The sequence below is a fragment of the Cupressus sempervirens genome, chromosome 3 (assembly GCF_028749045.1).
Source record: "Cupressus sempervirens isolate cs-2001-9-10 chromosome 3, ASM2874904v1, whole genome shotgun sequence".
NCBI classification, from domain to species: Eukaryota; Viridiplantae; Streptophyta; class Pinopsida; order Cupressales; family Cupressaceae; genus Cupressus; species Cupressus sempervirens.
The window spans coordinates 440,331,679-440,827,838 of NC_143120.1; the positions used below are offsets into that span (position 1 = coordinate 440,331,679).

The 496,160-nt window shown below is 35.5% G+C and overlaps 1 protein-coding gene across 1 annotated transcript; it reads left to right on the forward strand.

Annotated features, from left to right (window-relative positions):
* The first annotated feature begins 219,611 nt into the window (after positions 1–219,611).
* Positions 219,612–486,575, forward strand: LOC149566951 (signal peptide peptidase-like 2). Its single transcript, XM_089820167.1, has 14 exons — positions 219,612–219,869; positions 240,042–240,200; positions 258,113–258,224; positions 258,405–258,524; positions 267,164–267,321; positions 267,509–267,691; positions 291,735–291,769; positions 291,948–292,104; positions 336,777–336,830; positions 336,924–337,016; positions 369,921–370,063; positions 421,472–421,542; positions 486,082–486,162; positions 486,243–486,575. Exons 1-14 carry the CDS (start codon positions 219,744–219,746, stop codon positions 486,344–486,346), a joined length of 1,596 nt encoding a protein of 531 aa, XP_089676293.1. The 5' UTR covers positions 219,612–219,743; the 3' UTR covers positions 486,347–486,575.
* The last annotated feature ends 9,585 nt before the right edge of the window (positions 486,576–496,160 follow it).

Here is a 496,160-nt window from a genome sequence, read left to right on the forward strand (position 1 = left end):
CAGTTTCCCACTTTAGTACCCCAAAATTGATTTATGAAATTTTAGACCACAACTAGCTTATATGATCCCTGTTATTATAATGACTCGATCAGATATCTCTTTCAAGAAGAAGCTAGTCATCATCTAAAGACAAAGCTAGTATAATACTCCGAGCTTTAGAAAACCACTATAAATCCATTTAACCAAGAATGTTCAAAGAGAGTAAAGAAAAGGAATGAAAACCAATCATTCAAAAATGATTATAAGGTGGTATGATTAATAGAGTGGAATTCCATAGGTAACCTATTCCTATTTTTTTGTAAGATTCCTATTTACCCTTTCATTTCTCAGATCAACTAGTCATTATCTATTCTAAATATGATTGAACCAACATCATCCTATGAGATCAATTATTTCATGATTATCCCTATGTTGTTAATCATTACCTATTATTTTATTTTCCTTGTAGTTAAGTTAATTAAGGCAACCAATATTGAGCCTTACATAATCATAAATGCTCTATTTATCCCTTGTCATTCTAAGAGATGGATCTTGTAGCTGCTCTCAATCTCGATTTATCTTCTTTTAAAAGTCAGTTCCTTAATATTCATGCCTTGAAACTCATCATTCTTAAATATTATCCTCCCAATTAGTATGAATCTCCAATATATTAGGTAATCAATAAATGATATCTCTCAAAATTTTGAGGAAACTCTTTCCTTTTATTAACTAATGTGTTTTCTTCCTCCTTTCCATCTTCTAGTATCACTCTTGAGAAAACGATAGTTGGATAAACTCATAGCAGAAATAGATAACACTATTTCCCTATTCCACACTCAAGAGGACCAAACTATGGCCTTCATAGGATGTATTAAACCATAATGTTGGGGGAGGAAGTTCCTTCTTTAGTAGATGATTTATATGGTTGACAACCAAGAAAGCAATAGGTGAAAGGTGCTTTGACTATAGTTGCACATGGTGGAAAAAAAATGATGTGATCATAATTTTCATAGCATGTTCCTTCAAGTTCAACCTCAAACCATGGGAGATCAAATGGTTGTGTGTTGCCATTTTGACAAAACTTGGATGAAAGGATTGGACAACATAATAGGGAACATCAACAATTGACATGAACTTTCATTCCTAGAAATGTACATGAACTAGCCTATCATAAGCTTAAAACATATGAACATCTCAAAAATACCCATTTTACTCATCATGACATAGAGCGGTTCAAAAAGGCCTAGCCAAGGATGGAGTAATATACACATGTTTTGTCTCAATGGTAGGATGTAGTAGAAGACTCAAGCAACTGGTTAGAGATATTTTTCAAAGATCGAGGTAGATATGGAGGTGAAAAAATATAAGAAAGAAAATATTGATATATGTATCCCTTGTTTACAAAAGATTACTTATAATAAGAAAGTCCCCTCATTGACTACTTAAGAAAGTATCATGCAAGATTTTGAATCAGACTTTGATGAAGAGATAATGGTGGTCAAGCCTTGAGCACTTTATTTGAATAAGACTTAAACCATCTACATATAACAAGTTATTTTGGTTTTATGTATATATTTAGTATATAGTCTCTTCTTGACCCTGGTCCTTCCTTTGTCCATTGGTTTAGTGATGTTACTTTGTCCTTTGGTTTAGTGGCGTTAGCCCTATTTTATTGTATATCCTTTCTAGAATCCTTCCCTATTTTTGTTCTTAAGACTACTAATTCATGGATATAACAAGTTTTGTGTAATAGGAATTAGGTTATCACTTATCTTAGTAGGTTTTTAGTTTTTTTATCCCCTATCAATAGTTATTATCTCAAATGTATAACCGAAGTATAGAAGATTAATATAACTTTTTGGTTTTCATTTACAAATATTATTTTGTATTTGTAAGGATATATAGAAATAGTTTATGAGTTCAATCCCTATCAAGAATATCACAATATAGGTGATTATGGTAATCAGATGTTAGATATATGACAATATCTTATACAGAATATTTAGACAAATGTTAAAAATATTGTAATGGTCTGAGAATGAATATAGTAAGGTAAAGAATTCCCGCAATAAAAATTCATCTAATAGTAACAAAATAAGAAATCTTAGGTTGTTAAGATATTTTTTATGTTGTAAAAACATGGAAAATGAAATTGCAAATTCTAAACCTAGAAAATGGGCCCAAGAATAATTCATAACTGATTAGATAAGTCAAAATCAAAATTTTACCTTGTAGGACATAACACTAATAGCATTGAGTAAAATTTACTCATTAAATTTGGTAACCAACAACATATGCAGATCATGAACTATTATACTAATTACAAGAAGGAAATAAAATTTGGCACATAAAACCCCTAAGATAACATAGTAATTTTTTTAATTTCTATGAAATTAGCTAAAAGCATCCTATTGAAATGATACAAAGCAACATAACAATATATATATAATTTTTCACCCTAAGAGGCCAAAATATGTATAAGAATAAGATAAGCAAGAGTTTTAAACGAGGTAATTAGTGAAAGTAATTCCTTGAGCTCTAACATATTAATAGGTAGGTAATCACCCAAGTAGAAAATCTTTGAAGAAGATGAAGTGTAAAAATTAGATACTTTTCACTGTGGAAAGATCTAAAATCTTCGTCTTAGATATAGTTTGTTAAATGTTAACAAATAAACCCAATCCAAGGATTCTTGTCATATTATTCCCACTAGGAACCTTCATATTTTGGCATCAATTTTTTCCTATTAACTGCACAATGCTCCTTAATAATCCTTTCTATTTTTCTTCATCTTGTTTGATCTCCCAAGCCAAAATGCTCAAATTGACTACCTAGGCATTGGTTCAAAAGCACCTAGGATCTAGGCTAGGGTCCTAACTATTTTGGGTTGTAGATGGTTATATCCAACCATCAGGAAATAAGGGCTATGTATAAATTCCTAGTATTATTTCATTTGTGAGTATTGGTTAGACTAGTGGGTGTGAAATAGCTAAGGGTCTACTTAGACTCCTAGTTGCTTGGTTTGCTTAACTAGGCTTGCATAGTGCGTAGGTTGACCAAGGGTTGACCAAAATCCAAAAATTAGGAAAATAATGTTATTAGTCCATTTTGAGTCATATGGGACTCTTGTGCAAAGTATTGGGGTCATAAGTGACCAAAATCACAAAGTAGCAACTTTTCATTTTTGTAGAAGTTGCATTTTGACAACTTTGCAACTTTGTCTTAAAACTGAATGAACTGCTTATTTTTAGTTATGGGGAATATATAGGAGATGGAAAAATGTGAAAAATGCCTATATATGGCCATCACATGCCCAGGAGAAGGGTTGATGTGCTTAGTGTATGAATTTTATGTTTTGAAGGAGTAAGCTTTGAGCATTTTTACACATAATCTTAGCACTTGGTCACTGAATCTGATGTAAATAGATTGAAATGATTGATTTTTCTTTGTGGTTGGTTATTAGGTTTAATTATTGTGTTCCACTTTTGATTTGAAGTTTTGAAGTGCTTTGTAGATAGGGTTTTGAAAATCATTTTTGTTTTGGTACTCTCTCTGTCCAGTTTTGGGGTAGTGTAGAAAGAATGGCTCTTACTTGAGTTCCAACAATCAAATCATCATGGCCCTCTAGAATCAAGAAGAGAACCCTATAAATATTATATATATGAAATTTTGATTTCTAGAAGTGAGTTTTTCTAAATTTACAAGCATTCCCTAGTTGAGTTTTCCATACACAGTTAGGTGCTTCATGTTGTTGCAGTGCTTGTAGGAAGGTGGATTGGATTGGTCTGATCTAGTCTAGGAGTTTATGTTTGGATAAAAAGATTATACAAATCCTTGTTCTAGATTGGGAGGGTAAGTGAGTTGGTTTAGCATGTTCTTGAAGACCAAATGTCTAGCATTGATCCCAAACCCTTAGAAACCCTTAAAAGTAGGGTATTCTGGCAAGGAGGTGCACAAATAATTTGAGGCCCTAAAACCTAAAAAATATAAAGGGACTCTAAAGGAGTATATAGATCACAAATTTTAATTTGGGGTTCTTTATAATTTTTCTTGGTTATTGTAGTAAAACCAAGATAGGAGGCCTAATTAGGGGCTCTAGGGCTAATAGGCCTCAAAGAAGAATTGGTCTACTTGGTGAAGTGGGTTTGTGGGGAAAATTCCTAAACCATTGATGAAGCTTAAAAACAATGTGTATAAGAAAAATTAAAGGTGTGGGGATGCCTTCTTAGTGAATAACCCTATTCTTTTATGCATGGAAAGAAGTGCCTAGAAGAGAGCCTAGGTAAGAATGGAAAGGTAGAAGTGACCCATCAAATTGACAAATTGGGTCTCGTAGAAGGGGATAGGAGAGAAGATACTCTTGGGAATATATATATGGGTTAGTATTATGGGCTTAGGATAAGCCTTGAAAGGTTGAGTGGGTAGAAATTAACCTAGTTTGTAGATCTAGTTACGCCAGGCATTTTGTGAACACTATTTATAAACCTCAACAACACAATATTTAGCAAGGTTCTCAAAATGAACACCATGATTAAGTTGAGGGGGATATTCACAAAAATAATTTTTGATGAATCCATCTCATTACAACATCTATTAATGGTTCTTCTAAATACCCACTTTCTTATCACAAGATCAGTATATAGGTTTTTAGGAAAGAAGTTCATTACAGAGATGGATTGGTATATAGTGCTCAACAAAATTCTCTCAATGTTTATCGCTATGAGTTTCATTATTGAATCCAATGAATCTAGTATTCTCACAATCTACAAGAGGTTATTCAAATCTGAATACCTAGGCAATCTAGAAAAAAGTGATAGCCAATATACATAATGATATGTATATATGTCATCCTTGTCATTAACATATCCATTTAGATAGTAGGAAGCTAATACCTTTATACCCTATGGTCTCTTCATTTGACACAAATCATCTCATAAAATAGTTAGCAACAATGAAGATGATCCTATTTTTCCTTTCAAACTTTTTCCATGTATGCTCTACTCGTAACTCCGAGTAGATGAAAATCTACCTGGCTAAAGACAAAGTCGACATCTAGGAGAACAAATTTGTATTAGATTTCAATTTGTTAGAACTACACGACCCAGTTCATGAGAAAGAATTCGAGGAGAGCATACTTCAATCCCCATTGATAATACTATAAGATTAATGACTACCTCTTTTGAAACATCATCTTAATTTCTTATGGTTATTATTTATTTCCATGATTTATGTATCCAACAGAGATAAGATCAATGGATTCATTGATTAAGATTTATATGAAAAGGATTCATTCACGTATGAGTTCATGAGTTTTCTATTAATTTATTCTGAAGAAGTTTGGCATTGATATAAGCTACATCAAAGGGTTACAATACATTGTTTTATTCTTTGAAAAAAAAAAACTAAAAAGGATAATAAACTAAAGGATAAAAATAATTTAGAATCAAGGTTCCTAATAAAATGTATAATAAAATCCAAGGAGTTCTATCACATTAAGTTTTAAATCAATTTGATCGAAGATAAATAATATTATAAAGTTAAGCTACCTATCACACTCAAAAAAAGTTTAGTCCAATTAAACCTAAAGGGTTAGAAGATGAAAAGAACATAATTCCTTTTGGAAAATACAATAAAAAACTAACAACTCACAAAAAAAACATCAATAGTTGGTATTCAATGAAAATAGTAAGCTAAGAATTTTGTATGAGAATGCAATTTTCTTGATTAACCATTACATGAGTTAGAAAGGGATAAGGAAGCCAAAATCCTAATACTAAGAATATAAATTGATAAGACAAAATATCAAATCAAAGAGAAGTGTTGATGTGTTATCAATGAAGTTCAATGTATGAAATTATTTGCATTTTGTATCCAATAAACCCAAAATAGATTCTTCTCAATGTATTAATATATACTTTGTAATGGAAGGTATGCCTTACTAAATCTTCTCAAAAAATGCAAGGGAAGAAATGATGTAAGGTATTTATACCCTCTCAAAGGCCTTTGACTAGTAACAAAGGTGAATGTAACAACACATATAAAAGACATTTAAGGTGTTGGGCAATAATGGGGGTTTTCTTCCCCATTCTTTTCCCCCAATGCTTGCACTCTAAATAGGGTAAAAACATTTGTAAATTATTTTAAAATATAATATATAGTGCATGATGTCTTTTACCAATACAAAATAATAATAATAATAGAAAACATGCAATTATTATTTTTACATGTCCAAGATCTCTTAACACATGCAAGTATAACATACTTAGTTTTTTATCTTTAGTATATTTATTTTCACATGCATATATATGTTTAGTTACAACATTCTTTTTCCACAATTACTCTTTATTTTCTAATATTTATTTTACAGCTAAATTATTTTAAATAAAAGAAGAATATTTATCTTTATTTAGAAAATTCATGATAATTATATGGTTCTACTGGCAAAATTTAAAGTTGAAACCCTAGCTAATTTAATTTGTCATTTTCCTCCAATTTTTTATAATTAATTTTTTCCAATACTAGAAAGGGTTTTAAAAGAATACAAACATAATAATTTTCAAGATTCATTTTTCTACAATTTTTCTGCAATCAAGTTTTCCTCTTTTCTAAAATTTATAGCACAATTCTTCATCCAAAAATCAATACAATAGATGTTTAAGCACTATGCAAGAACCCAACAAGACACGAAGTAGACAAATCTTTCAATAAAATTCTACAATGAGTTTTCAAACCCTATCTCAAAAAAAAATTGAAATCTGAGACAATATGTGAATGCATGCAAATCAGAACCTTTTGAAACTTTCAACAATTCTTTTTCTCTAATTCTAAATTTTCCCTTCCAAAATCCATGTGTGGGAGAATGAACTACAAATTCTCTAATAAAGAGTCATAACTCTAACTAAGGTTTCTATTCTCTAATTTATGAAAAGTCACTAGCTTTAATAAAATATAATTGTTTTAATTAATTAAATTTTCATGCCCACTTAAAGCCCTTTTTAATTAAAATATTCTTTATTTTTCTTTTACTCTACTTTATTAATTAATGCAAGCACTATTTAAAGCATAGTTTGTAATTTCAATTAATATAATAATTAAAATTTATTATTTAAATGCAACTCTAATTTAATTATTATTAATTAATTACAATAAAGTAATATTAAATCTTCTAATTTCAATTCTCTTTAGCCAAATTCCAAAATTTGATTTTTAAATTAAATCCTTTAATTTGAGGCACATATTTAATTAATTTTTGATTAATTAAATATCCTCATATTTTAATAAAAATCTTTCTTTTAAAATCAAATAATATTTAATAATACTCATATCATAAGATTAATCCAAGCTTCATAACTAAACCATTTACTAGGTGATTCATGAGCAAAATCACATAAAAATAACATGAGGAAAATTGACTAGAAAATAAAATCAAACTACACACACAAAGATAACTCATGGGTTTCAAAGGGTGGACATTTAGATACAAGTCCTCCTTCTCATGACAAGTAATTAGGCTATGGTTGGGATTGGACATGAAAATTATCTCTCTATTACCATTGAGTTATTGAGACAAGGCACACTCATCCTAGCAATTCAGGGAAGTCAATGCTTGATACCTGCAACTTGTATTAAAAATGAGCATGTACATATGCATGTATATCTAAACAAAATAGATAATGATAGGAAATGGTTCATCTTGTATATCCCAAATAGAAAGTGACTACAATTCCCTTAACCATGTCAAGAACATCAAACATAAATGCAAAATAGACATGCATACCATACATATGCAAGTATGAGATAAGTACCACAATAAGTCATGCTTATAAATATCTTAGATTCCAATATAACAACTCATCATCATAAAAGAAACTACATTTAAAGTATCCTCAAATAACAAATGAAATGAATCAATTATGCAATCAATCAGAATATATAATGATCAAGTCATCAAATATTGTCATATAACCATAAATCAAATATCTCTGAAACTAACACATGCATGAAAATAGGCCTAAAAGAATTTGACAATTATAACATGAAAGAAAACTATGGGTGGGTGCTACAAATAAAATCCATTGGGGACAAGAAAATACAATATATAGCATTAACAACAAAAAGGATATCCTCAACCTAAAACTTTATATGGTAGTGAATGTTGGGATAGTGGAGGAATCAGAGGACATTTCCAAGGAACCCATAGTTATTTTCAAGGACAAGGCCATGTTTGATATCCATTGGGGTGAAATGAAATAGAAAATGCACTTTCTCCTTAAGTAGATGAAAATGGTACCCACTGCTAATTCATTATTGCTTTATCATTATCTTAAAGCTAAAGATTGTGTGGCTCCTAAGACAATGAAAAACACCAAGCTTGATCATATACAAGTTATTCTACCAATGATTTTTTAAAAGAAGCATGGTCCATGATAGTCTGAAAGTGAAGGAAGGAAAAGGCAAGGTTTTAATAGAAAAAGAGGACTCTATTGAGGATGAAACCTCAGACAAGGATGCCATTATAATTTAGTGCAAAGAGCATTAGCCTTTATCTATCAATCCTACTTATGGTCTCCTCTTATCTGGGTTTTGGATGGTTGGGGTTTTCTTTTCTATCTATAGAATCTTTATATAATATTTGGTTTGATGTTTTGATTTGCATGTGGTTTTTGAATGAGTTTTTGGGTAATATGTAGGCACTTATTTATTTTTCAATTTTTCTAGCTCTAGATTCTTAGCATTTTGGTTTATCATTTTAGTTTGCAAGAACTCTTATATATAAAGGAATATATGTCCTTATTTTCTGGTGTTTAATTGTTATTAGTTTACAATATCTCCAGTAGTTCAATTAATTTTGTCAATTATTAAAGTATAAATGAGTAGTATATCTCGAAAATTTCAATACAAGAGCTCTTAGGTATTTATGTAATACAAGATATGATATTTACTTAAATAATTTTTTTGAGCATTTGAATATATTTAAATATTAGGTGAAGGCATTACTTTAAACTATCAAGGGTTGAGTATGGACATAATCACTCACTTAGATTCATCTTAAAGTTGCAATTGGTTTAGGGAAGCTAACAGAATAGTGTTGTATCAGAGTTGTGTAATATTTGATTGTCACTATGATATGGAGTTAACCTTCTAAGTTTAAGTCTTTCATTCATTGTAAACTAGCTCTGTATCTTCTTTTTAGACTCTCTCTCTCTCTCTCTCTATATATATATATATATATATATATATATATATATATATATATATATAGAATAAATATTTCTTTTACAAGCATAGCTGACCTGGGTTTCCATCCACCTCTCCTATCAAATCTTTGAAGTTTTTTTTTATCTCCAGAAGTTTCAGCTAATAAAGTGAAGCATTCATTAGAAGTAATCTAGGGAAAATGCATCCATCATTGTTGCTTTAGATCAAAGGTCCCCCATGCTACCATATTGCATATAAGATAATCCAATTCTCTATGTTTCTAAGCTACTTTTGCATAACATAAATCCCCCCATTCCTCAATTCTTGAGGGACTACCTTAGATAGTTGCCTTGTCCTCTTACTAAAATCTCATTGGATCTTTTCTTAAGCCCGTGATAACATATTGGTTTTTATGATCATAAATAAGATTATTAAGACACAAAAAAATAATGAACTCAAGATGCAACAATTTATCTTGAGAAAATCCTCCAACTTGAGGGGAAAAAAACCCATCCATACAAGAATCATTTTATTAAAGAAAGAATAATAAATGGATTTATAATATTCCCAAAACTAGGCCAAAACTAAAGAAATGATCTTCATCTCTATGATTCGTAAGCAATAAGTGAAATGGCCCCTTCATACCATCACTTAACAAAGAATATCAATCTATATCCAAAGATTCCTTGTTGAAGAATATAAAACATTCCCTTGACCCTTCATTGTCTTGTCATTAAAAAGTGAAGGCCCTTCATTATCTTGACCCTTCATTTTTATGTCTTTTGACTTTTTAGTATCTCATCCCTTCAAATTGAGGACACTCTGATGTCTTAAATGAAAAATAGATTATTTATATATTTTAAATTACAAGAAATATATCTTCTAAAACTATATCTCCAATAGAATGGATTTCCTTACACTTTCCCTTCACAATCTACAATGCTCAAAGTCATTGCACCTCTTGTTGCCACTATGATAACATTGATTAAAGAGAAATTCCTTGCATCTTTTCATCCATCGACTACTATAGACACATATGTTTCAATCCACAAAGTCTTTATGGCTTGCAAGGAGTCCTATACATGTTTCACCTCTTTTTCCAATAAAAATGTGCACACCTTCTCATAACTTGGTCTCTTAAACCCATTGGAGCCTCATTAATTTATTTAGGGCTTGAACAAGGCAACCCATAATCCACCAAAAAAGTCTTCATTTCTATGTGTAGGGGTAGGATACCACAATTACTCCCTAGGAGCTTTCTGGAGAAGTTTGTTCAACTTTTTTACAATGCCATTGGTACATAGTGACCTCACAAAAACTTGACTAGATAGGTTATGACCAAGTTGACTTAGACCTTGTTGCTTTTTTGGAAAAATAGTTTTTGGGTTTTGTCTGCTTTGTCATTTTATTCAGGAATCCACAGTCAAATATTTGGGATAGGTTCAGATCCATACTTCTGGAGCTAAAATTCATCTTCTAGTGCATATTTCAAGGTGATTCTTTCATACTTTATTTCATTTCATATCTTTATCTCATATCTACATATTAATTGGGTCGAGTGTGTATACTTAGCATCTAGATTTACATCATTCAATCAATTAGTTCAATTTTGTATACACATTATTGCACATAGGTCAAACAGTATATTTCTTACATTGCATTCCCCTTTATAATTTAAATTATGTATTGGCATACGTTTCCTTTAGGCCTTTCTAATCTAATTTGGTTTATAAAGAGGGATTGTATTTGGAGATTATCTCTTTCCCTTTACATATCCTTTTTAATGACTTAGTGGCATAAAGTAAAGATCTACATCTTATTAAAGCATCTCGATTTTACCCCTAAATATTATATATATATATATAGATATATATGGGTAAAATTGAGATATATATCTAGCTATATGAATTGTTTAGCAATAACTATCAATCTGCTAATGAATATGAATCAACATTTTGTCTTGTATATTCAATTTACTCAATGATATTGATCCACTCTTTTATTATTTGAACTTCTATTGAATTAAATATTATTATAGAATAAACAAAACCATAGTTCATGTGTGTGTGTGTGTGTGTGTGTGTGTGTGTGTGTGAGAGAGAGAGAGAGAGAGAGAGAGAGAGAGAGAGAGAGAGAGAGAGAGAGAGAGAGAGAGAGAGTTTCCCTTTCACCAAGGGGGCCTTCTACAAAAGGATATGACTTATTCAAGAAGGTGGTGAACTTAGCTTAGTTGGCTTTACAAATACTCAATAATTGATAGACCTCAAATACATAAGTGCAAAGTCCAATTACATATTTTATGTGATATTTCCTTAAGGAGACTCTCACAAATACATATTTTAGCACTCCCTCTTATCTAGGGAGGACTCCTAGCTCATATCTAAGTCATGAAATAACATCCAACATGACTATTGTTAGATGGTAGGTTCATCATGGTCACTCCCATGAATGCAAATGCAAATAACACAAGTGTTAATCATAGAATTACTCCATGTGACATCTCCATCTCATCATGACATTCACCATGGATACTTGTAGAGGGTGAATAAACAAAAGTGCTAAGCTATTGGAGTCTCTTAGATGACATTGACCATAGCTACTTCTAAAATGTGGATCTAACATGACTACTCCTAGAGGGTGGAATAAGAGATTTTACTTAAAATTCTCTCTCATGGTCTTGCACCTCAAACTTATTTGTCATAGAGAAGAATACATTAACAAGGGCTTGCACCTCAAACTTCTCTCTTATAGAAAAGAATGCATTAATAAGGGATTGTACCTCAAACTTCTCTCATAGAAAAGAATGTATTAACAATAGTTTTTACATCATATTTCTTTGTCATAGAGAAATATATACTACAAGGAATCTTCATGATGATGGGACTCCCTATAAAGCTCCAAGCACTAGTATCATCCTCCTAACTTTCTCATTTAAGGTTGCCTCTATAGGTTTTTAAGACTTCCTCTAAATGTTGATTCCTCCTTTTTGAAGAAATAAATAAAATTCATAATAAGAAACCTTTTAAATTAACTTTAGAGCTTGTCTTTGTTTGAGATGCCCCCATGGAAAGTTCCATATTAGTAACAAGTTATGTGTTGGAATACCTTTTAGAATAACTAGGGGGGGGGGGATTAGTTATCCAAGGTTTAGATGTATAACTAAATTTTTCATAGCTTAGTGAACCCGTAAAACATTTATACTTATGCATGCATCCTTAAGATTATGCAATCACTTAAAACTTGTAGGTTACTATCAAATCAACTTGCAAAAATATAAAGATGAAACATAACATATTCATCAACACACTTGACACAATGATTTATATGGAAACCCAATTTTGGAAAAACTACTAGTAAAATGCTACTCCTTTTTCACTCTTCTGAAGTGATGCCCTATGAAAGGCCAACCCTATTAAAGGTTACAATACACACTGTTAAATGTGACCCTATTAAAGGATTTCAATCACCCTATTAAGAGTGAGCCTTGTTAGAGGGCTTTAGACCATTCACTTGGAATGTCACCCAGTTAAAGGATTTATAAATAACTGTTAGGTCAACCTTAATCCAAAGGATTTACCCTAGACTAATACAATTGTTAGAAAGTAATAGTAAGGCTTGATCTAATATAACTTACAACTTCATTTGCAGATTACAAATCACTGTTTAGTCCTCAATTCTTCTTGGCCTTCATACTTTGTAGCTCTGATAGCTTGTTCACCCTTCAAGCATTCATCTACTTAAGCCTCCTTCCTTAGCATGCCAATACAAACTCTTCTCTTAGGTCACTTGGTGAGGCAGAGCCTTTGACTCCTTGTCTTCCTTCGGTTTCACACCTAACTCTCTTTGATTCATGACCAAACATTCCTATAAATAGGAAATTAAGATATTTTGCTACTCATTTTCCATCATCCAATTTAGGGATAGAATCGATTAGGTAGGATACAATGAATCTATCCCACATTCCATCTCTCTTCTAGAAACTTCTCCTAGAATCCTCTTTGAATTCACCTAAAAATGGTTTACCTTGAATTCTGTGCCACCAGCTCATCAACCTTATCTTCCACCTAGTTCACAAATTCCAAGAAAAAAAAAGTTGTTGGTTTAGATTTGTCAAATTCAAAATCTTTTAAATAATGTAACAACTTGACATTATCTTGCTTCTAATGCTCAGCATATATTGCATTGCTCAACATCCACTGTGGAATTACTTAGCATGAACTAAAGTTTACTTGTGCTTAGCATCAACTAAACTTTACTCAACATCCACTGTTCTACTCAACATACACTAGAATGAACTTTTACTTGGCTTCAACTAATTTTCTGCTTAGCTTGCATTGACTTTGCTTAGCACCTACTATCCACTCGGTCAAGCTTGGTAGACAAGCTTTGCGTAACTTGTTCTTCTAAACTTTCTTAGTGTAACCAACCTTTGTAACCTTAAGTAGATTATCAATACATCATGTCATCACTGTCTTAATTGATTCTTATACTTCATTACATAATCATAACTCAACCTTTTCCTCTAGGTGCTATTGTTACATCTTTGATCAAATCCTCTTCATCAATCAACTAAGTGATAGTACTTAAAACATATAAGTAGTTTTCTTACTAGCAAATAGTAGGTTTGACATCAGTGACAAAACAATGATTGAAGCATACTTGTATCTTCTCAACAATCTCTCTTTAAAATCTCCCTCATTGATTAGCTTCTTCAATCCATTCTCAACAATCTCCCTCTTTGGCATTGATGGCAAACCAAATTGATCAACCAAATCAGCCAAATGGTAAACACCTTGTTCAACCAAACTAACTAGGTTAAAATAGTAAGACAATACCAAAAAGAAAATAGTTCCTTGTATTGAGATATCTCCCTCTATCAACAACTTCCATCTTCTGAGTAGGTTACAAAACTCTTCATAACTCCCTCTAATTTTCATCTTATATCTCCCTTTTACTATATCTCCCTCTTACTAGGTAGATATTAGGATTTATCCCTCTTTTGAATTTCTCTATCTCCCTCATTATACTTATGTTTTCCTCTAATTAGCAATATCAACAATCATAAATATGAGCAATATTATCTCCCTCTTGATTAGTAAATCTCTCCCTCTTTGACAACAATGCCAAAGACTTATGCCAAATTTTATTTTTATCATCTTAATCATGTCGATACAAGCTCTTTCATTAGTAAATCTCTCCCTCTGTCACCTTGCTTGTGACTGATTTGAAATTTTAGCATTTTGATTTCTTTAGGCAACTCATAAAGTAAGTGTTAGGATAAACCATAGACATAAATAAAAACTACATGCAAATATAACCAATAACGAAAAATAATAGATCATATAGAAATGAACACACGACACCAAGATTTAATGTGGTTCACCCAATCCCTGGGCTACATCCACCAAACTGCAAGTCCAATCTTATTACAATCTAGTGATTACAACCTAATTACAATCCGTAATCCCTTACAACACAATATCGCTACAAGAAGTAATTTCGCATTACAACATAATGAAAATACCTAACCCTAAACCCTTGTATACAAGTATTTTATGTCATTTTAGGGTTACAACATGTCGGCCATATGTCGACCATATGTCAGCTACAATGTCAGCCACAACCCAAATTTTTTTTATGAAGTATGTGCAGTACTTTCCTGATCAGTCACCATAATCTAACAATCTCCCACTTGTGGAATGATTAGGCTCCACACTAAACAACAATCTCCCACTTGGAGACTGATCTTGTAGCAATACCACTACCACATGGGCCTCCCACTGGATCAAACCACCCTAGACTCTGCTGTTCTTTGATTCATGTTCAGTCTAAAAGACCAACTGAAGCTGAAGAGGAGTTCAACTTCTCCCTTGTTACAACCTTTGTCAACATATCTACTAGATTGTCATTTGTATGGATATTCTCTAGCTTTAGCTGTCCATCCTCCAAAATTGATCGAATGAAATGGTACTGCAACTATATGTGTTTGGTCTTAGAATGCAGAGCTGAATTCTTTGCAAGATGAATGGCACTCTGACTATCTATGAACAAATAATTATCCTTCTAAAGATGTCCCAATTCATCGAAGAAGAATTGAAGCCATATCATCTCCTTGGCTGCCTCTGTAGCAGCAACATACTCTGCCTCTGTAGTGGATAGAGCATTAATCTTCTGTAACCTAAAAACCGAGCTCACAACTACCCCACCAATAGTAAAGGCATAACCTATAGTACTCCGCCTGGTATCAATATCCCCTGCCAAATTTGAGTCAACATAGCCTTATAAATCAGTAGTAGAACCCCCAAAGTGTAAACACTTATTGGATGTTCCTCTCAAATATTTGAGAATCCACTTGACAACATTCCAATGCTCAAATCTTGGATGACTCATATACTTGCTAACGACTCCCACTGCATGTGCAATATCTGGCCTAGTACATACCATAGCATACATCAAGCTTCCTACAGCTGAAGCATAGGGTACCTTAGCCATCTTATCCTCCTCTTTTTGTGTCTTAGGACACATCTCCTTAGTCAATTTCAAATGACTAGCTAAAGGTATGCTGATAGCTTTAGCATTCTCCATAGAGAAAAATTGCAACACCTTCTCAACATAATCAGCTTGAGATAGCGTTAATGTTCTGTTCTTCCTATCTCTGCAAATCTTCATACCAAGGATTTTTTTTGTTGCCTTGAAATCCTTAATAGCAAATGCATGTGCTAATTGGCATTTTGGCCGCTTAATATGATCCATGTTAGACCCAGCTACAAGCATATCATCAACATATAAACATAAAATAATGTAGCTATCATCATCCAACCTCTTAAAATAAACACAGTAATATGAATGACACCTATTATATCCATGCTCATGCATAAAATTGTCAAATTTCAGATACCATTGCCGAGGTGCTTGCTTCAAGCCATATAAACTTTTCTTCAATTTGCACATTAAGTTCTCCTTACCTTTGACCTCAAAACCCTGTGGTTGAGCCATATATATTTCTTCATTCAAATCACCATGAAGAAAGGCTATTTTAACATCCAATTGCTCTAAATGCAAATCTTCAGTAGCCACAAGACTTAAAATAGTACGAATAGAGGTCATTTTAACAACAGGAGAAAATATCTCATCAAAATCAATTCCCTTTTTCTATGCAAATCCTTTTACAACTAACCTAGCCTTAAATATTTTCTGACCTCCCTCCTCTTCTTTCAACTTGTAAACCCACTTATTCTATGAAGCCTTTTTACCTGCAGGCAACTTGCATAGATCTCATGTCTTATTCTTCAACAAAGAGTCCATTTCACCTTTCATTGTAGACTCCCACTGAATCTTAGTATTCACCTACACAACTTCATCATAACTTTCAGGTTCACTAGCATCAGTAAGTAAAATAGAATACAAAGAGGGAGAAAATCTTTGTGGAGGTCTAATTTGCCTCGTTGACCATCTAACATTCATTGGTGTGCATGGTATTTTTTGTTGCAGTTGTTGCACATCATGAGGAATGGTTGGAACATCAGCTTTTTGAGCATCATCCAACACTACATAATCATCTTCTTTCTTCTCATGTTGCTGCAACAGATTTTTGTACAACACTTTCTCATTGAATATGAAATCCCAACTTCTAACAATTTTAAGATTTTCAAAATCCCAAAGCCTATAACCAAATTCATTAATGCCATATCCAACAAAGACACATTTCTTTGATTTAGCTTCTAGCTTGGTTCTATTTTCAGAGTCTATATGAGCAAAAGCTTCACAACCGAAGGTCTTGAGAAAAGAATAACTCACCTTCTTACTAGTCCATGCCTCCTCTAGAATACCACAACCCAAAGGAGTAGAGGAACCTTTATTAATCAAATATACTATAGTATTAACAGCCTCCACCCACATGTGTAAGGGCAACCTAGCATGCAACCTCATGCTCCTTGCGCACTCCATTATAGTCCTGTTCATGCATTTAGCCACTCCATTTTCCTATGGAGTCCTTGGAACAGTTTTCTATCTACAAATACCATTAGTGGAGCAATAATATTCAAATTAATGACTGCAATACTCACCACCATTATTAGATCTAAGACATTTTAATTTCTTACCAGTCTCATTTCAACCAAGTATTTCCATTTCTTAAAAGTTTCAAATACATCAGATTTCTGTTCTAAGAAAATAAACCCATACTTTTCTAGTTGTGTCATCAATAAATGTAACATAATAATGACAACCACCAAGGGAAGATACCTGAGCTGGTCCCCATACATCTGTATGCACAAGCTCTAATTTCTCCTTTTTGTTTTGCTTCCCAGTCTTTACAAAACTCACTCTCTTTTGTTTTCCATACACACAACTTTCATAGAAATCTATATTAACACATTTTAGACCCGGTAAAACTTTCTTTAAATGAAGTACTTTCATACCTTTCTCACTCATGTGCCCAAGTCTGTTGTGCCACAGTGCTATATCAAAATCTATAGCAACTATTTGTTCTCCTTGCTCAACTGCAACAATTGTTCCTGAACATTCATTTTTCTCTGAAACAATCAAAGTAGAAGGAACAATATGACCTGTACAAAGATATAGGGTGCCTACTTTCACACCTTTTTCTACTACAAGGGAACCTTTTGAAACCTTCCAATTTTTATCATTAAAAGTAACTACACAACCCTCATCACCAAGTTGCCCTGCTGAAATTAAATTCCTACTCAGTCTTAGAACATGTCTTACCTCATGTAGTAGCCAATGATTCCCATTCTGCAACTTAATCTTAATCTTTCCCTTTCCAACAATTTGACAGGGTTCATTATCCCCCAAATAAACAAGCCCAAAATCCCCTCAGACATAATCAATGAAATAACCTCTATGAGGTGTACCATGAAATGAAGCACCAGAATCTAAAACCCATGAATCATCAACACTTTCTAAAGATAGAAGCAAAGCATCCTCTTCAAATTTTTTACTTACCACATTTGCCTCCTTGTCTCCATCTGATTTATCTCCTTCATTTTTCTTTCAATTCCAACAATCTTTCTTTTTGTGCCCTAGTTTCCCACAATACCAGCAGTCATTTGGTCCTCTCAATTGAGACCTCTTCCACTTTGACTTTCCTCTTGATTTCCCATGATTTCTAGAGTTACTTCCTCTCTCAGTCATTCTGCCCCTGCTTTGTGCATTCAAAGCACTTCCTGATGTAGATCCACCTGAAGATTTCCTACAAGTTTCCTCACTCAAAACAACACCGATCACATCATCATATTTTAGGGTACTAGATCTAGGAATAGAATTACTCACCACCATTACCAAGCCATTCCAGCTTTCAGGCAAAGAACACAAAATCAAGAGAGCCCTAATTTCTTCATCAAAATTTATACCCACAGAAGATAACTAACTAGTAATAGTATTAAACTCATTTAACTAATCTGCAATAGATCCACCTTGTGCCATTTTCATATTAAATAAATGCTTCATGAGAAATACCTTGTTTGAAGCGGAGGGCTTTTCATATAGTGTCGCTAGGGTTTTCATCAACTCTTCTGTCATCTTTGCTTTTGTAATATTAAATGCCACCGATGGTGCCAAGCATAACCGAATGCTTTTGAGTGCCTTTCTATCCAAAAGATCCCATTCAACATCTGACATAGATCCCTAATTCTTGGCTTTGCCTTCCAACGGTTTTCATAAATCCTTCTGATACATATAGTCTTCCATTTGCATCTTCCATAACTGGAAGTTCTGCCCATTAAACCTATCAACCCTCAGTTTACCCTCATCTGCCATTGCTCCCGCTCAACTGTGAGACTCCCACTCAACTATGAAACATTCCTGCAGAGGATAACTAAAAAAACAACTAGGCTCTGATACCACTTGTTAGGATAAACCACAAACATAAATAAAAACTACATGCAAATATAACCAATAACATAAAATAATAAATCACACAGAAATGAACACAAGGCACCAAGATTTAACGTGGTTCACCCAATCCCTGGGCTACGTCCACCAAACTGCAAGTCCAATCTTATTAAAATCTAGTGATTACAACCTGATTACAATCTGTAATCCCTTATAGCTCAATACCGCCGCAAGAAGCAATTTTTCATCACAACATAATGAAAATACCTAACCCTAAACCCTTTTATACAAGTATTTTATGCCATTTTAGGGTTACAACATGTCGGCCATATGTTGGCCATATGTCGGCTACAACTTCAACCACGGGCCAATTTTTTTTAATGAAGTATTTACAATACTTTCCTAATTAGTCACCATAATCTAACAATCTCCCACTTGGGGACTGATCAGGCTCCACACTAAACAACAGTAAGATCCTCTGCATCAATTTGTAACATATGAACATCAACTTGTTTGATGCAAGGCACTCCTCTTGTTACTTTAGATAGCCTTAAATAGGGGTATTACCCCTAGTTTACCTCTTAGATACTCATGAGAATCCTTGGTAATGCTTTTGTGAAGATATCAACAATTTGCTTCTTTGTGTTAACATATTCCATCGTCACCTCTTTATCTTGAACTAATTCTCTCAAGTAATGATACTTGATTGCAATGTGCTTAGTCTTTGTGCACATCACAGGATTCTTTGACATATTGATAGCACTTGTGTTATCACAATAAAGTATCATTGGTTTGGTGATCTCTTCCTTCATTATTTTGAGTAGCTATTTGATCCATACAATGTTTGTGTGATTTACAACAAAAACAACATATTCAGCTTCAGCAGTAGATTGTGAGGTGCAGTTTTGTTTCTTACTAGTCCATGTAACTAGTCTCTTGCCTTAAAAAAATGCTCCTCCACTGGTGCTTTTTATGTCATCAACGTTTCCAGCCCAATCAACATTAGTGTAGGCTCTCAATTCAAATTTCTCATTTTTCTTATAGTATAGACCAAACTCTTTTGTTCCTTTTAGATATCTCATTATTCTCTTCATAGCCATTAAATGATTTTCCCTAGTATTTGCAAAGAATCTTGCAACTATCCCTATAGATAATGCAATGCCAGGTCTGCTATGTACCATATATTGCAATTTTGCAATCATAGACCTATATAATGTTTGATTCACCTCAGCTAAATCATCATTCTTTGACAACTTAAGTCCTATCACAATAGATGTACTTACTAGATTCCAAAAATTTTTAATATTTCCTTGACATACTTTATTTGAATGATGTATATACCATATTTCATCTGATATACTTGCAAACCCACAAAGAATTTGATTTCTCCAAACATAGACATTTCAAATTCTAGTTTCATTTAATTTGTAAAATCTTTATATAAGGCATCTTGTCCTCCAAATATGATGTCATCAACAAAAATTTTAGATAACAATATACCTTTGCCTTTTTCTGTCTTTATGTACAAATTGTTGTTATCATCAGTCTTTTCAAATCCAATCTTCACAAGATACTTATGAAGTCTCTCATACCATGCTCTTAGTGCTTGTTTCAAACCATATAGAGCTTTGTGTAGTCTACATACCATGTTTTTTTTGTTAACATCAACAAAACCTTCTAGCTATTCAATGTAAACTTCTTCCTCTAATATGCCATTCATAAATGTAAATTTAACATCCATTTAATAAAATTTGAAATCTTTGTATGCAGAATAAGCAAGTAAAATTATTACTCCTTCCAATCTAGCAACAGGGGAAAATGTCTCTCCATAGTCAATTCCTTCTTCTTGTGCATATCCCTTGCAGATTAATCTTGCTTTTTTCCTTATGACTTCACCATTTTCATCTAGCTTGTTTCTAAATACCCATTTGGTGCCAATCATATTTTTCTCTTTTAGTCTAGGAACTAGACTCTATATTTTGTTCTTCTTAATTTTTTTATTCCATGGCTTTACTCCAGTCATCATCTTCTAATGCATATTTTACTAATTTGGGTTCCTTCATGCTTAGTAAACATGTGTCATTTTTCAATCTGTTTCTTATCATTGGTCTAGCATCTTTATCTCCAATGATTTGTGCAATAGGATGATGTCTCTTCACATATTTGGACAATCTTGGTTCAGCTTCGATTTCTTTAGTTTGTCTTTCAGCTTCAGAATCACTATGTGCATTTTTGTTAGGTAATTCAATATTTCCACCAATCTCAAAATCAAAATGTGCTTCAAATTCATTCTGTAACTTGGCATCTGAATGTGGCTCAGTTCCTAAATGCAACTCGACATTCATAGTATGTGACTCAGTAGTCACTAAAATTTGGTGTTGATTTATAACTTGATTTGCAACATCTTCTTCAGTAGGCATACCTTCATAAGAGTATACAAATGATTTGTATTCTTCTAGTTCTTTCATAGGTTTAGCCTCATACACTTTTTTATATTCATCAAAGTTTTCATTTTCAATTTCCACAACTTTGTTAGTGTTAATATTCAAACACTTATAAGCTTTACTTCTTGAGGAATAGCCTAGGAATATACCTTCTTCACTTTTTGCATCAAGTTTACCATTCCTAAAATCTTTAAGAATGTAACATTTGCTTCCAAATACCTTAAAATATTTTACATTGGGTAAGTATCCATACCATAATTCAAAAGGTGTTGAATGAGTACCTTTCTTGACTTGTACATGGTTCAAGATATAAATAGTCGTACTTACAGCTTCTCTCTAGTATTTCAAAGCAACATTCTTCTCCATCATGAGTGTTCTAGCATAGTCCATTATAGATCAATTTCTTCTTTCAACAATTCCATTTTGCAGAGGGGCTCTAGGGGTAGATGTCTGTCTTTTGATTCCTATGTCATTGTAGAACATCTCAAATTCATTTGATATGAATTATCCTCCTCTGTTAGATCTCAAACACTTCAGACTTTTACCTATGTCCTTTTCAACTCTTGCCACGTACCACTTAAACATTGTAAGGCATCAAATTTCTTTTTCAAAAACATATTTGTCATCATTTTGGAATAATCATCAACAAACAACATAATATACTTATCTCCTTTGTAGATTTCCACTTCAATTGGTCCACACAAGTCAGTATGAACAATCTCTAGTATTTCTTTAGAGGTGTAAGTTTTGCTCTTAAAACTTGACTTTGTCATTTTGCCTAACTAACATTGTTTGCACATTACATTATCAGACTTCTTCAACTTAGGTAAACCTCCAACTTTCTTCATGTTACTGATATTGATCAAGTTATCAAAATTATCATGACATAACCTCTTGTGCCATAGCCATACATTATCAAATTTTACAACAAGACAAGTAGCATCCTTTATGTTAAGATAGAATAGATTACTTCTAGTCTGGTCACCTTTTCCAATCAGTCTTTCATTTTTTTCATATATCTTAACAACCTTGTTTTCAAACTCAACTTTACATCCCAAATTATTCAGTTGTGATACACTCAACTAATTATAGTTAAGTCCTTCAACATAATAAGCACTGTCACATAAAATCTTATTTGTGAGCTTGATAAAACCTTGTCCTTTTATCAAACATGGCACATCATTACCAAATCTTGCACTATTTCCATCATAACAATTCAAGGTAATGAACTTACTTTTGTCTCCAGTCATGTGATGTGAACATCCACTTTCAATGCTCCATCTATCATTGTTGTTCATACAAGTTACAAGTGCAGTTGCCTCATCTGCATCAGATTCATCCTTCATTGCAACATATACTACTTCATCATCATGTTCATCATATGTTTCTTCTTTAGCAATGTAACATGACTTCTTGCTTTTTTCTTTATAGTAATTGTTGTCTTCATCTCTTCTACTCTTGCATTTGTCACCACCTCTATAGTTCTTCTTTTTTGGACATCTAGCAGCAATATAACCAACCTCATTACAATTGAAACAAATGATAGGTGATTTACCTTTGAATTTACCTTTACCTTTGTGGAATCTTCTTGCCAGTAGTGCTTCAAGTTGTTCAACATCCTCTTCATCTGTATCACTACCACTAGATACATATTTTATCTTTTTCTTCTTCTTGTCATTAGGTTCCTTTAATGACACTTTGGCTTTGAAGGTAGATTCAATACTCTTAGGTTTGTAATTATCAAAGTTAGATAGCTCAAAAGCAGTGTGTCTACCTACTAGTCCTTCAAGTGACAGATCATTCCTTGGTATACATCTTAGTTTTTGAATTACAGAGATTCTAATAGCATAAATAGGTAGTAGTATTCTCAAAACTTTGCTTAACACAATATCATCATCTAGTTTTCCATTTTCTCCTCTTATTGTATTAACTACTTCTTTTTTCCTTGCAAGATATTGGGCTATATTTTCACCTTCTACCATTCTCATTTCATCAAACTTACCTCTAAAGCTTTCAGCTTTGGCTCTAAGAACATTGGTGTCTCCTTCATAGATGGTAGCTAGGGTATCCCACATTTTCTTTGTGATTTCAAGACCTTTAATATCATCAAATTCAACATCACTTAGGGCAGAGATAATCTCCAACATTGCAGGAAAGTTATCTCTTTTGAGCTTTGGTACTTCTCTTTTTGACATCTTGATCTTTGTGCTTCTAATACCTTCAAACTAGTCTTCTTTTAGCAAAAGGCTCAGATACCAATTGTTGGAATAGCTTTTAGAATAACTAGGGAGGGAGGGGGGGAATTAGTTATCTAAGGTCTAGATGTATAACTAAAACTTTTCACAACTTAGTGAACCCATACAACATTTATATTTATGCATGCATCCTTAAGATTATGCAATCACTTAAAACTTGTAGGTTAATGTCAAATCAACTTGCAGAAATGTAAACATGAAACATAAAATATTCATCAACACACTTGACACAATAATTTATGTGGAAACCCAATTTGGGAAAAATCACCAGTAACATGCTACTCCTTTTTCACTTTTTTGAAGTGATGCCCTATGAAAGGCTAACCTTGTTAAAGTTTACAATACACACTATTAAATGTGACCCTATTAAAGGATTTCAATCACCCTGTTAGGAGTGAGCCTTGTTAGAGGATTTTAGACCATTCACTTGAAATGTCACCCGGTTAAAGGATTTACAAATGACTTTTAGGTCAACCTTAATCCAAAGGATTTATCCTAGACTGATACAATTGTTAGAGAGTAACAGAAAGGCTTGATCTGATAAAACTTACAACTTCATTTGTAGATTATAGATCATTGTTTAGTCCTTAATTCTACTTGGACTTCATTCTTTATAGCTCTGATAGCTTGTTCACCCTTCAAGCATTCATCTCCTTAAACTTCCTTTCTTAGCATGCCAATGCAGACTCTTATCTTAGGTCACTTGGTAAAGCAGAGCCGTTGACTCCTTGTCTTCATTAGTTTCTTGCACCTAACTCTCTTTGCTTCATGACCAGCCATTCCTATAAATAGGAAATTAAGATATTTTGTTGCTTATTTTCCATCATCCAATTTAGGGTTAGAATAGATTAGGTAGGATACAATGAATCTATCCCACATTCCATATCTCTTCTAGAAACTTCTCCTAGAATCCTCTTTGAATTTCCCTAAAAATGGTTTACCTTGAATTTTGTGCCACCAAATCATCAACCTTATCTTCCACCTAGTTCACAGATTCTAAGAAAAAAAACTTGTCAGCTTAGATTCATCAAATTCATGATCTTTTAAATAATGCAACAACTTGGCATTCTCTTGCTTCTGAGCTCAACATATACTATGTTTCTTGGCATCCACTATGAAATTACTCGGCATGAACTAAAGTTTATTGGTGCTTGACATCAACTAAACTTTACTCGACATCCATTGTTCTACTCAACATACATTAGAATGAACTTTTACTCGGCTCACTTGGTCAAGCTCGGTAGACAAACTTTGTGTAACTTGTTCTTCTAAACTTTCTTAGTATATCCAACCTTTGTAACCTTAAGTAGATTATCAATACATCATGTCATCACTGTCTTAACTAATTCTTATACTTCATTACATAATCATAACTCAACCTTTTCCTCTAGGTGCTATTGTTACATCTTTGATCAAATCCTCTTCATTAATCAACTAAGTGATAGTACTTAAATCATATAAATAGTTGTCTTATCAACAAATAGCAAGTTTCACATCAGTGAAAAAATAATGATTGAAGCATACTTGTATGTTCTCAACAATCTCTCTTTACAATCTCCCTCTTTTATTAGCTTCTTCAATCCATTCTCAACAATCTCCCTCTTTGGCATTGATGGCAAACCAAACTAATCAACCAAATCAGCCAAATGGTAAACACCTTGTTCAACCAAACTGATTATGTTAAAATAGTATGACAATACCAAAAAGAAAATAATTCCTTGTATTGAGATCTCTCCCTCTATCAACAACTTCCATCTTCTGGATAGGTTACAAAACTCTTCATAACTCCCTCTAATTTTCATCTTATATCTCCCTCTTACTAGATAGATATTAGGATTTCTCCCTCTTTTGAATTTCTCTATCTCCCTCATTTTACTTATGTTTTCCTCTACTCAGAAATATCAACAATCATAAGTATCAGAAATATTATTTCCCTCTTGATCAGTAAATCTCTGACAACAATGCCAAAGACTTATGCCAATTTTTTTTTTTTGTCATTTGTCTATACAAAATTCTTGTAGATATATATGTGTGTGTGTGTGCGTGCATGCATGTGTATATGTATATATACACATATACACATATTTATATACATATATATGTATATGTGTATATATATATATACATATATATATATACATAAACACATACACACACATACATATATACATTCATAGACATATATATATATATATATGTGTACATGTATATACATGTATATATATGTATGTGTATGTATGTATATATAATATTATATATTATATATACATACATATATATAATATTATATATTATATATACATACATATATATACACATATATACACACATATACATACATAAACACACACATACACACACACATATATGTATGTGTGTATATATGTATGTATATGTGTATATGTATATGTGTATATGTATATATATATATATACACACACACACATACACATATACATATATATGTGTATACATGTATACATATACATATATAGATACATATATATGTATGTATGTATATGTGTGTATATGTATATGTATATGTATACATGTGTACATATGTAGATATACATATACAAAAATACACACACACACACATATATACACATGTATATATGTGTGTGTGTGTGTGTTAATCATTCTTAATAGGTATTGATTTGCCAACAAATCTAAATCAACATGAATATGTATCAATTTGCCAATGAATATGAGTCAATCTTTTATCTTGTACATATTCAGTTTGTTCTTATATATTGATTTGCTCCTATGTCATTTTAACCTCTCTTGAATTTGATACTGAGTATTATAGAATCAATGAGATCAGACTTCATATGTGTGTGTGTGTGTGGTACCTCTTTTCTAAGGGTTGGCCCTCTATGAAAGGAGATGTTTTATTCAAGAAGGGGGTGCAATTAGCCTAGTTGAATTTACAAACACATAACAATTGATAAGCCTTAAATAAGTAAGTCCAAAGGCCAATTACATATTTGATGTAATCATCCCTTTAGGAGAATCTTATAGATACAACAACAAATTTATAGAATGAACATTTATAAATCCAAATATATCCCATTAATAAAGCTTTTTTGGTTTGAAGAATAAAATACCAGTTTCTATTACACTCGTAATGGAGCCTTCTAGAGCCCATCTAATCGCTAGGGTGTAAATTGTATTACTATGACACGAGGGCCTATTTATATTTGATATTTAGTCACAATTTTCTCTTAACATCCCAACTATTGGTAATATTGAGGATTGATTTTATACTGAATTGAATATCAATAGACAATGGCTTCAAAGGGACTTTGGTATAATTAGTATATTTTTCATAAAACACATCTTGTTGATAAATATTTTCTAGTTTGAAGAATATAAGTCCAGTTTCTATTACAGTCATAACTAAGCCTTGCAAAGCATGTCCAATTATGTGTGGGTTGACTTAAACCCACTTGAGTATGGATTATATTACCATGATGTAATGGCCTAACTATATTTGACAACTAGTCACAGTTTTCGATAAACTTTGCAACTATTGGTAATATTGAAGATTAATTTTATACATAATTGAATGTCAATAGATAATTACTTGAATGAGACTTTGATATATTTAGTATGTTTTTCATATAACTTATTTTGTCAATAAAGCTTTTCTAGATTGAAAAATAAAATTCCAATTTCTATTACAGTTGTAATGGAGCATTGTGGAACATGTCTAACCATGTGTGGGTTAACTTAAACCTACTTCGGTATAAATCAAATTACTATAACATGAGGACCTAACTATATTTGATAATTAGTCATGGTTTTCTTGTAACTTCTTTGTTGTTGGTAGGATTGAGGATTGATTTTAAATTAACATCAACAAATAATGGTTTCAATGAGACTTTAGTATAATTAGTATGTTTTTCATACATTGTATCATGTTGATAAATCTTTTTTGATTTGAAGTACAAAAATTCAATTTCTATTTTAGTCATAATAGAGCCTTGTAGAGCGTGTCTAATTGTGTGTGGATTGACTTGAACCCACTTGAGTATAAATTGTATTACTATGACTCAAGAGCCTAAATATATTTGACAATTAGTCACGATTTTCTCTTACCTTCTCAACTATTGGAAATATTGAGGATTAATTTTATACTGAACTGAATGCCAATAAATAATGACTTCAATGGGACTTTGGTAGTATGTTTTTCATAAAACATATCCTATTGCTATTTTTTTGGTTTGATGAATATTTTTTTAATTTTTGTTATAATTGTAATGGAGTCTTGTAGAGCACGCTTAATCGTGTGTGAGTTGACTTAAACTCACTTGGGTATAAATCATATTACTATGATGTGAGAGCCTAACTATATTTGACAATTAGTCATGATTTTCTCTTAACTTCACAACTATTGGTAATATTGAGGATTCATTTTACTTTATTAAATGTCAATAGACAATGACTTCAATTTGACTTTGGTATAATTAGTATATCTTTCACAAAATTATCTCATTGATAAGTTTTTCTAGTTTGAAGAATAAAAGTCCAATTCTATTATAGTTGTAATGGAGCCTTGCGGAGCATGCCTAACCATGTGTGGGTTGACATAAACCCACTTAGGTATAAAACATATTACTATGATGTGAGTACCTAACTATATTTGACAATTAGTTATGGTTTCTCTTAACTTCCCAATTTTTGATAATATTAAGGATTGATTTTATACTAAATTGAATGTTAATAGATAATGACTTCAATGAGACTTTCATATAATTAATACATTTTTCATAGAATGTAGCATGTTGATAAATTTTTTTCTAGTTTAAAGAATAAAATTTCTATTTCTATTATAGTTGTAACAAAACCTTGCAAATCACACCTAATTGTGTGTGGTTGACTTAAATCCACTTGGGTATAAATTGTATTACTATGTTGTGAGGGCCTAACTATATTTGACAATTAGTCACAATTTTGTCTTAACTTTTCAGTTGTTGGTAATATCAATTTTTAGCTAGGCTAATATATAGTTGGTTTGCATAATTAAGGAGGTCTCCCTGAAAACTTAACCTCCTAGCAGAAACATAAACATATATAAATAAAAGTGTCATTTTAGGACACTTGTCTTCAATACATGTAAATTGTTGATCCAATAAATAAGATTGACAAATGAGTGTCAACACACTTAACCATTTTCACCATACATGCCGAGTACACAACAAGAGCCGAGCCAAAATTTCTTAATGTGTCGAGTCAGATATAGTGTTGAGCAAACTATAGTTGATGCCGAGCAGAACACATTTCAGTATATGCCGAGCTATACAGAATTCAACATGTGCCGAGTAGATCAGAAGACAGTGTGTGCCGAGCATTGTGAAGCTAATAGGAGCCAAGTGATTCAGGAATCAATAGGAGCTGAGTAGTAGGAATTCTATAAAAGCTGAGTAACACAAGAAACACAGTGGATGTCGAGCAATCTAGAATAGATGGTGCTGAGCATTAGTATTACTTTGTGAGCCAAGCAACGCAGGATTATCATAAGAGTTTGTGCCAATACAAACCAAGATGTAAAATGGTTATGCATGACTTATGATAGGATAAGGAGATAAGATTAAATCCTTTCATTTACCTATGTGATCCTCATGTAGCCAATCCGAAAATTAGAATTGCATGTAGCCAATGGGTGAATTTATAGGGTTTGAGTGGGAACACTTCATCCAAGGATGCATAATGATCCACTAATCTTTATAAGAGAGTCCTGATGCCATGAACAGTGAGTTGAAGACAAGAAGGAATAGCAGAGGTTTTTATTAAGGTCATTGCAAGCTTTGGTGTCAAAGATTAAGTGGAAAGGACAGTAGTTAGACATTCAGTTGATAAGAACAAAGCAAGGGATATGAATGTATATAAGATCTTAGGAGATCAAGATCAAGGAAAGTAGATCAAGCACCTGTATTCAGCAATCAAGGATTGTAAGCTATCAAGTTTATTATACCTAATACTCTTTAGCCATTGTATTAGAAAGGAAACCCTATGTTGATAGGTTAGCTTAATAGCTATCTTGTAGATCCTTTAAAAAGGTGATTAAATCCTTTAACAGGGTAACACTTCATGTAAAGTGTTTTTAAATCCTTTAACCAAGTCACTATTAACACAGTGTAAAGCCTTTAACAGGGTAGGCTCTTAATAGGGAAAACCATCAGAAGTGGTTGAAATTAATTGCTGTAGTAATTTCGTGGGTATCATCCCCACCCTAGTTTTATCTTCTTATTCTTGGAGGGTTTCTAGGTCACCAAAATCTCAAGTGTTATGTGGTGATGCATGTTTGTTTCACATGATTGTTTTATGTTTATATGCATGCATGTCAATTTTAGTTATATGTTAAGAAGGGTATAAAAAGTGGTTAACAGGCCAATACTTCTGATTCACCCACCCTTCCCCCCCCACCCCCCCCTCTTAAAAGATCTCTTCCCAGTAAGACATTCCAATAGTAAATATTGAAAACAAAAATGAAAAACTACTAAGAAGATAATGATGGTCCTAGCTTAAAAATGTGTTCATCCTCTAGTGTGGTGCCACGTGCTTTCTTCCAACCTTTGTATGCATTCACTAGTTCTTGAACAATTTGAGAATCAAGGTTCTTTAGGTCGAGGAGCCACATTTTGGAGGATTATTTTTCCCATTTCAAATTCACTATGCTATATTCCTACTTGGGAAGTTGATCAACATAGAGGTACAACATGGATTCAATACATAGAGCTTTGTTGAAATCTTTTAGTCTTGAATTGCTTTTTGTCTTGATTGATTCCATAATGATTTCAAATGCCCTAATCAAAACATCCATATTTTGTTATACTTTCCCATCATGTCATACATATTATTGGTTCCAACTAGTACTAGGAGGGGGAGGGTGAATTAGTACTTCCTCCAAAATTGGTTATTTTTTGAATCATTTCAAATGTATTGAACAACAATCACTTAAATACTAACACAACTATATACATGGTAAATTAAAAGAATATAAACTCATACAAAAAATAATTCATCAATGAAGACCCAGATTTATATTTGGAACCCCTCAATGAGAGGATGAAAACTATGGTGGGGATAATATACCCACTAGCCTTTTACTGTAAATAAAAGGCTTCTCGGTTAAGAGCTAAAATTTGTTCCTTAAAGAAACACATCCAATTAAGAATGTTTGCAACATGTTAGGATTACAATCATCTTTTCAAGGCTATCTTGTTAGAGGATTTTAGCAATCCTTCTGAGAGTCACCTTGTTAGAGGATTTATCATACACTTGTTACTGAAGAATGCTTAGTTAAGATATTACAAAATGGTTACAATGGCTAGAGAGCAATTAAAATATGATCTATAATATGTAGCACATATTACCTGATAGATATCCAACGTAAAACTTTAGAAGATATCTTGATCTTCTCTTGTTTCTTGGAGAACTCTATGATAGTATCAACATTACTACCCTTCTCTTTATCTTCTTGCCCCTGTCTATAGTGGATGACGTTACTTTCACATTGATGTATCTTTTTGTCTCATTCCTCTATTTAATATCTCTTGTTCTTGATTTTTTTCTACCTTTAGATTGGTCATCACATCACAATTCACTTTTTTTTCCTCTTCACACATTCTCATGCATCTATAGATACATGCTAACTTCCACAAAAACTAGCTCTTATACACACTCCCTCTTTCTTTTAGATGTATGATGTATTTTATTTTTATGTGTCCAAACCCTATGAAAATATCCCACTCAAACTAGTGAATTAAAATTTTTAATTCCACCATTGAGTGATTCACAAACAACCCATGACACCTACATCATAGGATCTAGACTGGTAGCTCTTCTAGTATGCTTTATCTCTAGCTTCAACTCCTTTGTCCTTTCTTCTTTATGTCATTATATTAGAATGCCAATACCATTTGAATGTTTTCCATGCTCACATCTACCATGTCATAGTGATGACTATTCATGATGACTATAATAGTCTTCTTCTCATCTTCATCTCTAATGCAGACCAGTGTAGATGTCTATCAGTAAAGATTGTATACTCCTTTTGACCAGTTGCCAATCAATGACAACACTTTGGTGTGTAAAGAATTTACAATACCAACTAACCTTTGTAATGCCAATGAGATTGGTAGGTTCAAAAATCTCCCCCTTTGGCATTGATGGAAAAACCTTATGATCCTCCTTGACTTGATCACCTTTGTGCTTCAATTGTCTAAGATTACTATTGGTAGAATCTTCACCAACAAATGGACTTAGCCATTTTCATCTATTTTCTTTGCTACTTTCCTTTATGACTCCACCTATGTTTGTTAAACTATACTTAGTGTTCTTTTTTTGTTCTTTATATCTTTCCCTTTGTATGTGTGTCTCCCTTTTTACACATATGTGTGCATTATCTTCCCCTATGATATATCTCCATCTACTTTGTCTTGGCAAGTTCTTTGTCTCCCCATTTTCTTGTATGGTCAGCCCCCTAACTTTATCTCCTCATCTTTTACTTTCTATTCTTTTCTTTATCACCTCCTTACTTTATATGTTCTCCCCCTTTTTTTCATAAATGACAAAGGGTCATAGAATGTTGAGGTATCTAGTCTTTTCAACATCCAAGTTTGTCTACCATGATTGGTGTGGGTTCTTGAGTGTGAGTGCAAGACTTGTGATCTTTGGTAGTCTACTCTACATTTATTTGTTGGTATCTATGGGGCCGTTGGATAGCAATTTCTCTACCTCTTGTACATGTCCTTGGATGATTCCTATTATCAAGGATAGAAAGCATTGTATCTCAAAGAGTGTAGAGGTTCTCTTGTGTTTCTTTGTTGTGATCTAATTAATTAAGTGTAGCTTCTCTTGGATCTGATCTATATACTCGATTGATGAAATTGTTGTGATGTCAAATGATATTTGGGTGACTTATGGTGCTTCATGAGTTCTTTTCTGAGTGTCAATCAAATATATCATTTAATTTAATGAACTTGACCTCCTTATTACAATGAGTGAAACATTCTTCAACAAATTTATTGCAAGATCATTTTCTCTCACAAGTTCCTTTGTATGGTGCTCAATGAGTTGTCTGAGATTTCCTCTTGTTTCCTCTTGCCAATATCACTAGTTGACTTATTGATGTTTGTATTCTTGAGTAGTTTCTCAAGATTATCTATGAGATCTACATCAATATCATACTTATCATCCATAAGTATATATTTGATCATCTCTCATACCTTTATGATTTTATTTCTTGTGCTTGCTTCAATTAAGATTGAGCGATTTCTTTGAGATTTTGAACTAATTTTTGATGACAATCAAGCTCTTAAGTATTTATCTCTTTTGTGTTTCCTGCATTCTTATCTAGTTCTTCTAGAATTCTCTCTAGATCTTCCATTTCTTGAATATGTTTCTAAAATAGTGTTTCTTCATCTTTAGAGCTTGAACATGATGAAGAGGAGGATGGAAGTTTCCCCCCTTTCCTTATTTTCTCCTTTCCTTTTACTAGTTCCTTCATGTCTAGTTTTAGTTTCAATATTTATAGGTCTAGACTTGTGGATTCTTTGGGCCTTTGACATACTCCAACAATCATTATGGACTTCTCTGGAGTAGCTTGCTTGAGTGCTTGGTCATCTTCCTATTGCTTGATTTTTTGTGTTGGGTCATTTTGTACATCTTCAATCGTGTTATTTTTTGAACTCTTCTTTTCCTTTCTAGCATTATCTCCTTGTGATATCAACACATCTATTGTATCCTTGTCTATTTTTTTTGTGGTTTCTATTGTGGAGATTTGTTCTTCTTGTTGATCTTTTGCTTGTGTACTCGATTGGGTAGCACCTTCATTTTTTTGTTCTTACTATTATGTTGTGTGTGATTTTCATGTTTCAACTAGTTTCTTAGGTTTCTTCAGAGTCTTTGCTTATTCCAATATTCTTGGAGTAGTTTGTAGATTGATCATTCCCGATGATCTCTAACTTTCTAGAGAAAATTCTTTTAGAGTGGTTATGTACTCTACTCTCCTAAGTGATTTTAGAGGGTTAAAATTAACATGTATCTCTGAAACTTATTTAACACATCCCTTTTCTTTGGGTGCTCTACTTGATTTAGTGGCTTAATATTTTTCTTCTTCTCTATTATTTGAACACCTTTTTCCCTTGGGATTTACCAAGGTTTAGTATTTGGCTTGTCAATTTGTTTTAAGCACATAGTAGTTCCATTTCTTCTATTATAGACTTCCATATTTTGACTACAAATTTGAATACTTCCTTTTGTCCTCCTATAGTTATTAGTGCAACATTTTCTTGAGTTCCAAACTCTTCAAAGTATGCATCCACATGCATCTTCATTTTTGATGCAATATATTTTGTTTAGACCTTAATTAGTGCATCATCCATGAATTTTTTGAGTTTTACAATTCCTTTGTGCCATCTCCTCCAAATGATAAACACTAACTCCTTTGGTAACTCACTTTTCACCATTTTACATGACTTAATGTAGGTTCTCATACTAACTAATACATTGCTTATAACATTATTTTGATCCTTCTAATTCATGAATGAATATCTATACTTTATCATGTTATAATTTCTATTATGCACAATATCATTTAAAATATCCTCAACTGAAAGTGAAGGGGTTGAATTACTACTTCTTTTTACAGATTTCATAGTTCTTGACGTTGATTCACCTATGGATTGATTTGGTCTCCTGTGGACAAGTAATTTTTTCTTCTTTTTATCACCTTCACTCGTTTTCTTGGTCATGTCCTCTTTGCTTGTCTCTAGTTTAGGAAAGGATGACTCTATAATGTCCCCGCTATTTGGGCTAGATTGGGGCCATAATTTGTGAAAAGAAATTGGTAAGTTCATGATAAATCTAATTGAATATTTCCTATCTTTAATAAATTATATAATTTTAAATGATTAAAATTTATAAAGAATGTCCTTTGCAAACATAGTTTGGATTGTACTATGACATTCATAAAGAAAGCCTTCCACCAAGTATTGCTTGAACTATAAAGATTATATCAATTTAATATTCCAAAAATCTATTATGATATATATATATATATATATATATATATATATGTATGTATGTATATGTATGTATGTATAAGTCATATATTAAACATCTTTAACAAATAAAAACTACTTTTCTAGTTAAATAAGCACTTACCTTCCAATCATGACTCCCTATAATTTTGGGTCTAAGGCTCCTTATTTGGTGGGCCTTAAAAATGCTAATATACTTCTTTGACTTTCTTTTAATCATTTCTTTTTTTGCCACCAATGGGGGAGATTTTTTAAGGACACAACTATCCTCCTGACGAATCATCCATCCGTACTAAAAAACTATCATTATGCATGCATACCATCCATCTTTGACATAAAAAATAGAGTAAATGAAGAATACTTTGTCACAAAAATAAAATCTAACTTCATATTATATGACTTTATTGATGGAAATTCATCACACACAGAATGCATTATTTAGTTTTAAAAGACAATCTTTCTTTTATAATTATATTATTATTAAAAAAAATTAATTAATATTATTTTATATTATTATTATTTTCTCATTTTAAAATTATTATCCTAAATTGTGTGTTTCTACATTGAAGGAGTGACTTATCGTATGAAGATTGCACGAAACTGCACAACATTGCGAGATCACAACAAGGATTCCCTTCACTTCAAACAGTCTTGGGATCCTATGCAATCACAAAAAAGTACCATATTTTTTGACTTGCTAATATCAAATGAGTAGAAAGATATTCATTTGATACTTGAATCATTTGATATAGCTCCTTCGATGCATGAAACTACACAACATTGCAAGATTGCAACAAGGAGTTCCTTTGCTTCAAATAGTCCTGCGATCCTATGTAGGCGCAAAAATGCACCACAATTTTTGAGCTACAAATATCAAATGAGAAGAAAGATATTCATTTTATATTTGACTCATTTTATTTAGCTCCTTTGACACACAAAATTGCACAACATCGTGAGATCGCAACAAGGAGTCTCTTCACTTCAAATTGTCTTGTGATCCTGCATAGGCATGAAAATGTACCACAATTTTTCACCCACGAATGTTGAATGAGAAGAAATATATCCATTCAATATTTGACTCATTTGATGTATCTCCTTCAACACATAAAATTTCACAACATTGCGAGATCGCAACAAGGAGTCCCTTCTCGTCAAATAGTCCTACAATCCTATGTAGGCATGAAAACATACCACAATTTTTGACCAGCGAATGTTGAATGAGAAAAAAGATATTCATTTGATATTTGACTCATTCTATTTAGCTCCTTTGATGCATGAAACCATACAATATTTTTTTGCACCCAAGAATGTCTGAAACTGCTCAACTATATCTGGTTGAGTACTGTAGAACTTATCACATGAAAGATGTCTCTGGTCAGTTATCTATAATGATATTTTTTTAAATACATATTTTTAATTTTATGATATAGTTACTTTATCTATCCATATTTTCATTATGTAATCCAATACATTTATATGATATGTGTTGAATATTTTCAAGCAGCTTCAGTATTATCGAAAACACATTACAGTTTCATCGATAACGATTTCATCCAAACCTTGCTTTGACTTCTCTTTATATTTCTTTAGTGCCTCGCCTCACTCAAACCATTGAATAAGAATTGGAATTAATTATTCAAAATTTCATCTAACCTTTAATGATATTTATTTTGCACAGACATATCAGAAACCTCAATCAATAGAAATGTTATTTCTTTGTTCAATGTTTCATATACCACTATAGTTACAGTGATTAGGCTTCATGAGTCTAGATACACTATAGTTATCATAGTATGGTCAAAAGAGATTTTGGGTACTATGTCGATATAGAATATAGAAAACTATTCTATAGCTATATGAAGAAGGCCTAATCTTGACATAGCGATGAGTGATGAGGAAAGTATATCACTATGACATATAGCAATCCCTTTTATCACTATGGGAAGAGACTGCAAAAACAATATAGCGATGAGTGATAAAGAAGGCTTATCGCTATAGCATATAGAGATCATCGACAAATGGAAAAAAAATATAATCATTACAAAATTGAGCGATAGAGATTTTGTATTAGTATAAGTCATGGCGATGAGTGTTTTTGGTGATTGAAAAGGAGGAGATATCAAAAATGCATAACAATTTCATCCATATTTTCATTATGCAATTTGATACATTTATACAATATGTGTTGAATATTTTTGTGAATCTTTAGTTTTATCATAAATGCATTACAATTTCATCCATAACAATTTCATCCAAACCCTACCTTGACTTCTTTGTATATTTCTTTGGCACTCCACCTCACTAGAACCATCAAATAAGCACTAGAATCCATCATTCAACATTTCATTTAATCGTTGATAAGATTTATTTTGCACAGGTGCATTGAAAACCTGAATCAATAGAAATGTTGTTTCTTCATTCAATGTTTCATATATCACTGTAGTTACAGTGATTAGGCTTCATGAGTTGGGATACACTATAGCAATCACAATATGGTCAAAAGAGATTTTGGGTACTATATCGCTATAGAATATAGCAAGCACTTTTATCGCTATATAGAGAAGGCCTAATCTTGACATAGCGATGATCGATGAGGAAAGTATATTGCTATGACATATAGTGTTCCCTTTTAATGCTACGTGAAAAAACAAAAATAATATAGCAATGAGCCATAAAGGAGGCTTATCGCTATAACATATAGTGATCATCAGCAAACTAAAGACAAATATAATCATTACAGAAATGAGAGATAGAGATGTTATCTATAGAAATGTTGTTTCTTTGTTTGACGTTTCATATACCACTATAGTTATAACGATTAGACTTCATAAGTCAGGAAACAATATAGCAATTATAGTATGGTCAAAAGAGATTTTGGGTACTATATCGCTATAGAATATAGAAAACTCTTCTATTGCTATATGAAGAAGGCCTAACATTGACATAGCAATGAGTGATGAGCAAAGTATATTGCTATCCCTTTTATCACTATATGAAGAAACTGCAAAAACAATATAGTGATGAACGATAAAAGGAGGCTTATCACTATAAAATATAGCGATCATTGGAAAATGGAAAACAAATATAATCATTTCAATGATGAGCGATAGAGATTTTATCAATATAAATTTTGTTTCTTTGTTAGATGTTTCATATACCTCTATAGTTACAACAATTAGGCTTCATGAGTCAGGATACACCATAGTGATCATAGTATGGTCAAAAGAGATTTTGGGTACTATATCGCTATAGAATATAGCAAAATCTTCTATCGCTATACAAAGAAGGCCTAATCTTGACATAGCAATGAGTGATGAGGAAAGTATATCACTATGACATATAGCAATCCCTTTCATTGCTATGTGAAGAAACTAAAAAAACAATATGGCGATGAGCGATAAAGCAGGCTTATGGCTATAACATATAGCGATCATTGACAAACAAATAAATAAATCATTATAGTGATGAGTGATAGAAATGTTGTATTGCTATAAGTCATGGCAATGAGTATTTTTGGTGATAAAAAAGGAGGAGTGATGCAGGAGAATCCTAGGTGTAAGAGAAATCTTGCATCATCAAAAAATATTTTCTTTTTAGCCTTTTCTATTTTAATAAGGACTAGTAGACAGGGGGGTTACTATTTCTGGGAACTTGCTATTTTTAGTAAGTTTTTCATAAGATATTAGAATGTTCTCATTTTCAACATGAAGGTTCATTTTAGAGTTATAATCCTACCATAAAAATCTCATTGCTCTAGCTTAAGTATCATAGAAGTTATTGTGAATTTCAGTGGAAAATTTAGGAGAAAAATCTTTAGGCTCACCATTCGAGGCCTAAGAAGTCCATATTCTATTCTTGCATATTCTATTGTTTCTTTGTTTTTGCTATGTTTTTATGGTATTAAAGGGAGCACCCTTCATCAAGTGGTATCAAAGCTAGAGTTCTTGAGTGTGTTGACAGATCACTGACTATGAGGCAATTCACACTAGGACCATGGTTTGGGCTGAGTGTGTAGACAAATCACCAACTACGTTGCACTAGGGTTTCAAAAAAAGCATGAAAAAATGCCTCCATGAAGAGAGTGTGGTGGAAGAGCTGTAGGTACTACACTTGAGGGTTTTAGAGCTCTCCAAAGACAAATGAAAGCATTGGAAGAACAAATACATAAAGTAGAAATGAAAGCCTAGTACGAGATGAAATAGAGTTATCATAATTAGGGGGCTTTGTGGCACATTTTATAGATGATTGGTAATTGCTATTACTTTTGCTTTATTGAGGAAAAAGGCAAGTAAAATTTTTGTGAGAAAAATCAATTTTTGACTTTTTGGATTTGGAGAACTCAGAGTAGTTGTTCTAAGTTTCGCAATAATATGGTGGGGAAAGGCATCATAGAGAGCTGAAGGGTAAAGTAGAGAAGTGGAAGAGGAGATTGAAGGTGTCAGAGAAGCTGAGGGAAGGTGGCATCACAAGCTTCATAGAGAAACTTCATGGTTGGGATCCTAAGATAACATACCTTATGGTTACGTCATGGAAAGATGGGAAACTAAAGACTGATGGTATTGAATTCTAGGTCAATGAAAGGGTTATAGTAGAGGTCATTGATAATCCTAATTAGGGAATTAAATTTTTTAGGGATAAGAAAATATCCCTAAATTTTGTGGAAAGCTTTGCTAAGGATGCCAAGGAGATGAAGGAATTAGTGAAGAGTGGTGCATACTATGAACCTGCATCAATAAAGAAACTTTGGAGGTTTATTCTAAGGGTGATTATCTCTTACATAGTGCTTGAGACTAGGTATGATAGAATCCATACCTACCATTTTGTCATCTTAAACCACTTCAAGTATGGAACAAAAATTTCCATCCCCTTTTACCTTTTCTTCTCTATAAATAAGAATATCATGGGTTTTAAGAAGAAAATGTATGCTAACCTGACCTTCCATGAGGGTCTATTATTACTTATTTATGAGCACTTTAAGGCTCAAACCTATGGAAGAGATATAGCCCATAAGGTAAAGTCCTCAAAGGATATTGAAAGCTCTTACCTTCCTTCTGATATAGAGGATAGTGTAGGTCTGCATTCAAATGACAAAGAGGTGGCAAAAATTATGAAGAACATGGATAGGAAAAATAAGAAGACTAGGAAAGGACCAAAGGGAAGCAATATTAAGCTTAAGGTCAATTCAATAGATGATTAAAATGAAGAGGAAGAGGGGATGAAAATGGATGAGGAGGGTAATGTGAAATGGGTGGGCACTAGTAAGGCACAAGAAAGTAGGAAGCATGATAGCTTGATCAAAAGGAGGAGGAGTGGAGATAATTAAGCAGACAAGGCACATGGTAAGGGAAAGGAGACCAATCTTGAAGCTCAACAGGAGAGTAAAGAGCATTATGGTTGATAAAAAGCCACTTGTACTCTTGGTGCAAAGGGTAGGAAAACTGCATGGAGGAACTTTGAAACAAGTTTTGAGAAAATGGGTCTGGTGATAGAACATATCCATTTAGAGGTATTAGAGGGAAGGGATGGTAGAATTTAGTTGGAGGAAATTATTGACTCAACTTTGGTGGTTCTAAGTGATAATGGGAGGGAAATGGGGACGAACCTCCTAAATAATGCCCATAATAGTACGGTGGACAATTTCTAGTCTATTAAGTCAATTTTATGAAGTAGAATAGATAAAGATTAGGATGCAGGGGTAGGAAAGGAAGGAAGAGGGGGATGGGAATATTAGAATAAGCAAGCTAGATGCAAGGGTAACTAAGATAGAAAAAAAAGTGGAAAGGATGGAGAGCTCTCTCCATAGCTCTGCTAACTAGAGTCTCAACATTATCAAAAGATTAAATGATAATATAATTTAGCTGCACTTAATGTTGGAGGAAAGCAAAAGAGGAAAGGAGGAAAAGGATAAAGAGGAAATGAAGGTTGTAGATGAAGAAGACTACCTCCAAGATGAGAGCCCAAGTATAAGAAGGAAATTAGACAAGAGGAAAATAGAAAAGGAGGAGTCTCTAGATGATTTTCATTTGAAGACTCTTGTGGAAGATACCATGGGAGAGCTAAAGCTCAAAACTATAGAGCTAGTCAAAGATATGGTGCCCTAATTGGTGTTGCTAGTTTTTTGTTTGTTCCTTGGATTTTGCTAGTTTTTGTCTACCTGATCCTCTTCATGGCTATTTTTTATTATATTTAGTTTTGGAGGCCTGGTTTGGCCTATTGTTTTATGTTTCTTTGTAGCTAGCACTAGACTATAAGTAGTATTTTGCTATTAATTGGTGGGTTTCAGGCAGCCCTGTAAAAAACTTGTTTTACTTAATAAAAAACAAATTTGTAGAGGAATAAATCTTCTCAGAAGAGATGAAAGTGAGGATGAGGATGAAAAAGAAGAAAATGTCAGACCAGAGGTGGTTCTTAACCTAGAGGAAGAGAGGCTTTTAAGGCAATCTCCAATATTGGAAAAATACCTAAGTTTGAAGTTTCCACATTTTTGAGAAATCTTAACCCAAAGGAGCTGATCGATTGGATCAATGAACTAGAAGAGTACTTTAAGTATGAAGATATTGAGGATCTTGATGGGGTCAAGTTTGGGAAGGAAAAATTGAAGGGACATGCAAAGATCTAGTGGTAGGAGGTTTAGTTGGAGCGATATAGAAAGGGAAAGGAAAAAATCAGCAAATGAGATCGGATGATAGCTAAACTAAAGAGACAATTCATTCATGTGGATTTTTAGCTTGATCTATTGAATCAAATGTAAGGGTTGAAGCAAGTAGGAAAATCTATTCAAGAGTATACCAAAGAGTTTGATCAAGTTCTCATTAGAACCAACCATGAAGAAGCTGATAAGGAGAAAGTGGCTTGCTATCTTAATGGGTTAAAGTAAAGTATTTAGGATGAGCTAAGTCTAGTTTGAATGAATAGTATGGAGGAGGCATACCAATTTTCTCTAAGAGTTGAGGAGAAAATAAGAAAGTTTGACAACAAGAATAGTGGAAGAGGTCATGGTAGAAGATCTAGCAGATGATCTTATGGAGGTCATAATGATTATCATAAGAACAAGGATGAGGTTGGAAGTAATAGTCAAAACTAGAGGGGAAACAATTCCAATCATTTCCATGATTAGAACAATAGATATCAGAAAGGAAGATGTAGAGGACAACGATTTGGAAGAGGAGGCTTTTGTGGGAAATGTTTTCACTATGGAGAAGAAGGGCATAGAGCATTTGAATGTTCCCAACACCAAGGAAGGATAGATCAAAGAACAAAAGGCTAGGCCAAAGTTTTACATGTTGATAAAGATTTCAAATCCCCACATTCTGAAGATGTTGAAAGAGGAGAAGTACTAGTTAATAGAAGAGTCCTACTAAGTGGTGAGAATGAACCTAATCAAAAAAGGAACTTGTTTTGTACAAGGTGCAAATGTAAAGATAAGTATTGTGATGTGATCATTAATGGTGGAATTACTAACAAGTAGGTGTTAGAAACTATGGTCACCAAGTTGAAGCCAAAGAGATAGAAACACCCATGTCCATATTGTATTTCTTGGGTGCAAGATGACCACAAGGTCATGGTCAATGAGTAGTGTTTAGTAAAGTTCAAGATTGGAAGCTACTAGGGTGAGATACTTTGTTATATCATACTGATGGACATATGTCATATGTTGTTGGGTAGGTTATGGTAGTTTGACAAGCATGTTGTACATGATGGGTGAGAAAACACCTATACTTTGACCAAGGATGGAGTGAAACGTAAGTTGAAGCTATTGAAGGATAAAGAAGAAAAGGTATGTAGTGTTGCCTAAAAATATGTTTTGTTAATGGAAAAGAGTTTTTCAAAGGTATGAAGCATGATCATATATGTTTTGCTATAATTCTAAAAGATAGTAAAGAAGAAGTAGAGGAGGTACCTACCAAAGTTGCACATATGTTGGAAGAGTTGTTTGATATTGTATTAGATAATGTACTTAATGGATTACCCCCAATGAGGAAGATTAGTCACCAGATGGATTTGATTCTTGGAGCTAATTTGTTAAACAAGCCAGTGTACAAAATGATACTAGTAGAAAGTGAAGAGTTGAACACACAAGTTCATGAGTTGTTGCATAAGGGGTTGACTCGAGAGAGTTTGAGCCCATGTGTTGTACCAGACATACTAGTACCAAATAAGAATGGAAAATGGAGGATGTGCACAAATTCTCACACTATCAACAAGATCATAATCAAGTATATATTTTCATTCCCAAGGATGGATGATATTATGGACTATTTGAGTGGAGCTATGTATTTCATAAAGATAGATTTGAAGAGTGGGTACCATCAAATTTGTATCAAAGAAGGTGATGAGTGGAAGGTTTCTTTTAAGACAAAAGAAGGATTGCATGAGTGGTTAGCCATTCCTTTTGGGCTAACTAATGTACTAAACACTTTCATGAGGCTCATGAATGAGGTACTAAAGGAGTTTTTGGGTAAGTTTTTCATTGTTTAACTAGATGATATATTGGTCTTTAGTAAGAAATTGGAGGAGAATTTGATCCATATTCACAAGGTGTTTGATAAGTTGAGGGAAGAAAAGCTGGTAATAAACTTGAAGAACTACAGTTTTGTAAAGGAGTTGGAGTACTTGAGATATATAGTCTCAATATAAGGTCTGAAAATGTACCTAGAGAAAGTGAAGGTTATCCTTGAATGACCTACTCTAAAGAGTGTGACAGACGTAAGATCTTTTCATGAACTGGTTAGTTTTACCAGAAAGTTCATAAGAGGTTTTAGCAGTATTTGTGGACCCTTGACTATAACAATGAGAGGGGATAGGAAAGAATTTAAATGGAGTGTAGGAGCAGATAAGAGTTTTAATATGTTGAAACAAAAAGTTATAAAGCATCCTATTTTAGCACTTCCTTATTTTGACAAGGTGTTTCAAGTAGACTGTAATGCTAGTGGTACTACAATAGGAGTTATTTTGAGCTAAGAAGGTAGACCTGTTACTTATTTTAGTGAGAAGTTGAATGATGCAAAAATAAAATATCCTATTTATGATCAAGAATTTTATGCTATAGTTCAAACATTAAAGAAGTGGAGACACTATCTCCTTACCAAGGATTTTGTTTTGTATATTGATCATCAAGCTTTGCAATATTTGAATAGTCAAGAAAATTAAACCAAAGGAATTTGAAGTGGGTTAAGTTTTTGTAGACTTATATTTTTTTTGAAACACATGATTGGAAAGTCTAATAGGGTTGTAGATGCTCTTAGTAGAAGACAAATTTTGCTAACAAAAATGCAGTTAGAGGTGGTTGGGTTCAAGGAACTCAATACTTTGTATCCAAATGATCCTGATTTTGGTGAGGTGTGGAAGGATTGTATAGAACCTATTACACTTGACAAGACAAAGTGGTTGGATTTCATGATCCAAGTTGTGCATTCCTAGAAGTTCAATGAGAGAAAATATCATCAAGGAGAAACATAGTGGAGGATTTGCTAGAAATTTTGGTAGAGATAAAACCACATCTTTGGTTGTTGAGAATTATTACTAGCCATTGTTATAACAAGATGTGAAAAAGTTTTTACAGAGTTGCAGAGTATGTCAGAAGGTGAAAGGAGTGAAGCAAAATACATGGTTGTATTAGCCATTACCTATACCAGGGAAGCCATGGGAGGATGTCAGCATGGATTTTGTTCTTGGATTACTGAGGAATCAATGAGGGCATGATTCTATTTTTGTGATGGTTGACTAGTTTTCAAAGATGGGACATTTTATTCCTTTCAAGAAGATAAGTGATATTGTTCATGTAGTAAAGTTGTTTTTCAGAGAAGCGGTGAGACTAAATGGTCTGCCAAAGAGTATAGTCTCATATCAAGATACCAAATTTGTTGGGTATTTCTAGCGTACATTTTGGAATTGTTAGAATCTGAAAAGATTAATAACCCAGAAAACTAGTGCAAAGAGTAAATATCTAAACTATGAATGCAAATGATACAAGATCAAAATAGCATCATAGAGTTAGTCTCCAAGAGAGTAATGCAAATGCTGGAAGCAAAATAGCATTAAGAGGATGCAAAAACAAGAGATGCAAATACAAGCCAGGTAACATGCTTATATAGGCTAGGAAGAGAGAGGAGGTGGCAACACCAACCAATGAGGAGCAACCATCTATCGGACTAAAGATAGCAAAGTATCTTCCCAAGATAGCTAATGGATGCTCACATGTAGGAAGATGACACCTCAAAACCATTCACCTAATAAGACATGCTTTATTAACCTAAGCGAGATTATTAAAAGTGTAGGAAAAACCTAGCAAAATAGGAAAAATAAAAAACTACACTAACAACCCCCCATAAGCGAAGCTTAGGTGGATGTAGAAATGGGTCCCGGCAAGTCAAGCCTGATGAGGTACCCATGTACATAAAATTCCCCCAAAAGAGAGAGAAAAGAGACTCCCCAAAGAAAATTAGGACTCCAAGTGAGAGGAAGAGGCCCCCCCAAAAGATGTAGCATCCTGCACCTCCAGCAAAGCTTGCAAATTTTGTCCAGTAGATCCACTTACATCGAACAATTTTTCTTCCCTTAGAAAAAGGGACAAGATCCCAAGTGTGGTTTCTCATCAAGGAACTATACTCTTCCTGGATAGTTGTATCCCACTCAAAAATACCAGAAGCCTCATGAAAGGACTGTGGATTTGAGGCAGTAGCAATGAAGATATGTAGAGCATCCTGGAATTGTGAATGAGTCTGCTTGGTGTCTGATGGATCCCCAACCCAATCACCTGCAAACTGCAAGGTCTGTCTAGCCCAAAGTGGACCAGAAGATGGAGAATCTAGAGGAGAATCATCAACCTGTGAATGATGACTAGGATAGGAAGGAGGTGAGTCCTCTGAGTCACTCTCTGCATCAAAAGTGGAGGTAAAATACTGCTCAAGTGAATCTGACCCATCAGGAGATCTATCATGTATTCCAAGTGACTCCAATGTCAAAGTAGAAGGCAACCCTGTGACCATGCTCTGCTGGTTAAGCTGATGCAAGTAGTGGAAGTTAAGATGGCCAAACTGCTCATGCCATAATCTGCTCACATCATTAGAGTGAGTGAGAAAAATAGTCAAAGGAGGATCAGGAACAAGGTGAGAAAACATATAGAGTCTTGACTGATGATCTGCTCTCCCAACTGCAATTGTAGAATCATTGTGTGACTCACGTATCTCCACTGAATCAGGAGTGAACTCAACCCGCTTGCCTAAACCTGTGTGAGTGATCTGGTGTACCGATAGGAGATTAGTTGACAATGAGGGTACATAAGGAACATCATGGAATGTGCCATCCCCCACATCAACAGACCCTCTCCCGCACACCTCAATAGGAGTTTTGTCACCCATCAACATAGAAGGCATAGTACATTGCTCCAAGGATGCAATTTCTTCCTTAGATGAAGCCATGTGGTGTGAAGCACCCGAATCAAGAACCCAAGTGGATGGTGAGGAAGCAACTGCAAAAAGGGCCTTGCCCTTTCCTTTCCCCTTGCTATTTTCTTTTTCTTTGTTAGACCCTTTATTAGAACTTTGTTTGATAGACTCAGGAACATTGATATTATTCTTCTCAAGAATGTATGTCAAGTGATCAAGTTGTTTCTACAAACATTTATGTTCATCATGACCAGGTCTTTTACAATAAGCACATTTGACCTTTTCTTTCTTAGGTTTATTGCCCTTGGAAGATGGTGTATCAATAGTTGCTTTTGAAGAAACTGACATCTGATCCTTCTTCTCCTCGCTATTCTTTTGTTTCTTGTCCTTACTATTGTTGTTACTACTTTGTCCTTGTTGTTCTTTTGTGCCTTGGTTGGCAGCCAAGGCATGTGACTTAGAGGACTTAAGAATGCCCATCTGGATTAGCTTGTCTTGTTCTCGAGTGAGATTGATAGCAAAATCATCTAAAGATGGCATGGTGAATTGAGTACCAAGTGCACCCTTAGTAGCATAGAAGGTAGAGACAAACACAGAATATTCTGAACTTAGCTTAGAGAGAATACTAAGAATCAGTTGTTCATCTTTCTTTTCAATTCCACATTGTTTTAACTGCAGCCTTAGTGATTTCAATTTGGTGAAGAAATCTTGGATTGTGTTGAAATGGCCTGGACTCAAACTTATTAATTCATTTTCCAACATATGACCCCTCATTGAATCTTGTGTGCCAAATAGTGTTTCTAGCTTTGTCCATACTTCATTTGGTGTATCCAAAGACTCAATGTGAAATAGAAAGTCAGGAGAAACAGACAAACACAATGTTCCAAATGCCTCATCACATTTGTTAAACCACTTAGGCTTATCTTCATCTTTAGTAGGTTTAGTTTCAAGTCCCATAGTTATCCTATTTAATCCAGCTTTCCTTAAGTGAATTGTCATGCGTGATTTCCACTCAAAGTAATTGTATGGAGTTAGGATGGGCATATTTGTTTGATCCATGATGAAGAAATGCAAAGAAATGCTAAAAAGAAGAGAACCCAGCCACGACAATGTCCCCCCCTTTTTACTCAATCAAAGAACCCCCCTCAAAGAATTATGATTTGGCACTTTATTTTAGTGCATTTACAACTACCACTAGAAAGAGATACTTAGTGGTCTTGATTTCAATGCATTACAAACCCTCATGAAGAGCATATGCTAAAAGTGAAACTTGGGCACAATAATCAAGGAAACAAATAGCACCACTGCGATCTACTCGAAAAATCATGCACTTTCAAAAAAAGAATCACCTCGATACGAGGTCGTATGAGAAAGTTATGATCCTCTGAAGTTTCCAAAATGAGAACTATGCACAGTCACGGCTAAGAATCTGCAATTTCTGAATAATTCATGCATGAAAATCAAAAACTAACTCCACTAGTGGATAGAGCACAAAAAAAAAGCCAAGTTCATAACAAAAATCATCAAAATCGGAGTTCGTATGAGCAAGAATGAGACATTTGAAAACTGCATTCAAATCTGCGGCTGCCAACGGAGAGGGGTATGGCTGTAGCTTTGCATGCTCAATTCTGAAAAATATACAGCTTGCATGCAAAATATAAAAAATACCCAGATGGTTTTTCGAGGCTACGAACAAAACCCAGAAAGCATTTTTCTTGCTGATGAACAAAAAATGTTGCTGTAGTGTAAATCAGACGCCTTTAATAGTAAAAAATGGCTCCAAAAATTAGAAAACGACCCCAGCAACCAAAATATGACATGCAAATGCTAGATCAGCTTCTTAAGTCCATCAATGGCATGTTGGAACCTGCAAAACTGATTGAAAACTCCAAATATGCAAGTTGGTTGTCAAATTTGAGATTGAAACCCCAGAGAAAAACTGTTTTTGTCAAAACTTTTCTGATTCTCAGGATCATCCAAAGATGCAAGAGAAGAGCATACTTTTTTTTTCAAAAAACTATAATAAAGTTTATTTGCTCCCCCCGAATCTCTCAAATAAGGAAACTAAAATCTACTCTTGCACATAGAAAAGCTCTGATACCATATTAGAATCTGAAAAGATTAATAACCCAGAAAACTAGTGCAAAGAGTAAATATCTAAACTATGAATGCAAATGATACAAGATCAAAATAGCATCATAGAGTTAGTCTCCAAGAGAGTAATGCAAATGCTGGAAGCAAAATAGCATTAAGAGGATGCAAAAACAAGAGATGCAAATACAAGCCAGGTAGCATGCTTATATAGGCTAGGAAGAGAGAGGAGGTGGCAACACCAACCAATGAGGAGCAACCATCTATCGGACTAAAGATAGCAAAGTATCTTCCCAAGATAGCTAATGGATGCTCACATGTAGGAAGATGACACCTCACAACCATTCACCTAATAAGACATGCTTTATTAACCTAAGCGAGATTATTAAAAGTGTAGGAAAAACCTAGCAAAATAGGAAAAATAAAAAACTACACTAACAGGAATAAGTAGAAGACATATTTGAAGTTTAGTTCATCACATCATCCATAGATTGATAGAAAGATGAAGTTATGAATCACAGTTTGGGAAACTTGCTAAGATGTTTGGTTGGAAATAAGCCAAAAGGATGGGATTAGATTTTACTATATGGAGAATTTGCATATAATAATTCTATCAATAGGAGTACTAGTAAATCACCATTATAGATTGTATATGGGAGTAGTCCCATAAATGCTTCTAAATCATAACAATTGACTAAAGGAGAGATAAGTAGTGTTGAAGCAAAAGAATTTGTTGAACATTTGAAGAACATTCATGAGGAGGTGAAGAAGCACATAATAAAGATGAATACATAGTACAAGCCTAAGGAAGATGTGAAAAGGAGCTATAAGGAATTTTAGATTGGAGATGAATTCATGGTTCATTTGAGAAAGGAGAATTTTCCAATGGGTACATATAATAAGTTTAAGATGAAGAAGTTTGGACCATGTAAGATAGTGAATAGGCTAGTAGAGGATTCATCATGGCTAGCAAGGAAGGAGGTTAATTGTCTTGGTTTTCCTTTGAACACTTGAGACATGATGGATTCACTTCTCAAATTACCCTGGGTGTTAGAGAAATCTTGCATCACCCAAAAATATTTTCTTTTCAATATTTTCTATTTTAATAAGGACTAGTAGACAGGGGAATTGCTCTTTCTGGGAACTTGATATTTTTAGTAAGTTTATCATATGAGCTTGGAATGTTCTTATTTTCTAAATGAAGGTTAATTTTAGAGTTATACACCTACCATAAAAATCTCATTTCTCTATCTTACGTATCAGAGAAGTTATTGCAGATTTTCAGTGGAAAATTTAGGAGAAAAATCTTTAGGCTCACCATTGGAGGCCTTAGATGGCCTGGATGAGGTCTAAAAACTCAATGGAAGGGCACTTACATCATTTTGAGCCTATAGATCAAGAGCTGACATTTTCAAAAAGTGGTTATAATAGCCAATCAAAGCAATTGTTTGAGAGTTATGGCCTTTCAAAGTTGGGCTACCCAAAATTTCTATAATAATTGTCAAAGATGTATTTGGTCAACTCTATATGTATGTTAGGGTTTGTCAGCCCTAGGTATTAATTTTGAATGTCTAGAATCTTCCCAAGTGGTATAAAATTGCCTATTTAAGAAAGGCCTAAACATTGTGTAAGACAACTCTGGGTGGTTGTTTGTAGCTTAGTCTTGCAAATTATTGTAATGAAGGCGCCCATGTGGGTTAGCATATTGTAATTGTGAATTCTGTAATTTTGCATTTGTAGTGAAAATAAGAAGTCCATATTTTGTTCTCACATTTGTTGTTGTTTCTTTGTTTCTGTTATGTGTTTATGATATTAAGGGGAGCACCCTTCATCAAGGAGATATAAAAAATGCATAACATTTTCATTGATATTTTTATTATGTAATCTAATACATTTATACATAATGTGTTGAATGTTTCTAGGAAACTTCAGTTTTATAAAAAATGCATTATAGTTTCGTCCATAATTGGATGTTGTTACTCATTTGATATAGCTCCTTTGACACAAAAAATGGCACAATGTTTTCATGCACCCAAAAATGCTCGAAACTGTACAATTATATCTGGACAAAAATTGCATAACTATATTTGGCCAAAAATTGTAGAACTTATCCCATGAAAGATGTCTCTGATTGATTATCTATAATGGGACAAATGATGACAAAAAATGTCATCAATTTCATTAATGAAAAAAAGTGGTTTGTGAGCATAAACATGAGAAAAAATGAATAACATTATTTGGAATTATACTCTATTTTTTAGTGAAGAATAGTAAAAGTGAGAAGTACATAACCGAAAAAGAAAAAAAATGAAGTAGTTTTCCTTCATCTTATGAGTATAGTCAATTATTTTTCTTGAGTAGCCATTCTAATGCATAATATAAAAATATTCTTCACAACCTAAACAAATAACTCTTCATATACAACACATCTAAAGATTACTTATATAAATTGCTCATTAAAAAAGAAATATTGAAACTCAATGTCACAGGTCTTTTATGAGCAAAAGGAAATCATGTTGCGATGTTACACTGGTGTATTTTTGTACTTTTTATAACATTGCAAGTCAGGTGAATAAATTAAAATCATGTTGCAATGTTAAGTCAGTGTATTTCCTGATTGTGCGACATCGAATGTCTTTTGTCCAGGAAGAGATTTCATGTTGTGATGTTATGCAAGCAAAAACTATAGTGTATTTTTGTGTTTTTCGTAACATCACAAGGTCTGTGAGAAGGAATGGATTTCTTGGCACAATATTGTGAAATCTGAATAAGAGAGTAAATCATCTATTGATTCCAATTTTTTTTAATAAAAATATTCTTCACAACTTAAAAAAATATCTCTTCATACACAACACATCTAAAGATTACTTACATAAATTGTCCATTAAAAAAGACATGGTGAAACTTGGAAAAAGACATCAAAATAGTATATATTTTTGACTTTTTGCATGAACACAAGTGGGTCTGAAGAGAGAAAAATCTTGGTGCAGTTTTGAAATATGAATAAAAGAATAAATTATCGATTGATTCCAAAAAAATTGATAATAATATTCTTCACAACTTAAACAAAGATCTCTTCATATACAACACATCTAAAGATTACTTTATAAATCACCCATCAAGAAAGACATAATGAAACTCGAAGATAACAAAATAGGTGCAATTTATTTCTATTAATAAGCAAATGATTATAGAGACCTTACAACTTATATCTCCCAATTCCCTTAAAATGTAAACCAAATGCATAATACTTGAAAACCATACTAAGAATGTATTACAAAGGTTCTAATAAAGCCTAACAAAGGCAAAAATTGCATAGTTCCACTTGTATTCCACATTATTAGTGACATCCAAGAGATACCAATGAAATAGGTAATCAAGCCTCCATTTCTCCATTGATTTGTACTCTTCCTTTGTAAAGCTTGGATAATAAAGAGGAACCCTAAATATATCTCCATCTGACACATGTATTTATCCTTCTTCCTTTGCCTCTTCACTTCTTTCCCATCACAATTTCTTTAGCAGATCTTCCAATGATGACATGTGTTGCATCAACCTGCTAAAACTTTCACTTGAAATTTCATGTTCTCTACCATGCCCACCAAAAATTCATAACATGAGCATTGAAATCCATTTGTTATTTCTATCATTCAAAAAATATCTATTACCTATACTCAAATCTAAATATATAAATTTCAAAATCTAAATGAAGAGGACATAAATATTGATCATCTCTATGAATGAGAATCACATATAAATATGTGGTGGTTTCTTCTCATAAGTTTGGTTTTCCATCCTCTACAATAACCAAACTAAAATATATACTAAATATTAATTTCTCTCACTACTTATCATATTGCTTCTTCTATTGCTAAATTTCTTGCAAATATTTTAAAAATTTAGAATATATCTATAAGATAATCCTTCGTAAATCATCTACAAAATTATATTTTTTTCCAATAAAACACATAATATAAGATAGAACATGAATAAATTACTTTAGATTTGCAACAACATAAAAATTACTAGAAAAGCTCCAAAAGGAGTGGTGTGCAAACGAACAAATGAGAGCAGCAAAAATATGATTTAAAATTATATAGGGAGAATTGATTTCAAATGCTGGGTGGGAGATTAGTTTAAAAAAAAATTAAGATTGGCTAATTTTTTTGTTTTGTTAAGTCTCTTCCATCTCTTACATCATTATACATGAGATTGGTATGAATATGGTCGCATGTCTTATACTAGTAGATACACGCATAACATGCACAATTTGTCAGGAGATTACCTTGTCTATTTTTTGAATATCTTTTCTTTATTTACTTTTTGAATTGTATATACATACATTTTTTGGGTCTTTTGTATGATTGGAAACTTTGTTCATTTATATCTCCGACACATTTTAAAGGGGCACAAATATACATTGTTTCTATTGGTATTTTCATGCCTATTCAAATATCTTTAATAATTAATTTAGTTTATTATTATAATAATTATAACAATATATATTGAGCTATAAGTAATGTAGGATTTATAATTATGAGTAGACAGATTGATGCTTATTTATTTATTTTACTATTTATTTTACTATTTGTTTAATCAAGATATATAAATTATTAATGATTTAATAATTAATTAGACATTTGATTAATTAATCAACTATATGATTATTTTGAATAGGGATGTCGATTTATAGGGGATATTATAAACTCTCTTCTTGAGTCTATGTTTATCTCTTCATCTTCCTGCCTCCTTGGGCTATAAGGCCCCTTCCCCAGTACCCTACTATAAATCTTAATAACATGAATATGATTAGATCTAAGAAGAGTAAGGAGATGAGATGGCATGTTTTGGTCTCTTGTGTATAGAATGTGAATTAAATATTGTTACCATACAACTTATGAAAGAATAATGGTAAGGAGTATGCCATGATTAGCATTTTCCTTGTCAGTAATGAAACTGAGATCTTATTGAGACATACACATTTTAGTTATTGTTATGCTAAGTACCCTATTTGGAATTACATTAGGTTGATAAGCTAAGACCCTATGGAATAAAGGATCGAGATGTCATAACGTAGAAAAATACATTGATGGGTTCATGATATTGTATGATCTATTAGGATAATTGATTTAGGTAGTCATTAGGGAAAGATGAATCAACACCTACCCTTTTGATATTACTTATGGTCATAGATGAAAATTGTTATAAAAAAGGGCTAAAAGTCTAAATAATAGAACTCGATATGATGTAATGTAATGAGTTAATTATTGTGCAAGTAGTATTAGGTGGATATGTTGATATTCACGAGGATAGACTTTATGGTCCTATAAAATGTAATGGATTTATTCTCTGATTAATTTTGAAAACTATATGACTATGCAAACATCCTGATTACCTAACATAATTAATACACCTTATAATGTGTGATGAGGGGTGCTCCCCTTAAAACCATAAAATCATAACAAAATGAAGAAACAATAGCAAATGCAAGAACAAAATATGGACTTCTTATTTACGCTGCAAATGTAGAATTACATAATTCATAAGTGCAATATGCTAACCCAAATAGGCACCTTCATTGCAATAATCTACAAGACAAGCTACGAACTATCATCCAGAGCTATTCTAGACAATGTTCAGGCCTTTCTTAAATAGGCAATTTTATGCTGCATGGGAAGGTTCTAGGCATTGAAACCTAATACCTAGGGAAAAAAAACCCTAACAATACATACCGATTCAACCAAATACATCTTTAATAATTATTTTAGATGTTTCAGGTAGCCCAACTTTGGAAGGCCATAACTCTTGAACTGTTGCTCTAATTTTCTATTATAACTACTTTTTGCAAACACCAACTCCTGATCTATAGTCTCAGAGTGGTGCTAGCACTCTTGCATTGAGTTTTTGGACCTCATCTAGGCAATCTATAGCCTCCAATGGTGAGCCTAAAGATTTCTATGCAAATATTTTCACCAAAAATCTGCAATAACTTCTCTGATACTTATGCTTAAGTAATGAGGTTTTCATTGTAGGCTTACAACTCTAAAATGAACCTTCTTGTAGAAAATGAGAACATTTAGAGCTCATATGAAAAACTTAATAAAAATAGCAAGTTCCCATAAATACTAACCACCCTATCTACTAGTCCTTATTAAAATAGAAAAGACCAATTTTTTATTTTTTTGGGTGATGCAAGATTGCTCTTACACCCAAGATGCTCCTGCTTCAGACACTTGGGGTAATTTAAGAAGTGACCTTTTTACATCTCAGATGTTCAGAGGGAAACCAAGATGGTTAACCTCCTCCTTTTCTAGCCATGATGAATCCTCAATTGACCTCCCCTTCCATTTGACCATATATTCCTCATAAGTTTTGTTCCTAGTACTTTTGCCAACATCACTATCCAATATCTCCTTAATCTCCTTTGTAGCCGAACTAGCTGCTAGAATACTCCACTGTGCTTTTGTCACTTCATCTCCATCACCTCTATAATACTCTATCAAATTTGGCATGTTAAATACTGGTGAAATATTCAATTTAGCAAGAAACTTCACTTCATATGCATTTTCAAAATCATGCCTTTTCACTATCTTGCATGGTCCAAACTTCTTCATGTACAACTTATTATATGTACCCACTGGAAAACACTCTTTTGTCAAATGAACCATGAATTCATCTCCAATGTAAAATTCCTTATACCTCCTTTTCATATCTATCATAGCCTTGTACTGTGTATTCATCTTGATGACGTGCTTCCTCACCTCATCATGGATGTTCTTCAAATGTTCAACAAAATCTTCTGCTTCATCACTTCTTATCTATCCTTTATCCAATTGCCTCAATTCAGAAGAATTTTTGGGGCTACCCCCATATACAATCTAGAATGGTGATTTACCAGTATGCATGTTGACAAAATTATTATATACAAATTCCACTTGTAGTAAAATCATATCCCATCCTTTTGGTTTATCTCCAACCAAGCATCTCAACAAGTTTCCCAAACCACGATTCACAACTTCTATCTATCCATTAGTCTGTGGATGATGTGATGAACTAAACTTTAAATATATCTATAACTTCTTCCATAATATGCGTCTGAAATACCCAAAAAATTTGGTATCTCAATCTAAAACTATACTCCTTGGCAGACCATGTAGTCTCACCACTTCTCTAAAAAACAATTTTGCGACATGACTAGCATCACTAGTCTTCTTGCAAAGAATAAATGTGCCATCTTTTAAAACCTATCAACCACCTCAAAAATAGAATCATACCCATGTGGTGTCCTCAATAATCCAAGAAAAAAATCAATGCTGACATCCTCCCATGGATTCTTTGGTATAGGTAATGGGTAATACAACCTCGTATTCTGTTTCACTCCTTTCACCATCTGACATACTCTACAACTCTATACAAACTTCTTTACATCTTTCTACAATTGTGGCCAGTAATAATTCTCAACAACCAAAGCTATGGTTTTATCTCTACCAAAATGTCCAAGCAATCCTCCACTCTGCTTCTCCTTGATGATATTCTCTCTCATTGAACTTTTAGGAATGCACAACTGGCTTCCTTTGAACAACATACTATCCTGGATCATGAAATCCAACCACTTTGTCCTGTCAAGTGTAATAGGTTATGTACAAACCTTTGACACTTCACCAAAATTAGGATCATCTAGATACAAAGTATTGAGTTCCTTGAATCCAACTACCTTTATTTGCATTTCTATTAGCAAAATTTGTCTTCTACTAAGAGCATCTGCAACTATATTAGACTTCCCACTCTTGTCTTTCAAAACAAATGTATAACTCTGTAAAAACTCAACCCACTTTAAATGCCTTTGGTTCAATTTTCCTTGACTATTCAAACATTACAAAGCTTGATGATTAATATACAAATCAAACTCCTTAGGAAGAATATAGTTTTCCCACTTCTTCAATGCTTGAACTATAGCATAAAATTCCTGATCATAAACAAAATATTTTATTTTTGCATTATTCAATTTCTCACTAAAATAAGCAACACATCTACCTTCTTGACTCAAAATAGCTCCTATTGCAATACCACTAGCATCACAGTCTACTTGAAACACCTTGTTAAAAATAGGAAGTGCTAAAAGAGGTTGCTCAGTAACTTTCTATTTCAATAGATTAAAACTCTTATCTGCTCCTCCAATCCACTTAAATTCTTTTCTATACCCTCATTTTTTTAGTCAAGGGTCCACAAATACTGCTAAAACCTCTTATGAAATTTTTGTAAAAGGTAGCCAGTCCATGAAAAGATCTTACCTCTGTCATACTACTTGGAGTAGGCCATTCAAGGATAGCCTTCACTTTCTCTGGGTCCATTTTTAGACCATCTACTGAGACTACAAATCCTAGGTTCACCAACTCCTTCTTTACAGAATTGTACTTCTTTAGGTTTATCAACAACTTTTCTTCCCTCAACTTATCAAACACCTTGTGAATATGAATCAAATTCTCCTCCAATGTCTTACTAAAGATCAAAATATCATCTAGGTAAACAATGAAAAAATTACACAGAAATTCCTTTAGTACCTCATTCATGAGCCTCATGAAAGTGCTCAGTGCATTGGTTAGTCCAAAAGGCATGACTAACCATTCATAAAATCCTTCTTTGGTCTTGAAAGTAGTCTTCCACTCATCACCTTCTCTAATACAAATCTGATGGTACCCACTCTTCAGGTCTATCTTTGTGAAATACTCAACTCCACTCAAATAGTCCATAATATCATCCATCCTTGGCAATAGAAATCTATGCTTGATTGTGATCTTATTGTTAGTGTGAGAGTCTATGCACATCCTCCATTCTCCATTCTTCTTTGGTGCTAATACTATCAGTACAATACAGATTTAGACTCTCTCAAATCAACCCCTTCTGCAACAACTCATGACCTTGCTTGTTCAACTCTTCACTTTCTACTAGTGTCATTCTATGCACTGCCTTGTTTGGCAAACTAGTTCCTAGAACTAAATCCATCTAGTGATTGATCTTCCTTATTGGGGGCAATCCATCAAGTACATTATTTGATACAATATCAAAAAACTCTCCCAACATATTTGCAACTTTTGCAAGTACCTCCTCTATTTCTTCTTTACTATCATTTAGAATTATAGAAAAACACACATGCTCACACTTCATACCTTTGAGAAACACTTTTCCATTAACAAAACATATTCTAGCAACACTAAATGCCTTTTCTTCTTTATCCTTCAATGGTTTCAACTTATGTTTCACTTCATCCTTGGTCAAAGTGTAGGTATTTGCTCGCCCATCGTGTACAACATGCCTATCAAACTACCACAGCCTACTCAACAACATATGACATATATCCATAGGTATGATATCACATAGTACCTCATCCTGGTAGCTTCTAGTCTTGAACTTTATGGAGTACTACTCATTGACCATGACCTTGTGATCATCTTGCACCCAAGCAATATGGTATGGATGTGGGTGTTTCTAACTCTTCAGTTTCAACTTGGTGACCATCATTTTTGACACTAGATTTTCAGTACTTCCACCATTAATGATCACATCATAACACTTCTCTTCACATCTACACCTTGTGTGAAACAAACTCCTTCTTTGATCAAGTTCATTCTCACCAGTTAGTAGGGCTCTTCTATTAACTAGGACTTCCCCTCTTTCATCATCTTTAGAGTTTGATGATCTGGAATCTTCATCAACATGTACAACTCTAGCCTATCCTTCTATTCTTTAATCTGTCCTTCCTTGGCATTGGGTACATTCAAATGCTCTATGCCCTTTTTCTCTTTAGCAAAAACATTTCCTACAAAAGCCTCCTCTTTCATATCCTTGTCCTCTCCCTCTTCCTCTCTGATCTCTATTATTCTCATCATGGAAATGATTGACATTTTTTCCCCTTTGGTTCTGACTACTACTTCTAGCCTCATCTTTGTTCTTCTAATCATCATTACGACCACCATAAGATCGTCCGCCAGATCTTCCACTGCAACCTCTACCACTATTCTTATTTTCCAAACTTCTTGCTTAATTTCTCCTCAACTTTTAGATAAAATTGGTATGCCTCCTCAATACTATTCATTCAAACCAAACTCAACTCATCCTGAATGCTTGGCCTTAACCCATAAAGATAATGGGCCACTTTCTCCTTATTAGCTTCTCCATGGCCAGTTCTAATGAGAACTTAGTAGAACTCTTTGGTATACACTTGAATAGATTTTCTCGCTTGCTTCAACCCTTGCATTTTCTTCAATAGACCGAGCTCATAATCTATGGAAATGAATTGTCACTTCAGTTTAGCTACCATCCATTCCCATCTAGTGATTTTGTCCTTACCCTTTCTATTTCATTCCAACTAAACCTCTTGCCACTAGATCTTCACATGTCCCTTTAGTTTTGCCTTCGAAAACTTGACCCTATCAGGATCTTCAATATCTTCATACTCAAAGTACTCCTCTAGTTCATTGATCCAATCGATCAACTCCTCTAGATTAAGATTTCACAAAAATGTGGGAACTTCAAACTTAGATCTTTTTCTAATCTTGGACATGGCCCTGAAAAGCCTTTCTTCCTTTGGATTTAGAATTACCTCTACTTCGGCATTTTCTTCTGCTTCATCCTCATCCTCACTTTCATATCTTATAGGAAGATTCATTCCCCTACACATTTGTTCTTCCAATGTTTGTATTTGTCTTTGGAGGGATCAAAAACCCTCAGGTGTAACACCTACAGGTCTTCTACCATGCTCTCTTTGTGGAGGCATTTTTGCACTTCCACTAAAAGCCTAGTGCAAACTACCTTACAATTAGCAATATGTCTACATGCTTAGCTCAAATCATAGTCCTAGTATGAACTGCCTCACAATCCACAATCTGTCCACACACTCAAGAACTCTAGCTCTGATACCACTTGATGAAGTGGGCTCCCCTTAAAACCATAAACTCATAATGGAACAAAGAAATAATAGCAAATGCGAGAACAAAATATGGACTTCTTATTTGTGTCACAAATGCAATATTACAAAATTCACAAGTACAATATGCTAACCCACATTGACGCCTTCATTACAATAATCTGCAAGACAAGTTGCAAGCTATCACCCAAAGCTATCCTAGACAATGTTTAAGCCTTTTTTCAATAGGCAATTTTATGTTGCCCGAAAAGGTTCTAGACATTGAAACTTAATACTTAGGACCAATAGACCCTAATAATACATACAAAGTCGGCTAAATACATCTTTGATAATTATTTTAGATATTTCAGGTAGCCCAACTTCGGAAGGCCATAACTCTTGAACCATTGCTTCGACTAGCTATTATAACCACTTTTCAAAAATGCCAACTTATAATCTATAGGCTCTAAATGCCTCTCACACCTTTCCTTCAAGTTTTTAGATGTCATTTGGGCACTCTAAGGCCTCCAATGGTGAGGTTGAAGATTTTTATGCAAATATTTGCATTGAAAATCCGCAATAACTTCTCCGATACTTATGCTTAAGCAATGAGATTTTTATGGTAGGTTTACAACTCTAAAATGAACCTTCCTATAGAAAATGAGAACATTCCAAGCTCATATGGAAAATTTACTAAAAATAGAAAGTTCCCATAAATAGTAACCATCTTGTATTAAGATAGAAAATATTGAAAAGAATTTTATTTTTATTTTTTTGGGTGATGCAAGATTGCTCTTACATCCATGATGCTCCTACATCAATGTATTATCTCATAATGATAACTAGACACTATTAGTGATCAAACTATATTTAATTTAATCAAAGGATACTATTATTCATAACTAATTTTCATGTTGGCTGATTTAACAATATAGATTCAACATTTCCTCATTATGATAGGAAATGGATTATGATGCGGTTCAAAATGTTAGTTGGATCATTTGATTTGACATTAAAGTTGATATGTAGATTCTAATATTTTAATATTTTAAATGAATTATTTAATGTGAAATTTACCATTCTTTTTTTCATTGGGCTACTGATGTTCAAGTTCAGTGTGTGGGCAATTGAACCATGGAATTTAGTCAAGGAAATAAGGCCCAAACTTATGTGGACATAGTATAGCCAAGGTGAATCTTTGGAAGGATTCAAAGTCTCGTTGTGTGATGTATTTATTTTGTAAATGTAAGTTTTCATGTGTTTAATAGATATATATTCATGAATGAATTAGGGACATGTCATTGTGATGTGTAATGTGTCAATTGACACTTATAAATTGTCTATGTGTTGATGACATGTCACCTAGGGTTTAAGTCATAGTTGCACTTAACCTTAAATTAATTTCCCTTCAAAATATTTAAACAAATCCACTTGAAGAAATAATAGGATGGGCCACCATCAAGGGAAACTTCGAATTTAAACTTGACAAGGATTTTAGAGGGTCAATATGTGGTCCCAAAGTGTCATTTTTTGTGAAAATAAGCTACCCATATGTTGGCATAACATGTTAGGGGCCTAAATTTGACCATTTTAGTGCTTAGCCAGCCTAGGGGGCCCCTTAACCAATTCATTAGATTCCACCAATTCGAAAATGGATTTGTCCCATGAGTTCATCCCCATCTTTCCACTCAGTGAAAAGTAGCAAATTTGGCAGGGACAATGTTGTAAGAGATAGTGGATTGATGTTTTTACTAAAAAGAGATAGTGGGAGAGCTTTTTTAGGGGACTTGGACAAGCTAGTGGGTTGTTCACCCACTCTACAAGTTTAGAGACAATTAGGGTTTGGAAGGAGGAAGGACTAAGGGGAAGGGACCTCTACAAAAAAAAATGTTCTTGCCTTTAGCTTGGACCAAGGTTGGTATCCATGCCATAACTCTCATTGCACTTGCTCAATGATATTGTTCTTGTTCATTTTGTGTTAAAATCCATGTAATGTGTTTGTGTTTAGATTGTGGGCATGTGTTATTGTTTGTGATGGATTTCTCTTGAAATTTTTCTTTGTTTTTGAGTGTTGATTGTAAATGGGTGTGAAGGCTTCACTCACCCTTTGGAAGGAAGAGATGCCTTGGGTGAATGGGGTTAGTTGGGCTCAACATTGAAGTTAAGAGATTTTCCTCTTGGAGAGGGTTTTGTTGTTCATGGAGTATGGGCTCCATTGAAGCCATATGCCTTTTTGTTATTATGAGAGATATAAGTGTATGGATATGATCAGGAGGATTTATTTTGATAGCCTTGAAGAGGCATTATGAAATTGCAAATGTATATGTGTATTTGGATATGACATTCTCCTCTTTGAAGAGGCCACCTTCACCCATTTTTTTATGATTCCAATGGTGAATCATTGTATTAAGCCTTGGAAGGGAGTTTGTATGTGTTGAAATGATATGTCATATGCATTATTGGTGCTTGAGTGAAATTTGTTTGAGCCTTGTTTCCCGAGCTTGATGGGTGGCTTCTTAGAAGCTTAGGATGGGAGGTGAGCCTCCATGGTTCTTGGTTTGTTTTTTTTGTAGGTTGTGAGAAAGGCATTGTTGAAGATTCAAGTGTTGTGATGTATCATGTAATTGAGGGAATCAATTCTTCCCATGCCATTGTGTAATGTCTTTAAAAGGATGAAATCCTAGTAATGTGATTGTATATGCTATTGTAAAAGTGGAACCCTTCACTTGTACCTTTTGTGTATTGTATTGTGAAAGTGAGATCTTCAATTTATGTGCATTGCTATGAATGATAGATCCACAAAGTGAATAAAGAAATTTGGATATCATCATAAATTTATATGCTTTAAGGTTCAATGCCATGCATTAAATGCAATAGAATGATCAATGCATCATAGGCATCATAGGTGGAATGTTAAATAGATTCATCTCAAATGATAAACATTGTTTTGGTACTCATGTGATAACTATGTATTATTGGAATCATGCTCAAATGAAATATGAGGCAACAAAAAGAAAATGTCTTTCAATTAGATTGTTTATGTAAAGAATATTTACCAAGTATTAGATTTCAATAAATGTCATTTAGAGTCCCACTATTCATAGAAATGATTAACCTGATAGTTGTATGTTGATTTGGTTTTTCATTGCATTCCATGTGTTAAGTTTATTATTCTAAATATTTTAAAATAAGACTCATTTATTTAGTTATTTACCTTGAGACATTTAAAAAGAAACACATCACAGTTATGTTAAACCAAGATTCACAATTCCCAACCTGAGGTGTATCTATATCCTCCCACCCTACATAGGCCCCAATGGGTTGGTTTATTCTGGCAGGCCGATAATTCAATAACCTCTAGCTCCTATTGGATGAGTTCCTTGGCGTCCTAAGCCCCAAGATTAGGAGAGGGGCAGCCTCTAAAGGGCCCCCAGCCCCCCCACTATAGATAGGGTGGAGAGTTTCCCCACCCACCCTAGAGCATTCCCTCTCAGCAGTGGAGGCCTCTCTAAATATTCTAGGGGGGCCACGTAGGTTCTTAAGAGCGATGAATCCTCTCTATCATGTCTCCTCGATGCACAATGATGGAGTTATTCATGGTAGACCATGTGCGACTTTAGCCCCCTATAGAGGCAGATTCAATTGTGGGAGTTTAGGGGCGAGAAGCTAAGCTTGCCTAACACAGAAAGAAAGGGCAAGAGAAGCAAGCAACCCCTTGCATGCATACCCCCTACTATTTTATGGATTGAGAGCCTAGAAGGTTTAGAATTGATAACTGATAGATAGGCTAGGTTAATACAACCTTGACCTTAAGAGGGGGTGTATTGAATAGGCTTATCTATTTTTAGTGGCCTAGGGCACCACATCATCCATCTATCCTTTCTCTACATGATACTGCACAGTCATCAGTCTTCTAGAAGCATCATGTATCTATTCTTTCACCATCTCCATACCCATAGAATTGTAGGGTTACCCCTACCCTTGCATGCATACCCCAACACCCCACTATTCTAAGGCCCCCCCATTGCATTGGATGGTGGTTCGAGTTGATGGAGATCAATACCCATCTTCAGAAGCCAAGCTAGCAAGAGAACCCCATATATTGTGGGGAAAGCTCTTGCCCACTGGCACATCATCAAAAGTTTATGGGCCCTCTACCCCCAAATGTAGAGATGGATGGTGAGGGGTGGGGACATAGATAGTAAGGGTTCTGGTTTAGTATGATCTCGTTGAGACCTTGCGGTGTTGTGCTTATACACACATAGCTAAGTTATGGATTGACTGTTTAAATAGTGATATGCGTATGGATATGCTACTAAAATTGGTACATCTATTGTTGGAAATAGTATCCTTCAGCTCTTATTCTTGTTGACTATTAAACTATAGTTTATTTTTTGCAAATTCCTATAAAGGGTCTATAGGGATAGGGCTCTCCGCCCCCTTCACTATTTATGGCACCTTTATAAAGGGCCTTGGTGAACCCTAGCCTTTCTTTAGTAGGAGACAACTGGGGCCCTCCCTAAATAGAGTTGTTCCCTTTCCCAATCCACCATTGCTATTTCAAGAGGCTTGTTAGTGGAGATACAGAATAAACTAAACTGACAACCTGGATAGTTATGTGCATCGCTTAGCATGAAAATTGGCCCCAACCAACATTTGGGCCTATCCTTTATCGATTGTCTCTAGTATTTAATCCCATCCTAGATAGGTGGGGACGATAGGGCATCCCACCTACAAACCTACCTCTAATAGTGGCCTTGGCCCCTTCTATATTATTGTAACCCATTTATTTAGAACCAATTTTAGAGCCCTATGGGAGAGTTCGAACATATCCAGATGCAACGGCTATGCTTGCCTATTTATCTAGGGTACTAGATATTCCCACTCATGTTACCCCACATTATATAGGGAATCTAGCCAGGTTGGTTAACTAAGACTAGAATTGAACCTGGTGTGGGTTGGGCAATGAACGGTTACACAGGGAAGGGAACTAGTCCCCTTAAATTTAATGGGGTGCCCTATTCGCCTATTGTTTATTTAGGCAACCTGCCTTCATTGAAACTCTTGCTAAAGTAGCTTATCTAGATCTTGCTCCTGCTATTGCCTTTATAGAAAGAGATCCAGATTCTTATGTTCATGCCCTTTCAATAGTAGGGGATAGATAGATTCTGACCCAGGCTTATGGAGGCCCTATCCCTACTATTTTTTGAAGGGAAGGGCTACTATTTTGGCTCCCTACAATTCTATAGGGCATGATATGATCAAAAAGAAGAGAACCTTGTTGGCCAAGATCTTTTGGTTCACCCATAGAATTATAGGTAGAGTTCTATAATAATCGTGAGGAGATAGATGATTGTGTCATGATGTGCTCTGATCTTTGGTTTCCATCCACCCCACCAGTCAGGCTATATAAGGTAGACTTTGAATTCTTTGTTTCAGTCCCCTAGTTCACATGAATCAGAATGATTCATTATAGACTTATTGAAAGTGGGGTTTAGAGATAGACTACATGCAAATAACAGCTTTAACAACGGATTGACTAGGCCGGTCCAGAGAATTTGGTAGGAATGGAACGTAGGAATGACCCGACCCATGGAAGATTTCTTTTTCATCCCTCCTTTTTACTTCCTTCTTGTTAGGCTTCCATACCATTTGTTCATTGGGTTTTCTTTCCAGTCTATGATTACTGGCTTGGCATGAGTTGGATTGACTTGTGTTGGGATGGGAAGTATCTGAGCAAAAATTATGAGTGGGACTAGCTATCATTATGAGCCCCCAACCCCTTTTCAATCTCTTAATCCATCAAAATTCCCCTCCTTCAGTGGGCTTGGGAATGTAACTCCATCCTCTTGAGTATCTCTCCCTGCGGTGTTGCCCCCCCATGCCTGTGATCGGGGGACCAATCTTGAGGAATGTTAAGTTCTCCCCAAATGAGTGCCCATAAAATTATAGGGAAACTTTCATCTTGTGATTGTTGGGCCCTCTTTTCTATTATTGTCTGCATTTAGAGCATCTAATTCTCCCTTGCCCTGGAAGCATGATGATGTCTGATATCTCCTCCTACCACATTCCAAAATCTCTTTCCACATGATGTTCGGTATCCCCCTCCCACATGTTCAGGGGTGAAATATGGCTGACCCCTATCCATAGATGGGGCATTGATGCTCTCAACTACTAACCGCCAAGGAATTGAGGACTTTCCTTTTCCTTGATCTTGTATATACAGATATGGCAATCGAGTGCCACCTATGTCACCCTAGTGAACAACCTATATTTTGAAGGGCTTCCTACTATATGCCTCTATTTTTTCCTACTATATATAGGCATATAGTAGGGCCTCACCTTACTCACCCTTTCTTCATAACAACTTAACTTATAGAAGTTGAAGTTCTACAGGATTAGGCAGATGTTGGCAAGCCCTACTTTATTTATGGGCTAAAGTAGGTCCCTATTGTCCTAAAGGGCAAGCCCTACAATAATATACCCCCACCCTATTGGCCCAACCTCTGCATGCATGTAGGGTAGATTTCCACTACTTATATTCCCACCCAAACTCAGAACTATAGTTTCCCAATGCAAGGTGGTGCAGATGCAGATAATTTGCCCCTTTTTCAGATAATTACCAAGGTTGGGTGGGGGTAGGTGTAGAACAAATTTCCCTCTGCCATAGAATAGTAGGGCATAGATTAAGATGGTTATGCCACTCAGAGCTAGCTATGGTTCCAAGAGTAGGTTGACTCTATACAGATATGGCTAAGGCTTCTTCCCCCGCTGTCATGGGCCCCTAAAATTATATTGGAGGGGCTATGGCCCCCTACTTATATTAGAGTAATAAGCCCCTACTAGAGAGATCTTGCCAAGCAACCATTGAATCATTCCCTAGGGATGCAGAGGCTAGAGTGTACCATACAGGCATAGGCTTGGCCCACGACGTATGATTCTTTTACCACTTTGTGTCACCCAGGTTTGGCCCTTGCATTTGAACACGACATTTGCATTGGGTTCATTATTTAATTTTTCACCTTGCCTATAGGAACCAGGCTATCCACCACTTTCAACCCTATTTGTAGAGGTTTGTGCACAGATTTACCTCTCTATCCATCCATCCACCATCCACGTGCATGCAGAGGCTGACCAGTCTTTAGAATAGTAGGGATTGTTGGCATGATGAAATCACTCAATCCCTTTAGAATAGTAGGGCACCTTTGGGAGGGAAGCTTGGCTCTATCTCTCTCCCCAAGCTACTAAAGGGAAGAAGCGACTATCTCAACAATAGAATAGAGGGCCTCATGAACACCTTGAGGTGGGAAGAAATAGTTCCATCCCCACACACACTTATAATCCATGGAAGCAGAAGCTGGGTCCATAGGCAAACACTTCATTTTGTTCTAGGAGACAATCCTATGAATCCTTGTTTGGGTCAAAGCTGGTGAATGAAGGAAGGGAAACAAGTGCAAGAAAGAGCTCTTCAAACTAGATAGTGGATAGGCTCAGGTTCATTACCTTTCCCTCTTTGATTCTTTTCTGGTGCCCCCCAACTTTCTATAGTTCTAGTGCATACCGATAGAGAAGTTTAGTTTAGATAGTAGATTTCAACTATATAGAAAGGAAAGGGCAAGAAGTTGTAGGCCTATAGAATGGGGGCAAATGGGGCCCCCTTGCAAAACAACCTACCCTAACAACTTGCCATAGAATTGTAGGGGGACCCTACCCTCGCCTAACCTAGCCAATTATGTAGGGGCATGTGGCTATAGTGGTAGGTCCTCCCCTTCCCATTTCAATAGCAGGGGATATATTATTCTCCCTTTGCATGCATCCCTCTGTACCGGAAGGAAGTAAGGGATAGATTCCCTTTATAATGTGGGGGAATAATCTATTTAAGGGGAATTTTTTCCTATGTGTTAATGACCAGAGGCATATAGGGAGTTTTAACCATCGTCCTAGCTAATGAATGCAAAATGTGTCACCACAAAGTCCTATTTCACCAGCTAGATTTGTTCTTGCTACTAAAATTCACATCCTACATAAGTAGGTGGTTGGATCATGTACAACATGCAAGTCATGTAGTATTGATGGGTGTAGTTCATGTTGTAAGCATCTTAGAGCAATAACACAACCATTGTGTAGGGATTCCAAGAAATAGCTTACGAGTCCATTGCGAAGCTTGTCGACTGTGTATTGGCCATGAAGCAAGATGTAAGTTGTGTCAAACAAGCAGTCACCAACAATGTAGTTGAATGAATTAATGTGGACGCAATCATGATTTTCTAGAGCTTGATCAATTGATAATATATGTGGTTAGGAAGCTAATTTAGATGACTTATATGTCTCTACTATGATAGGATTTTGTGGGTTCTATTTTATTTGACATGATCTCTTTGGTGACATATTGACTGTTAACCCTGAGGAGGTCTTAGAAATATCAAGTTTAAGAAAATAGAAGGATGTTTTAGAGAAAGTGTTCGCAATTAAAAAATATGTTGTAATACTTATGTTCTCAGTTGTATTTACAAATGAACTTAACTATGAACAACATGCACGTACGAAGCAGAAACATCATTTTTTAGAAAATTTCAAGGCTATGGCAATGGACGACTTACCTCAAATGTTGTAGATGGAGAGGTTGAAGAAATGTAGGAGCATGAACAATCTACAAAAAATGAAAACATGTGAGATCCTTAGTGAGTTGTATTAGACAACAAGTAGGGGAGTGGCATAGAATAGTAGGGCACCCACAATAGGTGATTCCCTATAGAATGGTGGGGTAACATGGGTGGCCTCTTATTCTACTATTGTTGCTTCATTTCTCCTCACCCCCTACTATTGAAAGGGACCTATCCTCTATAGTGGGGTGGGCGACTACCCCCCACCCAACTCCACATGCATATAGAATCTACCCTTATGAGCCTTTAGAATAGTAGGGAAATGCCCTACTATTCTAAAGGGTGGGGTGCATTCCAGCGTGCATAGGCCTTCCCCAAAAAGGCTCTATTACTAGAGGATAGGGCCAAGCTCTAATCAAAGAGTAGAGAGATGTGAGGATCGGGCACAGAGTCAATGGGGAATGTTGATGTTGTTGATCCTACAAACATTGGAAATGACTTTGTGTCATATCATAGATATCAACCAACACATTGCTCTTGATTCCAGTTTTGATTATGAAGGATAGTGGCCTAAATCTTAGGAACAACATGAAATAGAAACCCTACCTTGAATCATAATCAGTTCATCCTGTAGCGAAGGTAAAGGTACTCACAGTTTGCCTTGCAATTGTAGAGGTTTAATCTCATTCATTTCTATAGCCTAGATTCCTGATGGGCCAATTTGTCCACTGTTAAGGCCCTATTATTAGATTATTCCCATACTATTCTATGGTAGTTAGGACCTCAATGCCATATAATAGTAGGGGTAGCATAACATGTGTGCATGCACAAGGTGACCCTGCAATCAAGGATCTTATTGTATCTTTAGCTCAGTGATACGGGTTTTACACAGATAGCGATTCTGGGGGAGTTGCATGACTCTGCACCAAAGACTCTAAGATTTGAATGGGGTGTTCATGTTTACTTACTTAATGGAACATTATTGGCACAATAATCTATTTGCAAAAGCCCACCTACTATTCTCCCCCTAGCCTAGCCCTAGCCCTATAATTTTGATGTGGCCCCGATGACACGAAGTTACGATTGATTCCTACCAGGCAATAGTTGGGAAGAGATGGGAAATATAGATAGATAGAGGGGAACCCAGAGGGAAGAAAGTAGCCCTCGTGCCAGTAAATCCTTGTATGTAGAGGTAAGGTAGATTACCATTCTAAAGGGGTGAAGTCGTAACAAGGTAGCCGTAGGGGAACTTGTGGTTGGATAAAATCCCACCCTCCATCAAATCAAACAATGTGATAGGGCTTGATTCCCTATATAATGTGCGGTCCCCTACAATTTTATAGGGCCATTGTACCTCTTTATCATTCTAGTCAAGCCTATTCTATTCCCTTTCTAGCTCCCTTCTTTCTTCTATACATCCTAAAGCCAACTGGAACTGGAATTCTTCCCCTACCTACTTATATCTAGATTACATACATTCCTATCTAGATCTGGTGAATGGAATGATCCATTCGATAATGCATGCATCACTTCAGCATGAGTATAGGAGCCAAAAGTTCCCTTATAGAGATAATAAAAAATAGAATATATGACAAGTTAAAACTATGGGCTGGGAGTGAGTAATTACACTCTCTGGAAAATGTATGGGGAGTGAGAAATAATCCACTCCCTAATTAAAAAGTACTAAAATATTTCTCAAATATATTCCTAAGAATCTGTACCTTTATTTCCAAAAAAAAAAGAGAAGTAGAAATAATAGATTAATAATAGTCTAGGGATGGAAGAAAAAAAATGAAAAAAAAATAAAAATAAACTTTTCCAAGTTCAAACCAAATAACAACATCCTGTCACCCACTTGAATGGAGGATGGTACATTAAGTACCTAAGATAGATCATGTGATGGGGACCCCTTGGGTTGGTGGTCCCCTCCACACTCATTACCTCTTCCTCCCTAGGCGCAGGTGCTCTGCCCTATGCTAAAAAGATCCTCTCCATAACTCACCATGTTCTTCATGCCTCCCCTTTCACCTTGGTCAGTCACATGAGCAGAGTGAGAGGAGGTGTATCATAACTCACCATGTTCTTCATGCCTCCCCTTTCACCTTGGTCAGTCACATGAGCAGAGTGAGAGGAGGCAAATACACCCATTTCCATGCACCTTGATTATGTCACCACCCTTAGTGCTTGAAAGGTGAATGGAAGAAGCAAAGTGTTAAGGAACACATGGGTTGAAGGGGAGGTGGGATTAAAGTTTGAAAAGATAGTGATTGGAATAGGAAATAGAACTCATGATTTGGCACCAAGAGATGATGGTTAGGGAATAGAAAATTGGGGAGTTATTAGTGTTATATAGCATTACAGTAGATAATGGGTTTCTTTTATAATTGAGTTAATTGTAATCATAGTAATTGGCAAGTGGATTACTAGGAGTTTTGTAAGTGTTAATAGGTGGCAATTATGGAATACTTATTAGGAGTTAGTAAATGAGTTGATAGGTTAATAATAATAAGGTTGTTGGTAGAAAGTGTAAGAAGGTTAGTTAGTGATAATGCTAGTAAGAATGGGAGATGTAAAAAATTTAGCTATTAAAAGAACAAAATATAATTAGCAAGTGGATAGTAATAAATTTAGTTGGTAGCTAATACAAAATATGTGTTAGGTAGATTAGTAATCAAGGAAAGTTGTAAGTTAGTAGCATCTCCAAGTTAGTATTTTGTTAATTAAATCATAGTATGGTTGATATGAGATGACTTACTAATCCAATTATTATCACTCTACTATCACCATGGATGTTAAGTATAGTTGTAAGAGTATTGTGGTTAATGTATGTGTTAGATATTTTGAATACATTAATATTCACTACTAATGTAGATAACATTCAAAAGAGAAAAAAATGACAATGTTATACATATATGCTACATTATATGAGGCAACCAAGTACGTGTAAAATAATAATTGTATTCAGGGTATGAAGCTCGAAATGAAATATATATAGTAGTTTTATGTTGCAACTAAATATGTAGAAAGATATAGGATGTTATATTAAATAAAATTAGATGGTATTGAAGAAAACATGAAATATAATTCAAGAATCTAGTTTAGCTAGGATTGGCATGCCATCCTTACAAAAGCAAGATATATGTATCACTAAGATAGGTTGAGGAATTAGATTGATCCTTACAAATGGGCTACATGGACAAAACCCACCTTCTAGAATTAACCATGAATAAATATGTTAGTATCTTAGGACTAGTAAAATGATAATGTTGTTGAAATCATTCGGTACACCAACGTCACATTATTCTAGTAAGGTTGTTCGCCTGATACTATCATTAGACTAGGAATTATCCATTTAACTTTACATGTCCTATAAACACCTAGTCATAGATAACATTTAAAGTTGGGTTGAATCTATGAATGCAAACGTGACATCAAGTCCAACTATGACATTAGAAGATGATGTCATTAGTTTTTTCTCATCATGGTAAGTAATAATGAGTCTAGTACCATCATCATAGAATACTCCCTAAGCTACCATTTAAAGCTTAACAATTAAAACATTGTATACCCCGACTCTCTTGTTAAGCAAAAAAATACCATGCTATTCTACACTCAATGTAAAGATGACTTAAAAGTGGTCAATGGATGATTACCCCAAGATTATACTTTTTAAAAAAATAAAAAATTAGTTGTGTTTTTGTCCAATTATTTTGGGCATGACATGGGCTTGGTATCTCCTTACCGACTAATTTCTTCTTTTTCTTGAACCAGTTTGAGATTTGTTTTCATCTTTACTTTTTTTTGCCCTCCTTGCTTCCTTTAATCCTAGCATCTACACTTCTTCTCTATTAGAAAGTAAATTCCACCAAGATAATAGAGCGGGGGGGGGGGGGGGGGTGGGGAATCAATTATGCAATTAAAATAACTCTCAATATTTTAATTAATTCTAAAACATATAAATAATAGATACAACAACCATACACAATAATGTCAAATTTTTTAACTAGGGAAACCCTTATTTAGAGGGAAAAACTCAGTGGGAATAATGCCCACAAGATGATGTGCTAATATAACAGTTCCTTGTGAAAGGATGGACCTTGTTAGGAGTCAACGAAATACAATCATTGCATTAAGTCCCTGTCAAGAAACTTTGAACCCATGTTAGGAGATTCCAACACCGTTAGGAGTTGAAGGGAAGATAGATAAACCCACTATCCAAATAGCTTATGTACTATCCTCACTAATTAATACAAGTTTATATCAAAAAATATCCAACAAAAAACTTATCTTTCAAAATATAGTTCCTTGTAAGCATGCCTCAACTACACCAATCTCTACTATGATCCAAAAGGCATCTACATTCAAGTTCACACAATATATCAAATAGATTTGAATGCATATCACACTTTACATCCAAGGAAAACATATTTCCTTTATACCAAGCCCTAAGATAAATTATTGAGTTGACCTTGAGGCTTTTCCAATTTATAATAGTAATATAGGACATCTTTAAGGTATTACATTAAATGTTTCATTACAATATTATATATTTTCATCATTACAAGTAATTTGTCGGTTCACAGTCTTCATAAATCTTCACTTGATGATCACTTGATTATGATCACTTAACCAAAGCATCTTAAACATGTCTTCTACCTCTGTCTTAGCTCACTCAACAAGATTCCATCTTCCTTAGGAGATAAAATAAAAACATCAATACTCACTTCCCATAAATGTTGTCTAAAAGTTGCCTTTAACCAATCCTTCATAGCATTATCCAGTCTTCATTTGCGTGTATGTGTACTTAGTTTTAGAATCTAGACATGCTATAGAACATATCCTCATGTGTGCATAATTTTATCTTCACTCCTTGAACCACATGAAGATAAACTATATCTAGTACTTTGCCAATCTTCACAGAATAACAAGTATGTTGACATCAATGACAAAATCTACCATGAAAGCATCACATAACCACTGAATCATGTCTCCAACACTTCTAGGCTATTCTTCCATAGGAATACAATCAACATTCACTCTACCAATCTTCCCCTTTGGCATTGATGGAAACAAAGATGAAAAATATCTAAGTGAAACATGAATACCAAATGTATCTCTTTTGCCTTTGCTCCCCCATTCATTTTGGCCATGAATGTAAAGTAATCAACAACCATCATATACAAGGAAGGTATCAATCTTACCCATACATAAAAATCTTTTCAAATCCTCTTCATCAACCACATCTCTCCCCCATAGAATTGTTGGAAATATAGATGGAGTAACTAAGAGGGGGGGTGAATCAGTTACCACAAGAATATTTCAGATTCCTTGGATGTTAAAAATAAAACTAATTACTGTTGTTATTCAATAAACACATAGAAATTGTTATAAATCAGTAAAAGCAGTGTGATTTACTTATTACTGATCTTAAACATTCACAGTGATTAACTTGCAGGCACAAAATAACTAACATGAACACATGAGATACCAAGATTTAATGTGGAAACCCAATATGAGAAAAACCACCAACTAACTAGGTATTGATTTTCACTCTTCTAAAGTAAGCCCTGTTAGGAGCCAACCTAGTTAAAGGTTACAAAACACACTATTAGGTGTGACCTTGTTAGAGGATTTAATCACCCTATAAGGAGTGGCCTTGCAAGAGTCTTTAGAACAATTCAATGGAACTATCACCTTGTTAGAGGATTTACAATTGGCTGTTAAACCAACTCTGCTAAGAGATTTTGGAATCACTGCTACAATGATAGGAAAGTAACAATGAAATGACCTAAATGAGATGCAACTAAATTTTTGATTATAGATCTCTATTCTACTTCATGCTAGATCCTTCCTGATCCAATATAACTTTGCTGCTCCTCAAGGATATTTGACCATCCTTCAAGTTTTCTGACATTTTCCTTCTTAATCAATCAAAACACTTGCATACTCACTTCCTCCTTTCCTTCTCAACTTGACCTTCCATTTATACCATTTAGATTATTGAGTTAGCTCAATTACAAATTACAATGACCAATAATCATTACCACAGTCGGCTATGAAATAATTAAACTTCTTTTCTCAAATTAACAAAATCCTTCATTGGTCAACCCTGCTCGGTAAACATTGATCCTGAAATGATTTCTTGTGTTAACCAATAGAAGCTTGGTTAACACTACGAACTTGTAAAATCCTTTGGCAACCAAGTGAACTTGATGAACACTAACTTTGATCAACATTCCTTCGTTAACCATGAGAGCTCGATTAAAACTACTTTCTACCATAATTTCTTTCGATACCTGAGTGAGCTAGGTAGACACTATCTACACAGAGTAATCTCTAGGAATGTTTGATAGACAAGGAAAATTGCCTTGCTGACCAAGTGAGCTCGGTAAGCACTCATTGACAACTGATATGACATTTGTGTAACATCAAAGACAACACATAATTAGACAATTGTATCCAACAAGAATGTATTATGTATAATGTGGTCATCTCTCCTAAAAGATAATCTTTCATGTCATTTTCCCAAATAAGATGTTTTTCATGTGTTATTCTCTTCCCCTATTGACATCAATAATGAAATAAATATTATATTAATTCTCTAATTATGATCTACGATAATCTCAAGTATCCGAATAAATTGTTAAATACTAGTACCAAGGGTCATTCATGACTCATCTCAAACATAGATACTCCCCCATAGGAGAAGCATCAAGTATCTAGTTAGATAAAGAAATAGTACGTTGTTACCACTAGACTAATGCAATATTTGCATCAACTACACAAAAGTAGGCTGGGGAATAACCCCAAGTATACCACTCAAGTGCTCAAATCTGTCCTTAGCCAAAGGTTCTATAAATATATCTACTATCTACTTTCTTGTGCTAACATAATCTAATACTATATCTTTCTTTGCAACTTTTTCTCTCAAAAAGTATACTTTATATATATATATATATATATATATATATATATATATATATATATATATATATATATATATATATATATATATATATATATATATATATATATGATTTTTCTTTGAATGTAACAGTAGATTCTTTAACATACTCACTCTACCTGTGTTATCACTATCTATGATAGTAGGCTCTGTAAACTCAATCCCAATATCTTTTGACATTTGCTTCGTCCAAATAATCCAATTACAATTGTCTATTGTTGCTACATACTCTACTTCTGTCATACCCTATGAGATACAATCTTATTTTTTTTCTTAGCCAAGAAAATAATCTTCCTCCCAAGAAGAGTGTTCCACCACTGGTGCTCTTTCTGTCATCTACACTTCCTGCCAATCAACATCAATGTATGCACACCAAGTGAAATTGTGTGATTTATCATACCATAATCCATAATTAGGTGTGCCTTTTAGATATTTGAATATTCTTTTTGTTGCTACATAATGTGTCTCTTTAGGATCTACTTGAAATTTTGCCACGATTCCAACTGCACTTGCTTAGTTATCAAGTCATAGATATGTACTTTCTATGATCAATATTAGGGGATTCATCTTTGTCAGACAATTTTTATCAACTTACCATAGGTGTTCCAACTAGTTTACAACTTTCTAATCCAAATATTTTTAGCAAATATTTAAGATACTTAGCTTATGATATGAAGATACCATCTTTATTTTGTACAATCTAGAATCCCAAGAATTATTTTATCTCACCAATTATTAATCATTTCAAATTCCTTCCTCATTTCTTTTGAAAATATATTACTTGCTTCATCATTTCCTCCAAAAATTATGACATCCAAAAATACTTCAACAATCAATAAGATGTTGTCATTCTTTCTCAAATACAAATTACTATCAATATTATCTTTAATTGTGCATACTAGGATCTAGGTGCTTATTTCAATCCATACAATACCTTCTTCAATCTACAAATCATGTCTTCTTTCTCTATCATGGGAAAAATATCAGGCTACTCAATGCATACTTCTTCAAGTTCTCCATTTAGAAAAGTTGATTTGACATCCATTTGACAGATTATAAAAAAATTATTAGTTGTATATGCTAAAAAAATTCTCACTGTCTCTAATCTAGCAACTGGTGAAAATGTATTTTCAAAATCAATTTCATCTTTTTCTGAGTAACCTTTACATACCAATCTTCATTTCTTATAACCTCACCTTGTTCATACATCTTGTTTCTAAATACCATTTAGTCTAAAAAACATTCTTATCTTTAGGTCTAGGAACCAATTCCCAAGTATTATTCTTTTCAATCTACTCTAATTCTTATTTCATAGCTTTTGTCCAATAATCATCTATTACAAACTTCATTACATTCTTAGGTTCAACTTGATAATTTAAACACAATTCTTCACGTACCTTGTTTCTTGTCATGACTCATTTATCCTTTCTTCCAATGATTTGTTCAATAGGGTGATTCTTTGTCACATTCTTGTTAAGTGTTGTTGTGGTCCCACAATGTACAACCCATTTCGAGTAAAAAATGTTAATCTTAGATTGGTTTTGACATATGAGTGACTACACACTTAGTCATATTTCTAAAGTGCATGTCGAGTAAATAGTGTATGTCGAGCATAAGTTGTCAAATAATGTAAGTCAAGTAGAATATATAGTATGTGCTAAGCACCAATATGTTTCAAGAAAATAGTTAGTGCTGAGTCACTCTAGTGCCAAAAAAGTTAGGTTTTTAAAGTGATTCAGATGCTAAGTGAATAGTGGATATTGAGTCATTCGAGAGATGAGTTACAAAATTGAAGATATAATGGATGTTGAGCATCAGAGGCTTTAAGTGTTGAGTAAACAGTTTTGGACATAGTTATTTGTAATGACAAAAACTTCTATGTAAACCATTTTTGGGTTGACTTAAGGATTATTTTTTGATTCTAGATGATAAGAAAAAATCTATATTGAGAATCTCTATGTAATACATACAACTAATTAGATTGAGTGATGTTCTAAGTGAAAAAATGAGTGAATCACAATTGTTGATTCTTACCTAACCCTAAGTCACCTAGGTCTTCTTAAGGAAGGCAAACTCTAAAGATGCTAAGGAGCAAAGAGAGAATTTTTCATGTGTAGACAAAGCATTCACGATGACTAAGGAGTTGTGAATTGAGATATGCATGGTAGAATTAGTTAGAGAGAACAAACGAAAGTAGAGAGAGGACATAAGTGATATGTCTAATCAAAGATGATCAACTACACATCAAGAAAGAGGTAAAACCTCTTAATAAAGTAGCCTTAACAAGTTTCAAGTTCTAGAATACTTTCGTATAAATCTCTTAATTGAGTGCTTACTTCATTGTAAGTTGAAGTCCTTTAACTAGGCACACTTTTAACAAGGTGTTGAAATCCTTTAATAGGGTAAGATCTAACAATCTTTGTAAGCCTTTAACAAGCTAGACCTTTCATAGGGTAGATAATAGTTTATGATCAAACATTGTAACCTTCATTAGATACACTTTACAATTGCAATAGTGAAGATTTGTGGGTGTCATCCCCACCCAAGTTTTACCTTCTCATTAGAGGGTTTCTAGGTAACCAAATATCTTGTGTCATACGTGATGAATGTTTATTTTTTTTCATGCTATGGATGAACATGCTTAGTTTGGTATTTCAATTTATATGCAAATTATGAGATGGATGTGTGGTGAATTTTTTAGTGGATACATTTTTGAAGGACTGATTCACCCCCCTCTTAGAGTTTACTTTCCCTATTGTATTTCCAACAACAAAATGAGGACCCCCTAGTTCCAAAACCTCTACGAGGCACCAATTAGGTGCCTCAATCATTTAGGACCCTCTTCTAGGTCTAGGTGATACCCTAGTCTCCTATCGGGTAGTGTCAAGTAGGTTAGAGGGGCAAAAAGTTTAGGTTTGGGGGATTTTAAATAAAAAAGTGCTAAGTGTGCACTTGCGCACCCTCAGAAGTTCCCACTTGCACACCACTAGAGGTGTGTAGTATGTGTATGATGGGGTCTATAAAAAGAACCCCTCCCCTTCCTCTCCTCATTTATTTTCTTCTCCCCTCTCCAAAACCACACCTTCTCACATCTCTAGGGTCCACATCTTTGTTACTTTCAAGCACTCCAAACTAAGGTAAAGGCAAACCTTGGAGGTACATATGTCTGTGCCTAAATTAATCAAACAATTCCCACTTAAAAACATAAATAACTCTACTTCACATGTGCACAATTGTGCACATGTGCATAGTTGCACACATGCACAAGGTGCACAATTGTACACATTATGATTAAAGAGGAATTCCAAAGTGCACAACACACCATGCACACTTACGCAGGTGTGCTAGTTGCAACATGTGTATATTTGCACACATGTGTAAGGTGTGCAACTACACACATTATGATTAAAGAGGCATTTTAAAGTGCATCAATGTACCATGCACATTTTTGTACGTGCGTTGGGTGCACTAGTGTGCATATCAGGCACTAAGGGCATTTTTGGTCAGTTTTAGTTGGTTTTTGCTAAGTTTTTCATTAATTTGAGTCTCAGATGAACATCATTAAAATATTTTGACACCAGAATACTAATGTCTCTCCCCTTTTTTGAAAATAAAATGGCATCATCATCATCCTCTATGGAATAAAAGATGGCACCAAAGCCAGTGATGTTTAAATACCGAGGAGCCTTGAAGAAATCTTGATTCTAGGACAAACACACAAAGATTTGAGATACAAAACTAGGCCACACTCATTAGAATGTTTTCCTCACCCTCTACAACAAGCCTAGAGAAAGGTCAACTATGGTATTGGATCTGATCTGAATTGGGTTAGTGAATACTACTTCACACCCTACATCAATTCAATCCTTTGAGTTGATCATTAAATTAGCTCAACACTACATGCCAAATGAATAGGTCATGAAGAGTGTGACAAGACAGATCATTCTAGATCTCAAGACACATAATCTTGAGAAGGTTTTCCACCTCCCCAAGGAAAACCAATATGTTCAAATATCTTATGAAGGTACAAATAGATGGTATAGGGAGAATGAAGCAAAGGCCAAGGAATTGGTACAATCTAAATATCTAATTGATAGGACACCCTTGGGCCAAAAAGAAAGGTCAATATGACATGGGGATACATGATTGATGATATTGACTACTCAATAGTCCTCTTGAGTAAATCCATGGGCCTTCCTATAACAGGTCACTAAGAGACATGGATGGTGCACTTTATAGAAACCATCCTAACAATGAAGATGCCTATTGATTTGACCACTATCCTTAGTGACAATCTAGATGATCAACTGATCATGGTGAAGAATGACCCTTACTTTTACATGACTTCTTATATGGTGTATCTATTGGTAGCAAGGACCACTGACTATCTAAGATTATATAGAATGGGAAGCATGCAAGATGAAAATAATTGGCCGTATGTAGTATTTCCACAACTTGTGAAGAAGAAGATACCGCTCCAAAGTGTGGAATATAGTGTGGTAAATGATGGTTTCATATTCATCATCATTAGATTTATCAAGGAGGATTATGCAAAAAGGATGTTAGTAGAAGATGCAACATGAATAACAAAAGTTGGTGCCTACTACATCCAGTTTAAGATCTTCACCTATGTTTAGGTAACTAGTACTCTTTTGTGTCCCAAGAATCTCCTAGATATCCCTCAAACAAGCTCATACTACTAGAGATATCTCACCAACTCACTTCTACATATAAAAGACTAAGAAGACAACATAAGAAAACAAAGGGTATGGTCAATCACTGTTGGAGCATTTGAGGTAAAGAAAAAGAAAGATATTGCTACTTTTGACTCAAAATGGGATCAATATCCCCTAGAGGATTATTAGGCTCCACGCCCATATTTTGATAATATTAGGATGGTGCAACATCAAGTGGGGAAGAAATTTTTTAATGAGAAAACATTAAGAGATCATTGGATGAATGCGGTAGATGACTAAGATATTTGTATTAGGGACTATTGTAGAATTAGTCTACACTTGGCAAAAAAAGTGCTAAACATGGAGATACCCCTAAAGGACTAGGAAAAATATGTCCATGAGATAACAGATCCCTTATACAATAAAGATAAGATCTATGAAAGGCCCATCATGAATGTAGAAATTAGGCATGACGAGAATGATGATATGGATTATTAGGGTCAACATGTGGTTGAAATTACAAGGGAATAAATTAGGAAACCATTTCAGATGGATCTTGTTCCTTAGACCATACTTCTTAAGACCACAACCTGACCAAAGAAAGGAAATGGAACAAAAGTCACCATACATACCTACCCTTCCAAATCACCAATGAGGCTAAAAATGGTACACCACCATGAGTGGTAGGTCAAGTATATTGAGACTAAAAAAGGAAAGGGTAAGAAGAAAAAGGAAGCCCCTAGGGTAAGAAAACAAGTGGTTGGGGCTAAAAAAACCTACTACTCAACCAAAAGCCCAACAAATGTTAAAACAAGCTCAACATGAGAAACAACAGGATCCACCACAATAGGAATCAGTCCCACCTACCTGAGCCTTAGAGGAAGGAGCCTCCCCATTATTACCCAAGAGAGTGTGAATAGAAATGATGGTGGTAGGAGTAAAAAGGAGGAAATTAAAGAAGAAGAGAATGTCTTCTCCATAGGTGCCAAAAAATATCCCTAAAGTAGAGGACAAAAAAGAAGGGGATCAAATTAAATTTGTCCCTTTGAATAAAAGAACACACTCAGCTACTATAGCCAAAGAAGAGAGAAGGAGAAGCTCTACTCAAACACCTCCATCTATACCTAGGGAATCCATCCATTTTGAGACTTTAGAAGACAAGCAACATAAATGGATAGAGAAAATGGAAAGTGAGGGAGTAGACATTTTTGACCTCTCAAATTTTGATTTTATGCTCATAGGCATCAAGATGGTAGGAGAGAAAATAAGGGATACACCTAGGAATGAGTCATTAAGTGAGGATTGTAATCAATTACATCCTCTACCTCAATGACTTATCAACATTCCTCCACCACTAGAACATGATAGTGATAATGGATAAAGGATCATTATCCCTACCTCCTCCAACAATCCAAGCATAAATAGAGAGTCAAAGTATATAAGAAGGAGAATATGAATAGTTGCATTCTAAAGAAGTATCTAAAGAAGGACATATAGTAGAAGAAAGAGAACAAGTTCCTCTAGATATAGAGGCTCGATCATTATCCTAACATGACACAAAATCTCTGTAATGCCCCGCCCAAAGATCCTTGGAAACAAGGATGAAATACAAGCCAAGATTTTTTTTTTACAAGTATGAATACACATGACAACATCATAAAGGGATCACAACGATCACAACGAAAGACTTCACCACAATCCCGGCAACCAACGAATCTCCAAACGCCACTACCAAACTGACACACACAAAAAAAGCCAACAACGACAACGCACATGATGAGGGCACAAGAAACAACCACTCATCAACAAAACACCAAGCTGGGTAAAATGCGAAAACCTAAAATTTGGCTAAGCCTGAAATCCTGAAGCCTTAAAAATTGGCTAAGTCTGGATTTTTGAAGCCCTAAAATTTCCTAGAATCCATAACTTATCTCCGAGAGGTCTGAAACCTATCTCAAAAGATTCATCACATATATTAAAATATATCTTAAGTATAAGAAAAAATATATTTTAAACCCTAACAGACTAAAATAGAAACACGAAAACTAGATTTGAAGAGAAACTGACAGAATTCAAAATGCAACAACATAGGGTCGAAGAATGCCCAAAAGGATATCCAAAACAACTCTCAAAAAGTTTGGATCATGAAGAAAAGTGCTCGCTGACGGTACGCGCAGATTTTTTTACAAAAATTGTGCGACACTTTTTACTAAGGGAGGGCGACACTTCTCCTTAAGGCGTGCGACACTCTTCCAGTGTTGTACGACATTTCTCAAGAAGGTGTGTGATGCTTTACAAGATCGTACGATACTTCTCAAGAAGGTGTGTGACACTCTTCCAGTGTCGTACGACATTTCTGAAGAAGGCGTGCGATACTTTATAGTATTGTACAACACAGTTTGTATGGGCGTGCAATACATTTTTATGTCACACAATGCTGACAAAATGTCACCCATAGAAACACGAAAACACTCCCAAAAGCAAATAGGACCAAAAATAGAACACAGAACCTCCACACCAAGGAGTACCGGATCTACAAAGGCTCAAGAAATGAACACTCGAGTGCAATAACAACACAGAAAGAAGAACATCCATCCATCTAAACTACAGTAGCAAAGAACACACTAAAATAAACATCGGAGTGAACTAAACAACCAAACTAAGTGTGTGGTTCCTCCCAACCGTCAATAGCATCAGAAGACCATCATGGGTCCTAGCCATCTCTTGCGCGTAACATCCCAAGCCACCGACCAGATCGTCGCTACTGTCGTAATAGGGATGTCACTACTAAAAACATGCAATAATATAAGCATAAGGAAATCTAACATGCTAGTAAAAAAGTATAAGATAATCCTATAGTAGATAACATCACCTATCACATGCTAAACAACATTAAGCAACAGATATATTACTAAATCAAATAACATCATCTAATCATATGCTAAACATCATGATAAGGGAATGCATCAAATAAACTAGCATCATCTAAACATGATATACAAGCATTCCAATGAAAGCATAAATCACAAGAAAGCATACTCCGAAACTCGAAGTACCAAGTGAAAACATCCAGCAACAGTCGCACTAAGTCAAAGATCGTCTCTGTACATCAATCCCTAGCAGTGGTGAAGGTAGCTATGCCTCCCAACCACGTGGCACCCGTAGGTCCACACCCACTGTGCTAATGGAGATAATGATCCAACCACAAACACACATAAAGCACAACATCCAAGGCTAACACTCACACCAAACAGTATGATGGCTGCAACCAAGAACCTAAGACAATGCAAGGAGTAAAGGTCCTGGTCAGACACTTAAAAGGCTACTAAGTAGGGGTTGACATCATGGAGAGTCGCTTGGAATCGACAAGCCCAAGCTCGGATCACATGTGGAAACACTCGCAAGGTACTTCCCTCTCGAGGTACTCCCTTGGAACCATCACACGAAGTTTTATTATCGTAAGTTTTATTACCAGTCACACATTTTCTTTAATTATCACTTATTCAAGCTCTTCTCAGCCATACCCGTGGCATCATGATCACCGAGCTGTGAGATAGAAGCCCCCTCTATATGCTACCCTACCCTAGCCATGCTCATCCTATGACAAGTGCCCGTGGGCATGCATACTCCCATCCCAACCCCAATGATCATAACTTTCGGCAAATCCACGAAAGATTGGGCCTCACAAGTCACCCAACAAATGTACACGCATGTACTCGTGTGTGGCGCACCACCATCACAAAGATCACAACACAAGGACATAAATGAGAACACAATGCAAAGAAAATACCCAACTGAAAGCAACACGAGAAGGATGGATTCTACACGAATCCCAAAGCCAAAAAAAACCATACATCATAAAATCACTCAATCGGCCTCAATCCGAGAGTATGGATTCTATACGAATCCCAATGATGCAACAAGACCAAACATCATGAACTTACTCAACTGGCCTCAATCCGAGAGTATGGATTTTACACAAATCCTAGCGTTCACGAAACAAAAGCAAAGGTCTAAAAGAAATAATAACACCAAGTATAAAATCACTCAACCAAACACAACGTCGAGAGTACGGATGCAACATGCATTCCAATGCAACATAAAAGTGCAATAGTGGTCTGACTGATATCCAAACAGATCATCTAGGTCCACGACCCACATTGTGCCAAAAAAACTTGAGAAAACAAGGCGATACGCAAAACGAGGTAAAAACTCCAAATTTTGAAAAACTTTCAAAATTAAAACCCATTTGACCTTTGCGTTCAAAAACCCCAAAAATCCAAAAATAAAAGAAAACAGACAGCGTATGCAAAAATGGCTAGCATAATGACGTAAAATCTCAAACCCTCATCCCAAAAAATAGGGAAATGTTCATACTCACCCAACCGGGTAGAACTACCATACAAAAACGGAGGGGAACACTAGTTCTCAGCCTTCAAATGAATGGCTACCAAAAATAGAAGCAGAAATGGAGCAAAAACAATAAAACAGGAAAGCCCTACCTCATAGCCAAAAGGGCAAAACGGGAATCTAAACCATAAAATAAATATCTTGCAGAAGTAGCTGAAAATTGCAGCAATCCAAGGTTTCCCCAAGCTGGATCCAATGAGCCCAACCTCGTGACGATCCCACGCTCGTAGCTCCCACAACGAACAAAATAGTAAATCTTGATGAAGAGGATTTTGGGTTATACTCTCCAACTTTTCAATTTGAAAGTGAGAAGTGAGAAATTAAATTTCTCTTTGGATACTTATTCACTTTTTGAGTGTATAATCGATTATGGCAAATAACCAGCCAACCTAGTTAAACCCCGAATTGACCCAAAAAAAAAAAAGGCTATTCCTATAAATAGGAATTCATCTATGGCAAAGCTACCAAAAATTAAAATAAATCAATTAAAAAGCTTGAAAACCCAAAAACACATAAATCTCCTTAATAACTTTCGCGACAATGTGAACCTCTAAATGCACAAACACGCTTACTAGTCTAATCACATAATGCAAATGAGTTCGGATTTAATAATCACCGAAAGGTTTAATTTAAACATTTTAATAAATGATATGTCGACCATATAAGGATGACATTGGTAAAATATGAAAGGATGAATCACTAACTCCATGTGCCACTGCCAGGGATATAAATCTTGCACACTAAACAACACGATCAAGTGCAATTGCATATAATAACATAGCCGAAGCAATAATGCATTAAATCACCTAATTTAACCATTTATTTAATTATATTAAAATAATCTATTTACATCACTCACATTCACATAAAGCATAACAATGCAAGAATGAAGTAAATAACCATAGCATTAATTCCATCACATAATAAAATCAGAGGTATGTCCAAATACCAGATAACCAAATATCATCATAAAACACATTGTCATCTCAAAATGGCATCATCATGCAATATGACTAACTGAACATCATAGTAGTCTAAAATCCATGATACTGGAATCAAAGAGTAACATCTGACCCTCGGGTCATTTCAAATGTAAACATAACATGAGTAACAAATATCTCTCTAATAAAAAATGTAACAAGGTAAATGTCCGCAGCACATAACCAAATAATCTCACATGAACAATCCATTTAATTACTTACGTGTTTAATAATTATTGATTACTCTGCATTAAAAAGACACTTAAAACACATAAGAAAATACAGTCATAAACATGACTAACCACTGCTATAGGAACCTAGTCCAGTGTAGCATTGTAAAAGAACATAGTGCAATCTTTGCATACATCTCAGGGTAATCACAGAACAACCTCATGATATCACATTGATCCTGGTAACCACGGGCACAAACCTCAGTGAACCATAAATCACATCATAATCTCAAAGATCAGTCAAAAGCATAAACAAAGCATCTAATAAAGAAACATAAATCCAAACACCTCGACGGTGTAGACCACTCAGGGTCACAATCATGATCCCATCACAACAAAAGATCATCAAGGTTGCATCCATCAGGACGACTTACAAAAGTCAAATGGGAGAGGCACTAAAATCTCTCTTTGAAGATCTTCCTCAACACGAGAAGACTCCAGAGAGGAGTGATAAAGGAAAGGAGCCTACTTTAGAACTAACTTCTTCAGAAAAATATATGTCACCAATGGGGAAAACACCATCATGATTGAAGAAGGAGGTCATGTTCAAGCAAAAGAAGTAGATGGAACTGACTGAAGAGGAGGGAATGATAGTGATGTAGATCCTCACCTTGGAAAACTTATGAGGAAATTAATCACTCAACTAAGTTTCTTCAAGGGGCACATACACCTTCCAGGATTTTTCCATCTTGTCTTAGATTGTTATAAAACTAATTCTCTTATTAACAACTCAAAACTCTCTAGCATGCAACAAGAGCTTTCTTAATCTCCTGTAGCAACATTGTTACATTTGTTTTCTACCTCAAATTAACCTAGGTTGACCAAAAATTTCTTTGATGTAATTGAAAAACATAGATGGACTTAACACCTTCAAAAGTAAAACTAAATATCTAAAAGAATACAAATTTTCTTAATCAACGATAACTATGTTCAACTCCTCTCTGCATGTCTATGCGTGAAATTAAAATTTGAGCCCAATTTAGCTCAAAGATAACCTTTGTAATATGACTCAAAATTTCAATCTCATGCTTCAATTTGATACTTATCTCCATCACATACAATCATAAGATTTAACATATCACTGAATAGATGAGCACATTCACCTAATTTAAAGGCTAGATCCACATGGCTATGAGTAAAAATAAAAGAAAAAAGGAAATAAAAGAAAAACCAAAACATATTATACATAACTCCTTTGCAATCCTAGAAAATATATCGTAGAAAGTCTAAAAGACTCCCATGGAATATTATGACCCTCAAAATAGTATGCAATCACTTTCACCAATACAGTGAATTGACTACTCTGTAATGAAATCAAAAAAACCAAAACATAGATGGGGTTCAAAATTTAAAAAAATACATACTATTATGTAGGAATTAGAATATCAATTTATTCTCCCAATGTAGACTCCCAGATTCTGGAATGAAAACAAAAATCTCACATCCAACTCAAAAAAAATCATCAAAAAATGGAAACTTCAAACTTTCTATCCCTCTTTTCTACATTCAATAACCTCTTTTACATTCAAAAAAATACCTTTTGAAATACTTTCCTCTCTCCAATATAGGGAGATGAAACATCATCTCAAAATTAAGAACAGAGAGTCATTTCACAAATTATGAGGAATCCAAAACTACCACCAACTTGTTGTAGTTGTCCAATGCTTAGTTGGCTAAATTAAATGAACTCTCAACAACTCTAACTTAAAGAAAATTGACTCAACTGAAAAACAAACACACATTGTCCTAAGTGGCTATACTTGAAAAGTTCATTGAATTACTACTCCATCTATGCCACCACACATAGGAATTTATTACAAGCATTAAAAATTGAAAACACACATAAATCATTTCATTAACTTTCTATAGCATTTGTTTGCTATACCACTGCAATAGACATAACTGATAAAAGTGATAAAGAAGCCAAAGCCACCTAAGGGTGATGCTAGAATACTTTCCTTTAGAACCTTCTACCACATATCAACATTCCCCCTCCTCATGCTAACACTAAAGATTTGACTCTAAAGGATTACCAGATGAAGGAGGTTATATTGGGAAATCCCATGATGGATATGGAAAATGTCTTGATTACTACAAGCCTCAAGAAAGTGTTTAAACACATGGATAGAGATGAGTTAGAGCTAATAATGTTGTTGAAGAGGAATGAGCTATTGAGAGGATACCTAAATGAAGTGGTGGGACTGATAGACCTAGATAATCCTAAGATCACTCTTAGATCTACACTATGAAGGAAGCAAGGAGAACCACAAATGGATTCATTTTGTTAACCTCATAATGGTTTTTGACAATTGAGTGCTAACACACTTAATCACTTTCTAAATTGGAGCCGAGTACATCATGTATGTTGAGCCACAACATGAACCGAGTCAAAAAAGACATCAGGTGTCGAGTAGCTTTCAGGTGTCGAGTGAAGATCAGGTGTCGAGTAAAGATCAGGTACCAAGTGAGTATAGGTGTTGAGCATGATCCAAGTATTGAGCATCATTTAGGTGCTGAATCTTAAAGGATGCCAAGAAAGATAGGAGCATGTATAGAAGCCAAGTTATAGAAGATGCCGAGCATCAGGAAGCAATAAGTGTTGAGTAACACAGAATCAACATATGAGTTTGAAACTTCACAAACTCAGATGTAAAATGTTTTCATAGCTGACATAAGACAAATCTCGAAGGATCTAAGTGATAAGATCAAATCATTTGTATTTCCTATGCAATCTACATGTAGCCAATAAGAAAAATGGAGAAGGCATGGAAAAAATAAGCCATGTGCAAGGAATAAAAAAATATCAGAGATTAAATATGGATCATAGATCCATACCTAACCCTAAGTCTTCGAGTGTCTTTATCAAGAAGATGAAATCAGATCAAGAAAAAAGAGAGAGAGGCGAATGAAAAAGGTGTGTAAAGAAAACTATCTCACAGGAAAGAGTATCAGATCTCAGATAGGATCAAGATCATAGAAGAGTAGATCAAGTGCCTGTATTTAGCAATCGAAGGATTGTAAGCCATCAGGTTTATCATACCTAATACTCTTTAGCCATTGTATTAGAAATTAAATAGCTTAGCAACTATTTTGCAAATCCTTTCCATAGGTGATTAAATCCTTTAACAGGGTAACACTTCATGTAAAGTGTATGAAATCCTTTAACCAGGTCACTATTGATACAGTGTAAAGCCTTTGACAGAGCAGGCCTTTAACAGGGCAGACCATCAGAAGTGGTTAAACATTATTACTGTAGTGATTTTGTGGGTATCATCCCCACCCCAGTTTTACCTTCTTATTTCTGGAGGGTTTCTGGGTTACCAAATCTTGAGTGTTATGTGGTGATGCATCTTTGTTTCTTATGATTGCTTAATGTTTATATGCATGCAATTTACTTTCAGTTAAGAAGTTTTAAAGGTCAAAGCATAATACTTCTAATTCACCCCCCCTCTGAGAAGCATTCTTTCGAATAATATATTCCAACAACTGGTATTAGAGCTTAGTTTCTCTCAAAGAGAAGCCTAACAACTTGGAGGAAAAGATCTAAGGATGGAAGTCTTCAAACTTGGAAAGATCATTGAAAACCAGGTGATAGATGTGCATCTTGCTCTACAAAAGGTAGAGGAAGCTAGAGTGGAATTAAGAAAATCTTTAAAAAGAAGAAAGGAGATAGCCATAGCTGAAAATGACATACACTACAAGGAGATTGATACCACACAAGTTTTTACCAATGGAGACACTAAAAAATTTGATGTAGCAAAAGCAGAACTGATGGAGAAAAACAAAGATCAAGCAAATGAGATAAGATCTCTCAAGATGGAACATGAATCACAGGCCATAATGTTATGTGAAATCACTGAACAAAAAAAAAGAGCAGTTGAGGACAAGGTCATGATGGAAGATGACAAAAGAAATCTTGCAAACAGACTGGAAGAAAAGAGTACTGAATTAACAAGGATCTCTAACATGCAGATGGATACACTTTCTCAAATGATGAACCTTCATCATGAACTTAATATGAAAGATATTGAGATCTCTACTCTAAGGATGCAGAATGAACAATTACAAAATGAACTAAATAGAGAAAAGGAGATAGCAAAAAATATCAACAAGTCAAGCAAAGCCATAAAGTACTTTGAACAGTTACTGAAATTCCCAAGATCAACCCATGATACATCAGGACTTGGATACAACAGCACTGAAGTTGGAGAATCATCAAAGAGTATTGAGCAAAGAAGTGACAAAGGCAAGGAGTCTAAACCCACTTGTCATTTCTGTAGTAAAAAGGGACATACTGCTAATATTTGCAGTAGAAGAATCAATCAGTATAACACACATAAAAGTAAGAGTTACTGTCACAAGTGCAAAATGCAAGGACATATGACACAAGACTGCAGATTCAAAATCCCAAGAACACAAAGATTTGATGGGCATTGTCATAACTGCAAGAAATATGGACATAGGGCATTTGAATGCAGATCAAAGCCCATGTGGACATCATATCAACCAGCAAAAGGGAATGAAAGTCACTACTATTGGGATTACAATACCAGGTACAGTTATCACTATTCCCAAGAATATGGACATACACCTCAAAATTGCATAAGAACACATTTCAAGGGAAACTATAAAAGATGGTTGAGTCAAACTACATGTTTCAATTGCTTGAAAACTGGTCATACCAGCAAAAACTGTCCAACAAGGTCCAAAGCACCAAATACTGATGCCAAAAAAGGAAAAGAAAAGATTGATGTCATAAGAGGACAAATGAACAAGACTTGGAAAAAGAAAGATGAGTGCAGTACATCAAGCAAATGGATCACTTCACCTAACGGGTCAAGTGATCACACTTCATCAAACTAAACATAAGGGAGATGTATGGGGCTGATATACAAAGTTATATCATACATCAGTCCCAAGACAAAGAAGAACTAAAAAGAAGAATTAAGCATAAGATAAGATGCTAAGACTAAACTCGAACAATGATGTCGAGTCATCTTTGGATGCCGAGTAAAACTGCTTTGGATGATGAGTTATCAACAAAGTTAGTAGATGCCAAGCAAGCATAGCTGCCGAATGGATATCGAGTTGAAGAACATTTGGAAGCCGAGTGATAGGTGTAGGTACTAAAATGCATTAAATGTAAAAGTTTCTTCTATTGTTTAAAAGTAAAATTTGATTCATTCCTGAGTCATTCAAATGAAGATCGATTATTTTGAGCACGTCTGAGCGATTTTCAAGCTTTCAACCAGTGATTTGCAGCAAATCAACATCCACCCAAGTGATCAAAGTATCTATTCAGGTATTTCCCACAAGTGCCGAGTTTTACAGTTTGAAAAGTTTTGCTTTAAATTGTTAAAACCCTAGTTTGGATACAAATGGTGACAAGATCAAAAACAATCCAAGAGAAAGTGAGTCATGAAATTCAACTTGTTAGCAACGAAGTTAAGCAACCTGAGTTTAGACCAATACTAGAGGTTGCATACAAAAATGATCTTGTTGGTGCCCTATCTGCCATTCCTGAGTTCAAGATGTGCGAAAATGCTACAACTGTAAAATAGGAGCAATAGGAGATTTGGAAATCTTCAATGCCTATGACAAACTCTATGAAAATGGTATTCTAAAAGATGAGTTTTCTATCATAGAAAAGAAGGGTTTAACCAAAGCCCTAATTTTCCCAATCGTATTAAAAAATGAGTGGATACGCATTATACTCAACAGAATCCATGATGGATCATTCTGGTTAGAACAAGGGCAAGTTAAGATTACTAAGAAAATGGTTCATAGGGTTACTGGTTTTCCAACCCTAGATCGGCCAAAAACATTGAGGAGTGAAAAGAAGGAAACAATTGAGAAGAACAGAGGAGCAAAATGGAACAATAGAGGAATGACCATAGATACTGTTACTGATCCACTTTTAGATTTTGCTGTAAGGATCATATCACATAAGTTCTACCAATCCAGCAGGTTAAATAGTGTACCCTGCATAGCAGTTGATGTGGCATACAAAATTGTAAAGAAAGACCACACTTATGATCTTGCAGAACTCCTATTGCAATAGATTAATGAAAATCTTGGAGCTATTAGAAAATCCAAGGGAGCACAGTGCAAATTTGTTTCAGTGTTGGTTTGCATGTTCTTCTATGTAATGAAGGAATTCCCTTCATTTGGAAAAGTCAACTAGAGTCAAAATAAAACAATTGTTGATCAAATTAATGATTTCATTGCACAAATGGGAGATAGCTTTGATGATCAAATGTCTATCTATTTTGAGGATTTCAAAAATGCAATGAAGAATAGAATGAGAATACCAGTCTCATTGGTAGAAAAGCATATAAATGACATATGTTTTCTTCTTGATATTGATTACACCTACATACAAGCAGTCCTTCCTAGAACAAGATGGCTAAGACCATTAGGATATGAGCTTAATGTTGACCAAGCTTCTACAGCCATCACAACTTTACTTGCATAAGAAATGGATAAATCTGCCAAGGCATTTGGGACATATGACACTGTAAAATCAAGAGTTGTAACATAACTTAAGACAACTTCAGCAGTAAAGAAAAAGGACAAGCTGGTAAAGTAGATAAAGAATAAATTTTGTGTTGAAGAATCAAGTGCAGTAGATGAAGAAGAAGGGATCAGCGAAGGAGAAGAAGAAGGTGAGCCAAACCAAGAGCCACCTGAACTGACTCAAAAACAAGGTGAAGAGAAAGATGAGAGTGCCAAGGAAACAAAAACCAAGGAAGCACCTATCAGAGGCAAAGTCATTAAAAGGAAAACAAAGACCTCTCCTGCCTCTTAGCCCTCACCAAAGAAAGCTATCGTGTAAACACCAAAGAAGCCAACAACTAGAGCTACAACAAGGGCCTCTACCAAAAAGGCTAAAGAAGAAGCCACAAAGAAGAAAAACACAAAGTCATAGGAAGAGCCAAAGAAAAGGAAAAGATATGTGGCCCAACCTGATATTGATGAAGAAGATCAGACTGAAAAGGTAAGTCCTCATAAATCTTCAATTGATATATTATGTAAGAAGATTAGGAATGGAGACCTAAATGAAATTAAAAAGCTTGATTTCAATAAGTTTAGTAAAGAGGAACAAAATAGCATAGAAGAATCAATCTATGCATTTATAGCACAGTTCCAGTATACACCTCTTGAACTAGATGGACAATTGCCAAAGGAATTATCTAAAATTGTAGAAGACAGATGTCATTTTTGCCTAATGATGGAGAAAGAAATGAGGGAATCAGCCCTAGCAAACTTTGCCTGATTTGACAAAAGAACGGGTAACTCAAGCAGTCAAAAGGCATAATAAAAGGTTTACACCCAAATATAGGGCATTCTCCATCCTGCAAAACAAAATTGAAGAAGTTGTGCAGAGAAAAACAAGAGTATGGAAAAACTTGTACAAAACATTTGAAGATGTTCTTGAAGAAATATACAAAGAAGAAGCTGCTGCCAAACCAAAAGAAAGAAGGAAGAGGAGAGAAGAGAAAACTGAAGAAGAGAAAAAGGTTGAAGAAGAGGAAAATAAGAAAGAAAGAGAGGAGGAAAGGAAAGATGAAGAAAAAGGAACTAATGTACAGAAATGTGTGCAAGACACACATCCTTCACCTCCTAGCTCACCTTACTCACCTACCACACCTACAGAAATCATAAAAATTAAGGATGTTGTTGACACCACTTGTCAAAACATCAATCCACTAACTACAGCAGATCTTACCAAGATCCTTGACCAAACAAATCTACAAGCACAATTATGTACAAATCCCATATTGGTCAGTGTGGATAGTCTTCAAAAGTCAGTAGATAAACTTAAAGAGGTCAAGGTGCCATCACAACAACCACCTCAAATCATTCAAACTACTGGACTTAAATTTCTCCCACCTCCGTCACCACCAAGATTAGGCACTCAAACTCATTAGGAGCCGAGTGCAACAACAGAGGTAATCACAAGGACAATAGCTCATACAATGAGTACACCCCCAGTAGCAATAACACAACAAGAAGAAAGAGGAGTTTGCAATACAAACTTTGGTAGAATTACCAAAAATAGCAACTCCCACCAAATTCAGTCATGAGCAGAGTACTGAAAAGATAACTTTACATGTCAATACTCCAAGTTCAAGTTCTACAAGGGTAGTCAGGACCATCCGTTATGGTATTCCTAAGCTTGATGAAGAAATCAAAATACCCTATTATGATTCAAGCACTCTCAATGAGGAAAAGATGAATGAAATACAGAGTGCATTGGATAAGAGGAGGAGACAAGAGGCAATGAGAAGAGACTACAAATACAAGTAGGTAATGAATGAAATAAAAGATATATTCATGGATGCTTTTAGTCTTCAACCTCCAGATGCAAACAGGCCAATACTTGAGCAATTATTTGATATAGTTGATCAAGTAAATAATGAAGACCATGATACTAATGCAAAACTATTGGAATGGTCAGAAAAGAAGTTTTTGGGAAAAGTCAACCAGAAAATAGCTAATAACATAATTTTGGGACAAGTTGACCCAGCCAAGAAATTAGAAAATGTAATAAGTGTATTAGGGAACATATTTTCTCTTTACAGTAAATTGTGTGATTTTTCCAAGTTCACACATGAAATAAATCAAAAAAATTTGAATCATGAGAGTAAATTAAAACTCTCTAGCATGCAACTACCCTCTGATCCTACACAAAGTGAAAAGCAATTTGCTCATACCTTACACACTCAGAGGGAATTAGTTGCATTATCAGCAGAAGAGGCCACTATCAAAGAAAAGTTGATGCAAATACAAGCCTCCATAACTCCTCACTTAGAAGTATTACACAAGGAGCAATTGTATGCAGAAACAGTCCTGAAGAAGGATCCCAATATTTCTACACATGAAGGACTTGTTGATCTCATAGTAGAGCTTGCAATCCAACAAAAGTCATTGGATATTGCCTTAAATAACTGGGATGCAGCTCTCCAAATATTCCTTGAGGTAAACAAGACATTTTTGGCCAAACATGGCATTACTATTTAGGACCCTTTGACATAAGTGTCAAAAAGGGGGAGAAAATATATAAAGGAGGAGATATAGATATTATACACAGGGAGAGATAATGAGTTGATGGAGGAGCATAATACACAGCACAAGATAGCACAGATACTAGCACAATCAACTTAGGGGGAGTTATACAAATTTTGAGGTATATATACATTTTGCAATTTTGAGTAAGGTTTTTCAACCTCTATAAATACCAAGTAAGTTTAGTACATGTACTCATAAGGTCAGTTAAGTGTTTTTGTCACTCATGTCAAAGGGGGAGATTGTTAACCTCATAATGGTTTTTGACAATTGAGTGCCAATACACTTAATCACATTCTACATTGGAGCTGAGTACATTATGTATGCTGAGCCACAACAAGAGCTGACTTAAAAAAGACATCAGGTGTCGAGTGATCTTTAGGTGTCGTGTAGCTTTCAGGTGTCGAGTGAAGATTAGATGCCGAGTAAAGATCAGGTGCCAAGTGAGTACAGGTGCCGAGCATGATCCAAGTACCGAGCATCATTCAGGTGCCAAATCTTAAATGATGCCGAGCAAGATAGGAGCATGTACAGAAGTCGAGTTATAGAAGATGTCAAGCATCAAAAAGCAGTAAGTGCCAAGTAACACAGAATCAACATATGAGTTTGAAACTTCCCAAAATCAGATGTAAAACATTTTCATAGCTGACATAAGACAAATCTCAAAGGATCTAAGTGATAAGATCAAATCATTTATATTTCCTATGCAATCTACATGCAGCCAATAAGAAAAATGGAGAAGGCATGCAAAAAATAAGCCATGTGCAAGGAATAAGAAAATATTAGAGATTAAATATGGATCATAGATCCATACCTAACCCTAAGTCTTTGAGTGTCTTTATAAGGAAGACAAAATTAGATCAAGAAAAAGGAGAGAGAGGCGAATGAAAAAGGTGTGTAAAGAAAACTATTTCATAGAAAAGAGTATCAGATCTTAGAGAGGATCAAGATCATAGAAGAGCAGATCAAGTGCCTGTATTCAACAATCGAAGGATTGTAAGCCATCAGGTTTATCATACCTAATACTCTTTAGCCATTGTATTAAAAAGTAAATCCTATGATGATAGGTTAGCTTAGCAGCTATTTTGTAAATCCTTTCAATAGGTGATTAAATCCTTTAATAGGGTAACACTTCATGTAAAGTGTTTGAAATCCTTTAACCAGGTCACTATTGATATAGTGTAAAGCCTTTGACAGGGCAGGCCTTTAATAGGGCAGACCATCAGAAGTGTTTAAACATTATTATTACAGTGATTTTGTGGGTATCATCCCCACCCCAGTTTTACCTTCTTATTTCTAGAGGGTTTCAAGGTTACCAAATCTTGAGTGTTATGTGGTCATGCATATTTTTTTCTTATGATTGCTTAATGTTTATATGCATGCAATTTACTTTCAGTTAAGAAATTTTAAAGGTCAAAGCACAATACTTCTGATTCACCCCCCCTCTCAGAAGCATTCTTTCCAATAAGATATTCCAACACATTTTTGGATGCTTGTTAGAAATAGCATCATAGTTTTCAGGACAGGGGAGTGCAAATAATACAAAGAAATTTCAACCTATTGCACAACATCCAGATTAACAATGAAAAATTGGTTTCTATTATAAACCAGGATTTCGGGCTAATGTATGAAGTATGTGTACCTAGGCCAATGGTTTGCAAGAACTTAGATCTATCAAAGGGAAAAGGTACCAAATCCTGATGGAGATATACTTAACAGAAGAGTTAAATAAATTAGGTAATTGGATTGAAAATACATCTTTAGGGAATAAAGTTATGGAGGGATTACATGAAGGTATTCAATAGATTAAGAATAAATCTCAAGAGAAATATTTGGAAGAGGATAAGTACTACAATGCCACTAGCCTTGATATTTTTGAAGATGACTTGAAGACCAAGCTTTCCTCAATGCAAACAATGGTCCAACAATTTAGAGATACATTTGAAAATGCTTCATCAGAAGATTATATAAGACAAGCATTTAAAACTAAAGAAGCATTGTTGGAACTAGATACCAAGCTTAAGGATTTTGCAGATACATGAATAGAAGTAAGCAACTACTGACAAGTAGTTAAAAATAAGTAAGATTCATTGGATTTACTGAAGGAAAATGAAGTGACAAAGATGATAAAGACATTCAAAAGCAAACATCTAGACATCTTTTTGGTATAAAGGGGAAGAAAACCTAGATGCTAGAAATTCAATTTTGACACTTAGAATAATTTTTGGATTTTTGGTTCCTGTACCAAGGTGTGCAAGTGTGTAGGTGTGCATGTACACTTTTCGTAGAGGTGTGTGGACAATTTTGAAGAAGAAGTAGTGCATTGACAATTAACTACCAATTGCTATTTTAGAATATTTCATGCATCAAAAACACATTTTTATGTCAGTTCAACTCCCAGAGACACCTAGAGAAGGTCAAGCTTTCATTTTTAGAGCTCTTTGTGACTCCCAGGTCATCTCATGGCTTCTATATTCTTATCTTCTCATTGTTTTATTGTTTTTAAGTCATGTAAAGGCTCATGCAACCATTATATGATATAAACAAGGGTGGAGACCTACTTAGCACCATTTAGAGAGTAAGTTTGTATGTATATAACATTGTTTTATTAGTTTTTTAGCATGGGTTTGCATTAGAAGAGCTCTCGGTCCTAACAAAAAGGGAGGAGATTATTTCTTTTAAATACATGGATGTAATATATACTCCTAGCCATTATTTTGATGCAGTAATATATGCTATTGGTGCTCTCATTCTGAGTGTAGTTATTCTTGTTGAATTGTGTTATTTTTGTGAATAGAAGTTCATGGATAATAATGGAGCCAATGGTTTTATTCTATTGTTATGATTGCATGACCTTTTATTTCTAGTGTTTGCCTTATGTTAATGAATTTCATTGTTGTGATGAATTTGAGAAAGTATAATCTTTGTTCTTGTGTAGCATTTTGTCTCATGTGAGCACACTTTCTATGGCCTCTTGATTTGATGAAACATGAAACATCTTTCAGTTATTATTAAAATTCCCATCAACAATTACATCGATGGAGTTGAGGAAGTGTTGCTCCTAATTTTATTGGTTTCCTACCAAGATCCTTTTGATAATTTAATTTGCAGACATGTTGGCTTATGTCTGTTAGGAATTTCCCTTTTAGTAATTTTCTTTAATTTCTTGTTACTCTATCTTTATTATTTGTTTTTCAAACACTTGGTTAAAATAGAAATTCATATAGGTTCATTTATAAATTGCATTCATCATAAAGCAAAAAATACAAAAAATATATCTTCCTTTTTGGTTACATTTTCAGCAAAGTTGTGCAGATTGGTTAGTACCAACAAGGGCCTCCTTGTGAACATACACATTTATCTTCAATTAAGTTAGTCAACAGGTTGAAAAATAGTCATCCAAAACCTTGGATTTGTTCATTGATCATATTTTTAAGAGAGATATTTGAAAGGGTTGTTATCATTGAGCATCATGGAAAATGATAGCTCAACAGATGTCACAACCTCAACTTTGATTTCTACTCTAGGTTCAAATATAGGTTCTTCTCTTTGTTCTTCTCCTTGTAGTTAAGTTTTCAAGTTTGTGTCATATTCATAAAATAGTTAAAATTCTTTATGTTAGTTCTTTGATTAGTCTCTTCATCAAATTATGATCAAGTATCCTTTCTCAAATTCTAAACTTTTCATTAACTCTTACATTAGCACTCTCAACAATAGTCTTTATTCTCTAATTAAAATTCATTGATACTTTGATTTTTAATGAATATCTAAGCACTATACCTTCATAACTTCTTGAATAAAACTTCCCAATTTCATCATCTCTTTTAATGTAACATTTACTTCTATAGATTCTAAAATACTTGACAGAAGGTGTCTTTCCAAACTAAAGTTCATAAGGGGTCTTACCAGTGCCTTGTTTGATTTGAACTCTATTCATAGTGTATATTTTTGTATTATTGGTTCTCTCCAAAAAAAATTGATACATTATTTTCAACCATCATTACTCTTGTCCTCTGTACTGATCTATTCCATTCAGTTCAAGTGTCTTAGTGGTTGAAAGGTATCTTTTTATACCATTATCTTCAAAAAAATTGTTGACCTCATTTGAAATGAGCTCTCTTTCTCTATTAGATCTGAAGCATTTTATGTTTAAACTAGATTAATTTTGAACTCTACTCTTGAATATCAAAAGCTTGTAATTTTTCTCTAATAAATGTTACCCACATCATTCTAGAAAAATTATCAATAAAAATCATGAAATAGCTTTCACCATAGAAAGATCTTGTCTATATGGGACCACTCAAATCTATATGTAAAATATCCAATTTCACTAAAGTGGTAAATTTTATGTTTTCCCTTTTCTTTGCTAGGTTTCCTCTTTCAATATTGTTTTCACCCTCATAGCCAAGATTGGTTGTACTCTTGATCTTCCTCTAAGCTTTGAGTTTCTCATCTATCTTTATAGAGATATCATTGAACCTTTTAAAAATCTCATTTCTCTCATTGGTGCTTTTGAGTTCCTCAATTAACTTTTGTATCTACTCACTCTTTTATCTAGCATCCTCTTCAACCACTCTCTTGGATTACAATGCTTCCCTTAGTGCATTTTCAGCTTTCTCTAGTGCCTATGTTGTTTCATCTTTAACTTTTTGCATTTGAATTAGCTTCTTTGATGCTTCTTCCAATTGTTTTTTCAACTTTGTTACGAACTTTTAAAACTTCTCAATGTCTATCATGGGGTTAGAGATTCTTTCCTCTAAACTAATTGTATCACTATTCTCTTCAATTTTCTCAATGATCTCATGGATTTTACTAAGTTCCTTCATGAGTTTCTTTCTCTTAATCAAGGATTCTCTTAACTTCTCCTTCAGGTCATTAATAGTGTCAAGAGCTTCCTCATATTTCTTTTTTTACTTCATGGTTGCTACTTGATCTTCGCTTAAGTTATTAGGATTATAGTTATTAGGGTTTGTGCTTTGATACCAATTGTTGGTCCCAAACAACATTGAGAGGGGGGATGAATCTATACCACCTCCAAAACTAGTTATCTTCTTAACCATTTCAAATGTACTTAACAACAAGCACTTAAATACTAACACAACTATAAATATAGCAAAGTAGAAGCATGTAAAATCACACAAAAATATATTCACCAATGGACACAAATTTATATGTAGAAACCCTCGTGAGATGATGAAAACCACAATGGGGATAATAGACCTACTAGCATTTTATTGTAGATAAAAGATCACTTGATTAAGAGCTACAACTTGTTCCTTGTAGGAACACATTTGATCAAGAATGTCTACAACTTGTTAGATTATAATCAATCTATCAAGACTACCTTCTATATGCAAGAAAAACTATCTATTGGAAGCAAGAGAAAACAAGAAAACGTTGGCTACAATAGATAATATCAATGATTCAAAATAAAATGAAGAAAAAATAACACTTGCTTGAGTTTTGCAACTCAAAGCAACCAAAAGACCAAGTCCTCATGCAACCTCAAACAACTCAACAAAGGCACCCATGAGAGGTCTTGTTGGTGTGTTTTTTATTGGAGGGATGTTGGTGTGCTCTCTCAAAACACAACTATGGTGAATCTCTTGATAAGAAATGCAAACATGTGAATGAAACTATGCTCAATGAGTGGAGGACACTTCAAACAATGAATATGGAAGTAACCATTTTTGAGAGAATTCAAAGGATATGGAGATGGATGCAAGAAAACAAACTAATATAACAATGCAAAATGATACGAACTCTATCAACTACCAAATGGTTAGTAACAATGCAAAATCACTAAGAGCTCTAGCAACAAACTAGCATGATAACAATGCATATGAGAAAGATGTAAATGCTTGAGACAAGGGCTCTATTTAGAGGCTTGAGAGAGGCTTTGGTGAGGTGGAATCTATGTGGCATCCACATAGGTGCGACAAGAGAGGCATGTAAGCAAGCCATGCAAGTGGTCAACATTCAAAGTTTGCTCACACATGTGTGAGAAAATTTGAAGAAAGGAATGGGGGACAAAGATGTAAGAAGTGTGGAAGGCATGAGAAGTGTTGAAAGTGTGAGGGTTCCTCACACATGTGTGAACACACACTTAGGATTAAAAGGGAGTTTAGCAAGGTTTTAAGAAAAAATAAGTGGGATTAAGTAGTGGGTAGGCTTAGAAGGATGAAAGTGATGGGTGTAAACTAGGTTTTAGGATAGGTTTAAGACTAAATTAAATAAGATTTAATTTAATCATAGGTTTGGAGAATTTAATGGAGATGGAGGAAATTAAATAAATAGAATTTACTTTAAAAGGGGATTTATGGAGAATCATGCATTAAATAAATTTAATACATTAGGGATGGAAGTATTTAAATTAAATTTAAATACATTAGGAAAGTGAACTTATTTAATTAAATAAGTAGAAGAATATGATAAATATAATTAATTAAGAAATTAATAATTATAATGTCAAAGGAAATATTAAATAAATTAATATAGTGTTTAGGATAATTTTAAGTGTTTACATTTTGCCCCTCTTTGATGTGATGTTGAGATGACATTATATCAAACAAAAGAAAATATAGGTTGCCCCAGAAAGGATAGGAGTCTTAGGAGTGGTGTCGAAGTGATGATAGAGGAGGAGGGTGGCCCCTCGCAAAAATTGTGCAAGAAATAAATTTTGGGTAATTTTCATGAAAAGGTCTTTGGAAGAAAGGAAATGAGAAGAAAACAGGATAAATAAAAATGTTGCATGACTTACAAGTAAAAATAGGGGATTGACGCGGCTCAAAAGGGAAATAGGCTCAAAAAGGGATCCTGGAGGGCCTATATAAGCCTCCAAAGGACTTAAGGAAGGGTCATTTGCACACCTAGAGAGCATAGGAGTAGAGCGAAAGATGGACCCTATCGAACGATTATAGCTTGGCGAGCGCATCCAGGAGCACCAAAGACCTACAGAGATGGGCCCATCGGTGAATCAACTAGCCGATCTAGTTGATTTGTCATTTTGGTAGCTTAGGGTGCATTTATGATGCCTTAAATAGGCTACAAAAGTGGTTGGGGTGGAGACAACGGTCTTCGCCCTGTTGTTTATGCAGACGATAAAACAGGGACCACGATGTCTGTGGAGATGATAGGATCTATCTTGTCATTTGTACAGACAAAAAAAGGGAGAAAGGGGGTCTATGGAGATGATAGGAGACATCCTATCATCTGCACAAATGAAAATGGGGTGAAAAAGGGAAGCAGAGATGACGGTCGACATGTTGTCATCTCCACAGACAATAAACTAGCAGTCATCGGTGGGAAAACTGACATTTGCACAGTCATCAAAATGGCATCTCCATGGACTATCATCTATGTTGATCAGCGTATGCACTGATCAAAATCTATGCAAATCAGCGTTTACACCGATGAGCATCTTCACTGATTGGGAAAAATTGGTGAAGGGTAGGAGAGGATGTACTAGATAGGGGGCGGTTATGAGATAGAGGAATTTGACAATCTACATGTCTGTGCTATAAGAGGAGACAGTGGTATTTTGATCGAGGGAGCACTATCCTCTGACCATAGTGCTAGAGGGGTGATTGAAAAAGGCAGAGTGGGGACATGTGTAACTCTACGGACTAGAGCATGTACACGAGCAGGCTGATCTGAGATCCCATTTAGCACAGTTGTCAGCACTTATCAGGCGATGGCACACCTCGACATCCAGCTTTCATTTGCCTATTGGGGAGGCTACAGTTACGCTTTTTGACATGTGGAGGATATTATGAGTGCCCATTCAAGGGATGTATACCAAGTATGTACTAGAGGGTGCAAATCCCTTTTTACAAGAGTGCTTCGAGAAGCAATAATAGAGACTTCCTATTCAGAGATCCTAGCTCACCTAGAGGGAGGGATTAGAGTAGAGATTTCCCTGATTGGATGTATAACTTGCATCACTCATCTAGAGGATGGTGCTAGACCATGTGAGGCATGGTTAACTTATTGGATGGATAAGGGTGCTCAACACCCTACTACAAGATGATGCAGTTTATTATTGGGGCCAGACTATTCTGGTAGAGCTGAACCATGATCTACACATGTGTGCATACAGGGCACAAAGGACTATGGGGCTAGGGTTGACACTACTGATGGTATGGTCTTGGGAGCATATCGACGTCACATGGTCGATCACTAGACATGAGACATGATAGCCTAGGGAGGCATGTAGATATAGGCCACCCATCTAGTATACCTCTACAAAGTCCATGGGATTTTGGCGTCAGTGCATCAATGAGATCATCATGTTTGAGTGGACACCACATGATGGTGTAGAGCAATGGGGGAGCATATTGGTAGTTAGCAAAGAGGATGAGTCAGAGGAGTAGAGGTATCTCCCCAATACACAGATAGACTGCTAGCTCATTGAGCACTCAATGCATGTAGATTCTTAGATCATGTGGTGACCCGAGAGTACAACAGGTTATGGGGTCATGGGACCAACCTACGATTGGCATGGATTTTCTAGCGATCCATGCAACTAGTACCCTAGGTTTATGGGTAGGATCAGGGGATGTAGGCATCACATCAGCCTATGCACACTGGTGGGCAGTACACCAACCTATTAGATTGACAGTGCCTAGGGCACCACCACTGGTAGAGTAGGCTGAGAGAGAGGGGGATGATGCAAAAGATGGGGGCAGGTAGCTATGATGCCATTACCAGCACAGAGGGCATAGGAGGGGCCATGGGGCCACAGATCCTGAGTGAGGAGGGCACCAGCACAAGGACCACCATAGGGGCCACAAGTATAGATGCCACCAAGACCACAGGTACAAGGGCTACTAGGGCCATAGGTATAGGTGTTGTAAGGGCTAGAGGATGCATATATGGTGAGGGTAGAGAAGAATAGTCTATGTATGGAGGTTTCTTGACTCCAAGGTGTGGTACAAGTTGAGCAGGCACGAGTAGACAGTGCACAATAGGCCTTGGTGGTGCTACATGCAAAGGTGTAGGCACATACAGCTAGGGCGGATAGTGCACAGGAGGCTTTAGTAGCCCTACAGGCATAGGTAGTTGTTAGATTGTTTGCCAATTTCTAGATGGGGAAGGATGTGGAGGATTGCATAGAGATAGAGGCCCTCTAGCATGAGGAAGTGACACTACGGGCAGAGTGGGACACCCATTAGGCACAACTAGACGATAACTGTTGGTAGTGGGACATAGCTAGGTATGTAGTACAGCCTAGAGCAATGATGGTAGTCATGCAGGAGGAGATGGGAGCCATAGAGAAAAGACATGAGCAGTGCGAGAGGGGGCTTATTACAGGTCCCTATATCATGATGTCGTGCCTATCGATCAGCGGTAGCCAGATTTCTAGGTAACCTCGAGCTCATGGACTACTAGAGGCAAGGATAGATCATAGCAGTCTGTGGGATAGCGCTGACCTCCATAAGGCAGGGTACAAGGGGCTGGGCCCTCATAGCTTAGCTTCTAAATTTTGTACAGTGAGCAGTTTTGAATGAGATGCACCTGCAACGGGTTTTTGATGATGCATTTGTACACAATGATTCTATATGATTTTTTTGTATATGGACTGTATAGACATTTATTCTTTGATATATATATATATATATATATATATATATATATATATATATATATATATATATATATATATATATATATATATATATATATATATATGACATGATTCTATGGGCCTATGTGTACATGTATGATGATGATTATGCATATGATATCTATGATGTAGATATTGACATTTGTGATGCAGGATGTGTGTGATGTGATATTGCATATGATTTATATATGTGATTCCTAACGTGTGTATGATGTAGGCTTGCTGGCAACTATGAGATGTTATTTTTACATGTATGGATGCACTATATGTATGATGAGATGTTTTTTATGATGTATATGCCACTAGATATGATGTTTATAATGGATGCATGTAATGAATTAATGTGATGAACTAATGATGCAATCTAATAATGAATAAAATGCCTAATGCAAGATGACAATGAATGTATCCTAAAATTTTAGTAACTAATAAATGCAAAGTGAAATGGACCTAAAATGTAGATATGAAAATGGAACATGAATGAACCTAATGAATGGGCATGTGTCAAAACTCCTCACTTGTAAGAATCAAGTAATGTAGCATAGGAGGGGGGGAATAAATAGGACCCTTGTCTCAAGCAGGGCTCAATAAAATCCTATACTACATGAACCCTAACTATATGATACCAAAAGATTCAATTGTGTTTATATGAAAGAGCACACCTTAGTTTGATTTTGTAAACGAGTTTATGCATTATATGCTATAGAAGCATAAATGACACAACTCTTTTGTGCAGATGAGACTTTAGCATGATAGGAACAAATGTCATATACGCCCTAGACAGGTCTAGGTACACCCAAATTCATTTTAGGGATCTTTGGTGGAAAGTGTACTAACCTGTTGGCCCCATTGCACAACGCATAAACATAACCTAAAACTAACACATATGTAGTAAATCCTCAAAAACAAATCATACCACAAACAACATGTGTAGTCAATGAGAGCAATTCAAGTACGACCAAAATATGGAAGATCAAGGTACACCATAAAAGGCTTCCACTAACACACAAAATGAAATCAACCAAAAAGAGACCAAGTAGTCATTCAGTTCATAGTTCTTGCCAAGAACCTTAAAGCCTAAAGGTGAATTTCATCATGTCACGTATAGGAAGGATTCATCCTATGCAAGTTTATTTTGTTTGACGTTAGTTATCACAATTTGTTTAGTGGCAAGGGCTGTAAAAAGAACAAGTTTCTTGAATCATTAAGTCTCAAGGGTGATTTTGTTTAAGTCCTATTGTGGGAAAAGCTCAGTGTAATGGCATTTGGAAAAAGAACTCGATGAGAAAATACCTCGCAGACTAGAGGTCTTTGGAAAAACGGGAGTGAAATGAAGCCTCGTAGAAAAGAGGTATTTTTTATGTGATGTACAAAAAGCGTAAGCTAGATAAGACTTTACATAAATAGGAAGATGAAATGGTGGAATGAGGTGAAGTGAAATGAGCCTTATAGATAATGAATCAAAATGCTTTTTTCAGGAACTTTTTCTTCCTTTTAGTCTTTTTTCAGGAACATTTTATGAAATTTTTATTTTATTTATTTTATTTTTTTGTATTTTTGTAGGACTATAACAACACTGTATAGGAACTACAAAAAACTCAAGCATAGAACCACTTGAGATGTTGGATATTTATAGGATGAGAGAGCAGATCTTTCTCTGGAGTGGCAATCTAATATGCCCCAGAGCCATATTTGGTTGTAATGATAAATAGACCAAGCCAATTAGCTTCAAAATTTCCTTTCTTTTCACAGTTCTAGAGATTCTTCATGTTATGCTACAAAACTAAGTCACCCACCTCAAATTCCCATGGCTTGACTTTTGAAGCTGAAGGTGATTTTGATACACGTAGAGGTGGTTTGGGGCATTAAGGCATCTCTCATCGAGGAGTTGTAGCTCTTGCAAGAAAGCAACTCAGTATTCTTCTTTGGACATCAAATTCTTGAGAGAGATTTTCAGGGAAGGGAGCTCAATTTTGATGGGTAAGATAGTTTTAGGACCATAAACAAGGGAAAATGGAGTGGCTCCTATGGGGGTACAGATGGAGATACGGTAGGCCCAAAGGGTGGGAGAAAGATGGAGGTGCCAATCATGGCTAGCTACATCAATGGTTTTATTAGTAGCTTCAGCTTGGCCATTACCTTGGGGGTAGTATTTGGTGGAAAAATGTTGGGTGATTCTGAATTTCCTACACAATGTGGCAAATTCCTAATTTTTGAAAGGCGTTCCATTATAAGTCATGATGTCTTGAGGTATACCAAAATGATAGATAATTTAGTTTAAGATGAACTTCAAAAAAAAAATCAGTGATGTATGTTAATGGGATAGCCTTGACCCACTTTGTGAAGTACTCACTGGTGGCAATAATGTACTTGTGGCCATTTGCAAAATTTGGGTATACTTAACCAACAAGATCGAATCCCTAGTAGGAAAAGGGCCATGGGGTAATGGTGGGTTGGAGGTCTTGGGTGGGAGCATGTATCAAATTTCCATGCTACTGACAAGGAACACATCTCTTCACAAAATGATAGGCATCTGCTTCCATAGTAGGCTAGTAGTAACCCATTCTAAGGAGATTTTTCGCTAATGTAAGGCCATTGGAATGGACACCACAAATCCCTCGGTGGACCTCTTCTAACATTGTTTTGGCTTCATTTGAATTGAGACATCAGAGGAGGGTTCCATCGAAGTGTTTCAAAAAAGTGTATCACCTAGGATAATATAGTAGGCAGTGCAATGGATGAAGGTTTTGCTTTGATTTGGGGTGAGGGCTATGGGAATGGTTTTGTGACACAGATAGGCAAAAATTTCAACACACCATGGAGACTCAAGACCAACAATCTCACACACCAACTTTGAATCATTTTTCTCATAAGCAGGAATAAAAAGATTCTCAACAAGAAACTCACATTTAGGACTATATTCAAGCATGGCAATCATGGAGGCAATGGTAGCCATAGCATGTTCTGCTTTGTTATTAGCCCTTAGTATCTACTGAAAGACTATCTCTAAGAAGTGTTTAAGATCCTCAACTATTCTATGATATGGCAACAATTTTTCATCCTTCGTGAGGTATTCATCTGTAACTTGTTTAATGACCAATTGCGAGTCTCCAAAGACAAGAAGGTTTGTGATATTCCATCTAATAGCCTAACACAACCTGGTAACTAATCCTTCATACTCAACTATATTGTTTTTTCAAGGGAATGATATATTATAAGACTTAGGAATGAGATCTCCTTGCAATGTAACAAACAAAATTCCTGCCCCTGATCCCTTTTGTGTGAAGGAACCATCAAAATATAACTTCCAGTGTGTACTACGGGTAGAAATCATAATTGTGTCATATGGAAAGTCTACTACTATAGGATGATCTCTTAGAAGAGGAGCTTCAACAAGATGATTTGTAATTACTTATCCCTTAATGGCCTTGCATTCCTTATAAACAATGTCAAATTTACTTAAAATCAAGACCCATTTTGCAGCTCGACCAGTGAGGGAGGCTTTTGATAGCAAATATTTTGAATGGATCTATTTTGGCAATGAGATGTGTAGTAATATTAAGCATATAATGGCATAGTTTCTATGTACAAAAGACCACCACCAAACAAGCTCTCTCAATAGTAGTGCAATTTAACTCATAGCCAACTAATGTTCGACTGAGATAGTATATAGCTTGCTCATTACCATTGTCATCTAGTTGTGCCAAAAGGGCACCTAAGGCAACTAAAGTGGTTGAAATGTATGGTATCAATGGTTGTCTTACAATTGGAGGGACTAGAACTAGAGGATTAGCCAAGTATACCTTAATTTGTTCAAATGCTTTCTGACATAGACAATCCCATTGAAACTTAGTGTCTTTACAAAGAAAATGTTGAAGTAGATGGACCTTATCCGCTAACTGGGCCACAAATCAGCTGATGGATTGTAACTTTCCTTGAAAACTATGGAGTTGTTTCAATGTGGTTGGTGGAGGCATTTCCAGGATGGCTTTTACTTAGGTAGGATCTACCTCAATACCTCTTCTTGACACAATGTAGCCTAACAACTTGCCTGATTTGACCCCAAAAACACATTTCTTAGGATTTAGGCACACTTTATATTTCTCCAACCGTTCAAAAATGGTGGTGAGCACATCAATGTGGGAATCACATGTTTTTGATTTTCCTAGGATATCATCAACATAGTCCTCCATTATGACATGAAGAAGATCATGGAATATTATAGTCATTGCACATTGATAAGTGGAACCAACATTCTTCAAGCCAAAAGGAATGACTTGATAACAAAAGGTTCCCCATGGGGTGGTAAATGCCATTTTATGTTGATCTTCTTCTACAATTTTGATTTGGTTGTAACCGAAGAAACCATCCATCAAAGACAACATCTCATGTCCAATAGTCAAATCCACTATGATGCCTATGTTAGGAAGTGGAAAATCATCCTTAGGACATGCGAGATTTAAATCTTGAAAATCTGAACAAACCTGGATGCCCTCAAATGCTTTTCCTATGGGAATAATTTTGGAGATCCACTTAGGATAATCAATAGGATGGATAAACTTTGCCTCTAACATTTTTTGCAATTCTGCTTTGACTAAAAGTGCTACCTTAGGATGAATTTTGCACAACTTTTCCTTCACTTGTTTAATCTTGGGATCTACTATCAAGTGACGCACAACCAAATCTATATCTAAACTAGGCATATCTGTATATGTCCATGCAAAATTGATTTTAACTTTTTTCAACAATTCAGTCATTGCCTTTTGTTCTTCAAGACTTAGGGTAGCTGCAATATAAGTAATTTTTGGATTATCCTCTGTACCCAAGTTGACTGGAATAGTGTCTTCATTCAAGATAGATGAGTTTTTTGGTGGTAAAGATTTAAATGGCAAGTCAACCTCTCCCTCTTTTGGTGCCTCTAGGAGGTTTTCACCAGAAGATATGTCCTTTATTTTATCTTTTTCTTCATCCAAAAGTGCCCTAAAAGAGTTTTCACTAGAGGATGTTTTTTAAATTTTTCCATTTTTATCTTCTTTTTCACTTTTGCGACTAAGAGAGTTGACTTGGATACCAAAGTAGGCTTCCTCATTGTATTGGATCTCATGTTCATAATCTTGGAGATTCTTAAGGCCAAAAAGTGCCATTACTACTTTGTCAAAGTTATAGATATCGAGAGCTGGTGGTGTGTCCTAAAGGTCCTAGTCTATCATGTCATGGTTGGTGAGAGGTAGGTTGGTGGATGAAAGGTCGGCTATGGTAATGACACAGATATGGTTATCTAGGTCATCCCCAATGTATTGAAAGGGTACTTCAAAGAATTCCTCCTCTTTAGTCTTAGAATTAGGGTCAATTGTACAATAGTTGTCAGCAAAGGACACCTTGGGTTTAATGGAGCCCAAACCACATCCTTTAGGATACCTATTAGACTCAAGGGGTTTTCTAATTCCATCTTCTTTAGGTCCAAGGCCGATACCATGATATCCCATGTTTTTGATAATGGGAGGGGCCTTAACATACTTATCCTTGGGGAATTATATAGGTTCATCTTTTCCATCAAAATATAGCCAATCCAAGATATTAGATTCCATATGCTCATCACTAAGTGAACCCCAATGTTGAAATGTCATCTTGTTAACATGCATATTATCCTTGTTGGTAGGAGGTGGTAATTGTGAAGGTTTTCCAAAGGAACGGGGGGACAGTGGTAGTTGTCCAACACACAAGGAATTTTCAAACTTTTACTCTTCCATTCCTAAATCAATAAAAGTAACCTTCTTCCCTTTAGTATTGACCATAGTATCTTCCACCTTTTCTTTTCCTTATAGGGTAACTTTGGAACTATTGTGGAAGGTGATTTTGTTATTGTGAGGAGCTTAGGTATAACCTTAGCAAATTCATTGATTGGAAAAAAAATTATTAGTGCACCTTCCAATCTTTTACAAAAGGCAAAAGGTGTGGGATCACCTGGAATCATGACCTCTCTTCCTTGGTGAGGAAATTTCAAGCATTGATGGTAGGTAGATGGTACCACTTTTAGTGTATGTATCCAAGGTTAGCCAAGAAAAATGTTATATGGAAAATCCAAGTCTAAGACATGGCATTTAGTATTTATGATGGTTGGACCAACCTTTAGTGGTAACATGATGACTCCTTTTGATTCTCTTTCTCTTTCATCATATGCTTTGATTTTTATCCTTTTATTGACATCTAGGAGCTCTTCTAGAAGTCCCAAGAAATGAATCATCTTCAATGTACATAGGTTCAAACTAGATCCATTATCTATAAGGACTCTTTTAATCTTATGTCATTGTATAAGGACTTCAATGTGGAGTGACAAATTATGGTGGGGATTAAGACCTTGAAAATCTTTGTCTGTGAAGACAAGGTGTCATTGTGCAGAGGTTTCCAATCATGGTGGTGAATTGGAAGGCGTTAATGTTTTCAGGAACACAAGACTCTAAAAGAGCCTTCTCCAAAATTTATTTGTGGATGGGTGATGTGGTTAGGAGCTCTAGAATGGATATTTGTGTAGGAGTCTTACCTAACTAGGACAACACATCATAGTGAGAAGTGGGGCTTTGTGAGGTGGATGGCACAGCACGTGCATGTGGAACTGATGGATTGGCATGCAAAGTGATTTTTCCCCATCGAATGGTTGCATCACAATTAGCTACTTGTAGGAAAAGGGTATTCACATGAGTGTCTACCTCTCCAATGTGGCCACACATGGAGTCAAAACCACATATATCATTGGTTTCTATTTTACCACACAAGGAATGAAACCCTGATATGTGGTTAGTAGGATAGTCATCGGGTAATGCATTTGATGTGGAAGATTGATTTGCATTGTCTATATTGTTGTTTCCATTGTTGTGATCAGGAAATGGCTTTTGGAATATCTTCAGCTTAGCATTTTTAGAGGATGGTCCTCCTTCTACCTCAATTTCTCCATCATCGACAAGATTTTGAATGAAGACTTTGAGTTTTATACACTTGTTTGTGTCATGTCCCTTGATGTAGTGGTATTTGCAATATTCATTTTCCCTATACCATTTTAATTTGGGTTGATTCTCATCAAAGGGTCATGTGTTAGGAAACACCATCAAATTGTGATCCACTAGTTTTTGGAATATGGTATCCAAGGGCTCACAAAAGTTAGTGAACTTCCTATTTCAATCATAGTCACAGTTGTAATTGTTGTTGGTATTGTTGTTGTTGCGAGGAAAAGATTGTGTCTAATTAGGAGATTGTTGATTGTCATGGTTGGAATTGTTGTTGTTTCAATTACGATAGTTGTTGTTGTTTCCTCCTTGAAGGTTTTGTACATTTTTAACATTAGTGACACCATTATGTGTGACACCTTTGTTTTTGGACCAAAATTTGGGTTTGCTACTATTGCTTATGTCATTGTTTGAGGATGATGAGCTATAATGTTTAATAACACCTTTGTCTAAAAGCCCATTTTCAATGCTCTTGCCTCTCTTGACTAATGTAGCAAAGTCTTCAGGGCTAGCCATCTTCATGTGAAAAGACATTTTTGGTATCAAGTTTTTGATAAATATATCCACAGGGTGGGAATCCTCAATTTTGTAGGGCATGCTATTAGCAAGATGCCTCCATCATTGTAGAACATTGGAAAATATTTCACCATTTTGTTGTTTTGTGTTGCACAAATCACTTAATGAGGCATGGTGTTCAATGTTTTAAGAGTATTGTGCTACAAACTTCCCTGTTAAATCATTGAAGGAGGTAATGGAACCCTTGGGTAAGTTCATTAGCCACTCTAGTGTGGCACCTCCAAGACTTCATGTGAAGAGCCTCTTAAGATAATCCTCGTTCTAGGCTACTTCTTGACACAAAACTGAGAATTCTTTGAGATGTGTGATAGGACATGTTTCTCCCATGTATTTGTCGAATTTAGGAATCTCAAAGTTTGGGGGGAATGGTATCATGCTAATGGATCTATCAAATGGAAATGGAAAAACTTTCTCAAAAGAGAAATCTTTCACCCCTTTGTTGGTCATGGAATGTACCAAGTTTTGAAGTTCATGCAACTGTTGGGCTAAATCTTGGTTTGGTTGCACTTTTGATTGTTGAAAATTTGTAAATCCACCTCTCAAGTTATAAGGAGTTCCAAACATATTGTGAGGTGGTGGGAATACTCCACTTTGGCCAATGTACTGATAGGCAATCATTGGAATTGGCACTGATGTTTTCACCACACTTGTTGGAATTTGTGAATAGGAGGAATATATTAGTTGTGTTGGAATTGCCATCTATTGAGTAGACACTTGCCCAATGCTTAAGCATCCTATAGTGGGATCCGTTAAGGTGGATTGTGGAACACTAGCATGCATAGTACTATTGGGTATGGCACTAATGATTTGTTGGATATGTTTTTCACTTAATTGGAATGTCGGTTGTGTAGACACCTAAAAACCTTTAGAAAATAAAGTATTTTTTTTTTTTGAAAAAGTCCTGATGACATCATCATTTATTAATTAATTATTTATTTAATTAATTAATTAATTTTTATGCCATTAAATCCCTTTATCTTAATTAAAAATATTTAATTAAGGAATCCCTCCCAAAAATGTTTAAATCTTATTTAAACATTATTTCCTTATTTATTAATTATTTAATTAATAAATTGACCAAAAAACCCAAAATAAATAAAAAAGTTATTTTTTGCCCAAAACTTGGCCAATTTCCTTAAGACCACTAACCTCTTCCAAAATCTTATAATCCTTCTTTAATTTTGATTAAAGGCTAATCCCATCATTTCCTACCCCTAATCCCAACTCAAAATATTTAATTAAGATTAAATATTAATCCTCATGTTTATTAAAAAAGTTTTAATAAATATCTCTTCAACCCAAACCCTTGAAATAAATAAAACTTTATTTATTTCCTAAAAATCTAATTTATCCTCATCCTAAGAAGTTCTAGACTCTTCTAGAAAGTCTTCATCCTCATCCTAGGAAATTCTAGACTATTCTAGAAAGTCTTTATCCTCATCCAAAATCTAGACTCTTCTAGAAGATGTCTTTAAGCCTAATCCTAATCCCCTCCTAACCTTGTCACATTCCCTAAAGATGGGTTAAAACTTCCTAACCCAAGCCAAAGTTAACAAATATCTCCTCCTTCACCCACCCTCATTAAATGCCATCCACTTGCCTATCCCTAAGCTAATCCTAAACTATCCTAATCCATCCTCTAATCATTTGCACAAGCCTAAGCAAGCTTAAAACCTTCTTAATCAAGTCCAAGTCGAAATTTCTCTCATCACCCTCAAAATATCTCAACCATAAAACTTTATGAAGCCCATTAGGCCATAAATGACTCTTCCAAGCCCTTTTATTGCTCTTACAAGTCATTATGAGGGTCTTTATGAAGATTTTATCCCTTGAGCCTCCTTTGTTGACTCATCCTTCCCCTTTCTTCCATCCTCTCACCATGTGACATGTGTCACTCCTTGATTGGCCGTAAGGAAGCACAATCCATGTGCTCTCCTCTCATGCAATCTGAGCCCTCCATGAGCTTTTTCCCATCCTTGCATCTTAGCCCTCAATCCCTCAAGCCTCTTGCCTATAAATTGGATCCTTCCCCTTTGCAAAAGAACACAATCCATGAAGTAAAGTCATAATTCCATTTTGAGAAGCCATTTTACATCAAAACCATACACTCACACCCAAATTCCAACTCCATTTGAAGCCCTTTTTGAAGCATAAGCTTGAGCATACATCCTATCTATTTAGACAAAGCTACTCAACAAGAGAGCTTCTCATTGAGAGAGCCCATTAATGGCTCATATTCTCAATTGAGAGTTCATCTTAGTCTATCTTGAATTTTATGAATTTTGTTTAGTTTGTAGAAGCTTTATTTAAATTTGGTTTCTATTAGCATACTAACATTGCTCATATACAGGTTGTATGGTGCCACTTGATGTAGATGTAGCACTAGTTGTCACTATCATCAACTTGCCATGGTAGTATGTGAGTAGCACTAATAATGGCTTCAACTTCAAGTGTAGGATCAAGAGACTTGGCCTTAATCATGCAACTTGCCATGGTCTTGAGAGTCCTAATCCTCATAGCTACAACATCTGTCTTGTGCAGACTAAATGTTGGTGAGTTTTGAAGATCAATTCCCTCAATTTTGCAAAAGTTCTTAAGTCTTCTGTCAACATATCTATTCTCATTGTCCATCCTTAATACTTTGATGGCTTTCCTTGACTTGTGTTCAACATGAGCCTTGAAGTCTTGAAGCTTATGAGCCACTTCATTCTTATGATGAAGGAAGAAGACCCAATTAAATCTCGAAAAGTCATCAACAAATATGAGTATGTAGCGGCCTTGGCTGACTGAAGTGACTACAAAGGTCCTGCTAATATCATGTGAACTAGCTAATGAACAACTGGAGCTTGAGAAGACTTCCCTTTATCATACTTCTCCTTGAGATTCATATCCACTGAACAAGATGAACACTCTCCCTTAGAAAAGCTAATGTTGGGTAGACCTTTTACCATGTGTTTTGAGCAAAGTTGTTGAAGAGAGTGGAAGTCAAGGTGACCAAACCGCTCATGCCATAAGTTGATTTGTGAATGTGAGTGAGTTAACAAGGCTTGGGAAGGACTCTTAGGCACAAAGTGGGAGAAGGAGTATAACCTCTTGTGACTTTCCCCACTGCTACCAAGGAATCATCTTTGAGACTTCACACCATCACTAAATTTGGAAGGAACTCAACCTTATGACCATTTCCAAGGTGAGTGATTTGGTAAACTGATAGGAGATTGGAGCTTAGATTTGGAACATAAAGAACATCTTTTAATTCCCCATCTTCCATTTCAACATGTCCTTTCCCTTCAACTTCCATCTTAGCATCATCTCCCACGAAGATGTGTAGTACCTTTGACTACTTCAATGAAGAAAAGTCTTCCCTTGAAGAACCCATGTGGTAGGAGGCACCTAAGTCAAGTATCCATTCCAAAGAAGAATTTGTGTTTGCCATAAGTGCTTGACCTTTACCTTCACCTTTTAAAGATGATGGAACTGAATCCTTGGAAGTACCTGGCACTTGAATCTTGTTCTTCTTGAGTAGATTTTCTAACTCATCGATTCTTTTTGTCTTGCAATGATGCTCGTCATGATTTGGCTTTTTGCAGTATGCACAAAAGAGTTTTTCCTTCTTTTCATTACTTCCCTTCTTATTTGAAGAAGAACCACCTTGTTGAGAGGAGTCTTGTTGTGTCTCAGATTGTGTTTTCTACTTCCACTGCTTCTTCTTCTTGTTGCTTTTTCCCCCTTGACTAGATTTGTGATCATCACTAGCCACTAAGGCTTTGGTCTTAGATGACTTGAGAAGGCCAAAATCCACCAAGTGATATTGTTCAACAATCAACATGTCTGCAAATCCATCAAAGGAAAGCTTCTAGTAGGAAGATCCCATGGTTAACCTATGAGTATTAAAACTTGAAACAAAGTTGGTGTACTCAGAAGGTAGCTTCTTCAGGATGTGATGAATCAACCTATCATCCTTAATGGGATTTCCACAATCTTTTAGAAGTGCCCTATACTCATTGGCTTTAATGATGTAATCCTAAATTGTGTCATAATTCTTAGGATCCAAGAGAAGTAGATCATCCTCAATCTGAAATCCCTTTTCTTCATCCACTTTACCATACAACTGTTCAAGTTTATCCCAAGCTTCCTTAGATTCTGAACAATTTTTAATGTGAAAGAGAAGATCCCCATGTACACAACTCCTAATTACACCTAAGGCTTGTTGGTCTTGTCTTTTCTATTCAATGAGCTCTTTAGCATTAGTAAGTTTGGTAATTGTACCATCTGCATAAAGACTATATCATTTTTCCATTAATCTATTCCATGCAATATCTTTCCATGTAGAATAGTTGCGTGAAGTTAAAGGAGGACATTTAAAACCCATGATGCAGAAAAGAAAAGAGCACAATAGAGAGACACAAAAAAACTGTACACACCCCCCCTTTCCACTCAATCAAAAGAACCCCCCCCCCCCGTAAAAAAAAAAAAAAAAAGATGCTTTTGGCACTTTATAAGTAGTGCGTTTACAAGAGCCACTTGTCAAAATGAACAAAGTGGACTTTCTGATTTTGCTTTTACAACTGCCTTATGAGGCTAAAATCTATCACTTAAGCACTGTAGCTTAGATTTATAACTATTTTGAAAAAGAATCAAAGCTTTACAATGCCAAAGAAGGCCTAATTTTGAAAGTGAGAAATTGGTCCACACAACCCTAGAATCTAACTTTAGATCTGGAATGTAGACAAAAAAATACGCACTTTAAAAAAATAGAACCTAAAAAAGTGACAAGATGTGCCTATACGGAGCTTTTGAAGTTGCAAAATGCAGGATTATGTAGGTATAGTTGTCAAAAAATATATGTTTTGAAAAATTTGTGCACCAAAACTAGAAAACAACACCACTACTAAAAAGTTCAACAAATTTTACCTGATTTCAAAAAAAATTGCACCTGAATCAGAGTTTGGATGTCCAAGATACGAGCTCACAAAGTCAGGCTACCAAACTAAAAAGCAATCTGGAGAGGGGTTTGGAAGGAAAACTATGAGTCTACATTTGACAGTCAAATAGCCATCATAGCAGTTGTAAAAAGCCTAGTTTTGACATTCAAATGGGCATCAAATTTAACACAGGCAAAAGATGACGTCAGCAAAAAATTTGCACCCTTGGGTGATGTGGCAGCTGAGTCAGTTGTCCGTACTAGATGGACATGCACGTGGCAATCCATACAATGATGTGGTAGTACCACCAATTTCACGAATGATGTGGCAGTCCAGCTTACTATGCAACTGAGTCACTAATGATGTGTCCACCTGTACGCCTGCATGGCAGAATGTGATTCGCCCAAGTGTCTGCTCGTGTGGGTGGGGAGTGTTAAATGGTGCCAAAAAATGTTAACTGTGATCACGGGAGGAAAACTCTATAAACCCTCACCAAAATTTGTTGAAACAGCACCAGAGTGTAGTGGTATCACCGGAGTATGCAGTGCATGGCCAGAGTTTGAAAAATGTGGTCGGGAATCTCATGTCTATGTGTGCCAAACTTTTATAACCCTGTCGAAACTTCAAAGAGCAGCCAGAAGACTTCAATGCACTAGAGAGCAGGAACTCATCATTGGGATTCATGAAGATGGCTTCATTGAAAATGCTGAAAATGAGATGTTGACGCCCTTGGTTTATTCAAGGGTGGATTAAAAATTGCAACCACCGAAATGTGCATGAGCAGCTACCAAAAATATTAATCAGCTAGTGGATTTTATAGACTTTTATCCCACATTGCTTGGGATTAAGTCTGCAGACATTTTTAAAAAAAGGAGCTGCGCCCATCAAAGTAAATCACACCCGTTGGGGATGTGAAGGAAGGAGCCACCAGATGATGTGCTCCTCTGCTGGGATATATTATATGGAGCCTGAATTTAATGTGCGCAGTACAACTTGGTCTGAGTGTGAAGGCCGCGGACTTAACACTGAATATGCCCTATGAACAAATACAATAAATCCTCCAAATGGAAGATCTGGGGTGTCACTGCTTGGATCTGTCAAAAAAAATTTCTCTGCAGGTTCCAAAAATTTTGATGGAAGAAAAAAAATAGAGAAAAATTACAAATCCGAAATAAAATTAAATCACAGATCTAAAAAATAAGATCATACCCATACCACAAATCAGAGCCTCCAAGTTCTGATTTGTAAAAAAAATTTGCCTCGCGATTGACTTTGGGCCAAGGTAGGAATGCTTATAGTCAATTTTCACCAGTTCAACATTTTGGATGTAATGGTGAGGTCAGATCTGGTGCTGGACACTCCCAATTTCTATAGCACTCTATATTCGGGCTGATGTGATGAAGCAAGCAAGAGGTCTCGAATGGCTTGTGATGAGAAAATCTCCAAGTAGCTCTGATACCATGTAAGAATTTGCCTAAGGGAAAAATTCACCCAGGAACTAAGAACTCAAACACAAGCACACAGTAGACCAAAGAGAGAGAGTATGACCAGAATAACGATGTATTCAATAACTTGTTCATCATGAGAGTACACTAGGAGTGCCTAAATATAGAGGCCTTAGGAGAGCTTCTAGAATGCATAGAAGTTAGCATCATGATGTGGCATACAACCAAGCACATGTCCACCAGATATGGGTTATCCTCCATTAAGCACAAAAGTAAGTGCGGTGATGAGAGGATAAGCCTACAAGGGTGTGACACACAAAACAATGTTGTAGACACCATGTGCTTAAATAGAGTTGTGTACTCCTGTGTTGTCTACATGACAACTCAAAAGGTGTACAAACTCCTAAGTGTCCCACAAATAAAATAATAAAATAATGCAAAATAATTAAATAATTCATTAACCTAAGTAAACATAAGTAAGTGTAAATAGTAAAGTACGTATTTACACCAACAAGTCCTTTGCTAGATGCTTGGGTTGTGTTTGGCAATATGGGAGCTCCATCCTTCATAATATATCTAAACAAGGTGGTCTTATCAAAAATCGTAGGGACATTAACACCATCTTTAACCAAGTTTAGGAAGATCTCAATCTTGTTTCCCGTAATAGACTTTTCCATCATTTCGACATTGTATGTATCTACAAGGAACATTCAGACATCATTAGGGATATTTTTATTGTTAATAGGGTCTTCCTCTTGGTATACTTCTTCGTCATTAGTTCCCAAAGTTATGTTACGAAAAGGATCTTCTGGTTCTTATGTGGATGTCAAGATAGGCATACCAAAGTTTGAACTAGAGGGAAATGCTCCCCCCAATGATGTTGTGTGTGGAGGAAAAAGATTCTCCATCTCTTTTTTCCTTAATGATTCCAGTAAGCAAGACATGGGATTAAATGTGAATCTATCGGATCATGTATGTACCATACAATAGTGACCAAACCAATGGGTGGAAGATTATGGAAGAAAGAGAGGAATGTGAGAGAGGACTATTGAACCTGATATGATGAAAGGGGCCAACAACCTAAACGTAAACAAAAGACCTTGGTTTAGCAAACAAAGTGTGATTATTAGGCTAAAAGTATCTTTCTCCTACCAAAGATGGTCAAGTGATCTTTAGGCAAGATAGGACACTAAATTGACTATCCACTATTTGGAGATGGACTTGTGATCCCAAATGAGTGATAGGTGTTTGCTTGTGGACAAAAGGTCTAGTGTTATGATCTCGAAAGTTGTTCTTATGCCAAAGTTTTTAGGTTCAAATGATTAAGCTCTCTAGAGGAAGTTTGTAAATGGAAGACAATAAATTTGGAAAAATGGGGGTTAATGTGGAAAATGAAGGTGTGGTGGTCACTTATGTGGTTAACTCAATCCTCACTTACTAGGAACAAAAACCTTGGGTTTACTCCAGAGAAGGTAGACCAATTTCAAAGTTTTGCATTGTACTCAATTCTATTATAACAGTCTTGTTTAGCCTCTTCTTTCTAGATATCTTTGATAGCATATTAGAATTGTTTATCACTGTTTGCTAGGTTTTTCCTTTCCTTATAGACAAATGGTTTGGAAAATTTCACCTTCTTAGGTTTGACTTTGTTGGTCATGGCAGGAACAAAACAAAACCCAATTTCAAGCACAAACTATAGCTAGACTCAACCAATTTCAAATGCTAGACCAATTTAGAACTCTTGGAAATAACTGTGAGTCAAGAGGACCCAATTACCACTATTTCACTTACTGAAGTTTAGCTCACAATTTCACTCATTTTTGCACTTGTTTGATGTTTGGTGTTGTTTTTGAATGTTTAAACAATTAGGAACGTAAAACATGCCAACAATCTTAATAGGGCTGCAACTAAGATGTACAAGGATTATGTAAAGGATGTCCTCGATATACACAAGGTACTTGAGGCTCAAATTTGTAGATGAAGGAAAATAATGCCACATAGCTAGGAGAAGATGGTAACCCAAATCTCCACCTTCAATTCCCAAAGGTATAAAAAATTTTGGGGCTTAGCCAAGAGTGACAAGATTTTACTTCCAAGAGAGGTGTCTTTTGACTCACCTCTCAATTCTTATACTCTACCAGAACACTAGAGTTGAGGTCATCCCAAGGGGTGATGAATTCCACAAGTAGGTCTCCTAAAAAAAATAAAACAAGACAACTTATTTCATGTGCACTCAAGATCACCCGAAGGCATGAGAGGAGAGAATACTTAAGTGGCCTCAGGGTTTAAAAGATACTTGTTCTTTCCCAATGAAGCTTTTGAGTTTTGTACTCTAATCTTGAAGACACACATGTTTAAACATACATTGTTCTTTCCAACTTGAAATCATTGTCAACACAAATAAAAAGTGTGGATTCATCAACAAAAAGTAAATCGCTCGTGAACATAAGAAAATTGCTGAAAGTGAAACCAATTTCCTTAAGTCATTCAAGATTGTGTGAGTTCATTTTAAGCACCAAATCCAAATGTTTTCTATCCTAAACATTCACTCCAATGAAAGCATGTCAATTTCCTTAAGGCATTCAAGAGTGTGTGAGCTCATTTTAAGCACCAAATCCAAATATTTTCTATCCTAAACATTTATTTCAATGAAAGCATGTCAATTTTATTAAGGTATTCAAAAGTGTGTTTGCTATCCTAAGCATGCATTTCAATAAAAAGATCATTCATTCCTTTAATGGCATTCAAGAGTGTGTTTGCTACTTAAACATCCATTCCAATGAAATGTGAATAAATTTCCCTTAAGACATTCAAGATTAGATGCAACTTTTTTCCCTTAAAGTATTCAAGATTGTGTTTGGATTTTATATGTTAATTTGCAATATGCATTCAAGGACAAATGGTTATTCATACAAGTTCATTAAACCTTTAATCCTAAAGTGATAAAAATCACTACAAATTTCTTAAGTGATAGAAATCACTATGAGTTTGTTTTTAAGTCTTCTAAGGTCTGTTTTCTGTAATGTAAATTTGTTAGAAATCTCTGTAAATAATCAGTCAATGAATAATGTGTTTAAAATTCAACAAATCTGCCAAAAATTAGAGATGGACTACAAACATAGATGAAAAAATACATAAATGATGAAGTACAGGCTGTACAATTCGTAGACACATGGCAACTTTGTCAGGCATAGATGACAGTTCAAGTTTAGAGACACTAAACTTGCAGACGACAAAAGTTACCTAGCACACAATGCAGATGACAAAAGTACAAATTGTAGATGATAGTTTGTAAATGCAGATGATAGTTTGGGTTCTACAATAGGTTCAAATATCTGCACACAATGCAGAAGATAAAGGAAACAATGCAGACGACAGTTTGGCTTTTTTAAGCAATTCAAATTCGCCCACCACATAGATGATAGTTTAGATTGTGCAGATAATAGAACTAGACTTCAATGCAAAATAGGTGGGTTTAATGTAGTGGGGCAGAGATGTCGATCTGCGTAGACACTAGTTTGCATAGACGCTAGTCTATACAGTGTTTGCGCAGACACTAGTCTATATAAATGACAGAACACAGATGACACTACGTGTTGCGCAAATGATAATGCACAGATATTGGTGACAAGATATGATTTTTTGATAGATTTTTGGAAAGCAAACAGGGATGTGGGTCCCACTGGGCATGCCAAAATGCATGCAAGAAAATTTGCCTATTGGAAGCAAGAGAAAATAAGTAAACGTTAGCTACAATAGATAATATCAATGATTCAAAATAAAATGAAGCATACCTAACACTTGCTTGAGTTTTGCAACTCAAAGAAACCAAAAGATCAAGTCCTCATGCAACCTCAAACAGCTCAACAAAGGCACCCATGAGAGGCCCTGTTGATGTGTTTTTTATTGGAGGGATATTGGAGTGCTCTCCCAAAACACAACTATAGTGAATCTCTTGATAAGAAATGCAAACATGAGAATGAAACTATGTTAAATGAGTGGAGGACACTTCAAAGAATGACTATGGAAGCAACCATGTTTGAGATCATTCAAAGAATATAGAGATGGATGTAAGAAAATAAACTAATCTAATTATCCAAAATGATATGAACTCTATCAACTACCAAATGGTTAGTAACAATGCAAAATCACTAAGAGCTCTAGTAATAAAATAGCATGATAACAATGCATATGAGGGAGATGTAAATGCTTGAGACAAGGGCTCTATTTATAGGCTTGAGAGAGGCCCTGGTGAGGTGGAATCTATGCGGCATTCACATAGGTGCCACAAGAGAGACATGTAAGCAAGCCATGTTAGTGGTCAACATTCAAAGTTTGCTCACACATCTGTGAGCAAATTTGAAGAAAGGAGTGGCGGATAAAGATGTAAGAGGTGTAGAAGGCATGAGAAGTGTGGAAAGTGTGAGAGTTCCTCACACATGTATGAGCACACACTTAAGATTAAAAGGGGGTTTGGCAAGGTTTTTAAGAAAAATAAGTGGGATTACGTAGTGGGTAGGCTTAGAAGGATGAAAGTGATGGGTGTAGACTAAGTTTTAGGATAGGTTTAAGACTAAATTAAATAAGATTTAATTTAATCATAGGTTTAGAGAATTTAATGGAGATGGAGGAAATTAAATAAATAGAATTTATTAAAAATGAGATTTATGGAGAATTATGCATTAAATAAATTTAATACATTAGGGATGAAAGTATTTAAATTAAATTTAAATACATTAGGAAAATGAACTTATTTAATTAAATAAATTTAATTAAATAAGTAGAAGAATATGATAAATATAGTTAATTACAATATCAAAAGAAATATTAAATAAATTAATATAGTGTTTAGGACAATTTTAAGTGTCTACATTTTGCCCCTCTTTGATGTGATGTTAGGATGACATTATATTAAAGAAAAGAAAATATAGGTTGCCCTAGAAGGGATAGGAGTCCTAGGAGTGGTGTCGAAGCGACGACAGAGAAGGAGGGTGCCCCCTCGCAAAAATTGCGCAAAAAATAAATTTTGGGTAATTTTCATGAAAAGGCCTTTGGAAAAAAGGAAATGAAAAGAAAATGGGATAAATAAAGATGTTGCATGACTTGCGGGTAAAAATAGGGGACTGACGCGACTCAGAAGAGAAACAGTCTCAAAAAGGGGTCCTAGAGGGCCTATATAAGCCTCCAAGGGGGCTCAAGGAAGGGTCATTTGCACAACTAGGGAGCAGAGTAACAGAGCAAAAGATGGACCCTATCGAGCAATTATAGCTTGGTGAGTGCATCCGAGAGCAAGATAGACCTACAAAGATGGACCCATCGGTGAGTCGACTAACCAATTTGGTTAATTTTTCATTTTGGTTGCTTAGGGTGCATTTATGATGGCTTAAATAAGCTAAAAAAGTAGTCGGGGTAGAGACGACAGTCTATGCCCTGTCGTTTGCATAAATGACAAAATAGGGACCGTGACGTCTGTAGAGATGACAGGAATCTATCTTGTCATCTATGCAAATAAAAAAAGGGAGAAAGGGGGTCTACGAAGATGACAACAGACATCATGTCATCTACACAGATGATAACGGGGTGAAAAAAGGAAGTAGAGATGATGGTCAACATGTCGTCATCTTTGTAGATGAGAAACTGGCAGTTGTTGACGGGAAAATTGACATCTGTGCAACTATCAGAGATGCCAAAATGGCATCTTCGTAGACTATCATCTGCATTGATCAACATTTGCATCAATCAACATCTACGCAATCAAAATCTACCTCGATAAGCATCTTTGCTGATTGGGACAAATCGGTGAAGGGTAGGAGAGGATGCCCCAAATAGGGGGCATTTATGAGATAAAGGAATCTGAAAATCTGCATGTCTATGCTACAGGAGGAGATAGTGGTATTTTGGTCGAGGGAGCATTATCCTTTGACCATGGTGCTAGAGGAGCGACTAACAGAGACAGAGTGGGGACATGTGCGACTCTATAGACTAGAGCATGTACATGAGCAGCCTAATCTAAGAGCCCATTCAGTGCAACTGTTAGCACTTATCAAGTGATGGTACACCCCAACATCCAGCTTCCATCTACTTATTGGGGAGGCTATAGTTACACTTTTATATGTGTGGAGGATATTATGAGTGCCCATTCGGGGGATGTATCCTAAATATGTGTTGGAGGATGCAAATCCCTTTCTATGAGAGTGCTTCTGGAGGCAACGATAGTGACTTCCCAGTCAAAGATCCTCACTCACCTGGAGGGAGGCATTAGAGCAAAGATTGCCCCGATTGGTTGTATACCTCGCATCACTCATGTAGAGGATGGTGCCAAACCATGTGGGGCATGGTTTCCCTATTGCATGGACACGGGTGCTCAACACCCTACTACAGGATACTCAACACCCTACTACAGGATGATGGTGTAGTTTATTGTTGGGGTTAGACTATTCTGGTGGAGCTATACCATGATCTACATGTGTGCATACAAGGCACAAAGGACTATGGGGATAGGGTTGACACTACTAATGGTATGGTCTTGGGAGCATATTGACATCACAAGGCCCTCATAGCTTAGCTTTTGAATTTTGTACAGTGAGCAGTTTTGACAAAGATGCAGATGCAGTGGGTTTTTGATAATGCATTTGTACACGATGACTCTATATGATTTTTTTGTATACGAACTGTATAGACATTTATTCTTTTATATATATATATATATATATATATATATATATATATATATACATACATATGACATGATTCAATGGGCCTATGTGTACATGTATGATGATGATTATGCATATGATATCTATGATGTGGATACTAATATTTGTGATGCAGGATGTGTGTGATGTATATTGGATATGATTTATATATTTGATGCCTAAGGTGTGTATGATGTAGGCTTGTTGGCGACTATGAGATGTATGAGTGGTGTTATTTTTACATGTATGGATGCACTATATGTATGATGAGATGTTTTTTATGATGTATATGCCACTAGATATGATGTTTATAATGGATGCATGTAATGAATCAATGTGATGAACTAATGATGCAATCTAATAATGAATAAAATGCCTAATGCAAGATGACAATGAATGTATCCTAAAATGTCAATAACTAATAAATGCAAAGTGAAATGAAGCTAAACTGTAGATATGAAAATGGAACATGAATGAACCTAATAAATGGGCATGTGTCAAAACTCCTCACTTGTAAGAACCAAGTAGCGTAGCATAGGAGGGGGAATAAATAGGACCCTTGTCTCAAGCAAGGCTCAATGAAACCCTATACTACATGAACTCTAACTACATGACACCAAGAGATTCAGTTGTGTTTATATGAAAGAGCACACCTTAGTTTGATTTTGCAAATGAGTTTATGCATTATATGCTATAGAAGCATAAATGACATGACTCTTTTGCACAGATTAGAGACTTTAGCATGATGAATGTAGTTTGCATAGTCATGATGGAACAAATGTCATATATGCCCTAGAGAGGTCTAGGTACACCCAAAGTCATTTTATGGATCTTTGGTGGAAAGTGTATTAACTCATTGCCCCCATTGTGAAATGCATAAACATAACCTGAAACTGACACATATGTAGTAAAGTCTCAAAAATAGATCATACCACAAACAACACATGTAGTCAATGAGAGCAATTTAGGTACGACCAAAATATAGAAGATCAAGCCACACCATAAAAGGCTTCCACTAACACACAAAATGAAATCAACCAAAAGAGACTTTACAACCAAGTAGTCATTCAGTCCATAATTCTTGCCAAGAACCTTAAAGCCTAAAGGTGAATCTCGTCATGTCCCATATAGGAAGGATTCATCCTACGCAAGTTTGTTTTGTTTGACATTAGTTATCACAATTTTTTTAGTGGCAAGTGCTATGAAAAGAACAAGTTTCTTGAATCATTAAGTCTCAAGGGTGATTTTTTAAAGTCATTTTGTGGTCACTGTTGTGGGAAAAGCTCAATGTAATGGGGTTTGGAATAAGCACTCGGTGGGAAAATACCTCATGGACTAGAGGTCTTTGGAAAAATGGGAGTGAAATGAAGCCTCGTAGACAAGAGGTCTTTTTTATTGGAAGTATGAAAAGCGTAAGCTAGATAAGACTTTGCATAAATAGGAAGATGAAATGGTGGAATGGGGTGAAGTGAAATGAGCCTTATAGATAATGGATCAAAATGCTTTTTTTAGGAACATTTTCTTCTTTTTAGTCTTTTTTATGATTTTTTTTTGGATTTTTCTGATTTTTTTAATTTTATTTTATTTTTGTAGGACTATAACAACACTGTATAGGAACTGCAAAAAACTCAAGCATAGAACCACTTGAGATGTTGGATATTTACAAGCTAAGGGAGCAGATCTCCCTCTGGAGTGGCAATCCGATATGCCCCAGAACCATATTTGGTTGTAATGATAAATGGACCAAGCCAATTAGCTTCAAATTTTCCTTTCTTTTCATGGTTCTAGAGATTCTTCATGTTATGCTACAAAACTAAGTCACCCACCTCAAATTCCCATGGCTTGACTTTTTTTGTGATACTGAAGCTTATGGAAATTTTGATACACACGGAGGTGGTTTAAGGCATTAAGGTGTCTCTCATCGAGGAGTTGTAGCTCTTGCATGTGAGCAACTCGATATTGTTCTTTGGACATTAGATTCTTGAGAGATTCTGAGGGAAGGGAGCTCAATTTCGATGGGTAAGATAGATTCAGAACCATAAACAATAGAAAATGGAGTGGCTCTTATTTAGGTACAGATGGATGTACGATAGGCCCAAACTGCAAGAGCAAGATGGAGGTGCCAGTCATGACCAGTTGCATCAACAATTTTCTTTAGGATTTTCAAAATGGTTTTATTAGTAGCTTCAGCTTGGCCATTGCCTTGGGGGTAGTATTTGGTGGAAAAATGTTGGGTGATTCCAAATTTCCTACACAATGTGGCAACTTCCTAATTTTTGAAAGGTGTTCCATTATCGGTCGTGATGTCTTGAGGTATACTGAAATGACAAATAATGTAGTTCAAGGTGAACTTTGAAATCTATTTTCTGGTGATGTATGTTAATTAGATATCCTCAACCCACTTTGTGAAGTAATCAATGGCAAAAATAATGTACTTGTGGCCATTTGCAGAATTTGGGTATACTTGACCAACAAGATTGAATCCCCAACAGGAAAAGGGCCATGGGGTAATGGTGGGTTAGAGGTCTTAGGAAGGAGCGTGTATCAAATCACCATGCTATTGACAAGGAACACATCTCTTCACAAAATGATAGGCATCTGCTTCCATAGTAGGCCAATAGTAACCTGTTTTGAGGAGCTTTTTTGCTAACGTAAGGCCACTGGAATGGGCACCACAAATCCCTTGGTGGACCTCTTCTAATGCCGCTCTGGCTTTTTTTGAATTGAGACATCAAAGAAGGGTTCCATCAAAGTGTATCACCTAGGATAGTATAGCAAGGAGTGCAATGGATGAAGGTTTTGCTTTGATTTGGGGTGAGGGCTATGGGAATGGTTTTGTGACATAGATAGGAAAAAATTTCAAAGTATCATGGAGACTCAGGACCAACAATCTCACACACCAACTCTAAATCATTTTGCTCATAAGCAAGAATAGAAGGGTTCTCAACAAGAAACTCACATTTAGGACTATATTTAGGCATAGAAATCATCTAACTCTTCTTGTTTCTATTCACACGTTATTGTGCATCTATATACACTCACTAACTTTCACACACACTAGCTCTTACACACACACTCCCTCTTTCTTTCAAATGTATGATGTCTTGTATTTCTAGGTGTTAAAACCCTAGAAAATGATTTTTCTCAAACTAGTGAATAAAAAATTTGAATTCCACCACTTAGGTCTTCATGAAAAATGCATGACACCTATGTCATAGGGTCTAGACTGGTAGCTCTTCCATTCTTCTCTATATCTAGATTCAAGTCCTTTGTCCTTTCTACCTTTTTTCATTTTGTTAGAATGCTAATCCCATTTGAATGTTTTTCATGTTTGTATCTATCATGTCATAGTGATGACTCTTCATGCTAACTATAACAATCTTTATCTTGTCTTCATCTAAATTGTAAACTGGTGTAGACATCTACTGGTACACAAGATGGTATACTCCTCTTGTCTAGTTGCCAATCAATGACAACACTTTGGACTTTTGTGTGTAAATTATTTACAACAACTTCTTCTCTTCATAATGCTAATGATGTTGGTAGGATTAACACGTATGCAGCATTGATGGCCTGGATGTCATAAGCAATAACCTCCCATAATTATTTCAACTCTACTTCTATACCTTTAGCCTCCACTATAGATGCTCTATACACATAATTATGCCATCTAATATTTTTATTGATGGTAAAAAACATACATTCATCTGCCAATTTAAATGTCTTCTTTACTAAGAACTTTGATGTCCCATACCTATTAATCTATTGGATTTGTCCAATCATAGTGGCTCATTTCGATTCATCTACCTCCCACATTTTGATTTGAGTTTGTAATTCCCTAAGCAATGCCTCTATTTCATCAAATGGCTCTTGATATTCTTGAATGGACATGCTCCCATATTTTGTTATCTCATTGACCCATTCATCCATAATGTTGAGCTATCATTTTGCATGATGCTTAATGACGAGAATTCTTTCAAATTCCTCTTTTGAAAATTTAATCTAGGATCAACGCCAAGGTTTCGAATGATCTTGCAACCTATTAAAATCTGCTTAGTTGAAGATAAATGTGTGTGTTTACAGGGAGGCCTTTGTTGGTTCTAACCAACTTTGGATAAAATGTTCATCTACTTGCTGTCTCAAAAAGTAATCACAAAAGAGATATACTTTTGGTAATTTTTTGTTTTATGATGAATGCAATCTAACTGTAGATGCTTAAAATCATCCCAAACACTATATTAATTTATTTAATATTTCATGTGACATTATAATTAATTATTTATTAATTAATTATATTTGTCATATTCTTCTACTTATTTAATTAAATAGGTTCATTTCCTAATGTATTTAAATTTAACTTAAATACTTCCCCTCTAATGTATTAAATTCATTTAATGCATAGTGCTCCATAAATCCCCTTTTAAATAAATTCTAGTTTATTTAATTCCCTCCACTTTATTAAATTCTTTAATCCTATGATTAAGTCAAATCTTATTTAACTTAATCATAATTCTATCCTAAAACCTAGTCTACACCCATCACTCTCATCCTTCTAAGCCCATCCATTAGTTAATCCCGCTTATTTATCTTAAACACCTTTCTAAACACCTTTTAGCTCCTAAGTGTTTTCTCACACGTGTGAGAAGCTCATGATCCAATAAAGCTTCTACTTCATTTACACCTCTTACACCTTTGTCCCCCACTCCTTTCTCCAAGGTTGCTCACACATGTTTGAGCACACCTTGATCTCTCAACCATAAAGGCTCCTTTTGACTTTTATAGGGCTTGTCCTTAAGCCCATGTGTCTCCCTTATGGCACCTATGTGGATGCCTCATAGATGCCACCTCCCCAAGGCCTCTCTCAAACCTATAAATAGAGCCCTTCTCTCAAGCATTTGACATCTCTCTCATTTGCATTGTTATCATGCTAGTTTATAATTAGAGCTTTGTAGTGATCTTGGTGATTTTATGCATTGTTACTAACCCATTGGTAGTTGCTAGATTTCATTTCATTTGCATTTTTAATCTAGTTTGATTTCTTGCATCCACATTCATATCCTTTGAGTGCTTTCAAGCATGGTTTCCTCCATAGTCATTGCTTAAATTATTCTCCATTCATCTTAGTGTGGTCTCATTATCATTGCATATCATTTATCAATCATTGGGATTCATAGCTGTGTTTGGGAGAGCACATCCACATCCTCCATACTTAAGCTTTGAGGTTGTGTTGGAACTCTTTGTTTTCAGTTGTTTAAGTTATAAAACTCAAGTCTAACATTAGTTGTTTTTTATTTGTTTTAATCTTTGATATGCACATGCTACTAATGTTAACTTATTTACGCATGCTCTCGACAGGTTAGGTTTTCATGCATATACTAACAATCAAAAGGGACCTAGTTGAGATGGTCTCATGCTTTAACCATTACTTTCCTATGGCATACTGCAAGTTGGAAACACCATACACTATATAGATTGAAGTCATAATTCAGATTTATCTGAATTCTATGGACCATCTTACTGTTATTTTCCTAAGAAGACTTCCTACGATAAATATCAACACATTGGACAAAGTCTTCTTAGAAGTAATAACCTTTATAAAGAAGGCCAATCCTAATGGAGGAGGATTGATGCTTCTAGCTCAAGCTATTACAACGATGCCAACATATCCTATTGGAGTACCTTTGATGCCTAGCCAATTCATACCAATGAATCCAGTTCCATTGAAGTAAGAACCTACTCCACAAACCCTAGCTATAACATATTGAGGATATGAACCTCTAAAAGTTTCTATCTTTGAGAAAAAGGCAGCAACTTCTGTTGAAGCAGACAATAGTTTTTCCTCCAAATTTGGTCAAATGAAGAAGACCATGTCTCAAATGAATAATGAGTTGACCCACTTGAGGTTTCCATAAGAATAGAATAACAACTTTTAGAGAAACAATTTTGGTCCTTATAATAACAACAATTATGATCAGAACTACAATAGGAATTACAATGGAAATAATAATGCTAGAAATGAAAATGCAGGAAACAATAATGGAGGAAAAAATTTCTATCCTCCTAATTGAAACAATAGTTTCCAAAGATAGAATTGATAATGTAACACTCATCCGAAAAATGGAAGCATTCTAACAAATAATAATAACAATAATGCTCAATATGTGGACATAAATTAGTAGGACAATAGTCAAAATGCACCTAAAAATAATGGTTCATATTACAATAGAAATCAAGAAGTGAATCAAAATTCACAAACAAATGATAATGTGCCTCCCATGCAATTTTATGTTGTGCTACTAGAATCCTATGATTCTGCATAGAACACAAAATTAGAACCACAAGTCAGGGAAGAATTTTCTTTCCCATTTAGTCAAGAACTAGATACACAACCAGAAGAGATGCTTGCTTTTCAAAATGACAACCAGAATACTTACAATTTGTGAAGTCAAAAATAACCTATGATGGATGGGATTCCTCTAGCACTACAACCAACCCCTCTATATTTGAGAGAAAGTAATAATCTAGTACCAATAAAACCCTTGTATGGAGGGCAAAAAAATTAGAACCAAGGAAATGTGCCTATAATCTTGAAGAAACCTACATTGACAATCAAAAAGTACATTACACTGGAAGATTTTAAACAAACAAAGGTGAACATGTCCATGTTTGACATGTTGCAAAATTTTCCTAATCAATAGGAAGCACTGATGAAAACCATATATCACACAAAGACAATCCCTAATGTGAATATTGTTCCTCAAAAAACAATCTCACAATAGGTTAATGCTTCGGAGGCCATGACGACTATGTTTAAAGACAAGGTTGAGGTGCCTCTTTTTTTGCTTAGTATCAGGATATACTGAAAGAATCTTCACAATTTCCCAATTGGTTCTAGAGCTTGTTGTAATTTCATGTCACTCTTGATAGCACAAAGGTTGGGATTCACTCCTCATTCCTCTAATCGAATAGTGATACAATTGGATAAAATGAAAGTAAAAGTCATTAGTGTCTTGAAAGATGTTTGGATATAGTTAGCTGTTAATCACCAAATCCAAGACATCATTAACATACATATGGTAAAAATTTCTAAGAAATTCAGATTGCTACTAATTAGAGAATGGAAAGAATGCCTAAGAGGATGGTTTCCTATGGATTTTACTTAGTTTGGTTACCACGGAAAGAGTTGAATAATCAGATCAAGATAGATGCGAAGCCAAAGTTACAAACAATGATTATAGAATACAATACAACAAACAAGGTTGCATTCTTACAATTAGATTTGGGTTCTTATAAAGTAATGGCCTTTGATATAACTTCAACTAATCACAATGGAAGATCCACAATTCCCATCCCAAAAGAAGAAACTGTGATGCAATTCATAGATATCATGGTGGCAAACTTACAATGCCTAAGTGAAGAAGCAAATCCAAATGTCTTACTTCTCCCAAGATTTTGTAGATTGCATAAAGTTAATCATTTAGAGTTTGAATGTTCACATTGCCAAGAAGCAATCACAAAGGTATTAACATAGATAATGGGAATAAAGAACAGCCAAGTCCCAAAAGATAAACCCATAGAAAGTCAAAATTCTACAAACATACATGAATCTGTGGAGGAAAAAGTTGAAGAGGAGATTGAAGATCTAAATGCATCATATAGTGATACCTCTTTAGATGGTGGAGGTTTACCTTCTCCACTAGGAATGATCAAGGTCCAAAGAAGGATACATTACGTAAAATCTCAAGGATGGAATCTAGTATTCATTCACCCCAAGCCTAAAGTGGACAAAATTATAGAATTGATAGGGGAAATCTAGGATAAACAATAAAAACATACACCTCCTCGTATCAAGGAATAATAATGGGAAATCATCAAATCCACCCTACGAAAGATTAAAATGGATTCCAAAGAGATAATCTTTTAAAGTCCAAGTAAAAGAAAAGCTATAGAAAAATAAGCATATGTCTAGGAAGCCCAAGGAAGAACCCATTTGGATACTCAGGTTTGATGACACCAATCTTAAATTAGGAGCTGATGCAGGTATTGAGTTGATCAATCCAAAAGGTAGGTCTTTTTATGCAGCATATCAATTATAGTTTAGATGTACTAATAATGTTGTAGAGTACAAAGCTTTTATTCAAGGAATTCTCTTTGCATTAGAGAAGGGGATCACAACTCTCATAATTGAAGGAGACTCCTAGTTGGTGATAAGACAAGTGAAATCGATATACTCTTGCAATGATAGGAGGTTACTCACTTATCGGAAGAGAGTATGGGATCTAATGGATGACTTCAAAGCTTTGAACATAAATTCCATTCCAAGGAGGAAAAACATGATAATAGATGCCCTCACCAAAATAGTTTATGTATTACAACCGGTCAAGAGAACAAAATTGAAAAGATTTTTAGTAGAAATAGTTATTACCCTATCTATTACAAACAATATTATGAACTTCCAAGAATTTTAGGATGATCAAAATATACTCAAATTTATCATGTGCAATGGCCACTTTAAAGGGCAAGAGTTTGATGAAACTCTAGATGACAAACTTGAGGATAATGAACTTGAAGACGAAGATGGGATCCTACATTTGAAGACCAACACTATCCCTAAGGGGGTGGTTTAGTTGGAGTGCATCTTTGATCGAGATTAATCAATGCTTAACAAAAGAACAGTCAAAGAAAAGGGGATCAAGGAATGCAATTCATAAAATTTGGGTACCGATGAAGATCCTAAAATGGTAAGAGTTGGCAAGGTGTGAAATGCTCAAGAAAGGGAAGATATGCTCAAATTGCTTGTAGAATACAAGGATGTCATTGCTTGGAGCTATGAAGAGCTCAAAACATATGATCTTGAAATCATCACACATGACATTATTTTGAAACCAAATGCAAAACCATTCCACCAAAGGAAAAGACCTATTAATTCCATTATTGAACCCTTGATAATGAAGGAAGCCAAGAAATTACTTGATGCCAAGATTATCTTTCCCATTCACCATTCTACATGGGTGGCTAACTTGGTTATTGTGTGGAAAAAGACTAAAGAGATTCATCTTTGTGTAGATTTCCTTAATTTGAACCTAGCATCTTAGAAGGATAATAAACTTTTCCCTCATTAGATGAAGTACTACAAATTGTTAATGGATCCAAGATGATGTCTTTCTTGGATGGATATTTGGGATATAATAAAGTAATGGTTGATGAAGAGGATAGGCTAAAGATGGCTTTTACAATCAAATTGGGGCTTTTGCTTACAAAGAATGCCCTTTGGGCTGATTAATGAAGGGGATATATTTCAACGGCCATGGACAAATATTTTAATGGATTAATAAACAAGTGTATAGTCATCTACATGGATAACTTAACTATCTTTTCAAAGGATCAAAGCACTCACATTGTTGATTTAAGGTAGGTATTCAATAGATGTCGTAAGAATGGTATATCACTTAATCCTAAGAAATTTTCATTTGGGGTTACTAAAGGAAAGCTCCTAGGTCATATTATCTTTAAAGTTGGAATCTCCATTGATCCTAAGAGAATCAAAGCCATTCTAAAATTGTCACCTCCAAACAGTTGGAAAGAACTTAAGTCTTTCTTTAGGAAGATAAATTTTGTACATAAGTTTATAAGTGGATTTGCAGAGATATTTCACCCCCTTAATGATTTACTCAAAAAGGGAGAAAAAGTAGAATGGGTTTTGAAAATTAAGAGATCATTTGAGGATATTAAAGTGGCCATTTCCACAGCCCCAATACTAGTGAGTCTACATTATGGACTGCCTTTCAAAATATACTCTTTTGCTTCAAAACATTCATGTGCTGGGATTCTTACACAAAAGAAGGATAAAGAAGATGAAAGGACCATTACTTTTATGAGTTTCCCTCTAAAAAATATTGAGTTAAACTATTCTAACCTCGATAAGCAATATTTTTCTTTGATCAAAGTGATAAAGAAATTCTACCATTATATACTAAGGAGCAAGGTGTGTGCAATTGTACCTAATCCTATGGTTAAATCATTATTGATGAAAAATGAATTGGGTGAAAGGTGAGGAAAATGGATGGAAATCCTTCAAGATTTTGATTTAGAGATTCAACCCATGAAATTGGTAAGAGGGCAAAGATTATCAAAAATGATAACTGATAACCAAATCAAAGATGAAAAGAAATTATGATTCGATGGTGAAATAGATGTGGAAGATCAAAAGAAGATTATAGTATCTCAAGTTGATATTGATCAAGGTATAATAATAGATGTTTGGTATGAGGATATTGTTCACTATCTTTTACAAAATTAGTACCCCAATTGGATGAATAGTTCATAGTGTAGGGGACTCAAAATGAAGTGTGAATCCTACATGCTACATGATAGAAAATTATACCAAAGGAAGTATGAAGGGATTTATGTAAAGTGCCTTAGACGTGAAGAAGTAAAACAAGTTTTGGAACAATTTCATGATAGATATGGTATAGGGCATGGTTCAGTAGAGGCTATGACCCATATGATTTTAAGATCGAGTTATTTCTAGCCTACGATCTTCAAAGATACTTTTAAACATATGTGTACTTGCCACATTTGCCAAACTACTGCTAATAGAGAAAGACATCCTACAATGTCATTAAAACCACTATTTGAGGTACGCGCCTTTGCAAAGTGGGGGTTGGATTTCAGTGGACCAGTAAACCCACCATCATCAACTAGACACACTTTGGTTCTCACGGCTACCAATTACCCTACGCGCTAGGTAGAAACATAAAATTTTAGAAGCTACACAACTAAGATAGTTACTAATTTCTTGGAAGAATGTATTGTTACTAGATTTGGGATGTCATTCTTCCTTGTTTGTGATAATGGTTCAGCCTTTGCATCAACATTCCTTATATAGTGGGTATTGGAAAATCAAGTTATAATCAAGTTCTCTTTGAAGTACTATCCTCAAGGGAATGGCATAGTGGAATCCATGAATAAAAACTTGATCACAGTAATAAGATGTTTATTGAAGGAAAATTCTAGAGATTGGCATATTTAGCTCAAATATGCCTTATGGACAGACTGAGTCAAGGTAAAAAAATGATTTGGGGACATCCCCATATCTGCTCATCTACTGACAAGAGCCAGTGTTTACACTTAACCTCAAGATTTTGGTTTTTAAATTCATGAGTGGATATGCTAAAGATGCTAATAGGGGTTAGATCAAACTAATGAATCTCTTAGAAATTGATGAAAAATGGGTAGCTACTTTAGAGCATATGGAAAAACATCAAGTTGTCATTAAGAGGTGGTTCGACAAGAGGGCCATGATTAAATCTTTCATAATATCCAACGTTGTTCTTCTATGGGAAAAAGCAAAAGAAAATTCAAGTAGGCATACTAAGTTTCAACACTTATGGATCGACCCTTATCAAATCATGGAAATTCTGGGAGAAAATACTTTTAGGCTGAGATACTTACAAGGGGAATTGGTTCCATTGTCTGTCAATGGCCAATTTTTGAAACATTACTTTGAGGCCTTAAAAAAAAAAATCTCTTCGTTATGTGTTTAATTTTTGCAAGTGTGTTTTCCTTTCACTCATGTGTTTACTTTATGAGTTGTTTCTTCCTTTTCATGTCAGATCAAGGGTTAGATGCAATCAAGGTTCTGCCTTGACACATTTCACAAATTACTCCTTGTGGTTTCAACTTGAAGGAGAAGGTATTTCTTTGCCAAAACATTCAGATAATATGTATATTTTAACAACTGGACAAGGATGCTACTTACAGTCATAAAGGACTTACAATCTTAAAATCAAGATTATAGATTGATAGTTCTCAACACTTTGCAAATTTAAAGAATTGATTATCTCAGTGCTTTCAAATCAAGGTTGATAGTAGCAAGGGATAGTTTGAAGCTTACCGATTCAAACAAAAGGTCTTTTCAAAGAATTTCTAAGGTCACTATTTGGTGTGAGAGTCTTCATAAAAGTTCATAAAAGAGGAATACAAGTGGTTATCATAATTAAAGAAGAATCTAAGAAATGACACCAATGCCTTGGCCACATAATCTAAGCATGGTTAGGGTACAAAAATAAAACAAAAAAGGAAAATATGGTGTTAAAAATGAAAGATTCCAAAAAGAAATAAAAAGGTCTAACAATAGAGATATGCACTCCAAAATGGTTATCTAATTTCTAACAAATTGCTTCATGAAAGATTCAAATGGAGACATGAAAACTCTATGAAGTGAAACTCAAAAGATTTTTTAGAACCTAAAATACAGAAATGATGACCTATTAAGATCCCTCGTGAATAGATTTTCTCATCTAGTCAGATAGGGATCGATACACATGATCTAAAAAGATTCTAGATGTAAGGATCGGTGGAGCAGAAGATTGTTTCTAGGTTATTAAAGACTAATGATAAGTTTACACCTTGAAACATCAAAGGAAATAAACACACTAAGCACACATTGAGCTTGAATATTTGGGATTCTAAAAGTTTTATTACCAAGGAACTTGAAAGTTTCTCAAAGTGTTCAAAATCAGTTGTTGGCTGATACATTTTTAAAAGATGTTTGCTTGTGAAGAAATGCCTTTGTCATTTCTTTCCTTTTTTGGGGCTATTTATTGTGGTTTTCACAACACTCACCCCATTTCTAGCAAGAAATGGGGACCCCCTATTTAATTTCTTTTCTAGACCCCTACTCTAGGGTCTAAGTCTTTTTAGGGCTTTATTTCATGTCTAAGTCAACCCTAGCCCTCTACTTGAGAAACCTAGTTATCAAAAATTGGAGATTTGAATGTAAAGTGTGAATTATTTTAGATGAAGAGGGGTAGACTAACTCACCTAGCACACCCCTTAAGGTGTGTTAAGTGTGCTAGATGCACTAGTATAGAGCACTTCTCTTTGCAAGTGTGCACCAGGTGCCCTCCTCCCCAGGCCTATAAAAGCTTGGGGACTCACCCCTTTTCTAACACTCATTCTTGCATTCAAAACATTTGACAATGTACCTCCACACCCCCCAAAGTGCACCATCTCCAATATGTTTAGACCTACACATGCACACACCAAAGTTAAAAACTAAGGTGAACATCTTGCACACCTATCCAAGGTGTGCACTTTTTTTTTGAAAATAAACTAAAAGGAACCTAAAAAAACTAAACCTTATGTAAGGTGCACATATGTACACCTTACCTAAACCAAAAGAGAAGACATCATAAGGATGGTGCGTAGTTGCTCACTTTTCCATGGTGCAGAACCACACACCATCTTTTTGCTCCTAAGGCTAAACCTCTGAGGGATTAGGGTGCACAAGGTGCACACCCTATTGTTAATCCACCAAGGTGCATTTGCAATACAAGGGTACACACATTGCACACCCCACAAGATGTGTAATGTGCACACATTTTAGTTAAAGAGCTTACTAATTACAAGGCACACCTAGCACACCCACAAGGTGCACAAGGTGTGCCAAAAATTGTCTTCTAAAGCTAGAAATAGGGTTTTTAGGTATTTTATCAGATTTAGGGTTTTTGGGTCAATTTTCTTAGCAATTAGGGTTTATTTAAATTTGATTTTTCTACCTTATAGACTAATAGGTGTTTATTTCCTAACAATATAGTGGCTTCTTCTTCATCCTCCCTTGCCACAAAGCTTGCTCCTAAACTAGTGGTTTTTAAGCTTCAAGGTGTCCAACTAAAATCACACTTCCAAGATGCACATTCAAAGGTCCAAGATTCAAAAATGGGTCATATTGACTAGAATAAATTCTTGGTTCTATGCAACAAACCAAATGAGAGGCTCCCAATGGTGTCTGCACTTATAAGATCGAGATTAGTAAATGTAGCTTTGCACCCAGTTTTAGTACAATCTTCTGAGTTGATCATGACTTTGGATGAGAATTATGTTTCAGAAAAGAGGGTGGTCAAAAGCATAATTGGAGAGATTGTTCTCAATCTAAGACCCAAGAATATAGAGAAAGTGTTTCATCTTCTGAGGGCAAATCAGTATATAAGACTAACATACCATCAAATAGAAAGGTGGTATAGAGATCATGAATAAGAAGCCACATAAATTATTCAATCTTCATATCTTATTGATAGAACACCTTTGGGAAGGAAAGTTGGTAAAGTAGATATGAAAAGAGGTTATATAAAGGATGCTATTGGATATTCCATATTTCTCCTAAGAAAAATCATGGGATTACCAGTAGCAGGATACTTAAACATGTGGATGGTACACTTCATTGAAACCATTAGAACAACCAAGATGCCAATTCACTAGGCCACAATTATCAGTGAGAATTTAGATGAACAACTGGTGGTAGAAAAAAATGATCTAAGGTTTTGTATGACATCTTATTCGATGTATCTGTTAGCATCAAGAACTACAGAATACCCAAGATTTTTTAAGAGGGGAAACTTGCAAGATCTTAATGCATGACCTTATGTGGTATACACCTAGTTGGTGAAAAAAAATTTCCTAGATCATCTAATTCATTGAGTGAGACTATGAAAGAAGGATGTCAAAAGAGGCAACAACAAAAATTATAGAAATAGGTGCCTACTACATCCAATTCAAGACATTCACCTACTTAAGGGTAGCAGGTTCAACTATAAATCCTAAGAAGCTCCCTAGGTCTTTTTGGTGTCAAGAAGAAGCAAGGTATTGTGACTTTTGAGTTAGAATGGGATCAATATCCCGTGGAGGATTATAACTCTACTTGTCCATGTTTTGATAACATTGGCAGACTCCAACTCTTGGAAGGAAAATAATTTAAACATGAAGATGCTATAGAGGATCAATAGATGAATGCAATAGATGAATACAATATCTGAATAAGGTATTATTGTATGATGACTCTTTATTTGATAGGCAGTGCCTTAAAAATAAAGGTCCCATCGAAGTTTGTTCAACAAGACAATTTAGATGATTTGGATCCTCTATATAATCAAGTTAAGATATGTGATCGACCAATCATGAATGCAGAGATTAATAGAGAAGAAAATGAAAATATTAATCATAGGGTAAGGCGTATCATCTAGTTGACCAAGGAATGGATTGAGAGACCATTCAAGATGGATCTAGTTCCACAAGCAGTGGTTTTCCAAGCTAGAACCCACCCAATGAAAGGTAGAGGGGCAACGGTTATAGTACCAAAATTCATAGCCCAATCTCCAATTAGGCTAGAGATAGTGTATTAGCACAATAGGGAAGTTGGGTACTTCAAGGCACAAAAAGGAAAGAACAAAAGGAAAAGATTTTCTCTACAACAAGTTAAGCCCAAGGTTGAAGGGACTCAAGCCCATGAGGCAACTCAAGCCCAAGAAGCCACTCAAGTTCAAGATAATTCACAATTGCCACCACCATAATAGGGACATGGATTTGAAGAGCAAGCATAAGAGTTGTCCACATGGATTCCTAAAGAAGAAGCTCCTCCATCAGCTCCTAAGAAGATAAAGGCTAAGACTCCAATTAAAAGGACTAGAAAAAAAAGGGTGCAAAGTAAGGTTATTCCTATTCCTTTAGTCCTAGAAACCATTCCTAAAGGAGCTAAAGAGGATGAAGAAGATCAAGAGGATAACCTTCCCTTGAGTTAGACAACTTGTCTAGCTAGGGCTACTAAGGTAGAATGAAGAAGGAGTTCCATTGTGATGTCGTCATCCATTCCTATACAACCTAATTAGGTTATAACTTCAGAGGATGAGTTATAATAGTGGATTGATGAACAAGAGGACCAAGGGGTTGACGTCTTTAAAATGTCAAATTTTGACTTCATGCATGTAGATACTAAACTCATAGGCAACAAGATAAGGGATACACCAACAAATCAACCTTTAGCAGAAAATTAGAGTCAATTGCCATCTTCTCCATAAGGACCTACATGTGCCCCGTTGTCACCAGGTCAAGATGTATCTTTAGTGGATAAAGGTTCAATCACTCCTCTCCCTCTGGTCAATGAAGAACAAGTGCAAGCAGTGCAAGAAGAAGAGCCACAACAAAGACCTGTTGATGAACTATCAGATGAGGGGAAAACATATGAAGAACCCCAAAAAACTTCTCAAGATATAGAGGTAAGGATTGTGGGCTCAACAAATACAGGGATGCATGATATAGATACCTCACAGAAAGAAAGGACTCTAAAGAGGAGCGATAAGGGAAAGGTTCTAGCTAAACAAACCCCCTCTTCATCTAAGTATAAGCCTCTGATGGAAACTACTCCAAGGTGGTTGTGAGAAGAGGTGATGGTTAGGCATAAAAGGAAATTATATTATACTAAGGAAGAGAGAACAAGAGAATTAGTTGAAGCTCTCAAGAAGCCTAAATTACCTAAGGGTGATGTGCGTACATTGGCCTTCATTATGAAGGATAGAAATCAAGACTTGTTCATTCATATTGTTATCACTCCTCTACATGCAAATATTGAAATCTGACCATAAATGATTATCAAATCAAAGAAGTCTTGTTGGGAAAGCCAACTATGGACACAACTAAATTGATAGTTACCACAGGAATTAAAGAAGTGTTTAATCACTTAGACAAAGATGAGGCTGAATTGGTCAAGTTGAGAAAGAAAAATGAAATTATGAGGGGATTTTTGCATGAGTTAGTTGGTTCTATTGACCTAGATAATCTAGAGGCCACTCTTGAAGTAGCTTTATAGAGAAAAGATAAAGAAAAGGTAGTTATATAGGTGAATCCATTTTTGAAGGTTTGTTAGTTATGGCAAGAAAGTTTTGAGGAAAAGGGTGTGCGGATAAAATAGGGGAACCTCAAATTATTGCACCATATGTAGAATAATTTTGAGAAACTAGTTGCTATTATAAATTGGGATTTTGGATTGATGGATGAGGTACATACCCGAGAAATGACCTTCGAGCGTTGTAGTCAATAAAAGGTCAAAGATATTGTATGTTGATGGATGTATATATGGGGGATGAGTTAGATAAAATAGGTGATTGGATTGAGAAGATTGCAAATGGTAATAAAGTAATGGAAACATTACGTGTGGATATTCATAAGCTCAAGGATCAAACCCAAGAACAAATTTTGGAAGCAAAGAAGTATTATAGTGATGTGTGCCTTGACATCTTTAAAGATGAGTCAAGAGATAAACTCCTACTGATACAAACAGTCGTCGAACATTTTTGTAATATATTTAAAGAAGCTTTGATCGATGAAGACATTAGACAAGTATTTAAGATGGAGGAGGCATTGCTAGAGTTGGATGTAAATCTTGAAGATTTTGTGGAGACTCATATAAAAGTGGGAAACTATTGGCAAGTAGTAAAAGATAAGTATGATGCTTTGGATTTTCTAGATTCAACCCAAGTGATAGATATCATAGAGAAGTTCAAGAGCAAACATCTAGACATAGCCCTGGTATGAATGGGAACAAAACCTAGGAGCTAGAATTTTAGTTTTGACACTTGGGAAAATTTTGCATTTTTTGGACCTGTCTCCCAAGGTGTGCCATAATTTTTTGAAGAAGTTAGAGGTGCATTGATAGTTAACTATCAGTTCCAAATTTAGAGCTTTCCATGCACCGAAAATGCATTTTGATGGTAGTTTAACTCCTGCAAACCTCTAGAGAAGGTTGAGCTTCTATTTTTGGCATCTCTAGAGACTCCTACATCATCTAATGGCTTTCTTCTTCTTATTTTCTCATGCTTTCTTTGTTTTAGGACATGTAAAGGCTCATGCACCCATTAAATGATGTAAACAAGGGTGGAGTCCTACTTAGCACCAATTATAGAGTCAGTTTGTACATAAATAGATTTTTTTTATTAGTTTAGAAGCATATGTTTGCATAAAGGAATCTCTCACTCTCAACACAAATTGAGGAGATGATTGCCTATAAATTGAGGAATTAAATATGTATTCTAGACCATTATTTTGATGTAATTATATATGTTATTGGTGCTCTCATTCAAAGTGTTCTTATTCTTTCCTAAGTGTATTGTATTTTGTGAATGCATGTTCATGGAGTGTAATGGAACCAATAGTTTTGTTGTGTTATTTTGATTGAGCGATCTTTTAATTTTGGTGTTTTCCACATGTTTACAAATTCCCCTAACATACTTATTTGTAGAAAGATCACCCTGAATTTCCTACATATCTTTTTGTCTCACATGAGTGCACTTTCCATGGCCTTGCAATCTGATGAAAAGTGAAATATCTTATGGTTATTGTATTCCCATCGATGATTGGATCAGTAGAATTAAGGAAGCATTGCTCTCAATTTCATTGGTTACCTACTGATCTTTTTAAAGGCTCAACTTGTACATGTGTTATTTCCATGGCTTATGTCCATTAGGGATTTGTTTGTCAAGTGAATTGCTTAAACTTCTTGTTACCCTTTCTTCGTTATTTGCTTTTAGAAACACTTGGTTAATTTAGGAATTCATATAGTTTCATAGTTAAAATTGAATTCATTATAAATGGAAAAATACAAAAATATATTTCTTTTTGTGTGGTTATTCTTTTGAGATATCAAGTAGATTCAACATCTTATCCGAAATTGGTCAAACTAGCAAAGGCTTCCTTATAAACACTCACATTTATCTTCTACTGAATTGATTCTAGTAGGTCACAAGATTACTCAGAACCTTGGAGTTGATACCAGGTTAGCTTGTCAAGAGAGGAGCTCAAAAGGATTCCTACTCTTAAGCATCGTGAAAAATGACAACCCAACAAAAGTGGAATCAAGGAAGCATTGCTCCTATTTTCATTGGTTACCTACCGATCTTTTCAAAGGCTTAACTTGCAAATGTGTTGTTCTCATGGCTTATGTTCATTAGGGATTAATTTTTTTAGTCATTTGCTTAAACTTCTTGTTACCTTATCTTCATTATTTGCTTTTACAAACACTTGGTTAATTTAGGAATTCATATAGTTGCATAATTAAAATTGCATTAATTACAAATAGAAATATACAAAATAATATTTCTTTTTGTGTGGTTATTCTTTTGAGATAGCAAGAAGATTCAAATCTTATCTAAAATTGGTCGAACCAACAAAGGCCTCCTTGTGAATACTCACAATTATCTTCTACAAAACATATTCTAGTAGGTTGCAAGATGGCTCGGAACCTTGGAGTTGATCCCAGATCAGCTTTTCAAGAGAGGAGTTTGAATGAATTCTTGTTGTTAAGCATCACGCAAAACAAAAATCCAATAGTAATTATTGAGTAACATAAGCTAGCAATGACTGAGCAATAAAAATTGGTAGAGGTCGAGTACCAATAGAAATTGAAAACTTTTTGAATGAGTACAAAAAAATTATTGCAGAGGATATTCCTGATGGTTTACCACTAGTAAGAAGTATAAGGCATTGTATAGATCTAATTCCTAGAGCTAGTTTGCCAAATAAAGAACCATATAGATTGACACCTAAAAATAATGAGGAACTTAATAGAAAAGTGCATGAGTTGTTGCAAAAGGGTCTGATCAGAGAAAGTTTGAGTCCATGTGTTGTACCTTTTATATTAGCACCTAAGAAGAATGGAGACTAGAGGATATGTACTGATTCCAGAGGTATTAAAAATATCACAATGAAATATAGGTTTCCTATGTTGAGGATGGATGACAAAATGGATTATTTGAGTGGAGAAAAGTATTTTACCAAGACCGATTTGAAGAGTGGTTATGATTAGATCAAAATTAGAGAAGGTGATGAATAGAAGATTGCTTTCAAGACAAAAGATGGTTTGTATTAATGGTTGGTAATGCCTTTTGGTTTGACTAATGCACCTAGTACTTTCATGAGGTTGATGAATGAGGTTCTCAAGAGATTTTTGGTTAATTTTGTGATTTTTTATTTGGATGATATTTTGATATTGAGTAAGACTAAGAAAGAACATCTTTAGCATGTTAGACAAGTATTGCAGAGATTGAAAGAGGGAAAGTTGACGATTAACTTGAAAAAGTGTTTTTGTATGCAAGAGGAGATTATGTATTTGGGATTTTTTATTTCAACTAATGGTTTGAGAATGGATCTTGAAAAGGTTAGAGCAATTTTGGAATGGCCTACACCTGAGAATGTGGGTGGGGTAAGATCATTTCATGGTTTGGCTAGTTTTTACAAGAAGCTTATAAACAATTTTAGGTATGTCTGTAATGCTATGACTAACACAATGGAAGGAGATAAAAATCATTTCAAGTGGACATATGGAGCTAATAAGAGTTTTGAAACTTTCAAACAAAAGGTTGTTAAGTTACCCATATTGGCTTTTCCTGATTTTAGTAAAGTATTTCAAGTTAAATGTACTACAAGTGGTAGTGCAATAGGAGTTGTATTGAGCCAAGAAGGTAGACCTGTTACTTTCTTTAGTGAGAAGTTGAATGATGCTAGAAGGAAGTATTCTATGTATGATCAAGAGTTTTATGAAATTGTTCAAACCTTAAAGAAGTGGAGACATTATTTGATTCCTAAGGATTTTGTGTTGTATACTAATCATAAAGCTTTACAGTATTTGGGAAGTCAACATAAGTTGAATCATAGACATATAAAGTGGGTTGAGTACTTGTAGAGTTTCACATTTGAGATTAAGCATAAAAGTGGAGACACTAACTAAGTTGCTAATGCATTGAGCAGAAGATGCTCTTTGTTGATCGAGATGAAGGTTGAAGTTCTTGGTTTTGATGAGACAAAAGAGTTGTATGATACTGACCCTAATTTTTTCAAGATGTCAAGAGAGTGCAGGGCACCAAATCTATCAAATCACATGAGTAAGTATGATGAGTATTTCATTCAAGAACGTATGTTTCTCAAAGGAATTCACTTATGTATCCCTAGAAGTTTTATGAGAGTTAATTTAGTTAAGGAAAATTATAGTGGCGGATTGGTTGGACATTTTGGAGTTGGTAAGACATTGAATTTGTTGAAGGATAAGTATTATTGGCCACAAATGTATAAGGATGTTCAGAATTTTGTAAAGAGTTGTGGAGTTTTTCAAGTAAAAGGAGTACGTTAGAATATTGGTTTGCGTACACCTATTTATGTTCCTGAGAAACATTGGAGTGACATTAGTATGGATTTTGTTCTTTGATTACCTAAGACAGTAAAGGGGTACGATTTTTTTGTTGTTGTTGTGGATAGATTCTCTAAGATGATTCATTTCATACCATGTAAGAAGGCATCAGATGCTAAGCATGTTGCTAAAATTTTCTTCAAAGAGATTGTTATATTGCATGGAATACCAAGAAGTATTTTTTTTTTACAAAGATAGTAAGTTTGTTAGTTACATTTGGAGGAATTTGTGGAAGAATATGGGTACCAAGTTGAAGTTTAGTTCTACATTCTATCCACAAATAGATGGACAGAAAGAGGTTGTGAATACAAGCTTGGGTAATTTGCTAAGATTTTTAGTTGGGGATAAACCATATAATTTGGAGTTGATGTTGGCACAATTTGAGTTTGCATATAACAATTCTGTGAATAGGAGTATAGGGAAAACACCTTTTGAGATTTTTACTAGAATGCAACCTAGAGAAATATCAAAGTTGAGGGATATTGCTGGTGAAGAAAAGAGAAGTGATGCAAGAGAAGAATCCATTGATTTTATGGATTCTTTGCATAAAAGTAGTGAAGTTGAGGTTGGAAAAAAGTAATCACAAGTATAAGGAGAATGCTAATAAGTCTAGAAGACATCATAATTTTGATTTTGGTGATGAGGTGATGCTTCATTTGAAGAAAGTTAGATTTCCTAGTGGAACATACAGTAAGTTGAAGATGAAGAAGTTTAGGCCTTGTAAGATATTGAGGAATTTTGATAGTGGTAATGCTTATGAAGTTGAGTTACCTAATGACATGGATATATCTCCTATATTAAATGTTGCTGATTTGTATAATATCATGAGTCAAATGATGAAATTGTTGTATCAGATGATTATCCTAAGAAGCAGATTGAAAAGGTTGAATAGATATTGGGTTAGAGTGTTGGTAAAAGCACAAGAGGAAATGATTACTATGAGTAGTTGATAAAGTGGAAGAACCAACCAATTGAAAATGCTATATGGATTTCCCAATCTGAGTTGGATTTAGCTTAGGTTGTGCCAGTTCTGTGATTCAAGAGAATCATTTGTTTCAACCCTAGTTGTTTGATGCAAGAGCATCCTAGGTTGCATTGCTATCCTACATGTTTTTCATGTTGCTATTGAGTTGCAATGCTTGGCATTGTCGAGTTCCTATTTGGTGTTGAGTTCCTTGCTGTTGTCAAGTTCCTTGTTGGTGTCAAGTGCCTTGTTGGAGTCGAGTTCCTATTGGTGTCAAGTTCTTATTGATGTTGATTTCCTATCTATATATTGAGCATTGCCAAGTGAAAATATTTGTCTTGGTCCTTCTTTGACCGAGTTATCTATGTTTGGTTCCTCTTTGGGCTGACTTTGCACATACTTAATTTAGTATTTGTATTTAATATTTGTTGAGAGCCAACTTGTGGCTTGGTTATGCATTTAATGTAAGGGTTTATTTAGTTGGCAATTTGTAATAGGTTGACTTGTGGTCATGCAAGTATTTACAGTAATCTTGGATAGAGTCTTAAACATCATGGTTTGATGAAGAGGATTAGGAAGGAGTTAGAGAAAAGGATAGTTTTTTCTAGAGAGTTAGAATGTGAGGATCATCCTTGAAGATCAAAGTTTGAATAATATTGTTGGTCGTAACCCAAAAGGCTTTAAAGTCAGGCATGTATGTTGATAATTTGATGAATCAATAAGTGTTTTTCTCTTCTATCTCCTTTTTTTATTTGTTCTCCATGTTGTGTTTCCACTATGTTTACTTTTGCAAGTGCCTTTGGTAGCTGGGTGTGCCTTTGGACCTAGTTTCCATCATTCTCCCTATGTCACTTTCTTTCAAATGTTTGGTCTTTATTACTTAGCTCAACCAACATATTTCCTTGGTTTTATATGCACACTTGGCTCATATGACATTACTCGGTCACTATAGACCATAACCCTAATAATTAGCATCTATTATGAATATAAATAATTTTGATCAATTCTTTACTCATATATGTCCTAGTGCATCTTGATTCATGTATATATGGACTTTTAATCACATTTCTTGTTAAAAACTAATATGTAAATTGTGATTCAAGTGTACAATTCCTCACATACCTTCTTTTCTTAGCTGGATGGGGTGTGATCACTTCATATATTGGATTGGATGTTCTTAGCTTCTCTTGATCTACTACTTTGAGCTTCTACTTTCTTTTTTCAAGTTTGATTTATCTCAACTTTTCCTTTTCCTCTGTTGTGTTCATTGCTTGGTGATTGAGCTTGAGTCCTCTAGTTCTTAATAACATGTCCAACCTTGTGACAACTAAAACAAACTAAGCTTACATTTAACCATTTCTTGCAATGGCTCTAAAATGTATCATAATGTATTTTTATGGAATGTGGCCATATTCTACACAATAATGACAATTATACCATGTGTTTATAATCCCAATTATAAGAGTTACATTGCTTAGGTGTATGTGCTTTCTTCTTAGGTGTCTAGTTGGATTTTGTCTTGGATATGCATTATTGAGCTCTATATCCATATTTCTAACATGTGTAGCAATGTCCTTAAAATATAGGTGTAATAGGTGCTTCACTTTCCTTTGAACGGCACTCATGTGCTTGGTGTCCTTGTTTCTTGCAGTTAAAATAGTTACCAATAAACTTAGGTTAAGGTTTACCATTCTTACTTCTACTAATGTTTGATGTGTGTCCCACCTTTCCATAATGATGACATGTAGGTATTCCTTTAGATTTTTCATTTCTTTTCTAACCACTCTTGGATGATTCTCCTTCTTCATTAGATGAGTGGTACTTGATATGTCCTAGTCTAGAGGTGGCCTTACATGACCTTGGTGATCTCATCAATTCTTTGAAGTATCTTATAGCACCGCTTGGCTTTTTCATGCTTTCCAAGAGTTCCTTCTCAGATCTTTACTCATTCCTTAGTTGGTCACTTTGTGATTTCAGATTTGCAATCTCTATGTCTTTTTTGTTTAGCTCCTGATTTACAAGTATCAATTGATTCATCATGTCTAACTAAGTGTTTGTAAGCTTTTTCACATCAAATTATCTTTCTTCAAGTCTAGTAGCCATTTTTTTCTTGTCTAGTTCATTCATGACTTTTTCTTCTTCAACTTTTTTTTTATGTTAAGTCATTTCACACAATCTTATTGGATTGGATTTCATGTTCTCTCTTTAATCCTCTTACTTCTTCACTCAGAATATTGTTCTTCTCCAATAAATTTTTTATTGTTGCATCACTTTCCCTATAATTCCCATTGTTAAGAAGTCCTTTGATATCTATCTCTTGGTAAAGTGCATCATTTTGTTGAATGGCCATATCTTTCCTTTTCTGTGAAGATTTCCTTATCGCCTCTTTTGCTACTTCAAGTTGTTGCAATATGATTGGATGTCAATCATATGATTATCAATAGTTTTTCCAAATTTGTAAGCCTACATCTCCAAGATATTAACTATCAAGCTTTTAGACTTCTTCAAAGAAAGCTCTGACACCAATAGTTGGAAATCAAATTGGGAAACAAGATACTAAGAGGGGGGGTGGGAGGTTGAATCAAGATCTTTAAAACTTTTAACTCCTTGAATAAAATAACACATTAATTGCATTCACTCCTAATTTATCTCATATCTTAGATCATATAACATATAATCATGAACTGTAAAACTAAAATAAAATATAACTATGCATGTCATCCATCAACATGAAAATATAAACACATAACAAAAAAAATTTGGTTAACCAAAAACCCTCCAAGGTGAAGGTAAAACTAGGGTGGGGATGACACCCACAAATCTTGATTACTATAATAATATAGTACGCTTGTTAGGGCTAAAATGGTGATCACTTCTGATGATCTACCTTGTGAGGGGTTTGCTTCGTTAGAACCATTATAAGACTATTAAGTTTACCTTGATTAAAGGATTCTAACTTACAATGAAGTAAGCACTATGTTAGGAGATTTAACTAGGTCTTTTAGAACCACTCAGTTAAGATATTTTCCCTAATACATTGGTTATAACATCTCAGTACTTGATCCTTTGGTCTTCCATATGAAGTTGATTATAAATCTTCTCTCTACATTATCTAAATTTGATCTTATCAAATTTTCCCTGATCTACCCTTCACTACTAGATTGCTCTATCTAATCATTTTATCAAACTTAGCCTTCCTCACTTTGTCCTTGACCTTTTTATTCATTTGTGATCTTCCTTTACACACATAATGATTTAGGGTTTTATCCCTTCTTAAATAGATAATTGTGGAAGGCTCTAGATTATAATCAATGATCCATAATTCACCCTTTTGTTGCATAGTCCTTCTAATTTTCTAATTGGTTACTCTGCCTTCCTTTGGATTGATGTCTTCTAAAAAAATACATAATTATCTCTTTAATTTTCTCTACAATCCATAAATATTGCCTAGAAGTCAGCCAAAATGATTTACATAAGTGTTTGTACCATTACAAATATATATGCCAAAATTGGTTTACTCAACAATTGAATGTCCTGACACTCAATCATAACTAACATTCATGTTGTCCCCAACTTATATATCCTCAGCATGTACTAAATTTGAATTTTTTAGTCTCCATATGTTTTACTTGGCATATATTGTGACTTGGTCTATACTAAGGTGCTCGACAACCTTTGACTTGATCAACATGTAATAAAAATATAATCAAGTTTGTGTAGTTCAACCTTCATTGGATGGATTGGTTGTAGTGATGACCAACCAATGTTACTTAGGAAATAACTAAGTGTTAGACACTAATAGGCAACAAGGCTTAGAGATCAACACTAACAACTATTTAGAATGGTGATTTACCAATGCTCCTATTGATAGAATTATTTTATGCAAATTCTATTGGTAATAAAATAAAATCCAGTCCCTTTGGCTTATCCCTAGTCAAACATCTCAAAATTTTTCCCAAAATCCTATTTACCACTTCAATGTGTCCATTAGTTTGACGATGTGATAAGAAGAATTTCAAAATTATTTTCAAATTCTTCCATAATGTTCTCTAAAAGTACCCAATAAACATGGTGTCTCGATCTAAAACTATGTTTTGTGGTAGACCATGTAGTCTCACCACTTCTCTAAAAAATAATTATGTCACATGAATAACACCATTAGTCTTCAAGGAATGAAATGTGACATATTTAAAAACCTATCAACCACAACAAAAATTTATATCATTCCCTCTCTGAGTCCTTGACAAACCAAGAACAAAGTCCTAATATCCTCCCATGGCTTCTTTGGTACAGGTAATAACTGATATAAACATATATTGTATTATGTTCCTTTTTACATATGACATAGTCTACAACTTTGTACAAAGTTCTTGACATCATGTTGTAATTGTAGCCAAACATAATTCTTACTAACAAGAGAATTAGTTTTATCCCACCCAAAATATTCGCCCAAACCGGTACTATGCTTCTCTTTGATAAGATTCTCCCTCATAGAACTCCTTAGAATGCACAATTTATTGACTTTTAATAACATACCATATTGGATTATATAATCTAACCACCTAGTTATAATATATCTAGAGTTACAAGCTTTGCACAAGCTTTCCAAGATTCACCAAATTCAAAATCCTCTAGATGTCTTGAGTTCCTTGAACCTAACAACCTCAATCTACATCTATGTCATCAAAATGTGTCTCCTACAGAGAGCATTTGCAACCCTGTTAGACTTCGCTCTACTGTATTTCAAAATAAAGATATAACTCTACAAAAACTCAACCCATTTTAGATGTTTTGTATTAAAATTTCCTTGACTATTTAAATATTGCAAAGCTTGATGATTAGTAAATAAATCAAACTCCTTATGCAAAACATTATGTCTCCACATCTTCAATGCTTGAATTATATCATATTATTGATCATAAATATAATATTTCATGTTGGAACCATTTAACTTCTCACTAAAATAAGAAATGGGTCTACCTTATTGACTTTAAAAAAATCCAATTTCATTACTACTTGCATCACAATCTACTTGAAACACATTATTAAAATCTAGAAGTGCTAAAATAGGATTTTCTATGACTTTCTATTTCAAAAATTCAAAAATCTTGTCTAATATTGTAGTCCACTTAAGCTCTTTCCTATCCCCTTGCATTGTTTCAATGTATGCATTATATTCTCCTCTAGTGTCTTCCTAAATATGAAAATATCATCCAAATAAACAATGAAAAATTTACCTATAATTATTTTTTTAGTGCAGCATTCATGAGCTAGATGAATGTACTTGATGCATTGGTTAGCCCAAAAGATATGACTAACCACTTGTACAAGCCCTTTTGTATGTTGAAGACAATCTTCCATTCTTCTCTAATCTAGATATGGTGATATTTACTCTTTAGATTGGTCTTTGTGAAATACACTTATCCACTTAAACAATCTATAAAATCATCTATCCTTGGCAAGGAAAATCTATACTTGATAGTGATTTTTTTGATGGCTCAAGAATTTGTACACATCTTCCATTCTCTATTTTTCTTTGGTACTAATATTATTGGTATAACATGTGGACTCAAACTCTCTCAAATCAATCCCTTCTACAACAATTCTTGTACTTGTCTATCTAATTCTTCAATTTGTGCTAGAGTCATTCTATGAGCCACCTTATTTAGAAAATTGGATCCTAGAATCAAATCCATCTAATGAATGATCTTTCTCATAGATGATAACCTATCTGGTACACTATCAAATATAATATCATAAAACTCATCCAACAAATTTGCAACTTCTGCACGTACACCTTCTACTCTTTCCTTACTACCTTTTGGAATTAAAGAAACATATATATGCTCATGCCTCATTCCTTTTAAGAACTTTCTTCCATTAAATAAATATATTATGGAATTTCTACATACCTTTTCTTCTATTTCCTTCAAGGGTTTCAACTTATTTCAAACTTTGTCCTATGTCAAATAATAGGTATTTTGCTACACCCTTAATATTGGTGTATATAGGGTTATGAATAGTCAAATTTTGGCTATATTAATCCTTAATTAAGTCATTTTATCATTATTATATTATTATTTAGGTAGGTAGGTCGGCCTAGGTGTTATGTAGGGTTGTGTCTATTCAACCTAAGCATAATTAATTATATATAGGAGGTTGTGAGTCTTATTTCAACATCATATTGTGAAGTGTGCTCTCATTGGAGATATTTGGAGGTTTCCCCCTCTAAGTGGCCTATTACTCTTAGGTATTATCAATTATTTATATAATATTTTATATTATTTCTTCTATTGTGCATTTTATTTCATTACAAGTGGTATTAGAACATGATCTTGGCACCATAGAGGCAAGTTTTTTTCTCAACATCGGGCTGATTTTGGGAAGAGCGTAACTTTCAGATTTTAGCAAATTTTTCAAATATTTTTTAAAAAAAATTTGAAGACCATATTAAAGAATCTATAGTCCAAAATTTAGAGGAATTGGAGAAAATTTGAGCAAATTATTGTAGAATTACTATTTCTACACAATTTATTGAAATCTTCATATCTCTCACATCTCATTGAATTGGAGTATAACTTGTATTGGGTTTTTGAATACATATTAGAGGAGCCTAAATTTCAAACCTTGGAGAAATTGAAGAAAAAATAAGCAAGATATTGCAAAATCAAGAAAATTCTCTCTCAAGGGAGCAAAATTGCTAATAAAAATTTGGATCCTTTTTCTGAGTAAGGGTATCTTGGCCCTAGTAAGTTACAAAAATAAATAAATCAGAGAATTTACATTTCATTTGTGTGAAATATTGGTTTCCATCATGATGGGGCCTTCAACAAGAGGCAAAAATAATGCTACCACACCAGGGAAATCCTCTAATCAAGAGTGGGAAGCAATAGAGGATAGTAATCCCAATGAGGAACTTAGTAAGTACAAGGAAGAGGTTAAGAGGGATATGTGTGACCTACAAGGAGATATATCAAATATATGAAGCATGTTAAGCACATATATGAATGAAACAAGGAAGGAGCTCTCAAGCAATCAAGGTGAAACCTTCAAGTCAACTAATAATGACACAAATTTTATTAATCCTACGCGATCTAGGAATTTTTTTACAGAGGTGGATATGCACAAATTTGATGACAAGTATCCTCTAACATGGATAAATCAAATGGAGAATTTTTTTGAAGTACATCAAATTCCATATGGACAAAAGGTCTCAATGGATTCCTTATATCTAGAACTAGATCAATTTATTTGGTATTGTTGGCTTTGTACTCGTAGGAGGAAAAAGGGTCTCATTGTATCATGGTCAATTTTTATAGAAGAACTCCAAGCACAATATAGCAATAGTGTGATAGAAAACTTCTTTAGCCAACTTGCTAAGCTTCAACAAATAGGATCAGTTAAGGATTATATTCAAAAAATCCAAAATCTATCCTTAAGAATGGATATAATTATAGATGAGAACTTGAATAATTTATTCTTGAGTGGTCTCAAGGATCACATTCAACATGAGGTACGCATGTTTTGTCCTAGCTTAGTAAATGAGTCTTTTATATTAGCACGCAGGGTAGAGGAGAAGTTCTTGATTCCTAGAAAGCAAGGGGCTAATGTGATAATAGAAAAAGGATATTCCACACCTTCTCTCCCTCAACCTACTAGGTTAACTCCACAACAAATTGAGGAGAAAAGAGCAAAAAGGTTGTGTTTCAATTGTGATAGCAAATATAGTTGAGGACATAAATATAGTGAAAAGAAATTGTTCTATATTAAAGGTCTAAGTGAGGAAGAAGAGGATGAGCCCATATCATAGGAGGATAGGAAGTCAAGTGAGGAATCACATGATTCTCAACTAATTATTTATTTTCATGCACTTTCAGGTTTCAGTACACAACAAACTCTCAAGGTAGTGGTTTTTTTAAAGAAGCAGAAAGTAACAATGTTGATCGACTCAGGTAGTACTCATAATTTCATCAACAAAAAGTTGGCAACTTTTCTAAATTATTTTATATATCCAGCCCCAGAGTTTCAAGTTTTGATTGCCAATGGGGGCATAGTTAGTTGTTCAGGGAAGTGTCATAGCATCAAATTATCCATGGGAGATTATCAAATTGATACTCTAATGTATATGATATCCATGGGTGCAGTAGATATTGTTTTAGGAGTATAATGACTTACTACATTGGGAACAATTGAGATGAACTTGCAAGAACTATTCATGTTATTTCAATCAAAAGGAAAGGTAGTGGAGCTAAGGGGATTGAAGGCAGAATCCCCATAGATGGTAAGCTCTCATCAAATGCCAAAGTTTCTAAAGAAAGGTGTGGATGGATTTGTGGCCTAAGTATGTTTATTAGAAGTCTCTTAATCTAATGCTCTTACTCATCCAGACTTACAAGTAATAATTGATCGTCACTTAGTGATTCTTGGAGATATGCCTAAAGGAATTCCTCCTAAGAGGGATCATTACCATGCCATACAGCTAGTTCCAAGGATCCAGCCACCAAACATTAGGCCTTATAGGTACCCACACATACAAAAAAGTGAGATAGAAAAAATTGTTGAGGAAATGCTAGAGGCAAGAATTATTAGGCATAGCCAAAGTCTTACTCCTCACCTATTGTGATGGTGTGTAAGAAGGATAAAACTTGGCACATGTGTCCAAATTATAGAGTGGTTAACAAGTACACCATTAAAGATAAGTTTCCTATTCCATTCATCAATGATCTTCTAGATGAATTAAATGGAGCTATTTATTTTACCAAGTTAGATATTAGATTGGGTTATCACCAAATTTGGATTAAGGAGGAAGATATTTGTAAGAAAACATTTCGAACTCATGAGGGTCATTATGAATTTTTGATGATGTCATTTAGTCTTACCAATGCACCATCTACATTCCAAACTTTGATGAATTCCATTTTTAAGAAGTTCTTGAGAAAGTTTGTGTTAGTATTTTTTGATGATATATTAATTTATAGCAAGACTTGGGAAGAACATTTGCAGCATGTAGATCAAGCATTACAAATACTCAAAGATCATCAACTCTATGCTAAGTTGTCCAAGTGCGCTTTTAGTCTTAAGGAGGTGGAGTATTTGGGACACATAGTTTCGCATGGAGTAAAGGTGGACCCAAACAAAATTAAGGCTATCATGGAATGGCCTATTCCAAAAACTATTAAGAAGCTGGGGGGTTTCTTGGGATTAATAGGATACTATAAAAGATTTGTGAAGAATTATGGTCGTATAGCAGCACCCCTTACCACTCTATTGAAGAAGGATTCTTTTAATTGGAATGAAGATGCTAATGTATCATTTTGAGCAATTGAAGAAGGCTATATGTACAACTCTAGTGCTTGCCACTCCAGACTTCACCAAGGAATTCATTGTGGAATTTTATTCTTTTGGAAATGGGATAGGAGTAGTTCTCATGCAAGAAGGTCAACCAATTTCTTTTGAGATTTGTCAATTAAAGGTAAAAATCAACTCAAACCTATTTATGAGAAGGAAATGCTAACAATCCTTCATGCAGTTAAAAAATGGAGGCCTTATTTAATGGGTCGACACTTCAAGGTTAAGACAGATCATGATAGCCTAAAATATTTTTTGGAACAAAGATTATTGTCATAAGAGCAACAAAAATGGGTCACTAAGATGTTGGGATATGACTTTAAAATTATATACAAGAAAGGGAAGGAAAATATTGTGGCTGATGCACTTTCTAGGGTGGATGAAAAAGATGAAGCCTTATTATGTTCCCTTTCAATATTACAAAATACTTGGGTGGCAGAAGCCAAAGAAGAGTGGAAAAATGATGTTGCAACAAGTAATCTGATCCAACAAAGAAAAAGTGACCCTAGGAGTTCAGATAAGTTTTGTTTAAAGGGGGGTATTATTTGGTATAAAGAGTTCTTGTATCTCTATGAGAATTCCACTCTCAAACAAAAGATTCTCAAATAACTACATGAGTCCCCAATTGGTGGTCATTTAGGATTTTTGAAGACATATCATTGGGTTAAGCAAGATTTTTTTGGGGAAGGGTTAAAAGGTGATGTTCAAAAATTTATGGTTGAATGTTTGATTTGTCAAAGAAATAAGGGGGAAATAATTAAGACACCAGGTCTCTTGCAACCTTTTTCTATTCCTAGCTAATGTTGGGAAGAGGTATCCATGGAATTCATCATAGGGCTTCCCAAATCTAAAGGTCATAATGTTATCATGGCAATAGTTGATCACCTCACTAAATATGCATATTTTATTGCATTATCACATCCTTTTACAACAAGTATAGTGGCAAACATTTTCTTGGAGAGATATCCAAAAGCTGCATGGTACACCTAAGGTTATTGGTAGTGATCATGATCCTATCTTTACTAGTCACTTTTGGAAAGATTTATTCTCATGTTTGGGTACTCAATTGGCTCATAGTTCTTCATACCATCCTCAATCATATGGGTAAACTAAGGTTGTTAATAAATGTTTGGAAGGATATCTATGATGTTTCACTTCAGAAAAAAAAATCTCAAAGGGTAGATTGGCTAACTATTGTAGAATGGTGTTATAATACTTCTTTTCATAGCTCATAAAAAATGTCTCCATTTTTGGAACTTTATGGATATAATCATCCTTCCATCACTTCATCTTTAAAGGTGTCACCAAGAGTTCAGGCTGTAGAGGACCACTTGCTTCATCAACAATAGGTGCTTTCAAGACTCAAGGAGAATTTAGATATGGCACAAAATTGAATGAAACAACAAGCGAACCAGCATTGCAATGAAAGAAATTTTGAAGTTGGGGACTAGGTCTTCATGAGCTTGCAACCTTCTATACAAATCTCAATGAAGCAACAAAAAAAAAATAATAAGCTATCTCCAAGATATTATGGACCATACCAAATCATGGAAAGATTGGTAGTATTGCTTACATGCTTAAGTTGCCACCAAAAACAAAGATACATCCAATTTTTCATGTTTCTTGTTTGAAGAAGTTAATTGATTAGAATATTCCTACTCAATAGTGCTACCGTAACTTGATGAAGAAGGGAGAATGATTTTGGAACCAGAGTGTATTCTTCATACACGCACAAAGAAGTTGAGGAACAAAACCCTGACTCAATATCTCATCCAATGGAAGAACTTACTAGTTGAAGAGGGCACATGGGAGGATGAAGAGTTCATTCAAAAGAATCTACACTTCGTTAGCATTGAGAAAAATGCTTCTTTCAAGAGAGGGGGCATGCTACACCCTTAATATTGGTGTGTATAGGATTATGAATAGTCAATTTGTGGCTATCTTAATCCTTAATTAAGTCATGTTATCATTATTATATTATTGTTTAGGTAGGTAGGTTGGCCTAGGTGTTATGTAGGGTTGTGTCTATTCAGCCTAAGCATAATTAGATATATATAGGAGGTTGTGAGTCTTATTTCAACATCATGTTGTGAAGTGTGTTCTCATTGGAGATATTTGGAGGTTGTCCCCTTGAAGTGGCCTATTAATCTCAGTTGTTATCAAGTATTTATATAATATTTCATATTATTTATTCTATTGTGCAAGTTATTGTTAGAGTAATTATTTGTTTGCACTTATTAATTAAATCACTTTAATTTAATTAATTAAGTTCCCTATTACTCTAGTTTACTTAAGCTATCTTGTAGGTGCATATAATTAATATTTTATTAATTATATTGTACAACCTAGCTTTTTTAGGCTTTAGTTTACCCTTTTCAGGATTTCAATCTCCTTTATAAGGATTGATCTCTTTGTATTTTATATTATGAAGATCCATTGAATAATATTTTCTTCTTCTGAGTTTTTTTAGATCAAACCCTTGCCTCTTCTTGTCTATTTCTTCTCCGTGATAGGTTTTCTGCATGCAGGTTTTCTTGGGCTTCGTGGATTTGTTATGCGCTTTTGCTCAAATCCTACATGGTATCAGAGCCAGATCTGTTGTAGCTTGTTTGGTGTTTCAAGAAAAAGGGAGAACAAGGGTTTGGCGGATCAGATCTGGTGTTTTTTCGAGCTTTTTCTGAGAAAATAGGGGGGTCACTAATTTTTAGAGCAGTTTGAGGCCAAACAGACCTCACGAATGGATTCAAAAAGTGTCAAAACCCCCGTTTTGATATAAAACTTGTCCATTTTGGACAATGTTGATCTGGGAGGCAAAAAAAATTTGTCCAACAGGCCCGTACGGCCCCCTGCACGTAGATCGAGGCACAAAATTACAAAAAATCACAAAAAAAAATTAAAAATGGCATTTTATTTGCCGCAGCAGTTTAAAAAACTATCTACGATCACCGCGACCGCTAGCGGTTAGCAGTAACTGCCTGCGGTAAAACCGCCGACGGTCCGCTGACCGCAGCGGCTCCGGTGACCGCCGCCACTCAGTGGCCTCGCCGTCGGTGGCACCTCTAGCCCACCACCACAGCCACTGGCTCCTCCGCTCTGCCTCTGTTCCATGGGTGGCAGCATTTTTTTGGAGTTTTTTTATTTTTTTATTATTTTTTTATTAAAAAAATAATTTTTCATGCATTTTCAGAGGCCCTATTGGTTTTTCTCCGTAACTTGAGCATACAAACATATTTTTTCGATCTAAAAAATGCACCGAAAAGCTGGTTCCAAGACGAAGATGTTGGTATAGGTGTTTTTGGATTTTGATGCAGTTTGGTTGCTTGTTTTGGCAATCAAAGCTGGATGTTCTATTTTGCACTCTGGAAGGCGTATCTTGAGCATCCGATCTCCGATTTTGGACTTCTTTATATCGTTGGAAAGCTCTTTTTGTGCTCTTTCCAGTGATGTTGTTTGTTGTTCTAGATTCTATTCTAGGCACATCTTATTCAGTCTTTTACATTTTAACATTCTGGTGGATATCCTGTTTGTTTCAGGTTCGAAGATCAATTTTGTTGCTTCAGTTGCTTCATTTTGGGCTTTACCTTCTGTTGTTTCAGCCTTATGTTTTTTCTGATCATTTTTGATATTCATTGTAAGCATTTTTATGCAACGCACTAAGATAAATTGCCACTCTTGTGTTTCGGGATCCTTTTCATCATTGTGATTCATTGTACTCGCACTATTTTATAAAGTGCCATGAGGGGATAGTTGTTTGCCACTTATAGGCCCTCTTTCTCTTTTTTCTCATGCAGTGTCGATGACACGTGCCTTTATTGGTGTCTGTACCTCACTCTCGATGTGTCTGGTTCCTGTGTTGTAGGAGATTTTTTTGGCCCACCTTTTCAGCTACCTGTCACCTCACCTGCCTTAAGGGGGGTTATATTGTTGTTCTATGCTTCTTTGGTTGATGGTTCGTTGGTGTGAGCTATGTATTTAGTACCTGATCCTACATACTAGGTGATTGCAGTGGCTGGCTACCTATGCATTTTGGTGAGATGGATCATCTACCATATAGACACACTCGGTTCGTGCCTTCTATTTCCATGGAGGTTCTACAAATCAGATTTTTGACAGAGTTTTGCAGTTCTTCATGCTTCAATGATTCTCTTCTGATCTCTTTGTTCTTTCTTCTGGAACATTCTTTGCTATCTCTTTTTGGAGTAGGGTTTTTCCCAGGTGGTTTTCTCTATTTCTCCTCTTTATAGAGAATTTGTTGTGATTGGGTACCTGATCAGGCCTTGTTACCGGGACCCAATTTTGCTTTCATAGTTGTGCTAGGTTAGCTTACCTCTTCAGCTTCGCTTAAGGGGGGGTGTTAAAGTAATTATTTGTTTGCACTTATTAATTAAATCACTTTGATTTAATTAATTAAGTTGCCTATTACTCTAGTTTGCTTAAGCTATCTTGTAGGTGCATATAATTAATATTTTATTAATTATATTGTACAACCTAGCTTTTTTAGGCTTTAGGTTACCCTTTTCAGGGTTTCGATCTCCTTTATAAGGATTGATCTCTTTGTATTTTATATTATGAAGATCCGTTGAATAATATTTTCTTCTTCTGAGTTTTTTCAGATCAAACCCTTGGCTCTTCTTGTCTTTTTCTTCTCCGTGACAGGAATTCTGCATGCAAGTTTTCTTGGGCTTCGTGGATTTGTTGTGCGCTTTTGCTCAAATCCTACAGTTATTTCATTACATATTTTCATACACATCATGTAATGTGTGAAAATCAAATTGACAAAGCCTTCCCAGCAATAAATGTAAATCTTCCATAGGCATAATATCACACAAAACCTCATCATGATAGTTCGTAATCTTAAACTTTACCAAACATTATTTATTAACCAAGGCCTTATGATCCTTTTGCAAGCAAGCAATCTAGTAAGGCTTCAGATGCTTCTTCCTTTCTAAATTCATCTTGTTAACTATTTCCTTAGAAACAAGATAATTTATGCTATCTCTTTCAACAATAATATTTCATACCTTAGCATTGCACTTGCACCTAGTGTGGAACAAGTTCTTCCTTTTCTTATGTTCATTCTCATCAATTAGCAAGGCTCTTTTGCTAACCATGAATTATCCTTGTTCAAAATCTTCAAAGTATGATGAATTGGCATTTTCATCCACATGTGCAACTCATGCATTTCCTTTCGACCTTCTATTTATTCTCTTTTTATATTAGGTACACTCATTATCTCTATGACCATCTTTGTAATGGAAACATGTTCCATGAAAACCTCCTATTCTTGGTCCTTTCCCTCTTTCTCTTCCTCTTTGATCCCTATTATTTTGATCATGAGAATGATTGGAATTATTTCCCTTCTAAACATAAGTGCTTCTTGCCTCATCATTTTATTTTTCTAATCTTCATTTTTGCCTCCATCAGATCTTCCACCATGACCTCTTACACCCTTCTTGCTTTCAAACATTTCATTCAATTTTTCTTCTACCCTTAAGGAAAGTTGATATGTCTCTTAAATACTAGTTATTCTAACCATACTCAACTCCTCCTTAGTACTGAAACTTAACCCATTAAGGTAACGAGAAACTTTCTTTGTGTCAACTTCTAAATGACCTCTTTTGATGAGGACTTAATAGAACTCTTTTGTATAATGTAATAGGTCTTTCCACTTTCTTCAACCCTTACATTTTATTTACTAAATCAAACTCATAATCAATAGGAATTAATTGTCTCTTCAATTTCTCCACCATCTATTCCTATCTTTTGATTTTCTACTTTTCTCTTCTATTTTGCTTTGATTGAATCTCATACCACTTGTTAGAAACAATAGTCCACCAAGATAACTAGGAGGGGGGGTGAATAAGTTATTCAATAATTAAAACATTTATCTTATTTAAACAAACTTAACCATTCAACTAAAGTAAACAACAATTATAATAAGATGCAGATAGATAGTTACACCAGATATGTTAACTAGGGAAACCCTTGATTAGAGGGAAAACCCTGGTGAGAATGATGCCCACAAGATGATGTACTAATACAAACATTCCTTGTTAGAGGATGGACCCTATTAGGAGTCTATTACAACATTTAATACATATGAATCCTTATTAGGAGATTCCAACCCTGTTAGGAGTTGTAGTACAATGTATGCAAGATGAGCCCATTTCCTAAACATTCAATTTCAACTACAAGAAGAGCTCACTGCTCAAACATGCAATTTACTGTTATATTATTCTTTCTTGTGTTCTTTCAATTGAACCAATCACTATCAAACCTTGTAGACTAGGTCACAAACCTCAGATCCAAATATCAAACCTTGGATCACTTAGCAAAACCTCAGCAATGAAGTTTCATTCAATTCCACTCTGCTTTGCTCAACTTCGCATTTTGCTCTCTCTGTTGCTTACAATTAGTTCTTATCAATCTACATGATAAAGGAAAATTTTCTTCCTTTATACTAAGTCCATAAAATAATTACTAAGTTGGTTGTTAGACCTTTGCATTAATCATTGTAGGACCACATTAAGTACATATTATACTTAGTGACATTAATCTTCTGCATTGCAACTTGAATAACTTTCTGTACACATAATATTATGATGAGAAAACTTAGCCACATCATCTCCAACATGTTTTCTTCACATCCTTAACCTCAATTCTTAGAATAACAATTCTACTAAGAGATATAATAAGTTTACCAGAACATGCCTCTGTAAACTCTATCTCAGAACAAACATCACCAAAACTTACATAACTTCTTCCAGACTTAACATTTCTTCATCCAACATTGATTTTATGTACAAGATACTCATAAGTATCTCCTATAACCTCAAATAGTGGGAATACTCAACTATTCATGTGTACTAACTTGATCTATTTGTTGTTCTTCTATTAGATACCACAAAAGACTACTATGTTGACATCAATGACAAAATTAGTCATGAATGTAACATATCATCATAATAACATATCTAAAATACTCCCTCATAGGAATATCATCAATATTCATGCTTCCAAAAAGACCAAAAAATTTCATGCCCTTTCAGTTTGGGCTTCACAAATTTGACCCACTTATGATTTTTGATGTCTTCATACTCAAACTATTCTTTTAGATCATTCATCTAGTCTATCACTTCCTCCGAGTTAAGATTTTCTAAAAAATGTGGGGAATCCAATTTTGCTTCTCTTTATAATCTTGGAAATGGACCTCAAAATGCTATCCTCCTCAAGATTTCCTTCTAGTGCTTCTTGTTCAAGATGTCCTTCTTCAAATTCCTCCTCACTTTCATCTCTTGTCACAATATGTATTCCTCTATGACTCTTCTCTTACAATGCTTTCATTTGTCTTGGGAAGGCTCTAGAACTCTCTTATGTCATACCTTTGACTCTTCCACCATGGTTCCTTCATGGAGGCATTTTGCACGTATCAGTCAAACACATAACCATGGTCCTGGTGCAAATTGCCTCACAGTTAGTAACCTATCTACACACTCAAGAAATCCTACTCTGATACCATTTGATAAAGGGATACTCCTCTTATCAATACAAACACATATAATATACTAGAGAAATAATAATCATTTACAAGAAGAAAAAATTGGCTTCTTATTCTCTCCGATAAAATATAACTACGATATTCAAAAATAGAAATGAAAAGCCGCATGTGCATATTCCTTATAATATCCTTGTAGGCCAAACCCCCCATATCATTGCTAGTTGCTTCAATTGACTACCATGACCCCACGTGGGAAATGCCATGAATAGGTCTACAACACATGATAATGTATCAATTGATAATGATAATGTCAGGATTGAAAATTTAGAGAATAAAATGCTACTAAGTCATAATTTAAATTGCATGATTGACCATGCCAAACATGACAATGCACAGGAACCTTACATATCTCCTAACTATAATCAACACATAGACTTGTGCAAGATCTAAACAACCAAGGTTTGACCCCATTTTGGAGCCTCTAAAGCCTTCAAAACTAAGTTCAAAGATTTTATACCCAACTACCAATAAGAAAATAGATTAATAACTTTACAAAGAGACTTGATCTTGCAATGAAACTTTACTGGAAGACTAATATATCTAGAATGAACCTCCAAGGAAGAAATGAGAACATTCTAAGCTCAAATGACCAAATTACTAAAAATAATAAGCTTCCATAAATAGTAACTCTTCACTAAGATAACTCTTATTAAAATGGACAAAACATGAATGTCAAAAAAAAGAAAAAGAAAATAAAAAGTATAGAAAATGAAAAGAATATTGTTCATTCAGAGGACTTTCTTGTAAGAAATATAATGTACCTATTAATTGAATTGACTTCCACAATAGTACAACAAATTATAATCCACATATGTCTCTAGAAGTCATGGTTTGCATAGAAAAAACCCTCAAAAACCATGTAACAACTTGAAAACCCTAATTAGCATGCATTAGAGCCAATAAATCATGAGGTGAGATGAGTGAATGACATTGGATGCTTACTACCAAAAATAACAAGATTTTTTTCCTTTATCTTATATCTCTCTTTTTTTTCACAAATACTCTGTGACCATTGTTTATTTTTATCATTATTTTTACACGCTAATGTTAAAATATAAATTATATTTATTAAGTAATATAATATTTTATTATTCACTTAATAAATATTATTTTATAGAAAATAATTTTATTAATCTCAATTAAGAGTTGTAATTATGGGGTTCTCAACCTTGCTCTTTTTGTTTGCATTGATTTGAATGTAAAATATTGGCTAAAACTGAGGTTTTTATATATCACCTTAGTTAATATTGATAATACAAATAACTTAGCCATGTGATTACAAATTAACTAGGAGTAACTACATAGACATTAGAGTTATCTTTATTTCATCTTTTTTTTTTTTTAATAAAGATAATTTAAATAGTGTTGGCTAGAAGTTAGGCTTAAGAGGCAACTATATTTCTAAGTCTAGTGCTCTTTATAATGTATCTCAATTAGAGGAAGTCTGTAATGATTTAATCTTGAATTCTTACTATAATAAAAAGTCATTTTATAATTCAATAGGGAGAGATTTACATTTGCATCTTTATAAAACTATGAGTGTATCCATAATTAAGATTATGAACTTGGGAATGATCCATTATCATTGATTATAACTTGATCACTTCCAAGCTTGCTAAGGTATCTCTAAAATGTCTTGTAGAGATTGTATTTGTCTATGACCAATCTAGATAATTATATAGTATATTAAATCTTTTGTGCATATAAGAGTGTATCTTAGTTATCTACATGTATAATTCGGTATTTATTGCCCTCATTTTTATGTTTGACTATAAATTTTCATTACCTAGATATTTGAAATTCAACTATGTAACCATATAGGATGAAGTCTCCAATTTCTTGTTTGTAGACCTCTCATCACACTATTAATCATGAACTCAACAATTTGTTATTTGAATCTTTTGAGTCCTTTATTGTTAGCCTATTAGAGAATAAGCATTGCTGGCGAATGAACCTTCTAAGTATATAACTCTATGATATTATCAAATATTATTATAAAGAAGTAGTAATCATCCACTTCGTCTTTTTTTTTGGCTAATTATTTAGTCATTTATTGGGCCTTTTATTTTTTGTTTTGTTTAGGCAACTAATTGTTAGTGACTGATTATTTAGTCATTTATTTCGTCATTTTTTTTTGTTGACCTTGTGATTTTACACAATAACCAACTTAGTAATTTATACTTGTGAATTACAAAAAATGAGTAGAATTTGATCATTTTTAGTCATGTGACTAAAAACTTTAGTAGTGTGACTAAACGTTTTAGTCATCTAGTTACATATTTTCCAAAATATACTAGTGTTTTCCCATTTTCCTTTTATGATTGCTTTGCTATGTTTATTAGTTTTTTATCTATTATGTTCTTGTTATAGCCTTATTTAATAGTTATGTCATTTAATTCATTTACGTGCCCTTTTTCTTACTTGTTATCTTATTGTAAAAATTTAGGTCTAGGTCTAATTAGGTTTTATTTGCTTGGTATGGAAATAAATGTGCATGTTTTTCATATCTCTTAGTCCATAAAAATCACCTTTTGTGGTATTATATACCCTAAATGATGGAGTTGAATCCTAAACCCCATGATTACCTCATGCAAAGGGTTGTAGAGTTGGCTTTAGGTGAGCATCATTTCGAATATAGCTTCACTTATTATATGAATAAGAATGTTGTTAGAACACTTTTTTATTGTATGATCATGGAGGATACAAGGAAAGAGGATGTTATTAACATTTATAAGAAAATTTTTATAGAGAAAATCCATTGGGGACTAGAAAATACAATTTATAGAATTAACCACAAAAAGGAGATCTTAGACCCAAAACTTTATATGGTAGTGAATGTTGGGATATTGGAGGAATTGGAGGATATTGTTAAGAAACCCTTTTTTTCAAGGATAAGGCCATATTTGATATCCACTGGGGTGAAATGAAACATAAAATTTACTTTCCCCTTTAATGGATGTAGATTATACCCACCATTGATTCATTGTCACTTTATCATTGTCTTAAAGCTAGAGGTTTTGTGGCTCTTGAGACAATGAAAAATATAGAGATTGATTATATACAAGATATTCTACCAATTATTATTAAAAAAAGCATGGTCCATGGTAGTCTGAAAGTAAAGGAAGGAAAAGGTAAGGTTGTAATAGAATTAGAGGATTCTATTGAGGATGAAACCTGATATGAAGATGTCATTATAATTAAGTGCAAAGAGCTTTATCCTTTGTCTATTTTCCTACTTATGGTATCCTCCTATTTGGGTTTTGGGTGTGTTGGGACTCAAAACCACCTTCCTGATTTGAGTACCATTCCAAGCTTTTGAGCCCTTTAAATTGCATTTAATTCATGTGTACTTGACTATCCTTTTGAGGCCTGAGAGGTGTTTAATGTTTCTAACACTTTACATTCAACATATCCACTCGTCTCATGAAGATAAATTGCCATTCTAAGTCATTTTGTGAAGTTTTTCTTTGAGCAATGTTCAAATCTGCATTTTTGCCCAAGTGTCAAACAACGAAAAGAAGCCTAGTTTGCAACTAAATATCTTGTGCCTAGTAATGTTTCATGACTCACCACTTAGGGAATTTTTAATATGCATATAAAAGAACCTATGTTTCATATTTCAAGTCATTTTGATATGTTCTGACTAGGTTTTGAATTCCTCAAAATCGGTGGTTTATTGTTGCCATGCTGATGCTAATTGTTCAGAATTCTAGGAGGCCTTATTTGACTTGTTATAACTTTGACCCACTTGACCAAAATGAGATAACTCCTTTTGCATTACATTCTAGAGGTTAGAGACTTTGTATATGTCTAATTTTATCTTATGATGAATATGTTAGATCAATTTTTGAACACAATTCCAAATGCAATTTCTAAAGTTTTACTGGTGTCAAAAGTGTAGATTGATCGGTACCCCTATTTGAGATGTCATAACTTTGAATCTGTGATTTCCTAAACCAAATGGATTGTAAATTTTGTTATGCTCTAAAAATATTTTAAGTATGCCAGTTTACAAGTCTTGACAAATCTGTTTGCACACTTTCCTAGGTCCACTTCGTTTGCAAAAATCACTTTTATGCCATTGCTCCAAGTTCTACAAATCCAAGTAGCCCATTTTGACTACTCGCCAAATGCACCCAATTATTCATCATAAGTCCAAATCACATATTTGTATTCCCCTCATGATAGTGAACCAATGCCCCAATTTTTGTGCCCCCAAGTGTCCAAGTGTCAATTTGACCTGTTTTCAAAGCCAAAACCAAATGTGATTTATGGTTTTCTAACATGTTTACTTGTAGGCAGTTCTAAGAATGCAACTTTGATGGTCAATATATTTTGACTGAGTGATCATCATGAGACAAGATCTGATAGGGTAAGAGTTTGCAGAACAAAGAATCAATGCATCTGATTTCAAAGCTCAATCAAGTGTTTTGGTTAGTTTTTAAGGCCAGTCAGAGGACCTCTTGATAGAAAATTTGTAGTTGGCGAGAAAGGTTAAAAATGAGTTTTGAGAGTTGATTCAATGTTTCAAGATGTTTTCAATCTACATGGTGAACTCAATGGATCAATTTGATATGTCAATTGCTTGAAAATGAAAACTTTTTTAACTGGACCCACTTTGGGGCTCGGCTAATTCCATCAAACTGATAGGATATTGGGGAATGAGGGTCTTTTGTATATGAGCATAATTATTGCAAATCAAATTGAATTTTAAAAAAAAAACATAAGTCATTTTTAGTTTGGCATAATGTTTCCTTTTACACCATCATATATCAGAGATCATCTTGTTATGGAAAGGGTTGTGGGCAAAGGGTTTTATATCATTCATATTTTAAAAAAAAACAAGGTGATGTTGAGTTTGACAATGATACCTAAGGTAAAAATGCTCAAACTTTGAGGTCTCCAATATGGTACTTTCTTTTAGTAGATGAACATAATGATTTCTAGTTAGATTTTGAAGATTCCTTATCACCCACGTGGAACAATAGTTGCAAAGGATTGGTAAATTTGAAGAAACTCAATCACAAATAGCAACCATTGCCTTCTCTCTTTCAAAAAAAAAAAATAATGGAGAGGGAGATGAATCAAGCATAAAGCCAAAGACAATCAAGAACAAGGAGACTTCAGTGTGTGTAGGCATTGTAATGAGAAGTTGGAATACCTTAGATTTGGAGAGATCAGCACTAAAGCTGGCGGAAGGAGTCGGTTCCTTTTCTTAATCTCTCCAAATTGGATTGGCCTAGCTTTTGACTTGTGCCAATGTATCTTGTGCCCAAGTAAATGATCGCATACAATTTTGTTCCCGGTGCAAAGAAAGGTGGGACTCCAAGTTTTGCATACCTTTGTAGTCTTTTCTATGAAGGATTGAAATGAGGACATCACCTACAATCTGAGTTTAGACACAATAAGGGATGATTATGATTAATAGGTGGATTGGAGGATGACAGAGCAAGGATTAGGCATTACATCTTGATAGTGAGTGAAATAAGAGGAAGATGATGCCAAACCAATCACAAGTGGAATAAAAACCAAAAAATAAAAGATGATGCTTTAACCATTATATAACACAAATCAATTCCAATGACAAGCCACAAAGTGCTGTCGTGATTGATAAAAAATAAGTGTTTTAAAAAGGGGTTATAATCAGGTCTAAGAAATTAATCTTTGAATGCATATTCTCTAAAAATAAATTTAACAATAGAGAATGATAATGCACCATAAGGATAAGTTGAAGAGTGAGAATAATTGGTTGGCCCACCATTCATCCAACCCAGTTGAAAGTAGATGCCACTTTTCTGGTTGTGGTATGAGCTCCACTGCATAAGGAAGAGGGGGTAGGATTTCTCACGCTAGGAGATAACATCAAAGTCCTTGGTCAAGGTTCCTTGGCAGTGGATTGTATAGATATGGAGTGGAGTGTTGTCCCAGTGCAAAAGAGTCACATTATTTAGAAGGGAAATAGAGACAACAATGTTTGTAACAGGCAAGAGAAAGTGCAACAAGCTTAGTTCCACATTGGTCATATGGTGACCTTCTTATGTTTTTAAATACCAAATCACTCATATTGTAAGATGTCTAAAAGGCTCATGCCTTTTGAGACATAAAGCTAGCTTGTATAGTGGGGCCCTTGGCCGAATGGTAATAAAGTAAAGTTTGAACAAACCTGATGACACGAATGGTTGACATGGATAGTAACGTCAGGAGTGGCATGACACTATGAATAAATCTAGTAGTGGCATGTGTTAGAGGATCTTCTAGACTTGGCATAGAAATCAAGGTGCCAATAGGGCATAGTAGGATACATGTTGCAAAGGCAGATTTTCGCATGTGACATGGTAGTTGCTGACTGTACATGTGGGCAAGCACCTAGCCAACATGTGACAGCAGGCCCTAGGTCAACAATGACATGACATGTGCAATGATCCAGCCAATGATGAAGTGCCACATGGCAACATGTCAAGTGACTAGTGGACTAGTTAGAGGCTTCCATGTGGCAGGTGATGTGGCAAATCCAACCAATGGCATACTGCCACGTAGCGCAGATGGTTAAACCAATTTGACTTGAATTAGATTTTGGAGGGAAATATATGGGCATAATAAATAATTTCTTATTATTATTTTTCAATTTTTTGGGCGTATAGTTGATTTTTAAATCAAAAGGATTTTTATTCTAAAATTTAATCTTTGCAAAGATTTTAATTTTTGAAATATCAAGTGCAAACTAGAAAACCATGATAGGAGCTTGATTTTCAAAATGAGATTCTAGGCATTTTTGATGTGCCAATATAGCAATATTATATATCGCTAGAACTAAGAGAGAATGAAATTTTCATTTTTGGAGTTTTTTTTGCATAGGAAGATATTGGTTCAAGTTATCCAAGATTTTGTCTCAAATACCCATTTTTCAGTTTCGTTCAGTTGGGGCAATTCAAGTTTGATGTATGGTGAAATGGTGAACTGAATGAGCATCAGAGGAAGTATGAATATAGTTATGGGTAGATTTTTCATCTCCAAGTCAGTTCAGTGGATGGATTGTCAGAATTTCATATGCATTTTAGATATTTTGGCAACACAAAGGTTTTCATCATTGAAGAAGAGATATTTCAAGTTTGTTACAAACAATGATGAAAATCATATCAGATTTCAATTATAGAAAGATGAGAGATGCTTTGCAATAGCAAGGAATGAAGATTCAAGTGGACACATGTCACTTCTAGATCAAATCTTGGATTTCATTTCTTTCCTTTATCTTTATCTTTCTCATCTATTGTAAAGGTTCCAATCTTGAGATTTGTCTCATTATTGTGAGACCAATGTTCTAATTTTATGGTGCAAAACCAAAATACACTTTGGATCTTATGGATAGGGATTTGACATTTCCATTTATATGTGTTCTCTTCATTGCATATCTAATCAGATTTTTAGCCGACTCTAATCTGCAATTTCTTTATTTGCTTCAAAATGATGAAAGGGATTGATATTTGTGCATCTTGCAAATTGTGTCACAAACAACATCAAGTTATGTTGCCAAAGAATTACCACATTTTGATTCCTCTGAGACTTGATGAAGGTGCATTTCCTTCTAATGTGAGTGATGTTGTGCTTGACTTGATGTTTATTGTTCATTCTTCCACTGTTCAACGAGCCATTCAACATGTAATTAGTGAAGAATTACTGGTTTCTTTGGCACCCCACTTCCTTTATCCATTCAACATGGTCTCCATTTTCCTGTCCAACACCATGGACCTTATGCAATGTCCTCTACTTCTTCAATTGTTGGCTCAAAAGGTAATATAGGGTCATTTTATTGCAAATAACAAACTGTTTGTGGCTTTGCAATATTATGATATATGGAGTGATATGGCCTTGGTGGGGGGTTTATTCTCACATTCACAGTTACTTTTCAAGCATGAATGTTTTGTCTTGTTTGAAGCCCTCAAGAAGGCAATATATTCTCATAGCCCTTTCCATATGAAAAATGCATTGCAAGCCACCTCTTGTGTTTTAGGCTTTCAACTTGAAGAGAGATTCAAGAAAGTTGGATATGCCCTCATAGATTTGCAAAGGTTCTCAAATTTGATGCCCACTCACGATCCAAGTTTGGGGAATGTGAATCTTTAGATTGAAGAAAGGAATGCCTGGAATTTAGTATTTAAATCAGTAATCCCATCGCATATGATGTCTCAAGTTTACTCGGGTTGGTCTCCTAACACTTCAGAGGTGGCGTGTACTGGATGGGAACCTAAGAGTGCTTGTGGTTTGGGCTGGAGTGCAACAGATGGCATGCCTTTATGTGAGCAAGGTGCTACAATGTGTGAACAAAAAAATACTTGGGGGGATTTGAATGTTATGGGTGTCAAGAGTTCTCGTGGCTATGATGATATGGAGGAATGAATAGTGGTTTGTACTTGGTTTTTTGGTATGATCTTGGCTTTTTGGTCTTTTTGATGGATAAATTATAAATGTGAAATTTGAATGTGTTGATAATCAGTTTTTGAAAGCTGATATCATATTATTGGGTGGTAGTTGATACACCTTAATGTAATTATGTTTTTTTCAATAGTTATCAAAAAACTATGTAAATATATGGGATGACATTGTGTTTTCTTTACTGATTCTTTCCCAACTAACCTTTTTGAATCAAATTAATAAAAATATTATAGTGGCTTGCCGCTTTTGCCTAAAAAAAAAATGTTCTAGCTTTTTTTTACTATGAGACCAGTCGGTTCTAGTTCTAGAGAAAATTTCTAAATTGTTGTGATACCATGGGGGTTCCAATCTTGATTTTTCTTAGATTTGTGAGACCAGGGTTCCAATTTTGATGCATTTTCATGATTGTGACACCATTCTTCAACATATTTCTCTTGTATGAACAGTAGTAGTTAAGCTAATATAGATCATTATGATCTATTTAGCAGTTTTATGAATTGTTTACATGCATCTTGAATGTATAGTTTTTAAAGAAATGAATACAATGAGCAAGAGTCTTCTTAGTTTCATTCTAATTCTCATCTCCTATCTCTATAATCTATAATGTTTTGAGGTTTAGGAACAAAGAACTTAGACCCTTTTGCATCACCTTAAGGTTATATGTCTGGTATTTTTTGTTTTTGGAACAAAGAGCCAAGTAAATGCTTGATGTATTTGACAGAGTTGTTAATTATTTAAGAACAATATTTCATGAGAATGAGGTCTTCATGAACACTGATTCTAATTCACAAAGTGATAAGATAGATTTGATATCTTGATGTATGGAATATGTCACTAGTATCATAGATGTATATGTGTGATTCGTGGAATTTCCCAATAGATAAGGCATTGATCAGCTATAAGATCAACTTGTTCTTACTGTTGCATATTTGGGGATTTATTGAAATCAAAAATTATAATCATCCATTTCCCTTTCTGTTTAAGAGTCGAAAGGATGCCCTCACTCAGCTTATCAATTTCTTAGGTCATGTCATTATCTATTTCATGTTTGGGATCTTTGTATAAATGTTAGAAGATTAAGGGTTTTATCTGCTTTGTTAGATTTAGGTGTATGTTTTAGCACTAGTACCATATAAGTGAATCTGAGGTCCACCTACCTAGGTTTTGCAAAGCCTAAAGTAGAAGAAGGGTCTAGCCTTATAGTTGGCCTGTGTCTAAAAGGATATGTTGAGGATGGGAAGTAGCTACCCCTAGATATATTCTATTCGCATCAAGGTATTCGTAATGTTTCAAAACACCAACAAGGTGGTTTGGGTTTCTTATTGTATTTATAACATCTTTATATAATCTTTGGTTTGATGTTTTAATTTTAGGTGGTTTTTGTATGAGTTTTATGATAATTGTAGACATTTATTTATTCTTCAATTTTTCTAGCTCTATCTTCTTAGAAATTTGGTTTATCATTTCAGTTTGTAAGAACTCTTACAAAGGAATACATGTCCTTATTTTCTAGTGTTTAATTGTTATTGCCTTACAATATCTTCAGTAGCTCAATTAATTTTGTAAACTATTGAGGTATAGATGAGTAATATATCTTGAAAATTTCAAAATTAGAGCTCTTAGGTATTTATGTAATCCAAGATATGACATTCACTTAAATTAATTTTTTGAGCACATGAATATATTTAAATATTAGGCAAAGACATTATTTTAATTTATTAAGGGTTGAGGATGGACGTGATCACTCACTTAGATTCAACTTTAAGTTGTGATTGGTTTATAGAAGCTAGCTGATTAGTCTTCTATCAAAGTTGTACAATCTTTGATTATCACTATGATATAGACTTAACCTTCTAAGTCTATGTCTCCCATTCATTGCAAAGTAGCTTTATATCTTTGTTTTTAAGGCACGTGTGTCTACACACACACACACACACACACACACACACACACACACACACATATATGTATAGACATATTTATACATAAATACACATACACACATAATCACTTTTTATTTATAAATATAAATATTTTGTAGTTAATGTAATCATTTGTTAAAAGTTAACTAGCACAAGACTATTCTAAAACCTTTGTTTAATTGGGTAACTATGTTCCCAGCTAATTGGGGATAATCTATCAAGCCTTCATTTTATTTTTTGTTATGAATTGGTTCATCTATGTCCTATTTAAAAGTATTAATTTATTTTTGTTTTATCAATCTTGGTCTATCAACTATCTATTAGATTAGCCAGGCCTTGTTTTCCTCTAATTTTGAGCCTTAAACCATGTTATTTCATATACATGAGATTGGAATTTGAATTCTACTATTAAAATGTGTATCCAAAGTTATATTTGTTCTAATTAGAAGTCAAAATGAATTCCATGTCCACTAAGCTTGGGTGCAGGACAAAGCTTATAGTATTTTTTTCTAGACATAAAAGAAAATATATAAACTCTTGGATGTATACAATAATAAATGGGTTGTATGCATGATATACTTTACAAATTTTTAAGTTAAATAAGGAAGATGAGTATTTGTATAATCAATATTCTTTTAGATGTAAATACATGATATTCACATAGAATTAAAACCCACAAAGTTCTTGTTGAAGTAAGTTATGATGTTGGGAAATTTTCTAAGGATTATCTAATATGTTGTTATGAAGTCTCAAATGCATTAATATGGGTAGAAATCTAATTAGTTAAACTCAATAGAAGCCTATGCTATTTTCCTTGATATTGATGTTGATATCAATTTTTCAATAATTCATTTATATCAAATGTTATAAGCTACCTAACTTTTGATATTAGTCGATATTAAAAAAATGTTCACTCAGATGCAGGAGGTAAAGATAAAGTACTAACTAGCTCAGGATTTTGAAAGAGTATGAACATGCCTATATTGAGTTTATATCTTTGTAAGGACATGGTTAGAAAAGAACCTAGTTGTATGAAGGGAAACCCAATATTCTCTTCCTAGATTGATAGATCTAATATCACTTGATAATGTTGAAAGATGAATCTTAAGTTAATTTATGCATAATTTCTTCTTTAGTTTAATATCTAGCCATCTAGGATTATATGACTAGGTGAGTGACATTTATGAAATGATGTAACCCTTGCTAAAAAAGTAGTTGGAATTGTAACAATATTCAAAATAAATATGGATATGTAAACGAGAACCTTATTGGTTTTCACTAATTACTATAATGCTAGTCCAGGGCATAATTTGTATATATAATTTGGAATTTCGGACAACAAAAGTTATAGGCTAGACTAAAGGTTTTCTTTACCCCAATATTTCTTATAATTACCTGCACTAAATGAAGATCACACTCTGTTGTCATTTTACTTATTAATTAAATAATTATGGTTTTAGGCTTTCTATCAATCAAAAGAAAACACACAATATCTAATGATATATGAAAACTAAGTAAGAAAAAAAATAAAAATAAAAATTAAAGCATGGATATAAATAAAGACAATAATTTGAGAATTTTATTAATATTTAATATTTCTTAGTCTTATTTTTTGATAACTATAGATATGTTTATCTATAGTTATTAAGAAATAAGAATAGCAAAAATAAACATAAATAAAAATTAGCACAATGAGAAAACAAATAAATATTAACACACACACACACATAAATATATGTATATGTGAATATGTGTGTGTGTGTGTATGTCTGTGTATGTATACACACATATAAACAATTGATAGCACAAGAGAAAAAGGGGAAAAGAATCCAACAGAGAAATGAAAAGAAATAACAAGCTAAAAGATAAAGAAAAAGGAAAAAATAAGGGGCCTATCCTGAGAACCGTGTAAAGTGCAACAAAGAAGGCCAAAGAGAAAGGGGGGTGGTTGTTGGTAATAAGAGGAGAACGTGAAGGAGGAGAGAGAGGGAAGAGATGAGTGACAAATGGAAGAGAAAGAGGAAATGAATAAAGGGGGAAGAGGTGTCATAACCAAAGAGGAAAAGATAGAGAGGCAACAACAAGAGCAAGCAAGCAAGAAGCAAAGAAAAATGATAAAGAAGGGAAACAAAAAGAAGACTAAGGAAGATCAAGGGGGGGGATAACACTTGTGAATAAAAAATGAGAGCCCACTCTTAGATGTGATTAATATTAGAGGGATGACTAAGTATTTCAATAGCTTATATCTTCCTCTTGAAGAAGTTGTCCTCTTTGAAAAGGATTTGTGTGTTATCCAAATATATGTAATCTTTGTTGGAAGACGAGTGCGCAACGAAAGAAAATTTAAGAACTCTCTTCTAATTGATATCTATAGTATGCTCCCTAATTCTAATGGAAAACATTTATTTGTTTCACCAATGTAAGGTGAACCACAAGAGCACATGACCTTGTGAATTGATGACTTTGAGAAGGTATCTCTAGAATCTTTGAGTGGGGGGATGAATGTCTTTAAGGTGGAAGAGGATTGAAGGCATATAAAATACATTTTTTGAGGAAAATCAAGGAGATTTTGTGAGATACACCCTTAAAAAAATGGAGGATATTAATAGGAGAAATTAAAGACTAGGAAGAAATGGGACTAGGGATAGAATGCAAGGAACAATTTGGTTGTTGGTAATGAACATGAAGGAGGAGAGTGAGGGACAAGATGAACAACAAAGGGAAGAGAAGGAGAAGACAAAGAGACAACAACAAAAGAAAGGGAACAATAAGGGGAGATAAAAAAGAAAGAAGAAGAGGAATATGAAGAAGGTCGAGAAGGAACAAGAGGGAGGATAATAAGGGTTGCCAAGAAATATCTAAAGACCACCCTTTGTTACGAAGGATGATTGAATATTTTAATAGATTATTTATCTTCCTCTTAAAGATTTATTATCTCTGATAGGGATTCTCCAAATATGCATGATGTTTTAGTGGAGGATGAGTGCTCATCCAAAGTGGATTTGAGAACTTTCATGTGTTTGATATGTGTACTATACTCCTTATCTATAGTGGAAAAAGATTTGCCTATTTCAGCAATGTAAGGTAAACCATAAGACCACATGACCTTATGAACCCATGACTCTGAGAAGACATTTTTGGAATCTTTGAGAGGGGGATGCAAGTCTTCAAGGTGGAAAGGGGCTTGAAGGCACAACAAATACCTTTTTAGGAGAATATTAGAGGTTTTGTCACTAGTACATTAGGACCTATTTTTTGACGACCATTTCTAACTGTTGGGGCACATTATGTTACATTTGTGTTTTTTCTTTCAAATGTACCCAATATCATCAAAATTTTGATATTAGGGCCCAATATTGTTGAAAATTGATGTTAGGAACAATATAAGCCAAAAAAAAATATTAAATCACTTTTTATCGAAATCGACCACAAAAGTCAAATTCTAATATTGAGAACAATATAAGCCAAAAAAAGATGAAACATTAAACCATTTTACCCAAATCGTGTTGAAGTAGCCACAAAACCCTTCTTTGGTATGAAATTTATGATTTTCTACCCTTTTCTTGTAGTTTATTCATTTATAGTTGAGTGAATATATATTTTGAGATCTCTTGCCTTGCATGTGTGGTTGAAGTCTCTATAACAATAATTTTCAATGGAGAAGGAAGACAGCGAAAAATGAAAAAGAACAATATACTCCAAAAATCCTCAAAATAGAAGAAGGTATGAAATTTTTATAGATTATAAAAAAATTGAATTCATTCATTCATTTACAATTCACAAGTGAATATATATTTTGCCTCTTGTTGTGTCCTTGTGATCTATGTCAAATGCCCATTATATGATCATGCAGTAGGAAATTGAAATAATCCTTTATCAATTATAGCTAGAGCCCCACAAACTCCTTTACACTCATATGTGACCTAATTTTGCATTCACTTACTTTCTACCATTATTGACGTTCACATTCCTCATGTTTACCATAAAATACTTGAATGCCAACATTGTAAGACTCCAAAACATTATCATCTTTATGTGTATACACTATCTACTCATGATTTTATAAAGACTAGGGACTAGATTGCCTTGATAAGGAGTATACTATTGCAAGTTACAAGGAAGTCCTTTGTTGTTTCCGAGTAAGATTTATTGTTTCCATTTCTCAGTTATGCATCTTTTCCATTGTTTAAGTTTCTACCATCCCATAAAGTTTGATTTATAACATTAATTAGGTGCATTATATTTCTTCTTTTTTGTTTCTTAGTAAGTTATATATTTATAATTAATAGTTACATATCTTTAACAAATTCATGAGTTTTCTCCTTGATTGTATTAGCTAGTTGCCTCCCACCACATGTTGAATGACAAGCTAACATATAATGTAAAATGTACCTCTCAACTCAAAATTTATATTTACATCCTTATAAGTTATCCTCTAAAAAATCACAATTATATAAAATTAGCTTGTCTTTCATAGTAGTTACTAGAGAGTTGTAATAAAATAAACACATATTGAAGTCAAATGGAGGCCCTAAGAATTGAACTATAATAATTGTTATGATTGGGAATTGGATCATTTTAAAGTACATTCCAAGGGCTTTCTAGTGATAAACAATATTCCTATGTTGCTATTAACTGTGTGAAAAATATTTTGATGCAAGTTACCAGGTTTACAAATATCACAAAATTAAACATTCAGACCAATCTATGAAATATTAATTGTTTAGTTAGGTCTTGTATGTAGGGCCCCCAAATTTGTTTCTGGAATGTGATATTATTGAGAAACTAGCCCTTTGCAATTGAGAGATAATTGATTTTTGAGTATCTTTCCTTGAGCTATGTTTGGTGCTTGGGACTCCCAACCTAGCTTTGATACTAACGTGAATTCCATGGATCATGAAGGACTCAAAACTCATGACATCCCTTTTCCTTATGGGCTATTCTATTACTAAGCTACTAGCCCTTTACAATCGGCCATGTCAATTTAATTACAACAAGACCACTAAAAAAATAATAGAGGTAAGTATTAAGCTTATAGGAGGAATATGGATTGGCCATCTTAGACAATAGTAAACCAATAGGACCACATTTTTTCAACCACGAAAATCTCAAATCTTAATTCTTAATGTTTCTTCCTTGATTTCCCCGTGGAATGTCATTTGAATTGTCTTAGGGAATTCCTCAATTTACTTGTCTAAAAAATCCAAGTACAAAAGTTTGTCTTTATGATTGTATGCTTTAATTGTTTAACATTTGCAATCCAAAGAGAGGACTATTTTATAGTTTGAGTGTTATATTTTTATTTTGTAGTTAAAATAACATTCTTGATTTTTATTATGTGAATCATTAGTTGATTTAATGTTGAAAATAGTGGTACATAAGTTCCTTGTTGTTGGAACAAAAGAAATAAGTGGAAATATAGGACTAGGATAAGACAACCTTTACATCCTTGTAACTATGGTTATAAAATTCACCCCTGTGTCTTGCAAAGCTCCTCCCACATCAAGAGAGATATCATTAATTTATTTCATACCTTGTGCATAATTTAAATGGATGACTTTTAAGGTTTGTAAACAATTTCAACAAGTAGTGGATAATTAGAAAATGATGTCCAAAATATGTGAACAAAATGGTGAGGAATTTAGCCACAAATATTTTTTAATGATCATGGAAGAGGGAATAATCCTTGAAAATTTGTTTTTGAATGGAAAAACTTAGGTAGATGCCACTAAAATGTCTACAAAAATTTTCCCTTCTCACTATAGTAGAGGATATATAATGTTTCTTGGGACATGTTGGAGAATACACGAGTCTTATTTATATCTTTAGTTAAATAGCATTACGTTTCCCCATTGTTAGCTAAAAATGTTTCAAAGTGTTATTGGCTTCCAAAATCACTTCCCATATTCTTAGAGGAATTGATTTGCTTTGGGGTTAGGAAAATGTCATAATAAAGGGGGCCATTCAACTCATCAATAGAATGTAATTGATTTAAGGTCAATTTATAAGATTTTATATTCTCTCTTTTGCTTCAAGCTTAAGCTAACTTAGGAGGTTTGTTATAGAGGTATCTTTTATAAATGATCACAACTAAAGATGAAAAAATTAGAATTGTTTTAGTGGTCCTCAATATTTATTTTTTTCCTATTGAGGGGCCTTTTGACTCACTCAACCTAGGCTAAATGTTTTTACTTTAATATTGCCTTCCTAGGCACTTTCTATTTTTAGCAAGATTAGCCTATTAGAAGTGGTTTTCATTGGCTAATATAGTGAATATGGAACCTATCTATAATTAGTGGACCTTAAACCTTTCTCCTTCTTTCACAATGCAAATAAAAATCAACTAATCAAGGCTTCACACTCGGTCACATTGTTTATGCATCCAAATTGGTAGCCTATAAGAGACCAGTAAGATTTTCTATTTGGGCTTACCAATTCTACTCCTACCTTCCTGCCTTGTTTTGAGTTTGAACCTTAAAACTTCAAAATACACTTTTCTACCTTCATTAATCCTATTTTTTTTGTAGCACATGAACATTTTTCTCATCATCTTAGCACTAATTCTCATAATTAGGGTTTTTGGTAGATTGAAGCTTCAAGAATTAATACTCTTGAGGTTACCATGTTGGATGTCCCCCCAACCTACATGTGAAATGAGTTTTCATTATTTTATTAGCTAGATATAGCACTTGGACATCAAATTTCTTGAGAGGTTATTATAATTTGTGGAGAATACTGATGAAATTCTTACCAGAGCTATAGATAAGAATATTGGCAATAGTAGTCTAGTTTAAGGGTCATCTTCATTAGCCATACATTGCCAAGAGGAAGTTTATGTCCCACAGTGAGGAAGAATTTTATTATTTTCACTTAAGGTGTGAGCTATTAGGATGATCTGAATCAAATCAATGGATGGAGATCAAGAATTGGATGCAAGTCAACCAACATCAATTTATCATCTTAGCCATACCACTATTTTGGCAGCCCATTACTATACTCAATTGGATGTGGGAATTAATAAAGTATATTATTTCGTCATTTTCAGCAATTTTGGACATTGCAGCAGATCAAACCCAGTTAAGAATGTTCATATTAGACTTGTATCAAATTTCTCATTCTTATATTTGTTGAATACGTGATCTATTTGATCATACAATCACTGGTACAGATTTGTAGATGTTATTTTGGTTGCAATTAAGTTAGTAGTTCATTGTGTGAAAGAAGTTGCATTTACATCATCTTTGTTCTCATAATTTCTTGTATTTGCATTTATATTTTCAAAAAAGTAAAATCCATATTTTTTCCAGAGATACCAATTGGGGATTTTTAATCACTTGGTGTTATCCCAAATATTTTGGTAGAGTGGTTAGCTCTAACATGTGTTCTTGTTTCCAACTTCTTTTCTATATTGTAATAGTTTTAATCTCTAATTTGATTTCAGATTTTGTAGTGCATTAGATAATATTTTTCTTTTTTTGGAATGATAATATAACTCACTATTTCTTATTTTCTTGGTACAAACATCATCTAGATCCCAATATGACTAAGTATGACAATATTGCTACTTGAGTTGTAGGCTTCACATCTTGGCTTTCAAGTTTTTGTTTGTTGTTCTATGGGTAAGGATTCTTTTGGTATCTAGTTAGATTGGAACCTATTTTGTTGAACCATTTGAAAGTATTGCACTTATATGTGAATTGCATGTTATTTTGTTAATGGATAAAGTACAATAAATTGAAAAAATATATAGAATCCATTTATTTAGCAAATGATAGTTGCAATTCTTGTTATAACTACAATATAAGGTAGAGGAACATTTCATAGTTTAATGCAATATTAGACTCCTTGAGAAAGAGAGGAAATTTAAGCATGCTAAAAAATTAGATATGTTTTTATTAATCAATAGAATTACAAGGATAAGAGTAGGTATAATGAAAAACTAAGAGTAGTCATGTTACAATCTATTATTTTAAAAATAACAACTTTTCATCTTTTCTACCCTTTTTGCATTTTTAGGCTTTATGACCACATCCTAAGATCTATAACACATCCAAATGGATTATTTAATACAATTCACATGCTTGTCACCCTTTTGAGAGTTATTTTGCAACTTTTTAACAATTAGACCAAACAAGAGGACCTGATAAGGACAGTTTAACAACTTTGGCTTACAAAGCCTTACAACTTTATCCATAGGAACACAATTATATATGAATTAATAAATTACATTACATTGCAAACAAATTTAAATTATTGGCAATGAATCTTATGTTCTTCCTATTCTTGGGTGCTCTTGCACCAAGTCATTAAGTAGCTACCATGCCTACGTGACTTAAGAAAGTTGAAGAGATGTTGTGTTCATGTTATATGGGAATAGTCAACACCATTTGTAAGATTCCTAAGTCTCATGCAAGTCAAAGCTCATTTGAGCACTAGTGAGCCATTAAAACCTCACAACCATATTTATGTGTTTTGGATTTAGAGATTGGTTCAACATGGTTGCATGTCCTAATAGAGAGTATTTGTTGAGTGTATTGTGTCTAATCTATTTCTTTGTTGAGTTTATTGGGATAAAGGTCCCTTAAATGTGGGAAATCCAAACAATACTTGATTGCTCTGATTGATTATATCTTTAGTTTGCTCTTACCATGACAATGTTATTTGTGATAATTTTATGCAATATTTGATAGTAACATTTTATTATTTTTTATTATATACAAGATACTACTAATGCTTGTATGTTTATTATTGATATAATTATTACCGAAACATTTTCTTTTTTCGAAGAAAAACCATATCTAGCAATATACAATTGCTAGATTGTGGTCTCAATTAAAAAGAAAAGGTGATAGAAAATGTTATTGTCCCTAGAAAAATTGTAATGGCTTAAAGACTCGAAGACTTCTGGTCACAATAGCTGAGAGAAATTGTAAGCAACATGGTCACATTGGAGGGGGCATGATTTTTGTCCATTGGTGAATGTATATTTCCAACTGGAGGAACATAAAGGTGTGAATATCAAAGAAAATATAATGACCCCATGGAAGAAGATGATCCTATGATAAAGAACACAATTAAAGAAGATGGTACTAGCACAATTAATGATGTGCCAACAAACATGATTGAACAAGATAGTATTGGCGCAATTGATCAAGATGATGGTACTAGCACATCTTATCATGATGATGAAGATAACCTTGATATAGCTATACTTGAGATGGCATATGAGCCACTATACCAAGGCTCCCAAACAACTCTTCTCTTTCTTGCATTGTTGTTGATGAACTTCAAGGTTATGAATGGTTTATCTAATGTAGCAATCTCACGTATGCTAAGGTTTATCATTTTTGTCATCTTTTATGTTAGTGTAACATTAATATTCTTATATCAATAAATTTTATTTTATTTTCATAGGTTGATAGGTGAGTATTTTTACCACCATCAAACATTCTACCTCACTCGTACCAAGAATTATCTACCATTATAAAAGATATTGAAATGGGGTATCAAACAATACATGCATGTCCTAATGATCATATTATATATCATGAACAATGTGAATTTGCAATAGAATGACATGATTTTCATATTACTAGATATCAGTTAGATCAAATAACAAAAAATGTGTCTTACAAGGTTCTTTAGTATATTCTCATTATTCCACATTTGCAACGATTATTCAAGTTCTCTAGCTTGGCACAATTTATGGATTACCATGCACACAATAAAAGTAAAGATGACATTATGTGAATTCTTTTAGATGGTTTTGCATTTAAGGCTAGAGAAGAAACTTGGCCACACTTTAAAGAAGAACATTGTAATCTCAAACTTTCATTAGCAACAAACGGTGTCAATCCATTTAGAGAGATGAGATCCGTTTACTCGGTGTGGCCTAATTTTCTTATTAGCAATAAAATTCCTCCTTGGATGTCCATAAAGAGGGAGCACATAATGTTGGAAACATTGTACTAGGTATTTTTTTATTTAATAGTAATCTAAATTAATTTACAAATAACACATTAGAATGGTCATAATAATTATGTAATGTTTTTGTTCATTTAACTATGTAAGTACCAAGTTAAAGATATGAATGCATATATTGAGCCCTTTATTGATGAGTTGTCGAAGTTGTGCAATGGGATCACTAGGTATGACATCCCTAGATCAATAGGACAAGGACAATTTCATGCAATGCAATGCTTGTATGGATAATACATGATGCCCCTTGGCTAACACATTTTGTGGTATGTTATACTGGACAGACATATTTTTGGTATGTTATAGTGCTAACACATTTTTGTTGTATGTTTAACTTGCACATGATCCTTTTAAATATCAAAATCAACATATTTAATACAATTATACACGACCTTGTAGGTCTTCAAACAAAGGAAAATTTTACATGTCTAGTTTGTAGTCCAAAGATGAAATCTCATCATTTAAAAAGTTTAGGAAAGAAGGTGGTCAATGAGTTTAGGAAATTTCTCCACACGAAACTCATAAATATAAAATTACCAAAAAATATATTTTGAACAAGAAAGAAGAAACAACATCAAAGTAATGAAGAATGACACCTCACCTATGGAAGTTGGAATACAATAGAATAAATTATTGAGGTAATATCATTCCATCTAATGATTTTTGTTTGAAATTTATATTTGACATTGTATTTTTTTTTATTTACTAATGATGTAATTGATACTCATGAAGGTCATCAAGGCATTAATGATCAACTTCCAAAAGGACTAAAAAATTGTCCTAGATAATTTAGTAGCTTGTCGTACTATGAGCACCTCCCAATCATGTATTTGTTTGATGCTATGCATGTTGGAAAGAATGGAACATAGACATTATGAAAAATATTGGATAGAAGACATAACAAAGAAAAATTTGTCAAAATTTGTAATGACATTCATGAATTCAATCATTCACTGAAAAATTCCATTCAATCAAATAGAAATAGAGACTAGATTTATATGAATGTCATTCCTTAGTTATTAACAAAGTAGTAAAGTGATGCCATGAAATAAGTCCTACAAAAAAACTTAATTTTCCCTAAGGTTTGTTGCAAATATAAGTAGTCTCCTATCATACAAAGGTGATTTTGAGTTAGGATTGAAAATACACAATTGACATACTTTCATTAAGTTAAGTCACATTCTTCTCTATTTATAATATATTTGTAAAACTACATGTACTTTTTATTTTATTATTTTATAATATATTGAAAAGATCATTTTATAATTACCATAGTATGTTCTACCTCTATCTCTCTGAGACCACTTTGACAATAGTGTCAAACAATTTATATATGATCTTTGAAAATGCATAAGCTTAGAAGTGTTATTTATTAGATTTGTTGTATAGATATTATATTTGTGACTTGCTTTTCTTTTTATGCAATTTATTGAATTTTTTTTGTAAATTCTTGTTTATATATTTTTGCATGTTGAATCTCTTTTAGGTGGTTGTCATCTAAAGAAATTGACAAAAAAGATATAAATATTGGAAGAGAAAAATTCTTTATCTTATGTGTGAAATGCAAAAGTGTCTACCTTCAACTTTTTCTAATGCACACAAATGCTACCTCATACATCAACTTGAGAAGATTAAATTATATTGACCTGTACAAACTAGGTCAATTTGGATGATTGAGAGGCACTTGAAATTTGTAAAGGGCTTGGTTTGACAAAGAGCACATCTTGATGGTTCTATGGTGGAGAGATATATGGTATACTATATGGTATGGTATACATTAGTGAATATCTTCTGAAGTTTGCAACAAATATCCATGTAGATCACATTTGGAATCACAAATTCATTAACAAATTCAAAGGGAATACTTGATGGGGAAAGATAGATTGAGGAAAGTGAGAGGTAATTAGAAGATGTTATTGTAGTTAATTAATTCTTAAAAATCTTCAACATAAGTTTTTTTTGGGTGGTCTACTTCTTTTTTTTAATACAATTGGTCGAGAGTGGGATGCACTACATATGTATAATTCAAACAATCTTGATTAGATGACAGTATGGATTGAATGATTTCAACAAAATGGTCTCTAATTAACTTAGGAAGGTGTTACTTCATTGGTTAAAAAAGCTTATTGTAATAGAGATTCCAATGTTACGCCAATGGTAATTGATCTAGCATATAGTTTAAGAGGTAGAAAGGTACATGTAAGTTTATTAATCATGCCCCATATATTTAATATCAACTCACATATCAATGTAAATGATTTTCACATATTTGAAAAATTACAGGTCAAGCACCACAAAGCTATGTACTACCATGGTCATAAATTTTGCATAAAAAGTTGGATGACATGAAGACAACTTGTGATTCTAGGATAGTTGCAGTCTTCAAGGTCACTAATATTTTATCTAGAATTGACCCATATCCTCAACAATTTGGAAATTGATACTATGAAATTTTGGATGATATACTTGAGTGTGAATTTAATTCCTTCAAATTAATTCTATTCACCATCAAGTGGTATAAACTACGACTAAATCAAAATGATCTTGATAGAGCTTTTATTAAAATGGTAATGGATGTACAATGATTAATACAAGGTCATTTGAGCCAGTTGGAGATGAGAGCTATATTCTTCTAAGCCAATATGATCAAGTGTTTTATTTTGACATTCCACATAAACTAGGTTGGTCATTTGTTGTCAGACATGATCCAAGAGAAAGCTCAATAAAGTATAATGTGATGGAAGAAAAGGATACCAAAGAAGTAGAAGATAAAGTAGATGATGATCATGAATGACAGTTTATCAATCATGATGAACACAAAGAAGAAGATAATGATGATGTCAGTGATGCTAGCAATGACGGTGATGATGATGATGATCACGATCATGGTAATAGATGATGATGATGTTGGAATTTACAAGTGGGAATATTTACTTCTAAGAGGGAGGGTGAATCAAAATAACTATATTTAACCTCTAAAACCTTTCAGCTAAAATCATTCACATGCATCTAATTCATCAAATAAACATGAAAATAAAGACATGCATGAAAATAGATAACACAAGATTTTGGTAACCCCAAAACTCTCCAAAATGAGAAGGTAAAACTAGGGTGGGGATGATATCCACGAAGTATTATTGTAGCAATATGTAACTATTCAAGGTTACAAAGTTTGACCACTTACGATGGTTTACCCTGTGAAAGGCCTATCCTGTTAAAGACTGTATACCCTGTTAAAAGTGACCTGGTTAAAGGATTTACAAACACTCACTTGGAATGTTGCCCTGTTAAAGGATTTAGTACCTTGTTTAAAGGCTTACAACATGGTTGTTAAACCAACCTATCATCATAGGATTTTCATTTCTAATACAATGGCTAGAGAGTATTAGAAAGTCTTGACCTGATGACTTGCAATCTTCAATTGTTGATTCCAGATCCTTGTTCTACTCTATCTATTATGATCCTTGCTTGATCTGATATATCTTTCCTCGAAATTCTAATACTCTGTTCTTGATCAATTGAATACTGCAATTTTGTTCTACTCTTTCTAAGTCTTTACACCCCTCTGCACTTCGCTAGCATTCTCCCATAATCTCTTTCTCATGCACACACACACAATGGGGTTTCATCCTCCTTTTAAAGGCTTCGAAGACTTAGGGTTAGGTATGAATCTATGATCAAAATTCATTCTTCTTTTCCCACTCAATTCTTTCACTTTTCCTATTGGTTGCATGCTTTCTCCATTTTTCTTATTGGCTGTATGTTGATTACATAGGTAATGCAAAAGATTCAATCTTATCTTCAAGATCCTTCGAGATTCATCCTAAGTTGGCTAAAAAATGGTTTACATCTGAATTTGTGAAAGCACAAACTCATATGCTAATTCTATGTTACTCGGCACTTACTAATTGCTTATGCTTAACACATATAGGAATTTTATCTCACTCAGCTCCTATAGTAATTCTACTTTGCTAGGCACCTATAGTGACTCGGCATCACTGATGACTTAGCACATGATACTTGCTCGGCACCTGAAATTCACTTGGCACATGTTGAATTTATGGCTCAGCACATAGCTCAACATATGTATTATACTCGGCATCAACTTAAGTATTAGTTAAGTGTGTTGACACTCAATTGTCAAAACCAATCTGAGACCAACAATCTCCCCCTTTGACATGAGTGGCAAAAACACTTAACAAAGCATTATGAATCTAATTTCTATGAGTATACTACATATTATGTTCGGCATATGTACAAAATTTCAAAAACTTGTTCAAAATTTTGTAAAAGACTATATACCTCAAAAACTTGTAACTCCCCCTAAGCTGATGTGTCATTTCTGTAACCAAAATTCCCTTAAGCTAAATTTGTCTCATGCTAGTATTTTATTATCTACCTTATCATTCCTTTGTCTCTATTTCTGTGTACCCTATTTCTGCTTTGTTTGTACTTCGCCTTTGTTTCTGCTCCCCCTTTCACACATCTTCTTGTAGTTTTTATTGTTCTTTTGACTTTATTCACTTATTTCTCCTCAAGATTCAAATTTTGAATCTCTCCCCCTTTGAGTATTACTCTCTTTATTTACACCTCCATTCTTATTATCCCCTATCTTTATATCTCCCCCTTTTATTTACATAATGCATTATCTCCCCCATTCTTATTATATGCATAATGTATTATCTCCCCATTTTTTGACACTTATGTCAAAGGGTCCTAAGAATGAATAGAATATTTAGCCAAAAATGTTTTATTTACCTCCATTATCATCTTTAGAGAAGCATCCTAGTTGTCCAATGCTATTTCCAATGCTTTGACCTAGATGGTTGTCTTTGCTGCAAGATGTACTAGGCCTTCTAAGGTAGAAAGATTAGGATCTTTCTTTAAAACATTTTTTGCATAGGTCATTTCCTTATGTAGTACTTCCAGATGTGGAGTAATAGCAGATTGAATCTATATTAGTTTAGCCTTAACATTTGCCTCTTCTGTTGTCAATATAGCTAAATCCTTCTGAGTGTGAAGCATTGTTGCAAAATGCTTCTCACTTTGAGCTGGATCTTTAGGTAGCTATGTGCTAGATATCTTAAGATTCTGTTCCAAGCTCAGTATTCTCTAGCTAGTTTCTTGTGTGAAATATGATGAGTCACACAATTTGGAGTATAATGAGAATACGTTCTCAAGTACTATTTTCACTTTTTCTACTTTCTTAGCCACTTCAACCTATGATAGTGCTATTTCACTGGATATCTTCTCATTAACCTTCATTTGAAATTTCTTTTCAGACCATTCTAATAATTTGACATTAGTATCAAGGTCTTCATTTTGTACCTGGTCCACTATGTTGGAAAATTGCTCCATAATGAGGATTGTTTCATTAGTTACAAGCAAGCTGAATGCATCAAGGAATATGTCTTTGATTTCTACTAGTGCTTGCTTTTGTCTATACTCATTTGTGAGTATCTCCTACTTCTTCTTTCTCTCTAGTGCCTCTTAGACTTCATTTATTTGTGCTAGGTTCATTGTTTTAAAGTCATAACTTGGTATGACTATTTCTTCATCAAGTGCAGGGTCTCCATAGTGAAGTACCCTTGCTACCTTGGTGGATCTTGAGCCTGGTGTTGAGATTTGTAGTGGTACTACATTAGTGCTCAGATGTTTGGTAGGAGTCCCTAACATAGGCAAGTGTCTATATTGCCTCTTGCTTTCTTTCCTTGGGGGTTTTCTTCTCTTCCTTATCTTCTTCTCTTATGCCCTAATCAATGAAAATGATTTGAGGAGGTGCACCTTGGCTTTGTGTTGTAGGAATATCTGGTCCTATCTACTCCTTTGTTGGCTCCTCGGTAGTTGTTGTTGCTATTACTGTGGGATCAACCTTAGTAGTTGTGTCTTGTGCTACTTGCTCTTTTGGTTGATCATCTGTAGCTATGGGAGGTTGTGAAGGTGGTTCTTGTGTGTTCACCTTCTCCTTGGTAATTTTTGCTATAGCTTTTTGCAACTCTTCTACACTCGTTGAAATAGGATTTATGCACAATTGTGATTGCAATCTTGTTTAGTGAAGGATCTTTTTGAGATCCTTTATAGTTAGTGGATTGATGTTCTGACTTGAGGTGTCAGGAACATCCTTTACAGTTATAGTTTCTGCAGGTGCTATATGTGGAGGACTTGATGGTGGCAAATGGGTGTCTTAGACACTCTATTCTAGTTGTTGCTCCTTAGTTGTTGCCTCGTCACCTTGTTGTGTCTTCTCCACTGTTACCTCTTCTTTCTCTTTCTCTCCTTCTTCATCCTTTTCATTCTCCTCTTCTTCCTTGTCATTTCTTCCCTCAAAGGGATCTTCTTACCCTTCCTTGACAGTAGTCAATCCATAAATTAATTTCCACATTTGTGTGGATTTCTTTACAACATCCTCTATTTTATTCTGTAAAATACTAAAGGCCCTATAGTTGGGTTCAAATTTGCTCCCATGTTTCTTATTGACCTTGCTTATTTGACCTTTTGCAAGGTCTGGCATCACACGATCCAATGCTAACTCCCTTATTTCTTTTTCCATATTAAGATAGTAATGTCATTTATTTTCTAAAATGGAGCTTAGCTCCTTAGGCATAGAATTGTCTAGTTCAAGTGGGGTGGTCTTGAACTTGGCCATCATAGTGTAGATAGACTCTTCCACTATGTTTTGTTCTTCTCTTGACAATTTATTAAAATCAATTCCTTTTAATCCAGTTAAATTTGCATTGTCCCTAATGTTATCACAAATATTTTCCAAATTAGATTTGGTGGAATGTCTTACCAATCTGAATTGATCATTGTCAGATTCTATCTTTTCTTCATTTGACTCTAGGGGTGCAACATATTTTCTTCTTTTCTTTTTTATTTTGTAGGCCCTCCTTGCTCTGTGGCTTTTTGATTCCCCTATTCCTTTGCCACTTGTGTTGTTTCCCTAGTGTCTACCCTTGTAGTTGGCTTGGCTAGGCTTAGCTTTGTTGCTTTCTTCTTCCCCTTGGGCAGTGTAACTAGCTATTTCTATGCCTTTCTCTTCTTTGGTTTAGACTTGGCTGCTTCTTGCTCAGCACCTTCTTCTTCTTCTGTGTCCTCGCCCATGCCTTTGATCAATGCAAGTGTCTCCTGCCCTTGTTCTTCTTCATCATCTTCTTCTTCTTCTACAGTGCCTTCACCAAATTTGGTTTTAAGTTTCTTCACAAGTTTATCCTTCTTCTTTAGTGTGGAGGCAGTCTTCAACTCCATGTCCACCTTTGACCTTACCATATCATATGTACCAAAATGTGGTGCACTCTTGTCCACTTCCTCAGTTAATAATGCAGTTATAGATGTAGATGCTTCATCTATATTTACCTCATAGCCAAGAGGTCTTAGCCATCTAACTCTTGGTATGGCAGCTTGTATATAAGTATAATCAATATCTCCAAGAAAGCATACATCATTTACATGTTTTTCTACCAATGAAACTGGTATTCTTAGCCTCTACTTCATGGTATTCTTGAAGTCTTCAAAATAGCTAGTCATTAGGGTCTCAAAATTAGCTCCCATTTGTTCGATATATTCATTTACTTGAGCTATTATAGACCTATTTGCTTTCCAGATAACTTTTCCAAAAGATGGAAATTCATTCTGTACATAGAAAAATATCCAAATCAAAATTACACCAAACTTGCACTGTGCTCCCTTGGTTCTTCTTATTGTTGTTAAGTTCTCATTGATTTTTTACTATTGTAGTTCTACAAGATCATAAGTATGATCTTTTTTCACTAGTTTGTAACCCACATCCACTACAATGCAAGGTACAATGTTAAGTCTACTGGATTGGTAAAATTTATGTGCAATAACCCTAACAAAAAAGTCAACAAGAGGGTCTTGGATAATGTCTATTGGTATTGCTCTCTTGTTCCATTTAGCACCTGTGTTCTTTTCAATTGCTTCTTTAGAATCACTTCTAAGGGTCTTTGGCCGATCTAGGGTTGGATTACCTGTCACTCTATGTACAATCCTTTTTGTTATTTTCACTAGACCATCCTCCAACCATAAACTTCCATCATGAACCCTGTTAAGCATTATCCTAATCCATTCAATTTTGAAAACTCTGGGGAATTCTAGGGCACGTGTCAAACCCTTCTTCTTAACAATTTAACACTCTTCTTTCAAAACTCTATTTTCACACAATTTGTCATAGGCTTCCCTCATATCTAATATCTCCTATGGCTCCAATTTTTCAGTTGTAATATCTTCTAACATCTTGGACCATAACTACTTTAGGGGGTATAATGAATAGGGCTCCAACTGGGTCATTTTTGTATGCCACTTATGGGATTGGCTGGAAATCTGGTTGTTTCGCTTCATTTGACACTAGTTGTACCTCAAATGGTTCTTTCTCTTGTGGTTTCCTAGAACTGGAGGCCATTTGTGCTAGCTAGGGTTTTAACACAAAGAAAGTTAAAATTGTGTAGCTCAGCACAAATGTAAATACCTTGAAATCGATGAAACTGTGTTGAATCGTTGTTGAAATTAGCTCAAATGCTAAATTCTCTCCTTTGAAGTCATTTTGCACTCTTCTTCGTCTTTGCTCTTTTTTTGCGATGGAGAAAAATGATTCAAAATGTGATAATATACCCTATTTTCCTAGCATTTAATGCTGCCAGCTATCCACTTGGCTTCTTTAGCATTTTTGCATTACTCGGCTTCCACTACCAACTTGGCTACAACTAATCATTTGACTTCTACTAACTTCGGCAATCAACTCGGCTTGAACTAGAATTTTACTTGGCATCTAAAGGAAATTTGGTAACACTTATGCAATCTTGAAATTTTAAATTTGCATCTCTATTCATGCTGATCTCTTCTTTCCAGTACTTGCTTGTTTAGGAACTGATGTATGATAAAGCTTTGTATATCAGTTCCACATTCTTTCTTGTGCTTAGTTTGATGAAGTGTGACCAGTTGACCTTTTAGGTGAAGTGATCCCTTCATTTGATGTGTTGCTCCCATCTTTCTTCTTCCATGTCTTATTCATTTCTCCTCTGATGTGTTCAACATCTACCTTCTCTTTTCCTTTGTTGGACTTTGAATTGGGTGCCTTTGACCTTGTTGGGCGATTTCTACTTAAATGACTAGTCTTCAAACAACTGAAGCATGTAGTTTGACTGAGCCATCTGTTGTAGTTTCTATTGAAATGTGTTCTTATGAAATTTTCAAGAATATATCCATATTCCTGACAGTAATGACATCTATACTTAGTGTTGTAGTCCCAATTATAGTGATGTCCATAATTATTTCCCCTTACTGGCTAATTAGGTATCCACATAGGCTTTGATCTGCACTCAAAAGCTCTATATCCATACTTTTTGCAATTGTGGCAGTGACCTTCAAATCTCGGTGTTCCGATAGTCCTAGTCCTACAGTTATGTGCTTGATGTCCTTGATTGTTGCACTTATGATAGTGACCCACATTCTTAGGTTTTTCATGCTGATGGGCATTCTTGCTCCTCCATACATTAGAGGTATGTCCCTTTTTAGTACAGAAATGACAAGTAGGTTTAGTGTTCTTACCTTTGTTACTTCTTTCTTTTGCAGTCTTGGATGACTCTCCTTTTTCAGTGATGTTGTATCCTAGTTCTAAAGTATCATTGCTAGCCCTTGGTGATTTTAGTAGCTGCTCAAAGTACTTGATGGCCTCATTTGGTTTATTGAAGCTCTCTGCAATTTCCTTCTCTCTTTTAAGTCATTTTGTAGTTGTTCATTTTGCATCTTTAGTGTAGAGATCTCAATGTCTTTGATATTCAATTCATGATGTGCATTCATCATCTGACTTAGGGTGTCTAGCTGCATATTTGAAATTCTTGCAAATTCAATTGACTTTTCTTCCAATCTATTGGCAAGGTTTCTCTTGTCTTCTTCTAGCATAGCCTTATCTTCAATGGCTCTTCTCTTCTGTTCAGTCACCTCACAAAGCATCATGGCTTGTAATTCCTGTTCAATCTTGAGTGTTATGATTTCTTCTGCTTGAGCTCTATTCTTATTTATTAGGTCTACTATTGTTGCATCAAACTCTTTGGAATCTCTATTTGCAAACAATTTTGAGGTATCAATCTTCTTTTATTGTGTATCATTCTCAGTTATGGAAATCTCTCTTCTTCTCTTTAAGAATTTTCTCAATTCTTCTCTTACTTCTTCCAAAGTAGGTAGAGCAAGTTGCACATCAATTGGTTGATTCTCTATGATCTTCCCAAGTTTGTAGACTTCCATTTCTAGATCTTTTCTCCAAGTTGTAAGACTTCTCCTTGTGAGAACTAGACTCTGATACCAATTATTGGAATTTACAAGTGGGAAGATTTACTTATGGGGGCGAATCAAAAGTAACTATATTTAACCTCTAAAACCTTTTATTTGAAATCATTCACATGCATCTAATTCGTCAAATAAACATGAAAGTAAAGACATGCACAAAAATAGATAACACAAGATTTTGGTAATACAAAAACCCTCGAAAATGAGAAGGTAAAATTGGGGTGGGGATGACACCCACAAAGTATCACTGTAGCAATAAGTAACTGTTCAAGGTTACAAAGTTTGACCACTTCCAATGTTCTGCCCTATGAAAGGCATGTCCTGTTAAAGACTTTACACCATATTAAAAGTGACTTGGTTAAAGGATTTACAAACACTCACTTTAGTACCTTGTTTAAAGGCTTACAACATGGTTGTTAAACCAACCTATCATCATAGGATTTTCATTTCTAATACAATAGCTAAAGAGTATTAGAAAGTCTTGACTTGATGACTTGCAATCTTCAATTGTTGATTACAGATCCTTGTTCTATTCTAATGCTGACCTGATATATCTTTCCTCAAAATTTTGATACTCTGTTCTTGATCAACTAAATTATGTAATGTTGTTCTACTCTTTCCAAGTCTTTACACCCCTCTGCACTTGGCTAGCATTTTCCCATAATCTCTTTCTCATGCACGCACACAATGGGTTGTGTCCTCCTTTTAAAGGCTTCAAAGACTTAGGGTTAGGTATGAATCTACAATCAAAATTCATTCTTCTTTTCCTGCTCAATTCTTTCACTTTTCCTATTGGTTGCATGCTTTCTCCATTTTTCTTATTGGTTGCATGTTGATTATATAGGTAATACAAAAGTTTTTATCTTATCTTCAAGATCCTTTGAGATTCATCCTAAGTCAGCTAAAAAATAGTTTTCATCTAAGTTTGTGAAGGCACAAACTCATATGTTGATTCTATGTTACTCGGCACTTACTAATTGTTGATGCTTGACACATATAGGAATTTTGTCTCACTCAGCTCCTATAATAATTCTACTTCACTTGGCATCTATACTTTGCTCGGCACCTATAGTAACTCAACATCACTTATCACTCGACGCATGATACTTGCTCGACACCTGTTGAATATCTGGCTTAGCACATACTATAGCTCAACATTTGTATTATACTTGGCATCAACTTAAGAATTGGTTAAGTGTGTTGACACTCAATTGTCAAAACCAATCTGAGACCAACAGATGATGATGACAATGATGGTGGTGGTGGTAGTGGTGGTGGTGTTGTGGTGGTGGTGGCAATGATGATGATAACGATGATGATGACAATAATGATGATCGTTATCGTGGTGACGACAACAACAATGATGATGATGATGGTGTTGTCGATGATGATGGTGGTCATGAGGAATAGATAGATGAAGAAGATGATCAATAAAATGAATGAAATGTGTGAGGTATGTGATCTACATGTATATATTATTTATTTATTCATATCAATTTATTTGACTTGTATATTTTCATAATTAATTTATTATGTGTTGAACTCTAATGACATTGCATATTTAATTCACTGTGTTCAATTATAACAACATAGGTGATTTATTATACACATGTTTTAAATATTACTCATATATTCAATGTATTTATTATTTAACAAATTACCCTTGTATTGATTATGACGTTCAATTATTGGTGTTGATTACATGCAATATATATTTTGTGCATGATTGTCACCATCTGCAGAAATAGGAAAATGACTACAGACATCGTCATCCCATTTGTTGACGATCTTGCATAGCTAGCACAGATAAAGTAGAGGTAACAAATTAAAAAATATACAATGATTATGAAGAATGCAGCTTGTTTATGTTATCTTCTATGTAATTTGTAACATATGTATCATGTAATTTTTAGCTGACTTAAGATAAATGATTTACATATGCAGGAAGTTTAACCCTTTTGACGAGGATCTGCATAGCGACATGGATTGACAAGTATAACTCAATACACCCTACAATAACAATGTATTATTTGCTTACTTTCTCTTTACCCTCAACATCTAATTTAGGCTAAATTCATCAAAATTACCCTCAGTTAGAAAGATATCTCACTTTTTACCAACTATATCTCTCATTTGATGGAGTGCAAGCACCCCCAAATAGGTATTTATCATATTTGTCTTCCTTGAGTGAGAGAAATGAGAGAATAGAAGACAAAAGTGAGACATGTAGTATGTCTAAATAAAGAGATCAACTAGAGGTCAAAAGATTAGAAGAAAATTCAATAAATGCATGCAATTTATTTTTTGTTAAAGAGGGGTCATGTTCTTATATGATGAGACCAAAGGTGACATCAAGGTTCCCTTGAGGTACACACATCTTCAGAAATAATGGTTATCCAAGGAACTACCTCTAATTAACACTTATTTTGTGTTAACGAGTGGATATATCACATAGTTCCACCATCATTACATGGTTTGAGCCTACTTTCCATGAATAAAATAAAGGTCAGTTATAACAAAGTTGTTGAATTGATGGAGTATGTAAAACCTTGTTACAATTACAATAATTAGATCCAAATTGTTCGAAAAAAAAAAAAGTATACGTAGGTATGCACTGTCAAGAAATTATATACAAGGGAAAGAAAATGCTCAAAGTAAAAGACTCACTATGTACATTGATAGAAGGCCAAAAGAAACAAGGAGTATTGCAGGTTTTACATTCAAGGCATGTGGGGGAAATTGTGTTTTTGTATGTGTGATAAAATTAATAAGTGCAAGGGAATAGTTGCTAATAGATTACAATTCGATCACATGGATAAAAACAAAGTTATTATCACAAGACTAGTAAGTACTATATATATAACATTTAAACTAACCTCTAATTAATGGCTCCAATATACAATATACCATTTACTAATAAGTTTCTTTGCAAAGTATATTGCTTTCATTTAACTAATGTTTCTTATATTTAATCTTTGTCATAATACGACAAGGATCCATCACATGACAAAGGTAGGGATGTTCCTCCCACATCCCCTTCTTCGGTGAAGGTAAACCTTAGCATAATTGTAAAAATTAGTTAGAGGCAAGATTTTATATTATTATGTTCTTTTCTTTAGGGCTTTGGAGTCTTTTTAATAGTTTTTCTAATATTATTGTCACAAGTTGTTGTTTAGGCAATGGAATGCATAAATAACAACATATCAATTACTTTCTAATATGGAGGTGACAATATTATGTGATGATGACATCACATATATCACTAACTCTATAAACATGGCCAAAAAGAGCATAAAAAAATCAATGCACAAATTCTAAGCCTTATGATTGAACCAAATTAAAATGAGGAGATACAAGTGAGGAAAGATGAATTGATACAGAGAAATGAATATTTAGCTATAACAAAAGTTCAATAAAGGTTTTTTTTTAGTACTATTTTTTGAGACCTCAATGACTTGCTCGACATGATAAGGGTATTAGCACAGTTTCATTAGGTAAATAATCCTTAAGGGACTTTGATAAAGTTAACAAGTTAGAAGGATTTTTTTCTTTAGAACATTCACAAACTAGATTGGAGTTAGATGATTTTATGAAATGAAAGTTGTTCTTGTTTGGTGAAAAGGAATTATGTAATAGATAGATGAAGAGCTCTATGTTCTAGGATTAAATAAAACCTTTCACTTGACCTTTAACCATTCATTTAGCCTTTGAAGGCATTATTGACTCAATTTATGTTTGGAAGGCTTCTAGAACCCCATATGATCTATATCTATTGAAAATTTCTTTACTAACAATGTATTCTTCATGTCATGATGAATGGAAAAGGCTTCCTTTGACAAGCACCACTCTGATATTGTCAACTACAATGTCAGCAACAAGGAGGATGCAAACATTCACATCTAGACCAACTAGATTTGGTAAATCCATGTTTTGCTATATTTTATTATGTGTTAATTATGATTTGATTTTTACTTTCTTAAGTGCATTTCATATTCATGGATTAATTTTGTGTAGTAAGAGATACACCTCCTTGGGATAGAACAAAGACCAGTACTAGTGATAATTCACAATCATTTCCTAGATCAGCTGTAGTGTAATTATTCATAAATTCTTCTTTTTTATTGGTAAATGGCTAAAGCCCATAATTATATTAAAGAAATCATAAATAATTACAAAATTCTCCATTCTAATGGGCACTGGTAGGAAAGAACAGAGAAAGAAAACCTCTAGTCTATCCCGAGAACGAAGTCCTCTATTATACAAAATTAAAAGGGGCATACCCTAGTAACATTTGATCAAATAAATTTCATAGCTTTCTTCATACAAATATACTTTTAGTAATTTTAGTGTTGATAATACACCTCCACTCCGACGAATGTCATCTAGTGTTTGGAGTAAGAGTCTTGATAACAATAAAAACACCACCAACTAACCACTTTCAATGTTAATTGTTAATCTAGAGTTAGAATATAATCAGATACCATATCTTTATAATCCAAAAAAGAGGGAGTAATTATAAAGGAGATAGCGAGTTCCAGTATGAAATCCATAATTGAAAATATAAGTGACCGAATCTTAGCAAATAACTATTCTCCTTAGTTTACTAATTATTGGATGGCTTAGAAGTTTGTGTCTGGATTGATTAATAGATTAAATTACAAAATAAGGGTGAAGGTACTCTTTTATTGATTATGAGTTGTATTAAAATAATTTTACTACTGTTAACTTTATTATAATGTTACCCTTATTCCATTTTAATTCTGATATCTTCAAGTATTATTAACAATCTTATTCTCTCATGCCAAGATGTAGCCTTGTTAATTGGAATAAGGTAAAGATATGATGAATCAAGATTAATGATAAAATGTAGACTCTCTGAAGAATTTCTAGCTAGGAGCCAAACTAGGCCTAATTGGAAATGATTCAAGATAAGATAAATATGGATTTCATATTAATATTTTTTGATTTATACAATACAAACTATCCAGCCTTAATTCCCAAAAAAACTATCCTAGATGCTTATGTAAAGCGCAACACGATTGCATCTATTAATCTTTATACATAATATACACCACGAAGGTGAAATACAACTTAGTTATATCTGAGACTTTTTACAATATATATGTTGTTAAGGGAAAAAACAACCAAACTAATCCTTAAAAACTATAGACTAACTACAATTATATCAGCTTCGAAGTTGTATTGACGGAAGAGGGAAAACGCAAAAACCAAAGCAAAGACATAGGTTTCACCCATAGACCAAGTTAAGTTGCCTGGTTCCATTTCTTGAAGACCATGATAATTTTAGTGGCTTCTTGAAGGTTACTCACCCTTGAACCGGGAGGAATTTTGTAAGTGTTTCTGGTCCTGTTTGACCTGTTGTAGTTGAATAGGCAGAATTTAATTCCATCCAAGTTAGAAAAATCTACCTTCGAGTGAATGTAGGTATCAAAGGCCTGTAAGTAATTTGTGAGTCAATCCCTTGTAGGGTCCTCTATGATAGCTCACCAATGCAATAAAAATTGCACACTTACCTCCATTCTTGGTCATTCTCTATAAAAGAGGATGTTGTCTAAAATAACCAAACTAGGGCATTTTAGGCTTCTAGCTAGTTCAGGGCTGCCTAACTAGTACTCCATATAAGCCTCCAACAAAGGAATTTTTAATTTGTCATCAATGTTGAATACTACTTCCTCCAAACCTATCAACCAACTTGGGTCGAACAGGTTGAGGCTCAATCTAATAATGTCCCATTTTACTACTCTGACCCTTGCTAGGCAACCTATCCATAACCCTACTATATCACGGTTGGTTTTCCATGAGTATTCATAGTTGAAAACCCCTTCCCCTAGGACCCTACTAATAGCCACTCTATTCATGTCATCAATGGGTTGAAACAACCGGTCCCATCTTTTTGGCTTAATAAGGCCACAAAAGGCCATTGTTCTATTTTCAAAGGTATGATATAGGCAAATATTAGTTTCCATAATGCAGAAGTTAACCAATTCCTATTGCTAGAAAGGAGGGCTAAAAATGAGGAAATTGGATTAATGGAGGGTTTTAAATAATATCTAGATGGAAGGATCTAGAACTACTCAAGGTAACGCCATTCCTAAGTTATTATGATGGTGATTTTCCTCTCAAGTCATAATTAAAGTATCATTTTGATATATTTTATTTCTGCAGGCTGATATTATGTGATCGTAGAATCATGAGCCAATATATGAACCACTTTGAGAAATCATAAAGCCAATTATCAAGGGGGATAATTTGGAGAGTCTTCAGATAATACATGCACTAGTAATGATTAAAAATAAAGATGTGTTCTCCATTTGTACCTATGTTAGCTAGATAATCTGCTTCATAGTTGCCTTCTCTAAATATATGGGAGAATCTAACTTCTTTGAATTCTTCCAATAATTTTAAAGTTGCTTCCAATCAAGAGTTTATAATCAAATTTGGAGTTTTTCCTTTCCTAAGTGCGTTTAGGATTATCTGTAATCTCCTTCAATTATAATTTTCTTGATTCTTAGTTTGAAACAAATTTTTAATCCTTCTTCTACTGCTTCTAATTCTTCCATGTTATTTGATGCAACTCCCAGAGGTTTTGCTCTTTTAGCTATCCAGTTCCCCATCTCTTCCTTAACTATACATCCTATTCTAGCCTTACCAGGATTGCCTCTGGAGGCCCCATCGAAATTCAATTTCTTCCAACCTTTTAGGGGTGGTTCCCATTTACATTATTTTCTGGCCATTTTATTATTGTTCATATATATTTGGGGTGGATTGATTAGAGGTTTCCAGTGTTTTTTGATTTCAGCATGCCATTTTGTGAATGAGCCTTCTTCTATCATCTTTTTTCTTAAGTCGCTATTTATAACTTCCACTATATTAGCTTTAATTTTAGTGCAGAGTGATAGTATATTTAGCTCTTTGTCTTGAAAGATCCATCTATTTCTCTCTTTCCATATCTCCCATACTAGAATTACTGGGGTGATGTTCCAGAGTTTTCCATATATTTGCTTGCTTGTTTGTTTTGGCCATCCAATTATATGATCTTGCCATTTTTCTGGTAGGAGGGCTGACCAATTTAGCTTAGATTTGAGCCATATCTAGCACTCCTTCACAAATTTACATTGATATAGGAGATGCTCTATAGTTTCTGATTCTTCTTTGCATAAGATACATCTTGATGGGCCTTCTAATGCCATTTTTATAATTCTGTCTGCTGTGAGGATTCTTTTTTGGATAGCTACCCAAAGGAAGATACCAGCTTTTGGAAGCCTTGCTAGGTCCCAACATAGGTTCATTGGGATGTTTAAAGTTTCCCATCTCTATGAGTTAGTTATTTTTTTATATCCTCCTTTTCCTTTATAGTTTTTGTCTTTGGATGTTGCCCATATATGCCTATCCTCCTTATTTTTAACTTTGATCAGCCTATCTTTCAAAATGTTTTCTAGGATCTCCTGGTCTGTCTAATTCAGGCCATAGTTAGTTAAGGATTTCCATTCATAGAAGGTTTCTACGGGGGTTTTGGTTGCTCTAATGTAATCTTTAACCTTGGAGCCCCATTTATTTTTTTAATGACAAATGACATTGTGATTCAAACTTGATTTTTCAATGGGGGGGTATCCATTCTAGGAGTCTTCCCAAAATAACACTTAATCTCCTTCCCCAATATTCCAGGTTGTCTATTTGGTTATGAGGGGATGATACTTCATTAAGAGGGGATTCCTTGCTCTAAATAATAAAGTGCTTTCATTTATATCTAGTTATTTGTTGTATAGAATTCTATCCCATTTACTATCTCTTTCTTGATGCATTCTCCAAACTTGTTTTGCTCCTAAAGCTTTGTTCTGCCATTCTAGATTTTTGATTCCTAGACCTCCTGCTTCTCTAGGTCTACATATTTTCTCCCATTTGATTAGTGCTTCTTTCTTTTTGTCCTCTAAGCCATTCCAAAAGAAGTCTCTAAACTTCTTTTCAATATTTTGATTTATGTTCTTAAGTAGTTGTAGACATGAGAGTTGATAGATGGGTAAAGTTGATAATATTACTTTGATTTTTGTAGCTTTTCCTACCTTGGTTAGCCATTTTCCTTTCCATGTTTTTGTTTGTTTGTCTATTCTTTCCAAAATTTGTTCCTAGTCTTGGTTTTTTTGGTTTCCTTTTTCTAGATACATTCCTAGATACTTAAAGGGGAATGTACCCTTTTTGAATCCTAGTCTATTGTAGATATAATCTTCTCTATCCACTATTGTATTAAGAAAAAAAAAATTGATTTTTTTGCTTTGATTTTTTGACCAAAAGCTTTAGTGTAGTTGTTGAGTATATTTTTGAAGTGATTTGTTTCTTTCTTAGTACTTACTCCAGCTAGAATTGCATCATTAGTAAATTGTTGGTGAGTGGTATTTTCCACATTTTTGGTGACTTTTACACCTAAGATTTTGTTTTGAACTTGCACTACTTTGATCACTCTTCCAAAGGATTCAGCCATAATGATAAATAGGTAAGGTGAAATAGGGTCACCTTGTCTGATCCCCTTGATATACTAAAGAATCCTTCTGGGGTCCCATTGACGAGGATTGATATTTTAGGGGTGGAGATACATTGAAAGATGATATTTGTCCATTTTTTTGAAAATCTAAAAGCTTCTAGAGATTTACATAAGAATCTCCAATCGACTTTATCGTAGGCTTTTTGTATATCTAATTTTAGTAACATACATGATTGGTTATTTTTTATTGCTGAATGGATTGTTTCTTGAATGATTGAGATGTCATCTAGGATAGATCTCCCAAGTACAAAACCTGTTTGTTCTTCTAATATTAACTTAGGGAGAAATTTTTTGAGGCGATTAGCTAAGGTTTTGGAGAATACCTTGTTTATAGTGTTACAAAGAGCTATAGGTCTATAGTCTCCTGGTTCTTAACTCTTATTTTTCTTGGGTATGAGAGTCAAAAAGGTGTGATTAATTTCTGCTAGAAGTGTTCCTCCATTCCTGGATGTTTCCAGTGCTTTACATAAGTCTTCTCCTATTATCTCCCAACATTGTTGAAAGAAGAAAGCTTGAAATCCATCAGGTCCAGGAGATTTGTCTGGATTGATATTAAAGAGAGCCATTTTGATTTCTTGTAGTGTGAATGGTTTCTTGAGAATTTTTTTATCATCAGGTGTGATAATCTTGGGTATAGTTTTCAACATTTCTTCTTGTTTTAATTTATTATATGTTTCATAATTATTGAGAATATCTTTAAAGTATTCTGCAAATGTTTTTGCTGTATTGTCTAGATTATCAGTAAGTACTCCTTGCTTGTTTTTTATTTTTGGTATGTTATTAGAGTCCCTGTGGTGTAAGGTGCTATTGTGAAAGTATTTTGTGTTATGGTCTCCTTTTTCCAACCATTTTTCTTTGGGATTTTGCTTCCAATACACTTCTTCTTTGGCCAATATTTCTTCTTGTTTTATTAAGTATTCTTTTTCTAGTTGGTAAGTTTCATTATTCATTTCATTTTTAATGACTTCTTTATTTAGTTTTTCCGTTTTCTCTTCTATATTTAACTTTTCTTTAAATGTATTTTTGAATTGTTTTTTATTCCATTTAATTATCTTTTCTTTTAAGCTCTTAAGTTTGGATAGAAAGTAGAACATTTTAGATCCCTGAAATTATTCTTCTTGCCAACAGTTTTTTATTTTATTCATGAAGTTTTTATCCATGAACCACATCTTTTCACATTTGAAAGGGTTTCTACTAGGTTTAGTTTGTTCTTTGATTTCAATTTTTAGTGGAAAATGGTCTGATCCTACCATTGGTAAAATTTCTACCTTGATCTCTTTGTTCAAGTTGCTTAATCTCCTTTAAAGAAAAATATGTTCAATCTTTCTGCTATGTACCTAAAGTATTTTATTTAGTTATTCCAAGTGTACAGTCCATTAGATGTTGGAAATGTCAATGAGAGAGTTTCTATCTATCCATTCTTTGAAATCTTTTGTAGCTCTAGACATTATTTTGACCCCACCATATTTTTCATCTCTGTTTAAACTTGCATTGAAGTCGCCCCCAATAATGATGTTCTCTTCCTGTAATGTGCTGAGGTATGTATTAATCTTGCTCTAGACTATTAATTTTTCTACTATTTGTATGGGTCCGTAGACATTAAGTACTATCATCTGTAAGTTTGTCTTAGTACTGGAAACTCTACTTCCCATCCAGTTTAAGTGTGCAATAATGTCTTCTATATTAACTTTTTGGTTGTTCCAAATAATGACCAATCCTCCTGGGACTCCCTGAGATGGTTTAAATTCTAATTTCCAAATTTCTAGTTTTTGTCCTAATCTGAGACCTTCTTCTTTGCTTAGTTAAGTTTCTTGAATTAATAGATCTCAGTATTAAATATTGTTAGGTTATGCTTCAATAAGCATTTTTTGCTAGGGGCATTTAGGCCCCTAGCATTCCATGTAGTGATTTTCATTGTTCCTTGGGAAGGTTCTTCCCCTTCCCTCTTTATAGGGTTTCTCTTATTTTAGTTTGTTCCTTTACCTACCCTACTGCTTCCCTTAACTCTTTCAATGATTTTCGTCCTCTTTTCTATTTTTGTTTTCCACAAATGGGTGTCTTTATGCCTTCTGGATTCATTGCTATACCCAAGTTTTCCATATTTGCTTGGTTGATTACTCTTTCGACAATTTCAGATTCTTCTATTAACTGTTTATCCTTTGTTAAAATTTCTTTGATAAGTTGGTTATTTATTTGGTCCTCTTATGCTTCTAGATTCTGCCCTTCTTCCTCTAGTCTTTTTTCTCTTGTTTCATTCTTCCTAGTGGTGCTTTCCACCAAAGGTCCATGATCTTCCCCTATTTTCTCTACTTGATTTTCATGTTCTTCTTTTTGCATGCTTATTTGCTTTTATGTTTGTACTATTCCTGATCCCACTTTTCATATTTCAATCTCCTTCCTTAATTCTTGTTTATCCTGATTGAACATATCCTTTCTGTCACTTGGTGTCTCTTTTTTCCTAAATGTTATATTACTCCATTGTGTTGATTCTGCTGGTGGGATAATTGGGCTTTGTTCTTTCTTCTTCATTGTTTGATCTTGTTCTTGATTTTTTTTTTGGCTCTAGTTCAAATTCACTATGAATCCCTTTTTCTGACTAGTTGTTACAAATTTCTTCCTCTACTTGTATATTGTTTTTGTTTGATTTTTCTTCCTCGACATCTATCTCCAAATTCCCTTACTCTTGTGTATTGTGTGATTAGCTTCTATTATGATGCACTGGTCTTCCAGATCATTCTATAATAGAAAGAACTCACGAGTGAGCATTTTTATTTTTTTTACATTGTTCTCTATCTCATCTATTGAATCCATCTCTGTTTTGCAGTCCTGACATTTCTTGTATTTCTCTAGTAAATTTTGATAGTCTATGTTTGTCATCCATCCGTACTCTACCTTTTTTTTCCTTTTTGAGTCCTCCATTTGTGTCTCTTGCTTTATTTTTGCTTTCTTTACATCTTTATTTTTATCCTTCTCTGTTATTCTTTTTGCCCTGATTTTCTCAAGTCTTTCATCCTTTTTCTTGTCTGCCCTTAGTAATTTCTTTAAGTTTTATTAAAGTCAGTTCCTATAATATTATTGATTTTTCCTGTTTTGTTTTTATTTGATTCAAAACCTATTAATGTTCCCAAAGATTGACCTATTATTTTTATAATGTGGTTTTCATTTAATTCTAATGTTATGTTTGCACATTCCATCCATTTGATTGCCTATTTATGATTATTATCATTTTCATCGAAATTTGGCTTCCATGCTATGAAATCTATATGATGCCCTTTGTAATAACAATTTGATAATTCTAAAATTCATTTCTAGATTCTATCTCCAGATATTGCAAAAATCAATAATGCTTAGTGTGGGATTTTATGTCACTTACCTTTGCTTGAGTGATTTTTGCTAGATACCTTTCCAGATTAGCTTTTTATTTGTCTGGACCATTCCAATATGCATAAATACCTTTTTTCTACGCATTCCTTCCATTTTGCTTCGTTGTATATATTTTTGATGATTATAATATCGGTATGGTCTTTTTCTATAGAGTTGCTTTGCTTAGGGTTTCTTCCATCACTCAGTTTGCTTGATATATTATGCAACTTCCAATGAGGTGAAATGTAAACTAATAAGGACCATTCTTTGAATCCCCCCTGAATAGATGTTGGTTTTTTTGGTCTAAAATCATATGCTTCCTTAATATCAATAGGAGCCCATGTTTGTGGCAATGAGTAACCTAGAGATATATTGTTGGGTTCGGCTATCTGGAAGGGCCAATTTACATGCTTATAGTCTTGGCTTTGCTTCAATGGAGATTTTTGATTTACTCTACTAGGGTATTTAGTTTTATTGAAAAATATCTCTTGATTTTTGAGCTGCTAGTTTATATCTTCGCTCCCTTTGTATTGTTTTGAATTATGGTATATATTGCTTCATCTCTGCTTCTTTTTGTTTACCATGGTCTTCCATTCTTGTTCTTTTGTACTATTTTGAGACTTGTGAATGCTTGTATTGTGTTCTAAATGATACCAAATTAGGGTTTTGAATCCCATTTCTTTTTTGGGTGTTCTGCATTTTTGTTGATTCTCCTAGGACTTTGCAGATGCTTCAAGTTGGTGTTTGACTAGGTTAAGATGATATTCCTTAGGTTGAAGGAGAGGCCTGGTTTTGGACTTGAATGTTTCTTTAGCTATCTGAGCTTTGTGTCTTTTAACCATATCTCGAAAAGAGTTTTCCTTCTGATCACTATCTACAAGTGCTTGGAATTTGTTATTGATTGGAATGCAAGGGTGTGCCTGCCTTACTCTCAGTTTCTTTGCTGGTAATAATGCATTATTTATGCGACCATTTTAAATTACTTTGCCTCTACTGTAGGAAGGTTTGCGAATTGCTCAAAAGTTATTTTCGCAATAGGTTGCTTTTTTCGCTTTCTCTACTTTTTTTGCCATTTTTTTTTCCATATTTTTACTTTATTTTTATTATTTATTCATAAATAATTTTGGACTAATGATTCCATGATGTTTTTGCAAGAAATGGTGTTTTTTAATGAAAGTCGTTATGAAATGACATTGAAGCTATTCAAGCCTGCCATACGTACAACGTATGTAGCTTTATATCATTGCTAGATATTTTTCCTTTCATCTATTTATTGTACTATATTCAAGGTATGTAGCTTAAGTTAATTTTTTTATGTAACAATTTTTTTTTCTTAAAAGGTGGAATGATCAAGATGGCAACTTACAAAATCAACTCATAAAATCTTTAGAGGAGCTCTTTGTAAATAACATTTTTGATAGTGTTGAAACTCTTCAAAAAGCTTTCCAATATCTAAAGTATGTGAGGGATCTATACGAAAGGGATCTGAAGACCAACCCAAAGTACGAGCATCCTCCTTCAAGTCCAAAGAGGGGATTAAATGAAATCATTGTAGATGCAAATAAGATAACACAAATGGATCTAGGTGAATTGAACCAAAAGATGGAAAAATAATATATGTGATAGTATTAAGTAGAATGTAAATATGCACTAATTAGTGATCTTTATAATTATGCATAATCTAACATATTTCAAACTTTTCATAGACTACATGACACATCAAAGGCTACAAAGGCTAGTCAAGAAAAGCATGGACAACACACAATTCGTCTCTAGTGGTTATATGAAACTTCACACATGAGTTGTAAGTAGCAATAAATAAAATTTTAAATAATTTTTTTTACATAAAACTGCAAAAAGAGTTGTTTAATCAAACAATACATACAAAATTGATGATATTAAGCCAAAAAAAATAGGGCTCAAACTTTGATGTTGCACCCGCAGAAGAAGACAAAAAACTTGCCTTCAAGCAAGGCTCTAAAGTCATGGTTGCACACATATACCAAGATTCTTATGGCCAAACTGAACATTCTGGTGCATCAGTTCACACACAGGTAAATAGGCCAAATGAAAAATATTTTGAATTGAATGCTTGAGAAATAATATGTTGATGTTAATCTCAAAAATAAATTGACTATTTTTGTTTTATAAAGCAAATGATGATAACAATGTACATGACATTTCATTGCAACCTTCTAATCCTGACACAAAACCTGCACATGACAAAGGCCCTGATGTGCATCACAGTGATGGATGTATTCATTTTCTTTTGAAAATTAATTATTTAATTCTTAATACAATTTAACATCTTAAATTGCAATTGGTGTAACCTTTTTGTGTATATTTTAGAGCAAGCAAAATGTCACGGTGAACGAATGTAGCATGATTTGAGTGTTCAACATGTTAAGATTAGAGTTGTTATTGTAGATGATGTGGCACTATCAGGTAAAGAAAAATCCATGTTATGTTCTTTTAATTAATGAAATACTTGTAACATTAATAAAAATAATGTTGTAAATTTAACCCATTTATTTGTTTTTACAGCAGACCCCTCTTTGGCGCAACAACTTCATACTCATCAACACATGAGGAAGAAGCATATGTTGAGATCACAAATAGAAGAAGAGGGGAATGCTGGAGAAATTGATGCTCCACTTAGCCATTACCTTTAAAAATTGAAGAAAAAATGAAAATATAAATGATTGTAACTATAAACCTTGCCTAATAATAAAAGAACATTGTCTTAATGAATGTAATTTTGTGCTACTAAATTTTGATGAATGATGTGTTATTGAATTATTGATTAATCTTGTGTATTAATGAATTTTATGTGTTAATGAATGTTTATGTGATTACAATGATGAATGTTATATTTCATGAAAGGGTGAATGAATGTAATTAGATGTTAATGGGAAATTTAGAGTGACGTTGGGGGGAGGGGGAAAATTATCTTCCGCCTTTATGTGGTTGGCCTTGTTAAGTAGAGAATATTAAAGTATTATCAAAACCAAGTGAAGCTCAAACTTGAAACCAATCAACACTTGCCCAATTCCTAAAATTCATTTACTTTGGGCAGTTGGAGCTAATCATTTTGTGATCATTTTAGAGATTATGTACAACGTCTTGAAGACTTCTAATAAAAACAACTAGGAAACATAAAATTTCATAATGTGTCTTTGCTAATTTAATTAGAAGTATTTGAGTCATTCATGAAGGGGCAATGATTGTCTATACCAAAGGCATGTTTGATATTATCAGGCATGCCTTTGATATAGAGACAATTGAAGTTGAATTGTAGATAACCTATAGGGTTTTGCTTATTGCCTTAATTCTTCATTTATAGAAACTTTGCATGCATTTATATTTTATATTCATTGTATGGAATGGATCATGACATAGGTGGATAAGCATATCAATGTACCTATCCTACAAATCAAATTGGCCTTGCTTTACTAAACACACTTTAATGGGCAGGCAATGAAACATAACACTTAGTTCTTTGTGAAATGCTTTGCACTGGATCTTATCATGGATGTTGATGGTAAGAATTGTAATGGCAAATAAAGGTTGTACTTTTCAATATCGATACATTATTTGCATGTTGATACACCTTATATTTTCCTTATCTTACAAGTTAATAATTTGCATCCATTTCTTCATTTGTTGATCTTCCTCTTCAACAAACTAGTGTCAAAAGTTGGATAGTGACATTTGTTGTAAGAGTTATGATATATGCGGCAGATATGCATCTTCATTTATTATTAAAACTAAAGATGATATATGGTAAAGAAAAATATTTATCATAACTTAATGTATACAAGTTTTCCTCTTGGTTCTTAGGTGCTTTTGCACCATATTTGTAATATGACTACATAGCCGTGTAACATAACCAAATAGAAGATTATTGTTATCCCTTTACTTTGTTAGTTGGCCTATGTTCCCGAATGATTGAGATCTTTGCATTTTCTTTTTTCAATTTCAAGTCTCGTGTTGAAGTGGAGATGTACTTGGTTGCTTCATTAGTCAACATGCAAGCAATAGAATGTATAAACGATGTTATGTCCATGAATTTTCCTTTCTAAAATTTTACCTATCATTATTTGGATCTTTATATCTCATTCATATCGCCCATTGGATATGGAATTTTTTTAACAAAATTCAAATGAGTACTATTTCTTTTAAATCTTGATTTGTTAAATTTGCTTACCATTGCAGAGTAGTTTGTTTTGAAAGTGTGTCCATGGAAATTGATCATCACAGTAGAAAAGTTGTTGCGAGCACCAAGATTTATGCAAACTAGGATATTTTCCAAGTATCTCAAAAGCCTAACTATGTTGCATCTGTGAATATGTGTTTTGTTAGTAATGGTAGAAATTAAGTGAGTGCACAATCGGGTCATGGGGGAATAGAAAGGAGTTTTGTAGCTAAGATTGATAAAGGATTATTTGGATTGTCTGTTGCACAATCATATAATGGGTATGAACAAGTCTAGGCCTAGTTATTATTTATGATCATAGTATAGTTTGCATCTATACGATATAGTATGGTATAGTTAATACTACTACTACTACTACCACTACCACTGACTTAATTACTTTCCTGCTACTCCTGTTGACCAATGAAATGGTTGTATGTAAGCCTCTTGTAGTACACAATGTATATAAGACCCTTCCTTTTCCTTTTTCTTTTCCTTTTCCTTTTCCTTTTCCTTTTCTTCCTTCTTCACTGAAAAAGATCATTGTGGAGACATAGATCACAAGGGCACAACAAGAGACAAAATATACATTCACTCTTGAATCCTAAATGAATGAATGGATGGGAAAACTAGTGGGGGAAAAATTTACAACACAATCAATCAAAATTTTTGAGAGAAGAATGCCCCTTACAACACCAAAATCCATGTATATAGGTTTGCATTCTATAACTACCTTATAACCACTTTTTGAAATATTCTCATGAACAAATAATAATTTGGATAGACTTCACTCAAATTTGTTTAGAATTACACTTATTTTCTATTTTTTAACTATATTAAATGAGATAGGTCACTCTTACAAAAAAGATAACTTAGAACTCCAACCTTGCACAAATTTTGCTTCTAATTTTTGAGAAGGTTGAATGGTTGTTGAAGAATTCTCAAGTTTCATTATCTACATCATCTTCGACACCTAGAGACATCCCTACAATGTGTTGAACTTACTATGGGTACAACAAAGTTTGCTATTATTAGTAGTTCATGTATTGACTTGCTTTCTATGTTCAAATAAAGATATGGCAAGCTTCAACATGACACTTTTATTTTGTGTGTAACAAATTTTTACCTCTACAAATCATAAGCATGTTATGTTGAATCAACAAGCTTCTTACTTAGAACTTGCAACAAGTGTTTGGCTCTCTATACGTCTCTAGGTCTAATATAATTACATTTTTAGTGACTAGTGCACTTGTCTTCTAAATTTGATCATGTTTATAAGATGACTTAATAAAATAGGTTGAATATAATATAAATCATGTGCTTGAGTAACTTACATTGAAGAGTCAAACAATATTTATTGAATGTAATTGCGTAACTAAAGAGCTCCTAAAGAATTTATGCTTTCATACAAGTAAATGAATAAGCGAACTAATTTAAATTGGAAACTTATAAATGATCATGTATGTAACTTCAGTTGTTGGCAACATTTAGCATTCATTAGAATCATGGTTGTTATTGGTCACTACAAAATATCACCTTTTAATTCTGGCACAATAGGCCTAGAATGTTTTATGTCTTATCAAGTTTTTGTTTCTATTGATAGTGATTTTGTTTCTAAAATTCATAATCTTATCATTCATGACAATACTTCCTACTTGTTGATGGGTTTTTGCATGATGTATTCTTGGTTAATCATCATAGATTAGATTGAAACTTTATGTAGGATTAGCTCTATCATATGTGATTCCAATTATTTCACTATTGAATGGTCTCCTTACAAGTTTTACATAAACTAAAAAGGAAATGATTTCAATCAAGAGAACACAATAGGTAAAGAGTTGGAAACTTTATATTTTCCACTGTTTCAAAAGTATACAACTTACTTCACTTTTAAGTATGTTATTTAATCTCTTTCTTTAACTTAGTGCATGGAAGTTTGTCTTGAAGAAATGGAGGGGAACTTATATGTTGATCCAAGTTGGCCAAATGAAGGACATATTGAATTCAACAAGGTTAAATTGAGATATATGTTATTTTTACCATCAACTCTACAAGCAATATCATTTAGTATACGCAAAAGCAAGCAAGTTTCTCAAAGTTTTACATTTTATATTCTATTGTACCATTGAGTTCAATAACCATGTTTTGAGAGGAAAGGGAAACTATAGGAAGTGTAGACATTCTTAGTCATATTTTAGCATACGATTTTGATTCTTTTCATTTATGAAAGGTTGGAATAGCTAGAAGAACAAGTGTTGAAAAATCCAACATCCTCAATGTCTTATTTTGCCTAACAAAAAAATATTAATTGATAATATGGACATTGCAAAGGTTTCTCTCAAAGAACTCTGCTCTCAGCTAACTATTGTCCCCCAAACTCCATTTGTGTTTGAAAGAACATTATGGTGGTTTGATACTTGATAAATGCAACTAATTTCAAATGACATTATATTTTGCATTTTTGGTGAAATCTTAATTTCAATTTCTTTTAATATATTTTTCTATAAGGAAATTACTTCTTTGAGATTATTCAAATTGTAGTAGAAATCACAATGAAGCCTATTTTTGAGACTTTTTATGTTTTTGATTGGACACATGTCTACTTGCATAAAATAAACATGTTAGCTTGTCTTTTTTGTAGAGAAAACTTGGATCCCTTCAGTAACAATTATGATTCAACAATATGGGATATCCTTCAAAAATGCCACACTAAGGAGACATTTGTATCAAATGGTGGGATTTATAGCTATGTAACATAAGACGGGAAGTGCTTCTCCATTGGGCAACGCCAATTACTTTGTTGAGTACGTGCATCATTGAAATCTTCCAAGGTACAAATAAATTGTCACTATTTCCCAATGTTTAGTTCATATGAAAGCAATTGTAGTTAAGCATGTACTCAATATAACTATAGAAAAGTCAGATAACCAAAAATTTAGAGATACAAGAACCAAGATGCATGATTATATGTTTTGTGTTCCAATTTCTATCTAAGTGCATCTGTTTTAACTCAAAAAATGTAAAATAATATAAACCTACAGAAAAATGGGGAATAAGATTGTATAGAAAAAAAAAAAGATTCAGATCTTCATCCCAACATGAATAGAGAAGTAAATGCCCTAAAATTTAATGAAACTATTGGAGATATTAACCTTCCCTTAGTAGTTAACAATGTCGAATCAACCTAGGATGATCTCAATGTTGGTAGTTTGTTGTTATGCTCTTGTTAGATGTGATGCATCTATGCAAACTTTGAATTGAAGTTTCCCACTATTCATTCTAAGTGAGTCCCAATACCTCTATCTTACCCACGTGTAGAGTTTGGTGGCCTTAGAGTTGTTCCACACACCAACACCACCATTGTGTTGCTTACCCACATGCTTCATGGATTGGCTTGTGGGCTTGTGTATTAGGAACAACTAATACAAAGGTAGAGCTTTCCATAGACCAGACGTATAAAAGGAATCACTTGCCTACGTAGTGGTGGGTGGTACCCCTTGAAAATTTGGGCACCACAATAAACCATCAGTATAGTTCAATCCATCTCCATTCGGTAGAAATGAGCAAGACTCGTATGAAAAAAAAAAATCCATTAAAGGGCACATATATCTCTATGGCTCCTAGACTAAACTTTATGCTTCATGTTTCCATGTTACACCTACAACTAAAAACAACTGGGAAACTATGGTATTCTCCAAAGGAGATGCATACAGGTGTTGCTGATTTATGTCAAAAAAATAAATAAAATAGACAAGACACCATGCACAACAATAATCCCCCACTAATTAAAACTTGAAATAAACTTGGAGAATCACAATTTTGTTCTTGGCAAGCTTGAAATTTTAATAAATTTGAAAACATAATTCATTTGAAGAGATTTGATATGCATTGAGCATTAAAATTTAAAGTTTATTTTGTATTTAATTGATTGTATTTGTTTCTCCCTCACCTAGCGTTTTTCAAATGGTTGTATTTCTTTCTCTTTCACTTAACGCTATAATTGGCCGCATTCTTTCTCAGTGATTCAATAATATCCTTCAAATTTCTTGTATGAGTGTATTACTATATCTTCTTGTTGCCTCATATAATTGTAATAAAATAGTACACATGTATCTAACTTATATGTTAGTGAACAAATATTGCCTCCTCTATAAGATCCCTCTTTCTCTTGTTAGTATGTAGAATTGAATATGGTTTAAACTACTCAATTAGAGCGCATACATGATTCAAAAAATTGAAAAGTGATTACACTAGTTAGAAACAAAAATTTGAGAGTATAGACAAAAGAAAAAGTGAACATAATATATTAGTAAGCGCTGAACGATTAGAGATAGAAAAATAAAATAGTACATTGAGCTATTAGGAATGCCATATCATTTGGTGGATAATAGTCTATCAATTTCGTAATATGTGGTAAGATAGAGAAATGTATACGTCTATTTGGTGAAAATAATTATTCAATTGTGTATTTTCATTAATGTTACACAAATGTTACACTCTAACCGCACACTACCAGTAGTAACCAAGCTCAAAAGATTCTAGTATCAGCTCAACAAAAGTTCAGAAGAAGCCAAGTTCAGTAATCAAGTGCAAACTGAGCTAGGTCGTTCATTGAAGGATTTAAGTGTCAATCGAGTTAGGCTAGTTACAAAAGGGGTTCAATGCAAGCCGAGTCGGGTTGGTTACCAAGGAACTCAGTGGTAACCAAGTGACCTAGTTGTAGTTTTAGTCGACCTATAACATAATACTTTATTTTAATATTTTGTTTATGTAAGACAACTTAGTGGATGTTAATTGCTTTTTTGTAAAGGTATTCAAGCCAACTTGACATTGGGTTTCATATATATGAAAGATCAAGTTGTGTATTGAAATATGGAAGTTGTGAAAGAAGATAAGCTACGAATAAAGAAGGATATCTAATTAAGGGAAGAACATCCAAAGAGCTACAAAGAATATTTTGATCAAGGAGGATCCAGAGGATAAGCCAGAATAATGATCTGAATCTGTACATCAGTTGCTCCATTAATTAGGTCAATCATTGTTACTCTCTAACAATTGTAGCTTTGAAGAAATCTCTTAACACAATTGACTTAATAGTCATTTTTGTAAATCCTCTAACAAGGTGGCATTTCTAGATTGAAGTGTCTTAAGACTTGTAACAAGGCCGAAAACATAATTCATTTTAAAGAGATTCAATATGCATTGAGCATTAATATTTAAAGTTTATTTTGTATTTAATTGATTGTATTTGTTTCTCCCTCACCTAGCATTTTTTAAATGGTTGTATTTCTTTCTCTTTCACTTAACACTATAATTGGCCGCATTCTTTCTCAATGATTCAATTATATCCTTCGAATTTCTTGTATAAGTGTATTACAATATCTTCTTGTTGCCTCATATAATTGTAATAGAATAGTACACATGTATCTAGCTTATATGTTATTGAATATATATTGCCTCCTCTATAAGATCTCTCTTTCTCTTGTTGGTATGTAGAATTGAATATGGTTTAAATTACTCAATTAGAACACATAAATGATTCAAAAGATTGAAAAGTGATTACACTAGTTAGAAACAAAAATTTGAGAGCATAGACAAAAACAAAAGTGAACATAATATATTAGTAAGCATTGAACGATCAGAGATAGAAAAATAAAATAGTACATTGAGCTATTAGGAATGCCATATCATTTAGTGGATAATAGTCTATCAGTTGCATAATAGATGGTAAGATATAGAAATGAATACATCTATTTGGTGAAAACAATTATTCAATTGTATATTGTCATTGATGTTACACAAATGTTACACTCTAACGGAGCACTACCAGTAGTAACCAAGCTCAAAAGACTTTAGTATCTGCTGAGCAAAAGTTTAGAAGAAGCCAAGTTCAACAATCAAGTGCAAACTAAGCTAGGTTGGTCATTGAAGGATTCAAGTGTTAATCGAGTTAGGCTGGTTACAAAAGGGGTTCAATGTAAGTTACCAAGGAACTCAGTGGTAACCAAGTGACCCAGTTTCAGCTTTAGTTGACCTACAATAGAATAGTTTTGTTTATTATTTTGTTTATGTGAGCCAACTTAGTGGATGTTAATTGCTTTTTTGTAAAGGTATTCAAGCCAACTTGACATTGAGTTTCATATATATGAAAGGTCAAGTTGTGGATTGAAATATGGAAGTTGTGGAAGAAGATAAGATGTGAATAAAGAAGGATATCTAATTAAGGGAAGAACATCCAAAGAGCAACAAATAATATTTTGATCAAGGAGGGTCCAGAGGATAAGCTAGAATAACAATCTAAATCTACACATCAGTTGCTCCATTAATTAGGTCAATCATTGTTACTCTCTAACAATTGTAGCTTTGAAGAAATCTCTTAACACAGTTGACTTAATAGTCATTTTTGTAAATCCTCTAACAAGGTGGCACTTCTAGATTGAAGTGTCTTAAGACCTCTAACAAGGCCACTCCTAACAGGGTGATTTAAATCCTTTAATAGGGTCATACCTTACAATGTGTTTTGTAACCTTTAATAGGGTTGATTCCTAATAGGGCTCACTTCAAAAGAGTGAAAAGTTGTAACTAGTTGCATTGGTGGTTTTCCCAAATTGGGTTTCCACATTAAATCTTGGTGTCTCATGTGTTCATGTTATTTTCTTATTGCTTTATCTTTCTACAACTAAGTTACTAAAGGTTAATACACATTAATATCTCAAGATTGATTTGTTAACCGAGTTACAGTGAATATCTAGTTCTAATTAAGCGATGCAAGGATTTGAGTTAATAAGTTTGTTTTGACATCTAAGGAATTTGGAACTGTTTTTGTGGTGACTAATTCACCCCTCCCCTCTTAGTTACTCCTCTTATATTTCCAACACTATTTACATATTTGATAGCTGATTTTGTAATCTAACAAAGTTTTGTGCCTTCCGTTATCTAACCTTTGTGTTGTGTTACTTCTATTTTTCAAAATTAAAAGGATATAAGTATCAAAATTTATATGGATGGTAATGTGTGTATTTATTGGTAATGTGTGTACATAAATATATACATACACTATATATATACTTAAACAAACTAACAGTGCAAAATAACATCAGTAAAAATAGTTTTTTTTTCAAAAACAAATAATTGGTGTCGTAATTTGACATCTATTTGAACATTTCAATGTTGACCCTGTTGCATATATAGCAACCTTGTTAAAACTTAGTTTTGTTGACTATTAGTTTTTATCACAATTCTGATGAACACCCAAGACAACAACGACAAGAATTGTGTCACTTATATAGCTTCCTCGTCAAAATTTTTTTTTGCTAGCATCACAAACACAAATTTTGACGACAGATCTTGACCTTTTTTATTTTTTTCAATGAATTGTTCGTTGTAATTCTAATGATCAATTATGGATTCCAATGACAACTTTTGACAATGTTTGCCTTCTTTTACGACAAAAAATTCATCACAATGATGACGACAAACTTGGTCGTTGGCCATTTGACAAAAAAATTACGACGATAACAATTGTCATACATTCAACCATTTCTCATCGAAAAATCAAATAATTAGTGTCAAAAAATGAGCTAAATTTTATTAATGTGTGAGACATGCCTTCAAAAAAATGGAGGATATTAGTAGGAGAAATCAAAGTTTGGGAAGAAGCAGGATTGGTGATAAAATGAAAGGACGTGGCTTATTGAAAGGCTCTAGAGATTTGCTTGTTGAAATACCCATTAAGCCTAAATACTTGAAAAAGATGAGACAACTCTTGGTTAATATTCTCTTCATCATAAATATGAAATGCTCTAGAGCTAGGATCTTGAGAATTCAAAATTTTTGCCTCAAGTGGCGATGAGAAGAAAAATGAAGATAAAGATCAATGTGGGTGACATTATAGAATACACATTCTAAAGAGCCATTAACTTTCTTGAGGAGTAAGACATTGAGAAAAGGTAGATAATTATCCGACTTAAGCTCCTTGGTGAAGGACATGCACATAAACAAACGATTAAGGTGAACATAAAATTCTTCCAAATTGTATAGACCAAGTGGCAAACATACATTAGTGTCCTCAACATAACATTTCCACCACTTAGATTTAAGAGGAAAAATAATGCAAGGTCATCTCCTCAAAGTGCTCTATGTAAATATTGAAGATGACATGGGATAGAGGGGAGCCCGTGGACACACTATCAACCTATTCATAGATAGCACCTTCAAAGGGAAAGAAAGTGGATCTCAAGCATAACTCCACCAAGGAGGCAAACTTGACACTAAATTTGTACTCGATGATCTCAATAGAGTTAGGTTTGAGAACCTTGGAAAAGAGGGAGACCACATCAAAGCTGACCAAAATGTCACCACTTTCCAATTTATCTCCTTTGATGAAATACACAAAATGGGTAAAATCCTTGATAAAGGAGTGAACTTTACCCACAAGGGTCACAATGGACTTTACAAGGAAGGAAGTTAATCGAAAAGTGGGTGAGCCAATGGTGTTAACTACGGGTCTCAACAAGGTGTTGGCTTTATTTTGGGAACCCCTTAATTAATGTAGGGGGTGGGGTGACCTCCGTAGAGGATATAAGGTGTCTCTTAGAGGCCTCTTTAAGCAAAGAGAAATTTATTGCCGCCATTACTTTTTTGACGATCTTAGAGAAATGGTTGCACACAACAATTCTACAACTATTGGTACCTATGGGAAGGTCATTCATCTTGGATATATAGTCTTGCCTATTCATAATGATTGTGGCATTGCCTTTATCTACTTTGGAGATGGTTAAGTCATCATTGTTCAAGAGATCTTTATGTGGCGAAAAATTCAATATTAAGAATATTGCGCCTAGAAGATTTTGCACGCCTAAGAGAAAATACACAATCTTTTCGAACTTCCACCTTAGAAGGAAGAGTACAAACAATGCTCTCAATTTCAGTAAAGAAGTCAACAAGGGGAATGAAACATGGGGTAGGGGCAAAGCTCAACCCACACTTGAGGAAGTTGAAAGACAAAAGATTAATGAAGACATGTGAAAGGTGCACTGCCAAATTAGAATACCAATCACTAAGTAAAAGTTGTTTGGGGAGGAAGGGAATTGGTGCACAATTCAAGGAGAGGGGAGATGAACTCAGGGCAAACACCAAATGGGATGCAAAGAGGAGAAAAAGTTAACACACAACCATTGGACTTGGGAAGGACAAAGGAGGGGCTTAGTGTTGGCAAATCAAATTAGATAAGCCATCATAACAATTTATCCACAAAATAAAAGAAAGAGTATAAGAGCAATCACAAGCACACAAAACAATTGAAGAGAAATTAGAGACAATATCACTTTATTTTTATTATTTATAAGTAATTTAATTATTCTTAACTTTCAATTTATTTAACAGATAAATAAAAGAAGTTGCTTTCCCCTTACATGAATTTGCATTCTACCACAAATAGATCCCTTCTTAAGTTGAAGAGCAAATATTATTTATAAGTAATTTAATTATTCTTAACTTTCAATTTATTTAACAGATAAATAAAAGAAGTTGCTTTCCCCTTACATGAATTTGCATTCTACCACAAATAGATCCCTTCTTAAGTTGAAGAGCAAATATTCATTATAAAATAATTATAGAAAAGGGGAGGTTGGTCAAACAAGGAGAGCCCCCAAATCGTTGCTGTCTGGTTCCGATTAGACACGACAGTGCATCATCTGGAGCAATGGCCTTCTAACGAACTTTGCAGGGCAAAAGTGACAAAATTGTGGACATCCAGTCGGGCGCAATGGGATTCGACCTCTCGATCTTGCTACTGGTGTTTCTTCTTTTTCAGGGATGTTTATGCGACGATATAGCCAACGATGACTACACGGGTCCCATGTCCTCCGGCTGCAACAATAAATTTCAATTGGTATGAATATTTGCATCAAACAAATTCACTTCAATTATATTTAATAAACGATCCTTTCGCCCATTTAGTCGATTAGAACCTCTAAGTCACATTAATAACACGAATGAAATCATTTGGGGTACAATGATGGATGCCACAACAATTATAGGTTGAAAGCCCTCGGGTTATCACAAACTGAAGTGGGAAACCCTAACTCCGGCACTCATTTTACAAATTACTATCCTGAAAATTTTGAAATAGAGAAAATGAACTGCGTCCCAGTGTGTTTAGTCATAAGTAGTACATGTATGGCGCATATACGCATTGAACATGTGTTGTATTTTGTCTGTCTTGTGGAAACCTCGCTGGCTCTTTCCAAATTAACTTTCCATGCTATAGGAATTCCCACTTATATTTCTTGAGAAAGCATTTTGGTCCAATTGAATGCCCTTCGAGCATAGTCAACCTAGTAGATTGCTGGAAGCATTTTTATCCATTGGAATGCCCATCGACCATAGGCAACCTATTAGATTGGTGAAAGCATTTTTATCCATTGGGATGCCTTTCGAGCATTGGTAACCTAGTAGATTGCTCAACAACAATTGAATTCTGGGCAATGCATTTTTACTCATTGGATTGCTTTCGACCACAGGGGACCTAAGATTGCTTCACAACAATTGAACCTTTTCCAGCCTGGCAAAATTGAAGTTTTTGTTCTTCTTCACTTACAGTAACGCTTGAAATTCCTCGAGTTTCTCTAGTTTTAGATGTGTGGTAGATCTTGATTTAAGTTTTGCAATCTAGCTTTGATCTTCATTCGCATTGGCGTTAATTCCTGCAGATGGCTATTTATACCGGCTCTCAATCTTTTTGTTCAAGGTTACATCTTTTCTGTCGATTCCATCTAGTTATGTATGCATGGTTTTATTGATTATTACTATAACTCTTCAGGATAGAAATTTCTTTATAGTGTCATCACCGTGTTAAGGAATTAAGGTATAATGTTTGGTTAGCATGTGATTAATTTTGGGAATCAATTATTAATACATTGATTCTGGGAATCAGTTATTAATACATAGGTTTCTTCATCCACAGCAGTTTTATTATAAATAAATCAGGCGACTCGTGACGAAAAATTTGAAGAATAATTTTCTATTTGTATACTGTTTCTGAATATTTACAACAAAAAGTTTAGAGAGAGAACATACACAAACAAAAATCAAACCAAAGGAAATAACTGTGAAAATTAAGTGCTTTTACACTCACCATTTTTGATATGGAAACAAGCAAAAGGATGAGCAGGGAACATAGATTCAATTCTACAATAAGAGGAAAATCTTGGCAGTCAGAACAAATTCAAATAATGACATTATTCTCTGCAAATAAAACTGCTGAGTTGTATTTCCAATATGCTCTTGGAAGAAGGAAATTACATTATTACATAGACATTATGAATGCCAAAGTTATGGATTTGGAGTATCATCCAACTTTTCATGTGAAGTGTAAATGACCGAAAAATAGCAATTTTCTAACCCAAGCTAATTTCCTAACATATTTCTATTTCTTGCTAACTTCACAACAACTAGGAAACTGACATTTGACTTTTAAGTTTTCACACATTACTTTATACATAGGATAAAATAAGCAAATAACAAAATATAATAAAAAAATCATATGTTGCTACTTGTACCCTGTGACTTCTCATCATTTCTCCGAAAAATAGTGGCATTGGACTCCATTGCTCTCATAAGGTAAGTTTCTGTTTTGGATTTGGGCTCAAAAATCGTTCAATTTTTTCTTTGGATGGGTTCAAATTCGTTTTGGGTTCGCTCGTATAAAAATAAATGCTTTTTATTTTAATATATTTATGTATATATATGCAGCCGCAAATAAGTTCACACACTAGTATGCGAATATAAAAGCAACATAACAAAATGCCAGAATACACCACCATATCAATGTTCAGTTCAATAATAGTAATATCAACATTAACAATCAACTTTTACTGATCAAATATCGTAAAAAATCATTATCATCCGACTGTGGCAAAATAGAAGCACAAGCAGTGCAATTGGCATTGATACTAGCAATGTTGGCCTCAATAGCAGCCACAGTATCACTAGGTAGTTCGTGAGCATCGTCATCAATTGTAAGTGCATAAGGCGAACAGTCGAATCTTCCAACACTACATAGTCTGGTTCAACATCCCAATGCTTTGCCTCCCATTTTTTGTAGGTATTGTCTTTGTGTGTAATGAGCCTCAAGTTTGAATGCACACAGTTCAAGTCTTCTGCTTTCTTGTAATGTAATTTATTGCATTTTATTGAGTGGATGAAGGAGTATGTGCTCTAGCTCCCTCTCAGATGATGATGAACTAGCAACCTATTGAGATTTTCAATTTTGAAATTAGAGAGTCAAGAGTTTTGAATAAAAATAATTAAAATTATGAATTCAATATTCATCAACAAGAATTTAGAAATTGGAATCTTAAGAGTTAATAGCTTGTGGTAAAATTTTGATGGCAATGGGTAGTAAGCGCTCTTACATTTCTCCATGGAAGTACACCGTATATGACCACCAACATTGTTCTTGTCTTCAAGACCCTCATGACCATAATCATTGGTGCTTGTGAAACTCATGAATTCAGCCCTCACTGTAGGTTGTATGTGATTGGGATAGAGTTTATGAATGGTTTCCTTGTACTCGTGAGCAACTATAGTATCTTTATACAGGGCAACTCTAGTGATACTTTGCTTGAAGACCGAATGTCTATAGAACATGGGGATCAATACAAAGACAACGAGATGCAAAGTGGTAATCATGTTTGTTCCATCTCTGGATCATGATTATTTTTAGTTCCTTGAAGAATGCTTCTTTAGGATCTTGCTCTTTCTCATTTATGATTTTTTTTAGTATTTTCAATTATGGAGTATATGCCATCACATACCTTGCCCAAGCAAGGCCTATCCATGCCAGTGTATCGAGTCATGCTCAATATAGGTTTAGTGAATCTCAAGAGGTACTCAACGTGATCCCACCAAGAGTAATCTAGTATCATTGCCTTAATGACAGCTTCCCTTATACTATTGGATTGCCTCCATAAGCTTCAATTAACATTGATTATCATTCTAGACAATGCCTTTTTAACCTTCACAAGGCATCTCAAAACAATAGCGCTGGAGGCAAAATGGGTCTCAACACCTTGTTACAAAATCAAAACATAATACATTAAAATAAAAAACATAGACAATTTACTAAACTAAATTCTAAAACATATTTAAGTTTTAAATAATTTATCTACAAGAGCTCCAATCTCGAGAATTGATTAAATATGGCTTGCGTCATATGGTGGTTCATGACGAACATTTGGATCTCTTAGGCATCTTCATACATTTTTTTGATCCATTCAATTTTCTTGCCAATATTTTGCTGCATTAGGTTGAGTGAGTGGACAGCACAGTCTGTCCAAAAAATGTGTTTGAAGCGCTCCTCATCCAATATCCCGACAACCCCATAATTATAGGCATTGCCAGTTTTTAAGTGAACAACATTTTGAGGGCCAAGTTGCTCAATGGCTTGGACGAGAATGTTTGCAATGAATGTGTTGGTTTTAATGATTAGAAAGAAGATAAACAACAAACAAAAAAATAACAAAGTCAAGATAAAACAATTTATTCTAGAAAAGCCCTCCAACTTGAAGGGAAAAATGCCAATCACACAAGAATCACTTTATTAATGAAAGAGCAATAAACATATTTACAATGTTGCCAAAAACTAGGTCAAAATTGAAGCAATTATCATCATCCCTATTATCTATAGACAATAAATGAAATAGCCCTTTGTTATCATCACTCAACAAAGAATATTGATCTATATCAATGAATACCTTCTTGAAGAATACAAAACATTACCTTGACGCTTCACTGTCTTGCTGTTGCAAGGTGAAGGCACTTCGTTGTCTCGACCCTTCATTGTCTCAGCTCTTAATTCTTCAATGCCTTGTCCTTTCAAATTGAGGACCCTTTGATGTCTTGAATAAAAAATAGATTATTTATATATTTTAAATTGGGAGAAAGATATATCTTGACACTCCCTCTTAGTTAGGAAGGTATCTTTCCAGCTATCCATGTCATGGAATCTCTCAACATACCACCCACAATGGCTACACCCATTTGTAGAAGAGATTTTTATCACGAAATATCTCAAGGTGATAACATCATGGGATCACTCACAAGATGTCCACCATGGTTACTCCCATGTGTGGAAAGAAGCATATATACAAGCTCACATTACAGGTCAGTCAACATGATGTCATGGAATATCTCAACATGATGTCACCACAACTACTCCAATGCGTGAAAAGAAGCATATACACAAGTGCCCATTACGAAATCAGTCAATGTGATATCATCATGGAATTTCTGTAATGTCCCCTTTTTAAGACATTGGAAATATTGAAGAAATATTATATATAATCTTAAAATTGACTTGGAGAGCATGGACTCAAAATTTAAAAGGTCAATTTAATTTTACAAAGTGGGAAAAAAGGACAAGGAGAGATAATATGAAAAGCCAAGAGGGGAGTTGAAGAGTCATAGTTGCGAGGATAAAAAAGGAAGAGACTCTTTTATTTGGGGATGCTTGATTTATGATTCAGTTTCAGTTTTCTCTCTTGTGAGAGTTATTTAGAAAGCTTCAGCTTTTAGCTAGTATGAGGACGTAGCCCCTTGTGCTGACAAATAATGGACGCAAACCCATTGTCCAGGGAGACATCAATTCAGGTGTTTCATATGCGCTTATAGGTTCTTATTCTAGTATTTCAATCTGACTGTTAAACTGTATTTAGGATTGGATTTGGTAGTGCTGGTTATTGTATTGCTGTTATATAATGCAATAACATATTTTAAGGAGTTATAAGAGTTTGCTGGTTTTTATATTATTGGTTTGTAACACATTGTTATACGCTTGAATCTTGAATATTATTTTGGAAAGAACGGGTTATTATCTTGTGGAGAATCTTCTGGTTTTATTGTTGTATCGTATTGCATTTGCCTATGATTGGGTTTTGAATATTATGTTCAAGAAGAAGTTGAGTAAATACCTGTTGGAATTTCTACTGGTTTCAATTGTGTTCGTAATAAATCTGCATATGTTTAGTTCTGAATATATTTTAAAGGGAAAAACGAGTAAATATCCAGTTAGGGATATTTCTGTAGTATCAGAGCCTTGACCCTGCCATCCTGTTGGGTCTGATCAGTTCCGTTATCCAACATCAGGTTGAATGTTTTGTAATGATTTCTTATCAGATGTTTTTGTTAAGGTTGTAGCTTCTGTCGGATTGATTTTGACAAGAGATACCTTATTGATGGTAAATCATCTTTAAGATAAATATCTAATAATATAATTTATATTATATATATTATACATTATACATTATTATATAATATTATATATTATATATTATTATATAATAATATATTACATATATGGTTAACATATTAATATTACATATATGCTTAAGATTATTTATATGTATGGTTATTTATATTAATAATATAAATAATATGTTTAACTAGTGTTGGTTAACCATAGAGACGTGTCTCTTCTTCACATATTTAATAGCCTTCAAATTGCATTTGGAGATCATCAATAACAATGGCTATGATTCTACATTTACAGAAACAATCCTAAAATAACATGGTATCAGAGCAGGTAGCGAATATAAAATCAAGTGAAAACAACATAAGACATTGCAATCAGGATTCACAGAATAGTATACCACCATAGTTGAGCTCTACGAACACAAGTTATGACATCAACATATAGAGAAGTAACTTTGGTGTTGAAGACTGTATGACATTCATAGAATTAATTTTTCTTACCCTAACAGACACATCACACTCCCATACATGCAAAGTAATTGGCTTGAAATCTCCATGTATTAACAACTAAAAGAGGGTATTAATGACGGAAGAGAAGTTAGTGTCTAATAATCCTGGTGAGCACTTGCAACCAAATACAATAGTTCAAAGGCACTAAGGATCTATGGTTATCACATCTAAAGAATATGGAAGTTTAGTAATGAATTGGAGTAATCGTATTAAAGATGCAAGCAAAGTAGAAACTGATGAGAATCAAAAATTACCCCCATTCCCGACTCATTCTAGATGTGGGCATCAAGTCATTTTAAACCATTATTTGTACTCATGTATAATGGATCTGAAACCCCGATTGCTATATTTGGTAAAAGTTTGAGACGTCTGAGAATCATTTAAAAAAAATAAAAATAAAAATTTAGGGTACCCAGCGTGCGGGACATCCATAATTGGAACCATCCTTCGACAATATGGAATGGGAAATATCATTCAACAGATTGGAAACAATATGTTTACAATACATATTGTAGACAACAAAGGAGATATCCCATTGGCAAATGAAACAAGAAGCAAAGCTGAATTCCTATGTGGCATTGCCTAGCACGTACAAGAAAGGCACATAGTGAAAGGTAAAATCCTACGTGCCATCATGAAGGAGATTTGTATAAACCAAGACCCACACAAATACATCAAGATACACAATAAAGGAGAAAATCAAATTTTGACAAAGGGATTTTTAAAAAGAACTGTACGTGAATGTAAAGACGTGGTATTGGCAACACATAGAATAGATGAGTGCAAACAAATCCAAGATTAGCTCAGACGGGGCAATTTCTAAGACACTGAACCATGTGAAAACTATGATTTGGTAGGAAAAGTAGTAAAGGGAAGAAGAAAATACAAGTTATTCTTTATACCAAGGATGACTTTGAAATACAATCTGCCAATGACAATCATATATGACTTAGCCTGCACGTGGATGACTGTTAATCCCATGGTGAAGGATGATTAGACAAGGTAGACCTTGCATACAAGTGGGAAGGTAGTAAGTAATAATGGTGGAGTATTAATAATGTTCTTTTGGTATTATTATGAAATATACACCTTAAGATATTTGCATTATTAAGGTGTGGTCGGTACATAAATAAACATGAAAACATATACATGAGAATCTAGGAGAATGATATTTTTTTAATAATGGTAAATGTAAATCAAAGTTAATATATTTGGTAATCTAACATTATTAATCATAAGTGACTAATAGATGTGTAGTAAGATAGCAGTACACATTCTTGTAGATCTAATTGATTAACGATAACTTCCAAAGTGGTAGTGTAGGGATAACACTCATCCCTATATGAATGGCTATGTGGCGGTGTAGAGTTTGAGGTTCTCTCCATATGGATGGCTAGATAAGTAATAGATGGAACCTCATTGTGTTAGTGTAGGAAGTGAGATCCTTGTATAAATGGCTGTCGTGCGAATGTGAGATATTAGTAACCATATATGAACTTATGCAATTGACAATTATAAGAATCATTATAATAAATTTTTGTTGTTAGCAACACACATGAGTTAAACTACTAACATTCTTGTTTATATTATAAGAGCTATGTGCCTTGATCTTTTCTTTCGAGAATGTTATTGCAGGAAGAGCGAGATTGAGATTCAGAGGGAGCATGACATTTCATTAGAGGAAACCTTGAAAGAGAGGGAGTAGACTGAGGATGTTATTCACTTAACCTTCAGTGATCTCCGTCTTATTGATTGACAGAGAGTAAGCAATGTTGAGATGGATTCTCTAGTGTTGATAGCATAATTTTAGTGATAAGGAAGGAAGTATGAAATGGGAATGTAAATTCAATGAATAAGAATGTACATTTACTGTTAAAATAAGATATTCATTTTAACTACCACCTTTTTGAGAGAAAATTTACTAAGGAGAGGGGTCATGACAGTGGTAGCTGAGATAGGAAATATGTGATTTAGTTAAACAATGCTTTGTCAATAGGGTACATATACATTGAGATCACAAATAGATTACAAGCTTACTCCTAAAGCAAATTGGTAGAAGTTTTCGGACTCCATAAAATGAAATGAGTGGAAATTCTAACTACTTCATCAAGGTCTTTCGCTCATTTTGAATAGAAATGGCAACACAAATCAGATTGGATAAGTGGATCAAGCATTGTCTAAAATCATCTCGAATAGACAACCTGACAATTGAAGAGTGTCTTGGTTGGAAAGAAATCATTGGGCCACACATAACATGAGAGCACATATATGGGTTGATTTAGATCCGATATTTGCATCAGCTCTTTACTGGCAGAAGGGGTAGATCTTAGATTTGGGGAAATCGACACGAGAGATGGTGTTAAAGGAATCCATATTTGATATAATGCAAAATTGTTCAACAATATAGAATGAGTGGGAATTTTACATTGTAGGGGGAATAATAATCAATGCTCCATTCCCACGTGAACCTTTTTTAGAGGGGAGATGTTCCATTCTCAAATAATCTAAGAAGACAATTTTTGAATCTTCATGTGCAGATAAGTATTCCTATTTTTTACATTTATCTCTCTCTTATTTGTAATTCTTTACATACTATAAGGGCTATTTGCCTTGATTTTTTCTTTTATGTTTTTGAAGATGTTCTTACAAGAAAAGAAAGTTGGTACTTTACAAATGCTACCAAATATTGTGCAGACTCAATCTAATGATAGTAGCTCCAAAGACCTTGATGATCAAGATGGATAAAGTGAGGCTCTTGAAGAAAATATCTTTGATGATTGAGATTATGAGATCCTTCTACATTAAGAGGGAGGATGATACTTCTAAAGCAACGTAGGAGCTTAGAAGATTAATACTCAGAGGGAGGACCTAGAAATGCATGTGTGCGATTGCATGATGTTGATGGGCCTACTCCTATGCATATCATGAGGTAGTGATGACTTATCACTAGAAAATCAGAAAATTGATATTAGATTCCGAGTGAGTCTGACAAGAATCCTTCGGGGAAGAGAGCCTCTAAGGGAGTAACTATTGGACCTAACTTCCCAGGATCATTGTTTAGAGGGAAAATTTTTGAGGTGCAATCCTTGTGAATGATATCTTTTCTATGAGGGTAAGTTCTAAGTGAAATTCCTTGTAATGCATTTTTTTTTTATGAGTGAGAATTGAGGTGAAAGCCTTTGCACCACCCTATGACTTAGTTCATGGTGGTTACTATTTCACATATGATATGTAATGAAAGGTGACGATCTTTCATTGACATATATAAATCAAAGGTAACCATTATAAGGTGACAATCTTATAAATGGTAGTCTTGTTATCATGACAAACTTCATTAAGTTGTTGTCCTAGAGTGCTGGGATTCATGATAATGAATAGACAAAAGGTAAGCATTGTAAGGTGGCGATTTTATAAATGGTTGACCTGTTATCATGGTTCTTTGGGCTGGATTTGCCAGACATCATGATAACTGATTTGTTATGGTTCTTTGGGTTGGATCTTGCCGGACACCATGACATAGTTACTACTATAGACCACACTTAAGGTGGTCTTCTAAAGTTATGGAAATTGCTTCTATTTTGTGTTATGAAAGGTGAGAAATCTAGCCTTATAGTGAATTGAATATCATACTGAGATGATATCTCTTCATATTCTTGAGAGCATAATGTGTTCTATAAGTCCTCCTAGTTAAGTGTAACAGATATCTTGGACTCCTTGTCCTCATTAGTTTTCTTAAGTTAAGTGGATCCATGAGGATGAGCTTTTATTTTGGGTGGATCAGGCTGAGCATAGGTAAGAAAGAAAAAATAGGAAAAAACCACCTTTCTTACCATTTCCTAAATGCTTATAGAAAGGTATCCAGTGAACCATGACAAGCTGAAAGTAAAAAATAAAATTTATAAAATATTCTTGTCATTTCCTTTGTTTCCTCCATTATGAAAGGATCCTCTTCTTGTACATTAGATGGAAGCAAATTCACAAGAGCAGTCTTGAAGGATCTACCTCTGAATGTGATCCAGGGTTTATATTTATTTCCATGTAGTTAGACTCCCAATATCATCCTTTTTTGCAATCTATATGAGCAAAATAATTGGATTGAAAAAGTGACCAGGAACTAGCCTAAATAAAATTACTTATTCACCCCCTTCTGCTATGTATCCTTGGAGGATGTGCCTACAACGTAGTTATACTGAATTACAAGTTTTCTATTCCTATCATCAGCAAGGTACTGGAGGAGCTGCAAGGAGCAGTTTGCTGCGCCATGGTAGATCTTACATTGTGGGTATTGATAGATCCTCATGAAAGATGTGCATAAAACAACTTTAAAGCTTATGTAGGAAACTTTGATTTTTTTGATGTTGTTATTTGGCCTTGTTAATACTCTTACTTTACAAATTCTCTGGAATATTAGTTATAAAACTTCTCTCAAGAATTTGTTCTGGTGTTTTGATCTTATTTTTTATTTGAAAAAAAGATTGAGATGAACACTTGGGTCACATGGATAAGTTTTTGCATGTCTTGGAGGAATCTTGGCTCTATGAAAAGATATCAAATTGTGTTTGGGATGTATGAATTGAATTGCTTGGGCCATGTGTTACATAAAGGTTTCAGCGTACATCTACAAGATTAAAGTGGTAAGAAAGTGAAGAAAATACTGTCATTTTTTTTCCAGAAAATGAAGATACTACTGCTATTGATGTGTTTTGAGGGTTTTAAGGGCCTATGAAGATACTGCTGTCATTTTTTAAAGCAATTTCGTGCACATTATTGTATGGTTGATAGCCTTGTGGAAGAAAATATCTTTTGAGCAGTCTTAAATGACCATTCAAGTATTTCAATTGCTCTAGAAGCATCACTAGCTCTTTTCACTAAGTGGTTTATAAATATATATATGGTTTATGTTAAGGTTGTAGCTTCAGTCGGATTGATTCGATCTGAGATACATTATTGCTATTGGTAAATTATCATTTCTTATATATACTTATTCATGCTATACATACATACATACATAATTTAGTATATAATATATATATCTATATATTATATTATATATATTGTTATACATTATTATTTTTGTTAATATCTTATTATTAATTGAATGACGATTAAACCATGGAGACATGTCACTTCATGAGACATGTCTCCTCTCATATTTATATGACATTCAAATCTGCATTTGGAACACATCAATATGATGGCGATGTTATTACATTTGCAAAAAACAATCCATGTTACTCAACATGGTATAAGAGCAAGGCTGCAAAACTAGTGTAATGTCCCCATTTTTAGCAGGTTCTTGCAGTTGGCCAAATTAGTTCACCATAGCGATCCTCGTGAGTTGACAGGGCGTTTTGGGGGTCTCAGTAATGGATTTACTATTTTTAGTAGTTGCTATTTTGGGCAGTGTAGTGGGTGGCTTGGCAGTTGGTCGTCACCTGCAGTTAATCAGGTTAAGAATTGCATGAGCTTTTATTTATTTATTATTCATTGAGTTGCATTATTTTTTTTGATAGGTAAGATTATTGGTATTATATGAATAATTAAAGATAGTTCCATTATTAGTGGTATGGCCAAATACCTTATTGCCATAACTACCCATTTCTTGGCCATAACTATGCCATTACACAAAAATTTAGAGTATGAACACTCTGCAAAAGACTAGACCACTCATCCCATATATAAAAAAGAACAAAACAAAATGAAATAGGGTATCTGCTTGCATTTGCCGAAGTCACCACCATTTGGTATTGTTACTCCTTTAACCAACACGCTGCTTCCTCATGAGTAAAGGTTGGTGTTGATTGATCGTCCATCGCTGAAATCCCTCGCCTCTCCCGACAACGCTTACCACTGCTTTCCCCCTCTTCTTCGAGTAGCGAGACATCTACCCAAACTCCCTTTGGTGTGGACGCACCCTCTTCCAATTGGTTCTTCTTCACTATTTGGTGGTGAAGATAAAGTAAAGTAAATGCTTATTATGGAAAGAAGATAAAAAAAAACATGCAAGTATCATCCTGTGAGTCTTTTAGCTGGTTGTACAAGCCTCGACTTTCGGTAAGAGGAGAAGCGTTCACTTAGGCTTAACCTCCCAACCTCAGACCATACTTATCCCCACACAATCTATTGAATTAGAATACTTTTAGGATACTCCTAGGATCGGGCTTAGGATACTCAGTCTAGCCACTTGAGCATGCTGGTGTTTAGAATGTCCGTACAGTTATGGACGAACATGTTTGCATAATTGGCACCATTGATATCAAGTGATCAATAGATGGCAAACATGCCTTTTGACTACTGTGGCCAAACTTTTCTGATGGGTTCAATGACTTGATCACCACCGCTCGACTTGACAACAAGAAACATTAATAAGGACGAGCATGGGCTATTAAGTAAGATTATTTAATTTTTCTAATCATATTTGATTCCACTTCCGTGTTCTTGTAGATTTCATCTCACCTCTTCACCTTTCCATGGCTATACAGCTAGTGAGTCCTAGTTGTTAAGATTCTCAGAGCAATCGGCTCTGTTCTAGTTAATTCATGACAATTAGATGCTTCCAGCATTTCACATTCTGTGATTTGAGAGATTATACTCTTTAAGACTTGTAGAAATAAAATCATTGGAACTAGATTTCCAATGGCAATAGTTCATGATTCCATGTCTTGGATACTTTGCTATTATTTATAGTGACAACTTCCTAAGGTTATTCAAGTATGAATGAGTATAATCTGCAGTTTACTGCTATGGAAATTGAACTACATTAATAGTTGTTAAAGGAATTATAGCAATATTTGGAGAATGATCAACCACATGACTTGGTATAAATTTTGGAAATGCTCGAGTCTTGCTAGATGCTTGTGTATCAGCTCTTCTTCAAATTGATTACTTGGTGTAACTGTAGTATGTAAATGCAACCTCAACTTCAGCAAGGAAGAACGATACACGACAGCTTGTAACAAGAATGGCAACACTATAATCTGCAGAGATTTTGGTTGGAGTTTGCAAAGATTCGAATGGTAAGTGGAAGCCCGAAATATGAGCAAAGGAAAGACGGAAATAATGAAGAAGTCGGAAATGATAAAGGGAGCCGATCTTGAGAAAGGTAGTCAAGTGCTTAAATAGATATCCGCCTCTCATTCTTAACTTCTATTAAAAAGGAAAAATGTGACTGCTTGGCTTTCGTAACATAAAGAATATCTTGGCTCTTTGAATGCCAATAAAAAATGCCGAGTGTTAAATCGGTCTTTAAAAGAAAAAGAAAGAATAAAGGGTGAAAGATCATTTAAAATCCTTAGAGGTACGTATTATATTTTAATTAAATTATTTTATGTTCTTAAATTATTTATTGAATAGCTCATGCGGGTCCTACAGATATATCCTGAGGTTCAAGTCGCTAGGTCCTTACCAAATAAGTCTAAGGTCATACCTGTCAATCCTGTTAATTGGACTAAGCTAGTATCCCATTCCGTTGATCCCGTTTAGCAATGCTTCCCCCCCTCATCTTCTCCTGCAATCACCTGTGAAACACTTCCACCGTAATAACAAATTCCATAATAATTTTCATAGAAACATTTAAAAGAATTTAATTATTAGCCATAATTCCATAATCAAGCAACTGCTAAACATCATATAACAAATAATGGTTAACGACCATCTTCATTAAAAAGTTAATACAACGGATATAAACAACTACCTACTTCACATGATTATGAACGAAAAACTTGTTAAATCCAACGACTATGAGCAAATTTAAAGTTAGGTCAAAATTTGGGATGTAACAACCTGAAAACTCTATAAACAATGGAATAAATGGGAATTTACATTCTGGGGATGAATAATAACAAATGTTTCATTCCCACTTGAACCATCCTTTGAAAGGGGATGTTCCATCGTCAAATGCCTATGGACCCTCATGTGCAGATAAATAATCTTATCTTTTACATTTATCTACTCATTGTAGTCTCTCTCCTATTTGTAATTCTACATGTATTACAAGAGTTATTTGCCTTGATCTTTGCCTTTATGTCTGAAGATGTTCTTGTAGGAAAAGAAGGTTGGTACTTTATCAAATTTTGTGGAGACGCAATCTTATGATAGTAGCTTCAAAGAAGTTGTGATCTAGAATTCATTAGTCATCTAGAAGCAAATATTCTTGATAATTGAGATTATGAGTATTCTTTCATTAAGAGGGAGTCTAACACTTCTTCAAAGGCAATGTAAGAGTTCAAAAGATTGATATTTAGAGGGCGTCTAAAAATACAAGTACAACACTACATGATTTTGATGGGCCTACCTCTGTATACATCACGAGGAAGTAGTGATTTGTCACCCGAAAGTTGGAAGTAGTGATTTGTCAAATTAAGAGGGAGTTTGACAGGCATGCTTTGGCAAAGAGAGCCTCTAAGGGAGTAACTAGAGGACCTGACTTACCATAATCTTTGTTTAGAGGGAGAATTACAAGGTGCAATTCCTTGTTAATGATTTCTCTACAAAAGAAAAGTTTTAAGTGAAATTCCTTGATAGAGAAGTTTGAGGTGAAAACCCTTGTTCTACCCTCTAAGAGCAGCTATGGTGGGTCCACCCTCTGACTTGGTTCATGGTGGATATCATGTGAGTTACTACATGATGCTATTGTCATTTATGTCATGAAAGGTGAGGATCTTTCATTTGATATGTGTGAGGCCGCTATTGTAATGTGACAATCATAGCAATAGTTTGACCATGTTACCATGACAAACTTCATTAAGTTGTCCTGGAATGTGCTAGTAGTCATGTTAACAAAATGTATAATGATCGACTACATTAAATTGTTGTCCCAAAATGAGCTAGAAATCATGATACTATAGTTGTTGTGTTGTATTCTTGATCCATTGTCATGATAGACTATATTAGACTTGCTGTCCTGGACTTTGTCGAAAGGCATGGCAATAAGTAAATCATGATAGTCCTAGATTCAGTTGGAAATCCTGAGATCGAGACTGGCTATTTGATCGACTATGTTTGTGTCCCAGAATGTGCCAGAAATCGGATAGTATATATATTCATAAAGGGATATAATTGTGTAAAAGTGTTTTTGATGCAAACTCGAATATGAGATTAAGAAGTTGATCATATTCTCCCTTGCTAAGAGGGAGTGTTAAAGTAATAGCTTCGGTTGGATCTGATAAAATTGATAATAGTGAACAAGTTTACACATACATATACATATGTATATACATATATACATATACATTCATATATGTATAGGTTTGATTTCCTCCACATATTGATATCACAAGCTATTTGATACTTTATGATTATGCTTAGTTCTTCACTACATTTGTTGTTCTTGTGTTCTTGCTCTATTATCATGATAACAAATATATCATGATAGACTACATTTAGTTGATGTTCCGGAGTGTGTTGGAGGTCATGATACTTGTCATAATGGAGACTATATTAAGTTGATGTCACTAAGATCATGTTGTTATCTGATTGACGATATTCAGTTGTTGTCCCACAATGTGCCAGAGGTTAGATAATATAATTGTTGATAGGCATCTTGGTGTTGATGCTAGTGCTCATATCACAAGGATGCGAGATTGATAAGATTGTTCATAATCAGATCACCATTTTGTGAGATGGTTGTGTTGTTTAAATCCTCCCTCACTAAGAGGGAGTGTTATGGTTGAATTACATCTGATTTGATGGATATATGTTATATCCCTAAATATGCCATTCTGGGAATATCATATTGAGATGATATCTCTCTATATGCTTGAGAGTATAATGTGTTCTATAAATCCTCTCTAGCTAAGAGGGAGTGTTAAGGTTGTAGCTTCAGTCGTGTTGGTTATCAAAATCGCTGGTTAGAAATCTGCGAGCCTTGCCTGCTCAATGCTGGGTATCTAACTGATTTTGGCCAACTTGACAGGATTGAATCAAATTCTCTGTGCTTTTGGTTCCACTGGACCAAGGCCTGTTTACGTAAATCCTGGATAACAAAACTTGGATCCAAGATGATTTATAGTGGATTACAACAATAAAACAAACTCCTCAACTAGCAAGTATCGAGGAAACTTTTTGGATTACAGTTAATGATTATTTATCTTCAAACTTTGATTACTTTATTAAGATTTGTGTGTTGCTGAAAGAAAAGGTTAAAACGAGTTATTAAATAAAATCGAAATCCTTAAAGAAAGAAGATAGAGAAATGCCAGCATTTGATTCAATGTTTATGAGCAGATTTATGATCAGTGTCAAATTCTAATTGGGTAATAGAGTCAAACATATATTTTTTACATACAACTTTATGACATTGATGATGTAACTTTTGCTAAAAATTCACTAATTAGGATGCCACAAATTGTTATATTTTAGCGTATTCAGATTAGTCTATTATGCTTTAACCATTATGCGGACACAATAGATACAAATGATAAGAAAGAACTTATATCCTGCACTTATTTGTACTTGTCAAATCTGAATAGCAATAAACAATTTAGTGTACCTATCAAATCAGTAAATCATAAACAAATAGACAACAACCCCACAAAGGATGAATTACATATATTCCAACTCTAAAACAATTAAAATCCTTACTGATTTTATTGCACGACAGACTGTATTGAAGACACTCAACCTCTTGATGCTCTATTCAGCACAGTTCGATTCATACAATGCCTGAATTAGTGCTTAAAAAATCATAATCTCCTTTGCTTAGTTCAAAACTCCAACTCTTCCTTTAAAGAGAATTTAAAATGTATGCCTGAGAATAGATGGCTGCTGTCCTTTTTAAAGCAAAAGAAATGAATAATGATGTGTTTTCAGTCCTTGCCTTACACATATTTATAAACACATAAGGGGTGTCGGTTTCTCATCCAAAGATCACACCCCTTCATAACAAATAACCACCAATGTTAAGCACTTGGCATGGTTTTAATTAAAATACAACTGACAACTTATACTTGTAACCTCCATTTAACAATAATTTGCAAGCCAAACTTTGCGATATTCAACCACAATATCACATATCTGCCGAAATTCGTTCTCCCTTTTTATTGACGTGCCTGCAACAAATTAAACATATCCATTCTGCAATCTGACAAGGCTAGGATTATGCCACAACATTCTGAACTCTCCCTCACGCAATCACTTTGTTCCACAGTAATGTTTCAACAGTATGCAATTGAACATGCGCATATTTCTTCTTCTCCGCCCCCGTATATATCCAGACTTCCTCGCGTATATTTTGTCCTTCCTTCCTGTTGATTCTCACATAAATCTCCAGACCTCGAGATAGAAGTTCAATATGCTTATGGACGCGAGAATGCAAAGCAATATTCGAATGATTATCCTTGCCGCAGGAAGGTTCTGATATTTTCCCACGCACTCGGCCCTGCAATAAAACAAAAGAGAGTATTAGAAGTAAGCCGATGGGCAACATTTAATAAAGATTAACGTTTTAATGGCTCTCCTCCGGCAAATCATGTTCACACAGTGACTCCAGATGCGGGATAAAGAACGTCCTCCATACGGATATCGCTGATGGGAGAAGGCTTCACCATACTTTCATGAATTCAGCCATGTCTCCAGACATCTCTATAAAACTCGTGTTGAAGAGCTGAAAGGCTGCGAAATGATGATGTGCCATCCTCAAACCATTGTTCTAAACTTTCTCTTTTTCTTACAAAGTCAATATCTGCAACCGATGCAGCAACAATTCCTCAACCAAAGTATGATTTTTGTAGCTTTTGAGATGAATCAGTTCTAACTAGGAGTGCTCCAAGCCCTGTTGGATAGCCAAATATCTTATAGAATGAGAGAGCCACAAAATCTGCAGGAAATTTTGATAAATCTGGTGGTTGTGGAATTCGAAATTTGGAAGTCTATTGCAACCAAATTCAGATTTTGTATTTATGGAATCCCATTTTGAGTCTTCAATATCTACAGCAAAGAGATGTCATGCTAATCACAATCTTCAGCAAAGGGACAAAGCACAGACAGAGGTTGTATCTGCTTCTGAACATTTACAATTATCAAAATGATCGAATAAACTTTGAGAAACTCCCTTTTCATTCCCTTCAAGTAAGATGATAATTGCAACTATTGTATTTCCAAACAGGTTGCCTTTCCTGAATTGCAAATAATGCTTCTAACATAGAGAAGTGATCAAATACGTTACTGTGAGTAGCCAAATAGAATCATGTCTGCATCATATGAAGACCATATACATCAATTCACCTTTCCAAGTGTAAGACAAAATGAAGCCAATATATCTCCCAGCCTTATATTCTGCAATAGTTACCATATACTGTAAAATTATCCATGTTCTGTTTTAATGAAAGACTCATTGTAATCAGCAGAGGTTGTATAAACTATGGCTTCAGCATCTACTAAAACTTTGTCAGAAGATTAAATAGAATATCAAGAACAAAACTTCGAAAAAGCTCTCCTTGCTGCATTACTTGAAGAAACTTTAATTATCTGATCCATCAGGTTCTCAGGCCAAAGAAACATTGTTAAATCTGAATCACAAACTTTCCTTGCTTTACTGTTTGCCATAGTGAAAACAAATCTCTCCAAGCCATGGATCCCAGAAGAAACATAAAAAATTACCCACAAACGGTCAATGCCAACTGCAAATGCATCTCAGGAAAATGCCCAAAATTTCTGAGTTCCATCAAGTCGGATTGATTCAATCTGAGATACATTATTGTTATTGGTAAATCATCATTTCTTATATATACTTACTCATATTATATATATATATATATATATATATATATATATATATATATATATATTGTTATACATATTATTATTTTAGTTTATATATTATTATTAATTAAATGATGATTAAACCATAGAGACATGTCTCTTCATGAGACATGTCTTCTCCTGTCATATTTATATGAGATTCACATCTGCATTGGGAGCACATCAATACGATGGTGATGTTATTACATTTGCAGAAAATGATCCATGTTACTCAACAACTTGCACTAGTTCTTTTCACTAAGTGGTTTACAAATATATTCATTGTAGAATCTCTTTCTCCAAAACAAAGGATTGGAGTATTTTAGTGCAAGAGAGTTGTCTATTAACATTTGAAAATAGGCAATGGTGTTAGGAAAGGTGTTGTAATAATTGTAGATTTTTTTTTTTTTTTTGGGCTATAGAACACAAAAATGCAGTTTTCAAGGCTTTACTAGTTGATTTTTACCCCAATAAATGTTGAAATGGACCTTAATTAGAACAAATAGATTAAGGTGACATGGACATCTTTTATATCTTCCATTAAAAAAAAGTTTTATGGCCTTCCACAACAAAAACATAAGAGCATCTACAACACATAAGAGAGTTGTAAGAGGGAGTTACACTTGACCAGTTTTTGATGCATGTTATGACATTTCGTAATGCATCTGGAATGGAGATAATGGAACTAAAATGGAGAACCCAAGTTGGTGAGTGGATGAAGAAATATGCTGTTTTTAATCAATGGACTCAACTTGGGATTTGGGTGTTGGATTTCAAGTAAGGATTTGAGCACTACATTTTGGGTTGTTTTATCCCATGCTTTCCTAATTAACATTTAATAGTTCACGTCTTGTTTTTCCTATTCACTTGGTGCTTGAGATGAAGGTTTGATAGTGAGTTGTGTAAGTATTATTATGTTGCTTGAATTGCTTTACATATTTTATTGTTGATGCTCCCGTAAAGGCTTAGTTTCTGCAAGTGTATTGTAACCATTTGAGTGTTGAATAATATATTGAGTTGCTTTGGAGTGTAGATTTTTTTTTTCTCTTGAAAACGTTCTTACTGTGCAAATCTCTGTGTTATGGTATATTGCCTTGGAGTTTATCTTCTTGAAAATTGTATGACTAATAATATTTGGAGGGGAAGTATTTAGCTTGATCAATATGTGAAAAAGTGATGTTAGTCGTGGCCCATGTTCTGAAACAATGGTGTCACCATTTCATGGGTAGCCATTTGAAAGAATACACTTGTCATGCAAGTCTCAAATATTTTTTTTGAATTTTGTTTCACTTTGAAAGAACAAAAAAAATGGGTGACTACGAATTTTCTTGCGCTTTAGTCAAGCACTTTGGCCTTTGTTTTAGGACAGGTTGCCCTCTCTCTTTTAATTAAATAGGTGTCCTAACCAGTGCTGTGGTATGATATTGATATCTATAATCTAATTGATAATATGGTTGTTTGTAATGTTTACTTGGTTTATTTCCCAAAATATTTAGTACCTTTGTTGGTGTTTTTGATGGTCTGATACATATTCAATGATTGCTTTTTCTGTTTCTTAATTCAGGTAAAATTAAACAACTGGATTGATGGTGCAAAAGCAAGAAGCTTAGTTGGTGTGAGTGCCAGATTTGGCATTCCTTTACCACATGAAGAAAATGAAGCTCATCGGATGACTCTTATTGAGGCAAATCCTCTGGATTGCTGTGAGAACTCTTCAACAAAGGTCTGTGTGGCTTTTATAACTACTTGGTGCCTTGCTAAGGGTTCTTTATGATACAGAGCTCCAAGCTTTGAGTTTACTTGTTTAGAAATAAATTTTGTATTTACTAGCTTCTGTCCAGGGAAAAAAACAACAATTGGAGGCATTGATATACGCAATTTTATATTTGTAATTGTCTTAACATGCTTGAAATGGATTACATTTAATATTTCTCAGTGTTTCCAGAATGGGTATGTGGCAATGCAGGGACATGGTGTTAAGGACCAAATTTCTTCCCAAATTTTGGGTGCAGTGGGAGGAATATTAAAATAAGTTAAGCAAAGTAAAAGCAGGAAATTTTAAATACAATTTGCAATGCCAATCATTCCCTTTCAGCATTTTACTGGTTTTTTACGATTTTCCCTTGAAATCTCAAAAAGTTAACTTGTTTATTTGTATGGACCAAATGGAGCAGGCTTTCCAGTCCTGAAAAATGGGATATTCCCTCCCTAAGTTTTTGGGACATCTGAGGTATGGAGGATGTCACCCACATCCCCAGGGACAAGGTTTTGTGGACATTGCTATTTACGAACTACAATGAGCATGGATCATTCTGTGTAATGTGAATTGGATCCTAGGCACACAAGGAACATTTTTTTTCATATTGTTCAACAATGTCTAGTCCACTTGAGGTAGATCATGAAATTGAGTGCAACAATCAACATATACATTATACTTTGTAAACTATTAATAATTAATTCATTTTTATTCAGAGGAGAATAAAAGTATTCCCAAGTTTTGTACATTGCTTTATTTATTCATTTTTAACTTCCGACATTTTTTTTTCAGATATAATAGTGGGGTTTTTAGAGGGGTCTTGGCTCTTGATATAAACATTTGATAAAATGAGCATATATCTATCCATAGAAATCTGCCAACAAAATTCTGCTATATGAAGAAGCTACAATCAACCAAACATGAATAGCATTACCATGGATACATAGGCTATAGAAAGCGAAAGACAAAGAGCTATATGAAATTACAAATTATAATGGAATTCAAATCTTAAACAAGAGCACTATCAAGGACATAGAACAAACTAATAGACAAGAAACCATAAAAACATTAAACAATTCCCATAGGTTCCTACGAACTGGCAAAGCATGCCTTTTGTCAACTACCTCCTTTATACCAGGGCTCAATCGCATTGGTTGTCCTGCCTCTATGATTACTTACCAAAGATAGATGTCTCATGCCATGTTATATCAATGTCACATGGACCTGTGCATAGAAGGGCCATATTAATGAGATTGTATATTTGCTAAAATGATTTCAAACTGCCCCTTGTAGCGATGAACATGCAGAGTGGTCAAAACTTTGCCAGCATCATTGCAGAAGGCTCAAAGAATTCTAACTTTACATCATAGCTCCTCAATAAGCATTTATTGAACCCATATGTTGAGTCAGAGTTGAACATCCTCGCCAGCCTCCAACCAAAAATGCTGGGACATACTAGAGAACTGATCTATAACGAAGAGTTGCAAAAGCTTGAGATGAATAGAAACATTTGGGAGGTGATACACAAGATTGATGATGAAAGCGCCTTGGATGGCAGCTTTGAAGCAATGCACAGCCAACAAAGCTTTTTCCCTCAGTACTCCCTTGATTTAACCTAAAATAACTAGATCTTAATCGGAAAACCTACATGGCAACCTTCTATTCGTAATTTAAATTATCTCCTGCATCACTTGAATACTAATGTGGACCTCCCACAGCTGGTCCTCCATTCAGCACAAGGAGCCAACACCTAAACTTGAAATCAAAGCCTTAGTGCCCCAATCTTACTACTGAGGGGAATTGACAATCCATCCAACTCTTTGTAACTTCATCATGCATCAGTGCTGCTCTACATGTGGGCATTTCTGCACATTACCCAGTGCAATCAGAATACTCAACTCTTTGTATTCTGCCAATATCTCAAATCATTTAATTTTATGCACAAAGGCCTCCCAAATACCATACAAAATATACCTAAGAGACATTGCTTAAATCTGCATCTGCATTGTCTATTTAGAGATTATGAAAAATTAAGGGGCTTTAGAAGCTTGCAACAGTTCTATGTTTACCCAAGAGCCATTCCTTTAGCAACAGCTACAATGTGATATCCCTGTCAAAATAGGATATAGATAAATAAATTAGATAATTATAATATAATATTAATAAGTTATGATCATATTATAATATATCAAAATTTTGTTAATTAATAGTTGTAATACATAAGTGAAAGTAATATATTAATATTAAAAAAAAGAGTAAATATTATTGATAATAAGAAATATATTTGACATATATAATATGTTATTAATATAATATAATTATTGACAAGATTTTATCAATTATGGAAAGGCATGACTTTTGAGAATAAAACTATATATATAACATTAACTTTGAGGAAAGGGGCATTCAAGAATGAAAAATACAGGGAGTATATATTGAATAAGTCTGCAAATAGCTTAATAGGGAAATATTTAAGTAAAGTCCCATCAGGGAACATTACCATTGGTATCAAAGCATGATCCTGCCATCCTGCAAGGAAAAGTGCTAAACAAAAAAAAAAAAACATTGAAAAAAAATAGAACGTTGTCAGAGGTTTGACTCAAGTGTATAAGCATCTTATAATACGCACAGTTAGAAACTAAATTGGGAGATTCTAGTGGAAAATTATATATTATTAACAATGGAGACAGAGGTGCTCAATAAAGAACAATAATTGACGATTTGTTTGCAACTATAGTAATGGACTATTGGCATACAGTGCTGATTAATATGATTACTGCTGACAGAAGATGAATAACTATATTAAATATTTTGTTTAGCCAGTGATAAGAAACAATACATTTGGGACATAGTCAAGAATATAGATCATTAGCCGATCGTAGTCAAGAATATAGATCATCAGCAAATCTTTGATCGAAGAGGAACAGGAATAATGACACCATCACCCACAGGAAGGAAGATGAATACATCAGAACATGATATAAATCAGATTGATAAGAAAAACCATTTCAAATTAATGAGAAGGGGAGTTTATACATCAACCAGTATTCAATTTGTTCTGCAACTTAAATAGAAGCAAATGATGATCAAACAATGCTGGCGATTAAGAAATATATTATCTTTGAATGCATACATATGAAGACAACTTGTAGAACCTAAATCAATAATTGTATGCAATTAGAAAACAACATCAGTATCAATTACATAAACTGTGGGCCCCAACACATTCTGCTGACTCAACAATGGGATATACCAAAGTGCATGACAGATATATCCATGGTATTTTGATCCTGGAAGCCGTTCCATTTCAGCGTGGACCTCATGTCGAGAAGAATCTTGAATTTACCGCAGTTGATAGCAGTTAACATATTGTGATGTCTTCTTGATCGGGAGTGATTAGAACGTGATTTCTGCAAGTCTAGGAGTTCCATACACAAACTGAGAATTGTCTGAGGACTGAGGGAAATATATGATGGAGCTTGGTCATAAAGCGCCCACTATTCCCTACATAGACAAGAACTATACCTCTTGGATTTATGTGAAGCGCCACATATAGCATTTGATTAGACAATATCATTGAATACAACAGGATATAAGGGAATAGAAGATTGTAACATTCAATGAAGCTTATGAGTCTGGTATATAAATAATCAGAATTACAAGAGTAAAGAAGAAATATAAAAGAATATATATGTATTATTCTATTCAATAAGGTAGGATGGATATAAAATAGAAAGAACGAACAGGCAACACATCATTGGGTACATAGACCGATAAGAAGGAAGAATATCGACAAAGGGAAAGCCAACATTTATGTGCAATAGAAATCAATTTGATGAAACAGTATGAGCATATCAGCACCATTATTTTGGTACTAGGAAGAGACTGGAATAACATTTCAGAGGCTGACAAGAAAACTGGAGTCAGCTTTTTTGAGAATAAGTTTGAGGATTTAAATACTCTGCTAAACAATTCATCAAGACAGCAACTAGAGTAACATTTTCAGATTCGAGAAAGAATTGTTGAAATGGAATAATAAGTTCCAGTCAAAGCAATTCTTCATGATATCCGTCTCAGAAGGTTATACTACCATTTTCTTTCAGTGGATCGTCTCTCTCTTAGAAGTTATATATTGCATTACAGAAGTCTATCTGGCTGAAGACTCTTGTATAATTTGACATCAGTTTCTCAATTTCATATCTACAGAATTTGTGTTGAGAAAAGTTTAGATTGAGATTGAGCCCTTTTTGGTTAAGTTGGTGCTTGAAGTTTGAAAGAGTTGCTGCTCTCAAGAAGGGGTTGATGATTTGTACTGTGATTTATGAATTTATATTATTGAAAAAGAAAACCAGTCATTTTATCCATATCTCAGAAGTGCAGGGAGACATTAAGATTCAAAATCATCCACATACAATCAAACAAGCAATTAGTGAATATACATGAAAATCTTATTAAGAAATATTGCAAGTCAGTGAATATAGAACAGTGACAGTATTTATGAAAGTGGTTTAAGAGGAAGCGTAGTACATATGGCACATATAGCCTAAACAGGATATATAACCAGCATACATCTTATTGCACACCATACCCAGGGGCAGGTATAAACAAGTAAGGATTGTTCTGCAATTTACATATGATATAGTTAGGCTTAAAACACATAAACAACACAGAAGGAAAGATTCTGTTAAGACATGCAACTTTGAGGTAAGTATGTTATTTATCAATCAATGCATTTAAATAATATCCATGCTCAATCCCATTATAAAATCTAGGCTAGAAGGGCTAGATGGGGATACAACATGGGAAAAACCTTTATAAATCCAACCAACAGATCATCTGAGATGGGTAGGATCAGCATCCCTGTAGTTGCCTTGAGGTTTGACCAAGATGGGATTAAGTTGCCTTGAGGTCATTCCAAGATGGGACCATGGGCTTGGATCCATAGGAACCTTGAGGAAGATCGTTGAGTTTGGTGTCAAAGCGACCTAGTGCAGCTTATAATTCCTTCTAGACCGGAGTCATAATCAGAATAACATGACCTTTTTAATTCACATATAGTTTATTACTTACCTATAAAGGTAGCCCAGGAGAGAGAATAAAGGTGTATTCAGGCTGGTCCAACCAATCAGTTATTCCAAGATGGGGAGGATTAGCATCCCTATAGTTGCCTTGAGGTTTCACCAAGATGGGATCAATTTGTCTTGAGGTCATTCCAAGATGGGACCGTGGGCTTGTATCCACATAATTCTTGAGGAATACCGTTGAGTTTGGTGCCTAAGCAATCTGTTTACATCCTAAGTATTCTTCTCGACTAATGAGTGATAATAAGTGTAAAGCAAAACAAACATCCCCCTAAGTACGCCACCTCGTGTGGAAGTATGGGATTGGCTTGGAATAAATTATCTTGACCCACATTTTCTTGAAACTTATACATACACATATATACTATAATCACTTGTGGTTGCAGGATTCTATTGAAGAAGTAAAATTTGTAAATCATCTTCTCGACTCTAGTGAACTGAAAGCCATTAGTCAAGAATGCATGTATTATGTGTCTACATTGTGTCTGCTTTGTGTTTTCATGCATTCATGTGTGTGCTTCGTGTTTTCATGCATTCATTTGTTTGCTTCGTGTTTTCATGCATTTACATGTCTACTTCGTGTATGCTTTGTATTTTCATGCATTGATATGCCTACTTCGTGTATGCTTTGTGTTTTCATGCATTATAATGTATACTAAAAAGTAACATCCTGTTTTCCAGGGTCTAATTTAACTAATGCCATACTCAAGGAAATACAGTTATAACTTCAATTTCATAGGAAGACAGTTATATCATTCATGTTCATGTGAATAAAATTTACCGTTAAAACCAGTTAAACAAAGTTTCTTAATTAAATACTTGAAATACCATAAAATGAATAACTTCAGAAATTGAAATCACATACCTCGGAAAACTGAGACTGAAAAATCAACTTAGGATGCTTCTGCAACCATCCAGATTAGTCCACAAATACACTATAATAATTTCACAAGACAATTATCATCTAACAACTGCTATCTTATAATCAAATGATAAATACTTTTATTATTTTAAATTAGGGCATCACATACCATTGTATCATTTAGGGCATTGTTTACCTTCGGTTCATTTAGGGCTTCTGATACCACTATCTTACTTAGGGCTTCCAATACCACGGATCCATTTAGGGCTTTCGAGACCACGGATTCAATTTAGGGCTTCCAAGACCACGGATTCAATTTAGGGCTTCCGCGACCACGGATTCAATTTAGGGCTTCTGTGACCATGGATTCAACTAGGGCTTCTAATATCACTGTATCATTTAAGATTCCAGCTGTCACCCAATTCAATTAGGGCTTCCGTTTTCTTTTCCTTTCGGTTACCTATCTGTGATAGTTTCTCAAGATTAGATAAATACTTATATTCAATATTCATATTAATGAAAACAATTTCACAAATCAATCCAAGTGTAAAATAATGATAACAATGTATTTAATTCAGTTCGATCTTACCTCTTCATAATAAAAAATGATAATACCTGTATTCTTATAAAACAATTGAATGCATGGCTTATCTCTGTCCAACGCACATTCGACATCTTGAGAGGGGTGGAACATTGTGAGGGGCTTTACCACCCAACCACGGACCACAACATATCCCCACACGATCTCTAATGAGAAAGGCCCTCCCTACTCGGAATTGACAGGGAACATCTTACCATCCACCGAACTTCAAGACATAAACACGCCATACGACTTGGTAGCAGAAAATCATTATAATAGGAATATGCATGAGCTATTAATTAATTCATATTAAATGATAAATATTGAAATGTCATTACTTATACTAGTTCATATTATTGACGATTCCTTTCTTACACCTCATCACTCGTCTTCTCGGCTACACAGCCGAAAATCTCAGAGCGAACGGTTCTAACAATTATTCAAAAAGATTTCATATTTCACATTTTATGATTTTGTTCTTTAAAGATCATAAAATTGACAACAACTTTGACAATCATTCAACATGAATGGAGCATATATGAGCTTAAGCGTTATTTATTTTATTACTTTTTTTTTGATATTATCCTTGGTGCCTGAACAATTAACTTTTACTAATATATCTTGTACCTCTTCACAATATTCTGGCTCTTCAGCCTGTGAATTTCTTGGTACTCTGATTTGTTACTCGTTGCAGATATGAATATTATTCCATATTGTAAACCTCTTTACCAAGAAAAGAAAACATTCAAGAAGACCTGTAGAAAAATACTTGATCGGTTATTATAATGATGAATTTCTTTATCTAAAACAATACTAAGGGCAGTTGATTTATTCTTGAAACGTATTTTAAAACTGGAAATGAGTCTACAGTCGGCTTCGACTAGTATTTTGCATCATTAACAATTTACGAGTGATCTGCATGTGATACATTTGACCTTCTTACAGTTCATGTTCCCGTTCAGATAAGGGAAAAACAACAATCTTGCCTTTCTTATTGGAAACATCAAATTTTATGTAGAACATACGTATGGCCAACTCAGCATAATAAAGGAAAAATAATTGAAAAAAAAGAAAGGAAGACGTCCCTTACGAGACACACTGCCACTATAATCGAAGAGGCTTCTGCTTGGCTTCACCTCGCTTCTATACTCTATATGTAGCGGTGATTGGTAGCAATGAAAATAAATGTAAAGTTATTAGACTTCGGCGTTAAGGCACAATATTATGTTCAATGGAAATAGGGATCGTTCATGTATGGAAGGTAAATGATAAAACAATGGTTCTGCAGTCGAAGTGCCTTCTCTAACTTCCAGTTGTCTCCAACTGAACTATCCATGGGTTGCACTTGGGTTGGAATGCATGAGAAAATACAGATGGGTGCTATTAACACTGTAGCAGAGTAGGGATGTATTTGGAAGGAAAAAGTAAAGCAAAGGAAACTGGAAACAAACATGGATGTTGGATACGACAAAGCTAACATAAATATATTTTTAAGCCGACCATACGGCTACCCAGCAGTTATAAAGAACCCATACGAATTCCCTCAAATCGATTAATTATGCCAAGTTATATCGTTAAAGAATATTAAATTAGAAATAATAGAGTTGGAAGGTTGTAATAACTCAAATATTATTATAATTCGAAAATTATTAAAATCTTATAAATACTTTAAAACATCATTTTATTAAATTATTAAAATATAAAGATGCCAAAACATTTTTATATTCAAATGCACATATACAAATCATTATTAGAAATAATACGACAAAAGATGATTTAAAATCCTTTAAGAATACATTTATATTTAAACTTAATTAATTAAATTAATTATTAACAACTCATGCAATTCCAAGGATGTGTCCTGTTTCAAATCGCTAGGTCTTCTACTTGTCTGTCCAATGATGGTAATGCCCTGCCTAATTCTTTTCTGACAATGCTTCCACCCCTTTAACACGCTCCCCGCAAAGAATTTCCTTGTAATTAAATTATAAATTATATAATCTTAAATAATCGTAACAGTTAATCTTTCATCTTAATTCCATGAATTCACGATTAACGATCAACTAACATGTCATCTGCACTTGAAATCATAATGACCAACTATCTTACCATCTCGCCAGATTATATCAAATTAAATTGCCAACCGACTTCATGTGAACTTCAACGGCTATATTCCAAGCCAGGTCAAAAATTGGGATGTAACATAAAATCCTCTTGCATCTAATTATATGCTTTGCATGATGGTTCTACAAAAAAAGTTATGCATAAATGACTTCTTTGCTTGAGGACAAGCAAAATTTGAGAGGGGAGGACTATGATATCCCCGTCAAAATAGGGTATAAATAAATAAATAAGATAATAATAATATAATTTAAATAAAGTTATGATCATATTATAATATATCGAATATTGATGATTAATAGTCGTAATACACAAGTGAAAGTATTATGTTAATATTAAAAAAAAAAAGTAAATAATATTAACAATAAGAAATATATTTGATATATATGATATGTGTTTCTAATATAATATAATTATTAGCAAGATTTTATCAATTATGGAAAGACACGACTCTTGAGAATAAAACAATATATAATATTGAGGAAAGGGGCATTCAAGAATGAAAAATATGGAGAGTATATATGGAGTAAATCTGCAAATAGCTTAATAGGGAAATATTTAAGTAAAGTCCCAGCAGGTGACATTACACATAATCAGAGCCTGATTCACATATTCATTGGCCAATCAGTCTGCAATAACGATTAAATGTCGTTTGCAATTTATATACTTGATTTATTAAAATTTTGATTTAAAACATTAACCTTTTCAAATGTTTTAATTTAAAACTTTAACCTTTTCTATGTATGAATTCATTTTCTAGCTTGTGCTTATTTCCTTGTTCGTAACCTTATAGCATCGATCACTATTATTGAGTCACTTTCCATTATTGGATCAGATTACTTCTGTGAGGCAGCCGCTCCTAAACTTCCATTTAGTGCCTCCTATTCAACTTCATTATTTGTGTTGATAAATGAAAATCAAATCGCAGTAGGAGTTCTTGATAGCAAAGCCTCTTCCTACAGATCCTGGATTGCCCCTTTAAGTCCCGTTAAACTTTAATTTGGAAAATTCTTCTGGCGGAGGAGACCAAAATTCCTTTCTGTTGCCACCAGGTCTGAAACCAATATTCTTTCCACCAACTTTTATTCCACTTAGCCCCTGAGCAGGAACACATCTAACGTTTATTAGATTCAGAAATGTAATAGTATGAATTATTAGACATACCTATTGATTATGAAATTGCCGCTTCACATATAGCATATTTTCTTCTGTTTGAAAATGTTAAGTACACCAGTTGCAGTCGGAGCAAGGAGGCTGCAGTAATTGAAATCAATAAACACCTAAGAATAAGCACAAATGAAAAGAAATGATTTTTTTTAAAAACCTAGAAAATAATTTGACTGTCTTCAATCCAGTTAGCTTCATTTGGCCTTTAAGGGTATCCATACAATCAGTTCAGTTCATCAAATCAAATTAAATACTTGTATATATACATATATATAGATAAAGTTGGATTTAATGTCAGTCATGCTCTGAAAAAAGGCTCCATTTTCTATTATGGTTATGTTATGTCTCAGGTTTAAGGGGTTATAGCATATATGGTTTAGCGCTGAATTATATATTATACATTACCATCTTAAGTTTTAACCACATTCTGCTATGCTACTGATCGCAATGAAACAAGGTGGGCCAAAGAATATGAAAGAAAAGAGGGTCAGCTATTTCTTGGAGTGTTAAATTCACGCTCAAAGGAGTATTTAAATAAATGTGTGAAGAAATGAATTTAATTTGTATGGACGTGGATAGTCAAACAAACGATAGTTAGTAAATAGATTATAAGATGTGCATGAGTAGAGCTGTGTGACTACTGTACAACCTTCTAGGAATAATATGTTACATTAGGTTAATAATTTTTTTTAACTACCAAGTAAGTTTTGATGTCATAAGTATGTTGATTTTAGACTTCTAAGGCTTGTCATCTTTTGGTTGGTCCATCCCATGATCTCAGATCTGTACAAAATTTTGTTTTGAAATGTTCCTCCTTTAAATCTCTTTTTTCCTTCTTGCTATTTTAAAGCCCTGTTTTCATGTGTTGCACATATGCAACTTGTAGGTGTGGTGTCCTGTTCTACTTATCTCTTAAATTAATAATTTTTCATAATTGAACTTTCTAGGGGGTTCTGTATTAAGTAATTTGCCAAAGAAAGTTTGGCTATGTTCATATGACTCTAGCATTACTTATGTAAGCCCATGTTTTTTTTTTTATCTGGGGTCATTCATGGACCGAGGTTGGTATGACACTACCCTTGCTCATGGAGAACCTTTGAAGGATGTATATAGGTGATATGTGCTAGTTGTAAAAAAATTTGCGGGAAAGAATCTTAGAGGCTTTGCAACTGAGGTTGGTATGACACTAGCATCACTGATGGAGAAGCCTTGAAGGATGCATATAGGTGATATGTGGTATTTTTGTTTCCAAGTCTATTTTTGTTGCACTACCAAGAAGTATGGGACTTATGATTTTTCATTCCTTTCCTCATTACATATGAACACAACATGCAGGAAACATAGTACTCTTCTGATGGCGACTATTGGTCATAAGGAATGTGAATGTTGTAATTGTTTTTGGTTTCAATATATAGAAACTATGCCAATCTTTAGAAAAGTACATATATCAGTGAGCCTTGTATTGATATAGTATGATCCTAAAAGGTAGCTGCACATATATTGTTTTTATTTTTTTGATGAGTATCAATGTTTAGTCTTGAATCTAATGCTTTCACCAAGGTCATTTGTGCTTTTAGACTTGATAGTCATTTGAATGATGAATTAAAGGAGTTGTCTTCAGAGCACAGCTCAAGTCTTGGCCTCCTTGTTTAGTACCACTTCCTTCGTGCTCCTCTCTGGCGTAGAGGAACTTGTTCAGGCTAGGTTGTTTGATGAGTGGATTAGGTGGGCTTGTGAGCTCAATCTTAGAGTGCGTGGCCTCTCCTCCTCTTCCATGGGTCCCCTCTCCACAAGCTACTATTTCCTCAAAGACCAACTATGCATCTCAAACATTACATTTGACAGGGCCTGGGTGGAGCAAGATGACATCCTCTTTCTTTGGTTGACCATCTTTGAGCTCTTAGGGCGAAGAGGAAACTTTTTCCTCTTCCCACTTAAATTTATCTTGATGAGGATCTCACTAGATCTCAAGTGACCGAGTTGAAGCATTCCCATGGACTTGTTGCAAAAGCTAGATGTAGTGGGATGTGATTTGTTATCAGGAACCTCAAAGCAATTATTTGGGATTCTCCTCCTTTTGGATGGTAATCGAGTCGGTCACCATGGCCAAACGACAGTCTCGTTAGTAATTGGGCATGTTTGAATCACACAGTAGTTCCCTACATGTCAACTATTGGAATGACTGACACCTTTTGGTTCTTGTCAAGCTTCTTAGGATGCCCTTTGCTTTGTTGACACTCTTCTTGTTATGGAAACTCATGAGAGCCTTATTCGTTCTCTCCCAGGCATCTTTAGTTACCAGTGATTGTCTACTTTTAGGGACAAGGCCAGTTGTTCTGGTGAGGTTAGAGGGTTAGGAGGAGTTGCTTGTTTGGTCTGTGTCCACCTCTTCAACACGATTTTCGTTGTTTATTCTGATAGTTTAGCAAGATTCTTGTGGGTCTGTATTGGTGGGATGATGTCTCACATCAGGGATACCTTCATTGCTTTGTGCTATTTTTCTCCAGCCTCCATAGCACAAAGTACAATGACCTTTATGAGGACTTGCATGAGTGTATTACTAGATTTTCAGCCATGGATGACATCATAGATCAAAATCTCTCCAAGAAGTGGTAGAGAACTCTACTTCTCATGAGAAGTTATAGAAAACGAGAAAACTTATAGTTTTCTCACGAGAAGTTGATGTCGAGAAGTTCTCAAATTCTTGGCAAGAAGTGGCATTACTTCTCCCGAGAAGTTGCATACTTCTCCGAGAAGTTGAAAAAATCTCACAAGCAACAACAGAAAAACTAGGACGACCAATGAGTTACCATTTAGTGGCCCAGTTTACAGTTTATAGCCTTTGGAGGAGAGAAGTGCTTTGGTGGAGAGAAATAGTCATTGGCAGCCTTGTAGATCGATTGCAAGTGGATTTGAAGTATATTTGAAGCGGATTCAAAAAGATTTTCAAGCAAATCTGGATTCAAAAGAGGGTAGTTTTGCATTAGGATTGGATGACATTTGGAAGGAGGGCAGTGAGAGTGAGGACACTAAGAGTGAGGATGCAGATGATGAGGAGTCATTGTCAGTGCCAACACCAGCTACATCGAGGATGAATATCGAGTCATAGTCACAACAACAGCCATAGTGAACTAGATCTACTAGGAAGGGGAAGAGGAAGATGTAGACTAGTGCCATATTGTACTTGACATTTGTATTTGCTTTGTTACACACACACACACACACACATATATATATATATATATCAGCTTGTTTAGTTTGTTTAATTATTTATCAACTCATTAGATGCATCTCCTTATTCAATATTGCAAAAAACATGCATTTTGAGTCATTTTAAAGATTCTTGATATTTTCTCGAGAAGTTATCAATATATCTCCAATATTTGTCGAGATCTTTTTTTTTTGCCTCGCCAATAAGTGGCAGAGAACTTGATTTTGAACTATGGGTGGCATCATCATCTTAGGGGACTATAATGCTTAGACTAGAGACCTTCAGACACCCTTCCAAGCTTGTAGGTCCAATGTAGTTTGTGCAGTCGAATTGAACCTGGACAACTACGGCTTATAGCATTTTTTTGAGGACGGTTAGGGACCCCTCACTAGGTACAACCTCCATCTCTTACAATTATGCAAGTCTTCGAGCTTGGTGACCCTGAGCGGGCTTTCCTACTTTCTTGGGTCTGATACTTTCACCGGCTCATCTCACTGTGGTAGTGCTAGTGTTGTTGACTATGTTCTCTTCAATGCTTCCCTCATCCCTTCCATCTGTTGCTTTACCATCTCCTGCCTCCCTGTGGCTGATCACGCCCTCCTTAGCCTTACCCTCAACGTCTCCCCTACCCCCTGCTCCTTTGTTCCCTCTCACCCCCCTCGGATTTGACCACCCCCACCCCCACTCGTATCTCTTTTGCTTCTTCGAGAGTGAACCTCTTTGTCCTCCACCTTAGATGTGTCCTTCCCCATGATTCTTTCACCAATTTTGGGGACGTCCGTCCATGTTTGAGTCGCTGGGAGCTTCTTTATGGGAGTCCGCCCTCCTCTCTATTCCCTACTACAACTCCTCCCTTTCTCGTAGCCCCAAGCGTAGGAACACTTTCCCTATGAATTAGTGGTTTAATGAGGATTGTAAATCCTTTGACTACTTGATTTGCTTAGCCTTTTCCACTCTTCCCCCTCGTTTGCTTAGTTGAAGATCTCTTACCGCTGCTTTCTTTGCCACAAGTAGAAGACCTTTTTTGTGAGGCAATGCACTTCCCTTTGTGCTTCTCTCCTGCAGTCTTTGAAGCTCTTCTGGCACACCATGTTCCCTTGCCACCCCGCCTTCCCTCCACCCTGGACCACAACTCCCTTGTTTTCCACACCTCCATCCTCTACGATATCCTCGACTAGCCTTCTCTCCACCCTTGCACTCCCCCCACCCCCACCTTAGTGCCATCTCATCAGTTGTTCCAACATCAGTGAGGTTGTCAGATACATGAACAATAGTAGGGCAACGAGTGAGGAAGGGTTCCAAGAAAAGCTCTTCAAGCTTGACATCACTATTTTGGAGTCCTTTCTCACAGTACTCCTTAATAGAGTGGTTTGTACTAGTTTTCTTGACTCCTAGTCATGGCACATTATCTATCCGATCTATAAGATTGGGTAAATTTCTAATCCGAACAACTATAGGACCATCATGGTAGGGCATACATTAACCGAACTTTATGCCACTGTGATGAACACTATTTTATCTAGGGAGATTGATTAGTGGCATTATTAGGTTAGAGGGAAGGCTGGTTTTTAAACTGACTTTTAGACCATGGACCATATTCTGACCTTGTGATCTATCATTGAGGAGGCACGACACTGTTCGGCCAAGGTTTATTGTTGCTTTGTTGATTTTTGCAAAGCTGTTGTTTTTGTTCCTTAGATGACTATTTTTTCTGGAGACTTAGGGACATAGGGATTTCAGAGACTCTCTTGACGACTATCACGAGGCTTTATGAGGGCATTGTGGGTAGGTTCAAGACTCCTTAGGATTTTTCTAATCCTATGCAAAGCATCATCATGGTAAAGCAAGGATGCCCTCTCTCCCCTACTCTCTTCGTTATCTATATTGATGAGCTCAAGATTTTCCTCCACGACTTCTCCATGGTGATGGGTTTCATTTGTACAAGGTTTTGATCTCCATTCTGCTATTCAATGATGATGTGGCTCTTTTGTCCTCCTCCCTTGAGGGGCTCCAATGATTCCTAGATGGGTTGGCCTCCTTCTGTGACTTGCGACAGTTAGTTATGAACTTGGACAAGACCCGGGCGATGTTATTCAACTAATTGAAGAACTCACATGTCCACTTCCACTTTTAGAGCACAGAGGTTGAGATCTCATCCTCCTATACTTACTTGGGGGTTAAGTTCTCTAAGCGTCACTTAAGCTTGAGACCTACCATGCAACCTCGAGTTAATAAGGGGTTTGGTTTGTTGGCTATGCTTGAGAGACAACGCTTCAGACATCAACTTCTAGGAAACCACCACAAGATGCCCCTCCTGAACTCCTTGGTCAGACTGACCGTCCCCAATGACTCTATTGTGTCCTCTCTTGTGGCTTGTGATTGGGCTTCAGTTGAGAGAGTCTACACCCTCCTTCGGCGTATTATCAGATGTTACTAAACCACTCCCCACAATATCATCTTGGATGTGTTTGGGGCTCGTCCTTCCAAACTTGGGACCATCTTTGATTTGGTTTGGTGTCTCCATCGGCTTTGGAGATTTAAAGACTCTACTAAGGGCCGCCATAGCTTTTTCTACGTGGCTTATTGCTCCTCTGAGCCAGCAACAGTCTCTGATCCTACTGGTAGATCTTGTTGTTGGTTTGGCTCGGCTTCTTCTCTTCTTGACTTGATTGGGATTGCGATGGATCGCCTTCCTCCCAATTCTCCTTGGATGCCCTTGCTCACCTTCTTCCCTCACATTAGGAGCTGAATGAGCACACGAGACTTGATATCCACAAGTAGTATATAATCACGACATGGAGGAAACCTCCAAGGGGGTTCCACCTGAGCATGGCCCTCTATGTTGAGCACTACATGGATATCCAAGACGAGATTATTATGTGTCCTTGGTACCTCACTAGGCGCTGGACTCATGCTGTCCGCACCTCTTTGAGGTCCTGTCCTTTAGAGTTGGTTCTCATTAGTTATGCATATAGACTGATCTCCAGATTGACAAAGAGGAGAGGTTTTGCTGCCTTTGCCATCTTGGGGAGATGGAAACTAAGACATTTTTTGTTTTCCATTGTGCCATTTACTACGAGGTCAGGGGGAGTTTCTATTGCTTGTTCAAAGAGTGCACACCAATTCTTCATTTTTCAGATGCATTGATCAATGGTGCCTTGAACTTCATCTTTTAGGAGGCCATGTGACTTTGCGGCTATACCTTGCAGCTTCAGTATCCGCCTAGGCTGACTTCAGAGCAGCTTATCACCTCCTTTTTCACTCCAGTGTCTTGTGCCCGTGGGACGAAGCAGCTTCTCGACTTGCCTTCTAGACACACAAATTCCTTGAGATCCTACAGAGGGCCTACTTATAAACACCTGCACCATCATGCACCAGCAAATCCTTGAGATGGCCCGAGGTGCGCCCTCGCCTCAGGCCATATCCTTAGATGCTGGGCCATTTCTTGTTTGTGAGGAGTAGCTAGTCTTTCCTTGTTCTATTTTTTTGGTTCCTTCGCTATACTGTTTGTTCTTTCCACGGACACTGTTTGGTGCTTCTGCTGCTGACTGCTGCCTTGTTGTTTGTCTTTCAGTCCCTTAGACCCTTGTGGTCTCTTGTTGGACATTAATAAATTTATCTTATCTTATCTATCTTCAAAAAATCTTATCTTAATATTGCATCACACACTTGGGCAACTTCAGTCTTCTAGTACATACGATTAGTTCATCCATAATTTGAAATGCTCTTTTTTTGCAAAATGTGAAATCCCTTTTTTTGTGCTAAATATCTGCTCCAAATTCTTGGTAGGTAGCTTTGATACATAAAACAATAACATACTGGTGAAACAGAAGAAGAAATTAGCCATTCATCTTAGTTTTTGGTCAAATATGCTAATGATGTTTGTGTTCTTTATTTTTAATCATTTTTCCTCTCAGCCCAACTTAGAAGTCCCCAAAAGGTCATATGGAACAAGTGAATGCTTAGTACCTGCATTAGTCATCATATGATGAATAACTTATTGCTGTTCTTGAACATGGCTGTATCCTTTTACATGTCTGTTCTTGACCTTGATAAAGGAAAAGTTCTTCCACAAGTGTAGTCATTTAAATGTTTTTTTCTGAACCAGCTGAAAGCACTTGGGTTTTCCATCTTTTTCTTTTTCTTTTTGTGTACTTCTATGTATCACACATACAGGCATGTCTCTTTTGTGCAAACATCAATCACTTCTAACTTATTTGTATGCAAACAGTAGTTTATGAAGAGGTCGTAATTACTACATGGCTTGTAGCCTGACCTTCAATTCATTTTATATCTGAAAGGTTTTGCCATTATATTTTTATATCTCAGTCTGCCATGTTTATGAAGATAACTATCTTGATATCAGGAGATGGAGGAAAGTATGAGACTAGATGTTTTAATCTTAATTACTAGAAGCAGCTGCAAGATAAACACTACTCCACATGAACTAGTTTTAGAGAAAATACATGGTCACCGAAATAGAGGGTTAGCAGCATTGCTTTATAATTTAATTGCAATCATTGTGGGTTGAGAAATGTGCCTTCTTTGTACTAATTTAATTTTTTGACGAGTAATTGCATGTTGTCTGTTAGAACTAGAATATCCGCATTTAAACAGTACAGATTATGGAAATCAGCATTGAATATGTTCAGAGATATCCCTTTGAGTTAGCATTCTAAATCTCTTCAACCTTGTGATACTGATGACACTGATGTTTTTTAAAATTTTGATCATAATCTGCTCTGAATACTACATTACCCTAATGGTGCTAACATATACAATTTTAGTCTATTCCACTGGTTATTTTGAAAAGCATATTCAGATCTGAAAATGCTTTGGAATATATTTACTTGGCAGCTATTAGGATCAGCGGCATTTTCTAAGAGGGGAGATTGTGCTTTCACTACAAAGGCAAAGATCGCAGAAGCAGGGGGAGCAGTGGCATTAATTGTAATGAATGATGAAGAAGGTTATGCCTTTTTGTTTTATAGTTTTACCATGTATTGAAAATCATTGTAAATGGCAGGGTAATGGACTAGATACCATTCATATTGCCTTGCGTTCTTGGTTTTATATTCGCTCAGTTGTTTAACAATTGATATCATACCAATTGTTTTTGAATTGCATGTCAAATTGTGTATTTGTACAGACCTATATAAGATGGTTTGCACCGAAAATGATACTTCACTGGTCATCAAGATTCCTGTGGTTATGATCCCAGCATCGGCAGGACGAGAACTTCAAGATCATTTAGCTGCAGGCAAAAATGGTAAAGTTATACTATTTTTGAAAGTCTGTTGGTTTTGCAAAATTTAATTACCTTTTAACCAATATATTCACCCTATAAAAGATAAGTATTTATAAAGATGTTGAAGTCGAGCAAGGTTGCCCCATGCAACAGTTGTTTTTGGATATTATATTTGATAAAATCAAGCAATTTGTAGAGGAAGAATATGTAATATATTCCATTTACCTCAAGCAAAATGATAAAATCAACAATAATAACACCAAGAAAAGTTAAAAAAAGTGTGTTATAGTTGATAGAATCAAGCAAAGTTGCCACATAAAAGATGCAAAGTATTTATTAAGATGTTAAAGTTAAGCAAGGTTGCCAAATGCAATAATTGTTTTTAACTTCTTAGTTATTATATTTGATAAAAATAAACAATTTTTAGATGAAGAATAGTGTATTGGTAATCAGGTGGGCTTATAAAGATCCTTATTTATGCTGAGAATAATGTTGATCTAATGCTTGGTAAATCTAAAATTTACTAGGCCATAATGAATTTTGGAAAGAGGGTTCTAAACAGAACCACCAGAGTTTAAATTTTTTTTTTCCTAAGTGTTTTCCGTTTTTTTTTGATTGGTAATACTAATACTAAAATTAAACGGGTTTCTTTCCCATAAAGCAAAGCCATGCATTTGCTTCTCAAAATACTGCGTGGAGTGCTGTGTGCTGGATATTTAAAGAGTTAGGAAATAACATCCACAATTGTTGCCTTCTTTAAGACTTTTACTAGTACAAATCCATTTACTAAAGCCTCCTCACTAATGCTATCTGGCAGCAATTTTATAGCCATTATGCTAAATGGAGCTACATCCTATTTGATTGACCCTAGTCAATAGTTCTATGACAGGTCTTTGCATATGCCCAAGCATGAGAAGCTGCAGGTGAAATGCTTGGAACTGCTACTTGTTGGTGCTCTTGTGATGTATGAATTGTCCAGTTGTTCATCTACTGTCCTACTCTAGTGATCTACTTCCAGTTTCTTTCTTCTTGTGAGTCTTCTTTGCTACACTCTGCGCATATACCCATTGCTTAAAAACAACCAAGATATTTTTTTGTCTTTACAGGTAGAATGAAAGCAAATTGATCCCTGCATAGAATTGGCTGGTATCTTTTCTGGTGCTTTTCTCTCAATTCTTCCTTGGTGCCATTTAGCCGATATATGCAAAATCTCTAGACCTCTTGATACATTAAAGGGTGGATTGCCATTATATATATATATATTGATGGTACCAGAGAAGAATCCAGTGGGATCCTTGACCCTGTAAAATGAAAATTCTTTTATCAATTATCCTGATTGGATAAGCTTTCCAACAAAGCAGACTTCGAGGAGGCTAAAGGAGCAGAAAGTGAACAAGCAAAAACTTTACACTAACAGGATGAAGCCACTAACCAACCTCAAAATTAAGGTCACCGAAAAGCCTCTAAGAAGTAGGGCCAAACAACCAATGCCATCAAAAAATACCAATTAAACTGAAAGAAACAAAATAACCAACTGAAGAGACAGTAAATACCTAAAACTACTTAACGCCCCTTCCACCCACCTTTTGGACAATCACAACCAGCTTGGGAGCTGAATTCTTGCCACCACCTAAATATGCTGGGAACTTAGAACATACCTTGTGATAGCCTCTTATCTTTTCTTTCTGTGCACCATAACTTCCCCTGCAAAATTAGTTAGTGTAAAGCACTAGCAACATCCAAATTTCCATTCACATGGGAAGAAGGAAGTCCTGACAACCATGGATGGAGGTTCACGTCGAATGAAGAGAGAGATTGGAATTCCTGCTGAAAAGCCTGCACCTCAAAGTGCAAAGCCCTCAAGTTGCTTGCTGAAGGAGACTGGGGAGCATTGAAGGCCTTTATAGCCTGTGCAGCATTCATTAGCAACCAAACCTTCTCTTCCCAGGCAACGGTGTCACACCACCCACACCTGCTGCCCCTAAAACTGGGTCTTTTATATCTTAGGCTGTAAAACCAGACTATCAAGCCATCACTACAGATCTTCTGAAACCTCTGCTGTTGGAAATTGGGTCTTAAAATCAGCAAAGAGAAGCCCCAGACCTAATGTGCTCAAAGTAAAAGAATGTTGCTTAGGAGATATTAAAGCCAACAGACGCATACATATACTACCAATGTTAAAACAGGCCTTGGAAAGCAACAAGCAAGAAGCCACTCAAGTACAATGGAGACAAACAAGACCATAGGAAGCCATGAGTGATAGATTGTTCAATATGTGCTTGACTTGTTTGGCTGAATGGAGATCAAAACTACTTGTAAATATACTACACTAGCTGCAGCCCAAATGAGGCAGAAAATGTCATACAAACATGTAGGTACAACTGGAGATAAACACACTTCCAAAGAAATCAAGCTGGCTAAATGTCCAACAGCAACCTCCATAATTATGGCCATGTGACACATCCACCACTGAAGGGAGCGGATAGGGTAGTGTGGGAAATCACTGCATTGGCAAGGACATTAGTCATTTTATTCTCTTCCATCAGCCAATCTTTTCCCTTGGTCATAAGAATGCAATAACGATAACCTAGAGAATTTCTTATCTGACTTTTTGGTGTCATCCAACAATTTCAGAAGTTTCTAATTGACACAAACTTGTTTTGAAGACCCAAGATGACATTCTGTGAATCCTCTTCAACAAAAACCTGTTTACAACTACTTTCCAGAGAGAAATTTAAAGTGGTCATTGCAGTCATCCATGTCTCTTGAATTAGACAACCTTTTGACTGCTGATAAGAATACCGCTCATGGACAGACTCAGTTTACCTTTGGAGGTTCCATCAAAATTTGTTTGATATAAATCCCAAAGGAGCTGTTTCCAAATAATGTGTTTTTTTGAATATTTTTTAACACTTAGCTCAAATAGGGGGCAATATATCAATTACTTGTCTGACTTGAATTTTGAAAAAATTCAAGAGTCTGCAATAACTTGGAGAGAAATTCAGCAATTTTTTAAATATCAAAAATATCCTTCACAAACATGCATATTACTTTACTTATGGAACACACTACAATATCCTTCATATATATATAAATATCTCAAAATTAATGTTCAATACACTGTACAATGTTAATTATAGGTTATGACAACTGATTGAGAATTTATATTCAGAGAAACTTGATCATTTTGACTTTTGGTGCATAGATAAATTAGTAAATCACAATAAAACACTGTGTATATCACATTAAATGACTTATTCTCTCACGCTTCCAATTCTCAACTGCGAAAAAAAAAATTGTAGACTTTCTAAAAAAATGTTTTTTTGCGGAGGTGCAGCATGAAAGCATTTTTTTCAAATCATAAACATTGCAATGACATTTTACCTGATAGAGATTGAGACATGCCACCCACTATTTGCTGTTTTCTACAGCTGCAACCCACAAATCATGCCCTGTGTTTTATTATTTAAGATTTGCATATATTCATGTATAGTGAAAATATTAGGAAATATGTACAATACTTCTAACATTTGAGTTTTTAGATTGCAAATATGTGTATATGTATGATGCTTAAATATTTTTGAATTGACGAGCCCAAAACAAACCCAACCACTAATTTCGTTTTCCCCAAATCTGCAAACTGAACCTGCTGACCTGAGCCAGAACTACATCATAAACTACACATTATTTTTATCTGAAATCTTTGGATACTAATGTGATGTTCCCTTCCTAAGCTAGTTCAGCGCGGTGAAGTCATTAACCTATTTAGTCGATTCCCGCGGGCTTATGATTAGGCTTAGGGAAAGCAGTATCAGGTGCGATCTCATATGCTGACAGTTGAATGAGCACAACACTTTTTCCTGGAGCCTTTTTGGGTCGATTCTCCCACTCTTACTATTTTTAGTAAGACAGTTTTGGTTTCTGACTGAGTTAAGTGGCATGCTTGCTATTTTTAGTATTGTCAGTGGATCCAGTTTTGATGATCATCTTGACTCTGATATAGATAGTCCGCGAACTTTAAAGTTTAAATTAAATAACAAGTAAGTTGATAAAGGGAAATTAAAGATTTAACTTCATTGCTATCTTAGTTTATTTATTTAATGAAGAAATTGTAGAGGCCAAATATTTAAATAAAGGTGATTTATTTCATTCCGTTGACCCTTTTTTGATAGGTAATGGGCTGAAACCTAGATTATTTATTATTATTTTCCGAAATTGATTATTATTATTTGTTAAGCTCAAGTAGACTTGAACCCAAGACCTCCTAGATGAGAGGCTCGCAACTTACCCTTGTGTTGTAGGCTCTTGTGTCAATTGATTGACTTCTATTATTTAATGCTACATTGATAGATTAAAAAGGGAAATGATTGCTATTGAATAAAAGCAACAAAATTCATTTTTTGAAAAAAAAAACAAAAAAGAGAAAAATGCTTCTTCAAAAAAGAAATAAGGGAAAAATCATTCCCCAAAAAATAGAAGGCAATAAGTGCTTTTTCAAAAAAGCAGCCAAATAGCTATAAAAGGAGGATTGGGTTCGCATTAGGAAGTGTTGAATTTTATTTTTGATATTGCTTCTGTTTGGAGGAGATTGTTTCTTCGTCTTTGGTTTGTGATGATGAACACCCTTCCAAATAACAGTCTCAATGTTGAGAGATACAATGTGGAGAATGGTCTGGTGATTTAATTTAGAGGTCACATTTGGGCATATTAGAGTTTCTATTTTTTAGAGTTGTAGAGCTTATTGTTTATCAGATTTGTAGATAATTTTTTTTGGAGATTTAGGAGGGTTAAAGTTTTAAACTTATATTTTGCTGGTTGTATCCTCTTTCTTGCCGGCCATATCATTTCCAGCCAGTCATATCACTTCTTGAGGGTCAACTTGTGGATTCTACAGCAGCAATTGGGGTATAAGAAGATGATATCTGAATTCACTAAAGATCCCAGCTTCTGTTTGACACTTCTAGACCAGCCGTATCGTTTGGATCATTTTGGTGAAGAACCTAGGCTTTGTAGAATTTTACTTGGTGGTTATTATTGCTGTGGTAATCTATCTTTGTTACCAGCAAATGGGCATGTAGTTGTATAACCTGTATCAGTGTTAATAATCAGATTTATCCATCCAGGTATCTTCAGTTTTGTCTTTGTATTGTACTTTCTGTTTTGGGCTGATTTTAGAAGTGAATATTGCAAGCATTTCCTTTATATTTGCTGTGGTAATATTATATTTGTGGCAATATAATTCAACTCTTTCTATTATCTCTGTCAAGCATTCTTGAAAGAAAAAACAAAAAAAGTCAAGGGGATATAAGGGTGCATATTACAGCCAAACTTGAGGGCAGAACTTTGGAGGGTTTTAAATGATGGGAATTCTCTTAGTGCTGCTTGAGACATTAAAATTCCTGGCGTGAAAGCTGTTGTAACTGGTAACTATATATGTTGTTGAATGAGAATGTGAGAGAGTTTCGATGGAAGAGTTGAACATGTTTGAGATTTTTTGGTTCTGCAATGTGAAATGGAGAATTCCATAGGCTATCCATTTGCAACTAGCTGAAAGCTATCCGTTTTTAAAGAAAAACTAGCTTTGTATTAGTTATTTTAGTTCTTCCCACACCATGCTATAACATAATGTGAATTAGAAACACAAGTCAAATCATTAAGTGTAATTTGCCAAAATGTTCATTTAGAGCATAATATATATTTAGGAGATTGTTATTCTCAAAAAAATGGTAAGCTTTGTGAAAGAGAATGAAGAACTTCTTTATCAGATAATATAAGTCAGTGTGACAATTTGTGGTAGCTAATTAAGAGTGCCTAAAGGAACAACACCTAATGGTAAAGCATCCAAAACTAAAATGAGGTAAATAATTAGTTCGTTAATATTTTTAGTAGCTTTGAGTTGTGGGTCTTGTAAGTCGTCCTCAAATAACCTCCATGTGTAGTCATTACACTATTGACATTTATGCTTCCATCTTAGGCAAAATACAAGGCAAGGGAATCCACTTAACCATGTTTTAAAGCATTTTTAGTGGGGGGTAATGGTGAATGTAAAGTTGATTTTGGATTTTTAACTTTGGCCTTTTATCTTTAGATTAACTTTTTGAGCATGTAATGGCTTATTGATCACCTTCATGTCAAAATTCATACTTGTGTATGACTAAACTAGTTATAGGTTGCAGTTAGAGCTAGATTACATCTATTCTAAATAATACAAACAATATTTTAGAAGGAAGGCCTTGTTGAGAGCATCTAAAATAAATCCAGTGGATGGGAGTGATGGATAACAAGGCTCTAGTTGTACTTGTTGCCTCTTAGATTTCATGAATTTCCATAGCTATTGCTCCTACATTGCCTACTGCTATGATTCTGGCATCATATTTTCCCAAGTATAATAAGGATATGCACTTTTGGCATACAAAGGGGTGTGGCTCTACATAGTTAAGTGACAAGTCTATAAATAAGGACGACATGTTTCTTCCAAACCATCATATCATCAAATATTGAATTCATATATTATTATCTGATCAACTGAGGTCACTCCCTCAAAGTGGTCTTCTATTTTACACATTTCTGTATTTATTTTCAAGAATATCATACTATCAAAACTATCTCTAATGCTTGATTCATCAATGGTATATACATTTATAATGAGTATGCATTGGGTGCCAACATATTCATAGCCTCTGCGTCCTTGATTCCATGCATATCTGTGGTCATTTTTCTTCTAATACTCCATGCCCCCTTGTTCTTTTAGTGTTGATCTGATTGTTAATACAACTTTTGTAGACTTTGATTCTTTTTAAAAAAAAACTCTTCGACCTTGTCATCCACCCCATTTCTTTAGCTCTTTACTAGGGGAAGGGTGCAAAGTTTTTTCAGAAGCATCTGCGTTTTCTATCTGTTGGTTTGTATTCTTCCTTGTTCTCTTGTTTAGATTCTTCTTTGTACGTTTCTTTAAGTCATTTTTTATTCTCCTGTTTAGATTCTTCCTTGTACATTTCTTGTAGTCCTCCTTTGTTGTCTTCATTATGATCTCTTGTAGTTTCTTTGGATTTGCTATTGACCCCACGCAGTTGTATTTGGATTTAATAAAGAGCAACTTGGTTAACAATCTGTTATATTTGTTGTTTGGAAAATAAGCACAGTTCCATCTCACTAAAATGTCCACCCATAGTGGGTTTCTGTAGGGTAAATCTTATGGTCTTGTGCTTGTGTGCTGAGTTGATCTCTTTCCCATATTTGTAACTCGTCATCTACTGTTTTCATTTCTAGTACTTTACCAAACACTCTAATTCTTTGTGAAAACTGTTTTCTCAAGCAAAGTACTCTGGGACAGCAGTAATTCATAATGATTTCTGTTATGAATAGTCAGACCTGCTTAATTACTCGGAGATCGGTATAACCAATCTAATCATTTGATAACTACCCTTATCTTAGCCTATGGACTTCTTTAGCATGTCTGCTAGATAAATTAGGAAAAAAATTCATTGTTACTTAACTGTGTTGATGGGCAAAGATCTAGTCCAAAAATCACATAGCAGGTAAACCTTGGATATATTTCAGCTAACACTGTCCTCCTTTTACCTTCGGAGTTAAAATGTTGTTTTCTCTACAATGGGTATCTGGTTTCCCTGGTTTGCATATAGACCTTCAAATCTCTTGGTTGTTATTGTATCCTCACAAAAATGAAGAAATCATTAATGTCCATATCATTCGTCCACGAGGCCAGGAACAATCATGAAGAGTGTACCGTATTTGTGAATAATACAAGCTTTATTTCTATGGTTTGGTGGTGAAGCTTTCCTGAGCCTTCTATATATTTGTAACAATAAACTATTACTAGAATGACTCTGGGCCTCTTCGGTTTAGTGCTACACTAACAAATAAGTCTAGGGAAATTCATTGTTACCAACTAGGATGACAGGGTTCAATTTCTAATTAACTTGCTGATGGTTACCAGATGCTTCTTCAATAACTTTTGTGAATGAATTTAGTTAAATATAAGCCGTACCCTTGACCATGTCACATCCAAGGTTTGTAATCACAGTTCACGAAGCATACTGTGGTTGCAAAGCAAGAAAATGCAATAAAAAAAAGTAGTACTGAATGCTTATGAGTGAAAAACATAGTTGTATCAGTGTAATCATAGAAAGAATAAGTTGATCCCCGGAGTGATCATGAATATTAATTTTGAATGAGGGGTCCTAAACACATATAAAGATCACCCCATAATTAGATGGGATCTGAGGCAGCTGCTGACAAATTTAACAAAGTTGCTGGAATGTATCACCAAACAATGTATATCAAATTCAGTCTATCAGTTTTCCACAATCCACGATCATTCTTGTTGCAGTTTCTTGATTTGATTGTGTGTATATTTATGTGTATTCCATCTTTATAGAAAATCCTAATGATGGATCACAGTGTGTGATCCAAAATGTTGAGACAAAAAATTGTGTACAATTGAATCCAGAAACTGTAACAAGAATACATAGCCGAATCTGCATTAAGCAGAAGTGGTCAACGCTAACAGTTGTTTTCTTGTAAATACTTTTATTTCAAGAACGTAATATCTTCAATCTATCTAAATGCATTGATTTTTTTCATTGTAAGTTTCTAGACTAATAAAATGCTTGCTTCTGCCCATGTGGTTCTTTGTTCAGTGGAATTGCAACTCTATTCACCCAATCGACCAGTTGTGGATTTGTCTGAAGTTATCTTGTGGATGATGGCTGTTGGGACCATAGTATGCTCTTCAATATGGGCAAAAGTTGTTGCAAATGAAGAACCTGACGATCACTATAAGCAGTTGTCAATAAAGGTGACTCCCTTCTCCTACTTCGTGAAAATGCCTTTTTTTGTTATGCATTTGTGGTTACAAATGGTCTGTGGAGATACTTATTGTCATCTTTATATTTAAGAGCATTTTGTTCTTTTGAGTTGTATTATACACATCAAGATACAACAGTAGATGCTAAGTTGGTTTTCATGTTGTACTATATGCACAGGAAACATTGGGAGATATATCTGCAAGCAAAGCTGCTATGGAGAAGGATATTGTGCAAATAAGCACTAAAGCAGCAGCCTTTTTCATATTGATATCTTCAATCTTTTTGATGCTCCTCTATTTCTTCATGTCTCAGTGGATCATCTGGATTCTTATTGTTCTCTTCTGCATTGGTGGCATTCAGGTAAGAACATTTTGCTCTTTTCACTGGATAAAATTAATAAATTGTAAGTTTACGTTTGTTTGTAAAGATTTGCATAACATATTCTTGACCTAAATAATTTTCATATGTTGTAAGATTTAGTACTGAAGTGGAAGCTTCTTTTGAAATGCTTTCCATAAATGTAATTATTCGAAACTTTTAACACCTAATTAATACTGTTTATTACTCTTGCAGTACATATGCATGCTTCCAAATGGATGAAATCATTTCGTTTCTGATTTGGATTCAATGGATGGTTTGTTTTTTAAACAAAGCAAGACATAAATTTTACTAATGTCCAAAATGAAATAGGTTAATGAGACATTACAGTATAACCTTTAGGCTAGCATGGAGTGTCAATAGAAACCAAAAGTAGCTTCAGGCTAAAACTAAAACCTAAATCTCACAAATAAATGAGCCATAGCTGACAATGGTGGTGAACCCATCTATGAGAAACCCTCAAATATTAGTAAGACAGAGACATGCATTGCAAATGTTAAAATCAACCATTACCTATAAGAGAGGAAAACCTGATGCCGAAGAATATATATGATTAAACTTCAAAGAAATGAAACGAAAAGATTTTGCATTTGATAATACTTTCTGGATGGGAAATATTTTGAATGTAAATGTAAAGAATGAGGAATCTCATAAGTGAATTTTGATTAGAGAACACACATACCCTTTTGCTATGTTCCACACTGTTTTGTGGATGACAGGAAATACAATACTTTTGTGGGATGGAGGTTTGGAAAGATAGAAAGAAAGAAAGAAAGATTCTTTTATAGTCCACGATATTGGGCTATCTATATATGGGTCTATAGATGGCTTATAGTAATATGGGTCTACCTTGTACTCCTTGCTTGAGGCACCTAACTGGGCTATAAACAAGGCATACATATCTTACCCCTCTACAAGTTCTCCAGCACTAGGCCAACAAAGGTGTATATTTATATGATTTTTCTTTTTTGCATGCGAGAGAGGTAGGTAGGGACTCGTTTAAAGGAAATTTCAAGTTTAAATGAACTTGGGATAAGATATTGGGATTTCTCTAGAGTTAAGTTTTTTAAGGAAGTTCAAATATTGTAATGTGTTTCCTTTGAGTTCTAAATAAGGTAGGTAGTTTTGGGTTTTTCATAGTTAAGACTAGTATCCAGGCTGGAAATATTACCATATTTTTCAGCAATGTTTTGGTTGTTTGACTTTCTGCAACTCATGCCTTTGTGCTAGGTAGACTTGGGACCATCATTCACAAACTTGGACTCACCTTGAACTTGCAGACCTCAAATTTAAAAACTCTACAAAAGCATTGGGAAGAACCCAGAAACTTAATAAAATACTTAGACATAAAGTTTGATGGTTCGAATTTCACTCAATGGGAGCTAAGATTCAATCTTTCTTGGTGAAGGATTCATGTTCCTTGGTTTTCAAATGTATAGCATCAAAACCTGCAGCCACAATCTAGGGATAATCTAGGGATATTGTGATGGATGAAAAGAGTAGCATGGGTAGAAGCAAAGAACCAAAACTTGGAATCGACAAGGCCGACTTGACTTGTGAATCAGCTATGATTTGGCAAAGTAAAAAAACCCTTGAAATTTAGAGATTTTAATGATTTAAAACTTATTTCATGTCCCCTTTATTGAATTTAACTTAAACACACTATAACGTCATCAAATAGAAGCTAACATATATAAACAAGGAACATAAATGATAAATCCATCACATACGAAAAATGATAAGTACAGTTATTTAGAATGCCCCCAATTTTGTTGCATATGCTGCTGATTTTCATGTTGCTTTTAATGTTTACTTGCCTTTTTAGAATTACTCCATTCAGTGCTATGGTTTAATTATAGTTCATTTTATGGGAACCCAAAATTTTAAATAACATTCACTTATTTCTCATGACTTAAATGAAAATGGAGGTTTTTAGGATGCACATGTTTACAATGCTTAGAGGATTGAGAGAATTTTCTCAATTTCCCTCCCAAAATCTTACCCTCAAATTTTCTTAATGTATTCTTTCTAAATATTAAATTACATTTATATTACTTGTTGGTGGCGAGGGTCCACGGTTCAGCGAGATAACTGTTAATCACTGGTAACTGTGCACATTGTTGTTCATACTCTGTCTTTGTAGAAATTAATGTTTGTAGGTCGATCTTAATTGACTAGTCTTGTGATTAAGTTCACCTAAATTGTATGAAATCTTGGATGTAAACAGTAACTGTTCTAATTCACACCTGATGATTATATAGTAACAAATTCATGGTAAAATACTGTCTGTACATGTCATTTTAATCTTGCATCCTAACTTGGGTGAAATTAAGTGTGATTTTGGTAATATGCAGTTTTAGAATCCTCATTCATGGGAGTGATTTCTGGTGATTTTTGCTTGAATCTCATGAATTGCTGAGTTAGGCGAATTCTAATAATTTTTAATCGCTGATCTGAGTTACCGAGTCACCAAAACTCGGCAAGGTTGAATTGAATCGTAACATTGCCAGAATCGTCTGAATCGCAACGATTTTGGGATCTCTAGTTAGAACAACAATACAATTATCTGTAGAAAGTTCAGTACTATTGGCTGTTGTAGAGGTAAAAACTACATTTGACCTTTGGACGAAGCTCAAAATGTTGTATGAGATGAAGTCATTGGCAACTTTTTTTATGTTACATTAACAATTGCATAGTTTGAAAACGTGTGATGACTGATCTGTCACAGATAATCAGAACAGTTTCAACACAGTAGCAAGCAAGTTGACTATGGCTCTTAGTAACTCAGTAGCGGGTGGCAAATTGGTTTTGACAATGGGGTGGTCACAGCAATTTCTAAAGATTCAAGGTAGAAGATATCTCAAGGATCTCCTGACAATGAAGCCCTAATTGCAAGAGACAAAACTCTAGAAAGAGGAAATATTGATTTTAGACAAATGAGGGTTGAACCCAAGGGGCTCAAGCCGCAAAAGAGTAAAATGTTTGAATTGTCGCAAAAATGGACATTTCAAAAAGGATTGCAGGTTGCCTGAAGCAACCAAATGAAATCGTAGTTTGCAGTCATCTGAGCTAAGGACAACAGAATTTCAAAGACGATTGGAAGATATAGAAGTAATATTTGCTAATCTAAGAAGCTCTTTTCTTCATGTTTGGATTCTTGATTTTGGTGCCTCCTTTCACATGACAACAGAAGGAGATTGGATTTTTTGTTACCAATCATGTGATGGAGGTATGTTATACATGGAGATGACAACATTTGTGAAGCTATTGGGGAAGGTGAGGTAAGAATTAGATGTTTTATGGAATGAAAAGCACTATTTAGCATGTCAGACATGTTACAAAATTAAAGGAAAACATGTTACTTGTAGTTTTTGATGGATAAGGTTACCAATGTAGGAGTGAATATAGCTTTCTCAAGGTAGTGGAGGGAGGTTGGTTGTGTGAAAGGTTGAAAGTGTTGGCAATCTCTATATGCTGGTTGGAGAAACTAGTAGTGGAGAGGTTGCAATGGTGCTTGATGCAAAAATGGGTTCAGTATCAATCTAACATCAATGACTACACAATGAGTGATCATGGTCTCAAGGTACTGCTAAATAGAACTCTTGTAGTCGGAATAAAATTAACTATTATGTTTAGTACTTTTTAAAGCTAGTTGGGTTGGGTAGTTAGGTGTTGAGGAAATGCATCAGTTGATTTCCAACTAACTGACCCTTCTATAAATGTTTGGAAAATTGGTAATGTACTCATGTTGGTTTTTGGTATTAATAAAGAAATCATTTCCTCGCCTACTAGTACTATGGTACGAATGATATGTTTTAGGTTTTACTTCATATGTATCAATTGGACCATTTTGTGTACCTGTGAAATTGTGTGATATTTCCAATCTACATTTTTGGTGCCATTGCCTAAGTCTGGACCTGGAGGTCAGCAGGATGGAGTAATGGGAAGGCCCTTTGTACCGCTCATCTAAGTAACAAATAGTGATGGGGAAGAGGAGGAAATAACCAGGGAAGATCAATTGACACGTGATTTGGTTATGGCCTAGGAAGTTGCGGTCGATTAGTACGTACAAAGGGAAGCCCGTGAGAGAACGGTCCCTGAAGGTACAGTATGTGATGAACTTTCGATGCGACCAACAGTGTACGATCTCCTGGGAGAGATCTCTTGCCTGTTAGCACGAAATTTGTTATGAGTGGAAGAGGAAAGAGCTGAGACACAAAGGAAACAGAGGAGACAAAAACTACTACAACAATTTGCGAGAAGAAGGATGAGGGAGCGCAAAGAACGACTTGAAGATTTGAATAAGGGAAACAAACATTAAAATGATTCATGCCCTTGATTCCAAAAATATATCCTAGGTGGGCATAGGAAGAAGAAAATGAGGAAGAAGTCACCTTGTGGATACTATGTCTCTAGCAGCAGGAGGAGAGATGTTGTAACTGGAAAGGAGGACAAGGGGATTGCACGAGAATCCAAGAAGGGTTGATCGAGCATACAATTGAAGGTATACCAAACTTGGTCATCTCAGAGGAGACACCAGCAAAGAAGTTGGGATACAAAAATCCAGAAACATCGACAGGGAGAGACTTCCTATAGGAGCAAAGTCAAGAAGGAAGGGATACTTTCAGTAGTTCATCCTCGAGAACGAACTTCCAGTCGAGAGGTAGTGTTCCATCTGGAGGAAGTGTTCCATCGGGAAGAAGTGTTCCATCAGGAGGTGTTCCATCGGTAGGAGTTCCATCAGGAGGTGTTCCATCGGGAGGTGTTCCATCAGGAGGTGTTCACATATTGGCAATAGAAAAACAAAAATTACCCAGGTTCACAGGGGACGGCTCGGAGGACCTCGCTTGCCATAGGAAAACATGTATATCAATATGGCAAGCGAATGGACAAAATGATGCGGCAGAATGGTTAAATTTCCGGCCACATTAAGGGGTATTGCCATTGATTGGTATACGGATTTGGAGGCAGCAAATAAAAACATATGGAGTAATATCCACACAGCCTTCGAAGAAGAATTCAGACTCTTAAGAGATGACGATGAAATAGCAACAGAGATTTATAACACAAGACAAGGGAAGAGTGAATCTGTCAAAGCCTATAGCAGAAGAATGAAAGAGCTGATAGGGAAATTAGATGAAGATAGTCCCACCATCGACCTTTGCCGATGCATGTACTCATGCCATGGACATAGAAAGCGAGAGTAAAAATTCCAAGGCAAGAAGGCATGGAAGCTCAAGTGAAAGCTTAGAGGAGAGCGAAGAAGAATCCAAAACCATTCAAGCCCTGAGAAAAGACCTAAGGCATTTGATGAAGGAAGTGGTAGGGAGTAAGGAAGAAAAGAAAGAAGGAAGAGAACTTTGGTGTACTGAGTGTGAAAAGGGACACACTAAAGGAGCATGCCCAAAGAAAGCATTTTGTGAGATTTGTCAGGTACTGGGGCACGCAATTAAAGATTGCCCCTATAATTTGAAAACGAGAAGCGCTCAAGTCTTCTTGACCCAAGGAGGGCAATCCACACCTCCCTCCACTCCACCAAAGAACACAAATACGGAAGCCTCACCAGGAGGATATAGGAATAACAGGAGAGGAAGTAACAATAATAGCAACAACAATAGCAATAACAACACACCGTAGCGGCCACTCCAGTATGATTTCAAGGGGAGGCCGATGATTCAATGTAGGAGATGTAATGAATGGGGACATTTTGCACGAGATTGTCAAAATTAAGGAGGACAAAACGGAGGGATGCTCTGCAAATGGTGTGGGACAGGCAACCATGAGGATGCAAATTGCTCGAGAGATTTTTGCAGTCATCAGGATGCAAGCCAAAAAATTAACCTATCCATATGCTACTATAGAGACCGAAAGATTTCATGAAACAAAGAAACACATTCAAGATAGCATGAGAGAGGAAGGAAGGACAAAATCAGAAAAGCCTACTTCAAACAGGGGTGTAACGACCCAGTGAAAATAGGTGATTTATTAGAAACACTACCCCAACTAAAACAGGGGGCAAACCCGAAAGGGATAACCTCAAAGAAAGAGGAGGGAGAAGTATGGATAGAAGACAATACATTGTTCACCATAGGGATGGGGAGAACACCAATGATAGTAGAGATGGAGATAGTAGGGTGCAAACTCTCAAATACCATTGTGGATGGAGGTTCCAGTGTCAATGTCTTATTAGAAGAGACATGGAAAGAAATAGGGAAACCTACACTTTGGCCCCCGACATTTCAACTAGTGGGAGTGGAGGAACATGGAATCAAGAGTATAGGAACGTTGATGGGACAAAAAGTCATAGTTGGTACACAACAATTTTTTCTTGATTTTGTGGTTATCACCCTAGAGAAGAAAGGATACGATGCTCTGTTGGGAGGGGGATGGTTGGTTGCAGCAAAAACTACCCATAACTAGAAGTGAAACACTATCTATTGAGTTGGAGGGAAGAAAGTACATCATAGACCTCAAGAATTAGTCAGTAAGCCAGGACTTGGCATCAGACTCAGAAGGAAAAGACTATGGAGGGATGGAATTAGATGAGGAAGGAGTACTTAGATTAAGGGAATGCTCAAAAGACGACACAAGTTCCCTTAATGGATTATTTCACTGGCAAATGGGAGACTATGAATTTTCCAATGTGGAATGTAACATGTTGGAAGTACAAGAATCTGAGTCAGAGGAACAATACCCGGAAGGGTACATAGAGTATAAGGAAGGGATGACAACTCTCAACAAGAAACTTGCACACATTTTTGAAAAAAAAGTGGAATATGAGGAAGCCAAGCTCTAGGCGTTAAACCTCGGAGAAGGAGATCAACTCGAGGAAATATGGATAGGAGATGATTGGGACCTAGTATTGAAAGCAGCAACCCTTAGAATCTTCTTGGAGTATAAGGACGTCTTTGCTTGGACGTACAAAGACTTGAAAGGAGTACCCCCGAAACTGTGTGTCCATTGAATTCTATTGGTACCCGGAGCAAGACTAGTGCGGAAAAGGCCCTTATAGAATGAACAAAAACTATGCAGAAAGGGTCGGGGAAGAAGTCACAAAGATGTTAGAAGCAGGGAAATATTCAAAGTACAAACAAGTGAATGGGTATCTCTGATAGTCATATTACTTAAGAAGGATGGTGCTCAAAGTTAGATATGTGTAGATTTCAGATGTTTGAATGCGGTGACAATAAATAACCCGTTTCCCATTCTGTTTATTGATAGCATTTTGGAGGAGGGAGCCGACCATGAGGTGTATTCCTTCACGGACGGATTTTTCAGGATACAATTGTATTAGCATTGCAGAAGAAGATAAGCTAAAAACTACATTTGTGGTCGAAGACGGGTTATATGGTTGTAATAGGATGCCCTTTGAACTATGCAATGCACCAACCACCTTTTAGAGGATCATGCTACATATCTTCGATGGAATGTTTGTGGGGAATTTCAAAGCATTCTCAGATGACTGGTTGGTTTATAGTGGACAGGAGCAACACCTCAAAATTCTTGGAGAATGCATGGAGAAATGTCGGAGAGCAGGATTAGCCCTCAATTGAAAAAAATGCAGGTTCATGGTTTCACATGGGAGACTTCTTGGGCATATTGTGTGCAAAGAAGGATTTAGGACAGATCCTGATAAGATCAAGGTGATTTCGGAAATTGAAGCACCGTTCAATGTAACAGGTATTAAGTCATTTCTGGGTCATGTAGGATACTATACAAGGTTTATAAAAGGATTCGCAGAAGTATCAATGCCACTAGAAAGATTAACCAGGAAATGCGAGCGGTTTGGGTGGAAGGAAGAGCAAGAAGACACCTTTTGAGAATTGAAGAAAAGATCAGTCAGGGCCCCTATCCTCATATATCCCTACTGGGACAAAGAATTCTGTGTCCATGTGGATGCCTCCAATTATGGAATAGGTGCTACTTTGGCACAAACAGGGAAGGAAGGGTTGGATCATCCTATATATTTTGCAAGCAGGCTCCTATCTAAAGCAGAGCGTAACTATAGTACCACAGAATGGGAAGCATTAGGTATGGTGTATGTAGTACAAAAATTCAGACACTACTTACTAGCTACACCTTTTACATTTTTTGTGGACCACCAAGCGCTAATGTACTTAGTAAACAAACCGGTGATTCAAGGGAGAGTAAGTAGGTGGCTAATTCTATTACAAGAATTTACATTTAAAATTATAATGAGGCTGGGAAAATCTCATGTGATTGTTGATCAGTTGTCAATGATCAAATCAGGGGAAGCTTCGGGTAATGAGGTGTGTGAGGATTTTTCAGATGCACACTTATTCCAGATTGCTGTGTTACCTTAATGGTATGAAAAAATTGGACACTACTTATCAACAACAACCTTTCCAAAGGAAATGTGTATAGTAGAAAGGAGAAAAATTGCCTTAAAAAGTAGCACATTCTAGCTAATTGAAGGGTTATTGTATAAAATGAGACTGGACAAAATATTGAGGAGATGTGTAATGGAGGAGGAAATTCCAGGGGTTCTAAGCGAAGCCAATGAAGGACTGGCAGGGGGTCACATGGGACCAGATACTATGGTGAGGTTGGTACTTCTAGGAGGATTGTGATGGTTGACATTGTTCGCAGATGCGAGGGAATGGGATTGAGTTGTGACACTTGTCAAAGAGCAGGAAGACCACTCAAAAGAGACTTCATGCTATTATTTCCGTCCAAACCACAAGAATTATTTGAGCGGTGGGGACTAGATTTTGTAGGACCCTTACCGGTAAGCAAAAGTCATCGATGTAAGTACATAGTGGTGGTAACAGAGTACTTAACGAAATGGGCCGAAGTACAGGCGCTTCCAGAGAACACGACCCTCAGTACGGCCAGATTTTGTATAAACAACTAATTGCGAGATTCGGGTTTCCACTCCAGCTAACAAGTGACCGAGGAGTACATTTTGTCAATCATACCATCAGGAGGATGACAATTGAATACAAATTTTTTCATTCTTTCTCCAGTCCTTATTATCCAAGAGCAAATGACCAAGCAGAGGCCACAGACAAAGTAATAGTGGCAATCCTAAATAAAACTTGTGGAGTAGAAAGGCAGGATTGGAAGAAGGAATCCCAACAGTGGTCTGGGCATACGAAACTACGTATAAGGCCATTACTGGACATACTCCCTTTTTCCTTATATACGGACAGGAGGTTGTGGTACCAATGGAACATGTAGTACCAAGCTTACGGGTGGCAGTCGAAAATAGATTGGGGGATGAGGAGAGCCTCAAGGGAAGATTATGTACTTTACTCAAACTCGATGAAAAGAGGACATTTGCTCAATGGAGTACAGAGGTGGCCCAACAAAGGCGAAAATTTTGGCATGACAAGCATTTAACAAAAATGGATTTTAAACAAGGACAATTCGTACTAAGATATAATGGAAAAAATGAAATAAAGCTAGGAAAATTTAAAATCCGATGGCTAGGACCATTTAAAATATTAGAAGTAAAGGAGAATGGAGCCATAATATTATCTACTCTAGATAATAAACCTATCAGAGACCTAGTCAATGGGTCTAAGTGAAAATCGTATGAGAAAAGGAATAAATTGGCAAGTAGCTATTTTATAAATATAAAAGAGGAAAAATGATGAAAAGCAAAAATAGAAAGTGACCAAGGAGAAAAAATTGAAACAAGTCCTTATAAAGAGATGAAGTCACAAAACATTACCACAAATGATGGAAAAGGAATTGACAGGCAGGAAGATACAACTGAGGTAGCTGTACATATATCCGCACAACAAAAAGGAGCGCTCGAGGAGATAGCTGTATGGACAGCCATACGAGAGGGACGAGTGGCCGTACAAGGGCACTTCCAGGACATACCTGTATGATAGCACAGTGAGAATGACGTATGGCAACACAACGTATGCAAGACCAGTGAAAGACCTTTCTAGAACACGTCTGTACGACAACAAGGCCGTACACGACAACAATGAAGTATGTTTGTATGACAGTAGGGAAGTACATCTGTACAACAACAAAGAAGTACATCCGTATGGAAACAACAAGAAATTACATCCGTACAACAGCAAGGAAGTACGTCTGTACGCCAGAAACACATGCCCATAATACTGAGACACCCGTCCGTATGACAAGGACGACACTCCGTATGACAATAGGTTTCAGAAGGGAATTCTGTATGGCAACAGTCAAACCAGGGAGTACGTAAGAAATCTGTATGGAGGGAGGAAGGAGACAAGGTAGTACGATGAGATACAAAGGCAAGAGGAGTCATATTTGTACAGTCTGTAGAAGTTGGTTACAATCAATCACTTCAGAAGGACCATTGGTACAGGGGACATAGACAAACAGTTCAAGAGATTTGGGATTTGACTCATTAACACACAATGGTGAAATTAAGTACAGGGAATCCGAGCAGAGGAAACATTATTGACTCCAAAAAGAAGAAACCTATAGCACTGGAAGCCAAAAAGGAAATAAGGAAGATGACAAAAAAGTAAAGAGAGGACGACACAAAAAATCACAATCACTGCTGAGAATATTACATTTGAAAGTGTGATGGGAAGTGAGGGCAAGGCTTGGTGGGAGAGCGGAAGCGGACCATCCCCTAAAAAAGGCATTGTGCATAGCAGAGGTAGACAAAATAATTTTAATGAGAATTTTTGAATTAAAAGAATTTGAGCCTATACTGCGAAATTGAATTACAGGTTATGAGAAATCATGTCATAAATCTGGAGTACAACATTTCCAGCAACAGGTGACAATTTCTTATTCAACAGAAAAAATAAGTAGGGTTTTCAAAATTCCCAATAGAGGGCAAGAAGTGGATAAAACTTCTATGACAGTAGAAGACAAGAAGAAATGGTTGAAATTAATGTGCAGGAAAGATCTTACAAGTCTGGAACGAGAAGGAATCTTGAAGAATAGTAGGGGTCTGAAGAAAATTTTCATAGCAAATGATGAATGGCGTTGTGTTGTAGATTTGGTTAAAAGCAAGCTCACTGCGGGCAATTGCACTTCCGACATTGCCCTTTGGATGTTACTTGTAGTGCAGGGATTGTATAAAGGGCAGGTATATAATTGGGCTAAATTTCTTTTTGATAGACTTAGAGAATTCATGGAGTTGAAACACAAAGCCTTTTATATGCCTCATCATACGGTGGCCTTGTTCTTAGAAGTGGTACGCACTCAGGTGAGCAGTGAGCACTAAGTAATTTTGGTACCGGCTAATAGGGTGGAGCCATACAAGTTGGCTATGACATACTGGCTCCATATTGATACCATAAGATCCCACAATGGAGGTGAACCCAAGAAAAAGAAGCCGAAACAAATAGTAGTGATTGAAGAAGCAGACGAGGAGGATGATGAAAGTTCAGGAGAAGAAGGCAGTGATATGGATCCATCCTCCTTCGACTCATAGGATGCAGAGATCCGCTCGAGTCATCTGTAGGGGACTCCACAGGCGGTGACATTTTTACCACCTACAGAAGGGCCACTTCCAGTAGGAGTAGCAGAACTGCCTGAACTTTACCAGAAACTACCTAGTGAAACCTCTTGGCCGAAAAATAGTCTATCCGATTGCTCTTGTGGTACAACTAGTAGGAGAGGAGAAAACCAAGAAAATTCACACTCAGGGTAGCATGACGACAGTGGCTGGTACGGATGTGGCCAAGATAGATACCGTCCTGGAGGAAGCGAATAGGTTACTTGAGGAAGAAGACATGGTGTCTTCACCCTTAGAGACAACTGCTGAGGAGCAGGTAGAGATACAAAGTGAGTGTGGGGAACCACCAGACACAGCCTCTTTTGCAGCCAAGGCCGAACTGTTCCTCACTGAGGTTCACGCCATGGAGCATTCTACTAGGCAGATCGTGCAGCAGGCCAGGACTCAGAATCTGGAAACTATCGTCACGACAGTAGAGGCATTGGCTGCCTTTATGCAAACTGACTACCACACAGATTGGGGACTACTAGAACAGGGTGGCTATTTAGAGGAGGACATGGCCACTACATGGATGGGCAACTCTATCATTTCCATGGGACAGGAACAATCGCCTCTCATAGAAGTGCTAACAGCTATGGAGGTTGCCTTTCGAGGAACCTTTTTTGAAACTTAAGAAGGAAAAAAACCTAGCTAAAGATTGGGGGCTAGAAAGAAAGAGTCTTCAACAATAATGGGCAGAAGAGAAAGTTGCTATGTAGGAAGCCTGGAATAAAGAAAAAGCTGAATTGGAGAGCAAGGTCACCACTGTAGAAGCCAAAAAGATGGACGCATTACGGGTATTGCAGGGTGATCGGACAAAGTAGAAGACAGCTGAGCGAGACCTGCAACGGCTAAGGGGAACTCCGAGCACAGGGATGTCCTCCCATCCTCCCTCTTGAAGTCAAAGTTGTTTTTGTTGGTTTCATGTTCTATAGTCGTCTTCCAGACGACTTGTTTTTTTGGGGGGGATAGATGTAGTCAGAATAAAGTAACTATTATGTTTAGTACTTGTTAAAGCTAGTCGGGCTGGGTAGTTAGGTGGTGAGGAAATGCGTCAGTTGGTTTCCAACTAACCGACCCTTCTATAAATGTCTGGAACATTGGTAATGTACTCATGTTGGTTTTTGGTATTAATAAAGAATTCATTTCCTTGTGTACTGGTATTATGGTATGAATGGTATGTTTTAAGTTTTACTTATCAATTGGACCATTTTGTGTACTAGTGAAATTGTGTGATATTTCCAATCTAGAGATTTAAAGTTTTGTCAATATTGTTTGTTGGGAAACAAAATAGATTATTTTTGTAGAAATGCTACCAAAAGCAAAGAAGTTTTAAAATCAATTTATGTAGATATGTGGGAAGCTTCTTCAATGTCTATTGAGGTTTGTCATATTTTGTTTCATTATAGATGACTCTTCTTGTAAGGTGTGGATTTATATTTTCAATATGTATTAAGTATCTTCTTATTTCAAGAGTTTTAAAGCTCTAAAAATGTTTGAGAATAGATAAGAGAGGGGAGTTTTATCCAGGTGAGTTTAACGAATTTTGTAGTTATCATGGCATTGCAAGGCACTTGAAGGTTGCTAGGGCGACAACACAACAAAATAGTGTTGCTAATTGCATGAATCATACGATCATGGACTGAGCTGGATGCATGTTGAGCATTGCTAGTTTGTAGTAGAAATTTTGGGATGAGGTTGTTTCTACAACTTGTTTCTTGATCAATAGATCAGCCACTACAACTCTTGTTGCTGCTCTTTGTTTGTAGTTAAAACAACCTTCTTGCATGGCGACCTCTCTGAGAAAATTTACATGGAACAAACAGAAGGTTTTGAAGAAAAAGGCTAGGAAAATGTAGTTTGCAAGTTGAACAAATTACTATGTGCATTGAAACAGCACCAATGTGTTGGTAAAAGCAGTTTGATTTCTTTATGGCTAGTTTGGGTTTTAGTAGATACAAGGCCATTCATTGTGCTTTCTTTCAAAGGTGTGATGATGGCAATTTCATTATTTTGCTTTTGTATGTTGATGATATGTTGGTAGCAAGTTCCAACATGCATATCATCACCAAGCTAACAGCTTAGCTTGATAGGGAATTTGAAATGAAGAACTTAGGAAATGCAACTCAGATTGTTGGAATGGGGATACATAGGGGCAAAAAGAACAGGGAAATTTAATTTTCCTAGAAGACCTATTGAAAGATGATTTTGTAGCGCTTCAACATGTAGAATGCCATACTTCCGCAAAGTTTCTTGATGGGGGGATGGAGGGATAGGTTTCAGGGATTAGAGGATCAAGGGCTAAAGTTTGGGGATGTCGAGGGGATGCTGAGAGAGGGATGATGGAGAGAGGAGGGAGGAGGGGGACAATGCTGCTATACAAGAAGAGGTGATTCAAAAGCTTCAAGGCAAAATCTGCAATATAACATCTCTGTGAGTGCTTCATGAAAGTTCAACTAGTTTTCATGAAGTTAAAGGTTGCAATCAGTATGTAATGGCATGTGGCATTTTGCAAGCAATTTGGTGGCATTCCTGATAGAGGTGGTGGTGGTAGAAGTTGTAGTGTTGTGGGAGGATGTTTCCTCCTAGTCTCCAGGTCTTGGATATTACGAGGTAATTGGTAAATACTTGCTTGTTATTAACAGAGACCAAGAGGTCAATTTATACAAAAGAATAAGACGATGTTTCCTTAGGAAACGATCGTAAAGAATAGAAACATTCTATTCCAGAGAAAGCAAAAAGTGAAAGCAAACTAAAGCTAAAGATATTTACAAGATAACCATTAACTAATAATAGACGTCTTATCTATTATTGTAATGCCCTCCCTTAATGGTTAATCTATCTAACACACCAAGCTGTCCTCGGAATTTTACAAACTTATCAGGACCAAGAGGCTTGGTGAGAATGTCTGCAGTCTGATCTATGGTAGGAACATACTGCAGATCTATAGTCCCGTCTTCAAGCAGCTGTCGTATGTAATGACAATGAACATCCACATGCTTGGTTCGTTCATGGAAGACTGGATTCCGTGCTAACTTGATAACGCCTTCGTTATCAACAAACAGAGTAGTCGGTCCTGCTGGTGACATCTGCATATCCCCAAGCATCCGACGAAGCCAGACAACTTCACATCCTGCCTTAACAGTCCCTCTATATTCAGCCTCTGTAGAAGAGAGAGAAACTGCTTGCTGCTTCTTGCTGGTCCATGTGACTGCACCGAATCCCAAACTGAACACATATCCAGATGTTGACTTTTTATCATCAACAGAGCCTGCCCAATCTGAATCTGTGAACCCACTGAGTTTAGGATTAGAACTTCGAGAATACAGAAGTCCATAATCAGAAGTGCCCTTCACATAACGAAGCACATGCTTTGCTGCCATCCAATGATCAGCCTTAGGAGCTGTCATAACGCATGAAATATAGTTGACTGCGAAGCTAATATCAGGCCTAGTAGCAGATAGGTAGATGAGGCTGCCTACTAGTTGCCTATACGTAGTATCATCAACGGAAGGAGAATCAGACTTGGTTGATAGCTTGAGACCTTTCTCCATAGGTGTAGATGTAGGTTTGCAATCCTGCATTCGGAATTTGTCTAACAAGGCCCTGGCATATTTGGACTGAGAGATGAATATACCAGAAGACTGTTGCCAAACTTCAACACCTAAGCAATAATGCATGAGCCCAAGGTCAGTCATATCAAAAGACTGGCATAAGTGTTGTTTGATTCCCTGAATCAAAGATGCCGAACTGCCAGTGATGATCAAATCATCCACATAGATAACCAGAAGGATGATGTTACTGTCAGTAGTCGTGATATACAGATTTGAGTCTGAAGAACTCCTCTTGAAGCCTTGATCACTGAGGTACGTATCAATCTTGATGTACCATGCCTGAGGGGCCTGCTTCAAACCATAGAGAGCTTTTATCAATCGGAGAACCTGATGATCTTTACCAGCAACCTTGAAACCAGGAGGCTGCGTCATGTAGACCTCTTCATGGAGATCACCATTCAGGAAAGCACTCTTTATGTCCATCTGATGGACCTTCCAGCCAAACTGTGCTGCCATGGCTAGGACTAATCTGATGGTGCTCATCTTTGCAGTAGGAGCAAAGGTCTCCTCATAATCAATGCCCTGACGCTGAGAAAAGCCCTTTGCCACTAAACGAGCTTTGTACTTATCCAAAGTACCATCTGATTTGTATTTGATTTTGTAGACCCATTTGCAGCTAATGGGTTTCTTCCCTGGGGGAAGATCAGAAAGGACCCAAGTGTTGTTCTTCAGCAGGCTCTAGTGTTCAGATTGCATGGCCTGTTCCCACTCTGGAATTCCTTTAGCCTCGAAATATGTTTGAGGTTCAAACACACTGTGAATGTTAGCCATAAGAGCAAAGTTAACAGAATCTGTAGTTTTGCTCTTTTTCCGAGCAGTTCTCCCCTCAATGAGCTCATCATCATGAAGATCAGCAAGTGTCTTAGCCCACCACTTAGGCCGGAGAGGAGAATGACCAACAGTAGTACTAGGAGATGCTTGATCAGCAGGATCCTGATCAGAAGAATCTGGATCAAACTCAGGTGCAGCATCTTCAAAACACGGTGATCCTGCAAGAGAAGCCGGAGGTGTCTGTACAGGTATCACTGGTAGGACTGGAGCTGTAGGAGCTATTGGAGCCCTCCCATCAGGTAGACCTAATGGAAGCCGAACTCCCAAATCATGAACCTGCATAGGTTGGTCTGCTGGATTAGGAACAGGAGAAACAGGCATGAATGGTCCTCACTGCTCATCAAAGACTACATCGCGGCTGTATATGAGACGAGATGTCTCAACATCAATAAGGCGGTAGGCTTTGTGAAGACTGCTATATCCAGCAAGCATCAGTTTCTGACTCTTGGCATCCAACTTGGTGCGTGAAGCATCAGGGATCCAAACAAAAGCAAGAGAGCCAAAAACCTTCAGGTGACTGATTCTGGGCTTGCGACCTGACCAGGCCTCTTCCAGAGTTTTACCTTTGACCGCCACTGTGGGTGACCGGTTCAACAGATAAACTGCAGTGTTAACTGCTTCTGTCCAAAAACGCTTCGGAACATGTCTGTGTTCAAGCATGGAACGAGCCATCTCTGTGATTGTCCTATTCCGACGTTCAACTACACTGTTCTGTTGTGGCGTGTGGGGTGTGGTGAACTGGCATTGGATGCCATGTGTATCCAAGAAGCTGGAGAAAACATTAGAACAAAATTCCCCCCCATTGTCTGATCTAAGAGTAATAATAGATTTCCCAAACCCTTTTTCAACTAAGGGTTTAAACTTTTGAAATACAGTAAATGCATCGGATTTCTTTTTAAGGAAATACACCCACATTTTTCTACTGAAATCATCTACAAACAACAGAAAATACCTGTACCCAAGAACAGGAGTGGCCATAGGGCCGCAGATATCAGCATGAACAAGCTGAAGTACTTGAGAAGCTCGCCAAGAATCGCCACTGGGGAAAGGTGTGCGATGTTGCTTCCTAGCCTGACATGCGTCACAAATTCCAAGTTGTTGGGTTTGAATCTCTGGCAAACCAAGAACAAGCTCATCCCGAGCAAGTTGTGAGAGATAATGCACATTTAAGTGCCCATATCGCTGATGCCAAAGTGTGCTGATGGAAGATCACCGAGCAGCCATAGCTAAGTCCTGAGAATCACCAGAATCAGTAAGTCTGAAAAGACAATGATCCTCAAGACCAACTGCAACAGTAGACTTAGTCGCCTGATCAGTGATGGTGCACTGATGTGAACTGAAGGTGATTGCCAAGTGTGGAGAATGTCGCAGCAACTGACTGACCGAGAGTAGATTTAGTTCCATCCCTGGAACGTAGTACACATCAAGGAATATGAGCTTCCTCCCAACAGACTGAATTTGAATGTTGCCTTTACCAACAACTGTGTACTCTTCTCCACCACCAAAGATAACAGAATTTGAATAAGGCTGGTAGTCAGTAAACCAGTCTTCGCGGTGAGTGAAATGTCGAGAGGCACCTGAATCAATGTACCAAGCAGATGACTGCACATGATCTGCGGGTCTTTTAGCCATGAAGGCGTAAAAGGCAGATTCCACCTGCTCAGTGTGCTCTGCACTGTTCGCTTTGGGTTGCGAACCTGATTGCTTAGACTAGGCAGCTAAGCGTTTCCGACATGCAACCTTCATGTGACCATGCTTGTGGCAATAGTTGCATTGAATGTTCTTCTTTTTGGTACCATCAGATGCTGGAGCAGAAGACTTCTGCTGAGATGGTTGCTGAAACTTGCCCTTATCCTTCTGAAAGGATTTCGCAGCAAAGGCTTGCTCAGTGGAGGTGGAATTGGAGCTGCTACCGAACTGTTGTTTCCACCGATCTTGCTGAAGCAGCAAGGTGCAAAGATCAGTGAACTTTAGATCAACACCAGTAGATGTGATGTTGAGAGTCTCGATAAAATGCTCATAGGAATTTGGTAAACTCCGAAGAGTGATTACCACAATATTTTCTTCCTCCATCTTGCGACCGATGGCAAGTAACTGATCACGGATTTCCTGAATCCGATTCAGGTGTGCCTGGAGCAAGGTGCGCTCATCCATGACAATAGAAAACAGAGTGTTTTTCAGAAAGAAGGCTCTGCTCTTGTCGGAAGTCTCATGAAGACCTTTGAGATGTGTCCAAATTTCGGCAGCTGTCTTGCCGGATGGAATTTGAGAAAGCTGGCCATCAGCTACGGAGAGTTTGAGAAGCATTACTGCCTCTCGATTGTTCAGATCCCATGTATCTTGATCAAGACCCGGAGAAGTCGGACGCTGCTTAACACCCAAAACAAGTTGATCGGTGTTTTGATATTCGAAGATTGCGATGATGCGTTGCTTCCAGGTTCCATAATTGCGACCATTGAATTTGGAATTATGCTCGAGCAGAATATTTGTCAGAGATGCCATAGCATGTTTTTCAATGAAAAACTGTGAAAATCTGTGAAGGCACTTTCTTCGAGGCAAAAATACGAAAGACCCAGAAGAATCAGAGAATGACCTAGAAGAGAGCTCGAAAAACCCATAAGGAATCTGCTGTCGTTTTTTGGATCTGCTGGCTCAAAAATTGAGGCACAAAAATCGAGGCACCTAGAAAAAACGGACGACAACCTAGTTGAGCTTTTGAAAAACCCACCAAGAATCTGCAAACAAAAAATTTTTTCGACCCCAAAAATTAGGGTTTCGAAAAAAACGGCCCTAGCTGAAAAAAGCTTGAAAAAACTTCAGATTTCTTGATAAAAAATGGTCGAATCTGCTTCCCAGAGCACGATGACAGACTGAGACGGCTAAGAGCATGAAGATTTGATACAGAAACATGCAGATTTTCACCCCAAAAACGCGAGTCTCCAAAAAAATGGCCACGATTTCCACGCGATTTGCAGACCCGTAATTCGGGAATTTCTCCAAGCAGAAAACCCTAGGTGGGTTTTGGAGAAATTAGCTGAAATAATTTTGGAGAAATTTAAACAAATAATTTTAAGAAGAAATTATAAATTTTTCCGAAAATTTTTAAGTATTTAGCTCTGATATCATATTACGAGGTAATTGGTAAATACTTGCTTGTTATTAACGGAGACCAAGAGGTCAATTTCTACAAAAGAATAAGACGATGTTTCCTTAGGAAACGATCGTAAAGAATAGAAACATTCTATTCCAGAGAAAGCAAAAAGTGAAAGCAAACTAAAGCTAAAGATATTTACAAGATAACCATTAACTAATAATAGACGTCTTATCTATTATCGTAATATTGGAAACATCCCCATGTAGAGGACACAAGTTTATGTGGGGGTTAAGCATTCCTGTCGAGCACTGTAAGCATGCACAACCAAAGTACTCCATTTCCGGTTCATATTAAATTGCCTTCATAAGAGTGCCCTAGCACATAAGTGGAGAAGATACAAATGTCTGTAGTTTATACATTGGCGTTTGGTAGTCTTATGTTTTCTACAATGTGTACCAGACTAGACATTGCCCAAGCAGTAGAAGCAGTCAATTGTTTCATGATAAATCTAGGTTGTGATCATTGGATGGCTGTGATGTGAATCTTCAGGTATTTTATGGGCAGTTCTTATGGTAATTTTTTGTTAAAGAGAGAGTATTCTTTAGGTTGATGGGCACGTGGATATAGAGTTTTGGTGGAGATAGAGATAAGAGAAAGTCTACTACAGGGTATGTATTCTCCTTAGGTGGATGTGTTGTTAACTGGTCCCAAAGTTGTAGAAGCAGTGACCTTGTGCACTATTGAAGCTGAATATATGGCAGAATAAAAATGAGGCAATCTGTTTTCACAAGACTTTTCGAGGAATCACAGTTTGAAAAGGATAACATGGCATTGCATTGTGACGACCACTGTGCTTTACATGTAACAGAAAACCCAACATATCATGCCAGAAAGAAAGGTATATTGATAATCAATATCACTTCAAATTAGTGGTGGTTGAAGGTGGCCAGATCTGTTTGATCAACATTTAGACTTTTACAAACCTAGCAGATATCCATAGGTAGAAAGATGGTCATATGGTGTAAAACTTGTCTATGCTTGCTCTTTCAATGGTGGAGATATTCGTGAAGCAGAAACTTGACTTCAAGTTGGAAATTGTTGGAATATGAAATCATTTTCTTATTCCAGTAGTGATGTGGAGTAAAAATTGAGTACCATAATAATCTACACTTTGTACTTGTGTGGGGCCGAGGGCTTTTAAATTCTTCCAAAGGTTGAAGTGATGGGGGGTGTCAAGGGGGCGGTTGTAGCTCCCCTTGCCATGTCGAAGATGGAATTTACTTGAGCATGTGACATGTGGATGACATGATTTTTTTGGTCTCTCTTCGTTTTGAGGGATGTAGTTTTTGGTTAATGCATTGTAGCATTTTTTTTTGTAACAGTGGATAGTTTTCTGAGAAATAAAAATATGGAAGATCATATCCCATGATTTCTCCGTGTTATAATTTTACCAGGATATCCACTTAAATTTGTTTGTTTACTGTTTCTGTTTATTGTTTTTCTCAGATGAAATCTGGACAATCAATTTTCACAACTTTTTGCTCATTTTGTGTTTGAAGGTGAGCTATAATAAAACATTACTCGAATACAATTAGGGGTTTGATTCTTCTTTAGAGGTGTGTTGGTTGATATTACATTCTACACATAAGTCCATATTATAACATTTGAAAGTCGTGCTGCCCTTAATGTGCCCAAGTGACAGTTGTTGCAGCCTGGAGGTCCATGTCTAGATATTCTTTTCAAGATAGAGGGAATTAAGTGAACATTTCTTTCTCTGACTCAGATGTGGGTCATGGTCGTGGTTGCAACTTGAATCGGCTCATGTTAATAGTGGCTACAGAATACAAGAATAAAGCTTGGATTATTGAAGTGTATATTAATGTATTAAACATCTTAGATTGTGTATTAGACTTTCTACACAAGGAGAGTAAATTATATGTACATTTTTACTTTTTAGCTTGTGGGCAGGCTTGGATTAGCATCAGGGCATAATATGATGTATCTGTGAAGCTGTAATATCCCCTGATCGATTTTGACTTAATGCTGTCTTTAAATGACAAAGTTTTTATTTTTATTTTCAGATGCCCGATCTGCAAGAAATAAATGTTAACTTCCCTGGATTGTTCAAGAGCTTCATGGATGTTGAAATATGGTTCATCTCAGTCCCATGGCTAAAGTTCATATAATATGCAGAGATAGCTCTGCAATAACAAATGACATGTTTGAACCTCAATGATTATGAAGTAGATTGAAATATAAATCAGAATGTACTAATTCTCTGAATCTAAGCCATGCAAATACAAGCTGTACACAAAGAGTAATAATGTGTTAATCATTAAACCATCAAAAGTCTAGACCAAGTTACACACATAACACATTTCTAAATGTAAACAGTTTGAATAAATTACAGAAGTAAAACTTTTATAAACATAATCGCGGCAGCATAGATTTCAGGCACCCATAGATGATGGTAGCCAGAATGGGAGGCAAAGCTGGATTCCTGTCTGCCATTACAAAGATTTCTGCGACTAACAATGATCACAGTTCAATATGTGAATGGCTCGACCTCTTGAAATGCTACCCGACATGGTTCAATAGCAGAGAACTTCAACAACTATCTCCATTCCAGCGTTATGATCAAACATCTCAGCTTTCCTGAATATAGATTCCAACCAACTGTAGTTGCAGATGCAAATGAACTTATGATCACCGTTTATGTACTTAGGAAACTTATGGCATAGCTTGTATGAGTTTTTTTGAATTATACTTCTTGCTCCATGATAGCAGTCACCAACTCAGAAAGTTTGAAATGCCTTCAACATATCCGCTACAGTATGTCATAATCCTGTCAATGCAATGGTAAACTCTCAAATGAGCTTTCTCCGAATGAGAGACTGGGTTATTGTCCAGTACTCTAAGTCTATGAGGGGTATTGTCCTCAGACTTGCAGTCTGTATAACCAAGCAAAGTTCCTGTTTCAGCAAATTCTCCAATGTCCTCCCGATACCCAAACATGCCCATAAGAATCCCAGTATAATCCTTCCTTGAGTGTTACAAACTGGAGTGTGACCATACATGCCACCCAGCATAAAGAATAACAAGTGGCGGGTGAAAACCATTTATAAATTATAACCACATCCCCAATTATTAATCTTCAAACATACTTGTCTCCAGTGAATTGCACAATGAGATTGAACAACAATATTCTGAATACCTGCGGGCAGTATTAAACCACAGGTGAGATGATAAATATGTTGCCACCAATATCAGTAAAGTTACATTGTATTAAAATCTCCAAACTTAGTACAATCACCCAGATTATTTCAACATGCTATGCTTTATGGCAAAGGATTTCAATTAGAATCGGCCCATAGAAAACATTATTTCTCATCCGCTTAAACCGGGGCCTGCTGAATATAATGTCTTCATAGGAAAGCTCCTAATTTATGATAGGAACTCCAAACAATATAACCTTCCACCATCAAATACACAGAGAGATTTTGAAAAAAACAATCTTATAGTTTATCAGTTTAAATAAAATTATTTCACACCAAGATAGGCGAGTACTCATGAAAAGCCATTTGCTGTTAACATCCAGAAATGCATTTGAAGCATCCAGAAGAATATTTTATTTTAAGTTAATTAAATTAATTGATATTAAGTCATCATTAAATTTGTCATCCATTTTTGATGTCTTAATAAAAAATTAATTTACTTAATTGTCACTTTAAATTTTTTGGACATTACAGAAGCTATAATGGTAAGCTGCATTATGATATCTTTGTTGGTGGGGGTGTAAGGGAGATAACTTTTGCACTGGCTGACTGTACAATAAGAGATGTGTAGGGATTTGTAAGTTTGTACTAAAGCTGAAATGACTGTTAGGAGGTGACCCATAAGAATCCAAGAGTCACCTTACAAGTATCTCGTTTGAAAAAAAAGTAATAATTATGGAGTGTGATCCGAAACATTAATGAAAAAAGTGCTACACAGTCAAAATCCAGAAGCTACAAACTAATCTCATTTGAATTTCACACGTATCTTTACTGATGTGGATTGCAGTGAGGTCAAATGAGTATATGATGCCTGGTGATGTTTGGCTGAGAGGGGTGAGGGGAGCTGTGCCTTGACTCGTCTAAAGTTGCATATGGAAGCTATACTTGAGGACCGCTGAAGTGTCTCATGTATTGAGTTGAGTAATTTGACATTAGTTGTTTGGAAGAGACAATTTAATCCTCTAATAAATAGCCGGCCAACTTAAAAGTTGATGTTAATAACTTGAAAATTTGCCATATTTGCATCTGATACCATGCTCATTTCTGATACTGTATTTGTTTCCAGCCAACTGTGACCAAAAAGTTTGGCATAGGTTTGTAATTTTTACACAAAAATAAAAGTCAGAAATAGAGGGTACTAATTATTTATATCTGGTAATTTAGTTGGGAAATATTTTTGTCAGGAACACAATGTTTGTTTATAATTTCACGAATTAATGCCCAAGGTAAATGTACTAAAGCATATTTGTTAGAGCATTTGCATGTTTGGTATTTGCTCCAAATTTACTGCATTTGTATTTAGAAGATTGGCAAATGATTTCTTTGTTTGGAGGAAGAAATGATCTTTGATTTTATGCAAATTGGGCAGGGTGGGGAGGAAATTATTTATCCATCTCAAACTGCCATGCATTATATCATTTTGGTTGCTGCCCATCGCATCCTTCACTTCCATATTTTTTTGCTTATACAAAATTGTCTTTCTTTATTTGAATAAGTTGAAAAATTTGAGAACTTTCTGGGTGATTATTCTTCTAGAATTTCCCAACTTCTTTATTTCTTGCAAATCAATTTACTAGATTGAATCTGATTGCAAGTTGTCTGGGTTTAAAGAGAAATATTGCTTTGTAAAGGATAACATCACTCACTTTTTCCGTAATATATTTTCATTTTATTTGCATGCATTTAAACATTTGTGTTAAACTCTTTCTGACAAAAGTTACAAAACTTTGTCATACAGGGCTTGTATGTTTGTTTGATGGCTTTACTTTCAAGGTACTACGAAACTCTTTCTAATTTTATTTGTACTGCCATTATCACTTCTTTGTTGAGCACTAAAATGTATAATTCATGTTGCTAACATTGGACATGTATAATTCATGTTGCTAACATTGGACATGTCATGAGCTTTTCTTATGTAATTCTGTTCCTGTCTAATTGATGTTTTTGCTAGGCCACTAAGCCGCTTCGCTGATATGAGAATGAAGGTTCCCGTTTTGGGGGAGGTCTCATTGCTATCAATGGCACTTTTGCCTTGTTGCATTGCTTTTGCAGTTTTTTGGGCCGCAAAGCAACATGCTTCCTATGCATGGATTGGACAAGATGTTCTAGTAATATTTATTCTATTTCTTCTCACTCTTCCAATTTTGTTTTTTCATGTATTACATAAAAAAATATGTTCTTTTAATATCTGTTACTCTTTGATTATTAACTAGTGATAAATGAGGCTAAATCGTTTTGTTTTTTTACAAGTGGGGCATAAGAAGCACCCTCAGGGAGCTTCTTAACACTTGGTATAGGTAAAGTGACCAATGAAATGTCACCAAGAGTCATGCCCCCACAATCATATCTGTTAGGAAGTGTTACATTAATCCTAGGCTTCCTAAGACCTCTACTTAGTATTATTTCTTAAGATTGTAAGATTATGAATTTGGAATAACATAGATTGTCGCTCTATAGATAAAAATGATAACATAGATTGTCCCACTATAGATAAAAGTAAGATTTTGCCTAGCTACATAGTGTCCTACCCTCTGAGATTTTTTTTTTTCAAAGATAGAGGGCCTGACAATGGGGTGCATACAAATTATGATGAGGCTGAACCTAGGGAGAACCAGCATGGGGCAAACAAGAAGCAAATTCTAATGAATAGACACAAAACTCGAAAATGTAATAACCCCCTATTGACATGTAACAACTATAAATATATTTAATATCTATTAATTTCGATATAAACATATATTCAAATCATTAACTTGTTGGGACAAATGACATTGCCTATAATAATAATAATATTAGATGTCTTATATATTATTCGAACGATAATAATTAGCAATAGATATTAAGAAGACATAATAATAAGCAATCCTAATACATTGATTTAATTATATAAAATAATAACATTATTCATTAAATGATTAGACAAATAAATTATTAAACTAACTACATTTATACTAAAGAATAATTGCGGATATGAATGACTAAGCACAATATATTAATATGAACAAAAGACATACTAATCGTGACCCTTAGAGAAAGGGTTGCGAGGTGGCAGGCCCACCGTGTATAAAAGGTCAAACGAATTGGCATCACAAAAGGATGGGATTCAACACACAAGAGAGGCAGTTCAACAATCCACACACGAGAAGTCACTTGGCATCTATGTAGGACTATAACATGAAGAAAGTTGCCGATGAAGGACATACAACACAAGTGAAGGGAGTAATAGATACATAATGTCACGTTGGCTAGGTGGCATCAATAGACCAAAGATCCCAATCATTGCCAAGCCAAACATTGGAAGAACCAAACAACGAATCCCGAAGGACAACATAATGGCAAGTGATAAATATCAGTGCGAATGGGCATCGGGCCCCACACATGAGCTAGGGGTGTGCTACGGATAACTGATTGGATTAAAAAGACATAGGATATCATGCACCAAAGTTAAAGTAATGTATATCGACTTTGCAATATTGTTGTTATTGTTATGGTAGTGAGGTAATGTATATTTCCTTACATTATTATTGTCATCTCTCTCTCTCTCTATATATATGTATGTATGTATGTATGTATGTATGTATGTAAAGTTTCTGCAAATTCTGCTAGGAATCAGATTGAGATAATACCTTCTTAGATGCTTGCTGTTGATGATCTTCTATAACCAGACTTGAATGAAGTGTTACCAATAATATAAATATTATTCTAGAAATGTTTTACCTCTGCAAGTATTTTTCTAGGGCAGTATTGTTAAAGGAGCAGACTATGTTATTGTTGTGCATCCTTATCTACAACCACACCCTATATAAATACGGCAACCAAAGGGCATGTCCCTTGAAGGGACATGACCCTATCTAGGTCGGCCCATAATTTTATTCTCATAATCGATGCCAAAGGAGGAATACGTTTGTAATCAAACTAAGATTAGTAAAGTTAATATACAAATACAATTATTCCAAAGGAGACGACGATCATGCCTAGACAAAGAACAATTATATATAGGCCTTCATAAGGCATTCCATGCATGATAAGATTTGTACAATTAGATCAGTATGGTAATCGAAATTATAGATTTAGCACTCCCTCTTAACTTGATAATCATATTGAGAGATAACATATCTAGCATCATCAATTATGATGAATAAGCATAGATTGATACTCTGTATCTATCTAAATCTTCTAAGCATGTGGTATCATCGAACACATGATACTATGTCATATTACTATACCTGTGATATGACTTATCACTGATACTAGTGATAACAGTATTTCGAATTATACAACATATAGGATAAAATCCGAAGAATGATTAAATTCTTCATTTGTCCAAGTTGTGACTCATAGGTACTGGCAGTCCTATAACACAACATGATCCTGAGTTTAAGATCTACCAGAATACAGATTTAAATCCAGAGAATGATTAAATTCTTCCTTTATCCAAATTGTGACTCATAGAAATAGAAATGTCTATATCACAATATGATCTTAAACTCACCTAGATTTGACAGTAGTTCTCTACTGTTCATCACATTATCTAAGAGATTGTCATCTCTCGTAATGTCTTTTATACAAGTGTTCATTATCTCACAGATCGTCACCTCTTAGATAATGAATACAAACGGTGAAACCCATAATAGTCAATAATTTGACAATAAAAATTATTTTATTAATAATTTAAAGAATACAAATGTTTTATAATTCAACCATACTAAGTCTTTTTTTGAAGTGATCTATCTCAACTCCACAGAGAGGTTTGGTAAGAATATTTGCAGTTTGATCTGCAGTGCAAATGTACTCTAATTCTATAGTATTCCTGTCTACCATATTTCTTACATAATGGTAAGGAATTTCAATATGCTTGGACCTGTTATGGAAAACTGGATTCATAGAAAGCTTGATGGAACTCTGATTATGACAATGAATAATAGTAGGATTCATGGGTTAACCAAATAATCCCACAAGTAACTTTCTAAGCCAGACTGCTTCTCGAGAGGCCATTGTTGCTGCAATGTATTAAACTTATGTGGAACTTTGTGCTATTGATGACTGCTTTTTGCATATCCATAATATCATTGCTGATCCTAAATTGAAACAACATCCTGAAGTGCTTTTTCTATTATTAAAACTTCCACCCCAATCTAAGTCTATGAATCCATGTAAGTCAAAGTCAACTTTCTCATATTTGAGCCCAAGGTTAAGAGTGCCTTGTAAGTATTTCATAATGTGTTTAACTGCAACTAGGTGAATCTGCTTTGGCTCACACATAAACTGACTTAAGGCATTAACAACATAGTGAATATCAGGTCTTGTATTTGCCAAGTACATAAGAGACCCAATCATTTGTCTGTAAATAGTAGAATCTATGGAGGGTGATTCTGTTGCTGCTTCCTTAAGTTTATGTAGATTAGTCTCCATTGGAGAAGACATAGGTTTGTAGTTCCACATTCCAAATCTTTTCAAGATGTCTAATGTATACTTTCCTTGATTAAGTATGATGTAATTAGTCCATACTTCCAGTCCTGGGAAGTAATGAAGGAGTCCTAATCTTTCATTTCAAATTCTCCGATTAGATCTTTATTGCATTGCTTTATAAGATGATCATCACCTGTAATTAGTAGATCATCAACATATAGTATCAATATTATCATATCATCTTTATCCTTTTTATAATAGAGATTTGGATCAGCTTCATTCTTTGAGAATCCTAAATTGGTGAGATACTTATCAATTCTTTCATACCAGGCCCTTGGAGCCTGTTTAAGCACATAGAGAGCTTTGTTGAGCTTGCAAACAAAAACTTTAGGGTTATGAGTTTCAAATCCTTCAGGTTGTTCCAAATATACCTCTTCTGTAATCTTTCCATTCAGAAATGTTATTTTTACATCCATCTGATGTACTTTCCATCCCTTTGATGCTGCAATAGCTAGGACTGCTCTTACAAAGGTGTATCTAGCAACATGAGCAAAGGTTTCTTCATAATCAATTCCCTCTTTCTGAGAGAATCCCCTGACTACGAATTTGGCTTTATATTTTTTAATGCTTGATTTTAAATATTCACTTAGAAGAAACAACGGATTTTCCTTCAGGTCTTGGAACAATTTGCCAAACATCATTCTTAATAATGGATTGGTATTCTTCCGTCATAGCATCCTTCCAAGTTGTATGTTTAATAGCATTTGAAACATTGGTTGGTTTTGATTTCGATAAATCATTCATGTTTGCTGCATAACTAGAAAATGTTTTGGGTCTTTTGCTTTTTGTGAAGGTTCCAGATGGTGCAACGAAGTCTTGTGCTTCCTCTACTGTCTTAATGGCCCAAAGTGGTCTTTTCTTTGGATTTTGAGTTTCCTCAAGATTGTGATTTTGAATTTCATCTTCAATTTCTTCAATGTTCTCCCTCTGAAACTAAGATTCAGTATTTTCTTTAGAACTAGGTAAGGGAGAGGGATCTTCAGAACTTAGGGCTCCTTTGAATGCTAAATCTTCTTCAAATATTACATCCCTACTAAGTTCAATATTTTTCTGATAAGGTATGAAAATCCTATATGCTTTGGATGTTTCACTATACCCAACAAAAATACCTTTCTTCTCGGAGGGTTCTAACTTAATTCTCTTTTCTTTTGGAACATGTATATATCTAGGCACCCAAATATCGTAAGATGGCTTATATTAGGTTTAACCTTAGTAAAGACTTCTTCAGGAGTTTTATCTCCAAGGTAGGAGTGAGGACTTCTGTTTTGAATATATACAATAGTACAAGAGACTTTTGCCAAAAGATAATATTCTAAATTTTGATCAAATAAGATAGCTTTTGTTGCTTTTATAATTTTTCTATTCTTCATTTCTGCTACCTCATTTTGTTGTGGGTTATACGGAACAATATATTCCCTCTTAATTCCTACTTTAAAAACTCTTTAAACAAATCTGAAGTATATTCCCCTCAATTATCAGTCTTAAGAGTTTTAATTTTATGTCCTGATAAGTTTTCAGTTAAGGTTTTGAATTATTTAAATCTCTTAAGGATTTCTTTTGATTATTTACATTTTAAGAAGTAAATCCAAGTTTTCTTAGAGAAGTCATCTATAAAAAGTATATAGTACCAGAATCCTCCAAGATAAAGAACATAGGTCCACTTAAATTTGAGTTGACTAATTCCAAAACTTTGTTAGTTTTCCTATCGCTATCATGAAATGGACTTTTGGTGTTCTTACCCAGAGCACATCCTTTGCATATGCTTGAATGATCTTTATTCAACTTAGGCAAACCAGTAACCATCTTCTCCATAGTCGATAAGGTTTTGAAATTTAGATGTCCTAACTTTCTGTGCGATATTTCGTTTATATTAGCAGCTTCATGAATTAAGGCTTAAATAGTTTGACTAGGTTTTGTATTTACTTCATACAAGTATCCCTTTCTTTGACCAATCACTTTTGTTTTCTTAAATGAAGAGTTCTTAGACCATGTCATTACTTTAGCATCCATGAATGCAACATTATGTCCATCATTTTCAAGTGGTGTGATAGAGATTATATTTCTTTTTATTCCTGGTACATAGAGTACACCTTTAAGAGTTCTTAGACCATGCCATTACTTACCATCCATGAATGCAACATTATGTCCATCATCTTTAAGTGCTATAACAAAGATTAGATTTATTTTTATTCCTGGTATATAGAGTACTCATTTGAGATGTAGGGAACTACCTGATTTCAGTTTCAAGGTGCAATTACCAATTCCTTTGACTGAATGATCTGAATTGTCACTGATGGTAACTTCAACATCAACTTCTTCTGATATAGAGTCTAGTGCTTCTTTGTATCTTGTAATGTGTCGAGATGATCCACTATCAATCACCCATGCTTTGCTTGATACTTCATTTGATAGTGCAGAATACAATACATGATTCTCAAGATCATAGTTATCTTCTTTCCTAGTAATGCTTGCACAGTTTACTTGCTACTTTGTATTCTCAGGGTAATTAAATTTGTAGTGTCCAAATTTTTCACATTTGAAGCATTTTTTTTGGATAGATCTTTCTTAGGTTTGTCATTCTTTTGATTACCCTTCTTCGTCTTTAAGTGCTTCTTCTTACCTTTATAGGAATTTGTGTTGTGAACATGAAGTTCTTCATCTTCAATTTTCAATCTTCCTCCTTTCTTAAGTTTCCTAGATTCTACTTGCAGGCAATCTCCTTTAAGTCTGTTAAAGTCTAGAAGATTGTCTCTAGCACTTACTCCTTGTGAGAATGTTTCCCATGAATCTGGTTATCCATCTATAGCCATAAGTATTAGTTCTGTGTCTTCAATTATGGTCCCTATACTTGTAAGTTCGTCTCTTAGACTAGCCACCCTTAGCAAGTAAGAGTTCATAGGTTCTCCCTTTTTTATTTGTATATGATTTAGTTGCCTATAGTGCAAGGGTTCTTGTTGCATTGTTAACCTCATATGCATTTAATAATTCATTCATCATATGAAATGTTGTTTGATGTTTCATTAGCATAGGTACTATTTCTTTTTTCACTCCATCTAATATGATCTGCATGGCTTTCCTGTTTCCTTTACTCCAGATAGTTTTATTAGGTTCAACATCAGGTTGCATGGATGCTGAATCAACAAACTGTTTCACATCACTGTCTCCAAGAATCATCATAATTCTGAATTTCCAAGCAACGAAGAGTTCTTTCCCATCAAACTTGTCCTCGGGTCTGATTGTGCTTGCCATTGAAGATAGAAGGATGTTGCTAGATATATAAAGTCTGATTGTCAATTTGCAGAGCACAGGTTTGACTACCAGAGCTCTGATTCCATGTAAAGTTTCTGCAAATTCTGCTAGGAATTAGATTGAGATAATAACTTCTTAGATGCTTGTTGTTGATGATCTTCTATAACCAGACTTGAATGAAGTGATACCAATAATATAAATATTATTTTGGAAATGTTTTATCTCTGTAAGTATTCGTCTATGGCAGTATTGTTAAAGGAGCAGACCATGTTATTGTTGTGTGTCCTTTATCTACAACCACACCCTATATAAATACGACAACCAAAGGGCATGTCCCTTGAAGGGACATGACCCTATTGAGGTCGGCCCATAATTGTATTCTCATAATCGGCGCCAAAGGAGGAATAGGCTTGCAATCAAGCTTCACTAAGATTAGTTAAGTTAATACTCAAATACAATTATTCCAAAGGGGACGCCGATCATGCCTAGACAAGGAACAATTATATATAGGCCTTCATAAGACATTCCATGCATGATCAGATTTGTACAATTAGATTAGTATGGTAATCAAAGTTACAGATTTAGCTATATATATATATATATATATAAATATATATTAAATTAACAATAATATATGTAGGTATTGACAAGGTATTTTAGTAATGATATTTAGACATAATTTAGTTATTTGGTCTATATATTTTCTTCAAAAATGATTAAAAACCCATAGTGCCGGATAGGGACGTCACTTATCTCTATATAAATGGCCTTGTGCCTGTGTAGTGTTTAGGGTCATCTTTATGTAAATGGCTAATTTAGGGTCGATGAAATCTTATAGTGCCAGTGTGTGAGGATCAGTTGTATAAATATGTCATGTCCCCTTCTCCATACTAGTGTTTTCATGTCCCCTTCTCCATACTAGTGTTATGGCGACGAGTTAATCTATCTCCACATTTTGATAGATTAATGGCATCGACAGTCAGGATGCTTACTAGTCGGCAGTCACACATGAGTGCTATCTTAAGCGCATCATTTATTAAATTAAAAGTTCTTGGACAAAGTTGCTTAATGCTTGTAAAGTCATTTACTTTATAAAGTGACGTGACTACAGGACAAAATTGTTGTTTAATCCCACATCTCTTATTCCAACGCTTTTCCCCTCACTTTGAGGTTATAAATAAGAGACTTTGCCTTGGGATTTGAACACAATGAATTTATGAAATCAATGCATTTACATGTTCTGGTTGCTTTAATGTGACTGGTTAGAAAACTCTGAGGACAAAATCCCTCGAGTTTAGTTTTTCGAGGAAATTGGACGTCACCCCAAATTTTCCTCTTTGAAGTTAATGCATAGTATAGGTAGAAATCGACAAGGTTGAATAGTGGGATCAGTTGGAGGTAAGTAAATTGATTTTCCTAGTAGTATAAGGTTGAGTACATTTTTTGATTTACATTTGAAAGAACAGTCATCTTGGCTGTAAAGGAGAGAGTTTGGGTGATAACAGTAAATAAGTCTTTTCCTCTTGGTACGTGAACACCATCATAGTAGCTGGAGGACATGTACAAGGAGAGAGTGAGTCGGCACTCCAAATACCAATTGAACCATTAGTGTTGCTCTCACTCGTATACTGTAACATTTTGGTAGTATTAGAATGTTGACAGTAAGAAATACTCCCTCGGGTCAGGGACGAGCCTTAGTCTAGAAGCCACGGTACTACAGGGGGTCACAAGCAGCAGACTTCACCAACTTCAAGTGTTTGAACTCTCGTCCGGCAAGGTGGCCATAGTAGGTGGAACTCCCATCATTGTCAGGGTCTCATAGCAACAGCAGGTTGGTCACGACATTGACCATTTCCATCACTCATGGGTTTTTGACTCTCTATCAGTCAAGCGGCAGACGGGAAACATAGTAGAGGGTGGCCAGTGAAAGCTCCGACATTGGTGACAGGTTATAGCACTGTAGTCAAACACCTCCCAACGCCACACCATTAAGTCGGGTCTGTCATTTCCCTTGCCTTCTGCATATCATTGGAATTGTCCAGGTCATAATACATGTCAATTTTCATTGCTGAATATAGTGGACTCTTTGTCTTACTATTTACAATGTGTCATGCAAATTAGATGATAAGTTCAGTCTGGTCCATCTTGATGTTTTCTTTTTTGAAATATTACTGGTTAATCCGATTAGCTTCTAGTATTTGATTAAAAAAAAAAAAAAAAAAAAAAAAAAAAAAAACTATGGATTAGATTGTTCTAAATGTATATCTGTTAACTGTTTGACGAAATACCCCAGTTACAGTTCACAATGTATTGGTGAGAATTAGTAAGTTTATTACAGTGGTATTGGAGCCATAAGACTTTCCATCTTGTGGGAAATAACTGAATTTTTCCAGATCAATTTTTTTTATCCAAAAATGACAGCCAAGAATGAGTAAACTACAGTATAAATTCAGTCATCTACAGCTGGAACAAGCAGATTCTTTTGAATATATTGAGATTGAAGACATATACAGTGGATGAGGAATTAATTTCTGGAATAGGTTGAACAGATTACTTAGATTGCATAGGAAAACAACATTCAAATGGCACATAATGAGATGGAACAGGAACGTGAAGTAAGGGAAACATTGCGGGCTATCAGAGATGGATAGAACAAATGTCATGCCCATAATTTCATACCCAAAATAAAACATAGATTCTTTTAAAGGAAAGCACTATTTTCTACTACAAATTTCAGATCTGCACTATAAGGAAACAAAACTTTGATTAACTAAGTTATCCAACTTGAAAGAGCATTACATTTAGATTTCCATTTTAAAGTCCTTCAAATATAAATCTTAATAAGACATAGAACTATTTTGTTTTTTTGTTTTCTTGTATTCAAATAGGAAACCTTTCATACATCACAAATGTAAGATCACAAACTTCTCTTTTGCATAGAGTCATATACACAAGCTTGAATCAAATAACAAGACTTAGTTTTTATAAGTTGCAAAGAAAACTACAAATACTCAAACAATGCTCGTTTTCCACCCTACCAATTAATGGCATCATGAGGCCTCTTGTGCCCTAGCCATACCCTCGAGCAAGAACTCACTGCATTTAAGGATCATAGAGTTTATCATGTGCGTGAGTTCCTAATTCAAGAACAATATTTTAAACTACACTTGTTGCACATTTCAGACTTACATGAATCCGACTCAAAGAGAAATACTACAAAAGAAAAGGGATAGAAAGACTCATCTCTCTCTCAAGTTCCCTCTTGATCTTCTTCTCCTCATACTGGTTTTACCATCATCTCCCCTTCTCAATTCCCCTATTCTGCATATAAGTTCCCCTTTTCATCTCTAACAATGGTGAATGGTCCATCCTCCAAAGTCTTCCTCCCCTTCTTCCAAAACCCTATCCTCCTTTAATGAAGGCACATGTCTTTCTTATCAATGTGTCATAACCCATTGTCTCCCACTATTCATTTTCGTCATATTTGAAGTGGGGCCCTTTTGAGGTGTCATAATGTAAGTTTTGACCATGATTTGACCCTCAACCTAAGCCCCAACCTTAGGTAGTATAGGTGGGTTAGGTTATTTTAACCCAAAATGCACTCTAGGGTCCATTTTAATACCTCTAATGTCCAACTTTAGTTTACATCCGATTTTACAAGAATTTGCATGGAGATAGACTTTGATTATTTTACAGGAGTTGGCATAGTATCTTCGAAGGTCTTCATAATCATCCTCTGCACAATTCAATTTAAACATCAGCAACCCAAACCTATAAATATATAATTGTAAACATTGATATATATATCCTTGATTGAACCATAGATCAACACATTAGACCAACATCATATTGTAACATCATTTTCTTAAGAATCATATGTCTATGAAAATTTATTTGCAAATGTGTATCATTCATTCTACTATAACTGCTTCTCTAATTACAATATTTTCAAGAATAGTAGCCACATTAATAATTCATAACATATGTATCATAACACCTTACACATACATTAAATCAAGTTCTTACTATTGAGTCTAAATATATAATGAGATGGGATATTACATACTACCCCTTTTTCCATTGACTTTCTCCTAGAAGTAACCAATGTTTTGTGAAATCACTCCCATATTTAGATTATTATTCACATCAACGATCTTTTCATTTAAATTGATTGGCAATTTCTAAAAATATTCATCAAGCATAGGTACTTACTTCCACTAATTATAGGATTCAACTCATAACATCTCTTAGAATAACATAACGAGTATCACTAATATTCACTGAGTTATCTACATTCTAATCATTTTTGTACTTCTTTATTTTAAATTAAATGATGCATAATTCACTTCAAAACAATAATCACATAACTCGAACTTGATTTCCATTTTCACAGTGACCTTATGTAAAATGTATTCATCACAACAAAATATCTATTTAATTCAATTGGCCATAATTTCAATTACAAAAACTATCTAATTATCATGATGAGGTAAGATGAACAGTATAAGGTATTTACCCATAAGGTAACTCGCATTAGCTAATCAAGGTTTTAACATAAATTAGATACTCTATTATAGTGTGAATTAGGTCTAATGCTACCAGTCTCATAAACTATCATGTCATATGTAAAGAGATCCAATCATTTCTATTTGTAATCAATCAAAATCTATAGTTTATCATAAGTTGAGTCTAACTTTGCACATTAATTAAATAAGCAAGATTTTGCTATACAAAGTATCACATACACATTTGCACCTAATATTCAGATGGTTACAAAAGATAAATCAATCTTATTTAAGAAATACTAATCATAGCAAGTCACATAAGGATCCTCCCTAATCATGTTATTACATAAGCCATATAATGTTCTCTAATGACAAAATTAATATTTACTTCTAATCAAATTATATTGCAGACAAATTAATGATCCTTCTAGTCCTTACTTGGTCAGGACCTTACAACAACATTGCTAATGCCCTTCAGCAACTCGCAGGTACTATGCAGCAGTTGGCCTCGGTCCATAGAGGAGCTCCGAGCCATCACAATGGAGGTGGTAGTTGGATCTCCTCGGGCTGTTAGAGATCCCACACGTAACACTGACAGGCCTTTAATGCCAATGTTTAATGCAGAAGAAGTAGTACCACCAGCAGCACCAAATTTACGACCGGACAATGTTATGGCAATGTTTGATGAATGAGATTTGTTTCCTGACCCTATCAAAAAAAATTTGACCTTTGTCCAATACTTAAATCAGAAAAGGGAGGCTGATAGACAACATCAGGATAAGAGATCGAGAGCAGCGAACAGGGACCTAAAACATGCTATGAACAAGTTAACTCTCCCTACCTTTGATGGCAGCAGTCAGACATTCGCTAGAGCTTGGATTCACAAGCTTGATACCTATTTGACACTTAAACCCATGGTAGAAGCGGAAGCCATCAGATTTGCCACAATGCACCTGAAGGGAGCAACGTATGATTGGTGGCATCATAGTTTAGTCACTCAGGATCATGGCCTCATAACTTCATATGAGAGTTTCAGCTCCAAGTTGTTTACTTGTTTTGATAGGAAGGATATTGAAGTTTATTATAGGGATGTGACTCAGTTACAACAAATTGGGTCCTTGAATAACTTCATTGATGAGTTTCAACATATATTAGTGATGGTATCGGATATGACAGAGTAGCGCAAGGTGATGTTGTTCACAGAGGGGTTACATGACAGATTTAGAGGTTTGGTTAAGGTCCTTAAACCAAACACCTTGGATGATGTGATCAAGATTGCCCATGATTTGGATTCACCTTCTTCACTATTGCAGCCTCAGAAGAAACCCTATAGAGGGTCTACATTGTCCTAAGGGAACAAAAACCAGAAAAAAGCAAATCCTCCTAGATTGGATTTTGATACATGTAATGAACTCAGGAGGAAGAAATTGTGCTTCACTTATAGGGAACCTTGGACACTTGATCACAGATGGCTTAGTAAAGGCAAGATTCATTATGTTGAGGTTCTATCTGAGGATGAAGGAGAGCAACAGGAAGGTGATGATGTTGAGGACAGCGAGGAGGAAGAAGTTGAAGAGCCGCCCCCTAAAGATAAAATGAAGAAAGCTACTTCAGAACAACCTCCTGTTATAGCCACTCTTTCTAGTGATCTAACATGTCATCCTTTCAGGGTGAAGGGTGTTGTTAGGGGACAACGCATTGTTTGTCTTTTGGATACAGGAGCATCCCATAATTTCATTAGCACGTAGATGGTATCTAAGAGAGGATTGCAGACAATTGACATACTCGAGTTTGAAGTGAAGGTAGCTGGTGGTGAGTTTTTGAGTTGCACAGAGAAAGTATCTAGTCTTTAGATACAGTTTGATGATTATCTTTTAGAGACTGATTTCTATGTTGTTGATTTGGATGTGTTGGACACCATTTTGGGTAGACAATGGTTAAGGACTCTCCGTAGGTACATATTTGATCACGAGACCATGCAGTTGGAATTCTCATAGGGTGATTGGTTGGTAGTCCTAAAAGCCATACCCAATAGTGGACCCAGGTTGATAACAGCCCACAGGATGGAAGCCATTTTGAGGCATGATGATATCGAATGGGCGACATAGTGTTTCATCTCTTCTAAGGAGATACAGGATATAGGACAACAATACCATTGTGATATTCAAATGGTGCTAGGCAAGCACGGGAGAGTATTTGAGCATTTAACTCCAGGTATTCCACTAGATAGAGGGTTTGAGCATATCATTGAGCTAGAGGAGGGCGCCAAACTTGTCATTACCACTCCTTATCGTCACTCCAGACATTACAAGGAAGAAATAGAGAAGACGATTAAGGAACTTCTAGATATGGGACATATGAGGCCTAGTTCCAGCCCTTTGCCTCTTCAGTAGTGTTGGTTAAGAAGAAAGATGACACCCTTCGAATGTGTATAGGTTACCGCGCCCTTAATAAGAGAACCATTAAAAACAAGTGTCTGATTCCACGCATTGATGAGTTACTAGATGAGCTTCATGAAGCTGTTTGTTTCTCGAAGATAGATCTTCGATCAGGATACCATTAGATATGAGTCCAAGAGGAGAATGTGCATAAGACAACCTTCAGATGCCACTACAGACACTACGAGTTTTTGGTGATGCCATTTGGGCTCACTAAAGCATCAGCCACTTTTTAGTCATGCATGAACCATATCTTCAAAAAGCAACTACAAAAAAGTGCGCTAGTCTTCTTTGATGACATACTAATCTTTAGCAAGACTTGGGAAGAACATTTGCAGCACTTAGATGAGATCCTTAGCCTCATGGAAGAACACTTTTTATTCGCAAAGGAGTCTAAGTGCAAATTTGGGTTAACTGAGATTCTCTATCTGGGTCACGTGATTGGTGCAGAGGGAGTTAAGGTACATCAGGAAAAGATACAGGCAATCCTGGATTGGACACCATTGAGAGATGTATCTGAGTTGCGGGGCTTCCTTGGCCTTTGTTCTTATTACAGGCAATTCGCCAAAGGTTTTTCTTAGGTAGTAGCACCCCTTACCGATCTGACACGGAAAGAAGTATTTAGATGGATAGAGGATTTAGAGGCAGTCTTTGATAGACTAAAATAGGTGATGAGCACATGTCCAGTACTAACACTTCTTGATTTTTCTAGACCATTTGTTTTGGAGTACAATGCTTTGGGAAGTGGAATCGGGGCAGTTTTGATGCATGATCGTCATCCCATAGCTTTTGAAAACAAGAAACTTAGGGGCAGTGAGTTTTTATATTCTACATATGACAAGGAGATGTTCGCCATAATGCACGCCTTAGCTAAGTTTAGACAATACTTGGTGGGAAGTAAATTTATAGTGAAGACTGATCATAATAGTTTATGTTACTTCCTGGAACAAAAGGAGCTATACGGAAGACAACAGAAATGGGTCAGCAAGATTCAAGCATACGATTTTGAGATTGAATATGTCAAATGGAAAAATAATATAGTTGTTGATGCACTTTCCCGAAGACCCCCAGTGCTAGAGTGTTGTGCCATTTCTGAGATTTCAGCAAATTGGAGATCCTAGTTGTTTGTGGAGTATTCTAAAAATACTCACGCATGTCAGATTATGGATAGTATACTTTAAGATGATCGGTACAAGGTAATGAATGATATTATATATTACAAGGATAGAATCTACCTAGTACTCGAATCTAAACTAAAAGGGATATTATGCACACTATACAGGATGCACCTTCAGCAGGGCACCTAAGTTTTTTCAAAACCTATAGGCAGATTAGAGAGAGATTCTCTTGAAAGGGGCTAAAGGATGATGTATTGCAGCATGTTAGAGAGTGTCAGACTTGTTAGTAGAGCAAGTTAGAACAAGTCTTTCCTGCAGGTTTACTTCGGCCCCTCCCTATTCTAGCTCAGAGGTGGGAGAGTATCTCCATGGATTTTATCAATGGGTTGCCTAGGGTCTAGGGCAGAGATTGCACTTTTGTGGTGGTAGATAGATTGATTAAGTTCGTGCATTTCTTTGCTATTGCTGCGGACTAGCCAAACTCTCAGGTGACTGAGTTGTTCTTTCGAGAGGTTTTTCGTCTCCATGGATTACCCAAGACTATCGTGAGTGATAGGGACAGCAGGTTTCTCAGCACCTTTTGGCAGGATATTTTTAGATTGACAGGTATAGAGTTAACTCCCAGTACTAGCTATTACTCGCAGATGGATGGTCAAACCGAAATAGTGAATAAATGGGTGGAAGGGTATTTGAGAAATTACATTGCAGGTCAACAAAGAGCATGGGTTAAGTGGCTGTATTTGGGGGAGTATTGCTATAACTCCACATATCATATGTCTATTTGGATCACTCCTTTCCACGCTCTTTATGGTTGCGAACCTCTCTTTTTCATTGATTTAGTGTTACATGACAGCAGGGCGCCCTTAGCCAAAGATTGGATTTTGGATCAATAGTATATCCTCGGAGCCCTTAGAGATAATATTCAATAGGCATAGAACTAGCAAAAGTTATATGCTGATCGACATCGTATTGAGTTGGGTGACATGGTTTATCTTCGTCTACAACCATATAGATAGAGCTCTCTGAAGATAAGTGGGTTAGTAAAACTTAAGCCCAAATTTTACGGACCTTATTGCATCACCAAGAGGGTTAGAGAGGTTGTTTACGAGTTGGATTTGTTGGGTGACAGCCGAATCCACAACATATTTCATGTCTCATGCCTTAAGAAGGGCCATTGGCCAGCAGATTGTTCCTTCAGAGGGTTTGCCTCCACTTGATGTGGAGGGTGAGCTTGTTTTGGAGCTGGCTGAGGTGATTGAGACGAGGGAAAGGAAGTTGTGAAATAGGGCTGTCAGAGAATATCTAGTTCGTTGGAAGGACTTACTGTATGAGGACACCACTTGGGAAGGTGAGTCTATTTTGCAGCACCCAGCATTGAGATTGCTTGAGGGCAAGCAATCCCGGGAAGGGAGAACTGTCATGTCCCCTTCTCCATACTAGTGTTATGGCGCCGGGTTAATCTATCTCCACATCCAGATAGATTAACGACATCGATAGTCAGGATGCTTACTAGTCACACCTGAGTGTTATCTTAAGCGCATCATTTATTAAATTAAAAGTTCTTGGACAAAGTTACTTTATGTTTATAAAGTCATTTACTTTATAAAATGACTTAAGTGACTACAGGACGAAATTGTTGTTTAATCCCACATCTCTTATTCCAACACTTTTCCCCTCACTTCGAGGTTATAAATAAAAGACTTTGCCTTGGGATTTGAACACACAATGAATTTATAAAATCAATGCATTTACATGATCTTGTTGCTTTAATGTGACTGGTCAGAAAACTCTGAGGATGAAATCCCTCGAGTTTAGTTTTATGAGGAAATTGGACGTCACCCCAAATTTTCCTCTTTGAAGTTAATGCATAGTACAGGTAGAAATCGGCAAGGTTGAATAGTGGGATCAGTTGGAGGTAAGTAAATCGATTTTCCTAGCAGTATAAGGTTGAGTACATTATTTGATTTACATTTGAAAGAATAGTCATCTTGGCCATAAAGGAAGAGAGTTTGGGTGATAACAGTAAATAATTTTTTTCCTCTTGGTACGTGAACACCATCATAGCAGCTGGAGGACGTCTACAGGGAGAGAGTGAGTCAGCACTCCAAACACCAATTGAACCATTAGTGTTTCTCACACCCATATACTGTAACATTTTGGCAGTATTGGAACACTGACAGTAAGACATACTCCCTCTGGTCAGGGACGGGCCTTAGTCTAGAAGCCATGGTACTACAGGGGGGTCACGAGTAGCAGATTTCACCAGCTTGAAGCATCTAAACTCTCGTCCAGCAAGGTGGCCACAGTAGGTTGGACTCTCGTCATTGTCAGGGTCTCACGACAACAACAAGTTGGTCACGGCATTGACCATTTCCATCACTTACGGGTTGCCGACTCTCTCTATCAGTCAAGAGACAGATGGGAAACATAGCAGAGGTTAGCCAGTGAAAGCTCCGACATTGGTGATAGGTTATAGCTGAAATGTCCCTTTACTGATTTTATAAGATATTTCAAGCCTCTAATCAGATCTTTAAGATCAAACAACCAATATTTCAAAGATCCACCAATTTCTCAATAAACCCCAAATTGGGTATGCCGGAAATAGTGCCAAAAACTTCATAGCTTCACATATTATTAATAAATCTAAAAGTGGACATTTTTTTATAGAAATTTCAGCAGCATAACAGCCTACAAAATGACATTTCCAGATCTGTATAACATTTACACAACAGCTTCCAAACGGAGGACAAAAACAATGCTCATCGAGCTCCCGAGAACAACACAAAATAGTCGGAAACACCACAAAAGCACTGATAATCTATCATAGAAGTATAATCATGACCAAATAAATATATTCAGCTCTATTTTAACATCTAAATGTCTGATATACAACAACAACTCAAACTGATATGAAATACTCAATCGAAAACACCAGACTCTTACAAAAAACACACCCGAAAACCTGCAAATCTGCACTGTTCAGCACAAAGGCAAACTCTGCATGAGCATGCACATGGAATGGCTTCAAACTCCCGTCCTTAGCCTTCCTGGAAACCTGCAAACTCCCGTTCTTGGGTCTCCTTCTCCACAGGTTTGGCAGCCTTTGAAGAACAACAAAGCAATGTGCAAAAATCAAGTTCTGGAATCAGCCCAAAATGCCTCCAAACCCCTTAAAAGAGGGCATAACCCTAACTCATGTCCAAGAGGGGTTAATAAAACATATTTTAACAATAATCTTCATTTATTAGTCCATTAGCTTCCAAAGATTATCCCTTTTTTCCAAAACTTCACCTTTTTGGGCCTGCCTGCCTTAGCAAAGATTATTATTTTTAATTATTTGAAAATGGGACATGACAATAGCACTGCAGTCAAACACCTCCCAATGCTACACTATTAAGTCGAGTCTGTCATTTCCCTTGCCTTCTGCATATCATATGGAATTGTCTAGGTCATAATACATGTCAATTTTCATTGCTGAATATAGTGGAGGACTTTTTGTGTTACTGTTTACAATGTGTCATGCAAATTAAATGATAAGTCCAGTCTGGTCTGTCTTGGTGTTTTCTTTTTTGAAATATTACTGGTTAATCCTATCAGCTTCTAGTATTTGATTGAAAAAAAAAAAAAAAAACAATGGATTAGATTGTTTTGAATGTATATCTTCTGAAGGACTAGAGATTGTATGTTAATTGTTTGACGAAATACCCTAGTTACAATTCAGAATGCAGTGGTGAGAATTAGTAAGTTTATTACAAAATGGTTAATAGTGCCAGTGCGAGAGGTCAATAGAATCCCTATAGAAATGGCTAGATGAGTAATAAATGGAATCTCATAGTGCCAGTGCAGGAAGTGAGATCCTCGTATAAATGGCTATCATGTCAGTGCGAGAGATGAGTATCTCTGTATGAATGGCTAGATGAGAATGAGATAATAGTCAGAATAAAGGGTTGAATAATATATTTAGACTTGTTAATATTTAATGTTAACATTGATTTTGCAGATACGAAGTGTCCCAAAATAACCCTAATTGTGGGGACATTACAAAAAATACCATAACCAGCCTTAACTAACTGCTTTCCTTAATTTTATCAAGGATGAGGTCATGAGGCTGTTACACATGGTCACTTGAATAGTGTAGCTAGTGGGAATATCATGCACACCCTCTCTTCATAATTTGTAGAACACTCACTATAGATGTGATCTAACTCACAAGGTTCGAGTTCGAGTTCACGTTCGACAACTATGAAATTCGGATGAAGTTCGACAAGTCAAAGAAATCCAAAAAAATTCAACATTAAATTCGCCTAATGTAATTTTCAAAAAAATATAAGTATATACTAGTTTTTATTATTATATATTTTAATAATTGATAAAATAATATAAGCATTGACATATTTAATTATAAATATATGTTTATATAATATAAAATATTATTAACATGTTTTAATATTTAATAAATAATATAAAATTAATAACAGAAATAATAATAACAATAACAAAACATTTGATAATAAAAAATTATAATTATTAAGTAAATCTAAAGTTAAATATTTTCAAAACATTAAACATACTATAATAAAAATTTAAAACTATGAACCAAAACCTAAAACTAAATAATCTTCGAACATTAAAAAACAATATAATCCTGCCCAAATTGTCGAGGGAAAGGAATGGATGCGAATGCGAGTTTTCTTCAGACGCCATTGTCGATGGAGAGGAACGAAAAAACCCAAGTTCTCACAAATTTCGTTCATTGCAGGAACAACCGCGACCTGCAACCTGCACTCACCTGCGACCTGCGAGATTTGTAACCCACGACCACGACCACGAGCTGCAACCTGCACTCACCTGCGACCTGCACAAACACGACAACCTACGACCTACAGTAGAAACAATGACCTGCAACGTAAGACGGATTTGAGCTGAATTTATGTGAATTTTTTATTTATTTTTTAGGTTCGCCGAATTTTGAACCTGGAGCCGAAAATTCGGTGAACCTTGTGACACAGGATGTGATGATTGCTTATATCGACTGCAAAGAGGGGGAGCTCAAATTTTTGTCTCATCCCAGCTAAGATATTGAAAACTGATCACAGCAAATCCTCATCACCTTTGCCAACTGTTGCTTGCGAACCTTGAGCAATGGGGCCAATTAATTTAAATTGAGTCGGTCATATTATGCAAGATGATAGTGCAGTGTCCTAGTATATTATATATATTGTATGGTTGAGTCCAACAGTACTAAACTCAAGGAAAAATGTATTAGAAAACTAGAGTTTGATCCTGAACTGGCAGCATATGGTTAAAATTGGATTACTTATGGATTACAAAATATACACAAAACAGGTGGCATACTAACTCAAACTATTTAGAATGATGTCATTTGGGTCTGATAACTACATCAGGTTGTAAAAAATCCAATAATTTATCCACTATTTGGGGCTCAGAAATATGAAGTTTGATATTGGAATAGTCCTGTGGATTGAGGTGGAATGAGGGTTCTACTTTGGAGTTTTAATATTTATAAATCACATCCATATAAGTTGTAGCTTTCATTAATGTTTCTGTTTATTTATTTGTTTTTATTTTTCTTGTGTTTTGTTCTAAATTTTGCATGCTATTCTTGAATGGTAGTCTAGACCCATTGAATTTTTTTTGTCATTGTTGGACATTCTAATTTTTTGACTTTATTAATTGATTGATAATCACACTTAGTTACCATAGGACAACTATTTGTCTTAGAAGGCACATTCAAGGTGGGTAATTGTTTTGTCAAAATTGACCAGGGTAATGCAAATAATCTCATTCATTTTTAGTAAGTTTATCACGAGAATATGATATGTTGATCTGAATTTTGGTTCTCAGTGATCATGATAGCACACATTTTGCTTTACCAGCCATGGTCCAATATTATGTAATTAGCAGACACTGATTGTTTTGTAAAGAACTCACTTTTTACCAATTGCTTTCTATTGATTTATGAAGTACCTGTTTTTCTCTTATGTTTGATCTTTTCTTATGAAATTATATTGTTTCAGATATTTTTTAACAGTTTTTACTTAAGTTGCTGTTCTTGTTCGAATTCAGGTTTGAGATTTGGGTTTGTAGGTTCGATTAAACATTTTTCAGTTAAAAAAAATGATCATGTCAACTTTAAAAATCACCCATCACTTATCAAATGTCATAAAAAAATCTTCAAATTTTTCATGAAGTCCACAGATTCTTTGCTTATACTCACCAATCCTCCTTGTCGAGCCCACTGGGTGTGGGCTGGATCCTCTTCAAGTCCACAATGAACCAATTCTGGATCCGTATTCGGGAACGACCCAACTGGGACCTAGGCAAAAACCAGAGGAACTCAATAGCTTAACTTTCAAGGATTATTGTTTGTGGTAGAGATAATAGATTCCTCAATACATTTTGGATTAGGTTGGCAAGCACCAGCTTGACTCTAAGTAGTAATTATCACCCCTGTATAGATGGACAAAATGAGATGATGAACAAGTGGGGTAAGGGCTACTTGCGTACTCGCAGTACAAGAGAAGGCATGGATCCATTGGCTACATCTAGGGGAGTATTGCTACAATACTACCTATCACATGTCAATTGGGATGTCACCCTACAAGGCACTTTATGGCTTTAGGGTTACTTCATTTGTGGATTTGGCATGGGAGATAGTAGGGTGGCTAAGGCAAAGTAGTGGCTATAGGAGAGTCAAGATATCCTTTGATCCCTCGAGGATAATCTACAACAAGCACAAAATCAGTAGATGTATCCATATTGACACCATAGTGAACATTGTTTCAATCTAGAGACCTGGTCTGTCTTCGTTTACAACCCTGCAAACAATCTTCTTTGAAGAGGAGTGATGTGAAGAAGCTTAAGCCCTACTTAGATGATCCCTGTAAGGTGATTAGTCGGATTAGAGAGGTGGCATAAGAGTTGGATCTTTTGGAGAACATGATACGTAATGTATTTCATCTCTCTTACCCCAAGATGACTTTTTGACTTTTTGGCAATGATTTATAGTTTTAAGGGAGCTTCCACCTTTGATGATATAGGCAAGCTTGCAATGAAGCTAGTTGAGGTCATATATTTTAGAGAGAGGAGGCTCAAGTCTTGTACAATCAAATAGTATCATATCAAGTGGAAGGACTTTTCAATTGAGCATTCTACATGGGAGAGTGAGTAGGTTGTGGAGCATTCCTAATTAGAGATTACTTGTGGGAAAGTAATTTTAGGAAAGGGAGACTTGTCATGCCCTCTCTTCCTTAAGCTTGGCCTAATTGAGATTTAAGCTTTTTGAAGAGTACCCAAAAAATTCATTGAAAACAAAAAGGTTCTTCAAACCCTAGGTCAAAAATAACACCTAAATGCCTAAAAATTGCAATAGAGGATATATAAAAAACCCTAGCCACAACTGTGTCAAACATACACGATCTGCAGACAAAAAACTCTCGTCACTAGGTGATGTATCAAAAAAAAGCACAAAAGCCCTTTTCATGTAAGAATGGGACCTAGAAAAAACTTGAGAGCACTGATAAACCCCAAAAAAACATAGGAACCCTATCATGAATATAGAGGGCGTGTTGATGCAAGTTTTGTTCCTCTACAACATAGAGAATTGCATACTTAGTATTGTGGGATGAAACTTCAAATTTCCATGTTTCTTGAATAAGGATGCTCATATGCTAAAGAATACTTACGTATTTTGTGATCAAATGAGACATCCTCATGTTTCCTTATTTATTGTGGACTATTACTTAGTTTTATAATGTGATATGCTAGTCATCGCACATGGACTTACTCTATTCATTTAATGGATATGAACTTGACTTTAATTTCTTCCAACCAATAAACTTCAAAGGATAAGGGTTTAGAAAATTACTGTATTCCTAGAATGTAAGAAACTATGAATGCCTTTGTGACTCTAGTAGACTTAGTTCAGCCTGCAACATCAACCCAACTAGTGTAATCTTCTAAGGCAAATGTAAGATGTATAAACTACTACCATGAAGGATAAGGGTTTAGAAAGTTGCTTTATTCCTAGAATGTAAGAAACTATGAATGTCTTTGTGACTCTATTAGACTTAGTTCAGCCTGCAACATCAACCCAACTAGTGTAATCTTCTAAGGTAAATGTAAGATCTTTAAACTACTACCATTCCATTAATATCATCCATCTATGCATATCAATGTGCAAGCAATTATTGAAGTTAAGTTCATATAAATACCATTTGACCTTGAAAGGCAAAATAAAAATCAACAAGTAGCTAGTGTTTTGGTCTAAGTGAGTCCATCTATCCAAGGGATCTCATGGATTGAGAAGCTTGAATGCCGACCTAGAGCTCCCTAGTCATGATGTGCAAAGGGTGTAAAAGGAATGTTATGGCTCTCAAATGAGCTTAGATATACAGCCCCTTGCTAGGTGCATCATGAAATGGGAGATTCAAGAACAAGAGCAAGAGTGCAAATATCCAAGAACCAAAGATGCTATGCAGTGCAAATGAAGCTAAACTTAAGAGAATGAGAAATGCAAAGCTAAACCAGCAAGCATGAAAGTGTTACAATCCTCCTATTTAACCTAGATGTACTATTCTAATGCATGAGAAGAGAAGCTATACTAATGCAAGATATGCTACTATGCTACTATGATATGCAAGAGATGAGGTGATGCAAGAAGTCTTCAAAAGCTCCCAAGAGTACCTAGAATTCCTGTAGCATAACGTTAGTACAAAAATAAGTGATATGAGATGAGGAGAGAGCTCTCCCTTTAAAAAAATAATGGACGATGGAGATCATGAGGCAAGAGGGATCTAATCAAGGGTGGAGGATGAAGGTGGAATAATCCATGTGCACAAGCATTTTCGCCAATCGTAATCAAGAGTTGACTTTTGTGCCCCATGTGAGAGAAAAAGGCTTTTATTTTATTTTTAACTTGGGAAAGTGGGAATAATACTTTGTGTGTGCACAACTTAGGATAAGTGGGGATTGGGGTCTTTTATTTAATTAAAGGGGGATATGTTCCTTTTAATTAAATAATGACTTAGGATATAGTGATCAAACTAGAGGATAAAATTGAATAAATAGCAAAATGATGATTTGATCAAAGATAAGCAATAGATAAATTATGCAAAATTCCTAGAAAGGGGGCTTATAGTCTAGATGACCATGTTTGGGCGATTACAATGGGATGCTGTGAATGTTTGGGGTATTTGGTGACACGTTTGGCTTCTTCTGCCAATGTCCGTGTTGGGGTTGGGGATGGCTTGCTGGGGTCTAAGGTGTTCGAAAGTAAAGTCAACCAAGATAACTAAGAGAGGGGAGGGGATAAATCAATTATGCCATTAAAACAACACTCATTATCCTTATTTATCCTGAAACATGCAAACGATAGATGTAATAACCACAAAAAGATAACATATACAATATCACAAGATCTGTTAACTATGGAAACCCTTGATCAAAGGGAAAACCCTGTTGGGGATGGTAGCAACGAAATGATGTACTAATTTAAAAGTTCTTTGTGAAAGGATGGACCCTGTTAAGAGTCAATGAAATACATTTAGTACATATGAGTCCTTGTTAGGAGACTTTGAATCCCTGTTAAGAGTTGATAGGAAGATAGATGGACCTAGTGTCCATGCAGCTTTAGTACTATCCTCACCGAATGATACAAGTGTACATCAATAACTGTTCCCTTGTAAGCTCACTGTGCCTCTACTACACCAACCTCTTCTTTGATCCAAATGATATTTGCATGTAAGCTCACCCAATACAATTCAATACACGATATCCACACTGGTTGATTAACCACAAGGAAAATGACTTTCCTTTATGCCAAGTCCTTCAACAAATGATTAAGTAGGCCTTGAGGCTTTCCTAATTACAATAATATTGTAGGACCAACTTGAGATATTACATCTACATGATACACTACAATATTACATCTTTTCACAATTATAAGCAATCTGTCAGCACAACCTTCATAACTCTTTACTCATTGACAATCAGGTTTTGCCTACTAAACCATAGCATCTCCAACATGTCTTCAACATGTGTCTAAGTCCCGCTCATCCAAATTCTGTCTCTGTTAGGAGATAAAACCAATTACCAGTAACTATTCTTTGTATACGCTGCCTTAAACCAGTCTTCACTAAATCCTTCATAACTTTGTCTAGTCTTCATCTTTCCATACATGCTCTTAACCATAGCATTAATAGACATCTCTGAAAATCCAATTAAACATGCATAAGGTGATCTTCAATCCTCGAACCATACAAACACAACTCTCTCTACTGCACTACGAGTTTTCACAAAATAACCAGTACGTTGACATCAATGACAAAATCTATCATGAATGCAACACACAACCATTGAATCATGTCTCCAACACTACAAGGATACTTCCCCATAGGACTATCATCAGCATTCATACTAACAATCTCCCCATTTGGCATTGATGACATAGATGGAAAACATCTAAGTTCCATGAATACCAAATATATCTGTGCAGCAAATGCTCTTCCATTCATGCTGTCCATGAATGTCACCTTTACTGTAATCAACATGCATAAAGAAGGTGTTAATCTCCCCCATACATAAGCATCTTTTCAAATCCTCTTCATCAATCAACATGAATCTCTCAAATCTTCTCTCCCATTGATATTAGTCAATTTGCTACTCTCTCCCAAACATATCACAGGATGTTTTTCATGTACTACTCTCTCCCCCATTGACATCAATGACAAAGACATCATTATGTCAATTCTCTAAGTAAGACCCGCAATAAGCAGAAGTGTCCAAAGACACTATTAAATACCAATTACCAAGAGTCCTCAATGACTCAGCTCAAGCACAGATACTTCCCCATCGAGGAAGCAACAAGCATCCAGTCTAGACAAATAATTAATGCTTTGTTAGCACTGGACTGATGCAATCTCTGCATTAATTACTCAAAACTAGGCTGGGACATGACCCCAAGGATACCTCTCAAATACTCAAATGTGTCTTTCACCAAAGGTTTTGTAATATGCCTGCTATCTGCTCCTTTGTGCTAACATACTCCAATTTGATCTCTTCCTCTGCAACTTTCTCTCTCAAAAAGTGATACTTAATAGATATATGCTTTGTGTTTGAGTGTAATACTATTTTTTTGACATGCTAATTGTACTTGTGTTATTACAATGCATGATAATAGGCTCAATAAACTCAATTTGAATGTCCTTTAACATTTGTTTCATCCATATATTCTGATTACAGTTGTTTGCTACTGCTACATACTCTGCTTTACAGTATTGTTTCTTGCTCAGCCAAGAAACCAATCTTCCTCCCAAGAAGAATGCTCCACCATTAGTACTCTCTCTGTCATCTACATTTCCTAGCCTATCAGTATCAATGTACGCACATAAAGTGAAATCATCTGACCTATCCATAATTAAATGTCCCTTTCAAATGTCTGAAAATTCTTTTTACTGTTGCATAGTGTCTCTTTAGGTTCTGCCTGAAATCTTGCCACAATTGAAATTGCATTAGCTATATCAGGTCTAGTATGTGTCAAATATTGCTCAACAATAGGTGATTCATCTTTGCTACATAGCTTACATCCAGTTACCATAGGTGTCATGTCCCCTTCTCAATGTTAGTTCTTGGCGACAGAATTAATCTATCTCCACATCTGGATAGATTAATATCAACTTCTGGCAGGATGCTATCCAGTCACAAAAAAGGGGAATTTAATTTAATATATTCCAGGACGTTGTTAATGGTACAGAGTTAAGTCACTTTAATGTTTTAAAGTTATTTACTTTATAAATAGCTTTAAGTGACTACAGGACGAAAATGACTTTTTAATCCCACATTCTTTGCATGTGGTACTTTTCTCTCATTCCGAGGCTATAAATGCACGAGTTTGCATTGGGATTGACATAGAAGAAAATTTATGCACTAGATATTCTGAATCTTGGTTGCTTTAATGTGACTGGACTGTGACTTTGAGGATGAAACCCCTCAAGTCTGGAGACACGTAAGGAGCTGGACGATACCCCAAGCCTCCTTTAAATGTGAGTGTAAGACATTGGGCAGTAATCGACAAATAATAAGGTTGAATAAATCAAAGAATGGAAACAGGTATGTAGCAAACGTGTGACCTTGGTATTTTCAGTACCTACTGTTTTGTGTTTTCTATCCAATCATAGACGTGATTACCCGTTTAAGATATGAAGAACAAGAATACGGGTGGTGTAGCCATGGTCTGCAAATCATAGTGTATCCCATGAATATTTTGTAGCTAATGTTGCCTTGATAGCACAGTCGGGTTGAGAATTAGGCAGACGTATTTGGAAAATACTGTCTTTCACGTGGATAAAATCACAAGGGGTCGGGTACTGGTTTCAAGTTGTATCTGCCACGTACATTATAGGACTTGGAAGTGGTGAAGATTTAGGCTGCCGGCAGTTGGATTGCTACTGTGCGGCTAACGTTTTATTTGAGACTCGTCCTGGTCGGGTCGGGAGGTCATTACATGAGCAGGAGTCACTATTGATAGACACGGGTGGACTATAACATTTATGCTAGTATTCGGAGCACATACTCTTGACGGGTCGGGTCACTGAAAACGTAAGGAAAAGTGTCTGCGGATTCACATCGTTGGAAGAGACTGGAGATAAATGTGAAAGAGATTGAACTGGAATTTGGTCTACGGCCTTTTTGGGGTGTTAATACAGTCGACTCCATACAACATGAAACATTACTAGCAAGCCCAATGTGATCTGAGGTATTTCTGGGTCACATTCTCATTTGCAAATGCGTGTGCTAGTATGTTGTGTTTTTCATGAAGGAATAAGCATCTTACCTGTGAAGACGGTATTGTTGCATATTTTGAGTTATTAGTGCTATTTCCGTATTTGAACTGGGTGGGTCTTGTGATTTAGTTTCACTGAAATTGAACTTCCTGTTAGTTCGCCTAAATAGTCATTCAGTTACCTTTAATTTAATGTGAGATTGTGTTTGTGTGAGAGTGTTCCATTTAGCTCTGTGGCAGCAGTTGTCAGAAAGTCTGTGATTTGTTTGACAAAATTTCTACTGCAGTAACAAACTCATCTGGCTCAGTAATTGAATCAATGATCATGAACTGTTCACTACAGAAACCCGTAAACTGTTGTTTTAATTACTAATTACTAATGCATAACAACATTGGTTTAATTTAATATCAAAACGTTATAAGTCCAACAGTTCTATTGGAGGTGATAGCTCAGTTTATTACAATAGGTGTTACAATTTTCCAATCCAAATCTTTTCAACAAATCTCTCAGATGCTTTGCTTGTGATATGAAAATTTGATGTTTGTTCTAAACAATCTGCAATCCCAAAAAATATTTCATCTCACCAATCATACTCTTCTCAAATTCCTTCTTCATTTCTTTTGCAAATGCTTCACTTGCTTCATCATTACCTCCAAAAGTAATGTCATCGACAAATACTACATCAATCAATAATCCTTTCTCATTTTTTCTTAGATACAAGTTACTATTAGCATTAGCTTTCACAAATTCCAAATTTGTCAAATGCTTATCCAATCTTGCATACCATGCTCTAGGTGCTTGTTTCAGTCCATACGATGCCTTTTTCAATCTGCGAACCATATCCTTATCATCTTTCAAAGGAAAACCATCAAGCTGCTCAATGTATGCCTCTTCTTCTAGTTCTCCATTTAGAAAAGCTGATTTGACATCCATTTGATAAACTTTAAAGTTCTTGTTAGTTGCATATGCCAAAAACATTCTCATTGTTTCTAATCTAGCAACAGGTGCAAAAGTCTCTTCAAAATCATTTCCTTCTTGCTGTGAATAACCTTTACATACCAATCTTGTTTTGTTTCTTACAACTTCACCTTGTCCATTCATCTTTTTTCTAAATACCCATTTAGTTCCAACAACATTCATATATTTCGGTCTATGAACCAATTTCCAAGTTTTGTTCTTCCCAATCTGCTCTAATTCTTCTTTCATAGCTTTAATCCGATAGTCATCTTTACAAGCTTCATCAACATTTTTAGGTTCAACTTGAGAAATGAAACTTAGTTCTTGTACCTTGTTTCTTGTCATAACTCCTCTATCTTTGTTTTTAATAGTTTGATCAGCAGGGTGATTCTTTATCAAGTTTCTGTTAGGTGTCATTGCCCCAACGCTGATTTCAGTTATAGGTTCAGATCTTGGTTCTTCTCTTTGTTCTCTCTGAATTTCACTATGCAAATCAGGGTCAATCTCATAAAATAGTTCTTGCTCAACATTCTCCTTGTTAGTGCTTGTGTTAGCATCTTCATCAGAATTATAATCAAGTATCCTTTCTTGAATTTTAAACTTTTCATCAACTCTTACATTTGTGCACTCAACAATAGTCTGGCTTCTCTGATTAAAACATCTATATGCCTTGTTTTCAATGAATATCTGAGGAACATACCTTCATCACTTCTTGAATCAAACTTTCCAATATCGCCATCTCTTTTAATGTAACATTTACTTCCAAAGATTCTGAAATACTTAACAGATTGTGTATGTCCAAACCAAAGTTTATAAGGTGTCTTACTAGTGCCTTGTCTGATTTGTATTTTGTTCATAGTGTATACTACCGTATTTACTTGTTTTCTCCGAAAGATCTTAGATACATTGTTTTCAAACATCATTGATCTTGTTGCTTCTGTCATAGTTTTGTTTCTCCTTTCTACTATGCCATTTTGTTTAGGTGTCTTAGGGGCTGAAAGCTGTCTCTTTATACCATTATCTTCACAAAAATTGTTAAACTCATTTGAAGTAAACTCTCCTCCTTTATTAGATCTCAAACATCTAATCTATAAACTAGATACATTCTCAACTCGACTCTTAAATATCTTGCATTTCTCAAAAGCTTCAGATTTTTCTCTAAGAAATGCTACCCACATCATTCAAATGAAATCATCAACAAGAATCATAAAGTACCTTCCACCATAGAATGCACTTGTCTTTGTAGGACCACTCAAGTCTGTGTGCACAATCTCCAACTTCATAGATGTAGTAAATTTCTTGCTTGGAAATGAACTTTTTATCTATTATTATTATTTTTTTCTATTTTACCATTACACATTCCTCACAATCTTAGGCAAATCTCTAATTGCAAATGTAGTAGTCACTTTTAGAATGTTATCAAATTTGATATGACAAAATCTCTTATTCCATAACCAACTATCATCCACTTTAACAACTAAGCATGTCATCTTATTAGGGTTCAAGTGAAATACACTACCTCATGTCCTTGTACCAGTACCAATCAATGTGTCATCCTTATCTTTGATTATGCAAGTCTTTTCTGTAAACTGCAATTGATATTCCTTGTCTACTAGCTATCCAACACTAAAAAGATTATGTTTCAAACCATCAACAAAGTGAACATCATCAGTGTTAGTTTTTCCATCAAGTGTAATTGATTATTATTTTTTTATATGGAAGACTGCATTATTTCCAGCTCTAACTATTCCAACATCATAGCTTTTGAATTTGACAAAATTATTCATAGCAACAGTCATGTGATGGGAACAACCACTATCTATAATCCAATCAGATTTCTTCTTCTCAAATTGTGATACTAATGTTTTTTCTTCTTTAACTTTTTCAAAGCTTTCTTCCTTAATAGTAACAAATCCTATTTCATCATTCTCATCGTCACTTTCACTCGAGAATTCTTCTAGTCTAGAATTAATTTCCTCTTCATTAGCAAAAATGCAATCCTTAGGCATTCTTGATTTGTAGTGTTTCTTGAATTTCTTAACTCTCTTAGGATATTTAGAAGAATAATGACCATATTCATTACAAGTCCAACATTTAAAGATTTTGTTACTATTAGGTTCTCTCTTCATCAGTAGGGCAACTTCTTCAATTTTCTTTTCTTCTTCTACTCTTGTTCGGCTGCTACTGGTATAATCTCCACTTGTACTTGCTATCTTTGTCAACATAGGTTGAACACTTAGTGCGCTAAAAGCAGTTTTAACTCTAGGCAATTCTCCACTCTATCTTATCCACATCTTTGCTAACTGTGATCTCTTGAGAAGAGTCTCTCTTGTAAAATCTTTTGTTAAGAGAATAACTTGTTCTATCATTTGTGTTGTCTGTTTGTATGTAGGTGTCAAAGTCTTCAATATCTTCCATACAACTTTATCTTCAGATTTTTCTCCTCCACAAGTCTTGATTCTTGTAACAATCTCAGCTATTCTACCAAAGTAGATTATTATAGATTCATCTTCCATCATTTTAGCATCTTGAAATAAGAAAATCCAATTTTGTAATCCAACTTTTTGAGCAACATTATCACCTTCAAATGTACTTTGCAAAGCTTTCCAAATTTCATGAGCAAGTCTTAAACATTTTCTTAGCAAACTAAGTTTTAGGAAGAGCTGATAATAGTGCTTCTCTAGCAAGCATATTGAATATGAATGTCTTTTTCCTTTTCATCACAACCTTCAAGATTGTCTTCTTTAATCACATCCTTTAGATTCTTTGTAATCAACTAATAACCCAAACCCATGCATAACAAATGAGTCTTCATCTTCTCTTTCCAACTATCATAGTTCACTCCATCAAACATTAATCTTTCTTTCCTAAATTGACTCACCATAGATCTCCTCAAGCTGTTAAGCTTTTCCTTCAAGGACTTGATGCTTTGATACCAATTGTTAGAAAGTAAATCTCGCTAAGATAACTGAGAGAGGGGGGGGTAGTGAATCAATTATACAATTATAACAACTCTCATTATCCTTATTAATTCCGAAACATGTAAACAATAGATGCAATAACCATAGAAAGATAACCATACACAATAACACTAGATCTGTTAACTAGGGAAACCCTTGATCAGAGGGAAAACCCTAGTGGGGATTGTACCCACAAAATGATGTACTAATATAAAAGTTCCTTGTGGAAGGATGAACCCTGTTAGGAGTCAATTAAATACATTTAGTACATATGAGTACCTGTTAGGAGACTTTGAATCCCTGTAAGGAGATTCCAACTCTGTGAGGAGTTGATAGGAAGACAAATGGACCCACTATCCAAACAACTTCAGTACTATCCCCATTGAATAATACAAGTGTACATCAATAACTGTTCACCAACAACTTTTCTTGCCAAATACAGTTCCTTGTAAGCTCACCGTGTCCCTACCGCACCAACCTCTTCTCAGATTCAACTGATATTTGCATGTAAGCTCGCACAATACAATTCAATAGACAATATCCGCACTCGATGATTAACCACAAGGAAAATGACTTTTTTTTATACCAAGTCCTTAAACAAATGATTGAGTCAGCCTTGAGGCTTTCCCAATTTACAATAATAATATAGGACCAACTTGAGATATTACATTTACATGTAACAGTACAATATTACATCTTTTCACAATTATAAGCAATTTGTCAGCTCACAATCTTCATAACTCTTCACTCGCTGACAATCAGGATTTGCCCAGTAAACCTCACATCTCCAACATGTCTTCAACATCTGTCTAAAGTCTGCTCATCCAGATTCCATCTTTGTTAGGAGATAAAACCAATTTAGTAGTAATTGTTCTTTGTATACACTGCGTTAAACTAGTCTTCACTAAATCCTTCATAAATCTGTCCAGTCTTCATCTTTTCGTATGTGCCCTTAACCATTGCATCAATACACATCTTTGAACATCTAGCTAAGTGCGCATAAGCTGATCTTCAATCCTCGAACCGTGCAAACAGAAACTTTGTCTGCTGCACTGCTAGTCTTCATAGAATTGTCAGTATGTTGACATCACTGACAAATTGTATCATGAATGCAACACAAAACCACTGAGTCATGTCTCCAACATTACTAGGATTCTCCTCGATAAGACTATCATCAACATTCATGCTAACATTAGGTTGTCTCTGTCTTGGCCTCCTCAACAAAAATCATGTGTGTTATGCTATTGTCAACCGGTGCGGAGGCTTCTGTGGTTCCAATTTTTCTGGTGTGGGTTCTTGTTGAGCCTTCTATGGTCCCTTCCACTCTTAATGAGTAGGTTTCTAGAGCTCCAGTCTTGAAGAAATGTGATGCTGAAGTTGCTACGGTTGGGGCCCTTGTTGCTAAGAGCTTTGCTGCTATGTGTGGAGCCTCAAATGCTACCTCAAATGACACCTCTTATGTTGAGAAAGCCGCGATGGTATTGGTAGATCTGTGGTCATTCCCTTCCCTGTCCTTCACTCTATTGTTATCACACTTAATAAGGAGTCTGTGAAAGAGGTCAATACTATGGCTTATGACTTGTTCGCATGCACTATCATTTGTATATTCGAAGGATTTTGGCCTTCTCTTCCTCTACTTCACTAGTGGATCTCTAATCAGTGGAAGCCTCTTATATCAGGGGTGGTTCACATTTTCCTTTATCTAAAGGATTTCTTGCTACCAAGTTTGAGATGGCTTCAGATAGACAGATTGCTCTTCGCAAGAATTTTTTACCTGGGAGAATCGGTTCCCTTTGATGAGAAAATTTCAACCCTTGCTTAATGACTTTTTGCAAGGTGCCTATTTGGGTTCGAATTCCTTATCTCCCTCTTCATCTAGTCTTGGAAGAAGTAGGTGATGGTATTGGAGATTTCCTAATGATTGATAAGGATTCCTCTGATATTCTCCACTCTACTGTTGCTCTCATTCTTGTTGACATTGATGTCTCTAAGGGTTTACGTGCAGAGATTGAGTTGAAGTCTCTAAAGGGTACATGGGTCCAGCCTCTTGACTATGAGGGTCTCCCCTTTAGATGCAGAAAGTGTTTCGAAACTGGGATGTTGTAGCTAATTGTGGGATAGTGAAAGCTAAGCCGAATAAGTCTTCATCTTGGTTGAAGGGTGATTTTGATATTCATTACACAATTCTTAAGGATCCTCCTTAGACGGATGTTGACTTTCCTCTTGACTCCACCAAGGGTACTACACTCTTCAGATGTTGTTGCTCCGTCTAATGAAAAAAATGAAGCTGCGGTTGCTGTCCCGGCTAAAAGTTACTCAACTGATTGTACTGTGGTCTCTATCTCTACTTCTCTTCCTGCTCCTAAGGTGCCCTTTGCCCCTGCTACAGCAGGAAATGTTGTGTCTCTTATTGTTGTTGGTTTTGCCCCTCCTAAGAACCCTGTTGTCATTGTTGGTGTTGGCTCTGCTTCTTTGGGTAAGCCTATCATTGTTGGTTCTAATAGTTCCATGGATTCGTTGGCTTGGCATGATGCAGTGGCCAAGGTTGAAGAAGCATGGGTTACAGTCAAAGGAAAACATTCAAAGAATCTCTTTCCTTCTTTTGACATGACCCTTAGATCCCACAAGTAGGGATCTAATGGGAAATATTTTTGTTGTGAGTCTTTCTTACTAGGGCGGTTTGTTGTTTGATTTCTTTTCTCTTCTTAATAGCCAAGTTGCACCTGTGGGGGTTGTGAGTTGTTTGACACCCCCTTCTTCGTCTTTTTCCTATTCTACTTTTGTTCAGTTTCTCTTTTGGAGCTCACTGCATATCTTTTGATGTTGTTTTTAGGCCCTTTTTTAAAACCTACCTTGTTTTGGGTTTTAGGGTACATTCAAAACCTATTGTCACTTATTCAAAAACAATGAATCGACAATTATTTTGATAGCACTATGGCAACAAGTTCAACAAGTTAAACAAGTTTCCTCTCCCACCCTACTTCTGATCTATTATTAATTTCCTTTAATGAATCTAGTCTCTAACCCCTTACAAATGAGAAGGCCTTGACCTTTTATAGCCCTTCAATTACAATGAAGGGCCAAGATTTACCCATTAAAAGTCCTAATTAGGGTTGCCACACTATCATTTAATTACACGAGGATACCAACTTTTGAGCCAATAAGAAAATTACAATGCTGTTGAGAATCAATGAGAAAATGATGAGGTAGAGGCATGAGATGCCTCCCACAAGTACACTTAGCTTAATGTGATTGAATGTGCTTGAACATGTGTTACTAAAGCCTTTTGATTGGTTGAAAAAAAGCGAGTGCCACCTCAACATCCTCATCTTATAGACTTTATCAATTCTTCGATAATGAGAAAATATCTCTTTATACTTGACATAATCAAGCCTCCAATTGCGATGGTGTATTCCCAAATTGCTTCATCTTCTCAAATATTTTCCATCTTCTGAAAATCTTCCCATTGCCATTGTTTTGGACTTGCTTGTACTTGCAAACTTGATGTCTCTTTAGATGCCTTATCCGTGATCTTCTTGAAGTGATGAAGTCTTTCATTTAGCTGGATCTTTGATTTCAACATGGTTTATAGAGGAAATTCAATTTGGTGAAAGTTTGCTTTCACTTATAGATTTATCCTTTTTTTGATAATTTGTTCTTCGAATTTGACTTTGATAATGTGATCTTGAACTACCTTCTCATTTGACGTTTTGAGCATGACCTTGCCACTATCTTTCACTCTCCAAGCCTCTCCTTCAACAATTACCTTACCAAATAAAGGAAAGATTTCATTAAGGTCACAAAATGATAAGTGTAAATGAAATGAAGTAAATCCAAAAGCTTACATGATATGAGATTGCATCTAAATTTTCTTTAAATAAACCTTTTCTTCTACTAAACCAACTTGATAAAGAATTTTTATCAAACAAATTACATTTTGATCATAGTTTTCTTTGGTCCAATTTCAGATTTTTCTATTTTTTCATGAAACCGTTGGTCTTACAATGAAATCAGGCTTGTTTTGATGAGTTATGAATCATGCCGTGAAATGTGCATATTTCCATGCAAGAAGCTACATAGAAGTGAGATTGGACCATAATTGGATGGTGAAGTTTTAGGGTATATCAAGAATGAAAATCTTGACAGGGGAGTAGATTCCACCCCTATGTTGAGATTGAGACTTTTTCTCCCCCTATTCATCGTGTTCGATCCACCTTTAAGGAAAGGGGGTGATATCATTACTTGAACACTCAATACTCACCTCAACATAATGCTAGGACAGAGATCCAACCCATGTCTATATTGTGAATTTTGAGAAGGGATTGGAGTCTGATCCTATGTCAGGATTATTCCTGATTTTTCCTTGATTTCAAACTGTTCTTCCAGCCTTTCTACCCTCGATTTCATGCCTTTAAATTTGTTTCAAGGTTTGTCACCATAACAGTTTAATTATGATTTGGATTTATAGCTGACTAAAGGTCATTTCAATTTGATCTCAATCAATTTCTTGTTAACAAATTTGATCCTTTCCCATCAAAACTTATTATCTTTGTGTCTAACCTTCGTTTGTCACCATTTTGACCACTTTCAAATTGAGGAATTTCATTGGAATGCCTTTATATCTAGGCGGGCTTTTGGAATTGTCAAGATTATGCTTGGAAACCAAGGTGATAATTCAAGGACCTCCAAGATTATGAATCTTGAGAGTTCGTTAGATTCTGACCTCCTCTTGGGATTATAGACCTCTCAGGATTATCTCCTTATCCATTTGATTTTGTAAATCCTCAAGACTTTATCAATTCCGTTTAATCTTTTTACTTTCGCTATTCATTTTGTTAATCTCTTTTCATTTCAACCTGATTTTTGTTGGATTTTTGGCCTGAATCTGCATTTTAAAGATTACCAGTTTTACCTTGATCCATCATCCCAACCCTTTTTATCAATTTTTTCCATCAATATTGCATCTGAAATTATAGTAGAGATTTGGGGGATGCTAGTATTAGAAGCATTTGCTGTTGCACCAAAAGCTTGAATTGTTGATGCCTGATGCAAATCCCAGATTTAACCCGATCCACGACACGAATCTCCAAGGAGGTGCTGACCACCAAGTCAACAATCTCAACAATCTCCTCCTCAGCACCGAGTGAGCCTTCAACACCCATTGAAGGAAGACTCAAACCTGTGACCCAAGTCTTTGATACCACTTATTAGAAGCATTTGCCGTTGCGCCAAAAGTTTGAACTGTTAGTGCCCGATATAAATACCAGATTTATCATTTAACCCAATCCATGACACGAATCTCCAAGGAGGTGCTGACCACCAAGTCAACAATCTCAACAATCAAGATTTTGAATCCTGATATGAGGTCGAATTTTGATCTAGTATTAGGGGTGGGAAACTTGAGAAGAGTTTGGATTCTGATCCTATGTTAAGATTACCCCTCCTGTGTATGGTTTAAGATTACCCCTCCTATGTATGGTTTCAATCTTGTCAAGTCATATTTCAAGATCACTTTCAAGGCTTATTTTCCATGCTTCTCATTCTGTTTTGCATCCTCAGTTGATTAAAATTCATCAATATCTGATTTCATCTGTACATCTTTCAAAATCTGATCACTTGCCTCCAAGATTCCATTTGATTTACATCTTTCATCCTTTAAATTCCATTATTTCTGCCGACTTGGACTTGAAATTTTCCTTGAAATGCCCCTAGAATTGGGTGAGATTTCGCTATCTGTCCGAATTTTGCATGGAAAAGTGGGGCGGAAGTCTAGGGTCTCTCAGGACTAAGAATCTTGAGACAGTTGGATTCTGACCTAGTGTGAGAATTTGAAATCCTGGGATGGGATTGGATTCTGAACTCCTTCGGGGACTATTTTTACTGATTACTCTTCTCTCTTATTCTGCTTTTCCATTAGTTTGCTCTTTAATCTCACCTTGTAGTTGCTTGGAAATCATATAGACTTGGGCAGAATTTTGAGGATTGCCGGGATTGGGAAACCTGAGACATGGTTGGATTCCAACCTACTCTCAGGTTTTCTTCCATTTTGCAAGCTAACTCCCAATTTGCTCACTTTAATAACTTCAGCTTGGAGGGAAAAATAATTTATTTAAAACGTAACATTTAAGTGTAAGTTACTTAATACAAATACTGTCACGATGTTCAGAGTGGTTAAAGGTTCATAGGAGATAATAAATATTTTAGATTTTGGAAGTCTCTAAAAAATTCCAAACTTTGCCAAATCTCAGGAATTAGCACGCCTTCATCAGTGTTATCTCTCCCACAACTTTTCTCGACTTTATAAGATGAAATTGAAATTGAAACAAGGATTTTCAAAAGATTTGAACTTGTTTGATTTCAGATCCCCTGATTTCAACTTCACCTCCTTGACTAGAATAGGTCAACTCTTGCTCATATCCCTGACTGATTTAACTACCTGACAAGCCAAAGTTGCTCAAACTCATCTCTGAGACTGGGAGACCTGAAAATTGCTACCAAGACCACTTAAGAGCACTATTCCTACTGCCAAAGCAAAATGAGGGGGTCCCCATTTGCAATGGGGTAATGGCATGAAAACCTCACAACAGGGAGCTCACCAAAAAATGCAAGCAGGAAGTCAAAGAACTCGTTGCAGCCAAACAGCTGGAAAACATGTTGCGTGTTACAAAAAATACAGCCTTAAAATTCGCATTCGTTTGACTGCAAAATGGAAACTACAAATGGCACCTTATAAATCAAACGGCACAATTTATTTTTTTGTTTTTCCTGCAATGCTGAAACTATAAAAATTGATGCCAAATAGTGATCAAATCAGTTTTTTTTTTTCCACAGAATTTGGTTGCACACAGCCAAAAGATCTAGTCATTTTCTGTTGTGGTCTTGAAATGGAGCTTGCAGATTGGAAAAAATGTATCAAGATATGACGAGAAAACCCTAACCAAACACACAAAAGTGAGACGAACTTCCATGGGCAAAAAAGTGACCAAAACTCTTCACTGAAAAAAAATGGTTTTTTGAAAGACAGAATTGTTTTATGAAATTTTGAGAAGAAAAAACAAGCTATGTTTCCCTCTTTGATACCATGAAACAAATTGAGCTGGGTAATTGCATGTTGAACATCCAGCCATTAGCACATTTGTCATATCGACATTTTTCTTCTGCAACTTCTAATGTGCAATAATTGTCAGAAGACCAAGATGGAAGATTTTTCTGAGGTCTATCATGATTGTAATAAGAGATTGTTATTGTTTGAATATAAACTGGAACCAGAGATTGCTGGTCCATCTTTGCATTTCTTGTGTATGCTTGGGATATTTCACATTGTTATTCACCCATTTTGACAACAAAATGCCATGAGTGAGAGCAGTACAGAGAGAAAACTATCTCGAAATTCCAATGAATAAAGTGAAGCTGACATCTACACAGGAGAACGATTCTCTTTTGAAGATTAAAATTTGAACCTCAGAGTGCTGAACCAAGTCATATATTTCAAAGAGATGATGTTTGGGAATGTCTGATCACCTCTCGGCTGCTACCATTTCTAATGCACACGTCCTTCCTCACAGTCCAAAGCCAAGGTCCAACAGTTTCCATACACCATGACTAGCAGACAGTTGTGAGAGAAGAGAAACATGAGATAAAACCAAACCTCAACAGTTCCCAAATGCCATAGCTAGGAGATGGTAAAAAGATAAGAAAAATATAAAGAAATTGATAAATCTAATGATAATGGTCTACACTCAAGAATTATGTTCACACATTGAAAGTGTAGAAGGGTGGCATAGGCTAACTTTCAAACACGGCCCTTTAATGATGTGAGTGGAATTTTATGAAGAATAAATATGGAGGGATTTTGGTGGCCAAGTCATTATTTCATCTGGGTTTCTCTCTGTTTATAGGAAGTTTGATGTTGGTCAAAAAAACAAGATCGACTCGACATAGAAAACGTCTCACTATAACTAGCAATCATACACTATAACTAGCAATCATACACTTTATTCCCCTTGACAACTGTAAGCAGGCTTTCTCTATGCCTCTCATACAAGCATAAAGAGATGGTTCCCAACGACTAGGGTTTTAGAGCCAGAGCAGTCATATTCTTTGCCAAAAGCGTTTGTGGTTCTATTGTCTCATAAGTTATATAACCTACAATAGCATTTTACACAGCATTGACATGGTGTGGCAAAAGTGTAAACATAATTCAATATTCTGGGAAAAAAAGAAAAAGAAAACACAGATAGCTAAAAAATGAATATTATATTAAGAAAAGGAAAAGTTTTGATTTTGTTATTACACATGAAATGCAGTGCATAGAGATTGGGAAGGAGCATAAACATTTAAAAAGTTGCAATAATAAAATCTAGTAGGATATACAATTAATTTACTTTTACATAAGAGGGTTTACATAAAAAAATTAAGGGTACTTCTAGAATCTAAAATAATAGGCAACTGCTATCATCACCAGATACAGGTTACTATTTTAAGACTGACCTAATGTTGTATACAGAGCCTCCATTAGGATATAATTAAAAGGAAAATCCTCATTAGTGTTTTAGCTGTTTAAGTAGAAAATTAATCTATTCAAATAAAAAGTTGAAAGCTAGAATCTCTAGGCTTAAGCCTTCTAAAATTTTCTAATCTTCCCATGATTTTTTTTCAATTTTTTTTGTTCGCTAACTTTAAAATAAGCCAATAGAGGAAACATATAAATTCAGAATCACTTTTTGAAAACTCTGGAAAAAAGTACAGGAAAGAACATGGCAACTGAGGTGGATGATGATTACTTGGGTTTAACTGCAAGTTTTTGGAGTGTAATTCTAGGGTTGTATAGCTGATATTTAGATCTATAAAGTCTTTCTTGAGCTTCTGTATACTGACCCAGGGCTTAGTTATCTTTCAATTAGTGCTGGGATTCTGTTTCCTGCTAATAATGAGAAACCTGCAGTTTTTAAGCAGCCACAAGACATCTCCAAATACCATGAGCTTCTTCTTAATTGTTTGTAAGTGGGCCAAACCTCAGCTGAATGGAAAAATAATCTCCCCCTCAGAGTTGTGAAATATGATACTGGCCACAGCGGTGGTCTTTGGATTGCTGTGAGGATTTATAAACATATACAACTTGATTGCAGATGAGAAAGGAGGCTCCCTCTTTAGCTTCAAAACAGTCTTCTCAGCAATCCCTTAACTGGGGCTGTTGGAAGGCATTAAATATTGCCTTCACTTGCTGTCTGAATGTCTAATATTGCTTCATTCATCTGACAGTTAAATTATTATTCTTATTATTTACATAGAACAGGAAGGATACTCCCTCTTTAGCTTCAAAACAGTCTTCTCAGCAATCCCTTCATTGGGGATGTTGGAAGACATTAAATATTGCCTTTACTTTCCGTCTGAATGTCTAATATTGCATTGTTCATCTAACAGTTAAATCATTATTTTTATTGCTTATACATAAAACAGGAAGGAGACTCCCTCTTTAGCTTCAAACAGTCTTCCCAGCAATCCTTTCATTGGGGATGTTGGAAGGCATTAAATATTGTCTTTACTTGCTGTCTGAATGTCTAATATTCCTTGATTCATCTGACAGTTAATTTATTATTTTTATTATTTATACATAAACAATGTCATAGAATTTTAAAATTGTAACCAAGGAACCACAGGGTGGCGCATAACAGAATTATTCAGGGTGGAGGTGTTCTGTCTATATAGTGATGTGACTATTGTGTGACATTTGTTTTAGTGTGAGAAACTTCAAAATGTTTTTGATATCCACATTTTGTGTACCTTAAATGACCACTATTGAAGCTTTGGCCAGAAAGCTTTACAAATCATTAAGACTAAGATGTTTGTTCTGTCTAAATTGAATTGGTGTTATTTTACCATTTGCTGATAAATGACAGCCATATATGATGAGATCAAGAACACGTTTTTCCAAAATTATATGTTTCTATAGAGACTTTAGTTTGTTGATTAAAGGAGAACAATTCTAGATTTGATTCATATGGAGAATTCGATACTTGAGATCATTAGGATCTTGTAGATTATCCTTAGGTCTTCATTACTTGTTTGTGAAGATTGCTTATATGCAAGCCATAAAGACAAATAGATACAAATCAAAACTTATTGAGATCGATAATGTTTAAAAGAAAAGGAGATTAAGAATAATTGCACACAAAATACTTAAATACTGTTCTGACCACTTGATGCTCATTGCATAAAGCATAGGAGCATAAATCTTTTGGGGAATAGATTGACAAACAAGAGTAGGATATTTTGAAAAAATGACAAAAAATCAACAAAAAATTGGGGAAAATTTGGATTTAGGATTTAGGGATCTAGGGTGCTGCAAGTAAAATAGAAAATCTAGGAAATTTTCGATGTGGTTCAGGATTTTTTCTGGAAAAAAATTGCATGGATTAATCATGATTTTTTGCAAAGAGTAATTGTGATTTTTACTGATTACTCGCCAAAAAATCCCCCAAAAAATTGTTCACCGGAGTCTACCAAGAAACCTCAATTTTTTTCCAGGAATAAATCAGCAGAATGTCTGATGAAGGATTAATCACTATTCATTCTAGATATCTGCGTTCATGGTATAGAGTATCCCATGCACAACAAGCAAGGCGTGTTTAAACTGTGAACTGCAAGTCCTCTCACATTCAGAGGCTAGCTTAAGACCCCATCAATTCCACAAGATATCTCATCATCTCATTTTTTGGTAGGCTTTGTAGGTTTGTCTATGCTCATGGACCATGATTTGAATGGTATCTACTCTTGCAGCTCCACATGATTATCATGGAAATGTAAAATAGCTTGATTTAAGATGGCACTGATGTTTCCATTCTCACAGTCCATAACCATTGGTGACAATGCTTTTACTGTTCTAATTGACTGTTTTAAGTTTTATTAAATATTAAATGCTCAAGACCCCACCAATTCCACAAGATATCTCATCATCTCTTTTTTTGTAGGCTTTATAGGTTTGTCTATCTTCTAATTATATAGATTCGACAAATAAGTTTTTGTGATGTTGAGTGAATGTTTACCAAATGTGTAATTCATTCCAATTTCTTTTAAATCATTTTCATGCCACAGATAACAAATTGAACTTGTGAGATACTGAAATATCCCAAGTACAGAAAAATACACAATTTCTCATATTTGATGCAAGAGAATGTAATGACAGAACTTTCAAGCATCCATGTATGACTCTCAAGAATCCTAAATAATACTATTTCAGTCATTGTCAATAGAAGTCAGAACTCAGAGATTTGCATTGAATATGTACACCTTCAAATAATGCTCAGTCTGATTACAATGTGATTTTGCCAATTTTCAATTGAAAGTTGCTTCAAACTGCTGCATCAGACTTCCTATGTTATATTTGATGCTTGCCTTTGAGCACAGCCATAGATTTTTATAGGAGCAGCAATTCAATATGTTCGATGGATGCCCACCTAGATTCAGATTTCAGAATTCAGTGGATTGTAATTAGTGCACATTGGAAATGCCTTCATTATAGTTGTGGTAGCATCTTGAATAATGCCGGCACACTGACTTTAATCTCTATTATTATTAATTTATTATTTCTACTGTTCTCTGCCTCCGCTAGAAGGAAGTTGCCTCAGCACTGTTGACTTCTGCTGATAAATAATTGCGTTGCTCTAAAGAAGTGATTTTAGCCTTGGAAGCACAATTTTGTTTCTTTAGGAGACTACATGATATTGGAATACTGATTTGCAGATTAGTTGGAGTCCGAACCACCAAAACTTCTCATGTCTTATTTCTATATTCACTGGAAATATGAAAAGAAGAATATTATTTATTGATGCCTACAAGCATCCCCAGCAATGCCTTTTTATACGATTCATTTAGGATCTTCCAGTCATAAATCAAAACTGGCTGGCTCAAGAAGAGGGGCTGGAAAATTAAAAGGGCTCAAAGAGTTGTGCACCAAAGAGAACCAGCTCCAAATTGATCCCCCTTGTTTATTTTGTGAATAGCCGCTGGGGGACATAATGGGTTACTAAAAAGGATAGCTTATAGGGCCTTGGTGAAGGGAGGGCCCACAAATATTTTTATTTTGACTTTCACACCCTTTTATATTTTCAAGACTTCTAGTATTTTTAAATTTTACTAATTTTCTTCTCAACACCAGTAGAATTCATCAGCAAGAGTTTAGGTTTCTATTGATACTCGTAAATAAATGCAGCTAATGAGACTGGCCTTCATAAATACAAAACTATTTGTTTGTACTGAGACTCTGAATTTGTGTTTGCAATTTAGTCGTATAAATATGTAGTCATGAAATATTGGAATAATCTTTTATTTGAGATGCTAGTATTCAACCTTGGTCCTGGTTGAGTCATGTCTGTCACTTGCGACACCTGGATGACCTCACCTCATGTTTGTACTCTGAGTGAAAAATGGATAATTAGTTGAATTATTCAATGATAGCCTTTTTACAGTGATGTTTTTAGTATACAACTGCACAAATACCCGTCGATACCTTAATTCAGAGATCACCACTCCATGTCACGGAGGCTTATAGCTTTCTAATTTTTTGTTTATAGGATGAAAGTCCCTTGTCTGATTTGAGTCCAAGCCATAGTGTAAATGTTTAAGGCACTGCATTCTCAGGCATTTATCTAATTTAATATTCTGTTGTTTTCTCATTTATATGTTCTTATGTGAAGCCTTCAAATGTCTTGTTTGGGAAAATATAAATTCTTCCTTGCAGAAGCTATATTATAGGTGTCCTTATGGGCATCTTATTTTATATTGACTGAGAAAAACTTAAAAGTATAATTTATGATGGAGTTATTTGTTGATGCTTTGAACAGACATCACTGAATCATTTCCAAAATGATGGTTATAGCTGTAGTTTTCTTCTTTGTGGGATGGAAATCCTTTTCCTATGTTTCCATGATCTAAGACACTGAGTCTTAAAAAGCCTGTTATTTCATCTAACATTTTACTATATCCTGTTTTACTAATTTTTATGCTGAGACTCCAATTATTCTTGTTTGAGAAAGTATTAGTTCTCCCTTGCAGCTGCTATTTTTTTGGTGTCTTCTATGACTATTTTATTTTTCATTGAGTGAAATAATCAATAATGTTAATTATGATAAAAGTGGTGCACTTGCTATTATCTATTTCTGTGTTGTTTCCACGATCACTTTACCTTTCTAGGATTGTGTTTTGTTCCTGGGTATGAATTTACTTTCATATTAGTGTTTCTTTATTTGTCTTGGAACTTCTCATGATGAGCCTTTTTTACAGGGTATATCATTGATGATCACGGTTCTTCAAATAGCACGGTTACCAAATATCAAGGTATTAGTTTCATACAACTTTATAACATTTACATTATTGGCTTTATCTTTGAAATTTATTGCTTATGAAGTGCTGCTAATATGCATTTTGTAGGTGGCAGCTGTTCTGTTAAGCTGTGCCTTCCTTTACGATATATTCTGGGTGTTCATATCACCTCTTCTTTTCAATGAGAGTGTTATGATTGCTGTAAGTAAATTGTCTTCTATGCCGAGTACTTCTCATCTTTTCCTTCTAAAAATTTACAAAATGACCCAATCAAGATCATCAAAGATTGAAAATGGTAACAATATTTTAATTAACATCTCTTTAGAAGTTTAACTTGGGTTAGTGAGTCATATCAGTAAAAAATTAAGATATCTTGATAAGGTGTTGAAACTTGAAACCACGACTCTTGTGGAATGTGATGCTACTGTTATTTATACTTTTATTAATATGCATATTAAGGTTGTCAATTACTTGTGCTTGCGTTAAAAAATTCTACATCAGTCATTCATTCTTATGTCAAAAAATTCTTCATTTAAGAGGAACACCATATTTGTAAATGCTGCTTTATCAAATGTGCAAGGGCATAGATTTATGTTTTTGAATCATGTAATAGTTAGGAAGAACTTATATCAATGTTCACAAGCATGGAATCATGGATGTTCTCCATAGCAATCTTCATTCACTTCCTTTGGGCCTTATTTCTCCTTGTTCCTTATTTTAGGCAGATCAACTTAAAAGAGAGCAACTAAAAGGTAGTAGAATGTTATTCCTAACTGGTTGAAAATCATTTTTGCTAAGAATTTCTTAAGGAAATTGGGGCTGAAGATGGTTCCTATGAGCTGTGCCGTATTATATGACCTGTTTATACAGATCCATTCTAATGCTTTTAGGTCAGAAGTTGAATGAATTGTCTATTCAGATTGTGCTAAACACTTTTGATTTGGATCTATGAATCGGTGAGGTCACAAACGGTGTACCTCATCACCAGTTAACCATTCAACAATAGGACACCGATGAGGTTTGGACTTTGATGACAAGAATGACAATACCCTAACTTAACCATCATACCATGCCAATATTGGCAAATATTAAACATTTAAAGATATAAAAACTTTTAAATGTATTCTTCAAAGAACACTATTGAATTTTTCGAACATAGTAAGTTATCTCCAAAATATATGTATATATGTGTGTGTATAAATATTGAAATTAGAGTTGAATTATAATACTATTATATACCCCAAAACAAGTTGAATCTTTGAATACATACAACTAAAATGTCTGCTGCCACTGTGTGAGTGTTGCGGGAATAGGATGCTATAGCTGCAATATCTTCAACAGGGAGCCTTAACAAGTGCCTCATCCATTCTACTCTTGAAACTTGCAGATTTGCTTGCAAGAGTTATTGTGGAATTGTTTTTAATTTTGAATCACAGATATGAGATTGAATAATCTAAATTTTCTGAGCAACGCTTAACAGATGTTGAGCAAAAATGAAATACATTAATGTAAATTATAGTTTTTGATTGGTCCGAAAATTTTCTTCTATAAAGTTTTCAGTCAGCATGTGTGTTCGCAAACTGCAGAGCTGGGGAATTCATGAATAAGAAGTAGACAGAAAGCTCTGGTATATTTCTTTTTGATGCCATATTGTAAGCTGTATTGTGATATCCCCAGATTGACATATGATTTGATAAGTATAAAATTTATAATATTTATGAAAATAAATAATATAATAATATTAAGATGAAGCTATAAATTATATATGATAATAATATAAACATTAGCATATCAATATAGACTTTATATATATAATAAAAATACTATAAATAATATAATATTTAGATTAATAATTTAAAAAGTAAATATATAATGCATTATATGTAATAGTATTAATATTAATAAAAGAAATATAGTTGATATAGTATTTTATAATCTAATTATTAATATAATTATATTATCAATATAATATTATTATTCTAATATAAATGAAAAGATGTGACTCTTAGAATTAAAAACTATATATAGATAGAGAATTCTAACATTGGAGAGGAAGAAATCATAAGCATGGAGAAAGATAAAGGAAAATAGAAGGAATCATTCGGCAATCAAAAAAAGAAATAAAGAAATTGATGAAGGTTTAGCAGGGGACATTACAATTGGTATCAGAGCAACGATTCTACCATCTTGTAAATGATAATGCAAACAATATATTTGATGAATAAAGATCTATAATGATTTTTGACTCTGAGTCTCAAATATCAATGGAAGGCTTGCAGTTGGGTGTACTAGAGAAGAAGGGAAACTTAGTAATGTGAAGATGTTGGTCAAACATAAACTATCGTAGGAACCTTTATTACCACGGAGTAAGATATGAGAGCACACAAACCAGTTGTTGTAAAAGAATGGATGCCAAAGAATGGATGCCACATCAATAGTTATATGAATATTTAAAGAATAAATCCAAACCATTTTCTATTCCCAAAATGGTTAACCCCACCTACGAACGATACACAATCACCAATGATATGGAAGAAAGGGTGCAATAAATTTGTTATTTAATGGAAATCTCATTGTTCTTGAAATTGGACAACAAAGAGGAGTCAACAATGAGCATTATAGATAACAACAAGTCCCATCAAAGAACTTGGAGGGACACTTGGGTGCATGAAGTAAAAACAAGCGAAGAGAACCAATAAAGACTTTCGACTACCATTTCAGCGGAGCCTATATGGACAGAATACCACAGGAACCAAAGGAAATTATATAACACTTAGCAAACATACGTGTATGACATCGATTGCAAACATGGAATTGTTTGATATTAAACACAAATGCAAGAATCCTATGCTCATTGCCGAGAGGGAGGAGAAGCATATTCCATGCAAAGAGATAAAAAGTGACATTATTAATGAAGCACATACCCCTATGCAAGGACTTGAGGAGAAGACAATAAATAAATTTGAGACAAAGCGTAGGCAAATAAGTATTAATAGGAAGGACCAATTGGCTCGACTTTTGTATACCATACAAGCATATGTGAAAGGAGAACTAATTAGTACAACCCATAATTCTAGAAAGAACACATAAATGCCTATTATAATGGAATACTATCATGGGTGTCATTAACAAAGCAAACAGTTATGAACATGGATTCTACCCTATCTAACATCTCCACGAGGATACATGTTGAATGAAGTTGTAATTTCCGTAAGGGCTCCCCCTCAATCAGTTCATGGCCATGTGCTAAAGTGGAACCCTAGCAACGAGCATTAATAAATAATATGAACTAGAGACAATGGTGAGTGTGGAGTCAATGTGTATATTTAGTCAACTTTGTGGGAAAATTAAGGGCCTCCATAGCATACCAATGCCTATAATGTAAGGAACACATCGCGTCATTGAAAGTTATGATAGAGAAATAAATGTGTGGTCAAGCCTGCATGAAGAATGTGCACCAACAGTTTGAAATGCCAGCGACAAGTTTGATGCAAATATGTTTTAATGGCCATTATCTGCAGATAGCTACTCTACCCATAGCGCATAGATATCATTACAAGGAGAAATTCATGTACCAAGTCACAGTCATAATTTGAGTTAAAAATCATATTACGAGACTTCCAGTATTATTTGACAAATCAATAAGGAACAATGATTGAGTATAAATATCATAATGTGGCAGTAAGGGTGATAGGGAGCCGAATAAGAGAAAAGAACCATGACCCCTCTTAAATAATGAAACACATTCAACTAACAAGGAAGGTATGTTCATGGTTTAAGGAGGTAAGTGTATATAATGGATTTTTCTTATATTTTAAGAATTATGACATGTTACTTGTTAGTTATTTATTTGAAATAAGTACTTCAGTTTCACTAATTTTGTATTACATTTATATTTTTGAATTGTATGATAATTTATCAATAAAAATTATACATTATTGAAATAATAATTTTGACGTATTGTACATCATGATTATATATAATTATATATATGAGGGCATAATGTTTGTGAAACATATCTAAACTAATTTTCTGCTTAAAGAGAAAAATAGAACTATAAGAAAAGTGGATAGAAATCCCTTTGGGGTCTCAAAAGGAGACATTATTCAAAATATTTGTGCTTAAATTCATGATGGATAGGGAGTGTGCACAGGGTGAGGAATAAATCGGTCACATTGGAGCATAGAATCCCAATATGGATTTTAAGATCTGAGGGAGCCCCAAGCTGAGTGTGTCCAAACTCGAGCAGCAGTTAACCTTCCATCCATAATGAAACTAAACATGTAAATAGTGGGTAGGGAGTGTGCACAGGGGGAGGAGTAAGTTGGTCGCGTTGGGGCAAAAGAAAATCCCAATATGGATTTTAAGATCTGAGGGAGCCCCAAGTTGAGCGTGTCCAAACTTGAGCAACAGTAAATCTTCCATCCATAATGAAACTAAACATGTACATAGTGGGTAGGGAGTGTGCACAGAGGGAGGAGTAAGTTGGTCGTTTTGGGGCAAAAGAAAATCCTAATATGGATAAAGATCTAAGGGAGCCCCAAGCCGAGTGTGTCCAACCTCGAGAAGCAGTAAATCTACCATCCACGTCAAAATTAAACATGTTCCTAGTGGATAGGGAGTGTGTACAAGGGGAGGAGTAAATCGGTCGCGTTGTGGCAGGAGAATCCCAATATAGATTAAAATTTTAGGGAGCGCCAAGCTGAGCATGTCCAAACTTGAGCAATGACAAATCTACCATCCACTATGGAATTATACACCCTATTATAGTACTAGCTATAGAAAAGTTGTTTAAAATATGCATCTTCAAGAACTTTTGATTTCGATGACAGGGAAAGGAGCACGACATTCATGATCAAAGTGGTAAAACATTTCCTTACCTTTTCTTATTTCAATTTGTAAGCAAGATTCTAACATGTATACTATGTGTCTACATCGTGTCTACATGCATCAATATGTTTGCTTCATGTCTTCATGCATTCGTGTGTCTACCTTGTGCTTGCATCACATCTTCATGCATTAATGTGTCTACTTTGTGTCTTCATTGATATGTTCTTGTACATGCTATTATATACTAACATGCTTACTTTGCAAGTGTCTAACAAATATTCAGGAAAGAGAATGAATTCAAACTATGAATTAATGAGGATCAAATCAATTGCTTGAGGACAAGCAAATTCGAGAGGGGAGGACTAATATCCCCAGATTGACATATGATTTAATAACTATAAAATTTATAAAATTTATGAAAATAAATAATATAATAATTTTAAGATAAAGCTATAAATTATAATATATTATAATAATATAAACATTAGCATATCAATATAGACTTTATATATATATAATAATACATTATATATATAATATACTATATATAATAATACTATAAATAATATAATATTTAGATTAATAATTTAAAAAGTAAATATATAATGCATTATATGTAATAATATTAATATTAATAAAAGAAATATAGTTGATATATTATTTTATAATCTAATTATTAATATAATTATATTATCAATATAATATTATTATTCTAATATAAATAAAAAGATGTGACTCTTAAAATTAAAAACTATATATACATAGAGAATTTTAACATTGGAGAGGAAGAAATCATAAACATGGAGAAAGATAAGGGAAAATAGAAGGAATCATTCGGCAATCAGAAAAAGAAATAAAGAAATTGATGAAGGTCCAGCAGGGGATCTTACATGTATACTTGATGATCACCGATAAGTTAATAACTTAATAGCAATTAGACGGCTGAATAATAAAAGGTTTTATTTTTGTTGGGCATTAAATCTAATGCCTGGTTCTGTGACACTAATTTTAGTCATAATGTGACTTCTGAATCGTCTTTAACTTAAAAATTTTGGAGTACGAAAGTTTTGGATTTTTGAGTCACACTTGTGCAAGGGCTGAGCAGATAAAAGGGAAGAGAAACCTTATATTCATGTGCCCTAAGTTGCTTTCAATTGCATACCCTAAGATGCTGAAAGTCATCCCAAATCACATCTTGAAAATGCTAAATCACAATACCTTTTCAACTTTGTGTGGAAAAAATGATTTTATACTGATTTGGTATGTTTACCTGGAAAACCTCTAGAGGTATAATGATTTTTTGCAGGAAGTTTTCTAGTGAGTTGTCACCATCATTTCTAACTAGTGACTACCCTGCAAGTATCACATCTATGGTTAGTATTTTGGTATGTGGTTGAGGAGCCAAGAATATTATCACTGCTCATTCTAAAACATGAATGTAGAGTTTGAGCATGCTTGATGAGAAGGCCCATGGCTAAGGGGTCAAACTGGAAAATCCTAGGAGGCAATCAAACTTCTAACATTCAAAGCCAAAATCTGATGTTGGTAAATATGAAACCGATAATGGGAGCTTTTGATGTCAGAATATGTAAAAGCCACGACCTTCAGAATGAGACTTTGACTGTTACGGAGCATAGAAGCAAATTTATTTCTTGGGAATTTCTCAACAAACCAATGATACAGAAATTTTCAATCTCTTTGGATAAAACTGGGAATCTAAGAATGCTAGAAATAAATAAATTTAAAACCATCTAATTACCATGCACACAACATAGTCATAGTGCATTATTGAATAGTATACTTAAAGTCAATTACAAACTATAAAATTTAAATGTTAAAGCACAAAATACAAATGATGATGTAATATAAAGTGGATGGAGTCATTGTGGCTAGCTGCTATGAAGTACAATCCACCAAGGAGATGCAGTTCTTGATGATGAAGCTGCAGCATTTTTGGTTTTTCCTAAATTGATTGAGTTGCTCATCATAAAATGCAATTTAAAAAAAAAGGTAACTTATGTTTTATTTTATTATTTAAGCCATCCTAATTTCCTAGAGAGTGAGAGGGTGACAAAGTGCATACTGCATACTTAGGGTGAAGCTATTTTTACCAATTTAAACTTTATCAACCTTGCAAATATAATTTACTAAATTTGAATAAATATGCACATAAGAATAATAACACAATGGTTATAACGTAGCTTTGAAAACAGAAGAGCACAAGCAATTAATGCTTTTAGATAATTTCTTCTTTTACAAAGACTTGTAGGGACCAACCCCATGTTTAGTTTGTGAGCACCAATTCAGGAGAGGCAACCCCTTTTTCAATTCATGAGCACCAATTCACTAGAGGCAACAACCCCTTTTTCAATTCACGAGCACCAACTCACTTGAGGCACCGACTCCTTGATCATTTCACAAATGTCAACTCACTAGAGGTGCCAACCCCTAATGAAAATTCTACTTGGTCAGCATTGCTTCTAAAACTGAGGATGAATGATCTTGATCTTCACATATTGTTCTATAAATTTTCTCTTATATTACCTTTGAACCTGCCTCAATACTCATTTCCCAATCTGCCATGAAGTTATACCCGCATTGCCTTTGAATCCGGCTCGCAACTTACACCACTATTTAGTTTTGAATTCTTCATAAATCTTCTTGAAAGTCTTTACCTTTGCTTTTTTAGAATTTCCGGAAACAAATATAAAATCATAATCTAATGAGAGAGATAGATTAATCAATAGGAAATGATATTGATAGAAAAACAATATGATACCAATATTTGATGTAAATGCTCAGAGGCATAATAGCATTGATGTTTCCCAATATGATAAAATACATAAGAGCTAGCCTGTTTATATAGGCAAGAGCTAGTAGGAGGATTGGACAAGGTTGAGACAAGTGTCTCAACTTGGAGGAAGTAGTCCCCATGGAATCAACCACCTACCATCTAGAAGGGTGGTGTCGAAATTAGACTTAACCATATCTTAGGAGTAGTTGGAATCAAAAGTATGACTCAATATCCTCTAAATAATATCCAATAATAATAATGAGTTTACCTAATTAAATTTAATAGACGAGTAAACTAGAAAAAACCATTTAACAACCACCCTTAAGTTCAACTGAGGGAGTACACTAATGCAATATATAGCTAATGGGTCTCGACAACAAAGTCATGTTAGGTGCCCATGTACAACCAAAAGCATGCAATCTCTTAGAAAGAGGAGTAGGAGGGAAAACCACATGAGAAAAACCTTCCCCTAAAAACAAGATGCATGAATTGAAGGAATAGTCAAGAGCCCCCACTATGACATATATCATGCATATAAGCAAGAAGAATGAGAAGAAGAGAGACAGAGCAGTCCCCCTTCAATGTAGAATGTAGACTAGAGGTAGATGCTCTAGGTTCAATGTAGAAACTGTGCCATGATTGTAGAACAACATTCCTCCTTTTAGGGTGAAACAATATCAAAGGTGCATCAATGAAGCCTCTTGAATCTAAAGGAAGAAACTTCAAACTATAATTTCTAAATCTTGCTCAATTGTCCTCATGCCAATATTGAAGGATGTCTCCTTCAAATCATGTGTACTAAGCCACTTTGCTAAAAATGACAAGTTAGGATCAATTGAGGATGAATGTAGAACATGTGTCAAAGACTCAAGTGTCTCCTCTTAAGATAAAGTGACCTCCAATTGTTGTATCAAATTATCCACTATTATGTCAACCTCAAAAGAATGATCTAGTAGAGAACGAAGATGAGGGTCAATATGTTCCTTCACAACAACTATAGAAGGATCGTCCTCATCAAAGAGAAGATGAATGTCGTCAATGTTGTCTCCTAGATCTCCAATGTAAGATTTCACAAACAAACCTGCAATGTCTATTAAGTAGTCATCTCGTGGAACTAAGTTTGGAAGACAAGAATTATTATGCTGTGTTGAATCACCTGAATTTATGGCTCTATGAATGCAAGCATCACCAGGAACAATAGTAGATGCAATACCAATAGAAGGACAAGGAATGGATGACCCATAAACTTGATCACATGTGAGAATACCCGAGTTCAAGTAGCTAAAGTTCTCTTTAAAATGTGAATCAACAGTAGAAGTGGGATCAAAATATGCTGAAGATTTAGTATCATTATTAGTTGCAAAGTCTACGAAGTAGTATATTCGAGATGCATGATCAACTACTCTTGTAGCAATGATCTCTCTACTTTGTAAGTCTCTGATAAGAACTGAATTCCACAGTCCTCATTGGCCCATTAGTATGTTGATTTATGGAAAGGAGACTATGGGTTAAGGGAGATATACACAATACATCTTTGAAGTTTCCTTCCCCCTTACCAATTGTTCCTTTCCCAAGCACATTCATGTAAGTATGGTTGTCCATCAAAATAGGTGGTGCGCGATAAGGCTTAAATGAAGAATATAAAGGTAGTGAAGAAGTCATATGATGAGAAGCTCTTGAATCTAGAAGCCATTTCCGTGAATTATGACTTGAAGTAGTGATTAAGGCTTGACCTTTTCCCTTATCATTTTTGTGATCCTTTCCTTTGTCAAAATCCAAATGAGAAGAAGAAGATAAAATATTCATTCTTGAAGGTAAATTTATTTGATTTTTCTTAATAAGATTCTTTAGTTCATCTGTATCCTTTTTGTAGCAATGATGTTCTTCGTTACCTTTTTTTTGCAATATGCACAAGCGAGAAACTCCTTGTTGGATTTTACCTTGTCATTGCCTTGGGTTGAGGAGGTATATTGCTTTTTTTCTTGTTGTGTGTCAGATTGTGATTTGGTCTTCCATTGCTTTTTCTTTTTTTCTTTGTCTTGGTTTCCTTAACTAGCCACCAACGCCTTAGATTTTGATAACTTGATAATCCCCATACTCATCAATTTTCCTTTTTTCTAAGACTTACATTTTTGCATATTATTTGAATGAATACTTAGCGAAGGCAGTTCCCATGATTAAATTGTGAGTATTATAACTTGAAACAAAAGCTGCAAATTCAGGAGGAACATTTATCATGAAGTGATAAATCAACTTGTCATCCTTCATGGGATAACCACAATCCTTAAGTTGTGCTGTATAATCATTGGCTTTGTTGATGTAGTCTTGAATTTTATCAAAGTTCCTACGATCCAATTTGAGAAGATTAACTTCAATTTAGTATCCCATTTCCTCGTCAATTTTACCATACAAGATTGCTAGTTTATCCCAAGCTTCTTGTGCTTTGTCCATGGTTGAGATGTGATATAGGATATAATGAAAATGCTTTTAGTGACCTAGAGCCTTAAAAATTTTGCCAAGTCATTTTCCTTTAGCAATATGCATCATCTTCATAAGGTTCTTTAATTTGTCCATCCACATAATGATTCAAACCATTTATCCTTAATATGTTCCATATTTTTTCTTTCCATGTAGCATGATTGTGTGAGGTTAATAGTGGACATGCAAGATGACCCACGATGGAAAACTGGAAGAGCACAAGAGTTGAAGAGAAGCAAGCACAAATGACACTTTCCCCCCAATCCTCTCAATCAAAGAAGACCCTTGAAATTGATGATTTTGGTACTTTATACTTAGTGTGTGTACAATCACTGCTTGCCAAAATGGACCAAAATGGACTTCTGATTTTGATGATTAAAACTGCAAATGTGAAGATATAGAAGAATAAAAAATATGGAGCACAAATCACTCAAGGATCTTATCAGTTACAAGTGCCAAATGAGGCCATAAAAGACCAAAATATGATAGTGTTATGTCCGCTTATAATTTCTTCAGAATGATATCAGATCTGGAAAGTAGACAAAACATCACACTTTGAAAAAAATGACATTTGAACATATGTCTGGATGAGCCCGAATGAAGCTCCAGAAGTTGCAAATTTTAGGATTAGATAGATACAGTCATGGCAATCTGTAATTTTTGACAAATCTGTACACCAAAACCAAAAACTTACACCACCATTGAGAAGTTTGGGAAATTCTACCCTAAATATAAAACAAATTCATAAAATTTGGAATACGGATGACCAAGTTATTACTTATGAAAGTTCGAATGTCAAATTAAAAATGTGAATGGTTAGGGATGAACCAACAGAATATGAGACTAAATTTAACGGTCAAATGACCCTCAAAACAAAAGAAAAAATCCCGTGAAGATGGTCATGAGGCCGTCTAATTTAACAGTGTGTTGGCAGGTTTTTGCACATATATTTAGTCCATCATTGGTGGGTTAAAACTCTTTATATTGAAGAGCACTCTATGTTGAAACAAAGATGAGTGGTATAGATGGTGGTGGGCATTGGTGAGATGTGAATTAAGGATGCCCTTGTGGTACACTTTTCAAAGTACATGCTCCATTTAAGTTGTATGGGCTCTACATAGGCGGGCTGGTTGAAGCATGTGTTGTTGCGCTTTTTAAGTGTGGGCGCCGAGGGGCCACACTTTTCAAGGTGGGCGGTCCGCCTTGTTTGAAAAAGAGTTGTGATTTTATTAAAAACCGCTTGCCTTTTTCATACTCTTTTTTCAAATGCTTGTTGCCTCGGTTTGTGTACTGAGGATTTGGGAGTTTGTTTTTGCCCTAGAGAGCTGAAGACACCAAAATAGGGCAAATTATATATCAAAATTTGTTGCTCAAGCCTTTTGAACACAATGAAAGGGTCCTTTTGGTTTGAAAATTCTCCCTTTTCATGTTGTCTTCTAGATTTGAGTTAAAAGTACGACCTTGTAACTTATGCCAATGAACTACAATTTGGATGAAACTAAAATCGATCTTGACTTTGTCAAGACTTCTGTACGCAATAGAATTGTTAGAATGACTACAAAACATCCAGAGTGTTGCAATTAACAGATGAAGAAAAGCAATGTATATGCAAAAGAGATTAATGGGTCTTCATAATTCCTTTCCAATTCTCCAATTTGTATTAAAATGCAAGAGAAGAGCATACGAGATTTTACAAGGCCTCTAAAAATTAATCTAATGTTTCAAAATAGGCTTTGATACCATGTTAGAATTTGTGAAAATAAATATAAAACTATAATCTAATGAAAGATATAGATTAATCAATATGAAACGAAATTAATCGACTAATATTATGACACCAATTTTTGATGTAAATTCTTAGAGGCATAATAACATCAATATTTCTCAATATGATACAATCAAAGTAACGAGGCTGGGCCCCGGCTTGGACTTGGTAAGGGTAACTTGACTCATGACCCAACTCGTACTCGGTAGTGACTCGACAAAGTGATAAAACCCTTGAAATTTAGAGAATTTTTCGGATTTAAATTAATTCCATGCACCCATTATTGAATAAAGATTAAAGACACAATAACATCATAAAATAAAAGATAATTTGATCACATACATAACATACATCGATTACGTAACTACAAAGGCAAAAAAAACTAAAAATTAGCCGAGTCACTTAGGCGAGTCAGCCGAGTCACCCAGGTGAGTCAAGCGAGTCAACTCAGTTGACCCCCTGAGCTAGGGTCATGGGTCATTTTGACCCGGTTGAGGTAACTTGACTTGTTGATTCGGACAACTCGCTCGACTCGCAGTGAGTCTTGTTGCTATGGATACAATACATAAGAGCTGGCTTGTTTATACAAGCAAGAGATGGTAGGAGAGGCTTGGACAAGGTTGCGACAAGTGTCTCAACTTGGATGAAGTAGAGTCTCCATGGAATCAACCACCTACCATCTAGGATGGTGGTGCCCAAATTGGACTTAACCATATCGTAGGAGTTGATGGAGTCAAAAGTACGACTCAACAATATCCTCCTAATAATAATATCCAAAATAAATAATTCTTCCTAATAAATGTGTTCACCTAAGTAAACTTAATTGAAGAGTAAAATGGAAAAGAACCATTTACTCTAGCATGCTTGTAACTCTTTTATTCGCATCGAAATTACCTTTAACATTCTTAACCCCATTTCCATTTGACTCTGGTTTGCTGTACTTGAAGTCCTTAAATTGCCTTTTCTGGGGTCCTAAATCAACATCCTCTGAATTCCAGGTTGTTTTCCTCTTATTGTCTCAGATGGAGTCATCCTTTTTGATTTTGTGTTCTCGCCGAACAACCTTCTCTAGAGCTTCCCCCATGGTTTGGAGAGTGAGAACATCAACAACTCCACCTATTCTATTGTTCAAACCCATAATGAATTTTCTCACTTTTAGATTAGTATGCTGCTGATACGGTGGTACATACTTTAATAGTCGGATGAACTTCTTCGAGTACTTATGTACTGATAGGTCTCCTTGCTTTAAGTTTTGGAAGTCTAAAAGTTTCTGATCATAAAAGGTTTGAGGCAGGTAGCGGTTCCTGAAAATGTTTACAAATTTTTTCCAAGTGATCTTAGTGGTTTTTATGTTTTGCTCGATTTTGGTGTTTCCTCACCAGGTTGTAGCTTCTCCAGTAAAATGATATATTCCCCAAATTGCTTTTGAGGTTTCAGAGAGATTCCCAATCTCAAAATATTGTTCCATTTCAGTTAACCAAGCTTCTGCTTCCTCCTAGGACTCAGAACCGGAAAACTTGGGTGGTTTGATTTTCTTAATATCGGCTAACAGATCAGCTACTATTTCTTGTTTCTTTTGTTTTTCTTATTGTTTGGGTGAGGAGGTTTTCTTGTTATGCTCGGAGACCTCTATCTCCACTCTAGGAGGAGGTGAGGATTGAGCTTCCTTGTGGTTCTGCCCCATTTGGGCTGCCATTTCATTCATTCTTCTTTCCATGTTTTTCAACTTCAGTTGCGTTTCTTGCAAGATCTGAAGTAACAAGTCATTAGAAGACTGAGTGTTCTCATGAATTATGCCTTGCTCTGCAATGTTCTTGTTGCTGTTCATTTTATGTTTATTGTTTTCACCTGTTAATATACAAATTTGTGTCAATTAAGTCGATTTTTTTTAAAAAAGAATTTCACAAAAGGAAAAAGTCTTGCAAATGCATGAAATGCATGAATTAATAACTTAATTAACTTAATACTTTGTTGCTTCACGTAGAGCAACCTTATATACAAAATTTCCTCTATTGAGGATGTTTACATCAAAACATTTAGTCTTGCTTTGCAGTACTTAATTTTGGCTCAGATTGGTACATATCTTGCACCATCCAGGATCTATGGAACTGTAAAAGAGAATTGCCTTGTCGAGCATTTCAGTTTTGGATCAACTTGTTTCTATATGTTGCTTTGCTAGCAGGAGTCCACTTGACTCTCTTTCTTCATTCGTTGTATTGCTTGGTTCAGAGTTTCATTGTCTCAGGGTATGGAACAACAGGTGTAGTCGTATTTTGGCATGTTTTTAATTAAATAAGGAAAGATGGGGTGTCAAGTCTTCTTGTGGGGTGTTTTATGTACTTGCATCCCGTGCAATCAGTATAGAACTTTTAGGTTTTTATAGAAGGTAGTGTGCCCTAGGTTCAGTGTCGAACCCAATGCTCTGATATCATATGTAACAAACTAATTTTTGTAACCAATTTAAAATTCCTAATGATCTGATTTAATAAGCAGTTGATTCCATTTCACATGACAATGACTTCTATTAACTGAATATAACTATGATAAAAGTAACTGTTTCTAATCTAACTATATTTCATGTTCAACTGATATAACGAGAAGGAAAAATAAGTATATATACATTGCTAACAATTTAACCATTTCTAACTGATAACATATTCAGCTGAAAAATAAAGTAATGACTAACTTTCTTAATTGAATTTATATAAACATTTATTCAATGTAAATGACAAATATTTACTCTATTTGGAAAAATAAAATTGTCTAATTATTCCTACTAAGGATTAAAAAGTAAAAGTGTAAAAGAAAAATATAGTAATAACAGAAGAATTCTTTATCTGGTTGTTCAAGCTTTGGTATTGATGAGAGGAGAAGCATTGATATAGGCTTAACCTCCCAACCTCAAACCATACTTATCCCCGCACATCCTAACTTATTAGAATGACCCTTCCTAGCTCGAGATCGGGTTTGGGATGTTCTTCAGTCCAGGCATTTGAGCTATCAGGTGGTTTGAGTGCTCAATCAGTTAGACCTATATAATTGACGTTTACGGACAAACAAGTGATCTTAAGATTGGCACATATGCCTATAACTACCTTGGCCAATGATTTCAGATGGATGCATGGACCTGATCACCACCACTCGACTTGACAACAGATTCCATTACCAGAACATGCATGAGCTATTAAGTGTTTTTCTTTACATAGTCATTCATATCTGATTTCATTCTTGGTTCTTGTACGTTAACTCCAACTCTTCACCATTCAAGGCTTCTTTGCCGGTGAATCTTAGGTGCCCAAAGATCATGGTTATTTTGTTATAATCTACACCTGACACAATCAAATCTAGAAGCAAAAATTATACATGGTTATTCTGTTATAATTTACTCCTCATCACCATTCCATGGCATCTTTGCTGGTGAATTTCTCGATGTGTGTAAGATTATGAGCATTCTGATATTATTTACACTTCTTCAACATTCTATGGCATCTTGCCAGTGAGTTCCTCGGTGTTAGAAAATCAATAAATATTCTGATCATGTTTGGAAATTGTGATAGCATGGTCACTGATATTGGTTCATTCAAACATTCAAGTTTTTATAGCTACCATTATAATTGATGTTTAATCACAAGGATATTTGATGAATATCTTCAATGAACTCTATGCAAGTCGGGAACCAACAACAAGATATTTGTAATAACCCTCCTCAAATCTGCCCTCAAAAAATGCTGATGAAAGCTCAAGGAATTTCATCAAAACAATTCACATGCAAGGGACGTATGATTGATATAGTATTTCAGCTAGTTTCAAATGACTTTTTCTTCAATTTGCATCAATGAGAATCTTGTGCTAGAAGATTACAATGGACTACACAATGACCTAACATGAGTGTGCTACTAATTTTGACAATATTTAGTGCATATATATGATCTAAGCATGAGAAATGAACACCTACAGCCAACTGACATTTTTACAAACAGTTGGTATGCAAACTAACTAGCTGATAAATAATGATATTAAATTGCTTAAATGACACCAGCAACTATTATCTTCTTAATTGCAATGAAAATTACAATGCTCATAAAATATGGCCAAGACTTTGGCATTTACATGGATTACAAAATGATAATGCTGGTATAATGCACACTTATAGCTGAAAGCTTATAACACCCTAAAAAACAATACTAACAAAAGAACCTGGTTGTAGATGGCTGTAATAATTTCCTTCTATGCTGCCCCTTCTGCTTTGCTTTTTTCGAACTGCTTTTCCGGCCTGCTTTTTTCGGTTCTGCTTTTTCGTACCCGCTTTTTCGGACTGCTTTTTTGGTTCCGCTTTTTTCGGACTTCTTTTTCGTACCCGCTTTTTCAGCCTTCTTTTTCGGTTTTGCTTTTTCGGATTGCTACTATGTTGAATCTCAAGACCATATCTTTCAATGGCGTCAAGATTTCTAGCTTGAAGGGATTTCGTCTTCCAAACTATTGAGATATAATCTCCAGAAAATTTCCCAATTTCTTTGATATTTCCAAGCATGCATAAAAGAAGCTCTTCCATTTCTTTTATAGTGTTCTCACAAGGGCTTCATTCTTCGTTTTCTCAATGTGGGATAAAACATCACTCCCTTTTATGTAACTTATGTTTCCAATGTGTTATAAAATAAAAGGGACTCTTTTAATTTAAATATTTCCCACAAACTATAGTCTATGCATTAATAAAGTTAAATTTATAAAATAGCTTTATCAATGCATAAAAAATCTTATCAATGATAAACAAGTCTTCTTGCCGATTTTAAACAATTACCATCGATATACGGCTACCACTGGATGTCCGACCATATCCAAGATAACTTACTATAAATAGTAAGTATGCCTAAAGTTGCCTCAAAACCCCTCAGAAAGACCTGCAACTGAAACTTTCTAGGCCAAATGGCCTCTAAGTCCCTTTAATGTCCTGGTTAGCCTACGGGACTGTGGGGAAATAGGCTAACGACAACATCATGCTATGAATGCTAAAAAGGGGACATTACAGTCCGCCCTTCCCAACATTGCTTGTCCCCAAGCAATGGTTGAACAACAACCCAATCAATCCACCTGGATCCCAAATGTAGTCATGAACTATACTGCTTTCAGTCAATATAGGCTTCTGCAACAACCTCTGAAAATTAACCAAGAGGAATCCATAATCAAATTGACAATTACAGCTCAACCAAACTCCAAAATCACAACTGCCACAGTCAGAAACCCACGAGACACAAACTCTTAGAACATCAGAACCCAAGTAAAGTGGACAAATCAAGCTGCCAACACAGTAAGTACCATCAACGCATCCCACTGGCCTATACAGAATGTATAATCCAACTCTGCAACAATGGTGAACGCTCCCGAATGAAACTGCACCAAGTATGGAGAATCCACACACTTCACAACTCCTGCAGTCAACACAACTCTGCAGATCACCGACCATTGTCTCATAACCATAACTCCCATGCACCGCTGATGGTGAAAAGACATCACAAGATAAACAACAAGAAATGGAACCCAAACCAAATTTGCCTGCCATCAACTCCTCAACACAAGGATCAAATGCTAACTGATGTACATACCTTGCAGTATAATGCTGATAAAAAGAACCAACCTCAGTCAACAGCTCACCATGAACAAGTGATACAACCCACTGTGACTGATCACCAGTTAAGTCAGGAGATGTCATAGCCAAAGGCGTAGAATCAATAACAACAACCGCTGAAGCATCACTCCCAAACTCCTTCTCTAAGTCATGTATTATCAAGCTGTCAACCGTAGAACCTATCGCCATGTCATGCCCATCACAACTCTCATCCCGAGGCATCAAACCGTCCCATAACTGATGACAATCACTAGGAACCAAAGTACATCTCTGTATCATCATCTCATCAACATGGTCATCAAAGGTAAATTGATGAGCATACCTCACAATGTAATGCCGATAGAATGCGCCAATCTTAGTCAGTGGCTCAGACTGCAATCGATCATTAATCATGTTGGAACTAACTACTACCTCCGAAGACATCACCAAGGGAGTAGTATTACTAGCAGGAACCATGCCAACTATCGGCTCACCAATATCACACATGATCTTTGTTACAACATCTCTAGTCTCTGTGCCATCAGTTTAGAGGCCACCACCATGTCAGGCATACCACAACACTCTGCTGCAGCACCCAACTCAACTGATCCTGACTCTAGTGGGAACGAACCCGATATGCCAATGTTAGTATCAAGGATGGATGCATTCCCATCTCCACTATCTTTGACAATCTCGACCATGGACATCCTCGGATCACCAGACACCATAGCTTGTGACTGTACAGAATCTGGTAAAGACTGCAGTCGCTCTAACTCCATGGTCACCTTAGCCAAATGAAATTGTGACTTCTCGAAAGCCAACTGTGTACTCTCAAGAATCTCAAAAGTCACCTCGAGCTGCTGAGTAAGCTCACTCACCTCATCTTCCTTGGCCAATAATGCTTCGTATGCTGTACTCCCCCACTCCATAAGATAATCTCTGTCGGCTACCAACTGCATATAATTCTGTCTCAGAATCCGAATAGCCTCCCATAAAGAGTGGATCTCTGTCAAGGAAAGATAACTGCCTCCCTGCTCATCACTAGTAGGAGAACTCCATCCATAAACTGCTAACAATTGGCGAGCAGCACCAAAATGTTCGCACGCAATAGCAATGTCTCGCTTGCCAACTCTCAGCTGACTAGACACATGATTGTGCCGATTGGTCGAACTCCTATACTCTCTCCCTGGTACACTGTCCAAAGGAGTAACCTCAGAATAGCTATCATCTGTAATACTCAGATCCTGAGACTCTCTTGTAAACTCTGTCATCTCTGAGAAATTATCAACATGTGACCTGACCGTAAAAGAAACTAAGTCCCTGCTATATGCGCTAACTCACGAACTGAGCTCACATCAAGACAAAGCTCGTCCACATGTCTCTCAGAATCCTGGAGAGCCAACTGAATACACACCAAGGAATTTCGAGTATCCTCCAGCTCATGAGAAAGCCGGTCAACCTCCTCCTCCTCCTTCTTCAATGCATCTAAATAGATCCCTGCAAGATTAAGGAGATGGTCGCGATCTGAAAGTAGGTGTATGTAACTTACCTTCATTGCCTCCATGCCTTCCTTGATCTGCTGTAAGTCGTCACAAGAAGAACCTGTTGTGACTCCTTTCTGTCTCTCCTGTAGTTGAATCATCCAAATGTGATTCTCAATCAATCCATGCATCCTGTCATGATGAGATAAAGCTGTGACAATATTCTTGTCCCTTGTCTTCAGCTGGCTTGCCAAGCCAAGTAAAGAGCTACTAGCCTCTATCTTATGTGAAGAAGCATCCAATTGTGCTTGATACTCATTTTCTGCAAAGTCCTGAATGCTCACTTGCTGATCAAATGTACTATCCTCAAACATGATAGTATCCTCAATTGTTGTAACTTCATCCAGCCCAACTGTACTGGAATCACTATCTGTGTCAATCACACAATCCGGTGTGCCAGTGATATCACTTTCTGATGCTATTGGCTCAACCTGCACAACATCTGTAACCCCTTCTGCCTGTGAAGATGATGCAGATAAACCATTACCTGAAGATGTGCTAATGTCTCCTTGTATTGAATCAGCATGTCTGTTAAACTCCTCATACAAGTTTTTGCCTGTCATAGGGAAGGTACGATCCTTAGGCCTATCAAAACGTTCAATCAGTCTCTTCGTAAACTCCACATATGAGGTAATGTGTGCATGACCCATAGTGACCATACCATGATGCCACCACTCGTGTGCTAACCCATCCAGGTGAATTGCTGCATACTTAATAGCTTCTTCCTCAGGCATAGGGTTCATTTGAAAGTATGTGTCAAGCTTTTGAACCCAAGCTCTTGCTGTAGACTTCCTCAAGCCATCATAATATGGTAACTGAAGTTTTCCTACTTTCTTCCGTAGCTCATAGCTCTGGTTCTTGTCATGTCCACGTGGCATATGCTTCATCCGCACATCTATATACTCCCTAAAGGTGATTGCAGCAATAAAATTTGGACCTCCGGCTTCCCAATCTCTCCTCAGCTGGTCTTGTATATCAGTGATCTGGGGCTTTGGTACGGGCTGCTCTGGAGCTCTAGGAGGAAATATGGGAATCATGGGCCGCAAACTCACTGTCCTAGTTTGCTGGGGTGCATGACCGAAATTGTTCCCAACTTGTTCGCCTCCATTATGTGCCCCATCCTGATTATTACCATTCTGATTATTTCTTCCACCCACATTAGCATTCAACCCCATTTGACAAGCCATCATTTGCATCATAAGCTCAAATCTCTGACTCTGTTCCTGTGCTCTTTGCTTTGCTGATCGCTGTCCCTGTGCTATGGTGTCTAATAATTGTAATAATCTTTCATTTCCTTGATCTGGACCGGCATTCATTTTGTCAAACATTTTTCTCTCTATCTGGCTATTCCAAATTCACTATAAGACCTCCACAGGAGGGCAGGACTTATAGCTTTGATACCACTGTAATAACCCTCCTCAAATCTGCCCTCAAAAAATGCTGATGAAAGCTCAAAGAATTTCATCAAACAATTCACATGCAAGGGACGTATGATTGATATAGTATTTCAGCTAGCTTCAAATGACTTTTTCTTCAATTTGCATCAATGAGAATCTTGTGCTAGAAGACTACAATGGACTACACAATGACCTAACATGAGTGTGCTACTAATTTTGACAATATTCAGTGCATATATATGATCTAAGCATGAGAAATGAACACCTACAGCCAACTGACATTTTTACAAACAGTTGGTATGCAAACTAACTAGCTGATAAATAATGATATTAAATTGCTTAAATGACACCAGCAACTATTATCTTCTTAATTGCAATGAAAATTACAATGCTCATAAAATATGGCCAAGACTTTGGCATTTACATGGATTACAAAATGATAATGCTGGTATAATGCACACTTACAGTTGAAAGCTTATAACACCCTAAAAAACAATACTAACAAAAGAACCTGGTTGTAGATGGCTGTAATAATTTCCTTATATGCTGCCCCTTCTGCTTTGCTTTTTTCGAACTGCTTTTTCAGTCTGCTTTTTCCGGTTCTGCTTTTTCATACCCGCTTTTTCGGTTCCGCTTTTTTCGGACTGCTTTTTCGTACCTGCTTTTTTAGCTTGCTTTTTCAGCTCTGCTTTTTCGGATTGCTACTATGTTGAATCTCAAGACCATATCTTTCAATGGCGTCAAGAGTTCCAGCTTGAAGGGATTTCGTCTTCCAAACTATTGAGACATAATCTCCAAAAAATTTCCCAATTTCTTTGATATTTCCAAGCATGCATAAAAGAAGCTCTTCCATTTTTTTTATAGTGTTCTCACAAGGGCTCCATCCTTCGTTTTCTCAATGTGGGATAAAACATCACTCCCTTTTATGTAACTTATGTCTCCAATGTGTTATAAAATAAAGGAGACTCTTTTAATTTAAATATTTCCGACAAACTATAGTCTATGCATTAATAAAGTTAAATTTATAAAATAGCTGTATCAATGCATAAAAAATCTTATCAATGATAAACAAGTCTTCTTGCCGATTTTAAACAATTACCATCGACATACAGTTGCCACTGGATGTCCGACCATATCCAAGATGACTTACTATAAATAGTAAGTATGCCCAAAGTTGCCTCAAAACCCCTCAGAAAGACCTGCAACTGAAACTATCTAGGCCAAATGGCCTCTAAGTCCCTTTTATGTCCTGGTTAGCCTACGGGACCGTGGGGAAATAGGCTAATGACAGCATCATGCTATGAATGCTAAAAAGGGGACATTACAATATATTAAACTAATCTCAACCTAACAATGCATAGTTGACTATGGTTGAGCATTCAAAACAGGAAAAGAAGAAGTTATGTATATGAAAACATATTTGCATTATTCTCAGCTCTATCAATATGTAGTTGACAACAATCAAAGAAGTAAGAACTATGAAACACAAACGCATATGTTATATTCTTGTAGCTGACTATAGTCGGGCATATGCTCAACAAAAAGGGATTCTTATGAATTATGATGGCATTTAAACACGACCTGTGTTTGTGATTGCACTCGGTCTGGACGTGGCTCCTCCCGTCCTTGGCCGAAACCTTTGCTGGCAAGTTGTTTCACTGGCTAGCTCTAAGACTTGGGTTGCGGTTTGCAAAGCGTTGGCGAGGCAAGAAATAGAACAGTATAATACGAGGTGTAGATAGAATGAAAGTTTCGACTGAGGAAGAGACTCACGGCTTAGAGGGAAACATAGCAAACATGGGAAAGGTTGGTACTGCCTTGGTTGATACGGCTTGTTAAAAAAAAGGTTTGCAGAGACTCCTCAGCTTCTATCAGTTTTACAAGATTACCATTCAAATTACATAAACATTAATTCAATTTAACAAGAAGAGAAATGTAGAGGGAAAAGAAATAAGGAGTAGTTGAAAATTAATAATTTTTTATTTAATTATTATAATGCGTTCTTATATACGTTCACATAAGTATATTGATGAGGTGACATCATTTGATTATATCATTATAATTTATTGGTGCCATTTCATTTTTATATTTATGTGTTGATATGTAAGTGTTTATTATAATGATAAGATAAAAAATTAAGGTATGTATTATATTTTAATTTAGATTATTTTATGTTTTTATTATATTGTTTTCTTAATAGCTCATGCGGTCCCATAATGTAACCTGTGGACAAGTCTTCGTATCCTTTCCAAGGAAGTCTTAGGTCATACCTACCGATCTTGATGACTGAACCAAACGAACATCCCATTCTGATGATCCCATTTAGCAATGCTTCCCCTCTCTTTAGTCTTCTCCTGCAATCACCCATGAAAAACGTTCTCACCAAAACATTAATTCCATAGTAATTCAAAACAAAATATATTGATCGTTAATTCAAATCAAACAACTACTATTCATCTAAAAACAGTTATAGGTTACCGGCCATTTCATCAACGTATATAAATAACTAACTCATTTCACATGATCATGAAAAGAAATAATTCGTTAATAGTTGATTCAACGTATTTAAATAACTAACTCATTTCACAAGATCATGAAAAGAAATAATTCGTTAAACCAACAGTTATGATCAAATTAAAAATTAGGGCAAAATTTGGGATGTAACATACCCTCCCCCTTAGATTTTTCATCGTCCTTGATGAACATAACAACAAAACTTTAAACAATACTTAATCAGTTTAAACAGAGAGAAAAGAAATGTTCAGTTTTCCAGTTCCAGAGAAAGGATGGGGGTATTTTTGGAAAATTTCATGATAATCCTCCCAAGTGGCATTATCCTTAGCATACTAGTCCCACTGGACCTTGCATTGAGGCACCTCCCAATTTTGTAAGCGTAGCTTACGCACCTTGAGTATTCTGAGTGGTCTTACCTCTACCACCCTTGGTTCTCGTACTTGCAATAATTTCCTATTGATCATATGATCATGGTGGGTAATGTACTTTTTAAGATATGACACATGGAAGACGTTATGCATCCTGGAATTAAAAATAGGGATGAATTATCTAAGAAAGGTCTGTGTTGAAGTTTTTAAAAATAGGGATGAATTATCTAAGAAAGGTTTGTGTTGAAGCGATTAAAAATGGGGACAAATTATCTAAGAAAGGTTTGTGTTTCAAATGCAAAGAACCCTTGGCACTAGACCACCAATGTAAAAGGGAACAACTACATAGAATAGAAGAGACAAATAGGGATGAAGCACCAAACAAAAAATGGAGGTGGATGAAAAGGAATTTGGTACACTAGTAGTAGTTACCCAAGAAAGTGGAAAGAGACTTTTTCATGTCAAAGGAACATTGAAAGGCCAAAAAGTGATTGCATTAATACATTTAGGAGCCTCTCACAACTTCATCAGCAAGGACCTAGTAGCGAAGAGGAGGTTAAAGACTCAAAGATTTAAAGGTTTCAAGGTAATAATGGGCAATGGTACAATTGATCAGTGCATGGAGATCATTCCCCAATTATAAATTACTCTATGTAACCACACTATAAAGGCAGATTTTTTTGTTGTGAAACTACAAAATGATATCATCCTTGGAATGTCGTGGATTGACTCTTTAAGGCATTTCACTATAGATAATCCCAATCTGGAAGTTTGTTTCAAGAACGAAGGGGAAAATATAACATTAAAAGGATTACTTGATGGATTGCCCAAAATACTGTCTTGAAATAGAATAGAGTGTATCCTTAGACATGATCAAGGAGAATGGATAGCTGAATGTATGATTCTTGATAAATCACCCACTCATGAACTTATAATACATGTAGATATACGCCTTCTTTTGAAGAAACACAAAAGATCTTTGAAGATAACCCCTAGGGTTACCACAATTGCTACTATTTTCAAGTCAGAGTTCTCAGCCATAATATATGAAACCTATGGCATTCATCATATACAAAGGAAAGTAATATCCAACATGATAACATGATAACCTTTGTCTCCTAATGCTGATATAGAAAAACAAACAAAACATCACTTAAGTGTAGAGGAATGTTGGAATCCAACTGGAAGGAAGTAGAACCAACACCTTTCATAAAATAACATGCATCATCATTAATGGTAAATTGAAGATGAGAATTTTTTTTTTTTAAGGTTGAAAAGCTGCTCTTGGTAACCCATAATGTGATGAGATGCTCTACTGTCAATCAACCATGTATCGTTGTTTGTAGGAACATTGCTAGAGAGTGCATAAATAAGCAGCAATCTTTCAGAGTTTTCACTTGACACTCTTTGAGGAGAATTTTTTTCTATATTTGCAGCAGCTGTTTGAGGTTTTGGTCTTGAGGTACAATCTCTAGCAAAGTGTCCATTTGTCGCATCTGATGCACTAGATTCTAGAAAAATTCCTTTTGTTTTCTTGGAGTCAGTAGCTGGCTCAAAGTTCTTATCTTTGAATCTTTTGAAATTTCCTTTCTTCGCTTTTCCTTTTGAAGTGGGCACTATGTACATGATCACCTTCATGATGATTTTCATATTCATTTCATTTGGCTTCTAATATGCATTCTTCTTGAATGCAATCAACTCTCAACCTGTCAAATTTAGGAAGCTCATCTCTCCCATTGACATGTTGGATTAAGTTTTCCAAAGAGTGGGAAGTCCATTCATGACAAGCGTAACTAAAATCTTATCTGCAAAAGATTATCGAAAGTTGGTCCTTTAAATCTCTAAACTTCATAAAATATGAAACCACTGATTGACGTCTACCCATTTTCACATGCAAAAGTTGATAGCTTAGGGCCTGAGCTCTATTGGTGTTGTTGAACTCATATAGGTCCTTGAGAGTGTGAAAAATTTCTTTGGCTGAACTTAGTTTTGAGATAATGGGAATCAGATGATCCTTAACCGAATCAATCATAATCTTCTATGCCACAATCTTATTATTTTTTCATTGAGTTCTTTCAGCTTCTTTAGATGGTTCTGTAACATTAGAGTCTACATAGTCTCGAAGGTCATTCTGTTCAAGCGTAATCAGAATCCTAGGCTTCCATGAAAAATAGTTTGTAGAGCAGTTTGAAGAGCCATCTAATCTATCTTCAACTTTCAAACCATTTATCATTGTCACAAGCTGAATAAAAAGCAACAAAAAGTAGAGCAAATAACACAAGTATAACTTGATGCTTCTGGTTCTTGATCATTTTCTTAGACTTACTCTAATTCCATGTTAATTTACGAACCAGAGATATAAGAATGCAACATATGAAAAACTAAAAATACAGAATGACAGATAACACTAAGAAATTATCCTAGGAAATGCCCTCCTCACTGAGGGAAATGACCCAACCCACATAAAGATAGATCCTTTTTTCAGCTATTGCAAAATAGTTACAAGATCTCTTCCCTCTTTTGGTGTCTTCAACATACAATGATCAAAATCAACATAATCAACAAGGTATCGATTTCTAAATAGTCATGATACACAAATCTTCAATTAAATATATATCTCAAGACAAGAGAAGTTCTGGTAATACAAAATTAAAACATCACCCAAAAACCTGACAAGATAAATACGTTTATCCTTATGAAGAAGCATTGCTTGACATGAATCACATATGCTATAAAAACCCTGTAAGAAATAATAGAGATTAAATTATGTTCAAGAAATGATCATCGCTGAAGAATGCATCTTCTTATGAAGAAGCACTGCTTAACATGAATCACATTGCTTCAGAAACAGTGTAAGAAATAATAGAATGAGTTGCCTTCAAGAAATAATTGTCATTGAAGATTACTGTTCCCGATAGCCATTGTAATGATAACAAGAATATCTGAAATATTATTAAATTATACCAAAAAATTCTTTGATGAAGAACAGTTAAAATTGCCGCACCTGATCAAAAAGTATTATCATTGCAACAAGAGGATTTTTTCTTGAACATAGCTGAAGAGACATGCCCATACTCGAGCATCATTCGTTATAAGGAAATGAGTGGCACCAATAATAATAGAAATTTAAACTGTTTACAAAAATTTAATCTTCAAAATACTCACAAGAATATGTTCTTTAAAGGCACACATTTCAAATAATGGTTATAAATGAATGTACCCAACATCAATTGACCCTATCCAACCAAGTGTGCAGCTCCCAAAAATGATGCATCTAGATGGAGAACATCTGTCTGATAGTAGAACATGACAGTTGAGATGTTTGGAATTGTAACTTGAGCTAGAAAGAACCACAACTTTAACGAGACCTTAATAAGTCACCGATGGGCATGAAAAGGAATCGATGCCACATCACACCATAACTGAGACAATAACTGCTGACATAGCCGAATATACATCAACGATGCCAACTCATCACATGGAATACATATTCTAATGCTCATCAGCATGCATGTTCCAGTCACGAAAGGAAAAACTGAAGTCACACGTTGACAAGAGAAAACATGAAGGAGCTTGAATCATGATGGCAGTAAAAACAAAACCAAGGAGTATGAAAATCAGAAAGAACAAACTTGAAAAAAACAATGGACAACACCAACATGAGGAACATGCTGAACATAAGACATCATTATGAGTGAAAATCCTATCTTACAACTACCAAAAAACTCAACAATCCATAACGCTTTTTACATTAATAATGATATCGTTTCCCATTATATGCACACGTACCTTTGATATCAATGATAATATTTCCAACATAATGTTACATGCTTCGAGTTCAAAGTTGGAACCTCAATTATGAAGTAGAAATACAAATGGTAACACACAAGATGGAGACTGCCAAGTAACATAAAGTGGATGGAGCCACTGCGTCTAATTGACATAGCACATTTGATTAGGCAGATGTAGTTCCTGAGGATGAAGCTCCAATATTTTGCCTCTCCTGATTTTATTAAATTGGTCTTTATCTCAGTTACTCGAGCTTCCTGCCTTTGGAAGCAAAAGTGGATGCATTCAGATGTTGATTTGGAGGAAGAAGCCTCATGGGTGCCATCTGGATGTGGCCTTTAGGCACTCAAACGCGTGGAGATGCCTGGAGGCTGCATCCAAATGGTGCCCTCAGGCATCTAGGCACTTCCAAAAGCCTCTACGTGCCTAGACGGCAAAAGACGCCCAAAAAGTCACTTTTTGCTACTTAAAATTGAATCAGATGTGCAAATGTGATATTGTAATTCTTTTTTTTCTCCCAAAACCTAAAATGATGCTAAAAGAGGCCATTTAACCATTGTTCATGTTATTTTGTTTGCAACTAGTCTCTCTTCTCATTTGGTCTCCATTTTGGCATTATTTTGAAGAGGATCATTCGTAGAGCAAGAGATAGCTTCTATAATTGAGTACTAAGCATCTAAGATAAGCATTTGATTCCATTGTTGAGTCCTTTAATGATTTTTTTGATATTTTGATGAATTTTCTCAAGTTTGTTAAGAAATGTTTCAAGTTTTTAAATTTTTTTTAAAACATAAAGAAACAAGTTTAGCTATCTATTTTATTAGTTTTGTATAATTTAAGCATTTATATGCTTGATGTTAATAGAATTTTTCTAATTTAAATTTATTTAATATTTTATGATAGCAAGAAATTAGATTGTATTGTGTGAGAATGACCATCACTGGTAGTCAAAGTTTAGTGGGAGGGGAAGGAGCTGATAATTATTATATTGATGTTGAATCTCCTTTATGGAGACATACCATAAGAATATCACAGGATTGTAGGAGGTGGCTCTTATCTTTGGAAGTGTCATTATTATCAAACTAACAAAGACAAAGCATTTAATAGCTCATTTACAGGATCAATCTTCATTTTATGGTTTCTTTTGGTAAAGGATTTTCAATGTGCAATGACACTAATGGGAAGTGGTTGTCTAATGCACAAATAGCTTCATTTGTAAAAGAACAAGAAGTTGTTGATAATTTGGTTATAAGATCAATTTTTTTTATCAACCTTCATCCTCAAATAAAACAATGTAATTGCCTACGGAACCAATTATACCCTCCAAACACCGATTCTTGCAAGTACCTATACGGGGAGTGGAAGAGGAAGAAGTAGAAACTATTGCCTGCAAAAGAGGTCCATTGGAGACCACATTTAAAATGGAGGCAAGAGAGCTTGTTGCTCAAGCCAGCACACATTGTCTCTATGCTAGTGGTCTTCCTTTCAACTTGGTGAGATCACCATATTGGAAGGAAATGGTGGCAGCCATAAATAAAGCACCAGTTGATTACATAAGTTTGGGGTATGAAAAGGTGCATGCTACTTTATTGCAAAAAGAGAAGACTTTTGTAGAGAAAGATATTCAACCAATTAGAAATTCATAGAAAATTATGGGTGTTACTATTGCTTCAAATGGATGGAATGATATGAGAAGTTGACCATTAATTAATGTGATTGCAGTGTTACACAAAGGGGTAGTGTTTTTGAAGGAAGACTACAAGGAATGGGCAGTGAAGTTTTGGAATGTAGAACTTGAGTGTGCAAGCTCGGATGCAACATTTGAAGATCTTGCTACAATCATAATCAGTGTTATAGGATTTGATGAGTCTCGAGGCGAGCTAAGAAAGACGAGGAAAACTGCCTTAGGACTTAGACTCGGCTGAAACTTGGCTGAGTCTTGGCTGACTTGCCATGTTAGCTGACTCGGCTGACTCGCCTAGTCTTGTTAACTTGACTCGACCGGTGGGTAGTGTCTAGAAAAGACGAAAAAACAAAATTTTAATGTTTTTTTTGGTATGTTAAGCATAAGTAAGACCTAAAAAGTCATTATATCACTTAAAAACACAAAGAATAGAGAAAGAAGAGTTGAGGGAAGAGTATTTGGATTTTGGGATCTGATAGTGGCGATGACAGTGGAGGAGGTTAGAGCACGAGTAGACCTAGTGCAAGACCTTGAGGCCGAGAATGATGGATCTGACTTTGATGATGAGGATTATGAGGATGAGGATGATCGTGATGAGCATGTCATTGGGGTTCAACCTCAGACACAGGGAGAGAGGATGGCTCTAGAGTCTTCCATGACCTATCTTAGGTGTACTCGTAGGAAGACATAGGCTACTATGAGGCTTTCTTTTGATATATGTTTTGAATTTTTGATTCCATGGATTGCATATTCCATGGATATTGTAGACATTTGACAGTTACGCTATATTTCAGATTTGTATTATGTTAGTCAATTTAACTTTAAGTAATTTCTTTCAAAAATTTGTATTTTTACTTACGTGATCTATGAAAAGTTGTAAATGTGTGCAAAGTAGCTTCTATTTATCTCAATTATTGTGTATTTGATATTTGGCTAAATGATGCATGAAAAAACCTTAAAATCCTTAAACTTTGAATTTCATGGGTTTTTTATTTGCCAATTCCTCACTGAGTTCGGCTACCGAGACTGAGTCTGAGGCTAGTAACACTGATCATAACATCATGACAAATGGTGCATCTAGCACAAGTGGAATTGTTCTCGGTTCAAATGATTTTGAATTTGCAAGAGTTGGATGAGCTGTGTTGATGAGGATTTCTTGGCGAATCTATTTGATTTTGATTTGAATTGATGAACATTGAATAATGAACTATATTTTGATTTTGTAATTGTGATGAATTTATGCTTTGCATCGGAATTGTGAATGTAGATGTATATGATATGGTTTATCACCTTATAACCTTATTGAATTCTTGAATTTCAATTTAATATGTATTAGTAAAGAGATGCCACATCTCCCAAAAAAGTCTTTGCGCATCCACTTACCCGATTCTCACGTCCACATCTGGATCCACACCTGAATCAGTAACTAAGGTCTTCATCAAATACACCCGTCATCCTCATGAGATTAAAGTCTCCCCCCTCAAAAAAGGTCTTCATATATTTGAACTACCACAGAATATGCTAATCAAATTTCTTTTACCAAAAAACTAGACGATTGACCATCGATTGCTAGACTCAGAGACAAGTACATATAATCACCACACTGAACAGAAGACTAAACACAGACCAGAATATGAGAACTGTTATGCTCTGACAATTCTTTTCACTGAATCGCATAAATAGAGAATACTGGCAATGCTTCTCACCACCTGATAGCACATTGATAGGTAGCTCATTCAGCAATAGAAAACCAAAAATCTGACCATCAAAGAATGATTTATTTCCAACCCTTTTTGTCTTCTACTGGCATCAGATACAAAAGAGATTTTTATGAATACGAATCGGCTAGTGTTGCCAATAACATTCATCGCAACATAGAAAAGAATTGACACCATTAAGAGGCACGGTTGATGTGTACATGGAAACTGTCAACTACAGAATATTAACCACCATCATGCTTAAAGACCCAATAATCACTGTCGGCAATATAATTATACACATGATGCCTAACTGGATGCCAAGTCAGAAGTGAATCACCAACACAAAGAACCGATGCCAAGTCATATGAAAGTGAAGCCAAAGCATAACTCCTCCAGTGGACGATAGAAATGAAGAACTCAAACATCACAAGGAACCAAACACAGAAAATAATTCTCCGCTGAATGAAGATGTTGCCCATAGAGAAACACACGACAAACAACAGAGGTCCGAAGATCTCTCACACAGCTACCATCTTCAACATAAATGAAACATCCAGTGTTAGGATGTGCTTGAACTCAATGGGTTAAGGAGCAGTGCAAAAGGTGTTAAGCGCTCCTAATGATGCTAATATGATTAAAATGACACCTTTGTTTAAATCTAGTTTCACAGTGTGATTTCTCTCTCTTTTTTAATGAATGCAATTTTCTTTTTAACTGGTGAGCTTCCTCCATATTTCTATCCAAATGTCCTTGTCGCATCATTCCTGTGTCCATGGCATTGATTAATAATTGAGAATTATAAAGATGAGAATAGAATACCAATCAGAGTTCCTGATATAGTCCCAATCTCTGCTTGCATGGATTACCTTTTTCGTGTTGATGAATGTGAAGCCTCAATATCCCAGGATTCAGTGGAGAGCAAAATACTAAGTCTTGAGACTCCATTATTCTGCAATTTTTTGTTGGATGGGGTAAATATCCTATCAATATACAACAAAATATAAGCATTTTCCATCTAATATAGGTCCTAGATTTGGATGATTCCAATTGATTAAGTAGTTGCAAGAATTGAACTTTAGGAATACAGATGTACTTAACAATCCTCCATCAAGGTGTCAGAGAGGATAGAATAGATGTCAAAAAATTGCATGTGGATCTAAAGTCAGGAACAAAAAGCACTAGCCCAGAAATTACTAAATCTAGCACCATAAGAATTAGCTTGATTAAATTCCGCAAAAATTCTTCTATGAGTAGTGGTCAATATCAATAAAAGAATAACAACCAGTCTTGCATCATTCGGTTAATAGAGTGCAAAATTCCAGAAGTTACCAACACCAAACCAAGTTTGGTAGTGGAGCAGCCACTTTCAAGGCTCTCTGAAATACATTAAAATCCTCCACATTGCCTGGGCTGCCTTGCTACTGCAAGAGTCACGTAACTGGCAATCTTCACTCACAGGTATTCTCTGTTGACTGGATGATTATCGCATCAACGGTTTGCTAAATGGTGTTAAAGAGATAACTGATAGAAATAGACTATTGGATATCTGGCAGGATGTTTTGCATTAGATTGGAAGCTAGAGCATAATTTTACTAGATGCTGTTTACTCTTATTAAAAATTGTTCTCCGGTTCTCAACTCTACTGAGCCCCCATCCCACCTGTTCTCGTATGTTCTATCTAATCTGCACAGATCTTACAGCTCCATGTTCTCCTCATGGAGCCCACATCCTGACCCATGTACCTGTCTCTCCCACCCGCCCTTGCAAGTTCTACCTGCTGCTCCATTAGGGATCTTACAGCCCTATGCTCCTCTCATAAAGCCCAAATCCTCACTCACCTAATTCCAACTTTAGATCAGTTGTCCCAGATGTGATTAACTAGATCTTGAAAGAATACTTTGTCTTGTTTACTCAGGAACATGCCTGTTAGATCATCAGGAGCATATAATTGTATTAAAAACCTCTTTAGTGAGCAATAAGATCTTTCAGCCATCAATTTTGTATATTCACTCAAATATTGTTGTATGCATATAGGGCATTATATTTGACAAAAGCATCATTTCTTGACAACTGGTGGATGTCTAAAATTTGATTCATATACATTCAAAATCATATTAGGGGAATAATTTTGAATATTGAAGCTGTTATCTGTTATAGTGAAAATGAAGACACACATGCAGCTGAATATGAGTTGCAGAAAATGTGCTACAAGAATTCTAGGATAATAGATATTGAGATATTTTCTTTGCATATGGGTTAGAACAAGTTCTAGAATTGCAAACTTTAGTTTTATAATTTAGTAGATATTCATTGAAGATTCAAAGTTTGTGCATAATATTTTTGTTAATGTTAACGGAAGGAAGAAAAGAATGGAGATATCAATAAATTTCTATCAGAGAAAATAAGAAAATGTATTCTCTATAAAGAGGTCATAATAAAGATTGGCAGCACACACTTCCTCAAAACTGCCAAAATTCAATAGAGCGTGGATAAAAAATGAGTAAAATTTTTTCATGAGTGGTTTAAATGTGTCTTGCTTTGTGGCTCTATGTGAATGAATGAGGAAGTGGAATATGTGAAGTGTACCAATGCTTGAGATTAGATTCATATTTAAGGTTCTCTAAGATGCTTTTGATCTTTCAGGTTGCACGTGGTGATAAATCTGGTGGTGAAAATATTCCCATGCTTCTTAGGATCCCTCGGTTTTTCGATCCTTGGGGAGGTGATAACATGATTGGTTTTGGAGACATTGTTTTACCTGGATTACTCATCTGTTTTGCATTCAGGTAATATTTCAATTTTACACTTTTACAAGAATTGTTATGTTATTGAAGTTTTACTTCACTTCATTGTGGTGTGGGGAGTTGGTTACTAATATTAATGCAATTCTGTTAATTTTGGTCCCAATTTTGGTTATACCTTTATAGAATAGTTTTATGTATTCTATATATATTTTGTTCTTCTATGCGACACATTGGTTTGTGTCATATAAACATTACAATTTCTAATCTTTGTGTTATTCTTCACTTTCAACTTTCATTTGTTTGTGCATTACTACAATCTTGTATTCAGATGCTAATTGTGCTACACTTATCAATGCATTGTTGTATTTTTCTTATCGTATTTTAACTAGCTGTAGGTAATCTTGAATATAGTCAAGCCATGCCACTCAGATTCTTCATAACTGTCATCTCTCATTTAATTAAAGACAATGATGACAAAACAATCTTGCTCATACATTCTCACCAAACTTTCCAACAATTTTTTTATTCTTTTTTTGACATTGATGATAGCAAACTTCATCTTTCGTATCTTTGACATCAACAACTTCTTTCTAACTTTGAGATCCATGACTTTATTTCCAACAGACCCACACTTAGTGATGTAAGTTGTCCTTTAAGAAGCAAACAGACTTGATCTGAAACTAAACAACTACAGGCTACTGTGAAAGGCTGGATTATTTAATAACAACTATACCAAGATTATCACCCAAAATTATGCTGAACTTTTTCGTTTCAGCGATTAAATACCGAGTTAATGAGGGAAATATGAATATTATGATAATTATGTAACAGTGATGAAGAATATAATTTGTAGAGTATTACAATAAGGACAATCAATGCATGACTGAGTAACACGTATATTTATAGTGATGCTCACGAATTGTGACAACCACAACTAGTTATTGAGAGCAAATAGAATATGCTGACAATGTAAGTTAAATCAAAGAATATCCAGAGATTGTCAACATTAGTAAATGCGACTCTGTGTAATGTCCCCTTCTTCGCGCTAGACCTATTGGCGCCTAGTTGGTCTATCTTTCCATCCGGATAGGCTAACAGCATTTGTTTTAGGATGCCAGCTAGTCACAGATGTCTTTTGGTTTCAGTAGAGGAGATATTTAAGTGGGAAATTCTAAGGTTGAAGTCACATTGCTTTATTAAGTTAATTTATAAAGTACTTTATTATTTAAAGTCACTTTATGACTTAAGTGACTAAAAGACGTAATAGTCTTTTATCCCACATTGTTTAGTTTTACACATCTCTTCTCACGTTGAGGTTATAAAAGAAAGCAGCTGCATAGGGATGGTTACCATGAATATATGTTATTAAACAAATCGTAAAGTTGCTTATTGTGACTGGATACTTCCTAAGGAAGAAACCCTTAAGGAGGAATAGTGAGACTAGACACAAACCTAGTTCCTCACATCGCATTTGCAGAACTAAAGCTCGATTGGAGACTTAGAAGATTGATAGAAAGCTGGAGTTTAGACGATAGGAGAAGTACAGAGAGCTAGAACGTACAGAAAATTAGTTGGCTGATATAGGATTGGACAAAAGGCAGGAAGATCATTCGTACCATAGCAGGAGAGGAGCACCGTGTGCGAGTAACATTACCATTGGTTTCGGTTATACAGTGTTAGCATTTTACTAGCTTCAAAATAACAGTAGTAGAGCACGGGATTAATGAAGATAGATGGTTGACAACTCAGATTACATAAACAGTGAACGTAGCACTTAAACATCCTCACTCCAGTAGTGACAGCAGGAGACACTAGCAGGGGCTGCATGTAGGAGTTGGTGTGATTGTTAAGATGTCTAACACTCTATCAGTAGGTCACGACACAGTTGCACGGGCCTTCACCCTTATAACCAATGACCATTTACAACTATAGAAACATTGCGGGGCTCAAGCCTTCACGCAAGACAAAGTTCATTTGTTAGTGTTGTCGGTAAAATGTATAGTGTAGCCGACGGGTAGAGTAGTATCCGAACGGGCATGTGATGCTTGAGTCACCCCTTCGGAAAGGTATATGTACACATCCGAGATGGACTTTGGAATCATCATTGTAATCGGAGATCATTGTAGTCATTGTAATCTGCAAGTGCATACATGAATAAAGTACCTGTTCGGAATTGAATCGTGTTATACTTGTGTTGAACTTCTTACCCTATGCGGTAAACATTTGGCGCCGTTGCCAGACGAACCTGGAAGAAAGGAATGATATGAAGATTAATGTCGAGTTTGCCAAACAAAGATCGGAATAAAGTGAAAGATAAGAATGAACTAAGTACGGCAAAAGAAATTTTAATTTTAACACAGCAAGCAAAACGCAGACAGAGACTTCAGCAGATTGCCGAGGGGCACCGAAGGGGTGAATAGGCATAGACGGAGGGAGTGCACTCACCTAGTAGGCTGAGTGCCGAGGAATTGCTGGAAGAAACTCGACAACGCTTGAATTTGGTGGAGGAAACAAGGGAAGAATTCCTTAACTTGTATACGTCGAGGGGAGAGTGTCCGAATGGAAGGGAAGCAACTCGCACGGCTCGGAGTGCCGAGGGAGCACGAGCATGGAGGGATCTCTTCGTTCCTAATACACTGGACGAACAGATACAGGGGGAGAATAGAACATCACTTGAAGACTTGTCACCAGACAACGTGGTTGTTGGGAACAAGACTGTTGTCCAGAACAACGCGGGAGCACAGAACAGCGCGGGAGCAGTCCAAAACAACGCGGGAGCTCAGAACAGCGCGGGTACACAAGTACCTCAGAATCAAAGACAAGTAACAATGGCTGGCCCTAAAGAAAATTTACCCAAGTTTCACGGTGATGGTTCAGCAGACCCTATTAGACATTGTAAAACGTGTGAAACCATATGGATGGAAAATGGCGTGATGGATGAGGATGATTGGGTAAGACAATTTCCAGCGACCCTATGGGGTGTGGCGATAGATTGGTTTTCTGACACTAGTCCTCAGAAACTTAATACATGGGAGAATGTTAAAAAAGAATTTATAGCAGAATTCAGATTACTCCGAGATGATAATGAAATAGTGGCAGAAATCTACAGCACCAAACAAGGAAAGAATGAGATAGTCCAAACCTATGCCAGGCGACTAAAAGAATTGATCGGAAAGATGGAGGGTCAACCAGTGGATGGGTTGAAAAAATGGTGGTTCGTGGAGGGGCTACGACCGGCTCTTAAAAAGAAAATGAAGATTGTACCACCGGAATCGTACACCAATGCGTATACTCGTGCCATGGATTTAGAAAGCGAACAAAAGACGAGTAAGAAGAAGAAACATAAATCATCGGATTCAGATGGCTCATCTTCGGAAAGTAGCAGTAGTGATGAAGAATAGGGCAAGAAGGTGAAGGCACTACAAAAAGACATGCTTCGGATGATGAAGGAATTCAAAAATTTGAAAAAGAATCCAGATACAGTAAAAGGAGAACTGTGGTGTACAGATTGCAAGGAGGACGAGCATACGAAGGGTTCATGCCCGAAGAAGCAGTTTTGTGACATCTGTCAGGTGGCGGGACATTCCCTGAAAGAGTGCCCGTTTAATTTGAAAGCAAAAGGACACCAACAGGTGTTATGCAGGAAGCGCCGAACAATAGCAATAACGCGGGCAATGATGCAACTTCAGGTGGATATTGATATAATAATAGAGGCGGAAGGGGTGGAAACAATAACAATAACAATGGAGGCCGAAGTAGAATACAATATGATGCGAGTGGACGGCCAATGATACAGTGCCGAGCATGTAATCTTTGGGGTCACTTCGCGAGGCACTGTACTACAAAGGAGGCGCCGCAACTACTGTGCATATGGTGTGGTCCAGGGGACCATGAAGATTCAAAGTGTCCAAAGTAAAGCGTAAATTTATTAAGTATTGAAACAAGCAATGAGAACGTGTTGGCAATCACGCGGGAGCAGGCGAGAAAGGCAAAATATCCGAATGCGGAAGAAGAAAAGGAGAGGTTACAGAAAGCCTGAGCGGAGATAGGAAAGCAGATGATAGCAGAGAAGTCACAAATAAAAGACACTACTGTAACTCTGAAAAGAAACTTGGTAGAACAAAGTATGGTGAAACAGATAATGCAAATGGAGGTGCCAGTTAAATTAAATGATCTTCTTATTACCATGCCACAGCTGCGTACGACCATTATAAATATGACACCATTCCCGAGAGAAATGGAAGAAGCACAGGATGGCCAGGAGGAAACAAAGAATAGCAAGGAAACAACCCCGACGGCAACAACAGATCCGATGTTACTATCACTGACAACATGCAGACACCCAGCAGTAGTGGAGATGGGCATTCTGGGTACGGTGTTAACAGATACAATAGTAGATGGAGGATCGGGAGTGAATGTGATGCCGAAAGATATCTGGAAAAAACTAGGACAACCAACACTATGGCCACTCACCTTTTAGTTACTTACAGCAGATCAACATGGAATAAAACCCTTGGGCACTCTGATGGCGCAGCCGGTAACAATTGGGACAAAACCATTTTTGCTAGATTTTGTAGTCATTCCATTAAAGAGAAGAGGGTATGACGCCATCCTAGGACGAGGGTGGTTGGTGTAGGCTAAGGTAAGGCATGATTGGAAAAGGAACACCTTGTCAATGGAGAAGGGAGGTAGGAGATTTATAATCGATTTGCATACACAGATGGTAGGAGAAGAAGCCGCGTCGTCGGACTCAGAAGGCGGTGGTGAGAGTGATGATGAAAGGAAAAAGAGGATGGAACTAGATGATGAAGGGTGCTGAGAATAGGAGGGTCAACTGATGACGACCTAGACTCAGTAAACGGATTGCTACATTGGCAAATGGAAGACTATGAGGTCTTTCCAAGCTGCAATATTTTGAGTGTCGAGGAGGGAAAAGAAGGCCAGGAGTTTTCGAAGGAGTACAGTGAACTGAAGGAGGGGGAAGCGCAGGTGGATGAAACACCTGCCCATACATTCAGTAAAGATAAACCAATAAAGTATGAAGAGTCGATAGTGGAAACAATGAACTTGGGTGATGAGGAAAATCCGAAGAACATTCGTGTAGCAGATGATTGGAACCCAGTATTGAAGGCAACAGCTTGGACGTATAAAGACTTAAAAGAAGTACCACCAGAACTATGTGTCCATCGGATACCATTAATCGAAGGTGCGGTATCTGTACGGAAGTGGCTGTACCGAAAGAATAAGAACTATGCAGCATGGGCCGTGGAAGTTGCACAAAATAGGAGGAAGGCGTGGCATGACAAGCACCTAAAATTGAACAACTTTCAACCCGGTCAGTTAGTACTGAAGTATAATGGACGAAATGAAATAAGGCCTAGGAAATTCAAAGTTAAATGGGTTGGACCGTACAAGATACAGGAAGTTGGATATAACGGAGCAATTAAATTATGGACACTGGACAGAAAAGAAATAACAGATGCCGTAAATGGATCAAAGTTGAAAATATATAAGGAAAGGAAGGATCCTCCGTGCGCAAGGAAGTGAACGAAGAAAAGATGTCTGTAAATAATGTAAATAACGTACATATGTATAATATGAAAGCCGAATATAGTTAAAATATCAAGTGGTAAACTGTAAGAGTATGAAGTGATAAAATGAAAGATGAAGCATAAAACATATTGGAATTCTGGAGGAACAAAAGCTTGTAGTACGACCATAGAAAACATCATCAGATGAAAAGTAGGCAGAAACTGGAGCAAAATAATAAAATGATAATAAAAGGAGGAAATTTTAATAAAGCTGGTAGTACGACTATTGAAAAGGAGTATTTAATGACCGTACGACCTTCCTTTATGACCGTACGGACTTGAGCTTTGAAATGAAAAGTTAAAAATATATAATACTATACTATCTTAAAATAATAAAGTTGTGAATTAAGGGGAAGACTGTACGGCTTGAGAAAGATATAAGGAAGTCAAATAGAAGATCGTACGGTTTGAGAGGAGACAGGAAAGTTGAAGGAAAGAATATACGGCGTGAGCCAAGACTCTGTACGGGCTTGAAAGGAATTGAATAGAATATTGATACCGTATGGGACAAGGCCGTACTATGATAAGGCACTATGATATTACCGTACGATGGTTGAAGGACAATGTGTTTAAAACATTATTTAATCGCATGAAGAATAAAATGTTTCAGACAATGCAGAGTTGCATTGTTGGTTAGGAAGACACCAAAACCGCATGTGGGAAGAAGGGAAGTCTGTTCGTACGGCCCTTCTTATGTCCGTACGACCCTTCTTTGTTAAAAAAAAAGTGACCGTACGGCCTTCCCTAAAAATGGAACGGTGAGAACAAAGAAGATATGACTGCAAGTTGAAGAATGTATTCAATCTAAGTACAAGAGCAAAACACTCAGCAGAGGATACCTTCAGTAGATGGTTAAATAATACCCAGGATGATTACGGCAGAAGGTGCACATACAAATGCCAAGGAGAGCGACCGTACGGACTCAAGTTGGGTGAAGAAAAAGACATATTGAAAAGGCAATACTTAAAGGTTGAAATATACAACAAAACCCAGTATTTTAAGACCAGAACTTCCGTAGAACAGTAATACTAATACCGTACGGCTAAGCAGGAGATCAAGACCGTACGACTTGGGCAGACAAAAGAAAGATGTCCGTATGGCCATAGGAACAAGAAACAGGATTCGAAGAAGCCGTATAGTTATGTAGTTTGTAGGAAAGAGTCAGTGGAAGAGTAAATTTAAAAAAAAAAAAAAACGACGACAGATTCAAGTTGTTTGGAATGAGTAGCAGATGATGCCAAAGGGAAGGGGAAGCATCAATGGTTGCCAGAAAGAGTGTAGAATTGGCAGAAAATGATAGAAATGGTGTGTTTCGTGCAGTTTCGTGTGGGTTTCAAAGTGCTGCCCCAGGACCCCGCAGGGGCGCTGCCCCTCGACCTCGCTTAGACCCCCAGTTGTTACAGATATCAGTCATGGGAAGTGTGACCAGTTGATGAGGCTTAGAGCTGCTGCTGTAGGCATGAGTGTTTGTGTGTCAGAGGAGGCACTTGGAGTAGGTGTTAGGCATGAGGCTGTCTTGGTGGATGCATAGAGAACTCGAGAGGAGCTGATCATCCAGTTGAAGGCAGTATGGCGACACTTGGCTTAGTGTAACCAGGAGTTGGAAACAGAGAAAGCAACACGGGTGGCTATCAAGGTCAGCTAAGGAGATAGTATTGTGTTAGCAGAGGCTACAGTTACAACGTGGGTTGGAGACCAGTTTGATGCAGGCATAGGATGAATGTGAAAGTGATGCGACAGAAACAGATGTATCTTGTTGTAGTTAGTCAATTAATGTATTTTGTTGTTAATTTGTCTCAGATATTTTGTAATTGTCGTCCGGAGACGACCTTTCTTTTGGGGGGGGGATGATGTTGTCGGTAAAATGTATAGTGTAGCCAACAGGTAGAGTAGTATCCGAACGGGCGCGTGACGCTTGAGTCACCCCTTCGGAAAGGTATATGTACACGTCGGAGATGGACTTTGGAATCATCATTGTAATCGGAGATCATTGTAGTCATTGTAATCTGCAAGTGCGTAAATGAATAAAGTACCTGTTCGGAATTGAATTGTGTTATACTTGTGTTGAACTTCTTACCCTATGCGGTAAACAGTTAGTGCACGCAGAGGTGTCGCTGGACATTGGCAGCTTTTAGGAGAAGATCTTGGAGGAGCTTGCCGTAGTCAAGCTGTACAGTCCACTAGCAGCTGCAACATTCAGGTTCCATCATTAACTTGTTTATGATTGAGATTTAAACATAGATAAATGTTTGTAAACACACTCAGTAATTATTTCACCATGATCTAAGATAGCCAAAACATTGTCTAGGGTATGCTGTGATAGAAGATTAATATAAATGCAGTGCTGTTGTTTCTGAGTTTATCATATTGTATGTGAATTCTGTAGTTATATTTTTATACATTTTGGAGTCCGATTACTTTCAGCAGCATTAGAGCTTAATACTAGGATTACATTCCAACTGTTTGACAAAATATCTCAAGTCAAGATTTAATTCATTTTGATCATATTAAGACCAAATCATTACAGTGGTATCAGAGCTATAAGTCCCGCCATCTTGTGGGGAAATTTATTACGTAATAGGTAGGAATAAATAGGAAAAATGACAGCTAGGTACGAAGAATAAACTTTATAAATTTAGTCACCCCCAACCTGAACAGGCAGTGTCTTAAGAGAAAATCGACGTAGAGGATTGTTATTTAGTGGATGAGTTAACTTTTGGAATAGGTTGAACAGGGTAAATAGGTTGAACAAATTGAATAGGCAGAACATGCAAACAACATTCAAATGACTCATAATGAAATTGAACCGGATCAAGAAGTAAGGGAAACATTGCAGGTCATCAGAGATTGACGGGATAACGTTGCTTATGTGCTTCAGCAGCTTTCAAGTACTATGCAACAATCAGCCCCGGTTAACAAGAGAGCTCCGAGCCATCACAGTGGAGGTGGTAGCGTGGTAGGACCACCCCGAGCTGTTAGGGCCCCCACATGAAACACTGACAGGCCTTTAATGCCTATTTTTAATGCAGAGGAAGAGGTAGTACGACCAATGCCACCAAACCTATTGCCAAAAAATGTTATGGCAATGTACGATGAATGAGATTTTTTCCTTGACCTAACTAAACATAATATGTCCTTTATTCAATACTTCAACCAGAAAAGGGAGACAAAAAGATAGCAACAAGCTAGGAGACTAAAGCACCGAACAGGGACTTGAAACATGCTTTGAACAAACTATCTCTCTCTACTTTCGATGACGGTAGTAAGACATCCGTGAGAGCTTGGATTCACAAGCTAGACACTTACTTAACACTTAAACCCATGTCAGAGACATAAGCCATCAGATTTGCTATGATGCATTTAGAGGAATGGCATATGATTGGTGGCATTATAGGTTGGTCACCTAGGATCACGGTCTCATTACATCTTATGAGACTTTCAGCTCTAAGCTTATTACTCACTTTGACAAGAAGGATATAGAGGTCTATTACAGGGATTTGGCATAGTTAGAATGGGGTGGATCTTTGGATGATTTCATTGACGAGTTTCAGTGGATTTCAGTAATAGTTCCAAATATGTCAAAATAGCGTAAGGTAATATTGTTCATTGAGGGTTTACAAGATAGATATCGAGGTTTGGTTAAGGTACTTAAACCAGACACTTGGATGATGCTATTAAGATTGCACACGATCTAGAGTCACCATCTTCGATATTACAGCCTCCTAAGAAAACGTATCAGGGGTTCAGCTCATTCCAAAAGAACAAGAACCAGCATAAGGCTACACCTCCTAGGATGGACTTGGAGACACAAAATGAACTTAGGAGGAAGAAGCTATGCTTCACTTGTAGAGAGCCATGGACACTGGATCATAAATGCCTTGGAAAAGGCAAGATACATTGTGTCGAGGTACTTTCAGAGGAGGAGGATGAGCAGCAGGAGGGCAATGATGTTGATGGCATTGATGAGGAAGAAAATGAGTAGTGACCACCTAGAGGGAGAAAGAAGGAATGCACTTAGGGACAGCCTCCTTTCATAGCATCACTTTCCAGTGATCCCACAGGTCACCTCTTTTGTTTGAAGGGAGTTGTTAGAGGACAGCGTACTATATGTCTCTTGGATACAGGTGCATTGCATAACTTCATAAGCTCATGATGGGTTACCAAGAGGAAGTTACAGATTGACGACACACCCGAGTTTGTGGTTAGAGTGACAGGAGGTGAGAGATTGAGATGTGCAGGGAAGGTGTTAGGACTCTCGCTTCATTTTGATGATTTCCTTCTTGAGGCAGATTTTTATGTGGTTGGTTTGGATGGGTTAGATGCCATGTTGGGTAGACAATGGTTGCAGACTATTGGTAGATACATAGTAGATCATGATAAGATGCAACTGAAATTCTTATAGGATGGTTGACAGGTGATTCTTAAGGCTATGCCTGAGGGCGAACCCAGGTTGATCTCAGCGCACAGGATGGAGACATTATGAGGCATGATGACATGGAGTGGGCAACACACTGTTTTATTTCTTGTAAGACTACTTTTGACTCAGGAGAACAGATTCATGTTGACATTCAGCAGGAGGGTTTTTGAAGACATACCTCCAAGCATTCCCCCAGATAGAGGATTTGAGCATATAATTCAGTTAGAGGAGGGCGCCAAACCCGTCATCACTACACCTTATCGTCATCCCATGCACTATAAGGAGGAGATAGAAAAGACGATTAAGGAACTTCTGGACATGGGACACATCAGACCTAGCTTCAGTGCCTTCACTTCTTCAGTTGTATTGGTGAAGAAGGATGACACTCTTTGCTTGTGTATCGATTACCATGCTCTCAACAAGAGGACCATCAAGAAAATGTACCTAATCCCTCACATTGATGAGTTACATGGGGCAGTGTACTTCTCGAAGATTCACCTCAGATAATACAGGTTCGCGAGGATGATGTGCATAAGATAGCCTTTTGATGTTACTATGGACACTACGAGTTCTTGGTTATGCTATTTGGACTCACTAATGCGCCGGCTACATTCCAGTCATGTATGGACCATATCTTTAGAAAGCAGCCGCGAAAGAGCATATTAGTATTTTTTGATGACATCTTGATCTTCGGTAGAACTTGGGAGGAGCACTTGCAACATGTAGATGAAGTACTCTGTATCATGAAGTAGCTCTCATTGTTTCCAAAGAAGCCAAAGCGTGAGTTCGGATTGACTGAGATTCTTTACCTTGGTCACGTGATTGGTGCAGATGAGGTGAAGGTACATCAAGAATAGATTCAGGCAATCCTAGACTGGCCACCACTAAGGAATGTATCAGATTTGAGGGGATTCATGGGTTCTTGCTCTTACTACAGGAGGTTCGCCAGAAGTTTTTCTCATATAGCAACTCCCCTCACCAACCGCACATGAAAAGGGGCTTTCGGATGGACAATTGAGGCAGAGGAGACCTTTAATAGGCTCAAGCAGAAGATGAGCACATGCTCACTCTTGGCACTGCCCAAGTTCTCTTGACTATTTGTTCTTGAGTGTGATGCTTCATGGAGCAGTATTGGTGCAGTTCTCATGCAAGATAGGCATTCGTTTGCTTATGAGAGTAGGAAGCTCAAGGATGGCGAGAGACTGTACTCCACTTATGATAAGGAAATGTTGGCCATCATGATGCTTTAGCGAAGTTCAGACAGTACTTAGTGGGGGGCGAATTCACAGTTAGGACGGATCACAATAGTTTGCGCTACTTTTTAGAACAAAAGGATCTTAATGAAAGACAATAAAAGTGGGTCAGTAAGATGTAGGCCTATGATTTTGACATTGATGTTAAATTTGTTGCTTATAATCTTACTGATTTGATTAGAGATCAGTTTGATCTGTTCTTACATTACTTAGAGTAATCCAAATGTCTTAACACCATTCTCTTAAAGATATCAGCGTCTTCACTTAGGATGAGTTTGGAGTTAACTTAATTCAGTTTGTCTTAAGTTATTTTAAACTTATTATTCCTTAGAAAAGTCACCGACTTCTAGATTGGTTAAGGATTGTTTTGGAAGGGACATGTCTCTTGAAAGGACATGTCCCTAGGTCTCTCTACTTATAGTGGGTATTTTTGAAGTCTAAGGACATACAAAATACAAATAGTCTGCTCCGTAGTCAATTCTGCCCACCTACGATTTGCAAAAGAAAAAGACAGAATTCTGAATTAGATTTCTAATTCAATTGAAGGCAATAATTTGAAGTTATTCACAACAATTCACAAGGAGATAAAGAAGATAGAATCTATCTACATTCAGTCAAAGAATTTGCAGAAAATTTGCATGGTATCAGAGCTCTAGTAGTTGAACCTAGGCTTTGCAAAATTCAATAATCAGACTTTATATATATCTAGCAACTATCTCCTATCTTCAATGGCATACACAATCAGACCCGAGGAGAGGTTTGATGGGAAAGAACAATTTAATGCTTGGAAATTCAGAATCATGATGATTCTTGAAGAAAATGATGTAAAACAATATGTTGATAGAGCATCCAAACAACCTAGTATTGAACCTCATAAAACTATATGGAGTAAAGGAAATAGAAAAGCGATTCGGATCATATTAAATGGAGAAAAGAATGACATTGTACCTATGCTAACTAAACATCAGACAATGTTTGATATGATGAATGCATTACTAAATGCATATGAGGTCAATAATGCAACTAGGGTTCTCACATTGAAAAGGCAACTAAATCACATTCAAATAAAGAAAGGAGAATGAATGAGTTCTTATTTCCTAAGGGTTGCCGACATTAGAGATGAACTGTTAAGTATAGGAACCATTATTAGTAACACAAAACTAACACTGATGGCTATAGATGGATTGTCGGATTCGTGGGAAAATTTTGCGCAAGGAATAAGTGCCAGAGATAAACTCCTTGACTTAACAGACTTATGGGGAATTGTCTTCAAGAAGAATCTAGAAAATAAAAGAAAGGAGGGAAACTGAAACAGAAAATGAAGAACTTCATGTTCTTAATACAAACTCCTATAAGGGCAAAAAGAAGCATTTTAAGAAGAAAAAGGGAAATCAAAAGGATGGAAAACCCAAGAAAGATCTATCCAAGATAAATGTTTCAGGTGAAAAGTTTGGACACTATAGATCTAATTGTCCTGAAAATTCTAAACATGCAGCGAACTGTACAAATGTTACTAGGGAAGAAGATAATTATGATTCTGAGAATCGTGTATTATATTCATTACTATCAAATGAAATCTCAAATAAAGCATGGGCAATTGATAGTGGATCTTGTAGACATATAACAGGATACAAAGAAGCACTAGACTCTATTTCAGAAAAGGTCAATGGCGAAGTTACCATTGTTGATAATTCAACACATCTCGTTGAAGGAATTGGAAATTGCACCTTGAAACTAAAATTTGTAAATTCTCTTCTTCTCAAAGGTGTACTCTACATACCAGGAATTTAAAGAAATCTAATCTCAATTACAACACTTGAAGATGATGGGCATAATGTTGCATTTGTGGACGACAAAGTAATAACTTGGGCAAAGAACTCCTCAATTAAGAAAGCAAAGTTGATTGGTTAGAGAAAAAGATATTTGTATGAATTAAATTCAAAATCTAGTCGACCGATTCAAGCCTTAATTCATGAAGCTGAAGACATAAATGAAATTTGGCACAAAAGATTAGGGCATCTAAACTTTAAAACTTTATCAACTATGGAGAAGATGGTTATTGGTTTACCTAAACTCAATAAAGAACACTCAAGCATATGCAAAAGGTGCGCACTAGGTAAGAACACCAGAAGTCCATTTCATGATAGCACTAGAAAAACAAATAATAATTTAGAATTAATTTATTCAAATTTATGTGGACCTATGTCTGTTCCTTCTCTTGGAGGATTCTAGTATTATATTTTGTTCATAGATGACTTCTCTAGGAAAACATGGATTTACTTCTTAAAGTGCAAAGAATCAGAAGAAATCCTAAAGAGATTTAAAGAATTCAAAACATTAACTGAAAACTTATCAGGACATAAAATTAGAACTCTTAGAACTCATAATGGAGGGGAATACACCTTAGATTTGTTTAAAACGTTTTGTAAAGAAACAAGAATTAAGAGGGAGTGCATCGTTCCTTATAATCCAAAACAGAACGAGCTAGCAAAAAAAAATAATAGAACAATTATAGAAGCTGCTAGAGCTATGATATTTGATCAAAATGTAGAATATTATCTTTGGGCAGAAGTCTCTGGTACTGCTGTTTATATTCAAAACAGAAGCCCTCACTCTTACTTTAGAGATAAAACTCCAGAAGAAGTCTTTACTAAGGTTAAACCCAATATAAGTCATCTTAGGATTTTTTGGTGCCTCGTATATATCCATATTTCAAAAGAAAAGAGAACCAAGTTAGAACCCTTTGGGAGGAAAGGTATTTTTGTAGGGTATAGTGAATCATTTAAGGCATATAGGATTTTCATACCTGGACAAAAAACTATTGAACTTAGTAGGGATGTAATTTTTGAAGAAGATCTAGCATTCAAAAGAGCCCTAAGTTCTGAAGAACCTTCTTCTTTACTTGGTTTTGAAAGAAATATTGAGTCTGAGTCTGAGAGGGAGAACATGGAAAAAATTGAAGACGAAATTCAAAATATAAATCTTGAAAAACTTCAAAATTCAAAGAAAAGACCACTTTGGGCCATTAGAACAATAGAGGAAGCACAAGACTTTGTTGCACCTTTTGGAACAGTAAGAGAAATCAAAAGACCTAAAAGATTTCCTAGTTATATAGCAAACATAAATGATTTGTCCAAAACAAAACTAACCATTCTTTTAGATGCTATTAAACGTACAGCTTGGAATGAAGCTATGACAAAAGAATACCAATCTATTATGAAGAATGATGTTTGGGAAATTGATCCAAGACCTAAAGGAAAATTTGTTCTTTCTTCCAAGTGGATATTTAAAATAAAGCATGCTGCTGATAGTGGCATTGAGAAGTATAAAGCTAGATTTGTATCTAGAGGATTTTCTTAGAAAGAAGGGATTGATTATGAAAAACCCTTTGCTCGTGATACCAGAGATACCTCCGTAAGAGCAATCCTAGCAATTGTAGCATCGAAGGAATGGAAAGTACATCAGATGGATGTAAAAACAACATTCCTAAATGGAATGATTACAAAAGAAGTATATTTGGAGCAACTTGAAAGATTTGAAACACATGATCCTAAGGTTTTTGTTTGCAGGCTCAAGAAAGCTCTCTATGGGCTTAAGTAGGCTCTAAGGGCTTGGTATGAAAGAATTGATAAGTATCTCACCGGCTTAGGATTCTTCAAGAATGAAGCCGATCCAAAACTTATATTATAAAAGAAATAAAGATGATATGGTAATTTTGATACTGTATGTTGATGATTTACTAATAATAGGTGATGATCATCTTATAGATCAATGCAAGAAAGATCTAACTAGAGAATTCGAGATGAAAGACTTGGGACTCCTTCATTACTTCCAAGGACTGGAAGTACGAGAGAATTCTGACAGTATCATACTTAATTAAGGGAAGTATACATCAGACATTTTGAAGAGATTTGGAATGTGGAATTGCAAGTCTATATCTTCTCCAATTGAGACTAATCTACATAAACTCAAAGAAGCAGCAATAGGATCACCTTTTAGATTCTACTCTTTTAGGGATTGGGTCTCTTATGTACTTAGTAAATACAAAACCAGATATTTGCTATGCTGTTAATGCCTTAAGCCAATTTACGTGTGAGCCAAAGGAGATTCGCCTAGTTGCAGTTAAACACATTATGAGATACTTACAAGGCACTCTTAATTTTGGACTCAAATACGAGAAGGTTGGCTTAGATTTACATGGATTCATTGACTCAGATTGGGGTGGAAGTGTTAAAGATAGGAAAAGGACTTCAGGATGTTGTTTCAGTTTAGGATTAGCAATGATATCTTGGATATGCAGAAAGCAGTCTTTAGTAGCTCAAAGCTCTATAGAAGCCGAATAGATTGCAATAGCAATGGCCTCTCAAGAAGCAGTTTGACTAATGAAGTTACTTGTGGTATTATTTGGGCAAGCCTCGAATCCTATGATTATTCATTGTGATAATCAGAGTTCCATCAAGCTTTTGGTGAATCCAGTTTTTCATGACAGGTCCAAGCATATTGAAACTCCTTACCATTATGTAAGAGATATGGTAGACAGGAATTCTATAAAATTAGAATACATTTGCACTGCAGATCAAACAACAGACATACTCACCAAGCCTCTATCTAGAGTGAAGATAGACCACTTCAGGAGAAAACTTGGTATGGTTGAATTGTAATCCATTTGTATTCTTTAAATTATTAATAAAATAATTTAATTTTTTTTGTTAGGCTATTGATTGTTATGGGCGCCACCATTTGTATTCATCATTTAAGAGGTGACGATCTTCGAGATAATGAACACTTGTATAAAAGACATTATGAGAGATGACGATCTCTTAGATAATGTGCCAAACAATAGAGTTCTACTGTAAGATCTAGATGAGTTCAAGATCATATTGTGATATAGAGATTGCTATGTTTATAAGTCACAATTTGGATGAAAGAAGAATTTTATTATTCTTCGGGGTTTATCCTTTGTTCTGGTAGATCTTAACTCAGGATCATGTTGTGATATAGGAATATTGGTATCTATGAATTACAACTTGGATAAATGAAGAACTCGATCATTCTTCAAATTTATCCTGTATATTGTATTCTTTACAATACTATCATCACTAGTAGCAATGATTTGTCATATCAACAGGTTTAGTAATATGACATTGTATCATGTGTTCTATGGTACCACATGCTAAGAAGATTTAGATAGATATAGAGTATCAATTCTTGCTTGTTCATCTTTATTGATGTTGCTAGATATGATATCTCTCAATATGATTATCAAGTTAAGAGGGAGTGTTAAATCTGTAACTTATAATCTTACTGATCTGATTACAGATCGGCTTGATTTGTTCTTACATAACATAGAGTAATCCAAATGTCTTAACACCATTCTCTTAAAGATATCGACGTCTTCACTTAGGATGAGTTTGGAGTTAACTAAATTCAGTTTGTGTTAAGTTATTTTAAACTTATTATTCCTTAGAAAAGTCGACGACTTCTAGATTGGTTAAGGATTGTTTTGGAAGGGACATGTCTCTTGAAAGGACATGTCCCTAGGTCTCTCTACTTATAGTGGGTATTGTTGAAGTCTAAGGACACAAAAAATACAAATAGTCTACTCCTTAGTCAATTCTGCCCACCTACGATTTGCAGAAGAAAAAGACAGAATTCTGAATTAGATTCCTAATTCAATTGAAGGCAATAATTTGAAGTTATTCATAACAAGTCACAAGGAGATAAAGAAGATAGAATCTAGTTTACATTCAGTCAAAGAATTTGCAGAAACTTTACAATTGAGTATGTCAACATTAAGATCAATGTAGTTGTTGATGCACTTTCCAGGAGACCTTTAGTATCGAAATGCTGTGCTATTTCTGAGATATCGACAGATTGGAAGTCTCAGTTGCTGGTTGAGTATAAGCATGTCAGATTATGGATGGACAACTTCAGGACAACAGGTACAAGGTAATAGAGGATGTGATTTTCTATAAGGATAGGATTTACCTCGTACCAGGGTCTAAACTCAAAGGTAAGATTATGGAAACTCTACAGGATGCACCATCAGCAGGACACCTATTGTTCTACAAAACCTACAGACAGGTTAGGGAAAGATTTTCATGGAAGCACCTCAAGGACAATGTCCTGCAACATATCAAAGAGTGTCAGACTTGTTAGCAGAACAAGTTAGAGCATAAGTTTCCAGTCGGGTTATTACAACCCCTACCCATTCCGACATAGAAATGGGAGAGTATTTCCATGAATTTTATTACAATATTGCCTAGGGTGCAGGGCAAAGATTCTATTTTTGTGGTGGTGGATAGATTGATGAAATTCTCTCATTTCTTTGCCATAGCAGTAGATTGGTCAACCTTTCAGATCGTTGAGTTATTCATTCTGGAGGTTTTTCGTCTACATGGTCTTCCTCACACCATTGTGAGCGACAGGGATAGTAAGTTCCTTAGCATGTTTTGGTAGGAACTGTTCAGATTGACCAATATGAAGTTGACACCCAACACGAGTTACCACCCCCAGACGGATGGGCAGATTGAGATAGTAAATAAATGGGTGGAGGGTTATCTTCGGAGCTATGTAACAAGGCAACAAAGAGCTTGGTTTAAATGGTTGTATCTAGGGGAGCACTGTTACAACTCCTCCTACCACATGTCCATCCAGATGACTCCATTTTGGGCTCTCTATGGCAGTGAACCTCTATCATTCGTAGATTTGGCTTTTTAGGACAACATGGCACCACTAGCTGGGGATTGGATATAGGATCAACAAGACATTCTCAGATCCTTTCGGGAGAACATTATACAGGGTTAGAATTAGCAGAAGATGTACGCTGATCACTGTTGGACAGAGTGGAGTTTTGTGTTGGAGGACATGGTTTATCTTCGACTCCAACTGTACAAATAGAGCTCTTTGAAGAAGAGTGGGTCCCAAAAACTCCAACTTAAATTTTTTGGTCCCTATCGCATTACTCTGAGAGTTGGGGAGGTCGCTTATGAATTGAACTTGCCAGATAACAGTAGGATTCAAAACATTTTCCAAGTTTCTTGTCTCAAGAAAGCGATTGGTCAGCATGTAGTGCCCTCCATTGGATTGCCTTCACTTGATAAGAATGGAAGCTACATAACAGGTTCATGAAGGAATATCTGATTCACTAGAAGGATTTTCCATATGAAGATGCCACTTGGGAAAGCAAGTCAATCTTGCAACATCCTGCATTGAGATTGCTTGAGCACAAGCAATCTCAGGAAGGGAGGACTGTAATGTCCCCTTCTCCGTGCTAGACCTATTGGCACCTAAATGGTCTATCTTTCATCCATATAGGCTAACTACATCTGTTTTAGGATGCCAGCGAGTCACAGATGTCTTTGGGTTTCATTAGAGGGGATATTTAAGTGGAAAATTCTAAGGTTGAAATCACATTGCTTTATTAAGTTAATTTATAAAGTACTTTATTATTTAAAGTCACTTTATGACTTAAGTGACTAAAAGACGAAATAGTCTTTTATCCCACATTGCTTAGTTTTACACATCTCCCATTGCATTGAGGTTATAAAAGAAAGCAGCTGCATAGGGATGGTTACCATGAATATATGTTATTAAACAAATCCTAAAGGTTGCGTATTGTGACTGGATACTTCCCAAGGACGAAACCCCTTAAGGAGGAATAGTGAGACTAGACGCAAACCTAGTTCCTCACATTGCATTTGCAGAACTAAAGTTCAATTGGAGACTTAGAAGATTGATAGAAAGCTGGAGTTTAGACGATAGGAGAAGTACAGAGAGCTAGAATGTACAAAACATTAGTTGGCTGATATAGAGACGATAGGCAAGGAGATCATTCATACCATAGCAGGAGAGGAGCACCATGTGTGAGTAACATTTCCATTGCTTTTGGTTATACAGCGTCAGTGTTGTACTAGCTTCAAAATAACAGTAGTAGAGCAAGGGATTAATGAAGGTAGATGGTCGACGGCTCAGATTATATCTGCAGTGAACATAGCACTTAAACATCCTCTCTCCAGTAGTGATGGCAGGAGACACTAGCAGGGGCTGCACGTAGGAGTTGGTGTGATTGTTAAAACATCTAACACTCTAGCAGTGGGTCACGGCAGAGTTGCATGGGCCTTCACCCTTATAACCAATGGTTACTTACAACTGTAGAAACATCACAGCAGGGCGACCACAGGTCAAACCTTCATCAGTTAGTGCAGGCAGAGGTGTGGTTGGACATTGGCAGCTTTCGGGAGAAGATCTTGGAGGAGCTTGCTGTAGTCAAGCAGTACAGTCCGCTAGCAGCTGTGACATACAGGTTCCATCATTAACTTGTTTGTGATTGAGATTTAAACATAGATAAATGTTTTTGAACACACTCAGTAATTATTTCACCATGATCTAAGATAGCCAAAACATTTTCTGGGGACTGCTGTAATAGAAGATTAATATAAATGCAGTGCTGTTGTTTCTGAGTTTATCATACTGTATATGAATTCCGTAGTTATATTGTTATACATTCTGCAGTCCAACTACTTTCAGCAGCATCAGAGCTTGATAGCAGGATTACATTCCACCTGTTTGACAAAATATCTCAAGTTAAGATTTAATTCATTTTGATCATATTAAGACCAGATCATTACACTCTGATTATTAGCACACCAGCATAGAAGCAATATCGAGTAGTTATGCAGCAATTATTAGTGCAGACAGTAGTTACTCAGTGATTAAGTAAATGGATTGTTACAAGTTTGTGCTATGAAGAGGAGTGGTTTGTAAGGGCATGCCTCTTTGGCATCCAAGAGCTGCAAACCCTTAACCATATAGCACAGATGGAAGAATCTAGTCAGCATGTGAAAGGGGGGAATCACAAATCATTAATTTAAATACATGTAGTGGTTGCTGACCTAACTGAAAGGGATTTTACAATGGTCGGAAGATTGTAGATCATTAATATATATTTTTTATACTGATCAAAATGTGGGAAGCTAAGATATTTAATACTCTCAAGGAAGAGTAAGGACGTGAATTATTTGGACTGCTGGTAGCATTCTGGGACAGCAATTATGTTGTATGTAATTGAGCCTAATATTTAACAATATATTTGGATTCTATTGAGGATAAAGAGCCATCATATGGTCTATCTATCTATCTATCTATATATATATGATACAAAGGAGTTAAAATGTTTGTAACCTATTCCTTAACTTTCTTTCTATAACCATGGGAGGTGATAGGTTGGTGTTGTGTTAAGGAGAGGTAGAGTAAATCCACGAGAAGGTAGGTGAATCCCAAGACAGGATAGGAACGAGGTCCCAAAGCCTTGATGGAACCTATTATAAATTGGTGTCAAGTGCCACACAACAAGTAAATCCTCACTTTCGTTAGGATTGAGTTTAGGAGGTAGGTACAGAATCGGGACTTATATATGTTATTACCAAACGTATTTTGAATTATATATTGTTTTCTTAAATCAAAATTAATTTGGTTACATAGTAATGAGTGTGAAATGATGGAAATCGACAACCTCCTAGGTGGGGACATTACACATCATTGAGGGTGAAGTTAGGAGATGTCCTTGACATAGTTTAGGCACCAAAAGGACTCAAATGTTGGGAGATATTTACCCAAAATTTATAGTTTGTTTGCTATTTTAGGTGATGTGTAGTGAAAAGTTATCCTTCTCTAGATGTTTTGACCACCTTTACAGTCTCCATTAATTGGTTCTTGGCCTTTTCATTGGCTATTTGAAGTTTCAATATCTCTTTATCTTTCCTAGATCACTTATATTATTTAACTCTATAGATATAGCTATTTGAGTTAACTAAGTTTGAAATCTAAACCTCTTATCTTCTATCTCCTGCCTTAATTGCATGAAATCCTCATTAAATTTATCGATCTTAATGCAAATTGTAAGTTGGGCTGTTTTCTGTCTGCAACATGAGGCAAAGCTATTGGAACTGATATGTAGAATCTAAAACCTTTCTCTTTGATCTTTCAACGAATAAAATTGCAGTAAAATCCATTTGTGTTTCATCTTTGATAGTTTGCTAGTAGGCCACCCATGAGAAATATAGATTGTGTGAAGCTCATTTTGGAAATCTCTTTCCACAAATTTTTGAATGCACCTAGCTTTGTATAAAGCCAAGTGAGTCTGAGAGTTGTATGGTGGTTGACAATACACAAGGATGCCAAAGTTTGTGGCATTTGTCAATAAGGGAAGCCTACTACAAGGGATGAGATGCTACTAAGACCAGTACTAGCACAACACCCATTTGTGAAGTGGTTTATAAATTCATTGGACCAATAGATGCCTCAACAAGATATTCAAAGGCTAGATTCATTATTATTGTAGTAGAATATTTGACAAAATGGGCAGAGGCAGAGCTGACAAGGGATTACATAACAAAGATTGTTGTAAGGTTCTGTATGAGAACATAATTGAAAGGTATGGATGGCCAGTAAGCTTTAGTAGCGATTGGGGGAAGCATGTCATCAATATAATGATCAAGGAGCTACTTTAGAATTTCATGGTTAGCACGATAAGTGTTAACTGTATCACCCACAAGCAAATGGGGCATGGGCAGCATTGGATAAGATAATTGAGGTGTTAACCAAGATGTATGACCTAATCAAAGCAGATTGTGGCATAAAAGTAGTGGCAGAACTTTTGGCCTACCATACTTCATACAAGAGGTCTAGGAAGTTCACCCCATTCAGTTGGTATATTGTTTGGATGTAATAATGCCAATGAACTCTATCGTACATAATATGTGTTTTTGACACAGCAAATGGAGAACTTGAGAAAATTTGATGAATTCTGGTAGATTGCAATTTATAATCCTTAGTTGGAATGGTAGTGAGAAAAGGCATGACATAACCAGAACCTAAGACTGAAGACATTTTGAAGAGGGGATTTGGTGTTGATGTATGATATCAAACTCAAGAAGCAGGGGATGTTAAGTATATTTAACCAAGATAACCTACAGGTCTGAAAGTACAGACCGTACTACCTCTTCTTACCCTAATATATCATTAGGCTGGCACTAGATTATATATATTTTCCTAAGGAGCCGACAACTTCTCAAGAAGTAATCTTATAACCATTAATCAAGCTAACACATTGTTAGTTAGATGTTATTGTGTTTATCTTCCAAGATTGCTGACTTAAAGGAAAATTAGCTAACGCTAGTTTAGGAAGGGATATGTCCCTTTGAGGGACATACTCTATAGTAAGGATATATAGGGAGGTTATCGGTGCAGTTAGAGGACATACAGTGTAATGACCCTCCCCGAATCTGCCCTCAAAAATGCTGATGAAAGCTTAAGGAATATCATCAAACAATTCACATGCAAGGGACGTATGACTGATATAGTATTTCAGTTAGCTTCAATTGACTTTTTCTTCAATTTGCATCAATGAGAATCTTGTGCTAGAAGACTACAATGGACTACACAATGACCTAACATGAGTGTGCTACTAATTTTGACAAGATTCAGTGCATATAAATGATCTAAGCATGAGAAATGAACACTTACAGCCAATTGGCATTTTTACAAACAGTTGGTATGCAAACTAACTAACTGATAAATAATGATATTAAATTGCTTAAATGACACCAACAACTATTATCTTCTTAATTGCAATGAAAAAATACAATGCTCATGAAATATGGCCAAGACTTTGGCATTTACATGGATTACAAAATGATAATGCTGGTATAATGCACACTTACAGCTGAAAGCTTATAACACCCTAAAAAACAATACTAACAAAAGAACTTGGTTGTAGATGGCTGTAATAATTTCTTTCAATGTTGCCCCTTCTGCTTTGCTTTTTTCGAACTGCTTTTTTGGCCTGCTTTTTCAGTTCTGCTTTTTCGGACTGCTTTTTCGTACCCACTTTTTCAGCCTGCTTTTTCGGACTGCTACTATGTTGAATCTCAAGACCATATCTTTCAATGGCGTCAAGATTTCCAGCTTGAAGGGATTTCGTCCTCCAAACTATTGAGACATAATCTCCAGCAAATTTCCCAATTTGTTTGATATTTCCAAGCATGCCTAAAAGAAGCTCTTCCATTTCTTTTATAGTGTTCTCACAAGGGCTCCATCCTTCGTTTTCTCAATGTGGGATAAAAAATCACTCCCTTTTATGTAACTTATGTCTCCAATGTGTTATAAAATAAAGGAGACTCTTTTAATTTAAATATTTCCCACAAACTATAGTCTATGCATTAATAAAGTTAAATATTTAAATTTAACTTTATAAAATAGCTTTATCAATGCATAACAAATCTTATCAATGATAAACAAGTCTTCTTGCCGATTTTAAACAATTACCATCGACATACCACTGCCATTGGATGTCTGACCATATCCAAGATGACTTACTATAAATAGTAAGTATGCCCAAAGTTGCCTCAAACCCCCTCAGAAAGACCTGCAACTAAAACTATCTAGGCCAAATGGCCTCTAAGTCCCTTTAATGTCCTGGTTAGCCTACGAGACTATGGGGAAATAGGCTAACGACAACATCATGCCGTGAATGCTAAAAAGGGGACATTACATACAGTAATTAAGCTTGCTCTTCTGAGCATCAATATCCAGCAATTAATATCAGAGATACTCTCATTCAATCAAAGGTTGATTATTCCTTATTGTATCAGCATTAGAGAAGTTCAGTGTTCTTCACATATTACACAATTAAGGCTATTTCCTCAAGCAATATCATCATACTGATCTATTGCAGAAATATATAATTTCAGATCAGAAATATAGGTTTCAACTTATTCAATATTCAGAATATTAGAAGACCATTCTCAGCTATCAAGGACTGAAGTAAAAGTCTGAGTCAGAGAATACAGAATTTGCAGAATCTTTACAGGGGAAGATAAAATTGCAATGGTTGGGACCATATTACTTCCATGAGACAAAGGATTCTAGAGTAGTAAGATTGAAACAACTGGATGGCAATATGAAACCAGCCCACATCAATTATGTGAGACTCAAGCACTACCATTTACCATTAGCATAAAAGTAGGTCAGAAATCAAATCCAACCTTGTAATATGTAGCATGGTAGAGTGGGATAAATAATTAAAATTCCCATCACAATTGTAAATCACAAAAAGTGTAAATACCGCCTTCCAAATTTTCCATAGAGTTTTTCCTTAGAATCACAAGTACAACAAGTTAGGGGTAGAGTTAAATCACACCACAAAAATGTCTCTTTAAACAATATGGTTTTGGATTCAAATTTGCAAACATAATGCATGTAACACATACACACATACATATATTTCTAATTATTATGGCTAGACAAAATACATTACATTCATACATATCTATAATATTATACACACACATTAGGGTTGGTTTGGAGGAATGAACATGTTAGTATTGGAATAACCACCAACCTTCCCCTTCGAGATTCATGACATGGCTTAACTGCCTCCTATGTTCCACGAGTCTAGTGGTTGTATCGGTAATTGACAAGTCAATCTTTTGGTGCAATGACAACCCTAGCTTGTAACAAGTGGTACTAGAGCTTGGTCATAGGTTTAAATCTCCTTGGGTAATGTTGAGGGGAGGATTGTTAGACAAACCACCAACGTTCTCCTTTGGGATTCATGACATGGCTAAACTGCAACCTATGTTCTACTAGCCTAGTGGTTGCATTGGGCATTGACAAGTTGATAAGTCCATTCAAAGCAATATCTACTGTAAGCCTAGAGTGGAGTAAATGCGAGATCTCTCATGGCTCTAGTGGGTAGTTATATGGACATTCATTGAGGTGGCCTACTTAGTGGGTTGCTTGTACTTGCTTTCCCTATCTATTCCTTATCCCCCTAAAGGCAAGTGTCATCATTGTAAAGTTGGATGAAGGCTGTGTGGGGATTCTAGGCTCTTTCATCTAAGCCCAAGAGTGGATTGATAATAAAGCCCTCTTGGTCCTAGAAGTTAGTTATTTGGCCATCACTAGGGCAGCCTACTTATTGACCCTCTTACAACCCTCCTCTTACACCCCCAATCCTTCCTACAAAGCAGATCTGAGACAAGCAATTTTTATGTTCAATCATATGTATATACACAAAGAGAAACCGGTATATACACAAAGAGAAATTGGTATGTTCAATCATATTTTATGTTCAGTTGGTATATACATATGGTATATTTGGGTATGCCTGCAAGGTGGTATTTGAAACGGATTATGCTTTCAGAAATAACTTTTTCACATGGAATGCATATAACCTTCCTAACATCATTTGGAGCTTCATAGGCAAACTGCCATGCCTTATCTGTTGCATTTCTAGGCCGAATGCCTATACATCTAGATGGGCATGGTGTTTGTGGCCACACTTCCTATGGATCTGTCATGCTTTTTTAATGCTTAATTGCTACCTGACACATAAATTTATAGAAAAATGAATAAACAAAATTCGGATTTACAACTTAGAAGTTAGATCTATGAGTATGAACTAAAAAAACTGAACAAACAACTAGGGTTTGTTTTTAGAAAATCGTACATATTCTTCAAAAAAATTTGTCAAACATAGAGCTGAATGGTTTTCAAATGATTCAAACATAGAGTTAAAATGCTTTTAAATGATTTGAATTCATTTACAAGCAACAAGAAAACAATAGAACATTTTTTTAAGCTATAAAAACAATCTTAGCAAACCTACCTAGGTAAAAGATTTGTCTTCTAAAACCGGTTAGAATCCTCTACAAATCCACTCAAATCCGCCTTGATTTGCTTGCAATCACCTAAGAATGCCTCCAAGCCTTCTCTCCACACCTCAAGCCTCTAGAATGCACAAATGCAATTGGCATTGCAAAAAAACAATATTTTTGCCCTATATTGCTAGGCTAGTGCGTGGGTGGTTGTTTTCTGCTATTCCACAAGTTTTTTAAAAAAACTTGCCGTTTACTCGCCTATTACTTGGCGAGTAGTCGGTGATTTTTTGCCCCCCGCCAAATCAAGGATTTCTGCAAGCGAAAAACTTATCTAGCTCAAAAACTCGGTGAGTGTTGGAAACTCATTGATTAAACGATGATTGTTCCAACTATGGTCCAAACAGCTTCAAGAGGAAGACCACTAAACTCACTGTCCAACTGGCCTTCAAAGGCAAGACCAGCAAACTCATTGTCCAACTGGCCTCTGTATTATTCCTTTTCGAATAATAGAAATGAACCTGAACTCTGCAACTCAAACTCTTTCTTTGTCCTCTCATTGTGCCAATACCGCACCAAATAGCTTCTTAGATCTCAAAACCAGATCTTCAAATTTGCATCACACTAATCCCTTTGATCGCTTACTCACATTTATCAACTTCACATATCACTTACACAATTCACACTTAAACATATTACACACTTCATCACAAGGAAAATAACCTTCTTTTATACTACATCCTCAAAATAATTCCTTGAGCCGGCTTTGAGGCTTTCTCAATTAATTATAATAGGACCCCATTAAGATAATACAATTCATTACGTCTTTTAACAAATACAAAATACTGTTGGCTCACAGTCTTTACACCTTCTCACACGTGTGACCTCTGACCTTGTGCACTCATTGACGTCATCATGATGCTGTCTATTGTCACTGCCTAACTTTGCTCATCACGATTCTATCCCTGTTAAGATATATAATCCAAACACCAAAAACCACTTTCCAGGTACTTTGTGTGCACATTGTCTTCTATAAATTACAAATAGCTTTTACATGTCTTTGACTTTTTGCATGCGCACTTGTCCACTTCATCAAGACACAATGTAGAACATACCCTCAACTGAGCTTGATCTCATCGCCAATATATAGTCTATACGACCTCGTTCTATGTTTGCTACTCTGCCAGTCTTTGCAAAAACAATACTATGTTGACATCAATGACAAACACGTTCATGAATGCAACATGTCAATCATGCTAACAATCTCGTCAATAGTTCTATCAATGCTTAAGATACTCCTCCAAAGGAATACCATCAGCACTCATGCTAACAAAAAGTTCATGAAAGTGAAATAATGAACTTCATTTTTCTTTTGTGGATAATTGACTTAAGACTGCTATGTTATTGCCTAGGAATTGAAGTTTGGGAAGAAAAACAAAATGATTTCTTTTCTTAGTCAAATAATAGTGTAGAATCACTTTAGAAATTTAGACTGCCATTTGCAATAAATGTAATTCAGCATGAAAAGTGGATTAAAGCTGAACGAATTCTGTTGCAGTTGATGAGAAGTAATGCAACAACTTTTTGGAAGTTTTGTTCATTATGCAAGTGAGGCTAGATACTAGATTTGTTGCATGCATGCTATCCTCCTTTTAAGATTCAACTACTATGGTGTATGGAAAGTAATTGTAAGCATTTTTTATGGATAGTAGAGGTAACTTGAACTTTGGTGTCTAAGGAGACCTATGGTTTTAAGTTGTATGGCAATACAATCATAGATTTGGTATGTTCAGAAGACATCAGGAAATCTTTATGGTATGCATTTAGCATAGAGTTTGCAATCATTCCTTGTATTAGCAAGAAACACTCTACAATGTCCTTGTGATCCAGTGAAGCAAATTATAGAAGTTCGCCATCACAGAACGAGTCTGAGCTCCTCAAAGAGAGATCTCTTGTTGGGTTAAACAAAAAGTTGGATTCTGTTAGATTTCCTTTAAGATTTCACCTTGGAAAACATTCAGGTTCTCCGAATTGAGATGGCAACAAAGTGCAGAAAAGCATTAGTATGAATTTAGCTAGATTGTAGAGACAGGATATTTAAAACCTTGATATAAGATTTAAAAGAGGTCTTGCAAGCAATGATATGGAATTTAATAAGTTAAGTAGACTAGAAAGCCCCCTATAATCACTGTTGGAGATTGATAAGTGCCAATGGGAGGAACAAAATGTGTGAAGAAGCTTTTACCCATTTATGAAAATGTTTCAATTGCGCCATCTATCTACTCTGCTCTACAGATGAACCATTGACTTAGGTTCAAGTCAGAAGTGAGAAGATTGCAGAGATGTAGAATAAGAAGACATATTGATACCCTAATAGATGTTAGGATATAAAAAGAGTAAGTTGGAGGAAGGGAATATAGAGAAAGATTCATTTTTTTGTGTGCTTAGGTCAAAATCCATTTAGGAAACTCTTTCAAGCTTGTTTGAAAATTGTTTGGTTGAACAATGGCATAATTCAAATTTTATGTACGATGCTAAACCAAGGATGTTATGCTGACTTTCAAGATCATATAGCATGGAAAAAAATTAGAATGATCTTAGAAAAAGGCTTTCGGGTTTGTTCTTATTAGATAAAGTGGGAGAGGGCCTAAACTCAACATAAAAAATAATACCATGCTTAAAAAAGATAGATGGATAGGAATTCACAAGAAGTGAAGACACAAGACTTTTAAACAAAGTCAGAAGCTCACAAACCTAACAAAAAAAACCTCAACAAAGGACATAAGAGACTAGAAACAACCAAACAACAAGATGCAGGAGTATTGGAAGGAGTCAATGCAAACTACAAACAAATGCTTGGGAAGAGAAGGCACCCAGCAACCTCAAACGGGAATGCAATACAACCACCGCAAAACATGAGAAGACAAAAGTACTTGGAAAAGACAACAGTACAAACAAAACCCTCTCACCAAGCAGGGGAGGTAACTAGGGCGTCAAGGAGGCTAGAAATCAACCACCTAAAAAGGACAGCCATAAGGTCCTCGAAACCCCAAGCACCAAAAGGCAGAGCACAACAGAAGAAAGGATTTGTGAATGCCTCACCAAAAGCTGAGGACAAGAAGGAACAAAGAAGCCAAAAATAGGCCAGTCAAGGAGAACTTGATCCACTAGTCATGAGAAGGCAGAAGTATTGGGGAGAAGAAGAGAATTCAATACAACACCAACACCACAATTGAGAAGAACAAGCATCAAAACTGCCAACAACAAGAGAGTTGGACCACCCTAGCACACCACAAACTGCACAACCAGAGAGGGAAGCAACATCTACAGAGGAGCCAAAGCAAGGTTGCAACCTAAAGCTGTGAAGAAAAGGAAACCAAAAGTACCTAGAAGAATACTGAACTAGGGAACGAAGCCAAACCGGACCACCCTAGGAAAAGAGAAACCCAATCTAGCCTCCCAACACACCAAATAGGAAAAGGACCTCCCGCAACCATCAACAACTCCTTTCCACTAGCAACAAGCCACCTCTAAAAGTTGAGCCTCCACCTCAAAAGGGCTTCTACCTCAAAATGTAGCAAGAAAGATGAAAAATAGAGCAAGAAGAACCTCAAACACCACTGAGGCATGAAGAGAAAACTCTACCTCAAAAAGGGTAGCTAGAGTAGAGAAAACCCTACACACCACCGCTACCAAGAGACTGAAAGCCAGAAAGAGAAAGAAGAAATACCCACCACGCTGAAGCAACATAAAATTTCCAAAAAACTGCAATGGAAGGGAGAGGGGAGGGGCCACTCACAACACACTCCACAACAACCACAATAGGGTACAAAGAAACAACCCAAAACCCTTGAACCACATACCCGAAAGAGAAGGCACAAAAATCGTGAAGGAAGAAAAGCAAAACCCTCAACACCCAAAAGAAAGGGGCACCCAAAAAGGCCCCCAAACCCAATAGGGAAGAACATTTCTCCTCCTAAAACAAGAAGATGAGAAGCACGAACAACTCCCCATCAAAAACATTTCCTCCAAACACCATGGGATACAAAAGCAAAAGGTCCCCAAGCTTTTGATATTGTTACCAGTCTCTATTTAAAGCAGTAGTGTGGATGTTTGATTTTGAAATTGATAATGTCGATGTCTTTGGTCAATGGAAATTGTTAGAAATTAATTCCTTAGAGTTTTTGAATTGTTTTTTGCTTGAATTGCTAAAGTTCTTAATGGATGTATTAATGGTAGATTCCATTTGCTACTACCTTTTTAATATAGGAGGGTTTAGGGTGTAAGAGCAATCTTGCATCAACCCAAAATACTTGCTTCCATTATTATTTTGTTTTGTAGTTACAAAGGTGTCTAGGAGTATCGATAGTCATTTTGTTCTCACAAATGCATTGAATTTTTATTGCATTATCTTTAAGTGCATTAGAGCTCAAACTACATTACTCCTTTTTAAAAATACATTTTTATTATGACGGCTTTAGATTCATATTAAGAGCTTCTTGAGGTTGTAATCTATTAAGCCATGTCATTGCCAATAGTTTTCATCTAGATTAATGTGGTGTCATGTAATCCTAATTAAAGGAATGCTTAATCCATATCTTTACCACACATTTGAATTTGGTCATAAGGAGCCTCATGATTGACCTCATTGTGGAGACTGGATATTTAAAACCTTGATATAAGTTTTAAAAGAGGTCTTGCAAGCAATGAGATGGAATTTAATAAGGTAAGTAGACTAGAAAGCCCCCTATAATTACTGTAGGAGATTGATAAGTGCCAGTGGGAGGAACAAAATGTACGAAGAAGCTTTTACCCTTCTATGAAAATGTTTCAATTGCGTCATCTATCTGCTCTACTCTACAGATAAACCAATGATTGAGGTTTAGGTCAAAAGTGAGAGGATTGCAAAGATTTAGAATAAGAAGACATTTTCATACCCTAAGAGATGTTAGGACATAAAAAGAGCTAGTTGGAGGAAGGGAATATAGAGAAAGAACCATATGAGGAGTAGGAAGAATCAAGTAGGACATGCTCTAGAAAAAATCATTTTTCTATGGTAAAAACTAATTGAAATAAAAAAAGAAATCTAGCTTTTGAAAAATTCTTTTTTTTTTTGTATGCTTAGGTCAAAACTCATTTCGGAAATTCTTTCAAGCCTATTTGAAAACTATTTGGTTGAACAATGGGATCATTCAAATTATATGTTCGATGCTAAACCAAGGATGTTACATTGTCTTTCAAGATTATATAGCATGGCAAGAAATTAGAATGATCTTAGAAAAAGGCTTTCGGTATTGTTGCCAATCTCTATTTAAAGCAATAACGTGGATGTTTGATATTGAAATTGATAATATTGATGTCTCTAGTCAATGAAAATTGTTAGAAATTATTTCCTTCCAATTTTTGATTTTTTTTGCTTGAATTGCTAACTTTTTTAAGGGATGTTTCAATGGTAGATTCTATCTGCTACTACTTTTCTAATATAGGAGGGTTTAGGGTGTAAGAGGAATCCTGCATCAACCAAAAATCAGAGTTGCCAGAAACTCCTCCGTCCCTCCTTGGGTGCGCGTATCCCCATATCCAATTTGGAAACATATCCAATACTGCTCGGATACAAGTCAAATATTGTACCCATGTTTGCCTAATAAACTTGATTTTCCAACCGTACTAAATACTATGGGATTTGTTTTTTTTTTAAAGATTTGATGTAGATCTTCCCTTTAATGTTAAAAATATATATATTAAAGCAATTTAAAAAAAAAATAGTATTAAAAAAAACCTCCATTGGATGAGAAAGACAAATAAAATGTTTTTCCTATTTCAGCAACCCGTTTTTGGGTTATCTTCTAATGCAACTTTACTGTGTTTACAAATTGTAAAGCGTTAAATTAACTTATAAATATTTATGCAGCATTTATGTGTCAATATTACTTTTGAAGTAATGAAAATCCCTTACAATAACTTAGAAAACTATGTTAAATATATGTATATATATTATTTATTAATGTTGTGTCCAGCCGTATCCATATTGGGTGTCTAAATAAATGGCCGTATCCGTATCCAATACCGTATTTGTATTTGTATCATATCCGTATCTGTGCAACTTTGCCAAAAATACTTCCTTTCATGTTTATTTTGTTTTGTAGGTACCATAGTCTGTAGGAGTACCATAGTCATTTTGTTCTCACAACTGCATTGACTTTTTATTGCATTAAGTACATTAGAGTTCAAACTACATTTCTACTGTGCTATAATTCATTTGTATTATGATGGCTTTAGATTCATATTTAGAGCTTCTTGAGGTTGTATTCTATCAAGCCACGTCATGCCAAGAGTTTTCATCTCAATCAATGTGGTGTATTGTAATCCTTCCTTATTTGGTCCTAAGGAGCCTCATGATTAGACCTCATCGAGTTCTAATGCTTACATCTTTTCACACTAACATCAGGGGGAATCATTTACTCATTTACTTATGAGGATCAAAGGATAATTCACCTTACATTGAACGTGTGATTCCTAATTTGTGCATAAGAGGATGGAGTACTTTTTTGGTTAGTGCCAAGATATTTCATTTTCTTGCCACAGAAAAATGTCAGTTCTACATTGAAAAATAGTATTAACTCACTGAGATTGATAGCAAGTCAAGAGTAAAAGATTAAGGGGCATAGATTGTAGTATGTGTATAAGCATAGGAGATTGTGCTCAGAGAAAGCACACATTGTTTATGATTGTACTTCGCTTTTATTCAAGACTTTGATCTTATTTTGATTGTAAGCCACTGTGACATAATCTATTGACGTATTTTCAGTTGGAATTAATGAAGTTGCTTGTACAAAGGTGATTAAGAATATTTCAGTTCTGAAAGAAATAGTGAATTTGGGTTCCAAAGGGAGAACTTATTAGAAATCGAAGATGAAATTCAAAATATGAACCTTGAAGAAAATTCAAAGAAAAGACCACTTTGGGCCATTAAAACAGTTGAAGCAGCTCAAGACTTTGTTGCACCTTTTGGAATAGTCAGAGAAAGAAAAAACCTAAAAGATTCTCTAGTTATACAAGAAATATGAGTGATTTATCCAAAACCAAACCAACCAATCCTTTTGATGCTATTAAACATACAGCTTGGAAACAAGCTATGACAGAAGAATACCAATCTATTATGAAAAATGATGTTTGGAAAATTGTTCCAAGACCTAAAGGAAAATCTGTTGTTTCCTTCAAGTGGATATTTAAAATAAAGCATGTTGCTGATAGTAGTATTGTACTATTGAGAAGTATAAAGCCAGATTTGTAACCAAAGCATTTTCTCAGAAAGAAGGGATTGATTATGAAGAAACCTTTGCTCTTGTTGCCAGATATACCTCCATAAGAGTAGTCTTAGCAATTGCCGTATCAAAGGGATGGAAGGTACATCAAATGGATGTAAAAACAACTTTTTTAAATGGAAAGATTTTAGAAGAAGTATATCTGGAGCAACTTGAAGGATTTGAAACTCATGATCCTAACGCTTTTTTTTGTAGGCTCAAGAAAGCTCTCTATGGCCTTAAACAGGCTCCTAGGGCCTGGTATGAAAGAATTGATAAGTATCTTACTGGCTTAGGATTCTCCAAGAATGAAGTTGATCCCAATTTATACTATAAAAGAGATAAAAATGATATGATAATTCTGATACTATATGTTGATGACTTACTAATAACAGGTGATGATCATCTCATAGATCAGTACAAGGAAGATTTAACTAGAGAATTCGAGATGAAAGATTTGGGACTCCTTCATTACTTCCTAGGACTGGAACTATGACAGAATTCTGATAGTATCCAATCAAGGAAAGTATACATCAAACATTTTGAAGAGATTTGGAATGTGGAATTGCAAACCTATGTCTTCTACAATGGAGACTAATCTACATAAACTCAAGGAAGCAGTAATAGAATCACCTTTCATAGATTCTACTTTCTACAGACAGATGTTTGGGTCCCTTATGTACTTAGTAAATACAAGAGCGGATATTTGCTATGTAGTTAATGCCTTAAGTCAGTTTATGTGTGAACCAAAGGAAATTCAACTAGTTGCAAATAAACACATTATGAGATACAAGGCACTCTTAATTTTGGACTCAAATACAAGAAAGTTGCCTTAGACTTGCATGGATTCACTAATTCAGATTGGGGTGGAAGTGTTAAAGACAGGAAAAGTACTTTAGGATACTGTTTCAATTTTAGGATCAGCAATGATATCTTGGATATGCAGAAAGCAGTCTTCAGTAGCTCAGAGTTCCACAGAAGCCAAATACATTCAGCAACAATGGCCTCTCGAGAAGCAATTTGGCTAAGAAAGTTACTTGTGGGATTATTTGGGCAAGCCATGAATCCTACGATTATTCATTGTGATAATCAGAGTTCCATCAAGCTCTCAATGAATCCAGTTTTTCACGATAGATCCAAACATATTGAAATTCCTTACCATTATGTAAGAGATATGGTAGACAGGAATTTTGTAAAATTGGAATACATTTGCATTGCAGATCAAACAATAGACATACTCACCAAACCTCTATCTAGAGTGAAGATAGAACACTTCAGGAGGAGACTTGGTATAGTTGACTTGTAATCCATATGTACTCTTTTAATTATTAATAAAATATTTTTATTTTGTTAGGCTATTGACTGTTATGGGCTCCACCATTTGCATTCGTTATTTAAGAGGTGACGATCTCTGAGATAATGAACAATTATATAAAAGACATTATGAGAAATGACGATCTCTTAGATAATGTGCTAAACAATAAAGTTCTATTGTAAGATCTAGTTGACTTTTAGATCGTATTGTGATATGGACATTGCTATGTCTATGAGTCACAATTTGGATAAAGGAAGAATTTTAGTATTCTCCAAATTTATCCTGTATTTTGGTAGATTTTAAATTTAGGATTGTGTTGTGATATAGAAATACGGGTTTCTATGAATCACAACTTGGATAAATGAAGAGATTAAATTACTCTTCAGATTTATCTTGTATATTATGACTAGTAGCAGTGATTTGTCATATCACAGGTTTAGTAATATAACTTTGTATCATGTGTTCAATGATACCACATACTAAGAAGAGTCAGATAGATATAGAGTATTAATTCCTGCTTATTCATCTATATTGGTGTTGTTAGATATAATATCTCTTTATAGGATTATCAGGTTAAGAGGGAGTGTTAAGTATATTTAACCAAGATAACCTACAGGTCTGAAAGTATAGACCGTACTACCTCTTCTTACCCTTATATATCATTAGGCTGGCATTAGATTATATTTATTTTTCGTAAGGAGCCAGCGACTTCTCAAGAAGTAATCTTATAATCTGTTGTGAGGTTTTCATGCCATCACCCCAAAATTTTGGGGACCCCCTTTTTTTAATCGCCTTGGCAAATTTTTGAGTTGTCCAACAATTTTGATTTGATTTTTGAGAACTTTAAGTCTTGGACGCCTTTAGGCTAGAGGGGAGAGGGGTAGGTTTATTTTCACCCGGTTTCAACTTTATTTTCCAGAACAACCAATTTCATCCTTAGGCTAGACAAATTTCAAAAAACCACACTTGGCAGGATAAAATTGTAAATTTTGTACTTTAGACGATTTTTTAAAAATTTGGATATGATTGTGTGAACTTGAGTAATTTTTTCAAAAAATGAAATTTTGTTAGATTTAAAGCTTTTTTGGAAAATCTTGAATTTCTTTGGTGAGAATATTTTTTTCTTTTGTATAGATGAAATTAAATTGCAAAATCGATTTTATGCTCTAGAAATGATTTTATTTTTGTCAAAAACAAAAATTGCTTGGCAAAATTAATTTGAATTGAATTGCAAAAAATTGGCTTTAATGGATTAAAATTGTCTTGAAAAATTTTAAGTTTTTAATGAAATTGGTAATTTAATATTGAAAAATGGCTTTTGGCTAGCCAAAATATGATTTTAATGACATATTAATTGCTAAATCATCATTAAATGGAAACATTGGGCATCTCCAAGGCATTATTTACTTTCTTTTTGCAATTTTGGTCTAATTGACAATTTAAAAAAGTAAAATTCATCTTGGCAAAGTTAATTTTGTGCTAAGCATTTAATTGGGGGCCATGTCTTGTGTTCTAATTAATTTAGTTTTGCTCCCAGGGTCCCAATCGGCCAGCTAGGGAGGATGAACAAGTAGGGTATAAGAGGAAACTAATTTCCCTCATTTCCTCATTCCTCACTCCTCCTCTTGGGTGCTTAGGTGATTTTTTTAACTTGGAGCAGATTTCTTCTTTCTTAGACGATTTTTGCAAGGGCAGATTGCTATTTTCTTTGGATGATTTTTTTGCAAGAGCAGATCTGCACTCTTCTTGCTTGGTGAATTTTGAGGGAGCCGAATTTTGTGAGAGCCAAAATTTGTGGAAGGCATAATTCTGATTTTTTTTGAGAGGCTGCGATTTTTCTCCTAGAGATTGGATGATTTTGTTGGTGAAGAAAACAAGTGATAAAGTCTGATTTTTTTTTGGGCAAATGGTGAACAATTCCAAGAGCACTAAATTCTGATTTTTTCTTGCTAGAGCCTCAAGATTTGCAAGGGATTTGAAATTCTTTAAGTCTGATCCTAAAATCCAAAAGAAAGATCTAGCTATTGGTAGAAGTGACTTTTAATCATTTAAGAGTTGAAAGGGGCCTTTAAGCTGACTTCCTTCTTTTGTTCCTGTCTAGATATTGTCTCCCTTGGTTCTTCTTGCATTCATTGTCCACTAGTTTACCATCCCATAATAGGGTGACGAGATGGAGGATGGTAATGCAAGCAAGAATCCTAAGGGAACAAATACTAAGAAAGACAAAGAGGATATGATGCCCAAAACATCTTTCTTCTAAAAAATGAAGCGAATAACCGATACCAATGTTGGTATAGTAAACATGATACAAGTAAAAGGCAGACTAAAGGAAGGTCAATCCCCCATGGCAAAGAAGATATACAGAAGCGGAATTGTACACGCAGCAGCTTTTCCTCCTACATTGACTTGTCCGGAATTGGTTATGGAATGCGCATCTAGGTTTGATCTGATTAGTAAATCCATCATTTTTGATGAAGGGAAGAGGGTGTTGGCCAATATTGGAAGACAAGCAATCGAAGAAGCATTTAACATTCCCCAGTACAAGAGCACGATAGAAGTGATGATGGATCAAGCAGCTAGATCATTTCAGGATAACTAGGAGGCCTATTTCACACATCTAAAGCAGGATTGGCTACATAAAAGAAAGAAGGGCGTAACTAAGTCATCAAAGCTTACAATGGCGGACTTAAAATCAGAATACAGAGATCTCATCGTGCTTCTCAACCGGATCATGGGCCTAGCTCAAGGTATGCAATTTGAAAATTGGATGTATTTCTTCATTGATGAAATTGAAAAAGAAAAAATAAGATTTGATTGGGCTAGGATCATAAGTGAGAACTTAGAGTTGCAACTTAGAACCGTGCAAAACCAAAAGCAATTCTACATGGGATCCTATTTGTTTTACCTGATTGCTAGACTGTATGAGTTTGGGACTTAAGGCCTTAGGAGAAGTTGGCAATGGGCCGAGGCAATATTTGGTGCATGAATGCTATCCACATCTTCATTTGCACAACAATAAGGTTTACAAGATGTTTTGTGATGCCTTTGCCATGAAGACAGCAAGGATACTACAAAGGACACTTGCTAAGAGACTTTCATCAGAAGCAGAAGCAAAGATAAAGAATTTTGGGAGTTGGTTCATCCAATTTCCGCAATTCACCTACATTAGAGTAGTAGGGAGCACAATTTGTCCCAAGAGGCTTCCAAGATACCCACCTGACAAGGTATGTTTTGATGGAATTGGCTAGGCAACTCGAGCACTATGATAGAATAATGAGAAACAAAGGTAAGACAGGGAATAACTTGTCAATCGGAATTGGCAGTGATAGTTGCCCCAAGCGGGCCGCCTTTGTAGCTGCAGAGAAAGAATTGGAATGGTATCATCTAGGGTGGTACAGAGCAAGGCAAGGATTCGATCCTAATGATCTTATCAAGGTATCTCATGGAAATGCATTTAAGCATGTTCCCACTATAGAAGACTTTTGGGCCAATGCCAAGGATGATTTTCATGTAAGCAAGCTTGCTTTCTCAAGATTATCGGTGAACATGATGAGAGATATCAAATGGAGATGCCTTGATATTCTCGATCAACTGGAAGATGATGGAAACGCGTTGAAGGAAGATTATAATATGATAGAAGGAACAGAGTTGAATCTAGTAGATTGGGATGACCATTAGGATCCTTCCTTGGAAACAGTTACAAGGGCAGTTGATTTGCATACCGAGTCATGGTATAATGAAAGATTAGGGAATCTACAAAGTCAAAAGATTCCCCTTACTTATGAGAAGATGAAGCCAAAAGAAGGTCCTACAAAATTAGTTGGACAGAAGGGTGAAGGAAGTAGCTGGCAATAGGAAACAAGTACAGGCAAAAAGAGAGCTTTGGAGGTTGAGAAAAGCAAAGAACATCCAGAACCTCCAGCCAAGAGACAACATACAGTTCTATCAAGGGAAAGTATAATTGAGGCTAGAAGCCAGGATGTCGATTTGAGTGATAAAGGGGCCGTGGTAGAGGTGAGCTCTAATTCAAAATCAAGTGGTTACAGTGAGAGCACCGAGTACTCCCCTCTCTCAGAAAACCAACAAGGAGATGATATGACAGTAACTAGTGGAGAAGAAGATGGGCCAATTGACATTGAGGCAATAAGTTAGGCACCTGAGGCCATTGGTGATGCTTTGTTAGTCGAACCAAATCCAGATTTAGGGAGATGCACCGCACCACTATGGTTAAGGCAAATGCTTATGCCAATAGGCGACATGGTAACTGCCTGAACAGTTGAAGACATCCAAGGATTAATAGAAAAAGGTGATAGCGAGAACCAAAAACAAATGGCAAAGACGGTGGCAAAGGTAATTAGGAGCAACAATGGTGGTCACTGAAAGGTTTAGAGTGCTATACCAACCGTCAACAAGGCAGTGGATGAAATTGCGGCCCAGGAATTTGAGATAGTGGAACACAACTTGGGAAGAAACATAGATGATATGGAATGTGAAGAGGTCCAGGATGGTATAGCTTCAATCAGAGAAAGGTTGAAGAAGGCAAATGAAAGGATCGTTAAGTTGGAGGCCGAGAACAAATATTGGAGAGATTGCCAACCTATCCAATAGTTGCACTAGGCAGCCTTTCCTCAAGACAGCGGGAGCAACTTAGAAGAAATATCAACTCAACTACATGAAGTCAAGGGTTGGATCCATGATACAATCCAAGATGGGCGAAATTTCTTGTCTTCCTTCATCTCGACATTCCGGTCATTAGTGATTGTTAGAAATAAGTTTAGATTATTTGAAGAAGAGTGGAAGGATTTCCTTCCCATCAAAGATTTAGCTATTCCCAGGCTACAGGCATTCATTGGGCTACCAGAGGCATATTTGGAGAGGGCCAAGTTGGTTGATGAGAGAGGATTGGGTACGGTTGAATCTTGGTTTGTCGCCTTGACTACCAAACTGAGAATACTTGAAGAGATACAGAAGGCAGTTGCACAACACGGCTCAGGTGTCGACACTTCCATTTCAACCATGATGAGCGACGCTGAGATGACACTTGATTTTGAAGACATCAGAGAAGAGGATATCAATGAGACAAGAGTTGGATCAAGATTGGATGAGTTAGGAAAGGTTGCTATCATGAAGAAACATTTGAACACCCTTTCCTCCTTAATTGTTTTTATTGGATTCGCAAAAGAGTATGAGAAGGATCATGAGAAGACACTACAAGCAGCAAACAATGTGATGAAATCGATGGAGCTCAAGATAAAGAACATACCTTGTCCTCCCATGGAAGAAGTCAACAAAAGACTAGCTAGATTCATTGCCTTAGCTGAAAGAATGAAAGAAAAAGGGAGAGTTATATTAGAAGATCATTTGATGTAAGCCCCAGTGGCAAATTCTCTTTCTTCTAGGATAGGACAAGTGTCTAAATCTGATTGGCCACTATTTTGGTGCCTTCTCATTGGTTGCCACTTTTACACTTTTTTCATTGGTTCATTGACAAGGTGGCGTCTTCTCATTGGCTGATGGGGTGGCAACCCTAATTAGGGTTTCTAGGATTCAATCTGGATCGTCGATTTTGCCTCTTTATCTCTATCGTTGGTTGTAAATTTCGGCCTCTATATAAGGCCATTTGCTCTCATTTGTAATGGTCAAAGAAAATTGTTGCAAAGATAATGCCAAAATTCGTTGTTTCTTTCTCATTGTTGTGACTTGCATGGTAATTAAGAGCCTTTGGTATTATTGCATGGTTTCTACTTCCAAGTAGTTAGAGTAAAATTTCTTTTTCAAGTTGTTAAAGTTGGTTTCATTTCAAGTTGCTAAGTAGGACTAAAATAGATGGATAGTTGCATGGTAGCATTAGTAGATGTTTGATAGGGATCAATACTAGACCACTAGCATCCTAGTGGCTTGTTGGGAAACCTTGTGTGGCAAACTAGTTCATTTTTCCTTTGAATCATTGTATCTATGGAAGTGGAGCCGTTGGTTAACTTTCATTAGATTCGATCCCAGTCCATTTACTAGTTTTCCATCCATAGGAGTAGGAGTAGGATAGCAAGAAGTTTAGGACTTAGAATTTAGAGGAAGAGAGTTAGAAAGATACCAGTCTTAAGAACCATTCACCCTACACCATCATTACTTTCCCACCAACATCATCTAGCATTCACACCGAACCACCATCTCCATCATCTCACCAAAGTCCAAGTCATCCTCAACAATTTGCGTAAGGCCGCCTACGTGATTACCAACAAATCACATTGATAAAACTGAGCGAGTATCCACAAGTGTAAGGAACATTAGAGTTATTCTCATATCCCATGAGCATTAACTTTTCAAGAGAGGAATTGTGTGTTTGATACTCCATATCAAATATTCAATTACTAATATGTTATGTAGTGGTACAAAAACTCACATCAACATAACCCTTAACTAAGCTAACACATTGTTTGTTAGATGTTATTGTGTTTATCTTCCAAGATCGCTGACTTATAGGAAAATTAGTTAATGCTAGTTTAGGAAGGGATATGTCCCTCTGAGGGACATACCCTTTAGTAAGGATATATAGGGAGGTTTCAGTGCAGTTGGAGGACACACAGTAACAATTAAGTTTGCTTTTCTAAGCATCAATATCCTGCAATTAATAGTAAAGATACTCTCATTCAATCAAAGGTTGATTATTCCTTATTGTATCAGCATTAGAGAAGTTCAGTGTTCTTCACATATTACACAATTAAGGCTATTTCCTCAAGCAATATCATCATACTGATCTATTGCAGAAATATATAATATTGGATCAGAAATATAAGTGTCAACTTATTCAATATTCAGAATATTAGAAGACCATTCTCAGCTATCAAGGACTGAAGTAAAAGTCTGATTCAAAGAATACAGAATTTGCAGAATCTTTATAGGGGAAGGTAAAATTGCAATGGTTGGGACCATATTACATCCATGAGACAAAGGATGCTAGAGTAGTAAGATTGAAACAACTGGATGGCAATATGAAACCAGCCCACATCAATGATTGGAGACTCAAGCACTACCATTTACCATTAGCATAAAAGTAGGTCAGAAATCAAATCCAACGTTGTAATATGTAGCATAGTAGAGTGGGATAAATAATTAAAATTCCCATAACAATTGTAAATCACAAAAAGTGTAAATACCGCCTTCCAAATTTTCGATAGAGTTTTTTCCCTAGAATCACAAGTACAACAAATTAGGTGTAGAGTTAAATCACACCACAAAAATGTCTCTTTAAACAATGTGGTTTTGGATTCAAATTTGCAAACATAATGCATGTAACACACACATACATATATTTCTAATTATTATGGCTAGACAAAATACATTACATTCATACATATCTATAATATTATACACACAGATTAGGGTTGGTTTGGAGGAATGAACATGTTAGTATTGGAATAATGACCAACCTTCCCCGTTGAGATTACTGACATGGCTTAACTGCCTCCTATGTTCCATGAGTCTAGTGGTTGTATTGGTAATTGAGAAGTCAATCTTTTGGTGCAACGACAACCCTAGCTTGTAACGAGTGGTACTAGAGCTTGGTCATAGGTTCAGATCTCTTTGGGTAATGTTGAGGGGAGGATTGTTGCACTAACCGCCAACGTTCTCCTTTGGGATTCGTGACATGGCTAAACCGCAACATGTTTTCTATAAGTCTAGTGGTTGCATTGGGCATTGACAAGTTGATAAGTCCATTCAAAGCAATATCTACTATAAGCCTAGAGTGGAGTAAATGCCAGAGCCCTCATGGCTCTAGTGGGTAGTTATATGGACATCCATTGAGGTGGCCTACTTAGTGGGTTGCTTGTTCTTCCTTTCCCTATCTATTCCTCATCCTCCTAAAGGCAAGTGTCATCATTGTTGAGTTGGACAAAGGCTGTGTGAGGATTCTAGGCTCTTTCATCTAAGCCCAAGAGTGGATTGATAATAAAGCCCTCTTGGTCCTAGAAGCTAGTTATTTGGCCATCACTGGGGTGGCCTACTTATTGACCCTCTTACAACCCTCCTCTTACACCCCCAATCCTTCCTACAAAACCGATCTGAGACGAGCATATTTTATGTTCGATCATATGGATATACAGAAAGAGATGAGCATTATCACCTATCAAAAAAATGAGAAACATTATCTATTTATCCATAAACTACACACACACACCCACACCCACACCAAATGGAAGATCTGAAATGGTATCATATTGTTGTTTTAAGCCTGATTTGATTATCAATTCCTTTGATGCATTTTCTGATTGATGAATAGATGTTTTAGCTTAGAATTCCTTACTTACCAGAATCGGTTCTTGTTGATCTGCTGAATGTCTTCTTGCTATCCTTATATTTGTGTGGTTTTCTGATGATTGATATTTGCATGAATGATTGATTGACTGAATGAATTGTTTTGAATAAGAGATCATTGATGAGTGATGGTGCAACAAGTGCTGGTTTTATATATTGGTGAATTGATTGTATGCTGATTTAATAGAGTAATTTTCTGATTGATTGTTTGCTTCATTTGATAATTGCTTTTGTGGATTCATTGGCGATGAGTGATAAGAGATCCTTCCATGCTTGGAATAAGTTCTCCTTTATACATCATTGGTAGAGGGCCACCAGCTTTCATATGAGTTGAGTCGCCACTTTTCATTGTTGTCCTTGAGAATAATATATAATTCAAGAATTGATCTCCTTTAGATGTTCTCCTCAAATGAAACCTTCTTCCCTTTATATCGTCCAATGTGGGGAAGAGTCACACCTCTTCATCATGCCTGCCTTTTAATGGTTACAACCTTTCACAATTAGCACCCTTTGGGTGAGTCACAATTGTTCATAACTTAGCTTTTTAAGGAATCACTTATTTTCTTCTCCGTTAATTCTTTGTGATTTACACCTTCAAAATTGTGTCTTCTCTTCATATTCATTGAAGTCTGCATATACTTTCCTTCTCAATTTGCATCAGTGTATTCTTCTATCTCTGCATACACATCTCTTTTATATCTGCATATTTTTTTATTTTAAATCTGCATATACTCTTCTCAGTTATTACAATTCTATTTTAAGCTCTTCTTCCAATTATGTCTTCAACCTTTCTTTGATGATCTTCCCCTTTATTTTCTCATTTGTAGATCTGAAAACGTAAGTCTGATATATACTTTTGCTCCCTTCAAATGTACTTCACAACTTCTTAATATATCTTCTCAAGACTGATGTCTCTTCCACTTTCCTAATTGTTCCTTAGCTAATCTTGATTGCCATTCTTTGTTTCTAATTTATGTTTATTTCTTAATTCTTCTCCAATTCCAACCTGCTTATTCCATTTCCATATTTCATTTCCATTTTTCGTTGTTCCACGATATAATGCTTGCTATGTTACGTGGGAATGCATCCTTGGGTCTTTTTGGGAATCCCCCTTTTCTGATACAGTTTGGGGATGATGTGGATGCCTTAGAAGTGTCTCTGTTGCAGTCCCCGAACCCCTATCCTGATCAGAAACTTTCAGTAAAGGGGGGAACATCTAGCCATCACTGGGATAGTAGGGGACATCCTTTGCCATCCTGGGGACGTCTAGGCCCTCTACAAACAGGAAAGTAGAAAGTAAATATGCTTCAAGATAATAGTCAATGAACATGTCTGGAATCAGCTGCTATGAAATTTTTGTAGCTAAAATTCGAAATTGATATAAACTTAGGATTGAGATATAGAATGTTTTAAAACAGGTCAGAATGGTAAGTACAGATGGCATATCTTGGGGATCCTGAATAAACTCCTTCATTTGCATTTATTATTTAATAATGTTTTAAACAGATGCAATGAGAATATACTAAAAAGTTGGCACAATCCATTTTGATCATCCATTATTTTTAAAGATAAAGTTTGCCTTTATCAGTCTGAATGCATTTGTCGCAAGAAAACCTATTAGACTTTTCTGTAATGGGGAGAAAAAGTGCTACTAACTTTGATGCAGTCTGGTCAATTTTGGGAAAGGAGCAAACCTTGTGTTTGCTTCATTTTGATGTCTGTAACTTACAACTGACAAGCTGTTTTTAACAATAGATATCAATATAGGGTTTCATTCCACTCTATTTTTCTTGTCCTTTTCCTTTCAGCTTAGTATGTCCTGAAAGAGAAGGATATTCCAGCAATTATGAGGTTGAGAGTTGAAAAAAAATCTTTGAGGTGCATCATTGTTTTACTCATAGTTGGAAAACTCGGACTAGGAAACAACTTGCCAAGCCCCCCAAAAGTTTAATTGTGAAAAACTCAGGAATCTAAAAAAACCTCTGAAATTTATTTAAAAATACAAATTTTTTGCAAAATTTAATGAGAAGATGCATCTAATAAGTTAACTAAAGAGAACACAAGAGAAACAAGCAGAGTTTAGATACATATAAATGCATAGTGGGTACAAAATCACATCCTCATGTGAAATGTTGATGGCGGGAAGCAAAATAGTGAATAGGTTCAATCTATCAAACTAGAAGTAAATACTGAATACATTAATACAATCACATCTTCCTCTTTCCAGCTGTACTAGTAGGAAAGCGAGGGGGTCTAGTCCTCGAAGAAGTGGCCCGCACTGGGATTGGCTGTGAGCTGCGTGATTGTGAAGTTTGTGGCTGTGCCTCATCACTCGACATCCCTACTAAGTGGCTCAACATCTTGGAAAAGGATGTAACTCCTATATGTGTTACTGGTAATCCCTCCTCTGAGCTTGAATCATTATCGTCCTCATCCTCAATGTCATCCATTGTGAAATGAAAATCTGTTCCAGCACCCCCTTCCATGGTCTGCCTGTCCAAATCAACGATCTCTTCCGTTGAAAACAATGGACCTAGCTCCTGTTTGTCCAATTAAAATAAAGATTTATTTCTTCCAGATCAAGTGGATTAGGTAGTGCTGAACTCTGTGACCTTTTTATGCACAACTTAAGATTATAGCTCACATAAATAAGCTCATTAAGTCGTCTTTGAGTCATTCTGTTTCTTTTCTTTGTGTGGATGGACTCAAATAAGCTCTAATTGCACTCATAATGGGATGCGCTACAAGGTTGGCACAAGACTTTGAGAGAAAATTTCTTTAAATTGGGGTATGGCCACCCCAACTTGCCCACCAACCATTTGCAAAACAAAATATAATAAGTTATAAAGAAATGAAAAAAGATAATAAAAAACACAACTTATCAATTTGCAAAAGTTTTAAAGTTTGACGCTTTACCTAGTGCTTGAGTAGCTCTTGCTCTCTTTGCTAGCATAGAAGAGAACAAATTACTCCTCAATTCCACATAGACTTGTTGTTCGGTCACTACAAGGTCTCTCTCCGCTTCAATGGATATCATTCTCTCAATGCATTTAGAGAGACCTTCCATGACCTCTCCGTTAGAATGTGAGTAGGAATCATTAACCCTAAAACAAATGGAAAATGATATCAAGTCTTACTACACAACCTTAAAAAGTAAAGTAAAATGAAGTCTTAGTAAAATCTTATGGATAATCATAGTACCTGAATTTGGGGTTGAGGAAGTAGCCTGCTGCATGAATGAGTTGGTGGAGCATATTATTCCACCTCCTATCAATTATTTCTCAAATGGGGTCAAATATGAGTCTGTCCTTATAATAGTGATTTCTAACAGCCTCTTTTGCCTTATCCATGGCCTCATAAAGACCTCCCATTGGGGATTGTTGCTCATCACATATGCACAAGACTCTAACCAGGTGCATAGACATCTACATTTGAAATTTGAAAAATACAAATTAGTTAATAACATAGTAAGTTACGAATTAATAATGAAACTTGAATCAACTAAAAAAATAATGTTTTGATTTTTGAAGTTACCTCCACAATCTCCTTCGCCTTTACAAAAAAACTATCATCAAAGACCATATGTGCCACAACCTCTCCTTCGGGCTTATTTGAGTAAGGTGAAGCAACCAAATCAGCACACACAAACATTTGTTTCAGAGCTAATATGTGGTCGAGAATACTTTGCAACGTAAAGAACACTGTTGCAAACCTTGTCATAACGGGTCTCACCAAATCTTTGCCTTTAGTGGTGTTTCTTATCAAATTGAGAACCCATGGGTGATTATAGATATATTTGGTGATTCGCCTAGCATCTTCCACAACTGGACTCACCCAATCAAGCTTTCCTATGTCCTCCAAAAGAAGGTCAAGGACATGTTTTGCATAAGGTGACCAAAAAAGTGTGGGATGCCTCTCTTGGAGGATTGTACCTAAAAGATCAATAAAAAATAAATAATTAGTTACAAACTTTCCATATTTACATCAAATCTAAATTGAATAATACCATAGCATTACATTGATGATTCATATTGAACATAAAAAATTAAATTTACTTGTTGCTACATATGCTACTGCATTATCTGTGATGATTTGCACCTCATTCTCTACTCCCACCCCCATGACAACATTCTCCAACATTAAAGCCAACGTGTGTGCATTTTTCACTTTGTTGGAGGCATCAACAAATTTCTAAAACGCCACATCATCTTTGCAAGCAACTAAGAAATTAATAATGGTTCTACTTCTTTCATTTGTCCACCCATCAAATAAAATGGTGCAGCCATATTTTTTCCACTCTTTCTTTTGGTCTTCTATCAGTACTCTTACTCTATCAACTACATTGTCAAGCAACCTACAAAATTTAGGTGTAATAAAGTGTTAGTAAAAAATAGGAAATAACAATTAAGATTTAACATATAACAATGAACTGAAGTTAATCACAGTTATTTACAATTACTAAATAGTAAAATATTAACCTTCCACTCAAATTCTTGCAAGAAGGTTGCTTGTACCCTTTGCCTAATCTTGAAATCACATTCATCAAATTCAACCAATAGGGACTATCAACCACATACATTGAGAGATTGTTGAAAAACCAAAAATCAGCTGCTGCAATATCAGTTTGCTCATGCACCTCCTTGTTCCATCCAGTGCCATCTAATGATGGCTTTGATCCAGCTGTGTTCTTGGACACAAAATAATTCCCTATCCCTGATGCAGATGGTAATGAAGAACTAGGAAATGTAGAAGTGGAACTGGCAAAAGAGGCACTTTGTTTGCCGATTTGGGGGCCACGAAGAGATCTCGATATGTTCTCAAGTACTTCTTCTTCTTGCATATCAAAAGTAGCTCCGTGAGATTCAGCTATGGCTGCCCTCATAGCTAATTTCGTCCTCCCCCTATTCAATTTTTTCTCTTTAGCAGCTACAAGTAGGGCATTGATGAATCATTTTTCTTCGAGTTACCTTGAGACAAGGATTTTAATCATGTTTCTTTATGCCCGCAAGGTGGTATTTGAAGCAGTTTATGCCTCCAGAAATAAGTTTTCACATGGAATGCATATAACCTTCCCAACATCATTTGGAGCTTCATAGGCAAACCGCCATGCCTTATCTCTTGCATTTCTAGGCCGAGTAACTATATATCTAGATGGGCATGGTGTTTGTGGCCACTCTTCCTATGGATTTGTCATGCTTTTTTAATGCTTAACTGCTGCCCTACACAAAAATTGTTAGAAAAATGAGAAAAGAAAGTTAGAACTTAGAACTTAGAAGTTAGATCTGTGAGTATGAACTAAACAAACTAAATGAATTACTAGGGTTTGTTTTAGAAAATCTTACATTTTTTTTTTTCCAAACATAGAGCTGAATGGCTTTCAAATGATTCAAACATAGAGTTAAAATGGTCTTAAATGATTTGAATTAATTTACAAACAACAACAAAACAATAGAACATTTTTTAAAACTATAAAAAGTAAAAGTTTTCCAACTATGATAAAAAGAACCTACCTAGGAAGAGATTTCTCTTCTAAAACTGGCTAGAATCCTCTACAAATCCACTCAAATCTCCCTTGAAATACTTGCAATGACCTAAGAATGCGTCCGAGCCTTCTTCTCTCCACACCTCAAGCCTCTAGAACTCACAAATACAACTGGCATTGCAAAAAAAATATTTTTTGCCCTATATTGCTGGGCGTGCGGGCTGCTGTCTCTGCGAGTTTTTTTAAAAAACTCGCCAAATACTTGATGATTGTTCCAACTAAGCTTTTACTTGTTATATATGTATACTAACTATAAAAACAATAAACTTTTGCTGATTTGTGCATTGAATTTCATGTGAATTCTTAATTTATCTCCAATGTAATATGGCTCTATAATGAATATGATGATATAATAATAATTTTAATAATTTTAATTTACTTAATTTTCAATGCTGCCCCACTTACCCCTCAGGAAAAATATCTCCCATCCCCTGCCATCCTGGGAATATGTTATTTTATTTCTTTCTGTGTAATGACCCCCCCTCTTATGGTCTCAAGTTCAAAATTAATTCCTCATTGCAAGGGACTATCCTTCACTAAATTATATTCTAATTGTATTTGGACAATAGAAGAAACCCCATTTGTGATAAATTACTTCTTTGTTATTAACACATGTAATGTCCTCCCCTTCTGAATTGATAAAATAAGGACTAAGCCTTTGGTCTTTTTCAGAATTATATATTATTTAACTCTCAATATTCCCTTTTTAGTTCTCTTGTTTCTCTATTCTATCAGTTCTGTTTGTCCAACTCTATAAATATGAATAGCTTCTCAGTCTTCTAATCCCTGCTATGTTGTATAAGATTGAATTCACTTATGGTGACCATGCTACTGCTCTCTATTATTATTCTGTCCTCCTTTTCTGAATCACTGTTATGATATAATCTGAACTGGTGATGTCACAACTCATATATTTTATTAACATTGAATATCTTCTTATCGATCCATTATAATTGGTTAACCCTATGTGTAGTGCTATTAATTAAATTGCTGCTGTCCAATGTCTTCCTCTGTGCTGAGTTCTTAGTGGTGAGTTCTGTATTTTTTAATTTCACCGTCTTAATGCTCGGTGACTTTCCATATTCACATTTCATGTATGTCATCCATAAGATGGGCGTAATATAATTGATTCTCCTCTTAATCAAGACCTTCAGCGACTGATCATTTTCTAAGTATGCAGGCCCCTAATTCATTTTTATCTGATGTTCCCTATCCAGACATTGTTGCCGTGTATTATCACTGCATGTATTTAATCACAACTCTCTTAGGATCGTTTGTATGTATTCCCTCCAAGTTGTTTGTTGGACATATTCTTCGTATTTAATCACAACTCTCTTAGGATCGTTTGTATGTATTCCCTCCAAGTTGTTTGTTGGACATATTCTTCGTATTAGGTGATGACCCAACACTTTCTTGTTGACTCTCCATTGTTCTCTTGAACTTATTGCTGCTTCGAAATGCTTGATCTCCTTACCATCAACAGTTCTTTGCTGACTTTTTATGAGATTCAGGAATATGGGATCCTTAATATGCAATGTCTTATTTCTCTCCCTTGGTTGACTCAGATGTTGGTGGACTGCACTTTCACGCTTTGTTTTGTGTAACCTTCACGTGGGTATGACTCCGATCAATGTCCTTTCTTTCTGTTTGAACTGCCAACAAGAATCATATAAGCCTCATCTGCTGCTAGATAATCCTCGCTTATGCGTATTGTCTGTACTTCATGATTTGTACGTGGGTTTGTGAATGAGAGTTATACTTCTAATTTCCTTAATGATAAATTTCCACAGAGCATGTCACTATTTATGTGACTATATTTTTGTGTGCTGAAGAAGATGATGGCAGGTACAGAAATCTGTGGATGAATACTTGATTTTTTTTCCCATGATGATCCTTCCAAGGAGTCCGAACCCCATAATATATCTTGCAAATCTTAAATGTTGAAGAGACGCACCTTTCAAGCATATGTTGAGGAGTTAATCTATTATCATGGATAATGATAATTGCTATCTGGTAATGATATTAATTATTGTTATTATGATTATTATCATATTTTGAATTTATATTGATTAATGGGACTAATATCTCATATTTAATATTATCATTTGATGACATTATTATTTGTTTGAATATTTCCTATTAAATTTAGATTATAATCATAGGTAAACTTTTCATTTTTAAGTTTTGATAAATATATTTAGTTACTTAATGTAGACACATTATAATATAATTATATATTATAATTATATTATAGTTTATGTAATCATATCATTTTTATCTTGTCATTATATCAATAATAATTTGATATCTTATTAAAATAGTATTTTTAATAATAATAATTTTTTATTATTGTTCAATAGTACTTCTTCAATTAAGCCTTTGAAAGGGGGACATTACATGCTGTCCCCATCCGAGAAACATTATAGAATTTATTATTTCTTACCCTGTAACAATTATGCTGAGATTTTTTATTTTTCAGTGCCATATAATTTGTTCAAATGATGATTAAGAGTTTCTTACAGATGCTTTGATAACTACAGTTACCTGTTCAAATGTCATTGAATGTTCAACCATGTAACAAAAACAAGTCCACCCCTCCCTTGCCATCCTGGAAATGCATCCCATCGTTTCTTACTACCCCCATCCCAGATACAGTTGAACATAGCATTTATTATAACCATCTGACAAATTTCTGAGATATTTTATTTTTCCCTGCCATAAGTTTTGGTCAAATAATGATTAAGAGTTTTTGAAAGATGCTTTGAGAAGTACTGGAACCTGCTTAAATGGCATTGAATATTCAATCATGTAAATATGTAATCCATGTTAAGTTTTTCTTATGATGTCCATCTTATTGTTCTTGCTCCAATATTTTTCTTTTAATGCCAGGAATATTAGTTCGTACAAATGGGGAATTCACCATTTGGAACCAAGTCAAATTTATAAGCATTTCATAAAATTATTTATTAAATATTAATATGCTCTGCAAATACTGCAGTTTTTTTCAACCGTTAAATGCTTTTCGTTGATTATGTGATCATCTTGGATGCTGCAGATATGATTGGTCAACACATAAGGGCCTTTTCAATGGCTATTTCTTGTGGTCAACTGTTGGATATGGATTTGGTATGTCATATTCTTCCCATTTTCTTTTAGTACATGTGATCCTCTTATTGCAATCACTGTCACTTCAAATGAGAAATACTCCAGGAATCAAAACTACTTTCAGGAACTCTTGTTGGGTATCCACAGATAACATGTTTTGATACAAGGAAGAAAAGTAAATATTCTAAAGACTGCTAATTAAGATGATTATAGGAAAGTACTCCAGATATTAAAAACCTTAACAAGAAAATCTTGTTCATAGACATCAATATTTGACTGATACTAATTAGAGTTAGGCAAAACAGCATTATCCTTAATGTTTGCTAGTTCCTACCCTTATCTGCAACTCTTCACCATTGTTACTCTCGATCTTTCTAATCAAACTACCAAAGCGATAAGTTGTCCTATGATTATGAATTGGCTACATTCTGATACTTGGAGCTCCTAATAATATGATTCCACATTTGTCTTTGATGCTCTCAAGAGGACCTATATGATGACTCGTTGAAATAAGATTCAATAAACTTTAGCCACCTTATAGGTGAATTCTAATATTGATAACATTCAATGTTACTAGTAAATAATCAAATAATGCTACTAATGAATAATAATTATTCAAGAATAGTTAAAAATATTAATTGTTAATCAAATGATAACAATATGTTATTATTATTATAAATATAAACACATTCTAGATAATGTTAATATAATTCTAAGATGAACAAAATGGACTGAGTGAAGTAAACATAATACCAATACTTATTTAATATACCTTACTATATACTTCTAAGTGAATCCTTCAAGGTTACTGACTAAGGGAAATAGTTGATGATAGTTTATATATTAATCCATAATAACTGATCACAGTCAAATTAAGGCAAAAACGATGGATGACAAATTTGTTGACACGGCACTAAGTCTATTAACTTAAGAGGAAGCATATGTTATTCACATGCCAGCAAGAAGTATTGTTACACGTACAATTGGGGGCTATAAGAAGGATAATAATAATGGTAGAGATAGCTGACTATGATATTAATACAACAACAATAATTTCATACTACAGAAGCATTCGTTTATGGAGATAAGTAATACCCAAACTGATAAAGGGGTAGCATGATAAATATTTAAGGCATATTAAGTAATACTATTAATACAAATGTTAATGACTATGTCAGATATGCAAAGCGACAGCCGGTCAAATCAAAACATGGGATTGGATAATGATTGAAATTAGTTAGGAGAAGTCACGGCAATCACCCAAAGGGCATTAGACGTGTTCCTTCATTCATGATAGGTGATATATAAGGCAGTCTCATAATTCAACTGGGGGCATGGCTTAAGAGGAAGAAACATTGGAAAATACAAAACAGTGGAATATTGATTCAGCAATACTATAGTATTTATAAATGAGTATATATCTAGATTCTATACTATCAGTCAGGCATAATCAGTACAAAAGGCAGAATACCAGTTATAGTAATATAAATATTTATCAATTCTATAACAGGAATGTAAAGAAATAAGAAACCAGAAACTCCTGTTAATAGATGAACAAACATAATATATATATAAAAGTCAAATATTTATAATTGTATACAAAAATTATATTCATCAATCCTAATATCATAGTTGAAAAATTCGGTTTCGGCAAAATATATAATTTCTTAAAATATTCTTAAAATTGCACACACACACCGAACTTTGTAGCACATAAAATGATTTGAAATATCCACTATATATTAATCAAAGTTATTAGTAATTTAGTATTATAGTAAATTTAAAATACGGTAAATTCAAATTACAGTACAATATCTAGTAATTGTTAAATTATATATATAATAAAATACTATTACAGAAAATTTAAAAAATTAAAATACATTCTATTTATGTATTTTTAATTTTTAATTATTTACCCAAACAATATATATTTTGATTTTACTGTTACAAAATAAATTAAATTCTACACAAATTAATAACAAAATATATTAATTTTTTTAAAAAAACATTACAAAATACTACTGAACATACTTGGAAAGTGGGAAAAATTGTAAATCAGGCAAACAAATTTATTCTGTGATGCTAGTGTTGTCGAATGCCAACTCAAAGGATCTCTTACTTGTCATTGGATGCTAACTTGAATTGAGGGAGTAAGTTTCGAATGCAGACAAATAAGAGTTGGGAGATTAGGTTGCGAAGTAGATAAATGAGAGTCGAGAGATGAGGTCGCGTATATTTTTAACATAATATTAAATTGAAATCGTTTGCCCTAACGACTTTTCAAGGATATCTACCTGTGATTTTTTGCTTTTAGCACAATATATTCCAAAATAGTTGCCACGATTTCTCGTTGCCAATTCATTGCATGATATACTCGATGAGGTCTATGCTTTGCAAAATTTCATGAGATTAGCGATATTTCGCCAAAATTTTAAACTATGAATCATATTACTATATGATTTACAGAAGAGAAGTCTGGGATGTAATTAAGGAGGGGCTTGGAGGGGCTTGTATAAACCCAAGCATTGGACCTTCTTTCCAAGATAGGGTAGGGATCAACAATCCTGAGTGCCTTGTAGGCAAATAATCAAAAAAAAGGCTTAAGGGCTTGGATCTGTAAACTTTGAAGGGAATCCATTGCAAGTTGATATCTACGCAACCTGCAATACACTGACTCCTTTTGTCATTTGACTGAATCGTAATAAGATTGGATATGAGAGTAAATCCACACAAGATAGGTAAATTCCAAGATGGGTAAAGGTATACATTTCCAAAGCCTTGAGGGAAATTCTCGAAATAGGTACAGAACTATGTTCCCTGGGGACAAGGGTCCCCAAAAAAGTCAGCGTTTCGGGGATGGGGACGTCCCCGTCTCGGGAAGTTCATTGGGAACTTGCATATTTTCAGAGAATGATGGCGTTCACATTCACGCAACTGTGCACTGATTTATTGCAGATTAATTGCCGCCTATAAGCAGAGGTTTAGGCATCCGTTTCAGAACTAATATTGAAGAGAAAGCCACACCAAATACCAAGAGACTGGGCGTCCAGAGAGCACTGACTACCCTTGCACAAATTCAGATGCGAACGCCCCAAAAATCAGAGATAAGAACGCCCAGCAAACAGAAGACCCGACAACAAGATAATAATGATAGATTTCTCAATTGTGAGATATAACATTATCTTAAACTCCTTATGTTCACTTCCTTGACTTGAGATTGGAATTCTATATTCAATATATGGTTTGCAGGCATGCATGGTAGATACAACCCCTTGCAATCTCTCTTTACAGTCCTCAATGACTGGATGATTCTATAACTCGGGTGACTTTCTATGTATAGAGAGCAGGCAATTCTAATTTAGTTACATGTTATTATGTAGACTCATTAATATGATTGTGTTCTTCTTTCTTTCCAAATCGTCGATAGATATCTTGTGCCTTATTCCATCTTTGGATGAGTCAATTTTGATTCTCTCATTACCAATTATTGTTGATAGATTCGATATTGGATTGAAAAAATGGTTTCCTGCCTACCTTAGTGATGCTGGTTATTGAATGTAAATTGAATACACGTTGATTACTTCTGTTATTTGTTGACTATTCAATCACGTCAGTGCTGAGTTCAATATCCCCTCTTTGTGCGTAGGCCTTTCCTATTATTTAGTTTCCACATAAGATAAAATCTGCACATTCGACTTTTTGACTCTTCATTATTAATTATTCCTACCTCATAGGCGGCATACTCCTCATTGGCTTCCTACACCTATTCTCCCTTCTCTGCGTTGATGTATGCTATAATGGTCTGCCACAATAGAAAGTGAACTTCCAAAAATGATGAGAATCTTCAATGCCCTTGCGATAGTGAATTGACCCTCATATTATACCTGCGAATCATGATTGAAACAATGCAGTGAATAGATGTGTCTTTTATTAGAGTGTATCCCTTATAACGCTGCATAACAATGATTCCCTTCAGTGACGTATCACAGTTAATTACGGAAATACAATAATAGAGTCTATTAGACCTCTCTCTTAGTCTTTAATTATTCTAGCCTATGATAATATATTTATAATGATGTAAGATTCAATACTTATATTATTATCCATTTATTTGTTATAATTGTTTATGATCATATTTCAAATTCATTATTTAGTTATAAATATAATATTATATTTATTATAACTATAACTATAATTATATTTATATTACACACACACATATCTTATTTTTATATTCTAATATTGTTCTCCTTTATTATATTTATTATAATAATAATGCATTATATTATACTTTAGTATTATTTATTTTATTATTAATTTATTTATCATTAAATCTTATAAATATGGGGACATGACATTATACTTTAGCAAGGGCAAAGAAACCCTAGAGTTCAAAAGTGTCACAAAGACAACAAAAGCAAAATAAGGTTAACAAATGATCTTATGCCTTTCCTTTGACAATGATCCCATAATTATAATCTCCAAAAACCTAAGTCACAAGATTCGTTGAATTTCATCCGTGAGATTCAGATTTCCACAAAGTTTTACTCTTTTCGAATTTCATCCAAATTTTATGATATTTAATATAATAGTATTTTATTTTAAATTGATATTGAGTTATGTAGTTACATTATTTAGCAATGTATAACTATTTTGACAATTTTGTGGATATACTACTAATATATCAAAATACATAAATATATATAACTAAAACTTAATTTTCATTTTTTTTTGCTGAATTTTTACCCTTGTCAAATTTCATTTGAATTTTATGATCGATGAATTTGAATTCGAATTCGTGCCTTTTGACTTAGCCAAAAATTACTTGTTTCCCAAATGAAATTCCACTCAAGACATTAATTAGAAGCTTCTATTAGATTCTTTTAATGAATAACGATTTCTTGCCCTTTTTTATTTAATACTTGGCTTATGACTAATTAAATAAATGGCCCCTTCCAGTGATGGCTCAACCCTCAATTTAAGTGAAATTATAAAGTTAAATTATAACTTTATAATAAGCCATTTAATGATTTAATAATAATTTGGCCATTAAAACTATAATAACTCTCAAAATACTCTTCATTTAAATATGCCATCTGAAGTAGGAGCTATACCTATTATTTCTTCATGTGACCAAATGCACTTTCCAAAAATAGAAAGGATCCATGTCAATCAACAACTGACTTACCACAAATAGTAAGCACATAAAACTAAGCCCAAACAAAGTCTAATTTGAGCCAAATGAAGACGAACCTGTAACTTACGGAATTGTGGAGAAGACCAGACCCTCCAAGCCAAGCCACTGCCTCAAAAGAACCCCTATCCGCAATAATTAACTTACAAGGATCACAACAATAGGCTAATCTCTGAAATTCCAATGCTGACAAAAATGGGGACATTAAACAAAGATATGAATGTGTAGACTAATTAGAGTTGTGCAACTACTCACAATGAAAGACTTGTATAAAACGAACATTGCTTGAAGACCAGCAATTATGGGGAGGGTAGGACAGTGATGACCCATTGTTGAAATAAGGTTTATTGTTAAATAATATTGATAACATTCATCATTGCTAGTAAATAATGAAATAATATTATTAATGAATAATAAATAGTCAAGAATGGTAAACATTATTCAATGTTAATCAATGATATTCTTTCTTATAAATAAAAACACATTCTAGATAATGTTAATATAATTCTAAGATGAACAAAAATGGACTGAGTGAAGTAAATATAATACAAATATAACTTATTATGTAATTCTAAGTGACTCTTATAAGGTTACTAAGGGAAATAGTCGATAAGAGTTTATATATTAATCCATAACTGATCAGTCAAATTGAGGCAAACACGATGAATCACAAATATGTTGACAGGGCACTAAGACTATCAACTTAAGAGGAAGCATATGTTGTTCACATGCTAGTGAGAAGTGTCATTACAATTACAGTTGGGGTTATAAGAAGGATAATAATAATGGTACAGATAGCTGACTATGATATTAATACAATAACAATTATTACATACTACAAAAGCATTCTCTTGCAGAGATAAGTAATACCCAAACTGATTAAGGGGTAGCATGATAAGTATTAAAGGCATATTAAGTAATACTATCAATACAAATGTCAATGACTACATTGGATATACACAACAACACCGGGTCAAATCAAAACACAGGATCGGATTACGATTGAAATTAGTTAAGAAAAGTCACTAGCGATCATCCAAAGGGCATTAGATGTGTTGCTTCATTTACAATAGCTGATATAAGTCAGTCTCACCATTCAATTGTGGGCATGGCTTAAGAGCAAGAAACATTGGTCAATACAGAACAGTGGAGTATTGCTTTAGCAATAATACAGTATATATAAATAAGTATATATCTATACTCTATTATCAGCCGGACATAATCAGTACAAAAGGCAGAATACTAGTTATGGTAATACAAATATGTATACAATTCTATAAGAGGTATGTATAGAAACCTGAAACGCCCTGTTAATAGATGAACGCACATGGTTGATATATATATTTATTCAAGATAAATAAGTTAAACATATATAATTGTATACAGAAATTATATTCATTGACATTAATCCTATCACTATTTGATTTACAAAAGAGAAATGTGGGATGTTATGTAGAAGGGACCTGTATAAATCCAAGCAATGGATTTTTGTCCCAAGATAGGTTAGGGTTCATTGCGTTGAGTGCCTTGCTTGTATAGTTCAAGCAACTTGCTTGAAGAGTTACAAAACTTGCTTGTATAGTTCAAGCATAACTAAGAAAACTTTTTCCCTAAGGAAAAGCTCAACTACTACCATTAAAGTCGTAGAGAACAATCACTACAAATTTGGGGAACACTTGATCAGGGTACATATCCAAATGCAAGAAATCTGATCTTTGTGAGCCTTGAGAAGACAAAAAAGGCGGCCATTATCATTGATTGGGTAGATGAATGAACCAGGTGGCGGGAGGAGTGGAACTGCATTGAATAAGCATGGAGAACACTCAAAAGCGGCTGCAAGCGATCAAAAGGATCTGATTTGCCATTAAAGAGTTGCTTCTTTGCTTCTCGACATGCCAAGTCAGCCATGTCACCAAGTCAGAAGGAGTCAACCATCTGAACTCGCCACGTGACCCAATGCCCTTAAAGTATCTTGCCATCTCATTCAACTGTTATCTTTGTATTGACCTACTGACCACCTCTGATCGTGGCTTCGCAGCCTAAAATCCTCTCTAATTGCATGGCCCTGCGAAACTGCAACTGCCCTTGTTCTATGCCTGATCACTGCGTCACAGCTTGAAATCATGTTTGCTTCTTAACTGTTGCGACCCTACGACATCAATTGCTTTGCCCTAGTTGCCCTTTTGCAACTTATTTCCTGGCTGGCATAAAATGTTCGAGACCATGCGATCCATGAGAACTTAATTGCTAGCATCACCATTCGCACAGTCACGACTTAAGATTTGACTGCAACTTGATAACTTGCGACTATCCTTACTTTTGATCACCGCTCCATGGCTGCCATCTGCTCTTCTCCACTAACTCCTGCGACAGTGCAACTGTCTATTAGATTGACCGCCATTGCCCAGTCGTTACTTAACTTTTAACTTTGATGTTTAACCTTGTGACTGTGTGATCTATAAGTTTTCGCAGCTTCGCTACCATGACTACGGGTTAGCAATTTAACCATGCTACAAAGCGGCTAAAAGCTTTCGCCAAGTCACAACCATAACCCATGGTTCAACATATAACCCTGCGTACACACGTACAACATGGAATCGCTGGTTTTCAGCCTAAACCATGGTCAGTCCATAACCTCTTACAACTGTGCGAAAAAGGAGAGATTGTGACTTCGCCACTCTAAGCAAGGTTTAGCATTAACTCCCAGTGACGCTGCGAACAAGAGGGTCACCACTTTGCTGCCCTGACTTTGAGTTAAGCTTAATCATCCACGACGATGCAATGAATTGAATTGACTGAGCCTGTTTACCTTTCATGTGGTCGTGACTTAAAACTTTGAGGATCTTCAATGGAGTGCATATCGGTTGAATTGGTCATCCCTCATTCAATGAACTATTTATGGCCCTGTGACGATGTGACTGAAGGTTAATTGCTCCATCGCAACCCGGAACTAGATGCTAGCATGAAACGCTGCAAAGCCAAGATGACTGTGGACTTAACTGTGTCACACCTTCGCGGTCCAACTAAAGGTTAAGGCATAAACCATAGCGACAAGGCAATAAAAGGCAGTTGCATGGTCACAACTTGGATTTTCTTAAGGTTATATCCTGTGAAATAAAAGATTTAGGGATATAAGGGGGAAATCAAAGTTTTACATATCCCTATGATCTTGCATGGCAATAAGTGAATGGTCAAAAGGATGTGAATCAAGGCTACCACCCTAGTTTTCATAAGATCTGGCAATATTTGTAAAACCGGGGGGGGGGGGGGGGGGGGTGGGTTGCAAAATGGTCAACAGTGACCTCCCGCAAAGTCTCGGTGCTTGATCTCTATGAGCATCACCTAGATGCAATGAGTGGTAAGTGTTCCATTCATTCTCATGAGAGATAGGTTTCTGTGAGCCACTACTCATGAAAACACTGTTCAATGAGTGTGACTGAAAAACTATATAGTTGAGTACTGCTAACAATATCACAATGCTTTATGCTAGTTAGTTTCATCTTATTTCTATTTTTTTTGTAATTTTATTAGTTGTAATATAGTTTTCATCTATTAGTTTGATAAGTAATCATTTTCCTTCTATCCCATAAATCCAGCAACTTTTTTACCATCTTTGAAAATGCATCAATTGTCCCCACATCCCTATGTCCCAAAAATTAAGGTAAATATTGAAAAGAAGTTTTGAGTATTGAGTGTTGGAGGTTGTAAACATTATTTGATTTGGCATCCTCAATGATACTAAGTTTCATAAATTCATACAGATTGATGTGATTGATAGCTTTCCTAACCAAAATATTAGTATCATTGCAGAAAGTCTACAGTTTATTATGTAGATGTTAATGATAGATTGTAGTGTCCCCAACTAGGAGGTTATCAATTTTCAATGTTTAACAAACAGTACAAATCATCTATAACAATTCCATTCAAGAAAATTAGAAACAATGAATAGTTTATAATACATTCGAGAGTTGACATATTTAAGTATGGGGAGCTTGACACCAATTGACACCAATCTACAAGTAGGCTTCCTCAAAGCATGGGGACTATATCTTTGTACCCATCTCGGGAATTTCCCCCAAGGCATTGTAAATACATATCCATACCCACGTTGGAATTTACTTATCTTGTGAAGATTTAGTCTCATATCCAATCTTATTACCATTCAGCTTAATAATGGAAGCGGTCTATGTTATCCAAATTGCCGAGATACCAGTATGTATTAGATTCTCTCAAAGTTTACAAACCCAAGCCCTTAAGCCGTCCTTGGGATTTTGCCTGCAAGGCACTCAAGGCAATGAACCCTACCCTATCTTGAGACAAAAATCCATTGCTTGGATTTATACAGGTCCCTTCTACATAACATCCCACATTTCTCTTTTGTAAATCAAATAGTGATAGGATTAATGTCAATGAATATAATTTCGCAGTTGCGGTTTCACAGGGCCATGCAGTTAGAGAGGATTTTAGGCTGCGAAGCCATGATCAGAGGTAGTCAGTAGGTCAATATAAAGATAACAGTTGAATGAGATGGCAGGATACTTTAAGGGCATTGGGTCACGTGGCGAGTTCAGATGGTTGACTCCTTCTAACTTGGTGACATGGCTGACTTGGCATGTCGAGAAGGAAAGAAGCAACTCTTTAATGGCAAATCAGATCCTTTTGATCGCTTGCAGCCACTTTTGAGTGTTCTCCATGCTTATTCAATGCAGTTCCACTCCTCCCGCCACTTGGTTCATTCATCTACCCAATCAGTGATAATGGCCGCCTTTTTTGTCTTCTCAAGGCTCACAAAGTGTAATGTCCCCATTTTAGCAGTTGACCAAGTGTGTGTGCGTTAGCCTTGTTCTACATGGTCCCGAGGGCTAACGAAGGGTTTAATGGGATCTTGGAGTGTTTTGGCCTAGTCATTTCCAGTTTGGGCCAAAACGAAGTTGATTTACTCAGTTTCAGGCATACTTACTATTTTTAGTAAGTCGGCAGGACACAGTGTAGGTCAATTTTGGTGATTGGATTCGATACTCCTCAGTGAGAGCTTTCCGATGAGCTATCACTCGCATTATTCGGAGTCGGATTGCTAATACATTTTAATGCCTGAAGTTTTATTAAAGTAACGTCTAATTTAATTGTAAAATATTAAAGTGTTACTTTAATATTTATTTTATGGTGATGTGTACCCAAGGGAGACATAAGGGGTATTTTAATATATGTTTTATATTACACATCTTTATCCCACATTGCCCATATGAGTTGAGCGGACCCGTGGGAATAGAATAAAAGGAAGCATTTGTAACTTCATTAGATAGGTTGAATATGAGAAGAAATTGGTGTGTGAGTTGCAGCTTTGTTCTTGGCATTTGAGGACGTCTATCCTCTCTTGTAACATTCTAGACGTCATTCCCTTGGGGTTTGGCTTTTGGAATTCTTTCTTATTGGCTTCATTATCAGGCAGTTTAGTTGCATTTCCGGCTACAGGCAGATTTGATATTTTGCTCATATCTTCTTCACTACTTGTCCGACGCTTATGCCGCTTGGAGGGAATGGTATTATGAAGGTAGTGGACTGATTGGAGGACAAAGTATTGTAGCAGCAAGTTCGTAAGCATGGGCTGGAGTATTATGACAATATTGCTGAAGTAATTAGTGAGTTGATAAATCTGCCATGTATTTGGTTTTATGAATTTTGAAAATAACATTTTATTAGCAGCAGTTCATTTCCACTTTGCATATTGTTGTAGTTTCTTTCTTGTTTATGTTGTATGATACCAATTCCATGCACGAAACACAACAAACAAATAAACGTTTGATTTCCAGAGTTATAAGGGGTTTTAAGAAGTTGAATGCAAACTGTTTGACATAATTCCTTTCAGAAATTTGGTTTAGTTTTTGGGACATTCAGGGGTGCCCATTACAGTGGTATCAGAGCTATAAGTCCTGCCATCCTGTGGAGGTCTTATAGGGAATTTGGAACAGCCGGATAGAGGGAAAAAGTAAGTAAAAAACACAGGCTAAGCATTTATGTTTGAGCATGCGACAGGGGTCTTATAATTTCCGCGATACCAGAGCAAGACAAAATAGGATTTCAGACTTGCAAAGCAAACAGTCTAGTACATCCGTGCAGGGGGACATTGAATTCAACCATACAGACACAAAGGAGATATTCTGTGATCAGGACAATAATATGGGTGATCGAGATGACAGGAATATAGGATTAGGCGGAGGCAGAAATGCTGGTCCAGATCAGGGGGAGGTACTGTTCCGACAGTTACTGGATACATTAGAGCAGGGGTAGCGTATGCAGCAGGAGCAGAATAGGCGAATGGACATGATGTTGCAGCTCATGGCTAGACAGATGGGTGTCAATATTAATCCAGGTGATGCCAACAACAGAAACAATAACAACGAGGGAAACAATAACAACGGGGGAAACAATAACCATGAAGGCCAAGGCAACAACAATGGTCCTGAGAATAACATTAATGGTAATAATGGACACGGCAACAATGGGAATGAGGCTGATAACTTTAGACACGTTGCATGCCCAGCACGGACTGCGAGCTCGAGACCTCTTCTACCCACTTTTCCACCCAGAGATCCGGTTCATCCAGTAAACGAACCGCAGATTACCGAGTTACAGGATCAGTTCAGGAGGGACTGGGAGGCTAGTGGGCCAGAGTTTCAGGCGGATATTTCTCTTAGAGATTATATGGACTTGAGGATGAGACACATGCCTAAAGCAGGAGGGAGGAATCAAAACTTTGAGCTGAGGAAGAAAGTTGGAAAACTTTCTTTACCTTATTATGATGCTTCAGGGAAGATGACTGCACGAGCTTGGGTGCAGAAGGTAGATACATACTTGCAGCTAAATCCTATGCCTGAGGAGGAGGCTATCAAGTATGCGGCTATGCACTTGGATGGCATTGCACATGAATGGTGGCATCATGGCATGGTGACTTTGGGGCATAATCAGATTACATCCTATGAGGAATTCACCGAAACATTGATTGGGAGATTTGACACTAAGGATCCCGAGTTACATTTCAAGGAGCTAGCACAGTTAAAACAGTCAGGTTCTGTGGATGCTTACATTGCCGAGTTTCAGCGCTTGTCTGTACTTGTTACTGATATCTCTCCTAGGAGATTGGTGGTGTTATTTTGTGATGGTCTTGCTGATCCATTACGAGGTTGGGTGAAGGGACATGATTCACTCACGTTAGTTGAAGCAACTAAAAAGACACGAGATTTAGCCCCTTCGGTATACAAAGGAAAAAACCCTTCAACAGATTCTTCCTACCGCAAGGACAAAGACAAAAAATCATTTCAGAAAGAGTATAGCAAACCCAAAGAAGGATCAAAAGGACTAGACAATGAAACCTTGAATGAACTTCGAAAGAAGAAGCTGTGCTTCCATTGTAGAGAGCCTTGGGACTTATCTCATAAATGTTCTCTCAAGGCTAAGGCAAATCAAATGGAGTATTTTTCAGCAGAAGAGTCAGAGTCAGAAGGGGAGGATCAGCACTCCGATTCAGATGAGGGTAACACTATAGAGGAGAGCAACATTCCTAAGGATGATAGATCGTTGGCACGCTTGACAGGGGCCCAAAAGGCAATCACATTTAAGGTCAGGGGTACTATCCAGGGGCAGAAAGTGATATCTCTTATTGACACTGGGGCTACACATAACTTCATAGATGCACAGTTGGTAGCCAGGAGAGGGTTACAGACAGAGGAGCATGATGGGTTTAGAGTCATGGTGGCTAACGGTGATAAGTTATTATGCACTCGGAAGATATCTAATCTTCGCATCAGGTTTGGAGATGGCTACGAGTTGGAGGATGAGTTCTATGTTGTGGACATGGGAGATTATGATGTCATCCTCGGCATGACATGGATGGCTTCACTAGTTGAGTTCACACTCAATCTAGCGAAATTAGAGATGAGATTCCAGCATGAGGGCAGAACTGTGGTACTTAGAGGGCTTTTAGATGGAGGTTGCAGAGTAGTGTCCTTGAGGAGAATGCAGAGACTTTTTCGTCATGATGACATAGAGTGGGCGGCAGAGTGCCACATTATGCCAACTTCACCAGAGCCACAAGAAAAGAGTCATCCACTAGATGTCCAGAAGATACTTGATAGACACGCTAAAGTATTTAGCGATATTCCTCATGGAGTTCCTCCTGACAGAGGGATGGAACATGTTATTGAGCTCGAGGAGGGAGCCAAACCAGTTATGATTACTCCCTATCGTCATCCTAAGAAACACAAGGATGAGATAGAGAAGGCGATTAAGGATTTGTTGGAGATGGGGCATATCAGGCCCAGTAAGAGCCCTTTTGCTTCAGCAGTAGTATTGGTAAAGAAGAAGGATGGGACGATGCGCATGTGCATCGATTACAGGGCACTGAATAAGAAAACAATTAAAAACAGGTATCCCATTCCTAGGATTGATGAGCTGATTGATGAGTTGCATGGGGCATGCTTCTTCACCAAAATTGATTTGCGATCCGGATACCATCAGATCAGGAGGAGAGCAAAGGACATTGAGAAAACAGCCTTCCGATGTCACTATGGCCACTTTGAGTTCATGGTTATGCCATTTGGTCTAACTAATGCACCTGCTACATTTCAAAGTTGTATGAACCAGGTATTCAGGAAGCAGCTGAGGAGAATTGTCTTGATCTTCTTTGATGACATCTTGGTCTTCAGTAAGACCTGGGAGGAGCACTTACATCATCTAGAGGAGGTGTTATCTATTCTGGAGAGAGAGTCATTGTATGCCAAGGAATCTAAATGTGAGTTTGGCATGACTGAGCTCCTTTACCTGGGGCATATCATTAGTGCAGATGGCGTTCGGGTTGATCCCGAAAAGATTAGAGCTATTGTAGAATGACCTACTCCCACAAACCTTACACAGCTTAAGGGATTCTTTGGTTTATGTGGTTTTTATAGGAGGTTTGTTAAGGGATTCTCACAAATTGCTACACCCTTGACAGATCTTACCAGGAAAGGAGCCTTCGTGTGGACAGGGGCAGCACAGAGGTGTTTTGACCATTTCAAGCAGGTAATGTCTTCATGTCCAGTTCTAGCTCTACCGGATTTCACGAAGCCTTTTGAGCTTCATTGTGATGCATCAGGTGATGGGATTGGAGCAGTATTGATGCAGGAGAAGCATCCCATTGCATTCGAGAGTAGGAAGCTCCGAGGAGTTGAGAAAAGTTATTCTGTCTATGACCGGGAGATGTTGGCCATAATGCATGCATTGGCCAAATTTCGATCATATTTGGTAGGTGGACGTTTTGTGATCAAGACTGATCACAACAGTATTAAATACTTCATGAGCCAGCGTGATCTTAATGACCGGCAACAAAAATGGGTGACTAAATTGCAGGCTTATGACTTTGACATAGAGTTTGTCAAAGGTAAGAAAAATGTGGTGGCTGATGACTTATCTCGGAGACCTCACTTATGTGCTCTGGCAGAGATTTCAGGAGATTGGAGAGATCGGATTATAGCAGAGTATGTCGGAGATGCTTGGGCTTCTGGATTGATTTCAGGTACCATACAGGATGATCGCTATGAGGTGATAGATGGATTGATCAGAGTTCAGGACAGGGTTTATTTGATTTCGTCATCACATTTGAGAGAGGCGATACTGAAGGCATTTCATGATGCACCCACAGCTGGACATCCGGGGGTCTTCAAGACCTACAGGCAGATCTGAGAGCGGTTTTCATGGAAAGGGCTCAAGGATGATGTTCAGAGGTATGTCAGGGAGTGTGTGGTTTGTCAACAGAATAAGGGAGAACACACATTTCCTGCAGGTTTATTACAACCCTTGCCCATTCTTGATAGGAAATGGGAAAGTATTTCGATGGACTTCATCACTGGTTTACCACGAGTGCAGGGAAGGGATTGCATCTATGTGGTGGTGGACCGCTTGACGAAGTTTGCTCACTTCATTGCTATTTCGTCCACTTACACAGCAGCACAGGTGGCAGATCTTTTCTTTAAAGAGATATTCAGGTTACATGGGTTGCCCAGATTCATTGTCAGCGATCGGGATAGTAAGTTAATGAGTGTTTTTTTGGCAAGAGTTGTTTAGGTTGTGTGGTACAGATCTTACACCTAGCACTAGTTATCATCCGCAAACAGATGGGCAAACAGAGATTGTGAATAAATGGGCGGAAGGATATTTGAGGAACTATGTAACTACACAACAAAAGGCTTGGATCAGATGGTTGCATATGGGCGAGTATTGTTATAACACCACTTATCATATGTCCATCAAGATGACTCCTTTCATGGCACTCTATGGTTATGAAGCACCTAGCTTCATGGATTTAGTTTTGGGGGACAGTAGAGTGCCCAAAGCCAAAAACTTATTGCAAGATAGTCAGGACATCCTGAAAGTGCTCAAAGAGAATATACAACAAGCCCAGAATCAACAGAAATTGTATGCTGATCAGCACCGAATAGAGCGCAGTTTCGAGGTAGGGGATATGGTTTACTTGAGGCTACAACCATATAGACAGTCATCGCTCAAGAAGAGCGGAGCTGAAAAGTTGAAACCTAGATTTTATGGTCCCTACAGGGTGATTCGCAAAGTGGGCAAAGTCGCCTATGAGCTTGAGCTTCCAGAGGGCAATCGAGTGCACAATGTGTTTCATGTGTCTAGGCTTAAGAAAGCCATTGGTCAGAGTGTAGTGCCTTCTGCAGATTTACCCCCTTTGGATGAGGAGGGGAAGCTTGTGTTAGTACCTGAGGCTATTCTGGATACTAGAGAGAGGAAGCTTAGAAATAGGATAGTGAAGGAGTATTTGGTCAGATGGAAAGATCTGCCAGAGGAAGATTCTACATGGGAGAGTGAGCAGGTTATTCAGCAGGCTGGATTGAGATTGCTTGAGGACAAGCAATTTCAAGGGGGGCGGACTGTAATGTCCCCATTTTAGCAGTTGACCAAGTGTGTGTGCGTTAGCCTTGTTCTACATGGTCCCGAGGGCTAACGAAGGGTTTAATGGGATCTTGGAGTGTTTTGGCCTAGTCATTTCCAGTTTGGGGCAAAACGAAGTTGATTTACTCAGTTTCAGGCATACTTACTATTTTTAGTAAGTCGGCAGGACACAGTGCAGGTCAATTTTGGTGATTGGATTCGATACTCCTCAGTGAGAGCTTTCCGATGAGCTATCACTCGCATTATTTGGAGTCCGATTGCTAATACATTTTAATGCCTGAAGTTTTATTAAAGTAACGTCTAATTTAATTGTAAAATATTAAAGTGTTACTTTAATATTTATTTTATGGTGATGTGTACCCAAGGGAGACATAAGGGGTATTTTAATATATGTTTTATATTACACATCTTTATCCCACATTGCCCATATGAGTTGAGCGGACCCGTGGGAATAGAATAAAAGGAAGCATTTGTAACTTCATTAGATAGGTTGAATATGAGAAGAAATTGGTGTGTGAGTTGCAGCTTTGTTCTTGGCATTTGAGGACGTCTATCCTCTCTTGTAACATTCTAGACGTCATTCCCTTGGGGTTTGGCCTTTGAAATTCTTTCTTATTGGCTTCATTATCAGGCAGTTTAGTTGCATTTCCGGCTATAGGCAGATTTGATATTTTGCTCATATCTTCTTCACTACTTGTCCGACGCTTATGCCGCTTGGAGGGAATGGTATTATGAAGGTAGTGGACTGATTGGAGGACAAAGTATTGTAGCAGCAAGTTCGTAAGCATGGGCTGGAGTATTATGACAATATTGCTGAAGTAATTAGTGAGTTGATAAATCTGCCATGTATTTGGTTTTATGAATTCTGAAAATAAAATTTTATTAGCAGCAGTTCATTTCCACTTTGCATATTGTTGTAGTTTCTTTCTTGTTTATGTTGTATGATACCAATTCCATGCACGAAACACAACAAACAAATAAACGTTTGATTTCCAGAGTTATAAGGGGTTTTAAGAAGTTGAATGCAAACTGTTTGACATAATTCCTTTCAGCAATTTGGTTTAGTTTTTGGGACATTCAGGGGTGCCCATTACACAAAGATCAGATTTTTTGCATTTGGATGTGTACCCTGATCAAATGTTCCCCAGATTTGCAATGATTGTTCTCTGCGACTTTAATGGTAGTAGTTGAGCTTTGCCTTAGGGCAAAAGTTTTCTTAGTTATGCTTGAACTATACAAGCAAGTTTTGTAACTCTTCCAAGGGTCGGTCTTTTTTCTCTGATTCTATAGCCGTTGTATCATATGCTCTACTACTGTAATTTCCTTTTGCCTATGAATGAATATGTCTCTCTGCTGTACCTCATTCTCCCATTAATATAAGTGCAAAACCTTCTTGCCTTTGTTAGTGTATTGCTTCCATTCTTTAAAATCTGCATGACTATGTCTATTTGGCCTTGAATGATATAGAGTGAAGTTCCTTCCTTATAGCATCCATTTGGTTCCTGATCTGCATGTGATTGTTGAACTAAGGCAAAGGTTGAATCAGTGTATTTTGAGAATGTATTGGTGAATAGTGCATTGTTAGGCAGAGATAAGACTAAACAAACTGTTTTGCTATATCGCCCCCATTAGATTAGACTAGGTAGTTTGATTTTCATACATCTCCTTCTCTCTTTTTGTAATAACCCCAACAGGTTTTAACTTCTTCAAACACCAAAAATCTTTATACTTCAGTGGTTTGACATTTCGTCAAACACTTTGCAAGCAAGGAGTCATATGACTGATATAACTTTTGAGATTGCTGCAATAACTCTTGTTTCGATTTGCATCAAAGAGAATGCTTACAAAGACTTCAAATTGTCTAAACAATGACGTAACATGAATGTGCAACTAATTTTGGCAATATTCAATACAAATATGTGACTTAAACAACTTGCAATATGCAGCTACAGCAATTAGTAATTATGACAAATACTTTGGATGCAACCTAGGATGGCATTAATGCACTTACAACCAAGTGGCATTAATATAGACACTTTGTATGCAAAATTATAACATTATTTATGCCAAAAAAAGAACTTACAGCCAATTGACATTTTGTCAAACAATTGTCATGCAAACTAATAAGCTGATCATCAAACTCTAGGTTTGCAATATAGATAGTCTAAAAATTACAATGCTCTTTCAATTGCAAAATCCTAGCCTTCCTTTGATACCAATAATGCCAAATGGCAAACAAAGACAAGTACAATATGAAAATAGTGAAGTGCTGAAGCTATATTTTGTACTCCGTTGAAAACCTACATTTCTCAGAAAATATGCCAAATGAGAAGTGAAGAACTTGATTGTAGATGGCTGTAATAATTTTCTACAATGCTGCCCCTTCCGCTTTGCTTTTTTCCGATCTGCTTTTTCCACTTGCTTTTTCCGAAGTTGCTTTTTTCATTTTTGCTTTTTCAAACTGCTTTTTCGGATTGCTTTTTTCGGAGCTGCTTTTTCAGATTGCTTTTTTCGCTTGCTTTTTTCGGGTCAGCTTTTTTGGCCTGCTTTTTTTGGTCTGCTTTTTTCAGTTATGCTTTAAAATGGCTTCCTCTATTTCGGCCCTGCTAAAAATGCCTCCTGAAATGCTGAAATGCTGAAAATGGCCTTAGGCCCAATGATGCCCTAGCTGAAGTGACTGAATTATCACCTCGAAATGTGCAACCCTTCAAAAGATATTTCACTTCCTCAGTTATGCAAATCCAAGGGAGTTTTCGTTCCCAAAGATCAATTGACTATCTGAAACCACTTGGCTCCACAATAGACTATGTGACTGAATCACAATTTGATGTCAAGAGAGAAAATAAACAACTGGATGATCAGAATGAAGCCTGGGGTGCCTATTTATTTATTTTTTCTCCACTTTCTCCATAAACTTCTAGAACATTATTTTATTTTATCTATTAAGTGACTTTATAAAATATTTTATAATTCAAGTCACTTTATTAAATTAATTAAATATAAAGTTACCTTTTAATATTTATTTATTTGATAACTTTATAAATAATTAACTTAATACCACTTATTTATTTAATTAAAATAATTAATTAGTCATCCCCATAAAATATTCATTATTTTGGACAACCTAATTAATTAAATTAATTAAATAAAATTGCCTCCAAAATGGGGACATGACACTTTTCCTCTCAAGAGTAGTTAGGTGCACCTTGATAGTAAGGAAGTCGGCCTTTTTTGGAGACTCAATCTCTAATTGCAAAGTCCTGCACTTTCGAGATTGTTTCCATGTTACACGAGGTTGTCTTTAGGTAAAAACTTTAGGCAAGGGTGCAAACTTTTGTGTCAACAGTCACCCATCCTAGTACTACTTGAGCTCAAACACACTTAACAACAGAGTTTCCATCATGGTTAAATCCACTTTGCTTTCAATTTCATTTACAAAACCTTCAACTAAGTGTTGTGCCCAATGAACCATTCAATATGGAGCCCCTTAAGCCCATCAATCGATAAGTAGGAGATATTTTCCTCAACAAATCAATTTGTGATATTGCCATCAAGATTCAAATGTGGAATTTATGAGTCAAACTCATTAACGCATGTTTCATGAGTAGTGGTTCACAAACCATCTCATATGAGAATGAATGAAACACTTAGCACTTACTTTATCTGGGTAATGCTCACAAAGATGAAGTGCCATGACTTTTCAAGAGGTCCCCCATCCTAGTACTACAACTAAAGTGCACTTTACTACAACGTCTCCTCCGTTAATCCCATTTTGCTTGCAACCCCATTTGCAAAATCTTCAGCAAGTGTTGTGCCCTATGATCCATTCATTATAAAGCCCCTTATGCTCATCGATTGATAAGTAGGAGATATTTTCCACAGCAAGTCAAATTGCAATTTCGTTATCAGGGTTCAACTCTGTAGTTTTTGAGTAAAAGTCGTCAATCCATGTTTCATGATTAGTGGTTCACAAGAACCCATCTCTCATGAGAATGAATGGAACACGCAGCATTCATTACATCTAGGTAATGCTCATAGAGGTGAAGCACTGAGACTTCACAAGAGGTCACTCATCCTAGTTTACTCTGGCTCAAGTGCGCTTAACTAGAGAGTTTCCTTGATGGTTAAGTCCACTTTTCTTGCAGCTTCATTTGCAAAACCTACAACAAGTGTTATGCCCTAAGAGCCATTCATTATAAAGCCCCTTAAGATCAGCAATTGAAGTAGGAGATATTTTCCAAAACAAGTCAAATAGTGATATTGCTATCAAAACACAACTATGTAGTCTTTGAGTCAAGCTCATTGACCTACGTTTCATGAGTAGTGGTAAGAACCCATCTCTCATGAAAATGAATGGAGCACTTAACACTCATTGCATGTAGGTGATGCTCACAGACGTGAAGCATCGAGGCGTCGCACGAGGTCACCCAATTATTGATGTTAGTTTTGTACCACTACATAACATATAGCAATTGAATACTTGATACGAAATATCAAACACTCCAATGTTCCTTACACTTGTGGATATTAAGTTATATTAATGTGTTTTGCTGGTTAATCATGTAGGCGGCCTTACATTGTTCATTCAAGGATTGTTGAACTTTCATTGTGATGCTGATGATGTTTGGCTTTGTAAAGTATATGAGCGCCAAATAATGTTGATGGTGATGATGATGGAGGGTATGTCTGCCAATGATGCCTCTCCTTTCTTTCTTCTTCAAAACTCCAACTACTAAACTACTTGTTGCTCTACTCCTCCTATGAATGAAAAGATTAGCGAATGGACGAGATATGGATCTGATGAAAGCGTACCAGTGGCTCTACCTCCATAGATGCAATGGTTCTAGGAAAAAAGACTAGGTCACCACGCAAGGCTCCCTAACTAGCTGCTAGGATGCTAGTGGCCTAGTTTATAGATTTCTATCAAACATTCACTAATATCACCATACAACTATCCATCTACTCTTACTCTTAACAACTTTCTTGAAATGAAATCTACTTTAACAACTTCAATGAAATTTAACTCTTAACTATTGGAAGTAGAAACTATGCAATAACACCAAGTGTTCTTAATCACCATGCAAGTCGCAACAATGATAAAGAGAGGCAATTTTGTTATTATCTTAAGCAACAATTTTTTTCAACCTTTTACAAATGAGAGCAAATGCCCTTATATAGGGGCCAAAATTACAACCAATGGTAGAGATTAAGAGGCAAAATCAATGATCCACATTAGGTCTTAGAAACCCTCATTAGGGATGCCACCCCATCGGCCAATGAGAAGACACCACCTCATCAATGGACCAATGAAAAAAAGGAAAAGTGGCAACCAATGAGAAGACACCAGAGTGGTAGCCAATTAGAATTAGACACCTATCCTACCCAAGAAGGAGAAATTGCCACTTGGGCTTATATTAAATGATCTTTTAATATAATTCTACCCTTTTCTTTCATCTTTTTAGCCAAGGCAATGAACTTGGCTAGCCTGTCATTGACTTCCTTCATGAGAGGGCAAAGCGTGTGCTTCGTCTTGAGCTAAGCTAAATTCATCATTTTTCTCATTGCTTGTAGTGTCTTCTCATGATCCTTCTCATACTCCTTCGCATACCTGATAAAGGCATTAAGGGAGGTAAGGGTGCCCGAATCCTTCTTCTTGATGGCAACCTTCCCCAACTCATCCAATCTTGATCCAACTTTTGTCTCATTGACGCTCTCCTCTTTGATATCTTCAAAATCAATTGCAGCCCCAACATCGCTCATCATGGTTGAAATGGAAGTGTCAACGCCTAGGCTGTGTTGTGCAACCTTGTTTCGTATCTCTTCAAGTATCCTCAATCTGATGGTCAAGGCAACAAACCAAGACTCCACCATACTCATTCCTCTTTCATCTGCCAACTTGGTTCTCTCCAAATATCTCTTCAGTAGCTCAACAAATGCCTGTAGCCTGGGAATGGCCAAGTCCTTGATTGGCAGGAAATCTTTCGATTCCCCTTCAAATCCTCTGAATTTGTGTCTAATGACTACCAATGACCTGAATGTCGAGATAATGGAAGGCAATAAATTTCACCCATCTTGAACTATATCATGGATCCAATCCATGACTTCATGCAGCTAAGCTGATCTCTTCTATATTGCTCTCGTTGTCTTGCGGAAGGGTTGCTTGATGCAATTGTTGGATACGATGGCAATCTCTCCAATACTTTTTTTCGACCTCCAACTTTACAATCCTCTCGTTTTCCTTCCTCAACCTTTCTCTAATTTAAACTATGCCTTCCTAGATCTCCTCACATTCCATGTCATCCGTGATTCTTCTTAAGTTGTGCTCAACTATCTCATACTCCTAGGCTACAATCTCATCCACTACCTTGCTAACCTCTGGTATAGCAATCTGAACTTTTCGGTGACCCTCATCATTGCTTCTGATTACCTTTGCCACTGTTTTTGCAATTTGTCTTTGTTTCTCGCTATCATACTTTTCTACTAACCCTTGAATATCTTCAATTGTTTGGACAGTCACCACCTCGCCTCTTGGCATAAGCATTTGCCTTAACCATAGTGGTGCAGTGCATCTCTCCAAATCTGGATTTGGTTTGACTAGCAAAGCATCACCAACAGCCTCAGGTGCTTGGCTTACTTCCTCAGTATCAATTGGCCTATCCTCTTCTTCACTAGTGGCTATCATATCATCTCCATGTTGATTCTTCGAGAGAGGAGAGTATTCAGTACTGTCACTATAACCGCTTGATTTCGAATTAGAGCTCACCTCTACCGCAACCCCTTGTCCAAAGGCATCATAATATATCTTATAATCTTTGGTGTTGTGCAAATGAAGTTGTGGATAGCACTCATGCACCAAACATTGCCTCGACCTATTGCCAATCACTCCTAAGGCCTTAAGTCCAGGATTTTCATAGTCTCACAATCAGATGGAAAAGATAAGATCCCATATAGAATTGCTTTTGATTTTGCATTGTCCTAAGTTGCAACTCTAAGTTTTCACTTATGATTCTAGCCCAATCAAATTTTCGCTTTCCATTTTCAATTTCATCAATAAAATAACACATCCATTTCTCGAATTGCATACCTTGAGCCACGCCCATGATTCGGCTGAGAAGCACAATAAGATCGCCATATTCTGATTTGAAATCTGACCTGGTGAGCTTTGACAACTTGGTGACTCCCTTCTTGCCCTCGTGTAACCAATTTTGCTTTAGATGAATGAAGTAAGCCTCCTGATTATCCTAAAATAACTTGGCCACGTGATCCATCATTACCACTATCATACTTTTATATTGGGGAATATTAAATACTTCTTCGACTACTTGTCCGCCGATGTTGGCTAACACTCTCTTCCTTTCATCAAAAAGGATAGACTTGGTAACAATATCAAACTGGGATGCACACTCCATTGCTAATTCCGGACAAGGTAAGGTAGGAGGAAAAGCCGCCGCATGTACAATTCCACTCTTGTAGATTTTCTTCGCCATGAGGGATTGCCCTTCCTTCAATCTATCCTTCAACCGTACCATTTTCACCATGCCAATATTGGTATCACTTGTTCACCTCACTTTCAAGAAGAAGGTGGTCTTAGGCATCATGTCTTCCTTGTCTTTTTTGGTATTCGTTCCCTTTGGGTTTTTGCTTGCACTAACATCTACCATCCTAAACACTTATTTCTGCCCCTTCGTTCTAAATGATATGGACTACATTTGTCAATCTCCAATCTTCTTTCTATCGATGAAATCTAGCTTATTTCTGCCTCTCCAAGTCCTATCTCTACACTTATCAATATTCAACCTTCAATCCTAAGGGTGAGACCACCACTTATTTTTGCCTCTTCGTTACCTTAGGATGGACTACACTTATATCTCCCAACTTACAATCCTAGGGTGGTCTTGCTTATTTTTGCCTCTCCAAATGTCTTATCATGAAAACTACACTTATTCTCCCAACTTTAGCCTATTAATGGAATTATGAAGTGGTGGATGATGAATGCAATAAAAAAATAAGGGAAACGAACCAAGCAAGAACAAGAAATAGAATCTGCCTTTACCAATCTTCACCTCTAAAAATGAATAGAATTTTACCTTAAATCTGCCTTTACCAATAATTGGGCCCTCTTCAAGTTCGGATTAGATCTCGAAAATTTCAATCCTCCTTGCAAATAATGATGCCCTAGCAAAAATCAGAATTTCGGCTTCCTTGAAATTGCCCACACTAGCCAAAAATCAGACCTTGAATCATATAGCCTCTTCACCAAATAAAATCGCCCAATTCTGGAAAGAGAAATTGCTGCCAAAGATGGAGAAATCAGACCCAACAAAAATCGCCTAAGCTGGAAAAAAATCAGATCTGCTCCAAAAATCACCCTAGGGAGAAGTTCGCCCAAACAAGAAGAAGAAAAATGCCACCAAGAAATGGAGAAAATCTATCCCAAAAAAATCGCCCAAGTTTGAAATTTGCCTTTAGAAGAAAATCGCACATCCAAGGAGGAGGAAAAAGGAATGAGCAAATAAGAGGAGGGGAAGCCCCTCTTATACCACACTTTTTGCCTCTCCAAGTGGGCCGACCTGCCTAAAGGGAAAACAAAATTAAATTCGTCCCTTAATTAATGGTCTAGATTTAAATGCAACATTAAATTTACTTAGCCCATAGTGAAATTGGCCCATTTAGTTGCTAGTTTTGATTAGAAATTGCAAAATAGAAACAAGGTAAGCCTAAGAGATATCAAACTTTTCATTTAATAATGTTTTGGCAATTAAAATATCATTAAAATTGAATTTAGCAAGCCAGAATCAATTTTCAATTCCAAATTACCAGTTTTCTCTAACATTTCTAAAATCCTCTAGGGAAAATTTCAACCAAATTAATGAGATTTTGTGATTTAATCCAATTTCAATCTTGCAATACAATTTTAATTTTTTTATCAAAATAAATCCTTTTCCTAGTAGTCAAAATTCAAACTCCAATTTCAATTTCACTATCAAAATTTGTTTTCACCAAAAAAGATTCAAGAGTTTTCAAAATGATTAAATCTAACAAATTCATTTTGAAAATGCTCAAGCTTATACAATTATTTCAAATTTTCAAAAATCCATTTGAGTCCAAAAATTTGAAATTTTATCCTGTCAAGTATTCATTTTAACCATTGAAAAAATGTTGTTTTTGAATTTTGTTTGGCCTAAGGATAAAATTACACGTTCTAGAAAATCAAGTTTCGCATTGGGTGAAAAATAAACCAAATCAAATCCCTCCTGGCCTGAAAGCATGTAAGGTGTAAAATTTTCAAATTCGAAACCTCTGGAAAACTCTAAAAAAATTTGCTTAGGCATCCAAAAAATTTCAAAAAAATCCACAAAAATTGCCAGGGCTTGCCTGAAAATGGGGGTCCCCAAAGTTTTGGGGCAATGGTGTGGAAACCTCACAACACCAACCCGGTACTACTCTAGCTCAAGCATGTTTAACTATGGAGTTTTCTCCATGGTTAAGCCCAGTGTGCTTGCAACCCCATTGCATAACCTTCAGCATAAAGCATCCATCACAATATTGAGCATCTCATGTAGGTTCCTATGCTTGTCTATTACCCTTGCTTTTGACTTCACTGATTCAAAATTTTTCCTTTTTAAATAATTAGACTACTTTAACACATCCATGAACTGAGCATGAATTGGTTAACTTTGCCAGAGGCATTAGTGCTTCGTCATCTCTGAACTCTATTATGTGTCAGCTCATTTGCAGTGACTTTAGGGCCTGTAAATATTGTCATTAAGGTGCAAAAAAATTAGTCAATTGTGAGTAGTTCGTCATGCCAAAGCCAAAGGTAAATGTCAAGTCAAGGGTGTTTTGTGAAGTACTCTGATTACACTTAGAGCAAATCAAGATGCATTGTCATGAAACACATACAATTAAATATGAAAATATAATAAAATTCTATCTAAATCAATTCTATGGTTATGTCCTAACCAATACCCCATGGAACGTGACTGCTTTTCATGACCACCTGCTTCACCATTTACTAGATTCTAAAGCTTTTATCAGCCCATTTTTTGAAATCATTCAATTTTGCCATTGGGATCCTGTCATGAACAATTTTTTCTTTGTTGTGGCTGCCTTAGCCTTCCTGTTGACTGGTCAAAATTTCAATGTTAAACAGCTTTTTAGCCAAAAGTTATGCTTGTTTTTATGTATCAAGCATCAAGGTTATCACAGGAATGTTTAACATTTTTTGGGACGATTTTGATATTTTTAAATAATGCTATTTTATTACCTGTTTGGTCTTCATTTTGGTAAACCAGGGGGATAGGAATCAGTAAGTTCCCCAAGTTATATTTTAAAATCTTTGTTCTTTATGAAAATCTGAAGGTTAATATCCTTTACACACTGGTCCGTGTAGAAGGTTTTCATTGTTCAATATGCTTTGTCACATCACCATATAGCCTCCATCAGATAATAATTTCATGGAGTCACTACATCATCATAGAGTGTCCATTAAAGTCACTTTTTGATTACCCATCAGTTTTGCTAGGAACCTCAGTGCTCGCTGCACCAATACATCCCCTTCTCCCATGGCATCAACTTGATCGTCTTTGTTTCCAGTTAAATAATAAATCTTGCTATGGAAAGCATTTGCTTCAATGACAAGGCAAACTGACACTTTTTAACAAAACCTTGTGCCTTGAAGATGGATTTCTCAACATGATGTTGGCAATTAGATTGCCCTGTGGTAGGAAATTATTGAGAACTCTTATCAAATCCCCCTATTACATGGTAGCTGAAGAAAAATCTTCCAACCCACCCAAAGCTATTAACTGCATGAATTTTAATTTTTGCCCAATGCTAAAGGTGGATTGGCTGGTGTAGTCAAAGATTCCAGGCAGTGCTTTGCAAATGATTTGATTTTTTGCCTTGGAAAGAGTCCCACAGAAATGGCTGAAGCTACAGAAGTGATTCAACAAAACAAACTTTCTGTAACTTGAGTAAAATGGCCCTTTCAAGGTGTATTACAACAAGCTGTAGTATTCCCCTAATAACAATTTAAATCCCTAATTGTGATTGATCAAAAAGATATATGAATGAGATGACTAAAGTGATTAAATCAATCAATATATAGACATGAAATAAATAGTTAAATAAAAATTAGTAATACTGAATATAGAAATAATAAAATTTGACATCAAATCTCAATAATTAATATCCCTATCAATCAATATATAGACATGAAATAAATAGTTAAATAAAAATTAGTAATACTGAATATAGAAATAATAAAATTTGACATCAAATCTCAATAATTAATATCCCTAACTAACTGATTAAAGAAGGAATTGATGTCTCAATTATAAATTGATTGTAATATATTACATCTATCATATATATATATATATATAACAATATGAATAATTAAATAATATTGATTATTTAAATAGATAAACTAGATTTATAAATATTTATAATGAAATAATAAAACCTACCTAGGATAAAACGACACATTATACCTATGCTGAGTGCATACCTTGCGACACCTCTTTTACAATTGGGTGGTATATAATGTGAAAACAACGAACAAGGACACTAGGTAAAAAAGGTGTGGTCGAAGGTGGAAAGCAAGTAATCATTCTTTTATCAACATGCCCACGTGGATTCACAGAAAGTTAAACCCTGTATACATAGGTCCATACAACCGTGGGCTGCTTTGTCAATTCCAAGCACTTGGAGTCCATACAAGTCAACAACCCACCACAACACGTATATTATGCATACATTAGAGCAACGCCAACTGGGTAAGGGGTCTGCAGGTATGCTATATTATAATTAGATGCTTATACATTTATTTGAATATAAGGAATGAAATAACATGACTTATTATAGGGTATTATTTAAGTGAAGACATTGTATTTTGAAGAACCATAGTATGACATTGTTTTGGTTCTTTGAATAACTATACTGTGATATATATATATGCAAGCTATTGTGTTTATTATTAATGAAATCTATTCATTTTATTATGGGGTTTTATTATTGTTCTGTATAGGCATGAGATGCTCTCATTTATTTAACTGAATAATGTGAATATGCTTTATATAATTCCTTATGTGAGGAACATAAGATCTTGTATATATTGTTTTAGTCCATTGGACTGACACCATGGAGATTAATGAGACTCGAAGCATGGGGTATGTGAGATGTTAAGATCTCCATTTGATCGCCATGACTGGGAATCAATAGATAATCTCCATGTGCTAGAATATTTTGATGATGTCAACATATGCATATGTGATTGGCCTTGGATAGAGGATGTCTCGTTGAAGAAGAGCCTTAAGGGGTGCACTCTCGGGAAGACAACGAGGTAGCTATGAGCTAGGAAGCCCGATTTGGAGACGTCCTTAAGACTGGGGTTTTAAGATAGAGGCTAGAATAGTGTAGTTTTGATTATTATTACTATGATTCTAACATTTATTTTGTAGGTATTTTTTCTTGTCCCAAACTAATCCTAATAGCGGGGACATTACACAAAATTGCCAGCGTGCAACAGTTCAATTGATATAAATTAACACTTGCCGAATGGTGGTATATTTCCTTCTCATAGCTCAATCAAAATTGATGATTATGATTCTCCTTCCCTTCTCTCCTCTTTGCCCAAGGCTCCACTAATTTGATCATCACTTTGCATCAAAAAAATCAACAAGAGGGTTTGCTCTTGAAGAGCTTTGTTTAAAATCCACTGGAATTTTCACAGTCATACCCAATTTGTCATTCTTCAGACGGACTCTTTTATAGCTTCTTGTTAGCTCTTTTTCATTCCTAAGAGCTGATTAGTCTTGCAGAGGAGTCCATCAGAGGGGGTGCACTTGTGTGCCACCTTTGCTTTGCTAGGTTTTATTTTAGTTTATTTCATTTGGGCTCCCATTTTGGTTAGCTGACCTTCTTGGTTTGAATTGTTAGAGATTCATATTTATTTTCAGCTTGATTGTAGGTCATTCATCATTGATCAACTTTGCATTTTCTTGTGATTTAGATTCCTATTTTGGAATTCAATTGGAGTTGCAGTTTCAGAGGTGAGATATCCTACCCAGTCTGCTATTGCTCCCATTAGTTGAAGTCTCTTTGAGACATTATTAGACTAATAGACCTGAATTAATCTTTCTTGCAAACCAGCGATAAAGTCCTTTGTTCAATCAAAGTGTTTGCTTCAGATCGGCAATATCAAACCTTTGATTGCATCGTTCAAAGCAATATCTTCTCATAGCTATTCAGAGTGATAACAATTGGACATAGAATATTTTGTGGCTTATCATGTATTATCAACATACAAAGGAAGAGCCACAAATACATTAGCGATCAGCTGCCATGGCAAAGCAGGAGCTGCATGGGTTGCATTCAATGTACCATCTGTGTCTTCTAGGAACTGCGGCATGAGTTTAATGAAGTTGTGGCCAATATTTTTGACATATCTGGACAACATTCGCATTGGAACATCTATGGGATCGCTGCAGTATTTGCCTATTCATTAATAGCAGCCTCATACATAATGCAATATCTATCATTGCATTAGCAGTGACAAACATGTTCATTTATTGTTTAGAGGAAGCAAACATCAGAGCTTGTGTTGGAGATCACAACATATATTGGAAAGCATAAATAGGTGATAGGAGGATATTGTATTGCGAGAGTGATCAGTATATACATCCAAACATGAAGATATGAGCTTTTTGAGAGTACGACAACATTTGACCTCAAGTTCGTAACCATCTCATACTGTTGTCAACCTCCACGATTCCCAATGCAGAGTTATCATTAGATGACAAGTTGGGAGGTCCTTGGAGCACCAGTTTGATTGTAATAAAAAATTCAGCTTTTTGAATATAAAATCTCTTAATTGCTTGTCTATCACTGTGTATTTTATCCATTTTGTTCTTTTGTTTTTAGCTTGGGATATTTTAGGGGTACCATAGGTAGTGTCATGGCAGTCTAATGGCTTGTTGAGAGAGAACCTCAAGATCTATTAGAAAAGGAGTATCAATCCTTGGACAGGATGAAGATACATGTGGACTTGATGGCCATATTGAGAGAGATAAGAAGAGGACAGCAACATATTGACAAGACTTCCCATCACTTGGTAAATGGAAGGACAAATGGAGCTAATGGAGAGAACAATGGCCGTGGCGAAAATTTAGTTAAATGAGAGAGCACACACCTAGATGTCTAATACAAGGCCTATGATGCCTGCCTTCCTAAGGACCGAGCAGCAGGAGGACCAAACTCCCTCATTGGTTGAGATGCAAGATCAGCTCAAACAACACCAGATTAATGGAGGTTTTGGGCCTAAATTGACATCAAGGACTACATTGAATTGAGTATGTGATTTCCACCCTCTAGGGGTAACAAGAGCTATGATTGTGATTTGAAGTAGAGGATTGGCAAGCCGAACCTCACCTTTTTTGATAGATTAAAGAAATCTATGGCAAGAGCTTAGGTGGAAAAGGCAAACATATTTTCAGCCCAATCGTATGCCCGAGTATGAGGCAATCAAATTTGCAGCACAACACCTTGATGAGATCACACATGAGTTGAGGCAAGGAGAATTTGTGGATAGCTATATTGTCGAGTTCTAGAGGCATTAGGTATTGGTGACAGACATGTTGGAGAAGGGACTAATCACAGTTTTAATGAATGTTTTAATGGATCCTTTGAAGGGTTTGGTCAAGGCCTTAAGCTCCAATGCACTCATTGAGGCAATCAAGAATGCACATGATATGTCAACCTCTACCTCCAAGAATCAAGCATACCTATAGTCACACATACCACCAAAGGGCAAAGGAAAGTGACCATTTCAGAAGAAGACCCTAATGGATGAGGCCACACATTAGGACCTTAGGAGGAGTGGGCTTTGGTTCACTTACAAGGAGCCATGGGACTTGAATTATAGATGCCTTGGCAAGGGGAAGATCCATTACATTGAAGTGGAGTTTGACAATGAGGAGGAGACTTAGGAACAAGACGAGGAGACACCTCATGCAGAGAAGATCCCCATACTTGTGATGAAATGCGGTACCGTTATTGCACTTTCTAGGACTTCATAGTGCAGTGCATTCCACATATGTGCTACTCTTCAAGGACGATAAGTTGTCATTCTGCTTGATAGTAAATCCACACTTAACTTCATCAATTTTTTGCTAGTCCCAAAAAGGGATTGCACAAAATGGAGCATTGGGGGTTCAAGGTCAAATTGGCAGGATGCCTACTCCTACACTGCCCACATTTGGTACCAAAGTTGAGGATTGCTATGGGAAAGTGCTTAGTCACAAATGACTTATTTGTGGTGGGTGGTGCAGGAGCACCTCAAATGTTCAAGCCACAGTTGAAGATTATAAAGACCATGAAGATCCTCAAAACAAATCAGAAGGAAGGAATGTATAAACAAGGTCATCAAATCAATTGGGCAGTCTTGGAACCTATCATGATGCTAAAATAATATTAGGTCTTCAAGATAGGTTTAGGTATAGAAATGAGTTTAATGTTTAATAAAACAATGGTATGGTTTTTCAAGTTCAAACATTAAATAAAAAAGGTAACGGCTGGTTTAGAGGGAAGTTTAGGTTGTAATAATTTTAAAATACCCAACTCAACAATGATAGTTGGTTGGAGTCAATTATTATCGGGTGTCTTATAAATTGGAAAGAGTCTCTGATGTAAAGGGGAGGGAAAAATATTGAAAGACTGGTATGTACAAATTGGTGAACAACAATATTAAAACTTAGATATTTTGCAACTCAAATTCCATATTGAGGTTTGCAAACCGATTGGTTGGCTCTACAAGTGCATTAATAAGGTTTCCTTCATCATTCCAAGTACTTTGTTGATAAGTTTCATGTTATTATAGGTTTGCTGTTACGCTTGTTGCAAAACTAGTAGATTTCATTTAATTATTTATTTGCTGCAGTAGGTTTTTAAGGAAATGAAGATCTTTCCATGAGGATGAAGGCCTGATACTCATGGAAAGAGTTATTCTAACATGTATGATATATTACTAACCAAGCACATGCAGGATTAAACAAGATAGAGATTCTACCCGAACAAGGGGTCTATTTGTTGATTGGAGACATTAAACAATGTCCATGTGAAGGTGAATCCATTGTTAGTTGGGATTGGAAATGTGTGTAATCAAGTGATTGAGAAAACCCTAGTTCAAGAGTAAGAAGTGCTAGGAGGAGTCTGCCATATGGTTCCTTTTTAAATTGTATCGTTTGTTATTTGATTGTCATTATTGTGATTGCTCCTCATCATATTGGTATCAGAGCGAGGGAAAGGTCTTGTGGAAATGCAATTGATCTTGTGAAGTTGGTTCTTGAATCCCTTAGTGAGCCCTTGTAGTTGAACTATCCTGAGAGGAGTAACCCTATAGTAGATTCTTGTACTAAGTTGATCAAGTAACCATGTCTGAAGGAGAAGAAGAGATTCCTACAAGGTTGACAAATATGGAGTTGGCAAAGATAGTGAAAGAACAAGTGGCAGATAACAAAAATTTAAGGGCATCATTAGAACAAAGGGACAAAGAGAATGCTGAAAAAGATAGATTGATAAAGTCCATGATGGAGAGGCTGTCAGCACTCGAGAAGAAACATAAGAGCATTAGATTGGATGAAGAAGTTAGAGATGAAGAAGAGGAAGAAGAACCCAAAGAAGAAGAAAAGGACCCTGAGGAAGTAAGAATGGCTAAGTTGGCAAAAGCCATAAGAAATGAAGATAAAAGGGTAAGGACAGACTTACCTGTGTATGGAGGAAAAATGGATGATGAAGAACTAATAGATTGGTTCGCTGCAATGGAAAATTGCTTTGAGTGTGAAGGGATAGAAAAGGAAAAAGTGAAGATAGCAAAGTCCAAGTTGAAGGGACATGCTTTGTTGTGGTGGGATTGCATCCAGGCAGACAGATGGAAGAATGGTAGACTCAAGATCACATCTTGGTATATACTATGATGGACAAAATGAAGGCAAAATTTTTGCCAAAGGATTATAGAGTACAGTTGTACAAAAAAATGAGAGATTTCAGGCAAAAGGAGATGGATGTACAAAAGTACACTGAGGAATTTCACAAGCTTGATATTAGGGTGGATCATGATGAAGAGATGGAAGAAAAGATTGCAAGGGATATGGGGGGACTAAGGTTCAATATCCAGGATGAACTTAGTCTTGCTACCTCGAGGTCAGTTGATGAATGTTATCAGTTAGCCTTGAGGGCTGAAGAGAAGATAAGAAGGAGACAAGAAAAGCAGAGCAACAATAGAGGTGGATCTTCCATGAGAGGAAGAGGGGGAAGAGGTACTAGTGATTTTCAAAGCAGCAATGATAAGGATAAGGACAAAACATTTTCAGAATCAAGAGGGGGTTATAGAGGTGGAAGAAGTGGAGGAAGAGGAAGTGGAGTGTTCATGGGAAGATGCTTCACTTGTAATGAAGTAGGCCATCAGTCCTTTCGGTGTCCTAAATGGCAGGAAGACAAAGGGAGAGAGAGAAGAGTAAACTTGGTTGATGAAGAGCCAAGAAAGGATGAGCAGAATGAACCCATTGAACTTCTTCTAGAAGAAGGAGAGTGCTTACTGATGGGAAGAAGCAATCAAATACCAAAAGATCCAGGCATATTTAGATCAAATTGTCTCATTCAAGGCAAGGTATGTAAGTTTATAATTGATTCAAGGGCAAGTAATAATATGTTGTCTTATGAAGTTGTTAAGAAATTGAATTTGAAAACTTTTGCACATGCTGCTCCTTATTATGCTACTTGGGTCAATGAGAATCAGAATTTGTTGGTTAAAGATCAAGTGATGGTTGAGTTTTTAGTTGGGAGTTATAGAGACAAGGTACTATGTGATGTCATGCACATGACTTGTGGGCATCTCATTTTGGGAAGATCTTGGCAATGTTCAAGGAGAGTCATGCATAATGGCTATGAAAATACATATTTAGTTCAACAAGGAAAGGTGAAGTATAAGTTGCATCCATTGGTGAGGAGTCATAAGGAAACTATACTAATGTGTTTTGGTAGAGATATTCCAGTGCAGGATCAAGGTACTCCAGATTATGATACTGGTTGGAAGCAATGCCAGGCTAAGAGGCAGGACAATCCAGGAGTGGCAGGGTTGGTTGAACAACCTTTTGTTTTGGTTGGAGCAATGAAGTGTCCTCTAAGAGGGCAGATAGATGAAGATGATATGGTGACAGAGCAGAGACAAATAAAGACTTTCCAGCAATCTAATGTGCAGCAGCAATACTATCAAGCAAGAGGACAGTCTAATCCAAATATTTATGTATCTAAATCTTGGTGTGTGACTGCAGGAACTAGGATGAAGGAGCAGATCACTTTGGGGAATAATTTCACCCCTCAACAGTAGCAGATGGGAGCAAGGAACAATGGATCACAGGTCAACTCTTGGGGCAAGAGTTCTTTTTATGGTGGGGAGTATGGTGCAGGAGCACCTCAAATGTTCAAGCCACAATTGAAGATTATAAAGACCATGAAGATCCTCAAAACAAATCAGAAGGAAGGAATGTATAAACAAGGTCATCAAATCAATTGGGCAGTCTTGGAACCTATCATGATGCTAAAATAATATTAGGTCTTCAAGATAGGTTTAGGTATAGAAATGAGTTTAATGTTTAATAAAACAATGGTATGGTTTTTCAAGTTCAAACATTAAATAAAAAAGGTAACGGCTGGTTTAGAGGGAAGTTTAGGTTGTAATAATTTTAAAATAGTCAACTCAATGATGATAGTTGGTTGGAGTCAGTTATTATAAGGTGTCTTATAAATTGGAAAGAGTCTCTGATGTAAAGGGGAGGAGGGAAAAATATTGAAAGACTGGTATGTACAAATTGGTGAATAGCAATATTAAAACTTAGAGATTTTGCAACTCAAATTCCATATTGAGGTTTGCAAACCGATTGGTTGGCTCTACAAGTGCATTAATAAGGTTTCCTTCATCATTCCAAGTACTTTGTTGATAAGTTTCATGTTATTATAGGTTTGCTGTTACGCTTGTTGTAGAACCAGTAAATTTCTTTTAATTATTTATTTGCTGTAGTAGGTTTTTAAGGAAATGAAGATCTTTCCATGAGGATGAAGGCCTTATACTCATGGAAAGAGTTATTCTAACTTGTATGATATATGACTAACCAAGCATGTGCAAGATTAAACAAGATAGAGATTCTACCCGAACAAGGGGTCTATTTGTTGATTGGAGACATTAAACAATGTCCATGTGAAGGTGAATCCATTGTTAGTTGGGATTGGAAATGTGTGTAATCAAGTGATTGAGAAAACCCTAGTTCAAGAGTAAGAAGTGCTAGGAGGAGTCTGCCATATGGTTCCTTTTTAAATTGTATCATTTGTTATTTGATTGTCATTATCGTGATTGCTCGTCATCAGTGGGCATGGATACAAATGTCGTCTTGGGTATTCAGTGGATGGAGGCCCTCGACAAATGCAAACAATGTTTCAAGAGAAAGGAGTTCTCATTCAAGGTGGATAGAAAGGAGGTGGTTTTGTGAGGGATGTCCAATGAAGGTCCTATGTTAGTTTCGACCAATCGCATGGAGGTGATTTTTAGATATTGTAATGTCCCCATCTTTTTAGCAACTAAATGGAGTTCTTAAGCCTTCACGTTCTCCAAAGGCTAAGTGGAGCATAAGAGAAAATTAAATTATTTTCCTATAAAGTCATTAAATAAATTAAAAATTAAAAGGTGACTTTATATTTAATTAATTTAATTAATTATTGTATTACAAGGGGGAAGCTTTTAGAGTGTGTATTAATTACTGGAAAGGGGGAAGCGTTTAGTAATTAAATTTTCTAGAAGCACAATTAATTATTGTATTGCAAGGGAGGATTTTCTAGAGAGTGCATTAATTATTGGAAGGGGGAAGCTTCTAGTACTTGCAATTAATTAATATTTGATTTCCTTCTAGAAGGGTGTAGGGAAAGTATAAATAGAGGTGGGAGCTTCATTATTTAGCATTGGATGATGGTGAATTGCATTTGATAGGAACTTGGATGTACAGTTCGTTCTTGGCATTAGAGGACATTCATCCTCTCTTGTGACATTCTAGATGTCATTCCCTTGAGGTTTGGCCTTTGGAATTCATTGTTATGTATTTTATTTTATCATTTTGAGAACTAATATTATTTCAGCAGTAGTTCAATCTTCAATTTGCATAAATTCCTTCTTGTTCATGTTATGTGGATTGAAATCTTTGCAAAGACATTAAAATTGCTTTCAGCAGTTGGTTCAGTTTTTGGGCATTTCCAGGGTGCCTATTACAGTGGTATCAGAGCTATAAGTCTTGCCATCTTGTGGAGATCTTAAGCATTTATGTTTGAGCATGCGATAAGGGCTTTATAATTTCCGCAATACCAGAGCAAGACAAAGTAGGAGTTCAGATTTGCAAAACGAACAGGGTAGTTCATCCGTGCAGAGGGACATACAATACAATCATACAGACCCAAAGGAGATATTCTTTGAACAAGATAGCAGCATGGGTGTCCGAGATGATAGGAATACAGGATTAGATGGAGGCAGAAATATCAGTCTAGATCAGGAGAATGTAATGTTCAGGTTACTGGGTACATTAGAGGAGGGGCAGTGTATGCAACAGGAGCAGAATAGGCAAATGGATATGATGCAATAGGAGCAAAATAGGCAAATGGATATGATGTTGCAGCTTATGGCTAGACAAATGGGCATCAATATTAATCCAGGTGATGCCAACAATGGAAACAACAATAATAGGAGCAATGATAATGGAGGCTGAGGCAACATTAATGGTAATAATGGACATGACAACAATGGGAATGAGGCTGATAACTATAGACATGTTGCACGCCCAGCTCGAACAGCCAGCTCGAGACCTCTTTTACCCACCTTCCCACCCAGAGATCTAGTTCAACCGGTTAATGAACCACAAATTATGGAGTTTTAGGATCAGTTTAGGAGGGATTGGGAGGCTAGTGGATCAGAGTTTCAAGTGGACATTTGTCTCAGAGATTACATGGACTTGAGGATGAGACACATGCCTAGATCAGGAGGAAGTCAAAACCTTGAGCTGAGAAACAAAGTTGGGAAACTTTCTTTACCTTATTATGATGCTTTAAGGAAGATGACTGCACGAGCTTGGGTGCAAAAGATGGATACATACTTGTAGCTGAATCCTATGCCTGAGGAGGAGCCTATAAAGTATGCAGCTGTTCACTTGGATGGATCGGCACATGAGTGGTGGCACCATGGCATGGTAACCTTGGGACATAATCATATCACATCTTACGAGGTGTTCACTGAGAAGCTCATAGAGAGATTTAATACCAAGGATCCCAAGTTACAGTTTAAGGAGTTGGCACAACTCAAGCAGTGGGGTTTAGTTGAGACGTATATCAGTGAGTTTTAGAGATTAATGGTGTTGGTCACAAATATTTCAAAGAGGAGGTTAGTAGTGTTGTTTATGGATGGACTCTCAGAACCCTTGCGAGGTTGGGTCAAGGGGCATGACCTAGCTACGCTACAAGAGGCCACTAAAAAGGCTCATGACTTAGCACCTTCTTCGTTTAGGTGCAAATTTCAGCACAGGGATTCTTATATGAAAAAGGACAAGGAGAAGGACAAAAAAACTTTTCACAAGGATGCTCAACCAAAAAGAGATAAGTTGGATAATGACACCTTGAATGATTTAAGAAAGAAGAAGTTATGTTTTCATTGCAGAGAGCCTTGGGATTTATCTCATAATTGTCCTCTCAAGGATAAGGCAAATCAAATGGAGTATTTCTCAGGAGAGGAGTCACAAGTAGAGAGGGAGGATCAGCACTCTAATTCAGATGAGGATAGCACCACAGAGGAGAGCAACATTCCTGAGGATAAGAAGTCATTAGCACGATTAACAGGGGCTCAGAAGGCAATCACATTTAAGGTCAGGGGTACTATCCAAGGGCAGAAAGTGATCTCACTCATTGACACTGGGGCGACACATAATTTTATAGATGCACAATTGGTAGCCAAGAGAGGTCTACAGACCAAGGAGCACGCCGGGTTTAGAGCCATGGTAGCTAATGGTGACAAACTATTATGCACTCGGAAGATATCTAATCTTCACATCAGGTTTGGAGATGGCTATGAGTTGGAGGATGAGTTCTATGTGGTAGACATGGGAGACTATGATGTCATCCTCGGCATGACATGGATGGCGTCGCTAGAAGAGTTCACACTTAACCTAGCAAAATTGGAGATGAGGTTTCAACATGAGGGAATAACTGTTGTACTTAGAGGACTTTCAAATGGGAGTTGTAGAGTAGTTTCCCTAAGGAGAATGCAAAGACTTTTTCGGCATAATAACATAGAGTGGGCAGCAGAATGTTTCACTATGCCAACTTCACAAGAGCCACATGTGAAGAGTCATCTTTCAGATATCCTAGAGATACTTGACAAGCACATTAAGGTATTCAACAAGATTCTGTGTGGGTTTCCTCCTGATAGGGGGATAGAGCATGTTATTGAGTTGGAGGAGGGGGCCAAACTAGTTATGATTACTCCCTATTGTCATCCTAAGAAACACAAGGATGAGATAGAGAAGGCAATTAAGGAGTTGTTGATGGGGCTTATCAAGCCTAGTAAGAGCCCCTTTGCTTCACAGTAGTGTTGGTAAAGAAGGATGGGACAGTACGCATGTGCATCGATTACAGGGCATTAAATAAGAAGACCATTAAGAACAGATATCCCATCCCATGGATAGATGAGCTAATTGATGAATTGCATGGTGCATGCTTTTTTACGAAGATAGATTTATGGTTAGGGTATCATTAGATCAGGATGAGGGAGGAGGACATTGAGAAGACAACTTTTCAGTTTCACTATTGCCACTTCGAGTTTTTGGTTAGCACTAATGCCCTTGCTATGTTCTAGAGTTGCATGAATCAATTATTCAAGGAGCAGCTTAGGAGATTTATCTTGATTTTCTTTGATGACATTTTAGTCTTCAGTAAAACTTGGGAGGAGCATTTACAACATCTTGAGATGGTGTTGTCCACTTTGGAGAAAGAGTCACTGTATGCCAAGGAATCTAAGTGTGAGTTTGGGATGACTGAGCTACTATACCTTGGGCATATCATCAACACAGATGGAGTTTGGGTAGATCCTGAAAAGATTAGGATTATTGTTGATTGGCCTACTACAAATCTTACACAGCTTAAGGGATTCCTTGGTGTCTACAGGTTTTACAAGAGATTTGTTAAGGGATTTTCGTAGATCGTTGCACCTTTGATAGACCTTACAAGGAAAGGTGTCTTTGCATGGACAAGTTCAGCTCAAAGAAGCTTCAATCATTTCAAAAAGGTGATGTCATCATGTCTAGTACTAGCTCTACCAGATTTCACAAAGCCATTTGAGCTTCATTGTGATGTGTCAGGAGATGGGATTGGGGCAGTCTTGATGCAGGAAAAACATCCCATTGTTTTTGAGAGCATGAAGCTTCGTGGAGTGGAGAGGAACTATTCCATCTATGATCGAGAGATGTTGGCTATTATGCATGCATTGGCTAAGTTTCGGCCCTACCTAGTTGGGGGAAAGTTTGTTATCAAAACTGATCACAATAGCATCAAATACTTCATGAGCCAGCGTGACTCGAATGATAGACAACAGAAGTGGATTACGAAGTTATAGGCCTGACTTTGACATTGAGTTTGTCAAAGGTAAGAAGAATGTGGTGGCTAAGATTACAGGAGATTGGAGAAATAAGATCACAGAAGAGTATGTGAGGGACACTTGGACTTTTGGAGTAATTGTAGGCACCATACATGATGATCGTTATGTGGTGATGGATGGATTGATTACGTTCCAGGGTAGGATATATTTGATTCCTTCATTACAGTTTAGGGAAGTAATACTGAAGGCATTTCATGATGCACCTACTGCTAGACATCTAGGGGTCTTTAAGACCTACAGGCAGATCCGTGAGCAATTCACATGGAAAGGGCTCAAGGATGATGTTCAAAAGCATGTCAAGGAGTGCGTAGTTTGTTAGCAGAATAAGGGAGAATACACATATCCTATAGGGTTGTTACAACTTTTGCCCATTCCGGATAGGAAATGGGAAAGTATTTCTATAGACTTCATCATCGGGTTACGACGAGTATAAGGGAAAGATTGCATCTATGTGATTGTTGATTGGTTGATGAAGTTTGCTCACTTCTTTGCTATTCCATCCACTTACACAGCAACACAGGTGGCTGATCTTTTCTTTAGAGAGATAGTCAGGTTACATTGGCTACCTAATTTTATTGTTAGTGATCGAGATAATAAATTTATGAGTACTTTTTGGTAGGAATTGTTTAGGTTGTGTGGTATAGATCTTACACCTAGCACTAGTTATCATCCACAGACAAATGGGCAGACAGAGATTGTGAATAAATGGGTGGAAGGATATTTGAGGAACTATGTGACCGCACAACAAAGGGCTTTGGTCAAATGGCTACATATGGGAGAGTACTGTTATAACACCACTCATCATATGTCCATCAAGATGACTCCATTCATGGCACTATATGGTTATGAAGCACCTAGTTTCATGGATCTGGTTTTGGGGGATAGTAGAGTGCCCAAAGAAAAACACTTCTTGCAGGATAGTCTGGATATTTTGAGGGTGCTCAAGGAGAATATACAACAAGTCCAAAATCAGTAGAAATTGTATGCTAACTAGCACCGAATAGAGTGCAGCTTCGAGGTTGGGAATATGATTTACCCGAGGTTACAACCATAGAAACAGTCATCACTCAAGAAGAGAGGAGCAGAGAAGTTGAAGCCTATGTTTTATGGCCCCTACAGAGTGATTCGCAAGGTGGGTGAAGTTGCTTACGAGATTGAGCTTCCAGAGGGCAGTCTAGTGCATGATGTGTTTCATGTGTCAAGGCTTAAGAAAGCCATCGGTCAGAGAGTTATGCCCTCTGTAGAATTGCCACCATTAGATGAGGAGGGAAAGCTCGTATTGATTCCTGAGGCGATTCTGGATACTAGGGAAAGGACTCTGCGAAACAGGTTGATGAAAGAATATTTAGTCAATGGGAGATATCTGCGAGAGGAAGATGCCACTTGGGAGAGTGAGCAGGTGCTACAACAAACAGGACTGAGATTGCTTGAGGACAAGAAATTTCAAGGAGGGCGAACTGTAATGTCCCCATCTTTTTAGCAACTAATTGGAGTTCTTAAGCCTTCATGTTCTCCAAAGGCTAAGTGGAGCATAAGAGGAAATTAAATTATTTTCCTATAAAGTCATTAAATAAATTAAAAATTAAAAGGTGACTTTATATTTAATTAATTATTGTATTACAAGGGGGAAGCTTCTAGAGTGTGTATTAATTATTGGAAAGGGGGAAGCCTCTAGTAATTTAATTTTCTAGAAGCACAATTAATTATTGTATTGCAAGGGAGGAGTTTCTAAAGAGTGCATTAATTATTGTAAGGGGGAAGCTTCTAGTACTTGCAATTAATTAATATTTGATTTCCTTCTAGAAGGGTGTAGGGAAAGTATAAATAGAGGTGGGAGCTTCATTGTTTAGCATCGGATGATGGTGAATTGCATTTGATAGGAACTTGGATGTACAGTTCGGTCTTGGCATTAGAGGACATTCATCTTCTCTTGTGACATTCTAGATGTCATTCCCTTGGGGTTTGGCCTTTGGAATCCATTGCTTTGTATTTGATTTTATCATTTTGAGAACTAATATTATTTCAGCAGCGATTCAATTTTCAATTTGCATAAATTCCTTCTTGTTCATAATGTGTGGATTGAAATCTATGCAAAGACATTACAATCGCTTTCAGCAGTTGGTTCAATTTTTGGGGATTTCTAGGGTGCCCATTACAGACATGATGGTGTTGCTGGGGCGGAACAATATTTATTTCCATCCAAATACTTTCTTGGACAATCCACATATTACAATATTGACGAGCTTGAAACAGTGTTGGGCAAGTACAATTTAGTCTTCCCTTTTTTTGTGATATTCCCTTGAGGGTACCATCACATTAGGGCTTTGAGCACACAATCAAGTGGGAGGAGGAGCCAAGCCAATCATGATGACTCTCGACCACCACCAAGAAGTGTAAGGATTAGATAGAGAAGGTGATTCTAGAACTTCTTGACATGGGACACATTAGGCCTAACTCAAGTGTGTTCATGTCTTGGTGCAGGAGGATGCGACTATCAAGAAGTGTATAGATTATTGAGCATTGAACAAGAAGACAATCAAGAATAGGTACCCTATCTCAAGGATCGATGAGTTGGATAAGATTCATGGGATAGTCTACTTCTTAAAGATTGACCTAAAATTTCGATTACTATCAAATTTGAGTGAGAGAGCAAGGTGTGCATAAGATTGGTTTTAGATGCTCCTATGGTCACTATGATTTCTTAATTAGGCCATTTGGTTTGACCAGTGCACCTGTGTTGTCCTCAGTTTTTCCTTCACAAAATTGGGGCAACCCTACGAATTTTTCTAATGGATTCGTAGGTGCATCCACATAGTTTTAATGTATTGATAAAGTATCGTAAAGACAATTCATTATCCTTGAATTGTACTTTGTGTTTCTCTATGTATATGTTCTTTTGAATGTTTCCATTAGGTTGAATTCCAAAATGTTTTCTAGCAAGAGGTTTTCTTTTCTGATTACAAACTCTTTATTTTTTGGCAAACTTTTGTGTCTTTTTTTTTAATCTCTGTGTTGTAAACAATTTTTATTCTTTTTTCCTTATGTGAATAGCCCTTGGAATTCCGCTCATTTCGAGCTAATTTAGGTCGAAATTGGAGTTGTTGTCGAGCTCAAGTTATAAGCAAAAAATGCATTTTTTCAAGACAATTGCATATCTCAATTAAAAAAAGCCAGAAAGTGGGGTTTTCATTGGTAAAAGCATCATATAAAACTATATTTGATATTTAAAATTGATTTTGTGGCCCATTTTAAAATTTCAACTCATTCTGAGCTGATTTGACTATAGTTTTCAACTCAGAATTAGTTCACACCGGCTGTGATGTGAAACTGGTAGATGGCAAGTTCCATTGGCAAGTTCCAAAGGAAGAGTGGGTAGACAAAACGTGTTTATTCTGTAATATGGGAGCAGTAGAAACGGAGCAGCACTTTGTCAAGGATTGCCTGGCATACAGTGACATCAGATCTGGTTATATAGAGATATTGCAGAACAAGGACTTCAACTACTTATTCAAGGAAGATCAAGTGAAGAGAACAATGACTCTGATTATCAAACTTCAAAGAAGGAGAGACAAGTTAACGAAAAATTTGTAGCTCGATTAGTTCCGCTCCTACCTTGGGGGGTGATTGTGCGGGTCCCATAGGCTACTTTAGCCTCATTAACGTCATTAAAATCTATCATATCATATCATATCAATGCTTTATGAAAATAGCCTATTCCAAGACTATTTTTCATGTTACTTTATTTAAAGCTATAGTTCAACATTAAATTTAATTACATAAGACACTTAGATGCACTTAAGTAGTGTTTTTATTACATATTGCATATATCCACATGCAGATGACTGTGAAAACCCACTTCCAATAAATTATAAGTCCCAACATCTTTAAAGTGCACTTTTTCAATGCAATACCACATTTTAATGTGTTAAGTGAGTTTTTAATATGCCTTTGCCTATTTAAAACTTATTAAATCAATGTAAGTGGCAAGTTCTAACCCATTTACATATGTTTTTGCATATATAAGTTCATTTTAATGTTTTAGTGCATTTAATTGGAGTTTTTCAAACCTCTTACATATGGATATATAAAATTGCCACTTAAATAGAATTTTGACATCAATTTACATGTTACTATAACATGCAAGTACATGTTTTAAGTGAGTTTTCACCTAATTAAACCAAAAGTGGTATTTTTTTGACCCTATTGCATATGTTTTTGGTAAAAGAAAACCCATTTCTATAAGCCAAGACTAAAGTGGTGAATTTTGACCCCATTACATGTGTTTTAATTTTTAAATGCTAGAAGAACATGTATATGCATTGAAAAATCCTATTTTTCACTTAAAGATCAGAAGTGGTGATTTTTCATGCTATAACGTGTAGTTTTAAACATGTTTTTAACTTGTAAAAATGCACTTAAGCAAGAGGCAATTTTATACCCACTGGTACATAATTTAAACATGCAAATGGCTTCTAAAAACCCATTTTTTATGGCTTGTAGTGCATTAAAATCCAAAGTGACGATTTTTCCAGCCATTGCATATGTTTTGAACATGCAAATGCAATTAAAAAGTGTGTTTTACTTCATAATATGAGGCTTTTTGATCAAACACCTCATAGTGATGATTTTAAGCTCAAAAACACATGTTTTTGGCTCTCAAAACTTCACATTTGTGGATGTTTTTCTCCATAAACGGATTTTGCAGCCTTCAAATGCTCATATCTTGAGCAATATTGGTCGTTTTTGATGACCTATGGGTTGTATTTGCCTAAAATCACTCAAAGAATGCATTGGGCTACTGAAAAAGGGAGTTTGTTAAGTGTTTTCTTCATTTCTCAACCCATCTAAGGCACATTTTTGCTCAAAAACACCCTAGATTTGAGTAATTTGCACCATTAAAATAGCAAATGTTTGGATCAAGGTAAGTTTGAAAGCATTTCCTACTCTTTTGAGCTTACATTCAAGTTTTTTTAAATCACTTGATATGCTTTGGATGCCATTTTCCAAACTTTTTGCATGTTGCACATTGCTTGCTCAAAACAGTTGCTAAAATGATTCATTTTTTTTGCTCTAACTTCCAACACTTGGCAAGCTACGAATTTTGACTCATCTCTTGCAAGGATCAAGTCAAGCTTCGAAGTCTATTTAACACTTTATCTTGCAATCTTTCTAAATCCAAGAAATCTCTTTAATTGCATTTTCAACTTTTTCGCAAGTGTTTAAAAACGACTTCTTCTCTTGCCTCTTGACAAAAGGGTATGATTCCTTGTTTTTCGTAAGGTTTTTGTTGTATATATTTGTTGTGTATGCAAGTCTCATCATTTCCATTTTCAGATTTGTAGGGTTTTGTATATATGTTGTTGCTTCTTTTTCTTCCTTCTTCTTCAAGTTGCATATGGAAGGTCCCATTTAGTTGCATATGCAGTTGGGGATAAAATCCCGTTCTAATATGGAAGCAAGTCCCTTGTTTCCCCTTGTGAGAATACAAGTGCAATTCCTACCAATATGTATTCCATGAACCTCCATGTGGCTGCCCTACGGTTGCCAGATACATACTATGACTTATGCCTATAAAAGCATGCTATGTTTCCATTTCACTACACTTTACTCATTTGCACATTTTAAAGCTCACTGTCTGCATTTGCAATCCACTATAAAACTGGTTTTTGGCTATTGCCACATGCTTTCCAGATACATAGTATGACTTATGCCTATTAAAGCATGCTATGTTTCCATTTGATTACACTTTACTCATCATTTGCACATTTTAAAGCTCGTTGTCCGCATATGTAATCCACTCCATAAAACCCGGTTTTGGCTATTCCCCCATGCTTGCCGGATACGTAGTATGACTTATGCCTATTAAAGCATACTATGCTTCCATTTCATTACACTATACTCCTTATTTGCACTTTTTAAAGCTCTCTGCCCGCATGTGCAATCCACTCCAAAAAACTTGTTTTTTGCTATTCTAGCCATTTTTGAGCCATTTTGAGTTTGACTCATTTGCTTGTTCGCTCTCTATAATTTTCTCATACACTTTCCCTGTTCATACTTTGCCCAAATATGTGTTTATTATACAGCAAAAGCTTGCAATGGACTCCTCATGATTTTGCTCTTACATTATGGAGCTTTCATATAACAGTTGCACAAAGTACATCACTCTTCAATGTCAAAAGAGCTTGCATCAGAAGAATTCAAAGATAAGAGAAGGATGAAATACTAGTATGACTAGTACCACAACTCCCTCCCACAATCACAAGTAACTTTCTATAGTGATGAGGTTTGAGATACAGATGTAGCACACATGAATATGGAAGATTTTCCCATGAGTCAATGCTGAAACCACTGAGAATATGACTTGGATCAAACAAAGTCATATTCATTTGCTATCTACTTTGTTCTATAGTGGCTCATGAACCTGAGTTCATCCTTGCATGCACCAAACATTTCCCTAGAACTATCAGGGAGTAAGACGACAATACCATCATTGATCTTGATCTAGAGACTATTAGTTGGATTTTTTATGTTCCTCACACTCCATTTGTCACAAGTATCACTAGACAGAAAGCCTTGGAGTAGTGGAGCGAAGATATTTATTACTACATCAAATTCATTAATGACAACTAGCTGGTACAAATGAGGCCCAATCTTTCCCTAAAGACTTGTAGAAGTTAGAGTTCAAGGAGGAGATCAATGATCTTATCACATTGCTTAGCCGCCTAGCTGGGCTCAAGGATTCAAATTTTTCATATGCTTTAAGTAAATAGCAATAGGAAGATTACATGTAATGAACAATTATGTTGTAAGCATAGATGACATGTCCCTGTACACTCATCTCATGTAGTCAAGTTGCAATCGCTCTAGGTATGTAACTTTGAATAAGTCAAATTAATTAGTTAGAAGTTTGTTGAAGAATAAGTCAAGTTCGTTGAGAATTTTCTCTTCTTCCTCCACCTTTCTCTCTCCTATTTTCCTATATAAAGGAGGGAGCTCATTGTAAATAATCGTCTTTGACAAGGCAAGAAATTATGCTAGTTTATGTGTACTCTTAAGAATTTGTGCTTGGACATAAATCTAAATTGCTATCAATAAAAGAGGCAACTTGCTTTCAAACTTTGTGTTGATTCAAAGTGTTATAAGACGACATTTTCTAGATATTGATTGTGAGTTTTGGAGATTTGATTAAGAGGGATTTAAATTTAATCATACAGACTTTGTGCTGCCTATTACATTCTGAGCCAATTTGAACTTTTGAAGACTTTGTGATGCAGGAGGACGAATAATAATAGATAGTAGTGATTGTAATCACTTAGATTTGAAGACTTTGGGCATGTTTTTATTGAATTTGAAAGTATCCAGTAAGAGACTTTGTGCCTTAATGGTTATTCTGCAATAGTCTTCATTCGAAACAAATGCGGGATAATTTGGGTTCTTGTTTTTGTTTGACAAAATAATAAAAGTAAATTGCTGCCCTAGGGTTGTTCTTATGCCAATTCTAAGGTCACTGGTATGATCGTAGCAATAAGTCACCTTTTGTTAAGTTGCAAAGTTATAGTTGTATGCAAATCATTCTTGAAAATAGAGGAATTGATCAAGAGAATTGTCCTTTTTGTAATTTCAGTTAAGTTCCTATTGAAACCACCTATGGTAAGAAGGGAGCCTCTCCTATTGTTAAGAGGAGAGAGAAATCTCATGAAATGTTGCCTAAAGTCACAATTTTGTAATTGGTAGCTAGTGACCTACAAATTTTTTTAGCCAACAACCTGGCACTTTTGATTCTTGCACAAATCACATCTTCAACATGAAGTTGTGAAAGTTCTTGTTGGTGTTCTTGATAAAATACTCATATATAGCAAGACTTGGGAGGAACATTATAGACATTTGGATGAGGAATTCAATCATGTGGAGTCACAATCCTTGTTTGTGGAAAATAGAGATTTTATCCTTTGGACACATCATCAATGCATAAGGAGTTGAAATGCACTAGGAGAAGATTAAGACAATTCTCAATCGACCCACTTGGTCTTGGAGTTGCAAGGATTCTTTAGTCCATGCAGTTACTATAGGCAATTTATGAGGGGAATCTCATAGCTTGAAGCTGTTTTGAAAAACACAACGAAGGAGCATTCCATTGGACTGAGAAAGTACAATAGGCCTTTGACTAGTTGGTAATTATAAGTACATGCTTAGTACTAGCACTATCCATTTTTTCTCAACCTTTTGTTCTCAAATACGACACATTAAAGTAGTATTGATGCAAGATTCCATCCCATCACATATGAGAGATGGAAGCTCAAGGGGATTGTACTCAGTTTATGATAACGAGATACTTGTCATTATGCGTGCATTGACCAAGTTCAAACAATATTTGGTTGGGGCAAAATTTGTGGTAAGGACTTGTTGAAGATTGTAGCTGCAATAGATATCCTTACCTCTAATTTTATGAAATGGAAATATGATGATTATGACCTTTATGGTCATCTTCATAGGGGTAATCTCATAGCTTGAAGCTCTTTTGACAAACACAACAAAGAAGGGAGCATTTCATTGGACTGAGGAAGTACAATAGGCCTTTGACTAGTTGATGGTAATTATAAGTACATGCTTAGTACTAGCACTATTCACTTTTTCTCGACATTTTTTTCTCAAATGCGATACATCAAATTAGTATTGATGCAAGATTCCATCCCGTCACATATGAGAGATGGAAGCTCAAGGGGATTGTACTCGATTTATAATAAAGAGATACTTGTCATTATGCATGCATTGACCAAGTTTAGGAAATATTTGGTTGGGGCAAAATTTGTGGTAAGGACTTGTTGAAGATTGTAGCTGCGATAGAGATCTTTACCTCTAATTTTATGGAATGGAAATATGATGGTTATGACCTTTATGGTTGGCTTCGGCTAAAAGAGACAGTTGTGATAAAATTTAAGATGATATTATGTAATAAGACACGTCGCATATCTCATGCATTGAGGCATGTGTATGGAAATATTAAGTGTTAAATACTTGGAAATATGAAGGGTCTTATTTTTGCGATTTGAAAAAACCTTCATGTGCAAGATGAAGAGTCTAAATTCAATCTATTTACGAGATTGATTGGTGTGTTGAAAAGCAATCAAGTGAAATGATTGTACTTGAACATTTTTATTTATCAATAAAAGAGATATTTTGCTGGTGTGGCTTGGTTTTTTCCCTTCAAGTGGAAGGGTTTTCCCAGGATAAATGTATTGTTTATGCTCTTTATTGCAGTTTTATCTTTATTTCTGAGGAAAAACATTAACATGGTATCACAGCCAGGTTAGATAACAACAAGATTAGATAACAACAACATAGGAGTTTTAAAAATAACGTAGTTGTGACTCAGATTATTCTCACCTATGTATTCAACTAAATTTCATTGAGCGTTGGATTACATCATTAGTAGAGAGACTTTTGGGACATTGTCCTTTGTTAATGGCTTATTCGTTTTCCATTATTATAACGAATGACCATTTGATGATGTCTGTGCACCGTGGCTCTTTCTTATATGAGGTGGTTTTTGATTGTGACTTGTGCGCTCAGGTCTGCCCACTTGATTACTGTCGGGTCATATTAATGAAGCTGTGCCTATTATTTTGTGATTTTTGTCATCGTGAGCACAACCAGGTTTTTGAAGTATTTGGCTCCCTTGCTCTCCATTTATTTATTTTTGATCCTGTTTTATGGGATTCAATCTCAGAGGTGGCATGAGATTTCTTTTGGCATATGTTTGCTTTCATGTAGTTTGAGTTTGTCCCCCAAGGGTGGAGACTCCTTGTGCAGATCAAATTGCATTCAGCATGGCTTTGCTTCAGTATTTGTCAGAGTCGTTTTCTTGGAAATTATTTGTTTGGGAATGAATTTTATCACTTATTCCACTTAATGATTGAGTGTGCAGCTAAAAATAATAGGGTAGATGTTTTTGTTTGGAGTAGTGCATATTTGAAATATGGGTATGCATTGTAAATTTTTACTGTGCCAGGCATTTTTTGTAAGTGTGGTATGTTATAAGGGTGTTCAAGAACTTTCTGCATCTGTTCATGTTCCTTTTGTTTTGTCCCTTTGAATTTCTTGTTAAAAGTCTCTTCCGTCAATATCTTCTATGATTAGTCATCGTTTTTCTTGTTTTCATATTAAAAGATAAATAAAATAACAGTTTTGTGGATTTAGTCATATTTAACACCAAATTTGTAACTGCCATCGAGTGTTTTGGTGTAGCCCGAGTGGTGTCTCTTTCTTTTCGCATGTTTCTAGTCTTTTCGCATGATATCAAGCTTGAGAGTTTTATGAGTGGTTTAATTATAAGAATCAAAGAATAGGGTGCATTAGTATGATATGTTGAGATAGAGGTGTAGGCATGCCTGTGTCAAGATTCTTGACATATGCTTTCTTATAAAGAAACAAAAAACAAAAAATAAATGCTAAAATGTTATTCAGTAATTTATCAGTGTATGATCTATTTTTTTATTTTGACTGAAATATTTTGATTGTAATAAGCATCTGTGATTCGTATTGGGCAATCTACACTAGTTCTTGTTCAGTCTTTGTCTCATCTTGGTTATGTGAGATTAATCTATTTGATGTGAGTGATCATTTGAGGACTGGGCATTGATGAGAAAAGATTTCTTTTTTGGAGTACTTTGTATAAAAAAAATTCTCGAGCATCATGATTGTGACTGAGGTTATATATGGTGATTATTTAAGAGAAAGTCTGGGAGATAATTTATCGGGTGTAAATAGAAGCAATCCATATGCCTGTGAGAAATATTCATATTTGCAACTGTGTTTATAGTCTCTTATACTGACATCATTCTGATGTGTTAATCATTGTATCTTTGTTATCTACAAGCCACAACAGTGGTTGTAGGGAGAATATCTTTGACTCTTTTTCATTTTGCTTTAGCATTCTGAATAGTTTAGAAATATTGCCATTATAAGCATATCATGTTTTAAGCAACTTTTTATGGTATCATTTGCAAAATGTTAATGATCGGTGGAGTGAACAACCGTGGTAAATCATTTTATCATTTTATGTCATCTTCGTACTTTCCTAATGATGTTGTGGCGTCATGGATGCACATTCAGCTGTGCTTCTTGATTCTATGTGAGAATCTTCAGTTTCTGTGCAGTCTCTTGGTCGCATACATTTAGCAAGAGTATGTATTATAGTCATCTATTTATGCGATCTGTTTGTATGTCTGCATAGCTCTTGATGTTGTTACAACAATCTGTTCCAATTACTGTGCATTTAGGAAAGGGATATTATAGTGGCTGAAAACTTTCAATAGATTGTTCATGTTGGTTGTTTAATGTCAAGGTTGCATGGGTATGTGTACCCACACCCCTGATACTCGTACCCACGTACCCAAGTACTGGGTACATGTATCCCAAGTACCGGATACTCAGTTGAGAGCATCATAGCTAAGGACCTTGATTAAGATTTCTGATTATTGTTTTTTCGGGTTTTGGTTTGTGTATCAACTTGTTTTTTATCAAGCTTAATTCAATACCTACTTTGATACAATATTGATTAACAATAAACTTGATCACTGTTCAAGTCAAAATTTTATCATTTGCAATATGTCATTGTCATATGATTTCTGATTTTCCTGTTCATATTTAAACTTTAAACTCTGCCTTCTCTGTCATGCATCTAAACATATATGATATGTTATTATTAGAAACATATAGCAAATCTGAAACTGAAAACAATACATTACATTTGCAAACTTTATCACTGTTCATGTTTTAAAAAACTTTTGTACTCATAATTTTAGATTTTTTATAAATATAAAAAGTATAATTAAAAATAAAGTTCGACATACCCAAGTACCCCGTCCCCTACTATGAAAAATAGCCCTACCCATACCCGTACTGGTACCCTAAGTACCCCAAGTACCCCCGTCCCCGTGCAACCTTGTTTAATGTCTAAACTGTGAAAGTATAGTAACCTTGGTCCGGATTTGTGCGAGTCTTTGGAAATGGTTGGAGGTGCCAACACTCATAGAAGTTGCTAACTTGGTTTTGTAGATCAATTTATTTCTAATCATTCCTTGATGTTCGGAGATTAACCACAACATTGGAGGCCTGTTGTGTTCCTTCAAAAGCTATACAGAGGTGTCTTGAATAAAGCCAACAGGTGGATTGTGAGGAAGATTAGATGATAAGGAGATATCTATTATTGTTCTAATTTTACGATAAGGAGATAAGTATTATTGATCCCATGAGCATTGCATTGTTTGTAGAGGCACTAGAGAGAATCTCTTTTCTGCATATAGTTGTGTGCATGTTGAGATTAGACCACAAAAAGATAAATATTTATCATAGACTCATAGTTGCATGGGTCCGCATACCCAGACCCCTGGGATGTGTATTGGGTACTCCTTGGGGTATGTACCCTGTAGGGGAAATGCCACGTCAGCACTTGCTATTTTTTTGGAGGCAAAAGAGCAAAGACTTTCCATATTGGATTTTTGTTTGTGTAACAGCTTGCTGTTTATGGAGCATAATTTAATATGTAATCAGTTTAAAACTTTGATATAATATTGTCAGTTGATTAATGCACAATAAACTGCTAAACTTTATCACTATTCAGGTTAGAAGTTTAATATTTATCATTTACAATATGTTAAATAATTTATGATCTTCTTGTTCATATTTAAAGTCTTCCTTCTCTGTTATGCATTGAGATTTAAAACATATAGGATTTCTGATTTTTTTGATTTTCATATGGCATATATATTCTTTCAAGCATATTGCAAATTTGAAACTGAAACTGTGAAAACTTCAACATCTGCAAACATATCACTGTTCTTGAAAACTCTAAATGTCATTACTTATATTTTCAGGTTTTCTATAAAATCTTAAAATTATGATAAAAAAAATTTAACATACCCGTACCCCATCCCCGGTTTTGGAAGATTGTCGTACCCGTGCCCGTGTCCGTACCCAAAGTGCCCATCCCCATGCAACTATGGTATTTACGATCATTGATTATAAATAGTGATTGCTTTTAGCATTGATAGTTATGAGTTATTAATATCACTCATGGTTGCAGGGTGCAACAAAGAAGCAATGAGATGATAATATTCAAAAGAAGTATATTTAGTTTCAGAGGGAGGTTACATGACAAAGGGAGATGTCTAACCCTTTGCAAGCTTATGTGATTGAAAACAATTGGAATCAGCTATCTTATTTTGGCAATCAAAGCTGTTCATACTGAGAGAAGTTTGAGATGAAAGCCCTTGGTCCACCCTCTTTGAGTAGGCATGATGGAAGTGCATTCTTCTCTAGAAGTTTTGAGGTGAAAACCCTCGTTCCACCCTCTGCGAGGAGGTATGGTGGACCACCCTCTGCAAGAAGACATGGTGGAAATGCATTCTTGTTTGGAAAAAGTTTGAGGTGAAAGCCCTTGTTCCACCCCCCTACAAATGGGCATGGTGGACCACCCTTTGCAAGTATGGTGGAAATGTATTATTTTTCTCTGGGAGAAGTTTTCAGCCTTCATTCGACCCTTTGTGAGTAGGCATGGTAAAAGTCGTGTGTGACTTGATGACTTCAATTTTATGTGCTTATGAATTAACTATGGTGAACTATGTAATGCTAAGATAACATGTGATGTGAATTTATCATTATCATCTTTCGTTGCAGCTATGTGTGCCTGCATTACTAAAGATCTCTCTCTTGCTAAGAGGGAGTGTTGATGATTGTAGCGGCAATAGAGATCTTGACCTCTAATTTTATGAAATGGAAATATGGTGGTTATGACTGTTATTGTCATCTTCAATTGAAAGAGGTAGTTGTGATAAATTTTAAGATAATGGCATACCTCATGTGATGAAGCATGTGTATGGAAATATGAAGTGTTAAATACTTGGAAATATGAAGGGTCTTATTTTGGGATTTGAAGAGACCTTCATGTGCAAGATGAAGAGTCTAAATTTAATCTATTGATGGGATTGCTTGGTGTATTGAAAAGCAATCAAGTGAATGGATTGTACTTGAACATTTTTTATTATCAATAAAAGAGATCTTTTGCTGGTGTGGTTGGGTTTCTCCCTTCAAGTGGAAGGGTTTTCCTAAGATGCATGTATTGAGTCTTTCGTGTATTGTTTATGCCCTTCTATTGTTGTTTTATCTTTATTTATGGGCAAAAACATTAATAGGAGTAATCACAATAGCTTTTGATATTTCTTGGACAAGAGGATTTGAATACGGTAGTAGAAGTAGGCAAGCAAGATTTAAGCCTATGACTTTGACATGGAGTATATGAAGAGGAAGAAAAATGCGGTTGCCAATGCCTTATTTAGGAGATCTGTCATATGTTCCTCGTCTTAGGTGTTAGCTGATTGGAGGGCTCTTTTATTGGTGGAGTGCTCTAAGAGCACTTGTGCTTGTCAGTTGTTTGGTGGACATATCCAGGATGATCGTTATAAGGTGGATGATGTCATCTACTACAAGGATAGCATTTTCTTGGTGTGAAGATCAAAGTTGAAGAGGGATATCTAGAGAGAAATTCGTGAGTTACCTCTAGCAAGATGTCTTGGATACCTCAAACATATAGATAGATTCATGAGAGGTTTTTAAGGAAAGGCCTCAAGGATGATGTATTGTGATACGTCAAGGAGTGTCCAACATGACAACATAACAAATCCATGCATACTTTTATAGTAGGGCTGCTTCAGCCATTCTTAATTCCCTGTGGTAGAGCATTTCAACAGACTCCATCGTGAACACCCCAAGGTGTAGGGAAAGGATTGCACTTATGCGTGTAATGTTCTCGAATGGTTTCGGTAATGTTCCCAAAAGTTTCGGAAATTTCCCAAACGGTTTTGGAGATGCTCCCATGCTGTGCGGTCACAGCTTGTGCTGTGCAACCTCAGCTGCTCGTGCTGAGCGATCACTTTCCCGAATGGTTTCGAGGATGCTCCCGTGTTGCACGGCTACTGCCCGTGCTATGCGGCCACTTTCTCGAACGGTTTCAAAGATGCTCCCATGCTGCGCGACCACTTTCCCGAACAGTTTCGAAGATGCTCCTGATGGTTTCTGCTCTGATACCACTGTAATGTCCTTGCTCCTTTCTGAGAGAGAATAAGTACGGAAACGGAAGTGTACGTCTACTATAGAGGGAAGTACAAATATGTATGGTGTCAAGTTGCAAAGACATTCATGAAATATGGTTATACGGTACAGACTGTACGGTGTGGGCTAGGATGAGAGTTCGTACAGTTGGTGATGCAATGGTGTATGGTGGATAGGATCCGTATAGAGGTTGTCTGCAATGGACAGAGTCCGTACGACAGTGATGTACGATAGGCATTGTCCGTACGGAAGTGGTGTACGATGACCAAGGCTAATCGTACGAGATGGGCATAAGTGGGTATTGTTAGCCGTACGTTGTGATATCCAGCAGCTCTATAGTGACCTATGCTTGGCTGTACGGTGGCAGAAGATGTAAGAGATGAAGGTCGAATGGTTGTATGGTGGTGAAAGGTAGGAGTGGGGTGTGGGCCGTACAATGGGCAATGTAGTCACATGGAAAATGAACCTCGTGTCGGAAGAAGTGGATGTTGTATGGGTAGAGAGTAAAGGAAAAGTTCTATAACCAAACTTGTAGATCCGAATTTGTGAAGTCAATCCAAACAATAATATAGATTTGAACACAAAAAATCTTCAATAAATATTTGCCAAAAGATGGTGCTCCGACTTGCCAGATCCGAGCACAGTATTACATGCAACGGAATAGGGTGAGGGTTGAATCCCAACAAAACTGAATAAGCCAAGTAGGGAAGATCTTTCACTTCTGAAATGGCGAACAATTCAGAACTCCAACAGGAATTCGCAATGCATAGAAAATAATCCAAAAGCATACCCAAAGACTACCTACAAGTCGTGCTTAAATACTCATCGAGAAACTTTCCGAGGGTGTACAAAGATAGCCAATGGCGACAAACTACAGAAACAATATAAAAATGGGTCCGAGATATATTAAATCAATTAGAACCACAACAAATACAAATATTAACTTGGGCCCCATCTTAATTAATTAAAGTAACTAATTAAAAGTCCTTATATTATTTAAATTCTGGGACCAGTTAATTAATTAATTTAATTTAATTATTACATTAAAATTTCGGGACATGACAACGCAATGGTCATTCATTTGATTAAGTATGCTCCATAGTTACACCATCTGGGGTGACGGGGTCACGATGGAATGGGGGGACAAGTTTCCGAGACGAGAGGACAAAGGGGCCTTAATTTGTGGACAACAGGTGGATGACAAGGGGACAGTGGTAGGGGACATAAGGGGTTGTATATACTATACATTTGGTACTTAAAATGCTAGTTATGAAAAGATATATTGCAATATAAGGTATAAAGATGTAAAAGAGTAAATACTCGAACATTGCATTGACTTGGAACATTGAAAATTGAACATAAATAGTTGAATTAGCAAATAGTCAACACCGGAATGTCCCCCATCCTTGGCAGACGTGGTAGAATTTGGCGGCGCCATTGGGGATGGGGGAACAAAGTCCCCAAGTCCTTGGTGCATCCCCGTCTTCAAGACATGGGGCAAAAAGGGGGTGGGACGTGTCCCCGTGTTACTATGGTATGCTCACTTCTTCCCATACCTATGGAGTTTCAAGTAGTTGTATTGGTAGAGCTATTCTTTCAAGGAATATTTTGGTTGCATGGCCTTCCAAGGAATATAGTCAGCAATGGAGATAGTCAATTTCTTAGTGCTTTCTAGATGTTGACTTCGAGTACTAGTTACCAACCTTAGATGAGTGGGCAAGCAAAAATTTTGAACGATTGGGTGGAGGGTTACTTGAGGAACTATGGCAGCACAACATAAGTCATGGAACCATTGGCTACATCTTGGAATTGCTACAACACCACCTACTACATGTTGATTGAGATGTCACCCTTTAAGGCACTCTACGACTATGAGACTACTTCATTTGTAGATTTGACATTGGGAGATAGTAGAGGGCCTAGAGCTAAGAAATGGTTGCAGGAGAGTTTAGATATTCTTTGGTTCCTCAAGGATATTCTACAACAAGCTATGGTGGGATGAATGGAGTTTTGTGCTGAGGGATTTGTCTAGCTTCACTTGCAGCTTTAAAGCAATCCTCCTTGAAACGAAATGGAACAAATAAGACTAAGCCTCAGAGAGGTAGCATATGTGTTGGAGCTTCCAAAGGGTAGTCAAATACACAATGTGTTTTATGTTTTATGCCTCAAGAAGGCCTAAGCAATGTGTCATAATTTTTAGAGGGCTTCTGCCTCTTGATGAGGAAAGAAAATTGGCTTTGGAAATCATCGAGGTCATGGATTTTAGGGAGAGGAGGCTCAAGTCCGCATAAAATCAAGGAGTATATTGTTAGGTGTAAGGACTTGCCGATTGAGGATGCCACATGGGAGAGTAAGTAGGGAGCATCCTAATAGAAATGGCTTGTGGGCAAGCAATTTCGGGAAGGGGGAACTCTCATATCTCCTCTTTAGCCGGATTCTTTTATTACTTCTTGTTAGATCTTCTGGTCTCTTAAGAGCTGGTTAGCCTTGCAAAGGAGCCTGTTTGAGGGGATGCACTTATGCGCCACCTTTGCTTAGCGAGGTCCAATTTTGATTTATATTTTTTTGGGCACTTATTTGGGTTAACCGACCTTCTTGGTTTGAATTGTTAGAGATCCATATTTATTTTAGCTTGATTGTAGATCAGTGACCAATTCACTTTGCATTTTCTTGTTATTGAGATTCCTATTTGGTAATTCAATTGGAATCACAGTTTCAGAGGTGACATATTGTAATGCCCCGCCAAGGGATCCAAAGAATTAACCTAGAATCTCACTAAGTTTGGTAGTATTTTTTTTTTTTAAACATGAAAGTAAATACCATACATAACTTATGCACCATAACCGAAGCAATAGCAATGTCCATCTAAAAGTAAACATAACATACATAACAGATTACATTCTTTAAAGATCCCTTAACGTTGAATTACATCTAAAAAAACAACTAAAATACATGAATCCATCTAGTACAACATCCACATGAAATAATAATGATAAGTCCAATGTTTATACATTACATTTCAGATGTTCAATCATCCACTGTACAAGTCACAGGGTATGAAAAGCTCAAAAGATTATACATATGTGAAATATGGTACATCATCCTATTTCTAATCCATGATACATCATAGTAAAGATAATCACATGATACATCATCATAGAAAATATATACATCCATCATAAAGATCAAACATAATAATCTAAGTGCACGGTTCCTCCCAACCGTTAATAGCATCATTAGACCATCGTGGATCCTAGCCATCCCTCCGTGCATAACATTCCAAATCACCGAAGAGATCATCAGTATTAACATAGTAGGAATGTCACTCCTATCATATACTATATCATATGCAGAAAATAATCTAACATGCAAATATAAGCATAAGATAACATCATCTAACATATGCTAATCATCAATGAAAGGATACATATCCACCATCATGAAGGACGCATCAGCCACGATGTCTCAATGAATCTCAAATGATAAGAGTGGAAAAACACTACCACCCGACCGCATGGTACCTAAGTGGTCCACTCCGATCGTGCTGAGGAGATAATCTCAAGTCCCAAACAGGCTATCCAAAACACATAGCATAAATCTCTATAAGTTCAGGAATCCTAAAAGTATACTAACTCAAAGGTTCCAAACACAAAAACCGACATCTAATCCTAGAGGCACACAATGACATGTAGGAACCTACTATGCAAGCGGGAAAGTGTCATCGCATTTATCATGTACAAGTTACCTTGGCAGTTAGCTAAACTCCATGGGTCCATACTGATCTCATGCGGCCATTAGTATCCTCTTATACTGACAAGGCATACTATGGAATGCAAGGTCGCAACCATGCGTTCTCTCTACTCCCATCCTAGTCTGTACAAGCACTCGAGGCATGGGTGAGAACCAAAACTCTTATCTTTTTAGGTTCATTCAGTTAGTATTAGGTGTGAATGTTATCACTTATTAATCCAACTTACAATGAGTTACCTTGGCAGCCTCTTAGGGCCTCGACCCCCATTGCAAGCCACTTCCCGACACTACATGCAGATATCCTACCCTAAGCTCATGGAATCATAAATCTCAAAATCACAAAAAATAATCCATAATAAAATCATCAAATATGCATAAAAGCATCAAATCTCCATGAGCAAGCATCCATAGAAATTCATGATCGCAACAGCTCTCTATTGGCAACTGAAGTATCACTGATAATCAAAAGTATCCAATGGTTCTCAATAACCAAAATATATCTCAATCATATTGATCAAAGACTCCAAAAATGGTTGAGTCAAGCATGTCACAACATGACATCATCAAGAATAAATCCACATTTCAGTCCCATCATGGCGACTAGAAAATAACCAAGGATAACTGATCGATGACTAAAAATGGTTAAGTCAAGTGTCTCATACATAAGAATCTCAACTATAACAATCAGTAATTACAACCAATACATAGAGCATTCCATCACATAACCATGGTTGGGTTTATAAAGATCGAGAATAAAACATCATCATGACATCACAATTACATAACTCCCAAGCCTCTGGTAGACGTTCTATAACTGGTCAACACTAGTCAACCCAAAAACCCAAAGCAATAGCATAAAGAATACACAATGCAAACACATATTTTGGTTTTGCCAAATTTACAAACTTGAATGTAAGAGTCTCAGTTTACGTTTCCCAAATTTAGAGAATGAATGGAGGAACATTTGTACATTTTGGATGAATAAAAGTTTTCCTTAAAATCCATTTTCCAATTATAAACTTTGTTTGAAAACGTCCCCCACCAAACTATCAATTAAATTTCATATATTTTATAAAACAATTAATTAAATCTTGAAAATTATATAAGAGTTCACCATTATGAACCTTTGGTATAAATCATTTATCAATTATATAATTATAATTCAAATTATTATTAACATATTTACATATTATATATATATATATATATATATATATATATATATATATATATATATATATATATATATATATATATATATATATATATATACATATACGTACATATATAAATATATAAATTATTATTGCATTTTACAAAAATCGAATTAATAATAATTTCGATTGAAAACATATATAAAAATCTAATATCAATGAATGTCGAATTCATATGAATCGACACACATTTATACATATTGGTGAGTACCTTCGGCGGTACGCAGGGCCTGCGACGTCAGCAGGTACCGTGTACCCCTGCCGTCGTAGTACCTGCGACAGCCGGTACACTGCGACACTGTGGACACGGGGGCACGGGTCTCGTTCCCCCCCCATTAATGCATATCATTTAAAAAAAAAATCGCATAAGCGATTTTCCAATCACCAGTATGCGATTCGGTTTTTAATAAAGTTAAACGTTTTCGATTAATGATATGATATTTCGTTTTTTATTATATATATATATATATATACATGCAGAATTAAAAACATCTCAGCATGTAAACATGTATACATAAATATATATAATTGCATATTTATATATATATGTATGCATATGTGTATGCAGATTAAGAATATAGACATGTATATACATGGTTTATTTAGAAATTCTAATTTTCAGAATTTTTCTATAAACTTTTAATCTCAAATTAATCCAAATATTAATCTAATGGATTTTGCAACAATTTAAAACCTTGGCCCCATGTTCTTTTCAGATCTATGCATATAAGTTTCTCAAATAAATGTAACTACCCATATTGAGAATGCATAAAATAAAAATAGAAAAATCCTCAGAAGACATATGGAAGACACGAAGAAGACAGGGAATGCAAGATGCGGAAATAACATAAGTAAAATCACAAGAATCTACCCAGATTCTGATGCTAATTCGCTTTTCCTCAGAAAATCCGCAGAGCAAGCTCCCTTCTTCAGAGTTCTCAAATCCTCCAATGCTCCAATTGCACTCCAAACGCTATGCCTAAGCTTCTAGGAATGCCTGAATATAAAGAGCTCTCAGGAAATATCTAGAATGCCTCTAGAAACAGCTAGAAGGTGTCACCAACTAAGCAAGTGTCTTTTCCAACCTTCTAGATGAGTCATAGGGTTGTAGACACCATGTGTTTAATTGATGTACTAACCCCCGTGTTGTTGACATAAGAGAAAATAGAAAGGTGCGTTAACTCTCATGCAAGCTTATAACTCCAATTCACTTTTTATATAACTTCTATTTAAATATTTATAACTTTCATTTTAATTTTTATAACTTTTATTATTATTATTTATTTATTACTTTATTATTATTTTATTATTATTAATTTTTAATTTCTAATTTTTTTTTATTTAATCCTTTTTCCCTCAATTAATTCTCATTTAATTAATTATAATCAAAATATCAAATATCATGATATTTTATATTAATTTTCTCAAATAATTAATTTATTAATTAAATCTATTTATTAAGACTTAATTAATAGAAAATTCACCATAGACCTCCAAGATAAAACATGAAAATCCATCATAGAGCAATTCACACAAAATCAGTCTAAGGGGTTAAAAATCACGAATTATGTCATCCGAGACATTCGATGGGTAACATATCCAGATATTTGTCCTACCTCATTAGGACAATTGGCTTAAGGGTTTGGGATTTGGACTTGAGAATTTATCTCCCTTCTCTTATCATTGAGATAGTATAATAGGGTACGCTCATCTTGGCAATTCATGGAAGTTGATACCCGGTACTTGCAACCTGCAGAAAAATCATGCATGTACATACAATATATATAATGCTAAGCTAAACAGACAATGGCAGGAAGTGGTGCATCGTGTAGATCCCGACTAAGCAGGTGACTACGACTCCCTTCCTTAACCACATCAGAAACGCTATACAATAAGAAAACTCACACACCATACACATGCAAGTATGGGGTAAGTATCCATAATAAAACACATGAGATAATAAACCATCTAACTAATCATCAACAATAACTGAAAGCAATGTAAAGATCATCATGCGTACATGAAATGTAAAGTCTAAATAATCTCATCATATAACCATTGAATCCATAACATAATGTCTGATAGTGTCAAAACAATACTACTAATCCATCAACATAAAACTAGTCTATCATACTCTGATAATAATAGCAACAATGTCCAGAAAAGATGTGAACGAGGGTAGGCACTACACATATCTTCTATAGTCTGCTATTTCTCCAATTACGTGAAGTCTCTTCGAGACCTAACTGGAATTAATCTTCCTTGCAGATCAGCAATAATATCCTTGGTTCAATCTGATATTGTTTTCTTCATATCGGCAATATCAAACCTCAGATTGCATCATTCAAAGCAATATGTTCTCAGAGGTATTCACAGCGATCTTCATTGGACATTGAATATTCTGTGGCTTATCATCTATATTGGTAACATAAAAATGGAGAGCTAAAAATGCGTTAGCAATTGGCTACTTTGGCAAATTAGGAGCTGTGAGCATTGTATCAGACATGCCATCTCCATGCCATCTCCATACCTAGTAATTGCTTCACTATTTAATCAGATCGTTGCTGAGATTGTAGGCATTCTCACAGATCAGGACTTCATTCACATTGCAACATCTGTGGCATCATTGTGGTAGGTATCTGCCCATTCATCAACAGAAGCCTCATAGATATTACAATTTTCATCATTGCATTAGCAGTGACAAGCATAGTCATCCACTATTCAGAGGCAACAAACATCAGAGCTTGTATAGGAGTTCATTGCATATATTAGAAAGCATTCATAGGCGATCAGAGGACATTGTGTCGGAGAAGTGATCAGTATATACACGAAACCATTGAACTTAATCCATGGATGATTTCAGACCATTTGGTGGCCGTTTGTAACTTATCTCACTTGATAATTAAGGGTGTAAGCACTGGTTGCTTCTGGTGTGACCTTATGGTATGACACAATCAAGAACTTTAACAATGAAATGCAAATTTTGGGAGAAAGTAGTTATGGTTTTAACATCCATACTACCTCATCAGCCCTCATAGCTGCAATTCAGCGACATCTGGCCTAGAACCTGCCTTGACAAATTCTCTGTTGGCTGCTTTTTCGACATTGTCCACCTCATCATCAGGCTCCATCACATTTTCTGATAGGAGCAAGATCTTGAAACAACCTCTCACTTCCTCTATTGGAACCATCTGAGTCAAGAGTGTCAATAGAATCCGCAGAAATCAGTGCTTGAGACTGTAGGGAGTTGGTATCTTAAATCCTCTTTTCCTAAAGACACTTAGAACCAAATTTAGTCATTTAGAAGATCAAAATTTAGACACTGGAAATTTCACACAACTGGTAGCCAGAAATCCAGCCCTGCCAGAAAGGATCCCTGTTGCTGCTAGACACCTTCGTTCAAGCCATTAAACCAAAAGAAACCACAATGCAGCTAGTGACACACCCACCCAGCTAAGAATCCCATTGATTGACAAATAGCAATTCGAAAATCAGAAGTCACCTCAGAAATTTAATCATCCATCTGTTGCTAGAAGAAAATGGATTGATGAAGCAACGGGTAAAGAAACTCAATGAAAAATTCTTCCCAAGCAAAATAGCTTCTTCCGAAAGGCCACAAAATTTCCATTTCAGACAACATGCTTTCTGCAAGCCTTTGAGTGCAGTTGCTCAATTGATTTCAGCCAACAGCTTGATACAACCTGTTGCCTTAGTTAAAAGCAAGTCAGTCAATCAATTATGACCACTGCACTTTGTTATTGGCATTCTGACCTAAGAAGGTACCACTCTTTAAAGAGCTATCCGTAGACTCTCAGATAACTATACCTACCCTAGCAAGGCTGGTTCCCACAAGATGTATTGAAATTCCACGTCTAAATTCCCTCAAGTGGACGTCATCATTTTTCATTTCTACTTTCTTAGCTATTATCCCAGTAATAGGAGACTAATCAACTGCAGCATTTCCTATTTGCATTCACAATATTTTTGTAACTAGTGAAAATTTGTGAAGGGATTATATCTGAATCTCTAGTCATCAGCTTCAGCGAAGTGCTGCCATTATAGGTATATTAGAACAGTAAGATGCAATACAGTGCTGATGCAATAATCATAGTAGATATTCAAGGTGTACAATCTCCAAAATCTTATGGACACTGGTTTTGACTTGATCTGTTTAAAGAGATTTTAATACAGCTTATTTGGCGAATTCTCCTCACCTTTACACACACACACACACACACACACACACACACACACACACACACAGTAGCTTGTGATTGTCCATTGAGAAATGCAAGACCAGAGCATTTTTTGGTACAATTGAATGCGTGGTTTATGAAGAAATATACATAGGAATTGAATATTCTTAGTTGTCATGATTCATAGAAGATTGCAGAAATTGAATTCATGAGAATGTGGGCGAGAATTGATTGCATTTTTCAATTACGAGCTATGAAATTAAGAAAATAAGATAAATATGACATGCAAAAGAAAAAACAATTTTTATAGGAACAACAGTGAATATAAAAACATGGTGAGTTAATTATATTAATTATTTACATGAATTGTGTCAATATTTGAAACTTAAATCTGTTTTTTTAAACCATTTGCAGGTCTTATGCTCACCTATATTGCCTTGTACCTGATGGATAGTGGTCAGCCTGCACTGCTTTATCTTGTTCCATGCACGCTAGGTATGCAAATATTCAAATTTTTAATTTTTCTTAATTTAAGAACTTTTGCATCATCTTTTAATTTGTATACTGAAATACAGGACTTATCATAATTTTGGCATTCTTACGGGGAGAACTAAGAGACTTGTGGAGTTATGGAGAATGTACACATTCAAAACCAAGTGAAGAAATACAGAATGCCTAATGTGACTCTTGGTTTGAGCATAATATAAATATATGAAAATATTGTAAGGTAGCTATATTTTTGAGTTAACAACTCTGAAGATATGTATATGTTTCAAATGGTTCTTTTTAGGTTACAGAATGTTGTTCTTTTTAGGTTACAGAATGCTGTTCTTTTTGTTTTCTGTTTCAAATGCAGCATCAGAGTCTGTTACTCTTGGATGTCATTAGTAAATAGCATTTTGGTTTAATTGGAGCTTTTTCAATAATGTCTGGAACAGGCATTCCTGGTGTGCTAACATCGATGTGGTTTCTATTGTTTAGACTAAGCATGAACAAAATCCAGTTGGCCTAAATCAGCAGTTTCAGATGAGAAACAGAAAATGACAACTGTGCTCAAGAGTTAAATTGAATGTATTTTTGATGAAGTACTGCTCTGATACCACTAATGACGGTACGCTTTGATACCACTTGATGAAGTACTGCTTTGATACCACTGACGAAGGGCCACACCACCCTTACCAACTCACAACCAAGAATGCAACAATATGCAGAGATAACAAAATACTTCCCAAGCAATTTTATTAAATTTGAAAATCCAATAGCAATTACAATAACATTTCTCCAAGATCCAAGTGTAAATTGCCTCACATTCGGCGCTTTGTCTACACACTCACAACTCCATCACAATCCTGCTGTAAACTGCCTCACATTCGGCGCTCTGTCCACAGATTCAGGAAATCTCACTCTTCATTTCCTCTAATTTTCGTCACTTTCTCTCTCCACATTTTAAAAAAAAAATTATTTTCTTTGTTTTTTGTCCCAATAATTTTCCCATGCAAGATGCTCCTGAATCAGACTCCCCCGGTAGATAGAAAAGTGTGTCCCACACTTTGACGCCAAAAGAAAGATCTACCATCATCTTCATCTTCACCAAAGGTTTCCACCTCAATAGGGACAACAAAACCACCATGCAAATCTTCCACATCAGCATCTCAACCATCCAATCAACATGCTCATTCCCAGGAACAAACTGAACATAATGCTTCAACAGAAAACTCTCATCCACATCAGCAACTAGTGAATTTACACCCATAGCAACAAACCCCACATCAACAGCCACATGTAGATCTCCATCAACACATGCCAAACTCTCAACACCAGCAACCTCATTGCTCACAACAAGATGCTCTGCAAGATACAAGTCACCACCAACATCAACCAAATCATCCACAACCAAATGCTCTACAGTCTTCATGTCAAACTCAACCAATTGATCTTGAAAACCAACATCTGTCCCAACATCAACAACATTAGGAATATCTTCAGCAACAACCTCTAGTTGCTCTATAGGTTCTGCATCAGGCTCCACAAACTGATCAACAAAACCAACCTCTTCCACCTCAACCTTGCGATGCCATTTTCTCTCACGAACCTCCTTAACTTGATCAGCCAATCTCATCCAACCGAGAAAACATCTTAGAAAAATTTCTCTCTACTATATCATGAATTTTCGCAATCATCTTAGGGTCCAATCCACTTGGAGCCATATCCCAAGATCTTCATAAACCCTCTGCAACAAATCCTTCCTATGCTCCTTGTGACAACCAAATTGTTTGCAAGTCAGATCGCAACCTGCCACCTCGCACGAACAATCAGGAACCACGTCACAAGTCTAAGACAACGGATCTGCAATCCACAAGCTCGCCACAATCATGCCTCAACAAGTCCAGTCTTCCATCTCCGCATCCATATATCAATTTGCATGTCCTCCCAAGGTCTTGGTGTAAACTGCCTTAGGTTCGGCGATCGATTTACATGCTCGGGAACTCCCACTCTAATAAACTCCACCCAACCAAGGTCCTGGTACAAATTGCCTCACACTTCGGCGATCTGCTTGTACACTCAGGAACTCCTGATCTGATAAACTTCACCCAACTAAGGTCTTGGTACAAACTGCCTCACACTTTGGCGATCTGCTTGTACACTTAGGAACTCTTGCTCTGATACCACTTGATGAAGTATTGCTCTGATACCACTAATGACAGTACGCTCTGATACCACTTGATGAAGTACTACTCTGATACCACTGACGAAGGGCTACACCACCCTTACCAACTCACAACCAAGAATGCAACAATATGAAGAGATAACAAAATACTTCCCAAGCAATTTTATTAAACTTGAAAATTCAATAGCAATTACAATAACATTTCTCCAAGATCCAAGTGTAAACTGCCTCACATTTGGTGCTCTGTCTACACACTCACAACTCCATCACAATCCTGCTGTAAATTGCCTCACATTCGGCGCTCTGTCCACAGATTCAAGAAATCTCACTCTTCATTTCCTCTTTCTCTTTCACACCTTGAAACTTTCCAAGCTTTCCAAACTTCCACTACTCCAGTTTCTCCTTCTCGAGCTTCTCCTCGAGCTTCTACTTCTCAAGCTTCTACTTCTCAAGCTTCTTCTTGAGCTTCTATTTCTTGAACTTGACTACAAATGATAATAAGCCTTGCTTAAATAGGCACTTCTAACCCAAGACATTACAAACACAACCAATGTGGGATAAAAGGTAAATACAACTACTTTTAAATAAATATTAAGTTCTCACCCAAATACAACTAAGCACCTAACAAATATTAAATACATGATTTATCCAAAACCTTCTAGAATTCCACCTACACACTTTGATAAATGGAATGCCAACTATATATTTTGTTTCTTTTTATTCACGCCACCTATGCACATTGAAAATAGGAATTTCTCTTTTCCTTTCTTTTCTCCTTTTTCCCTTTATTTTTTATTATTTCTCTAATTTTCGTCACTTTCTCTTTCCTCCACAATTTTTTTTTTTTAATAAATTTTTATTTTTATTTTTATTTCCCAATAATTTTCCCATGCAAGATGCTCTTGCATCAATTTTGTCAGTCTATTAAGATAAATTGTTGGTCTACATTTGCTTCTTTAACAATCTTTTCGCCATTCAATTCTCATCAGAAGATACGACTTTATGTATTATGATAGTTAACACAATAAATATACTGTTAGCCTAAATTAAGTGGGTCAGTTATTTATGGATATTATTTTATTAAATCGAGACCATGAATTTTTTACAGGTCTTGGAATTGCTTCTTCAATCATTTTTCTCTCCATTGGTGGCAGCTGATAGATTCTTTTTGGCTAATGGAAATGGATCTTTTAATAGTCTATAATTCTGAGTGATCTGTGATTTAAACTTGTGACTTTGCTTTCAAGAGTACAATTTCTCCATCACTAGACAACCCAAGAGTACCATAATTAATTAATGATTAAAATAACTATAATAAAAATAATCATTTCAAAATGAAATTATAAGATGAACAATAAATACATGATTTTATCAGTTAATAATTGACAACTAATTAATTTAAGTAACCCAAGTCAAATATGATTTCTAATTAATAATAGAGAATAATAAAATTAATAAAATGCATAATATAATATAATATAATAAAGTTTAACTCATGGTCAAAAGGTATGAAATGAATATCTGTGATTCTCCCATATATATATATATATATATATATATATATATATATATATATATATATATATATATATATATATATATGTATATATATAAGAGTGAATACTTCATCAAAAAGGAGATACGGAGGAAAGAAGAAAGAATGGTGCATAGAAACTAATGAATAATAGATTTAAATGAAAGAATATGAAGAAAATAAGGAGGCAACTCTTTCATCATACAAAAATAATGAAGGATTATGACTCTTTCACAGGTGGTAATTAAGAAAGGTTGCGATTCTTTTGAAGGATGGTAATTAAGAAAGGTCTCTACTCTTTCAAAATGTAGAAATGGTGAAGAGTAGTTGTGACTCTTTCAAATTTCAATAATTAAGAAAGATGGACTCTTTTTAAGGGTGCTAATTATGAATGGTTGCAATTCTCTCAAAGGGCAGATACAATGAAGGGTTGTGACCCTTTCAAAGATAGGTAATTGTGAAATGTTGTCAGCATTGTAAAAGGGCAGACATTATGAGGTGTATTTTCCTTAGATTGAAAGATATTAAGGAGAGAATGTTTCATTTGATGAGGACATCCAAGGAGGATCAACCTAGGGAATACTATAATATTCTCAAAGTAAACAATGGAAAGTGGTGACTTAATTCTATGAAAGGCGGCGACCCTTTCATTAATAAATTATAAAGGGAATTCACACCAAATGTTGATGGATCATGGAATGGAAAGAAACATTTGATCTATATAATTAGATATCATATTTGACTTGAATAATAAGGCAATGTTAAACAAACATGATCCTTTGAAAGGATATCTTGTTGAAAAAATTCAACTAAGGTAATTGGGGGGAGGGGGGTAGGCGTAGGCTCGGGGTGGGGCACGTGAATTAGTACCTTACATTTTTTTTTACATATTTAACCTTTTAACCATAAACCAATAAATTGTAATTCACTTTGACCAATATTTGTTGTGACATCAACTAATTTATCAATATGAAATAACTTGGGACCTATTACTAAATTGTAAAGTTGTCAAAGTAATGAACATGTAATAAGAGTAATCACACACAAAACACACAACTCAGTATTTTGGTCTCATAGAAAACCCTTGGTTAGAGGGAAAAACTATAGTGGGGATAATACCCATAACTCATCACTATAGTAATAAGATGCCCAACTAAGATCTTACAATAATGCCACTTTCCAAATGGCTTCACCCTATTAGGAGTGATTGATACCTGGTTAGAAGTATCTATGGTCCTATTAGAGACTACTCTGTAAGAGATTTTATCCCACTTATATAATGTTTACTCTATTAAAGGATTTACAGTAAGTTCAAACTTGAACTTCTAAGTCTTGTTAAAGACTACCTATTTAGAGGATTAAAATCCTATTGTTAAACTGTTAGGAATAAATCAAGAAGAGTTTTGAAATGTGATTGCTTCTTCTAAAAGCATTTTAGATCCTTTAAGCTCTTCCTTTCCTTTTCTACCACTTTGCTCTGTGATTGTTCCACAATTTTGTAACTATATTTCTTATCTTACTCTTTTAGACATCCTTCAACAACTTGAAACCTCTCTTCTTGATCTCTTATATACCGTTCCTTGTCCAAATCATCCATGAATCGTTCTAACATTAGGTGCTGACCATCTAATCATATTTTGTCATTCTTGATAAAAATAACTTTGTTTCTATTCTTTGAACCTTCCTTGAACTCATCACATAAATCTTTACACATTCCTTCATAAGCCATTTCCTTTGATTCTTTGACATGCGTCCTTCAATTCATCTTTTGTGCATATTCAATTAATCTTATTTCTTAATGATTGTGCCTCTGATTTACAAAAAAAAAAAAAAATGCTGCTTTGTTTATCTATTCATTCAATTTTTCGTTCACCAACAATGCTCCTTGGCTCCAATAATATTCCTTTGTACTGACTAGGTTCTTCCTAACCTTTGCACTAATAGTGTTCTAGTCTTTTGATATAATTCTTCTTCTTGTCTTTTCTGATAGTGTCTTCTATCTTTCGAGAACACTTCTCTATTTACCTATTTTCTTAACTTGCTTAATAGTGATCTTTTCCTCTTTCATGATTTGCCAATAATGACAACCATACTCAAAATCGTCTTTAATAAGCTACATAGGAGTTGGTGAAGTAACATATCTCTTTTGAAAGAGTTGTGTCTCCTAATTATTGAGGTGTGTACTCGGATTTGATCTTTTATTGATCTTATTAAATGTGTAGATAACTATATGAGCAACTTATTTCCAATATGTGTTATCCAACTTGGCTTCATCAAGCATGGTTAAAACCTTTTCCTTCATGGTTTGTTCTTCCTTTCTTTCTACCCATTTTGTTTAGGTGTCCTTGCAATACCATATTGTCTTTTAGTGCCAAGTTGTTCAAAATAGTCTTCAAACTCTTGAGATATATTCTTCACCCTTTTCTAATCTCAAAAAATCTATCTTCAAATCTACTTCCTTTTGAACCATCTTTTTGAACACTTTAAATATTTCAAAATTCTTTGATTTTTGCTTCAATAATGCTGTTCAATTCATCCTTGTATGGTCATCAACATTAGACATACTCTTTTAATTACTATTGACTTAGTAGGACCATATAAACCTATGTGAAGTAGTTATGATCTCTCTTTTTTCGTTTCCTAAGTTGACACTCATTGCTAGTATGGTTTTTAATCCCGTGAATGAGTGACATACCTCTTAACATTCTATTTTTATCACTTTGACTAGGTTATTAAAGTTTAGATGTTCAAGTCTTTTATCCCACAACCTTCTTCAACCCATCCCATTAGGCATATTTCTCTTTTTCCGTCATTGCTTGTGATATCTTTTAGACTATAAACATTTTGACTTGTATTCTTACCTTTTGCAATTGTCTTTCTTAATTTTCTCTATCTCACATCCACAAGCCTTGAATAAAACATTGTAACCATTCTCACAAATCCAACTAGCAGTTAAGAGGTTATATGTTAAACATTCTATATAGTAGACATCATAAATAAGCATATTATCATCCAACAACAAGGTTCCTAAGACTTTGATCATCTTGGAAGTATTATCTCCAAATATAACAAACCCTCCATCATAAACTTCAAGTTTAGTGAACTTCTCTCTTAGAGGTCATATGGTTTAAATAACCACAACTAATCAACCCACAAATCCATTTTTTTAATATGAAACATTGTTCGAAAAAACATTGATTTAGTTCCTTCGATTTCAAAACCAGCTTCAACATGTTCATTTTTCTCAACATCAACATCACCTTCTTATTTTGTTGCTCAACATTCAATCTATAAAACATATCTATGTGACCAAGACTGTGATAGTTGAATAATCTCAAATTATACAACATAGATCTCATCATGGGTTTGAGGTCTTCACACCCAATCGATGATAATTGATTTGTTATGCTTTCATAAGAGTGTTTTCCAACAAAGTCTGATATTCTTTATAAGGAAAATCTATATTCATTTATTTTATGCCATATTGATTATAAAAGAATTAATAACCAAAGGAATGAGAGTTAAATCTGTTTGGAAACCTTTCATGCATACTTGATCATTTGAACACATTGATGTTTCTCTTGACATGAACATCTACATCTTTGTGATTAGACTTTGAGGAAGTTTTTACTTTATTAGTTCCTGACATCTTTGAATTTCAGCCAACATCTTTCTCTGAGTACAAGAAAAAACATAGTATAAAACCCTAGCAATTAATCTAACAATAGCAAGGAAAACATTATACCTTAACACTAGTTTTCTTAGCTACCCTCAACTTAGCTTGCTCCAGTGTTCAAAATTTATGCTATGTGAGAAAAATACAAAAATAAAATAATTTGAACATATTTGAAGATATGTATTCTATTGGCTCCTAAATTAATTTTTTTTTAATAACCCAGTGATAGGAACACACACCTAAGGACAACTAATTCCCATATTCAATGTACCTATTCAGACACTAGGGCCAACTATAAGGCTATACTCCTACTCCACACGAGGTGAACCTCAAATTCATTCATATGATACCAGTTTCCAAAACATACACTTGAATCTATACAAAGTAGATAAAATCCTAATTCTTCTATGCTTATGCAAACAATCATGAACATGAAATAGCTCATAACACAACTCATGAATTTGATAAATTAAGTGAGGGCAACTCTTCTGAACTCCTAAACAAAAAGGGAAAATATATTTGATTAAAGATTTGAATCAACATATCCCACATATGTAACAACAATAAACATGCAATCTCTAAGATGACCAGTCCCTTCTCTATTGGGCATTAAATAAGTCAAAACATACATAAGGATACCAAGATATACTCATATATTTAGATATCAAATCTATCCATTCACCTTGCAAACAAACATCTATCTTCAAAATGAAACTCATATTTATCAAATCCTTCTATGATCCCTGCAATTCTGTCAATGCATATCAAGCAATTTACTCAAGTCCTTGACCCAACAACAAAATACAAAATGGCATACAACTTCAAAGCTAAGCTGCAATTGGACAATATGCACCTTGTACATATATCACAGAAAATTACAAACCCATAAAGAGGAGAGATGGTTTAGATTGAAATTTTCAACAAAGTTTTGTATTCATTTCCTTGATACCAATACATCAAATGTATGTACAAAAGTCAGAAAATACACAACACATGACTATATTATCTAAATGCTTAGAAGAAATTACAATGTTGTTCATAATAGAGAAAAATGTTGGGCTTAAATGGTGGGATCATAGGTAGAGCTCTGTTGAATAGCTTGGAAACAACCAACCATCAACAACCCCTGAAGATGAGAAAATGAAGAGAACAAATAGATAGGAAGAATTCCTAGATTTGATCTGATGCTACCATGTGTTCACTTAAGACTCTTCCACCTACTACTGTAGAACTCATCTCTTCTCTCCTCAACTAAAAAAATCAAATCTCATCACTAAGACCCGACAAAGTTGCAAAAATATCCCCTCAAAATAATGAGAAAACCCTACTTTGATGGAATATCAGATATGCAACCAAAGAGTGTTGGAGTCTTTAATTTGATTGTGTTTTGTCTTCTACTACCCTTAATCATGTAAATCTTCAACTGCCTCATGCCGACAAAGCCTTATCGTCTACAATTGCTTTTACTTCATTCTTGATGGGCCGCTTGTCTCACTTGGTTGTTTGGTGATGACCTATGCCTTGTTTTGTTGATCCATTTTGAACTTTAAAACCCTTCGTGTTCTTGCAAGCCTAGAAATTGGCTTTTACAATCTTACAATCATAACCCTAATGCATGATCGAGGGATCCCCTTTAAGTCTTCTACGATCTCACGATCACCATTGGGCTTTGTCTATTCCAGCCTTACAATCCTGCAACTAATGCAAACCCATTTTCAGGAACTTAGGACACAAATGACATTATGGAAACAATAATTAAAGATTTTCTTTTATGAGGAATGACAAATTTTCTTCCTAATTTTCACAAAGTATTTCAATTTTTTTTGGTTCGGTGATAAATTAGGCCAACATATTCTATCATCAAGGAAAACATGTTGTAGGGTTTCTTTGAGTGTTATGAAGATCATGATTTTTTTTGTGGCATTTGACCTACCTTAAATTGTAGATCTTCATTTCCATCTTTTATTCAAATTAGAAAATATAAATTATGTTGTTATCTTATGTTAATTATATTATTTCTCTTATTTTGAAATTAAAAAGGAATGGTTATAAAAATTTAAAAAATCAAATAATTTATTTTAAGTGATTTGGTTTGTCTTCAAATATAACCTTTTCATTTGTTTATGTTTCTCATGACTAAAAGCGTGGTAATTCTATGTAAATTAATGGAATTTTAAGAGCTTTTCTAGAATTCATTATCTCTGCAAGCTTTCACGTTTGCTAAAGTCCTGTAAATAATGAGCTTTCCATGAAGAGCAAGTGTTGTCCCTCACAAAGCAAGGAAAGGTTAAATCTTTTTTGTCCAAATTTATGGAGTGAGGGAGATTGAGGACACATAGGGGTAGAGAAAAATATATTTTGGATAAAAAAATTAGTTGTCTTGCTAGTGGAAATAATGTGATTAAGAATATACTGAATATGAGTTTTAGCTCTTATCTTTTCAATAATATCGTGATTTTATTCATTATAATCCTAATTGTAAATCTAACCTTATAGTCATAAATCTAATTGAAATCATTTAACCCCAATTTTTAATAATATATAAACCCTAAAATTTACCATAAAATTTCTAATCACAACCCTATCCTCAACTATAATCTTAACTTTTACACTAA

Excerpts from the sequence above, each read along its gene's own strand:
- LOC149566951 (XM_089820167.1), top strand. The coding sequence starts at position 219,744 with ATGGGATTCGACCTCTCGATCTTGCTACTGGTGTTTCTTCTTTTTCAG. Across the intron at positions 219,870-240,041 it reads GCAACAATAAATTTCAATTG|GTAAAATTAAACAACTGGAT; the intron begins GTATGAATATTT and ends TTCTTAATTCAG. Across the intron at positions 421,543-486,081 it reads AACTGTTGGATATGGATTTG|GTCTTATGCTCACCTATATT; the intron begins GTATGTCATATT and ends AACCATTTGCAG.